The sequence below is a fragment of the Phacochoerus africanus genome, chromosome 10 (genome assembly GCF_016906955.1).
Source record: "Phacochoerus africanus isolate WHEZ1 chromosome 10, ROS_Pafr_v1, whole genome shotgun sequence".
NCBI lineage: Eukaryota > Metazoa > Chordata > Mammalia > Artiodactyla > Suidae > Phacochoerus > Phacochoerus africanus.
The window spans coordinates 34,626,611-35,067,984 of NC_062553.1; the positions used below are offsets into that span (position 1 = coordinate 34,626,611).

General features: G+C 36.6%; 1 protein-coding gene and 1 non-coding gene across 2 annotated transcripts; one reads left to right on the plus strand and one right to left on the minus strand.

Annotated features, from left to right (window-relative positions):
* Positions 1-45,721: 45,721 nt before the first annotated feature.
* Positions 45,722-308,886, minus strand: KCTD8 (potassium channel tetramerization domain containing 8). The gene is made up of 2 exons (XM_047799334.1): positions 307,548-308,886; positions 45,722-47,075 (listed from the first exon to the last, which is right to left on the minus strand). Exons 1-2 carry the CDS (start codon positions 308,509-308,511, stop codon positions 46,615-46,617), a joined length of 1,425 nt encoding a protein of 474 aa, XP_047655290.1. The 5' UTR covers positions 308,512-308,886; the 3' UTR covers positions 45,722-46,614.
* Positions 308,887-375,836: 66,950 nt separating this feature from the next.
* LOC125110480 (U6 spliceosomal RNA) lies at positions 375,837-375,943 on the plus strand. The gene has a single exon (XR_007130653.1). It is a non-coding gene; the product is annotated as a U6 spliceosomal RNA (small nuclear RNA).
* The last annotated feature ends 65,431 nt before the right edge of the window (positions 375,944-441,374 follow it).

The following is a 441,374-nucleotide window of genomic DNA, read 5'->3' on the forward strand; positions in this document are numbered from 1 at the left end:
AAAAGGGGTAGAAAACATTTTAAAAATCTGATTTAACAAATGCTAATGATTCAAATAGAACATAAAAAAAGGAGTTGGCTGGCAGATAAATGTGGCAGCTCAGTGAGCTTTTCTGAAGGGCACACACAAGTTTATAGAGAACATAAGAATGAAGAAATTATAAGACAGCCAGCTAAGACTGAACATTAAAAGGACAATCTCATAAAACAATCCCTAAGATGTAAAAACCAACAATGAACCAATGGCCATAGAGCCTTAACCTGGCACCCTTATTTTTTGTCCACCTACTACGTCAGAATAATGAAAATAAAACTCTCTCTATATATACATATATAGATTATATGTGTGTGTGTGTGTATATATGTGTGTGTGTATATGTGTGTATATATGTGTGTGTGTATATGTGTGTGTATATATGTGTGTGTGTGTGTATATATATATATATATAAAATGACAAAAGAAAGTGAGAGGATCCTTATTTGAATCAAGTATTGTACTGTTAGAAAGAAGACACGGCCATCCAACCTCAGAATTCTTAACCAAAGTGATTGATTTTAAAATAGGAAGTGCTAAAGCAAACATCATTAAAAGGAAATTAAGCCTCAATAAGAAAAATTACAGCAAGAGAGATGAGACATTTAAAATAAATATAACTAGCCAGGCCTGAAGCCCCAGAAGAGAGTTTAAATTTCAACTCTTCAGTGTCTCTAAGAGGCCTGAATACTTGTGGATGGAATTGCAAAAACTGTTTCAGTCATTTTTGAGAAGCCACGGAAAATAAGGAATATGTTGAAAGAGTTTTTATTTAAATGGTACAAAGGGGAGAACTTTCTTTAAAGTTGTATAAGCCAAACACATATTTCCTATATGGTTCATCAGCAGCCCTGACTTTTATCATAGTTTATATGTTGAAATGAGTGCTGATCGCATGTGTCTAAAAAGAACCAACTTAGTTTTTTTTTAATTTAATACTTATCTTTTTTTTTTTTTAAGGGCCGCACCTGCGGCATGTGGAAGTTCCCAGCCCAGAGGTCCAATTGGAAGTGCAGCTGCCAGCCTCCATCACAGCCACTGCAGTGCAGGATCTGGGTGAAGTTCTCTGTGCTGCTTACAATATTTTGAAGCTTTCGGTGACACGCAAGTACTTCATGACCTTTACTTTGTGTCCTTAGCTTTCATCATTCCGCTATCTCTCCATTTACCTTATGGTGATTATTTTTTTTTTAATCCCATCTGCCTTTATTGACATTCTAAGCAGAGAATGGGGTTGGGGTTGGCACAGCTGCCCAGGACTGCTGTGTGTGCAGGGGTTGCCCCACCAGGAGCTCCCAGTGAAGGGGGGTCAACCATAACCTTGAAAAGTCAACCGACCACCATTGCTTTCCAGAATACACTCACCATTCTCTTTCAATGCCTCCTGGCTATTGCCATTGCAGGTCTTCCACTCAGAATACTTATCATTTTTCTTCTTCTCTAGGCTGAACCTTACAATTCTTCATTGGTTTTCCCCCTAAGAAAGCTTCCATGCCCCTCTTGCCTCTCTGCTGGGCTGTGCTCCTGCAATAGCCTATGAATGATTCCATAAGAACATTGCCAATCAGGATAGCAAGTTTTGTTCTATTTTTATACTCTTTCATTAGGCTCTGAATCCCATGAAGTTACACACAGAGTCCTTTGAAGTATTGCCTACACAGAGTTTTTCTTAACATAAGTCTTGTTAACAGCATTTGGGGGAAGAGGATAATTCTTCTTTATGTGAAATTTCTTAATATTATAAAATACGTTGCATTCATGGCCCCAATCAAATGTTTGTAAGACCCCAAATCAAATTTCGAAATGCCTGCTAAGTATTACCCTTGGTAAAGAGCTGTTATAGCCCCAATGTGAGGTACGAAGAAGGCACTCAAATGTATGTTGAAAAAATAAAAGAATGAGTAAATGAACTAATTAATGAGGAGATGAATGAGTTCTTTGCCTTAAAATGAACAAGAATTTTTTTGTTAGTTTCCAACAAATTCTAAATGCTGTAGTTGTTTTCCCTCAAATATATCCAATTACTCTGAACCAGTTCTTCCTTTAGGCAATTTCTAAGTGACACCTTCTTAAATGAAGTTGATGTCATTAACACAGATAATATCTCAATTATTTTAATTTCATGGTTAGATAATTTTTTAGCAATTTTAAGTTTTCTGCTCATCTTGAAGCTTAATGTAATATTCTCACAAATTTTATAAACATAAACTATTTCCTTTTTTATAACAAATCCTGCATAACAGACAGCTATTGTTAAATTATGGCCATTCTATGAAGTACAATATATGCCAACATTTGTTTCTAGTTGTAGGATTATTGTTGAAAAAATATCACAAATTCCAACAGATTCATTCCTAAGATTTGTGAATACATGTTGTTCTGGCAGAATAGAGATAATATAAATTAGGCTTTTATCAGTATTAGAGTTTCGGATCATGTCTTTTAGGTTGCACAAAAATATGTAGCTTCTATGGAAACAGTAATTGTCTAGTGAGTAGAAAGTTATTTTTCTACCAGTCTCTCACCATAAAAATAAAATGTATAAGCATTGTCTATTATAAGAGGGGAAAAGAATTTCTATTCCTGAAAGCTGTGACTATATATATATATATATATATATACACATATATATATATATAGCCTAAGTCTTCAACCTTAGAAAACTTACAAAAAATTACACATTATCTGGAAAGCTGTTCCTGAAAGCTGTGACTATATATATATATATATATATAGCCTAAGTCTTCAACCTTAGAAAACTTACAAAAAATTACACATTATCTGGGAAAAAATATACACACACACACACACACGTATACTTGCCTTGGAAATGTAAACTTTACCTCTCCTTAACTGCTTTAGAACACACACTAAAAATAACTGGAAAGTTCCAATAAAGAAACATCCCTAATGGACAAACTAGAAAAAGCATTACATAAACAATTAATGCCATTCCTACTCTCCACCTCTGAATTCTATGGATTTATTTATTTATTTGGCAGTGCCTGTGGCATGTGAAAGTTCCCAGGCCAGGGTTGGAACCCAAGCCACAATAGCGACCTGAGCCACTGCAGTGACAACACCAGATCCAAAAGCCTCTGTGCCACAAGGGAACTCCTTCACCTCTGGACTCTATAGGATGTTACAATATTTTGTTTCCTCTATAACCACTGCTTTACCCATACTCATTCAATTTTTTCACCTGTTAGCCCTGCCTTCCCCCAGAACCCCACACCAAAGCTGAAAACCTGAAAATGAAAGTAAGTTACAAGAAAGAGAATGGAATTTAAAGTCAGAAGACTAAAATCTGTCATTTGCTAACTGACAGATCTTTGAGAAAGCTACTTAGCTTCTCTGAGTGTGTTCCTTCATCTATAAAACAAAGGTAAATAATAACTTTAACCTTAGAAATCTAGAAACTGGAGTTATGTCCAAATAACTAAAGTATATGCCTAGGATATTAGGACGTCACAGGAAAGTTTGCAAATTTGCTCTTTGTCTTCCAATATGTTAGCAGTGACCTGGACCACAGTTGGTAGTCAAGGTACATTCATGTTGACTTAGTGATCTCCCTCGTTAGGCCTGGACCACCTTCTTAGACACTTCTAATGTCTAGGCCCATCAGTTCAACATATTGATATGCTTCTTTTTAAACATTTTTAGTGATTGCCTTTAAGTGTCATATAAATTTACAGCTAATCCCAATCTAATTTCAAATAACACTATACTGCTTACAGGTAGGGCAAATACCTTATAGGAAAGAAAGTATCCCCAAATCCTCCCTCGCCTTAGCTTCAGGAGCTCTGTCAGATTCCGATTGTGAAGATGGGAGAAAACTCCCCTCATGCTTCCGGCAGAGGGAGAAGAAAAGTTGCCAGAACACTCTATTTTTTCAGCAGGCCTGCCCTCGAGAGAAACTATTGTACTGTCATTCATTTTACTTATATAAAGCTATAATCATTAAATACATTGTTGTTACCATTATTTTGAATAAACCATTATTTGTTAGATCAATTAAGATTAAGACAAATAAGTTTAATTTCACTATGGAGAAGGATAAAGATGGCGGAGGAGTAAGACATCATGCTCACCTTCTCCCACAAACACATTAAAAAAAAAAAAAAAGAACGACTCACACAGAACATCTACTGAACACTGGCGGAAGAACTTAAACGTCCATAAAGGGCAAGAAACCCTCCCTATATCTGGGTAGAATAGAAAAAAGAGAGAGAGAGAGAGAATTTCACTTTTTCTTTCCCTAATGCCCTTCATTTCTTCTTAGAAATAATATTTGAAATATTTTTGTTATTTTTATATTTGAAGTGTAGTTGATTCACAATATCATATTAGTTTCAAGAGTTTAATATTTATATAGATTAAATTACATTTAAATTTATTACAAAATAATGGCTATATTTCCCTGTGCTGTCCAGTATTTCCTTGCTGCTTACTTTTTATTTTTTAAGTTTTATTGAAGTACAGTTGGTTTACAAGCCTGTATGATAAAGTGATTCAGTTATACATAGATATGCATCCACTCTTATTTAGATTTTTTTCTCCATATGGACTCAGAGAATCTTGGGTAGAGGTCCCTGTGCTATACAGCAGGTCCCTGTTGGCTGGTTATTCCATATACCTCTGTGTGCCTATGTCAAACCTAAACCCCCAATCCACGCCCTTCACTCTTATGTAGATCTGAATTTCTGATCCATATAATTTTCTTTCTCTCTGAAGACTCTCTTTTAATATTTCTTGCAAGAGGTCAACTGGCAACAAATTCTTTTGATTTTTGTTTCTCTGAAAAAGTTTTTATTTCTCTTTTACTTTTAAAGGATAATTTCATAAAATAGAGAATTTTAGACTGCTGATTATTTCCCCTCTCCGCTCTAAATATTTCATTCTGCTCTCTTCTTTGTGTGGTTTCTGAGAAGCTGGTGTAATACTTATCTTTGCTCCTCTAGAAGTAAAATGTTTTTCCCCCTCTGGATTCTTTAAAGATTTTTTTCTTTATCATTGATTTTTGTAGTTTGAATATGATGTGCCTAGGCATAGTTTTTGTGTTTTTGTTTTTTGTTTTGCCATTTATCCTGCTGATGTCCTCTGAGCATCCATTGATCTGTAGTATCAGTCTCACTGATAGATGCACAATTTCTGGGTTACTGTTTACTTCATGGTCCATCACTTTAATCACACTTTTGCATATCCACACAATATTCATGTCCTTCCCATTTGTCCAAGTTATCTGAAAAAAAAAAATCCCAAACCCAATTAAATCTAATTATTTGGGTTCTCCATTCCTATACCTAAACATTTGAATGTTGTTGAAGAAAGTACTCATCCATGAGGATTGGTCTCATTTCTACTTATGAAAACAAATTTCAAGCAGATCCTTAGTGCTTCCTTGCATTTTTCTATTTTTATTCATATGCACTTCCACTCTCCTAGACAAGTATTTTATATTTTCTTCCTGTTCAAATTTCCAACCTCTTCTACTTCATCCTCAGTAACTCCACTTCCTGTTTCACTGAAAATAATAAGAGCAACAAAAAGACGAGCTTTCACAAACTTCTTCTATAATGTTTCCCCACATTGCTGCACCTGTCACTATATATTCTGTTACTTCCTATTTACTACTGATAAAACTAAGCATATCCAACACTTTCCACTTGTGCACTAAATCTTGAAGCTACTCAGTGATGATGTTAGTCACTTTTCTTTTCTTGATCTAGAAAACAAGCTAAAATCTCTCTTGACTCCACATCACTTGACAGCTACTATCTCATTTCTACATATCTCACTATAGCAAAATTCCTTTGAAGTATTGTGTATCCACCATATCCTTATTCACTTCAATTCTCATTCTTTCTTGAACTCAATGCAATTAGGATTTCTTCCTAACACACCTGTGAAATTGTCCATGCTCAAGGTCATTGATGACTTTCATGTAACTAAAACCAATACCAAAATTCCATCCTCTCCTTAACCATCGATGGTGTTTCATGTAAATATTCATTTATTCATTCTGCTTGAAATTATTTATTTATTTAATTTCTGGAGTATCTGATTTTTCTCCTTTCCCTAGCTCCTTCAGAGTACCTTTTCCTGTTTGTTTGTTGTTTGTTTGTTTTTCTTTCCTGCCTAGTCCCTAAATGTTGATGTACCCTATGGTTTAGTCCTTAAATCTCTTTCCTATGCACATTCTTCCAGTCTCAGAACTTTAAATACAGACTACTCTGGAAAACTTCCAAATGTATCTTTCTTGCCAGACTTCTACCTAGAAATGTACATATAAGTATCTACTCAATATCTCCATAGTGATGTCTATTAAGTATCTCATTTATCACAATCAAAAAAGAGAATTCCTCATCATGCTCTCCATTTATTGTCCTTACATTTCTCCAGTCTCAAGTTTCACTCTATCCTAACAGTTGCTCATGTCAAAAATACTGGTCCTGGAGTTCCCATTGTGGCTCAGTGGTTAATGAATCTGACTAGGAACCATGAGGTTGCAGATTCGATCCCTGGCTTTGCTCAGTGGGTTAAGGATCCGGCATTGCCTTGAGCTGTGGTGTAGGTCACAGATGCGGCTCAGATCCTGCGTTGCTATGGCTAGGAGCTGTAGGCTGGTGGCTACAGCTCCTATTTGACCCTTAGCCTGGGAACTTCCATATGCCATGGGAGCGGCCCAAGAAATGGCAAAAAGACAAAAAAAAAAAAAAAGATATGTGACATTACAAAAATACTGGTCCAAATGTCCAAACCACCACCATTTTTCTCCAGGAGTATCTCAATAGATGTTTAACTAGCCTGTCTGCTTCTATCCTTGTCCTGAACAGTATCTTCAGCACTGACCTGAACATGATCCATTTAAAATTTAATCCTGCTTATGTCACTCTTCTTCTAAAAAACTTTTACTGGTGCCCCATATCATTCAGAAAAAACAAGGTCTTCATACCCACCTACATAATGTGATGCTGTTACTGCTCTAACCTTATTTGCTGTCAGTCTTTCCCTCTCAGTCTTTGCTCGAGTCGCATTGCCGTCCTCACTCTTTCTTGACATGTTGGTACTTTCCTGCTTTAGGGTTTTTGCATTTGCTTTTTCCCCCAAATAGAACTCTCTTGTCCATAAATTAAAAAATAATTTTAATATGCTTTAATTTTAGAGCCTTTTTAGGTTTACATAAAAATTGGACATGAGTAGAATGTCCATAGAGTCCTCACATACCTCTTCAAACCTACTCTACCCCTAGATCCTCTATTATTAGCATCTTGCATTAGTGTGGTACACTTGTCACAATCAATAATATCGATAAAATATTATTAATTAAAATCCACACTTGACATATTTACATTAACGTTTACTCTTTGTGTTATTGACTCGTTGAGTTTCAAAAAAACGTGCAATGACATGAATCCACCATCGGAGTATACTACAGAATAGTTTCACTGCCCTAAAAAGTCTCCGGTATGCCACATATCGGTCCTTCCCTTTCTCTGAACTCCTGGCAACCTCTTATCTTTTTACTGTTGTCATGATTGTACCTTTCCCAGATGTCATAGGCTTGGAATCATACAGTACGTATGTAGATTTGCAGGTTTTTTTTTTCACTTACCCATATGCATTTAAGGGTCCCTCATATCTTTTTGTGGCTTGATAGCTTATTTCTTTTTATTAATAATATTCAAATGCATAAATGGATCAGAGGTAATTCTTTTGCCTATGGAAAGGCATCTTCGTGGCTTCCAAATTTAGCAATTATGAATAAAACTGCTATAAACATTTACTTGTAGACTTCTGTGAAGACATAACTTCTCATTTCAATTTGATAAATAATAAGGGGTGCAATTTCTAGATTGTATGGTAAGAGCAGGTTTAGCTTTCTAAGAAACTATCAAATGACCTTCCAGAGTTTTCCTTAACTCTTCAAGGATTTTATTCAAATATTACCTTCTAAGTGATGTCTTTGCTAAGGATTCAATTTAAAATTGCAAACTACTCTCCTTCAACCATAATCTCTATACACTCTACCCATTGCCTTTATTTCAAAGTACTAATCAGTATGTAACATATCATATATGTGGCTTATTCAGGTGTCCCCTTTGACCTTCCCTCTTGTAATGCCACTAGAGTATAAGGACCATGAACATGGGAAACTTTTACTTTTCTTTCTTTTTTTTTGATGTCTAAAACACCAACAAGATGATAAGGGTCATTTAAAAATATCTATTGAACAGAGGGATAAATTCAAGATCATATAATTGTTAAGAACTGTGAAAATTCTGAAATTTTACCCTTTTTATAAGCCAATAAATTAGTCTATCATAATTTTGTGGATCCTGTCGGAAGTCATGAGACTTTTGGGTCAAAGAAGATGCATTTTATTATTTGTGGCACAGCAAACTATATGAGCTTAATGTACATAACGGTCCCCCTTGCTTCCGAAATCCCATAGAACCACTACCGAGCTAGGTCCTGGGGACTGATGCACATGCAGTGGATTTGAATTACAACTGAGGAACTCCAAGATTAGAAAAATCCAACCTCTTATATGGGGCTTGCAAGTAAAACTGCCAAACATTTGCTTTGGAGAAACGCATTATCTTTATTATACTGGGCACTGAAAAATCCTTAACTCTTTCTCCAAGTCCAGTTGATAACATCCTTGAAAGGATACCTTGCAACAAAATATGGCAATGATTCTGTTTTTGAGACATGCAGAAACGCAAGAGATCTGTGAAAAATTGTCTCCCAGTGGTAATGATCTAGCTCAATTTTATTTTCCGGTGTTTTCTTATACATTCCTGAAGGAGTATCCAGCTCTAAACTACTTGGAGAGTCCCGAGTGCCTCCTCCTTCTTTTTGTCTCTCAAGGTCTTTGCTTACTTTCCTGGGAAGGTCTTCTGATATCTCGTTCCACCTCGTTTTCCCAAATTTCTACTTGGTATGAATCTTTTCTTCTTTCAGGATTGAAGTGCAATGTCACATCCTGATTAAAGCCTCCTTTGAGTATCTTTGAGAGTCATGAACACCCCAGACTGGTGCCTATATTCTGTGCTACACAGACATCTATCAGAGGTTGTATGTTCTCTCCTACCGGCTCTTGATATACTGGTGAGGCACAATCTACAGGGGAAATTTGTTTGCAGGTAATTAGTACTACCCATAAAATATTTGAATTTGCCTTGGCTTTGTTATTTAAATGAATGTTCACATTTTAGGATCATTTTTATTTAAAAATGTCACTTTATGGAATTCCCGTTGTGGCTCAGCAGAAACAAACCAGTCTGGTATCCATAAGGATGCGGGTTCAATCCCTGGTCTTGCTCAGTGGGTTGGGGATCTGAAGTTTCCATAAGCTGTGGTGTGGATCACAGACCTGGCTCAGATCCTGCATTGCCCTGGTTGTGGCCTAGACTGGCATTTACGGCTCTGATTCAACCCCTAGCCTGGGAACATCCATGTGCCGTGGGTGCAGCCCTTAAAAGACCAAAACAATAAATTTAAAAAATCTTTTAAAATGCCACATTTATCTCACTATGCTCCTTTAAATGAGAAAGATAATGGTAGAGGAATCTGCATAAAGATAGAAAGTGTCTACATTATCTAGGTCTAAAGTTGCCCCCGTTTTTTCCCTATATCATGAAGGCAACTTAAGAGCAGTTCTGTTTTTATTTGATTTGCTAAATTATCTAAAAATGCATTCTGTCTGAGTGTGACATTTTGCTGTGCATGGGACCTCAAATTTGCTACTGAACAGAGACTCTTATCATGCAAATCAAATTGCACCAGATGTATTATTCCACTCAGACTAATTCTTCTTCAGATTCAGCTTATGAAAGTAATGCAACATCAGTATAAAGTTACTTTTTAAATACTTTGTTAAAGAAGGGAGAAAAAAAAAATCTATTTTTATAACTGTGGGTCAAAGTTCTCTTAACTCCCTGTGCCTTGAGAATGAAGAAATTGCATTGTTTCATTGCTCAGTATGCTGGGGCTACTGCAATTTCTCTTGGGGTGAGTTAGTGGCAGGCTTGCAATTTTAATTCTCAGTTGCCTTCCCTTAATTCATTTGTTACAATATTGCTAGGATTTTTACATTTTTAATATTTAATGATAGGAAAGCTTCTTCTTTTATCTACTTATTTTTTATCAGTCTCTTCAGATAGCTGTCTGGCTTTTCTAAATAGAGTATATAATCATTGTGCATCCTGTTGGTTCATAGCACCAAATGCACCTTTAAAAACATAAAGTAAATAGGCCATCCTGTGAAAAACAAAAGAAATAATGCTATGGAACTCTGAAAGATTAAAAAGAGATCCAGTACTAGGAAAAAAAGTGCTTAGTCTAGAATCAATTCACATAATACCTTAGGGCATACCCTCTCATAAAAGCAAAAATAAATAAGTAATGTAAGATAAAAATATATTTTAAAATTATTTTTATAGCTTTCTTTAAAATTGATTGTGCCCATTCACAACAAGAATGAAAGTGTAAAATACATCTCAACTTCAGTGGCCAAGGTACTTAGGAGATAAGACAGAAGATACATGTTCTTTTAGTTTTGAGATTCATATCACTATTCATTTTGTAATTTCAGAGTTAGCATTGTCACTACTATATAGTGGCGATCCAATAACCATGCAATAAGAAGCAATATAACACAATGGTGAAACTTGAAGACTTAGGTTAACATTCCAGTAATGAAACCTACTAGTTGTGTGACTTTGGACAAATAATGTAGCTTCTGAGCTTCAATATTTATATCTATAAAATGGGGAGACAAACACATCATTATTATATTTATTATATGCATCATCACAGTAAATATCTTTTGAGCTTTGCCCATCTTACCATGTGCCAAAAACTGTTCAAGGATTTTTCTATTGTCTCACATAATCCTCAGAGAAATACCATAAAGTGTGTCCTATAGATGAGATCTGAGACCAAGAAAGGTTATATCATGTGTTCAAAGTCACACAGCTAGAAAGAAGAAAAACCTAGGTTGAAACCTATGTATGTATCAATGCAAAGCCTATCCATTCATCCAAGCTACAGATTCAATAAAAAGTATACATATTAAACATTTGGCACAGCCCACAGGTCATAGAGTAAATGGCTATGCTAGGTGTGCACAGGGCAAGTCCCTAAACTCAGAATTTTATGGAAGTGGCAGAATAAAGGAGGAAGAACTCATAACTGGTTCTTTCTTCATTTTCTTTAGTGATTCACAAGGTGCGTCATTCCCAGATGGTTTTTAGAACTGACAGCCCCCAAACCACTAATGAGCCTGTGTTGATGAGAGGGAAGAAAAAAAAAAAAAAACTTTACCTGAGATAAGATTGGGTAACAGTAAACAACCAACCAACTAACCAAACAAACAAAAACAGGGCACTAACCTTCTCCCTAACCTTAAGGTAATTTTACTGGTCTTTGGAGCAGAATGTAATTGTCAGGAAGGGTGAAATCCTTCTGAATTTGCTGCAAATAATGCATGGCTTCCCACTTGCTAATCCTTTATTTTCCTTCACTCACCTTGTCCTTGCTCCCTTTGGCATTGCTAAAACCTACCCACTTTGCCCATTTATGCAGCCAAACCAGCTATAGCGAAGGTTGGAGTCATGTCTAAATTCAAGTGGGGAATCAGACATGATTTGCTAGGTGCCACCAAAAGTCTAATCAGACTTAATAATCTGTAAGGCTGATCCCTCGCCCAACAATGAGTTGCCTTGGAGACCAGTTAAACTTAGTCATTTGTCATGGGATGTTTCTTTGCAACTTCTCCCTACCCCCCAACCCAAAACCATTACCCACATTCCTAAGGAGATTGGCTCCCCCAAACCCTTGAATACTGCTTTAGCCCAAGAACAAACCTAAGCTAAAAATAAAAACTACCCCTTTTCCTATATAACTAACTGCTCCCTGGGAGCATCTGGGAGACTGAATTCTCTCTCAGTGTTCCTGGCCAGTCTGTTGGTCAATAAAACTACCTGGAAATCTCCACACTCGGGACCTCCTGCCTCTTCTTTGATTTTCTACTCACTTACATAAACTCCAAATTAACATGTTTTTGTGTTCTCAAATAAAATTTTCTATTTCTGCCTTTTTTTTTTTTTTTTTTTTTTTTAAGGACTGCACCTGTGACATATGGAATTTCCGAGGCCAGGGGGTGGATTGGAGCTGCCGCTGCAGTTCTATACGACAGCCACAGCAACACCACATCCGAGCTGCATCTGAGACCTACACCACAGCTCACGGCAATGCCAGATCCCCAATCCACTAAGCAAAGCCAGGGATCGAACCTTGGCCCTTGTGGTTCCTAGTCGGGTTTGTTACCACTGAGCCACAATCGGAACTCTATGTTTATGTATGTGTATTCTTTAACTCGCTCTGTGGCACATATAACTCTCTTACAAATATTTCTCCACCTACAGCCCCAAATGAATGGAAGTTTATCCTCATGGTGGAAGAACTGACGGTCTGTTCAGCATAGTGTCTGGTCAACACTTCCAAGACAGATATTGTAGAACTTCAGATGCGTAGTCTCTGCATGGAATTAGGCTTTACGAGATGTATGAGTTTGTGAGTGAGACAGAATATTAACTCAGGAAGTCAGTGTAGGAACATGGGCTCCCGATACATTCTTTTGATATGGATATTGATTAACATTTGTGGCTGAAGGGCTCCAGGGAGTTAACACCTCCACAGGACTTGTTTTATTATAGGAAATGCACATTCCCCACAGACTTTGTTTACTATATGAAATGCGAATCTCTAGTCCACTCCTCGACCAATAAAAAGGAGTGAGAGGAATGGTGACTTCATCTAAGGAAAGAAAAGGACAAAGAAACCCTAAAACTTAGGGGACATTTCCAACCCTAAAATCCCTATTAAACAAGGACCGATATAGGTAATTGAGCAAGGCCAATGGGAGAAAACCACATCTTTCTGGACCCCATGTTGGTGTCCCTCCCCACCTTTAAGAGATAAAAATCCCTATAGGACAGTAAAGAAGTGAGGTCGGGGGGGGGCTCTTCTCCCCGCTCCCAGCAGCCCTGGGAGCTATTTGCATTTCTTTAATAAAGACTTTGCTTGCTTGCTGTCTGTGTGTTTGCGGAGTTCATTCATTCCTCGACTGCCGTGAACAAGAACTCGGATTCCAGAGTTTGTTAGGACTGCCATAACAGAGGATCACAGACTAAGTGGTTTAAACAACAAAATTATTTTTTTTCCCCAGTTCTGGAGGCTAGAAATCCAAGACCAAGGTGTGAGCAGAGTCTGTTTCTTCTGAGGTGTCTCTTGGCTTGGAGATTGTCAGGATTCCCACTGGGTCCTCACATCCATCTGTCACTCTCTGTATCTCCATCTCCTCTTCCTATAAGGACAGGGGTCACATTGGATTAGGGTTTACAAAGATTCTCTCCTTGACCAAACTCTGCGTTCCTCCCGGAATTGTCCAGTTTTAGTAAGAACACTGCATCCTTCTAAGTCAGTTTAGCCAGAATCCCTCAACTTTGATATCTGATCACCTTGGAAACGTGATGAGTTTTCTCATCCTCTGTCATCTTCCAGGTGGTGTCTGATCTTCCAGCAGGAATCCTACTAAGTCAGTTTAGCCAGAATCCCCCTTACCCTTAATGTTTCCTATAGTAATTTTTCATCCACTAACACCCATACCATCCAACCCTAAGGACATCGTTTTCATATAATCTCAGAGAGGGATTAAGAAGGCTGACTAGTAGGACATGAGGCTCACCTCCTCCCACAAATACATCAAAAATACATCTACAGGAGTTCCCGTCGTGGCGCAGCGGTTAACCAATCCGACTAGGAACCATGAGGTTGCGGGTTCCGTCCCTGCCCTTGCTCAGTGGGTTAACAATCCGGCATTGCCGTGAGCTGTGGTGTAGGTTGCAGACGCGGCTCGGATCCTGCGTTGCTGTGGCTCTGGCGTAGGCCTGTGGCTACAGCTCCGATTTGACCCCTAGCCTGGGAACCTCCATATGCTGCGGGAGTGGCCCAAGAAATAGCAAAAAAAAAAAAAGAGGATTATCTCTAAAGGAAAAAAAAAAATACATCTACAGGTGGAATGACTCACACGAAAGAATTATTGAGTGCTGGCGAAAGACCTCAGGATTCTTGTAGAGCAAGAAAATCTCCAAGTAATGGGGCAGGAATAGAAAAATAAAATGAGAAAGGAAGTAGGAGGGTACTTGCAAACCTGGAAGGAAGCTGGAAAAGAAGACAGTTCCGACACCTTGAGAAGTTCCTCCAATGGCAGGGAGATCAGCTGGGAAAAAAGAGGAAATGAAGAGTCTCAGCTGAGAACATGGCAATTGGTTTGCAGCAATTAACTATCTTCAAAGACCTTATCAGTCATATTCCGAGATACCGTGGGTTGGGGCTTCCACATATGAATGGGGTGTTGGGGGAGGGGGGACACGATCTAGCCTATAATACAGGGCATTGGTGTGCTGCATCTGGGCCCTGATTATAGAACTGGCGCCAAAGGCTACAGTTAGAGTTTCCCTCCCTTCACTTCTCCGTGACTCCCTTTTGATCTAGGGTTCAGCCAGTTATCAAGTTTCCCCAGGTAGATAACCAATTAGTAGGCAAGTAGCATAGGCTGCCATTTCTGAGCTGTTTTCCTTGACCTGGAAGCTCCTCATTTTTCAAGTGTTCAGAAAAGAATCTTATGATTTACTCAAATCAGTGATTTGCCTTTTTTTTAAAAATTAATATCTGTTACACTGATCAGATTCTAGAAGTCTACTGAAACAATAATACATTTAGATAATAGCAAAGTTAGTGCACGGCTCAGTGAAGTGATCTATGCTGAAACAACACGCATAAACTCACTCCCTGCAACTATCTGAGGGACTAAAATAGAAGAGAAAAACAAACAATGTCTCTGTTGTCATGGTTCTTCCTTTAGCTCAACAGCCATTCACTCCAACCCAACGGGAACAGGCAGCCCTATAGCTACCGCTGTGGCAGCTGTTCTTGTGCAGAGGGAAAGGATTTGGGCAATCACCTCATCTCATCTCAATCCACACTCCATCATTCATAGAGGACCCAGGTATCCAAGAGGCAGAATTCAAATTTACATCCCTCTGTTTACTGAACCCGAAGGCAAGCACAATGTCATTCCGCACGCATCATCTCCTGCATCAGCACCAGGAATCCATCTGGTTTTACAAGTACATTTTCCTGGAGAGTATTGGCTTTTGTGTTTGTGTGTGTGTGTGTTTACCTTCCTTACAATTTCCTGTGCTAAGACAGAAGAGCTAAGATTCTTTTTAATGGCTTAAAAAAAAAATCTGTCCTGAGGCCAGGGCAGGTGAGTGCATTGTGTGAATTCAATAATAAATAAACAGATTTGGCAAAGAGGAAAATGATACTTTGTTCTTTGGAAGTGCTCCTAAGGGCTCAGCTACAGGCACATTTTACAAATCAGTGATCTTGGAAGTGCTTCTGTTGAAATAAATTAAAATCTCCAGTGAGTGTCAGCAGAGCTTTTCTCCCTTGCATCTTGTCAGAGGCAACATCCAGAAAGAGAGCTGTGCTCCTTCTGGACTTGCTCTAGAGCTGTTTTGACAGATTTTGCTTTTATTCTTTGTATAGTCATTGTTTTCTCCTTAATTATTTTTTTTTTCACCTCTGAGGCTAGTATTTCTTCTAGCAGCACAGAAAACAAATTTGCAGAAAGAATGGCCCATTAATCACATTGATCCTGTCATTATCGAGTGTTAATTACATAACAACCAAAGAAACCTTAAATGCTTGCTATAACTAATCATAAAACCTTCACAACCTTTTCTCTGGCCCTTTGAAACTTGCTTTGTTTCTGTCATTAGAATGACGTCTTATATCGGTTTTTGTGAAATAATTTAAGCTCTAGATTTCAGCCTCCATTGAAATAAATGGTTTCTAGTTCTCCTGTGGGCTCTGTTCTCTCCTGATTCCTTTTTGCCTTTGGTTATTAATATTATAGAGGCTACATACAGCTAGTCCCTGATAAAACACCTTTTAATTTTAATAGAAGTTCCACCCTATGGGAAAAACTTAATTAAACATTTAATTGTCTCAAATCGGGCAGGTCTCTTTTTTCAAAATCTCACATTGTGGAAATGAAATGGATACTAATCTCTACCTTCTTCTGTATTAAATCTTTGAGAAAACTCCAAACGTTGTCAAAAACAAAGATGACTGCACATCACTAGTGGAAGTAGCCTTGACTCTGTAAATACACATGCACATACATACACTACACATGCAAAAAAGTGAAATACTGGGAGAATCAGGAAAGAAGAAAACAGTTTTCTTCTTCATGAAAAGTATAATTTGAATATTTTGCACTTTATTTTTCACATGTGAAATATCTTCAAGTATACTGGATCCTTCTGCTTTTCTATAAAATCAAGAAAAAAGGATTGGATCCTGTATCATTCTTTTCATTTGTACCTGATGAAAACACATTTGCTTTGATAAATTCAATATTTCATCTCTTTTTCCTTATTTTTCCTCTCTGTTTTTTCTAACTTCTATTTTTTCTGTTTATTTTTCCTTCACCTTTTTGGACCTTTTCTTTTTGTCTACTCTTCTCATACTATTCTTCTTTGCATTTAACTTTTTTTTGGTCATTTTTCTCTTTTGCACTTCTTCCCTTGTACTGTCATTTCTCAGCAATTTCCTTCTTTCTAGTGCTTTCTACGTTTTTCTGACTTGCCCTCTCATTATTCTGTTTCGATCATCCTATAATATAAAATTCACTCTGCTTTTTATTTTTCTAGCCTCACTGTAATGCTTTATTAGTGTCTCTTCTCTCTCTCCCTCAGCCCTTAAATCATTATTTCTGTACCAAATTTTACAGTTCATTGACTAGGCAGGAATATAAAATTCTAATAAGTACATATGGTATCATTAGTAAAGTCCATGTAATATTCAGGATGTCCTGAGTGGAGAATAAATTGTGAAGAGCTTAACAAGGGCTCTCCCTATCACTACCACACTACCAATCAGAGCAAAAGATGAATCTACCAGAAATGCTTTTTCTAGGCTTCATTTTGTAATCCATGTTCAATTAATTAAATTGAATTAAATCAGATCAAATTGAATTGAATTTAACTTCACCTTGGGACAGGGTCTTCTAAAATTCTTTTATTTTCAGACTTCTCTTTTATCTGCTCCTTGAACCATGTAATAACAAAATGAAAATCACAGAGGAGTTGCTTATGAGTCAGGCACCAGCTTTTCTGAAAAATAAGGAAGCTGGTTTTATTCAAAAAAAAAAAAAAAAGGAAGGAAGGGAGGGAGGAAGGGAGGAAAGAAAGAAAGAAAGAGAAATTATTGTCTATGAGATAATAGAGAATTAAACCCTTTACTAAGACTGAGATATTTATATCTAAAAACTTCTGAATTAGAGAAATAAATCCTCTTCTTATGAATATGCTGAGGTACTAAACATTACTGCTAGGTAGATTGTGGCCAAGAGGAAGCAGATGAGGTCAAAATAATGGAATCTGCAGAAAGGCTAAGCCTGTGTCTTCTGTATCCCTCCAAAGAGAATTTTAATATTCTCAGATATTGTATATGGTTAAAATTTTGAAAATAATAGATGCTGCCAAAACCACCTGCATTAAATAATATTAAAACATATCTCTGGGAAATATAGTGATGGCATTGTGTCTCAATTGAAAAGTTATGAGTCTAATGTTTATGACATTGAAGATCCTGAACATTCAGGGAAGATGGTGGTCCTATCTATAACAAGCCTGGCCCCTTGTATCTCTCACAAGCATCCTATGCTAATAAACTGTCTTTGCCTATCACTTTGCTGCATGCTGAATTCTATCTGTGCTGAGACAAAAGAACCTGAACTTCAGTCAGTCCTGACATGAGGTGAGCAATTTTAATCAAAAGACAGGGGTTTCAGTTCCCTCCTAAGTCAAGGTTCATGGATTCAACTTCCAACAGAGAAGTAGTGTGGTTTCAATTCCACCACTGGCTACAAGAGCAATGTTAACAATTATTAAAATGGAAGCATTTTGAACTTTCTTAAAGACAAGACAGACAATTAAAGTACCTAAAGCATTCCCTGAAATACTCAGATAGTTTGAATGACATTAAAAAAATATATAAAAATATCAAGAATTAATTCAAATACATATAAAACCTTAAAAAAAGTAAGATATAAACGTTGGAAATTTCTAGTTATTAGGAGAATAAAATTAAAAGTCAATTTTGTTTACTCTTTCAAAGAATTAGCTCTTGGTTTTATTGATTTTTTTTCCTATTGTTTTTTGAATCTCTATTTCCCCTCTGATCTTTATGAGTTCCTTCCTTCAGCTTATTTTAGGTTTTGCTTGTTCTTCTTTTCCTAATTCTTTTAAGTGGTAGGTTAAACTGTTGATTTGAGATTTTTCTTCTTTTTTAAGGAAGGCTTGTATTGCTATGAAATTCCCTCTAAGAACTACTTTGGTGGCATCCCATAGATTCTGAATGTTTGTGTTTTCATTATCATTTGTCTCAATGTATTTTTTAATTTCCCTTTTGATTTCCTCAAAATTGACAAACCTCTGGGCAGACTCACTAAGAAGAGGAGCAAAAGAGCTCAAATAAAATAAGAAATGAAAAAAAAAGAGAAATCTCAATGGAAACTGCAGAGATACAAAAAACCATATTAGAATACTATGAAAAACTATATGCCAACAAATTTGACAACCTAGAATAAATGGACAACTTTCTAGAGACTTATAGGCCACCAAAACTGAACCATGAAGAAACAGATCAACTGAACAGACCAATCACTAGAAATGAAATTGAATATGTAATGAAAATAGTCCCTACAAACAAAAGTCTAGGACCAGATGGCTTCATAGGCAAATTCTACCAAACACACAAAGAAGAACTTATACCTAAACTTCTTAAACTTTTCCAAAAGTTTAAAGAAGAAGGAACACTCCCAAAGACATTTTATGAAGTCATGATCACCATAATACTGAAACCAGACAGATACTACCAAAAAAGAAAATTATAGGCCAACATCTTTGATGGATATAGACACAAGAATTTTCAACAAAATTTTAGCCAACTGCATCCAACAACACATAAAAAAGATTACACACCACGACTAAGTGGGATTCATCCCAGGTTCACAAGGATGGTTCAACATATGCAAATCAATCAATGTCATACACCACATTAACAAAAGAAAGGTCAAAAATCACATGATCATCTCAATAGATGCAGAAAAAGCATTTGACAAAATCCAAATCCTTTCATGTTAAAAACTCTTAGCAAAGTGGGTATAGAAGGAACATACCTTTACATAATAAAAGCCATTTAGGACAAACCCCCAGCCAATATATCACTCAATGAGGAAAAGCTAAAAACCTTCCCACTAAAGTCTAGAACAACACAAGGATGCCAACACTCACCACTTTTATTCAACATAGTATTGGAAGGCCTAACCACAACAATCAGACAAACAAAATAAATAAAATATATCCAAATTGGAAGAGAAAAGGTAAAATCATCACTCTATTCAGACAACATGATACTATATATAGAAAACCCTGGAGTTCCCATCGTGGTTCAGTGGTTAACGAATCCAACTAGGAACCATGAGGTTGCAGGTTTGATCCCTGGCCTTGCTCAGTGGGTTGAGGATCCAGCATTGTCATGAGCTGTGGTGAAGGTTGCAGACGCGGCTCGGATCCTGCATTGCTGTGGCTCTGGTGAAGGCCGGTGGCTATGGCTCCGATTGGACCCCTAGCCTGGGAACCTCCATATGCCAAAGGAGTGGCCCCAGAAAAAGGCAAAAAAAAGACAAAACAAACAAACAAACAAAAAGAAAACCCAAACTACCCAAACTAATCAACAAATTCAGCAAATTATCAGGGTACACGATTTACAGAAATTGGTTGCATTTCTGTATACTAAAAATGAAATATTAGAAAAGGAACATAAAAATATAATACCTTTTAAAATTAAATACCTAGGAGTAAACCTGACCAAAGAGGTAAAAGAATTATATGCTGAGAACCATAAAACAGTCACCAAGGAAATTAAAGAGGATTCAAAGAAATGGAAAGATATTCAATGCTTCTGGTCTGGAAGAATTAATATTATTAAAATGACCATACTACCCAAAGCAATCTAAAGATTTAATGCAATACCTATCAAATTGCCCATGACACTTTTTAACAGAACTAGAGTAAACAATCCAAAAATTTATATGGAACCACAAAAGACCCAGAATTGCCAAATCTATCCTGGGGGCGGGGGGCAGGGGAGGAACAGGCAGGAGGCATAATTCTCCCTGACTTCAGACAATATTACAAAGCTACAGTGATCCAGTAATCAAGACAGTGTAGTACTGGCACAAAAACAGACATATAGACCAATGGAACAGAATGGAGAATCCAGAAATAAACCCAGACATCTATGGACAGTTAATCTTTCACGAAGTAGGCAAGAATATAAAATGGGAAAAAGTCTCTTCATCAAGTGGTGCTGAGAAAACCGGAAGGCTGTATATAAATCAATGAAACTAGAACACACCCTCACACCTTGCACAAAAATAAACTCAAAATGGCTTAAATACTTAAACAAAAGGCAAGAGACCATAATACTTCTAGAAGAGAATATAATGTAGCCAAAACATTCTCTGACAACAACTGTACAAATGTTCTTAGGTATGTCTCTCGAGGCAATAGAAATAAAAACAAAAATAAACCAAAGGGACCTGGTCAAATTTACAAGCTTTTGCATGGCAAAGGAAACCATAAACAACCAACAAACAAAGACAATCTACAGAAAGGGAGGCAATAGTTGCAAACAATGCAACTGACAACAGCTTAATCTCCAAAATATAAAAACAACTCATACAACTCAACAACAACAACAAAAACCCCAAACTACCCAATTGAAAAATGGGCAGAAGACCTGAACAGACATTTCTCCAAAGAAGACATAGGGATGGCCAACAGGCATATGAAAAAAATGTTCAACATCACTAATTACTAGAGAAATACAAATCAAAACTACAATGAGGTTTACACCAGTCAGAATGGCCATCATTAGTTAATTCTACAAATAACAAATGCTGGAGAGGATGTGGAGAAAAGAAAACCCTCCTACATTCTTGGTGGGAATGTAAATTCATACAATCACTATGGAAAACAATATGGAGGAAACTCAGAAAACTAAATATAAAACTACCATGTGACCCAGCAATCCACTTCTGGGTATATATACGGACAAAACTTTCCTTGAAAAAGATATGTGGAGTTCCCGTTGTGGCTCAGTGGTTAACGAATCCGACTAGGAACCATGAGGTTGGGGGTTCAATCCCTGGCCTTGCTCAGTGGGTTAAAGATCTGATGTTGCCATGAGCTGTGATGTAGGTCACAGATAGGGCTCGGATCTGGCGTTGCTATGGCTCTGGCATAGGCCAGCAGCTTCAGCTCTGATTACACCCCTAGCCTGGGAAAATCCATATGCTGTGGATGTGGCCCTAGAAAAAAAAGACAAAAAAAAAATGGAAAAGACATGTGCACCCCTACTTTCATTGCAGCACCATTCATAATAGACAAGACATGAAAACAACCTAAATGTCCATTGATAGATAAATGTATTAAGAAGAGGTGGTACATATACATAATGGAATACTACTCAGCCATGAAAAAGAACAAAATAATGCCATTTGCAGCTACATGGATGGAATAGAGATTCTCATACTATGTGAAGTCAGAAAGAGAAAGATAAATACCACATGATATCACTTATCTGTGGAATCTAAAATATGGGACAAATGAAACTATCTACAGAACAAAAACTCATGGACATGGAGAACAGATTTGTGGTTGCCATGGGGGAGGTGGGAGGAGTGGATGGACTGGGAGTTTGGAGTTTATACATACAAACTAATCCATTTGGAGTGGATAAGAAATGAGATCCAAATGGCGCAGGAAACTGTATCCAACCACTTGTGATGGAACATGATGGAGGATAATGTGAAAAAGGAATGTGTATATATATACGTGTGTGTGTATATATATGTATACGTATATATATATATATATGTATATATACGTATACATATATATACGTATATGTATATATATGTATATCTGTACAGCAGAAGTTGACAGAATATTGTAAATCAACTATAATCAAAAATAAAAATCCAAAAAATTAAAAGTATACTCAATTAAAGAATAGCTTCTTCTTTCTATGTCACATGAGATATAAAAACAAGTATTTAGCATATTTTACAGAAGATAAGGGCAATTCCTTTAAGAATAAAGGGGGGAGCTCAGATTGAAACAGAAAATCTAAATAAGATTTCTAAGAGAAAGAGTATGTAGAGCCTCAATGTGCTTATCAGCTCTAAGTAATTGAACATTTTCTTCTCAAAGATAAGTTACATGCTTCGTCTTCCTAAATTCACATGTCCTCACCAGAGCATTTGGAAATTCCTTGACATTTTATTATATAATCCTGATTTTCTAGCAAGATTTTGAATGTAAGAGATCTCACTAGAAAATCTCTCTCTCTTTCTTTCTTTTTTTTTTTTTTACTTTTCCTTATTTTTTAGAATGTAGTTTTAGGCATTAATTACTAATGTATATGCCTTTTAGATTGAAATGATAATTTGTCCTTGCTTGTTGCATTTTAATAGCTTAGAATGTTTTAATGATCCAAAGGAGAGAATATAGAAACAATTTAAGAGAAAACCTGTTATTAAACAGAAGAGTTAATATTAAATGTACTTGTAAAACTACTCGTTTGACTGGATTTTTTACGCTTTAACCATGACTCTAATTCTTAAGTTGTTACAGATGAAACCAGGTATTCTATGTCACCAGCCAGCACCAACTCCCATCTATTCCAACCGCTAGGGGTTTACGATGATGCTTTGCTATCATTCCTGAAGACAACTTTGATTTTATTCATAAAATTTTTCTTCCCTACCTTAACATTCTCTAAAAGTAATTCTAAAAACTAAGATCTATCAGCTACCTATCAGCTACAGTAGAAAAGAGAAAACATATCAATCATTTCAGAAATTTTTGTTAGGCAATTTTAAAGAATACAGGATAATAGAGGAACAATGCTGATTTTAATAAGTACTATTCAAACGAATCTTTTTTTATTTTATACACACAAAATAAAGTCTAATAATCTTGGTGTCGACAGGGTAAATAAAATCAAGCATACAACGATAAATAGGATTTCATATAAAATTACTCAGAAACATGAAAGTTGACAGGGCATGTGATGCGGAAGGAAAGAGTTATTGACTCTGAAATCCAAAGCACAGAAGACGACAGATTAAATAAATAATCCAAATAAAATTAAACGGAGAGTATTAGTAATATATAGTGTGATTGTCTACATTTAATGTGTTTGTGCATAAATACTGGAGATAAGATAAAATTTACTACCTAAAATGTGTAATGCTTTAAAACAACTTGGAATATTTATATTGCTGCATAAATAAATAAATGTATATGTATATATAATTTAAACATTGCAACACTGAAAAATGAAGATATGATTTTTTGTAATACAGGTATTTTAAAAGATACAGGATACAATACTATTTTTTATAATATGGGTTATGCAAATATATACATTAGAAATGTATAGGTGTGTTTTAGACATGTGCAAAGATTACAATCTTGGAAATTATACTTTATCAATAGTTTATTTTTCTATAACCCTTGACCTGTTACTGCAGAAGAGTTGGGGTAGAAATAATGATATTCCAAGAAATCACTAAGTCAGGTAAACACGCCTCCAATTTCATAGAGATCATATACACAGAATTATTCCTTGCACTCTGTTATACAAAAAAAAAATACCAAGTAAGCACCTCTCCCACTCTATCATCTCTTTGAACATAAGATGGACAAAATGAAATTATAATATCACTAAATAACTATCTAAATGAATTATTCCTTCATTTGAATGTTAGGCAAGAGATCATAAAGCCGTACTTATATAGATTACATAGATTACAAAGTATTGAAGAAGTAACTAGTGAGATAGAAAGAATATTACCGTGGCTTGGGAAAAACAAGTGAGGAAATGAAATATGTGTGCTGAGTTACTATGTTAAAGGCAAATTTTAATTAATACCATAGTGAACAGGAAGCTTAAAATGCTGTAGAATACATCTGCTATTATATTAGAAACAAATTTTCAAATATTAACAATATTGCCTCTTGATAATCTGTAGAAAGATACAACTAAGCAATAACTATAGCTCCCATGAGAATTAATTTAGTAAGATATATTAAAATTGTAATTGCATATGCCCATTGACTAAAAATCCCACATCTAAGAAACTATCCTAAAGATACAAAATTGGAGAATATTGCCATAAACACATTAGTATTCTTTGTAACAAATAAATCTGGAGTAGGCTAAATGTTCCTCAATAACCAAAGATATACTAGAAATTAGAGACTATGACACAGTATCAGAACAGTTATTTAATTACGGACGTGCAGAGATATTCATCAAGCTGCTAAAAGAAAAAGATAAGTTGCAAACTAATGTATATATGTGATTTCAGTCCAATAAAAACAATATATAAGCATGCATATGTATGCACCCACAGATTTTTTTTTCCTTTTTTTTTTTTTTTGGCTACAATGAAGGCATGCAGAAGTCCCTGAGCCAGGGATAGAATCTGTGCCACGGCAGCGACCCAAGCCTCTGCAGCGACAAAACTCGATCCTAAACCTCCCGTGCCACAAGAGAACTCTGAGATTTTTATCCAAACATAAAAAGTACAGAAAGATGTGTATATAGGAGGAACTCAATAAATGTGTATGGGGCCTATTTAAATTCACATAATCCTAGCTGTCTTTCAAACTCAAACTAATTTCTGATCCTGGGAACTAAGTCTTGTTGATGGTAGTGATGCGTAGTTGCTGCTTGTACTTTATTTTTAATTTCCTCTTAAAGATAATCATTTTCTGAGTTCCTTCTTGTTCAGCCTTCACTTCCAGTTACTAATTATTAATCATTTTATTATATCAAATAGGAACATATATACATGTGTATGTACACATGCAGAGTAGGTGCAACGTGGACACAGAGGTTGATAAAGAAGCCCATTGCTGGGCTTTTAGAAACATCAGGAGAGGAGTAAGTTCATAAATGACTATTAATATAAAGCATTATGAATCTATAACTAGAGAGTTATAAACCAAGTTCTGTGGGCATTCATGTTAGAGACAGATGGGGGTCTTACTTTTTCATCAGGAGGTAGAATTTAAGATTTTTTTTTCTTGCTTTTTTTTAAGGGCCACATTGTAGCATATGGAATTTCCCAGGCTGGTGGTTGAATCGGAGCTGCAGCTTCAGCCTATACCACAGCCACAGCAATGCAAGATCTGAGCCACATTTGTGACCTGCAACATAGCTCATAGCAATGCCAGATCCTCAACCCACTGAGTGAGGCCAGGGATCGAACCCACATCCTTATGGGTACAAGTTGGGTTTGCTACTGCTGAACCACGATGGGAACTCCAGAATTTGAGATACTTTGAAAGAACAATTAACTCTTTACTTGTACAGAAGGAGATCCCAGGTGGAAAAAAATAGTATAAGCAATGACACAATTAGAAAACCTGGTGTTGTTTGTGAAATGATGACAGTAACTGAGGTACATAAAACATTAAGTTTTATAGTGTGAAGTATATAAAATGTTAAGTGTGGGAGCTAATAAAAGACCAGGGATCACATTGGGTCATAAAGATGTTGCGTCTTACCAGAGGACAATGTCAATCAGGAATCCACTATAGGTTTAATCATAGGAGAAGAGGAGTTCCCATCATGGCACAGTGGAAACAAATCTGACTAGGAACCATGAAGTTGCAGATTCGATCCCTGGCCTTGCTCAGTGCATTAAGGATCCAGTGTTGCCGTGAGCTGTGGGGTAGTTTGCAGATGTGGCTCAGTTCTGGCATTGCTGTGGCTGTGGTGTAGGCTGGTGGCTACAGCTCCAATTAGATCCCTAGCCTGGGAACCTCCATATGGCGCAGGTGTGGCCCTAAAAAGACAAAAAAAAAAAAGATAAAAAATAAATAAATAAAAAAATAATAGGAGAAGAATATGTGTTGTCTTTACGCTGAGGCCAGCCAAACTAATCTTTCTGTACTGATCAATTGCTAATCGCAGAATGACTAAATGTCAGGTCTGTGATTCTCCTAGATGAATGACAATATTATATGCACAGAGAGAAAAATTAACATATAAAACCAATAATGTAGAGATTCATACTATGTCTGTAGCTATTTGGACTTCAATTTCTCCAAAGCATGCAAAACTGGAAAGAGACATTTTATAGAATTCCTGAGAAAAGAGTGAGTGGTTTTATCTTACGAGTGATAACGAATGTCCTCAGAAATACTCTGTGGCAAAATTACTAATGATTAACTCTCTAGAGATGCAACTGATCATGCAGAAGTAATCTAAAGAAATCATGTAAATTTCTGAATTGGATAGCATACTATTTCTTTGGGTGGAAATACTGAAAGAAAATAAATAAAGATGTCAAAAGAAATATGCAATAAATATACTTACATGGCACATAATAATTGTTTTAGCATTTTTTCCCCCAAGATCAGGGAAGACTTGTTTCATCTTGATCAGGCCTCAAATTAGTTAGATTTTAATGAGGCACTGAATGGAAGTCTCACTCTTACAAGCAACAGACATCACTTTCAGGAACTCAGCAAAATCTCTTTATTGTCTTATTTATAATAATATCAAATAATGCCTACTTTTTTTTTTCCCTCCAGAACTCTGCCAGGGAATTCTCTTTTAAACAATTACAAAAAATAAATCCAACCATCCACACGCAAGGTCAAAGTGCACGCCCTAGTTATGGTTCCTTTCTTTTCAGTGAATTGCTTCCTACTTTTATTTCCAGAAGAACATTGATAATGTCTAGTTACATTTATTCTCTTATCATTTGGTGTGTGAAGAAGTGGTGTTCTTCTATTTGTTAACAGAGATATTACAGAGTGCAAGCAAACAAAATTTTCTTTTGACAATGAAAGACAGAAACCCTGGAAGAAATATTATACATTATTTTGTTCTTTTCCCTCTGTTATAAATTATAGAAATTATTTCCTGGAAATGGAATGGCCTAGGCTCTACAGTCACTTGGACTCATAGGGACAGTTTGCTGAGTCCATGTGTTCACATTTGAAGGAAACATGGTCCTGTGGCAAATGGCCAAGAAGCTCTCTCAGCGCGCCCAGGATGGATTATATGAGGGCCCTTTGGCACCATGATCCAAGCTATAAATATACTCTGAGATGAAATAAGACAACCATGCAGGACAGGACTTTACCCAGCTTTAAAATGATAGGTTAACTGAAGAAGCTATTAAATCTTCACTGTGTGGATTGGAGATTATAGAAGGAAGACTAAAATAGATAAGGTTTTCTCACTGTATTTTTTTTTTTTTTTGACTTGAGTCCAGACCTAGACTGCTGTCGTTGGGTCCAAGTGATAAGCAATCATTTTGTGGAAAAGTGATGGGATCTTGAAATCAGACTGGCACCAGGAAACACTGTAGAATAGATCAAGTGTCCTTTAGGGGACTTCAACTCCTACATCTCCCTTTCAGCCCTCAACCACCATAACACACGTCCAGGATTTTAACTACCTCCCTCCTTTAGAAAGAAAATTGGCCCAAGCCACTCACACTTTAGTGTAAAGCAGTTTAATTTCCTTTATCTACTCAAGAGTTATTTACACATATAAAGGGAAAAGAAGAACTAATAAAGTCAAAAGAAATAAGAATGAATTCCTAGCAGGAAAACTGGTAACAGAATAGGTGGCTATTGACATATTATTGTAGTGTGGTCTTCAAAACATGCCATATTGAAAACAAAGAATTTTTTTTTTCTTCACAAGTCTCCTGTATGTTTATTGATAAAATACAACTATATAATGACTTCTATGATAACCTATTTAACAAAGAAAAATATAGTAAATTAATCATATCTTTTAATCTGTGTTGAGAGGTCTATAAATGTTCAATTGACTCTCCTAGCCTGTCTACATAGATCTACATAGGTAGACAAAATTGTAAGAGTGTGAAAGCTGTAGCAAGATCTTCCTCGCTTAAGAGAAAGTGTAAAACATGTTCTAATATACTTGCTAATTCAGAAAGTAGATTCTTATGATTTCTTTAAAAACAAAACAAAAATACAAATTAGCAATGAAGTGTAAAATGAAAGATACCGTTAAACTAGCTCAGTTAATCAATACCTCAAATTCATTGAGCATGCAGGATAATGAAACATTGCCATAAGACATGTCCCGGAATTCTTATTTATCTACATGCTGTCATTTACATAGTAAGGTGCAGCTTTCTTTAGTTCTGATGGTCCGAAGGAATTTCTGTGGAAACTGAATACCTTCGGTTGTCTGGGAATAAAACCGGAAATCACATTTAAGAATAAGTCAATTCAGCATAAAGGAGTGCAGACTCAATGGCACTGTTGTGCAACTTGTCACTGATTTCAGGGTGTCCAGGAGACAGGGAATAAGATTCTACCAAATAGCTTTCATTATTTCCTTTTGCACTAGAGAATGTTAGTCAAACACCACCAGGCTTGGCAATGATATCTCATGATGCAAAGCGAGGAATAAAGAGAAAATTGCTGCCAGATGGGCTAAAGGTGACCATGAATAATGTAGCAAAGTCAAGCAGAGAAGGAAAAGCAAACACATGGAAAAACTCCTTTACAACTACCTCCAGTAACATCAACTGATGCATTTTTAGGATAAATAGCACGTTTGCCTTTAGCCTGTGACTTAAAGAATTGCTGGCTAGAGCAAATGCAAAAGGCTCCATTGAGAAAGATAAAAAGTTTGGGGCAATAAAATAAAGAGTAGATTCTATGCATGACCTGACACCCCATATATAAACACTGTTACTTTTAAAATCTATTCAACAGAGAGATTTAATTTATCTAAATCCGGAGAAACACTTTGATGGCCTCATCTCAAAAAATGAGAAGGTATTTGTATGTGGCCATTTAGAATTACTCTGCAGCAAAGAGCAATTTAAATGAGAATACTCAAAGCTAATCCATAATTATTCAGGTTATTTCCTAATTGGGAACTCAGAAAACATAGATTCATGTCAGGAAATTGTAGAGTCATTTAATTTAGAGGGAATTGTTATTTTTTGGCCATTATCAAAAATATATGAACACGGCCAGAAGACAAAAATATGAGAAGTATGTTTACTAACCTAGGAGAGCTGGGAGCACTGAAATACATTTTTATGGCCCTAGAGATACATGATATAAATGACATATATGTTATAGATATTGCAGCTGGACAGGGCTGGGTCAGCTTTCTGGTGGTCTTCCCAAGAAGAGGAGGAAAAGCAATGTTCGCATAATAGTCAGTAGAAAAAGCTATTGGCATTATAGTTGCAAAGCTAGCTTCTAAACTGTTTAATGCAGGCTAATGGGATTCCTGCAGATGTTTGATGTGACAAATAGATGACACAGTCAACAGGCTGTGACTTAGAATGTGTAATCGAGTATTCAATGCTTCTTTCCCAGATGCATCTTTAAGAAATAGTTTATTCCCCATCTCTGCACACCCATCTTTCTCCAGGTGCATAAATACTGCTAATAACCTACTTGCATTTACTTTCTACAAGTGATACCAATATTTTATTTGTAGTTTTACTTTGCGTATGTATTTCCTGGTAGGTATTGTAGGTTTCCACTGTATAGCCAAGGAAGAACTAATTTTAACTGGTTCACTTTGCCAGTGGGTGGTGAATAACTGTGGTGGAATTCCATTTGCACCTGCAGCTCTTTTCACTTACAGGTTTTATTACCAGTAATAGTTGTTATAATGATTATAAAAGGCTTATACAATGGTTAACCTCACTAGACACATTTAAATCAGATGTACTAGGATATCATAAGAAAAGAATATATTCCTTGCAGCCTGGGTTTTTTCAATTACGTCACTTCTATCTCTACCCAGGATTTACCACCCTATTTAAATAAATAATCTCTCCCCTGGGTCCTTCTGATAGAATTCCAACTGGTCATGCATAAACTTTCATTAGCTTCCCATTGTCCCTAGGAAAAATCTATAGTTTTAAAAAGGCTCAGGTCTCCACCAACTTCTGCAGCTTCATCTTTCTGCATTCTGCCTTCTGGATTTCTTTTCTTTCTCATTCTTGTAAGCCTCTCTCTATGTGCAAATACCTTTCCCTCTTCAAAAGCATCGTGTCATGCCCTTGGCTTTCTGTCTAGAAAATTCCAACTAATTCTTCAGATGTGGCCAAATGTCTTCCAGTAGACCTCCCTTTTTCTCCCAGACCACTTGAGGACCACATATGTTCCTATGGCATCTGTGCTTCTATTTTGTTAGCTTTCTTTTCACCCCGAATTATTTATTGATGAAAAACTCTTTGTTACTCATGACCATACTATCAATATTTAATTTGGTTGGCCAACAACAAAAAAGAAAAAAATAAACAAAAAAAATCAATGATGGATGAAGGAATGAGTGAATATAGAGATAAAATGGTGGATACAGATACAAACAAGAAACTAATGGCTTTTTTAGCCAAGTTTCCATTTAATTTTTTTAAGTTAACCAATTAAAAAAAAAAAACCCCAAACTTCAAAAACCAATATGACAAGCCAACGAGTTGTTGTTTTTTTTTTTTTACATCTATAGTGGTTTATGGAATGACTATTTAACATACAAGGTACGACATTTTGCAGATAGAGACAAAAAGGCATAGAGATGGAGGTAGTGAAAAGTAACTTAACGTATAGGAAACATTAATTATTTGGAATCAAAATTTCAATGATACCACTAACTGTGCCATAAATATATTTGTTTCAGTATCTACACACTGACAATAGCACAAATGAAATGGAAATTTCACCCTAATTTGAAGACAGACCCTGTTTGTTCTCCATCTGTAGGTGGTTTCCACTATGAAATGGAGGAATCTAGGAAAAAATAAAAAATAAAAAAAGAATGTAAGCCTTTTCAGTTAAATATTTAGAGCATTAAATTATTTAACAGTCCTTTGTTTTTTGTTTTTGTTTTTCAATTCTAGAAACCATGACCTACATATTTCCTTGAGATAATAAATATTCTTTATATAGGACTGCAGTGATAATTGTTAAAAGCAAGATTGCTGAGTAGAAAGTAATTATTTACAGCACACTTCATTTTCTTCATGTCCCCAGGTGGCAAGAAATGGCATTTTCAGTGATTATTTATTCACTCTTAGGAAGAAAAGTTTGGGATTGGATTGACTTAATTAGTGTGTTTGGTGTATAGCAGATACAGAATTTTATGCTGAACTATGGTTTGCATTGTTTATGAGCAGTTCTGTGTGATTATGAAATGGCTGTATCATCCTTGTGTTTGTAGTGTCTCCATTTCAAACAGGAAAAAGCCTGGGGTTATTGAGAAAGCAGCCTGTCTCATATGCTAATGAGTTAACTGGGTTGAGGGTTTGTTACTATGATATCAAAAACATTGTTTGGCCTTCAAATTGGAAAGGACTTATTTAAAAATAAAGAGGGGAGTTCCCAATGTGGCTCAACGGGATCAGGGACCACAGTGTCTGTGGAGCACTGAGATGCTGGCAGGTTTGTTCCCTAGCCTAGAACAGTGGGTTAAGGATCCGGCATTGCCACAGCTTTGGCATAGGTCGCAACCGTAGCTCAGATCTGATTCCAGGTCTGGGAACTCCATATGCCACAGGGAAGCAAAAAAAAAAGAAAAAAAAAAAAGAAAAAAATTAAAAGGAATACGATAAAAAGTTCTAAAAGGGCATTCTATTATCTTTGTTATAAGCCAGTCCAAGCACTGGTATCCACGCCCTGTTCAAGGAATCAGATCTTCATCCATGTACCTGCACTTCCACAGGCAACAATTTCCTTAGTAGAAGTTTCCAAGCTATATAATTCCTCCACTGGCAGGTGTTTTAAGAAAAGTGGTTATGCTAAACAACAAACTTTTTACTACAGCCTGATCTAATCAGGATGAAGACATGGGCTTTTTTGAAGTGATTGGATTTATTACTAAATGTAGCAGCTTCTGGCTTGGCCTCTATCACGCAGGCACACGATTTCTAGATACTGAGGGAAGTGATTCTTATGCTGTATAGAATGCAGGGAACTCTAGAACAATGGAGGCAGTTATGAATAATTAATTTTTTTGTTGACCACTACCATTTTTAGTCCAAGAAAGGAAATCTAGATGCGACGGTCAGTGTTTTTATTATAGTTAGACCAGCACTGTCAGTATTTTTATCTATGAGAAATACAATATATTATAAATACAATATATATATAATAAAACATGTAGACAACAACTATTGTCAAGAATGAGATGGAATTCCCTTTGTGGCTCAGTGGTTAACGAATCCAACTAGGAACCAGGAGGTTGCGGGATGGATCCCTGACCTCTCTCAGGGGGTTAAGGATCCTTGCGTGAGCTGTGGTGTAGGTTGCAGACATGGCTTGGATCTGGCGTTGCTGTGGCTGTGGCGTAGGCCGACAGCTCCAGCTCCAATTCTACCCCTAGACTGGGAATCTCCATATGCCACGGGTACGGCCCTGAAAAAGACACACACACACAAAAAGAGAGAGAGAGAAAAACACAACTTTTAATGTATCACATACTCTTTGAGTTATGTTATTCCACCACAGCCTTACTTTTCATGGTGCATAATTCATCATAGAATTATAATACAATCTCACGGTGATAAAATCAAGAAGCAAGGATATAACTAAAGAGGACTATAATTGTTCCTGTTATTTCTGTTCCATAGGAGTCAAATTATGTTTGAACAGGGGCTTATAGGAACACAATGAAGAAAATGGCTTGACCCTGTGAGATTCTATAGAATACCATTGGATGAGCACAGATTTTTTTGTGCATGGAAAATATAAAATTTTGCACTTCCTTTGTGGCACAGCAGGTTAAGTATTGGGCATTTTCACTGCAGCAGTCTTGGTCACTTCTGTGGCACAGGTTTGATTCATGGCCCAAGAACTTCTGCATGCCTCAGGCACAGCCTCCCCCCCCCCCAAAAAAAAAAGAAAGAAAATATTTGATTTGCCCAGAAGAGGACAAACATTAAAAATTTATTAAATTTTAAAAACACTAATAGAGCAGGAATAGATTTTTTAAATACTCCAAAAATTCACTCCTTCATAAAAACAAGACTGACAACAGTGGTCAAAATTAACTTTGCAAAAACTCTGGCAAGTAACCAAATACTTGCAAAAATTTGGGTAGTCTGTATTCAAGATTTTATGGAATCTCAGTAAGAAAAGTGAGTTTTGTGGCATTTCAACATTCCCTAGTACCAAGCCTTTCTCTACTAGTTCTCTGGTAGACTTGAGAACCAACAGCCCATAATTAAAGTAAAAATCAGCAGCCTAGAATCTTTTGGAGGGAATGAAATAGGGTTAGATTCCTCCAAATTGCAATTCCCTTGGTTTCCTGGAAAATCCCATTGGCAGGATTTGTTTTCTTTGACCTGATTCAGACCTTTCATAGGATGAACAATCTTTCTGAGGGTGTTGGTGAAAATAATCAATGACTGTTATTTATCATCACAGCTACGTGAAGCAATAAGAGTGGGGATAAATAAAAAACTGACCAAAATAACTAAAAGGAAAAGCTGGAGAATGAGATGCCCATAGAGGTACTCTGAAGGCACTAACATTGTGTTTCTGGGTAACTCAAGGCCATAGGCATGTGTAGGGTTGTGTGAAATCTAAGAGAGGCATGTACAGGAGAGGGATCCATGTCTGGGAGAGACCTAAGAATGTCCTAGACTCTCACTGCAAGCTGAATTTCAGACTCTGTGGGAAAGTAATAAATAAAGGCCAAAATGGAGTTACGATCCATCTCTGTGTTGAAGGCATGCCCTAGCATGCGCAAAAAGCCTCTTAGCAATGAATAGGAAATTTACTGGTGCAAACATTAAAAAAATTTTTTTAAAAGTTACAAGTGCTTCAACTGATAAGGACCTAGTATCCAGAATATATTAGAAACACTTACAACCTAACAACAAAAAGACAAACCATCCAATTTAAAAATGAGCAAAGCACTTGGATTAGCATTTTTCCAAAGAAGATACACAAATGGCCAATAAGCTAAAAAATAATTGCTCAACAACATTAGTCATCAGGGAAATGCAAAGCACAACCTCAACAAAATACAACTCCATATATACTAGGATGGATATAATAAAAAATGTAGACAACAACTATTGTCAAGAATGAGATGGAATTCCCGTTGTGGCTCAGTGGTTAATGAATCCGACTAGGAACCATGAGGTTGCAGGTTCAACCTCTGGCCTTGCTCAGTGGATTGAGGATCCGGCGTTGCTGTGAGCTGTGGTGTAGGTCGCAGATGAGGCTTGGATACCGTGTTGCTGTGAATGTGGCATAGGCTGTTGGCTACGGCTCTGATTGTACCCCTAGACTGGGAACCTCCATATGCCGCAGGTATAGCCCTAGAAAAGGCAAAAAGGCAAAAAGGCAAAAATACAAAAAAAAAAAAAGAATGAGATGAGAGCCTTCAAAGACAATTGGTAGGAATATAGGATTTTGCAGCCATTTTGAAAAAGAGTCTGGTAGTTCCTCAAAAAGTTAAACATAGAATTACCATATGACCCAGTAGTTCTACTCCGAAGTATACCCAAAGTCACTGAAAACATATCTTTACTTAAAAACTGGTATAAAAATGTTCTTAGCAGTATTATTTATAATAGCCTAAGTTTAAAAACAACTATCCATCAACTGATGAACAGATGAATGTATCCAAATTCAATCTTGAAAATAAAAATGAAATACTCTTTCTTGATGCAACATCAATAAACTTTGAAAAAGAATGCAAATGAAAAATGAAGCATGCTAAATGAAAAGTGCTCCATACAAAAAAAAAAAAAAACCACATATTGTATAGTTCCATGCATGAAATATACATAATGATCAAAGTCACAGACACTGAAAATAGATTAGTAAAAGTTAGATTAGCCAAGGGCTGATGGGGAAAAAAAGGGCTTTGGGAAATGACCACTAATGGGTATGAGATGATAAAAATGTTCTTAAATCAGATAACATGATGCTTGTGCCACTTCGTGAATGCACTCATAATCACTGAATTGTATACTGTAAAAGGATGAATTTTATGGTATTGAGTTATACCTTAATAAAAAACTGATAGCATTTGCTCACTAAAGAAAAAAGACAGAAGAAATTCACTTTGATGTCAATATTAGTTTACATTCAAAATAATCAGATAATGAGTGATTACATCACAGTATTAAATAAAATTTAGGGGAAATGTTACAGTATTAAATAAAAATTTAGGGGAAATATTACATTTAGAACAATAACAACCCAAAAAACCTCTTTTGCAGGTATCAAAATATATTTTCAGATAATTCAGTTTTATTGCGCTGATACAGATGCATTTGAATCTTGTAAATATTTATATGAATAAGCACTTAAATATCAACATTCTTTGTAACAGGGCTTACTTTTAAAAATTTCCATAGTGTATATATATATATATAAGGTCTATGAAATTTAGCTATTTTTTGAAGTTTTCTGAATAGATTTTTTAATTGAAGTATAGTTGATTGAAACCTTCATAAAATAGCACATTTCCTTGAAAGTTTGTAGAGCAAATTAACTTTACTGACGAAAAAGAGGCAGCTATATTTATGACTAATGGTGAAAAATAGATGTTTTTGTTTTCTGAATCAGAAAGGTGATAAAAAATTAATGGTGGGACATAATTCATGAGTCTTAAGGTTGAAGCCTGTGTAAAAAAATTAGTATCCTATAGAACAGGCTGGGAATTTGAAAGCATTCCTGAAATTTCACTTTACAAATTCATGCTACTTTGTTTAATCCTTCATTCATTCACTGACTCATTAATATATGTATTCACTCATTTTATTTAACTTTGATATTTGATATTTATTTCATTGTAAGCATTTATTAAGTAATAATGGCACAAAATATTGCTTAAATGGAATGAGTAAAAGACCAGTAGAGATTATATCTCTTCTTTCATGTAATAATAGAATGTATAACAGCTACATATCTCTACTAAAGGAATTCCAATAAGGAAATATAATCATGGGAAGAAGTTCTTTTTTTTTTTTGTCTTTTGTCTTTTTTGTTGTTGTTGTTGTTTTGTTGTTGTTGCTATTTCTTGGGCCGCTCCCGCGACATATGGAGGTTCCCAGGCTAGGGGTTGAATCGGAGCTGTAGCCACCGGCCTACGCCAGAGCCACAGCAACGCGGGATCCGAGCCGCGTCTGCAACCTACACCACAGCTCACGGCAACGCCGGATCGTTAACCCACTGAGCAAGGGCAGGGACTGAACCCGCAACCTCATGGTTCCTAGTCGGATTCGTTAACCACTGCGCCACGGCGGGAACTCCAGAAGTTCTTTTTATAAGTAATTGAAAAAGCTTTTGAGCAAGGCCAAACATTGTTTAAAGTGCTTTACATACAGTAAATCTTCACTACAACCCTTAAAATAGGTACTATTATCATCTCCATGTTACAGATGGCTGCTGGGAGGTGGAGATAGGATTTGAACCCAGGCAATATTTTTGCTCTGATGTGTTTATCTGGATTTTGGTGGGATTATTGATTTGGTATGAAACATCCTAGGGAGAAAGGGAATTCCAAGTTGAAGAATAAAAGGAACAGAAAAGAAGAAACAGGAGAAATGTCTGATTGGAACAGAGGCCAATGGGCATTAGTAATTGAGAAGGTGAAATGAACACAAGATAGCCAGTTAAGAGAGAACTGGGAATGACAGACTGGGGATTTTAGAAATAATCTGAAAATAGAGAGAGGATGAGTGTTGTCAGCAAAGGAGTGGAATTATGAAAGTAGTGTTTTATGAAGACTAATCTTGCCAAATATGGGTCATTTGCTCAAGGTACCTCTGAGGGAGTGATTAATCAGTCATACAATAAGGTCAGAATTATGGAAGTCAAATCCTTATCCATGAAAGTTGAAATAAGTAGATTCAGATGATTTGGCTCCTTTGGATTCTCTTAAAGACCTAAACTATTAAAATCAACTAAAAAAAACCAGCTTGCTGTGACCACACTCTCCATTCCTTCTAGACTGCATATATAACGAAGTTTTCTGAGATCATGATTTGATTCATGAGATTTCCAGTTTAGTAATCACTCCATTATCCATGCCCCCCCCATCTATTGCTTTCTTTTCCATTCACTTAATAAAAAAATCCAATTGAGTTTATAAGGTTCATTTCTTCACTAACATTCTCACCAATACTATTATCTCCCTTGCTTTTCCATATTTCATCATAAAACTCTAATGGATAAAAATCAAACACATAGGTAATTATTTTTGTGCAAAATCTCTATGCTCCTGTTGTCAAAACTCAGCCTCTGTTCACTAGTGCAGAACAGAAATGCAGGGAGAAAATTGGGGGCAAAGGAGAAATGAGTAGCTTTTATCGCTCTGTCAGGCAAAGGAGGCCACAGCTGGCTAGTGCCCTAAAGACTGCCCTCCTTTGGGGGAGACTAGGATGTGGTTTCCTAGTTTGGATGCTGAAAATAGGGCCATAGATAAGGATCAGGGTAGGTGTTTGTATTCTTCTTCAAAGCTGCTGTTTAGTGACCCCAGGACTAGTTCTGGTACTGCTCCTTGTTCTGGAATGAAGAATGTTTCAAGCAGTTAACATCTTTTAACTTCTAACATTTAACTTTTTAACATTTACTAGGGATTTTAGTTCTGCAGAAGAACTCAGAGATACTGTTATGGGTACTCCTTGAGGAGGAACCAGGACCCTGCCCCAAGACTGCGCTACTGTCTCTTAACTGCTCCTCCCTGGTCTCTGCATCCCCTCCCTTCCCTGATTAGCAACTATTTGAATCTGCCCTTTGGAACTCAGGGAAGGTCATGGAGGCTGAATGAGACCTATTTCCTAAAAACAATAAATGGGGGACACAGAAATTCTTTCCCCCCTGGGAGCTCCACAGAGTCCTGTTCAGTTTCACTCTAACCCCAACCTCCCACCCAAAAGTCTAACCCTGCTTCAGAGTCACAGAATGGGTAAATTGAAGTCACTATAAATTCTTGTTCACGAACCTCAAAAGTGCCCTCAACTCTATTCCAAATTCCTGTTATTCTCTGAGAAAACATTCTTCTACTCCCCCAAGTGGTTCTTAAAAGGCTTAATTTTTGTTATATCTTTAAGCATACAGAAAATTGAAGGGAAACCATGACTATCTGTTTCTTCAATAATGATCAACGAGGCCAAACTTGATTCATCTAGTTCAACGCGCTGCTCCTCTGCAAGTGTTATCTCAAAGGTAATCTTGGACATCTTACTGTTTTAGTCATTACATTTCAGAGGGTATCTCTAAAGAAAGACACATTTTTTTCAAGATTTCCACAGTAGCACTGTTTAAAATAATGATAATTTCTTATCATTAAACATTTGTCTTAAAACTCTCTGATGATGATGGTTTTTACAGTTTGGTTGTAATCAGGATAAAAATAATATCTCCACTTAGCATGTGTAGGACATGTCCTTTGATTACAGATCCTTCATCCACTATCTTTATTTTTCCCTTGCTATTTTGTGGTTGACTAAATCAAGTAATTTGTTATCTTAAATCTCCAGTCTTTTAAAAATTACTAATTGCATCATTTTATTGTCTTATAAAAGGTTTATCTTCCAATTTTCCAGAAAACTGACAGTTAGAGCTAGAGAATTATTGGATTCAGCTCTCATGTTTTTGGTACGAATACATCATATCTGGTACTGGGAGCTTCCTATTAATACCAAGAGGCACTAATGCCTGGTGTCTCTCCATGAATGAGGTTAGGATTAGCTGTGGGATCAGATACTGTAAGCCTGATCCACCCATTATAAAGTTGTCCATTATCCTTTCATGTTATAATTTTAGCAGCTATGGATACCTATTGTTTAGATCCCTCATCTCTTTAAGATTTGCAAAATTTTATTTTTATGACTTATTCTTCCTTGAAGACAAAGCTAAAATGAAAAAGGGAAAGAAAATGTGGTAAGAATGAGATGCGTACTGTTTTTTTTTTGCATTTTCTAACTTTTTATTCTATATCACCAAATACTGAGGACTAAGCTGGCAAATATTCAACTTTAGATGCAGAAGGAGGAACATTCTCACAAGTCAATAAACTTTATCCCTGTCAAACTAAATGTTATATTGGAGGGTGGCACAAAGAAGGAAGTGGCAAATTCTTCTTGGTAATTAGAAGTAGCTGGAAAAAAATAATATGTGCATGCGTGCGTGTGGGTATGTGTGTATGTGCATTTGCATACATGGGGACATGATGAGAAAACAGGAGAAAGAGAGGAAGTAGAAATGGAGGACTTTATTAATTATGTAAAGGAGTTTGTAGGCTTTTTTTATTCTAATAGGCAGTGAGATGAAAAGTTTTAAGCAAAAGAATATGAAAAATTTGTGTCGTAGGAAAATCACATTTCTAGTAGCATAAATGCTAGGATGGAAGGCAGGGCAGCTTCTTCCTGCAGCTGAAGTGGAAAATGATGAAGGTGTGAACCTTTGGTTGCAGTAGAGACAGTCCTTTTATACCTCCAGATTAGCATTTGTTAAACTATACTGGAATTTCTAATCTGTCTTCTGCATTGAACTGTAATGAATATCCAACAAAAGTGATGGGAGCAATTTGCCCCAGGTGCAGGCAATACAAGTAGATAATTTTAAAGTGCCAATAAAGCAGATTATAAATTAATCTGCTTTTTATTATCACCTTGCACTGGCAATTCTAAACAATGTTGGTATTAAAATACACCTCCCCCATATAAAATATTTTGTTGGTCTAAGCTCCCATTCACTTGTTTTCTTTTCATTACTTTTAATTAATCAGTTTCCACTTGATCTCTCTACATTTTAAAGAAAACAATTTGCTTCCGCCTTAATGCCTGCCGCTGCAATTGGAGACAGGGCCAAAGAGAAAAAGAGACTGGCTGGGTGTTAGAAGAATTTGCTCATGAGAATGTAATCCTGAATAGGCATGAATGTTATTAGTAAAATGCTCTTCATTCATATATTCTTAATCATAAGAGTAACATATTGATTTTTCAAAAGCTGTATTCAGAAGTATATACAATAACATTTTCATCAACTTTTTTTCTTGAGTATCTTCATCTACTACAGTATTCTTACATATTTAAACTTTTCTCTTTCCTTATAGAGTCCCCTTTCCAACATCTGGTATGTACAAAGCCAACTTCCCTTCTTTCAAGTCCCAGCTCAAATTCTGCTTCTGCCCTAAAGCTGTCTCTTTCCCTTAAACTCATGTAGCAACATTTATGCTTTTTTAAGAGCCAACCATGTCTATATTTTACCATACTCACTGTGTACACATCACATAGTTGAAATTAAATCAATTTTTATTATTGTTTCATCACTGCTATATCTTTAACCCATCTGGTAAAATGCTTTGCCCCAGGAGTCACTCTAGAAATGGGCATAGATTACTTTGAATTCATTTATATAGAAAATTTACATGACTTTTAAGATTCTTTCAACCCTGTAGTTGTATGATTCTTTTTTTTTTTTTTTTTTGTCTTTTTAGGGCTGCATCCACAGCATATGGAGGTTCCCAGGCTAGGCGTCTAATCGGATCTGCTGCTGCCGGCCTACGCCAGAGCCACGGCAACATGGTATCTGAGCTGCATCTGCAACCTACACCACAGTTCACAGCGACACTGGATCCTTAATCCACTGAGTGAGGCCAGGGAACGAACCCTCAAGCTCATGGTTCATAGTCGGATTTGTTTCCACTGTGCCACAACAGGAACTACCCTGATTCTTTTAATCCTTGTATATTATGCTTCAAAGTGAATACTCTAAGGACCATAGAATAGAGAGGGAGAAACAACTTGAAAAGAAAACAGATTTAAGGGTTTTATAAGAAACTCTTCCAAATTGTAACCTTTTCGAATGAACATAACTATTTTGGCAATATTTGCTTGACTAACCTGTACTAAAAGACACTAATATACAAGGTCGTGGATTAGGTTTACTGTGTGCCAAACAATTGGTAAATACTGTGAAGGAGACGAGAGAGGGTTAAGGCCTAGTCATGCATCTTCAGCAGGAGATACTTAAATCGCATTCATCCAAATTGGATCAAACGATGAAATATTTTTAATATAGTCTTTTGAGTCATCTTTCATGAGGGATTAAGAATGTCAGACCAATGAGTGGTATTTGGCCTGAAAATATTTTAAAATAGCTTTTAGCAAGCCTGGTGAAACAGGAAGAGTGTCTCTCAAGGACTTTTAAGGAGATACTTACATTGTAAAGGGTGTTTACTTGTTTGCCAAAATCATTAATACCTACTATGTGCCAGAAGGTGGCAACTTATTGTTGCCACTCATTCAAAGGGAGTACTATCTTAACCTACATGAAAAATCCTTCAAATCAATGGAAAATACAAATGCATATCATTACTCTTATACATTATAAAGCATAAATAATGTGTACAGAAAGAGAATTTTTTAAAGTGTTTTGATATTTCTGAGAATGGAATGATTAATAATTCTGTACTGAGGGATTAAAGGAAACTTTGGAGAGTAGGCGTTAAGGTTTGTGTTCAAATTTTCAAAAAATGAGTCTGAACACAGGCCTTAACACCCTTCATAAAAATTACTTAAAAATTACAGACTTGAATGCAGAATGCAAAACTATAAATCTTCTAGAAGGTAATATATGGAAAATCTTGGGTATGTCAATAACATTTTTGATATAGCACCTAAAGCACAATTCATGAAATAAATAATTGATAAGCTGGACCTGATTAAAATTAAAAACCTCTATCTATGAAAGATAGTGTCATGAAAATGAGAAAACAAGCCACACACTAGGAGAAAATATTTGCAAAAGAAATATCTCTTATGCAAAACAAAGAATGCTCAGAATTCAAAAATAAAGAAAACAAACAACAGGATTAAAAAAATGGGCCAAAGACATTAAGAGGCATCTCACCAAAGAAGACATAGAGGTGGGGGAAATGTGTAGGAAAAGATGCTCTACATTATATATCATGTGGGAAGCACTAGTTAGAACAACAATGAGATACTACTGCAAATCAATAGAATGGCCCAAATCTGGAACATTGACAATACTAAGTGCTGACAAAGATGTGAAGCAACAAGAACTCTCATTCATTGTTGGCGAGAATGCAAAATGGTACAGTCATTTTGGAAGATGGTCTAGCAGTTCCTTACAAAACTAAATATCCTCTTACCATATGATCCAGCAATCACACTCCAAAGAAGCTGAAAACTACATCCAAGCAAAAACCTATATATATGGACATTTATAGAAGCTTTATTTACTATTGCCATAACTTGGAAGCAATCAAGTTGTCCTTCAGTAGGTAAGTGGTCAAATAAACTGTGGTAAATCCAGCCAAGAGAATATTATTCAGCACTAAAAGATGTAAGTATTAAGTCATGAGATGATATAGAGAAAACTTAAATGTTACTAGGGGAAAGAAGTCAATTTGAAAAAGCAATGTACTTTATGATTCTGACTATGTAACATTCTGAAAAAGGCAATGCTATGGAGACAGTGAAAAAGAACAGTGGTGCCAGTGGCTGGGGGAGAAACAAGGGATGAATAAACAGAATATGGGTGATTTGACAGGCAGTGTAAATATTCTGTATGATACTATAATGACAAATATGGGTCATGACGCATTTATCCTAACCCACAGAATGAACCATACCAAGAGTGAACAGTAATGTAAACGAAAGACCTTGGATGATAATGGTGCTTTGATTAGGTCCATCAGTTGTAACAATGTACCACTCTGAGGGGGGAAGTTAAGAAAGGAGAAGCCTATGCCTATTCCAGGGTAGGGGGATCTATGGGAAATCTCAGTATCTTCCTCTCAATTTTTCTATAAAACTAAAATTTCTGTTTAAAAAGTCTTTTTTAAAAAGCGGAGAGCCTTAAAATGACTATTAATTCAATTGTGTCCACATACCTGCAACCTGACACAGCAGGGCTTTTATCATCTAAGTGTTTTCTGTCTTCCTAGGCTGTCCATTTCCCAGTCCTTTGGCTTAAGAGAGCAGGATTGGGGGTGGGTGGGTGCTGTTTCTGAGTTACCAGCTTCTTCAATGACAAATGAAGCAAGAAGAAAATCCAGGAAATTCCATCACCATGTTATTCTTTGGGTGCCCATATCTCTGGCCAGTTTTCTTTCCTCTATTAGCCTTTCAGAGCCTCTTAAGTGTGTTTATAAGTAATGTCCAGGGGTTTTAGTTATCCTTAGTGGAAGAAAAATATGTCTATCTCATTTTGCCAAAGTTGAAAATTTCACAATTTGACTTTAATTTCCTTTTGTCATCTTAGTTATATCCAATACTGAATAACAATAAAATATCAGGTCACAAGTTAAGTAAGTACCACATATCAAACAAAAGGTATATCATATGAGCACCAAATTACGTTTATTCTCCAAAAGTACTCAACGCCAATGACTACTTCCAGCTCTTTTGATTTTTGGTGACCTTCCAGGTATTATCTCCTGATTCTTTGGATAAAGAGTTTTATATAGAAGTTTTAGTCTAAGTCAACTTTAAATTTTGGAGTGCTCTTTTCTTCAGGGAAGAGTTCTCATTCTAGTTTCTTCCCTTGATCCTCATGTAACCCCAATTGTGGCCAGCCAGGATCTAAGCTCTGGTGAAAATATAATGATTTGAGAGTATCAGATCATAAGCTTCTTTCCAAGGGCAATAGTAATAATTTGCTTTCTTGACTATGTTAAACTTTGAGTCAAATTCTTGGTGTGTGGTAAGTGTCTGATAGACTATTACTGAAATAGGTTCTAATTTAGATAGACTATTATAGAAATAGGTTCTAATTTACTGTGGTTATAAGGATAGAAAATGTTACTGGCATCACTTCTCTTTTTGTGGAAAAATGAAGATGAGATAGTCCTAATTTATCAAATTCTTGCCATAGCAATTCTATTCGAAGTTTTGTGTTGGGAAAAAATAGAGCACAGTGTGAAGCAGTCTTCAGATCTATTCCCTAACCTTCACTGCTGGGTTTTATACCACATGGGGATCACGTCTATTAAATTACATATCTTGCATTCCCTTGCCAACTGGCTTCCACTCATATTGGGACAATGGAAAGTTTTTGTGGGAAATTGGAATGTGGGAAGTTAGGATAATTTCTCACCACTCTCTTTTCTTTGGGAGTTTTTTTTTTTTTTTTTTAATGGGCACACCCATTGCACATGGAAGATTCTGGGACAGGTATTGAATCTGAGCCACAGCTGCAACCTATGCCACAGGTGTGGCATCCCCAGATCCTTTAACCCACTGCACTGGCCGGGGATCAAACCTGTGTCTCTGCAGTGACCCAAGCATTGCACTTGGAATCTTAACCCACTGTACTACAGCAAGAACTCCTGGGAGGCAACTTTGGAGATGACTCTTTAGGGGCTCTAGTTCTTTCTGGACAGCTTATTTCTCTCTATTCCAAATTCCCCATCTGACAGCACTGGTTCTGGATTCTGGTAGGATTACTACCTTCCTTTCTCTCTTCATCACCAGGAGGGATGGTGATGCTTTGCTTTAATTCATTTAAATCTTCTCTACAATGTTATTATTATCTCCATTATCCCTCAGGTCACATGAGTGGTAAACAGTAGAGATGGGATTCGAACTACAGCAACCCAACCACCACATTTTATCTCTGTAACCAGTGTGGTACAGCTACACAAAGCCATGATGCGACTACCAACATTTCCAAAATGAAATGACAAGTTTGAGAGTAGTAGAGTTTCATGTTTCGCTACAGCCTGGTAGGTTATTTGAGATAAATAATACATTTGGATTTTCTTTCATAGTCCACTGTAGATGGGATTTTATACAATAGTAGAGTGAGAGACCTAAAAATATGTCCAAAGTGAATGAAGATTTTTAATTTTGAATAATGCTTGTTTCCCTATATTACCCTGAAAGAAAAGTTACTACCAGTGTGGCTCAACTTCTATTTCAACTAACCCCAAAGGAGACTGAGCTCCATAATTCTTGAAGATAATTTGACCCTCTCTCAGCCTACTCTTTAGAGAAATTTTGTGATATGTATGTAATTCTTTCTGTGGAGATGCTGAGACAAAAACTGTGTGGCTTACGACAAAAGCTTATTTTCACATATGCAACCAGGAGGAAATCTCTTGTCACTCAGGCTGACCTTTCAGCTTGCTATTGACATTTCTGTCTCATAATTTGTAAGAGGTAACTTCCCAATTGTATTTGGAAAGACTTTAAATCTGGTTGTCAGCTAAAATAAAATTCTAGTGTATTCTCAGATGAAATCTTTTTATCTTGCGGGCTAAGGGTTTATTAATCAATACCAAGGCTATCTGGACAAGACTCTACTTTCATTTTGAATTATGTTAAGTCTCTAACTTGTCAACATGAAGGCAGAACATTGCCATTCTCCAGTTTGGGATTTTAAAGGAAAATTGAAGACAATGTTACAATTGAATATTTTAAAAGAAGAGTCAATAGAGATCAAAGGATTCTAGCATATTTTCCTTTTTTTAATAAATACATAAAGCTCTTTACCATTTCCCTCAATTATTTTGATTAGCATGATAGTAAGATCTTTCAGAGCATCATTATACCAATATTCACAGCCTGATGTAAGGACTTATTTCACGGAAATAATCATGACTAGCATTAATAGATGAAGTCAGTGCCATAACACAAGAAAGATTATAAGGCATATTTACACCATCTTAACATACAGAACACCATACACAGACACAAAAAAATCACAGATCCAGAACAAATAAAATTCAGTCTCCTAGATAGCTTACATTTATAGGCTTAGCCTGAACCATTTTTTTTGCTTTTTTTTTTTGTAATTTTTTTCTTTCTAAGCAACAAACGGAACTTCCCTATGCTTGTGATTTATTTGTAATGTTGTGCTCATGCAAAAATAATACTTGTTTTATTGCATTAACATTTAAACAGTTTTGGATTTGAATCTCAAAACCATCATCTAACATTTTACTTGATGTTGCTTCAATCATGTTGTCACTATATTTGGAGTGACAGGATAAATCGCTTTTGGTGAGTTACAAAATGACAAACATATCCGGTTGACCACAGTTCAAAAATCAAGATTCTAAGCTTCTTGATCATGCACAGTTTACTTTCATTCTTGCAAAATGGTTTGAATCAGATACACCATTTTATTCAACATCTATGAGTTTGCTTTTTTAAAATCATATTTCCAAAAAACAACAACAACAAAAAGAATGAAAGAAAATACTGTCCCACATCCACTGTTCACAAAAAGGAAGAGCAGCAAGAATCACACTGACCATTGTTAGTACACAGCCAGGTGGTATAACACCGTAGTAAACATTGAACGTCATTGAAATACGGCAGGAATGTGATAATTACTATAACCCATACTTCTGCAACAGTTCAGACTGCCACTGGCGCTTGCGCTCTGGAAAATAATCTGGAATGTGGATTTTTTTAAAATCCTGAATACATTTTTTCATTTCTTCTTCCACACTTAGCTTCTCACAGACTTTCTTTTTGGAAAGATTTGTTTCCCGGGACTTGCTGATGAGTGTCTGAAAGAGTTCACTGTTTCTGCGTTTGTCTGGTGGGGGCATCCATTGCACAGGAGCTTTTTTGGAAGGACGATCCAATGTTAAGGTGTTAGGTTGGTGAGATGTCGCCTGCTGGGCACTGGGTGGGTTATCCTGGGGTGTGCTTGCCTCCGAGTGGCTGTCACAGCTGGAAGTGGAGAGCTCATTACAGGAAGTCCCGCTCTCACTTCCTTTATCTGTGACTTTGTCGTGTTTCCTATCTTCATGCTCTTGTTTAGGTGATACTATTTTCTGCGGTGGTCCTAAAAAGAAAAAATAAAAGGAGTAAAAAAAATTGATTAAGAGGTAGGAAGGTCAAATTAAATAAGCTTTATAAATTTTACATTAAACCAAGAACATTCATCTGAAGAAAAATGCTGTTTGTGGCACTAGTTTATATTTGAAGAATTAAATATGACACCCGGTATTGTCAGTGTACATTGAATCACAGGAGCATGCTGATTGATTCTTTATAATGAAAAAACTGGGGATGTTTGCTTGATGAGCATGTATGCCATAATAGAGTATCAGTAACTTTATGCTAAAAAAGGTTATTTTAGTTTCTAGTTGCTGAAATCTGAAAAAGATAAGACATATGAAGGTTTTGTTAATCTCATAACTATTTCATTAGACAGTTCCTTTCTGTTCTAGCTAATGTCATTAGGTGCCCTTTTGTATATATATTTTACCACTGTAAGAGCAGAAAGTAACATTGCTCTATTTTACAAAGCAGCAATATTCTTCAGGCCCAGAAGTGCAATAGCATCATTTATGCTTCCGAGTGGGAGGCTGGTTTAAATCTTATCCTCAGTCTCTTAATCTTGTTTCCTGTCTATTTCCTTGGAGAGACTTATGAAAGTGCTGTAAGATATATATGTGCCTAATATTATACTGAAAAAATATAGTTGAAATATAGGATTCTCTTAAAATACAAGGTTTACCATTTGAGGCAAATTACCTAGGAGGACAATTTTCAGAAAGTGATAGTTTGCCAAGATAATTATTTCAAATACACAAACCGTTTATTTCCAAGAGGGAGCATCTTTTATTCTCCTTGACTTCGCTGTGGGATTAGGACCTCCATCTAACATTTATTGAAAACCACCACATACCCAGAACTATAATAAAACCTTGATTAACTATTCAGAAATATAGGTTGCCCAAATCTTATTTTTTTTGTGTGTAGTCAACTTTTATGAACACATTATATAAATCAGAATTGCAAGGAAGGGCCTCAATATTTTTAAGCAAATATTATTTGCTAGGATATTCTACTGTCAGCCAGAGTTGAGAATAACTGGTCTAACTCATAGCATCTCAGCCTTAGCCACGCATGGAATTACGTGGAAAGCTTAGATTACCGAGGTTTTAGTCTAACCTCCAGACATCCTGCTTTAATGAGATGCCACCTGGCCATTGGGTCATTTAATAGATCCAGGTGATTTCAACATGCCGTCATGATTATGAGCCTTTCCTCCTTCTGATATATACGAATTGAGCTAATAACCGATATAAATAGTTTATATTGCTCAGAGGGTAGGGAAACAAACCAACAAAAATACTTTTCATAAGAGCACCTACTATGCACAACCCATTGTTGGAAGCTATCACCAATTTTCCTAGTTAAAGTCAGAAGAAAAAACATTCATACCAGACATTTAGTTGAGTGGGATTAAAGATTTTAAAAGACTTTAGAACCCTTTGGAATTATGACGATATTCTATATCTTGAATGTAATGTTAGACACAGGACTGCATACATTTGTGAAAACTGATAGAATTACAGAGCTAAAATGAGTGTTTCTGTATGTAAACTATACCTGAATTAACCTAACCCAAACAAAAAATCCAAAAAACCTTAAAGAATATGTACCTATTTGAGAGAAGATATTAACCACAATTTCATACTTCTTTAGTCTGCATTACAGTAAAAAAAATGAGCAAATGCAGATGCTCATGAAAGCTTGGTAAGAAAGTGCACTGATACATTTCAGAAGTATTTGCAACCATGGATTAAAGAAAACAGAAACCAACATTTGTTTCCTTTAAGCCTCTGTCATTTTCATTTATGGTAAGAGAGAAAGAGGGTGAATCTGCAGGATGGGGAGCAGAGAAAATACACATCCTAACACTCCTTGCTGATTTACCCATGCTCATTCCGCACCTTCCAGGTCCTTAGTGCTGATGGACACAAACCGTGTCCTTAGGCTCCCCTGCCTTTTGATTTTCAGCTGGACTCAGCCACTGATAAAGACTGACAAGACCATGAACTCATCTGACCTCAACCCAAGATTTCTGTGATCTGGTTGAATCTTTGGACCAAGAGGCACAGCCCTGTCTGGCAGCTCTCTCCACCTCCTTCTCACCTCCCCCCGCTTCCCGCTGCCACCCCTCTTTCCAGATTCCATTCAGCTAGGCTCACATCTTTAGGCCTACAGGTGTTAACCATTTCCACTGTCACTGGCACAAGGATATTGCCTACACAGTTATAAACTGATAATATTAAACTTTTTTTGAATTACGCCATTCTCTTTTTTTCCTGGGATCCCGACTAATAGACCCACACTGGTCATCAATCATCCATGGACTAGTAGGATGTTACTTGCAAGGTCAAGTTTTTTTAGTGATGCCAGGTTTTTAGTGGCAATACCATTGAAAAGGGAGGGAGTCTGAGGTCCTCGTGAACAGGAATCAAATACTATTGCTCTCTGGCTAGTTGTGGCCTTGAGCAAGATACTTAGCTCCTCTAAGCCTCAATTTCCTTATCTGTAAAATGTTCGAAGTAGTACTTTCCTCATAGGGTTATTTCGAGGTTGAATAAAATGCCATACTAAAGGGTCTAGTACAGTAATTCTCAACACTGAGAGTACATGACTGTAATTTTTTAAAATGTACAGATGTTCAGGCTCATCTCTGGAGATTCTAAGGCTGCTGAACAGTTTGTATGTGTGTGTTTGTATGGAGGTCAGGGTGGTGGAGGAGTTGCGGCATCTGCTTACCTAATGATCTGAATGGCTGAATGAGATCCCAAGTTAGCATGATGCCCACCAGCCTCATACAGCGTAAGATGTAAATAAATGATTTTGACCCTTTCTGTCAATCTTCTGCATTACTTTAACCAGAAATCTCTAAAGAGGAATCTATGATTTTCATTCCCAATAATGACTAAAGGATTAAAGTGCAAATACCTGGGAAAACCAATTTACATGTAAGGATAAATGAATGATGAGAAATCATTTTCTGTTAGTAGGCAGGGGGATAGTGCATTAGATAGAGATACCCAGGCAGAGAAGTAATAACATCAGAGCAGAAGACAGTATAGAAAGAGGATACTAGGTACCATAGAAGCAAATGGCTCATTCTGGTTTTTTTTTTCGTTTTTTTTTTAAATTTTTTCCTTCTTACAGCCACACTGTAAGAAGTGTGGCATATGGAAGTTCTTGGGCCAGGATTAAATCAGAGCTGCAGCTGCAGGCCTACACCACAGCTATGGCAACGCCAGATCCAGCTGCATCTGTGACCTATGCCACAGCTTGTGGCAACCCTGCAGCCTTAACCCACTGAGCGAGGCCAGGGATTGAACCCACATCCTCATGGCCACTATGTTGGGTTCTTAAACCCCTGAGCCACAACAGGAACTCCCTCATTCTGTTTTTACTTACTGGGGAAAAATGCTTAACAACACAGGCAGGGAGGACACACAGTTATATAAAGCCTATGTATTAACTAGATAAATTATATACAGTTCTTATACCTAATGGAATTACAGTTTATTTATGGGAGTAAGACTCCTCCCTATTCCATCCCCAAAATACACACACACACAAATGCAGACTCCACAAATACAGTAGGATGCAACATACATATGATAGGAATGGATTGCTCCTATAGTAGAAGATGGGAAGCTCAAGGGAGGCTTCTGTGAAGAAGGCATTGATCAGTTTAGTCAATGGAATTTTACTGAGCACTACTACATGACAGGTACTGTGCAGGGAGGCACATAGTGGGTGCTCCTATGAAGTGCACAGGCTATCTTATGGCATCTTATGACACTGTTTAAAATGCATGAAAAAAATTTAAAAAAAAGAGGGGGTTAGTTCCCTTCATGGCGCAGTGAAAACAAATCTGACTAGGACCCATGAGGTTGCAAGTTCGATCCCTGGCCTTGCTCAGTGGGTTAAGGATCCAGTGTTGCTGTGAGCTGTGGTGTAGGTTGCAAACGCAGCTTGGATCTGGTGTTGCTGTGGCTCTGGCATAGACTGGGAGCTACAGCTTCGATTAGACCCCTAGCCTGGGAACCTCCGTATGCCGCAGGTGCACCCCAAACAGACAAAAGACAAAAAAAATGCATGAGACACATTAGAATATCTCTCTCTGTAGACTTTGAACTCTATGAAAAAAAGGGATGTGGGAACCTGAATTTACTATAGTCTTAAAAATCACTTTTTTTTTCCAAAAAAGAAGTTAGAATAGGTGCAGATATTAATAAGAATTAATATACACTTTTATTTCTCATTCCTTTGACTTCTTAGCTATCTTTGGCAAAGTGGACTCCCAATCAAGGCACCAAATAGGTTTAGATGTTTACTTGAGAGAAAATTCATAACTTTATTTTGTCTACACTTTTTTGTTTGTTGTATAATTCATGTATAGCACCGTCTTAATGCCTGTTACACAACGTAGTGATACAATATTTCTAGGCATTTTCAAATGGTCATCACAGTAAGTCTAGCTAGTTATAAAATGTTACCATACAAAGATATTAGGTAGTTATTGACTATATTCCTCACGCTGTACATTTCATACATGTGACTCATTTATTTTGCAACTAGAAGTTGGTACCTCTTAATCTCCCTCACCTATTTCTCTCGTCCCCAATCCTGTCCCTCTGGAAAACACCTGTTTCTCTCCTCTCCTAATCCCACTCCTCTGGAAAACAGCTGTTTGTTCTCTATATCTATAACTCTGTTTGGTTATGTTTGATCATTTGTTTTGCTTTTATTTTCAGAAACTGAATATAAACAAAACCATACAGTATTTGTATTTCTTTGTCTAATTTATTTCACTTAGCATAATACCCTCCAGGTCCAACCATGTTGTTGCAAATGGCAAAATTTAATTCTTTTTATGGCTGAATAATAGTCCATTGTATATGTACTACATCTTTATTCATTCATATATTAATTGGCACTTAGGTTGCTTCCATATCTTGGCCATTATAAATAATGCTGCAATGAACGTAGGACCGCATATACCTTTTCTTTCTTTCTTTCTTTTTTTCTTCTTAGGACCCCACCTGTAGCACACAGAAATTCCCAGTCTAGGGGTCGAATCAGAGCTGCAGCTGCCAGCCTACACTGCAGCCATAGCAATGCCAGATCCAAGCCACATCTGCAACCTACACTGCAGCCTGTTGCAACGCTGGATCCTTATCCCACTGAGCAAGGCCAGGGATCAAACCTGCAACCTCATGGATACTAGTTGAGTTCTTAACCTGCTGGGCCACAATAGGAACTCTGCATATATCTTTTCTAATTAATGTTTTTATTTTCTTGGGATAAATATCCAGGAGTGAAATTGCTGGATCATATGGTAATTCTATTTTTAATTTTTTAAATAGCAAATTTTTGAATGTATAGAACACTATGATAGTTTTCTGTATAAATCATTAAGGATTATAGTCCCTTTTTTATTTATGTCAGAATTTTTGATAATGCATATTATTATGCTATTTGATTAAGCATACTTAAAAACATTACTGATAATGTAGTGGATTTAAATTGGGACTGAATGCAGTAATAAAGTGATTTATATGTTTTTTATGACATGAACTTTAAGAAAAATAAATGAATTAAGAGGAAATAATGATCTACTCTGGTTGCTTAGGTTTCTTGTGGATGCCTGCTAATAGAAGGCTTTCAGGGATAATTTAAAACCTTATATCATTCCATTCAATGATCCAAACCCACTTGAAGTGCCTTAAACACAACATGAATAATAATTTAAATAACACTAAATGCTGCATATATGGGAACAGCATGATTGTCAGAAACATGTTTCTCTTCAATTCGGAACAGAAACCCATATATACCTAAGTGATCTTCCTAAAAGTATTTTGCCCTTTAGGGGTTACATCACCAATCAGACTTAGTATAAGAAAAGAAAATGAAATGTGATTTGGTGGCTTAATCAGCTGGGCTTTCTTCCATCACATAAAGACTAATGACTGGTTATTAGAGTGGGCAACAAATCAGTGAAAAACCAAATCTCATACCTAATTAAGATTTAATTTTTAAAAGTTCAATACATACATACAGATAGAAACTTTTCAAAAAGTTTTTGGAATTAAATTTCCCATTTTTCATTTGGATATTTGCCATTAAATTGACTAAGATTTTCATCCAGGAGTTGATTGTCTTTTAGGGGAAATTATAATCTTACCTAGGAGAACTGCAAGCTAGCTACCTAGGTCCTGCTGCTCCTCAATTTTAAAAGGCACATAACTAGGGTAGTTCTGGGTCTAAGACTATTGCCATAGTTTTTCTCAGAACATACAGGCATTTTCAAATGAAGTCTACATGTACAGCTGCACACTTGAAAAAAACTTTTTATTCTAATCTCTTTACCTGCCTAGTGATGATAAAAAAGACTGGATATGTAAAATGTGTCTGCAACAGGCACAATTCCCAGAAGGAAAATTACCCTTTAATAGTACTCAGCTCAATGGTGTGTGAATGGTTATGTGATGCTTGAACAGAATGAACCAATCCATCTTAAATATTAGCACCACATGCCTCCAAGTATTAAGCAGTTAAGTCACAGAGGAAAAAAAAAAAAAACCTCCATTTAAATTTGATAAACATTTTTTGAGCACCTATATGTACCAGGCATAGTGTTAGTTTCAAGAGGAAGGACATGCACACACACACATGCGCACGCGCACACACATGCACGCACACGCGCACACACACACACACACACACACACACACAATCCCTGATATCAAGCAGTTCAGGTTTAGGGTGAAAAGCACACTAACAAAGCTATAACTAAAGTCTGAATGGGATGGGAAGGAGGAGTGGGAGTAAAGTGTGATTGGAAAGAGCTCAGGAAAAGGGATCATTTGTAGTTTATTGGTTAAAATCTGCATATAACCTATAGTCAGACCTCCTTACATGTGGTTCCTCTGTATCTGTGAGTCCTCCCTTACCCATGGTATATCATAGTAAATTGCGACCTAAAGATCATATAGGAGATGTATTTATCTTAGACTGAAAAGGCTATTGAATGAATAAAAATTAATTTGTCTCTGAGAAAAAGAAAACTCATTTTTTTTAATATTTTTTATAATCTCTACCCTCATTACTTAACCACTTCCATTGTGAAGGTGAATACAAGAGAAAACTAAAGAAGGGTAATTTGAAAAGAGATATGTGTTGTGGGATTCTTTTTTTCCATACTGATGTGATTGGTCACTAACCCACTCTTGTTATTCTTCTTGTACCTGTTAACTTTTCACTATACTTATTTATTTACAGTGTCTTCCAGTCCTTACATTGTAAATGCCTTAAAGGTAGAATCTGTGCCTTTCCAGCCTACCATGAAGCCTTGATCAGAGTAATTGCTCAACCAAATTCATAAAGTAAAAATTATCTTCACTCCTCTGAATTTATACAGTATCTACTACTGACTATATTATTCATTTGGTACTTGGTATTCACTACATTTTATGTTACTGGATATTCACCCAAATGACCACAGTTATGCTCCTAGCATCCCCACACAAATGTCTGCTCCAAAGTCACATATTTAGGGTTCTATATTCCTTAAAAGGGTTGTACATTTGACCTTTGAACAGCACGGAGATGAGGGGCACCAACCTTCCATGCAGCCAGCAAACACAAGAATAAATTATAGCCAGACATCCATGCTTGTTGTTCTTCTATATCCACAGTTGTGTATCTTCAAATTGTGTAGTACTGTGGCATTTATAATTGAAAAAATCTGCCTGTGAGTGGACCTGCACAGTTCAAATTCATGTTGTTCAAGGGTCAACTGTAATTTCCATGATGACAGAGACTGTGTCTTAGGTTTCCTCGTATCACTTAGTTCAGGAGGCTGGTTTGTTTCATCATTGAATCAAAGATACTAATAGACTGAAAAAGCAAATGTTATGTAGCACTAGAAAAAAATGTGAGAAAAAAATATACATTTAACGGAATATTCACTGAAGGAGGTTTCAAAAGTAATCTTATTGTCTTCCTCCCATTCTATAATTCTGTATCTCCCTGTTAGTTATTTCTGTTGATGATGTCCAAATCACCATTGTTTACCCAATGGAGTTATCTTTTATTTCCAATTATTTTCCAGGTCCTGTTAGTTCTACTCTTACAGCGGCTCTTGAATCTACTCCTTCATTTCTACTCCCATTTTCATCACTTACAACAGGTTTCTCATTATTTCTTACTGTCTCTTAACTAGTTCTCTGACTCCATTTTAGTCCCATTTCACTATTCTCTACACCACTGTTAAATAAATATTCCTAAAGTCTAATTCCATGTGCAAAAACCTTCTAAATTGTTCCTCTGTGCACAGAATGAATTTCACAGGTGGAAACTTCACATTTTGACACTGAGAACTGTCCTCAGTGTGACCCAAATAAATATCCAAGCCCACCATTTTTTAAAAAATAAAATTATTTTTAGGGGTATAGTTGATTTACAATGTTGAGTCAATTTCTGCTGTACAGCATAGTGGTCCAGTCATAAATATATATACATGCTTTTTCTTATACTATCTTCCATCATGTTCTATCCTAAGAGATTAGATACAGTTTCCTGTGCTGTACAGTAGGACCTCATTGCTTATCCATTCTAAATGTAATAGTTTTCATCTACCAACCCCAAACTCCCAGTCCATCCAATCCCTCCCCCGTCCCCCTTGGCAACCACAAGTCTGTTCTCTATGTCTATGAGTCAGTTTCTGTTCTGTAGATAGGTTCATTTGTGCCACATTTTGTATTCCACATATAAGTGATATCATATGGTATGTGTCTTTCTCTTTCTGATTTACTTCACTTAGTATGAGAAACTCTAGGTGCATCCATGTTGTTGCAGATGGCATTATTTTGTTCCTTTTTATGGCTGAGTAGTATTCCATTGAGTATATGTACTACTCTTCTTAACACGTTCATCTGTCAATGGACATTTAGGTTGTTTCCATGTCGTGGCTATTGTGAATAGTGCTGCAAAGCATATTTCTTTTTGGATGAAGATTTTGTCCAGATATATGCCCAGGAATGGATTGCTAGATCATATAGTAGTTCTATACTTAGTTTTCTGAGGAACCTCTATCCCAAGTCCATCCTTAATACTCTCCATTTTTTGGCCAAAATACTCTCCTTGCTCCTAGTAAATGCCTTGCTTTATCCATGTCTATTCTCCTCCCTTTATATTGTATTCCTTCCTTTCTCCAAAAGAAAGGAACATTTCCAAGCCTGTTCCAAATGATGCTTTCAGCACAAGACATTCTATTTGCATATTTGGATGTGACTTGTTATTTCTTGCTCTCTTAATGACCTACTTCAGTTTGTTTGAATCTACCAATTATTGAGCCAATTTTATCATAAATAATAGTTATTTTTATACTAATTTTAACCTGTATCCCCATGTTCTGCCCTAAAAGACACTCACACAAACACACCCACAACCTTTGTTAGTCACTACAGAACAGAAATTCTCTATTCATCTTTGTTATTTCCTGGAGCACCACTTCCATGACAAGGTTCATAATAATTCAGTGATTATTTGTTGAGCTGAATTAAGTGAAATTAGTATAATCTATAAAAGAATGTATAAGCAAATATGGAACTATTTTATCCCCAAAGAAGTTTTGTTTTATTTTAACTAAAAAATATAAACCCAAGCATAACTAATCTTACAGGGTGTTACAAAAACAAACCAAAACAAGGGAGAAGGTATGAGCACTTAGCAAAAAGAGCTATAAGAAGGACCTCACAGTTTCTCCAGGAAGTGAAAACAGTCCTTTGAGAAGGTCCCTTTATTATCCCTTTAGGTTCTTAAAGAGAAATAAAAGCTATTGGAGAATCACATACAATAAGGAAAAACAATTTTTTTTTGTTGTGTGGAAGAATTCTGCATCACTTACATAATCGTGCCTGCTGCTTGTCTTAAACATATCTAAGAGAAAAGGTATTAGGTATTCACTGTCTTTTCAGAGCCCTAGCCCATGCCACATGGTTACCCACGCCTTGCAAGAAGTCTATATTAAAGCTGGTCTCCACATTTCACTACAGGATCTAAGGTTCTCTGGCACATATACTTACTTTGTATGTAAAACAAACAAACAAACAAACAAACAAGAACTCCAGAAAGATGCCCAGGCTCCTTTTGGATCCTGGAATTAAGACCTGCTCATTCTCAGGTTCCCACACCCAAATCTACCATACTTTATTATTGATGTCTGACTTTCTTCCCCACATGCTAATGAAGCCACTGTCTAACGACCTCCTTTTTCACAGGCACCTACTGTTTAAGAGGGATAATTTATCTGGCTTTCAAATTTGTCAACACAAGCCTACTCTTTGTTTCTTCCACATCTAAAAACTGTGGATCACAACACCTACACGATGCTGGGCAAGGGTTAATGAGGGGTTGTATCCACAACACATCTGATGGCTGTGGGAGGGATAAAAGAGTGCTTGGTAAGTATAGGTTGGGGATGCACTTATGGTGTGCTGAGTATAACAAATTGAAACGAACAAGAAAAAAATGCTGGTTGTAAATTATCCCTGCCTATTATAAAATACTAAAGAAAAGCCTCTCTATGACAACAGAGGAAGCAGAATTTCTGAAAAGACCAAAAAATAAAAAATAAAAAAAATAAAAAAAATTAAAAAATAGGCTAATACTCTTCGGTTCCAGGAACAATGGTGATTGCAGGCAGAAAGTCATAGTTGAGGGGATTTTTATTTGTCAGATCTCTTCAGATTCGAGTGCTGTCCCACCAATAAACGTTTTCAAGTACTTCCAACAATGGCCACCAAGATGTAACTTCTTATAGCTGCCATACTATTCAGTGTGAATGCCATCTCTTTTCACTGTGAGATTTATAAAAGGGTGCCTGTTATAGAAGCAGCTCAGTGCACAATCACTACAGTGAATGGAAAAGAGAAACACATGCTCACAGCAGGGTTTAATTTCATACTGTGTGACAATAAAAAATTGCCTAGCCTTTGAAAATAGCAAAACCACGCTTGAAGTTCTGACACCTACTAGCCCTGTGCCAAAATCTGCCTTTGAGATTCATTTTTTCTATTCTGCTTAAGGATTAAAAATAGGGTATCTCCTTCCTAAAATTACTTCAAGGAAAGACATGTATGAGGAAAAGCCTTACAAGAGGCTAAAAACTGGCCCCGGCAGGGCGGGAGCGGGGGAAGGAGCGTATTTGGTCCTCATTCCTGGAACCTGTAAATGTAACTTCACATGACAAAATCCTAGCAGTTGTGATGAAGGATTGCGGGATGGTGAAAATATTCAGGATTATCCAATCGGCCCCTAAATCAAACACAGGTATCCTTGTAAGGGGGAGCGAGAGGGAGATTTGATACACAGACAGGAGGAGGAGGTGATGTGATCATAGAGTCAGAGAGATTGGATCGGTGTGGCTGGAAGAGGCAAGCAATGGATTTTCCTCTTGAACCTCTAGAGGAAGAGGGGCACTGCTATCACCTTGGTTTCAACCCAGCAAAAATGACTTGGAGGTCAGATCTCTGGAACTGTGAGAGAATAAATTTCTGTTGTTTTAAGCCACCACATTTATCGTAATTGGTTAGAGCAGCTCTTGGAAACTAATACATATCTATTTAGTCTACTATCTGGCCTTGGTCAATGCTGAGTTGTGACATTTATATGTGAACACAATCTTTTCCTTAAAAACTGGATGGTACTTTATCTGAACTACAGTATCTTAGTTTCTTGATTAAAATATAATCTCTTGCAGTCCCTGTCAGATTGTTACCCTATTTTTTTTCAGACTAATAGCCCTTCAGATTTTGCAAAACAGTGATCATATCTGCTCTAAGTTTTTCCCAATTATATAAATCAAACACTATTTCCATAATGAGGTTTATAGCCTCTTAATGACTCTCATCTGTTCCCACAATATATGCTTCTCTTTCTACAAACACACACACACAGACACACACACACAGACACTCTCTCTCATCCACCTCCTCCACTCTACATACACACATTATATATCCATATATCACAAACTCATTCCATACACATCTCTAGCACCTGAGCATCTTGTGAAGTTCTAGCATCAGATTTTACTGCTTTCTGGACATCTCCTAAACTTCAAATACCACATGCCAAAAAAATGACAAATGACCTCACTATTCTTTCCCCTACAAACCAGTTCCCCCTCCTATATTTTCCACTTTTATTTTTTATAAAGCTCCATAATATTTTCAATCACACAAGTTTGAAATCTTAGTCATCTCCATTATTCTATTTCTATCCCTCTACTGATTTCCTTTCTCATAGGAACAGCTACATAACACTATTGAGTGCAGTCTGATGGTGTCTCAACCATTTCCTTCACTTCAGTCTTTCCCCCACACAGTTATGATCCTCATTAATCTGCTATAATGAACTTCTAATCTCTTACCACATCTATTGAAATGACATTTTAAAGATCTTTTCCTCTCTAATATCTACCCCCTACTATCCATATCTCTGCAACATGGATCTTATTATAGCTTATTATAGCACCTACTCTATGAAAATGTCAATAACTTTCAGAAACAAATCCAAATCTCTTAGCCACGTAAACAAGATTTTCCATGACATAGTCCCAGTCCAAACTTCAAAACTCATGTTCTATTACTCTTACCTTCTATTCAAGCCAAATTACAGATAATTAATATTATCCTAAATACCACATCTTCAGTTCTTCACTGGTGCAAATGAGGTTGATTTCTATTTTGTATCATATTTGTACATATGGAATAAATTCTTTATTGGTTGTGTGTATGTATGAATGAAAAATATATTTAGGGCCCTTAACTATCTTATGTAATAAACTCCAAGCTCAAGGAGTAGATTGATAACCTAGATTGGGACATCCATCAGACCTTACCAATCCAACTCCTTAATCTAAGGCAAAGATGAGGATTAGGAGGCAAGTGAGCTGGGTAGTTCAGTAATAGGGAGTCCCTGGGATACTTTAAACTATTGATGGGGGAAAGAAAGAGAAGGTCTTTACCTGTTTGGCTAAATGTTCTCGGTTGTGAGTGCAGAAGACTAAATGCTCAGTCCCAACTACAGTAAAAGAGAATGAAAGCTTGAGAGAAAATCCTAACAGTGCTGGCCAAAGTGATCCTTCTGGCCAATGCCACCAGTTATACAAGTATTTTGGACAGAAAAAAATACTAATCTCACTGGAAAAATCCTTTTTATAAACCTGTTCAGATATTTTATTAAATGCAAATGACCTTGAAATATAACTGAAATCTCTCTTCTTGAAGCAAGTTGAGTGACGTGTTGGTTGTGTTTGCCATAGGAGAATTCTGATGCTTAATGCTTAATGCATGAACTTCAATGTTTTATGTACACTTTAAGTTACTGATCAGAAAAGTTGGGAAAATTTAGGGTGAGTTAGAAACAAATATATAATCAGTGTGTATTTATGAACAAATCATTTCAACAGTAATAGATACAACTGAAAGCATCTAAAGGATTTCCTTTTATTCTACTAACAGTGCCATGGGTCCCCATCTCTGTCTTAGAACCTGTGACCAGAGCGCAGAAGGCATTGCTATCATTCCAAACCTAGCTCCTCATATATTTTTGCATCCTGGGGGAAAACGTCTGTTTCAAGTAGAAGATAGGGGTGCAAAGTAAACACAGAGATCTACACACAAAGTTGGAATATATTTTATTAGGCAAATGTGGCTAAATTTAAAAAATTCAGCCATAGCAACACTGTCATCTTTTTCTGTGTCATTAGTAAAGGAAATGAGCTGAAATAAATAATACAAGCAGGACAGTTTTACTGAGTTCATATTTTACCAAGTATGTCAAAGATTATACTAATATTGAACATTCATCGAACCCTTACTTTGGGCCAGTCACCAAGCTAAATGCATTATGCTAATATTGCACTTATATCTCACAATAATCATAAAAAAGAAGCACCTGTTTAAACTGAGGTATAGAGAGGTTTGTACCCTGCAGGGTCACATTTGGAAACCACAGAAACAAGATATGTCTGACCTCAGAGCTTATGCTGAATTAAGTTTTGAGATGCATTGCCTCAAAAGCCCTGAAACATGGTTAAAATCAGGTTCCCTGAAATCCTAAACTAGAAGTACAATTATTCATGATTTCAAGCCCTGATAAGATTAAACTCAGAGGCACATCGGTGAAAATTTTGGGATAAAATTGTTTAACTTTACCTACTATAATTTCTATTATTTGTAATATAGATCTACATGAAATTACAGACTGTGCTTTCTAACTCTGTTTTTTTGAGATTATTACTGGGACCCATATATGTTAACCAGGTAACCTCTATCAAATTTAAGATTTTCCCATTTCAGAACATATGCTTATCTTGTAAGATCCTCTGAAGCATATATATATTTTTTGTACATTTAGATCAATAAAAAAATCTCTTGTAGATTAATTGGATAAGTACACATCAAGAAACATAAGTTTTAAAGGAAAATTATTTAAATATGAATTCCACTTTAAAACTAATAGAGTGAAAATAATTAGGAAATATATGAGGATGTAGAATTATAGTAGAGAAGAAACAGGATGAAGGAATTATCTTAGGACTTTTGACTTGCCAGATACTATAATTTCTGAAATATCAGAATTAGATTTGTATAATAAGTCACCTTTAAGACTGAACCTTTCAATGATGTGTGCCTCTCGATCAGGAAAGATCCTGACATAAGGCCAGAAATTTCTGCTAAGAGCTTTCAGAGCCTAATTAAATAATGAGTAGATTCTGTCAGGGTTGAGATGCCTTGAACTTTTCATGTCACTTTATAGTGCACTTTAGTCTAAACCCAATATTTCAATAGCAGCAGTAACATCAATCTCTCTGACATTAAAGCCTTACAGATTAAAAGATTGTGAGGGGGTGTTAATGAAACTATTTCAAGATAAAAACATGTACTGGTAACTCCTTCGATGTGGATCAATTAAAATGGCTATGTCACGGAGGAATTTGCACTAGGAATATATTTGGAAAACCATGCTTATTTATAAGATGTATTTATGGTTATTCAATAAAAACTTGAACTTTTTAAATATAAGCAACATTAGTAAAAGAGTATACCCTCTGTATGATGCATATTGAATAACTCTCTATGAAGTGCTGAGAACACAGGATTCAAAGGAATGAATTGTCTGCTTTGACTTCATGCAGTTCAGTGAAAGTGATCTGGGGTGGTCCCTCTTTCATTCACTCTATGAAACTTACTTTAAAAAGCTATGTATAAGTTGAATGAAAAACTCAGATATCTGCATTCTTTTTAGGGCAAAACTTTCCATAACAAGTAACTAAACTATAGCTATAATTACTCAATAATAAGGACTATATATAAAGATCATAATTAATTTGAAACTATAGTTTACATTATAATTTATTTTAATACCATTGTGACTGTATCAATATTAGACAAGTGAATAAAACCATGTTTGATTAATGATTAAAGATACAAGTCCTATGCTTGAGTGGCTGGCTGCTCCACTTGCCTTTCATAAATTGTGAACTATTTTATAAGCAAAACTGCTAAGGCCAAAGGTCATATAGAACACTGAGAAGATTCTGATTTTGTAAATCAAATAGCAAAGGAAAATTGTTAACCAATGGTTGTCAATTTTTTACCATTTTTGTTTACAATAGCAAAAAATACATAGAATTAGAAAAAAAACTCGATAATCAAAATCTTCAGCATTATGTGCATTAACTTTTACCTTAGTGCATTCTAGAGAACTCAAAGTAATAATGAGCAGGAATGAATTAAATCCACATCACTTTTATTAGTGCTGTGTATTTATAGAAAATTACAAAAGAATATGGCATCATGACCACAGAGCACATCCTGCTCCGGTGTAGCACAGTCTAGAAGGGACAGAAAAGGAAACAGAAGATTTAATCAAGACGGCAGTCTGCTTTTTTTTTTTTTTCTTCTTAATTTCTCTCAAATCCTTTCAAAATGTTATCCTGAGGGTGGAGGAGAGGAGAGAAAGAGACTAAATATACTAAATCCTTGACAGTGCTAGAAAACACGAAAATTCTCATGAACAGAGCACACATTGGGAAAATTCTGGGTGACAAAAAGCAGATGGGATCAGTCTAGAGAAAGTAGAGAACACATTGTCTTGATACACTCTCAGGGGAAAAAATTGAAAGAATGATTCGGTAGAACTCAAAGCCCAGAGTAAATTAGTAAAAGACATGAAAGAAATCTTGGGTCCAATTTCAGAAGACCTAGATCTTATGTGTATGACTGGGCTGGTCCATTTCACTAAGCAGAAAGCAGTAGAAGCACCGAACCTTGGACAAAATCCATCACCTCTCTAGAGAACCAACTATTTTTCTGAGGATAATTACCCAGTGGATGAAGGAGTAGGGCTTTGAAACAATTCTCTATCTCTGCTCTTCATCAATGAGGAGGTAGGTGGAACTGGATGGGGCTCCAAAAGAGAAAGGTGATCCTCCCAGCCAAAAGATAAACAAAAACCTCTCTTTAATATTATTGCAGGTTGAGAGTTGAAACTGTGTGGTTGGGATAAACTCAATCTATCTACCAGTTAAATAAGATACATTCTAAAATAAGGTCATACAGTCAAGCCATACTACCCCTCTCCCCAGTGAGGCAGAGCTCAGACACTAAAATACACTGTTGGACAAAGAAATCTGAAAATCTGCTGGGTTAAACCGATGCCATCTACCTATACTTAGCAATCTAGTCATTTATACATTAATATAAAAAGAACACAATAGTTTATAATAGACATTTTACATAAATAAGTGCATTGAAATGAGGGACTTAAAAACAACAACAAAAATCATTTTGCCTGGAACAAATAGAACTAGCTCAGGGAATAGTAGAGAATGTTAAAATTCTATTTGGAATCCTCAGAGAGAGGAGAGGATAGTGAATATTTAAAGCTGACAACTACAATTGATAAAAACATTTCTTGGGAGCTAACTATTTTATTTAAAAAGTAAAATAAGTGATCAAATGAACATATAAAAGAACATGATTGAAAGTCAAATTAATAATCTGAAATAAAATGTCATGGATATTTCTTAGAATTTGCAACAAAATGATATGTAGAAGTATGAGATAAGAATCAATCCACCATGTTCATATCTATCTTAAAAAGAAGGATTAGAATGAAAGCAGTGACAATAAACACAAAATAAATTACAGAGGAAAAGTGCTCGTAGTTTATAATAGGCACATGTTTCAGATTGAAATTGTTGCTGAGTTTCAAGCAATCTAAATTAAAAGAAAAAATGCCTAAATGCATCTCAGTGAATTTTCAGAATTCTAAGTGTCAAGAAGGAATCCTAAAACCTTCCAAGACCAAAATAAAACATCCTACAGTCAAAAGATTAAGGAAAAATTTGAGCTTGACAATTTTACTGAGTATTCTGATTTTTAGAAAACCATGAGCCAAAACCTTGGAAGTTTTTAAGAAAAAATCGTTTACATGAGAGACCTATTTCCAGTTAGCTTAGCATTCAAATGTAGGGGTTGTGTATGGAGATATTCAAACATAGGACCTCACTAAAAGAATTAGTCAAAATTATACTCTAGCAAAAATAAAAATCATTCATTGATTTAATAGATTTAATAAATATTTATTGAGAGTCAATACATGGAAGACATCTTGCTAGACAATGGGAGAAATATGGAAAATGTACAATGACATCTAATTTATGTAGTAATAGAGATGGATATTCATTTAAAAATCACACAAAGTAATGTGGAATTATAACTGAGATAAGAACCATGTCGACTGAAATCATTACAGTATATTTTAGGAAATTACATTCCCCCAAAATGTAAAAGAGCTTTTATCAAGAAGCAATCGTGAAGGAAAACATTATAGGAAGTGCTGGATAAGTAGGGAAGGAGAAGCAAGAGTTAAGAGTGTGAGCAAGGTCTCACTTGCATGGAAGTGTGAACGGGTGTAAGAGCTAAATAAGTCAGCACTGATGGAGCACAGGCCAAGTTGGATCATAGAGGCTGCTGACCTCTAGACCATTCAATTTTTCTAAGGCATAAATAAATTTAGCATTTATCCAATGACCAAAAGGACCACGACAATGCAATTTAAGCCAGGGAGATACTAGGGAACAAGATCAAATTTTTATTTTGTAACAATTGTCCTGACTTAAGAGTGGAATGACTTGGAAGGGTACCCTGTGTAAGCAGACAAGGTTACTACATACCAAAATCTGTAAAACTTATTCAGAGTTTTAGTATCAAGGAGACTCAGAGGGAAAAGTAATATACCTCTAAATATATTTACACAAAATTTTAGAAGAATAAAAATAAATGAACTGAGCTTTCAGTTCAAGTGGCTAGAATAAAATAAAGTAATTCAAAATGAATAGGAGATCAATATAGAAGACAGAAAATAACAAAGAAGGAAACAAAAATCTGTAGAAAATAAGATGAAAAGATGTTAAAAATAGACAATCTTATGGTATATCCAATAAAGAGAAAACATCATTAAGTCTGAAAAAGTGATAATCATTAAAGACAGAATCAGAATTTAAAGTCCTAAAATATACTATAGGTAAATTTATATCAATACATTTCCAGTTAATGTTCTAAAATATATAGAAATTACACATTTGACTACTAAATATAGATAACATGAACAGATGTATATAAATAATTTTTTTAAAAAGAAAATAAGTTCAAGATCTAGTCCTAAAAAGAAAGTATATGCAAATGGCATTACAGCAAAAAAATCTCCAGGGAAATAATAAGATCTATGTTATATAAACTGATCCAAAGAATAGAAAATAAGAAAAAGTTTCCTAACTAATTTTATAAGCATCAGTAACTCCAATATCAAATCCAGAGGAAAATACATAGAAAAGAGAAAATTGTGAGTCTATCTACTATCTGAACTTAGATGTATAAATCTTAAATAAAATACATACAAATTTAATTCAAAAATGTATCAAAGGATAATGTATCCTGACCAAGTAATATTTATTTTAAAAATGAGAGATAGTTCATCATCATAAAATATATGTCACATATAAGATAAAATAAGGGAAATGTTATCATCACAAAAATATATAAAGAAACATTAGAGAGAATGCCATAGTGACACTTTATTTCTTAAATAACAACTGAGAAACTGGAAGAGTAATTTCCTAACTTGATAGTGAAGTATTAAAAGTATTTCTATTGAAGTCAAAGTTAAGCCCAAAACACTTGCTATTATTACTACTAATTGATTTTGTATTGAAGGATACATTCAATAAAATAAAAAACAATAAAAAGTAAGTTAAAATATTGTAAAGGGATAAAAGAAATGTTATTTCAAGTGATATGATATAGAACAGCTGAAAACACTGTTAAAAGTATTTCAGAAGGAGGCTGATATAAGATTAACATATAAAAATCAATAGCTTTCCTATGTATCAGTATGCTAATTTTTAAAAAGATATTGGAGAAAATAGATTACACTCTGTGTAGCAACACGAATTTCAAATTAACTATGGACATGTTCAACAAGAGGTATATGAATAAAAGTATAAAACTTCAGGATTATTGAACTTTATTGAGGTATCCAGAGAAACTAAATAAATGGAGAGAAATACTACATTCCCTATTAGAATAATATTGTTGATATAATTATTCCCAAATAAATGTAAAAATGCAATGCAAGACTCAATAAGATAAAGATTGTTAAAATTGATACTGAAATAATTTGGAACAATATATGTACAAGTATAATCCACAATATTTTGAGATGTACAAAAAACATGAGAGGTTTGCCTTCCTATATATTAAACTATACTTTAAAACTTTACTATGATTGTAACAATGTGGAAAATTATGTCAAATGCAATGAAAAGTGTAAAAACCAACACATGTACCTATAGAAATTTGGTATTTTAATTCAGTGTGGAAAGAATGCACTATTCAATGAATTGTGTTAAAGTAAATTATTTGGAAAAATAGTTGCACACCTCATATTATACATAAAAATTGGAGTTCCCATTGTGGCTCAGTGGTTAACGAACCCGACTAGCATCCATGAAGACACAGGTTCAATCCCTGGCCTTGCTCAGCGGGTTAAGGATCTGGCGTTGCCGTGAGCTACGGTGTAGGTTGCAGACGTGGCTCAGATCTGGCGTTGCTGTGGCTGTGGCATAGGCCGGTGGCTACAGCTGGAATTGGACCCCTAGCCTGGGAACCTCCATATGCCGTGGGTATGGCCCTGAAAAGACAAAAAGACAAAAAAATAAAGTAAAAAAATAAAAATAAACACCAGATGAGTTAAATAGCCAAATACAATGAAACTATTAATATACCAGAAGAAAATATAAAATGTTTGAAAATATTTTTATGCCAGTAAATAGATGGGTAAAGTATGAAGGACTTGATTTGTAAAAATATAAAATTTCTATTGGATAGAATACAAACTTAAAAACTAGTGACTAACTGGGGAAACAACTCAACAGATACTCAATTTATTCTGACCCCACTGAGAGATAAACCAAGTTGTCAGGCTGACGGGAATCAAAAGATCACATCTATATCTTGGCGATTAGTGTTGCAACTGTGTCAATAGCGTTGCAACGAATATTGGGGTGCATATATCTTTTCGGATTATGATTTTTCCTAGATATATGCCCAGGTGTGGGATTCCTGGATCATATGATAGTTTTATTTTTCATTTTTTAAAGGAACTTCCATACTATTCTCCATAGTGATTGTACAGTTTACATTCCCACCAACAGTGTGTGAGGGTTCCAGTTTCTCCATACACTCTCCAGCATTTATTATTTGCAGACTTTTGGATGATGGCCATTCTAATGCGTGTGAGGTGATATCTCACTGCGTGATTTGCATTTCTGTAATAATTAGTGATGTTGAACATCTTTTCATGTGCTTTTTGGCCATCTGTCTATCTTCTTTGGAGAAACGTCAGTTTAGACATTCTGCCCATTATTTGATTGGGTTTTTTGTTTTTTGATATTGAGCAGCATAAGCTGTTTGTATATTTTGGAGATTAACCCTTTGTCAGGCTCTCTCTCTCTCTCTCTTTTTTTTTTTTTTTTTTTTTTTGCGTTTTAGGGCCACACTTGTGGCATATGGAGGTTCCCAGGCTAGGGGTCTAATCCGAGCTACAGCTGCCGGCCTACACCACAGTCACAGCTATGCCAGATCCGAGCCATGTCTGTGACCTATACCACAGCTCACAGTAACATCAGATTCTTAACCCACTGAGTGAGCCCAGGGATCAAACCTGCAACCTCATAGTTCTTCCTAGTTGGATTTGTTTCCACTGTGCCATGACAGGAACTCCATATGTCAGTCTCTTTGTTTGCAAATATTTTCTCACATTCTATGGGTTGTCTTTTCATTTTATTTATGGTTTCCTGTGCTGTGCAAAAGCTTTTAAGTTTAATTAGGTCCCATTTGTTTATTTTTGTTTTTATTTTCATTACTCTAGGAGGTGGTTCCAAAAACATATTGCTGCAATTTATGCCAAAGAGTGTTCTGCCTATGTTTTGCTCTAAGAGTTTTATGGTATCTAGTCTTACATTTAGGCCTTTAATCCTTTGTAAATTTATTTTTGTGTATGGTATTAGAGAATGTTCTAATGTCATTCTTTTACATGTAGCTGTCCAGTTCAGAAGAACGGATAAAAAAGATGTGAAATATATAATATGTCCAATAGAATATTACATCCATAAAAAGAATGAAATAATGCCATTTGCAGCAGTAAGGATGGACCTAGAGATTATCATACTATGTGAAGTAAGTCAGACAGAGAAAGACAAATACCATATGATATCGTTTATATGTAGGATCTAAAAAATTGATTCAAATGAATTTACAAAGAAAGACAGATTCACAGACTTCGAAAGCAAACTTAAGGTTATCAAAGGTGAAAAATAGGGAGGAGAGATAAATTAGGATTTGGGGATTAAAATATACACACTATTATAGATAAAAAGATAATAAGGACCCACTGCATAGCGCAGTCCCCTCTATTCAGTATTCTATCATAACATAAATGGGAAAAGGATATGAAAAAGAATGGATATATGTATATGGATAACTAAATCACTTTACTGTACACCTGAAACTAACACAATATCGCAAATCAACTATACTCCAATATAAAATAAAAGCTAAATTAAAAATAAAATTAAAAAATATCACATTTATTGGTAACAAACCAGTGGAAAACATAGGATTAGGTATGAGGAATTAAACAATTTTCCTAACAGTGGGCCTAGAATTAAACTTACCATATCATAGGCAGAATTGGACAATTACAGACACCCTCCCGCACCACACCATACCCCCCCCCACACACACACATACCCCTACACACACACACACACACACACACACACACACACACACACACACACAGCCCTACCTACCTCAAGGGGGCCTAACTCCTTTAAACTTCATGACATAGAGGAATAAAGCAAAATGCATCTTTGCTGGAAGTAATCAAGTTCCAAATAAAAAAATAATGAAAAACTGAAAGGAAACATACCAATCTAATAAAGGTAGTTTCTCTAAGGAGAAGCACCTGTTATTAGGAACTGGGAAGGGGAGCTTTCCTTATATACTTAAAATTTTAAATTTACAATGACAACTTGGGCATTACTTGGTTTGCATTACTCACAATGAGTACATTTGCATTGTTTAAAAGAACAGGTATGGGAGACATGGCAAAGACCTGGCTTCAACCTCTGTTCTGCCAGCCACTGGCAGAGGGATCTTCAAGATAGAACTCCAGTAATTTGGGCCCCCATTCATTACTATTTGAATGGTGAAAGACATTATAAGTGATCCCGTTCAGCTCTGAATTTTGCAAATATCTCAGCAGAATATGGGATTTAGGGCCCAGTGTTTCCTACTGGCAGGGCCAGTATCCACCCTCATTGGCTCAAGCCGGCCTCCAGCCCCAAGCCCACGGCCTACATAGAGCCTGGAAATCAAGATGAAACTTCTTTAGACTTGTGGCTACCAAGGGAGAGGGGGCAGGGAGTGGGATGGACTGGGAGTTTGGGGTTAGCAGATGCAAACTATTATATTTAGAATGGATAAGCAATGAGGTCCTATTGCATAGCCCAGGGACCTATATCCAATGTCTTGGGATAGACCATGAGGGAAGACAATATGAGAAAAATATATATATATGACTGGGTCACTTTGCTGTACAGCAGAAATTGGCACAACATTGTAAATCAACTATACTCATAATTTTCTTTTTTTAAAGGATGAAACTATTCCACATTAAATACCCAAGTTATTCTGGTCTCTGACTAGGGCCTCATGTGGATTGCTGACGGGGAAGGAACACTATCCAGTGAGGTAAACATTGAAGCAAAGTGATCCTTGGTCAGATTTGCTGTCTGCTCTCCTTGCTTTGGCATTCAAAGGCTTCTCCCAAGTTGTGTCATCTGTTCATTCTCAAATAGAATGATAGCTTCTAACTGAGAAGGAATTGTGTCTGGAATGGTTGCCATAAGCTCAGGCTATAAAGCAGACTGGCCTGGGTTCAAACTCAAGCTAAGCCCCTCTTAGGCTAGAGGCGACCTTAGAGAAGTTGCTTAAACATCTCCCTACACTTAGAATCTTCCCATCTGTGAAAGGTGGTTGTAAGATTACACAGACACACTATTCACATAAAGCATTTTTCACATAGCAGGCTTACACTTATTTTAAGAGAAGATAAAAAGAACAATAATAATAATAACTCAAAACGAACTTTGTACTATTTGTTAGGTCCTTGTCTAAGAGCTGTGCTTTCCAACTCTGTGAGAGTATATTTGTGCTCAAGTTTCAGATGAGAAACCTGATATTTGGAGATGGCAGAGAGTTTAATTCTACACTGTCACCTCCCAGCTGTGTCACCTCAACAAGGTACCTGAACTCTCCATGTGTTGGATTCCTTACTCGTAAAATAGAGACTAAAATGTGTCTTTCACAAGGTGTTTTGGCCTGGCACTCAGTATACACTCGATAAATATCTTAAACTAAATATCTGATTAAATCTTTAATACAATGCAAATGGCAAAGTAAGATATGAATGGTACATGACATTACACAACATCTTTCACGTATTTCATCAATATCATATTCAAAGTGAATTTGACTCTGACCATATCCTATTTTAAGAAGTAACCCTTGGAGTTCCCCTTGTGGCTCAGTGGTAACGAACCCAATTGGTATCCATGAGGACATGGGTTTGAACCCTGACTTTGCTCAGGTGGGTTAAGGATTTGGTGTTGCCGTGACCTGTGGTGTAGGTCACAGATGCGACTGGGATCCTTTGTTGCTGTGGCTGTGGCACTGGCCAGTGGCTGTAGCTTTGATTTGGCCTCTAGCCTGAGAACTTCCATAGGCCATTGGTGCAGCCCTAAAAAAGACAAAAAAAAAAAAAGAGAGAGAAGTAACCCACCTCCCCTTCTGTCCACCTGATTACCATACTGGGCAAAAACCCTGCACATGTCCTGCTCTGTCCTATGCTACTGGAATACAAAATTGTTTTCTCACCAGATATGTGTGTCAACATGTAAAGTTCATGGGTTGTTTTTTTTTTGTTTTTTTTTTTTTGCCACACCCACAGTATGTATAAATTCCCAGTCCAGGGATCAAACCCATGTCACAGCAGCGACCTGAGCCGCTTCAGTGACAATGCTGGATCCTTGACCCCCTGCGCCACAAGAGAATTCCAAAGTTCATGTTTGTAAACAAACATGTATTTCCTTAATTCTGTGGAGGGAATAAAAATCTGGCAGCACATGCTCCCTATGTCAATTGCTACATCAGCACTGAACATAGTATATTAAAAACTCCTTTGTAGCAGAAATAAAAAGTAAAACACTGTTCTCTATAGGAAGCCTAGGTTGATGCTGAGATTTGAAGTTGCTTTGCCTGAGGAGTTTAATTAGGTGCTCCAAGCATGGGGAATTGCTTGCTGCCCAGTTGCTAGCAAGAAAAACATGGGCAGAGTAATCAGGAATGAGAATCAGAGGTACAAAGCCCAGGCTGGAATGAGCAATGACCACACTTGACCTATTTGATGACAACAGAAGTTCAAGTGGCATTCAAGAGCCCAGTATTGAAGAAGCCTCAGGAGATGGTGATAAGGCTAAGAAATCCTGTGTTCATTACAGAGTTTTACTCTTCAAGTATAAAAGGTGAACACAGCCTTTAAGAAGAGGTTCTACTTAACTTTCTTAGAAAGAAAGTGTCTCAATTACCCCAGCAATTATCCCTGTACTATTCACTTATTTTCTCTGTGGAAACGGAGTTTCTAATCACTGCTATAATTATAATACAGTAATTGCATTCAGGGTTTAACCAAAGGCACTATTGCTAATTATTTTTACAACAGCTTTACTGAGTCAATACTGATCGGTGTCATCTCTCATATTTGCCCCGTGTTTTCTGGCACCAGCTAGTAATTACTTGGGAGCAGAGCCCCAGGGACCTTCAGAGAACTGCACCACCACTAGAATGCATCTTAATGAGTACCCTTTGAATCTGCACCTCTGCCTCTTATCACTACTTCCATAAATGATACAATCCCTAAGTAGCATCATTATATCAGTGATAAGATAGCATTATAAAGCATACTAAAAATTGCAACATAACCTTAAACAAGTTTGGTATGCTCCAAAAGTACAAGCTATGTAAATTTTTCATCTTTAAAAAAAAGGATCTTGTCTAGGAGTTGAATAATTGGGCTGTAGTTATTTAAGTTTTGAGCCTCCCAACTCTCACTGATAAACTGTCCTGACCTTTCACTCATTTGTCCTCAACTAGAATCTCCCCCAGTTATAAATACTGCAACTACTGAGGAAATAAAAGACTGCATTATCATATTAGGATTTAGAAATAAGACTAGGAAGGACATGTTTATTTCTACAGTGCTTGACAGGTCTGACTTGATAACTGATGTTAAGACAGGAAATTTCAAATTGGTTGAAGGTCCATCTTTTTTTTCTTTTTTTCTTTTTTCTTTTAGGGCCACACCGGTGGCATATGGAGCTTCTCAGGTTAGGGGTCCCATTGGAGCTGTAGCTGCCGGCCTACACAACAGCCACAGCAACACCAGATCCAAGCCGCGTCTGAGAACTACAACACAGCTCACGGCAACACTAGATCCTTAACCCACTGAGCGAGGCCAGGGATTGAACCCGCAACCTCATGGTTTCTAGTCGGATTCATTTCCACTGCACCACGACGGGAACTCTGAAGGTCCATCTTTAATCCAATCTAAATCTCTAGGCTATATGGGATTTTAGTTGTTTGTTTGTGTGCTTGTTTATTAAGAGGCATTTAGTTTCCTTGCGTGTGGATTTTATTTGAGGGTTTGTTATGTTAGAAATGACATGTGCTTTCTGTTTAAGTATGCTAACAGAAAAATTAAAACAAAAGAATAAAAATGTGTTTGTTCTGGAATCTTGAAATTTTACCCCCTCACAAGCAATAATATTTAATGATCTGTTAAAATGGGGTTTATCTGAAGGGTTTTTATTATGCATACACAGCAGGCTTGCTTTAAAATGACTTCTACTGCAGTAAGAAACAGAGAAAAGAGATGTGATGGGCCACAGAACTCAATAAAAGAATATGAGATTCAGAATTCTTGTTCAAAGACAGGATACTCACTAGGGAATATAGATTCAAATACGATTTTCATTTTTTTAAAATTCATTTTACAAACCAGTAAACATTTTATTTAACAGCCTTTAGGAAAAGGGTATTAATTCTCCTTTTGCCTTATATAAAATAAAAACATAAGAGTATGTGCGAGGAGTTCCCTTAGTGGCGCAGTGGTTAACGAATCTGACTAGGAACCATGAGGTTGCGGGTTCCGTCCCTGCCCTTGCTCAGTGGGTTAAGGATCCGGCGTTGCCGTGAGCTGTGGTGCAGGTTGCAGACGCGGCTCGGATCCCGAGTTGCTGTGGCTCTGGCGTAGGCCGGTGGCTACAGCTCCGGTTCGACCCCTAGCCTGGGAACCTCCATATGGCGCAGGAGTGGCCCAAGAAACAGCAAAAAGACAAAAAAAAAAAAAGATTATGTACGAAAATTAAAAAATAAAAGCAAATGTATGAGCAGAGGCACATTAAAGAGTCTGGGCAGATTTGGGCAGTGAAAATGTAAAGTTGGATGACAATAGAAGGGTTACACTACAGACAGCAAAGGAGATTATGCAGTAAGCAACTTCAAGAGTTGAAAGCAGCAGTGAATTTTAGATCGGAGGAATGATATAATAAAAACACAGTAAAAACAGAAAGACCAGAAGGCAAGTTACCTCTCTGAGCGCAGTTTGAGATCTATTTGAATGCCCACCATATTTTTTTTTTTCTCAGCATCGTGTAAATATTTCAACAACCAGATAGCAGGGACCTCTTACCTTTGCTTCACAATTCTTTCCCTGAAACTGTTTTCCTCCCTCTATCAAATGTTGAAGCATCCTCTGTGAATCTGAATTCTTTAAGAGATTTGTGAATAGGGAATAGCTGTTCAAGGTGTATAAAGCTTCAGTTATAGAAGATGACTAAGTTCTAGAGATTTGCTGTACAACACTGTGGTTATAGTGAATCTTCTATACTTTACACTTAAACATTTGCTAAAAGCATAGATCTCATGTTACCTGCTCATACCACAGTTTCTAAAAAATGTTTTAGGAAGTCAGATGACCACCATAATGAGGCTTCCCAATTCTCTCTCTGGTTGTATCTGTGGCAATGAAAATTAAAAAAAAAAAAATGCTCAGGGAGTTCCTGGTGGTCTAGTGGTTAGGATTTGGCGCTTGCACCACTGTGGCCCAGGTTCAATCCCGGCCTAGGTACCAAAATCCCACGTTAAGCCACGGCACACCACAGCAAAAAAGACCCTGATCCCCAATCTTATCTAAAAACTTCAAACATGACCTGTGAGGGAGAACAAATATAAAACAAAAACAAAATGCTGAAATGTTTTTATTTTTATATTTGCTCCCTGTTAGTCACAGTACTTTTGTTTTGAAAGCAAGAAGAAAACTTCAAAAATGTTTTTTAAAATAATCAAGAAAAACGTCTTATCAAATATATATATATTTGTATAGTGATTAGGAAATTATAAGATTGTTTGCTATAAAGACAAGTGGTTCTTTTTTGGTCTTTTTGCCTTTTTCAGGGGCCGCTCCCGCGGCATATGGAGATTCCCAGGCTAGGTGTGTCTAATCGGAGCCATAGCCTAATGCCAGAGCCACAGCAACGCAGGATGTGAGCCGAGTCTGCAACCTACACCACAGCTCATGGCAATGCCGGATCCTTAACCCACTAAGCAAGGCCAGAGATCGAACCTGCAACCTCATGGTTCCTAGTCGGATTCGTTAACCACAGCACCACGAGAGGAACTCTAAGACAAGTGGCTCTTTTACTGTTATTTCACTATTGTTATCTGCCTCAAAGAGTACCTATCCACTATTTGTTTTGATAAACACATAGGACAAAATTTTACTAAAAATCCACCATAGGAGTTCCTGTTGTGGCTCAGTGGGTTAAGGAACTAACTTTGTCTCTCTGAAGATGCAGGTTTGATCCCTGGCCTTGCTCAGTGGATTAAGGATCTGGCATTGCCATAAGCTGTGGTGTAGGTCACAGATGTGACTGATCTGGTATTCCGGTGGCTGTGGTATAGGCCTGCAGCTGCAGCTCTGATTTGACCTCTGGCCCAGGAACGTCCATATACTGCAGGTGTGGCTATAAAAACAAACAAAATAAACCCACAAAACAAAACAAAACACCACAGGGTTTCAATTAAATCTGATAACTTGATGCTATCATTAGGGAGGGGAAGGAGGTGATACATTCATTTGGGGAATAAGATCAATCAATTTCCTGTAAGACTATGGAGATGGGGCACAACCCATCTCTGACAGGAAGACAGGAAGGAGGGGGAACACTTTTCCTCTTTTAATTTGATTCATTCTCCTACTGATGGACACCTGAGTTGTTTTCAGAGTTGGATTATTATAAATAAAACCACTATGAAACATGAAAAAAAAAAAAAAAGGATGTGCCTGGAGGCTGTGGTCTGCAACCAGACACTAAGCAGTTCAGTTTCTAGGAGAGTTTCCATTCGGACTTAAAAGAGAAGCAGGGAAGTTTGCTCTGCAGAGGTGGGCAGAGTGTCACCATCAATGGAAGTAACAGCAGGACTAGGCAAGAGGGCAAGTTGGGACTGTATTTATCCTTAACATATCTTTAAAGTACTATTATAATAAGGGAAATCGTATTAGGTTCAATTTATTTACTTTAAAACTTTTTATTATATACTGTTTTATAATACAAAAACATATGTAACCTATACATTATGTGACAAAACATTATGTAACAAATACCTATGATCACCCCACCAAACTTAAGCAGTAAAAATTTACCACTACTCTTGGCTTCTCTCTGATGTCATTCTCCTACATATCCCCTAAGGATAGCTATTATCTGTTCTTTTTAATTTTTTATTAACTTACTTTGTTTTAAAAAGTATTTTTGTAACACACGTGCACATATATATATGTGTGTGTGTGTGTGTGTTTTCTTGTGTTTGAGCTTTCTGAAAATGCTCTCATACCAGGTTATTTTTTTTCTAATCAACAGTATATTCTAAAATTCTCCCATGTTGTTGTGAATTGTTATAGTTCATTCATTTGAAAAAAATCCTCCTGTCAGTGATACTGGGGCAGTTTCAAGTATTTTTTATTAGGAACAAGACTTTTGTGAACATTCTGACTAATGTCTCCTGATTCACACATTTTGCAGACTATATTATGAGCAGGAACAATTCAACTTCATGAGATAATACCACATCATTTTCTGACACTTTTTTCTTTGTTTACTAATTATTTTTGTTTGTTTGACTTACATATAGTGGAAATAGGAAATAAAAATCTTCCACTATGTTAGTAATCTATAAAATTCCCCAGGTGTATCTATATAGTTTATGTTATTCATCGTAATTATTTTATTTTTAAGTTTTTGTTGTATATTATTATAATTACATAATTTCACAATTATATAATTTCACAATTTTTATATCTTCCTGGCAATTTCAAATTTGCACAATTTTATAATGTACCTCTTCTTTTTTTTTTTGGCCACCCTGTGACACATGAAATTCCCAGGCCAGGGATCAGATTTGGGCCACAGTTTGGACCTATGGTGCCGCTGTGGCAACAAGGGATCTTTAACTCACTGTGCTGGGCCAGGCATCAAACCTACATCCTGGCACTGCAGAGATGCCACCAATTCCCTTGTATGGCAGCAGGCACTCCCATGTTCCTCTTTTTTACCTAATGTATTTTTTGCCTTAAAATTTAGCATTCCATTTATATAACATTTGTGAACTGACAATGGTAGAGGAGAACAGAACAGTGGTTGCCAGGGTTTAGAGATGGGAGTTAGGATGTGGCTATCAAAAGAAAGCCCAGGGGACATTTATGCAGATGGTACACTTCTATACTTGACAGGATTGGTGGTTATACAACTTTACACATACAATTCTATGAAACTGCATAGGTGTAAACACTCACACAAGTGAGTGCAAATAAAACAGGTGAAATCTGAATAAGGTCAGGGGTTGTACCAATGCTAAATTTTCCAGTCGGGATCTGGAACTGTAATTATACAAGCTGTTGTAACTGGAAGAAACAGTGAAGAATACACAAGACCCCTCTACTATTTCTTGCAACTGCATGTGAATTTACAATGACTTCAAAATAAAACATTTACTGTTTTTTAAACACACCACTTTCTTCTGACTATTCTTCACCCGATGTATGTTTTTCCATTCTCTTAGTTTCAAAATGCATATGACTATGTTTTTGATATATCTCTTGTAAATAGTGTTTGACTTTCAGTTTTATTTTAATCTTATCTGGAAATCTATAAATTGTAGCTGGAAATTTCAGTCTATTTATTTATTTGGATTACTAACCTCTAACTTTTTAATTTTTATTTTGTTCTCATTTTTCCTTTTTATCCACACATTTTTAAAAATTTTTATTGACGGAAACTTTCCATTTATACTTTTATTCTGATTTCATATTTTTCCTTAACTAATTTGAGATTAATGGACTTTTGTCTTTACTCTTCTTGTGCATATGAAAACTTACTATGAAATTTAGTATTTTTAGACCTCCAGCTAAGGTTAACCATTATTTTGGCCACCCTCCTAAAAAAAATAACAAACTAGAATATTTGAACCATGACCACCAACCTCTCTGTTATATATTGTTTGTTGGCCAGTATTGACTTCTACTCTATATTAAATTTTTTGTAATTCCACAATCTAGACATTATCATTATTTTATCTTGAAAATATATATCATTTTTGGATAGGTTAACTAATTTCTATGCTCCTGAGCTCTTCTGTTAGAGTGCTTGCAATGAATGGAAATTCCCCAGGTAAGGGTTGAATTGGAGCTGCACCTGCCGGCCTAGACCACAGCCAAGGCAACATGGGATGCGAGCTGCATCTGCAACCTACATCAGAACTCATGGAAAATGATGGATCCTGAACCCACTGACAGAGGCCAGGGCTCAAACCTATACCCTCGCAGACACTATGTCGGGTTCTTACCCTGCTGAACCACAAGCAACTGGAACTCCTAGAGTACTTCTCTTTCTCTTGAAATACGTCTTTTATAGAATGTTTTTGAGGATCTGTTGATAGTAAATTTTCTGCTTTTACTTATCTGTATTTAAAAGTTTGTTTTTATTTCAAAAGAATATTTTTTATGAATCAATATAATTCACATAACATTTTAGCGCCTACTTTCTTAACTCTCCTCTCTCTATTTTAATAAGTACCTCAAGTATTCAAAAATGCAGTCTTCTTCACAGTGAAGGTCTTATCATTTCTGCTTAAAAGGTAAATCATGCATGTTAATGACGTATACATATAGTAACATGAGCAATGCCGTATATAAATATAATACTTCACCAGTCTAAACTAAATCTATAGCAAGCTATTTATCAAATAAAATAATAAAATCTCATAACTTAGAAAGTTAAGTTTTAAGAATTTTTCAATAAAAAAGATAAATGATAATTGAATTTTAAATAAAATTAAAAAATATAAATGATAATTCAATTTTAAATCAAATTTATATATTGGAGTTCCCATCGTGGCGCAGCGGAAATGAATCTGAATGGGAATCATGAGGTTGCAGGTTCGATCCCTGGCCTCGCTCAGTGGGTTAAGGATCCGGCATTGCTGTGAGCTGTGGTGTAAGTCACAGATGCGGCTCAGATCTGGCGTTGCTGTGGCTCTGGTGTAGACCTGCTGCAACAGCTCCGATTAGACCCCTAGCCTGGGAACCTCCATGTGCCGCGGGTGCGGCCCTAAAAGGACAAAAAGTCAAAAAAAAATTTATATAAAGTAATAGGATTCTTCACTTAATTTTTAATAACATTCTTTTAAACAGTTTATAGTTTTATATGAAAACACTTCATTAATTTTAAATGAAAACTAAGGGCAATTAAATTTTACATTTCTTTCTGATTACAATATTTAATTAGGAAGCCAATAAATTAAAGTTTTAAATCAGAATTCTTTAGAAAAGTAACAGAAAATGTTGCATGGAATATCACGCATTTTAACCTAGGTCTCTTTTAGGATCTGGTTACCTTCCCAATTTGTAATGCTTCATTAACCTTATACAGAAACTTAATGAATCTAGAATTATATAATACAAAAGAGGTTTTAAAAAACTAGTGGACCAATATTAAGCCGTCTAGTGCTCCCGAAAGGAAAGAACCCACAAATGTGAAAAGAGCAAGGTGTCTGCCCAAACTGATACATCTTTCTTCAAATACAAAACTAGAAACAGGTCTCCTGTTCAGTGTCATGTCGTATTAGCAGCCTAAAAAAGTACTCTAGCTGATAATGTATGAAAGTGCAGAAAGAGGCAACTGCTAACATTCACTATAGCCAAAAGGCACATTCAATTTTTATATAGAGAGGCTCTGAATGAAAGAAAGGCACAGAACAGGAAATTAGTATTTTTGAAAACTCTCTCTGCTATTGAATTTTTATGAATGGCTATTCTAAACTAGAGTTTTTGACAAAATAGAGAATTCATTATTCTATAAAGATAATCAGTGTATACTTCTTACAATTTCACAATTTAGTTTTCAGATTCTTCTTAAAGTATCTTTTTAATTCATAGCTATCAGAGCATAATTTCCCCAAGAATCTCTCAGACTGCTGGGGAAAAATGAAGCAATCTCTTTGAATAAGAGCCACAGGGATTATGATTCTTGACCCCAAATTAAGGGTGAGACTGGGAGAATATTGAGATTGTTACATTGATCTGCAGGAAAATTTCATTGGCTAAAATAGGAATATTTGTGGTAGCAACAACGAAACATTCATACTGACACGGAAAAGTGTAAGAATCATTCAAACCAGCTTCAAAAGGCAAGAAATATGCAGGGCATTACGTCTGCATTTTGTTATTGTTACTAAGTCAAGGGCCTCCTCAAATTCCTCCCTCAAATCCCATCTTCCACTCTTCCTGGGTCAGTGTAGCTTTGTGAAACAAGAATTAGAGATATACAACATAAAATGAGATTCTGATCTAAATAATGATTGCAGAATCTTTCTCTGCTTCATAAAACCAGAACACCATGGTCACTAATTTTCTTAACACTGGAACTGTGTTTTCCTAAATGTACAGAGACAAACAATTTCATTCTCTTCTATTCGCAGTGCTGTGGTTTAGTGTTTCATATTGTAGGGCGTGGCCCCATGTTTTCTTGGCTCATTCTTCATCACTCCTTCATTAGCCTAACACAAGTTCTTTTCAGCCACTTCAAAAGGTATTATAAAGGAATCAAATTTTAAAATCTCCATGATGAATAATGCTGTGATGTAATGTAATGAATTTCAATTTTATTTCTTCTTCTTCTTTTTTTTTTTTTGTCTTCTTGTTATTTTAGGGCTGAACCCATGGCATATGGAGGTTCCCAGGCCAGGGGTCTAATCGGAGCTGTAGCTGCCAGCCTATGCCAGAGCCATAGCAACTCCAGATTTGAGCCATGTCTGTGACCTACACCACAGCTCACGACAACGCCAGATCCTTAACCCACTGAGCGAGGCCAGGGATCGAACCTGCAACCTCATAGTTCCTAGTCAGATTCATTTCTGCTGCACCACAACGGGAACTCCTCAATTTTATTTCTGATTGTATGCACAATCTACAGTTTTAGTAATTAAATTTTACAAATTTCTTAAATGTTGCAAGTTAAAATTGGATTTTTTTCTTTGGCCACACCAGCAGCTTGTGGAAGTTCCCAGGCCAGGGACTGAACCATCACACTGCAAGCCACTGCAATGACAATGCTGGATCCTTAACCTTGATCATTTTAAGCAAAGAGAAATGACAACATGAAGCAAAGAATCAACTAACAAATTTTAATTTTCAGTTGCTTTGGGTTGAATTATGTACCCACGAAAATATACCCTGTGCCTCGAATGTGACCTTATTTGGAAATAGGGTCTTGACCAACGTAATCAGGTTAAAATGTGGTCATATTGGATTAGGACGAATTCTAATCCAATGACCACTGTCCTTTTATGATGGGGGAATTGGGCACAGAGGGAAGAATGACCAATGAAGACAGAGACAGAGACTGGAGTTAGAACGGCTCCAAGTCAAGGAATGCCAATGACTGAAAGCCACCACCAGAAGCTAGAAAGAGGTAAGGGAGGATTCTACCCAGAGTCTCAGGAATCATGGCTTCTTGATTTCAGACTTCTGGAGCCCAGATCTGTGAAAGAATAAAGTTCTGTGGTTTTATGCTACCCAGCTGTGGTAATTTTTTATGCCAGCTTTAGGAAAGATATAATTTTATTATATTATTACATTATTTTATTATATATAAATTTTATATATTATTATATTATTTTTATATTATATTATTAAGTATTTGTCATGTCAGTCCCTATTGCAGACAATTTTTGGTTACTATGTATGTATAGAAATAACATTTACAATTATTATTCCAAAGAGTGACCTAATTGGGATAATTAAAACATTTTACCAAAGGCAAATTATCTGTAAGATTCATACCACAACAATGTATAACTTACATGAATATAAAAATGTTAAGCCTTTTCTTTTCTGTAAGTGAAAACTATTATTTAAGTGTTTATGTACAAATTAATCAGTACAAAATCATATGAGAGGTACAAAAAACTGTTCCTGCATTCATGTTGAAAGAAGGCACAAAATTTATATATATATGGGTTAAAGCAGCACATCTGGTGCACAAAATGTAACCCTGAATTATTCCACTCACTTTACTGCCCATTTTTTGATGCTGTGCCTTCAGTCTTACTTTTGGATTGAAGATGAGTTAGGAATTTTATCCAGGTTGATCTAAGCTAAACATAAATTCTAAATCACTTATCATATGACTATGGTAGCAGTTTCAAAGAATGAAGCCAGAAATAAAATGCCACTTGTCTGTCACCTAAATCTTTAAGATGTGCAATGGGTTTTCTTGTGAAATTGGGCATTCTCAGTACAGCCTGATAAATATAATAGAGGCTATACTTAGCATTACACTAGTTAGCAGAAAGCCCACATTCGAGGTGCTGTTAGAGAATGGGGCAGAGCCATCAAAATGATGGATCTAAATTAGTTACTGTCCCTGGGGAAACTGGTATTAAGAGATTGCATGGTTTCATACTTCAATCATCAGTATCATGACAAGAGCTAGAGAAACGCATGGCCATTCTTTTTAAAAGTAATGGCAGAGATGGTAAAGCAAAGCAGGTTAAAAAACTTTAAAGTGGAGACAGATCCCCTCCCTTATAGAGCTTCAGCCCAAAGTGGTGGCATTTAAAATTCTTGACTATCATGTAGGGACTTATTGGAAAAAGGAATAGTTGGAGCGTCACTGGAGATGGGGATGTAGAGATATTCTTTGATAGGTTACAGAAAATTGGAGTGATGGAGAAAGATTCACTTGTTTTTCTACACTAGGGAAGTAGGTCTGAGAAGGACACACCTAGTGTCTAACATTCAGGATACAGTAGCAATAAAACAAATATCTTTGGAGAGTCCACCAAGGTTGGACTGGGGGAAGGGTATAGTGGCTAGAACATCACAGTTTATCCCTAATCCTGTCTGAAGCATAATGTATGGGCCCCATCATATTTCTTTACTAAAGGTGTGATAAGCAAAATGAGGTTTGTAGCACAAAACATTCTGCTCCTGCTACTCACCAAGGAGCAATTTGCTTTTGGCTTCTCTGTATTCTCCCCTCCACAAAGGGATGTACCTTGCAACAATAAGTTCTTTGGAGCTTCTTAATATCGAATGGAGATAAATGTGGCCAGAGCAGAAGAATCAGTTATCTGGAACTGGAGTCAGAGACAGGAAATTTCAGGAGTATTTGGGGTAAAGGATTCACTACTTTTTTATGTGAAGAGAATGAACCGAAGATGAAAAAAGAAAATTTAAAATGGGCCTTATATTGCTTTCCACTGCGTATGAGAACTACTTTAGGTTGAAGGGTTTGTTTTCTTTTGACCATGTTACTATTTTGAGCTAAACCATGAACGTCCTGGCTTGCTACTTGTTGTATTTTGGCAGACAAGGGATGGATTTTGGACCAAAGGATCAATAGTCCATTGTACACTCACTCCCACAGACACATACACGTAGATATACGTGAATAAAGAGAACAAATCCATCATCTTTGTATGAGCTAGCAATGGATATCATCATCAACATCATCACTGCTCAATGCTTGACTTAGAAGGGTACAAAGGGGTGAATAGCATCGATAGGAAATTCGTGATTGTCCCTGGAACATGACTAATACACAAAAAGAACTCTGTGGCAGTTTTCAATTCACTATCTCACATCTCCAATTTCACCCTTCAGTACTCTCTGTTTAAATGGACTGGACTCCTTTAGTACTTCAAGCATTTCTCCTTTACAATGAGCATGATGTTAAGTACTAACAGCAGAGGGGAATGGTGGAACAGGAGGAATGGAATAGCACTTGTTCTGCTATGCTGTGTTTTGCACGGTCTTTTAGGGTGTGTGTGTGTGTGTGTGTGTGTGTGTGCGCGCGCATATGTGTGTATGCAAGATATCCAGTGGTACTCTGCCTTGGCCATGTGCCAGAGGGATGGTCTCTTGGGGATCTCATAGACCTGGCATGATCTGCTGATATTACTACTGCCCTCTTAACATGAACAATGCCTGATTCAGGACTCATGCCCAGACCAGTGTCCCAAGTTTCTCTGCATGCCCACCCACCTGCTTCTGCTCACCTATGCCACAGAGGGCTCTTTCCTGGATGACCTCTCCATCCTGTGGGCTGCAACTCCATCTTCTCCAATGAGATTGACTCCAGATTTTGGGAGTATATTCGTTTCTAGGGCTCCCTAATAAGTGCCACAAACTGAGTGACTTAAAACAACAAACATATTGTCTCACAATTCTAGAGGCTGGAAGTTTGAAATCAAGGTGTTGGCAGGTCAACGTGCCTGCTGAAACCTGTAGGGAAATCCCTCCTTGATCCTTCCTAACTTCTGGTAGTTTGACAGTAATCTCTGACACACCCTGGCTTGCAGCTGCTTTCCTCCAATCTCTGCCTTCATTGCCACATGGCATTCTTCTTATATGTCTATGTCTTCAAATGGTGGTCTTCTTATAAGGATACTGGTCAGGCTGATTAGGGGTCCACTCCATTCCACTGTGACTTCATCTTAACTAATTACATCTGCAGCAATTCTATCCAACATAAGGTCACCCACCCTATTCCATATTCCATATGAGGTACTGGGGACTAGAATTTCAACATGTTAGTGAATACAATTTGCCCCATAATGGAGAAGTGAGTCTTCTTCCAAGTTTATTCCTCTTTAGATACTTCCCTCAGCCTTTGGGTACCTCTTAGAGTTCTTGTTATGTCTCCATACTTCCTCTTCTACCAGAGTCTTTTTTTTTTTGCTATTTCTTGGGCCGCTCCCACGGCATATGGAGGTTCCCAGGCTAGGGGTTGAATCGGAGCTGCAGCCACCAGCCTACACCAGAGCCACAGCAATGCTGGATCCGAGCTGCTTCTGCAACCTACACCACAGCTCACGGCAATGCCAGATCGTTAACCCACTGAGCAAGGGCAGGGACCGAACCCACAACCTCATGGTTCCTAGTCGGATTTGTTAACCACTGCGCCACGACGGGAACTCCCTCTTCTACCAGAGTCTAATCATGCTTCTTATTACCCTTCTTATTTAAATTGATGTGTGGTTTATACCTCTTGATTGGACTTAGAGTAATAAAGACTGTAGAGAACAGAATAAAATTGAAATAATTTTTTGGAAGACTTCAATTTTGGACTGGATGTTCTAATGAGAGAATAAGACTCGTGTCTCTTCAGTGAGAAGTTTTCCAAAAGTCTCTGGCTAAACAACTTGCCATTTAAAAAAATAAAGCCTCAATAGAAGCCCATTTTAAAGCTAGAATTATTTTTAAAGGAGCAAAGAGATGACATGGTAGAAACACAACTACAACTAGAGGACTAGGAAAGAAGGAGGATTTAGGACACAAGATATAAAGCATTTTCTATAAGGAATTGTTAAATCTAAATCCCAGTATCATTTCAGGTTGACAAAAAAGGACTGTGAATTGGAACATAGAAAAATGAATAGACATAAAGTGCAGGATTGCTGTTATCTGTGTTTAACTACAAAGTTGCATCCTAAAAGTCAGAAGTGAAGGTTCTATGCAGAACTGCCTCACTGGCCTTGATCATGTGTATGTAAGAGTATGAAGGTCCTGGATTTAAGTTCTTCACATTAGATCTGTGAAATCTATACTAGGCTTTCATATTTGAAGTAGAAGATGAGTTATCATATCTATTATAGATGGACACTAAAGATCTAGAGGCAGGTAAACTGAATTCATTAATCAGAAACCAATAAAGGATATCTGATTTCATTTAAAATCCAAGAAATCAGCCAGACCCTCACTTCAACTCATCTAACAATGACTCTGAAGAAGAGGCAAATAAAACAGGAGTAGAACTGAGTTGATAGATAGGTAGGAAAATTTAATAAGTTAGAAGTGATACACATCTGATTCCCCCTATAGAAAATGGACCTTGGACAGATGAAGTCATAGAAGGTGAAGAAATAGGAGTCTGAAACCCTAGTTAGGAGGGGCTCTTGGCAATGCTGGTGACAGTTTTGTTTGGGATAATTATGGTCAGAGGTGCTACTGGCATCTAGTGGAAACAGCCAAGGATGGCACTAAACATCTGCAATACATAGGGCAACCTTTTCCTGTGCCCCTCCCACAACACACAAAAAAGAATTATCGGACCCATACTGTCAATAGCGGTAGGTTGAGAAACCTTGATTTAGGATGAAAAGTTCCATTATCTAGAATTCCTTTCTCTCCTAAATCTGAGAAGAATGGTAGTTGAGGTAAACATTTGTAAAATGTGATACCAGCAGGACAACCTCTAGACAAGCATGCTTAGCTTGCCGGATCACTCTCTATTTCCAGCCTACTTATCTCCCAAGACATGCTGCTTTCCCATAAAGGACCAAGCTGATTTATAATGGCCTTAGAATTCCTTAGCATTCCTGAAGGTGTCACACAGTGTGAAGCTGCACAGCCACTGGTGGACTATCAGTCTTGAGTGCTCAAGTAGAGGCTGCCACCATCTTGACTGTGTGAGAAAAATGCTTTGGTGAGAAGTTCTACTTTACCTTAGCTTAGTTTTTCTAAGATAAAGAAGCCTCACTATTAAGTCTAGAGTATCTGACTTTGTGTTTAATATTGTAATTTTGACAAAACAGAAGTGACAGGTTGTGAACAGATGTAAACAGGAATTAATACTTAATCTCACTCCTTCCAACTTGGTGACAAGCATGTGATTAACACTAAAGATATTTAATACAGATCCTGTGATGCAACTGTCCTCATTTTACTTACTTATCTCAAATAAAATGAAAATTGCAGAAGGGGGTACAATACGTTCATATTTACTGCCTAAAATAAAATGTATCAAATATAATGCAGACTGCTAATGGAGTTTCTTAACTGTATTAGCTAATTTCTTAAAAATTCAAAAATCTTATTAATGATGTTTATTCTCGTTATTACAGATGAAAGCTGATAGGTAAAATAGTAGATAGATGATAAATACATCAAGAAATATATCAAGATAGATGATAAATATATACATAGATAACATAGATGGATATGCTATCTGACCTTAGCAGATTCTTCACTGATCCTCTGGCAACCATATTATTTTATATCTTCATTGAAATACTCCCAGTGTTCTGAAAATATCTATTATTTGTCTCTAGCTCAGAACTGTATTTAACTTTTTCTCACCATTATCCCTACACTCAATAGATGCTACATTAATTCAACAAGTATTTACTGATTGTCTCTGTATACCAGACAATGTGATACATCCTGGAGATACAATGTTCAGCAAGACAAACAAATTATTGCCCTTGCAGAGCTTGCTTTCTCGTGGGGAAAAGTGATAGTCAACAATAAAATAAAGAACTACAGGTATACTAGATATTGAGAGAAATAAATGTAACCAGAGAGGATTCCTCTAAGATGAAGAATCAAGAGAAACTTCTTTAAAACCCCTTTAAGAACTGATATTTTCTCTAAAACCTAAGTTAGAATTCACCCTGAGAAGTAGAATCACTACAAGAGGCTAGAATAAGAGATTTGTCATAGGGGCTAGTCCTCGTGCTAGTGCAGGAGCTGATGGGACAGTGTGGGCAGCCTACTGCCTCTGTTGGCAGGGTTGAGCCTGATATTGCTGTAGAATCATGAAGACCAGAAGTCAGGAAGGAAAGGAAAGCTGAATGCGGATGAGAAAAAAGGCAAACTGAAATCTGCAGGGGCAAACTGGAAACTATGAGGATGACTGAAACTGTGTCTGTCTTTTAAGAACTCTCACCTCGATCTTGTGCGTGACCTGCAGAAATAGCCAACCCCTTCCCCACAGCAGCAAATATATGCCTATGATCCAGAGAAGCCAACACTGGAGATCTGACCAGAGCTGGAGGAGCAGTGGCTTGAGTTGTTGCCATGCCTTGAAATGTGAGCCACTGTAACAGCGAGATGCCTTGGGTCCTGGTGTTCTTCATTATGATTCAGAGTGTAAAAATGCAACTGCTGCTTCCCTTACAATTTTCAAGCATCATGCAAAATATATCTTGTGTTCAAGGTTATACACTGAAAAGAATTCTGGGAATTCTAGGTTAGCACACCAAGCATAAAGCCACCAAGCCTGCCTAATGTTTAAAGAGAAGGAGAAAGAACCAGGTGGAATAAAGGGAGAGCAAAAATAAATGGAAGAAAAAATGAGCTTGAGAATTTTTAGGAAATGACAGCAACAATGACTGGCTGATATTGGGTAAGGTGGACACTGGCCTGACACCAGGTGGCGATGTGGGTAAGAGACTGAGTATAGATGTCCTTATAGGCCATGATATTCATTATGGATTCATTCCAAGTTCCATGGGAAATCGTGTAACAGTTTTAACCAGAAAAGTTACTGACTTAAAGATTATGTAGAGAATGTAAAGAGCGTGTCGGTATTGGAAGTGGAGATGTTCTGTAGTGATCCAAAGGAGAAATGACAGGGGAGAGAAAGATTTTTAAAAATACAATTCAGAAGTAGGATCTACAAGTTTATCTGAAAACTTTAGGGTTTTTTTTTTTTTTTCCCCAAATTGTATTCCTCTAAGGAAGAGAACAAGAATGGCTCAAGATTTCTGTTGCTAAAGACTGGATAAATGGTAAAGTCACTGATGAAGATGAAAAACATTGTAAGATTAGATTTTGAGTTGGAGGAAGAACGGAAGTTGAATGTGTCATTTTATATCTGCTAATTTTGAGATGCCTTGGACATCCAGGTATGGAAGGGTTAAATAACTTGTTCAAAGTTAAGAATACTTCTAATAATGGCACGACTATTTTCCATAAACTCCAGCTTAATAGACACTCCGAAACACTCTGGGTCCTTGTTCATTCCTTTTCATTCTCCATATTCAATGAGATAAAATTTTTCCAATCACTTAAACAAATATTTCACTGAGTACTTAATATCTTTTCAATATGAAAATGAATAAAACTTAGCCTTTCTTTCATGGAGCTCCTAGTCTAGTAGCAGAGAAAGACAATGCTAATTTTAGAATCAATGTGGAAGGTGCTATGCTAGCTCTGCAAGTTCTGTTTGATTGATGTCTATGTGTTACATTCTTTCCTCCTTTGTCCTTCCATTCTCCACCCCATAGCTGAAGTCTTGTTACTCCTGCATTTAGACCAAGGGTAGGCAAACTAAAGTCCATAGGCTGTTCAACTGTTTTTGTAATCAAAGTTTTATTGGAATATAGCCATGCCTATTCATTTAAGTAGAGCCTAATTTTAAAGGCAGAGTTGAGTAGTTTTGGCCCTTAAGTCAATGGCCTCACATAATTTCAAGGGAGTTTGAGAAGTATGGTCCCTGTTTAAGCACCTACTCCTCAGCAGCAAGTCTATGTGATCAATGGGCAGAATAAATCTTTGATAGGTAATTAACGGTCTTTGCCAAGTCATCTTTCAAGGGCCTACACAGGCCCTTAAGAGACCTATATAGAATCTGATTTAAATCAAAGTATTGCAATATTCTTTTATGTGAGCTCCATGTGGCCTCTTTCCTTCAATCCAACCCTTCTTATACACCACTACTAGATTAATATCTCAAAAGTTGTTATAATCCTTTCTTCAAAGAGACACGGTATACTTAAATAAATACAAAAAATTCTAAAAATGCCATTGAATATATTATAGCCTGCTTATAATTCTTCAACAGCTCTCTACTGCCTTATGAATTAAATATGAACATCCATTCTGATGCTCAAAAGCCTCCATTATATGATCAAGACCTAATCGTTTAGGCTTATCTCCAGTTACACTCCAGTAGAGGTGCTTTAGCCAAATAGGTCTCCTTCCTATTTCTATTTCTCCTCTCTGTGTCTCTACTCCTATGTCATCCCCTCTACCAGAAAAACCTCTCCTTCTACCATTCTTTTTGCAGTTTCAGTGATTTATATTTGTTAGGATGTTGTTAACTTCTAAGATAATTCTTAAATTCCTGGCTTAATGCAATAAAAATAATTTATACCCAGACAATAGTTCAATGCTATGTTCTTGGCCATTATGGTGAGGTTAAGTGTGGTGATTGTGGTGGTTCACTCCACAAAGTCATTCAAGACTGTCATCTTCAGCAAAGTCTTTCAAGGTCCACTTGGACATCAATGTCCAGCCAGCAGGCAAGGAAGAGGTAGTAGAGAAGGGATATCACTTCTTAAACCCAAACACGCATTGCTTTTGCCTACATTTCATTGATGAGAACTAGTCATACGGCCTCACATAAATTCAAGGGAGTTTGAGAAGTATGGTCCCTGTTTAAGCATCTACTCCTCAGCAAGTCCATGTGATCAATGGGCAGCATAAATCTTTGATAGGTAGTTGGCAGTCTTTGCCAAGTCATCTTTCAATGAACATCTCCATACTACCCTCCTATTTAGATAAATTCTGTTCCCTATTGAACTTTATAGCACCTCATTTATAATATACTCTCAGGTTCTAAGGTGATCTATCAGATATTTATTATTTGTCTATTTATATTACTATTTTTTAGCTTGATTTATCTTTTTACTTTTCTAACAAATATTCTTTATTGACCTCACTTTCCTGACAATACTCTTTGTATCCACTGTGGTGAGGAGTGCAAAACCCTTGTGTTGAATTTCATTTTAAATTTTATGTTTAGGAAAATAGTTTTTATGAGCAAGGCACCCAGAATTTTTCCTGTCCCTATACTAAGACTGATACTTGAATGATTCAGGAGGAAACAGACTCAGCAAATGTTTCCTGAGAGATAATATCCTTGAGGTGACAGTGAGATTCACAGACAACCCCTGCTGCAAATACATGATAATCTTAGCATCTTTGTTGCCATAAAATGCTAGAAACTAACTGCTAGAGGTTGAATTGTGCTTCTCCTCTCCCAGCCACCTCCCCTGCAAAAAGACATAAGCAGAATGTAACTGTATTTGGATCTTTACAGAGGGGTCTGTAATAGGGTCTTTACAGAGATAATCAAGTTAAAATGAGGTCACTGAAATGGGCCTTATTCCAATATGACTGGCATCACTACAAAAAAAAAAAGGAAAAATTCAGTCACAAAGACAGACTTGCACAGAGGATGACGCTGAGACACACGGGGAGAATGAAGTGAAATTAATCAGAGATTGGAGTTATGCTGCTATTACAAGCTTGAAGAGAGGAACACCTGGGGTAGCAGAAGCTGGAAGAAGCTAGGAAGAGTCTTGCTTCTTCTTCTTTTTTTTTTGTCTTTTTGTCTTTTTGGGGCCACACCTATAGCATATGGAGGTTCCCAGGCTAGGGGTCAAATTGGCGCTGTAGCTGCTGGCCTACACCACAGCCACAGCAACACCGGATCCCAGCTGTGTCTGCGACCTACACCACAGCTCACGGAAACACTGGATCCTTAACCCACTGAGTGAGGCCGGGGATCGAACCCACAGCCTCATGGTTCCTACTAGGATTCGTTTCCACTGCGCCGATGAGAACTCTGAGTCTTGCTTCTTGTGTTTCAAAGAGACCATGGCCCTGCTGACATCTTGGTTTTGGACATCTAGTCTCCAGAACTGCGAGACAATAAAGTTCTCTGTTCTTTGCAAGTCTGGCTTTTTCTTTCTCTTTCATTGCCATTGCCAGCTCCTCAGAGAGGGCTTCCTTGGTCAATAAATCTAAAGCACGACTACTGCCCACTGTTCCCCCATCATAATCTAGTATAGCATACTTATTGTCTATGTCCCTCTTTTAAAAATGTAACCTATATAAGACAGGATACTTTACCTTTAAACCTTCTGTACATAGCAAAGTCAATCATACACCATAGGGCCTCAATAAACAACTGGCGAATAAATGAATGGTTTTTCCTTTTGCTTTATATAAAACAGGAAAGTTATTCAAATAAACCATCAAATATTTTCAAATTTTTTTGGATTTAAAATATACAGATTCTGAAGCCAAATTTCCTGGCTTTAAAGCCCATTCTTACTATTTCATAGCTCTGACTTAGGGTACGTGGCATAACTTGTTTGCCATTAATTTTCACATCAGCAAAGTGGAAGTAATATTCATACCTAAGGTACTGGATTGTTATTGTGAATGAATGAATTGTACATAATGTATTTAGAACTATACCCAGTATGTGGTAACTCCTTTATTAACATTTGCTGCTATTATTATTATTTAAGATATGCAAAGTACAGTTTATTTGCTGTAGTTTATAAAAAGATTAAGGCCATTTTTTTTCTGCCTACGAGGACTTTACTATCTAGCTAGGGAGACCATAGAAGTTAAATTATTCAAATAAAATTCAGCTTTCCAATTGAAAGCAAATTAGATAATACAAATATAAAATATTGAGGGTAATAGTTATGATGAAAGTGAATATATAATTAACATGGCCATGCATTATATAGTTACTGCCAAATGAATGGTACTGCTTATGATAGATTCCACCATCTCTCATCATCTGGATAACAAAGCTGTGTTCCAAAAATCATTATTTATAAGAGACTTCACTAGAGTTGACAAATTAACTCCTCCTGAAGTATTTCTAAAAAAAGTTCTTTAATGGTGTGAAGAGATCCAGTGACTGGCAGAAATCTACAGCCAAATACAGGCTATGTTAGGGTCTGTCACAGCAGACACCCCCAAATTTGGGATTAGCATGCTGCTTACACTTGAGTGTTCTTTCTCATGGAGGAATTCTTGAGGCAAACTTTCAGTTCAGCTTTTCCCCTAAAATCTCTTAATATTCAAAGCTTGTCCCCAGGATCTAGAGATCTTATTAGTACACACTATTTTCAGCACCTACCAATTGGGAATATCCAGACTCTCAAGCATAATGGATGGAAAAGAGTGAGGTTTCCAAGCTTTATCTAGCCATCTGTGCCAGGCAGTTCCAAGCAAACACCCTAAAAAAATTGATTGTACTTGCAAATTTATAAGTTTGGCCATAAATTTCTGTGTTTGTTTAGAGTTCCTCTACTGGGTAGCAAAAATGCTAAGTGGTAATGACAAACTCAGACATGAACATTTGGGTGATGATTTTGGATTCCAAACACCTGAGCCAAGAGTTGCTCAGTGTCCAATAATCCCAGTTATCCCTCAGTTGCCTTGCAACTTATTTCATACATAGGCTAGGAAAAAAAAAAAAATCATATATGCCACCCTATTTCCCTCTCCCCCACAGACCCTATCTCTGATTTTCAGGGCTTTCTTATAATTGCTTCAATCAATGCTATAACACATTAAGTAGATATTTATGGAAAATCAATTCAGAACACTATAATTAGCAAGCACTGTAAGCTTGGAAATGCTGATGCAAAATATTCAACTCCAGGAAGGGATTTATCTATATACCAAAACTTGTATAAATTACCTATGACATTTACTAATACCGACTTGGATGATGCTTAAGTCTTGATTTTTAGTTTATATTTGAGATACTATATATCATGGTCTTTATCTTATCAAACGATAATGATAAAGCTATATTTGACAAAAAATGGAATGTTATCTTCAAATACATAGTTTAAATATTTTCAGCATTATGTTAGGGGTACTAAAATTTTGATTTTGTACCCCATCGATAACATTACTTTAATATTTTATTTATTTATTATTATTATTTTTTGTCTTTTTGCCATCTCTTGGGCCGCTCCTGTGGCATATGGAGATTCCCAGGCTAGGGGTTGAATCGGAGCTGCAGCCACCGGCCTACACCAGAGCCAGAGCAACGCGGAATCTGAGCCGCGTCTGCAACCTACACCACAGCTCACGGCAACGCTGGATCGTTAACCCACTGAGCAAGGCCAGGGATCGAACCCGCAACCTCATGGTTCCTAGTCGGATTCGTTAACCACTGTGCCATGACGGGAACTCCTATTTTAATATTTTAATATTCTTCATAAATGAAAAAGGCATACTAAAAAATTAACCGCATATGTTTTTTTAATTTTAACTTTTATTAAATTTTTTCTTGGAATCGATTCATCTCTTTTCTCTTCTCTTCTCTCTCTGATTCTCTTCTCTCTGTGCATCTGTCTCATGGAATAACAAGTTGCTACCTGGGTGATTCCACCTATTGACTCCAGAAATGAAGTCAGAGTGGCTGCTCTACAAGTCAAGGACCAAAACGGAAACCTCTTCAGTATCTTTAAGTGTGTACATGATGAGGTAAAGAGCTCAAAATTGGATAACACTCTCACTATCACTGGTTCCCAGGCTTTTATATCTCCAGAATCATCTGAGAAGGTGAGCTGGTTAAAATGCAAATTTCTAGGCCCCAACCATAGAAAGTGTTTCAATTGATCTTAATGGAGACCTATTTATTATTTTTTAAATTATTATTTTATTATTATTTTTAATAGTTATTTCCCCAATACAATTTTTTTCTACTGTACAGCATGGTGACCCAGTTATACATACATGTACACATTATATTTTTGCACATTATCATGCTCCATCATAAGTGACTAGACATAGTTCCCTATTTTTTAAAAACACGCAGATGAGTCTTAAGTGGTCAGTTAAGTGATCCAGAAACAGCATTTTCAGAAATAGAAATTTCTAGACTAAAAGGCCCTTTTTTATTGCTCAGACATTCCTTCATAGCTTTTTTAGTGATTAATTTCTCAAGACCTTGTCTTTATTTTTCCCAGAGCCAAAACCTCACCCCTCCTTTGTTAATTGGTGTGGTTATGGAAGTTGTCGAAAACTTCAGTGGCAGAGCAGAAAACCACACACCCTTCTGCGCCACTCTTTCTATCATGTCACCTGTTCCACTATAGATCCAGTCTGCCTAGCATGGCATCTGATCAGGTGTAAGAGTCATTAGTAGTTCTAGGTTTCAAGGTAGCTTTGTAGCTATAGAAGAAAGGGGGCCATGGCATTCCACTCACTTTACAGAAAAAGAAAAAGAAAAGGAATTCGATAGTGTTTACCCTTCTGAAGTGACTTTGTATCAACTTTTCCTTCTAAAATATGACAACAGTGTTTACTCTTCTAAAGAAGTGACTCTGTATTAACCTTACCTTCTAAAATACGATGACAAAACAAGCAGGTTGAGCTTTTGCAAAGGTAGCTTAATAAAAATAATAAACCACAAATTCAGGATAGTGGTTTCCACTGGAAAAGGCAGTCCAGAATATTGTCAATGTCAAGAATAATACATGGAGTTCCCATCGTGGCGCAGTGGTTAACGAATCTGACTAGGAACCATGAGGTTTCGGGTTCCGTCCCTGCCCTTGCTCAGTGGGTTAAGGATCCGGTGTTGCCGTGAGCTGTGGTGTAGGTTGCAGACGCGGCCCGGATCCCGCGTTGCTGTGGCTCTGGCGTAGGCCAGTGGCTACAGCTCCGATTAGACCCCTAGCCTGGGAACCTCCATATGCCACGAGAGCAGCCCAAGAAATGGCAAAAAGACAAAAAAGAATCAGGGATTTAAAAAAAAAAATGTACTATTGCCACAAACACAATGTAGAATACTTCAAGCAACAACAACAACTCAAAACAACAACAACAAAAAAACAAAACTGGTGTTCCCTGACAGTCTAGCAGTGAAGGACTTAGCATTATCATTGCTGTGGCTTGGGTTACTGCTGTCACATGGATTTAGTCCCTGGCCAGAGAACTTGCACATACTGTGAGCACAGCCAAAAAAAAGAAAGAAAGAAATAGTCAGTGTGTAAATATGGTGGTTTCAAAAATTTCCTATTCATTTATATATTATTTTCTACTAGTTACATGATCTTGGGGTAATTGCTTAACCCTTCTGTGCCTCAGTTTTCTCTCCTGTAAAATGAAGTTAAAAATACCATCAACATTATAAGATTGAATAACAATGATAAAGTTAACACTTATGCATATATGCCATTTGTCAGGCACTGCTCTAAGCCGCTTGTGTCTAATTATTATTTAATCCTCAAAACAACCCATGGGAAAGCTACTCTTAACAGCATATGAATTTTATAGATTAGGAAAGTGATGCTGGACAATTGAGATATGACAGTAGTGTCTACGGCTTACAACAGACATGGTTTCCATTCTTATGGAGCTTATATAGAATATAGAAGATAATTAAAATCAAGAGTGAGTAGTGTCTGAGCATGAGCACATGGGAAAGGGCATGGCCAGAGGCAGCAGGAGGCTCCAGTGTACTCCAGAAGGGGAAAGAAAACCCTTCAGGACAAAGCTCGCCCCATGTGATGAAGCAGTAAAAGCTAAGCTCCATGAGAGTTCTGAACATGACAACAAGGATGGTCTCAGCCGCTGTCCTTTGGTGGATGGGTATCAAAGGACAGTGTTGAAGAGAAGCCTTTTTAAGATGAATGCAGGAAAGCTGTAGCTATTTTTTTCTCTAGTGTTATTCATATGTGCCAACAGGATGGGGGAAATTAGCAGAGAGGAGTCCCGCACTGGTCAAGGGCGTGACTGAGCTTCATTGCATCTTTGTACTTTGACCCTCAGAGGGAGAGAGCAGAACAGAAAGCCACTCCTCTTGCCCACCCTCCTCACCTCCTTTTAGTCCATGAACACAGAAGAGAGGACTATATGCCAGACACTGCTGGGAAAAAGCAGAGAATATTGCAGATGCATTGTGGACCATGAGGGGCTTTACATGAACCTAACAATAGTTAAGACTTCACTACTGAAATCATCACTCTTCTATAGGGAAAACAAATTAAAAAAGAAATATTATAGAAGGCAGACCCAGGATCAGTTCTAATTGATGTTCCCTTTAATGAGAGGATTGGCAGATGAGCTCAGCCAGAGCAACAGCATAAAGAATAAACAGAATATATGAAGAATGGCTAGGCAGAAAGTGGAGTTTGCTTGTTGTCCAAGTCTAATAAAAAGTCTAGATCATAAAATCATTAAACATTGATTTAAACTGAATCAACATTGACCACTGTTGCGCAGTAATAATGACAATGATGATGATAATAGATGAGTAAAAATAACAGGCTAGTTTGCTGGTGGCTCACTGGATTAAGGATCTGGCATTGTCAATGTGTCAATGCTGTGGCTCAATCTTTGGCCCGGAAACTTCTGCATGCCACAGGCATGGCCAAAAAGAAAACAAAAAACAAAACAAAACAAAAAAACAGAAAAATGATTGAGCACGTAAAACTTGGCTGGCAGTGTGCTAAATTTTCTATACACACTATCTCACTTACTGCTCAAAACCTTTTGTACATGAGAAACCTGATACATGGAAGACTTAAATGACAAGCCCAAAGTCATCCAGCAAGTTAGAGGCAAAACTGGGATTTAAATCCTTACTTGTCAATGAATCTTTTGAGGGATATCATTAAAACTAGGATAAACTGAAAATAGTTTGGCTGAAATTCAATCACTAAGCAAATAGCTTTCAGTCTACCAATAAAAATGTTTTATTCTAGTATTTTACTTGTGATTGTTATTTTAGGTAGTACACAGAATTTAAAAGAGAAATGATATCATGCATCTCTCAACTGTGTGGCACCCTCTGTGTTTATCCAGAGAATCTGAAGCATCAATTCATCCTAAAAAATACCATAATGCCATAAATATTCTAGGCCTTGACTTTATAAATAGTTTATCACGTTTATGACAATGATCTCTCATACCAATCAAGGTCATGGCAGGAAACAGAGAACTCAAAGATGCTGGTGCAATAGAAGTTCAGGAAGCACAAAGAGTGAGTGGGACTGAGGGAAACCCAACAGAAATGCTAAAGCACCATAAGCTAGAAATAACAGGGGAATCCTTGTTGTGTCTCCAGAACCAAAGGGCAAGAGGAAAGCAGAGCTACCTGGACCTGGAAAGAGTGCCTATAACCGAGCTGAGAGCTGTCCAGCATGGGCTCTTGTTCCCAGGTCCAGGAACTCAGCCACTGCCACCTGCAGCCATAAAAGAGGAAGCCCACAGAATCTATACCCAAACCTCATTATTCTCCTGTGCACCTGACATCCTGCAGGGCCTCCCACTGCCTGAGCCCTATCTTAAGCCGGAGTGTAAGTGAGGACAATTGATCCTAGACTCTGGAGGGTGAGATAAAGGTAGAGGTCCAGATAGGTCCCATGGTTTCTGGCTACCCAGTGGACAGTGGCTGTGACACTCCCTCAAAAAGGGATAGAGAAGAGAAAGATGAGTTCATTTTGACACCAAGTGCCCTTTTCAAAGAAATGTTTATTTCTTCTTATGCCTTTTAGAGTTTTAAGTAATTGTGAGTTAACTGTATTTCATTCTTACATACATAACCATGTAATTTTGAAGCTATATCTACAAAAAAAAAATGTAATGACTCTCCTCCACCAGGGGTACTGTGTTTAAAATTTGCCTGAAATGTACACATTTGTCACGAGACATGTTTCTACAATATTTTCTTAGCCTCTTTGCTGAAAACTCCATCTTCTCCTGCTTTACTTCACCCCATCTTCCTGCTTGAAAAACAGTTGCAGTGCTGGTAAATGATTTAAGCTTAAGAACAAAGACCTAAAGGCATAAGTTATTCATAGGGTCAGCTGAACGAGGACATAATGCATTGGTCTAGGCATACTGAACCTGTGCAGACTGGCACTCCGTTTGCATAGCATGATATGTCCTCTTAAGAATAAGAGAAAGAGGAGTTCCCGTTGTGGCACAGTGGTTAATGAATCCGACTAGGAACCAAGAGGTGGCGGGTTCGGTCCCCGGCCTTGCTCGGTGGGTTAAGGATCCGGCGTTGCCATGAGCTGTGGTGTAGGTTGCAGACGTGGCTCGGATCCCGCGTTGCTGTGGCTCTGGCATAGGCTGGCGGCTACAGCTCCGATTAGACCCCCAGCACCTCCCTATGCCGCAGGAAGTGGCCCTAGAAAAGGCAAAAAGACAAAAAAAAAAGAATAGGAGAAAGAGTAAAATTAATTTATGGGACACTATGAGGGAACCAGTTGTGACCTGAATCTAAGCTGTATTCTCCCAACTCACATATACCAACATTAAAGCAAACATTTTGATCTCTGTCTGACTCACATATCATTTCAATTGGTTTGCAGTTTAGGAGGAAAAGAGAAGAATGGTCTTAATTACTCCATCCTGTAAAGAAGCCTAGCAACTATTATCTTGAAGAATGAAATAAGAAATCTCTTTTTCCTGATTCTATTTAGCCCTGAGCATATGCACATTTTGTAAAACCTTTAATCTATCCTCTTGGTTTGAGTAGACACATCATAGGAGTGAGATGACTCATTAAATAAACCTCAGGTGTTGGAGGGGAGAAACACTGCTGAGAGATTATGTAGAAACCAATGAAACAGCTGAGGTCTGCATGTCACAGTTTTCAGTCGTGTGTACACAACACCCAAGCCTGCTTCTGCCACTTAAAATTACACAAAAAAGAGTTCCCGCTGTGGCACAGTGGGTTAAGAATCCGATTGCAGCGGCCTGGGTCACTCTGGAGACATGGTTCGATCCCCAGCCCAGTGCAGTGGGGTAAAGTATCTGGTGTTGTCCCAGCTGAGGTTCGGATTCAATCCCTGTCGTGGGAATGTCCATCTTCTGCACCCATGGTCGTAAAAAACAAACAATAACACGAACAGCAACAACAAAAAACCCACTAAAATTTAAACAACAACAAACAGAACAGAAATCTTCCAATATCTTTCATTGCTCTTAGGACAAAGTCTGAAATCTCTGCAGGATCAGAGCCCTGGCTTCTTCTCCCACTCATGATTCATCTTGGACCACAATTTCCCCCACTCTCTGTGTTCTCCACTCCTCAAACTCAACGTTTTCCCTCCTGCCACAGGACCTTTGTGTATGCTATTAGCTTTACAATCCTATTTAACTACTCTTCACAATTCTTATTTTAGCTTAAGAGTCTCATCTTCAGAAAAGCTTCCCTGACCCTCTAGCTTAGGTTACTGATTCTGTTATATGCTCTCATAGTTTCAGCTACTCTGTCTCTCTGTCTGTCTCAATGTCTCTCTCTCTCTTGATTTATCCCAGTTATGATGTTTTTATTTACTGATGGGATTATTTGACTAATGAACTATTTCAATCCAGGCTATAGCTTCATGAAGGTAGAGCTCATTGTAATTTTGATCATCTATCATTTAAAAATAGAGCTTAGCAGAGTCTTAATAACTATGTGTTAAATTAATGAATAAAACAATGGAGTTCCCATCGTGGCGCAGTGGTTAACGAATCCAACTAGGAACCATGAGGTTTTGGTTTCGATCCCTGGCCTTACTCAGTGGGTTAAGGATCCAGCGTTGCCGTGAGCTATGGTGTAGGTTGCAGACGTGGCTTGGATTCTGCATTGCTGTGGCTCTGAAGGCTGGAGGCTACAGCTCTGATTAGACCCTTAGCCTGGGAACCTCCATATGCCGTGGGAGTGGCACAAGAAAAGGAAAAAGGCAAAAAAAAAAAAAGAATGAATACAAATCAATAAAAACATAGTCATCTATGTGTTAACAGACCATGCACATATATGCATAAATATTGATTAAATGTTTTTATGGATTAAGTAGGATTTTATGGGTCTTAGTATATAAGATCTTAGTATATCTCAATATTGAAAAATACATTGATTTCTATATTAGATTTTAGTACTTCATTTTTATTTCTCAAAAAATTAGTTCATTTGATTTCGGTGACATAAAGTTTCTAAAAAATCATCTTGCCGTGATATGGTGAAGTTATTTCTTTATCATTCACATAATTATCCCATTTAAAAAATCTATGTAATTCAAATAAATGGTGGCACTGTCATATATTATCTTAACTATCAAGACACCAACAAATTTTCTAAAATTATAAATCAGTCCCAAAATAATTGTTGCAAATTCAAGTCTAATAGTAGCTTTGATTTACAACAGTAAATCATAAGATGCCTGGAAGCAGAATAGGAGAAAATGATTGCTTTGGAGAAAAAAAATTAGAACTCTTGGGTTCCAGTTCATTTCACAACTTGTGAGTCATATGCAAGTGTAAATTTAAACAACCTGGACATCTGTGTGACTGAGGGAAGTGCTGCCTTCTCTGTCTTCACTGGGAGAGGATTACACACAATAACGTGGTCTTAGCTGTTGGTAAAAAGGGACGATTCATATCTAAGAAAATCAAAGGCAATTTCTATACTATGAAATTTCAGAAGGATTTTCATGTTGTTGTGGAGTCTGAAGCTACATCCTACTCTTCCAAAGCCTAGAAGTGTTAGGATTAATAACAAAGCCTCTGTGTTCATAGGCAGTAGCTCCTTCATATCACTCTTGGCATCGACTTTTTAAATCTGACATCAAAAGCAAAAAAAACAAATACAAAAAAAAAAAAAACAAACAAGTGGGGCTACATCAAAATAAATTCTGCAAAGCAAATAAAACAATACAGTGAAAAGGCAACCTACAAAATGACGGGAAGATTATTTGCAAATCATGTATCTCATGAAGGGCTAATAACCAAACTATACAAAGAACTCATACAATTCAATGGCAAAAAACCAAATTACCTGACTAAAACTTTGGAAGAAGATCTGAGCAAACAATTTCCCAAAGAAGACATACAGATGGCCAATGGGTACCTGAAAAGGTGCTCTCCATCATTTATCATCAGGGAAATGAAAATCAAAACCACAATAAGATATCACCTCATACCTGTTAGAGTGGCTCTTATCAGAAAGACAACAATAAAAAGTGCTGATGAGGATGTGAAGAAAAAGGAACTGTACACTGTTGGTGGGAATGTAAATTAGTGCTGCCACTGTAGGAAGCAGTATAGAGGTTCCTCAAAGCATTAAGAACAGAACTACCATATGACCTAGCAATTCCACTTCTGGGTATTTATCCAAATAAAATTAAAGCACTGGCTTGCAAAAATGTATGCACCCCCATGCTCACTGCAGTATTATTTACAATAGCAAAGATACGAAAACAACCTGTTACACCATCAACGGATGAGTGGATATATATACCCATGATATTCTATTATTATATATATATACACACACACACACAAAACAGACTATTAATCAGCTACATAAAAGAATGAAATCTTGCCATTTGCAACAACATGGATGATATGAGGGCATTATGCTTAGTGAAATAAGTCAGAAAGAAAAAGATAAATACAGTACGATCTCTTATATGTGAAATCTAAAATCAAAAAAAAAAAAAAAAGCTCATAGATACAGAGAACAGATTGGTGGTTGCCAGAGGTAGAGGGAGGACTGGATGTGTGAGAATGGGAAAACTTTGTTTTTTAACTTTAAATAAATTCAAAATGTAAAAATACACTTGGGATTTTAAAGTCTCAGGCTACTTATATGCTACTTTCTGGAGCAGTCCCTTGGTACTCAATCTTTCAGTTACCATGTGTGTAAGAACAGCTACTACATTCTCAGGAATATGTTAAGTTGATTGAATTTACATAAACATGTGAACAGCAATAAATATGAAGGAAAAAACCAACAACACAGCATCTAGAGCTAGAAGGCTGATGTCAAATTCTAGCTTCCTCACTTAACTGGTGGTGTGTCCTCATGCAAGTTACTTCATCCCTCTGTGCCTGTTTCTTCAGTATTGAGAAGGCAATAATAGCATGCATCACATAGTGATGCATCATGCAGATGAAATGAGGTAGCATTTGAACAGTGCTCAGCACAATTATTCACAGGACTGGTGCTATGTAAGAACTCATTGTCTCTTCTATGGGTTCCTTATATTGGATGGCATGGGTGGCAGCAGTTTATTAATCCCTTCAACACTTGAATCTGCAGCCTTGGGGGTGGGGAAAAAACCCCACTCTGTCCATTTAACACTTTGGGAATATTTTATCAAGGGGAATATAACTTCAATAATTGGAATTTAATTGAAAGATGTTTCTCATATTTAATGTACTACTTATCACTTACACTCCCTCCGCCTTTTCTTCTCCCACAATGGGATGTGTGGAAGATGTCCCAGTCTTTTGATTGGCTTGCACTTTCAAATCTTACTAGGTCTCCAAATTGTCCAAAGTAATTTGGCCTCTACCTACCTGGTTTCTCTCCATCTGGAGAGTACCTCCTTTTAAGATTTGGTAAGCTTGCCTTGGCCAGTTACCACCCCTCCACCCATAAAGATTAGCAATAAATAAACTGGAAATGCAACCAAATACCAACTCCTGCAGAAGCTGCTGTTACTTCCCATAGGGCCATTAATCAAGACCCCAACACCAGTCTCCATTTTGTGAAGCAGGTTTAGTTTGAAGTCTATTTAAATCAATCTGTAAAGCTGGCCTGAAACACTAACAGATGATTTAATGAAACTGAGATATAACCATTGCCTTCTCGGTGGCCATAGACAGCTTACCTCTACCAAAATAGCACTCAAGTGAGTTTTGCATGATTTGCTTCTAAGGGACCCATGGTCTTCATTGTTCACATTTGTTTTATCCCCTAGATGCTGGCAACCCCCCTTTTCTATCCTTTTACTTTGTAGAGATTAAAGAGAGATTTGAGAGTCGATGATTGCCAACGGCAGGCTGTGCTGCCCCCCCCCCTACACACACTTTCATCACTGTCTTGTATTGCTCCTGGCATATTTTTAATGTATGTCTTTAACCCCACGTGTGAATAAGAATGATTACCAGCCACAGGATTTTATTCCAGTCTGTGTTCCTAAATGATTCCGTTGTCCTTCCAAGGGCCACAAAGGGAATCCAGTAACTCCAGGAGCCCTGAGCGAGACATATCCCCTACAGCGGCTTTTAAAACACGTCTAAGACTGCCATTATTGTAATTCTAAAGATCAGCTAGCCATGGTCAAAATAATGTATTTAGGGATGGGCAGAGTCTTCCTAGGTCCTCAAGGCTGCTGTTTAACTGCTGTAGTGAAATAAACAGGAATTCGTGTTGTTTTACATAACTCACCTGTCAGAAGGTCTTTTTTTTTTTTTTTTTTTTGCTTTTTTAGGACCAGACCTGGGGGCATATGGAAGTTTGCAGGATAAGGGTCAAATAGGAGCTGCAGCTGCTGGGCTACACTGCAGCTCATGGCAATGCCAGATCCTTAATCCACTGAGCAAGACCAGGGATGGAACTTGCATCCTCATGCATGCTAGTCAGGTTTGTAACCTGCGAAGCCACAATGGAAACTGCCGTGCAGAAAGGTCTTTACCCTATGATTCCCTTCTCCACAATCTCTGGCGGCACAATCTCTCTCGAGATCAAAATCCCATACCTCCTTTTCCGGTAATTTCCACCAAACCAACTCTTTCTCTCCTCCATTTTGAAGCCCAATTTGCCTTGTTTTCATTTTGCCAATTACAAATCCCTAATCTAATTATGGTTGTTTTCTGCTAGTCTAGGTGCCGAGCACTGGTTATGAGATTTACATGCATTTTTTCCTTTTATCCAGGAAAAAAAAATTGTTCATGTTTATAACACTGGTGTACCTCACAAAAGGTCAAAAATACATAGGGCTATAGGTGACTAAAAAATAGACTTGTGAATGTTGTAATTCTGAAAAATAATAAGGTGTATTTAATATGATAACAATAAATAAATTATTTGGATATATGTCTGTATAGTCATTAATTAAATGAACATAAATTTATATACACACACTCATTTAATCCTTGCTAAAATCTCTAATTATCCCCATTTCTCAAAATGAAACTGTAGCATAGAGGAATTAAGTAACTTCCAAAGGTTAAACAGCTAAATAAATGATAGAGTCAGGGTTTGAACCCTGGTGGTCTGGTTGCAAAATGAATTTAAGAAATACTTAAGGAGTACATGTGGGCAGGACACAAAGTAACTGTTATTTATGCAATTTTTCTTGTGTAAAGAACTCCATCTCTATAAAGCAAATAAATAACTTGTATAGCATTGAATTCTCAGTTCAATAAAGGAGATAGGGATCACAGGTTATAGCCATCAAGTGACTTATCCCTTGAATGATAGGTAGGGTTAACCAGAACTCTAGTAAAATGTAACAAAACTTCTGAAAATATAATTCCAGATGGTCTAGTCCATGTAAAGTAAGCTGGTTAGAACACTGATTCTGAGTTATACAAAAGAGAGGGCATGAGATACCTGCCTGCTCTTTATGTCTCTGATGAAAGCACAACACTGGACTGTGCCCTTTGGCTCAGCTTTTATGGTCCTAGAGGTAGGTTTCCACCTAAGGGGTACCATTGTTATTCTCTTCATTAGTTGGTACCTTGACTGAATCCCAGGATGCCTTTCAGGTTCACTTCAGCTGCGGAACTCCAGGCCACTGACTAATCAGTGTGCAGGGAATGGAGTACAAGGCTTATTTTCTTGTGAAGCAAACCTGTACTTAATACAACAAAGAGGGCTTACTATGTGCAAGATACACAAAACTCTAGTATATTATTTAGTTCTCATACCAACTCTATGTGATACATTCATTCCAGTCCCTCCTTTTTTTTCATATGGGAATACTAAAGCACAGAGACATTAATAGCTTATATTCAGTTACCTGACTAGCAGATAAGTGAAAAAAGAACTATTTTAGAGACAGAAAGACTGTATGGACTTAAGTGAACCACAAAGACACAGAGCCACAGGGAACTGGAGAAACAATGAAGAAGAAAGGGGGTTAATGATTTTAAATCAAGAAGAGCAACTTTTTTTGTAGGTTCCAGCAAAGTAAAAATTGGAGAGATACTAAAGCTGCAGTTAAAAATCTGTGCTGTCACTTTACATTTAATAAATAAAAACCCATGTGTACTGACGAGCTGATCTTGTTGCTACCTTGAGGATGGTTATAACTTTTATATTTACAGGATAATTTCACCACTAATAAAAATTATAAATTTATGGTACTCTGCTCAGGGCCTGAGTTTACAGTTGTAAGATGAATATCCTCCATTAATTCCTCCACCTCTGTGATAATCTGCATAAGATCTTTAAGAGATAATTCCCAAAGTCTTAATGCAGGGGTCTTTATAAATGTGAGATCTGGGTAGGTGGCCTTTCTGGATTCCCAGTTATGGGTCCTTTGACTTGGGATGGCCGACACTCTAATTGAAGTGCTTAAATCATTTGATCTTCACAACAGCCTATTCATTTTTACCAGCTGGGACAAAGGTGACTCAGTGATATTCATTAACCTGACTCAGGACCATCAACTTATGAGAAGTGACACTGCCAGGATTAAAACCTAAATCTGTCTATTTCCAAAGCCACATAGCTGTCTTGTCATTAGACAGAAAAAGAATAGGAAGAGAATAAGAACGGCTGATGATGGAAACTCACCTGTCTGTTATCTCATTTATTTTCCTGAGTCCCATCTCGTAGGTTACCATCACTTGACACCTGACCACAGTCTCCCATAGGACACCTGTCTATTGTACATTCTGCTCCAGAGGAGTCTCCTCTCCCTACTCCTAGCTTTTAATAACGGGCTTCAGAAGATAGTTTCACTCCATTCCCCTTTGATCAACCACTTTCTGATCATTCTGTAGTAGAGCTCTCCGGTAAAATACAAGATGCCAATGCAATGTCTGGGACATACTTATACCGTAAATCATTCACTGTGATTACCTGGAATTCATATTCAACTGAGCAATCTGTACTCTTTATTGACGCATAGTTGCTGCATAGGTTACAGGTGTACTATAGAGTGAGTCACAATTTTAAAAGGTTATAGTCCATTTATGGTTATTATAAAATATTGGCTATATTCCTCTTATCGTACAATATATCATTGTAGCTTACTTTATACCTAATAGTTTGTATCTCTTACTCCCCTACTCCTATAATGCCATTCCTCCTTCCCCCTCCCCATTGGTAACCACTAATTTGTTCTTTGTATCTGTGAGTCTGCTTATTTTATATATATACACACACATATATGTACGTATATGGGCAATCGGTTTTTTATTTGCCAAATCTGACAACCCTGTTACTGGGAGACATTATTTTAAGCAAAATGTCCAAATTCTATCCCCAACACTTCTGCTCTCAGTTCTCTAAACAGGTTCAACCCTCCTTTTCCTTAGGCTTCCTTTCCATAGTCAAACACAAATATATTTGTAGAGATTGATTTTTCATCTTCTTTTCTTGTGATCCTGAAATTTGATTGCAAACTTTATAGCATGAATATTTTTTCCAGTTTTTCTTAGAGTAAAGCATACCCAACCTGTTCCTCTTTCCTCTAGCAATTATCTAAAGAGGCAACAAAAAAGTACAGGCTGCTGAATTTATGACTTCAAAACTCTATAAAACATGTCCCCAAAAGAGTGTTATGGGTGAGGTTAATGAGAACAGGGAATATTAGAGCCAGCTGATTTTCTGGGGAAGGGAAAGGGATGGGGAGACTGGAAATGAGTTTAACAGTCCTTCAAATATTTTAAAATATATAAAATATTAATATCACTGTACTAGGACTGAAAGTATAGAATATATCAACTCAAAATTATATTCAAGAGACTAAGATTGGCAGCTAACTATTAAAATGTATGTATCCATTCATGTTTGGAAACCTCAGAAGATAGTCTGATAGAAAAACAATAAATTCTTACATTTAGTTAACAAAATACATAGGGTCTGGGTTAACATACATGTAGGTTCTTACATGTGTTGCAGCTTTTGTAGCATATATAAATTTTTGATTTATTTTTTCTTAATTTTCTTTAGGAGAAAAAATTTTTAAGTTATCAGTAGAAAAGAAAGATAATTCTCATAACTCAATATAGTGATAAAGGAGACTATCAAGAAAATTAGATTATGGGTTTAGTCTAATTGGTGCAAAAATGTCAATATTCCAATAACCATATGCCAGCACTAAAATCAACTTAATTAGTATTTTTTTTCTTATCAAGCAATAAATCAAGCAGAAGACTGATTACAGAAAAATCAGCTGACACTTTTGAAACATTCTGGAATTAGTTTTCTAAAACTAAGATGGCTTCAGATAGATCAGAAAATGCTTGAGCTTGTTTGAAAAATTTAATAATTCAGAAAATAATATATAACATATATAATCCTCCCAGGGTTTTTTATGTATATTTCCATAACTTTAGTTTTTAATAATCTTTTTTCATACTGAGAAGACAGTAAACACTAGAGTGAGCAAACAAAAAGCATTATTTTCCTACTCATTAGGGGTAGTATTAGAAAGGAGAATATGATGACTGGCCCCCAAAATTGATGATGCAGAGTTGTAAAAGATTCCTATATATAAAAACATCTGGACAATGCACTCATTTCTGTCACATGGAAAAACCTTCTCATCTGTCCTATCATTCCATTGGTCCCAAATACTTTGAAATCAATCCAAACATTTATAACAATCCTCAAATAAGCCAATTTCAAATGCTGTCATTCCTGGCAAATGATTTTGCCTCCTACTTAAAAAGGAATTTGACATAATTGAGAATGGACTACAAAAGTCCAAGCAATCAAACTCATCTACATCTTATCCTATTTTTCTCCCCATCTTTCAGGACACAGTACCTCTCTTCTTGTCTCAAGGTAGTCACTCCACTTGTGGTTTTTAACCCATCGTTTTCCATTTCTTCAGGGAACATGCTCCATTGATCGTATCTAATTTCTCTGAGATCTTTAATATACAAACATCTTTCTTTCAAAAGAAGTAGGCTTATGTTTCTCCTGCTACAAAAATCGAAATTCTTCCTTTGGCTTAGATCCACTCTCTAACTACTTCATTTCCTTTTTCTCAATTTCCCCATTTTATGTTCTTTCAAGAGCCATTCGTCCCCCATGCTTTTAATTCTTCACTTCTCATTCACTCTCAGCCATCTATCTTTATCCTACCACCTTCATCCCTATACCATCCCTGGAAATACTCTTGCTAAAATCAACAATGAAGACTGTTGACAAATCCAGTGGCAATTTCTTAGGCCTTTTCATATTTCCCTGTGGCCTTTGAGATGTAGAGCATACATTTGGTCTCCTTGCCATCTACTGTTCCTGTTTCACCTACTCTTTGCTATTCCATTTTGATCATAGCTGGATCTTCTAGCTCCAATGTCCTTAAATCATGGCATCCCATAGAATTACATCACAGGTGCCCCTTTTTTAACTTGACAATTCTCATAATTTGTAGTATTATTTGTAGAGTGGTCATTTCCAGTTTATAACTATAATCCAGACATCTGGTAGGAATTTCAAAACAGTATGTATATCTGCCAACTGGTCATCACTACCTGAGTCCCTCGTAACTCACTGAAATCAATCTGTCCAAAGCTTACTATCTTATGACTCCCCAACACTTCTATCCCTCACCTCCCTAAAACAGTTGTCTCCTCTGAATATTCTTTTTTTTTTCTTTTTTTGTCTTTTTAGGGCTGCACCCATGGCATATGGAGGTTCCCAGGCTAGTGGTAGACTAGGAGCTGTAGCTGCTGGCCTACACCACAGCCACAGCAACGTGGGATCCGAGCTGCATCTGCCACCTACACCACAGCTCACAGCAACACTGGTTCCTTAACCCACCGAGTGAGGCCAGGGATCAAACCCACATCCTCATGGATGCTAGTCAGATTTGTTAACAACAGAGCCATGACGGGAGCTCCTCCTCCTAATATTCTTATTCTTTACCTCTGCTTATGGTATCAATGGCTAGAAACAGGAAAAATCATTTTAGATCCATTTTTAGGGATCCAAGCCCCTAAAATTCAATTAATCATTCATTTGTATTAGTTCCAACTTCTATTTATTTCCTGATTATTTTCCTTTTTACTATCACCGTTATTCTCTTTTTTCCATAAAATCTCTTTACCGGGCTATTATAATTATTCTTTAAAAACAACTATGTTACTGTAGTAAAAACACTAAACAAGAAGACCCCCTAAACAAAATTTTAAGTGTGCAATATGGTATTGTAATCTATAAGCATAATATTGTACAGAAAATCTCTGGAACTTATTCCTATTGCATAAATGAAACTTTATACCTGTTCAACAGCAACTGCCAGCAACCCCAGGCAAGCATCATTTTACTTACTCTTGGTTTCTATGAGCTTGACTACTTTATATATAAGTGGAATCATGGTATACTTTTCCTTTTGTGACTGGTTTATTTCACATAGCACACTGTCTTCTAGGCTTATCCATATTGTTGCATATGGGAAGATTTCCTGCTTTTTAAGGCTATTATTCTATTGTTGGTATATACCATGTTTTCTTTATTCATTTGTCCCTCAAAGGACATTTAGATTGTTTCCACATGTTGGCTGTTGTGAATAAAGTTGCAGTGAACATGAGGGTTCCTAAAAAATTGAAACAAAAATTGACTTATCACATGATCCAGCAATTCCAGTCCTAAGTATATATCCAAAAGAACTGAAATTAGGATCTTAAAGAAATACAATAGTCCTCTTACTATTTATTTCCCTGCTTCTGGAATTATCCTCTTCAAATCTATATTCCTCTATGCTGTCAGAATGACTTTCTTTAATGCTCATCTGTCTATAACTTTCACATGCTCTACTCAAAATCTTTTAAGACCCAGTATTTCCCATCAGAATGAACGTAGACATTTTTGCATGGCATGAGAGAATTTTATGATACATGTCATTACCAGATTCAGCAAATTAAATTACTGCATAGGACATAGCAAAAATCAGTGATTATCTACCTGAAATTCAAATTGAATCAGGCATCCTGTATTTTTTCTGGTAAACCCCATGACAAGGAACTCGATTATTTCTCTAGGTCATTCTTCCTGTGCTGCACACACATTACTACTCCCCAGCGTGTACATTCTTATGTACCACCCTGCTTAAGAAAGAGAAAAACTTCCTGGCCTACTTTACTCTTCGTTTGAGTCTTTAAACACTATACTTTCTTGCCTGTACTGTCTTCTCTCCATCTGTGATATACTCCCACTCTCTTTTAAACAGTTGTGCATATGTCTGCCCAGCTAGATCCCACCTCTCAAATGGATTTGCAGTTAGATGTGTCCTTATGATCAAATTATCGCCAGTGAAATGGGACCGAATGTCATCTGCATCATACTTCAGTCCTGTTTCATAAAACCTCCAGAGAGTGCCCTTCAGTGTTCTTTGGGATGATGACACAGAGAGGGACCTTAAGTCCACGTATGGATGTAAACAAATTGTCAATGGGTCCCTGAAAAACTGGATCCTTGAAAGGTCTCTGCATCCTCCTGGAGCACCTCACCTTTGTGAACAGAAGAAAAAATTCTATTATATTTGAGTCATTACTCTCAGGGTCTAATTAGCCTATCTTACTAATTCACTATTTTCCCTTATACTCAGTTCTCAGCTAAGTAAATATTACCTAATATGGAAACACTTTTCTGCCTCCCAAATACTAGGTCACAGAAAGAAGGGAAGAATAGACGAAGGCGGTTTGGCAATTCTGAGGATTAAGAGCTGCAGTGAGAAAAGTATGAGTTTCATTAGATATTATTTGGGACATGAATTACAATGCAAGAATCTTATATCCTCATTATTTTTTAAGAACAAAGAAATATAGGCTAATGATTGATTTGACTAAATATAGGCTTTCTTGACTTTCACTTTTGAAAAAAAAATTAGAAGTTAACAAGTTACCATTAACACGGCTTTGCATAAAATCACTCCAAAAATCAATTCCCTTTATAAGTCACTACATTCTAATGCATAAAGTATAAAATACTTTAAATAACTGGGAAAAGTATATATTGTATTTTATATCCATAGTCAGCATTTTTTTCTGGAAAGGGTCACATAAGAAATATTTTGGAATTTGTAGGACATACAGTCTCTATCAGAGTTATTCAATTTGGCCATTAACATGCAAAAGCAGCTACAGAGGACATATCGACAAATGATATGATTTATAAAATAATAAAACTTGATTTATATAAACAGGTGATGGCAGGATTTGGCCCATAGGTTGTAGCCCTCTGGGCTATACCCAAATAGATACATTGTACCTATATAAACAACACAGAAATCATAAGTGTAATGTTTTGCCTTGGTCTGTCTCTCCAAGTTTTCCTCCTCCTCCCCACTTCCTCCCATCTTCTTTCTTTCTTAATGAAACATTACACATAACAGCCAAAGGTCCACTTACATCACTTCCTGGAGTAACCACTATTATTAAATGCTGTCCGTCACTCCTATGTTCACGTACATACTTCTCATACCTGCACATGTGTCCATAAATGCTGCAAATTAACATGCTTTTTAAATTGAAGTATAAATTAAATGTTGTGTCAGATTCAAGTATTCAGCAAAGCGATTCAGTTATACATGTATATGTATAGTTTTATACATATTTTTCAGATTCTTTTCTATTAAAGGTTATTACAAGATATTGAGTATAGTTCCCTATGCTATATAGTAGGTCCTTGTTGATTATCTATTTTATATATTATATTGTGTATATGTAAATCCCAAACTCTTATTTTATCTCTTCCCAGCTGCTATCCCCTTTGGTACCCACAGTTTGTTTCCTATGTCCCTAAGTCTTTTTCTGTTTCGTAGTTTTGTAAATAGGTTCATTCATACCATATTTTAGATTCCACATATACATGATATCATATGATATTTGTCTTTCTCTGTCTGATTTATTTCTTTTAATATGATAATTTAAGTTCTTCCATGTTGCTGCAATTAGCATTACTCAGTCTTTTTACGGCTGAGTCATATTGCATTATATATACCACATCTTATTTATTCATTCATATGTCAATGGACATTTAGGTTGCTTCCACGTCTTGGCTATTATAAATTGTGCTGCTACAAACATTGTGGTGCATGTCTTTTCGAATCAGAGTTTTTGTCTTTCCTGGATATATGTCCAGGAATAGGACTGCAGGATGTGATAACTCTATGTTTAGTTTTTTAATGGACCTCCATACTTTTCTCCATAATGGTGGCACCAATTTACATTTTTATCAACAGTGCAGGAGGGTTCCCTTTTTTCCACACCCTCTTCAGGATTTATTGTTTTTAGACTTTTTAATGATGGACATTCTGACTGGTGTGAGATGAGACCTCATTGTAGTTTTGATTTGCACTTCTCTAATAATTAGCGATATTGAACATCTTTTCATGTGTCCATTGGCCATCTCTATGTCTTCTTTAGAGAAATGTGTATTTAGGTCTTCTGCTCATTTTTGGATTGGATTGTTTGCAAGTGATGCTACTGACAAAGGATTAATTTCCAAAATATACAAACATATCATATAGCTTAATATAAAAATAAAAATACTATTTTTTAAGGTTATACAAATGGTATCTTTTCTGCATACAATTCTTTGTAGCCAGTGTTTTTCACTAAACATTTTCTTTTGAAATTTAACCATTTAAATTAGTTCATCTTCACAGTTCTGTAATATTTTAGTGTGTCTAGAGTTTATTCACCATTCTCCACCGATTGACAGAGTATAATTTTATTTTTAATACTAGCAAACAGTGTGGTTACACCTGTACAAAAACTATATGTGTAAGATTATACATGTCCATGGGTGAGATGTTTTTCTTAGACTTTTTGAAGTGGGAATGATTACTAAGAATAAGCATATCTTCAATTTCACTTTTGCCAAATTGCTCTTCAAATCAGATGTTATATTCTCTTCACAAATATATTAGTTCCTGTTTCCTTATCTCTTGCCACACAGGTTGTTGTCAAACTCATTTTATTTTTTGCCTATTTGATGAGTGTTAAATGAAATCTTCTTGATGTTTTAACAGTAATTGCTTAGACTTACGGAATACTTATGTTAAACTTGATCTAAATGGTTAATATGTCCTAATACAATCATATAAGGAAAGTATGATTCTTATTTCCATTATATAGCTGAGAAAATGAGGGCTCAAAGGTGTAAATTCTCCAGGGTCACTTGGCAACTCAGTGACAAAATCAGAATTCAAACTCAGGTAATCTGATTCCAAAATCCATGTTCTTTACCCGTGAACCTAATCATTCTCTCTTTAGATTTGATTTTGCTTTTCTCTGACTGTGAGTAAAATTGATGATCATTTTATATGTTTATTAAAATTTAGGGAGTTCCCGTCGTGGCTCAGTGGAAACGAATCTGACTAGTATTCATGAGGACACAGGTTCCATCCCTGGCCTCGCTCAGTGGGTTAAGGATCTGGTGTTGCCCTGAGCTGTGGTGTAGGTCACTGATGTGGTTGGGATCTGGTGTGGCTATGGCTGTAGCTTAGGCCAACAGCTGCAGCTCTGATTTGACCCTTAGCCTGGGAACCTCTGTATGCCGCAGATGCAGACCTAGAAAGAAAAAAAGATTCGGTTTTCCTCCTTTGGGAACTGCCTGGATATACTCTTGGCTTATTAGCTCATAATTATTTAATTGTGCATTTAAAAATTGATTTTCAGAGATTCTTTATGTATTCTCCCCCCCCCAGGTTTTATTTATTTATTTTTAATATAATGATTTAAATTTTTTTCCATTACAGCTAGTTTACAGTGTTCTGTCCATTTTCTACTGTACAGCATGGTGACCCAGTTACACTTACATGTATACATTCTTTTTTCTCACATTGTCATGCTCCATCATAAGTAACTAGACATAGTTCCAAGTGGATCTTATTGCTAATCTATTAACCCCAAGCTTCCAATCCATCTCACTCACTCCCCATCCCTCTTGGCAACCACTTTATGTATTCTGAAAAGGAAATACTATTTAATTTATACAGGAAGTAAACATTTTCTTCAAAAAGATAGGACAGTTATAATATTTTGACATCTATAAAGACATCAAAATATTATAACTGTTCTACCTTTTTAGTTAGGCTTAACCATAGTGGAGTCAATTTTCTCTCACATCCATGAAAATACTAAGACTTTGATCCTTTCAGCTTTTCAAGTAAATTCTAGGATCAGTTTGACAAACACAAAAAAGGAAGAAACACCAACTGTTTGGACTGAAAATGATTTGAATATATGGATTAATTTAGGAAGAGCTGACATCTTTATTTTATTGAGTCTTTGTGAACATGAGCATGGTAAATCAATCTATTTGTGTCTTTTTAAATTTTCCTTTGAGATTTAATATATATTTTTACATAAAAATTCCATATAACTTTTGTAGACTTATTCCTAAGCACCTTATTTTTTGTTGTTATTGTAAATAATATATTTTAAAGTTAGATTTTCTAATATTTATTTCTAGCATTTGTGAAAGCTATAGATTTTTGTGATAGTAGGCTTTCTTATTTTGTTCCTCCTTTAAAATAAAATGTCTCTAACATTTCTCCACTAAAGATTAATATACATTTTAGGTTTTGGATGATAACTTTTGCGGAGTTAAGGAAATTCATTTCTACGTCTAATTTACCAAGATTTTTTTCTTTTAAAATTATGATTAGATGTGAAACTTTTCAAATGTTTTTTATATGTGCTGAGAGGTTATTCTCCTTTATTTTTTTACTGTGGAAAACTTGAATAATAGATTTTTCTAATGTTGAGCCACTTGTTCTATTGGAATAAATTATACCTTGTCTCAGTATATTTTTTAAAGTACACTCCTAGATTGACACTGCTAATGTTTTATTTAGTATTTTTATATGTATAACCACACACGTCATGGATTGTGGTTGTATTTTCAGAGAAAGATATTTTAAATGCTATTGAGTTATAGAGCAGTCTCATAAACCAAAAAGAGGTACTTTCCCTGTTTTCTAGAAAAGCTCACATATTATATGGAGTAACAATTTGAGAATTTAACATAACCTAGGCCTTACATCCCAATCTATTGCATACTTTTGAACTTGAGAGTATCCTTTAGTGTATCAATACTGTTCATTTAGTGGTTGAAAGTTGTTTTGGATAGTCCATTTTTTTTTTCTTGAATCAGATTATCAAAGTTCCATAGACCCTGGAATAAAATTCTGCTTAATGAAGCATTATGTGCTTTGCTATTTTTAATATTCTCATGTTTTAAAATTAATGACTTTTCTTCTTTGTTCTTGTTTAATTTCAGTAGAGGTTTTATAGTTATTGGTCTTTTAAGTTGGGGTTCTATGGATCTTTATTTTTTTGTGCCATAAAATTTACCAGCAAAATCATCTAGGTCTTGAGTTTTCTTCATGGAAAGGTTATTTGGTTATATATATTCTTTTTTTTTTAGTAGATACAAGCCATTCATATTTTAAAATTTGTTCTCTTCTCCGTTTTAATAAATTGCGATTTTGAAAGAATGTGTCTCTGATGGATTAAAAGTGGCCATAAATCATTGTCATTACCCTGTTTATAGTGGAATTTGCATCCTCTTCTTTAAATATGGACTGGTTTTGCCAAATAGAACCCAACAGAACATGGTAAGAGTGATGCCATGACAGTTCCAGACCTAGACTTTAGGAGCGCTCACAGTTTATATTTTTCTTATTCTTGGGATCCAGATGCTATGTGAAGAAGCTACCCTCATGTTGAGCCCAATGAGATAGAGTTACCACCCCTTTGCTAGTCTTTTCTAATTTTCCAGTCATACATGTGAGTGAAACCATTTTGGCTCTTTTAGCTCATTCTGCCCTCTGATTTCAGCCACATAACTGACATTAAGTGAAACCAGTGGAATCACTGCTTGGCAAAACCAGAGATTTATCAGATAAAACATGGATTACTTTTGTATTTTGCCAATGAGTTTTGGAGTTTTTGTTAGATAGTAGCCAGAACAGAAATCTGTAAATATGTTGAGACAATAACAGAACTCTAAAATTTGTGCAGTTGGAGGTGGGCAGAAGCTAGATGGAAGGGCTTTAAGGAAACTGAAGAGTGGAATGACAGTGAAGAACTTTTATTGCAGGGATTAAAAAAGACAACCTGTGTTACACAGTGGTGAAAAATGTGGCTACACTGTCACTTGTAGCAAAATGAAAAATAGAATGCATATCTAATGCATTTGTGGTTTGGCTAAGATTTCCATGCAGAATACTGAAAATTCTGTTTATTTTAGCTGTATATACTAAGGTATAGAGAGAAAGATGAAATAAAGAACAAATTGTTCCATTATTAAGTAGAATATAGAGGTAATGTTTCCAGCTCAAGAATTGCGTATATAAAACTGTTTATAATTGCCAATATCTCCCAGCAAAAAGTTTTCAAAATAAGTAATAGTTTTAGCTTTCAGCTCTTGAGAGAAAACATGGTCTTAGGATCAAGATGCCAAAGATTTCTTGATCTGCCCAAGCTCCGATGCCATCATCCAATTCCCAGGCCTGTAGCATCTAATCACTGCTTAATCTTATAGAGACTCATCCTGCAGATCCACAGCCCAGCCTGACACCAAGAGTCTGTGGTGAACACAAACAGAGACTCCTAATTCCTCCCAATAAAAAGTTCCTCTTCTCTAGTTCTTTTCTGCAAATTTCCAACAATTTAGCAGCCCTGAATCCTAATCTACATCATCTCAGTTCCATAGGTCACCTCCCAACTTGCTGTTTCTTCTCTCCACCGTGACCAAGAAAGTACTCTCTTTCAGAGAGCCTGGGCAAACATGAGATTCATTTCATATCTACCTCAAGAATCTCAGTCTCTCTGCCTGGAGACAGTTTAGTTAAATATCTTGTCCAGTTTTGTAGTTGTTATTTTAGGGGGAAATCTGGTCCTATTAACTCGTCCATGTTTGGAGGCATAATTATTTTGAGCTCATATTTATGTGTGCTTATTATCTCTATATAATAATATTATAAAATTTAAGTAGGGGAAAATCCCCTCCTATGCAATTTTGTACTTGTTTTTGCTGGTGTCCTAGGGGTTTCACCTCACCAGAAATTATTTTCATGTTGAAGAGTAAAATTCAAAACTTAAAACCTGTGTGAGTTCAATGAGTACACAGAGACTTTTTTATTTTTTTGTAACCCAGAGCCCAGGCACAAAAGTATGACATCCTATTACCTAAGATGGCAAACAGCTTTTTTTTTTCCTAAATCATCCCTGTGCTGTTCGTAACCTTTCTTGGCTCTTGGCTAATGGAAAATTTGTAGTCGCAACACCTCAACTCAAGCAGAATCAATGCTTGATTCTGTTTGGCTAGGAGTGCTAAAACCTACCAAAGCTTAAAAGCCTGAACATCTCAGTCCTAACCATCCCATTCTTTCCTCAAAGATCCAGCAATATGTCCATTTGGGATATCTGACCTCCAGAACTGTAGATAATAAATTTGTGTTGTTTCAAGCTACTAAGGCTTGTGGTAATTTGCTACAGGAGCAATACAAAATAGACCCGATGAAATGACTAGTTCTTTCTTCAGTGGACCCTTAATGGGGAATGCATTCATTAAGAGAGGTACTATAATATTCATAGCAGCACTGCTTGCAATACTAAAAGCTAGAAACAACCTGCCAAACAATAGTAGAATAAATAAATCAACTGTAATATAGTCACACAATGGGATACCACGTAGCAATGACAATAAACCATCTATAAATACATAGAACAATATGGAGAATGTCACAGTCTTGACAGAGGCTCAACTCCTAAAAGTAAATGGTGTATGATTTAATTTACATTAAATTTAAATTTAAAAAAGACAACTATGATTATAGAAATGTAAATAGTGGCAACACTTGTGGGCAGCACAGAGTCTACATAGGAGCAAAAGAGATGTGTTTGGGAGCCATGAATGTCTATTCCTTAATCTAGGTGATGGTTATACAAGGGTGTTCAGTTTTTGAAGATCCATCACTTTCTTCATATACACTTTTCTGTTAAGTATTTGATACTTACAGTTAAAAGCTTAAAATTTAAATTTAAAATATGACCCAGAAATTTCTTTTGATCAACAACAGCGAAGAATAAACTCTGTGGAAAATAGAAAACATTAAAAGAATCAAAATAATTTTAAAAGTCACTTTGGATAAATCCATCGAATATATTAACCAAGGTCTTTTTGAGGTCTTATTTAAAAATGGAAACATTCTCTCAAGGCCCGAAGGCCTAGCCAGAGGCTGGGACTGTCCCTAGAGCCCTGTCACAAGGTCGTGCATATTTAACTGAATAGTTAATTGAAATATACAATAGGAAAATGATTTCCCAAAGCTGACACAACGGAAATAATTTTCTTTCTAATTATTTGTTTTAATGTCCCTATTGAGATTAAAATCTTGATATAGGTTGCATTTTAACTGCAGTCACTTCTAGTTGGATGTCTTTCAATCCCTAGTAAGATTTTGGTACTACTTCTCCTTACTAGATACACTGATGTCATCATTGGCCGCTGCTTTCTGCTTAGAGAGTAAATGGTTGAAGATATAAGGCAATCATTACCCAGTTTTTAAAAATAAATTGTGAGTAATGGACAAGGCCCCTACCTTCCCTCTTCACCGCTATATAAAAGTAAAGCATCCCAATGCTAAGGTACAAAACTCTTGATCTGCTGACCTGAATACCCACTCTTAAAGATCCAAGTAGCTTGACAAGCTATTGGCAGCCATGGGTAAACTCATCTTCAGTGAGAAGAAAGATACTTTTCTAAATTGTGCCTTCCTAAATTCTTTGCAGCTCACTGATTCCATTTAGTTATATGCAATAAACCTTGGGTTGCCTATTGGGTACACAGTGCTGCTTTAAGAAAATGAGGGGGTGACAAAAATGAGTTAAAAAGTCTTTGCCCTCAAAGAAAACATTCTTTTAGGAAAGATAAGTCATGACTCATGGACACAAATAATTACTATTTTATTTCTTTGGTTCATGTCAAGGCCTCAAGTTTAAGAGAATATCTGGAATATTTAATATAAGAAGATTTGAATTGGAAGTTGAAACACTGAAGATTCAGTAAATTCAGAATATATATATATATATAATCTGTTTACTTATAGACATATATTCCTTATACATCATCTATATCCCAGTGTACATCATTTGTATTAAAGTGTGTACAATCGTACATGCTAAATGTTAATGCAAACAAGCCTTGAATTGCAACAGAATCAAGCAAGAACCACTACTCCCTATAATTTAGTCTGAGATTTCTCTGAGTTCTGAAAATAGAAGTAGAAACTACACAAACTTTTATAATTTCTCTATGTCTACATGGTGGAATAAAGTAGTGATGTCCAGCATTCTGTCCTTCTGTCTCTGTTACCCATCACTATAGTGCATTCAGTGAAGCCTTGGGAGTACCCTTCTTCAAGAAAACTACCCAACCCAGCCTTTCTTTAAGGGGTCCTTCTAGGCTGATTAATTCACAAAAGCCAACAAATCACCTCAGTGACAAATGACTGGATTAGAAAGGGGCACCCAGACAAGAGATAGCCATTCTTAGAAACCCTCTTAAGGGATTTAAAAATTTGAAACCAAGAAACTAGAGTATGACATTGAGAGTGTGTAGAGGAAGACAAAGCAGTGACTATGAGGCAAAGGGAGCCATGACAGACATGAATAAAAAGAAGTTATTAAAACTATGAGTAAGCAGGAATCAACAGATATAAGAAGTAGAGGAGTTCCCATTGTGGCTCAGTGGGTTAAGAACCCGATATTGTCTCCATAAGGATGCAGGTTTGATCCTTGTCCTCCCTCAGTGGGTTAAGGATCCGGCTTTGCCGCAAGCTGTGGTGTAGGCCACAGCTGCAGCTTTGATTCAATCTCTGGCCTAGGAACTTCTGTGTGGCTGTAAAAGAAAAAAAAAAAAAAAGAATAGAGTCTCAGGACGAGACAACTAGAGTGGTAGATGTAAAACATGGATAGGCTGACACACATTAGGAGCAGAGCATACTTTCAGAATGGAAAAAAAAAATTTGCCAATCATGTGTCTGAAAGGAAACTGTATTCAATATGTAAGGAATTCAATAGAAAAAAGACAAGTAAGCTGATTAAAAAATGAGTAAAGGTTAAGAATGGACAAGCAATGAGGTCCTACTCTATAGCACAGGGAACTATAGTCAGTCTCTTGAGACAGACAATGATAGAAGAAAATACAGGAAAAGGAATGTATATGTATATACATTAAAAGTGACTGGGTCACTTTGGTGTACAGAGGAAATTGGCACAACATTGTACAGCAATTTTTTAATACTTTAATAACAAAATATATTAAAAAATTTAAAATTAAAAAGAATACAATTTGATATTCACCAAAAAAGGGGGTAAAGGATCTGAATAGACAAAGAAAATACACAAATGTCCAATAATCACATGAAAAGATGCTCAGCATCATTAACCACTAGGAAAATGCAAAAAAAAAAAAATTGACAATGAAATACCACTTCACAACCACTAAAATGGCTTTAATCAAAAAGTCAGACAATAATATGTGTAAACAAGATTGTGGAGAAAGTGGAACACTCATTCGTTTCTGGTGAGAACGTAATGTTCAGTCACTTTGAACAATTAACTTGGCATTTACTAAATTGCTAAACACAGATTTACCATATAACACAGCACTTCCCTATTCTAGATGTATATGCAAGTAAGATGAAAATATGTTCACCAAAAACTCCTGCATTAATGTTCAGCAGCATTATTCGTAACTACCAAGTGTAAGCAACCTAAATGTCTATAAAATGATGACTATATGAACCAAATGTGGTATATTCATACACTTAAAAGTTATTCTGCTATAAAAAGAAATGAAGTACTTATCCATGCTACAATATGAATGGACCTTGAAAACATTATACTAAGTGAAAGAAGCCTATAAAAGACCATACATTGTATAACTGCATTGATTTGAAATCTCCAGAATAGGCAAATCAATAGAAATGGAAAATAGATTTGTAGTTACCCAGGGCTAGGAGAGGAGAGGACAAGCTGCGAGTGATAATAGGTACAGTAATTATTTCAGGAGAAATGAAAACATTCTAAACTTAAATTGTGCTGATGGCTGGTTAGCTCTGTCCACATACATATAAATATGTTAGATTGTATTCCTTAAATGTGAATTTTATGCTATGTGGATTATATCTCAATACAGACTGTTTTCAAGCAAAGCACGAGGGAAGGGATAAATCCACATATCTCTGTAGAGAGGAAGTGAAGACCGGAACTGAACTGTGTTCCCTCATTCCAAAGCCCAGCTAGAGTATTTGTGAGTGCCCATAATGTTAGGCTGTGTGACTATTTGTATATTTGAAAACTGAGGTGATTTCACTCCCTTAATGTCACATATGCCTTTATTGTAAAACATTCTAAGCCCTAAGTAACCTGAACAAGATGGTTTTCCTTAAAACCCACATAGGATATTTAAAACATTTCCCTAGATAATACCTTACTCCATTTTCATACTGGTGTCACTTCCTTTTACCCAAAATGATAAGATTGTCTTTGATACTTTTATTGACGTATGAGTCAAGTGTTTTTTTTTTTTAATTTTTTACTATGTACAAAATTGTTTTAATCACCAAATAAAAACTTTTAACAAATGTTTTTAATTTTAGCAGCTTTCTATTAAAAACAATATAAATGTAAACAATCTCTTAAATGAACTCAATTTACAAAAGATTTTTTTGCCTTAATATGCAGCTAAAATTATTTCATGTTCTTAAATTTTTAGATTCGCGAGTCTCAAAATAGAAATGTGAAAATGTGGGCTCTCTAGCTATAGCACTTGGGTATCAATATAGTTCTACCACTTACAAACTATGTGATCTTGGAAAGGTCTCAGCCTCTCTGTGTCTCAGTTTCTTCATCTGCAAATTGGGAATAATAATGGTAATGTAAACTTGGTGTTTTGTACTTGACACATAGAAAATGCTCACAAATATTAACTATTATTGTATAATTTAGAGCCAATATATTTCTAAGTGTGGTTTCCACAGTTATTGAACTGAGTTAGGAAACTTTTGAAGGAAGATAAGTAGCATTTTCAAAATTCCCAAATACCAATAGCATTTACACTTTCAGTTGAAGACTCTGTACTGGGTTTGTAATAGTGCCTTCAGGAAACTTGTTTCTTACGGAAGAGTTTATCCGCTTTAGTTTTGTCTGCTTTGTTCATTTATTTATTTTGGTTTTGTTTTCAGAGCGAGAGTACATGATTATCTGCATGTAGCAATTTGGATAGAAAGATGGTAATTACATGTTTCTTTCCTGCACCAGGAGGAAATTATGTATTGCTCAAATATCACCAGTAGGTCCCTATTATAAATCAAATATAAACATGTCACACTGTATATAAATATCAAATCATTATGTGGTACATCTAAAACTGATCTAATGTTACATGTCAATTATATCTCAATTAAAAATAAATTTTAAAAACCATGCCATACTAACACTTTGAATCTGGCAAATAAAGATTCTACTTTCTTTTCAAGTAGAAAAGGCCTTAGGATTATAGAAAAAGAGATTCGATAGAGCAGGAAGTAATTATAAGATTTATTTAATTCATCCTCCTACATCTAAGAACTTAAGCCATCCCCAAAAGTAACAGTCTACTCTCTCAAGTCTCTTGAGATAGAAATATATTTTTCTTGGTTAACTTCATCCAATTTCTTATAATCTGTACAGCCAAACAGTTCTTTCTAAAGCAAGTTCAGGGTAAAAAAAATTGAACATACTTCTATCTCCAGTTCTTTCTTTATGCATGAATTTTTTTTTGTTGTTCCTTAGAAGCTGCCTGAATTTTATTGCCACTTTTGTGAAATATTTGAAGCCATTAATGCTAGAAAATTTTAATAGGAGCAAAAAAAGTCTAAAGACAAATTTTTCTTACGTCTGTTCTTTGAGGTATACTGAGTTTTTCATGGTTTCTCTCACCATTCCCCCCCCCCATTCTGAAATATGTATTCTAGTTGTGGTAAATCAAACATTCTGAACATATGATTATATGCTCAATTCCGTATCTTAGGCATAAATTTGACAGGAAGACTCAATCTTTACACATACTTCAGCTTTCCACAAGTTATTTAGTTGTTAGGATGCCAGCTAAAAAAGGAACAGAATATATTACTAGTTCTAAAACTCTGAAAAGTCTAACCCGGTTGTATAAAAATGGAGAGACCATCAAATAGAAAATATGTATGTTGCATTAAAGTGTAAAAACAATTATTAAACTAATAAGAGGAATGATTGGTAGAAAAGTAAGTAGGATAAAATTATAAGATGTCTGAGTTCCTACTGTGGCTCAGTGGGTTATGAGCACAACTAGTATCCATGAAGATGTGGGTTTGACCCCTGGCCTCCCTCAGTGAGTTAAGGATCCAGCGTTGTTGTGAGCTGTGGTGTAGGTCACAGGCATGGCTCAGATCCCCGCTGCTGTGGCTGTGGTGTAGGCCAGCAGCTGCAGCTCCAAACAGACTCCTAGCCTGGAAACCTCCATATGTTGCAGGAGCAGCCCTAAAAAGAAAAAAAAAAGAAAAGAAAAGAAAAAAAAAAGCCTTGAATTAAACATGAAAGTAAGGCGAATAGGTAAATGGTAACCATGACTTGCTCAGCACATGTTGATCTGAGCACTTGCTATGTTCCAGGCACTAGAGATTCAGTAGTGAACAAAACAGAAAAAGTGTTCACCTTCATGGGACTTACATTCCAAGCAGGAACACTGAAGAGAAAAAAATTGTAGACAAAGTTATACAAAACATAATGTCAGGGATTGATCAGTGCTTTGAAAAAAATAACAAAACAGGTTAAGGGGAGAGAATGAGGAAAGCTAACACTTAAGATAGGGCAGAGGGAATGTCCTTTGAGGTGCTGTCATTTTAGCAAAGGTCAGAACAAAGTAATAAGAGTTGAACCATTCAAATATTTGTATGGAAAGTATTGCAGTTCAGGATCCCCTAAGAGCAAAGAGTCTTGGGGTTCCTATCATCATGTTTAGATTTTCAAAGAACCAAAGACATACAAACAAACAAACAAGAAATCTGGTTTGGTGGGATCTAAGTGAATAAGGAGAAGAGTGATGGAAATTAGTTATGAGAGCTACCTAGAGGCTGGATGACATAGGTGATGGCATATAGGTCAAGACTGTAGGAAGGTCAAGTAGGTTGAGTAGCATGATATGTTATTTTGTTTTACAAAGAATCACTCTTGTTTCTATGGGATAAAGAGACTGAATGAATAAGACTGGAAGCAAGGAGACCAGTTAGAATCTATTGAGTTAAAGGCTGAAAGAAATCAAAGACTAGGTTCTTAGGATTAGAAGTGGTAAGATTTCAATTCTCTTTGGAAGGTATAATTTTTGGCAGTTTTTACAGGAGATAGAAGAGAAGGAGGGCAAAGGCCTCAAGGAAGGTGCCAAAATTTATGATCTGAACAATTGGTGAACTAATGGCTGGGGTTCACCGAGTTGGGGAACACTGGAGAAGGAGGAAGTTTGGAAAGAAAAGTCAAGTGTTAAGTTTAAAAGATCTATTCGATGGCCAGAAAAATGCCACTAAGTAGTTCAACACTTAAGTCTAGATTTTAACAGCAAGTTTGGTTCTGTAGTAGCATCAGAGTACTATTTAAAACCGTGAGAATGGATGAGGCCACCAAAGAAATTGGCATAAATAGAGAAGAGAAGAGGTCCCAGAATTGAGCCCTAAGCCCTAGAGTGCTTGAAAATCTAACATTGGAAAATAAACCAGTAACAGAGACTGAGAAGGAGTAACCTTGAGATAGAAGGGCTGGGAGAGTCCAGTGTCCTAGAAATCAAAGGAATAAAGTACTTAAAGAAGAAGAAAAAGTGAACAATTTTGTCAAAGATTTATGAAAGAATAAGCTGTGATCAAGTGTCCATTGGGTTAGACAATGAAGAAGTCATCAGTGACTCGGAAAAGTTCTTGACTAGACTTTCAATGGAGTGTTAAGGAAGAAAATATGGTTACAATGGGTTCGAGATGAAGAAATAAAGATTTCAAAGTATTTTTCTCTTAAGTAGAATAAATGGAGTCATTGCTGCCAAGGAGGATATAAGATCAAATATAAGATCAACATAGCTATCTGTCTATCAATCTATCATCTATGAATCAATGATCTAGGACAGAAACAAAGGTATAACTGATGATGACAAAGACAAAAAAGGGAATAATTGCATGTGTGAAATATCTGAAAAAGCAATAAGGGTTAGAATTCACATTAATTATATAAAGACATTGCTTATTTAAATACAAATGTGCCTTACAGTAAGTGACCTGTGCCTTAAATTAAAAAAAAAAAAGGCATTTATTCTTTACATCAATGCTAAGGAGCAATTTTTTTTTTTTGCTTTTAATGAAGAAACTTCTAGAAGGCATGCATTAAATTCAATGGCTTATGGTAGATAGAAACAACTGATACAGCCCTAAAAGAAAGTGATTTCTATAATAGTTACACCTTCCTCTCTTGGGTTAAGTAAGTGAGATGGGAGTTCCACACAGATAGGATGATAAAACATTTCCTGGTACTTTATTCCCAATGGGATAACAGTTTGTTCAAAAATTAATATTCAGTGTTCTCAGGGTAAGACACTTCAAATTTCAAAGCCAGACTTTCTGATATTGGTGTTTACATGCAACCTTGAACAAAATGGAATAGCTGGTTAATGAAGTATGTTAAATTACCATAACAAGAGATCAGTTTAGGGTGAGAGGCTGTTTGCTATGTAAGATTTTTTTAGTTGTTTTTACTCTATCCATGACAATTCTAATTTTCACTCTGACATGTTCTTTCTTCTGCCACTTCAGCAATGGGAAGTACATGGTAGTTTTTCTTTAAGGTCTATATTTTGACAATCTTTATTTTGTCACATTTTAGGCATAACAAGAATCATAAAAATATACACTTTCTATCTATCAAACATGAACTTATTTGTTGAAAACCTAGGTAGATGAGGTTGTTTTATTTTTCAAAGAATATAATTTCCACAAACCATGTCTATATGTCTGGATTCTTTCAAAGAGAATAATTGGAACACCAATGTTGTCACCTCAAGAAGTCAATATTAGTGGAGTTGCCTCTGTGTGAATGCAGTGATGCCTTGGACCCTAAACGTAGTTATTTCTTAATTGTTTGTTGCTGCTTCGAGCCTGTTTTTGTTTTTTTTTTCTTCTTTGTCTTTTTGGGGTCACACCTGCATATAGAAGTTCCCAGACTAGGGGTCAAATTGGAACTCTAGCTGCTAGCCTGCACCACAGCCACAGCAATGCTGGATCAGAGCCACATCTGCGACCCACACTGCAGCTCATGGCAATGGCGGATCCCTAACCCATGGAGCGGGGCCAGAGATCAAATGAACCTAGCTAGGTTCATTATAGCTGAGCACAATGGGAATTCTGCTTCAAGCCTTTTAAACCTAGGTATGAACACTGCATCTTTCTTGTCTAGATTAATTTCTACAGCTAGATTAATACACAATTTATGATTTGAACTTATTTATGAGTAAAAGAGTAGTAAAACTGGAAGGAAAGAGAAAGGGAAGGGACTAGAAAGGAAGGGAAGAGAAAAGAAAGCAATACCCAGTTTAGGGGAAATGGCCTAAAAATATTGAAAAGTGTTATTAGCATTACTGATGCCTTAACATGCATGCCTGGTCAACAGTCTTCAAATGGCATAAGAAGTTGAATCTGCCATCAAAACAGGAAGTAGAATCAGTAATCCATCAACATGCTTGCTTGCAATACACGAATGTAACTACACCCATTTCTTTAGCAGAAACTGAAGGCATTCAGTTTTTGTGTCTCTGGTAGTATGACATCAATTGACATTTTTTTTTTCTTTCAAGGCCCTGTCTCCAATCTCTCTCATTGTTTCCAAGTGACTGTGATATGTTGACGCATTTGACTGTGCTCCAAAGACGATAATTCAGAGCAGTGACTTGCCTTCTTTTGCCTATATTTTTTCATCTATAAAACTAGCATAAGGTCAATTTCTATCCCAAAATTTATTATGGAGTGTAAACGAATGAAGAAGGTAAAGTGCTTTAAAATATATCTAGAACATTTTAAGCACTATATAAGCACTATATAAATATTATTATCAACAGTTATTATTAGTCCTACAGTACTGAAGAAGAGAAACTACTTTTCATTCTTTAAGTTAATAGTTGAAACTTACTCAAAGCTTGCCCTAGTATCTGAGCCAGAGTTCAGTATTTGGTCCCTTTATTATTTAACCAATATAAAATCTAAAACCAATTTTTAGGACTTCCATAAGTCAGTGTCAGATTTTCTTATTTCCTTCATATTAGGGTGTTTGTCAAGCCTCATCAGAATATCTTTATTAAATTATAAAGTCCTAGTAGCAGTTGTAGCAGTTTTAAGCTTTTATTGGAAATTTTTATAAATTTATTACACCCTAGCACTTGAGTTTAACAAATGCTTTAGAATAATGCTGTTGCAGAAAATATAAGTGGTATATTCCACATAAGGAGGAACTTATGAAAGCACAAATATTTTGTTGGCAACCATATGAGCATCAATATGTTTGTTTTGTAAGAAATGTGGTTTTTGTCCCACATGATTTCCATGTCAAGAGAAGTACTTCCTCTTCAAACCTGAATTACCTTTGAATAAAAAGAGTTCTTTTAAATCCACTTATTCTCAGAATACCACTCCTTTTTCCGGCTACTCCTCTCCCAATCTTTTTCTTAATTCATCTTACTTTTGTTTTCATACTTTAAAGTGTGAAAACAGTCAACCCACTTGTTGACTATGTGTATTATGAAAGATTGTACACGGCAGAACTTCTTCCACATATTATATAAAGGAAAGAACTCAGGAGCTAAACTAAGGCTAAAACCCATACATGTATGTGGAACTGGCTCACCATGCTGTGCAGTAGAAAAAATATATATACAAAGAAATAAAAAAAAAGAAAACGTCAGAACTTAAAAAAAAAAGAATAACAGCAAGGTATAAACTGCTTACACTTATAATACTAATTAAAACTTAATTTATTATAGCCATTATTGCCTGTCAGAAGAAGAAATGCACTTCAAAGCCTTTCATTTAGAGTTCACCCTTGATCAATATTTACATAGAATTCCAGTCCTCTAGAAGGAATATTCAACTTAATGAATAGTAATCAATCATGATAGGGATATACTGCATAAACCAGATAATTAATTTGCAAGTTATTGTTTTATTGTGGTAGAAAGGTACAATAATTAAGAGTCTACAGGTTCAGATTCAGATTTCTAATGTTCAAATCCCAATGTCACAGTTTGCTGAGTGTGTTAATTCCTCAATGAAATAACATTAATAAAATTACCTATACCTCAAGGGGGTGTTGTCTGAATGCAATAAGACACACACGAAGTGCCCATACATAGTGATGGCCCATCGATAAACACCCATCACATTACTAATATGGATTTATGTTAGGCTGAGCCACAAACAACTGCTGTTTTGTAACTATTTGTCAAATATTAGAAGTATAATAAAGCTTAATTTAATAAATGCACACACAGAGTGAATGTCCAGGTTTCAAAAGAAACCTCCCAAAAGTTAACAAGAACATCAGTCTCCACAAATTTTCCAGAAAGATAAATGAAAAAATAAGCTAAATTAAAAAAAAATTAAATATATCATAGGATCAGCATAAATTTTCTCATCTCTCATATTCATGCCTAAAGTAACATGTAAAGGTGATTTAAAATGAGGCCTTTTATGAACTTGAGGAACCTTAAATCATCAGATGCTTAAAATATGTGTAGAATGGAATGTATTCTCATTTACTTATATTCTTTGAAAAATGATAATCTATATAGGATAATATTTTAGATAATTATTTAAAATTAATTTAATTTGAAATTAAATTAAAGCTTCAAGAATTCTTAAAGAATTTACGTTATTGTAAGCTCACAGACATATGTGGAACATGAGCATTAATGGTAGCACAGGTTACACAGCTTTGTGCATTTATACATTGATTCGACAGACCTATGTTCCTGTCAATCATGCATCCGGCATGTTGTCAAGCACAGAGAAGATAATGGTGAATGAGATAGGCAGGGTCTCTCCTCTCAAATAGGTACAGATCATTGGAACTGCTGAAATCTAGTTAGGACTGCAATGCCACCAAAACAGAAAATCAAAGATTCTTCAAACATAAAAACTCAAATTCCTTTTCTCACTGTAAGCATTTAGTAGAACGAGGGTTGTTGATACAAGAGCAAATGGTTCTTCCAGAAAAAGATTATCCCTTTTCATTTATGAGCCACATCACATATGAAGAACCACAGATTGCTTATTTGACTTGAAGAGCTAGATAGTGAACAACAAAATTGGGAAGTGGAAGAACAACAGACGAATTACAAATCTGCTTAAAGAATTCTAAATGCATTATGACAGTTCATTTGTTCAATGGCTTCTGCCCTAAAAAGAACTGTTTCTCAATTTAAAAAAAAATCAAATATTCATAAAGGTTCAGAAGGTGACATTTTTTCCACATGGCATATATAATTCATTTTCTCCATGTTGCCATTATACAGGTAAAAATATAAATACACTGAAAGGGTGCTGGCTATTCATTTGAATTTAAAAGCTTATTCTCCTAGCAGCAAATTTATAACCACAAAAAAGCATGTGTGTATTTGTCATATGTATATTAATAGACTTCTACATAAATATTTTCTATGAGAAAACAACTGAGACACTTTCAGTGTCAGCACTGTATAACTTTAATGAATTTTTCATGACTGAAAGATTTCAGAGGTTTGGAATACAAATTTAGAAGTCTTTTAAAAGTTTGAAAAGTCTCTAAATCCAATCGTTTAACCATATGAGGAAAAAATGAAGATTTCAGGGAAAAGGAATCCACTGTCCTGAACTAAGAAACACAGCTTATAAACCGAATTGTCAGGATATTTTACACATGGCCATTTCTTAATTTTTCCTCCTGATAAATGAAGGATTCTCTTGGGAAATATGTAGTTTAAGAAACAGCCATGTTTACAAGCAAAGAAAAAAAATGCATGTGACAGGACAATCTCAACATTAGCAGATAAGCCAAATAATGTGAATGCTTGTAAAATGATAAAAATAATCAATATAATCAGTGATGTTGAGCATTTTTTTATGTGTTTGTTGGCTATCTGTGTATCTTCCTTAGAGAAATGTGTATTCAGGTCTTTTGCTCATTTTTCCATTGGGTGGTTGGCTTTTTTGCTGTTGAGTTGTATAAGTTGTTTGTATGTTGTCAGTTGCATCATTTGAAACTGTTTTCTCCCATTGTGTAAGTAGACTTTTTGTTTTCTTTTTGGTTTCCTTTGCTGTGCAAAAGGGGGAGAGGGAGGGGGAGAGGGAGGGGGAGGGAGTGGGATGGATTGGGAGCTTGGGGTTAGTAGATGCAGACTATTGCCTTTAGAATGGATTAGCAAATGACATCCTGCTGTGTAGCACTGGAACTAGACCGTCTAGTCACTTATGATGGAGCATGATAATGTGAGAAAAAAGAATGTATACATGTATGTGTAACTGGGTCACTATGCTATACAGTAGAAAATTGACAGAACATTGTAAACCAGCTATAGTGGAAAAAAGTATAAAAATCATTACATAACACGAAAAAATAAATAAAAAATCAATAATATTAAAAAAATGCTATAGTGATAATATATTTTATAATTAGCTTGTCAAGACATTAATTTGGACTTGCAGTGCTATGTTTATTAAAAACCATATTAGTCTGAAGAGGAAAACATATGATTGCTAACTAAAAACTTTTATTTCTTTGTAAAAGTCTTCATATTGTTTGAAATCATGTAATCAGACAATAGAAAAAGTCTTTTTCAGCTTACTCTTTCAAACTGATAAAGGATTATAAAACCCTGCCTGATCTGTTTTCCAGTGTCAAAATTCCCTATACTCCTTAAATTTAGCTCCAAAGATTATTTTAATAAAATTGAACATGTGGCTCAAACTTAAAGACAGTAACAGATTTTATAATACTAGATTTAGACATACCTCATAGGTTTAATAATACTTTCAAATACAGGTATCCTTCCTTTGAGTAATTTAAGGAGATTTCACCTTCTAGCCTCAGGAAAGTGTAAGAATCTAAAGTCATTCTTTTGAATGATTCAGGTGTATTTTAGAGACAGCTCATTCTTTTTTCCCCCCAAAGTTATTCAAATTAATTTAATATTTTCATTTCTTTTTCTCCATGTTCACTATCTAAAGATTTCCAGTTTTTCCCTGAACTAATAAATTGTGAAGCTCCATGTTAGACAAAATGCTAATTATAAGATTATATGGAGGCCACATCTTAGCTCTTGTGATTGGCTTTGAGTATCTGAACTTGATTATATTACCATTTACTGAACCATTCCTTGGCCCATGTCAGGAATTTGGTAGAAAATTACTTGTTTGTTTGTGATGAGAGTTTAAGGCCTGGACTGGGAGTTGTATTCCAATAAATTTTATCCTACTTTCTAAAGTAGTCTCAAATCAGGGTTACATAGAACTTGATTTAAAGCAAAAAATGTCTACTGTTCTGTTTTTAGAGTGGAGTTTAACCAATTTAATGGAATGTGGGCCACTGAAGTTTATTAATGCTTTTTTACCATTTATCCTGATTAAGGCTATACATATACACAAAGTTGTAAAGCCATTTTTATTACCCAGAATGGCTTTTATGAGGTGAAGTGATTTACTAAGAAAATATGTCTTGATGAGAGCTTGGGATAAAAGCTAATACTGAAGGGCCTTGTTCAAACAATAAAGTTTCTATCTATGAAATGGGATAAAGACTTTATGGTACTCAATTAAATTGGGAAGGTGGAAATAACACATACATACTACTGTATAAAACAGATGATTAATGACAATCTATTGCATAGCACAGGAAAATCTACTCAAAAGTTTGCAATAACCTTTATGGGAAAAAACGAATGGATATATTTATATGTATGACTGATTCACATTGCTGTACACCTGACACTAATACAACATTGTAAATCAACTATACTCCAATAAAATTCATTTAAAAAATAAAGTGTATGGAAAGATAGGAAAATATCTTTAAAAATAACATGGGGATGAAAGGGCCATGTGGAAGAAAGACTAGGTAACTTCTAACTCCAACTGTTGGAATTGCTAGGGACAATAGGAATAGAAAGATGGTTTCTTAACATTAAAAGTGGTGGGGTGTGAATATCAGGTAAATTATCTCTCTGAGTATACATTTTTACTTTTTCTTTCTCTGTCTTGTCTCTATCTCTATCTTTTCCCCTCCCTTATCCTCCATTTCTTTCATCTCTATATTTTATATGAGAATTAAAAAAGAGATGGTTTAAAGTACCCACAGCAAGGCATAAAGCATGAAAGCAGAAAAGATCAAGAGACTTTGGGAATTGCTAAAGTTTCAGGAGGAGGGGGCTTTAATCATCCACGAACTGCACCAATCAGAATGCGAGCTTACTTCAGGATTACATGTACAAACCAGAAGTTGAATTATGGTTTAGCCAAAGCCAAGAATCTACTAAAATACAGAGTGTGGCCTTAACGTGTAAAAGCAATAGCCTCCTTCTGGTGCCCTTTACTAGCTCTTTATATCTTGGGCATCATGGTGGAACAAGCTGGTTTTGAGTGGTAGTGACCTCTGCACTCTTTATGTCCATGTAAGGAGTGGGACTCAGGCAGTGTGAATGCCAGACTGGGGGAGGACCCCCCTGGCAAATGGTGTGACCGTGTGAAGGGGTAACAGGAAGACAAAAGCAATGTCATCACATAAAGCTCCCAATTCTTCATAACCATTAATAAGCCAACTGGTATCAGTTATGGAAACATTTCATAAAGGTCTGAATTAAAATGGAACTGAATTTGCTTTAAATATGGCTGCTTCTTCATGAGAGCCAGTAGTATGTTAGAGTGGTTACTCTTCTGGCCTGAGAACAGGGGCACATGAAAGCTGGCCCCACGAAAGCCATCTGCCCTTTGTAGGCAATAAGGTGGGTGCATTGCAGACAACTGAAGACAGTAAAACTAATAAAAGTCTGTCTTTGTTATACTACCCTGCATGCAGGCATGCATGCAGAGGTACTGTATATAAAATAGATTACCAAGGACCTACTGTATAGCACGGGGAAATATATTCTATATTTTTTAATAACCTATAAGGGAAAAAGAGTATACACACAATCATATATGTGTGTATGTGTGTGTGTGTATATATATATATATATATAGTATACCTGGATCACTTTGCTGTACACTTGAAACTAACACAACATTGTAAATCAACTAATTTCAATTTTTTTTAATTTCCATGATTTTATTTTTTAAATTTTTAAAAATGTTTATTTAATTTTTTAAAATTTCTGTGATTTTTCAGGAAGTACTCCTCCTCGAAATGTCTTTTGTTTGACTAAGCTCTAAATAATTGCTACAGTCACTACCAAGTTTTAATAATTCTGTGTGAGCTTCAAATTAACACATACGTATTATGTGTTATGTATGTGTTATGCATCCTTTAGTAAATATATTATTCTACATGGAAACTCACTCTGAAAATTTCCAGTTATACAATTGGCCTCTGACCCATGTGGACCCAGCTGTATGTATTTCTTTTCAAATTAAGTTCTCAAGGATTTAGTTCATTCAAGTTTTCTCAGGAAATATTTTTGGCTTTATCCCAGTGGTAATACTTATTCCTTAGTTTAAATAGGAACTTAAATAAATAATAATGCCACAAAAATTATAAAAATAAAGGAACCAAACTCAAATCATATCTAACCACTTAACTTTAAAATTGCACATAAAACTTTATAAATAGTGAAACAGAGAGAGAAATGCACAGTGCAAAATTTTTGTTTGATAAGTGTTGGTTTTATATCACATTTTAACTATTTACTGAATATAAATAAAGTTCAAATTTACTTTTTAAAAATTTAATTTTCTTAAAATTAAAGAGTTAGAGAAAAGGATTGTTACTGATCATACATGAATTTTACTGAAAATCATTTTGTCAGATAGAGGAGATGAGGTGTTAAAAAAAAATGACCCACATAAATGTTTTACTCTAGGTATGCCATTAATACAGAGCACTTGTGTCTAAGACTCATCCCAGCTATTACTACATCTGTAACTTTGGAGAAAAGATTAAAATTCTTTACCTGTAATGTGGAAATCAAAGTAAAACTAACTAATTGCATTGTGTTGAATATTAAATGAGTCAGTTCAAGTAGTTAGAACAGTGCCTGGCAAATATTAAATTATTGACATGTTTGGTGTTATTGATATTCATTGGAAAAGACGACAAACCAGCACCTCCTAAAGTAGGTACCTCAAAATGATAATCCTATGAAATAGTCAAAGAAAAGAGGTTTATATTAAAACCCAAATAAAATGAAACAAAAGGAAAAATCTTTATATGAAAATTCAAATTTTAGATGGTCATAACTTATATTAGCAATAAAGGACTCCATTGCAAGGAAACTTCTTGGTTTAATTCTGCATGTCCTTTATCTATACCACAGAATCATTTTGCAAGAAATACTAATTAGTGTATCAGAGAAAACAGGTCTATGGAGTGAATTCATTCATTTATTCATTCATTTGGCATAAGCTTACTGAGTGACAACAAAGTAGCAAACGACATGCCAGGCTTTAGGCAATCTAGGGAATTAGACACCATATTTTCTCTAATAATTAATTAATAATTAATAATAAATATTATGGAGCACTTACTTCCATGAACTTTCCTAAACATTCTTAGTTCATTATTTCATTTTTTAAACTCTTACCTCAATTCTATGTAGAGACACTGAACTTCATTTTAAATATAAAAAGCCTAAGGTTTAGAACCACTCAACTAGTAAGCTGTGGAATGGGACTTTGGACTAAGATATTCCTGACTCCAAAAATCTGTGTTCTTACTACATGCTGTATTTTTATACAAATTTTATTCTATTCTTACAGGAGCTTATCATCTGGAATATGCAACATGTTTTTACAAAAAGGGAAAACCATAGTTCTTTAAATTTCCTCTTATTGCCTTGCCTTCCAGAAATCTCAGAGCTAAGGAATGTGCTTATTTGTAATAACTTACTTTAGCCTTGGTTTCCTGACACCCATGACTTCCCTCTGTTTTTCATTACTTTGGATTTTCTCTTCTGTTTGACTTTACACCAGTGTTTTCACAGAGATATGTATATAAATTATGTCAAGTTCACTGGGGGGTAATAGCTGGGAATAGTAGAGAAAAAAGTTCTAAAGATATAATAATTATATGTATTAATATTGAATCACTCAACAATGATGCCGTATTCTATAACTAATCCTATTTTCTGAAACTATTCTGTATTCTCCCCTCAACATGTCCCCAGGAAGTGTGAGGCTATCTTTCTTTCCCCCGTTTGTCCTTTACTAACCACATTTTCTTTTCATTCTTATTGTAGGAAAAGAAAGTTGTGATGTGCTTCTTATTGGAGAGAAATACTTATTAAAAAGTCAGGCTATTGATAGGATAGAATAGTAATTATTTTCATATTGATTACAAGGGCAATGATGAAAAGTGTAAGGGGCAGCATATTTATAGAGGTGATGAGGAAATAGTTTAGAAATTGGAGAAGAGACAGTCAATAGTCATTGGCTCTCTGGTCTCATCCTGGGAAGTCATCCAAAGTTACTTTAAAATTCTGTTGGAGTTGGAAAACCTATCACACCCACACTGATCAATAGCATTCGGGTTGAAATGAAAAGGGTCTGAAATCAAAAATGACGAGAGTAACAGTGACCTGTTTCAGAGTCAATCCAAGGTCTCATCTCTGTTCTCATCTTTCCTGACCTCTCAAACATGACTCAAAGAGTCGACCACTCTGACTCCATTATTTTTCAGCTGTGCAGACAACAGACTCTACTGGCTACCAAAACCTCCTGCTCACTTTCTCTGATGTTTTCTTTATTGGTGTTTTGCAGTTCATTTCCAGACTCTCTGATCTCTATTCTTGTTCCTTGTACTCTTAAATTTGGGGAGAATCTCCTCTTAGAATCTGTCAGGTAGTGGAAAGAGCACAGGTCTTGGGTCTTAGTTCCCATCACACGCCCCAGCAGTGTGACCTAGGGCAAATTGTCCAATGCCTTTAAGCCCCAGTTTTATTTCCGAGATGGAGATACTGATATCTGTATGTAGTTGTGTTAATTTTCTATCGCTGCCATAACCAATTACCACCAACTTAGTAGTTTAAAATAGCATCCCTTTATTATCATAGGTCAGAAGCTTATTTTTGCAGGTCAGAATCAGGCAAAAAGAGGTTCTTTGCTTAAGGTCTCATAATGTTGGAATCAAGGTATGGAAATGCTGGGTGCTGTACTAGAGGCTTGAGGGGGAAAAATGTCCAAGATAATTCAGGACAATGAAAAATTCAGTTCCTTCCCGTGATTTCCATGTGGTCCTCTCTATCTTCAAGTCAGTACTGCTGTTTAGAATCCATCCCATGCTTCAAATCACACTGACTCTTTCTGTCCTCAGCTGAGAAAGATCTGCTTCTAAGAGCTCATATGATTACACTGGGTCCACCAGGATAAATCAGACACTCTATCTGATAGTCAATTTATTAGTAACTTCAATTACATCTGGAAAGTCTCTTTTTCCATGTAACATGGCATAGTCATGAGCATGATGCCAGGAGGCAAAGTTCATAGGGACCAAATTGTGGCTACTACAGAAAAAGTAATATACATATTGACTTTAGAAAACACATATGCAGAGTGAATATCTCCATGGTGCAAGATACATAACCCATTCTAAGTATTTTCTTTTCTGTGTCCACACCACACAACACACACATGCGCACACACACACTTCTCTTAGTCTTGATATACTGGCTTGTATTTCTTCTTGAAAGATTAAATAGATCTACTAAGATGAAATGAAAATTTCATTTGAATCTCATTCATAAAAATATTAATGCATTATATACCTACCAAAAATTTTTATTATTTCCTTCATTTTCCATTGATTAACTTGTGTTTAAACCCTCAGCTCATACTTGAACTTGAGACTGATACAGGTTTGGGGAATCTTCAACCACCTTGGACAAGATGCTGTGAGATGTATACTCCTGCCTAGAGAATTGCTTGTGGGCAGGAACTGCTGGGGAAACAGATTGATCTTAACTTTCTGAGGAACTAGGAAATTTCTAAAAGTATGCTGAGGCCAAAACACACCTATATTAGGACTACGTTAGCCAGAGAGGGACATGACTTTCCTTTCCCATTGAAACAGGTAAGGGCCATTAGACAATAGAAAGACATATACTGCTAGCCTTTAGGCATATTTTCACTTCATGAATTCAAGTCTTAGAGCAATTGGGGTTATCTTCCCCTCTTCCCACTTGACTTTTCCATCACTATTAAACGTATCATCCTTTCTTCAGATTTAGAACCCTCCAGGTACTCAGACTTCAATGATGGTAATTACTAATCTCACTAATGAGGATTAAGACAAATGGGATGATCCCAAGTGAGAAAGCCTTCATTTTTTTTGCCCTCCCTTACAGCTCTCTTGGGCAGGGCAATTATTACAGGGAATCAAATTGTCGAAGGGGACAGAAACGTGTGCTACAGACACTCCTTCCATTATGACCCCATTGCTCCTGCCAAATCTAGATGAAAGGCTCACCCTCTGCTACTGAAATGGTGCCCTTGGTTTTCTTTTGGGGTTCCCTGGGTTCATGTCCATTATTTCAGTATGACTTTAAATTAAGAGAAGAGGGAATTGTGGCTGCAGTGTTTCATTAGGAATAATGTGGAAAGTGAGATGGTATTTCTAGAGGTATCTTGGAGCATTTCTCCAAAAATGTCATTTCTACAAGGATGATAAAGTTCAGAGCTCTGAGATTCAAAATTACCTTATCTGACTATGTTGTTTTAAAAATTAGTAAACTGAAGTGAAGAGAAACTAAGCATCTTGCCTAAAGTGGCACAGCTTAATCAGGGCTAGTGAGGTTTGCACAAGGGAGGACAATCTGATGGTATTTCCACTATACTACACTCCCTTCAAAGTTCCCTTTTGGCACACTGGGTTAAGGATCCAGCATTGTCACTGCAGTAGCTTAGGTCACAGGAGAGGCCTGGGTTTGATCCTTGGCCTGGAACTTATACACACTGTGAATGCAGCACTCTCCCCGCTCCCCCCCGCCCCCCCCGCCCAAATTCTGTTGACCTTAGTCAATTTGTGAAATTGTTTGTAGTTATATGCACCCAAATGAACCAGTTCTGATCACATTCCTCTTCTTGGTTGTTGAAGATTTATTGATTGCAACAGAGTTAAAGTTATGGGCTGCTCTTTCATATAGAATGAGTCTCAATGGTTTCCATTTCTTTTTTTTTTTTTAATTTTTTATTTTATTTTTTATTTTATTGGCGTAGAGCTTTCTTTCTTTTCTTTCTTTCTTTTTTTTTTGTCTTTTTGCCATTTCTCGGGCCGCTTCCGCAGCATATGGAGGTTCCCAGGCTAGGGGTCGAATTGGAGCTGTAGCTGCCAGCCTACACCACAGCCACAGCAACGTGGGATCCGAGCTGCATCTGTGACCTACACCGCAGCTCACGGCAACGCCGGATCCTTAACCCACTGAGCAAGGCCAGGGATCGAACCCTCAACCTCATGGTTCTTAGTTGGATTCGTTAACCACTGCGCCACGACGGGAACTCCGGTTTCCATTTCTTAAAGCATATTTATTTTCCTACTTAGATTTAGGAGTATGTGTCCTGCTCTCTCCCGTCTATATGTTAAACTATAAATGGCTCAAGTTTCAGAGATACCTACTTTCAGCAACTTCTCCCAGGCACCACTTTGAACAAACTAATGAATGTATTCCTTTATTAAACACCAAGGTTTGACTGATAAGAATTTTCCATGTGCCTTCTTCTGCCTAATGATATCAAGACAGAGTTCCCAATTTGTACCTGTGGTGATTTACTGTTCCTGCTCCAACAGTAATGATGGAAAATGCTTTCCCACTATCATTTAATTAGCCCAGAATCCTAGTAGAAATTAGTCTTAAAAATGTACCAGCAGAGAAAAGATTGAGAGCAGCTATAAAGAACCTTGCACCAAGACTGGACAACTTTAATAGCACAGCATTGGTATTAAACACTATCAATAATAGGAGTAATTCTTTACCATAAAAGAGTTAGAAGCAGACACTCAGCTTTTTGGGACCTGCACTCCCTATCTGTATAATAAAGATGCTAGCCTAGCACATTTGAAATATTCAGCCACTAAAAGATGCTCTAAAATAAAGTGGCCCTGAGGATGAATAGCATGCTAATAAATATTCTAAAATGAATGAGAAGTGATTCCAAGATAATGAAACAAATTTGACCTGCCTAACTACATATGTTTTGTCATATGATAGCTTAATTCTTATAAGTCACCATATACCCAGCAAAGTATCTATACTCCCTTAACAAATATCAAGCATTTGGGGGAGTGTTATCCTGCATTTCAGATAGCAAATATAAACTCAACTGAAATGGTTAAGAAATTTTGGTAACAGATCAGGATTGATATGCTCTTATAACTAAACAAGAGTTAACAATATTTAAAGAATCAAAGTACAATAAAATACCAAATATTGAAGCCGTAGTGAATAAAACAGATACTATGGTATGCTTTAGAAATGTATACTGATTTTGAGTCATGTTATATAAAAAATTGATAAATTATAGTTCTTTGAGCTTTCCAGCTGACTGTATAAGTGACTATACTAAGAAAAGAATAATCTCAAGAGGAAAAAAAAAAACAGGATTTTTTTTTCTTTAATCTGGAGGTCAAAATACGTTGGCTTCTTTTTAGGAAAAAAACCTTTTGCTTTTATGCTCCTTAGTTTTCTCATCAGTAAAGCCAAAAATTAGAGTCACATTGGAACCATATAAATCAAGAGGCTACGGTATGTTACTTACATCTGTTTCTCAGGCATGTAAATGCAAAAATGCAAACAAATTTCAATACCAGATTCATCATAATGCCTTCAGTTTTGATTTTTAACAGTCAGAGATAGATTTAACCATAAGAATTCACAAGCCACATATCTGAAATGAGTGAAAAATCATTTTATCATGGCACACTGAAGTAGAGGGTTCCTTATATATATTGCTTTTTAGGGCCACACCTGCAGCATATGGAAGTTCCCGGGCTAGAAGCTGAATGGAGCTGCAGCTGCCAGCCACACCACAGCCATAGCAATACCAGATCTGAGCCACGTCTGTGACCTACACCGTAGTTTGCGGCAAAACCAGATTCCCAACACACTGAGCAAAGCCAGGGATTGAACATACATTCTCAGGGATACTGGTTGGGTTGGTAACCCATTGAGCTGCAATAGGAACTCCTGGGTTTTATGTTTTTAATTACATGAACACCTGATTCACAGAGAACCTAAGAAATACAAGTGGTTCACAATGATTCTTTTTCCTTAAACAAACTGCATAAGTTGGGGGGAGGGGATTAATGGAAACCAAGGAAAAGTGAAATATATTTCTGATTAAACTAAACTTTACATATATACCAAGATAAATAGATCTCAAAATCTTTATTATAGAGAGGAGTTATTACTCTATATCTAGCAAGGCGATAATGCCAGATGGCTAGAAATAATAGTTCCAGTGTTCTTGGTAGGTTTCTTAGTTTCAAGAATGAAAGATTTTTAGTTGGAGAGTAGTTTATAGAAACCGTTATGGAGAGCAATATTTTTTACTAGCCAATTATTTCAACATCTACATTTTATAATTTAAGGCATTTTGACATTATGTTGCAGCAATGGAAGAATATCATAGAATTTAAATTTTTCCATTGAAAAACATAATACTGGAAAGATAATCATAAAAATATATTACGTATTATGATACAGCAGATGAGTCTGCAAAACATTTTTTTTACCATTTCTCATTTAATCCTCTCAAAAATCCTCCCTTTTTACTGAAGAGAAAATTGAGACTTATTTCAGCAAATGTCTTTGCTTTCTATTTCTCTGAAAGAACTGAAAAACATATGTGGAGGAATTCCACACCATTTCATATCACCCCACCTATGAAACACTGCACCCAGTGTCTCTGTCTTCTTGAGAATGAGCCACCCATGGCCTATCTAAAGCCACTCTCTCTACTTGGATAGCACATCCTGTTCTCTCTCCCAAACTCACAGACCTTGCTCAAGTATTTATCATCTCTCTTCCATATTCAACTCTTTGCTTTCTACATGTAAACTTCTATCAACACAAAAATAATACAAATGTGATTTAACTTCTCCCATCTAAAACAAAGCAAGCAACACTTCACTGTACTCCATTTCCTGCTCCAGGCACAACCCACATCATTTCTTTACCTGTACAACAAAACTCCTTGAAAGAGATAGTTACAGTTTCTGTCTTCAATTCCTTTCCTCCTATCCTCTCCTAACCTGCTCAGACACTCATCGCCATCATCCCCCCAGAACTGTTCTTGTCAAGGTCATCAAGTACTGGGGTGGAGAGAAACGTTGGGAGGAGGGATAAATTGGGAGGTTGGGATTGGCAAATACACACTACTATATAGGGAATTAATGGTACCAAGGACACACTGTATAGCACTATATAGCACAGGGAAATCTATTCAAAACTTGTGAAAAAGAATGGATATATATTGATTCACTTTGCTGTACACCTGAAACTAACACAACATTGTAAATCAACTATACTCCAATGAAATCAATCAATTAATTGGTTAATTTAAAAAGGAATCTACTTGTTGCCAAGTTCAATGGTCAATTCCCAGCCCTCATCCTACTCAACTAGTTAGCACTGTCTGACATGACTAATCTTTCCCATTTTTGTTGCATATTCTTCAGTAGACTTTTTGAACACCACACCCACTAGTCATTCCTTCTCAGTCTCCTTTGTGGATTTCTTCTTTTTGCTAAAATCTCTTACTTTTCTAGGGCTCTCGAGTTCATTTCTTACCCCCTTCTCATTTTTGTCTAATTTAGTCCCTTGGTGAACATAGCAAGTCTCATGACTTTAACTACCAAGTACATCCTAATAACTCAAAGAATTTCATCTTAGCCTAGACCTCTCTTTTCAACTCTGGAATCATATATCCAACTCAGACATCTCAAATTCAACATGTTTAAAAGTGAATTCCTGGTCTTCTCCTACAAGTACACCCCAAACTTAGCCTCTTTGATTTTAATTGGTGGCAGCTCCATCCTTCCAGTTGTTCAGGCTAAAAACCTTGGAGTCATCCTTAAATTCTCTTTCTGCCACAAGTTACCTATAAGTAATTGCTGTTGGCATTATCTTCAAAATGCATCCATAATTGACTACTTCTTACCATCTCAAATATACCACCCTTGTCTCTCACTTATAATAACACAATAATCTCCTAACAGATTAAAAAGTCCAGTGTGGCTGGGCATGTGGATGAGGGAAAGAGGGGATGGGATATCAGACAGAAAGGCCAGAGGTATACTCCTGTAGAGCTTTTTAGGTAAAGGTAAGAAACTTAGATCTTATGTTACTATGATAGGAAACCATTCAAGTTATTTAAGTAGGAAAGTGACATGATCTAACTTGTATTTTAAGAAGGATAATTCTGTACCCAGAAGGAGAATGAATGGTATAGGAGCAATGATATAAAGAAAGGCATCGAACAGGAGGCATTTCAGCAGGACAGAGAGAGATGATGATGAGAATGGATATGGAAAGAACAGGGTAGATTCAGGATTGGGGTAGAGACATATTGAGGACTGCCTGAGGGAAGGTGAGGCGAAGAGAAATTTAATGTAATTCCTGGACTTTTAGCTTAAGCAATCTGGTAGACAGTAAGGGGGGATTTATTTACCATAGTTTAATGGCATCTTCAAACTTATAACCCAATGACTACCTCTTTTCACTTTAAATCATATAAACTTGCATAAGTTCAATGAAAACTGAGATTTTAAAAATGATTTCATATATATAATAATGCTTCTCTGCTTTAAAATTAACTTCTTAACCATATCTTGGTCATGTTGATAAACTACTTCCTACAAGCTTAGAATCATATTTGTCTAACCTATGTGCTAAAATTTCCAAGGAATGGAAGTTCACCCCAGGGACTCAAACAATTTTTAAACATATCTAATCATTAAAGCACTTTTCTCCACATTGAACCAAAATCTACCTCCTGGGGTATTTATATAATAGTCCCAATTCTGCCATCTGGGTAAATACACAGCATCTAATCTAGGACAAACAGTATTTGCCACTTTAGGTACCACTTTTCATTCCTCAGCTCAGAGCAGGCATTGCTAATTGATCAATGTACCCTTTCTTGCTGATCCAGCTGTGGCTTCAGAATCACTCTCAACAGAGCACTCTTGGCAGCCACTACAAATCAACAGAAGATAAACTAAATTCCTCTAAATGAAAAAAATATTTATTGAGTGCTTATTATGTTTCTGCTCTTGAGGAATTCACAGTCTAGACTTGTATGCAGATGATTACAAAACTACGTCATAAATACTATATGGAAGGAAGTACAGAATACTATGAAAGCACAGAAGATATCACCTGGCCCAGTTTAAACAGTATGAGGAAGAGCTGTCTTCCTGCTAACAGTCCTTTAGTTAGATATATATTATTTACCTCTCATTTTCCCTCTACAGGCTAACTGTCCTTAGTATCCTCAAATTCATGTGCTAAAATAAAATGTTAAAACATATTAGTGGAATATTTCTAATTCTTTTCTATGTACAAGGCACTTATCACTTGCACATAATTAGCATCAGAAGACAGCTGAGAAATGACTGCAAAGTTCTGATGTGAAAACATAAATCAAGGATGGTATACTTAGCCAAATGTCTCCTTATCTCTAAAGAGACCCCAGAAGCTATACAAGAAATTAGGTAATTTAGCCCATGGAAGCTCTTCTTTAAAAATACACAGACATACACACAATGACATCTAACCAACCAAGCGATTAATCAGAATATCTTAATAATGGAAGATAGTGATAAATCAAATACATACAATGGTGAGTACCAAACCCAGTTAAATACAGAATTTAAGCATGTGTGAGTTTGTACAGCGATAATTTCCTCTTCTTTTCTATCAGGGAGTCAGTGGCTACTTTGCAGAGTTGAAACAGTATAAAACATACCAATGCCAAGCAACACAGCTGTCACTTTAGAGGTATTTAGAGGTAACTATCTTTTTATAAAGAAACATTCAAGTTTCTTTGAGCTTTACTTCCATCTTTTTATTTCAGTTACACTGAGGTAAAAATCAAATCAATGTTTTCTATCTTTAAGTGAAAATGTTTTGTATTATCCCATTTCTAAAACTCATTTCTTTCTGACTATCCGTCTAACTTTCCCTCTTCTTTTCTGCATATATATTGAGATACGGATGTTGAATACTCAGAGAAGTTGGATAATGATTATTGCTGGTAAGTCAGATTTTGAGCCTTACTTAAATTTTTCTTATAAATATATATATCATCTCTATAAAAGTAATAAAGTGTGCTTTAAAAATAATAGCTTAAAAAATCTATATAAGTCTAGTTTTAGACTTATTTTTTGAATAGTTTCAGAATTCTCATCTGTAAAATAGAAATACTGTCTAACTCACAGACTATGGTGAGCTTTAAGAAAATCGATCTATGTAAAATGCTCTCTGAACAATTAAGTTCCATATTCATATATACAGACACACATCATATATGCATATATATAATATATAGGCATGTATATATAATTGGTATCTATTATTATATAATATACAATATAATTATATAATAACATAAAATTATATATTTATCCAGTAATATATTATGTATTATATGATAATATTAATAGCAATATTACCTATATGGGAACTATATCTCAGTAGAAATAATCTCTCAAAATACATTAATTAAAATTACCTGGGCATAAATAATCTCTCAAAATACATTAATTAAAATTACCTGGGCACAGATCAAAGTATAACAAAAAGTTAAAAACAAGTCAAAATACAAAATTAGTATAACTGTTTTTAGATAAAACAAGACTGAGTCTACTTAGCCATCGCTGAACTATGAGATGGTGATGTGTATTTTTCTTTAGTGACTAGTTATCCCATTTTGTTATATTGGGGGAAAAAAGTCTAGAGGTAAGATTTACTCCTCATTAATAATTCAACCTGAAAGGGCCTACATTTTCCTAATCATTCCTTAGCTTTCTATAGAATTGTTTTATCTCATAAATACCATTTGCAAATAATTTTAATTATAACTTTTAATCCTAAAACATTTCAGCTGATTTTAGCTATATATTTCCATAGGGACTATGGGGAATAATTTTTTTTTTTGTATCTCCTATGGTTGAAATCCTTTTCAAGCCTCCTTGAAAACAAATTTCTAATTATAAATGGAATGTGGATAATCATTGTAGATCATTATGAAATGCTGACAAAATACCACAAAGAAAATATAAATAAATTTCAGCTACTTAAAAAAAAAAAAACCAGAATCTTAACTGATGGAAACCTTATCTATGCACAGGATAATTATGGACGCCAACATTTCTGCTTTTCTACCTTGATTTTTTTTCCCATATAATGTAACTTCCTTTTGAAAACTATTTTTTGAGGGTTTTTTTCTACCTTCTTAGTTTATAGCCTTTCCTATTCAGTCAGAGTTATAAAATATAATCTACCAGATTATTGGGATCAGATTACTTCTAAAATAAGTAAGTTCAGCTTGCCCAGATTTGAAGCCTGATTAATTTATTCTCATACTTACTGAAGAAAATGAACCTTAACTGCTTCCAACATTCTGAACTCAGTTCTGCATCCTGATTAATGTTTGATCTGGGCAAACAATCATTAGTAACTATAGATTCAAGCATTGACACCATGGAGGTGTAATTGCTAGAAGCAGGACATGAAGGGCATACAGAAATCTGATTTCTGTAAGAAAATGTCATGGAAAGGCAAATGATATTTATTACTGAATAAGTCAGACTGTCAGGCTTTGATTTTTTCCCCTCAGGAATCTGATGTGGTAGGTTGGTTGATAATATTCTAATCAATTGTTTGATGACACAAGGGAAAGAAAAAGACTCAAAAACCTTTTTAACACTGGCCAAAAATGGAGCAAACTGTTGAAAATATTGGAGCAGAGTTACTTGAAAACTCTTTCAGCATTCTGGAATTAAAGAACAGGATATAGCATGAGAATATCAAATAGCCTAAGGAAAGCTAACTGAAAAGGATAATTCCTTATCTGAAATGATTTAGTAAGAATTATTGCACTGAGAGTGAGATAAGTGCATTTATTCATTTGTTTAACAGTCTTCATCAATAATTATTTTATTAACTTATTATAATGTGAAAATTTAACATGACTAATAATTAAAATTTAAATTAATGCAACCTCATGCATTGCTGCTTAAAAACTGGAAAAAAGATAATGCTAATGGTTGGCAAGGGTTTGGTGAAATTGACAGAAAATTAAGATGTAAGTGATACCCTGTTATCATGGGTCTAAATCACAGAAATGATTTGATGCATGTAAGTTCTACATAACCACAGAAAAGGAAAAATGAACAAATACATTACTACTTCCTGGACATGCCTCCTCTTAGTATATCTAGTTCCCTGGAATCCTGTGGTAATGTAGGAAAAAATGAAAGCCTAACCCTTAGAAACTTAAGATTTTGTGACTTTCATTTACCCATTGGTGCCTAGGCTCCATCAAAGCACTCTCAAGATCAAAATAGAGAAACACATTCTAACCAAAGCTTTTATTGATCAAAACCAGATTTTCTCATTATAATGAGAGAAAATGTTTTCTTAAAATAAAATCTCATGCCACCCAGCTCAAATTCATTTCTTTATCACCCTCTAGCACCATAGCAGCTGGTGAGATTATCTGGTTTTGATTTATAACAGCATTGGCTCACTGCGAAATAGAGTGCCTATTTATGAATACTGAAAAAAAAAAATTTCCTGATGGAACCTGATTTTCTTGACAACTTATCCCCTAAGGTTTCACATGGGTTTTCAGCAAATACTATCATCAAGAGAATGGAAGAACGCTGATTCTGTCTAATATCCTTTATATCAATTTGTGCATGAATTTTCCTACTTGAATTTTAAAGTTGGACTTGTTATCTTAGGTGAATCTTATGCAGAGCCCAAAATAGAGCACAGATGGAACTGGCGCTGATATTTTAAAAGAAGAGGGGAGAAACTATCACCCTTCCTGTTTAAGGTCACACTTTTTTCTGGTAAAATCCTGAGGCATGTCCACTCAATCTTAAGGCCAGGGAGAACTCAGTTAATACACCACAAAACTGGGGGAAAGGGTAAGACAAAATGTTCTAGGACAAGAGGAAATAAAAAAGGCTATCAGAGACAAAGAAACTATACAGTGATAAAACATGTCCTATAAAGGGGCCTTCTAGAACTAATACGCTGACAATCTCAGGTTTGACCATGGGCTCAGCAGCTTTTAAATTTAAGACCCAGGGAATTCCCGTCATGGCTCAGTGGTTAACGAATCTGACTAGCATCCATAAGGATGCAGGTTCGATTCCTGGCCTCGCTCAGTGGGTTAAGGATCCAGTGTTGCTGTGAGCTGTGGTGTGGGTCGCAGATGAGGCTTATCCTACATTGCTGTGGCCCTGATGCAGACTGATTGATAGCTATAGCTCTGATTCGACCCCTAGCCTGGGAACTTCCATATGCTTCAGGTGCTCCGTGCCCCCAAAAAGCAAAAATAGTAAATTTAAGACCCAGGGAGTCCTCTCCTTTCAGGTGCTTCTATGTCATCTTTATTTAATTGACAGTTTCTGGTGAAGAGAAGGAAAGAAAAGAAAAAATTAAAAGTGTTAAGTGTTACAGATAAACATATTTTATTTGTACATGAACATATCCATATTCTTTGTCTTCTGATATTACCTTTCCTTTGTTTTTATATGCTACTGTTAATATTAATGATTTATTAAATATTAATTTAATTTTAATAGTTTTTTATAATTTAAGTTAGACTCGTCATTAAATATTAATTTAATTTTAATAGTTTTTTTATAATTTAAGTTAGACGTCATTTGGTAGACAAATTTAAAATTATAAGTCCCTAGATAATTAAAACTACCCTTCCTATTTTCCTTTAATTGCCTACCATCAGTAATGATTTTCCTTGATTTAAATACTTTCTATTCTTATCTTATAATGTTTGTTATTAAAATAAATTTTGCAGCAGAACGAGGAATGCTAAGATTCTGTTATTTAAATGGCAGCAATGAATTATGAACGCATTTTTTAAAAAACCTAAACATACATTACATGAAAGGATTGAAATTTTCCTTTGTTGGAAGATCAAGAAATGTCTTCCCTCATTTTTCTGACTTTATGACTAAGTCAGTTTTTCTGCCATTCTTCTCATTCAAACCAAAATGAATTCCCTCCTAGCCATAAAGCCAATAGAAAAAAGGGAAATCCTAGTCCCACCCTACCCCCAACAGAAGATCTGTATTTGATCTGGGAGGTGACTTTCCCACAGTTTCTTTTCAGGGCCACTCCCTTGGCATATGGAAGTTCCCAGGCTAGGGGTTGAATCAGAGCTGCAGCTGCTAACTACAGCCACAACAATGTAGTATCTGAGCTACATACATCTGGTGACCTACACTACAGCTCATGGAAATGCTGAATACTTAACTCACTGAGCAAGGCCAGGGACTGAACCCACATCCTCATGGATACTCGGGTTCATTACCACTGAGCCACAGCAGGAACTCCAACTTTCCCATGGAATTAATGGGATCAGTGGTGTTAGTTTCAAGTACCATAACAGTGCCACATAGTAAACATTTGTGAGCACGATTAGAGATTGAACAATCATTTGTAGTCATTATTCTAATATGTTTCAAATTGATATATTAATGACTTATGAAATATAATGGACAAATCAATTCATTAGTTAAGAAAAGAGAGTATCTCAGACACCAACATAACCTGTAGACTACTGATCTTTAACAAGTTCACAAGATTACTTGACTCCTCTGATAACACAGTAATGATTGGTATCACTTAGACTCCACTAATACTTTTTCCATGAATTCTCATAAAGCCACCAGAAAGCTTTGGGGTTCTTTCCCAATATTTAGTTTCTGTGATTTTCCTGAAAAAATTATTTTTAATATTTCTGAGTGATCACCTAAAATCGAAGGATACAAATTGCCTCTAAAAAATTCAAGAAGAATGAAAGCCCAAAGATTATTATACCTTAAAGTCACACAGTCCAAGTTGTGTAAGGCACAATCCAGTAGACAGTGGAAAATGGCCCCTTACTGTTTTCTTATACATCAGTAAAAGACATATTAAGCTTCCAAAATTAACACTCCATGTTTTAAGGAATATATTTGGTGCCCCAGAAGCAGTGTACTTTTATAAATATTCTTGGCACATCCATGTGCCAAGTACTGAGTTGACATCATAAAATGCAACACATTCAATAATTTAATTAAGATACTAACATGGAAAGCATGCTATCAATGCAAAGAACGAAGTTGAAAATAATTTAAAATAATATAAGGAAAAAAATACTCCACAAATAGGTATATTTAATAAATGGAACACATTAAAATAGAATGACCTAAATATTAATATTCCTAACAAACTTGTAAAAATAGAATAGCCATCTAAAATTTCAATTCACTTTGCAAATTAACTTTTGATTGTTTTACAAGCAAAAAGGCACTTTTTTACATAACATGTTTCCCTATTTCTAAGATGCATTTTTTAAATTTTAATAGCTATCTACATTTATTATAGTATTATTATATATATATTTTTTGTGAACTACTAAGTAGCACCTTAGAATCAATGAAATATAGTGTATATATATTTTTTTTCCATTTTTTAGGACAACCACTAATTTACTATTTCCTTAGACTTTAGACTATATTCGAAAAATAATGTCCGCTATTAGAATGGCCAAAATCTGAAATGCTGACAACACCAAACTGTCGCGAGGATGTGGAGCAATAGGAACCCTCATTCACTGTTAGTGGGAATATAAAACAGTACAGCCACTTTGGATGGCAGTCTGGCAATTCCTTACAAAACTATACACACTCTTACTGTATGATCCAGCAATTAAACACCTTGGAATTTACCCAAAGAAATTGAAACTGTATGTCCAAACAAAAACCTGAATAGAGTTGTTTATAGCAGCTTTATGGATTAATTGCTAAACTTGGAAGCAACTAAGATGAATGTATCAATAAACTGGTATATCCAACTAATGAATATATTATTCAGTGTTAAAAAGAAATGGACTATCAAACTATGAAGGATAGGCAGGAACCTTAAATGCATACTACTAAGTGAAAGAAGTCAATCCGAAAAGGCTATATACTGCGTGATTCCAACTATATGATATTCTGGAGTCAGTAAAACTCTGAGACAGTAAAATGATGAGTGGTGGCCAGTTTGGGAGGGGGAAAGATATGAATAGGCAGAACTTAGAGGATTTTTACAGAAGTGAAAATATTCTGTATGATACTATAATGTTGGCTACATGTCATTATACATTTTTCCAAACCCTTAAAATGAATTTACAATGCCAAGAGTGAACCATAATGTAAACTATGAACTATGGGTGATTATTATGTGTCAATGTAGGTTCAATTGCTACAAATAGAGTGCTCTGGTGAAGAATGTTGATAATGAGGGAGGCTGTGTATGTGTAAGGGCAAGGGTTATATGGGAAATCTCTGAATCCTTCCCTAAATTTTGCTGCAAACATAAACTTGCTCTAAAATTATAAAGTTTTAATAAAAAAATAGTAATGTCCTGGAAGTTCCCTTGTTATTCAATGGGTTAAAAAGACCTGGTGTTATGCAACGGTGGTGCGAGTTCTTCCCTGGCTCAGGAACTTCCACATGGCAAAGGCACAGCAGGGAAAAAAAAAAAAAGACAGAAAAAAAAAAGGAAAAGAAATAGCAGTCTCTCTCCTATATGGCTACAATAGAAGCATCTTGAATAAAGATTGTATTTATTAATAACATATAAATAGAACACCATATCTGCTTCTTTCTAGACAAAGCTTTCTAGATCCTAAATAGGAATATGGTATATCTTAGATTTTTTTTATAGTCCAAGGAAATGTGTTTATCATTTATATTTAAACACGAGAAAAGTCAATTTCTCCATGATGTATTTGAGACTTTCATGGAACACAGAGCTTGCACCATGCCTTTCTAACACATCTGAGTAATTCAGTAGAAAAACCTATGATTCTTCAAAGAATTTTTTGTCTATGGCAATTAGAGATTGGTCTTGGCTTTTAAAGCACACAGTAGCTTCAACATCCCCTTGTAATGTAACTGGTGTACCCATACGTGAGCCTGCCTTTAGAACCCGTTGCAGTCAAAAACCTTTTTAAATTATCTTACCCTTTACAAAGAGCATAGCATCTGGTACAGAGTAATCAGTGTCCAGAAGACTTGTGGAATGAAAATTATAATGGAAGATATACACAAGAAGATGTGTATACAAGAAATATACATGAAGATGCTGCAGGATTGATAAAAGGATGCTGGGTCCAAAGTTTCTCTTTATCGGTGCTCAGTTAGAGATTTACCGCAGTCCTTCCAGGTCCACTGAGGCTGAAGACTCCTTTGTTTCCCACAAACCGTCTGTCAGGGCTTCTAGAAGATGAGATGTTGAGTTAGATGTATCACCCAGATGGATCTGGATTCCTGCAGGGAAATGGCAAAGCCTCTTCCTTTTTCTCACAGAACTCCACTCTGATGACCTACCATCTCCTTTATTTTCTTATAAAATTAACTAAAATAAATTAGAAAAGTATCACCATTACCACTGATTTTGCCTCCATTTTTGTTTTGTTTTAGCAGAAATAAGTATAAATATATATATTAAAATCATCCTAGGGGAAGGGCTGACAGCCCCACAGAAACAATACAAAATAGTTCTCGGGAGGGCTTCCCTAGAACTTGCTTCTTGATAGTCAATCTGACAGCCCCACATGAAATAAATACCCTCAACAACTGAACTTAAAAGTATTGAGAATTCCTATCAGTTTGGAGTTCACCCTCACTGGGTCTGGTACAGATCAAAGTGACAAAATATTACCTTCTTAAAGACAGGGGACAACATTTCTGTTTTGAATAACCCTCCCTGGATCCAGAACAATAGAACACACCATAGAAGTTAGATATGACCTACATATTTATTAAATGACAGCAAATAAAATAACAACTGAATGAACCTTTAAAAAAAGCCATTTATCTCATGTAAATGAACAGCCTATAAAGGTGAAAACCATATGATGTCACCTATATGTGGAATCTAAAATATGGCACAAATGAACGTATGTACAGAACAGAAACAGACTCAGACATGGAGAACAGACTTGTAGTTGCCAAGGGGAAGTGGGACGGAGTGGGATGGACTAGGAGTCTGGGGTTAGTGTTGCCGGAGGCCAGCTCCGGTGGCCAGGGAGTATACATCCCGATCGGAGAGGGACACGGCGTCGGCGAATGTACTATTATTGAGACAGCCTCTTTGTCCCTTCTTTCAGGGCACTGGACTGCTCAAATTTTATTGGCATAAGTGGTTGATTATATAGACAGCTTTTTGCTGCCTATATAATTACATCACAGTGTTAAAAGTACATTGGTTAACTATTACATGGTATAGCAGCTATACATCATGGTTTAAGATCTTTGTTTTAACTAAACTTAGTGGGTACAATTTAGGGGCAATTAGGGACAATACATTATGGAAAGGAGGAGACAGTACAAATCATCCCATGGCCAGCCAGTCTTTACAATTTGAAGAGTTCACAGACACAAGAATTTGGCATTCACAAATCTTGTTTTTAGACTGGTGCTTATCTTTAAAGCGTTATGGCAGGGAGAGAGTGTAAGAAAATATAAACCAACTTAACTAGATATCACTCAAAAGCTTCTATAACTCATAGCTACATGTCTTTTGGTCAAGAATAGTACATGTCTAACTTCTATGAACCTCATTAAAATCCTAACTCTAAAGTTGACTGTATAACTAGTTAGTAGATAAACACTATGTTTTAATTAAGTTGGATTTAAATAGGGGAAAGTCCTTTAGGATGAAATTCTTATTATATTATTGTTGTAGCTTTGTTAAATCACAAATCACCACAGGAAAATAAGAATGGGAAATAAGAATAATAAGTAAATAATCAGGAAAGACTAAGGAAAACTGAATAACAAATAAAACAGGAAAGACTAGGTCACCTGAGAAACAATCCATGTTTCTGGTGCAAACATGGAAATTGTTTTCCCAGGAAAGCCCCAATTCTTCCCCATCAACATCAAAATGAGAGCGGTGTAACCTGAGGCCTGCCCTCGGCTTGCCACCGTGCATGCAGGCTTTCATCCTGACCAGAGGCCCACCTTTGGCATGCACCATTCAGGTGAGCTTTTATCCTGTCCAGAGGCCCACCTTCGGCTTACACTGTTCAGGTGAGCTCCCTTCCTTGGTTAAGAACTTGCCTTCAGGTTTTTCTGCCATCAGGCAAGGTCTTTTTTTTTTTTTTTGTGAGTCTTTGCATTTTCTTGGCTCCCCACAGGTTAGTAGATGCAAACTACTACATTTAGAATGGATAACCAATGAGGTCCTGCTGTATAGCACAGGGAACTATATCCACTCACTTGTGATAGAGCATGATTAAAGAAAATATGAGAAAAAGAATGTGTGTGTGTATATATGTGTGTGTGACTGGGTCATTTTGATGTACAGCAGAAATCGACAGAACATTGTATATCAACTCCACTTTAATCAAAAATTTGTAAAAGCCAGTTATCTAATGTAGATGGACATCCTATAAAGGTGAAAACATGGTAAAACACATGTGTCTGTTAAAAAAAACAAATTCTAAGTTTTGAATGGCAATAAAATCTAACTAATTTACTTATAATTCTAAGCCCCTTTGAAAACTGCAATGCAGCTAGGTTAAAAATATAAACATCACTAAAATTTATCTTAACATCCACTAGCTACGTGTCTTTTTCCACATTACAGATGTGAACAAACACGTCTGTGGGAGTTTATAAAAACCAGAAAAGTATGAGAGGATATTAAATAGCTAATAACTGCATCGCCAAAGTTGAGCACAGTGAAAACTCTTACCTAACACTGGAACAGATGTTCCTCTCAGTCTCATTTTCTAAAAGAAATTCTTCCTTATTTCTCTTTAAAAATGAGGCACGTCTTCATGTTTTGCTGCCCACCAAGTTTTCCTTCATGTAGCTACATTCTCACATAATGAATGTGATATTTCCTCTGAAAGTTTAACAGGAGATAGCAAACTATAGTGTGTTCCTTTCTTCCGGCACAAAAATTTAGTGGGCATTTTTTTAAAATAACTGACTTATCTATTTTTAATATGTAATAGAAATTCAGAATTGTTTAAAATGACCCATAGAGGTATATGGCAATGTATTGTTTTGCATTTTAAAGAGGTCTTCCCACTTATGCATAAATTAGAAGGGATTATAGTACTCGAAGGGCTGGTATTTATTAGAGACATAGTTTCTGTTTCAATCTCCTAATCATGATTTTTATTGCTGGTAATATAACAATAAACATAAAGCACCTTCCAAAATGGATCTAATTCCAACCATGCTATCAGAAAAAAATTATATTCACATATTTTATGAGAAAATTATTCTCTGTATTGTCATCTCCTTTTAACTGAAAGTTTATCTCAAATAGTCCACCAAAAGATTGCAGAGAAAAATCATCAGCTTTACAATCTGATTGCAACAAAGGAAAATAACTATCATATGTAACAACTGGCCAAAAAAAAAAAGTTTTGTGGCATGTTTTTATTTAATTAATTAATTAACTTTTATTTATTGCTTTTTAGGGCTACACTTGGGGCATATGGAAGTTCCCAGGCTAGGGGTTTTATAAGAGCTACAGCTGCCAGTCACAGCCATAGGCACAGCAATGCAAGATCTGAGCTATGTCTGAGGCATACACTGCAGCTCATGGTAATGCCATATCCTTAACGCTTTGAATGAGACCAGGGATCAAACCCACATCCTTGGAATTCCCTTCATGGCTTGGTGGTTTACAAACCAGACTAGGATCCATGGGTTTGATCCCTGGCCTCATTCAGTGGGTTAAGGATCAAATGTTGTGATGAGCTATGGCACAGGTCTCAGAGGTGGCTCACATTCTGTGTTTCTGTGGCTGTGGCGTAGGCCAGCAGCTGTAGCTCTGACTTGACCCCTAGCCTGGGAACTTCCATATGCTGAGGATGCGGCCCTACAAACCAAAAAAAAAAAAAAAAAAGACAAAAACATCCCACATCCTCATGGGTCCTAGCCTGATTCTTAATCCACTGAGCCACAATGGGAACTCCCATTTTGTGGTATGTTTTTTAAATGCTCAGTTCAAACTAATTCTACACTTGTAAGATTATCAACAACTTCTACATGTTTTTTTTTTTTTTAAACAGGTCAAAAGAAACCAAAAGTCTTTAAATTAGCAAACTGTTAGCAGAAAGAGTATAGAGCTCCAAAATTTTGGCTGCGGAAAAAATATATATATTTAGGTTACAAATCAGTAATGCAATGTGTATGAAGTCACACTGATAAAACAGCACAAAGCACTAAGCTGTGGCAGGGCACGAACAAAGGGTCCAGCCTCCAGTGCTTTCCTGTTTACTGAGAAGATAACATTATCAAACTTGAGGCACCTGAATTTTGATTCTATCTATAAATATTCTAAGTGTCCATCTACACTCCTCTTTCTATAAGAATCTATTTTTCCCTATCACAGCTTTTTTGCTTTCACTGAGTCTGAGAAGTATAAAACAGAAATAAGGAATGGTGAGTGAGTGGTATACGGATCATTCTAAGCATCATAAAGATTGAAATATATGATACACAGAACATTTTCAGTAAATATTTGTCGATTGAACAAAAACATGTTTGCATTCTACTCTTCTGGAAGCCCATTTACTAAAGAAACTTCTAATGAACCCACATCAAGAAGAAGCAAAATTACTCCAGAATCAAAGTCTCAGATGTAAGAAAGAATCTTGACAAAAGACACTGACTATAAAACCATAATAACAACATCTTAATTGTAGAGTATAATGAACATGGAAAAAAATCTAGAACCAAGATGCTGGATTCAATAGCAAACCTGGTGGGGAATGCTTTCAGTTAAAATATTGTAAGAATAAAGAAATTGATTAACCACACACTAAATTAAGTAAATATTCATATTACAATAGCTAGAATGAACACTCAAAGAATAGAATAAAGTCTGTAAATTGCAATCCAGGAGAAAAAATTGAAGTTAAAAAAACTAATGCTAACTCAAAGAAAGAAAGCAGAAGGAATGGAATAATAAATAGAAAAAATTATGAATATGAAGTGGAGATAAAATAGAGGAAACATCAGTTTAAAAGAGGGAAAGTAGTAACATGCAACAGGTATCAAGCTGTTCTGTTTCTCAGTATGATTTTATTATTTAATATTTAGATCAGTCAAATGCTATATCCTCTTTTTTGTTGAATAACTTGCTAAGGATTATATGATCAGTGACTTGGGTACTTGAAATATTTATCTCCCCAGATCCAAAGCCATTGGCTTTTTCTAGTATTCTGTAAACATCTTTGCATTAGTTTATGCTGTGTCAGCTGCATAGATCATACACCTAAATACTTTTAAAAAATCAGTTTTCTCATTTTAAATATTGAGGCCCAAATCATAAAGTTATACATTATTCAAAATGTAATCCATGTATTGCTATTACCTGGAAGTTTGTTAAAAATGCAGAATCTCAGCCTACCCTAAACATATGCATCAGAAACTGCCAGGTGATGCATAGGCACATTAAATTTTAAGAACATTGCTATGAATAATTCATTATTCATCTCCTATCATATCTACATGAAGAATCATGTTGAATATTCACATCAAATGATCAGGGCATATAGCTTTGGTAGAAATTAACATATTAGAGAATGGAATTAAGATTTCCAAAGATCTAGATATGCTAAAACCTGATTTAAGGCCAATAAATGTCTACTTTTTGTTAAACAGTCTACTGTGTGCTGATAACAGTGCTTTTTTTTTAATCTCACAAAAGTTAATGAAGCAATGGTCACAACTCTATTTCCTTCCTTTCTTTTTCTTTCTTTCTTTCTTTCTTTCTTTCTTTCTTTCTTTCTTTCTTTCTTTCTTTCTTTCTTTCTTTCTTTCTCTCTCTCTCTCTTTCTCTCTTTCTCTCTTTCTCTCTTTCTTTCTCTCTTTCTCTCTTTCTCTCTCTCTTTCTTTCTTTTTCTTTAGAGCCATATCTGCAGCACAAGGAGGTTCCCAGTCTAGGGGCTGAATCACACCTGTAGCTGCCAGCCTACACCATAGCCACAGCAACACCAGATCCCAGCTAAGACTGTGACCTACAAGGCAACACGGGATCCCTAACCTATTGAGTGAGGCCAGGGATCAACCCTGCACCCTCATGGCAAAGACAAGACTCTAATCTGCAAATTAGATTAGTCTCAGTAGAAGCTTAGCACCAGAATAGCCAGAGTATCAGAAAAACCAAAAGATATAAAGAATGGTTACAGATACCAGGTACATCTCAACTTAAAAGAATGACTTGACAGCGGTCTTCAAATATATAATGAATTATTTAATCATAGCAGCCAAAAACAAGAACAGTTATTAACAATTATAAAGGGACAGGATTGGGCTCGATATAAGAAGGGGTGTTTTCATTAAGAATTATTAAATCAAAGACAGTGGAGAATTTCCTCGTCCCTAAGGAATTTCACCGCAATCTAGATAAAAATTTTTTAGAGATATTGTAGAAGGGTTACTTGTCTAAGTGGAAGATCAGATTAGGAGAAACTGAAGAGGGCTTCCAAGCCCATGTTCAGGTTCTAGTAATGATGACCACATATTTTCTTTGCATATAATGCCCAGAATTAATCAAACTCACAGAGTTAGAATAAAGCTGGCTCACCTCAGTCTGCTGCCTAAAACCGATCTATTACAGGAAATGCGTAAATACCCCCGCATTGGGAAGTCCATCTTATACTTGTTCATGCATCATTACTTTCAAGAGGAATATAATTTTTAGAAAATAGTACAGTATTCGATGAATATGTTTTCAATGTTTTGCCAAGTAAGACATGTATTTATTGAAGTTCAATATATCATCATTGTGATGGCAGATTAAAAACACAATGTGAACCTTTATTTTTTTAAAAAATAATAGACCATTGGGTATAACACAAGAATACTTCCATTGTAATTTATTTTCCAATTAATTGCATAATTAAGTTTCTAACCCCAAGAGAAAACACTCTGATTCAAACTGCATATCAGCCTGAACTTTTCATTATACCAACTGACATGATGAGCAAAATAGAAATTACTGTGAAATAGGCCAGAGTGTATACATATATTTTTTCACAATACATAGTCTAATCACTCATAAATCTATATATCTAAGTAAAAATCTCTAGTCAAAAATCACTAAAATTAAAATAGTATATAAGTTCAGTGCATAACATTTTAAAGGAACTCAGAGAGAAGACAGATTTGTTGATTACCAAAAAAAGGTTAATATCACTTCTTCAAGCAACTTATAAACATGGGGTACAGCCCACTATTACTGTTACTACTGCTGGTTTCCATATACTAAAATATATTCCTTGTTTATTTTTCATATTCTCAATTCCTATTATATGTAGATATAAATTTTTCCCAGTATGTGCAGGTGATCCTTTATATATAATTCAGTGATCTACATTTATAAGTTAAATAAAATCTTCCATGGATCAAGATAAAAGAGAGAACATTTAAGTATATGTGATGTCTCATAGCTGGATATGACAACAAAATTTTCAAACTGATATTATTGTAGTAAAATCATTTAATCAATCGATTAAGTGCCAGTTAAACAGTAAACCTCTGCCCATAATAGAGATTAAATTACAATAAACCCTCTTCTTTTCCTCCAAAAAAGTAAAGCCTGTTCCATATTCAGATGGTATGTTATGAACATTATCAAAATCTCATTTTTCTGGTTTAATATACTGATACTAATCATAACTTAGCAGAAAGAGTAATATGTAAACAGGAAAGAAATAAGGAAAAACGACATGGAATATGATCCATTTTTTTATTCAATATTTATATAATAATTCAGTCTGTAAGTATTTTAGCTTGGAATTTTGGAAAGGTTGTGATGTTAACTAGGATAAATACACTATTAAATGGGAGTAAATATGCTTACATTTATAAACACATCTTATGTAGTGTTTATAGCCTCTTTTTTTTTACAAAGTTAGAGATGAAAATATTCAGAGATTTCAATAAACCGTAATTCAAAAAGATACATGCCCCCCAATGTTCACTGCATCACTATTTGCAAGAGCCAAGACACAGAAGTACCCTAAATGTTCCTTGACAAAGGAATGGATAAAGAAGAAGTGATATATATACACAATGGAATATTACTTGGCCATAAAAAGAACGAAATAATGCCATCTACAACAATAAGGATAGACCTAGAGTTTATCATACTAAGTAAGTCAAATACAAACATCATATGATATTTACATGTGGAATACAGAAAGGACACAAGTGAATTTATTTGCAGAAGAGAAACCTATTCATGGGCTTAAAAAAAAAAATTTATGGTTGCCAAAGGGTCAAGTGTGGGGGAGGGATAGATTAGGGGTTTGGGATTGGCATAGACACATGGTGGTATATGGAATGACTGTCCAATGGGAACCTGCTGTACAGCATTTAGAATTCTACTCAAAACTTGGGGATAATCTATATGGGAAAAAAATCTGAAAGAGAATGGATGTATGTGTGTGTATAACTGAATCACTTTGTTGTATTGTTGTATAGCAGAAAATATCACAGCATTATAAATCAACTATACTTTTTTTTTTTTTTTGCATTTTAGGACCAAACTGCAGCATATGGAAGTTTCCAGGCTAGGGGTCAACTTGGAGCTACAGCTGCCAGCCTATGCCACAGCCACAGCAACTCTGGAGCAGAGATACATCTGCAACCTATAATACAGCTCACAGCAATGCTGGATTCTTAACCCAGGAGCAAGGCCAGGGATTGAACCCACATCCTCATGGATACTAGTTGGATTCGTTTCTGCTGTGCCGCAATGGGAACTACCTAAATCAACTATACTCCAATGAAAATTTAAAAATTAAAAAAAAATAAAGTAATAAACAATAACATTTCATATTATCAAATAACATTCACGATGACACCAAAAGTTTTACTTTTAAATAAAATATGAAGAGATAAATGTTGAATCATTGCCAAAGCAGCACATTAATCCTAGTCTGAGCAGGAATGGTAATTATTAATATCTAAAGAACATAATTGCATTGAATAATCATCTTAATCAAATACCAGACAAATAATGCACATTATCTTGATTTATCTTTGACACACAAAACTGTTTTTAAATCTTACACTTAAAAGCAGGTGTTTGAACCTAATTTAATGTGAATTTCAAAACTATTAATTACAATGATTTAAAAGTTATATTTCACAGAATGTAAAGCCTCTCGGGAAGATAAATACCTTACAATTGTATTATTATTATTATTATTTTTTTTTGTATTTTGCCTTTTCTAGGGCCGCTCCCGCAGCATATGGAGGTTCCCAGGATAGGGGTCAAATTGGCGCTGTAGCTGCCAGCCTACACCAGAGCCACAGCAACAAGGGATCTGAGCCGCGTCTGCGACCCACACCACAGCTCACGGCAATGCCAGATCCCTAATCCACTGAACAAGGCCAGGGATCGAACCCACAACCTCATGGTTCCTAGTCAGATTTGTTAACCACTGCGCCACAATGGGAACTCCATGTATTATTCTTGACATTGACAATATTCTGGAAACCTGGTAAACTTTTTCAGCTATATTTAATTATCCTACTCATAATATATTCAGAAATAAATACTATTAGCATTAGCTGAAATAAAATTGAGCTAATTATGACTTTCAGAAAGTTAGATAACATCTTTCAACACCTCCTGTAGGTCAATACCAAAAAAAACAAACAACCCCATCAAAAAATGGGCAAAAGATCTAAACAATTCTCCAAAGAAGACATACAGATGGCCAAAAAACACATGAAAAGATGTTCAACATCACTCATTATTAGAGAAATGCATATCAAAACCACGATGAGGTACCACCTTACACTAGCCAGAACAGCCATCATCAAAAAGTCTATGAACAATAAATGCTAGAGAGGGTGTGGAGAAAAGAGAACCCTATTACATTGCTGGAGGGAATGTAAATTGGTGCAACCACTGTGGAAAACAGTGTGGAGATTCCTCAGAAAATTAAAAATAGAATTACCATTTGATCCAGCAATCCCACCCCTGGGCATCTGTCCAGAGAAAATCATGACTCGAAAAAATACATGTGCTCCAGTTTTCATTGTAGCCCTCTATACAGTAGCCAAGACATGGAAACAAATGTCCATCGACAGAGGAGTGGATCAAGAAGATGTGGTACACATACACAATGGAATATTACTCAGCCATTAAAAGGAAAGAAATAACGGCATTTTTAGCAACATGGATGGACTTAGAGATTATCATGCTAAGTGAAGTTGGTCAGGCAGTGAGACACCAACATCTTATGCTATCACTTACACGTGAAATCTTAAAAAAGGACACAATGAATTTCTTTTCAGAAGAGATGACTCACAGACTTGGAAAAACTTATGGTTTCCTAAGTAAATGAGACAGGCTGGGGGTTTGGGATGGAAATGCTATAAAATTGGTTGTAATAATCACTGTACAACTATAAACATAATAAAACTCATTGAGTAATAAAAAAATAAAGATGAGGAAACCAAAAAAGTTTCAAGACTATTCCCATAATTTCCTTTTCCCAGTTAACATTTGATTTTTAAAATATAGTTATCCAATAACTGCATCTATTAAAATAATAATAATACAAAGAACAGTTGCTTAACAGAGTATTGAATTTTGAAGGCAATCTGATCATAGTATTTATGTCGTTTTGAGACTTCTAAGTCCTTGGAGAGACCCTTCAAAAAGAAAAACGGAAAAAAAAATTGCATATCCTTTAAAAGCACAGGGCCTGGTATTACTAAATTAGATACTATGGAGAAAAATTCCGATCTTTTTTGTTTATATGTACCACTTACAAACACTTGACATTTTAGAGATAAATTTGAAACCTAATTATATGTAGCCCAATGAAATAAACAGATTGAGTATTAATGGAGACTTTGTGAATAACCTAGCTTTAAATATAGAAACAACCTTAGTACATAATTTCCAGGCCAAGGAACACTAAGTATAATGAAGTGCTGTTTAACTGAGTGATTTTTAGTGCTACAATAAAAAAGGCACCCGAATGTTTTATGAAATCATCAAACATTAAAAAATGAGAATAAAAATACGAATTTTTAACACATATTCAGCCAGCTAACGTCTAATGTCTCCTGATATGGTCTAAACCATTGCTATTGCTGGTTAATCACTTTCAGGGAAAAAACAAACAAACAAACAAATAAATAAACTACTTCACTGGCTTTTTGGATTATAAAGATTTAAACTCTGAGATGTTTTAGTTACTAGTCTTATATTAACTGTCCTGTAAGGAAAGTTAATCAGATTCATGAGGAAGCCAACATAATTAGCTACCATCAAAATACAGAGATGCTGCAAATATGAAGACATGTTTCAATTATAAATCCTATTTTAATTTCTGAAAATTGTTTCATTAGTCTCTATGCTGTAAGGAATTTGTTTTCATTTTTGTTTATGTGTGCTTGTGTATATAACTGCATGTTAGTAAACTATTTCTAGATTTAGTCGGAAAAGGTTAGCTTTGAGGCACTCACCACTGAATGGAATGTTAAGTATAGATTATACCATCTGTTTTCCAAAAAGGACTGTTTTGTACTCATCTCTCACACACTTTTACACACACACGATTTCTCACTCCTTCGTATTATTTTCATATAGGTCTGAATTTCAAGCTTAGTGATTTCTCTTAAAATACATAATTGTCTAGGATCTCTCCTTACAGATCCAGTTAGGCCTTCAAATTCTTCCATAGATAATGGAAATTACACACATGAATGGTCTTTAGTTCTAATAACCTTTCTCCATCATTTTCCTCCTCCAAAACTCTCAAAATTATTTTATACCCAATTTAAATGACAATAAAGACAAGATCTACTAGGCTCTTTCTCCCTTACTTTCCTACCTTTCATGGTGTTACCAACAATCTCCGAATCATTTCCCATGTTAATAGGAGAAGATTTTACCACAAAGGTAGATAATCTTCCTATCTATGTATTACATTCAAATCAGTCAGTTGAAAAAGAAAATTGTTTTTCAACCTCAAACTATATTTATATATAGCAAATAAAGCTATCCACTTTAGCTTTATTTTAGCTTTGTTTTGAAATCTAAGGGTCACCAACAGATAACATAGTATGTCCATCCCAGTGAACACCAGGAACACCCATCCCCTTCGCCAATCAGATGGAAAGTCTATCATTACAATGCTGGGATCCAGGTGAAAACAAAGAGTATTTAACATTCAACAAAACACAGCATTGCCAAGCAAATCCGAAGGGAGGGGATAAAAAATAAACATGCTTTGCAGTATGAAGCTGAGATGCAAGTAATTTGAGATTTGCAAAACAAAAGACCAAAATAATTAATTTGCATCTCTAAACCCCTAACTTGAATTTTAAAGCTGCATACTATATTTCTACTTTTATTTGTCATGTAATCCCATGTCATCATCACAAAAGATACTTCATTGAGCTGATCTAAGTGGGGAAACTGAAGGAGACCTGTGGTCATAACCAGAGTGTGCACTTATTTTTTTGTAGATCCCTTTTAGAAATACAGGATCAGGGAGTTCCCGAGTGGTGCAGTGGTAACGAACCCGACTAGGAACCATGAGGTTGCGGGTTCCATCACTGGCCTCAATCAGTGGGTTAAGGATCTGATGTTGCTGTGAGCTGTGGTGTAGGTCGCAGATGGGGCTTGGATCTGGCATTGCTGTGAGTGTGGTGTAGGTCAGCAGCTGTAGCTTGGATTAGACCCCTAGCTTGGGAATCTCCATAAGCCACAGGTGCGGCCCTAAAAGAAACAGAAAGACCAAAAAAAAAAAAAAAAAAAAAGGAAAAGAAAAAAAGAAATAAAGGATTATAGTTATTCTCTGAATCACCTTCCCCTCTCAGTTCCAAAATCAACTTCTCTTTTGAATTTCAGGTGTCTTGATTTGTGATTTTTTAAGTTAGATAAAAATGTAACTGTGGAAAAAGGTATATTTTCAGATTTTGAAGTAGTTAAATCTTGGAAAATGTTCTCTAAAGATTTTTCAAATGAACTTTTTGGAAGCTCTTTGAGAGTGAAGGAGGTATTTTATTTATCTTTGTTTCTCAAAATACATTTAGGTTCTCAACAATTGTGGGGGAATTCTAACCCCAATAAGTTACTTGATTGAACTATTAAATTGAACTCACTAGACTTTCTAACTGCATTTGCAAACAGGCCATTCGAGTCAGGACTTGAATCACTGGAGATCAGTGAATGGTTACTTTTTAGGGTACATTAAATATATATGATTAATATTGATGTCTTTTTCTCCTGTCAGTGGTTCACTCGTTTTTCAATACAATAGTAAATGAAAATTATCCAAAGTATAAAACCTAAAAGAATAGCAATAAAGTCATAATTGTATATGAATACAGACCAAACTCCTAAGTGCATTTAATGCACCTAGAAAGTAAGGTTTAAAATTCACATAGATATATGGAGAAAAAATTCTTAAATTATATCCTCTGCCAACTTTAAGACTTAAGTTTACTGTGCATCCCTTTACAAATTCCTTTATGCGTAAATATGTGTTTGTATACACACACATCGTAGAACTGATTATTTGATTCTTTTGCTTCTTGTTGGTATTCTATATATGCAATAATGTTTGTGAGAAAACAAACAGGTTTGTTCAATAAATGATCCAGATATTCTCCTGAAATTGCCTAGTAATGAGCTAGTGGGCAGAAGGCTTTTCCTCCTCTCCCAACAAGGGATGCTGTGCAGAATCTTCATCTTACCCAAAGTCTTCAGTTCACAGGCTACTGGCATTCTCACACTCCATTACTAGTTGACATTCTGTTTCAGACTATGCATCCAAACTCAGACTGTTTTTCCCAATTTTGAGGTCACTTTCAGACTCTTATAAAATGAGAGCACCAGGATGGGGGGTCACTTTCTTGAAACACCGTCCTGTGCTATGCCCAGCTGTGCCCAGCCCAAGCATACTTTCTGCAGAATTCCAAGAAAAGTGAGGACTTATATGTATCTGAGATCTGCCCATGAGCTCCAATCAGAGGAAGGAAACACTTTCTTACTGCATACTTCCAAATTTCTGTGCATCAGTGGCATCACTGATGTGGGTGGGTACCACCATGTGCCTGTTTGCTAAAAAGCATTTATCTGAGCACACCAACAGAGGAAAATATTACTCTAGAGTTACAGCAGGTCAAAGTGAACAGGATGGCCATCTGGTCATGCGGCCTCTGGGCTACAGATACCCTGAAGCAGGTCAGTCATTTGGCTTTGGTAGGGCACCTACAATCTTAAATTAAATTGGTGTCTAATTTAAGACTTTAATTCAAAGCAACTATAGTTCCTAACTCACAATAAACTCCTCGATAAAAAATAAACTTTCTCCTACTTGTTAATTTGCAGCAGTAAGTTGGTTGGTAATTTCTTTGGCCCATCTCTAGGTAAACTCCTGTCTAGAAGAATGATATATACCATTGATGGATCCATTTAATACAAAATTATAGCTTGTCTATAGTTTACCAGGCACTGATTTAGATAATGGACACATCATAATACTTTAGTAGGAGACAGATAAATAAATACCTGTGAGAAAAGGAGACAGGTATAGGCCTGGGATCCTTTGGAACAGATATCTAATTTCTGACCTGAAAAGTGCATCAGGCATTGGCCAGCAGAGATATGAGGAAAGAAATTTCAAGTACAGGAACAACATTTGCAAAAGCGTACAAGTAAACCTACCACCGTTAAGGGAATAAAGGTAGTTCTTCCTTCATGAAACAGACTGAACAAGAAAGGAGTCATGAGAAATAGGGGTGAAGAAATAAACCAATGGTGAGATATGAATGGTCATGTAAAAATGCTTAGCAGATTAGCTTAAAATTATCTTTAGAAGAAAAGTTTTATAAATTCAAGAGAAAGCAGAAGATTAAATGGATAAGATTTAGTGATCGATTGGATGCAATCAGTCAGGAAGATCGAGGATTAAGGATGTCATCACAAGGTCTACCTTGGGCATCTGGCAGGATGGAGGTCTCCATAAAAAACAAAAGGGGAAACTAGACAATAGTACAGGTTGCTTTGGGATGAGGAGGTAAAACACACAGAGGTCATGCACTCTATTTTGAAAATGTGGGTCGTAGATGCTGAGAGACATACAAGTAGATGTAGGTTTTGGTAGGTAAGATATACTAGGCTGAGGAGTTCCCAGTGTGACACAGCAGAAACGAATCCGACTAGTATCCATGAGGATGCAGGTTCAATCCCTGGCCTTGCTCGGTGGGATAAGGATGTGGTGTTGCCATGAGCTATAGTGTAGGTCACAGACATGTCTTCAATCCTGCGTTGCTGTGGCTGTGGTGTAGGCCGGCCGCTTTAGCCGCAACTCAACCCCTAGCCTGGGAACTTCCATATACAGTGGGTGCAGCCCTAAAAAGCAAAAAAAAAAAAAAGTGTATCAGGCTGAATTTCCAAAAGATAAGATACCTGGATTGGTAATTTAGATTTATAAGCAGCAGAATATAGCTGAAATATGAAGCAAGTAAGCAGGTTGAGAACGACCAGAAAAGCAGTAAAAAGAAAATATATCATGGAAGTCAGGTAATAACTTACTAATTACATAAATGTTATGTTCCAATCTGGATTCAAGCAGTCAAATGTGTATTAATTAATAAAAATTAGGAGTTTTGGATTAACATATATACACCACTATACATAAAATAGATAAAAAACAAGCACCTACTATATAGCATAGGGGAATATACTCAATATTCTGTAATAACCTATATGGGAAAAGAATCTGAGAAAGAATTGATACATATATGTATATAAATGATTCAGCTTGCTGTACACCTGAAACTAACACAACATTGTAAGTCAAATATATGGCAATAAAATTTTTTAAAAAAGAAAAGAATCATTTCCTTCACCTATGCAATCTCAAATCTAAAAAGTCAATACTGACACTTTGATGTGCAACAGAGATTGTCTATATATATATATTTATATATGTATATATAAATACACTAGGGATTATATTCTATATTCTATAACATTTTATTTATTAGATTGTGCATATATTTCACTATCAGTTCATAGAGATCTGTGCCATGCTTTTTAATGGCCTCATATTCCATTGTATAAATACACCATGAGTAAATAATTTAAATTTTTTATTTAAATGCTTATTAAAGAAATAATTCAAGAATACCATGAATACAGTAATAAAATTAAAAACTTAAAATCTTCCTTATCTACTCCAGAATCAACCACTGCTAATTTTTAATTTTTTAGGATGCCTGGAGGTTGTTTCCCAGTATTATACTTAAAATTGTATTATGATTCACCAACTTTAAATTTCTATTACTCCTCTTCTATAAAAGATGAAAATTTTTGGAAACATAAACTTAAATATAACTATTATTTATTGCACACTCTACATTCAAATCTTTGTTAGTAATTTTAATTTTTTCTGGGGTTTGCATTTTTTATTTATGTAACAGATGGTAATCTATTTTTCTTGAGTCACTTATCACTTTTCATATTATTTATTTTCTCCCAAATTGGAAGAAGATGAAATTATCTGGACTTAGCTTCTGTCCATCTTTTCTTCCATTTCTCAAAAATTTTTGCTATAAATTGCCATTTTTATATGGTTAAGGCTTATAACTTTTGCATGTTCTTCTGTAAATATAAATTCTAAAAGTAATTTTCTTTCTTTCTCTAGCTTAATACTGAAAATGTTTAATCACTGCACAGAATTTAACGTATGATTATATAAACATTATGTACCATAGAGACAAAAAATGGGATTGAAATGATAGAGGTGTGAGATTATGTCATTAAAATTCTTGTTTCTAGAATCCATCCCATCTTCTCTATAAGACTATCTATGTATTCCATACTGCTCTCTTGCCTTTTGGGGGAAGTTGTTCTTTTTGTTTTCTGGAATACTTAATCTTTTCATAAAGTAAATATTCATAGTAAAATTTCTGAGTCATTCTATTTATGAAAAAGTATATACTTTAACTTCAAATTTGACTGATAATATATCCAGATACAGGACTCTAGGTTCAAATATTTTTCCTCAGATTTAGAAAGCCGTAATTCTAGGGTCCAGTGTTGTTGATGAGAAGTCTATCTTTCCGAGTGACAGTTCTTTGAATCAAAACATATGAACATAATTTGTTTCATTTCTTTCTGTCTGGATGTCTTTAGGATTTTCTCTTTAACCTTGATATTATAAAATTTTACTTTTTAGATTGCTTTCATTCATCTTGCTCAACAATGAAAAACTTGATTTTTTTTTAACCCATGTATTCAGAACATTAGATAAAAGGGAAATCATTGTCTCTCTATTCTCCCTCTAAAGTTTCTTTTAGACATGCACTAGGTGTTTCTGATTTACATTCCTTTAATTTCCCTCATAATTTCTATCTCTGTTTCTTTTTTGTCTAAATTTTGTCAGAATTCCTTGATGCTTTTTCCAGTTGATTTGTTGCTCTTAAGATAATGTCTGCCACCAGTACACCTTAACTATGTCCATTTTTACAATTCAGACTTTGTCTTTTATATTTCCACACTCATTTTTAAAAATTTATACTTAAGTATTTGAATAGTTTAATTTATGCTTAAATCTTTATAATTATAATTACATTTATATTTAAATTTTCTTTTGTTCTCTGAATTATCTTTAATTCTCTAGGGTTGGTTTTTCTTTTCTTCTCTTTAATGATGTTGATCTTTTTCAGATGTAATATGTTATTCATAAATATAAATGAAATACTATGTTAGTATATGTAACTAAAATTTGTTTTCTCCTCAGTTATAAAGGTCTCTTCTAGGTGACAACTCTCTTCAACTGGAAGGTCAACTGCACTGTTAATATAAATAATTGGGAATGCCAACAGGTAATCTTCTTAACGTTGCTGCACAGCTAAGAAAAAGGAAGTCAGGCATCTACACTGCCAGAGGAAGGAGTAAGATTTGGCAGTGAAGATAATCTCTTCATTACTGAATGAAACTACATTTCTTTTCGTTTCTCTGTTTAGTTTTTTGTGGGTCTAAAGCAGGGATTGACATATGTAACACAATTTTAAAATGCAACACAGCCATGTTCATTGATTGGTTTAGGTACTATCTATGGCTGCTTTCATGCTTTGAACGAATTGAATAGTTGTAACAGAAAATTACATGGCCAGAAAAGCCTAAAATATCAACTATAAAGTCCTTTGCTAAAGAAGTTTGACAACTCCTCATCTAGGGTATCCTTAAGCTCCTTGATATTTCTTTCTCATCCTCAATGCTCACTAGTAGCTGTGCTTAGGTAAATCATATTCTGTGTTTAGGAAAGAATTTTCAGTATTTATCTTTATGTTAAAAATTCCAATTGTCGGAGATCCCGTCGTGGTGCAGTAGTTAACGAATCTGACTAGGAACCATGAGGTTGCAGGTTTGATCCCTGGCCTTGCTCAGTGGGTTAAGGATCTGGTGTTGCCATGAGCTGTGGTGTAGGTCGCAGACATGGCTCAGATCTCACGTTGCTGGGGCTCTGGCGTAGGCTGGCAGCTACAGCTCCTATTAGACCCCTAGCCTGAGAACCTCCATATGCCGCAGGAGCGGCCCTAGAAAAAAGGCAAAAAGACAAAAAATAATAATAATAATAATAATAAAATTCCAATTGTCAGATACTTCATTTACAATAAGAAAAGGGAAGAAAGGCATCTGTGTCAGGTATTCTAAAGGTGTTTATTTAATATATTACCTGGTTGATTCCCAGTGATCTTTGAACTTGCTGATCTAGAGCATCTCTGGGTTTCCTTAGGAAATCCCTGCTGTCCCTGACTTCTGTAGGATATTCTGTATTAATTTTATGCTATCTGCTTCCTTTTTCTCAAGTTTATGAAATTTCTGATTCATTATGACATACATTATTTCTTTATTCTTTCTTTTCTTTTCTATTTTTTCGGGCTGCACCCATGCATCTGGAAGTTCCTAAGCTAGGGGTCAAATTAGAGCTACAGCTGTTGGCCTACACCACAGCCACAGCAACACCAGATCCAAGCTGTGTCTGAAGCCTACACCACAGCTCATGGCAATGCCAGATCCCTAAACCCTGGAGCGAGGCCAGGGATTGAACCCACATCCTCATGGATACTAGTCAGATTTGTTTCCACTGCACCACAATGAGAACTCCAAATTTTTTTTATTATTATTATTGTATCTTATCTTCTGTTGCCATGAAATTTCTGACTGATCTATGAAAAGTTCTGAAATAAGTAAGCCAGATTCTTTTTTTTTTTTTTTGTCTTTTTGTTGTTGTTGTTGCTATTTCTTGGGCCGCTCCCACAGCATATGGAGGTTCCCAGGCTAGGGGTCTAATCGGAGCTGTAGCCACCGGCCTACGCCAGAGCCACAGCAACGCGGGATCCGAGCCGCGTCTGCAACCTACACCACAGTTCACGGCAACGCCGGATCGTTAACCCACTGAGCAAGGGCAGGGACCGAACCCTCAACCTCATGGTTCCTAGTCGGATTTGTTAACCACTGCGCCACGACGGGAACTCCCGTAAGCCAGATTCTTATACTCAAGCTATTATCTGGTACATGAAACTTCAACATAAGAAAGGTTTATAAGAAGTAATAATCAATATTGCTAAATACTGCTGAGAATTCAAGTGAGACGTGGGTGGAAAAGAGGTTCTAGATATAGAAACAAGGATGTCATTGGTTACCTTGGAGATAGGAGGTTGAGTAGTTAGAATGGTGGGAAAAGAGGGCAGAGAGCAGTAGCATGGGGAATGACTGAGATTTGAAGAATTGGAAACAGTGCACTTATACAACTTTCTGGTGTTTGACTGTGAAGAAGAGAAGAGATTACAGGTCACTGTGTGACCAGGAAACTGTGATTAAATTTGGGCTTTTGTTTGCTTATTTATTGTGGTTGATTTTCCTTTTAAAGATAGAAGTGAATATATCAAATATAAAATCCAGTGGGAGAAACTTGGAGACAGAAAGACATCTTTTTTTTTTGTCTTTTGCCTTTTTTAGGGCCACACCCACGGCATATGGAGGTTCCCAGGCTAGGGGTCAAATTGGAGCTATAGCTGTCAGTCTATGCCACAGCCACAGCAACGCCAGATCCAAGCTGCATCTGGAACCTACACCACAGCTCACAGTAATACCGGATCCTTAGCTCACTGAGCAAGGTCAGGGATCAAACCTGCAACCTCATGTTTCCTAGTTGGATTCATTTCCGCTGTGCCACTATGGGAACTCCTAGAAAGACGTTTTATTTGAAGAAAGAAAGAGGGAAGGAGAGTATATGATTTATGAAATGTGTCCTTGAAGAGGCATAAAAGAATAGAATCCTTGAAGAGGCATAAAAGAATAGAATCCTAAGTACAGATGGTAGATTTCACTTTAGATAAGACGGTAGGAGTGGAGGGAAAGGCAGCTGTGGATACAATCTAAAAACTGTTAGAAGTTGCACAGGTTATCATCCTTATCACTCTTATTTTCTATGTGAGGTACCAGCTGAGAATGCATGTTATATGTTAGTTAGCTTAGGAAATTCAGAGAGGGTTGGAACAGCTGCCACACATAACGGAAGAGAGAGAACTGACTACGCTGAAATCCTGAGGAAGTATTAAGGATAAAACTGAAGGTGGATACCGTTCTTCTGTAGTGATACAAGCTTCAGTTTGTAATTTTCTATAAGAGTATTCAGCAATCTGAATAAGGGTGCAGAAGAAGCACACAGCTAGATTTATCTAGAGTTAGAGTTTTACCCAGTAAGGAACTGGGAGATTAACAAAGGACTAACTGAAATTTGACCATGATGTTTAAGATGAATAAGAAGGAAGTAAAGGAGTTTCCTTGTTGTGAAGCAAGTTAAGGATCCCGCTTTGTCACAGCTGTGGCCCAGGTTGCTTCTGTGGCCCAGGTTTGATCCCTGGCCCAGGAACTTATGCATACCATGGGTGTGGCCATAAAAAGAAAAAGAAAGAAAGAAAGAAGAAAGTAAACATAGGAAATGACTGATAGAAAATGGAGATTTAAAGCCCGTGCATGTGTGTGGTTAAAACTACAAGATAGTGTAAAAACATGGAATGAGAGAGAGTTGCAGGAAAAGATACTATTCCTGGAGAGAAATTTTTGAAATTTAAAATATAGCAATGATGCACTCCTATGCCATGACTCTCTTGTAGCTATGAAAAGAAGTTTCTAATTAAATTCCCATTTCAAATTGAAGAATTATTATTTAGTTCTTCTCAGAGATGAAAATATCAAGTCTAAGAACAATAATAACTGGCAAAGAGTTACACAATGCTAAAAAATGATGGATCTGAAATTTGAAAAGAAGAGGCATTTGTAAAGTCAATCTAATACTCTTCACATTCTTCTTATGTTTCAGTGACATTTCCATTGAGAAGGGGGCCAGTAACAGCAGGAAGGTCCTATGCCCTGTTTCCATGTAGTATCGAATTCTGCAGCAAGTTACTCTTATCTGCTCCTATATTTCCTATCCATCCTTTCATACACGATTTCACATAAAGTAAAGGATCCCTTTGTGAAAAAGTTTAGGCACTCCAGATCTGGAGGGAATTTTTAAATTTACTAGTTTTTTGTTTGTTTGTTTTAAGGGCACTTAGAAGAGGATATTTCAGAATTTTCTTCAATAGAAATCTCATTTTAGGAGTTCCCGTTGTGGCGCAGTGGTTAACAAATCCGACTAGGAACCATGAAGTTGCGAATTCGATCCCTGCCCTTGCTCAGTGGGTTAACGATCCGGCGTTGCCTTGAGCTGTGGTGTAGTTGGGCTCAGATCCTGCGTTGCTGTGGCTCTGGTGTAGGTTGGCAGCTATAGCTCTGATTCGACCCCTAGCCTGGGAACCTCCATATGCCGCGGGAGCGGCCCAAGAAATGGCAAAAAGACAAAAAAAAAAAAGAAATCTCATTTTAGATTCTGGAATTGCCTTAAATGATAAGAATACATGTTATGATTCAGATATATAACTACACCTAATCATTAGTGCTTTTTCCCTGTAAATACTGTAAGATAAGTCTTCATACATTGGTGGTGTAGAGAGAATCACAGAAAAATAGACCTCATCCAATAAAGCATTTTTATTTTGGAAGCATAATTACAGCCTTAGAAGACTCTGCTAGAATTCATTTTAAGGAAAGGTTTTGAAATTGAAAGACTGGGATGCACAACAGTAAAGCAGCCGTTGTGTGTAAGAAAATGGAGTTACTGAATCGATAATAAACCCCTATGCAATGTGACTAGAAGAATGGAACACAGGGAAGTGAAGCAAAACCAATGGCTTATTCCTATCAATACCTCCTCTTTGCTAATGTACCTTGTTTGCTGAAGACATTATAAGATGGCAAGTGAAAGGACAACACGATTAGAGTGACACAGGAGTGGCCTGATAATAGAAACAGGGGCCTCGCAGAATGGCCTTCCCAGCTGGATTTACACATGCTGTTCTTCATTCCCAGAATCTGTTCCTTGCAATGCTCATGCTCCATTTGTTCCATTTTTGTTCCCAAATTGCCATTTGCTCACTGCAGCTTTCATCAACCACGCTGGGTAAATACTTCCGACCCTGTTTTGCCCATCACTTCGCCCTGTACATTTTCTTCAAAGTAGTTATCACAAAATCTGTTTTACTTGGACTTATTTTTACTCTCATTTTGTCTTCTTTTTAACCCCCATTTACCATATGAACAATTAGATCAAGTTCAAGGCTGTTTTATGCACAGTTGTCCACCATGAACCTTATCTATAGTAAGCAATTGACCATCTTCTGTGAATTTAATTAATTAATCTGCCATCCTCCTCTTTTTGACAATAGTCTTCCAAAGGCTCACTGTAAGACTTATTGTGTCACTCAGGATTATATTTCAGTGCAGGCAGATAGCAGAGACTCAATAGCGGCTTATCCAAAGGATATAGTTGTTCTGCTTTGTTTTTTCAGTAAAGTACTCAGAGGTAAGTAGTATCTCAGGAAAGATGTGACAACTCCACATTACCACTGTCCTGAAATCCCTTGACTTTTCTACTTTCCTAGCCTTAGCATCCTATGAGGGAGGCTGGAAAATATGTTTTTTTGTTGATTGGGAATATTATAAAACTATCATTGTTCTGTTAATAAGAAAGAAGTCTGGAAGTAACAGCCCCATATATACACAAAAAGACTTCTTGATAGATACATAACAACAACATTGGAGTTCCTGTTGTGGCTCAGTGCTTAACAAACTCGACCGGTATCCATGAGGATGTGGGTCCGATCCCTGGATGGCTCAGTGGCTTAAGGATCTGGTGTTGCTGTGAGCTTTGGTGTAGATCATAGATGCGGCTCGGATCCCGCGATGCTGTGGCTGTGGTGTAGGTAGGCAGCTACAGCCCCAACTTGACCCCTAGCCTAGGAACCTCCATGTGCCGAGGATGCTGCCCTAAAAAGACTTCATAATAAAGATATATAACAACAACAAAAAATCATCATCACGTGATCTAATATCACCCCAGCAGCCACAACCAGCCTTGGAGACTATTCTACACAGGATGCAAAATCAGAGAAGGCCTAGACAGCACTAAGTTAAAAGGAAAAGAAATAGATAAATAAAATAACAATGCAATGGCAGGATAAGATAGCCTGATGTATACACATTGACTTTAGGGGTGGTTTGTCCAATGAGATAGGAATAGTCAAATTGGTTGAAAAAAAGCTTCTTCTCTAGACCATATTCAAACTGACACAGTCAACTCTTAATTCTGGGACCATCTCTTCTTTTCCATTCTTCATTTTCTGGCTAAATCTTATCTTAAGGGCACATTCTTTCCTCTAATATCTTACTACATTAAATCATATTAAATTTAGTCTTATAATTCAAAAAGCTAATGTTTCTCCTTAAGGCAACTTTCCATATCTTTTATCTGATCTATTATGTCTTGACTCCACAGTTTAACTCTCAGAAAACAATTTTGTTCCCATTATTTTCCCAGTGCTCCTGGGACATTTCAGCATAGTTTTAAAAAATACCGTCAGAAGTTCCTGTCGTGGAGCAGTGGAAATGAATCCGACTAAGAACCATGAGGTTGTGAGTTCGATCCCTGGCCTCACTCAGTGGGTTAAGGACCTGGCGTTGCCGTGAGCTGTGGTGTAGGTTGCAGACGTGGCTCGGATCTGGCATTGCTGTGGCTGTGGCGTAGGCCGGCTACTGTAGCTCTGATTCAACCCCTAGCCTGGGAACCTCCATATGCCACAGGTGCGGCCCTAAAATGACAAAACACACAAAAATAAAAATAATAAAAAAAATACTGTCAAAACATATATGTACTAGATGATATGCAGTGTGCAATCTTAAAATTGACTAATAAATATTCATCATAAAATATCTTTCAAAGTTTAATTAACTTTTCCTTCAATTGCTCCTTAAGCCGGATAATTGTCCCCAATAGTATTTTAGGAATAAATAACTTTCTGTTACTGTCCAATATTGATACTGACTTCTTACGAAATGTTGGTAAATGGTTATTTTCTTAACCTAAAAATTAAGATTTCTGAATATGCGGTTGCTTAACATTCACCAACACTTTACCAACTTGTTTTCTTATTAAGGGTAAGGATTTGGAATCTGAATAGTCCAATTTGAGGCTGGCTTTACATTACTAATTTGGTTTTAGGCAATTCATTTGACATCTCTGAACTTCATTTTCTCTGTCCAATGATGCATCTGCCAAGCTATCATGCAAAATTGGTTTTAAAAATCAGATTACACAGGCATGAGTAAAAGTAGGATGGAAGAAGGAATGATCTCGGTTAAGGCAAAAATTTCTAAGCATTGCTTAACCCTAAATTTCTCAATTCTGGGAAAGAGAACTTTAAATACAATTGTCTGTTTGAATGTAGTCAATGCAGACTTCTAGCCAGAGCTGCCTCTTTGGAGAGTTGCAGGGAGTTTGGATGTAGAGCTGAGATACCTAAGATGTGTGTGTAGAAGGCCTTTGAAAAGAAAAGAGGAACGTGAGGTTAAAAAAAAAAATGGTATGAAAACTGAAGGTTGGGGGCTGATAGCAAGCTCTCCTAGCTCTGCTATACTCTAGAATACAGTTTTCTAGAATACTTATCTTATTTCATAATTATGAGGCATCTCATAATTATAGATTTAAACCTGGCATCTAGGTTTGTATGAAAATGCAGTAGTCGCTGTAAGAAGATAAAACCTGTTTTGCTATACAACTTTGTGTGTGTTTTTGTTTGTTTTTGTTTGTTTTTTGTTTGTTTGTTTGTTTGTTTGTTTAGGGCTGTACCTGTGGCATATGAAAGTTTCCAGACTAGGGGTCAAATCGGAGCTGCAGCCGCCGGCCTATGCCACAGCCACAGTAACACCAGATTTGAGCCGCATCTGCAATCTACACCACAGCTCTTGGCAACGCCGAATCCTTAAGCCACGGAGTGAGGCTGGGGATCGAACCACTTCAGTTCTTTACCACTGAGCCATGACAGGAACTCCAACAACTTCAAACAGTCATACTTATGTCCTATATTTCTGTCCCGGGCCTGCAAATGTTAGCAGCTGGCTTAAGTTTTAATCTCTACCCAGACTTAGGAAATATTTATTTATAGCCCCACATAAAGAGGTGTATCTTCATCTCCTTAATTCATGAGGTACATAATCAACCTGGTGTTATAAGACACAAGACATCCCAAACAGGGCAGGAGGTAGCTTGTGCAGGTAGAAGGTATATCTCTCATCTACTTCCAAGAGTGGTGAAAAGATAAAAATTTATACTCAATGCATAACTTCTCAAAATAGAATCTCTGAATCTAACAGAAAAACAAATGTGAGGAAGGCAGCCATTGAGCAAATGGTCAGATCTAAGATGTATTTATTCTAAAACACTGGGTTAGAAATGCCTGCCCCTTGGATGCTATTGCTTCTTCTGTTATGTTCACAGCTTTGTAGGGTTTGGGGGTTTTGTGTGTTTGTTCCAGTCATTAAGTAACTTGGGCATCTTCTATGTGTGATGGACCTTTTGTACATTTTTAGCACTCAATGCTTCATATTCATTTTTACCCTCAGGAACAACAGCACAGTACCAACCATACTATGATTAAACATGACGTGTGTTCGGGGGGGCTGCGAGGTTGTCTACATCACGTGGATTAATTCTTTATAAAAATGCAGGATTTTGTGCCAAGATGCCTTTTAACCTCTATGGGTTTAGAATTAGGATTAAAGCAGTTTGAGTTAGTGAAAGTGATGACTTACAGCCCTTAGTATATAAACAACTCAGGTCTATTCCCATATATTTATTTAAAGTGTTTGGGACATGAATTACCAAGATATTTGCCTTCACTCTTCAGTGCATTTGTTTAAACAATTTAAAATTTAACCACCATTTTATTTTTCATATTCTAGTTTTTTTGTTTTGTTTTGTTTTAATAAGCAGGTTGTGTCTTTCCTCCTAGGCTTTATGCCCTAGTTGTTTGTCTAGTTAGCTTTCTCTCTACCTATTATTTACTATGTATGGTCATAGCTGATACTCCTGTGTTGCTAATATCTGAACATCTGAAAGCAAGCTGTTTTCCAGAAAGATTCCTATGCATGAGTAACAGGTATTCTGACAGTGAAATTAACCACCTCGTATTCTTCACCCCTTTATTCTTCCAAATGAGAAAACTAATCTTGTTATGTAAGAAGTCATTACTTCATCTACTCATCAGCTGTTTCTGACATGCTCCAGTTGGCTCTCAGTTTGGAAATAAAATTACACAAGGATGAAAATGAAGCCTGCTTCAGAACATTTTCAAGGAAGATTTGTTCTTTTAATGGGCTCTTTGCCGAAAGATATGGTTTTTAATTTGTGAGAAAATAAAAAATGCAGTTCAAACAAATGAAGCATAAAATGTCAGGGGTCAAAAGACTTTCTTATTTTTATAGTACGAAGTTCAAACTCCACGTGAAATGAAATTGCAAGCAGAATTTTTGCTGTGATTCAGCTCTAACAGTTTGGGCAATTCATCAGGAAATAGCTTAAAATTTAGTCAGGTTTTGATGTCAGTTTTTTTTTAAAGCATATTAGTTTCAGAATCCATTTTTTTTCCAAGTAAGTATTAAGCACATTAACTTCAACCTCACTATTTCTATTTTCTTATAATTATAGGGTCTCTGCTTTATTTTTTTCTGGCAAATAAAATATTTCCTATACAAAGTTACTAATACACGAAGTTAATAAAGAATGTCTGCATAATGTTCTCCACAGTAGTTCTGGGTTGCTTTTATACATATTGGAACTGAGAGCAAACCCTAAGGATTCAGTGAAATAATCACGAAAGAACATGAGTCTCAGCAAAGTTTCTTCTTCTTATCATTAATATTATAATTATAACTATTTAAAGGCTTAGAGAAGGTAGGAATTAAGAAAATACAGTCTCTGGAGATAAACTTTCTGTATTCACACAGCCATACTCATGCACTACCTAGCTATTCAGCGGTGAGATCTTGGTAAGTTACTCAAAGTGTCTATGGCTTGATAGCCTCTGTTGAACAGGGCCAGGGATAGGGGCTGAGGTGGTAAATAAATTAGGTTCTAACTCATACAGATGTTGTGATGATCTAACAAGTCATTACAAACAGCTGTCATTTCCTAAGCACTTGCTTTGCATCAGACACTCTTCTAAGCAATTTATGATCCCCAAAGTCGTCACTTTATGTTTTAAAATATTAATTTTGAAAACACATTGGGAATTTGTACACTCCTTCAGGAATACTTCTTTTATAAGAAAATAAAGTAATGCCACTATCTCATACCAAGTACTAATTTAAAATCTTTTCTAATACTTAGAGGTCCTAGGGATGGTGCTTATTTTCAAATACAAATATATAATAATAAGATTTATCGGTTGTACAAGGCACTCACAAAGCATCCCCATAAACATAAACCAAAGAGTTGCTAAATTTGTTGATGACAATAGAAACCATGTTGTAACTGACTTATTTTTAAAGGATCTTTCCTAATACCTACTAAATGCTTTGTTCTGACTCCAGCAAATATATTTATATTACAGAGAGGCTTTGCACAACAGAGAATATATACTCTTTGGCCAATCCGATGACTTGGCTCTAGTACATGTATCTTATCTTAGTTTATGGTGAATTTCACTCTACACATGGGGAACATCCATAAAATATACAGATATTATTGTACATAGTAGGTACTCAATAATTTTAGATAATATTCCATTAGGAACACAAGACAATTGTTTTTGCTAACAAAGATCATGAGAATCAAGCTGCTAAATAATGTGTCATCCAGGGAGTTGCTTTTAAGCTAAAATAAATAATAGACGTGGCTGAATTCAGCAAAAGTAAATGGTTCCAGCATTTATTGAGTCGAATCTTAACTACCCACAAGTTACTTTAGAAAATCCATTAATCTTTAGAGAGCTATGAGATTTACTTCATTATTGACTGTCAGTAGAAACTGAATTTTCCCATCACTCCTGGGAAGCTAAGGAGAATAATGCAGAGAAAAGAGAACTGGGTTCTGGTCCCCACTCTATAGCCGTTTAGCTGATAGACTGGGAGAGTCCACATCCTCCCAAGACTTTTGTTTTTCAATCAGCAGACTGACAATAAAACATCTCTCTTAGATCTTGCTAAATGTTTTGATCAAGAGTAGGTACCATATGAAATAGAGTGTTCCTTTTGGAACATTGCATCAGAGAAGTAAATATTACCTTAAGGTCTTACATTAGTTGATGAGTTTCAGTGTTTTAGGAGTAAGTTCCCTACTTTTTGTTTTTTAAAGTTGAAATCAGTTTCACTATTTTTTTCTAAAATCTGTTTCATTTAAAACATTTAGATATTAAAAAACGATCATTCACAAATAAATTGCATTTCTGACAAAGATAAAGTTTCATGGGCAGTATCCTGAAAACAGAAAAACAAAGTCTCCTGTTTGATCTTACACATTTTTTTTGGATCTTTTTTAGGGCCACACCCATGGCATATGGAGGTTCCCAGGCTCAGGGTCAAATTGGAGTTGTAGCCACTGGCCTACACCACAGCCACAGCAACTTGGGATCCGAGCTACGTCTGTGACCTACACCACAGCTCATGGCAATACTGGATTCTTGGCACACTGAACGGGACCAGGGATCGAAATCTGAGTCCTCATGGATGCTAGTCAGATTTGTTTCTGCTGAAGCATGATGGGAACTCCCCATCTTACACATTTTTAAATAAGCTTGTATTACTTTCTCCTCTAATCTTTTTAAAAAGGTCTCTGAAAGCATGGTTTCAGTGACACCAGGTGAGGTGGAACTGGTACTGGTCTGAATCAAGCCTCTCCCAAATTGCTCTTACTTGACCAGGTCCACCTAGTGACCATGAGTTAGTCATCCAATCTATCTAGCTTCAGTTGTCTCACCAGCAGCAAAGGAAGAACAAGTGGGAAAAGTGCCTCTCTACTGGAAGTAAACCAACAACACTGGTGCCTCCCTACTAAAAGTGAACCAACAACATCCAGGACTTTGTAGGACATGTATAAATTGAAGTCCAGACTTGCTGAATCAGAAATGGCATTTTAACAAAATCCCCAAGTGATTCTAATACACGTTAAACTTTGAAAAGTGTTAAAAGAATGAACAGAAACAGACTCACAGACATAAAGAACAGACTCGTGGTTGCCAAGGAGGAGGGAGGAGGGACAGGGATAGAGTTTGGGGTTAGTAGATGCAAACCATTACACTTAAAGTGGATAGATAGCAAGATCCTACTGCATAACACAGGGCACTATATCCAATCTCCTGGGATGGAAAATAATATAAAAAAGAATATATATATGTATATATATGCATGACTGAGTCACACTGATGTATAGCATAAATTGGCACATTGTCAACTATACTTTAATTAAACTGTTAAAAAGGCATGAAGCTCAATAACTATAAAGCAATTTGTATAATTGTAAAGTTCTACAGACATATAACACAGCCATTATTCTCATAACTCCAGAGGTACAATTAACCCTGAGCTTTTTGTTTACAATCAGATTAAAGATATTTACCCAAAGAAAAGACAAACATTAATTATATATACACAATGGAATATTACTCAGCCATAAAAAGAACAAAATAATGAATGCCATTTGCAGCAACATGGATGGAACCAGAGACTCTCATACTGAGTGAAGTTAAGTCAGAAAGAGAAAGACAAATACCATATGATATCACTAATATTTCCAATCTAATACACGGCGCAAATGAACCTTTCCACAGAAAAGAAAATCATGGACTTGGAGAATAGACTTGTGGTTGCCAAGGGAACGGGAGTGGGATGGATTGGGAACTTGGGGTTAATAGATGCAGACTATTGCCTTAGGAATGGATTAGCAATGAGATCCTGCTGTATAGCACTGGGAACTATGTCTAGTCACTTGTGATAGAGCATGATAATGTGAGAAAAAAGAATGTATACATGTATGTGTAATTGGGTCACCATGCTGTATCGTAGAAAAAAAAATTGTATTGGGGGAATAACAATTTAAAAAAAAAGGAAAAAGAAAAAAATATATATATGTATGCACTCCAATGTTCACTGAAGCATTATTTGCAATAGTCAAAATATGGAAGCTACATCAATATCTACCAATAGACAAATGGGTAAAGAAGATATAGTGTATGTGTCTGTGTGTGTCCATGTGTAATGGAATGTAACTCAGCCATAAAAAAGAATGGGAGGATCTTGCCCCTTTGAACAACATGATTGGACCTAGAGGGTATTACGCTAAGTAAAATAAATCAGACAGAGAAAGACAAATGGGACAGGATCTCACTTATGTGTGGAATCTTGAAAAAACAAAACAAACAAACAAAACAAAATGAACACAATCTCATAGATACAAAAGAACCAATAGTACGTTGCCAGAATGGAATGGGGTGAGAAGGCAAAATAGGTGAAGAAGATTAAGAGTACAAACCTCCAGATATATGATATATATGTCACAAAGATGTTATATGCAGCATAAGGAATATGGTCAATAACATTGTAATAATTTGATATGGAGACAGATGGTTACTAGACTTATCCTGGCAATCATTTCTTAATGTATGCAAATGTCAAATCATTATGTAGCACCCCTGAAACTAACATAATTAGCCAGCAACAAATACAGTCAACTATATTTTGATAAAAAAAAGAAGCCAGAAAAAAGTGAGTTGAGAATACACAGCACCTGTTCTATGTAATATTAAGTCTATCACATAATTTTCTTTAGATACAAAGGACTCAAATAGCTAGTTTTTGTTTCTCAATGTCATAATGCCGATATGAGTAATGATGGTAATCAATGAAGAAAGAAGGTAGATTTTAATAAGTAATTAAAATCAATAGTGTATTTTGTATAGGTTATTAGGGAAACATTCGTGGAGCAGCATGCACTAAAACTGGAAATCATTTTTAATAATCCAAATAACATTCTATATATCTTGGAATAAGTTTTACCACATAAAATTTAAATGTCCATTCTAAAACGACCTCATAGATTTCAGCTTAAGGATTACAGTGAGTAAGTATAACTCTGACTTTTCATTTAAGTCCCCAGAAGTTTCCACCTACTGGGATTTGCCAGCAATACCATGAGAAATATGTCTGAAATCTCATGGCTTAATACCTCACAATCTGGACACTGTAACCTTTTTATGTTTTATATGGAAAAGATCCAGCAATTCAGGAAAAAAAAAATTCACATGAGCCTGTCAGCCTTTTCTATCATCATTCTACTTCTGAGTATAACTACAAGCCTCTCATTTCAGATTAGATATGCCTGAATCACAGTAGTTAGGTGAATCTTTTGGTTAGTCTTCTAGCCATCAGTGATATGCCGTTGGAATTTCCTCTAAGACTTACAAATGTGGGCATACTTCAGGCAGATGTTTCACTTATAAAAAGTATACCCACTCTTGACTATTTGCTTGAAACCTTTACTTTTCCATAACACTGTCACTAGATCATTCTCGTGTTTTATTAGTTCTGCCTTTCTCAAATACATCAATTTCTCTTCTGACCTTATGAATATTTAGAAACTTTATAGTGTAGGATTGGGGTTGCTACTCCATTTTCATCAGAGTCAGTTATGCATGAGTGGTCTCAATATCAATATCTATCAATATCAGAATGTTATCTATTTTGCAGGGATTCCAGCCCATCTTTGCAGTAGCCTGTATGATAAAAAGTAAACGTTAATTGTGGTACGCATTAGGGAGAAAAAATTCGAATTGAAAATCAGAGAGACCTGGGCATAAATCAGGGTTTGAGAGTTACCAGAGGTATGAACTTAAAATTCCATAAGTACTCTGAGCCTCAGTGAATCTGTCTATAATCAAGCATGAAAAATGGCTACCAGAAATTCACATCAGAAAAGTGAAACCTAAATAAGGTAATATATACTAGGCACATGGTACATATTAAATGTAGGTATGAAACTTCATGCCAGGATTAGTTATGATGATGACGATGATAACTGCGATGACAAAAATAATATGCTGATGATGCCAATTCAGAGCTTCGATCACTTTCCTATTTGAACAAGAAAAGGAAGGGCTTTGGCATACACATTCTCCTAGAACAAAAAGAACATTTTGACACTGCTCCTCCAACCCCATCCTCATCACCTGTCATTAAGGCATCATAGATGCTTTAAGATAAGAAAACTTTATGTACCTGGACTATAAAGGTTAAACATTTTTCATCAAAGAGGAATTGTTCCATAATTCCAGGTACATTGTAAATTGATAAGGCATGGTAGTTTCACATGATGTCTAAAGAAAGTCCATGAAAAAATAAAATATGAAAAAAATTACATTTTTTTTTTAGCTATGTGCCTCTTCTCAGTTAGGCAATGGATTTTTGATGAAAAGAATAGCTCTAATGGTCAGTTTTTAAATACATATTCTCAATTTTACATCCTCTAATAATGTCAAGAAAAACAGAGAACCAGAGTATTAATTACATACAGACACACCCAGTGTTGAGGGTATCTTAATTCACTGATGATAGGAATAAAATTATCTTCTACACACTTTAACAATCATATTATTTTATAATTATTTTCTTTTAGAAAAATATATCCACTCAATATAATGTTCTTTATTCTCTTATAAAGCACCGAGAAAACGATTTGGATTCACTGAGAGAAAATAGATTACAGTCTTAATGATGGGATAATCATATTGTTCTTGATATAATGAATGTGACACAATGTGAATTCAAATCAATCTGCCAAAAAAAATTTATTGCCATTTTTGAGTAGAAAATTCATTGTTCATCTTCCTTACTGATTTGGAGACAGTAATTTACAGAAGAAAATTACAGAATTATATATGTGTGTGTCTGTGTGTGTATACACATATATAGAGAGACAGAGACAGAGACAGTGACAGACACAGAGAATGCATCCCAACAAGACTCCATGCATTCCATGCACTCCAGTGTCATTCTGACACTGATTTTCCAAAAGCCTGCAATAAGATACAAATGATGAGAAATTATTATAGAGTCAGGCCACAGAAACTAATACATAGTCTCAAGTAAAACACAGACCAGGAGTTCCTGCTGTGGCACAAAGGGTTAAGGATCCAGCATTGTTGCAGCTGTGGCATGGGTCCCAGCTATGGCTCAGATTCACTTTCTGGCCCAGGAACTTCCATATGCCACAGGTGCGGCCCCCAGACATACAAATAAACAAAAGAATATCACCAAATTTCTCTAGATCATCACTCTCTAACATACACGAAATTTCATGCAATATGAGAAAAGAAATACTCGCGTCAGGAGATGTAAATTTCATTGATGGCTTATTTTTTAGCTACACAATCTTGAGTAAGTCACATCTAAATTTCTATATTCTTAATTTTCATAGAAGGAATTGGACTAGATCGACTAGTGTTTCTCCAACTGGCCTTCTTGACAGTCAAATCCTCTTTTCCAAGCACAGTCTATACAGAATTTCAATGTTTCTAACGGATGATAGTGGATCTACTCTGTTGGAATGAAGATGGGAGGAACATGATTTAGTACCTTCAGCCTTATCTGTCTAAATGGCTATTATACAAATACCTTAAATATTATTTCAAATCAAGTATATCTACTTCTAGAATTATTCATCACAAGCCTACAAATTTGAGTCTTTCAACACAGAAAAGAATGGAATATTATTCAACATTTTTATTCTCAGTGAAATCACACAGCATGAGTGCTTAATAAATGGTTATTGACTTGAATGCCTTCATCTGCAATCCTACTTTACATTTATGTACTATTTTACTTCTTACAGAGCACTTTGCCCCAGTTTCTCATTATCTCACGTGCTTTATCACTTATGAAGTAGGGAAGACAAGTACAAATAAATGAGACGGTTCTTTCTGTCTTCGTCTTTCTCTTTTAAAAAAATTCAGTATTTAGGAAAAGATAAATCCATCGTATGAATAACTCCATCATAAATGATTATATTTTTATCATAACATAAATATAACGTTTTATTTTAATAACACATGGTCCATATTCATATCACTCTTTCAAAAATGCCTTTCAGTTTAAATGAGAGATCAGGAATTCTCGACCTTGGCACTAATGACATTTGGGGTTGGATATCTATTGTGGGATACTGTCTTCTGAACTGCAGGATGTTTACCAGTATCCTTGGCCCTTACCCTCTTCATATCTTTTAAACTTCCTCAGTTGGGACCACCAAAAATGTCTTCAGATGTTGTCAAATATCCCCTGGGCAAAATCACCCCCAACTGATAGAGAAACCCTGAGACCAAATGTAATGACCAGTTCATTTCAATATTTCTACCATATTCTAGACTATTTGCATAACTGAATAGAAAACAATGCTATTCTTTGTTGTAATTGTTGTTAAATGGCCCAAATAACCAACTGAATCCACTGTAGCCTTCTCATTTTACCCATAAGGAAATAGCAGAATGAATACCTCATTGAATATACACATACTTTATTAGATCTCAGAAAACACTGTATCTCTTTACTGATATTGAAGATGAAGACAGGAAATCTAATACAGAGACCAGAAAAGATGTGTGTCCTATAGTGAATATTACTGACCCAAATTACATCAACTAGCAGACTGTGCAGAGAATAACATGTGCTTAAATAAGCAACCAATAAATTAGGGGAAGACTTTTACTGAAGATGTTCTGAATAAAAATGTGCGCTATTGTCTTAAAGACATAACTCAATACTTCTCAAGTAATGTGCTGTACCCACAACCTCCAAGTGATGCATGGTAATAGTTCAATCATCAAGGGCAGAGCTGAACACAGGCTGGGTCAAGTCTTCAATGAATACCTAAGGATAGTACATTACTGAGAGTCCTTCAAGGAAAGTCCTGATGACTACTCCAAACTGACCCCATCACTCATTCATTTCTCCACACATTTATTAAGTGGTCATTTTATTCAGTAATATGTAAGAGATTAGAAAGTAAAGATAAGATAATATGGTAACTGAGCTATAGATGTGATGTATAGAGGAGAATGAGGTTGATGATATGAAGACAGTCTTTTGACAGAAAAGTTTTAAAAATGAAAGGCAAAAGCATGAAGCAAATCCAAATGTAAGAATGAGTAATGGCTATATCATTAGTTGCCAAAGAGATTAAGGAAAAGAAAATTGATCACTTTACATATTAAAAACTAATATTCATAGAAAGATATAATATTCGTAATCTGTTATACACTAAAAAGGTATCATCAAAATACATGGTGCAAAGATTATTAGAGGTATGAGAAAAATTCAACGAAAGGTAACTCCAGATACCACTACCAATTTATTGTCAATTAGGAAGGCAGAAATTAAGACAGAATTTAAAGAATAGAATTAATAAAGCTGAGTTAATAGCTACCATATATTTGAATTTAGCACTCTAGAGAGAGAGATTATACTTTTTATTCCAATAAACCACTGAACATCTTTAAAAAGTCACTCAATACATTAAGTGTCTACAATATGCCAGGCACTCTTCTAGTAGCTGGGATATAGCAAAGAACAAGATAAATTTCTCTTTATCATGTAGCATACATTCTGTTTCATCAAGCCACCAAAAAACCTTCAATAAATTCCAAAGCAGAAACTAAACTGTACAGGAGACATTTTCTAACCACGACATGTTATAGGAAGAAATTAAATTGGATATATCCAAACAACACCCTCCCCAGCTTTTTTTTCTTCTTCTTTGTATTAAATGTTTATGCAAATTTTACCTAGTAATACTAGTTCTGGATTTATTCTAATAAAATAACTAGAGATGGGCATACAGATTTATTTGCAAGGGTATTTATCAAGGCATTAACTATATTAATGCAAGACTCATGGGGTTTGAGTTGTAAATTTATAGAAAAACTGTAAATAACCATAAGATTTTGTAATGACAGGCAACATTTTAAAACATCAGTTTGAGGAGAATATATAATAATGTGAGAAAATACCTGAACATGACAAATTAAAAATCCAGGTTATACTCTAATTTATATAGTCTGATCACAAAGGAACAAAACATCAAAGTGACAACTATAACTATTTGGAACTGGGGACAAGAAGGAGGCAAGATGACCACTTCATGAAATAAATAAATGTACATTGGAAATTTGGAAATACTTTGCTCAATTGCTTTGTAATCAAAGTGAAATCTAAACATATAATTGCAGATTATCTGAAATATATCCAAAATGAGGATAACACACATTAAAAATATTTAACATTAACACATAAAAGGCAAATTAGAGAAATGATTAATTTTTCATCAGACAAGGGATAATACCATGAAAAGAAGGTTTTAGGTAACAAAAGTATTCAAATAGACAATTAAATATAATAATTGGTTCTGGCAAAATATTTTTAATGGTCTATCTAGAAAGCACAAATAAAGTTAGGAATTAAAAGGTACATAATACACTTATAGAAATATTTGAAAAATATTAAACCATGCACCAGTCTCTGATAACAAAGTTGATTATCTCAATGAAATGGAAAATTATTTTTAAGTAAAATACTTAACAAGAACAAATAAGCAAATAAAAATCCTGAAAACCAGAAAAAGACCATTAGTCACAGAAGTTATTTTAAAGATAAGAAAAGATCTTTTGCAAAAATGAAAATTTTATGAGTGGATTGAAAGTTAGTGAATTTGATATGCTTTCCAGGACCAATAATACCTGTTATAGGTATAATATAGATTCAGAGCTTAAAAAAATGATAGTTTTTTAGAGAATGGAAAAAAAGGAAAGGATCCCTTGACTAAATGAGAAGATTATAACCTCAAAGCGCCTCTGGCCACAACAGAAGAAATTATTGAAGAATTATGAAAGATATTTTAATTTTTTGAATAAAATATTAGCAAATTTGATTGAACTGAATGTTAAAACAATAATCAAAAATGGCAACCAGGATTTATCTCATAATTACAAAATGACTTACTATTAAAATCTCTGGTAAAATAACATCTTACCAATAAACAAACTAGAAACAGGATCATCTTCATAGAATTTAAAATTTGTCTTAGGAGTTCCTGTAGTGGCTCAGCAGTAACAAAACCAACTAGTATCCAGGAGGACACAGGTTCGATCCCTGGCATGCCTCAGTGGGTTAAGGATCCAGCATTGCGATGAGCTGTGGTATAGGTCACAGACATGGCTTGGATCTGGCATTGCTGTGGTTGTGCTGCAGACGGGCAGCTGAAGCTCTGATTCAACCCCTAGCCTGGGAACTTCCATATGCCACAGGTGTGGACCTAAAAAGATAATAAATAAATAAATAAATAAATAAATAAATAAATAAATAAATAAATAAAATTTACTCTACAAGTTTCATTATCACCCAGTTAGAAAATCAGGAATAAAGAATACTTCCTTAAGGTCAAGATTCACATCATACTCACACAGATGGAATTTTATTTATTTACATTTATGGTAAGTCACTGAAGGCACCCATAAAAGGAGAGTGCTCTTTGGGTTACAGTTTGAGAAACAATGCAATAATCTTTCTCTTTCTACTAGCAAAGCACACTTCTCCAGACAGCAAAGAAGACAGTAGTGGATTGTGTCCCCACCTTCCCACTGTCCTTAAGCTTCAGCTTCTGGCTCACATTATTCTCTTCATCCTTGTTTCTCTGTTCTTTTATCAAGTTCCAACGAAAAACTTCACTGTTTTTCCTATACCTTTTGGGAAAATTCTACAGTTGAACTACTTTGGCATGTTTCTCAAACCTGGATAGTTTAGACAGTTGCTACTTTCTTTGATAGGTATTCCTAGAACTTACATTTTGTTCATTTCTGGTAATTGAGTATTTAGTTTGAGAATATTTTATTTATGAAGTATTTATTAGCCTTTAATGTTTAATTTATCATATAAATTATTTTTAACATTTAAAAACCAATTTTTTAACATAAACGATTTGCATGAATAATAAATGCAAAAGAAGAATGAACATCAGACAGATTCAAGCTTAGTAAAGAAAATTGGAAATATTCTCAACATGTTCTTGGCAGATTAGAATAAAATGCCCTAAAGAAATGATTTCAAAAGTACTTTCTGGTTACACTTATACAAAGCAGAACAGATAACTAACAACTAAGTGATAAATTCCAGAGGTATATTCAATCATTATAGATAGTTTTAAAAAATATATACTAGTGGTCTTAGCTAACCAAGTGACCATTTATATACTCCTAATTACCACATAGTGTTCAAAAAACATTAAATGAAGTGCTGTAAAGACCTAGCATTGTCAGAATCAGTTCAATTTTCCATAAGAAACTGAAAATTTTATATATTTAGTGTAGACACTGATCAATTCTTCACCTTTTTATTATGCCCCAAATATAGGCAATGCTCTCCTCTGGTCAAAAGGGTTTCATGATTTTTTGCTTGTTTGGTTTTTCTTTCTTTCTTTTCTTTCTTTCTTTCCCTTTCTTTCTTTCTTTGTTTCTCTCTCTCTCTCTCTCCCTCCCTCCCTCCCTTTCTTTCTTTTTCTTTCTTCCTTTCTTTCATCTCAATTAGAATAGACTGTATTCTTAAGTATAAGATTTTCCATAAAGCAGAGCACTGGGGAGAAGACACACTATGTGTTACTTAAATTAAAACTGATTTCTATATTACTTAGATGAAAAACAAAATAGACATTTTAGCAATTGTATCACAAGTGAAATTTCAAAAAATGTATTCCAAAGGCTGAATTCTGAGAGCCAAAAGAAAGATAATGAAGGAAGTACAAAGATAATTTGAGATGTTTATATCCTACTAGAGGAAATGTCAATCAAATGGAGGAGTTCATAAACTATGTGACTATGCTTTAATATTAATAATTTGCTACCATATTAAAGGAAAGGTATCAACATTAGCTAGATCTGCATTTGAATAGCTGAGCCCAGACTCAGATCTCAATACGACCCCACTTGAGAACTCTTCAGTAGTTTGCAAGCTCTTTTTCATATGATCATGTACACATTTGCATACCTTGAAGGCTTGGTTTTGCCAAAATGACTTCAGAATTGCAAGATCATCTTTCTCAGGGTCTTAGTTGATACCCTGTAACCAGATGCTCTGGTCCTTGTTCCAAAGATAGTTACTGGGGAGATGTCACAGCAAACTGTGATAAAAGGCTAATTTTATATTCCTATATCCATTACATTCTGTAGCTATCTTAAATTCCAACTCTCAAACCTCCTTGCGGTGCTAATAAAAGTGACAAACTTCAACCATTTGCAAACTTTCTCTGCATCCTAGATCCCGTCACTAATTGACTTCGTTTCCTTCTAGTAGCTTGTTAATCTCCCAGAGTAACTATATCACATGATTGATCTAATTAATAAATAAGTGACCAGAGATCATTTTTAGTGACAGACTTCAAGTTCCAGAGAAAGGGTGAAAATAAACCAAAAATGTATACAGATACAAATGTCATCCCATCTCTTGGCTACATGAAAGAAACTGGATATTGAAACACAAATGACCATGTAGCAGTGGCACAGAGAGAAGCCTGTAATGCTTGCCAGTCCCCTTGGTTCTCTGTCACCATAAACCAGAACTTTCATTGAGCTTGTGTTCTTCCTGACAAAATACACAACCTTTGAGTTAAAAGAAATAGACCTCTTCATGTTTAGTAAGAGTGCTTGGGATTGTAACTTTGGTTTTATGAGCCTGTAAACACAAAAGGGATGAACATACCTGAAGGGAAAGAATAAGATTACTAAGACCTAGACATGAGCTCACCAAAAAATAGGGAAATAAGGCCAGTGTACCAAACTGTTCTCTAAAATTCTTCAGATTTAGATTCTCTGGAACACATCATCTGGGATGACACCATAGCCCACCACAATAAATATGGCAATGTCCTGACTGGGGATGTCACAGTGGAGGCTGCTGCTCAGATGCTATGAATGAAAATATAATTCTAGCCCTTCTTAAAGGGAATGTCATGCCAACCAGCGGAAATGAGCAATTGTTTGTATTATTTCAAAGATTCAACCAGATCTCATTAAACATGGAACATTAGCATTAGGTATATTTAATGAATGAAAGGCCCATCTAGGAGTTTCCACTGTGGCTCAACACACCTGACTAGTATCCATGAGGATGTGGGTTTGATCCCTGGTCTCCCTCAGTGGGTTAAGGATCTGGCATTGCCATGCGCTGTGGTATAAATTGCAGATAAGGCTTGCATCCCACGTTGCTGTGGCTGTGTTATAGGCCTGCAGCTGCAGCTCTAATTCAGCCCCTAGCCTGGGAATTTCAATACCCCACAGGAGCAGCTCTAAAAAGGAAAAAAAAAAAAAAAAAGGCCCATCTAAATTCCTCAGGTCAAGGCTCATAACAATCATGGCTGGAACAAAGACTTTGGACCACAGATGACACAGGCCAATTTTTCAATATCATCAGTGGCTGCATAAAGCAAAGAGGATGGATGGCAAGTGACTCAGCTTTTTCTCAGTGCTAAATGGTGAAAACTAAGGCGCTAGGATCAGAATGTACTCCTGAAAGCACCAAGAGCAGAAGGCCTGCTGGTCAATGGAGACTTTCTAAACTCCATCTTCAATATTTGATCCTGGAGAAATCTCTTTGTTTGTTCCTATTAATTCCCCAATGTTGAATGTAATATTGCTGAGCTTTTTCAACTCAACAATCTTAGTTAGCACTAAGATCCTTAGTAAATGATTAATAAGTAAGGTATTTGTGGTCTCAATTTTTGTATATGCCCTTAGTAGAATTAGTAAGAAAATTATATTAGGTAAAAAAATTCATCAGCATTATCAATACTCTGACATTCAATAAAAGAACTTTATATAAAACTCTTCAGCTATATGTTTTCAAAATTAGTTTTAAATATAATATTATATGTATAAGCCAGAATCATATTAATGGTAATGCAGGCATCCATATATTTCTCCTGGTACCAGTAAAGAAATAATTAGATCAATACTCTCATACAAAAAATATCATTATTATCCCCGTAGGACATAATTTTGCCTTTTCACTTAAGATAAGTTGGCAAGTTTCCTTCATGATAAATAATGTATATTAATATCACAGTTGGAAGACTGTTCTCTGAATACACACAGCAGGTACACGAATTATAGCCCAATCTTACTTGGAAATACACCATTCCTCCTAATGAGTATGTCTAGCTTCAAAGAACATAGAAGGACAGAGTCAAGACCATAATTAAAATGATTGTATTACATTAAAAAGTCACATGACTTTGCAGAGTCAAGACTGCAGGTCAGCTGTGAAAAATCACTAAGGAAAATGACAGTTAATTGGGCTAAATATTAGACAAGTAAAGCCATTACAGAAAGCCCTATTTTTCTCCTTCCCCTTTCTTAACACAGTTTTAAATAATTCCAGTAATGCAGATGGCATGTGTAACACCAACCTGAAAGTCACACTCCAGAAAATAAAGGTGTAAAACAACTTAAGGAGATATTATGTTTAATTCCATTTGTTTCAACCTGAGTGGAAAATGAATGCAAACAAGCCAGAAGAACCACAAAGGTAAATACAAACAAAATGTGAGAGTGTGTATCTTCAAAGTTTCTACTCTTGTGATCAATGGTACTCATTCTAATAATGAACATCTGTGTGTCTTAATGACAGTTGATTATGATTATGATTCTTATATCAATTCCTTATCAGAAATACAAGAAAAATATGCCTATTACTTCATTGGATAAATGATATTTCCTTGGGGTTAAGTTCTAAACCCAGGATTCTAGGAGATTAGTGACCCCTCTTGGTCCTTGTTGCTTACATCCATTGATGCTCACATTGAAGAACAGGGACACATTTCAGAAACAAGAGAACAGGTAGCATGACCTTTTTGTTATGTTCACCTTCCCTGACAGCTTGGCAGTGTCCGTGGTATTGATTCCGTCCTCCTCACTGAAACTGACTTCTCTGTTGGCACAGTTCTCCTCCTAACTACCCTTGAGCCTCCTTTTGTTCTGACTTTGTCTTTCTTTGATTCCACATTTTCAGTTCTAGAAACTGCATACTTATAAGCTGTATTTCTGGCTGAGACTCTAGAAAAACTTAAGTGATATAAAGGTCAGTCTTATCATTAGCATCACCATCATCATCATCATTCAGCAACACCTCTAGCATCTGTCTTCACATTTTAATTTTGACACTTTAATTATCCCAGGGTGAACATTTAAGAGTTAAGAACACTTGAGATTTGTTGGGGAGAATATCTGTGAAAGATCAAAAGGGGGAAGAAGGAAAATTTGGTAAGGAGAGCCTTTAGACTGTAAAACAGATTTGAAAAATGTTTAGGACAAGGATTTAAGGAGAAAACAGAAGGAGTTTTAGCAGAGAGAGCCTCAAATCAAAGTAAAGATCTAACAAAGTCTTGGCTAACCCAAAGGAGAGCTCTGGAGCAAGAACTTCCTATTACAGGAGTCCTACAATGGGTAGAAATGGCCAGACTCTGGGGCCCCTGACATGTTCAGTCATCAGTAGAGAACTACCCAGGAAAAAGTATGATCCTGGTTCAAAACCAATGTGAATCCTGAAGGCACTGGACAGCAGGAATCTATCTACTAACTATACAACTTGCAGCTGACTAGCAAGTTCTGAGAGGGAGAGCTGAGCAGTACACCTTCATGGCTGCCGTCCTCTTAATAACTTCTGCCTGCATGAATACATGGAACTTATGCATGGTGTATTCTATCCTGATTTCTCCACACCAATCAGCTCTAGACTCAGCCACCTGATCAATTTACCAAAGCACAGGTCTATCTGTACCAATGGCTATCCAAAAAGACGTTGATATTATTTAATATTATCATTTATTATGTTCTTATTACTTAATAAATGAAGTTGAAATTCTTTAAATCAGTATCAAAGGACAACCAAAATTCTGAGCTCAATGACTCTTTATGGACTTACCTAAGAAATAGTAAAGTCGAATAGAAAAGACACTTCAGAGGCAGAGGGATATCCTTTGGAATGCTGATTCTATCCACCATTCAGTAGGTATATAATTTTTTTTACTTAATTTTCTCATTAGTAAAATAAGAATATGTGAGGTGTATTCTTTTTAAGTTTTATTGAGATAATTTTAACAAAAAACATTTTAATTCCCTTTTACTGCTTAATTCTCTTTTGCTGTTCCTTCTTTTCTGTATACAACTATAGATAGCGAGGCATACAGTCTTGCTATGCCTTGAATGTTCCCAATACTTTCCCCCCTATTAAAGTCCTACCTATCACCTGAAGTCTTATAGTTCAACCCTTCTGATCACTTGAGGCAGATGTAGCTTCATAATGTAGACTAAAACATAAACAAAACAAAACAAAAAGGTTTAGGGAAACATGCCTGGTCTGCAATGTGCTCCTTTAATTTCTGCACCCATATGTTTTAATCTATTCCTAGAACAAGTGGATCATGAGGTCAAGGTCAGTACACACATACATATTACACATAAATACATGCATACGCAGCTTTTGCACTACCAGATTCTAAGTATTTCAATATAACATCACTTGATTGTACGCAGTCTAACAACTACATAAAATTATTTAGTGATGTTCTAAGCATATCCGTTTATGTACGATGGCATCAAAAGAGATATATTTTGGCAAAATGAGTAAAAATTTTTCATTGCTTAGAAATGTCATCAGTGTAAAATGGCCCAAATGAATCAGGAAAACTAGACCATCCTACCTATTATTTATTTAACAATTATTAATTTTCTGCCCTAATTCAAAGTTCTTGAAAGAACTGTCAATACCTACTCTCTTCCTCATCTCTCTTCCACTCCTTCTGTCTAACCACAATCAGACATCTGTCCCCATCACATTCATTATCACATTCACCAATGAATTCCAAGTTGGCTGCCTGGAACATTCATAGGGTAGTTCTAACTTACTCAACTTATGTCAAATTCATTTGGATCTCTGTCCAAGTATATGAGCTTCCCTGATCCTTTAAGAAAATTTTTTTCTCCATTTGTTCTATTCTTTCTGTGCTTTTCCTCACATACTTATAATTACCTGATATAATGTACATATTGACTTTTTTTTTTTTTTTTTTTTTGCTTTTTAGGGCTGTACCCATGGCATATGGAGGTTCTGAGGCTAGGGGTCCAATCAGAGCTACAGCTGTCAGCCTATGCCACAGCCACAGCAACGCAGGATTGAAGCTGTGCCTGCGACCTACATCACAGCTCACTGTCAACATTTCACCCACTGAGTGGAGGCCAGGGATCCAACCTGCAACCTCATGGTCCCTAGTTGGATGTTTTTCCACTGAGCCATGACAGGAAGTCTGCATGTTGACTTTTTTAATTGGTCAAATATTTTGTCTCCTTCCTGGGAATGCAAGTTTAACAAGGACATAGACTTTATCTTATTCACTATTTTATCCTCAGCACTTACAAAATCTCCTGGCTATCAGTAAAGAACTGGGCCGTGCATGAATAAACAATGGCCTGAACATAATATCATGAGTTAGATGATCTGGTATTTTCATCACAGAACTGAAATTAGTTAGATTTTTAGTTATTAAAAAAAGGAGTTTTGTACATTTGAAAAGTACCCAAATAAACAGACAGTATCAAAATTAAGTTAGATTTCCATATTGTTTTGGCTATATTTCTTCAGAAAAAAATAATGTAGATTGCTGACAAATTATCTTTGTCATTGATTTTCAAATTGTGTGCTCCTGGACCATAAGGTTTCGAGGAGGTCTGAGGATCTCAGCAGGAACCCTAGATCTCTGTGGATGTTTCTTTTTTCTTACAGTATAGTTGGTTTACAATGTTATGCCAATTTCTGCTGTCTAGCATAGTGACCCAGTCATACATGTACATATATTCTTTTTCTCATACTATCTTCCATCATGTTCTATCCCAAGAGATTGGATATATTTCCCTGTGCTCTCTAGTAGGACCTCATTGCTTATCCACTCTAAATGTAATAGTTGGCATCTACCAACCCCAAACTCCCAGTCTATCCCACTCCTTCCCAACTCCCTTGTGGCAATCACAAATCTGTTTTCTATGTCTGCGACTCTGTTTCTGTTTTGTATCAAATAAACTAAAACCCTATGAATAAACCTACCTAAAGGGACAAAAGACCTGTATTCTGAAAACTATGTGATGCTTAGGAAAGAAATCAAAGACAACACAAACAGATGGAAAGATACACCATGTTCTTGAACTAGAGATTTCTGAAGTGAGTGAGACACTGAGTTCTGAGTTTGAAGGCCCACACCGCTTCCCATTTGACCTGCCTTAATTTCATGCACTGAAGTCCCACACAATATTACCTTTAGATAGAGTGGTGTAAAAAAATGGCAGCTTTATTACTTTAGCAATGTCATGATCTATGAAATATCATTGTAAAGTATCAATATGCTATAATAGGATAAAGGATCATAAGATTCTTGAAATCATGAATGTGACCTTTCAGGAACTTTATCCCTCTACCCAGAAAACTACTGAATACAGAGAGATGGCATCCATTACCGCTGAGTTGAATGCAATCATTTATTCTTTATTAAATATTTTAGTTTCAATGTATCCAAGCAAATTCAACTCCATTAAATGTCCATTCATTTTTGTCTATACTGGCATAGTCTAAAAAGCATAAAAAAATGGTGTATGTGTTTTAGGGAAGAAAATGGTCTTAGGGATCCTGAAAACTTGCCTGGTCACCACTAAGGACATAGGCATTCTCTTTCCATTCCATGAACTCAATGTTTTTGCTCACTTAACCTTGAAATACCACCTTGGATATAGGCCTGGATTCCCTGGTGGCTCAGTGGGCTAAGGACCAAGCATTGTCACTGCTGCGGCACAGGTTCAATCCCTGGCCCAGGAAATTTCACATGCCACAGGCATGCCTCCTTCTCCCCTCTCCACAATGAAGTCCACTTCCCAAAAATGAAGGCCTTGTTAGCCTTATAAAATGTTTTTTTTTCAGCCTACACTGACATCACACACATCTATCAATGAACTTCTCTTTCTTTACGTTATCTCTGAAGCACTGAAATATTGATTTGTGGTTAAGCGGGTGACCTATGTGATGATTGTTAGAAAAAGGCATAGCTCCCGTGATTGACAGGGGCAGAAAATTCACTAATAAAAAGATAAGAAAGTCATCATATTAACTGCTATTAATCCAATCCATTGAATTTTTACTTCAGGTTTTATATTTCCATAAATATGAGCTGTCATTTCCAATTAATTCTCTTTCATATCTTCTGTTTCTATTACTATTCTGTTCATGGTTTTATTTAAATCCTCATCATGTTCCTAACAAGTGATTTAAGTTATATGCTGCTATTTTCATCATCTCTTTAATTTCTACACTCATTTCTATTATTATATTTTTTTCCTAAGGAGATCGGGGGTTATATTATTCTTTGCCTATCTCCTTTTTTGTTTTGTTTTCTGGTTTCTGGACATTGTGAATGTTGTTATTGAGTATTGAATTTTGTTGACTTTTTCAATAAGGTATTAGACTTTTCTTCCGACAAGCAGTTATGTGCAGACCAGCTTGATCTTTTTTAGGCTTATTTTTGCTTTTGTGTGTATATTGATTTTTTTTTTTTTTGGTGGGAGGGTAGGGGTGGGTCTTGTGTACCCTTTATTCTAAGTTAAATTTACATTTACTTCTAAGATGTGATCCATATGAGGTCTCTAAATGTCTCAGATATTCCAACAGTTCTCCCAACTCTAGCTTGTTGGAATTAAAACATCCCAAAGCCCTTTATGATCTCTGAAAATTGACCAAGTTATAGCTCCCTACTCCTTCCCTCAACAGCCTCATGGAGTTTCCCTCTACACCTGGCGGGCTTAGTATTCAACAGCAGACTCAATGATACAACTATTCAGAGTCTGAGAGCTCTATTTCTCCCTAGATCCCTCCTGCCTTGTAAATTCAAGCAATCTGGGTTTCGTCAAACTCTATTTCTTTGCCTTCAACTCAGAGAGACAACCGCACTCTGCCTTGGCTCTTCCTCCTTGTACCACTGTTAGAAAAACATTTTCAGGGAAATAGCCAAGGTGATCATAAGGCTCTCATTTTTTTTCTCCTCTTTCTGTGATCACAGTACTGCATTTCCCATTGCCCAATGTTCAAAAACCCTTGTTCAATCGATTTCATCCAATGTTCTAGTTGTTTCCTGAGACACAGCTATGCCAACCCCAGTCAGGCCATTATGGCTGGAAAAACTGCTTTGGGTTATTCCAAGCATTGTTACTGGTCATGCTGCCACCAACATTGGAAAAAATAATCTCGTAGATACTCAATCCAAACAAGAGTTAATCTTCTAACATCCATCCATGATGCCTCCTCTCCCATTCTTATCATAAGGAAACTACTTCTTAGTTTTTTATTCAATAACATACAACAATTCTCTTACCCTCCAATCTCTTTTTTTTGAAAAAAAAAAACAAATGTATTAATTTTCTAAGATAAAATTTTAATTATATCAGCTTCCAGGCTTAAAGAATTTTTTTTTTTGTAATTTCTAAATTAAGGAAAAAACTTCTCAGATTGGCCTAGCAGCCCTCCCACTCTCTGACCCCAACATTATGTTTCCAGAGAGTTTGAGCCCATTCTTTCTTGCTTATTTTCCATACCAGTGAAACTAGATGACTCTTCCCCAAATATGATACAAAGTGTCATTTGTGAGCCATGGCTCTCTCCATCTGGAACAGCTAACTCTTTGTGAATGTTGCCTCTCCACTTGTCAAAATTACATCTTTAACAACCATCTCAGATACAATATTTCTCATAAATCCTAAAGAAGACACGTATAACCTCCTCCTTCTTAGCACGTGCCATTTACTTTTCTAAGTGCTCAATGCAAATCATTTTATTTGAGCCTCATAAAGTCCTGTTGAGTGACTACTGTTATTATCCCTATCTTACAAATGGGGAAATCAAGGCACAGGGATGACAAATAAGTTATCTATGGAGTTCTGTTGTGACTCAGTGGGTCAAGGACCCAACATTGTCTCTATGAAGAAGCGGATTAGATCCCTGGCCTTGCTCAGTGGGTTAAGGATCTGGCATTGCTGTGGAGGTGGCGTAGGCTTCAGCTGCAGCCCGGATTTGACCCCAGCTTCCATATGCTGCAGGTGCAGCCATTTAAAAAAAAAAAAGTTTTCTGCAAGTTACACTACTTGTAAGCACTATGCTGTTTGTATTTTTTCTTTTTTCTTTTTTTTACATAGCACATCCTTACAGTATCACAGATGTATTACAAACCCCATGAGGTCAGTGGCTTTGCAAAGACCCTGAATAGCACTAGCATAACATAGTAAGTATTTGTGTTTGCTCTGGAAGGCAGGAAGAGTGAAAAATAAGAGCCATGAAATGTGATTCTTTTTTAAAGTTGATATGATTTTGGGAAAATGAAAAAAGCACAGGAATTAAGAAGCAGGAAGTAAATCATAGTTTTAGCTGCTTCAACACTTTATTTGCATAATTGTTTTATTAAAACTAAAAATTGGAAAGGAAAACTTTAAGAAAAACTGATTCCATTGAGAAGAATTCAATAACTGATACCTATGATATAATTATGTTTCCAGGTAATTAAATTTTACCTTTTTCTGCAATAAAATATTATTTAAAAATTATTAATTGTTGAGAAAATTCTTGAAACATATGTGCTTTCCTCTGCCTTTTAAAATGGAGAAAACCAAAATATAACTTACCCTTTCTCTGACAATATAATCATCAAAAATTTGATTACTAAACTATGCAGTTATAGGGTCATGCCTCCAGGACTTAAGTAAAATGAATGAAAATATTTGCTTTATTGCTGCACAGGTTACTTCTTGTGTTTTCTTCCTCACTAGGAACCATGATATAGGGCTTCAGCTTTTAGGAGCTCTAATCCATGCTCTTAGTATTTCACTATGTCTAATTTACTTAATTACTTAATTAGGAATGCAAATTTACACATTTTTAAAAATATTTTCAGATGTTGTGGGTGGCTCTACTCCTATTGTAATCTTCTATGGACTTTGCAGGGTTTTCTTTTAAAAAAACAGTATTCACTTATCTCTTGGTGATTTTTTTTGATTGCTAGAGTTGTCATAAATACACGAATAGGATTTATATTAATTACCGTCCAGTATCTGAATGAAAATTACCTGGTCTGCATATTGAGGGCATGGGCATAATCAATTGAGAAATCCAGATTAGCATACTTCTCCATTCGATAATGTTAATGTCCAGCTAGGAATGCAACTCATTCATCTCTGCATTCCATGCAGTGCAGTGCAGTTACTTAAAATGTTTAGTAAATGAACAAATGTACCGAAAAAGTTAAATCTAATCATTAAATAAAATTCAGGAGTTCCCGTCGGGGCTCAGTGGTTAATGAATCCAACTAGGAACCATGAGGTTTCGGTTCGATTCCTGGCTTCTCTCAGTGGTTAAGGATCCGGCATTGCAGTGGGCTTTGGTGTAGGTCACAGATGCACCTCAGATCTGGTGTTGCTGTGGCTGTGGTGTAGGCCAGCGGCTACAGCTCCGATTAGACCCCTAGCCTGGGAACCTCCATATGCCACAGGAGTGGCCCTAGAAAAGGCAAAAAGACAAAAAAAAAAAGAAAAAATTCATGGAAGTAGAAAAAATAATCAATACAATTTATAGCAAAAGTTAAAGAAATATAAAATCTGTGTGTTATCATTAGCAATCATTTGCAAAATGATCACTATCTGAACTTGGAATATATTTACACTAACACATGGTATGTAGATACATTTCTGCATCCAAACTAGGCTTTGTCCCTCTTACCTAAGTGATATACATCCTTCTAACTTACTCTAAACCTTTAATAGTCTTCAAATTTCAACTATAGTTTAAGAGTGTCTAACTTCATACCAAGTCTTTTATTCACTACCTCTCACTCAACTTTAATTTTTTACTTAATTTATCTAAAATTTATTGAGATCTTAAAAATTCCAAGAAGTTTGCTGTGAGTTAAGAATGATGAATGTGGACTTCCCATTGTGGCTCAGCAGTTAATGAACACGACAAGGATCCACAAGGATGTGGGTTTGATCTCTGGCCTTGCTCAGTGGGTTAAGGATCGGCATTGCCATAAGCTGTGGTGTAGGTCACAGACATGGCTTGGATCTGGTGTTGCTACGGCTGTGGCAGAGGGTGACAACTGTAGCTCTGAATGGACCCTTAGCCTGGGAATCTCCATGTGCTCTGGGTGCATCTCTAAAAAGCAAAAAATAAAAAAGACACTTAAAAAGAAGAATGATGAATGTATTCTTTCATTCAATGCATTTCTGTGCATTGTTTCTTCTTTTACAGCAAAAAAAAAAAAACCTAAGCCTGATTAGTTGACAATTAAAAAATTATAAAAAAGTAACTATTTCTATCCATAGATCTTATCACATATTCATAAATTCCCATTTTCTCTACCTCCTATCAGGTGCCTAGATCCTGGGCAAGAAAGTATCAAATAAAAAGAGCAGGGTACTAGAATTTATGTGACCCATATATCATTCCATCTTGGGTACTTGTTATTTCTATACTTGGGAATGAGAGATCTGGTTTGTATGAGGATATTAATGACCATGATGACTCTGACATAAAATTATCATAGGACTCAATAATTCTGAGTTTAGAATAACATTTTGAGAACTCTAAATGGTAGAAAAGTACAAGACTGTTTTGTAGATAATCCTTTGTAAGATGTCATGCTATTTTTCATAAAGCCAAATTTAAAAGCAATTATTGAAAGAAATATCTAAAACAAAAACAAAAGATATAAAATAGTCAACAGTTACACTGCATTAATTAACCCATATATCTTCCTCTACCACATCATTCTTTCCCCCTTTTAAAGATGAGGAAACTTATAAAAATATTAAATAATTTGGCCAATGTCATACTAGTAAAGTGGTAGAATGCAAACAGCCTGGCTCCAGACACTATGCTCTATATTCAGTCTCTGTCTTTTCCTTTTCCAGCCTGCCCTTTCTCCTTCTCTCTCCTCTCCTCCTTCATTACCAAATCACTGGCACAGAGAAAAAGGAATAAATATCTGATTGAATGTATGCATTATTTTTCTCCTTTTTATTAAGAGTAATCCAAAGCGCAGATAATTCCATAAAATAACTATATGGGCTCTCAACACAGAAAAGCAAAGACCTAAAGTGTTTTACAAGTATATGTCACACTGAGTGGGTGGTCAGTTAATACCACTATTTAATGGCAGAGCCCTTTCCTCCTAAAGCTAATTCCCCAACAAAAAGGAATAAAAAATACTAAATGAAAGTCCATGAGAAACTCTGCCCAAAGAAACCACCAGAATTGGATGCATCATTCAAAGGATGTAAGTGGGAGCATTACATCTAATGGTCACCATTCTATATTTTACCTAAAACTGAAGAAGAAAAAAACACCAACTCCTATATACACTTAAAAAAAATCCATTTACTTTCTATTTGGATAAATGTTATTCTCTACTATCAACAAAATGAAAGGAAATATGAAAGTTAAGGACTAATTATATCTGGCATAATAGTCAAAGATCTTCTCTAAAAGTGCAAATATTCTTTAATTAGATATTCTAGATTTCATGTGTTCTATTGGTTTATTTATTTCTATTTCATAGTATAATAAAACACACACACACGTGCACACACACACAAACATGGATGGGAAAAGAAATACTGCCAAAAATAATTTCTGATGGTAACTTTGAATGCTATTAAAGTATCTAAATATAGAAGATGAAACTGAGTGGGAAATTTCCACCAAATCCATAAAGGAAGCACTTCACAAGGTCAGAGCTGAATTTTTTTTTTCTTCTCTTGAAGCTATACACTTCTTGTAATTTAATATGAACATAAACATGTTGCTTAAAATATCAAGATAGGGTCACTGCTTAATTAGAAATTTAAAAATTATTTCTCCATTTCAGTATAATAGATATGCAGCAGATTAACTGGAGATAGTGAAAAGTATACCAATTAAGGAGCCAGTGAACTGAGTTCTGGCCAAGAATCACTACTAAGTGACATTTTCATATAGCTTTCCTCTATGAATCTCTTTTACGTCTTTACTTAAATTAAAGGATTGTTTAAGATGATTTCTATAGTGCCATGATGTATAAAACTGAGTTATTGTGGGCTTTTTTTTTTTATTTGAGAAGAATTTTGTTATGTTTTCCTCCCCAAAACAGAGGGACCTCTGTTCCTCCAAAGCTATCTTTTGATTCAACATATTTTTGGGTTTTTATTGTGGTTTTTTGTTTGTTTGTTTTTGTCTTTTTGCCATTTCTAGGGCCACTCCCACAGCATATGGAGGTTCCCAGGCTAGGGGTCTAATCAGAGCTGTAGCTGCTGGCCTACACCAGAGCCATAGCAACGCGGGATCCAAGCCACGTCTGCAACCTACACCACAGCTCACGGCAACACAGGATCCTTAACCCACTGAGCAAGGCCAGGGATCAAATCCACAACCTCATTGTTCCTAGTCGGATTCGGTAACCACTGCGCCATGACGGGAACTCCTCAACCTATTTTTGATGTTTCAGAGAGAGGTAAGAGGATTTCCAAAACCAAAATCCTCATGCTCTAATTTTATAACCAAAAACTTCTCATTTCTGAAGTATGCAATTTGTTTTCTTCTTTCTTGATACACTGGTTTGCTTCCTTTTGCTTTCTCAAGTTACTATACAACTTTGGTCACCCTGTATTTCATATTAAAGGAAAAGCACTTACATTTCTACCATATTTTCTACATATTCAATACAGTGCTGAAAATAAAGGGATATTAAAATATCATTCTTAAGTAAACCTAATGGTATTACTGAGTAATTAATTATGGTTTACTTAACTGGTTCAAGAGGCAGACCAAAGAGGGTTGATTCCTGCCTATCTCACCATCTATCTTCTGAGTGATCTCTGATAAATTTCCTATTTTTTTCTGTGTTTCAGTGCTCTTATCTACCAAGTAAGGAAAATCTACTTTATCAGATAATTTTGAAGATTGAATAAATTAGAAATGTAAAGACCTTAGGAAATTGCCTACTACATAGTAAGCAACAAATAATGTATACTAACAATTATTACTTGAGCTACAAAAGATCAAAAGATTAAAAACAGAAGAAAAATTCTTCTACAAATATCTCCATAAACTAAATTGAAGAATAAATACCAAATAAGTATTTACATCTCGTGTGACAGACAAAGGATAACAACTTTAATTTCAACAGGGTTCCAATAAATCATAATTAAAAGACAACCCCATTAAAAATCAGAAAAAGGGGGTGTGGCCAAGACAGTGGAATAGGAAGACACTGAACTTATCTCCTTCCATGAGCACACCAAAATCACATTTACTTACAGAGCAAGTATCTATGAGAATGGCCTGAAAATGAGCAGAAATTATTTTCCACAACTAAAGATATAAGGAAGGAATCACACAAGATAGGTAGAAGCAGGGGAGATGCAGTATAATCAGGACTCAAACCCTCGATCAGCAAACCACACACAGGAGGAATATCACAATTACAGAAGTACTTCCCAAGAAGTGATGGGTTTCAGGCCCACACTGAGCTTCTAAGCCTGGGGATCCTGCACAGAAAGACAAGCCTCTGGAACATCTAATTTTAAAAACCAGCAGGGTTTATGTTTGGCAAAGTTACAGGGCTATAATAAACAGATACTCCTCTCTTTACAGACGTACACAAAATCTCACATGCTACAAGTCCCAGCAGAAAACCAGTATTTTGCAAGGATCCTGGGTCAAATATACTTGCTAACCTGAGTTTCCTGGAGAAGGCAATTGGGACTCTGCTGAGGACATAACAGCCATTTTGGGGATCTAATCCTACCAGGACACTGGTGTTGGCAAGTATATTTAGGAGTCTTCCCTTCAAAACATTAATCATGGAGGTGGAAAATAAAATTGCAGGGTTGTAAGAGTGTGTTCAAACTTAAGAGATCATCTTAAAACAATCACATAACACTAAGGATGTTTAAGGTAGAAAATAAAAAGGGAAGGGAAGAAAGAAAAGAAGAAGTAAGAAACAAAAGCAAACTGCAAAACAACCAAAAGTGATCAACAAAATGAATAAACAAAAGTCTATGAACAATTACTTTAAATGTAAACAGAATAAATGCTCCAACTAAAAGACACAGAATGGCTGAATGGATAAAAAACAAGTCCCATGTATATGTTACCTACAAAAGACACACTTTATAAACAAAGATACACTCAGACTGAAAATGTGATAGATAAAGGTATTCCATGGAAAGAGAAACAAAAAGAAAGCTGAGGTAGCAATACTTATATGATACAAAATTCACATTAAAATGAAAAATTTATCAAGAGACAAAGGTCAATTAATAATGGATTTTTTCCAACAAGAATATATAACAATTGTCATTGAATATGTACCCAACATAGCAATACTTCAATTCATAAAGCAAATATTAACAACATAATTTGAGAGGCTGACAGTAATGTAATAACATTATGGGACTTTAACAACCTACATTCATCACCAGACAGATCTACCAGGTAGAGAATCAATAAGAAAACATTGCCCTTAAATGACACATTAGATCAGATGTCCATGAAAGACATATACAGAACATTCCCTCCAAAAGCAGCAGAAAACACATTCTTTTCAAATGCACGTAAAACTTTATCCAAGATAGATCATATGCGAGGCCAAAAAACATTACTTAATATATTTAAGACAAATAATATCAAGCATGTTTTTCACACGAGTATGAAACCAGGGAGAAACTACAAGAAAAAAAAACTATAGAAATCACAAACATTTATGGACTAAACAATATGCTATTAAACAACCAATGGATCATTGAAGAAATCAAAGAAGAAATCAAAAAACACCTGAGACAAATGAAAATGGAAACACAACAATCCAAAATTCAGGACATAATAAAAGTGGTTCTAAGTGGAAAGTTTACAGTGATACAAGCCTCTCTCAGGGAACATGAAAAATCTCAAATAAACAATCTAATCTTACACCTGAAGGAACTAGGAAAAGAAAAAACAAAAACCAAAGTCAGTAGAAGAAAAGAAAACATAGAAATCAGATTGGAAATAAATGAAATAGAGACTAAGAGAAAAATAAGAACAGAAAAGATCAATAAAAATATGAGCTGGTTTTCTGAAAAGAAGGATCAAGTTAATAAAATCAGAAATGAAACAAGTTACAAGTTACACCACGGAAATACAAGGACTGGTAAGAGATTACTACCAGCAATTATATGCCAATAGGGACAATCAGGGAAATGGATTAATCCCTAGAAACATAACAAACTCCAAAGACTGAATCCAAAAGAAGTAGAAAATATGAACAGAATTATTACCATTAAAGAAACTGAATCAATAATAAAAAAAATCCTCCAAATCAAAAGTCCAAGACTGAACATCTTCATAGGTGAACTCTACCAAACTTTTAATGAAGAGATAATACCAATCTTTCTCAAACTATTCCAGAAAATCAAATGAAAAGGAAAGCCCCTGAATTGATTCTATGTGGTCATAATTACCCTGATACCAAAACGACAAAGACACTACAGAAAAAAAAAAATTACAGGCCAATAACACTGATGATCACAGATTTAAAAATCATCAAAAATTAGCAAGCAAATTTAACAACAGATTAAAAGATTCACGATCAAGTGGGTATATCCCAGTAAGACAAGGATAGTCAATATCCATAAATCAATCAATGTGACACACTGCAATAACAAATAGAGGAATAAAAATCACATGATCATTTCAAAAGATGCAGAAAAAGCTTTAGAAAAAATTCAGCATTTATTCATGATAAAAATGTCAACAAAGTGGATAGAGAGGGAACCTCAACATTATAAATACCATATGTGACAAGCCCACAGCCATCATCATACACAACAATGAAAACTGAAATTTTTTTCCTCTAAGGTCAACAACAAGACCAGAATGCCTAATCTGTTTATTTGGGGGGGGGGGGGCGGGCAGCATGCCCACAATATGTAGAAAGTACTGGGCCAGGGATCAAACCCATGACACAGCAGTGACCCAAGCCACAGAGGTGACAATGCTGGATCCTTAACTCACTGCACCACAAGGAAACTCCTAATCTCACTACTTTTATTCAGCATGATATTGGATGTCCTTGTTATAGCAATAAGACCAGAAAAAATACTCCAAATTGGAAAGGAGGAAGTAAAATTGTCACTATTTGCAATGACATGATACTATATAGAGAAAATCCTAACAATAACACCAAAGGACTGCAAGAACTATAAATGAATCCAGTAAAGTTGCAGGATATAAGATTAATATACAGAAAATTATTGCATTTCTATACACTGAAAGCAAACTATCAGAAGGAGAATTAAGAAATCAATCCAGGGAGTTCCTGTCATGGCTCAGTGGCTAACGAACCCAGTGAGTATCCATGAGAATGTAGGTTCAATTCCTAGCCTTGCTTAGTGGGTTAAGGATCTAGTGTTGCTGTGAGCTGTGGTGGAGGTCGCAGACATGGCTTGTATCCTGCATTGCTGTGTCTGTGGCATAGGCTGGCAGCTACAGCTTCAATTCAGCCCTTAGCCTGGGAACATCTGTATGTCACAGGTTTACCCATAAAAAGACAGAAAAAAGAGAGAGAGAGAGAGAGAGAGAGAGAGAGAGAGAGAGAGAGAGAGAGAAAGAAAAGAAAAGAAAAGAAAAGAAAAGAAACCAATCTGATTTAAAATTGCATCATAAAATGCCAAGAAATAAATCTTTCCAAGGAGGTAAAATATTTATACTCTGAAAACTATAAGATATGAAACATACTAAAGATTATATAAACAAATGGAAACATACTATGTTCATGGATTGAAAGAATTAATATTCTTAAAATGATACTCCCTAAGGCAATCTGTATCTAAATACCAATGACATTTTTCATAGAACTAGAACAAATAATTCTAAAATCTATATGGAAACACAAAAGACTCCAAATAACCAAAGTAACTTTGAGAAAGAAGAACCAAGGTGGAGTTATTACACTCCCTTACTTTAAACTATACTAAGCATATTGGGCATAAAACCAGGTGCATAGATCAATAGGACAGAATAGGAAGTGCATAAATAAGAGCACACATATTTGTTCAGTTAGTCTGTGATATATAATGGGAAAAAGAGTCTCTTCAGTAAATGGTGTTGGGAAAACCAAACAACTACGAATGAAACTGCATTACTTTCTTACATCATACATAAAAATAAAGCCAAAATGTGTTAAAGAGTTAAGGCCTGGAAATATAAAGTTCCTAGAAGAAAACATAGGCAGTATGCTCTATGACATTAATCTTGGCTATATATATATATATATATACATATATGTATATTAATCTTTCTCTTCAGGCAAGGGAAACAAAAACAAAAACAAAAACAAAAAATGCTTGAAACTACATTAATCTAAAACACTTTTACACAGTGAAACCAACTATCAACAAAGTGAGAAGTAAGTCTAAATAATAGAAGATATTTGCAAATAATGTATCTGATGAAGGATTAATATCAAAATATAACAGAACTCATAAAACTCAACATCAAAATAAACAAACATTTTAAAAATAGACAAATACCTGATGAGACATTTGTCCAAAGGAGACATATAGATGGCCAACAGATGCATGAAATTATGTGCAAAATCACTAATTTTCAGGAAAATACAAATTAAAACCATGAGATACTACCTCACACCTGCCAAAATGGCTATTATCTAAAATGCTAGAAATAAGTGTTAGTGAGGATATGGGTAAAAAGAACTCTCATGTACTGTTTATGGAATCACTATGGGAAACAATATATAAGTTTCTCAAAAAATTAGAAATAGAGCTGTCATATGATCCAGAAATTTCACTTCAGTGTATTTACCCAAAGAAAGCAAAAACACCCATTCAAAAAGACATATGACCCTAATGGTCATTGCTGCATTATTTACAATAGTCAAGATGTGAAAGAAACTTCAGTGTCCATTGATACTTAAGTATCATCAATAGATTAATGGATAAAGAAGCTGTGGACTGTTTGTGTATATTTATACACACCCACATACACACACACACACATAATGTAGCATTACTCACCCATAAAATATGACATTTTGCCATTTGGGACAACATGGATGTATCCAGAGTGTATTATACTAATTGAAGTAAGTCATACAGAATAAGACAAATTTCTTATTATCTCCCTTATATGTGGACTATAAAAAAATATAACAAAACAAACTAGACTCAATGATACAGAGAACAAATACATGATTGCCAGAGTGAAGGGGTTGGAGAATGGACAAAATAGGTGAAGGGGATTAAAAGGTACAAACCCACAATTAAAAATAAATCAGCCATGGGGATATCATATATAGCATAAAGAATACGGTCAATAATGTTATAACACCTGAGTATGGAGACAGGTTGTTACTAACCATGTAATGTATGTAAGTGTCAAATCACTAGGTAGTACATCTGAAACTAAAATAATATTGTACATCAACTATATTTCAATTTTTAAAATATAGGAAAGGATAGTCCCAGGAAAAGATCTCCAAATGGTCCCAAATTACAACATCCTTAAAAAACAACAACTAAAATAAGATGTCATCTTTTACTATCAATTTGCCCACTCAAAAAAGTGTGATTATTATTCAGTGTTGGAGAGAATGTGAAGTAAGTGATACCAAACAACATGCTTGATGTGAGTGTAAATCGCATCATTAGCGAGCAATTTGACATTTTATGTCAAAAATTGAAATCACACACTCTTAAACTAGAAATTCCAGTTAAGGGATCTATTATGGAAAGAGTCATAAACATTTGTAAAGAAGTCCTTTGCAACATTATTTATTATAAATAATTTAAAAACTTACATACTCATTAAAAGGGATATGGACACATTAATTTTTAGAACATTCAAGCTATAAAATAACTAGTTATTAAAAATAGACCTACTGGAGTTCCCGTCGTGGCGCAGTGGTTAACGAATCCGACTAGGAACCATGAGGTTGCGGGTTCGGTCCCTGCCCTTGCTCAGTGGGTTAAGGATCTGGCGTTGCCGTGAGCTGTGGTGTAGGTTGCAGACACGGCTCGGATCCCGCGTTGCTGTGGCTCTGGCGTAGGCTGGTGGCTGCAGCTCCGGTTCGACCCCTAGCCTGGGAACCTCCATATGCCGCGGGAGCAGCCCAAGAAATGGCAAAAAGACAAAAAAAAAAAAATAGACCTACTGATACAAATATACATTACTGTTTAAAAACATATTACTGAGTTAATTATATATTATCATCATTTTTTTCTAAACTACACAAGTAAAAATATAATTAAATGTATCTCAGTGACACTATCATGGCTTAAGTTAATTTTCTTCCCCATTCTATTGCTGTGTTATGTTTTCTCAATAAGAACATTTTTCTTAGAAGAGTTAAAAATACTTACTATTAATTATTTGTATGGGAACTAGATTACATGCATATGACCTGGAATAATACTTTTATTCACAAACAAAATGATGCAGTGACATGGGCATCATTTTAAAAATCATTCAATGCAGTGACTTTACAAATTAAAGCACTGCTTTCTTTGACTTTATCAAAAAGAGGGTTATGATTACCAGTTCCATTATTTAGCTACTCTTAACATAACATTTTAATGACAAAAGGCTGTTTCTATCAAATCCCCATTCAAAACAAAAATTCCACTTGTATATACTCACTGACAGCCATTCTTACTGAGTTTTTATATGAAAATCCACTAATAGCTGAAACACAATTCAGAAATGTCAAGTCAGCCTAGTCAATGCTGTCCTGAATTTGAGAAATAAGTTGCACAAATGTCATACAAATATTACTATGGAAGTATATTAATCAACTTCATTTTCTCTTTTAAAGGTGTCATATATCTAAACATTTAACAATTGAAAATATTCGGCACGGTAAGAAATAAAATACATTGGGGTCATGTTAGCTGTGTTCAGACACTTGCAGTGTTGTTAAGTGAAGAAAGAGTAGACAGACACACATTCTCTTGCGCCAGAGGCTGAACTTAGACATATGGAAATAACACAGAGGAAGGATGATATTAGCACTATGAAAAATTTCTAAGCTTTTACTTTTTATTTCATACAATTCTCTACTACGTGAATGATTTTTTTAAAGAAACATTATTTTTAGAGTAAAAAAAATGGCATTAAGAAAAAAATAGAGAAAAATAAGTAGAGTCATGGTTTTGTAAAGAATTGATATAGAAAGTAACTACAGTATTGTCCAACAGTGGAGAAGATTGTTTCAAAGAGGATTATTCTTCATACCAGGAAGCTTTCCATTGGGTAGCAGGCAATTAAATTCCAGAAGCGTACAGGCCAAGTGCCTTCCTTAGTTTGAACTAAAAGATCTCTGAAATTCCTGTGAAGTATAATAGACTAACATGGCATGATGACATTTAGTCCTGCACAATTATAAACACTACTCTAAATGTAATTAATCTCCAGGAGCCTAACACATCTGGAAATACTTGCACAGAAGTGACTCACTTTATGAGTAATATACCTGAGGTTTGGATGCATCCCTGGGAATGAAAAAAAGGTTAAATGTCAACCCTAACTGCACTTCAGTGCTCTGCTAAAAATTTTTTTCTACATCTTATTTTAACTCCTGAAAAATTAAGTTATAGTACAGATTTGTCTTCATTCACGTAGTAACACAAGTTTCTATGGAAAACATTAAAAATAGTTATACCAAGATCTGACTTTCTAATTCTCTAATCTTCTATTTCACTAAATCTTGTTTTTAATTACCATGTTTTGACAGATTAAAATCAATAACAGATAATAACAGAATACACACGTGCACACACACACAAAAAAAAAAAAGAGAGAGAAGAATATGGTGGCTTCAGAAATCATTTTACGGCTATTACCATATATATATACATATATTTAGCAAAGTACTTGCTACTATACATTAGAGAGAACTGCCTGATAGGCACCAGACTGTCATCTCTGATCTTCCTGTAAGGAGGAGTGACTATTTGCTAGTGTTTCTCTCCAGCATTCAGAGCTTATTCTTAAAAGAACCTCGTTTTCTTTGTAGGATTATGCTCTGTCCTCTTTTTCCCATTGTGTGTAGCATTGGTGCAAAGATAACTTTCAGAAACCACCTTCTACTAAAGAAACCCGAAGAACAGATTTTCCCTCTCTTTGTGTAAGGAGAGACAGGAAGTGATCTAAGTTTGGTGAATTAAATGCTCCATGCTGTGAATATGACACTTGAGGAAAAAATGCAAGGGCAAGCAAGAAAAGGTTTAGGAAAGTAGATGCAAAAGCAGCATAATTTCAAACTTCAGGTTATGCTCCTAGGACTTTGGCATTGCTTTGCTTCTGACCTTTTTTTAAAACGCTCTCCAGAAACCCGGAAATCTCTGGTATCACTTACATTCTTCTTGTGAGTTCTCCTTTGCATAAGATAGCCCAAATCAGTTTCTGTTACTGGCAGCCAAAACCCACAGATTGGGCATCAGAGGGCAGTAACAAAGTTATAGTATGACATTGAGATATACTGTGAGAATTATTAACCCTGATATAAAAGCAATTTTAGAAAGATCTACATGGAGGCCAGAGGCATAGTATTACAAGGGTGCTTCATATACAGAGGTTCGAAAAATATGCTATTTACAACAGTAGGAATACCAAATACTAGGACTAATTCTCATAAAAGATGTGAAGACCTCTTCACTGAAAAATAGAATGTTTTATTGAGAGAAAACAAAGAAAATCTAAAAAACTGGAGATAAATTATGTTCATAGACTTGAAGTCTCAAAATCTTAAGGCATTAATTTTCTCCAAATTGCTCTAAGGATTGCATGAAATCCAAATAAAAATCGCAACTTTGTGTGATGCCTGTGTTTGTAACTTGACAAGTTGCTACTAAATGTGGAAATGCAGGGGAGTTCCCTTCATGACTTAGCAGTTAACAAACCCAACTAGGATCCATGGGGATGTGGATTTAATCCCTGGCCTCGCTCAGTGGGTGATGTCTGTGAGCTGTGGTGTAGGTCGAAGATGCGGCTTGGATTCTGCATTGCTGTGGCTGTGGCATAGGCTGGCAGTTACAGCTCCGATTTGACCCCTAGCCTAGCAACCTCCATATGCCACGGGTGTGGAGCTAAAAAGGCCAAAAAAAAAAAAAAAGATAAATGTGGGAATGCAAAAAGCTGAGAATAGCTAAGACGCTACTAAGGAAGAATAAGATAAAAAGACTTGCTCTATAGGATATCAGGAGTTATTATAAAAACACAATTATTAAAGCAATACTGTATTGGCACAAGGGCAGATAAGTGAACAAATAAATGGAACAAAATGTAGAGTTCATTACTACAACCATGCAAATAAGGAAAATTGATTTTTAACACAGTTAGCACTTCATATGGTAGGGAAAACCAGTCTCTTTCAATAAACAATTCTAAGACAATTTAATATCCACATGGAATAAAATGAAACTTGACATCTATCTCACATAATACATAAAAATCAATTGCAGGTAAACTATTTAGCAAAATGTGAAAAGTAAAACAATAAAGCTTCTAGAATATAATACAGGAAAGTGTCTACAATAGGGCAGGGAAAGATTTCTTAAATAGGACATGGAGAAAAAGACTAATAAAGAGAACCACATAAAAAAATAATTATTTTTGTTCCCGGCAGACAGCATTAAGAAAATAAAAAGGTAAACTACATACTGGGAGAAGACTTTTAAAACAAACATAACCAAACAGGATTTTTACACTGTGTGTGTGTGGTACGTGGTGTGTGTGGGATGTGTGTGTATCAATCAGGCAAAATCCATAGTGAGGGAAAAAAGATAATAGGAAAAATATGCACGATTTAAACAAAAACCACAAATGGCCAAATGGAACTCAACCAAGTTGGTCAGCTATGCAAATTTAAAGTACTCTAAGATGAAAGAACACTCTCAGGAGAGTAACTAGAATTTAAAAATACCAAAAGTTGGTAAGGATGTGGAGTAATGGGGAAAATAGTAAATGGGAATGCACAGTCATACCACAGTGGAAACAGTTTAGAATCACCCACTAGACCTGAAAATAGGCATTCCTAGCTGTTCCACACCTAAGTATATACTCAAGAGATATGAAGATGAAAACTAGAAATAATTCAAATGTCCACGAACAGTAGAATAATTTAAAAAGTGTTAATATCCACAAAATAAATACCATAAAGCAATGAAAATGAATAAAGTACTGCTATTTACACAACATGGCTAAGTATCACAAATGTCATGTGGGGAGAAAGGAATTTGGTATGAAGGGATGTATAGTGCATGATTCCATGTCTTCAAAAAAATGGTGAACTAAACATAGGGATTCACACTTCACAGTTAAGACTATAAAGAAAAGCAAGGAAATTAATAACATTAAATTAGTCACCTTAAAATAAAAAGTCAGCATAAAAATTAACTTGGGAGGCTAAGATACAGATGGCGATTCAGAGGGCAAAGATCTATTTCCTGTTCTGCATGTGGTTGCAGGTGTTGGTTTTGCAACAGGTAAATAAAGTGTATTATGCTGCTTTAGAGATTTTTCTGAATATAGGTCACAATAATAAAAATTAAAAACAAAAAAATGAAAAATAAAAAAGTTTGCTCTCCAAATAATAATTTTTAAAAATCAAAAAGCCCCACATACACTAATCAAAGAGCACTGTCAATTTGGTTTTACGTCTTGTTTTTTTCCTGTGTAGATTTGTGTATTTACCAATTGTTCCTGCTACTAACTGGCTTTCCCTAACATATTAAATCATAGAATTTTCTTATTCAACTGATATCTAATTGAAATTAATGGCATGATAAAGCTTGCAACAGGTATAAAATTATTTAAATTTTGAACATATCATTTACAAAATATACTGATCATCCAAGTCATCAGTTATTTGCAGACTCAAAAGTAATCACACCACAGAGACTGAGAAGGAAGTAAAATATATAGGAAACACTAGCAAAACTCTTTCTTGTGTACTTTCTTCTGTACTGAAATAATATAATACTCAAAACTTTCAACATAATTAATTCATTTTATGCAAATACCATAGATGTCTTTAATTATTTAACTGTGATCTGGGTCTTGCTGCTTGTGAGGCTTAATTCAAAATTTAAACCCACATAGTTTTCTCTAGTTTTAAACAAAATTCCTAGAACCAAAGACCATCTGAATAAATGATCGGAGTGATCAACACTGATCAAATTGAGATCAAATAAAACCAGATTGAGAACAGTTAAGAAATTTATTACCAAAGTTGTGCATTTAGTTCTCCTCTAAATATTTTGAAACAGTACAGCTTAACAAGAACATACATCTATATTCTAACTCTGTGTTGCAGAGCGAATAGATATACACGCAACATTTTAAAAAATAAGGAATAAAGTATTATGTCAGCAGGGTTAAAAGTGCAGGTAATTATTTCATTAAGTGTACATATACAGGAGCAAAACTATTTACCCTTATGATAAAAATGACTAGGAATATTTCAGTGAATTTTTCAGTAGATGAGAGTTAGCAATCCAACATCTAAATATGTTTTATTTTATAAATTAATAAAATATTGTATTCATAAAAAGGAATGTTTGGAACATAAACTATAAATATAATCTAATGAAAAAGTAGACTATCCAGATTGCTTCATACACACCATCCAAATTCTTTAGGAAGTTACAGAATTTTTATTTCCTTTATGTATTCCTGACCTCCAAGAAAGGTAAATTGTTAAAAGCTCTGCTCCCTTCTACGCTTTGCACACTAACTATATGTAACTCGCTTTCTAGTGGTGCCATCCAGGACTGCACAGTTATCTTTTATGGACAATTTCATAAAATTCTTAAAGAAATCTTTGTTGCAGTCAATAGACTTGAAAGTGCCATAAGGAACATAATGATACTATGGATGGTTTTAATTATCCTTACAGCTGCTGGAAGTCTGGCGAGGTAGACCAACAAGCAAGCATTTTCTTTATTAAATGAACTGAGTGTTCTTTCTCAAACAACAGAGAGTATCAAGAGAACAGAATGAAAGGAAATTCTTATATTTAATTTATTTGTTAAAAACTAACCAAAATGAAAACAGAGAAATCCTTGAGGGATCCTTTTAGGAAAGCAATCATAAAAATTTAGTATTTTGAAGGTTTTTTAAAAAAATTGTTTTTCTTTTTTAGGGCTGCACCTGTGGCATATTGAAGTTCCTGGGCTAGGGATCAAACTGGAACTGCAGCTGCCAGTCTGTGCCACAACCAGAGCATGCCAGATCCAAGCTGCATCTGCAACCTACGCCACAGCTTATGGCAACATCAGATGCTTAACCCACTGAGCAAGGCCAGATATAAAACCCACATCCTCATGGACACTACGTCAGGTTCTTAACCTGCTGAACCACAATGGGAACTCCTTTTTAAAAGATTAATAAGTTTGATATAAATGCACAGGAAACAATTTTTTTAAACTTTAGATTTATGGACATTAAGTATCTCTTTAAGATGCAACCTAGTAAAAGCCTCCTATTGAGGGCCCTTCTGTTCTTTTTGCATTTCATTTACTTCTGGATATATTTCTTTCCACCTGGATTTTTTCCATTTAATTCCCAATATTTCTCCAGGTTTCTCAAATGCTCTTTTCTTTTCCTCTCCCCTTCTATCAAAGGCCATTATCATCTCTTCATTCTCCACCTCAACGCATAATTTTTCTGAGAGGCATCATTAAAAGCCTTCTTATATGCCTGATGCTTACCTGATTTCATGAAAGGTGAGATTTTTCTTCCTTGACTTTATTCATTGCAGCTTTTTCACTGACATGATTCATCTGTCACTGCAATACCTCTAGGATTCATTTATCACATTCATCTATGAATATCCTTATTTTATAATGGAGGCTATGAAATCATCTACCCTTGGGATAATTAAGACTAGAAGAATTATCTTCCTATCAGAAAAAGTTTAGGTAAAACTTGCATGAAACTATGGAAAATGTATCAGGCAGGTTAAGAAGCCTTTCTTTGTCTTACGGTGTATAATGAGATATTATGCTATTATGCGGGACATTTTTAACACGCTCTTCTGAACAAAAGGACACTCATTTAGTAATACAACAAAATTTACATGTTCTGATGGTTTGGGGTCAGAAATAACAAAGATATTTTAAAAATACAAAGTATCAACTAAAAAAAATGCCTCAGATTCTTTCTTTAACAGGAATAGATTTGTCAAACTCTAATACATTAGGGGACATTTCTGCTGTCATAGCTAACTTGAGCTAATTTTCTAGATGATGATAATAATAAGTAAACACAAAGTGATATGCACTCTGCATTGCTGGAAGTCATCTAAGAAATCCTCTTAGCCAATACAGGAAAAACACAATTATCCCAAATTTTATCCATTTTTAATGGATTAACGAGGAAAAAATGTCTATGAGAGATAATCCTAAAATAAAAGGAAAATTATGACTATTAACAGGGTAAATGATACCTTAATTCACCAAATGGTATTGAAAACTGTGTGTCTGATATAATTTTAAGTGCCAGGAGCTTGCATGAGTCTAACACTGGCCTTCACACTGAGTACCTTAAGGTCTCTTTGAAAAGACATTTACATAAGTAACTACTATTCAAAACAGGAACTGCTAGCAGTCATAAGAAAGTAAAAGTCAGTGTCCTACAAATATCAGGAAGAAAAAAGGTCATTCATTGTAGGCTACCTACATTTGATCAGGAATTTGAAGATGTCATGTCAGGTTGCCTTAAGGAATCTGTAGCAGTTCAGTATGTGAGGAAGAAAGAGGGAAGAAATACCAGGGACCAAAAGTATAAACAGAGGTAGAGGTACAGGAAGAGAGATGCCAAGGATGGGACAGGGGAGTTATGCATGGGCTTTGGCTAAAATGGATGGATCCATCCACATACGGAGGGGGTTAATGTGTTGAAAAGTTGTCCGAATCAAACTTTGCTTGATTTTGTGTGCCAAGATAAAAATTTTGGACTTTCTTCATTAGAGATGGGAAATACTAAGAAAACAAACATTATTTTCATTTAATCATAACTTTTAAGTTTGTTGATAAAGCTTCATTTCATAGTTAAGGACACTGAAACTTAAAGAGAATAAAGAGTGTGTCCAAAACTGCAGAAATAGTAAATGGCCTTTATTCCAAAACTCATATTCTTTCTACACCACAGGGCACAAGCTACTACAATAATATGAGCAGCGTAGTGTTAACAGAAGATCAAAGAGTGTGTAGAGTGTGGGGCAAACAGTGAAGGAAAAGACTGAAGTTACAGAAATTAGGAAAATGTTATAAAACAGTACAGGCGAGATGAAATGGTTCCTTGCAGTAATTGTAGGAGGCAAGTAATGGAAAAGAAATATTTCAAATGATACTTCAAAGAATTTACACAAGTTTCTTCACTGAATTATAAAGGATAACTTCAAGCGACCATTTCTTTCTTTGTTAAAATCGAATTAAAAAAATTGTTTAAAATTTAACCCAGCTAAGACTTTTAAAAAATTAATAAATAGGAGTTCCCTTGTGGCACAACTAGTTAAGGACCTGACACTGTCACTGCAGAGGCTTGGGTCACTGCTGTGGCATGGGTTCAGTTCCTGGCCCTGGAACTACCACATGCCATGGGGGTAGCCATAAAAAAGTTTAGAAATAGAAGATATTTAAATACTAAGAAACAGCTCAGCAACCAAATATAATTCTCTAAATACAAAAAGTGTTATGAGATGTATTTGTATTAAAGCCACCTGTTTACTTTTTTTGTTTCTATAATTTCGGTTTTAGAAAACTAGTAAAATTAGGCAAAAATAAGCATCGTGTTATATGGATTAAAACGGTTATTGAAATCTGTATTTTCAATTCATTTACACCAGAAAGTAGCTTGTATGCAAAATGGTAATTCAACCCAGAAGCCAAAGGAATTAAAAATACATTTCTTTTTCAAATCAACTGAAAGCATCATTAATTCTAAGTATTTCCTTGATGCCTGTCACCATGGTATCAAACCAGAGAACTATTAGAAGAGAAACATTAAAAGGAACTGAAATTTTTACGTCTTTTTATTCCATTGTAAGTCATATCAAAGCTTAGGAACTAAAAGAAGTACTTCCAAGTTATTTATTCTGAGGTTAAAGGGGGACATTGAAAAAATATATCTTTGATGTATTCCTGCACATTTTAATACTGAGACTGGATCTCGTTTCCAAGACTATGGATCAGGAGCTAGGGCATCTCACTGAAAACTCTCTGCCTCTGGCATCAGTGAATGAAGTACACTACAAGCTGACAAAGACATAGATCACAGGCTTAAGTAAAATGAGAAGTTGCAAAAAGGGCAGAGAGGGGAGATGTAGAAAACATAATTTCTCCTCTAGGCACACCTATAATTTTGTACCAACTTTTGAACAGTCCTTTATGTGTTACTAAACAACATACCAGTTCTGTTTAAATTGGACATTGTGGAAGTGTTCCTGCCAGTGAACTCACCTGAAGTTAAAAGGTTTTAGAATAAACAGAAGTCATTTCAATGGTTCTCAAGCAGACTATTCAGAAATAGCAAAATATTGAGATCTACTTCTAAATCTATAACCACATTTATATCTTAGTATCAATAACACAGGGGTATTTGAGGGTTCCAAGTATGAAGAAAAAAAAAAAACCCACTTGTGGTGCTTGAACAACTGGATATCCTCATGAAAAAGTGAATATAAACATAGCCCTTACCCCTTTCACAAAAATCACCTCAAAATATATCTTGGACCTAAAACAGAGAACTATGAAACTCCTAGAAGATAACACAGGAGAAAATTCATATGATTTTGGTTTTGGAGATGATTTTTTATAAGCAGCAACAAAAACGCTATCCATGAATGAAAAAATTGATAAATTGGGTTTATTAAAGTTAAAAACTCCTACTCTGTGAAAAACACTGTTAAGAGAATGAAGAGACAAGCTATAGAAAACATTTGTAAAACATATCTCAGATAAAAGGCTCATATCCAAAATATTCAAAGAACTCTTAAAACTCAATAATAAGAAAAACAATCCAAATAAAATTGTTTAAAAATGTCTGAACAGACAACACACTAAAAAGATGTACAGATGGCAAAAAAGCAGATGAAAATTTGCTCAACATTTGTCATAGGAAATTACAAATTAAAACAATGTGATACTACTACCCATCTATTAGAATGACCAAATTAGAAACAGTGACAACCACAAATACTGTCAAGGATATTGAGCAATAGGACGTCTCTTTTGTTGGTTGTGAAAAAATAAAATGGTACCACGACTCTGGAAAACAGTCAAACAGCATCTTACAAAGATAATCATAGTCTTACTGAAACAGGCTGGGACCTGGGATCTAGGACCCTCTGCTGTGGTGGCTGCAAAGTTTCCACTCAGACAAACATCTCCTCGAGCAACAAAATACAAAGAAACTGTATGTGGGATTAAAAATGACTGCATATGTGCACAGTTGGGGCAAATTATGCGCAAGAAGATACAAAAACCCTAAAAACCCAACGGCCACTTCTGAAGAGCTGAGAGCAAAAGCAGGGTACTATGCATATCCCTGGCATACAATACCACCAAAAGGGTGGGAAAACCATCTAAGCCACCCTCTGGCATGATCCCTGGACCTGCCCCTACTGTCACCCCATTAGAGGAACCAGCTCACCTCCTTCCCAGGGACTGAACCAAGCAAGGCAACCTGCTGTTCATTTCCACTCCCCCACTGCAGCAAGCCCCAATAAAGCCATGCTTGAATTTTCCTGTCTGGCCTCTTATCCATTCTCATTGACTCAGAATTCCCAGAGCCCTTGGCAGTAACAGTACCACGTGATCCAGCAATTATACGTTATCCACATGTACTGAAAACATGTCCACACAAAAAACCACACACAAGTGTTTACAGCAACTTTAGAATTTCCAAAGAAACTATGGGGGCAATTACAATGGGTAAACGAAGTCTAAATTTGGAATATTATTCAGCAATAAGAAAAAATAAGCTATCAAGCGACATTTCAGCACACAAAAAGCAATCTAAACAGGCTGCATCCTATGATTCCAACTATACAACCTTCTGGAAAAGACAAAACTATAAAGACAGTAAAACTGTCAGCAGCTTCCAGGGGTTTGGGCAAGGAAGCAGGGGAAGGGAGAAGAGATGAACAAGTGGAGCACAGAGGTGTTGAGGGCACTAAATCTATTCCATATGCAACTGTGATGTGGATACATGACATTATACATTGTTCCAGATCCACAGAAAGCATAACACAAAGAGTGAACCCCAAAATGAACTCTGAACCATAGTTAATATTAACATATTAATATTGATTCATCACCTGTGATAAACTGACCACACTCATGTAAGATATTAATAATAGGGAAACTGCAGAAAAGGTAGTGGGCATATGGGAATTCTGTATTTTCTGCAGTTTTTCTCTAAGGTTGTAACTGTCCTAAAAAAGAGTCTATTAATTTTTAAAAGATTAGGAAAAATATCTGTGAACCATATAGTCTTGAGGAAAACAGGGCTTTGCATAACAGTGTCAAGGAAAAGGTGTCTTTATAATGTTAATTGTTTCTGTTTCTACCAGATACTATCCCCGAATTAAAGAAATGACTCCAAGAGTTCCTGCTGGGGTGCAATGGGATCCGTGGTATCTTGGGAGCACTAGGATGCAGGTTCCGATCCCTGCCCAGTATAGCAGGATAAGGATCTGGCATTGCCGCAGCTGATCCCTGGCCCAGGAACCCTATGTGCCATGGGGTGGCCAAAAAGAAAACAAAAACAAAAACATAAGAAAAAGAAAGCAAGAAATGACTCCAGGGTCTACAAAAAAAGGATATTTTATATTAAGCACTAAAATATTTTAAAAATATTTAATGCTTTCAAATGAATTCCTGAAAATGAAATTAGCACACCAAAATGTGATACAGAGCTGTTGAGAAAAATAATATCAAATTTTAAAAAGTGAATGAAAACAGCAAAATGTACCATCTGTAACCAATCAGAGAGGCAGGAAACAATAATCTGAATAAAATCGCATTTATCGAACCTTGACAAAGATGTGGTAAAATGGGCATTATCTCCAAAATGAATAAAGATTAAATTGTTTCAAGCTTTTTGGAGGGCAGAGAATTCATAAACATACTGAAATTTCCAATGTTTATTCCAGGTGATCCAATAGTTTCATCTACAAAATGTACCCTGAGAAAATAAACAGACAAAGATAAACAGATTTATTTCCAAGGATATTCATTTGGTCTTGTACAACAGGAAAAATTGGAAGTAGCACACATGTTCATCAAAGGAAAAATTATTAAATATATTAAATTCTGGCCACTCCCTACAATGGATTACCATGCAATCATCAAAGTAGAGCTGCTATATGCCACATTGACAAGGAAATATCTTGCTTAAAAATTGAGCTTGAAAAGCAGTCTGTAAAATTGCACTTCTAACACAATTTACATAAAATTATATATAGGCTGTCTGCATGTATATATTTAAATGTGTTTCATTGTATGTGTTTGTGTACGGAGAGAGAGGGCTGGGGAGGAATCTTTGCTTTCATTTTTATATCTTAACTTCTTAAGAATGTGAAGCTAGAAGAAAATAATTAAAACAAGTAGGCAAGGAGGCAAACAAACAAAAGCAAAAACTAGAGAGCTTATTTGGGAAGACCTCCATGAGGGGAGGCTTGGCTGTATGGATTAGCCTACCTCACTGACTCACAGTTGCCACCATAATAAATATTGTATCCATCATTCATTGTAATGGTATTTGGAATTACAACCAATCATGATCAATTTCTGGAAATCTGATTAAGCAAATCCAGTCTTTCTCTTAGTACCTTTTGGTCATTCGTAAAGTCCTCAAAAGCCCTAACCAGATAGCAGGTATACACTCCCCACCCTCCATTTCTTTCCACTCTCATAGCCTAAGTGGTCTTTGTAGCACAAGAATTTTTATCACATTATTAGTGTTCTACACAGCTCTCTGAATAATCTACTTTAAAATCCTTTCATGAATTCCCATTGCTCTTAGGATGAAGATAAAAACACTTTAGGGCTCTGCCTGATGGCTGTTCCTTACCCACTCCAGCCTCACAGTGAGCCACATTCTATTCTACATTCTCGCCATCCCTGTCTTCTTTCAGCCCTTCAGACTTGCTGGGCCCCCTTCTACCCCAGGCATTTTGAACAGGCTGCTCCTTCCTAGTCCTCCTCTCCCAGTGAACTTATGCTTCTCCTCCAGATGTCAGTTCAAGGCATGGGCCTCACCGAAGCCCACCTTGACCTCACTGATCAGGTAAAATCACCCATTATGCAATTACATGTACTTCTGTTGCTCTTAACACAGCTTCTGTGTGTGGTAAATTTGATTAATACCTCTCTCCGCTACTTCACAGCAAGCTCCAAGAGTACAAGGAACATGTCTCTTATTGCTTACTATTGCATTGCCAGCCTCAGCTTGATACTCAGAGGGAACTCAATAAATCATTCACTGAATGAATACATTAATGAATCAATCAATCAATCTCAAAGTGAACAGAATTCTTAGAGGTCTATCCCTGTTACTGGATCCAATTTAGCACATCAGGCTGCAATGTCTACACTGTACAATATATTTACAACAAGGAATTCTATGAACGGACTATCCCTGACCTTATAAAGAAGTATCTTTAGAACACTCCTCAAAAGAAGAAAGATTTAAGAAATGATTTTAAATAACAGCAAAATAAGATTAAGATATATTTTTCTCTCAATATCTAACTATTTGAGGGAGGAGAGGGGCTCAGCATACCTGAAGCTAGAATTAATGCCACATTCTGCTCAATTTACTAAACTGGCATTATTGAAAATCTAAGATGGCTACAGAAAAAAATGATGGTGGTGTTTCTTTTTTACTGACTTTAAGTTTGATGATCTAAACAGATAATCTTTTAAATACCCTTCCAGCTATTGGATGTATAAAATACAACAAATGGCACAACAGGAACCATCACCCATCTGTACAATACTGTTGTTGTTGTTGTTTTATGGCAGCACTTGTGGCTTATGGAAGTTTCCAGGCCAGCGGTCGAATCTAAGCAGCAGCAGTGACATTTACAGCAGCTGCAGCCATGGCAATGCTAGATGGATCCTTTAACCCACTACGTGGGGCTGGGGGTTGAACCTGCGCCTCTGCAGTGAACTGAGCTGATGCAGTCAGATCCTTACCCACTATACCATGGTGGGAACTCCTCATAGAATCTTTAAAGCTGTCACATAGGTTGCTATCTTAAATTATGATGGAGACCCAAGGCAGGAAAAAATGAACTGACAGAGAAGGAAAAAAATTTTTTCTTCAGAAAATCTTTTGGATGCTCTATCAAGATGGCCTTGAGCTGAAATGCTCTGATATGGCAGTCATGTATAATCTTTCGGATTAAAGATAAAACCAGGATTTCACAGGCATCACCTAGAGCTTCTTTTTTTTTTTAATTTTATAGAGATTTTTATTTTTTCCATAATAATAGATGCAAACTATTGCCTCTGGAGTGGATAACCTAGAGCTTCTTGATCAGGTTCATCAGTGTCTGGTTTGTATCTTTCTCAAAGGCAAATCAGATTCTGCATGGGCCACACTTTGGAATTCAGCCAATGACCACTGAAACTCAGTGACACTGAACTAACAGCATGATGCCAAATCATAAAATTATTTTTTAGTGAGATTAAGTGGAGGACCACATTCAGTGCATGAAAAACCCCTATAAATACAAATAGAACAAGCTCTGCTTTAGATCCCTCGACTGTTAGAATTAGCAGCTGAAAGATAAATATGGATTTTGGCACCTAGAACAGGAACAGGTTTTTCAAAGAGAAAAGCTGTTATGTAAACTAAAAGGTAAAGAGGTAAGCTCACAGACAGTAAACCCTGTTAGACACATCTTTGCTCCGCAGTATTTCCAAAATCACTGGCTCCAGAGAAAGCAACACAAATCCAGAGTTTTAGTTAACTATCAAGGGCAAATGATGATTATTTTGAGAAAGGACTAAAGTATTATAATCATTAAGAGAACACGCTTTCTAGAAAGCTTACCTTCTGGCACATTTCAGTATCTGGGCGGGCTGCCTCTAACTTAATTTTACACTTGACTGGACTTCAGTGAGTCACCAGCATAGACCCTGCCCAGCTCCTTCTGTCCTTTTTTTTTTTGCAAAGTTACATGCAAGCTGGCCGTCCAGGTTTTCTACACCAGGGACTCTACTCAGTAGTAGCTGCATGTACAGCAGTGTAAGGAAGACATAAAATGAAAATAATCCTTTCTGGTTAAAAGGAGGAAATTGGAGCATTTATTGGATTTTATACAATAGAAATACACTAAAGAGGTAGAAGCAGTGCCCTAGCATAGTCTTCCGTAATTGATTTGAGAGAGATTATTTAAGCTCCTTTAAGGTTTCTGTAATTCTAATTAGGTCATGCTTAGCATTTGAGAAAACAGTTCCCAAAGGGAAGTTTTTTTGCTTTCTAGGTAGGTGAGCTGAACATAATGACTAGTTCAATATATGCCCGATAGTTCAAAACCAGATAAGAGCATGTTTAAGAGAAAATAACCATGCCAACCTGCTGGCAGGATTTACACATTTTATATGCCAACTGTAGAGCACTTTAACATGTGAAATCTTTTGACTTTTGCTGAACTTAGTGGATAATCACTTTTTAAATAAAAGGGATAAGATATAATAATAGATGAGCACAGTTAATTTTATTGCCATTTCTTTTGTGAGTACTTGCAGGTTTTTTGTTGGTTTTAATAAACAATATCATTCCTATTGACTGGAATGTTCCTGGAATTTACACACAATCTCAACACATCTTCTGAGTTGAAATTGCCCAGATATTTCAGAATGATGAAGAAAATACAGGTTGGATGAGAAAAGGGTCTCCTGACACAGAAGTCCTTTCTGTTTCTGCCTCTTAGTATCAAGAGTGGTTCTCTTTTCATCAACAAAATTTACACAAGGAAATGTTTTCTTTTTAGAAAAGACTCCTGGGTATACATTAGAGTTCCCCTATTTCTCTCTTAATTCTACTTTCTCATAGAAAGTAGATGAGGGTATTTTAAGAACTCAAATCTCCCTTGAATATTATTGAAAGGATATGGTGAGTTGCAGATGTATAATTTAGAAGTACAAGTCACTTGGATTGGATGCCCTCATATATTTGGGATTAAAATGTTTCAAACTTTCAAAAAGCAAATGTGGTCAAAAGGTACCCAAAGCCATATCCTTATATGTAAGTAATCATACATCTAGAAATTAATCTTATCAGAATCATTAGAAATGGGCTCGACATTTGGTATATATTGTTCATTATAGTGTACTTTGAAAATTGGAAGAAGTGTAAAACAACCTAAAGGCACCAAAATAGCAGGTTACATTAGGACTCTATGCAAATCACAGGAAATCTGACTAATAGAGACTTGATAATATGAGAGTTAATTTTTCTCATATACCAAGTCTGCTGGTTCACACTGCTTTAGGCGTTCAACAATGACACCAATATTTTTTTTTTATATTTCTGATCTAACATCCTTACGATGTTGCTTGCATTCCCCCAGTTGAAAGATGGCAGATGTAGCTCAGACATCATCTTTCAAGGTAGAGGGAAGGATATAATGGTCAAAAATCTCAACATATCAGTCCTCTTTAAGCATAAAAGCAAAAACTTTCCAGAAATCTAGCAGGAGATTTCTACTTAAATCCCATAGGCCATACATAAATGAGTGACATCACCAACTTTAGCCTGAAGACAAGTGTGAAAAGTGACTCTTTTTTCCAGCCTTAATTACAAGAAGTGGAGAGAAGCAGGTGGAAATGAAAGCTGAGTTAGCTAACCAATAGCAGTGGCCACATAAATCACATCTTTGAAATACGCTACATAAGAACGGGAACTTTAACTCATGCCTTTTGTATCTCTGGGAACAGTACACTGCTTGGCACACAGAATGTTCAATAAGTGGCTGATGAATATGAATTGACAAATGAATGGAATATAGGCAGTCATAAAAGTATATTTTCAAAGGATACTAAGAGCACTGAAGATTGCTCCCCAAAAAATATCATACAAAGTAAACAGAATAAAACCTATATACTCTGTGGATATATCCTGGGATTGGGGTCAGTCCTGAAACATACACATGTAAACAAGTGTGAACACAAATCCATATTGTGAAAGTGGTTCTCTCTTGTTAGTATTACTGTGCATTACAACCCTGCTGTGCCTTCGTTATCTACACTGTAAAACTGGCAACATGACAAGTTCATCACGATAATGACATGAAATGAGTATAACCACTTGTTAGTTATCCAAAAGAATCTGCTTTCTTCCCTTTCCTATTACTTGATTAGTTTATTGGCCAGTATTAAAATGTTGGTTTAGCTTTGTTTTCCTGCGTGATTCTCTCAATTTCTGCTTCAGATAACGTATGCGGTACATACAGCTCTATTCTACTGATCCTCTATCTGAGGTCAATCCTGACCATGACATGGTTAAAAAAAAAAGGAGCAATTAGTGAATAATGGTGACAATATTTGTATTTCTTAGGAAGCCATGCATTTCCTTTTTCTGATCGAAATAGCATTATTCTCCACTCGATAATATTTCAGTGGGTATTAGGTGGTTCAGATTTTTAATAAGTCCATTAGAATGAATATAATAAAGTACCTACTCTCGAGGGGCTCACAGTCCAGAGGAAGACAGAGAGGTACTAAGAATTATAAGTATATGAGGGGGAGGTGCTGATGATATTAAAGCTACAATGAGGGTACAGGCACAGCATGGAGGGGGCTTACAGGATGAACTAGGGCAGGAAAACGGAAGACAGCTTTATGGAGGAGGTGATCCTGGAGCATATTCATGTTACAGAAATAGATGGACTTTGAAAGGGAGAGGAAGGAGGTAAAGTGTTCAAGAACAATAAAAAGAAAACACCTTTTGAAAAATTATTCATTTCTGTGGAAAGAAGCCTGGGGCATCTTTTCCTTCAGTCACTTTACTCACAAACCAGCTTCGAAATCCAGCGAGATTCTGATTAATAAACACCTTTTATTGTGCCAGAAAGGAAAGGTCTTAAAGTCAATAACAGGATGTCTTTCCAGGCACAGATTTGTGTGTTAATTTATGCTTCTCAAAATTAGGCCACATTTTAGAGACATTGCTTCAATTATTTTAAAAACCTGGGATCCTATTACAAGGTGCATGCTTGGAACAGAGAAATAACTCCGCGTTATCTTTCATTACAGCACAATTATAATTAAAACCCTAGCCTTATCCATGGTTTTGCAAATCCATCCATATATCAGGTTTTAGCAACTTGTGAAATACAGTGCAACACTCTTCTATTCAGTGATATAGAATGATGCATCTGTTGCAAATACTATGTATTTTCTTTAAAGTAAATGCAAAATCTTTACCTTTACTAATGGAACTCACCTTTCCCTGAGCTTTCTTCTGCCTTCCTTCATGTGGCTGACCTCCCCGATCAGCAGGTAGAAGCTCACCTTCTCTGGAATCCTTTGCTGACTCTGGAACCTGAGAGAGAAGTCTTTCCCGCCCGCTTCGTTACCTTCCTGTGCTCTTCATCCTAACATGTGTCTATTCATTGTCCTTGTCCTTCACGACACTTGCAGTGCTCATGGACCCTCTAGAAGGCTCAGTTCAAGGCCCAGAGTGGGCTACCTGGGATCAAATCTCAGTTCTGCCCCCCCATGGCTCTATGACTGTTTTGGCCTCAGTTTCCTCACTTGTAAAATGAGAACCATAACACTGTGTACTTCATAGGGTTGTTATGAAGACAAAATGGTATATTTTAAAGCATTCATTCTGGGACTTGACCCATAGGAAGTACTAAACAAGTTTAGCTAGTCTTTTAAATTATTTAAGTCATTGGTGTTTGCCCAGGACTAATATGATTCTTGGCCTCAAACTGATAATACGTATGTATTGAATAGAAGAATGGAAGAAAATCACAGACCCGAATTTTTTGTCCTCTCATCTCATTCTTCCCATTGTTCCTGCCTCTCTTCCTCCTTCCTTTCCAGGCCCCAGTCCCTTTTCCTTCTTTCTTATCTTTCTTCATCTCTCACTCACTTTTCAGACATCCAGTCAATACCCCCAAGATATTATAAAATCCTCTTATTAGAAATGATGACATTGGAGTTCTCATTGTGGCTCAGAGGTTAACGAATCTGACTAGCATCCATGAGGACGCAGGTTCGATCCCTGGCCTTGCTCAGTGGGTTAAGGATCTGACATTGCCATGAGCTGTGGTGTAGGTCACAGATGCAGCTCAGATCCCTCATTGCTGTGGCTGTGGCTGTGGCTGTGGCACGGGCCAGCAGTTATAGCTCTGATTTGGCCCCTAGTTTGGGAACCTCCATATGCTGCAGGTGTGGCCCGAAAAAAAAAAAAAAAAGATGAAATTTCACACACCTCATTTGATACACTGAAAGGTCAGGCTTGGTTAAAGATATTAAAGTCTATTTCTCCCAAAGTACTATTCTTTAGAAATGACACAAAACAGTTTAGACAGCTATACAGCAAGGTAAGTGACGATTACAGTCTTTCATGTAGATAATAATGCTCAATATGTGTTAGTCTAGAGTATCTATAACTTTCTAGATGATCACACAGGTTTTTACTACACACGGATGGGAAGACCCAAATTCAAAATGTAGACTAATGTAGAAAAGGGAAAAAAGGTGCTCCTGGAGGAGAAAGAACAGTCAGCATGGAGAGGAATGCTGGAATGTGATGAGAATTTTACTTGTATTTCAGTAGACCTAGAGGCTGCAGAAAAAGGCCCAATGCCTTCATTCCTGAGGTAAGACTGAAGCTCCCCTTTCACATTCATGGCACTCTGTAGCTCATCCACTCATAGGTGCATGGGAATGGGCAATGTTCCATATAGCTGAGTGGTAAATATAGTCAAAGGTTCTCCCTACAAAGAGCCCCATGGCTGAGCTTTAGGAAAGGATGGTAGGGACTCTGGTCCCACTTCAGTCTCAAGACATAGTCATGTTCTTAACGTAGTTTCACCAGAGAGTCATGGACTTCGGGCTTATGGGGGCTTCGTTTATGATACTGATTTTTTTTTCAGCCTAACTACCTAGGCAACTAGTATACATGTTGTCTATCAGCTAAGACCAAAAGGAGAAAGAAAACTAAGTGATTTTCATCTCATGCCATCAACATATGTGGGAAACACAAAGTATGTTTTCCCTTGCCACTCCTGGCTATGAGCAAGGCAGTGGGAATACAGATGTGAATAAAATGTAGTTATTTCTGCCGAAGAGTTCCCATTCAAGCCAGGGATACAAGAGCCAGCAATATTAAAACTAAAAGGAACAAAGGGAGCATGGATAGGCTGGGGAGAATGCACCAGAGGAGGCTGGAGATAAATTTTGTTCTGGGTTTTCAAGAATATGTGTCAGGTTCTTAGAGGAAAAATTAGGAAAGGGCATTCCTTGCAGAGGAGGTAGTACATGCAAGTAGCATGGAAAGCTGAGAAATCTCTAAGGAACGAGATGTGTCTGGAGCACATGGAATGAGTGAGAATTAGGGGGATATAAACTTGGAGAAAAGACCTGACACTAATGTTTGCAGGACCCAGAGTAAACATTTACAAATTCCATCCACACTCACTGGTAACAGTGGTCATCCCTCAAGGCAACAGAGAAGCACACTGGCAAAGAGTCTACTCTTGGAAGGGCAGAGATAAGGAGGAAGCCAGGGAATGCCCTTGAAGCAGACTCAAGGTCATTATGGAGGGAAATTACAGGGTTCTGAGTACCTCACTCATGGTCTAAAAGGAGGCACAGCTCCAGAGTGGGCACCAGTTCTTGGTCTCACAAACAATACATTCTGTGGAGGAAAAAAAAAGTATGAAGACCAGAGTGGGTCCAGCCAAACATGGTACTGACAAGAGTTGATCTTGCTAGAGTCTAAAGGCAGTCGTGATGTAGAAGGAGGGAAGGAGAAAGGTCCTAAAGGGTTTTTCTCCTTATGTCCTCAGCTCATTATCCTATATGCAACGTGGTGGAAGGAAGGCACATGATCAGATAGCCCTTGATGGAAGCAGTGTGGACTTGCTATCTTAAGGATCTAGAATCTTGCTTGTGCTATGTTCTTTGTCCCTTTCCCCTCTTCCCTTAAGCTTTTATTGAGCCCTAGAATCAGAAAAATTAAATCACTTCTTACTCTATCTTCCCAGAGAACTCTTCTTCATAATTTTATTTGGCATATATAAGTACATTAGCTGCATAGATATCTGCTTTCTCCTATAGATAGCAAAATGCTTTATAATTGAGATCTCTGTGTACAGTCGAATATTTGTAGGATGGAAGGTAGCTTTACTCACCACTCTCCTAACAACACATCTATTTGTAAGATGGGATTCTCTTTATGAACCAAATTTATTACCTGCCATATTATTAAGAAACGATAATATTACTGAGATAAAGTGCATGCTACTTCTCTAGAGCAATAACTAAGGATAATAGACCTAGACATACATATTTCTCCTTACAGTTAAAAAAATGTATATGGGAGCAGTCTATATTTCACATCTGAGTAACATTAGGTGTGAGAAGTCCAAGTCAAGGAAGGACACCTATTAATTATCTACTGTTATATAAAAATTATCTTATAACACATTAACTTAAAACAATTAACATTTATTATCTTACAGTTTTAGGGTTAGTAACATAGGCACAGCTCAGCTAGATGGCTTGGCTCAAGATCTCTTAAAAGGTTGCAACTCATCTGTCCACTGGAGCTGTGATCTCATTTGGAGGCTTGAACGGCAGAGAATATGCTTCCGAGGTCACTCATATGGCAGGTTTCTTGATGTTGATTGCACCAATAATCTCAGTTCATCACTAAATACAGGTCTGGCCAGAGATTTCCATTTCCATCAGTTCCACAGGGCAGCTTACAACACAGCAGTTGACTTCTCCCAGAGAGAATGAGTCAGCCATCAAGAGAGAATACTCACAATGGAAGTAACTGCCGTTTTACAATCTAATCCAAGTAGTGAAACCCCATCACTTTTGCATTAGATGGGAGTCATTAGGTCCAGTCCACACTCAAGGAAAGGGTATTACATAAAAGCATGGATACCAGGAGACAAGATCAATGGGGGACCATCTTAGAGGCTTTCTACCACTGACCACATGCAGATAACAATTACAATTAAACAGCCTTTGGTGTTCCCGTCATGGCTCAGGATTCCCATCGTGGCTCAATCTGACTGGTATCCATGAGGACGCAGGTTTGATCCCTGGCCTTGCTCATCAGGTTAAGGATCTGGCATTGCCTTGAGCTGTGGTGTAAGTCCAAGATGTGGCTCAGATCTGATGTTGCTGTGGCTGTGGCGTAGGCCAGCAGCTACAGCTCCAATTCAACCCTTAGCCTGGGAACTTTCATATGCCGTGGTGCGGCCCTAAAAAGCCCCAAAAAAATAAAACCAAACAATTAAACATCCTTGTTTATATATATGTATGTATGTGTGTATATGTATATATATGTGTATATATATATATATGAAACACACACATGTGGGTATATATCAATGAATGCATAGAATATTAGGATAAAGATGTCCACGCATCCTCAGTTAAAAACGGTTTTGAATTAACTATTAGTGACTGCAATGAACAATGTAGTGATTATTTTTTTACTAATAAAGCAATCACAAAGAAATTGCACAAATTATTTTGGCGTAGAATTAGTTTCCTATAGCTGCTATTAACACAAATTTCCTCTAGCTACAAATCACCATAAATATGGTGGCTTAAAACAACACAAACTTACTATCTTACAGTTCTAGAGGTCAGAAGTTCAAAATTAGTCTTAGTGGGCTAAAGTCAAGGCGTCAGCAAGGCTGGTTCTTTCCAGGAGCTCTAGGGGAAAATCTGTTTCCTTGCCTCTACTAACTTCTAGAAGCTGCCTGCATTCCTTATCACATGGCCCCACCTTCCATTTCATGGCCAGCAGCACATTATCATCCAATCTCTTTTTAGTTCTGAAACTCTTGCCTCTTATAAGGCCCCTTGTGATTACACTGGGCCCACTCAGACAGTCCAGAATTATCACCCTATTTCAAGATCCTTAATCACATGTGCAAAAGTCCCCCGAATTAACAACCTTTCAGATCCCCAGGATTAGGGCATGGAAATTTTAGGGGGATTAAGACACAGACATCTTTGGGAAGGATTAGGATGTGCCTATCTTGGGGGGAGCATTCAACACTTGGTATAGACAACAAAAAGAGTACTCTGCGTGAAACTTACCTACTCTTTGGCCATCCCAATTTAAACAGAAAAAAAAAAAACACAACTAAATAACATCAAATTGTTTAGAACCATCTCTAATCTTCTGAAATAAGCACACCTTGGGATTACACTCAATAAACTATCGAGACCTATTGGGTTGTATATGAGGCCTGAACATTAACACTGTTTTTTAACAGATTTCATGTAAATTATGCAAGTCCATGTAAACTAAAAAAAGAAGCTGTGAGGTGGAATAAAAACAGAGGTGTGTGTGTGTGTGGTGTGTCTGCCTCTGTATCTATCTGGGTGCATGCTTACACATGCATGCCAGGGATAAAAGTGTGGTGACACTTCACAATGGATAAACTGGTTAAGAATTGAAATCTCACGTTCTACATATTTTATTGTAAAATATCCTCTGGGAGATAGCACACTGCAAAGGATATCAATTATCTAATTTGAATGAAACACTGTATAAAGCCAGGTATAGAATTATGTATTGTTGCCATGTAAAATTAATTTTTATATTAACTAAAATTTTTATTTTAATCAATTCTACTGCATGACCATCACATACACTATGGAAATCTAGCAATTGTATACAACTTGACGTAAATTTTAAAAATCTAAAAATATTATTAGCTCGTTTTGTAATTCCCTAACACAGCTAGGTATTTCCTTTTCAATTAAATAAAACCTATCATAATATTTCATATTTATCTTGTATATCAATGATAAATTTAGCGTTGCCTGATAAAGGAACAAATTTCCTAGCATATATTGTTTTGTTTACTAAAATATCATGCTTGAAGGATCAGTCCTAGACAAACTGAAATAAATAAAATTTACCTTTTCCCTTTTATTGTCCTATTGATTGGACACTATCGTCAACCTTCCCCATGGCACCCCGTTTCTTTTAATGTTCAACCACAACATCAAGTTAAGTTACTTTGGGTTCTATCAGCTCACTTCTACAATACAGTAAACATAATTATCCAAAAAAGATAGAAGTTAAACCAACTGCAAAATTTGCCAAGCTGAATGAGTAAATGTTAAAAATCAGTATTTGGCTAAGATTAGAAAAGACCAAAGTGACTATTTTAATTCTATAATGAATAGATGAGATACAATAATAAATATGAGATTTTTATCCAATAATTGAATTATTAATATAATTTTATTATTAAAATTCTTGATGGTCAAAATTTAAAAGTTCCACATTATTGTCCAGGAAGGACAATTTCTAAGCATAGAGAGTTATGACTGCTCCTGTAATCACTCAACTTCACATGTGCAGTCCTACCTAAACAGATCCTCACTTTGCAGGGAAAATCAAGATATTTAGGGCCTACCTCAATTTTCTCTATAACTCTGTTCTTCTCTTCATGCCTTTTTATATTCCCTACAATGTCTGGATTGAAGAGAATTAATCATGAATCTTATACATGATTTGGAAGGCTTCCCTCCTTATGAAATTCTTAAGTGCAAAATTGATACTCTTTGTCATTGTTGCTTAAAAGATGTAAAGATTTTCAAAGTGAAACCTTCACATGTTTAATTTTTAAAAATGAGAATTATGAAATCATATAACCACTATATTCAGCTTTTTTCTATTATAAAACTGTATAAACATTTGTGGATTCAAAAAGAATTTAATGTCTTCCTAAGTTCTCTAATTAATACAATCACTTCTAATAGACCTATTAGATTTCAATGCACTTCCAAACTTATTTGGAAAATTGTAATAAATATTTTTGTCAACTAAATTAGAAACCTTCACAATTGTGCCTTATTGTAGCAATGTATACTAACATGAACATAACACATAACTTCAATGTAAAAAAATCACATGAGACATTTCACTCTAAGTCATCTCTAAAAATGTTTATTGGTTTGTAAAAATGAATCTCCATCCACAAAAAAGCTTCAGAACAAACAATGAATTCAGCATTGTTGCATGATACAAAATCAACACTCAAAAATTAACTGTACTTCTATGCACTAGTGATGAATAATCTGAAAAGGAAATTTAGAAAACAATTCAATTTACATTGGGACCAAAAGGGATAAAATACTTTTCAATAAATTTAACCATGGAGGCAAAAGACTTGTATACTGGAAACTACAAAACACTAAAAGAAATTAAAGACAAAAATAAATGCAAAGATATGTGTTTATGATTGGAAGACTTGAAATTATTAAGATGTCAATACTACCCAAAGTGACCTACAGATTTAGTAGAATCTCTATCAAAATCCCAATGTCATTTTTTTATAAAAATAGAAAAAGTCCATCTTAAATTCATATGGAATCTTAAGAAATCATGAACAGCAAAAACGATTTTGAAAAAGAACAAAGTTGGAAGTCTCACACTTCCCAATTTTAAAGCTTATCACAAAACTACACTAATAAAAAACAGTGTGGTAATGGCATAAAGAAAGACATATAGAACAACAGAATATAACAGAGAGCCCAGAGATAAACCCATATGGTCAACTGCTTTTTGACAAGTGTGCCAATATTATTAAATGGAAAAAGGACAGTCTTTTCAATAAATTGCATTGAGAAAACAATGAAGAAAACTGAATATACGTAGCAAAAAAATAAGGAATGCAAGAACAAGAATGAAGTTGGGCCCCTGCCTTACATCATATACAAGGATTAACACATAACTGTTCAAAAGACCTAAACATAAAAGTTAAAACTATAAAATTCTCAGAGGAAAACCTTCATGACATGGGATTTGGCAGTGATTTCATGGATATAACACCCACAATCAAAGGCAACAACAGCAAAAACAAAAGTAGATTAGCTGGACTACATCAAAATTTAAAAATTCTGTGCATCAAGAGATAAAATCAACAGGAGTTCCCTTTGTGGCACAGCAGAAATGAATCTGACTAGTAACCATGAGGTTGCAGGTTCGAACCCTGGCCTCGCTCCATGGGTTAAAGATCTGGCATTGTCATGAGCTGTGGTGCAGGTCACAGATACAGCTCAGATCCCACATTGCTGTGGCTGTGGCATAGGCTGGCGGCTACAGCTCCAATTCAACCCCTAGCCTGGGAACCCCCATATGCCGTGTGTGTGGCTTTAAAAAATAAATAAATCGATAAATAATAAAAAAGAGAGATATAAAATCAACAGAACAAAAAAGCAAACCATGGAATGTGAGAAAATATTTAATTTCATATATCTAATAAAGGGTTAATATCCAAACTATATAAAGAACTCCTATAACTCAACAGAAAAAAAACCTGATTAAAAATGAGCAAATGCCTTGAAAAGACAGTTCTCCAAAGAAAATAAACAAATGGCCAACAAGCACAGGGAAAAAAAATGCTCCACATCACTAGTCATTAGATAAATGCAAGTCAAAACTATGACAAGATTCTATGTCACACTCATTAGGATAGCTACTATACTAAACAAACAAACAAACAAACAGAAAAAAACAAAAAAAACCCCACAGAAAATAGCAAACATTGTCAAGGACATAGAGAAACTGTAACCCTGGGTATTGTTGGATTAGAATGTAAAATGATGCTGTGGCTATGGAAAATAATAGGGTGGTTCATCAAAAAAATTAAAAATAGAATTTCCATATGATTCAGCAATTCCACTTCTGGGTGTACACCCAAAAGAACTGAAAGCAGCGAGCATCTCAAAGAGATATTTTTATACCTGTGCTCAAAGCATTATTCACAATAGCTAAAATGTAAAACAACCCAAGTGTCCATCCAGAGAAAAATGGATAAATAATGGACACATGCTACAGTTTGGATGAACTTTGAGGACATTATGCTAAGTGAAATAAGCCATTTAAAAACAGATGAATACTGTGATTCCATTTACATGTGGTATCTAGATTCCATTTGCATGAGGTGTCTAGAGCAGTCAAATTCTGAGATAAAAGTAGAATTATGGTTGCCAGAGGCCAGAGGAGATAAGTTGTTTAATGAATATAGAGTTCCAGTTCTGCAAAATAAAAAGAATTCCGTAGGTTGGTTGATGCTATTATCTGAAATTCATATGTTGAAATTTGATACTCAATGTAATGGTATTAGGGGGTAGGACCTTTGGGAGGTATAGTTATGTTATGATGGTGGGGCCCTCATGAATGGATTAGTGCCCTTCTAAAAGAGGACCAAGAAAACTATCTGGCTTCTGTCACCATACATGCAGAGGACAAAGGCAGTTCATGAAGCAGGAAATGGGTCCTTACCAGACTTTGAATCTGCCTGTGGCTTGACCTTGCACTTCCTAGCCTCCAGAACTGGCAGAAATAAATTTCTGTTGTTTATCAGCCACTCAGTCTATGATATTTTGTTATAGCAGCACAAACAGACTCAGACACTCATATAACAATGTGGGTGCACTTTTAATACTGAACTGCACATTTAATGATTAAGACAGTAAATTTTTTGCCACGTGTATTTTAACACAACTAAAAATTTTTAAATAATAAACATTTGTTCATATTTTCAGAATTGAAACAAATGGCATACTTTGTATTACTGTTACACTGATTAGATATACCATCATATGATGGCAATCCCCATGATTCCACACATTTCCAAGGTTGTCAGAAATGACAGCGAGATGGCATTCAGCCTGATGACAAAGCCAAACAGCAGGTGTAGCCCAAATTTCAAGGCCTCTGCCACATCTCAGTACAAGCTGAAAAGACTCTTATAGAGACTTACCAATTGTGAAAACTTCAGAAACTTTGCCAGACAGGTTAACCACCAATATTTTGGTCAAGCAGCCCTATTTGCTTTCTCTCAGCCCACATAGATCTTACTATTTAAACTAGTGCTCATCCCATCAACTCACAGAATTGGACCCATAGGTTTGCTCTATCCCTAAAACCTAAATAAGCCTCCTTCCTTATTTTAAGTTGGTGCTGAGAAAGTACATTAAGGTTTATGGAAGGAGAAAGAGTCAGTCCTCTGAGTGAGTGTACCCTGTGGTCCTTTTATACTCAGCAGCATTATAAGAGCCTTTTACAGTGATGTACAGGACTTTCTGAAAATCAAGGCATTAAGTAACATATTTATTTATTGACCATACTTTTTGAATCCTAAAAAAATAATCACAGGTTGAGTTTCTGGGTTGGGTTTTGTCATCTCATTGTTTCAACTGTTACTGAGTCAGATTGCCCACAACATCACTGTCAAATCTCAGTGAAATGTTTTGGCTGTGCTTAGAAAGGACTTTTACTTGTTTCAAACCACCTTGGCTTTCCTACCAATATTCACGAGCATCCAAGGGTTAGAGGCTGATTCACTCATACATAGTACCATTTAAAAAAAAAATTGCTTATCAAGTATTTTTCACCAAGCTGCTGAAGAAAAACTTCTGGAGCTAAGAATAACCAGGTGAGATAATCCCAAATGGTAGATACAACTTCCCCTCCAGGCTAAATGAGGAAAAGTATAAAAATGGTGAGATTTGGCTTAAAGGCAAAGAATGGTCTCAATTCATCATAATTTCTTCCTTGAACACTGCAGTATAGTTTATTATAAACTATAGCTCTGTACAGCTGAAAAACATCTATTTTTACTAAACACCAAAAATATCACCAAATGATATTCATGAGATAAACCTAAATATATCAAATTGTCAGAACAGATAAGGACAAAGAAGCACTTCCCTCCCAGCCTACAAAGCAAGAATACTGATCACTGCTAAGTCATAGTTGGAAAAAGTGCTGATGCTGAATTCCAATTCACGCTGGAAATAGTTATGCCACAAAATGTGGGAAAGATGCAATATTGTGACAACAGTAGAGTTGTACTCCCATATTTGAGCATTGATTGTAGGGAACACAGTCCTATAGCCTTAAATGAGTAAGGTATTTTTAGGACAGCAACTTCCTGCTTTGTTAGCTCTTCAAAAGGAGGATGGGGTTTCAGTAAAGGAGACATGAGAGTGACAAAAACAAAGATTATACTATTTCCATAAAGTCATAAAGAAAGGTCAAAGAAGAATACAGATTTGCTCTTGCAAATAATATATTCCTTATAAATTAATATCAAAAAATTCTAAAACTATATTGCAGTTATTCACACATAATAGGATGAAAAATTGGTAAGTAAACAAAAATTTTAGGAAATTAAAATTATGCCAATAATGTTAGTAAATGTACTATCTTTTCAAAACAGAGTAAGTAGCTACTGATGACCACTCTGAAAAAAATACATGAAAAAAACCTATTTAAAAAGTCAATTAAAATGTTATAAATTTCAAAATGAGCATTTTTAGAAAACTAGTAGGCATGAACAATGGAGTTTCTGGATGGCAACTCAGAATATTAAAGTATCTTTTGAATTATTAATGTAAAAGTAATTGGTATTTAGTATGCTAATATTAATTATATTTATAGAGCTCCAAGTACTTTGAATTTGATAATCTATGTAACATGGTTTTGATCAATTGGACGACAGAGTTCAAGAGAACATATTTCCTGACAGCTCATTGTGTTTAGTTTATGGCCACAACTTTATTTTCTTTTGTCATTAGAAAATATCGAAAGTAATATTCATTTCAAAATAGGGGACATCACTCTAAAACATAACAGTAGGAAGCAAACTCAAATGAATCAGAAGAAAAAGTAACATTTACCGACTGTCCAATAGCACAGCAAGGACTAAGAATTTTCCCATGCATCATATCTTCAGTTGAGGACAAATGCTACCTTGCCCTTCAGTGCGGGCAAAGAAACAGAGGTTCGGAAAGATCAAGTAAATGAGCTCAAGTTCACAATTCACAGAAGTGGTATTTGAGTACTTATCTTCTTTGAGCTTCCAAATTCTATGATTCCAACTCAAAAGTCAAAAATGACTCAAAGAAAACATCAACTCAAAAGGAAAAAAAAACTCCTGTCATCTTTCAAGTATCCCAAAAGAAAGCCAATGTTTCTGCATATGTATTCCTATATTATAGGATTTAATTTCACACACACACAAAATATGTAGTCATTCTTATTCCTATTTTAAATTTAATTCCTCAGGATTAAATCCTGGCTTCAAACTCGAGTCTATCTGACAACATAAAACCACACAGAGTTCAAACCATGTAACTTGAGTACACACCTTTATGTCGTGCGTGCCTGGTATAGACAGGTGAAGCATTTCCTCTGGGGGCATTTGATTACATCTCCAAACCAAGTCAAAGTCTCAAAAACAAACAAACAAAAAAAACCCTAGTGTGACTCAGTGAAGAGATAGATGCTGCATCACTTGCCTAAAGTCTACCTGAAAATGATGGAAAACCTTTCTTACAGTAAAAAACATTTTTTTCATATGAACAAAGCTTTCAGGTTCTAACACAGGCCTTGGCTCAGTGACTCAGCCATGTTTGGGCTTAACTCTGTGGTTATTGAGGCTTTTCCTTCATTCACGGCCATTTACGTTCTCGAGATGGCTGCTCGGGCTTCAGGCCTCAGAGTTATGCTTATGGCAAGAATGAGGAGAAAGGAGTCAGGTCAATTGGTTTTCCCCTTTTAATGAAAAAGCAAAGTTTTCTTAGGCACTTTCCTAGCAGACTTCTTCCTATGTCTGGTAGCCACAACTGCGTGAGCTTTCCAACCCTATCAGCAAGAAAAGTAGGGAAAGGGTGTTCAGCATTTCAGACGCTAAGGAAAAGACGAGAAAAAGAGTAGGAAGCAGGAAAGAGGGCGATCCAACCACAGTGTTTGCCCCAAGAACTATAAGGAAGGTTTTTGAAATGCTTCAGGTTAAAACAGATACTTGTAATTTTGTTCATTCTCAAAATCAGGTCACAAAAATATCAAACAACTTCATCATTTTTTTAATCCATCTGTCTGCTCATAACATGAAATTCTGAAAAACCAACCAAAAAGAATGATTTGATCAACACCTAAGAAAAAAATCAAGTCAATCTTTGCCCTCATCTTAGGGAAGTATCAGTGGCAGAGTCCATGTCTAGCATATTCAATATCTTTTCTCCAGTTCTTCCTTACTAAGAAAACCATCTTCCTTAGTTCCAGGAATGGCCTCATGACACATTTCAAACTCATTCAATGGAAACTCAGTGCAAGGAGATTTAAAAACTCCCCAAGGAGTTCCCCTTGTGGCTCAGTGGAAATGAACCCAACTAGTATCCATGAGGAAGCGGCTTCGATCCCTGCCTTTGCACACTGGGTTAAGGATCCAGCATTGCCATGAGCTGTGGTGTAGGCCACAGAAGTGGTTCGGATCCCGTGTTGCTGTGGCAGTGGCATAGGCTGGCACCTGTAGCTCCGATTCGACCCCTAGCCTGGGAACTTCCACCTGCCAGGGGTGTGAACCTAAAAAAGAAAAAAGAAAAAACAACAACAACAACAACAACAACAACAACAACAAAAAACTCCTCCAAAGAAAGGAACCCATTCAACTGATGTGTCTTATTTTGCTTTTTGTCTCGATTTTACCTACAGATTGAAATACAAACCTGGGGTCTGAACTCTAGCAGCCATTCTGTAGATTTGAGAAGTATCCCACTATAAGACGAAAGTCTGAGAAAGGTAGGAGGAGTCTGAATTCTGAGGACGCAATAGAGCCTCCTTAACTTTCCCAGGCTGCCTCCATCTAGACCCTTTCACAGAAATGAAAAATGATCCCTTAATTTGTTTAAGCCATAGCTTTTCAGGTTCTGTTAGCCAGTTTATAAATTGCTATTAATTAGACATAAAATAAAGATAGCATGGCAGATCTAAATAAATCAGTTTATATAAATATGGCAATTGAAAAAATATTAAGAACCAATTGTCTCTTTTATAGATCACATGCCATTAGTGAAATTGTTTTTATTAATTTATAAGTATCTTGACCATGAGTAGCAAATATTAAGCTCATTTATCTAATATTTATATATATACACTTTTAAAATAGGTATACATATGTTTATGCACATTTATATAGACGTACATAGAAAGTGTGTGTGTGTTTGGTGTATACACCTACTCATACATATACATATACACAGAATAAAACAATCAGTAGGCAAATAAGAGTTTATGTTCATGGCTCATATGAAGTTAGTTCAAGTCTTCTATAAAGAGATAACTAGAATGTCATCTGCATAATATTGGTGGTTATATTTTAATCATTTTTATTATTATTATTGAATATTTCTGTATTGCTTATCTATTTTTACACAGTAATCAGCTTGTATAATATTTCTGTATTGCTTATCTATTTTTAAACAGTAATCAGCTTGTATCTTTCTGAATGATTTCTTGTATGAAATCATTCTTTAGGAAAAAAGAAGTTAGGATTTATTGTTGCTAATGTGCTAACATTAAAATAATCTGGCAAATGTTTTTTACTATGGGAAAAAAAATTTAACTATTCTTTCAAGCACAATTCTTTGCAATTATGGTATCTAAAAAATAGAATTAATTTATTTGTGGTTACACAGCAGTTGTAGCATAATGAATTATAGTTAAATCTATATGTTTAAAAAAGAAACTAAATTTCCTATTGCTTAGATGTATTTTTTTAATACAAAGGGATCATTTTATAACCTGTTCTTGTAGGAAAATCATTGATAGAAAATTGAAATATTTATTCTTGAGTTCAAACAATGAAATTCAGAAATGTATTTTATTTTATAAGCAGTCATAAGAAAATCTTTAAAATGACATTTGTCAGGTAAAAAACTAGAATTTAAATAGTCCTATGCCTTTAGAGATCAAAGCCTCTTATTTGTTTTTCTTATTGCCTAAAAGTTATTCCTTGGAAGTAAATTTAAAAAGTCAACTATTGTAGTCCTTTAAATCAGAGATTCAAGAAAATGGTGCCCAGTTATCTAAGTTAATGTGTCCACTTTAATACTTGCTACCCTTGGTCCTAAAAGGATTAGATTCTCTATGTCACTTCTCACCAGAAATAAGAGAACAAAACTGAAGCATAAACATGAAAGTACAAAAATAGGTGACTTATCCTAAGTCACATAATGATAACTGATGTATTCATTAAGTATCCACTGTGCACCAACCATATTCTAGCTATTGAGGACACAAAGCTGATGAAGGTGATTCTTGAAGGTATACTGCTTGATGGCCATGATAGCAGCCTTTCAACTCTACCATCTTAGGTCATTTGTGCCTATCACTAAATTAAAGGTCCAGAACAAACTCCAGAGGACATCTACTACAAGCTTATTTTACAGTTGATATCACCTGGCAACAAGAAAGCAGATCTACTCTGTATAAGGTAGTCATTTAAAATGACACAGAAGGATGGAATTCCCTGACAGTTCAGCAGGTTAAGGATCTGGCATTGTCACTGCTGTGGCTCATGTCACTGCTGTGGCATTGATTCAATCCCTGGCCTGGGAACTTCCACATGCTGTGGGTACAGTCAAAACAAACAAACAAAAAAACCAGACACCGAAAGAGCACATGTGATTCTCAGAATTAAGGGAAGGCCATAGTGACTGAAACATATTGATGCTGAAGAAAAGAATTATGTGCTGAGGTCAGAAAGTAAGCCAGGACCAAAACAGGCAGATTGCTCGGGTGTGCGGTAAGGGGACTGGATTTAATTTTAAAACAATGAACAAATGGGGAAGAGATTCAATAATAAAACCATCAAGAATACCTTCATACATTTGGTACAGAGGAGAAGGAAAAGGAATCAGCAAGTTTGGGCATGGGTTACCATGATAACCAAGATAGAACTGTGTCACAGAAGCCAAGGATACAGAGTTTTTTGGGAGCGTGGGGGAGATGATTGATACTGCCAAACATTACAGGCAGATGATGGAAGTTATTCCATTTGTCCATTAGATGAGAACAATTTCAATAAAATACTGAAAAGGCAGAAGCCAGATTGGGGGAGTTAAAAATAATTGAGGAGTGAAAGAATTAAGACAACTGGGTTTGACAAGTGAAGGGAATAAGAGAAACATCAGTGAAGAGAGACTACTCAAATGGAAGTAATAATGGTGAAAATAAAAAGTGCTGGAACGTGGAAATTTCAGGTTGGATGCAGGTAGAGGCGAAAGAGCTAGGGGAGCAGGGAGAAACTGAGGAGGTGAGTGAGACCGCAGAGGAGGCAGAAGTGGGTGGGACCTGAATCAGAGGTGAAAGCGTGGCTCTGGGTCAAGGGTCAAGGAGAGAAGAGATCAATAGCCAGGGTATATGGAGTTCCCAGGCCAGGGATCAGATTTGAGCTGCAGTTGTGACCCACACCACGGCAATACTGGATCCTTACTTAAGCCACTGTGCCAAGCTAGGGATTGAATGTGAGTCCCAGGGCTGCAGAGATGCCGCCACTTCCCTTGTGCCACAGGAAGAACTCTGATCAATTGCCATTTTTAAAGGATTAGAAAAAGCTAGTATAATCCACAAAAGAAAGTCTACCAGGAGGATAAGGAGAATGTAATAAAACAACAGTGGGTGTATGGCATGAGGAGAAAGTGAAATCGTGAGATATTGTTAAATGTCAAAGCTTCTTCAAAAGGTGAAAACGAGCAATCACGTCATAGTAAGGGTCTCATAAAGGTTGGATAGCATTAATCACACAACAGAATAAAAAGGCCCAAATGTACTAGGAGTATTTTTATCAACTTCCAGTTGTAATGGAGATAAATCTTTTACTGAGCATATACTCTACATGCTATTGAAAATAGAAAAAAGATATATATATATGCATACATGCACACACATATATACACATACATACACATATATATGTGTGTATATACATGTGTGTGTGTGACTGGGTCACTCTGCTGTACAGTAGAAAACTGACAGAGCACTGTAGACCAACTAAATGGAAAAAATAAAAATTTTTAAAAATTTAAAAATTTTTTTTAATTTAAAAAATTTTTTAAATTTTTAAAAATTAAAAAAAAGTAAATACATTCTTTTCACAGCTCATCACATTTTCAGTTAATTTCTGAGACTTCGAGTTTCCCTCTATCATTCTTTTTTTTTTTTTTGTCTTTTGTTGTTGTTATTATTGTTGTTGTTGTTGTTGTTGCTATTTCTTGGGCCGCTCCCGCGGCATATGGAGGTTCCCAGGCTAGGGGTTGAATCGGAGCTGTAGCCACCGGCCTACGCCAGAGCCACAGCAATGCCGGATCCGAGCGGCGTCTGCAACCTACACCACAGCTCATGGCAATGCCGGATCGTTAACCCACTGAGCAAGGGCAGGGACCGAACCCGCAACCTCATGGTTCCTAGTCGGATTTGTTAACCACTGCGCCACGACGGGAACTCCACCCTCTATCATTCTTTAATTTAGCTTTTTATCCTGTGATAAAAAGATGCCTCACACTATTAAGAAAGTAGATCATTTACTATTAACATCAACTCTACTGTTCACAGTACACTTTGAATTGCGTAACTGACATTTCAATTGTCTTTTTCTGTTCAAATAATCTGCATTATTTTCTTATTAGAAGAAAACAGGATCAAATTTCTCAGTCATATTTAATTTCTGATAATAAGTTTCTGTAAAATTCCTTCAACTACTAATATAACGACCTGTATTGTCTACCCAATAGCAAATGTTGTGTCTTTGCAGCATAGAATTTCATCTAAGTTACGACTGCTTCAATGAGATATTGGTGTCAGGTCAAAACCATGATATTCCTTTCTCCTAGTTTCCATCTTCGTTTCTATGCTGTTACTATGCTCATACTGGAAAGAGGGTGGGGGAGAAGAAGAAACAGACGTGAACAAGCCATTCTTTCAGCCTGCACGTAGGCTTCTTGCTTCAGCTCTGCTCTGCTATGAGGCCAGCATCATGGTGGAGGGGAGCGGAAAGCACACACTTAAAGGGAACAGAGCTACTTCAGAGCCAACCCTCAAGGCCACTGCCCCAGCAACAACTTGGGATCGACTCCACCCCCAAAAGAGCAAGAACAGCAAATGAGCAGAGGGGAAGCCCTGCCTCAAACCTAGCTCCGGCACTAGCCCCTCTATCTCTAGTCCTGCTTCCTGCTTGGGTGATACCTGCTAGCACACTCTGAGGAAAGAAGTGACTTGAATCCATGTCAAATCTGGTCCTCCAAACAAAAGCAGTGATTGGGCACACATGGCCCCTACAGGGATGCCTGCAGATAAGGACACCGCATCAGTACTGCAATAAGTAAATTTCACCTAAATTCATAGAGATAGAGAAAGTTAAGCAAAATGAGAATGGAGAAGAACTGATCTCAACTGAAAAGAGCAAGGGAGGAGGTTCCCGTTGTGGCTCGGGGGGTAATGAACCCAACTAGTAACCGTGCCGATGCAGGTTCAATCCCTGGCCTTGCTCAGTGGGTTAAGGATCCAGCGTTGCTGTGGGCTGTGGTGTAGGTTCACAGACGTGGCTCAGATCTGGTGTTGCTGTGGCTGATTCAACCCCTAGACTGGGAACTCCCATATGCCAAGGGTTGGGCGCTAAAAGAGAGAGAAAAAAAAAAAAGGATGAAATTCTGCCACTTGCAGCAATGCGGATAGAACTTGAGAATATTATGTTTAGTGAAATACATCAGACAGAGAAAGACAAATATGATATCATTTATATGTGGAATCTGAAAAATTAAGCAAATTCATGTACACAGTGAAATAGAAACAGACTCACAGATACGGAAAATAAACTAGTGGTTACCAGAGGGGAAAGGAAAGGGGGAAGGAGTAGGGAATTGAGAGATACAAACTGCTATGTATAAAATAGGTAAGGAACAAGTATAAATTGTACAGTGCAGGGAATTATAACCACTATTTTGTAATAACTTTAAATGCTATATAACCTATAAAAATAATGAATCATCACACTGTACACCTGAAACTAAAATAATGTGTATCAACTATACTTTTCAAAAATAAGAAAAAAAGGCAACTCTTTTAGAATCTTTAATTCTGTAAGCTCAATCAATCTCATGGAAATTGACTATATGGCTATTCCATCTTAAGTCAATGGATAAACTCCATGATTTTGTTTTGATCATGGGTACCTTAAGATGCAGTTTGGTATGATAAATTAGCGCTGTAGACTTATGGTGCTGAGTGCTTTCAAACAAGACTTTACAAGTCATACTTTCAGTACTTTTCCTCTAATCACCATATCAGAAGCATGAATCCTTTAGATCTCTCCGGAACGACTGAAGTTTTCATCCCTGCTTTTTTTAGTATGTTTCTCTGCATCTTTTTACAGCTGTCACTGACTCACTGCCAAAGAAAGAAAGGCAACATAGGCCAAAGATTAGGCATATGAGCTTTCAAGTCAGCATCCTAAGGGTATAAGCTACATTTGTACATTACCTCTCTGAGCCTTGGTCTCCTCATCCATGAAATGAGAAGGAAATATTGCATATGCTGCAGTTGTTTTAAAGAGTTAATAAGTTTATTTTTGTGCATTGTGTGAGGGTCTGTTCTAGTTGATTTTCATGCAGCTGTCCAATTTTCCCAGCACCACTTGCTGAAGAGATTTTTCCCATTTAATGTCTTGCCTCCTTTGTCAAAGATTAATGACCATAGGTGTTTGGGTTTACTTCTCGGTTCTCTATTCTGTGGCATTGGTCTGTATGGCTGTTTTTGTACCAAGACCACAATGCCTTGATTACTGTAAAGGCTTAAACATAAGACAGGATTACATAAAACTCCTAGAAGAGAATGTAAGCAAACATTCTCTGGCATCAACCATACAAATGTTTTCCTAGCAGTCTTCCAAAGCAATAGAAATAAAAGCAAAAATAAACCAATGGGACCTAATCAAACTTACAAGCTCTTGCACAGCAAAGAAAACTATAAAAAAAAAGGAAGACAACCTATGGAATGGGAGAAAGTAGTTGTAAACAATATAGCTGACAAAGGTTTAATTTCCAAAATACATAAACAATTCATACAACTCAACAGAAAAAAAAAAAAACTGAAAAATGGGAAAAAGACCTGAATAGACATTTCTCCAAAGAAGAATACAGATGGCCAACAGGCACATGAAAATATGCTCAGCATCACTAATTATTAGATAAATGCAAATCAAAACTACAATGGGGTAACACTTCACACCAGTCAGAATGGCCATCATTAGTTAAGTCTACAAATAACAAATGCTGGAGAGGGTATGGAGAAAAGGGTACCCTCCTACTCTCTTGGTGGGAATGTAAACTGGTACAACCACTGTGGAAAACAGTATGGAGGAACCTCAGAAAACTAAATATAGAACTATCATACAATCCAGCAACATACTCCTGGGCATATATCTGGACAAAACTTTCATTGAAAAAGATACACGCACCCCTATGCTTGATGAAGCAGTATTCACAATAGCCAAGACATGGAAACAACCTATATGTCCACTGATGACATTTAGGAACAGATTAAGAAGATGAGGTACATATACACAATGGAATACTATCAGCCATAAAAAGAACAAAATAATGCCATTTGCAGCAACATGGATGTAACTAGATACTCTTAAACTAAGTGAAGTAAGTCAGAAAAAAAAAATACCATACAATATCACTTATATCTGGAATCTAATATATGGCACAGGTGGACCTATCTATAGAAAAGAAACAAATTCATGGACATGGAAAACAGATTTGTGGTTGCCAAGGGGGAGGGGGAAGGAGTAGGATGGACTAGGAATTGAGGATTAGTAGATGCAAACTCATGCATTGGGAGCGGATAAGCAATGAGATCCTACTGTACAGCACAGGGAATGAAATCTAATCACTTGTGATGGAACATGATGGAGGATATGTGAGAAAAAGAATATATATGTATATATGTATAACTGGGACACTTTGCTGTATGGCAGAAACCAACACTGTAAATCAACTATAATAAAAAATTTAAAAAAACAAAAAATAGTTAATGAATTAATCAACTTAGAATATTTAAGATGACAGAGTACTTATTAAATTTTAATTAGTGGCAGCAATTACTATTCTATTTAGGCATCTCCTCTTATTTCCATTTCCTTAATAATCTCTCTAAGCCTCAAAATGCCTATGCTGCCCCCTCCAGAAACTGTAACATTATTATAGTACTGAATGAATGAATTTGTTTTTTACACTACCAAGAGTAGCATAGCTATCCCCAAATAATTTTATACAAAGGGACATGAATTTCCACAAACCGAAATATATGATGAAGCATAAGTTAGTCCAACAAAGACTCCCCTAGTTATTTCAAATTCTCACATTTTTTAAAAATCCTAAATTTTAGAATTAAAATCTATACTCTAAGTCAAAAATCAAATTCACAATGGTGAAGTAAACTTGGTAATTGAATATCTATCATAAAAAATGTAACTACAGAGCAGAAACAAAATAAAGGATAATTCAGGGAGCTAGATTTTTAAAGTCTTAGATTTTAGTCATGCTACCTTTTGATTTTTTTCATTCTAGTATCTCTGAATTTAAGCCTTTCAACCTCAAATGCTCATTTTCTCTTTTCAGCATAGACCTTAGCTCAACAGAGTAATTAATATAAACAATAATCTAGTAATGCAAATATCCCGAAGTTCTACTTCCTTTTGGCATTAGAGTCCCTAGCAGAATATTAGTTTTTTTGGGTTTTTTTTGTTTTTTTTTTTTTTTTGTCTTTTTGTCTGTATAGGGCTGCAACCACGGGGTATGGAGGTTCCCAGGCTAGGGGTCTAATCGGAGCTGTAGCCACAGGACTACGCCAGAGCCACCACAACACCAGATCCGTGATGCCTCTCTGACCTACACCACAGTTCACAGCAACGCCAGATTCTTAACCCACTGAGCGAGGCCAGGGATCAAACCTGCAACCTCATGGTTCCTACTCAGATTTGTTTCCACGGCGCCACGACAGGAATGTCCCAGAGTATCAGTATTTAGTCACTATTTATTTGAAATTTTCATATGATATTTATATATATTAGAAAGAATAAAAATGCATAAATCCATGCTTTAGAAAAGAAAAAGAAAAAGAAAACTACATAGAGAAAGAGACCTATTCTCTAATATCACCATTAACCACTGTGTGAATTTAAGCAAACCTCTTAAATCCCAGAAGCCAACTTAACCCAGAAGCTAATAAAGCTTCAGCTTGAAGCCTTCTTCCCAGGCCCTAAGAGGAACCCAGCAATGGATTTACACTAAGATTTTCATAAAATTTGCAAAAGATATTTTAACTGCAGTTAAAATAACTCTTCCCATGTTGATTTCTGCCACACTGAAGTGTTTGCAAGCACTTCAGGAATCTGGCTAAGGGGAAGCTGAATTAAGAATGCATGTTGTTGGAGTTCCCGTCGTGGCGCAGTGGTTAATGAATCCGACTAGGAACTATGAGGTTGCGAGTTCGATCCCTGCCTTTGCTCAGTGGGCTAAGGATCCGGCGTTGCCATGAGCTGTGGTGTAGGTTGCAGACGCAGCTCGGATCCCGCGTTGCTGTGGCTCTGGTGTAGGCTGGCAGCTACAGCTCCGATTAGATCCCTAGCCTGGGAACCTCCATATGCCATGGGAGCGGCCCAAGAAATGGAAAAAAGACAAAAAGATAAAAAAAAAAAAAAAAGAATGCATGTTGTCTGATATATTGAAATGATTTTAAGTAGCTTTCATTATATTACCCATCCCCACATACAAATGGCTTCCAAGAACATTCTTACTGTCCATTGGCACAACTTATCCAACTTTATTACACAAAGGCATAGACTGAAGATTATATCATGATATAACTGTGTCCTTTGGCACCCACTACTAAAAAGTATGTGATAAATAAAGGAGAAACAAGATTGACAATGAATGGAGCCAGAACCTAATCTCTGGGAAGTTCTATTTATCAAACATTTTAATGTAAAACTGAAAACAGAAAGTTTATCACCTATGGGGAAAACTGAAGATATCTCTTGTCAAGGTATTCAACAATGCAGCATATATAGCATGAAAGCATATTTTGGCTGAGTTGGAGTTGAGCAAAATAGAATTTATCAGATTATTCTGTTTGCTGATCATTATGTGAGTACATCCATGTTTAAAGCCACAGGGTTTATGCATCTCAATGATAAAGAAATATATATCTCAACTTGTCATTCAAGAGGAAAAGCTGAATTTTCTCCCCATTTTTTTTAAATAGAAAATACTACAAAACCATTTTAGCAGGTAAAAGGCACTGTATTAGTTTGCTAGAGCTGCCATAACAAAATACCCACAGGCTGCATGACTTAAACAACAGAATTTTATTTTCTCACAGTTCTGAAGACTAGAAGTCCAAAATCAAGATGTCAGCAGGTTTGGTTTTTCCTCAGGCCTCTCTCCTTGCCTGTAACTGGCAATCTTGTCACTGAGTCTTTACAGAGTCTTTCCTCTTTGTGTGTCCTTCTTAAAAGGATACCAGTCAGACTGGATTAGGGCCCACCCTAAAGGCCTCATTTTAACTTAAAGGCCCTATTTTCGTTCTGATACACTTGGAGATGAGGGTCTCAACATACAAATTTGGGGGGAACACAACTCAGCCCTCAACAGACACTAAAACTATGTAGCCATACAACATAAGGAAAAGGTAAATTTTGTAGGTAATTAATAATTTTTAAGTATGTTGTTTCTATGGCTTTTGAGATGTTCCCACATTTGTCATCTCTTTAAAATGTGCAATTTGTTGCAATTTATTGTCTCATGTGAAAGATATATTCACTTTTGTACCAAATTTGTATTCATAATTTATTTTGTGTTCTAATAATTTATGTTGTATTCCCTCAAGGGAGCTCTGCTTGCCCCCCATAATTCACTGGATTCAGTCTCTCTGAAACCAGGATCCACTCCTAACTCATAGAATAAATATCTTTATAGATTTAATTGATTGATATCTAAAATAGAAATTATTTCGCTGATGTTGAAAAGTGTAGTTTCCATTTTAATATAAGATATTCGTATTTTGCAAAGAAAATGGTCTCTCTGAAACGTCACATATTGAAAATGCTTCCTAGAATGCTATGAATAAAGTTTTGTTTCCCCTAATACTCAAATGTCCTTAAATCCAGAGATTAAATTCTTTGCTATGTGCTTACAATATTTCATGTCTTGTTCGTACATCTATATATAAAGGTCATAAGTAGAAAAAAATTTAAATACCAATGAAGAAAATGCTGCCTAGTGACACCAACCATATCTACATGAGCCTGACCTTGCCAAGAGGACAAATAAGCATGACATTTAACACTTCTATATTATAGCCTATACATCCTTCTTTAATGGGACACTAATTGTGTAAATAGAGCTTCTCCTGATCATCAGCATGCCCTTGAGTATGATCCGAGTTTTGCCTTAGGCCTAAAGAGATGGAATCCAGAAGAGGAAACAGACTGTATGACCTCAAGAACTGACCTGTTTGAAAGACAAGCAGGGAAGTAATGAGAGAGAGAAATTGGGAAGCTGATTTATAAAATCCTCATGTTTTGCACTTCAAGAAATCCCTTAACTCACACTCATGCAAGATTCTATCATTTTATGTTTAATTTCATGTTTGAAGTCACATAAAAGCAATGAAGCTTGTCAAGCCATCTCACTTTAAGCGTTCCCTGAAATGTTGAGAAGAATTTAGGTCAGATTTCAGGTGCTAAATGCCTCTCTTGTCTCATAATAATCACAGTTCACCTTCACTTGGCAAGGTTTGAAATAAAATATTTGGGGTTGCTTAGGACAAAGCTGCTTTAGAAAGCCTAAAGAAATTACAGTTCAAAGTAGGTAACTGCAATTTTATCTTTTAACATTTAAATTTCATGAGCTTCTTAATTTAGATCTGGATTTCTACCTTCCCAGATCTAATATTAATGACCAAACATACCAGATTTTGTTCCAAAAAAAAAAAAAAAACAGCATAAAATCGATTTCAAACACTCATACACATTCTTAGGTTAAAAAAAAAAAAAATCAGTTGCAAAATGTGCTCCTAATAAGGGTCAAAGATCTGATCAGCCAGGTCTTTAAAATCAAGAAATGCTAGATGCTCATGGTTAGTGTCACTCTCCTAATTTTCTTCTATTTCCTCCTCTGGAAGTATACTTAAATAACATTACATAACAAGATAAAGGTCTTATCCACTTTTGTCTTAACAAAATAAAAACCAGGAAGTTTCTTAATGGTGCCTGTTAATTTTTGGATCAATGAATCAATCATCCCTCTAGTTAGGAGTATTTTAAAGAACTTGCCCATAATCCTCCAGAAAACAACCAATAGTACAGTTTTCTCATTTCAAAGTATCTTTATAATCTGGGCCAGTCTTCTAACTAGACAAGAGTAGAAGAAGTGGGTGGCTATGCTAGAAGATTGGTATGATATTTTGGCAGCTCTGTTTTCTTTGAGATCAACTTATGTTTTACATTTCTTTGTAAAGTTATAACTAATAGAAAAAGATACACTATGTGTCCTCTAGATTGAGACATTTTTGCTTTCTTCATACTACTTTGAACACCCTCTTCCTCTTCCCACACTGGGATAGCATCCAAGGATAAGGAGATAAGAATACAATGAATATCGGTTCAGAGGTTAAGGTAGAAAATGGACAGATTATGGTAGCAGCACAGCACATAGGGTACCTATAATGGATGCCTTACAGAAGCGAATATAGTATGGACAGTTAACTTCAAAGCATAACTTCATCCACGGAAAGATATGGCTCTTCTCTTTGCTTAAATCAAACATGATCTATAAAATATCAAATCTAAGAAAAGGATTTACAAGCATAAATATCTACAGAATATGACAGCTTTGATCAAAAAAAAAAGCTGCAGTACAATTTTTGAAAAAACTTTCTTGATTCAAGTGAATCCCATCTGTGCTTTTTGCCACATTATTTTTATCCTCAAATTTACATATTGTATTTACAAATGTTTCTGTTCTCAGGTTAATTTTAAAGCCAAGTTGGGTATTTAAATGTTTGAATTAAGCATAACAACTAAATAAATGTGAGAACACAAATTTTGGATGTTAAATGCATATAGATGACTATTGAATATTTCTCCTTAATCCTCAGCCAACACGTGAGTTCACTTCCATCTGTCAAATAGCCTACTAGACATATCTATGGTATTGTTCAACCATCACCCTACAATTTTCTAAATACGTCAATTTTCTTCCTCAAAAGTACTGCTTAACATAGTTTCCTTACTTCAATCAATATTATCAAAATTCTTTAACCTACTTAAAACAAATTTCAGCAGCTTCATTCTCTCATTTGTCTCTTTCATCCTCAAATAAGTTCTAAAGATACTGTCTTCCAAAATCTCCTCTTTTATTAACTTAGTCAAGGTTCTCATCACTCTTACCTCAATTACTATGATAAACTCCCAATTCATTTTAATGCCGCAAAAACTACCTCTTGCCCCAATACAGTCATTACATTATATTTTTTAATTCACCATTTTAATCATGATATCCCATTACCCTGGATCAAATGTTCAATAAGTCTTTACGATCTACTGAAAAAATTTTAAGCTTTCTAGTCTGTTACCTGCTTATCACTACCTATCAAATTCTCATATTTCAGGAGTTGATCTGGTCTCACCTCTTCTCCAATTTTTCTTTACCCTTGTGTCATTAAGAAGCAGTGTAGTGAAAGAGGAAACATTTCTCAGACCTGTTACCTATCCACTGTGAAGATTAAGTTAAATCCTTGAACCTTGGCTTCATTATCTGCAAAATAGGGGATAATAAAGCCAAACTCATATGGCCAATGAAATACTAATCACTGTAGGTAAAGTACTAGAAAGGACAAGTGATTTTACTTGTCATAATATTAAATACCAATCCATATTTCTAAATATAATAATAAAATATTATTAAAATTATTACCTTGGCTCGCTAAATGATCCATTTATTTAATGAGATAAAAACTTCCTGCAGCAAATTTTATTATTTCTATACATTCTTATTCTATAAGCTCTTTTAAAATTGATAATACACACCTGATGTATATCGCTCATGTAACTAGAATTCTTTACAAAAACAAAAATGTATACAATAATCCCCTTAAATGACATATCCACAAAAAGCCAGACAGAATTTAATATATTTAACAGTTAAGAAATGAATGTGAAGATTTCTGAATTCAGAAAGACCTGATAGAAAATTTCTAACCATCCTTTTAGCACTATGATTCTTCTGCATAAAATGACTGACAAAGAAGAGAGTGATGTTTTATATATCGAAGGAAGACCCCAAGCACAGCCTGCAGCTCTTCCAAGACAAAACTGTTGTAGAGTATAAGGGCAGGAAGACAAGCTGCTAACTCAAGCGGTCTAGCTGTAAGAGGCATGGCAGTAGCCCAGTAGGAACCCACTTGGAGAAACTATAGAAACTGATAGGTAAGAGGGGCATTCAGACACTAAGAAATAATAGTCAGGTGGTAGCTAGGAGCTATTTTTAGCTTACACAAAAATAATCATTTTAAGTGACACAATACAGTAACATTTTACCAATTGGATAGAGGTCACAATTTCAACCATGTATAGAAAAATATGCTCAAGAATCTGCAAAATAAAACAAAAAAGCTTTCAGGCATCTTTATTAATTTAAAAGAATTGAATGACTCTCATTACCAGTATTCTAGTTTATAGTGTGTGTATACATATATATTTTTCTTTTTTTAGGAATGTACATGTGGGATGTTCCAAAGCTAGGGGTTGAATCAGAGCTGCAGCTGCCGTCTTATGCCACAGCCACAGCAACACTGGATCGAAGCCACATCTGCCACCTATACCACAGCTCATGGCAAAGCTGGATCCTTAACTCACTTAGCGAGGCCAGGGATCAAACCCAATTCCTCGTGGATACTAGTCAGGTTCATTACCACTAAGCTACAACAGGAACTCCATATAGCATATTTTTAAAGAGCAAGGTTTGAAATTACTGCGAGAATAGACTACCTGGGAAACAGGAAAAAAGAAAAAAAAAAAAAAAACGCAACTAAATGCCTGACATAAAGGACAAAAGGATCAAACAGAAAAATCCAAAGCACAGCATTCTAGAACTTTTTTTTACAAGTTCTCTCAGCTTTATATTTTTCAATTGCTCCAGGGGCATCACCTAATTTAGCACAATAAAATGACTAGTATTTTCAATGAAGAAATTTCTTAATTTTTTGTCATCTTCCAAAAACTCTTCCTAAAACATACTGCACAATTTCCTCCCTTACTAAACATATTACATAGGTTCTAATATAATCTTTTTTTCCTTTAATTTTCCTTTTTTTTTTTTGGTTGTTGTTTTCTGTTTGTTTATTTTTGGGTGCTCCTGCAGCATGGGGAATTTCCCAGGCCAGGGACTGAACCCCCACCACAATGGCGACCCAAGCTGCTCCAATGACAAAGCTAGATCCTTAACCTACTGTGCCACAAGAGAACTCCATGACTTTTAATATCTTACAGAGCACTAGGTCTCAAAGAAGGATGCATAAAATGTAGATTAACATTCAGTATATCACACAATTACTTGATAGTACACTCCATTTTTTCATAGAGCTCTTGAAAAACTAGTTTTTTTGTGGGTTTGTTTGCTTGTTTGTTTTGCTTTTTAGGGCCACACCTGCAGCATATGGAAGTTCCTAGGCTAAGCATATAATTGGAACTGCAGCTGCCAGCCACAGCCACAGACACAGTAACACAGGATCTGAGCTGCACGTGGCACCTACACCACAGCTCACGTCAGTGCCGGATCCCCCACCCACTGAGCAAGGCCAGGAATAGAATCTGCATCTTCATGGATACCAGTCAGATTCATTTCTGCTGTGCCAATTTCTTGGAAAAAACTTGGAGAAACATTTACAAAAAATAAGACTTTTCACATAATCATTAGTCCTTTGATATAAAGCTGAGAACATAATGCCAGAAATTATAATTTATAAAAATAATGTTTTTCCAAATATAGTACACATGGTATTATAGGTTGAATGATGTGTATCAAAAGAAAATATGCTGCAATTCTAACCCCTGGGGCATCGGAGTATTACCTCATTCAAGAACAGAGTTGGGAGTTCCTGCTGTGGCACAGTAGGTTAAGAATCAGACTGCAGTAGCTCAGGTTGCTGCAGAGGTGTGGGTTTGATCTCTGGCTGGATGCAGTGGGTAAAGGATGCAGCACTGCCACAGCTGTAGCATAGAACATATAGCTGTGGCTCAGATTCCATCCCTGGCCCAGGAACTTCCATATGCCATGAGTGTGTGGCCATTAAAAAAAAAAGTTATAACTGGAATAATTAGTTAAGATGAGGTCATATTGGAGTAGGGTAGGTCTTTATTCTAATATGACTGGTACCCTTATAAGAAGAGGAAAGAGAAACACAGCAAGGAGAATGTCACTTGAAAACACAGACACATCAGGAAAGTATCATATGATGACAGGCTGCAGTTAGAAGCCAAGCAATGGGCTGATAACCACCAGTGGATACAACAAACAGGTAAGGAAGGATTCTATTCAGTGTCTCATTGGACCATGGCCCTCCAGATACCTTAATTTTTAACTTCTCTAGAAGAGTAAGAGAATAAATTTCCGATGTTTTAAGACACTCAAGTTTACAGTACTTTGTTACAGCAGCCCTAGGAAACCAAAACACACAGGTTACAAGAAGACAAAATTTTGATAACTTGAATATAGGATAAAAGCTAGAATATTTAGAGTAGAGCACTGTATAAATGGACAGTGTAAATAATCTGGAAAGAGGCTTGAGAGCAGATATTCATTGGCCAATTGAGATCTGTTTATATTAATTTTTTAAGAAAACTAATCAAAAGTAACTAAGTTAATATGTATATGAAACTCAATTTAGTTATCTGGAAAATGGGGTTACTGGCTCAATACCTTACAAGATTATTATGATGATTAATTGGGATTCAGGGTATATAGCAAGGAATCAAGAAACACTATTACATTAGCTACTTTATAGTACCAAATTACCTCTCCAGCCTAGGACTTTAATTATCTCAGAGAACTCCAAAGTCACTGCAAAAGTGTTACCGTAGTGAACACAGAGTGGATACTATAAATAGGTTCCCAAATAATAATATAATTTTTCAAACACAATGTCCATAAAACGCTATGCATTAGTTTAATGGCTCAGAGGAGTTAGCACAACTTCTGAAAGCAATACATTTATAAGAAATCAGCATCAAGCCATACATCTTTGAAACTGACCTTCTATGAAAGGAATTCCTATAAGATTCTCTTCTTTGACAGGTTTAGCAGGGAGGCCTTGACCGAAGATTATACATTTGAAGAGAATTTAATTGGACAGAACAGCCTCCAAGAATATAATGGAATGAAAAAGAAGGTACTTACTAAAATGACACTCAAAATACAATTTAAAATTAGTGCTATCATTTTTCTAGCCATATTGTCACTGAGTTAAATTATTTAATATGATGTAAAGCTATTTGCCTGAGACTTCATGTAGGTAATTTTTATGTTTTTAAACAGCTAGACCAAAGCACAAAAAAAATACCCTTCTCTCTTCTAAGTCCTTTTTCCAGTTATCTTCACCTTGTCATGATCATGCTTTCCTGCTACTGCAATTTATTTATTAGTTCAGAGCCTATCAAATGAATAGGCAATGCAATAAAATATGGCTTGTATTCCATCTAGAAGTCACTCCCAGGAAAAAGATGCATATTCTATCCTTATATTTTTCTGTTTTGTACGGCAAATCCTATTATAACAATACCTACTATATCTCATCAAGTCAATGCAAGCATATAGCATCAATGTAAAAGGCTTTCAGAAAGGAAAATTCATTGTATAATTTACCTAAACTGAAAGTGAAAAGCATGAGCACATCTTAATGAGTCAGATTAAAGTATTTGTCAAAAATAGCAAATTCCCATATATGATATCCAACTAAATTAGCTTCCTTAGAAAATGAGCAATTCCTTGGAAATAAATTTCCTAGGTAGCTGAAACTCGTAACTTTATTTCTCTTTATTGAAATATAATTGATTTATAATATTATATTAGTTTCAGGTGCACAGCATAGTGATTCAGTATTTTCACAGATTATACTTAAAAGATAATGGCTATAAGTTCCTGTGCTATAACTACATCATTGTTGCTTATAAACTTTATACATAGTAATTTGTACCTCTTAATCACCTACCCCTATATGACACCTTCCATTTCCTCTCCACAATAGAAACCACGAGTCTCTTTTCTATATCTGCCTGTTTCTCTTTTGCTATATACTTTTATCTGTCTTATTTTTTAGAATCCACATATGTTACATCATACAGTATTTGTCTTTGACTTATTTCACTAAGCATAATATTTTCAAAGTCTATATTCACTGCTGCAAATGGCAGAATTTTATTCTTTTTTCTGTCTGAATAATATTCCACAGCATAGACACACACAATGGAATACCGCACACACATACAATGTTGATGGACACTTGGATTGCTTCCGCATCTTAACTGTTATAAACAGTTCTGCTATGAACACTGGGGTGCTTGTATCTTTTTGAGTTGGCGGGGGTTTTTTGTTTGTTTGTTTGTTTGTCTGTTTTTCTTCTGGATATTCCCAGCAGTGTAATTGCTAGATCATATGGTAGTACTATTCTTAGTTTTGGGGAAGATGAAACTTTCAACTTTGAAAGATAAACTTTGGAAAAGAAATCCTTACCCCTACTTATGGAAATTTCTAAATATAAGGCCTACTTCTTTGTTATTTCTAGTTGGCAATTAAAAGAAGCACTTGAACTTCAATATAGCAGAAGCCTATAACAGTTGAACTAGTAAATCTAACACATGAGAAATAAGATTAGCTATTATAGGAGTTCTCAGCGTGGCACAGTGGTTAACGAATCTGACTAGGAGCCATGAGGTTGCGGGTTCGATCCATGGCCTTGTTCAGTGGGTTAAGGATCCGGCGTTGCTGTGAGCTGTGGTGTAGGTTGCAGATGCGGCTCAGATCCCGAGTTGCTGTGGCTCTGGTGTAGGCTGGTAGCTACAGTTCCGATTCGACCCGTAGCCTGGGAACCTCCATATGCCGCAGGAGCAGCCCAATAAATGACAAAAAGACCAAAAAAAAAAAAAAAAAGGATTAGCTATTATAGAAACCTGCCTAAAGGACCAGATTTCTCCTAAAGCAATGCATAAAGAGCAGTCTGGAAACCTAACTGCAGCACTGTTAAATGTGAAAATATATCACCGTGTAATCAATAGCGTTACCATACCCACAGAAGACAATCTAGGTGTTGGGGTAGGAAGAATAATACATGCAGCAAAATGTGCAACTCCCAATCCTCAGAATGTGAAGACATCACCTTAATTGACAAAAGAGATATTGCAGACATGATTAAGCTAAGAATCTTGAGATGGGGAGAACAGTAAGCATTATCCAGGTAGGTCCAATGCAATTTCAAGGGTCAGAATAAGTGAAAGAGAGTGGCAGGAGAACCAGACAGAGATTGAGAGATTTGATCAGAAATGTTACTCTGATGGCTTTGAAGATGGAAGCGGCAAGGAACCAAGCAATACAGACAGGCTTCTAGAAGCTGGAGAATGCAAGGAAATAGATTGTCAACTACGGCCTCCTGAAGAAACATAGCCCTGCTGACGCTTAAATTTTAGCCCAGTGAGATTCATTTCAGACTTCTGACCTCCAGAACCCTAAGATATATGTTGCTTTAAGCCACTAAGTTTGAGGTAATTTGTTACAGTCCCAACAGGAAACTAATACAGTGGTCTTCATAAAGCATTGAAAAAACACTGAAAAAGAACAAAATATAGGGAAGATTTTTTATTCAGCATGATAACAAGAGAAAGACTCTGAAGTGCACCAGTTATTGTAAATGTACACTCTTTCTGCTCAGGAGACCTTGTGGGTTTTTAAGCAACTTAGATAAAACATTCCACAAAACAATGCAAATTCCCTTTGATCTGCTGCAATGCTCCCCATGCAAACTGTTCATGATCAAATTGGCTTCCAGAATATAAAAGAAGACAGCACCCTGAGTACTGAATTGTAATATAAAAATGGCATTATCTCCACTACAAATGAACCAAAAGTAAGAAGCATCTCTTGATTTTTTTGAGTCCGTTAAAAAAAGATGCATCCTCAAGTTCCTGCTGTGGCATAGGGGGTTAAGAATCCAACTGCAGGGGCTCCAGTTACTGCAGAGGTGTGTGTTCAATCCCTGGCTTGTTTCACTGGGTTAAAGGATCTGGTGTTGCCGCAGCTGTGGCATGGGTCGCAGCTGTGGCTGGGATTCAATCCCTGGCTGGGGAACATCCATATGCTGCAGGTGCAGCCATTAAAAAAAAAAAAAAAAAAAAAGATACATCCTAACAAATTATCTGGCCCTCATTGCAGAGGATTAGATTGATGACCACTCTTTCTGAGTTCTGGATACCTGACATGATCCTTTTTTAACACCGTTATCTCACATTTTTGGTCACTTAACTCAAATATATATATCGTAAATTATTTGAAATATTTTAAAAATTCAAGATTTAATAATTAAGTACTTAAATATTTAAATAATTAAGTGGGAGTATCATAGTAACTATAAGTATTATAGAAAGTATATTTTGAAGGCTAACTATGAACCAGGCACTACACTATGAACTTTAGAATCATAATCACCTTTAATCTTCAGAATAATTTCTGAGGCATAGCACAGTGAAGAAATGATACTTATGAGCAGCTAAGTACCTTGTCCACAATCACACAATTAATAAGGAGTCAGAAGTTGAATCCCTGTGTGTCTGCTTCAAAGCCCCAAGCTCTGAACTATTATCACTGTAAAATAAAAATGCTGTTTGGGGCTACTAATAGGTTCTCACTCCCACAGCAAATTGCCCCTGGCAAGCTAGATTTTTGAGAGTCTTGAATGATGTCTCTACTGGTTTTTTTCCTATCTTGTTATCAGAATCTAATTTATATCTCCCACATAAATTAGAGAACAAAGCTTACTAAAAAGTATGACCAAATTATAGCTCATAGGCCGTTACTCTAGGAGAGCACATTATCTACAAGTTGCCTTCTATGAAACATTAGCCTTGAAAATTATTTTAACATAAAATAATAATACTATTAAGTCTAGTAAGTTACTGACTCAGAAGAACTTACCACACTGTTTTATAATCATTGGTAATATATTTTTTCCTGGTTAGATTATATCCTACCTGGGAAAAAGAACCAGGAATTACTTGGGTGTGTATCCTTGTCTATGGCAGATCCTTATGAAAAATCTCCTGCATGAAGCCTGAAAAATACACCAACAATGCTCACTGGAAACAAGTCTCCCTTTTAGTGGGAAGCTGGAGACATTAACAGACAATGATTGTGCGAGGACCATTAGCAGACTGTATATATTCTACCTATTGTCCTAAACATGCTGCCCTAAGTCTGTGCACCTTTTCCCAAAACTAGAGACTGCATATTGCAATAAGGAAGAAGAATACCAAATAGCCTCCAGTTTCCTAGAAGTTGTTTGTGCTATATTTATATTTAAAAATAGAGATAAATTTTCTCTGAAGGGTTACAAGTGGGGTAATAAAATTATGTCTGAATGTCATCCAAAGACCCATGCTTTCTCCCCTCAGATGACTGAGCCAGAAGATCACCCCTTTGCAACAGTCATTGAGAAAGTAATGATAACCAGATCCTAGACCACTGGAACAGCTGAATAATTTCTTTCACCTTTAGGCAGAAGACCAGAAGTAGTTCAATTAACTTCTGAATTCTGTTTAACATTGGAATTTGATGAGAAAATAAATGAATAGTAAAACCATGTTGCATAGTTTATGTCTCTTGATGTCATGAAATTTGTCTCGTAATTTAAAAAATCAAAGCAGAGTGTTTTCCTGAAAGGTCCATCACCCCTGACTTGGGCAAATGCTAGACTATCTAGAGATGACAGGTATTAACTTTCAATATATAGGTGATTTATTAGATGAATCCGTAAGTAAATGAATGATGGAAATGTAAATTGATAAAGCATGTGAAGTTGGAGAAAAGAAAATCAATCTGAATTTGGATTTTTAAAGGCAGTGCTTAATTCATCTCTAAAATTCAATTTGTTTCAATGAATATAAACCACTAGACCCAAGAACAGGAAAAGCTGATTAGGAATGTTAATTAAAAATACTTAATTTTCTGGGCATGATGAGCTACATGAAGAAATACTATTCACACTCAGATACTTCTCAGAGAACTGCCAAGCAGGGAAAAAAAGTTAATTTTGTGGGAAATATATGTAAACAACTGTAGTTTGCCTGTTTAGCCATGCTTATTTAAGTATAGTTTTGAATATGTGTTATTAGATAAGTAAAAGCTAAAAAGCAAAGCAAGTCTGTAATTATTTGTTTTCTAACCAAGAAGCTGAGTCTTACAACTAGCAATACAACCTCACTGATACTAATTGCATTCATCTAACAAAACTGATTTAAGTAACTGCTGTGCTCTAGGCACTGTAGAGGCTCTGGGGTTACAAAGATGAGTAAAAGTATGTCTCACTCCTAGGAAAACTCAGAGTCTAGGAGATCAGACAGGTTCACAATAATTCACCTACACATGTTCTGATGAATGCTATGATAAAGGTCTTTTCCAATGACCATGTGAGGACCATTAAGGAACCATAAATTCTGCCTTGGCATTGGTGGAAACTGGGGAAGCTTCATAGAGAAGTTACCTAAGCATCTGGTTTTAAAGGATGGCAATGGAAAGGGGACATCCGTGAAGAGATGACAGCAGTGTGAGTAGAAACAAGGATGAAACTAAATGGCAGTACTTCAGGAAGTGAACAGATGGGCTAGGACACAGGATTTGTAATGGGCAGTCATTGGAAACAGGGCAAAAATTAAGCAAGAACCAATGGTGGAACTGTTGAAATTTTTTTCTGTGGCAACAAAGTGTGGATGGTAATACTGTCCATTCATATATCTTTCTGACCAAGTAGAACTTACAATGGAGGTTTTAACCTTTTTTTATTTTGGATTCCTATGGTTAAGCAAGGGATCAGATCCATGTCATTAGACCGGGGGTGGGGGGGTGGGGGGGTGGAAGAGTTGGAAAAAGGATCAGGGAGTTGGTTTTAGAAGCTTTTAGAGAAGATTAAGGCAGTGGGTAAGGAAATGGAGAGAAGAGAAAAGAATAAAACCAGGCTCTGCTGAACAACTGCCAAGTGTATTACAGTGGACACAGCATGATCTTTGGATTCAGACACGCCTGTGTTAGAATTCTAGCTCCACAATTACTAGTATGTTACCTTGTGCAAATCATACTCACCCTCTTCAAGCCTCGGTTTCCCCATTTGTAAAATGGTAAAAACAAATACTGTATATCCCCTAAAGTTAATTAAGATAATGCACACAGAAAATGATCAAAAGAGTAGTTTTCATGACTGTCATTTTTAAATGCATGCATTACCAGTTTGTTCACCTTATAATCACCTTGCATATACCTAAATGTAGCTGTGTTTAATAAAAACTCAAATCAGTTTATTATTCTTATTCTCAAACATTCTAACATACTACATTCAAATAAACTTCACTAATCAAAAATACAAAGTCAAAAATCCTGGGAAAGTGGTGAAAGTAGTTGAAATGTAATTTTGAAACTTCTGAATCTCCATATAGAAACTGGAAAGTCATTACACTGCAAAAGTAAGAACCCATGGACAACATTTACCAAAGGCAGGTGACAAGATGTTCTGCAAAGTAAATGTGAGTGGTTTCAAACAACTAACAACTACAAGACCTGTGTGGTATCATCGCTCTGTGAAAAGAAACAGAGGGAACCAACAGACCAAAGACCTTGAGGGCCACTGGCCAGTTTTAAAAACCACAACTGAATGGAAGGGGTTTTCTTCACTCAAATAGTGTCCTATGGTGAGGGCTAAAGGAGACAGAACCATTTAATACTTGTAATTTCTAAAGAGGGATTTTCCAACCTGCCTTCATGAACATGACTCCATACCGAGGAAAAACTACTGGGAATGGCATCAAAATAGAGTAAAATAGAGACAAGAAGGAAGAAAAAATAAGAAAGCCCAGAAAAGAGAATTGAGGAACCAAGCCAGGAAATCTCAGGAAGCAAGGTATTATATTATTTTAATGATACACAAAAACAACAGACTGTGGGAAAATTTACCAAGTAGCCAGGTTCTTTAATAGATAAATTGTAAGAGAAAAAAGAAGGGGAAGAATAAGATCAAGGTTCAGTGTCTGGTGAGGGTCTGCTTCCTGGTGCAGAAACAGCCACTGTGTCCTCACATGTTGGAAGGAGCGAGGGAGCTCCCTATGGTGTCTTTTACAAGGGCACTAATCTCATTGACGAGGGCTCCATCTTCATGACCTCATCACCTCCCAAAGTCCCCACCTCCAAATATCATTATATTTGGCTTTAGGATTTAATGCATAGATTTTGAGGGCACAGAGATCTTCTGTTTCTATCTGCAAATAAATAGCAAGTTGACAACTTGACTTTAACTGAAGTGCCAAGGTCATAGGGCATCCAAGGGGCCCAAAATATAAGGAGAGACAAGAGAAGAGACAAGAGGTGAATAGTGATTTAACCAGCCAAGCTACATCTGGACACTGATAAGAAGAGATCAAGGGTTGCAAACTTTTTCTTCTTGGGCCAGATAGTAAATATTTTCAGCTTTGGAAGCTACTCAGGCTGGGTCAGAACTACTCAGCTCTGTCAAAAACAGACATAGCAAATAGGTAAAGGAAAGAGCATGGATATATCCCAAAGGAAGCTTATTTACAAAAAATTCATAGTGGCCATGGTTTGCTGTCCCTGAGCCAGATATATGGTCAACTGCTGGAGACTGAGTATGCCCGGGCAAGAGAGTAAAGCCCCCAGGAGCTGCAAATACAGAGACAGTTCTTCTCCCAGGGATTCAGAAAAATGATCAGGAAATCCTTGTGAAATGAAATAATAATTCCTAACACTTCAGGTAATATATTTAAAGAGTTATAAGGAAAAATTATAAGAATGACAGGAAACGTGGAGTTTACGTCATGGCTCAGCAGATAACGAACTTAACTAGCATCCACGAAGACGTGGGTTTGATCCCTGGCTTCACTCATTGGGTTAAGATCTGTCATTGCTGTGAGCTGTGGTGTAGTTCACAGATGTGGCTCAAATCCCACGTTGCTGTGGCTCTGGCATAGACCTGCAGCTACAGCTCTGATTAGACTCCTAGCCTGGGAACCTCCATGTGCTGTGGGTGCAGCCCTAAAAAGACAAAAAGACTAAAAGAAAGAAAGAAAAAAAAAAAGAATGACAGGAAGCTAATTGAAAGAAGTCAGATAACGAAGGCTCTAAAGAAACTACAATTAAATAGTTTAAAATTGAGTAGGTTTTTGGTTTTTTTGGTCTTCAGTCCCCAGGACGACTAAGACAAATACAAGCTACTTTTTAGGAGAAGGTGGGGGAAAAAATGGAAAAAAATGATAGTCAGTGAATTTCCAACAGAGAGGCAAGGAACTTAGAGAATCCCTTCCTGAAGGTGTTTTTAAAACTGTTTTCTTTTCCTTTTATTTTATTTTATTGTTCTGTTAATTCAGTCAACTGATAAGGCATGAGTAGATTTTCCAAAAAGCAAATGTTTCTTCATATGCTCTGGTTTTATAATATTAAAAAGTATGATATATATTTTCCCCTCCAATGAATGAATAAATTTCTCAAGATTAGCTTTGGAGAGCACATATCCAAGCAGATTCACAAAAGTTCAATCACAACATACACATAAAAGGGGTATTGTATGACTCCCTATCCCTACCTACCATTTGAAATAGATAAAATCCTTGGAAATTATGGAAGAAAAAAAACATGTAACATCTGTTTCAGATGTTTCAATGTTTGATGTAGTCACTATTGGGAGAAAGCCCAGAATTCTTGTAATATGGGAAAAAAGTCACAATGGCTTGTTCATAATAATGTTTATGGTTTCCAATTTTAACCATAGATCTCCTTTTTTTTCTTTATATAAACTATTCTGTGCTTAACAGCAATTACATAATCTGAGCATGGGCATTAATTAACTATTCCTAAAATATGTGCCATTTATTCTTATTTTTGTCACTTAGCAAGATCATTCTAAATGTCTATGCTTAAAGTAATACACTGTGTTCCTTAGCGATAAAATAGAAATCACAAATTTAACATTCATATCTTTTATTTAGAATTTTGCCCCTCCTTAGTTTTTCTATCTACTTATTAGCCATTTGGCTGCTAACTGAAACCCCTCTCCAAGAAAAAAATAAAACAGACTAAAATTAAGTCAATCAAACTTTATTAGAAAGTCTTATAAAGTCAGAATTAAGCTGCTTGTAATATATTTTTTCTGCATTATCAACTGTTGGAGCAAATACCTTTCATATACATTTATTAGTGTGGTTTTCAATCTGGGTATGTAGGAGGGAAGAGACAGGACCAACTCCATAGCCAAGAAAGAACCTATATTCAAATATTTAGATAAGAGATATAGTTTGTAAAATAGATAAAGAAGCGCCCTCTGAATTTGCATTTGGTGATAGTTCTAGCTAGATTTCATCTGGCTAGGGGTCCAATAAGAGCTATAGCTGACAGCCTACACCACAATCACAGCAATGCAGGATCTGAGCCACATCTGCAACCTATACCAGAGCTCACGGCAAGGCTGGATCCTTAACCCATGGAGCGAGGCCAGGTATCGAACATGCATCCTCATGAATCCTAGTCGGGTTTGCCACTGAGCCACAATGGGAACTTCCTAGCTAGGTTTCATCTTAACTGTCAGGTCATCACCTTTCAGATGTTTGACCCTGGCTAGGTAGCTTAATCACCCTGAGCCTCAATTCACAGGAGATAGAATGAGAGCAACCAAGTTCTCTGCATAGGGCTGCAGGGAAGAGCAGATGAAATAACATAAAGGGCCTAGGACAGTCCCTGTACTTGGTATATTCAGCAAACACTCTTTTCCATCCCCACAGTGTCTGGGTAGTGACAAGGTCTACTGCTGTTGTTTTTACTGTTATTGCCACTGTTTCTGACTATGTATGAGACTGACCCTTCTACAACTTTGTTTTACCAAACAGAAATTTGCCTGCTTCAGTTTCCAGTGTAAATGTTAACACTAAATCTAGGCACTGGTTCTCAACTAGGGCAATTTTGCCCCGCAAGGGTATTTCCAGGGACATTTTTAACTGTCACAACTGGAAAAGTGGGAGTGGCAAAGTGTGCTAGTGGCATCTTTTAGATAGAGGCCAGGGATACTACTAAACGGCCTACACAAGAATCACTGAAACTAAAATGTCAAAAGTACTGGAGTTGAGAAACTCTGATCTGAATTAGTAAAGTTGACACATTTAACGCTGCTTCTTCAGTGAATACCCATTACACAGAGCAGGGTACATGTTTTTCCACTCTAGCAATTTTTGAAGTAAGCAGTCACCACTCTCGGAACACAAAATATTCCATTAGTAAAACAGCTATGCTGTTAATTATTGTGTGAATTGCCAAGACATCAGTGAAACAAGAGCTTCTCTGCAGTTCATTAACTGACACAGCTGTGATTCCAGACAATGTCTACAAGTCTGTCTGCTTAATAAAAAGTGGCCCAATTCTCCCATTAATTTAAGCTAGAAAAAGTTCTTGAGAATGGTCCACAAGAGACAATGAGCTTCATCTCTCTTTAAAGGCAAAACAAGAGTTCTAAAGACAAATGGAGGGCAGAAAATTAGCAGGGAAAACCAGTAAGTAATCATGTACCATGAGATTATGATTTACATGAGCCAACAGTGATGGAGAAATGATAAGCTCTTTACATCCCACTGAGCTATGAACAGAAGATGAGTTGCTTACAACATACAAAGGAAAGAAGATCCATACACTTATACATTCTGAAGTTTCATCCTAAAGAAAAGTTTAATTTATCCTAAAGAAATGTTTATCCTAAAGGAAAGTTTAATTTCTTCCATAGGTATTTAATGAGACTTTTGAATAATTCTTGTGGTTTGATTTAATAGTAAAATTCAATCAGAGAGAGCTTGTACAATTTCAGGTGCTGATAGTAAAAACAATATAAAAATGATACCTTAATTTCATACTGAACTATGCCCAATTAACTAATACTGAGTAGATAGTTTCTATAGGTTTTCTCTAACACAATCCATCTTTAAACCAGCCAAATGGGTTCTCATTTGATTCTATATAATAAACATTGTCTATCCTTAGATCCAGGAAGACACTATCAACCAGTACAGGTTGGCCAATCTTTTCTAAAGACATATCTATGGGCTTAAGGAGGCCATTGTGGGTCTCCCACCAACCTCTGCAACCCTTCCCCTGGTCATACACCAGCGTGTCCCTACACACAGCAGCAGCTACTAGAGTTTTACTTACTTGTCTTCGCCTCCAGCCCAACTCCCAGGATTCTTTTCACTAAATGGCCCCACTTTTCTATAAATTTGATAGACTCCCAAATATAGACACAGTGTAAAGAGCCATTCTCTCTTCTTTGTCAATCAATTTTTTTTTTTTCTTTCTAGGGCCTCATCCACACAGTATATGGAGGTTCCCAGGCAAGGGGTCAAATTGGAGCTGTAGCCACAGGCCTACGGCACAGCCACAGGAACGTCAGATCCGAGCTGAGTCTGTGAACTACACCACAGCTCACAGCAACAATGAATCCTTAACCCACTGAGTGTGGCCAGGCATCGAACCAGTAACTTCATGGTTCCTAGTTGGATTCGTTTCTGCTGAGCCATGACAGGAACTTCCGTCAATCAATTTTGCCTATATACTTTGGGGCAAAAATTTGTGCATAGGAATGGGAAATTTGGAACAGAATAATATTTGACCAAAAGTTAAAGACTCAATACTGTTTGGGAACAATCAATTGAAAGCAATCCTGTTTGATATAATTTGTGAGGTTGTTCCTCTATAGTTCAAGTTTGTCCGCCAAAAATAAGTTTGGTAATTGCTTCAAATTTTAACCCTGAAAAGCAAACTGCATAGGCACATTATTTAAAATACTCAAAAAGTCAACACCAAGGTTTACCTATGGAAATGATATATAATTCTGCTAATTTAATCATAGAGAACATCTACAGATGTTATAATATCAAGAAACATTTCGTCATTATGTAACTGTCATATTATGAGCTTAACTATATCCCCCTAAAACTCATACGATCAAGTCCTAAACTAAAAGTCTCTGTATTTGGAGATTAGGTTTTAAAGAGGTAATCAAAGTTAAATAAGTATGGTGGACCCTAGTCTGGTATGACTGTTGTCCTTATTAGAAGAGAAGATTAGGATGCAGACACACCAGGGGAAAGTCCATGTGAAGAAACTAGAAGAGAGTCATCAACAAGCCAAGGAGAGAGTCCTTAGAGGAAATGAATTCAGCCAACACCTTGATCTCAGACTTTGAGCCTCCAGAATGGAAAATAAATTTCTGTTGTTTAAGCCACCCTATCTGTGCTACTCTGTATGGCAGTCCCAGCAGATGAATATACCCAGGTAGCCCAAACACAATGATTTTTGAAAAGCCCCCCCCCATTTATTATTTCCACAATTAAATGTGATTAACTAATTTTGGTTTATCTGCATCCAAAAGAACAAAAGGAAATAGAGCAGATACTGTAGTCAGCAGGTCTTCCACTTCCCTGGGCAGTGAGAATCACTTATCTATGTTTACATTAAGTCTGACCAATCAGTTAGTGTTGCATTTATAAATAAAAGGAGATACTTCATTTCGGCTTGGAGACAAAAAGGGTTTTATTTTCTTTTTAAATTTTTTTTCAGTGAAGTGTTAGACACTCTAAGGGGCTTAGTGTGTCTTTTTCACCACTTAACCCTCAGCACCTAGAACTGTTCTGGACAATGTCACTGCTTAATCACTAGTTCTTGAGTGCTGAAAGAACCACTGAATAGAAAACACTAGTAGCTTCTCCTGGTTCCTAAGAGGACAGAAAATAGCATAGGCTGCTGCTTCTTTCCCAGAAATTCACCCTTAGGACAAAAGACAGAAGAAACCATAGATCCGAAGAACCAATATAAAAAGTATGAGAAAACTCCTGTGGGATTATAACACCATGGGGTAGACTGTGGCTGGGCACAGAATCGGGATAATTTGGGAGGCACTCTGCTCTTGCCTCTCCTAAACATTTTTTTTAAAGAATCATTATCTGTCTCACACCATTTGCCAGACTGGAACCAGCAGTAACAATACATCTATATCAAAGTTACCTGATCTGAAGCAATAAAAGCAACCAATAAAAAAGAGGTACTGAGAATATGTGTCTAGAACCAAGTAAAATACTAATAAATAACATATACTAGAAAAAGAAATGAAATAATATAAACTGAATAATACTCATAAACCTATATGTGACACTTATAAAGTTTCATTTAAGTGGAAATTTAAGTATATTCATTGAGAAAGAACGAGTTGGAAAAAAAAATGTCAGTCCTTGAACTTGGAAAGTGTGAAGAAAACCAAAAAACCAACATAGCAAACTCAGAGAAATAAGGAGGAAGAAACTAATAAAGACACTAACAAAAATCAATAAATAGAGAAAAAAAATCCACCCAAAAAACAGTGAAGAAAAACAAAAATGTAAAAGTAAAAAACATATATACAATGGAATATTACTCAGCCATAAAAATGAATTAATGCCAATTTGTAGCAATATGGATGGACCTAGAGATTATCATTAGATAAAGTAAGTCAAACAGAGAAAGACAAATACTATATGATATCACTTATATATGGAATATAAAAAAATGATACAGGAGTTCCTGTCATGGCTCAGAGATAATGAACCCAACTAGTAACCATGAGGATGCAGTTTTGATCCCTAGCCTTGCTCAGTGGGGTAAGGATCCGGTGTTGCCACAAGCCATGGAGTAGGTCACAGACATGGCTTGGATCTGAAGTTGCTCTGGCTGTGACGTAGGTCAGCAGCTGCAGCTCTGTTTCGACCCCTAGCCTGGGAATTTCCATATGCCCAGGTGCGGCCCTAAAAAAAAAGGGCAAAAAAACCCCCAATACAAATGAACTTATTTACAAAACAGAAAAAGACTCACAGACATAAAAAACAAACTCATGGTTAGGGTTCGAAGGATAGAAAAATTAGCAATTTTGGATTAACATACACACTACTATATATAAAACAGGTAAACAGCAAGCACCTACTGTATAGCACAGGGAACTATACTAAATGTCTTGTTATACTCTATAATGGAAAATAATTTGAAAGAGAATATATATAACTATGTAATACAACTGAATCACTTTGCTGTACACTTGAAACTAACACAATATTATAAATTAACTGTATATCAATTAAAAAAAGAAATGATATACACAAACACATGTATATAATTCATAGAATATAGAGCAAAAGGCTAATTATTATTTTTTAAGAAGTGTGATTTGAGTGATTTCTAGTTTTTTCATTTGCTAAAATTGCAAAATAATTACTACCTTTGCAAAATAAAATTTGCCCTATTAAGGGATAAAAACATTTAAAATGTGCATTACTCATCCCAAGCTACAGGAAAAAAGCTCAAATTTTCAATGATACAGTCATCCTTCAACTGTCTGCCTTATGATAGTAATTCCCAAAGTTTGTTTCTTAGGATGTTATTTGTTACTCCTTGTAAACAGCAATTGTGGTCCAATAAATTTGGAAAATAAGGGGTACAAAAAAGCTTTTAGGAGATTAATAGAAAAATAGACTCTGGCAATTAGTGTTGGGAAAGAATAAGGAAAATAAAGAGAGGAAGAAAGAGGTAAAAAAAGATATAAATAGAAAACTGAAGGGAGGAAAAAATAACTCTAGACATGAAAGGATATTAAAATTATAAAAGAATATTGTGAGCACCCAGAGAAAAATTCTTGCCTTTCAAAGAAAATCAGAAAGAAGGAAAGGTTCTCATTCTATGAAGATGGTCTAATCTTTACTCCCAACTTAGGTAAAGACAGTACAAAAAAAAAGTATATGTCACTCAATTATAAATGCATGCAAATTCCAAAATAAATATTAGCCAAATGCAAAGGTATACTGAAATAAAATTTAATATGACCAAGTAGGATTTATCCCAGAACTGGGAGAATATTTTAGTACAAAAAATGCAGCAATATAATTCACCATATCAACATATAAACATATAATTATTTCAAGAGATGGAGGAAATTGGATTGGATAAAACCTAAAACATATTTATGACTAAAAAAGAAATCTACTCCTAGAAAACTAAGAATAGAAGGAAATAGCCTAAAATCAATGGTAGTTAGGAACTAAATACCTATACCAAACATTATGCTTGAACACCATATTTAAGGGAAAAATCCAAGGCACGTTCTTTTACAATTAAGATAAGCATTCATACAAAATTGTATATTGAATTTCAGAAGACTTGAAGAATTGCAATTGGACCTCTTGCAATTGCAAAATTATACATGCTTTGAATAGTACTATAAATTCTGGCAAATGCTATAAAAAAAAGACAGGGATATAAAAGTACAAAGAGTGGAAGGAAAGGAATAAAACTGTCCTTTAGACAATATGATGGTCTATAATAAAAAAAAAAGATAGAATTATACAAACTTATACAAACTATTAAAACAAACAAAAAGTTTTATTAAATACAGGATCAATTTATAAAAATCACAAATATTATGCTACAAATAAGCAAATAACCAGCTAGAGAATATAATGAGAAATAAAATACCCTTCATAATAGGAATAATAAAAAAAAAGAAAACCTACAAAGCAGGAACAATTTAAAAAGAATATTTAAAACCCATAGCAATAAAAATAGTATGTTATGAATAAAATTAAACAAATGGAACAAAACAGAGAGACTCAGAGACTGTCTGCAGCAAAACGACAACTTAATATATAACAATATATGAGTCATATCACAAATCAAGGTGTGAGTAATGTGGCAACAAAAGTGAAGGGGGAAAGGATAAATTTCTCTGTAGAAACAAGGAAAATAGATTTCTGTGCAATGGGTAGAAAGACATGAATAAAAATGTTTTTCTACCTTTAAATACCACATATAGAGAGTTCCCGTTGTGGCTCAGTGGTAACAAAGACGACTAGTATCCACGAGGATGTGGGCTCGATCCCTGGCCTCGCTAAGTGGGTTAAGAATCTGGCATTGCTGTGAGCTGTGGTGTAGGCTGCAGATGTGGATTGGATCCCTCATTGCTGTGGCAGTGGTGTAGGCTGGCTGCTGCAGCTTCACTAGCCTGGGAACTTCATATGCCCCAGGTGAGGCCTTAAAAGAAAAAGAAAAAAAAAAAAAAACACACATACAAAAGAGTACTTCAAATGCTTAGGAAAACTTAACATGAAAAGTTAAACTATGAAGTTAATAAAAGAAACATCTTGTACAATGTTTTCCTTGTCATTTTTGACACCCTGTGACAGCAGTGGAGGCCAAATTGTTACTTCGAACAGTCAAACAGGCCTAGGGGATCTGGCTGAGTGATAACAGAATAAGTCAGAGGCAGATCAAGGCACATGAAGCATAACGGAAATTAATTTGTACAAACAAATTAAAAAGAAGCTCATTCTATCGTAACTTTTAAAAATATAAACATAGAAGATGGCGGGGGAGTAGGGGGACACGCTCGCCCTCTCCCACAAACACAACAAAAAAAAGCACATCTACAGAATAAATGACTCGCACAGAACAGCAACCAATCGCTGGCAGAAGAACCTAAACTCCAATAACGGCAAGAAGTTCGTGACATTACGGGGCAGAATGGGAGAAAAGAGGAGAGTGAGAGAAGGTGAATCTGAGTGGGACGGGCGCTCCCAAAAGGGAACTGCGGAGGAGAAAGGGATCCCGCACCCTGGAAAGTCACCTACACGGGGGAAAGATCAAACGAACCGGAGGAATCTCCAGATGCAGAGAAGAGTGTAGCAGTAAGTTGGAGTACAGAAAAGCCGATCAAGAACCGAACAGACCATCTGAACTACGGGCACGGTCACCAAAAATTGAGACACCTGGGTGGGGGCTGGGCACCGAGTCCTAGGCTCCAGAGGTTAGTCCCCGGGCTAGGGGGAGCAGGGCAGAGCGGAAACTGCCTGGGAGGTCTAGAAACCATTTGACAGGGCAGAGACTGCCTGGGAGACTAGAAAACAAAGCTGTCGCAGAGGAAGGGAGCAATACTCTAGGGGCGGGGAAGTGGAAAGCCGCATCAGAGGGAACCTGGGAGAAGAGCCTGGTCTGCGCCCGTGCTGGGGAGGGGAGAGAAGAAGGGGTGGGTCCCCATAGAATACCCCCCATGCCACAGCAAGCTTACAGGCCCGCTAGCTAGCTGAAAGCTGTGCTTCCCAGTGCATCCCCTCCCCCCACCCCCGCCACCCCCTATGCTCTCGTGGAACCTGGGGCTGCCTGCCATCCAGGAGGGCTGGCCTCAACAATTGCCTGAAGCCTACCACCGCAGGGGCTGTCCCTGCACAGGTCTGCTTGCCCTTTGGAGGGGCTACACTTCCGCAGAGTAGCACCAAACACCACCAGCCCCCGAGAAAAGGCCTGCAGCCCAGAAAAGCTAGAACAAGCCTAGCCAGGCAGTGAATAGATCTGCCTAATTCCCGGACGGTTTTTCTGAGTCGGGCTGCCCCGGGGAGGAGCCTCTTCGGTTTCCAATGGCCCTGCTACCCGCCCAAGCCCCCAGGGGGTGCCCTAGTGGATCAGCTGCATAGGACTGCCAGCCCCAGGCAGGACCCCCTACAGGCCAGAAAAGCAGCAACAAGCCTGGCCGAGTCGGGAAAAGATCTCAGGCAGTTTTTCTGAGTCAGGCTGCCCCGGGGAGGAGCCTCTTGGGTTTCCAGTGGCCCTGCTACCCGCCCAAGCCCCTAGGGGGTGCCCCACTCCCGCGGAATATCTGCTCAGCACCACCAGCCCCCTAGAAGAGCCCCTGCAGCCCAAAAAAGCTGCAACAAGCTTGGCCAGACTGTGAAAAGATCTGCCTACATTCTCAGGCCAGCCTTCTGAGTTGGGCTGCCCTAGGGAAGAGCCTCTTAGGTTCTCAGTGACCCAGATAGCTGCTCCAGCCCCCAGGGGGTGCTGCACTCCTGAGGAACAGCTGCCCAACACCGCCAACCCCCTGCAAGAACCCCACAGCCTAAAAACACCAGAGCAATCTCTGCATGACCAAGGGAAATCTGCTACCATCGTGGTGTGGACCTCCCAGTCCTGTCTGCCCTCAGGAAGTCCTCCTTTGCTTCAAAGAAACACTGTTAGCCCCATCAACACTCCAGAAAAGCCACACTGCCTCAAAAAAGATTGACCAACAACGCCAGCCCTCAGGAAATATTCCACGGCAGTGACAAGGCAAACACTGCCCGATAACGGAGAGTACAACTCCCTCAGGAGAAAGAAAACAACAAGCAAGGTGAAGAAGCAGAGAAACCACCCCCGGTCAAACCAACAGGAGAACTCACCTAAAACAGTCAACAATGAAACAGTCTGACAGACCTGGAGTTCAAAAGAGAAACAGTGAAAATACTGAAGGAATTAAGAGAAGATATGAACAGTAATGCAGATACCCTCAGAAAGGAACTAGAAAATATAAGGAGGAGCCAAGAAAAACTAGAACATTCATTTGCAGAGATGCAAACTGAACTAAGGGCAGTAAAAACCAGAATGAATAATGCAGAAGAACGAATCAGTGATATGGAAGATAGAATAATGGAAATCACTCAATCCGGTCAACAGACAGAAAACCGAATCAAAAAACTGGAAAGCAATATAAGAGACCTATGGGATAATATAAAGCGGGCCAATCTACGCATGATAGGAATTCCAGAAGGAGTAGAAAAAGATAAGGGGATGGGAAATATATTTGAAGAAATTATCGCTGGAAACTTCCCAAATCTAAAGGATACTGGGTTGAAGATACAAGAATCACAGAGGGCCCCAAACAAACTGAACCCAAACAGACCCACAGCAAGACACATCATAATAAAAATGGCAAAAGTTAGTGATAAAGAGAGGATCCTAAAGGCAGCAAGAGAAAAACAGAATGTTACCTACAAGGGAACCCCCATAAGAATATCAGCTGACTTCTCTACAGAAACACTACAGGCCAGGAGGGAATGGCAAGAGATATTTGAAATGCTCAAAGGAAATAATATGCAACCTAGAACACTCTATCCAGCAAGAATATCATTTCAAATAGAAGGGGAAATAAAAATTTTTTCCAACAAACAATAAACTTAAAGAATACTGCAACACAAAACCCAGGTTCAAGGAAATATTGAAAGGGCTTCTCTAAACCAAAAAGGAAGGAAGGAAAGGGAAAAGAAAAAAAAAAGAAGAGGAAGAACTAGGACTGAGGAAACCACAATCAGAGAGCAGTCACTCAAATAAGCCAGCATACAGATTTAATCATGAACATGCTTCAAACAAAATAAAATTAAAAAGAAAAGAATAAAAAAGAGTCATCAAAACCATAAAATGTGGGCAAGGGATGTTAGGAAGTAAATAACCCTTTTTGTTTGTTTGTATGTTTCTCTTCTCAATTTTAATATAGTAATGAAGTGTTTGAACTTACAGGACCATCAGGCTAAAACACACAATTATGGGAAGGGGTTAGCATACTTAAAAAAACAGGGCAACCACAAGCCAAAACCAAATATTGCATTTGCAAAAAATGAAAAAAAAATACACTCAAGCAGATAATAACAGGAGACCATCCAACCAAAAAAAAAAAAAAAAGAAAGGAAGAATGGAGAACCATAGAATCAACTGGAACACGAGGTTCAAATGGCAATAAATAATCATCTATCAATTATCACCTTAAATGTCAATGGACTGAACGCCCCAATCAAAAGACACAGAGTGGCTGAGTGGATAAAAAGGCAAAAAGCTTCAATATGCTGCCTACAAGAAACTCACCTTAGGACAAAAGATACATATAGATTGAAAGTGAAGGGGTGGGAAAAAATATTTCACGCCAATAGACATGACAGAAAAGCAGGAGTCGCAACGCTCATGTCAGACAAAATAGACTTTAAAACAAAAGAAATAAAGAAAGACAAAGAAGGACACTACTTAATGATTAAGGGATCCATCCAAGGAGAGGATGTTACTATCGTCAACATATATGCCCCAAATACAGGAGCACCCAGATACATACAACAAATATTAACAGACATAAAGGGAGATATTGATGAGAATACAATCATAGTAGGAGACCTTAATACCCCCCTCACATCAATGGACAGATCCTCTAGACAGAAAACCAATAAAGCAACAGGGATCCTAAAGGAAACAATAGAAAAGTTAGACTTCATTGATATCTTCAGGACCATACACCCAAAAAAAGCAGAATACACATTCTTCTCAAATGCTCATGGAACATTCTCAAGAATCGACCACATATTGGGACACAAAGCGAATCTCAATAAATTTAGGAGCATAGAAATTATCTCAAGTATCTTCTCTGACCACAATGCCATGAAATTAGAAACCAACCATGGGAAAAGGAAAGAGAAAAAACCTACTGCATGGAGATTAAACAACATGCTACTAAAAAACCAATGGGTCAATGAGGAAATCAAGAAGGAAATTAAAAACTACCTTGAAACAAATGATAATGAAGACACAACCGCTCAAAATCTATGGGATGCTGCGAAAGCAGTGCTCAGAGGGAAATTTATTGCAATACAGGCCTTTCTCAAAAAAGAAGAAAGATCCCAAATTGACAACTTAACCCTCCATCTAAACGAATTAGAAAAAGAAGAACAAAAAAGTCCTCAAGTCAGCAGAAGGAAGGAAATAATAAAGATCAAAGAAGAAATCAATAAAATAGAGACTCAAAAAACAATAGAGAAAATTAATAAAACCAAGATCTGGTTCTTTGAAAAGGTCAACAAAATTGACAAACCCCTGGCCAGACTCACTAAAAAGAGGAGAGAAAGAACCCAAATAACCAAAATTATAAAGGAAAAAGGAGAAATCACAACGGATACAGCAGAAATACAAAAAACCATAAGAGAATACTATGAACAACTATATGGCAACAAGTTTGACAATCTGGAAGAAATGGACATTTTCTAGAATCTTACAGCCTGCCAAAACTGAATCAAGTAGAAACAGACCAACTCAACAGACCAATCACTAGAAATGAAATTGAAGAGGTCATAAAATCACTCCCTACAAATAAAAGTCCAGGACCAGATGGCTTCACAGGTGAATTCCATCAAACATATAAAGAGGAATTGGTGCCCATCCTCCTTAAACTCTTTCAAAAGGTTGAAGAAGAAGGAATACTCCCAAAGACATTCTATGATGCCACCATCACCCTCATTCCAAAACCAGACAGAGATACCACCAAAAAAGAAAACTATCGCCCAATATCATTGATGAATATAGATGCAAAAATTCTCAACAAAATCTTAGCCAACCAAATCCAACAACATACCAAAAAAATTATACACCATGACCAGGTTGGGTTCATTCCAGGTTCACAAGGATGGTTCAACATACGCAAATCAATCAGCATCATACACCACATTAACAAAAAAAAGTCAAAAATCATATGATCATCTCAATAGATGCAGAAAAAGCATTTGACAAAGTCCAACATCCATTCATGATCAAGACCCTCGCCAAAGGGGGTATAGAGGGAACATTCCTGAATATAATCAAAGCCATTTATGAGAAACCCACAGCAAATATAATCCTCAATGGGGAAAAACTGAAAGCCTTCTCACTCAAATCTGGAACAAGACAGGGATGCCCACTCTCACCACTGCTCTTCAACATAGTTTTGGAAGTCCTAGCCACAGCAATTAGACAAACCAAAGAAATCAAAGGCATCCATATAGGAAGAGAAGAGATCAAACTGTCACTGTATGCAGATGACATGATACTATACATAGAAAACCCTAAGGACTCAACCCCAAAACTCCTTGAACTGATTCATAAATTCAGCAAAGTAGCAGGATATAAGATTAACATTCAGAAGTCAGTGGCATTTCTGTATACCAGCAATGAAATATTAGAAAAGGAATACAAAGATATAGTACCTTTTAAAATTGCACCTCACAAAATCAAATACCTCGGAATACACCTGACCAAGGAGGTAAAGGACCTATATGCCGAGAACTATAAAACTTTAATCAAAGAAATCAAAGAAGATGTAAAGAAATGGAAAGATATTCCATGTTCCTGGATTGGGAAAATCAATATTGTAAAAATGGCCATACTACCCAAAGCAATCTACAGATTCAATGCAATCCCTATCCAATTACCCAGGACATTTTTCACAGAACTAGAACAAACAATCCAAACATTTATATGGAACCACAAAAGACCCAGAATCGCCAAAGCAATCCTGAGAAACAAAAACCAAGCAGGAGGCATCACTCTCCCAGACTTCAAGAAATACTACAAAGCCACAGTCATCAAAACAGTGTGGTACTGGTATCAAAACAGACAGACAGACCAATGGAACAGAATAGAGAATCCGGAAATAAACCCTGACACCTATGGTCAACTAATCTTTGACAAGGGAGGCAAGAACATAAAATGGGAAAAAGAAAGTCTCTTCAGCAAGCATTGCTGGGAAACCTGGACAGCTGCATGCAAAGCAATGAGACTAGAACACACCCTCACACCATGCACAAAAATAAACTCCAAATGGCTGAAAGACTTAAATATATGACAGGACACCATCAAACTCCTAGAAGAAAACATAGGCAAAACACTCTCTGACATCAACATCATGAATATTTCCTCAGGGCAGTCTCCCAAAGCAATCAAAATTAGAGCAAAAATAAACCCATGGGACCTCATCAAACTGAAAACCTTTTGCACAGCAAAGGAAACCCAAAAGAAAACAAAAAGACAACTTACAGAATGGGAGAAAACAGTTTCAAATGATGCAACCGACAAGGGCTTAATCTCCAGAATATATAAACAACTTATACAACCCAGCAGCAAAAAAGCCAATCAAGCAATGGAAAAATGGGCAAAAGACCTGAATAGACTGTTCTCCAAAGAAGATATACAGATGGCCAACAAACACATGAAAAAATGCTCAACATCGCTGGTTATAGGAGAAATGCACATCAAAACTACCATGAGATATCACCTCACACCAGTCAGAATGGCCATCATGAATAAATCCACAAATAACAAGTGCTGGAGGGGCTGTGGAGAAAAGGGAACCCTCCTGCACTGTTGGTGGGAATGTCAACTGGTACAGCCACTATGGAGAACACTTTGCAGATACCTTAGAAATCTATACATAGAACTTCCATATGACCCCGCAATCCCACTCTGGGACATCTATCCGGACAAAACTCTACTTAAAAGAGACACGTGCACCCGCATGTTCATTGCAGCACTATTCACAATAGCCAGGACATGGAAACAACCCAAATGTCCATCGACAGAGGATTGGATTCGGAAGAGGTGGTATATATACACAATGGAATACTACTCAGCCATAAAAAAGAATGACATAATGCCATTTGCAGCAACATGGATGGAACTAGAGACGCTCATACTGAGTGAAATGAGCCATAAAGACAAAGACAAATATCATATGATATCACTTATAACTGGAATCTAATATCCAGCACAAATGAACATCTCCTTAGAAAAGAAAATCATGGACTTGGAGAAGAGACTTGTGGCTGCCTGATGGGAGGGGGAGGGAGTGGGAGGGATCGGGAGCTTGGGCTTATCAGACACAACTTAGAATAGATATACAAGGAGATCCTGCTGAGTAGCATTGAGAACTTTGTCTAGATAACTCATGTTGCAACAGAACAAAGGGTGGGGGGAAAAAATGTAATTGTAATGGATACATGTAAGGATAACCTGACCCCCTTGCTGTGCAGTGGGAAAATAAAAAAAATTATAAATATATATATATATAAACATAAAATTTGATGAAAATATCAAATGTTTTTATTTTGCATATAAGAAGAACCTATCTGAATTTGAAATAAATTATAAGCAAGGCATTTTCTTATGCTGACATACTGAAAAGAATAAAGACCTTCAGGTATACATTACTATTCGTGCAGTTTCATTTGGGATAAGAAGTGATGGCCTCTACTGGAAATAATTTTGTTGTGATCACTAAATGTGTTAAGGGTAAAAGAGTAGAGACCTGGAAGTCAGGGGCCTGGTCGAGTTCCTACTTTGGCTCCAGCCAGAAGTATGACCCTGCCAAAGTCACTTAACCTCTCCGGGTTTCAGTTTCCTCATCTGTAAGTGAGGAAGTTAATTAAAATATTGATTAGGTGTTATCAATATTTTCTTGGATTTTGGTCTCCTCTGAGAATTTCTTGAACACTAGGGATCTTCTTCTCATCCTAAAAATGCTCAGATGTTTATGCACAGAAAATTGTGCATCAAATGTCAGAGGATTCACACATCCACAAGAGGTTCCTGCACCTCAGATTAGATACTTTTAAATCAGCAAGAAGTCACAATTCTTTTCAACCCTGAGAGAAAAACAAGCAGAGAAGTGTGTCAAGGAAGAGTATTAGGTTTCTGGCTTCTCTATCAGAATGTATAAAATAGCCATGGACCGAAAGAGGTCGTTGGTAGCAGAGGGAGAGGAGGAAGATTATGAATTTTTTGATTCATTAACTTTGACATAATAAATCAGACACATCACTTACATGGTCACATGGAAATGTTGGGTAGAAGCTGGGTTACCAGTAGGTACGGCACTCAATGGAGAAGTCTATGTCATAGACATAAATTTGGGAGCCATCAGCATATACATGAGCATTGCATCCTGGTGATGAGAGCTTCCAGTGTCACAGGAACAGTAAGAAAGAAGATAGAACAAAACCTAAGTAACTCTAATATTTAAATGTTAGGTAAAGAATGATGAACCTACAATGGAAACAAAAAGAAGAGCTAAAGAGATAAGCATACTCTTGTGTCATAAACTTAAAAATGCTAAAAGTATCCCTTATAAATGTGGGAATAGAAAAGTATCCTGGAGTTCTCGTGTGGCTCAGTGGGTTATGAATCAGACTAGTATCCATGAGGATATGGGTCCTATCCCTGACCTTGCTCAGTGGGTTATGGATCTAGAGTTGCCTTGAGCTGCAGAGTAGGTCACAGATGCAGCTCTGATCCCATGTAGCTGTGGCTGTGGTGTAGTCTGGCACCTGCAGCTCTGTCTGAACCCCTAGCCTGGGAACTTCCATGTATCACAGGTGTGGTCCTAAAAAGAAGAAGGAAAAAAAAAGTCTCTTTCCTCTGTCTGACTCTGGTCCATGCTTTTGTACAGGATGTGGATAAAGATCACACATTAGACTGTCTTCCCTCATTCAGGCACAAGCTGAACAGCCAGATGCACAGAAGACAAGAGAAAATATTTCTAGACAGAACAGTCAACAATGGAAAATGCTGATAAGAGGTGGAAGAAAACAGAGCAACTGAATTGAATGGCATGTATGGGAAACACTGGAAATCTTTGAAGGGTCTATTTTAAAGACATGTGGAGGACAAAAAGCCAGATTGGAGTATGCTGAGATGTAAGCAAAAAGTGAAAAAAAAAAAAGCAGAAACACTGAATCAAAATGCAGACTGTTCTCTCAAAAAGTTGGCTAGATAGAAAGAATAACTTTCAAAAAATTCAGCTATGTAATAGGATAGTTGGATAAAGATAAGGAATAACTTTGGGGGTATTTCGTTGTTGCTTTAATAGAACTATGGTAAGTCTGAAAGCTAATGGGAAGGATACAATTGAGAGAGAGAGGCTGAATGCCAAAAATAAAAGTAATAACCATTAATGTAATATTCCTAGTAATGGAAGGATGGAAGGGAATGGGAGGGTGAAGACTCAGAGCACAGAGTAGAACAGTCCCAGGACAGAAGAAGCAGTTCTATTATTATAGCAGCAGGTAAAGGCAAATAGGATGCTTTCAGTTGTAGATAGGCTTGTACGATTGGCAGCAGAAAAGTTGTAATAAAAATTTATGGTGAAGATTAGAAGGGCTTACCAGGAAAGGACAGGAGAACTGCCAGGCAGGGCTGAAGGTTAATTTAAGACTGGTGTTCATGGATTTTTAGGAGAAGTGATCTCTGTTGTATGGTTTTCTCTGGCAGTTCTAGGCTACTTGGTTACGGCAGCTATGTAATGGGATAGTTGGATAAAGATGAGGAATAACTTTGGGGTCCATTCAAAGCCACAAAAAGGGATGATAAAAAACAAAAACAAGAAAAGACAGAAGAACTAGACTATTTAGGATATTTCCAGGAGAGTCAATACAATTATAAACATGTAACCTAAATCATATAATGAGTGCAGTGAACAAAAGAAGGCTAATGAGTTGAAATAAAGGGGTTATGAAAAAGAATGATCACAAGATGGCAGGAGAAACTATTACAGCCTATGAGATTTTGAATTAATAGTTTTGAAGGTGGAGCAAATATGCATATATGGCAAATGGTCTGTCTTTGTTGTCCTGCATCGGTGACCAGAAGAACACAAAATGTGCCCCATTCCCAAACTTTTGGCTCCTCCTATGATCTTTCTATGTAGAAAGTGTATTGGTGTTCCTCCTTCTGCAGAGGCATGAACAGGGCAGAAGTAGAAATTCTCATGGATACGGTTATAACTATAATGACCATCTTGACTCAAATAAACTACACTCATTATTTCCCCCCTCCCCTAAATCAGTCCTTTCTCTCGTCTTCTGTATTCCTGTGAGTTCTTCCAGGCGCCAAGCATTTAAGTATTAGAGTCACCTTTGACTCCACTTTCCCACCTCCCTTGGACTAAATAAGCAGTCCACAGCCCTAATGATTATTTCTCCACAATGCTTTGCTTATCTGTGCCCTCCTTTCCATTCCAGTTATTATCAGCTCAGTTCAAGTCTCATGCCTGGACTCTTGCAATCATCTCCCAAAGGTGTTTTTTTTTTTTTTTTGCTGTAATTTATTCCCTTCTTGTTTTCTTTTGTCTCAATATCTTTAGTGTCTGTCATTATTTTCAGGAGAAAGACCTCATTTGTTTTATATAAAAATACTATCTATATTGTTACTCCCTGTAGTTAAGGATGATATTGATGATAAATATATTTCATATCCCTTTTTAAAGAAGCTACCTTATAATAATGAATTTGACACAGTCACTTGCCTTGACAATGCTCTGTATAACACCAGCTTTGTCAAAAACCTAATACAAAAAAATATTCCTTAGTTTAAGTCTTCCAAGGAATATTCTGTCCTCCTGGGCTCAATTTTTATCAGGATAGCTTGTGACAGATATGCACCAAGACGACTAGAAATCTATTGCCGATCAGCCATTTCTCTAAGACAGCCTTTGGGATTTTCTGAACACAGCTGGATTCATGACCTCAGGCTTCTGCAGACTGATGTTCTCCTACATCACTGCACCGATTCTACAAAGTGATCTATAATGTTTTTTTCCATGATACTTGAACAGCTTAGGTCTTGTTCAAAAAAGTGGGTAGAAACTAAGAGTCTGGACATCTGTAATCTTTAGAGTGTTAAAGAATGGGCCACCCTAGGCAAAATTTTGATGTACATGGAATTTGTTTTCCACACACAAAGCTCTGCTTTCATTCCATGTCCCTCTCAGATATCTCTCCTTCTATACTTTATTCAGATATAAAATGCCGTTAATGTTCCTTCTTCCTTCTATCTATATATTAAAACATTTTCTTTAACACAGTACCTCGTCTCTGTATCTGTAATTTGGTATATAGAAATATGTCATTTATTAGCTACCAAATTTTTAATAATTACAATTTATTTTAATTATAACATATGATTATAAAATTATTAATTATAAAAATAAGATATACCAAAAAAAGTTATTTAAAATCCTGCAATCTAGAAATAACTAAGTGCATTTCCTTCCAGCCTTTGAAATTCATGAACATTGACTTGCATCTTTTTAAATATAATTATCATCATTCTATGCATACAGATCTCTGTCCTATTTTTTAACTTAACATTTTAACAAGACCATAATTTTTCTCAGTACCCACTTATTTATAATTAGAGAAGTTCTTAAGCATTAATTGGGAAAGCTGCTTAAAGAAGAATATGCTCAGGCACAATCCCCCAGAGAGTCTAATTCAGTATGAAGCAAATACTCAATTTTAACCAACATCCCATGTGCTACTACTACAAGTTCCTTAGACTATCACAACTTAACTGATTTTTTTTACCCATCCTGGAGGAAGCAACTAGTTGTATCAACTACTAATTTATCATCATCCTTAACCAGCTCTGCCCTGTTCTTCATAGCACCCACTATGAACCCACAAGCCTGGATGAACTCCATTACATGACCTCTCTACTCTGCACCCACACCAGAGACATTCTCCCCGTCACGCCATTTGCTACCACTGCAGATTTATAATTTTCTTTAATTATCTCCAAAATCACTAATGAGCTGCTAATTGGTAAATCTAATTGATGTTTTCAGTCTTGATCGATGGTCAACCCTCTGCAGCATTTATACTGTTCTGCTGAAAACTCACTTCTTTGGGCTTAAACTTGTTTTTCCCATAGATTCCACAACCATTTCTCTCCTCTGATACCTCCAATGTCCCACTGGCCTTTCTCAATATTGTTCACAGTCTCCTCTTTATCTATCTATTCCTTCAACAGCCTCAGCACAGTTTTCTTTCCCTCCAAATTTACCAATCATTTATCTAATCTCCAGTACCTGCATTCCGAGACATATCCACCTAAACATTACACAGATACCTCAAATTGAACAGGTCTAAAGGGATCTTTTCTTCTCCCTAGGGATAGGGGCAGGGCCTCACTCCTCCAGTACACCCTACCTCAGTTACGGCCATCACCAATTGGAGTTATCCTCCATATCTCTTTCTTCCTATCCCCTACATCCAATAGGTCAAATGTTTGAACTAAGACACAAGATCAGATGATCACATAGCACACCCATGAAACAGAGATCAGAGTATCAAATTGCACTAGTAATTTAAAAAATAGAGGCATAGACGAAACAAAGAGGGGTCTGGGACATCCCACATGGCTCTCTATTTCCTTCTTTCTCCATAGGAAATTTACTCTCTGGCCCAGAATGACCCTTGAGGAATTCAAGGGAAGTTTTATGGGAACTGTCCACATAAAGATACATAATTTATAAACCTGCTACATTGTATACACCCAGAGAAATGAAGAGCTCAAATGATATCCTCCAGGAATCCATGCCTTATAGATACTGAACTTATTTACTCAAGTCATCCTTTAGCCAGGGTTATTTCGTAAAGGCAATCACTAGAGAAGACCCCTTCTTCCTAGAAATATTCATCTATTTACTTGGAGAGCCAGCTGACAAGATAAGACCAAGTCACCTGCCTTCCTTCCTTTCTCCCAAGATATCCTCCTGGTAAAAGGAATAAGTGAGTCGTCAGCCAGCTGCCGGATGCTTTAGCACTTTCCTCCCAAAGTTAAACTGACTATACCCTCCACATATGCTATATGCACTAACACACATCCCTTACTCCCTGTCCTTACTGGAGCATATCAATTTATCTCTAGTTTGCAACTTTCCCACCAACTAACCAAGTTAACTTCAGTTTCCCCAATTCCATGTCTCACCATGTGTCACAGTTGTTTCTTGAAAATGTATGTTCAATCATGTCTTTTCCTGATTTAAAAATCATTTAGCCAATACAAAATATACTGCATCTTGCCACTGCCTGCATGAACAGATTTTTTTTTTCCCCAACAAATTCCCTGATATCCAGCCAATGAACCTACTCTCTAATATTCCATGTCTAGCGAAGCCCCCAAGCCCTTACATGGATGCCACTGTTCGGCCAATACTTTGCAATGTCATCTTTTCTCAAATTCCTTCCCTGAACCCTCTATTCAATTCAGGCAATAACCACCTCCTCTGTATTGCCATTGTTCTTTATAAATAATAAGTAAAATTGTTCATGTTAGAAAACCTTGATATTTTATTGTAGCATTTATCCTTATGGTTTTTTTTCCCCCCACTGTACAGCATGGGGATCAAGTTATTCTTACATGTATACATTTTTCCCCCACCCTTTGTTCTGTTATAACATGAGTATCTAGACATAGTTCTCAATGCTACTCAGCAGGATCTCCTTGTAAATCTATTCTAAGTTGTGTCTGATAACCCCAAGCTCCCGATCCCTCCCACTCCCTCCCCCTCCCGTCAGGCAGCCACAAGTCTCTTCTCCAAGTCCATGATTTTCTTTTCTAAGGAGATGTTCATTTGTGCTGGATATTAGATTCCAGTTATAAGTGATATCATATGGTATTTGCCTTTGTCTTTCTGACTCATTTCACTCAGTATGAGATTCTCTAGTTCCATCCATGTTGCTGCAAATGGCATTATGTCATTCTTTTTTATGGTTGAGTAATATTCCATTGTGTATATATACACCACATCTTCCTAATCCAGTCATCTGTTGATGGACATTTGGGTTGTTTCCATGTCCTGGCTATTGTGAATAGTGCTGCAATGAACATGCGGGTGCATGTGTCTCTTTTAAGTAGAGTTTTGTCCGGATAGATGCCCCAGAGTGGGATTGCGGGGTCATATGGAAGTTCTATGTATAGATTTCTAAGGTATCTGCAAAGTGTTCTCCATAGTGGCTGTACCAGTTGACATTCCCACCAACAGTGCAGGAGGGTTCCCTTTGGAAAAAAAAATCTTAATCAGGTTTAACAGTGAATTTCTCTGGGGATTTAAAGTTACCGGAGTAATTGCTATCATGCATGTGCTTTTGTGGAATTACTTAGTACATCGTATAAGCATCACTGTTGCCTGTACTTTCTTTACATCTGCCCTCTATCTTGAACTTCACTGACTTAAATTCATATTCCAGTGCCAGGCAAAAGTTATTTACCTAACAAGTAGCTGGGGTAGAACCCTCAGCTTGAACCTTACCTATTTTGAAGAATGAGCGAGCACCTTAACCAGCTTCTTCCTCATTGTTTACCTCAAAGTAATTTATGCATTGTTACTAGTGGCTAGAAAGTGACAGAAGCAAAAGGTTAGCCAAGATCCTCTGATTTTCCCTAATCTTTTCCAGAATTCATATATACCTCAGCATTACTACAACTACAGATGTCAAAAAATTTAGATTCTCATTTATCCCAGACTCTAACATGCATACACACACACACACACACACACACACACACACACCTCAGATACCTCAGGGTTTTTCATTATCCAGGCTGAGATCTTACTCCCTATATTCGTTACTCATTGATAAATTACACTGAAATGATGGGACTAAAATTATTAGTCTCATTTCTACTATACATACACTAGTATACAAAAGAACTCTCATAAGGGGAGTTATGCAATGATGTCTTTGTAGAAATGAGATGTGTATGAATATGAATATATTTGCAGGCACTTTAGTAAAAATACTGTCTTTTTGAAACATTCTTCGCAAAGTTAAATAAGGTACATGGTATGTAGAAAACAGCAGATGGACCTGTTGTATACCAGCATGAGGAGGATAGCATAGCTGCAAACCAGATTTCCAGTCTCCATTGTGCTAGGCTTTGGGATGTGATCCACGCTATATAAGTCAGATGTCCTCCTATAGACTTTAATTCAGAATGCTTAGGAGGCAGAGAGTGGAGCATGATGGTTTTGCAGGGGAGGTCATCTGCAGCTGGGCTGGGAGATTCTTATTCTGAGTATGGCAAAGGCAGTAGCCCACTGGTGGCCAGTTCTCCAGAATGGTTTAAAGTCTTCTTGCCTAGAGTTTATTTTTTCAGTCCTTCCTATGACTCTATGAGATATGTATATTATTAATAAATCCCTTTCAGTTAAATTTTCTAGTTTGGTTTTAGAGAAGCTAATGAATATAACTTAGACTGGAGAATGTGGCTCTTGCTATAATAACAAAGCCTAAAATATGGCACTGGTTTAATGTAGCAAGGAAGCATTCAGGTCACTGGCCATAGGATAAGGATGTTATAGATGAAAACGTAACAATTCTAATGTGATGATGACCACTTGCTCAAGTTATGATCTGCTGTACCTTAGAAGGTAGAAGGACATGTGCCAACTAAAGCTCTGGCATGAAATAAAATGCTAGGAAATTTCAGAATATTAATGTGAAGTGTTGATTTCCTGCCTCCTTCAGCAAAATCTTTTTTTACATAAAACCTTATCATAAAGACCCATCTAGCAAAACTTTCAGAAGAGACAGTAGAGAACACAGCTCTCTTCTCCCTTTCCCTGAAATAGAAGTTGAAGAAGAGTGCTACAATTTGGAAATGTATGGGGTTGACAAATCCAGCTATTTCTACACCACACACCAAAGCTGTTAAAAGTTGTAGCTACATAATAGCAAGTAATCTGCCAAGGACTTAATGGGCTGTGTCAAAAGAGGACATAGTCTCTCCCCAGTCAAAGGCGGAACAGTTAGTGCATCCAAAATAATATGTCATTGATTGAAATGCTGAAATACATGAAATAGCCAAGATTTCACAACTACACTTGAGAGGACAGAGACACTGAGAAATGCAGAAGCAGCAGAGAGGAGGAGAACAAGGATAATGACTGTCACAAGGATGGAGGAAGAAAAGCACTAAAATACCAAACCAATGGCAATAACTCACTGAATACCTTTGGAAGTTATGAGGGAACCAACTTCATGTCATCAAAAATGGCTAGAAATAAGAAATACTTATGCATTTATCCTTCCTTTCCTAAATGAACTGTATTTTAAGTAACTCTTGAGAGAAAGTTCTTCATTAGAAAATTCCACCTAATAAATATGGAAGAAATGATAAAAATGGAAAATCATGATTTTGCCACTCATCAAGTAATATCTGCATCAGGCTATGGTCATCAATGATCAAACTATCAGATAAACGGTTGATGGGAACTTATAATGAAGAAATCAGACTGAGACCACACGTATCTACCATTTAGCACTGAAAATGGGACAACCTGACACTTGTGGAATGGTCACCTGTGAATTAATACATTACAGGGCTACACAGAATCATCTATGAACAGCCTTGCACTCTCAAGAAAAGAAGCATAATCTAATCAAGGTTGATTTAATGTCCACTTATAGAAAACAGAATAACAAAGGAACAATTTAAAAACTGTCAGAAGAAAACAAGCAGCATTGTAATCAGAACATGGGGCATTAACTGGGTCAATAGACCCTATTTTAGTAAACAAATCAATGGCACATGTAAAGAGATAGAGGCAGAGATAAAAAATTAGAAGGAGAAATAGAGGAAGAACTACTTTATATTAAGAAACAGGCACATCAAAATAAAATACACAGTCCTGACTAAAAAAAGAAACAGGAGTTCCCATCATGGCTCAGTGGTTAACGAGCCCAACTAGTATCCGTGAGGACACAAGTTCGATCTCTGGACTCGCTCAGTGGGTTAAGGATCTGGCGTTTCCACGAGCTGTGGTGTAGGTCCTAGACATGGCTAGGATCTCACATTGCTGTGGCTGTGGCACAGGCCACAGCTGTAGCTCTGATTTGACCCCTAGCCAGGAAACTTCCATATGCTACAGGTGCGGCCCTCAAAAGACAAAATAAATAAATAAATAAATAAATAAATAAATAAATAAATAAATAAAAATAAACAGCTATAAAAAATAGTTTGAGAAAATCTTGGAAATAGGGTTATGGATTATTTATCAGATATTATCAAAAATATTACTTGCCTTAGAGTAGATAACAGAAGAGTGGTTATATAAGAAAATAGCCATTTTTGCTTTAGATACTAAAGTATGTAAGGATGAAGTAATATTTGGGGCTGGCTTTAAGATGCATTAATAAAAAAATCAGATATGAAGTGATATTTTGACTGTTGTTGACTCTAGAAGATGAATATACAGGAGGGCTTTTAAAAAACAATTCTTTTTTATTATGCTGAAAATGTCATAAACATTTGTTTTAAATAAAATAACAGCAACAACAAAATCTAACTATAAAATTCTAGTCTTAGCAGGAGGTACAATTCTTTCACACAAGGGTGACTGCCTCACTGACAAAGCTGGCACCCTATGTCTAGACCATCAATTTAAGAAAGGAGGAGATGAATGACTTACAGACGCCACAAAAGAAAGAGTCTTCAGGCCTGAAAATGACACAATACAAGATTTTCATTGCTCTTAATTTACTTACGAAACTGACCAAAAGTGTACTACAATTTTGAAGGAATTCTTTTGCCAAAGAAACAGCCAGACTGGCCAGCAACAGCCCAGGCTATTTAACCCCAAAGCAACCCAAAAGTCCTGAATCTGCAGTTAGGAAAGGAGTGCGAAATCTCTGCAGCTACAAAAGAATGAGTGCTGCCCAACACCTGCCTCAGATGTGGCCACAGAGGAAAATTAAAGGTAAGCAATCTCCCAGAAGGTAAAGAAAGGGGCCATAAAGGACAAGAAGCAAGGAAGGGATTTTACTCAATGGCAGAACCAGGTCCTGCCAGACAGGTTTAACAAGTAATTTATTCTGTTGTCAGTAAGGGGACTCTCTGCAGTCTGCAAGGTGGAATTTGCTGTAAATAGGTGGTGCTGTTTGATTCCTATTCTCCCATTTTTGGAGCAAAAGCTTTCCCTAAAGTTACTCTACTCCTATTTGACATTATTTACTGAATGCACTGAGGGCAAGTAACTTCGATATTAATATATTAACTCCTAGGTGATCATTCTACAAGGAATCACATTCGGACCTCATACAATGTACCATGTGTATACATTGTCCAAAGGTGAAGATACAACTGATGAGATCTGGGGTCTCCTCTTTGTAAGGAAGGTCAGGAAAATATTCATTTGCATGAAAGGCAATTTCATCGTGATAAGCAGGAACATGTGTGGATGATGTTATTGCTGTGGTTGGAATTTTAATAAAGAAAGTGGCCAAAAAGATAGATAGTAATTGAGCCTCTTGACCAGCTCAGTTAAAATCTGTCCAATACACTTCTAATCTACAATAACTGAAGAGCTAACAACTATGCTTCCATCATCAGTAACTAGAAGGGTAAAAATTAAAACAACAGTGAAGGGTCATTTTTTCACACATATTTGCAACAATTGGGAAATGGAATTTTGCAAAGTATTTGCAGGGAAACGGCGATAAGGTAACCCTCAGAAACACTCTCAGAAGTGAAGACTGGTGTACTTATTTGGACAGCAATCCGACAGCATTCAATCAAATGAAGTCTATGCATCCCCACTGACCTAGTAATCCCTCCCGTGCATGTATATTTCAAAGAATTCTCACACAGGTCAATAGTGGACTTAGCTATGATCAGACTGGAGGCAACCTGAGCAAAGATCAATGGGAGAGCGATTAGCTAGATAAAATGTACACCGGGAAGTAACGTGCAACAGTGAGAAATATCCAACTAGCTTAGATGGGCACATGAAACTGAAGAGATCTTAAAAAGAAATTTCTTAATGAGAAATAACATATATGTAAATTAAGTATAAAGATAAAAACAATACACATTTTCCAAGAATACCTAAATATAAGGATACATATAAAATACATTAGAATGGTTATGTATGGGGATGAAGTGGTAAAAAGTGAATGGCTTAAGTTTTTAAAACAACAATAAAAATAATAAATAAGCTTACAGAGGCCAGTGATGATAATGTAACATAAAGATTTGCTATTACTGTTTCTGTTTTTAAAGCTACCTTTTGCGCATTCTCTTATAGCAAGAGTTCCCTATGTGATTCAGGTTGCGTAAGCCGACACTTATGAACTGAAGTGACAGGGGAGACAGGCAGCTTACTGATGGTCATATTTTGACTATTAAGGATCATGGCAGAGGTTGTGTGGCTACACCCTGAAGCCTCATGGCAATTGCCTAATTCCAAGCTCCCACATCACTGCAAGGCAGTATCACCCTTAGCAACCCAACTCTATGGTGTGGTTGAGAATCATTTCTGGAAGCTCAGACCTCCCAAGCAATCTGTGAGCTGTCAACATTATACTTAATAAGTCTTTTCCAGTTTAAATTATCTAGAATGGACTCTGCTGTCTGCAGCTAAGACCTCTGAAAAATACAGGGAGTTTTAAAACTACTGCCTTCCAAACTAGTCCCAAATTTGTTACAAAATAAAGAGCCTGAAATGATTTTAGTACTTTGCTAGAGCTGCCATAATAAAGTACCAGAAACTGAGTGGCTTAAACAGCAAAAATGTACTGTCTCACAGTTCTGAAAGCTAGATATCCAAGGTCAAGGTGTTGCAAGGTTTGGTTCTCCCCAGGGGTATGAGGAAGAGTCCATTCCAAGCTTGTTTCCTTGCTCCAGTCTGTTTCTGACAATCTCTGGCATTCCTTTTCTTGTAGACGCACCAGTCACGCTCACGTGGTGTTCTCAGTGTGCATGCTATATCTTACATCCAAAGTTTCGCCTGTTTATAAAGACACCACTCATATTGGATCAGGCCCACTCTAATGATGTCATTCTAAATTAATTACTTCTGTAAAGACCCTATTTCCATATAAGGTACTAAGGGTTAGGGCATCAACATATCTTTCTGTGGGGAGCACAATTTCCATCCATAAAATACTGAATACAGTTTAGGAAAGAGTATAGCCATTAGTCTTTAGACCCTGGTGCTTGAACTAAAACTGTGAGGTAAATCTGTAATCCTTTTTTTAGTTTTACTAAATACTGGGTATTACTGAGCTTCACAGTATGAATGCTAAGTATCAAATTATAATAATGATAATTATGGCTTGATAGTGTCAGCTCTAAAACAGACAGCCTGAAGTAACTAAGTTTACTTTACAATCCAAATATGCTAACACAGAAAGTAAAAACTGAAATATTTTAATGGTTCTTGCATGCCTTAGAAACACATCAGTCCAGCAAAAGAGATGTATAATGATTATACAAAGCTACTGGAACTTGTGCTGGATGTATTTATTCATGGTTCCATTTACCAGCAACATTAGCAACTGTTAAGTTTCCTATTTTCTTGCTACAAAGCAAATATATATCATTTTACCACTGTCTGTGACACATACTAAATCAACCCATCACAGGTCTGCTTAACTGAAATGGAAAGGAATAGCTCATGGGCATTTCAAATTCAAAGTCAATCTTAATTGTAGAATACTTGTCAAATGCAACCAGAAGTCTTCATTTTAATTTGGCTTTAGAACTTCTTCATGGAGAACAGAAAACATCCATAAGTAACATGGTAAAATATGGAATCCTGAGTAGACTTTGTATTTTTTCAAGGAGCAAAACTTCTCAAAAAGGAAGTGATGTATAATATAGAAATCAGAAAGATTATCATTTTCAATACCGAGTTTTTTTCTAAACTATCAATATCAACAAAAGGTCAGGATCAACAGTGTCACATTTTCCTAAAACAAACTGGCCATTATTCAACCACAGTTCAATAGTACAAACATTTTTTAATTGCAAGCAAGGATCACAGTATCATACTGATGCTCTCCCTGATGCGCACATTCACGTAAGCACGCGCACGTGCACACACACACACACACTCAGGCCTAGATTCTTGTGGTCAGTAGTCAAAGATATAATTAGTCCTGGCCAGGAGTAGAGCCATCACCCAAAGGCTCACAAGTTGTGTACTGAACATCTACACAACACAACCTATTGTATTGCTATATACCTAGACCTAGCAAGTACAATCTAGAGTTAAACAGTGTGCAATCTGCACATCTAGATGTCATCGCCCTGATCAAGAAAGACAGGAAATGTATTCAGCAATGTTTATCACCATATCTCAGCACCTACAAAACTGCTTTGTATATAATACTAGTTATGAATGTATCAACAGACTAAGTGATATGACCCAAGAGCTTAAATTAATCTAGTCTGGATTTCTCTCAGTTTGGTAGCTTTTTATTTCTGAGGTTTTTTTTTTTCCCAAACCATTAAATAAAAGCATGCATGCAAAGGTTTTACCCTTAATAAATGTTTTGTCAGCATCAGCACCCTTAACACATTCTCTTTAAGAAATGACAGTCCAACGTGCCAAAACAAGAACCTGATTTTCATTCAGTACGGATTATTTGGAACATATTATTTATGCAATTCCACAGAAGTAAGATGGAGAAGAGGATCAACTTCTATCATTTTCTACATGAACAATGAAATAGATAAAAGTAAAGTTAGCACACAATAAATCTGCATACTGAGAAAGGTTAAGACTACAGTCTAAAAACATCTATGGCCAAATCTTTCTTTTTTATTCTAAGTCAAGATCAACATTAGAGGACTCATACCAAAAATCACCACACAGATTATATCAGTAATTTGTAGTTACTGTGCCTGCTTCCTCTCATCACTCTCTATAAAGTTGCCACTGGAATTCTCTTGTGGCACAACAGGTTAAGAATCCAACACTGTCACTGCAGTGGATTGGGTTGCTACTGTGGCACGAGTTCAATCCCTGCACCAGGAACTTCGACATGCTGCAAGTGCAGTCAAAAATTAATTAATTAGGGTGTTCTTGTAGTGGCGCAGTAGAAATGAATCTGACTAGTATTCATGAGGATGCGGGTTCTATCCCTGATCTTGCTCAGTGGATTAAGGATCCAGTGTTGCTGTGGCTGTGGTGTAGGCTGGCAGCTATAGCTCTGATTCGATCCCTAGCTTGGGAACCTCCATATACCGGGAGTGCAGCCCTAAAAATAAAATAAAAATCAATCAATTAATTAATTAACATTTCCACTGTAGCACCTATTCCTTATCAAAAAAAAAAAAAAGAAGTCACTTCAGAATTATATGAATGAGTCCTTACCCTACACCTGCAAAGAGATGCAGCCATCATCAACCAGAAGAAAAGAAGTCGAAATATGGGAGAATTACCGCTGACTGGCTGCCAGCAGGCATCTCCCTTAGATCTCTGAGCTTTCTTCAAATATCTGGACTTTGAGCAATTAAAAATCATATTCAAAATGTGTAGAGCAGTTTCAATAGGAACTGATTAAATTGAAAACTAATAAAGTTTTCCTAAAATTATATATTTGATTCCAAAACCTAGCCTGAAATTTTTGGACAAATGCCCAAACTCTAAGCAAAGTCTGAGCCCCCTGGCCCTGTGACAGTTTCTTCTCTTGCATAAAACTGCTGAAAATCAAAGTTAAAGCCTTCATCATAAATATAAATACAGGCAGTTCCTGTTGTGGTTCAGCATTAATGGACCCAACTAGTATCCATGAGGTTGTAGGTTTGATCCTTGACTCTGCTCAGAGGCTTAGGGATCCAGCATGGCTGTGAGCTGTGGAAGAGGTCACAGATATGACTCATATCTGGTGTCGTTATGGCTCTGGCACAGGCTGGCAGCTGCAGCTCCAATTCTGACCCCTAGCCTAGGAATTTCCATATGTGGTGGGTGCAGGTGCGCCCTAAAATGACCAAAAAAAAGAAAGAAGTATAAGTTCAGACCGATTAAGAGTTTCTCTGCCTAAACACACCCCATAGTTTGAGATAATAACCAGTGAATACCAGTATTTCTGTTAATTGTGACAGTAGACCTGAAGGAATGCATTTTTTCATAAACAATTAACAGCAAATTAGAATAAATTTATTTTAGTAATATGTTACAATTACTTTTATACTTAGTAGGTCAATATTTTTTTTAAATTTCACTAACGATAATGGGACCTTTCCAAGCAATTCCGAATAGGTATTGCTATAAATTTCCTCACAGAGAAAAAAAGAAATTTGGTAGTATGAGTTAATAATGTAGAGAGATGGAATTATATAGGTAGATATGCATTTTGAGGATCTTAATAAATGGCACTAGCTAACATATACTGAGCACTCACTACAGAAAAAAAAAAAAAAAACAGTAATTACCTGAGGATGTGGAAGTGTTAGGTAACTCTACAGTGGTAATCAAACAGCAATATACATGTATATCAAACCAACATGTTCTTAATTTACAAAATGTTTTATGTGAATTATATTTCAATCAAGCTAGGAAAAAATAGGATATAACAAGAAAGAAAAAAGAGAGAGAGTTCCATATTGCAGAAAATGCAATGAGGGTCCTACACACAGTGTACTAGAAGGAGACAGGGAAATGCAAAGGCTAAATATGAAGAATTCTACAGCAAGAAGTCACTTCGCATAACATGACTATGACCCCAGGGGATGCACTAAAAAAATCAGTGAGTTAGGGAGTTCCCATCATGGCTCAGCGGCAATGAATCTGACTAGTATCCATAAGGACTCGGATTCAATTCCTGGCTTCATGCAGTGGGTTAAGGATCTGGTGTTGCCATGAGCTGTGGTGTAAGTCGCAGACATGGCTCAGATCTGGCTTTGCTGTGGCTGTGGTGTGAGCCAGCAGCTACAGCTCTGATTTGACCCCTGACCTGGGAGCTTCCATATGCTGTGGGTGCAGCCCTAAAAAGACAAAAGAAAAAAAAAACTGCTAATGAGTTAATAAACTTGTAAACAAAGCTCAGTATAAAATATTTCATATATTTTTGTTTTTGAAAGTGCAAAATACAACCAACCTGGCAGGATAATTATGTTTTATGACATGCTCCCTTGCAGGGACGAATGATGAAACGTATACAGGTGGTAGGCACAGGACATCTAGATTCAAGTCAGCAACTGGAGGTTCAGCATTAGCCTTAGAACTTATAGTTAACTTACCTATCAGAGTGACCTTGAAATCCTGCAAATAAAGTTATTCTCATCTTTTGCTAAGTCTTTGAAAAACCTCTATTGGTGTAGCCTCTCACTATAAAAAGAATGATCTATCTCCATTAGAGAAGTCATTAGCATGTCTTGCAGGATTGTGGCTGCTAAGTGCTGACAATACCCTGAAGTGAATGCAAAAAAGGCTTTAAAAATGATATCTGTAATTAAATATAGATTGCAAGGTTACCTAAAACATTGCTTTTCAAGTACTTCAAATTTAGAGATACACTTCCACAATACTGTAAGGCTTCAGAAACACCAAAAGCCAATTCCAATACCCAGCAAGTCTTTGATACTTTTTTTGAACTTTCTTATAGCAAGTATATAATTTAAAAGTATTACCCAATGGTTACAACCAATAAACAATACATAACTAACAAAATTGATTTCACTGAAATACCTTCTTTATTTTGTCACCTTCTGAGAACATATAAAATGTGTTCTATTACGCAAAGTAAAATTAATTTTCTGCAGAATACCTTAGCGCTTTAAATCCATCACTCTATCAAACCTATGGGTAGTAGCTGTTCCCCCAAAAGAATGAAAAATTGAGTCAAATGGTTTATTTTCTTTCTTTAAAAAAACATTCATGAACATGGTAACCTTAATAAAATAGACATAAAACATACACATTTGACTCAAACAATGTGGGTGTAGGGGGTACTGACCCCTGCTCAATGGAAAATTGGCTTATAACTTTGTTGGGCCTTGTATTAGAGGTTCTGCATCATTGGAGTCAACCAGCTACACTATGTAGTATTTCAAAAAAAAAAAAAATCCACTCAAAGGTGGACTGCCGCAGTTCCAACTCAGGTTGTTCAAGAGTCAACTGCATCTACTGTATTCTTATGGAAATTTAACACAGATTAAGATATATTAGATTTCTTCATATACAGCTAACACCACTCATTTTTGCTTATAGAGTTAAATTCTAAGTACTCAGTAAACATTGAAATATATTTGCCAAATTGACTGCACCAACCAGGCATTATTTTTAAATATTTAAGAGTAAGGGCTCTGCAGCAAGACAGAACTTTTCAAATTCCTGTTCAGCCCCATACCAGCTCCATGACCTAAGGATGTTACTTCATCTCTCCAAACCAAAGTTTCCTAACTGAACTATTAGGAAACTAATACTAAACTAAAGGAATTTAAAAAAAAAAAAAAGAGGTAAAGTAATATCCATAAAACATTTATCACAAAACTAGAAACAAAGACAATGTTCTTTTTATTACATATACTGTATTTTGAAAACAAGCAACTCTTTTCTAAGCTTATGGGGAAAATATTCAACACCAATATTTATTTATAATACTGTATGTTGCAAAGGATATATATTATACTTTTACCTAAAATTTATAAATAAAAATAATAAAAAATTCAATGTCTTGGCAGAAATGTCACTAAATGTATAACTGCATTAAATGTATAAAACAAACCAAAGATGGCAAACAAATCATCTGTATAATATGACCATAACTTTCAAAAAATACGTCATCTTTGTAAGCTTCGAAGAGAGACTAGAAAGAAATGAGTCAAGATTTTATTAGCAGTTACTGGAGTGATTTTTTAAATTTTACTTTTCTTCTATACAATTCTTAAAATTGCATGTATTACTTTCATTATCAAAAAAAGGGCTGCTTTTGACTAAGTTGACAACCATTTCCACATTTTAAACTAATTGACCCAATAACTTTTAACAATAGAATAGATAATAATTGGTGGTAATTTCATACATATTATTTCTCTTTCTTTTCTAAAGAGAATTTTTCATTTTAGCTAAAGTGTACGCCCACACTCTTGCACACACATACACATCATGAGATCTAGCGCTCTAAGCTACAAAAGTGAGAGAATTTTGCCAAATAAGTCTTGAAGTGCCACTCAGTCTTTAAACTTCATTGTGTGCCTAAGGATGGACACACACAAAGCTGTAGAAAGGGTGGCAGGGCAAGCTAAAGCCATATTACTATTTTCTTTTCTTTTTTTTGTTATTATTATTTTTTTTGTCTTTTATCTTTTTACCGCCGCACCCACAGCATATGGAGGTTCCCAAGCTAGGGGTTTAATAGTAGCTTCAGCTTCAGGCCTATGCCACAGCCACAGCCACAGCAAGCCAGATCAGAGCCGTGTCTGCAACTTACACCATAGCTCACGACAACAATGGATCCTTAACCCACTGAGCGAGGCCAGGGATCGAACCTGCAACCTCATGGTTCCCAGTTGGATTCATTTCACCGCACCATGACGGAAACTCCCATATTACTATTTTAAAAGATCAAGTTTAGAGTCAGTACTATGCCAGACATAAAAATATAATGCCCTTGGAGTTACCATCATGGCTCAGCGATGAGGCACTCATCAACCTCATCAATCATGAGGATGCAGGTTCTATCCCCAGCATCATTCAGTAAGTTAAGGATCCAGCATTGCCGTGATCTGTGGTGTAGGTGGCAGACACAGCTGGGATCTGGCGTTGCTGTGGCTGTGGTATATGCCAGCTATAGCTCCTATTTGACCCTTAGCCTGGGAACCTCCTTATGCCATGGGTGTGGCCCTAAAAAGACAGGAAAAATATATATATATATATATATATATATATAAAATGCCCTTAAGCAAGAGCCAATGCCATGGCATAGCCTCCAAACTTTTTGTAATTCAAGGTTTTTCTCATTTTTTTGTCAGCTTTACCACTGCAACTATTTATATCAAGTAAGAATCATATTTTTAAAAGTCACCTGTTCCCCACTGGGTCAAAAGTCATTCAGCATGTGGTTGCAGAAATTTTTCCGTGACAGTAATAAAATTAGCTAGTAAGTCCCCAGGAGGAAAAAAAAACAACTTTAAAAAAAAAAAAAGGAACAAAGTTCTTTTCCATAAAACAATATTTGGTGATAAAAGTAGAAGTATTTTTAGACTAGAAAATAACATACAATTTTAAAGGTATGCATCTAAACAGAATGACTTTAAAGATGTTTCTTAGAAAGCTTTATGCCAACAGGCCTGCTACCATAGGATTGAAGAGTTCTTTGAATGTCTGCAACCTCTCTAGCTTTCTTCAATCCAACACAGTGAAATAATTCAGAATAAATTTGAAAACATGGATATAAAAATCCATTAAGACAAATTAGAATTCACAGCCCAATTCAGTAATAGCATTATTTTTTAAATCTGGCAGTCTCATACATCACAATAAAAAAGGATACTCCAAATTTGAGGAATATCAAGGACACCTAGAGAAATGTATTCTTTCACATCATGTTACTCAACTAACACAGAATGCAAAATTCAAAGCACTAAGAAAATCAGCACTACCTCTCTATAAACACACTGATTATGAGAAATAAAGGATATATATATAATGCTCGTTTTAATTACAAGTAGTCTACATATCACATTTCAAGCAGATACCTATTGCTTATGTAATACAATGCCAACATAAAATGCCTTTTTATAGATATTGTTAAAAACAGCCACAATTAAAACAGACACCGTCCAAAAAATAGAAAGCACAATAAATCACTGTTTTCCTTCAAGAAATACGATCTACCTTCAGTATTAGAGGATAATACAGAATATAATAGTAACAGTATATACTGCAGAGTCTAAAAGTCTTGATAAAATAATGAGTTATGACTGACAATACAGAAAAACATCCATGTAGTCAAGTGAAGCTGGTATTAAATCTTTAATAGCTTGTATATAACCTTGAGCATTAGAACCCAATGACTTGGATACAAGCACTTAAGGAGATAGGAACCTAGCTCAGTATTTGTCAGAAAATACTGTCAAAGTTTCAACATCCTAATGGAGAGTATTAAAACACTTCTTGGCACTGAATCAGAAAAGGGTTCTGTTGGAGCTGATCCAAAATAACTAACTGGAGTGTGATTGGCAAATCTAGTTGTCTTGAAATTGGTCTGAAAAAGCAAAGTTCCAGGAAGGAATCTGGTTATTAAATTGGTTGTCTCAAACTTCTGAAAGTTTATTATGCCATCATTTAATTTCAAAATAATTTTCTAATTAACTTTACTATTAAATCAACTATGCTTACTAAAAAACAAAATTTAGTACTGACAAGAAAAATAAAGTCTTACCATAACTGTAACAGCTAACATTTTTTAAGCTTTCATTATAGGTCAAGCACTGGTCTAAGCACTTTACATATATTCTCAAATCCTATAAAATCAGTACTATAATAGCTTCCATTACACAGGTGAGGAAACTGAGAACATTTAAACAAGATCACACATTTGTCAAATGGCCATGTCTGGAATTACTGAACCATTTGCTTCTCTCCTCCATCTACATAGAAACTCAGGGGTGAAGCACCGGGGAGGTGATAAAAAGCTGAAATTGATGTTCAAGTGTATTAACTACAAATCTATAGTTTTCAGAGCAATTTCAAACTACTAAGTTCACATGCAAGCTGAATTTTAAAAGGCATTAGAGCAATACATGTTATGCATTAAATAAATATTTTTTGAAAGAAATATGTGAGGGGAAATAAAAGGTAATAAGGCCCTCTCTGCATTTAAGGCTGTGAACAAACAAGTTCATCTAATAATTTTGTTTTTATGAGTATTACTGATGATCTTTCCAAATAGAAACTGCTGAACAACATATCTACACTCTGTATACTTAACATGATTACTACACTAAATAGGATGGAAAGTACAAAAATTTTAGATACATCTTTCACGAATTTTAAAAGGAGCCCATCCAAAATAATTTGCAAAAATGTGCTGTAAGCTATATAAAACATAAAATTAATATATGTATAATAGAGTTCAAGATAAATTTTATATCACAAATTTAAAAACTGCAACTACATTTGGTTGGTCACTGACTAGAACACCACTGACCAATGACTGGAAAACTACTTCAAAAGAACCACGTTTAATCTGGAATTGTGTATTTTCCCCCACAGGATAATCAATGAAAAAGACCATACATTGCTCCTTTGGATTTCTGGGGCTTTAATGAATGGATCTCAGAACTCATACCTTATGTGAGTACTCTTCAAGTGGTTAGGCAAAATGTAAATATTTTATTTTGTTTACACTTCTTCCAGTTCCGGAAATGAAATATCCTGAATTCCAAATATTTCTCAAATCATGAGTTAAACCGGCTGAGTTTCGAACTTCAATATACTATTTTATGAGCATTTTCTCATAATTTAGAGACAATCTGTATTATCTCTTAATAAACAAAGTAATGAACATCTTCAGGTCCACAAGTTTCTAGGGGAAAGTAAAGCATGCCTATGCAAAGAGAGGTCCCTTCCACTTCCCCAGTCAAAATAAAGTACACAAAACTGCCTGGATCCCAGAAAGTGAGTGAATTACCAAATAAACACATAAATAAATAAATAAAACACTTAAAGCTGGACTTATTTCTATCATAGGCTGTCAGCGCTACTCAACACTACAGGCAAGTTTTAAATCTTGTGTCTTGAAAAAGAAAAAACCTTTGCCAAATGATGCTCCTGCTGCCATCCCAGATGGCTTTTCATTTGTCCAAACAGCTCTCTAGTTGTGGCCCTCCTCACTTTATAAATGTCACTGAGAACTGTGCCCACCTGGCTCCCTATCCCATCCCCCAAGCCCAGTGATAATTGGTGGGGTTCTTGAACTTGATCCACAGAGCCCCTTCCCAGAAGCGCATTACAAAAAGCATCAGTCCAGATGCTTTCCAAATCCTCTCCCTCGTTCTCAGAAAATCACTGCATTTATTCTCCCCGGGAAAGTGGATTCAATCCCTCTTTTGCACCGGAGATGCCCAGAAAGGAAAATACAATATCTCACAACCAACCTCTCTCTCTCTCTCTCTCTCTCTTTCCCACACACACACACACACACAGCGCGTCCCTTGCTAATGGTTAACGCTGACAGCATCACTCAGACACCGTTCCCTCCACCCTCTTCTATCCAAAACACCTAACAGTTACGGATGACACCTGGTGCGAGGGAAATCTGCGATTTCTAAGGGTGGATGGAGACCTATTTCCCATCAGCCGCTCTTAAGAACCGGAGAGGCTTTGGCGACACATCCGCCGCTTCTCTCGCCGCCTCCTTCCGAAAACACCCGTAATTGGATACTCCTGAGCCCACCCGCACCAACCCCAGACGATCCTGCCAGTGCGCCACTATACCTGGATTCCAGCCCGCCCTCTGGAGGGACACCACAGGGACCCACATAAGTTGACCCCCGGGAGTCCCGCGGAGGCAGAGGGAAGGAGGAGGGTCGAGGAGCCCAGCCTTGTGCCCCTGTGTCTTCCCGACCCTCGGTAACAGAAGGGAGCCCAGCGCCTCCAATAGCTGGGCGGGGCCAAAGGGCAAGTTCAATAAAGTTAAGAAAGAGGACTGGACGGGAATCTCTCCTAAGTTGGAGAGGAGCCGAAAGGGATATCGAAAGGGTCGAAACCGTAAATCGTGTGTGCGTGAGTGGAGGCGCGCAAGGACACCAGACCCGCTGGAATGCGCCGCGGTTCGGGGAAGGGGCGGAGAACGAGGAGACGCCGAGACCGCGAACTTACGGAAGAAGATGTACTCGGTGTAGCTGCTCCAGATCTTGTCGTCGCGGTACTGGTTGACGAAGGCGGCGGTGCCTGAGGAGTTACACGCCACCATGTGGAAGCCGGCCTCGGACAGGCGATCGAACGCCTGCTCCAGGTAGGTGAACTTGAGGTAGAAGCGGGACGTGTACTTCTCAGGCGGCCTGTCAGGGTCGCGGCTCTCGTTGAGCGTGTCCCCGAAGACCTCCTTGGCCAGTGCGATGCGTCCGCACACCATGATGCGCGCCACACGCCGGAACTTGGCGTCCGCCTGGTTGTCGCGCACCGTGGTGTAGGAGCCGCGGTAGCCGAGCGTGAGGAAGCCCGAGCGCTTGTCCTGCGCGCCGCCGCCGCCGCCGCCGCCACCGTGCGCTCCCGGGCCCGAAGGCGCGGCAGCCGCCGCCCCGCGCAGCAGCAGGGCGTCGCTGCTGCCCTGGGAGACGTTGTCCTCCAGGTCGCTCTGGCAGCCCTCGTCGTTGAGCGAGTTCTGCTTGGTGACCTTGGGAGACAGCAGCTTGACCAGGTCAGTGAGCTGGAAGTACTCGGCCTCGCGCAGGAGACGCTCCTTCTCTGGGAAGTGCTCGGGCAGCGCGAGCTGCTTGTCCCGCAGATAATCCAGCACGTACCTGAAGAGGAAGCCGTCCCGGTCGATGAAGAAGCGCGCCCGGCTGTCCCGGGGCAGCTCGCCCCGGCGTCGGGCGCCGCCCCGGGGGCTGGAAGGCGAGAACATACTGGCCAGAGTGCTGTCCGGGACGCTGAGCAGCGTCGAGTGCTTGGTCACATAGACCTGGCCCCCCACGTTAAGCTCCACCACCTCGGGGAAGGGCGAAGGCGCGCAGGGCCCCGGGGCGGCGGCTGCCGACGCGCCGGGTGAGCTGGACGAGGAGACCATCTCGCTAATGGGCAGGATGGTGCTGCCGCCACCGCTTGTGTCCTTCAAAGCCATGGTCCCCCCGCTGCCAGCCAAGTGACCCTGGAGAGCAGCAGTTTCTCCTTCCTGAATCCCGCGCCCTGCACCTCCCGCGGCCCCGGGGCCTCGGCGTGCGCCTGATGCGCCCTCGGGCCGGGCGGTGCGTTCCTCCGGCCCGGGCGGCAGGGTTCAGGGCTAGGGGCGGCTGCGGCGGCGCCCGGGCTCCATCGGGGGAGCGAGGTGCGTGAGGGGAGGTCTGCGGGCGCCGCGGCGGCAGCGGAGAAGCGAGGAGGAGCGGCTGCTCCTTTGGGGCGACGGCGGGGAAGTGTGAGAGAGACTTGCGAGAGGCTCTTAGGCTGCCGCTCGGCTCTCCGCGGGGAGGGCGGGAGGAGGGGCCGGAGCAAAGAAAACTCGCCGCCCCAGTCAGCAGCTAGCGAGCGCGCCGCGAGCCCCGAGCGCGGACGGTGGCGCTAACTACTCCTCGCAGGCGGGGAGGCAGCACTGACGTCAAGCCCGGGACTGGGACCCGAGCCACAGCTGTCATTTAAAGAGATAGGCGCCAGCCTCTGGCGGCGGGACTCGGACGCTAGGGGGCGGGGCCGAGGGCTGGGCCGGGAGGTGAGGCTCCCTGGAAGCGAGCCGGAAACAGCGGACAGGGAACCAAAAACTAATGGGCAAAAGGACAGCATCTCTCCTTCATTCAGTTCATTCCTTCCTTCCTTCCTTCCTTCTGTCCCTCCCTCCCTTCCTTGCCTCGTTCGCCCGATGAAACTAGTTTTTGTTTGTTTTACGCATGCATTATGGTGATTTTGGGGATTATAACAAAAATGCTAAGTTCCTAACTGAAATCTCTGCATTTGTTGGAGTGAAAGGTTTGATTACCTTACCAAAAGACTACATGGGGTGAATCTCTTATAGTGATTTTACCATCGTTTTTGAAGCGGAGGGCGAAATACCTAAACCTCTATTACATTCAAATGTCATAATTGCATATTTAACTGCAAGCGCTACATATAGTTAAAGAATTTTAAAAACTGAAATCTGATTTCAGTTCACAAAACTAATAAAGGATTGTGCTAACGTGACAGTTTTTCCTTTCATTTCTTCAGTACTTGATTCATAGTAGATGCTTAATAAATGTTTGTGGTAGAAGGGGGAAAGCCAGGGAGGAAAATTAATTCTATTTGTTCTTAGTTTCCTATCCAGTCCTGACCTGTCCCTTCATTAATCTCCACATTTCCCTTTCAGCTCCATAAGGCAAGAGAAATGGCTTGTTTTTTTGTTGTTGTTGTTGTTGTTGTTTTTTATTGTTAGTCTTCTAACCCCCAAAGTTAGGTCACAAATGAAAAGTATATTCATTTAAGCTCACTTTAATTTCCTTGGGTACCTAGCCTAGGTACAGTAAGTAAGATCAGCCTTATTTATGCTAAAGAGTGAGAATACAAATGCAAATGAGGAATCTCCCTTCTTGTGGCTATGTATTCATCCTGAGACATCCTTCTATGTTCAGAAACATTTACCAAAAGTCTTAATGGGTGTGCATTATGCATCCTTATGCAGTCCTCTTATTCAAGCCTTTTTGCCTCACCCCAAATTTATAAATTGATCAAATTAAGAATTAGGACTGGAGTTCCTGTTGTGGCTCAGTGGTTAAAAAATCGGACTAGGAACCATGAGGTTGCGGGTTCGATCCCTGGCCTTGCTCAGTGGGTTAAGGATCTGGCATTGCCATGAGCTGTGGTGTAAGTCGCAGACGCGGCTCGGATCTGGTGTTGCTGTGGCTCTGGTGTAGGCCAGTGGCTACAGCTTCGATTGGACCTCTAGCCTGGGAACTTCCATTTGCTGTGGGAGCAGCCCTAGAAAAGGCAAAAAGACAAAAAAAAAAAAAAAGAATTAGGATTGACTTTAGCCTTCTTCACTTCTTCACTTAAAAGCTAACATTAGAAAGCATTTGAAATTTAGAATAATTATTCCGGAAAAATGAATTAATAGAAACTTTATAATCTTTGTAGATGAATAAATAATAAAGCCTCTAACCACTGCTAATGAAGCCCATTTATTCTGAGGTAAATATCCCTAATGGTAAATATGTTATAGATCATAGAATTGCAATGAAGTGGATGTATAATACATATGCATATGTATATATGAATATGAGGTCTCCAATATGATCAGAATGAAATCCATTTTAATTTTTTAATCGCACTACATATGCTTATAAGATGTCTAAAATATGTACTCTAAATGAATCTTCTTAGAAATTCTTGATGAAATGCATTTTGTGGTGTACTGCTTTTCAAAATAATTCTTTCAACAATGATTGAAGATTTTTCCTTAATTTCTCCCATCTCCAGACTTCTTTTACTTTTATCTCCTCCCCCTACCCTCCAATCAAACTGAGAACTGAACAGATTGCAAGTCTAGAATGTCTTTACCTGTTGTTCTTTGTTCTTTCCGTCAGGAATGCCTTCATTTTCCACCAGTTCCCTAATCCTTTCTCCCTGTTTACTGCTTCTTGAGGTTTTGGCTTAAATAGCACTTTTTCTGGAAATCTTTCAGATTTTTACCAAATCAGTTGTTCCCACAGCACCCTGTGCTTACACCAGGGCAGGATTTAACTCTCCTAAAGTGTCACTGTTTCCCATCATATTGTGAATATAACATACAATGTAACATACAACTGTATGTACTATTCTATCCCCAGCTTCTTGCCTAGCCCTTAAGAGATATTTCATTACATACTACTGTATATAAAAGAGGTAGGTAACAAGGACCCATTGTAAAGCAGAGGGAAATCTGCTCAATACTATATGATAACCTATATGGGGAAAGAATCTGAAAAGAAATGGATATATGTATATGTGTAACTGATTTACTTTTCTGTACATGTGAAACTAGCATAACTTTGTGAGTCAGTTATATTCCAATACTTTCTCTTTGGACCATACCTGTGGCATATGGAAGTTCTCAGGCTTGGGATCGAATCAGAACTGTAGCTGCAGGCCTATGCCACAGCCATAGCCACCGCAATGCCAGATCTGAGCCACATCTATGACCCACACCACAGCTTACAGCAATGCCAGATCCTTAACTCACTGAGTGAGGCCAGGGATCCAGGGATGGAACCCTCATCCTCATGGATACAAGTGAGGTTCATTTCCACTGAGCCACAATGGGAATCCCCAATAATTTTTTTTTGAAGAGGTAGTCCATTTCTATTAATTGAATATTTACTTCATAGAAATGTGTTCATATCATGAAAGGACAACAAAGCATCAACTCTATGCTAGACACTGGGCAAAGCAATGAGATTGCAGAGATGAATAAGGATTCAACCTTTCACAGTTAAAATCAGGAAAATGAGAACAGATTCTGATTAAAACAAACTCGGATCTAAAGGAGAAGGAAAAGCAAGAAAGAGATAGACACTATCATTTTGGTGAACTGGAATTAACACCAAATACTATAATTAGAATCTTCTCTAAGCCACAGAAACTGTTAATGTCCCCTAGACCAATGTGATCATAAAAACAGGTCCTTAAGATCTTTGTTTGCTGTGCAAAGACAAGACATCAAACATTTCTGCCTGCAAACCACACTAGATCCCTTCACATTCCCAGAAGTTTGAAATAACACAGTCAAAACTGTGTCTCTAAAAACACAGCAAACTAAGCAAAAAGGATAATTGAAGTCAAGTTTATAATAGCTAATTTGTAATTTTAAATAAATAAATTATTTCTTTACCAGGCAGAGAGTTACTAAAAGGCAGGAACTGTATCTTCTTTGATAGAGGAGGAAGAAAAGAGAAGAGCTTTAAATGAGATTTAAAGTCAAGTAGAACTGGAGTTCCACTGTGGCTCAGATACTACAAACCTGACTATAATCCGTAAGGATGCAAGTTTGATTCCTGGCCTTGCTCAGTCGGAGCTGGTGCCAGCTGTGGTGTAGTCGCAGATAGGTATCAGATGTACTGGCTTAAAAGCTTTTATTTGTGCTGGATATTAGATTCCAGTTATAAGTGATATCATATGGTATTTGTCTTTGTCTTTCTGGCTCATTTCACTCAGTATGAGATTCTCTAGCTCCATCCATGTTGCTGCAAATGGCATTACGTCATTCTTTTTTATGGCTGAGTAGTATTCCATTGTGTATAATATCCAGCACAAATGAACATCTCCTCAGAAAAGAAAATCATGGACTTGGAGAAGAGACTTGTGGCTGCCTGATGGGAGGGGGAGGGAGTGGGAGGGATCGGGAGCTTGGGCTCATCAGACACAACTTAGAATAGATTTACAAGGAGATCCTGCTGAATAGCATTGAGAACTTTGTCTAGATACTCATGTTGCAACAGAAGAAAGGCGGGGGGGAAAATGTAATTGTAATGTATACATGTAAGGATAACCTGACCCCCTTGCTGTACAGTGGGAAAAAAAAAAAATCAGATGACTAGGAAAAAAAAAAAAAAGCTTTTAAAAAATTTATTGTAGTTGATTTACATTGTTCTGTCAATTTCTACTGTACAGCAAAGCGACCCAGTCATATGTAGATATACACTTTTTCTCATTTTATCTTTCATCGTGTTCTATTACAAGTGATTCAATATAGTTTTCTATGCTATATATACTCTTCCTGGCTTTGTGATTTGAACTGGTTACTTAACTGCTCTGAACCTTGGTTTCCTCATGGGTATAGCAGAAATAATGAAGACCTGGGATATCCAGTAACATTGCCATTCAAGTTTGATAGACTTCACTGTATTCATTTTGTCTGATTCTCACCATTGTTCTGAGGGATAAGAGCAAAGCCACTCCCTAACTAGATCTGAGATCCTAAGTCATAAAACTGATTGTGATAGCTCTACCTACCTTTCTTCCAGTTGTCTCACCTCTAGGACCTGATGTAACCCAGCTTCTCCATCTTGATATCCCCACACCACCCTCAGCATGTCCTTCCCCGTCTATGGCCCCTATTGTTCCTTTTTACACTTTATCATCCTAGACATTGATGTAATGCCATTGATTTAATTTACCTTGGTCCTGTGCTTTTTCTTTTCTTTTCTTTTTTAACTTTGTTCAGTCTTTTTACTGTAGTCTAATTATCCCTTTTAGCTTATTTGTGTACAAGGCAAACTGCACTTCTAATTTTCAGGAATCCATCTGGTATCTGTTTATCCTGTTCAGGGCAATTGAAAGTTTTACCAAAACAAAACAAAACCTCAAGCATTTGTAATTCTAAGCAAAAGGCCTGAGATTCTTTCTTACACCAAGAGCTTTGCAGTTTTTAGAGCAGTGGTGTCATATGAAAATATGTGAATGACATGTCGTTTTAAGTGTTTTAGTAACCACATTAAAAAAGTAAAGCATTAAACAGGTGAATTTATTTTGATAATATCATTTTATAGCCAATATATCCAAAATATTATCATTTCAATACCTAATCAGTACAAAAGTGCATTAGTGACAAAATTTATATTTTTTTCCATCCTAGATCTTCAAAACATGGTATGTATTTTACACTTATAACACATCCCATTTTGGACTAGCCGTATTTCATGTGCTCAACAGCCCCATGTGGCTAGCAACTACTCTATTGTACAGCACAGCTCTAGAGCATTTGCATCTTTAATATACCAACTTGTTTTGAGGATTAGGCAAGATGACATGTCTTTTAAAATATTTTATTACAGGACTTGGAAGGAGTCTGGAATTCAACACAAGTAGAATCATTAACACATGGAATGGGGACCATGAAGCATCTATCCAGCCAAAAAAAGAGGAAAAGCTCTAAAAAAGAACCAAGAAAATAATATACCAGTGGATGGATTTTGGTTTCCCTTCCAAACCCATCACAACCCCTTGAAGGCGAAATATGGGCAAATTTTGCTACACACGTCATTCTTGGGACAAGCAGGCCAAACCAAGGGCTTTTGGCCTCCTGCAAGGTAAGAAGTAAAAGGTTTGCTGCCACAACAGGCTCGGCATGGGTGGGAGCAAGACAATACACATGGGAAGGACCATCTCTAAATTCAACCATTTCTGTAGAATCAAGGGAAAGTTGGGAAGCAGAGTGTAAAAACTAGCTTTCCCCAAAATCTCACCTATCAGTTTTGAGAATTTCAATGATGCTAGGGAATGAAAAACTTTGCAAATGAAGTATTTAGGGAACTCAGAGTGTCAGTGTTTGATGCATCTGTTATATAGCATAATCCAGCCATTTAGATATCTTACTATACTGTCATATAAGTTCTTATTCTATATTATAAATTATAGAAGCACTGATAAAGTTGGAATAACAGTTGGTTATCTCTATTAAATTACTACACCCCCAAATTAATGAAATGTTGTATAGACTGTGATTCAGTATATCTAACCACTTAGTATAATGCCTGGCAAATGAAAAATGTTCAACAGATACTTATGAATAAAAGCATAAGCCATTTTCATATTAACTTATAGCATGTAAAGGTGGCTATGTAAGTTAATACATAGCATGTGTGGGGAAATGTATGTGTTGGGGGTAGGTTAGCAACCTATAGTCTTGTATTTCATCTTATCCAACCAGCTGCCTCCTTGAAACTGCTTAGCTCCTCAAAGCTTGGGAGGAAAAAGCAACATAATTCACTATAACCTTAGGACATTCTGGATAAAAATTTCAAGATGGAGAGTAGGGATAAACTTTAGACTGGACAATGTGGAGAATATTAATATTCCAGGGTGGAATAAGCCTCTTCAGGTAACAAAAACCAGGAGCCTAAAACTGCTTATACATATATATTGTATGCATAATATAAATTTATCAATTCTATGCTACAACCAAAAAAAAAAAAGTGTCACTGATTAGAAGAAGATACTAAAACATGTAACATGATGATGTTAATTTCTGATGTCACATTTTCTCTTGGAAGTGCCCCCAAATTAAGACTTTCCTTAACTTTTTATTTTAACCAATGGCTGACTACTTCTAATTGTAGGGAGTTCCCATTGTAGTTCAATGGGCTAAGGACCAGACATTGTGTCCATGAGGATGTGGGTTCAGTCCCTGCCCTGGCTCAGTGGGTTAAGGATCCTGCATTGCCGAAAGCATGGGTCGCAGATGTGGTTTGGATCCGGTGTTGCTGTGTCTGTGGCGTAGGCTGGCAGCCGCAGCTCCAAGTGGACCCCTGGCCCCAGAACTTCCATATGCCCCAGGTACCCTCATAAAAAGAAAAAAAAAAAATTATAGCAGGAATTCAGCCATTTCCTATGCTTTTAAACTGTTTGTCCTACCTCAAAAGAGGATTCTTTAGCTAATGACTGTAAGGCATTTTATACTTCTCAGAGAAAGTTACTATGAAACCGAAAGAGTGTTGTAAATTCTTTACTTTCCCGTGATGTTTGTCTCCAATGGGGAAAAAAGGTGAGTTGGATTTGTGAAATTAATCCTTCAATCTAGAGTTCTCAGTTAGTAAAATGCTTGATAACTATCTTAAATCCAAAAAGAAGCAATTAAAATTTTAAAGTAAATACCTCCGGGTACTCTACTATTAAAAATTATAAATGTAGTGTGTGGATAGGAATGCTAATAGTTTGACATAATACAACATAGCGTAATTTATTTACTAGAAAATTGCTTTTCTTCTCATTGGGATTTATTTTTTCCTTTTCTGGCCACACACTGGCATAGAGAAGTTGCTGGGCCAGGGATCAAATATGTGCCATAGCTGCAACCTCTGCAAGGCTGAATCCTTAACCCACCATGCAAGGGATTGAACCAGCACCTCCACAGAGACAAGCTAGGTCATTAACCCACTGCATCACAGTGGGAACTCCTCATTGGGATTTTTTTTAAAGGGTGACTGAAGATCTGTCAAATGACGAAAGTCCCTAATAAGGGTTGTGTCTGAGCCCGAGACAGTATCTTCACCAAATTGATAGGTCAGGCCGAACTATAGCAAATAGCCAATTTTGTAAAAACTGTCAAAAATTGGCATTTTTATGCAGTTTAACTTAATAGTTTCTAGTGACAAGGACAATGAATTTAGAACCATAAATGCTTAAATATTTAGAAACACACAATTCACAACTCAAGCTTAAACACGTTATGTAAGCATGTTGAATCTTTATGATTTTTCAGGAAAAAAAAAATTTCCAGAGTTCCTGCAGTGGCACAGAGGGTTAAGGACCGGGCACTGTCTCTGTGGCAGTGACAGGGTTCGATTGGTCGGGGTTCGATTCTTTCCAGGTGCAGTGGGTTAAGGATCTGGTGCTGTCTCAGCTGTGACATAGGTCCCAGCTCAAATGTGATCCCTAGCCTGGGAACTTTCATATCCTGTGTGTGCAGCCAAAAATAAAGTTCTGTCCGCTACTTTACTCTTGGTTCCCTCAGCACTTAAATATAGCTTGCACAAAAGATAATTTGTTTATAAGTGGCATGTATGTGTTCTGAATTATCCTTCATTTGTATCTGTTTAGTATCTCTACCTAGGTAACAAACTCTGCAGACAGAGACTTTTCTGCAGGTGCTTTATTTCCATTTCAGCATTCTGCGTACAGGAAGCTTAAAATGATGATGGGAAAGTTGTTTATCTACGGCATGACTAATTAGCAGTGGGACTACTCACAGGCCTTTGTGGTACTGTTTAATTTTTCTGTGTACTGCTCAACAGGAAAATACCGATATTTGTATATCTCCAGACTCTCCTTTTAAAAGTACATCAGTAAAGTGAGACTTTAAAAATACAATTAAAGCGCAATGCTTCAATCTGGAGAGCATTCTAATACAAGGTGTAAATGGAGCTAATGAACATCAGTTATCATATGCAATGTTACTCAGCAAACAGCTTTTTTAAAGTCTAGGTTTAAAGTACATTATGCGTTATAACCTTTCATGCCAATGAATGTTAGGGTGAATTGTGTTTCCCATCTCTCATAACTTAAATGGGCTAGAAGTCTAAACAAGAGGAGGAAATTGAGGAGCCTCTTGTGGATCAGCGGATTAAGAATCTGACTAGTATCCTTGAAGACGCTGGCTTCACTCCCAGAGGGGTAAGGATCCAGCGTTGCCGCAGGCTGCAGTGTAGGTCACAAATGTGGCTCAGAGCTGTCATCGCTGTGACATAGGCTCTGTCTGATTCAACCCCTAGCCTGGGATCTTCCATAGGCTGCAGGTGTGGCCCTAAAAAGAAAAGAAAAACAGGCAACTGAATTTTAATCCCAGGACACAGATTTACTGAGTGACCCAGATCAAGTATCCTTCCTGTTCATTTTCCTAGATAGTCAGATATACACATCTTGATGTATTTGGGGAGATATCATTGTGATTATCTATTACTGGACAACAAACCACCCCAAAACTTAGTGGCTTAAACAATAATCACTTTACCATTATTTTTATAATCCTGCCTTCATCTAGGTGGTTCACGCTCAGGCCTCTCACAGGTTGCAGTCAGATAAGCAGCCAGGACTGGAATCACCCAGTGCCTGAGCTCTGATGATTCAACTGTCTAAAGGCTGGAATAGTTGGGGCTTTTTGCTCTCGCTCTCTCTCTTGCTCTCTCTCTCTTTCTATGTGGTCTATGAATGCAATCTTCCCATCATGGCGACTCAGAGCTCCAAAGGTGCACAACCCAAGAAGAGAGGGCCAAGCAGAAGCTGTATTATGTTTTATAAGCTAGCCTGAAAAGTCACAAAATGTCCTTTATGTCATATTTTATTAAGCAAAGCAGCCACAAAGGCTCTCCCAGTTTAAGAGGAGAAAATATGAACTTTCTCCTTGAAGGGAGAGTGGAAACATTCTGGAAGAGCCTGAGGGACCAAAAATACCATTATGGCCATTTCTGCAAAGTAAAATCTGCTACAGAAGTGGGAAGAATCAAGTATCATTACACCGTTTATGATACATAGATAGATAGATAGAGTTCTGTAAATAAAGCCCTAGCAGTTTGCTGTAGCTCACATTTTACAGACTTTGCATACCTAATTGTGATGTATGAGGGCCCACAAACACAAAGGGGCATACGCACATACCCAAGCAGCCAACTCAGTAGTGTGGTTGTCTGAAATGGGAAGCTGATACTTAAAACCATGAAAGGGCAGCCAGGTGTTTCCTTTATTTTTAATAAGAATCTCCATTTTAAAAAATTTTGATCATTTATTCTGCTCTAATAAATTGCTTCAGCCAATTTGCCTTTGCTCTAGTTAATCCAGAACCCCCCTCTGCCTCTTTCTTTTACCATTCTTTCCAACATCTGCAAGTTTTCATTCTCCCCCAGTGAATCATCTCTTTTCATCTTTTAGATGCTGACCTAGTAACACAAATACATCTGTGAACACTTAAAAATTTTCTTGTTACCCAGTTTTTCAAGTTTTCTCTACGCTGATCATTGTCTAATGGATGCAGCTCCACTGTATACATTTCAGTCTCTGTGTGCCAGAGTTTATTCTTCTCCCTGCAGAAGTACTAGCTCCTTGTCTGGCATTTTGTTCTATCACCTCTGTTACTCCACACTAATCACATTAGTCATTTATTCAAAGATTGGAAAGACAGTAAATATAATATGGTTTGGTACGTGACCAATTTTGAAACCAGAATTTAAAATTTTTCTGCCCAGTCATGGAGAAATTAATCAAATAAAAAGAAACCATTATTTTTTTCAGTCCAAATATCCAAAAAATATGGTATTAATATTTAGATTATATACATAGTTTGAATACATTTTGAAGTAGCTTTAAAATCAAAGTTCATATCAAATCAATTTTAGCAAAATTCCATGAGTATTTGTTGAATATCAATTACATGCTCTGCTAAGTGCTCTGTAGGTTATAAAAATGAATAGGACATATACCCTTGTAATTAAAAAATTGCATGGGACAGGAGAATTAGGAAATCCCCAACATAACCAGAGACTGGATTACAGGGAGGAGTCAGGTTAGTGTGGCAACAGAAGAACATGCAGAGTGATATGAGGATCAGCAAAAAGAGAGAGAACATTTCTGGTAGGAGGATTAGAAAATGTTCAAGGGAGTAGGTAGAGGGAAGAATAGATAGGCTCTAAAAGATAGGCATAGTTTTCATAGGCTTGGATGACAGGTGAGAGTATTTCAAAGCTAAATTATAGTATGAGCAACACCAGGACTGGTTATAACAATACTTGTCTCCCTGATCTACTTACCTACTCATCTACCTATTCAGTTTTCCCTCTATAGGTCCTCCCCCTGACTTGTTTCAAAAGGTGGTTTGTACAAAAAGATGAATATGAAAAGCAGGATAGGGAAAATATAGCATACAAGATTGAGACCAATTAGAAGATTAGAACATAATTACATATTTCATAGTATCCTAGGTTATTAAAATTGACCCAATTTTGACTCATATGGCATACAAGCTTCCTAGAGGAAGCAGAAGTTATGGATTACATAACTAAAGTTAGCCACAAGGAAAAAATACCCCTTGGGAAAGAAAATTGATTTGTTAAACATTTCTGTATATAAGGCAGCTGGAGTACATAATAATGGCCAGTGTCACAGATAACACACCTGATATAAATGCAGTAGCAAATTAAGGTTAGCAGCAAATTTACTTACCCTTATTAAAAACTCATGATCAAACATTAATGTATAACTTAGCAAAAGCAGTTCTACAGGGGATGTTGGCAGTATTATTCCTGTTTTACAAAATAGGAAACAGGGATTCCTGAGTAGTAAATCAGTCACTCAAGAGCACGCAACTGATAACTAATAGGTTTGGATTTAGATTTGAATCCAGATTTGTAATACTTCAGTGTGAGAATAAAAGCTGATTAGTAGAGAATAGAAATTTGGTCAAGAGAAAGTCTATAGGTAGAAATAGTTCACAAAGTTTGGCTGTGGTGAGAATAAGTATTGGGATTAAAATAGAGCCCTTTGGGGGCAACGAAAATAAGGATGCCTGATGGCTGGAAGAAAGCAGCTTGGCGGGGTGCGGGGAGGGAGTGAGAATGTTAAAGAGAGGCTGCTTAATGGAACAAAAGCCTAAGGAAAGATGAGATCAAGAGAAATGAAGAAGGGTTTAGCCTTGGCAGAGAGGCAGAACTAGTCTTCTTTGAACAGATTGTGAATTAAAGGAATGATATTAGCCACCGAACCCAAGAAATGATCCAACCAGTCTTCCGGCAGATTTCGAATCAAACAAACTAGAGTTTGTGTAGTTATCTAGACTAAATTTCAAGTAAAATGACATATGTTGCCCTTTGGCTCCTAAAGGAACCAGAATTCAAGAGCGAAATAATAGGATATCATGTAGCCATTTTTTTCTTATTTCATTCCATTTCCTGCCTATATGAGATCAGTAATGTCTGGAAATGTGTGTGAGAATCTGGGAATAAGAATAAAAGATTTCCTTCTTAGCCATGGACTTGCCTGGTATTTGAAAAATCAGCCCAGCACCTGGATTATTTACTTTGGACTACTTACTTATTCTTTTGGAGTCTCAATATCACCATATAAACATTGAAATTTTAATATTTGCTACTTAAATTTTATTAGGGGTTAAATGTACCCAGAATTGTGCCTAGGACACACTAAACAACAAATGTGAGTGTGTTGCTTCTTGAACCTTAAAGGACACATATTAAGGTTAACAGCTGGATAAACATTCTTAATAGAAGAACAGTAAATGCTTCCTCATCTGGTATTCCTTTATCATTTTGTTTCCAATTCTTTCAAAAATATTTATGCAGTGCCTTCTGTGTGGCAAGCACCCAGATCTCCTTGAAAACAATATTTATATTATTATTATTATTATTATCAGGTTTGGTCAGCATTCTTCTTGAGTCTATTCCCTGGTTCTATATTTTTACTTTGTCATTTTTCTTGCATTGGTCCTTAAAATCCCATGTCTTAGTATAGATCTTGATCTCCTTAAACTGAGATGCTGGTTTCTGCTTCCTACTCGCATCTCTTACTTAGCTTCTGTATCCTGTCTCAAGCTAATACTCTGTTCTAATGCCTGATAGATCTTGGTCAGGATTAATGAGGTAACATCAAAGATGCTTTAAACATTTTAGAGAAAAGAAAATGAGCAAGAACAAATGTAAATTGTTTCTTTTATCAGTAAAAGGAAAAATAATAAAATTCATAATATATGTTCTGAATTATTTCCTATTCAATCCTTCCAGCCTAGAGTTTCTCTCGTTTAATCTCTTTTCTCAAAAAGAATCGTAAGGGTTGTGTCACTGGGGTCTAAGCAGGAAACTGATGGTACACACTCATGTTGTGTAACTTATAAGAGCTGGTGTGTACAGAGTTTAAGAAATGCCACAAAGGAAGCACTTGGACTGTTATGAGCACAAAGTCATGGCCATCTCTAAGCTTGAAGGGCAAGGGGAGGACGTGGTTACTGGAACCTCAGAGACAGAGCTATCTGGAGAGGGCTATTTGACAGGGACCGTAATTGTTTCCTACCTTAAGCTCTGGTACCTCATGCTGTCTTATTCCACCTTACCTTCTAGACACCAATCCTACCCCAGCACTGTCCAAAAGGAATACAACCCAAGCCACAAATGTGATAACACATGTATACTTTTAAAAAGTCCTAACTCTTTTGAATTTATAAGCTAAATTTTTCACTTGTTATATTTTTCTAAAACTTTTGTTTAAGAATTTTAATTACTATGATATTTACTGTGCACTTTTCTATAGATGCTTTGTTTAAATTGTGTCTGGAAAATAGAGATGATTTACTTGACAGACATGAACTATACAAACAGGATATATTCATACGGTTTGAATATGTTTTATAATAGTATTGTTCTTAAAGTATACATCCTAATTTGACCTTAAGATATCTTTTTAAAATAAATTCTTGGGTAGTTCCCATCATGGCTCAGTGGTTAACGAATCCGACTAGGAACCATGAGATTGCAGGTTTGATCCCTGGCCTTGCTCAGGGGGTTCAGGATCCGGCATTGCCGTGAACTGTGGTGTAGGTTGCAGATGCAGCTGGGATTTGACATTGCCCTGGCTGTGGTGTAGGCCGGCAGCTACAGCTCCAAATAGACCCCTAGCCTGGGAACCTCCATATTCCGCAGGTGCGGCCCTAGAAAGACAAAAAGACCAAAAAATAAAAAATAAAATAAATAAATTCTCAGGTGTTTACCAAATTATGTTATTTGAAAACACTAATTAATTATTTGAACTTTTGTTGTTGTTAGTTTTCTTTGGTGATGCTCCCAATAAATGAGAGATTTGCAATTAAAAAAAAAAAGTCCCAAAAGCCACAATAAACAAGGTAGAGATATATACAAAGTTCAGGAACAGTCCAGAAGCCCAGCCTCACTTCAAACACCAGCTGCAATGGGGGTCTTCCAGACTACCTCACCTCTGACGCAACTGCAATTTCAGGATCTAGAAGACCACTCTCAGTTTCAGTAATTTGCTAGCAGGGCTCATAGATCTCACTGAGGGCACTTATACTCATGGTTAGGGTTTATTACAGGGAGGGGAAACAGGTTAAAATCAACCAAGGGAAGAGATGCAAGCACAGAGTTCAGGAAAGTTCCACCCATAGAGCTTTTGGCTGTCTTCTCCCAGGAAAGTCATGGACGGTGCTGACCTTCCCAGCATCAGTGTGTGGCGACATGCATGGAATATTGCCAGCCAGGGAAGCTCACCTAAGAAACAGTGTCCAGAGTTTTTATTGGATCTCCATCACATAGGCATACATGGGTGACTGCACATATGGTTGACTTCAGACTCCAGCCCCTCCCAGTCTGGACTGATACCAGGTGACACAAAGCCCCCTCATAAACCACATTGTTAACTACTGCCTGCTGGCACCCAAGACTTCTAGGTAAACAGATACCCTCATCAACAGGACATTCCAAGTGCTTCAAGATTAATTCCCAGGATTTGATGGCAAAAACAGATTTTCAGAATTCCCGTTGTGGCTCCTCAGGTTAAGACACAGTGTCCAAGAGGATGCAGGTTTGATCCCTGGCCTTGCTTAGTGGGTTAAGGATCTGGTGTTGTCACAAGCTATAGAGCAGGTTGCAGATGTGGCTTGGATCCAGCATGCTGTGGATATGGCATAGGCTGGAAGCTGCAGCTCCAATTCTACCCCTAGCCCAAGAACTCCACATGCTGCAGGTGCAGCCTTAAACAATGAAAAACAGACTTCTTTGTAAGGTTAAATTCTACACTATACACAGGTGAAATCAGTTTTAATAATATATTTTATTTATCTCAGTATATTCCAAACAATCATTTTAACATATAATCAATATAAAATATTACTGAGTTCCTTTCATTTTTTCCATGTTAAGTCTTTGAAATTCTGTGTGTATTTCACATTCACAGCACACATTGGACTAGCCACATTTCATGTGCTTTAAAGTTACTTGTGGTAGTGCAGCTGAACCTAACAACAGTGTTTTATATTCTTTGGGCCTATCAGTGTGTTCTAAAATCTTTAATCTATTGTTATAAATATGTTCATTATTACAGAAGTTTTCCTATCACATTAAAGCTAATGCATAAATTTTTTTTTCAAATGCAAAAACAAAAGCAATATCAACAATAACTTCCTTACCTTCTTCCCATTTGAAACCTCCATTGTTAATTCTTATGTAGGTAGCCACTCCTGTGGAATACTTGCAGTACCTTTTTTTTTTTTTTTTGTCTTTTTAGGACCATACCCACAGCATATGGAGGTTCCTAGGCTAAGAGTCCGATCAGAGCTGTAGCTGCTGGCCTACACCACAGCTCAAGGCAATGCCAGATCTTTAACCAGCGAGGCCAGGGATCGAACTCCAGTCTTCATGGGTACGAGTCAGGTTCGTTGTCTCTAAGCCACTGCAGGAACTCCTTGGATTACTTTTAGATTGATTTTCAACTTGGTCATAAATGACACTGTAGATGGCTAATGACCTACCTTTTGTCACCTGTAATTCAAATTTCTACTTGCCATGTACCTGTTTTCTACAAAACGCTTAATGTCCCTTCTCTTTCAATAGCATCTTTGACAATCCATATATTAAGGACAAGACTTAAGAGAATTCTAAAATATTACTTTTTGTGTACAAACCCTCCCCTTCCTAAAAGGGATGTTCGGTATATTTTTATCTTAGTCTGAAGATATTTCAGGAAGTCTGCAAAAGCCTTAAAAACATCTACAGCCTACCTAAATGAGCATCAAAACTGACCAGGAAGCACTATGAGCTATTAGAGAAATTATTATTTCCTGGTGTTCTCTATTCCAGTTGCACTGTAACACTTTAAAAAGTATTTAAACTACAGGGGAAAAAACACTTTATAGAATAGCATGTGTTGCTAAGTATGGCTAATTTTTCTTATATATAAACATATGAAAAAGAGGATTTTAAAAGCTAGTTCCAATGGTGGCTATTGAAGTGCCAAGCTGTAAAGGTCAAAGTCAGCCTACAAGTGCCTTCATGTTTCTTCTTGGACTCCTTCCTTTCTTCAAGTGTTGCATGATTTCCTGCAGTGATACAGCACATGGTGGGCTGGAAGTTAGTCCAGATGTACCCTGAGGATTTAAAATTCATTCCTTCTGCATTAAAATCACACAGTATTATTAGTCTGATATATCTCCCTTGTTTTCTCCCTCCAAAAATCATAAGATATTATCTTCCACCCTCGGTAATGTGTTCCTTTCATTCTAATCACCATTTCATGTACATTTTCTGTTGTGTGCTGCTTTTATGCCCTTTTTTGTCTATAATCTGTTTGACTATATGTGACTATCTGTTTGACTATAATCTTATTGACTGTATGTGAGATAGAAAAGTCTGATTAAAGTATTCAGTGTTCTCCAATGAAATCACTCTTTCAACTTTCATTTTTTGGGGGGGTCGTCTGATTTTTTGCCTAGAAAATTAGCACTTTTTGGTGGCCTCATTTCCTCTTGTACACATGGCATGCATGTGAGTGTGTGTGTGTGTGTGTATCAATTGATATCCAAAGACTTTATTGCTACCCTTAAAATCCCTTTCCCACTTTCTTAAGTGTTGACACATCTGTTGCCTCTTTAGTTAGAACTCATAATCTCTTTCTCCTCTTATGAGTTGAAAATACCGTGTCCTCTACTCCTTGGTCCCTTTTGCCCTTGTGACATTTATGTACAGATAATTAGTGCTGCTTGATCTAACTGGAACTCTTGTTCTTTCCAACTAAGACAGTTCTTCATTTTTAGATTTTATCTTACTTCTCCTCTCAAGGCCACAAGTGATTCTTCTTTTAAAGCATTACATGATTTATTGAATTGGAAATATTATTTCAAAATAAACTGCATTTTACTGTAAATTAGTGACCTATCAAAAGGCTTTACCACCAACAGAATCAATACCCTGACCACACATATATGAAGCAGAGACAGATGAATTTATAACTGATGCATCTTGTTCTAGGCAGTTTGAGCTGCTAGAGCAGAAAACCACTGACTGGGTGGCTTAAACAACATTGATTTCTCACAATTCTGGAAGCTAGGAAGTCCAAGGTCAAGGTGCTGGTACTGGTAGATTCTGGGTCTGGTGAGAACCCATTTCCTAGTGCAAAGACAGCCTTTTTTCTGTGTTCTCTGAGTGGAAGGGGCAAGAGAGCTCCCTGGACTCTCCTTTATAAGAGACTAATCCCATTCATGAGAGCTCTTAAGATCTAATCTCCTCTCAAAGGCCCCACCTCCTAATGTCACACTGGGGGTTAGGTTTTCAACATATGAATTTGAGGGCCCTCCAACATTCAGACCACAGCACATCTCTAGTTCACTGGAAAACACATCTTGTGTTATTGTATAATGTATTAATAATATCTTTAATTCAAATAAATGAAAAGTGAATAAACAGAGGGATCATTTAGTAACTAGAAGATGTAACCAAAATAAAAACTTAAAAATGAAAAATATAAATTCTCTGTTGATGATCATTGTGGTGGCATTGCTTTTCTCTCTCCCTGAATCTGTCTATAAGGATCAAAACAGGGAGTTCCTGTGGTAGCACAGTGGTTAAGGAATCTGACTAGGAACCGTGAGGTTGCAGGTTCGATCCCTGGCCTCACTCAGTGGGTTAAGGATCCGGCATTGCCATGAGCTGTGGTGTAGGTCGCAGACGCGGCTAGGGTCTCGCGTTGCCGTGGCTGTGGTGTAGACCAGCGGCTACAGCTCTGATTCGACCCCTAGCCTGGGAACCTCCATATGCCGAGGGAGCAGCCCTAGAAAAGACAAAAAAAAAAGGCCAAAAAAAAAAAGAATCAAAACAAAAACAGAACAAAAAACTCTGAACTAGGTTGCCAGATAAAGTGTAAGATATTTGGTGAAACTCAAATAACTTTTTAGTACAAGTGTGTCCTAAATACTGCACGGGACATAATTATACTAAAAACTATACATTGTTCATCTAAAATTCAGATTTAACAAGGCGTCCTGAATTTTTATTGGCTAAATCTGGTAGCTCTCTTCTGCTAAATCTGGTGACAAACTCTTACCACTATACAATGTGTGTTGTATCAACATTGGTGACAGAGGGCGGTAATGAGGCAACTCACAGATGTAAGAACAGAAAACCCCTGAATCCCAGCCAGTGCTCCCTGGAAAGAACAGCAAGCCTCAGGAGAACAGCTAAAATCAGGCAGGTTTTCCACATTCTCCAAGTTTCAATGCAGGGGGCCTGCAGTGAGGTTTAGAGGAACGAGAGTAGGCTCCCTTCCGGATGAAAGGAGAACCCACTTGGAACTGAAACCAAAATTAGCAAAACTGGGACAATGCATGCAAATAAAAAGGAAGGTCCAGAAAGTTAGGAAGGGCCATGGACTAGGATATCTGTAGGCCTTCTGTTTGAACAGTTCGCAAAGACAATAGAAGAGGGAGCTGTAATGCCTGTCAGTATACTGACCACGTTTCCATTCTAAATGTCCATTATTTGAGGACTGATTGAATAAATAAATAGTATATCCACAGAATTAATTATGGTGTGGTTGAACAAAGGAAAGAAGACTATCTCTATAAACAACTTTGGAGAGATCTCCAGGACATATTATTTCCTTAAAAAAGTATACATAAATAGTAAACTAGATTAAGAAATATATATGTGTTTAAATAAAATGTAGGCATAATATTAGGAGGAAGTTATATAAATTACCAAGTAAAAATTGATGTTGAGGGAATGTTTTTCCTTATTTCTTAACTTTATCTCATCATAGTAATAGACTGGGAGAGCCAGTACATTCAAGGAGAACTCTTTAGTACTGTAAGCTTTTGCATATGAAAAAGAAGGTGCATGGTAATGATAAATTAAATAATAGCTTCGAATCTAAGAATAATGTTGAGTCTGACAAGTTTCACACAGAAGGGGAATGAAAAGGGAGCACAAGTTCAAGTTTCAGCAGCAGCTGCAAAAAATTGTTTTCAGAATTATTCTTCACAGACAGGGATGCTATAAATAATTGCCAAATTATATTTTAAAGGACAATCAAGTATTCCAAGTTGAACAGAATATATAATAACAGATATTCCCTAGGGATTTTAAACCTGATGATTTTTGTTGAAGGAAAGTGAATTTTAAAATAAAAAGCCATTAACAACAACCAAACAAAAATGGCATAAAAATAATATGCTGGCAGAGTTCCCTGGTAGTTTAATGGTTAAGGAGTTGGTGTTGTCACTGCTGCGGCTCAGGTTACTGCTCTGGCTCAGGTTACTGCTCTGGCTCAGGTTTGATTGCTGACTCAGAAACTTCCACGTGCCATGGGCGTGGCTGGAAAAATAATGTAGCCAGTAATATGAGTTTCAGAAATGCTGTTATATGTGACACTAATTCTCATACCAATATTATAAAATTATTTAGAAAACTCCCAAGTTTTACTTAGATATGCATTTTATATTCCTCAGTTCAGTCCAGTACAATACTTTGAACGCTCAAAAATATATGTTGAATTAGTAAATGACTATTGACAATTATTAACATAAATGTTGCCATTTAAAAATCTAACAACACGGAAGTTCCTGTTGTGGCTCAGTGGTTGGAGAATCCGATTAGGAACCATGAGGTTGCGGGTTCCATCCCTGGCCTCGCTCAGTGGGTTAAAGATCCGGCGTTGCTGTGAGCTGTGGTGTAGGTCGCAGATGCGGCTTGGATCCCAAGCTGCTGCAGCTGTGGTGTAGGCCAGCAGCTACAGCTCTGATTCGACCCCTAGCCTGGGAACCTCCATATGCCACGGGAGAGGCCCAAGAAATAGCAAAAAGACAAAAAAAAAATCTAACAACATAACAAATAGTTTTATTTATACCTTACAATAAGGTCATGATGGTCATGATGGTGGGTTTGTTGGTTGGTTGGTACTATGCTTTGATTGAAATATTGTTGGGATTATTTTTAATCCTCAAGAACTGAATCGATCTTCTCAATATATAACAAAATATCAACAGATTATGTTCTGCATATTTAAAACTTATTGTTAGTTGCTTGTGATTCCTCTTTATCCTTTATCCAAGTTAACCCTACCCTTGAGGCAGCTTAGTTTATATTTAATACATGGTTTATAGATCAATTTCTATATATTTATTTATATCTATATATATGTAAAAGATCAGTGGTTTTTTAAATGTTTTTTAGCAGTATATAAATAGCATAGTGCTGTAAATTACAGTTTTTTTTTTTTTTTCATTTGTCCTTTTTAGGCTACAACTGTGGCATATGGAGGTTCCCAGGCTAGGGGTCAAATCAGAGCTGTAGCTGCCGGCCTCTGCCACAGTCATAGCAACGTGGGATCCAAACCATGTCTGAGACCTACACCACCGCTCACGGCAATGCCGGATTGTTAACCCACTGAGCGAGGTCAGGGATCGAACCCGCATCCTCATGGGTATCAGTCGGATTTGTTAACCACTGAGCCACAAAGGAAACTCCTGCATTCTGTTTCTTAATATTTCCACTCGACATTGTTTTTGCTATCTAGTATAAGTTGCTATATGCAAATCTAGTTTTTTTTTATTTCCAATTAATATTCTATGATATGTATAAGTACATGTCATTTATCTATTCACATATGATAAATGTGTATATGTTGCCTCCACCTTCTTACTCCCACAATACTTTAGTAAATACCCTATAAGTCTCTCTTTGTGTGTCTGAAGGCAAGTCTCTTGGGTATATATGTTCCAGAGTGAGTAGATACTTATTCAGTTTTACTAAAATACTGCCAGTTTGTGCTCTAAAATGGATTTCACTAAATTACACTCTCAAAAATAGAGTACAAGATCCCCAAATCCTGCCATCTTTATCAGACATGAGCTATCCAGTTTTCTCATTTTTGCCAATTATATGGGTATAGAATGCCATCCACAGGTTTTTAATTTATGTTTCTATTTTTATTATGAAGTAATGTAAGAATATTTTCAATATTCTAGAGCAGAAAATGGCAGTAGATAAAAACTAAGGAAATATGACTAAAGTAAATGAAAAGTCACTCTGAACTTTAATAACTAATGTTATGTCAGTGTACATTCATTAGTTGTGACAAAGGAATCATACTAATATAAGATGTTAACAGAAGAAATTGTCTTCAGGGTATATATAAAATCTCTGTACTATGGTTGCAACTTTCTGGTAAATATAAAACTATTCTAAAATTAAAAATTTATTCTTCTAATGTTGCAAGTATTTTCTCCTAGTCTGTCGGCTATTCATTCTGTCTGTGGTAACTTCATTGAAGAGAAATCTAGACATGATGGTTGCTTCAATAAACATGATGGTAATAGAGATGAAGTGGACAGACTTAGGAAATATTCCAGACAATGCTGAATTAGATGTGAGAAGCAGAAGAAAAGACATTGGGAATGAATCCTGAACCTTTTTCCTTCAGGAATTGAATGGTTAATTTCTAGAAGCTTCATAGTCTTTATTGTGATTGTAAATAGTCTCCTATTTTCTATTTCAATTTCTAAGTGTTTCTTGCAGTTGCAATGAAATGTTATTGATTTTTGCATATTGATCTTACTATCTTAATAGTCCTAATAGTTTGTCTGCTAATTATATGGTGCTTTCTTTGTAAATGATCAATTAATTACAAATACTGAACTTTTGTCTTTTTCTTTTTAATTCATAAACATGCTTTTTTCCTTTGTATTTAATGAAACAGAACTTCCAGTACTATTTCAAATAGTAATATAGCTGAATTTTGCCTAATTCCTAATATTAAAAAGAAGCTTCTGAAATTTCTTCATTAAATATAACATTTGGTATTGGTTTGTACTTGTTAATTTGTTTGTTTTGTTTTATGCTGCAATTCAGGAATGGGTATCAGTAGAGGCGAGGAAAGACAGCTGTATTTTTTTTTTCTGATTAAAGAAATTTCATTTTGGGTTTCCCGCTGTGATACAGTGGGATCAGTGGCATCTTGGGAGTGCTGGGTCAATCCCCGGCCCAGCACAGTGGGTTAAGGATCCTGTGTTGCCACAGTTGCTGTTTAAGTTGTGACTGTGGCTTGAATCTGATCCCTAACCCAGAAACTCCATGTAGTGCCTGCTGGCCAGAAATGAAAACCACAACAAAAAAAGAAATTTCATTTTATTCCTATCTTTTAAATAACTTTTTAAAAATCTCAAATGAATTTTGAACATTATCAAAAGTTTTTTTATGTGTATATTGAGATGATTATATGATGTTTCCTCTCCATCCATTACTGTGAAAAATTACGTTTTTACATGCTCTGATGTTAACTGCCCTTGCATTCCTGAAATAAATCCTCTTTGATTCATGGTGTATGTTTAAAGTATGCTGCTGAATTTTGTTGGCTAATTAATATTTAGGAAAAATTTAATTTATGCTCAAAAGGGCAATTGCCTTAACATTCATTTTCTCATAGTGTCTTCATCTAGTTTTGATATTCTGCTGGATTTTTTTTTTCATTTGTCCAGCTGTATTTATTCTCTGTTCTTCTCCTTGCTCTGTAGCATGGAACATGACTGAATGGATTCCATCAATGGGCTCCTTTGCCTTCTGGCTTCTGGTACTACTGTCAATGACCTCTTTCTGGCAGGAGATTGAAGGACAAAGTATGAGCGAAGTGGGTATTTATTTTCTCAATTCCTTTTCTGTTAGATGGCAGCTCAATGCATCCTTTTACCAAAGGTTCCAGCTCTACTCTGGTTTTGTAAATAATTCCCTCAAATTACCCCGTTAGATGGAAGAGTGATATTGGCTTCTTTTATTGTAAGCTTGAGTGCAAAACTGTTATTCTATGTTGACTTTCCAAAAGTCAGCCCACACCACTGGAAGGATTCTCTTCATTAAAATCTCCTCCATTCCCCAGTGTGAGTGTGCCAAGCATTTCCTGTTGGGATCCTGCCTGATACAGATATCAAAGTTACACGCACATCAAAATATGAGTTGTATGTCTTATTTTCTGCTATAAGAAGTACGTTATGTAAAATAGACATGTGTTCCTTGGAAATGTGGTATAATTCACCTATAAAACCATCTTTTTAGGGGCAGAGATTTAGTAGTAGTTATTAATCTATACATATTCTCTGTTTCAGTGTCAATTTTGGAGTATTGTCAAAAATATCTATTAACTTAAGATTTCAAATTTGTAGCCATTTAGCATTCATAATATTTTTGTATAACTTTTAGATCTTTCACACTGAAGCTATTTTTATTTTTGTTTACTTACAAATCAAATTGGTATTCTGTATGTTGCCTTAGGGAATTTAAATGATGTAGCCACTGTGGAAATGGTTTGTTAGTTCTCAATAAGTTATATATACAATTACCATATAACCTAGCAATTCCACTCTTAGGTAGAACTGAAAACAGGTGTTCAGCCAAAAACTTGTACAAGAGTAAACAGCAGTCACAGTGGCTGAAAGATGAGACACCATCACCTGTCCATCAACTAATGTATGGATAAACAAAACGTCGTATATCTATACAATGGAATATTTTTCCCCTAGAGAAAGGAATGGGGTACTGATACATGCTACAATATAGATGAATCTTGTAATATTATGCTAAGTCAAAACAACCAGTCTCCAGGGGCCACGTGTGCTTCTGTTGTATGAAATATCTAGAGTAGGCAACTCCATAGAGAGAGAAGAGATTAATGATTGCCACAAGCTGCTAGGAGAGAGGGAGGTAGAGTAGCTATTTTATTTTTATTTTTAGAAATTGTATTGGAGTATAGTTGACTTAAAATTTTGCATCCGTTTCAGGTGTACAGCAAAGTGAAGTGTGTGTGTGTGTGTGTGTGTGTATCCATTCCTTTTTCCCGTATGGGTAATTACAAACTATTGAGTAGATTTTTCCTGTGCTATACCGTAGGTTCTCGGTAATCATCCATTTTATACAGTAGTGTTTATTTGTAATTCCCACCCTCCCAATCCCTCCCTTCCTCCCATGGTTTCCCCTATGGTAACCATAAGATTGCTTTTGAAGTCTGTGAGTTGTTTCAGTTCTATAAAAAAACTTCCCTGCATCTTTTTTATTAGATTCCACATATAAGTGATATCATATGATATTTGTCTTTGACTTACTTCACTGAGTGTGATAATCTCTAGGTCCATCCATGTAACTGCAAATGGGATTGTTTCATTCTTTTTGTGGCTGAATAATATTGCATTGTAATATGTACCTCATCTTCTTTTTCCATTCATCTGTTGATGGACATTTATGTTGCTTCAATGTCTTGGCTATTATAAATAATGCTGCAGTGAACATTGGCATGCATGTATCTTTTCATATTATCATTTTATCTGGATATATGCTGGGGAGTGAGACTACTGGACCATATGGTAGTTCTATATTTAGTTTTTTAAGGAACCTCTATACTGTTCTCCATGGAGGGTGTGGAGAAAAGGGAGCCCTTCTACACTGTTGGTGAGAACATAAAGAGTAACTATTTAAAGGATATGAGGCTCTTTTTTTTTTTTTTTGTCTTTTAGGGCCACACCTGAGTCATATGGAGGTTCCCAGGCTAGGGGTCTAATCAGCACTGTAGCTGCCAGCCTACGCCACAGCCACCGCAATGCAGGATCCGAGCCGTATCTGCAACCTACACCCCAGCTCATGGCCATGCCGGATCCTTAACCCACTGATGGAGGCCAGGGATCAAACCCACATCCTCATAGATGCTAGTCAGGTTCACTAAGTGCTGAGCCATGACAGGAACTCCATGAGGCTTCCTTTTGAGGTGATGTTCTGGAATTAGGTAGTGGCAATGGTTTCATAATATTGTGAATGTACAGAATGTTACTCATAGTGAATGTTATGTTAGATACATTTCACCACAAGAATTAAATTAAAGTAATAAAAATACTTGCGTTGACCTGACTCTACCCCGCTGACTCTTTAGAAACTCCTGACTCTTTTATAATTGTTGTTGAGAGTCCCTGGGGTGAAGAAATAGGGGAAGGATAGTAGACCCTTACATAAACCCTATGGATTAATCCTGAGTGTTTGAAATATCTAGCTGTCCAGCCTGTTGCAACTGAGAGGAGTTTCATTCAAGAGCTACCATTATATGGCCTGTTGGTCACTGGGAGGAATGATGCCAGATTTTGCCCCAGGATTTTGCTCTAGGCCTGTCCTGCATGGAGAACCTCTCCACCCTCCGACTCTCCTTGCAATATCTCAGAATACTGGTAAGTTATAAAAGGAAGTAGTGGCGTTCAGAAGAAACCTTCTATTATGTATATGATTAGACAATCTGAGATGTATCCTGAATCAACACTGGGACAAAACATTTGAAACAAACAGTGAATCGAGGTGTGAATCCGGAGAAATACAACTTTAAAGGTTTTATATGGGAAGGGGAAATGTGGGTTTTCCTAGGGTAAATGAAAGTTCTATGCAGATAAAATGGGGAAGGAAAACATTTTTAAAAAGCGATGATTTAAAAATGAAGCTAGATACCCTTGCTCAGAGAAATTCTCTGAATATCAAACATTGATATCACATCAGTGATACCACTAAACTGAGTTTTATTTAAATTTCTAATTCTTTAAGAGGGATCTATTTGAATAAGTATTTTTTAAACTCGTCTATCTACTAAAAATAAATCTATGTGTAATTATGCATGTCTAATTATACATGTCTAGGTTCATAATAAGTGTATTTTCAATGAATGAATAAAGAGCTAATATTTGGAGATAATTAACTTTACAAAAAATTCCTTCAGAATTGGGAAACATTTATTTGCTACTTATTTACTATAATGAAGTTTTACTTATTAAATCTTCAAAACAAGAGTAGGACATTTCTTATACCACCATGTCTTTTTTGAAGAATATAAGAATATCATTCTGTCATGATGAACCAGAGGATAGGTAAGGATAAAATGGAATTTGTTCAAGACACTTTTTTGACAGAAGGAAGATTTATTTGGAATTCTGGAAAATAATTTTATTAGAGGATTGATGAGTCAGAGAAAGGTGATAAAAAAGAGTAAAATAAATCTCTAATAGAGTTTCTATGAAACAAATTAAATTAGAAGTTATGGACATTAAATAAAGAAATGAAAGGTTAATAACATACAGATGTGAAAAGTAGAATTAATCAGAATTACAGAGTTATTCATATGAAGCAAAAAAGTATTCTATAGGCATAACAATAACCTAGAATGAAATAAATAGTGTATATGTAATAAAAGATATAAATTGCTGATAAGCTGGAAAGAAAAGTGAGCTAGTGATGTAGAAATATAAAAAGTAGTTATAAAGAAATTGACAGACTAAAAATTGTAATAATCATAATATTAATTCCTTCAGCAATTCTTTTCTAAAAACCTGTTATGAGCTCTCTCTATTAGTTCTGGGAATGCACAAGTGAAGAAATGATTTTGCAGACCTCTAAAGGCTGATGTTATAGAGATAGAGAAGGATATATATGAGAAAAAATAATTTGATGCAATTTGATAAGTGCCTTTCTACAGGCATGAATAAATTGTTTTAACAGCATAAAGGCAGGGAACTGTTGCTTCTCTCTGATAGAGTTCCCAAATATCTCTCTGAGAGGTGGAGGGTGAGCAGAATACTCATGAGCTATTGATTCAGGCCATACTTGTGGGTCACTAGTGATGAGAGATGACTATAGGTAAGAACATTGCAAACATAAGAGAGAAAGGGACTGAACCAAATGTCAAGTATTGTAAAGACAGCTGGCAAAGAAAGGAAGTGCATACGAACAACATGACTTTGCTTCTCTGTGACTTTATAATCTCCTATATCATGACATCTAAAATTATACAAAGAATTTTTGCATATCTTAGCATAAGCTGTAATACTTCCTTTTCCTCCTCTGCTCTGGCTTAATTACAAAGTTGATTTGTCTATTTTCTCTAAGCCTTCACTAATTACCTCTTTCCAACTTCCAACATAGAATGTGTGTGTGTGTGTGTGTGTGTGTGTGTGTGTGTGGTGTTGCTTGATTGGTTGTTTTCTGATTACTAAATTAACAAAGAGACCAAGTTTGAAGCAAGCAAAATTTTGTCTTTTTGTAGGTCACCTTAAAGGCCCTTTTCATCCCCTAAGCTACTCTTTCTTGGCTTCTGCATAGCCAGGTATAAAATCTTATTAAGGCATTCCCCTTCCCAAGCAGTATTTGCATTCTAAAGGAGATTAGAACAAGAATTATCTATAATGATATGATGTTAGCATCTGTAGCATAGGAGAGAGAAAAATATTAGGGGGAGGGTAAGTCTTCAGCATATCTTCTGCACCATACCATGCTTCTCCCTGTGTAACACAAACTTTGAATATAAAGTCTCTCTTATTTATTTATTTATTGTCCTTCTTTTTTTCTTTTCTTTTCTTTTCTTTTCTTCTTTTTTTCCTGACCTGCTGTGTGTGGCAAATGTAAGTTCCCAGGCCAGGGGTCAAATCAGAGCTGTAACTGCTGACCTACACCACAGCCACAGTAACGGGGAGATCCAAGCCTCGTCTGAGACTACACCACAACTCATGGCAATGCCAGATCCTCAACCCACTGAGTGAGACCAGGGATCAAACCCACATCCTTATGGGTACTAGTTGAGTTTGTTACCCCTGAGCCACGATGGTAGCTCCCAAGTCTCTCTAATTTATAATAAAAGCTTTAGTTTTATTTATTACTTTACTGTCTTAGAAAAGAATAATAGCACATCATTTTATTAATCAAGAATTTTACTCACAAAACATTTTGACATGCCTGATTTTATTTAAACTGTACTAGAGCCATTGGGGTTTTTGCTACAAACCTCACTTTTAGAGATAAAGCAACTGAGGTGAGGAATTAAGTGGCTTGCCCCGGGTTACACAGCTAGTAAGTAATGAATCCTTGGCTCAAGTCAAGCATTTTATCTCTCAGTTTACTGCTTTTTTTTGATACACTACTTTTTCCCACCCTTTCTCCCCTACAAGTTTCTTACCTGAAAGTGCAAAGTTCTTCCACAGAGATGATTCTGTATGTGTGAGCTCACAAATATGCCTTGTTCATATCTCGGGTATTTCAGGTATAGGTAGGTCAATCATCATAACTTGAGAAACACAGCTGTAGAAGCGATTTTAGCTGATTGTGCAGGGGAGAGTAGGACAGAAAAAGGGTTGACACTCAGTTAATCAGAGTCAACCCAAGGTAAAAGCAGGTTTTAGATAAAGAGTACCTTTAGCCCTTCTCCTCATGCTCTCATTTCTAGTCTGTTCACCTGAGGCTCTTCAGTCCCAGGGACGTTACGGGCACAGCCACTTTGCTCCAAAGCACCCAGCCCAACCTGGTCCTGTAGTGCTCTATGCTGCCTGCATACATTAAGTTCTTGTTTCCCCAGGTTAGAAAGAATATTACCATTTAAGCTACTTAGTGTTTTATCCGCAAGGTGGTTTGTATTAGAAGAGAAACATGAAGATTTTTACTCCAAGCCATGAATTTCATATCATGGAATTTCAAAGTTAAAAAGAAGATTGTGAAATGAAAGCAACTAGGAGGGCAAAGGAATTTTTAAGTCATTCCAAAATTATTGCAAAAAAATAGTCACATATTCTGAAAATACATAGCTATTATTTTAGTCTTTGTTTTGTTCTGGTGGAGTTTGTTTTATAGAATCATGTGCTGCAGAAAACTTCTATAAATGATGATTTCAGGTATCTGTATACTCTTTTTAGTACTTAATAAGAATACTAATATAGATTAGTACTAATATAGATTAGTACTCTTATTAAGAAGTTTTAACAAAGGGGATGAATGATCAGCCCTTGTGCCATAATAATAATAAAGAGTACCAGCTCTGCAGATAGCTTGATTCAAGTATCATGCCATCACCCAGAAGTGGGGTGACCATGGTACCTCAATGCCTCATCTGTAGCTTGACTTGGGGGAATATGAAACTAGATGATGGATGTAAATCACTTTCCAATAAAAAGTGATTATTGTTAAAGGGCAGTACAGGTGACTCTGGCTATATGACAGTTTTGTTTCATATAGTTGCTGTGAACAATAAATTAACCTATAGTGCACCATTCCTCCTAAAAGAAATAATGGGTTAAGTCCCTGTGAGCCTCCTGTCACGTTTTTGCCAAATGATCAAGACATAATGTTGTTTCATGACCTGTTTAAAGACTTTATCTCAGAGTTCCTGGTTGTGGCTCAGTGGTTTAAGAACCCAACTAGTATCCATGAGGATTTGGGTTTGATTCCTGGTCTCACTCAGTGGGTTAAGGATCCAGTGATGCTGCAAACAGCTGCAGAGGTCACAGATGGGGCTCAGATCTGGTGTTGCTATTGCTGTGGTGTAGGCCAGTGGCTATGGCACCAATTTGACCCTTAGCCTGGGAATTTCCATATGCTGCAAGTATGACCCTAAAAAAAACAAAAAAATAAAAATGCTTTATTGCATACATATAGTCCATTCATTGATGTTGAACTCACAGACTATAACACTAAAACCCATGCCTACCCCATACTTATCTAACACATGTATTTTCTCCAAAAAGCATATGACAGCCTTCTTGCTTTTTGGCACATGAGACAGCACTTTAGCCCTTCTGTGTGAGTGCCATTTTAAACAGAGAAATCACCAATAAAAATTACAAAAATGCAAAAAATGTGGCACTAAGTAGACCATGAGAAGAATTTTTGCTTACAATATGAAAGTTTAAACAAGATGACAGTGCTGCCTTGTTGGACCTCAGCTGGGAATATGTATGTCTTGTGATTCAGATTGTTTGCTGCTCTGCACATGTCTGCAAATGATCACAAATTGCAGCAAGTATTAACTTGAGGGTCAGAAATAAATTTTAGCAAGTAGATGAATTGAAGAATGTAGAATCCAGGAGTATTTAAGATCAACTATGTAATGTAGTTAAGAGCTTGTAGTCTGTCATCATCAGCCCGACCTAACTACTTATCATCTGTGTAGCCTTGAGCAAGTCTCAGTTTCCTCACCTGTGAACAAAAAGTAGTGATAGCTCCAAACTCTAATATATGTGATGAGAATTACATGAGAAGCTGCATGTAAAGTGTTTACAGAGTATATAACAAATAATCAAAAATATAAATTATTAGTGTAAGGATCACTGAATAAGGCAATAGGAATTAAGCAGAATTTTCTTGCCAACACTTCTCAAAATTCTAGGGGGAAAAGATTTTAACTAAATAATTTGCTTTTTCCTCCTATTCTCTGTGTATAAGGAGAACCAATTTTAGTGACAGATGTAAAGAGTATTGTATTGTAATACAAAAATCGTTTTGGTGAAGTATTATAAATCAATACAGTCATTTTAGGGATCTTAACTAAAGTATGCAGGTATCAAGTTTTAAATGGGGCCTTGTGCTAGAATTTCAGTTAATGCAAATGGAAGGAAATGTGAACTGTAAGTACTAATTTTATTTGCATAGATTAAGCCAGGAAAAACATGAGCTTGTGTCTCTAAGGATCTGATCTCAATCTGAAAGATAAATGCACAGAAACATAGTCACATGACCTAAAATTTCTTCTCCTTTGACGTGTTTCAAATAATTTCTATTTCAAATAAACACTAGCTTATGCTGGAAATCCTGATGAGATATTTTCAGACTTTATGTTACAATATTTGGGATAACAAAAATTAAAAAGTGAAAAACTACATTGTTATTAACCCAAGAATTCCTGCTCAAAAACGAGGTCCACTTAATTCATTGAAAGAATACGTGAATTATGTCCCACTTTATTTCAGTTAGGTGTACTCAAAATTTCACCAGATTGTGTAAAACAGAATAATGAATCATGAAAATGGATGAAATCAGAAAGAAAAGCTAATGTGTGGGGAGTGGTTTTATTTTTGTGGTGCATTGTGATTATCGACTGCCAGTGAAATAAACATTTCAGGTCGAACATACTTCATTCAACTTAAAATGTTACCAAAATGAGTTAGGAAAATATACAAAATAGGTGTGGTCTTCAACCATCTTTTGGATTGCTTCAAAAAAATCTATAAATAAATAAATAAATAAATAAAGTAAAACTAAAGAACTTTCTCCTCAGAAAAGTTCATGATACACATACATATTTTAAAAATACACATATACAAAAAGACAGCCTACAGAATGGGAGAAAATAGTTTCAAATGATGCAAGTGATGAGGACTTAATCTCTAAGATATGCAAACAACATATACAGCTCAACAGCAAAAAAGCCAACAATCCAATTGAAAATATGGGCAAAAGACCTGAATAGACATTTCTCCAAGGAAGGTATACAGATGGCCAACAAGCACAGGAAAAAATGCTCAACATCACTGATTATTAGAGAAATGCAAATCAAAACTACTATGAGATACTCGCACCAGTCAGAATGGCCATCATTAACAAATCCACAAATAACAAATGCTGCAGGGGGTGTGGAGAAAAGGGAATCCTCCTGCACTCTTGGTGGGATAGTAAGCTGGTACAACCACTATGGAAATAGTATGGAGGTACCTCAGAAAACTAAATATAGAACTACCATATGACCCAGCAATCCCACTCTTGGGCATATACCCAGACAAAACTTTCCTTGAAAAAGACGCATGAACCCGCATGTTCTTTGTAGCACTATTCACAATAGCCAAGACATGGAAACAACCCAAATGTCCATCAACAGATGAATGGATTAAGAAGACGTGATATATATACACAATGGAATACTACTCAGCCACCAAAGAACAAAATAATGCCATAGCAATATGAATGGAACTAGAGACTCTCATACTAAGCGAAGTAAGCCAGAAAGAGAAAGACAGATACCATATGATATCACTTATATCTGGAGTCTAATATAGGGCACAAATGAACCTTTCCACAGAAAAGAAACTCAGGGACTTGGAGAACAGACTTGTGGTTGCCTAGGTGGTGGGGGGAGAAGGACTGAGATGGACTGGGAGTCTGGGTTTAATAGATGCAAACTATGGCATTTGGATTGGATAAGCAATGAGATCCAAATGTATAGCACTGGGAAATATGTCTAGTCACTTGTGATGGAAGATGATGGAGCATAATGTGAGAAAAAGAATTGTGTGTGTGTGTGTGTGTGTGTGTGTGTGTGTGAGGCTGGGTCACTTTGCTGCACAGTAGAAAGTTGACAGAACACTGTAAACCAACTATACCAACTATAATGGAAAAAATGCACATACACCTTTTTTTATTTTACAATATTAGTGTGTTTAAGGATGTACTAGAGATCCATAGCAGTGGGGAGCTTTTGAAAATAATAAAAAAATAATTTAAACATTTTTGGGGGGAAGTCAAAATCTTTCTGTAGATTTTTGTAGTTTTGCTCCCCTCAAACTCTCCTATAGATATTAACTGAAAATGCTACTTAGAAAAAACAAAGCAACTTTACCTCTTTTTAGCCTTTTTTTTTTACAGTTATAGAACTTTGTGGATTTTCATTAAGTTGGGATAGACCCTTCAGGTACTATCCAGTGGCAAGTCTGTACATCCCATTGATTTCAATAAGGAAGGTCAAACAACTCTAAAAGCAAGAACTAGGAATGCATCGTTCTATCCTGTGATGTTTGATGGGTACTATTTGAAGAAATTACTCACTTCTTCCATGAGCCGATGGCCTGAAGCAAAGTAATATTATCGTTTGGGTCAAAAAAGTGTCCCATATTGCCATAACCTCTATTCTTGGGTATTTCACATTTCATTATGCTCCATAGATATAGCATGGGAATTCATCTCAATCACATTATAAAAACATTCAAGGACTGAAAGCAATTCATTTTTCAAAGATCCATTGGTCACATCACTTGGCTTTAATAGAAATATACAATTGTGGCTTATAATGCTATTTAACACACTGTGATCCAGAGTTTCAATCTGACACCCTTTGGTGCTTATCTTTGGCATCGTCCAGAAGCTATGCCTGATGCCACCTTGGTCATGCAGAGAATGTAAATTTAAAGAGCCATTTTCATTTATAACAAACAGACCCAGCTGGGAACACAGCTGTTAAATGGGAAGGCAAAGCGAAATTTCCTGCTACCTGGAAGGGTCTAATTATAAAACCACCTAGACAAGCTTTCAAAAGCCATAAATGAACCAGCCCACCCTCAATGTAGGTTTCACTTAAAAAGAGAAAAAAGAGTGAAATTATCTGAATCACATATTGCAAGTAATCAGGACTACTTTATAAAGTCCTAAAATCTACATACATCTAAACTGAAGCTACATCTTGACTGAAGCTAACATAGTTTCTTGGCTTCTCAATTTTCAGCCTAAAATCTAAAGTTTAGAATAATCGACAGAAATGTGAATTATGCATTTTTGTACTTGTATCCCTCCAGTATCCTTCATTAAATAAACAAGAAAAGATCAGCAAGTACAGTGTATGAAAACAAAATCTAGAAATTTGAATATAATAGCTAAGGCCCTCAATAGCCAAGGGAGAGAAATGCATTTACATATAAAGTGTCCGTGGTATTCCCTAGCATTTTAGCAAGTTACATGTAAAATTTCATTGTCACTGTGATATGTTTATGGACGTTCTTTTTTTCAAAAACTGACCTTGGAAAATAAAGTGATTTTTGTTTGATCCAACATCTTTGCTGCTCGGTCTCTATTCATTGCGTGTCAGAGACTCCTCAATATAACCATCTGGGACCCCGCAGACTGCAGAAAGGTCCTAAGGGAGGAAGAACTGCATAGAATTTTATTCCCTCCATCCATGGTCTCCTTTAGTCTTATTAACTTTCTGAAACACACCCAGTATTCCTGAGATAGATGTATAATACATGTTAAGTATCTGTCCGATAGTTACTATTTAATAGATGATAAAATTCTAAAAGGTTCCACGTCTTGTTCTCTGTGTGCGGTATCAGCCCATCATAGTAAACAAGTAGATATTTCATAGACACTGCTTTGGGCTCATTTCATTGATGATTTATCCCATACTAAGTCATCCATGATGTTTCATCTATCCTATAACTAAACCCCTGAAGCAATTACGCTGAGTGGGCTTGAAAAGCCACAGTTTTAGGAGCATTAATTGAATTTGAGATTTTCACATTTAATTTATATTATTTCTTTTTGGCTTATCTAATGTTTTGCTTCTTTGCATGGAAATAAAGATTTCATATCATCAGTAATTCTTACAAAATGTTCCCTTTAATGAAAATGTATTTAGGTAATAATACTGGGTCTGGATTTTTATCTAAATCTGAGAAAATGAAGTGAATTTTAAAAATTGTAGAAATCAAGCCTGTACAACACTTTCTTCAGTTGTACATATTTTGTCACATCATTCTTAATTCTTTACTTTTTCATATGTATGCATTTATATTTAGACTGGGCACCATTCCAACTGAGACCATACACTGTGATTAAATAACCCTCCCTGCTTTAGCACGGTGATTAATGTTTGAATACCTCCTCCAACAAAATAATATGATAGTAAAACATATATTTCCAAAAGACCCTAAGAGTATAGGCACAAATGTGGTGCTCTTCAAAGGAACTTCCTCAGGGAAATAATGAAGGAATAAGAGAAGAAAAAGAGGAGGAAGGGAATAATGTTTGTAATCATTAGAATTTATGAAATGTCTAGTATCTGGCTCTAAGAAATACTGTATTCATTTTTCTCATACAATCCTCACAACAATCTTATGAAGTATAGCTTTCCAGATAAGGACATTGACAGGCACTAAAAGTGAATTTACCTATTAAATGTACTTACTAAATTTACAAAGTTTGCTCTTTAGACTATGTTTTGGGAATTATTTTTCCTGGCATTCTCTATAGTAGATTTTGATGTCGCTCAGGAAGAAGAGGCTCTAAAAAGGGTTGCTAATCTCAGGATTTCCTGGTGAAGGATCATTGGTAGGACTCAGTATATTAAAGAACCCAGTAGTACACTGTTCAAAGTGAGTGCATACATGGATTTTTTTCACAGATTGTATCCATAGTTTTTATGAGTCTCACAAAAATATCCCAGAATAACATCACCATCAACAGCAAACAAAAGTTTAAAAATCAATGTTCTGAGGAGTGACAGCAGTAAAAATATGTGAAACTTCCCCTCCATAAAACAAAACAATAACATAACTGGAGAAAATTATCAGAATCAATTTTTCACAACTCTGGAAATTACCCAGAAGCTTGCAAAAGTTCAGAGAATTGGGAGCATTTACTGGAGAAAAACAGCTGAACCTCAATAAGAACAAAGAGATTTGGAGCATTTTTACCTACCCTACTCCCATCCCCATTCCCTCTCATTTCTCCTAAGCAATGTAGCAGCCTTAAAAACATATCCAACACGCCCAGTCCCAGTTAAGGAGAGAAGTGTTAGAACTCTTCCAAGAACTCGTTCCAAAACAGGATTCATTATTTGCCCCAATTAATGGCTCCCTAGAAGACCCCATTTGAAAGGCTTGCCCTATACTAAAATCTTTACAGAGACCATTCGTTGAATAATTTGAAGAAATAATGGTTTAAAACTTCTCAAATTAAATTTAACAATTAATCTACTGAAAGAAAGCAAAGTTGGAGGACTGATGCATCCAACTTCGAGAATTGGTATTAAGCTACAGTACTCAAGACTGCATGGTATTAAACAATAAGGTCCTACTGTACAGCATAGGGAACTATATCCAATCTCCTGGGATAACTCATGATAAAAAAGAACATAAAAAGAATGTATACATATGTATAACTTAGTCACTTTGCTGTAGAGCAGAAATTGGCACAACACTGTAAATCAACTATACTTCAATAATTTTTTAAAAAAATACTGCATGGTATTGACAAAAGAGTAGACAAATATCAATGTATCAGAATAGAGAGTCCATAAATAGCCCTACATAGAGTCAACTGATCTTTGAGAAAGTAGCAAAGGCAATATAATAGAGCAAAGACAGCCTTTTCAGCAAATTCTGCAGAGCACTCACATGTGAAAAATGAATCTAGATACAGAAATTACACTATTCATAAAAATTAGCTCAAAATAGATTATAGACCTACATGCAAAAGGCAAAACTATAAAACTCCTTGAAGATATCATAGGATAGATAACCTAGATAACTTTGGTATGGTAATGACTTCTGAGATTCAAGACCAAATGCACAATTCATGAAAGAAATAATAGCAGGACTTCATTAAAACTTCTGCTCTCTGAAAGACAGTGTCAAGAAAATATGAAACTTTACTAAAGAACATATGCAGAGGTAAACAAGCATATGGAAAGATGTCCACCATTATGTGTCATTATCAGAGGCAACATTGGGTTCTTAACTCACTGAGCCACAATAGGAACTAATGAATCAGCTAATTTCTTATCAGAAACTATGGATACCAGAGACAATAGTGTTTTTTTCCTTGAAGGAAAAAACTGTCAATCAGAGCAATATTTCAACAAGGAAAGAGAAATTAAGATATTTCCATATTTTAAAAAACTGAGATAATTTATTGCCTTTTGCTGCCTTATAAGAAATAATAAAGGGAGTCCTTCAAGCTGAAATGAAAGGACACCAGACAATAACACAACCAAATGAATAAATAGAGAGTATTAAAGGTAACTACATCAGTACAACGTAGGTAAATTTATAGAACATATTGATGTAATTTTTGCTTTTTTCATCATACATTACTAAAATACAGTTGCATAATGCAGTCATTGTAAATCTCAGTTGATGGACACACAATATATGAAAATATAATTGTGAAAATAGCAGCATAAATGAGACAGGAAAACAAAGTTATATAGGAGTAGAGTTTCACATATTATTCATAGTAAGCTGCCATTAATCAGGACTAGGTTGTTATAAATAAAGTGGTTATGGTAGTTCAAAGGAATCCACTAAGGAAATAATTCAAAAAAAAGAGGAAATCAATAAAATAGAGATTAAAAAAAAACTATAGAAAAAATCAATAAAACCAAGAGCTGGTTCTTTGAAAAGGTAAACAAAATTGACAAACCTCTGGCTAGACTGACCAAGAAGAGGAGAGAAAAAACCCATATAAACAAAATAAGAAATGAAAAAGGAGAAGTCACAACAGATACTACAGAAATACAAAAAACCGTAAGAGAATACTATCAGCAGTTATATGCCAACAAATCCGACAACCTAGAAGACATGGACAACTTTCTAGAGACTTACAGCCTGCCAAAACTGAAGAAGAAATAGATCAACTGAACAGACCGATCACTAGAAATGAAATTGAATATGTCATAAAAACACTCCCTACAAATAAAAGTCTGGGACCAGATGGCTTCACAGGCAAATTCTATCAAACATACAAAGGAAAACTTATACCCATCCTCCTTAAACTTTTTTGAAAGGTTGAAGAAGAAGGAACACTCCCGAAGACATTCCATGATGCCACCATCCCCCTGATTCTAAAACCAGACAAAGACACCACCAAAAAATAAAACTATAGGCCAATATTTTTGATGAATATAGACACAAAAATTCTCAGCAAAATTTTAGCCAACTGAATCCAACAACATATAAAAAAGATCATACACCACGACCAGGTGGGATTCATCCCAGGTGCACAAGAATGGTTCAACCTATGCAAATCAATCAACATCATACACCACATTAACAAAAGAAAAGTCAAAAACCACATGATCATCTGAATAGATGCAGAAAAAGCATTTGACAAACTCCAACATCCATTCATGATAAAAACTCTTACCAAAGTGGGTATAGAGGGAACATACCTTAACATAATCAAAGCCATTTATGACAAAACCACAGCAAATGTAATACTCAATGGAGAAAAGTGAAAGTCTTCCCATGATAATCTGACAAGGATGCCCACTCTCACCACTGTTATTCAACATAGTACTGGAAATCCTAGCACAGCAATCAGACAAACCAAAGAAATAAAATGCATCCAAATAGGAAGAGAAGAGGTAAAACTGTCACTATATGCAGATGACATGATACTATACATAGAAAACCCTAAGGACTCAACCCAAAAACTACTTGAACCAATCAACAAATTCAGCAAAGTAGCAGGATATAAGATTAACATTCAGAAATCAGTCACATTTCTGTATACTAACAATGAAATATTAGAAAAAGAAAACAAAAATACAATACCTTTTAAAATTGCACCCCAAAAAATCAAATAACTGGGAATACACCTGATCAAGGAGGTAAAAGACTTATATGCTGAGAACTATAAAACATTCCTCAAGGAAATTAAAGAAGATATAAAGAAATGGAAAGATATTCCATGCTCCTGGGTTGGAAAAATTAATATTTTAAAAATGGCCATAACCAAAAGCAATCTACAGATTCAATGCAATCCCTATCAAATTACCCATGACATTTTTCACAGAACTAGAACGAACAATCCAAAAATTTATATGGAACCACAAAAGTGAAGAACAAAAACCAAGCAAGAGGCATAACTTTCCCAGACTTCAGGCAATATTACAAAGCCACAGTCATTAAGACAGTGTAGTACTGACACTGAAACAGACATACAGACCAATGGAACAGAATAGAGAACCCAGAAATAAACCTAGACACCAGTGGTCAATTAATCTTTGACAAGGGAGGCAAGAACATAAAATGGAAAAAGGCAGTTTTTTCAGCAAGCATTGCTGGGAAACCTGGAGAGCTGCATGCAAATCAGTGAAACCAGAACATACCCTCACACCATGCACAAAAATAAACTCAAAATGGCTTAAGGACCTAAATATAAGACAAGACACCATCAAACTCCTGGGAGAGAACACAGGCAAAACATTCTCTGACATCAACCTTATAAATGTTTGCTCAGGTCAGTTTCCCAAAGCAACAGAAATAAGAGCAAAAAAAAACAAAAAAAAACAAAAAAAAAAAAAACAAAACCAATGGGACCTAATTAAACTGACAAACTTTTGCACAGCACAGGAAATCAAAAAGACAACGACAGAATGGGAGAAAATGGTTTCAAAGAATGCAACTGACAAGGGCTTCATCTCTAAAATATACAAACAACTTATACAGCTCAACAGCAAAAAAGCCAACAACCCAATTGAAAAAATGGGCAAAAGACCTGAATAGACATTTCTTCAAGGAAGATATACCAGATGGCCAACAAGCACAGGAAAAAATGCTCAACATCACTGATTATTAGAGAAATGCAAATCAAAACTATCACGAGATACCACCTCACACCAGTCAGAATGGCCATCATTAACAAATCCACAAATAACAAATGCTGCAGGGGGTGTGGAGAAAAGGGAATCCTCCTGCACTCTTGGTGGGAATGTAAATTGGTACAACCACTATGGAAAATAGTATGGAGGTACCTCAGAAAACTAAATATAGAACTACCATATGACCCAGCAATCCCACTCTTGGGCATATACCCAGACAAAACTTTCCTTGAAAAAGACGCATGGACCCGCATGTTCTTTGTAGCACTATTCACAATAGCCAAGACATGGAAACAACCCAAATGTCCATCAACAGATGAATGGATTAAGAAGATGATATAAATACACAATGGAATACTACTCAGCCATAAAAAAAGAACAAAATAATGCCATTTGCAGCCACATGAATGGAACTAGAGACTCTCATTCTAAGCGAAGTAAGTCAGAAGGAGAAAAACAAATACCATATGATATCACTTATATCTGGAGTCTAATATAGGGCACAAATGAATCTTTCCACAGAAAAGAAACTCAGGGACTTGGAGAACAGACTTGTGGTTGCCAAGGCGGAGGGGGAGAGAGTGGGATGGATGGGAAACTTGAGGTCAATAGATACAGACTATTGCCTTTGGAATGGATTAGCAATGAGATCCTGCTGTGTAGCACTGGGACCTATGTCTAGTCACTTATGATGGAGCATAATAATGTGAGAAAAAAATAATGTGTACATGTGTAACTGGGTCACCATGCTGTACAGTAGAAAAAAAAATAATGTTTTGGGGAAATAAAAAAAAACAAACGTAAATTCAACCAAAAAAAAAAGATATGAGGATTATAATCTATGTAAAAAATGACCACTCTAAGTTTTAAAATTTATAACATACTGAATGTATAAAGCTACATATATCCAATAGCATTCCCCCTTATTTGAGCGATAAGAGGAAGGCAGTATAAGGATTAAGAAAACCAGAGTACTTAAGTATAGCTCTATAGTCTTACGTATGTTATTTAACCTTTCTTAGTATCAGATTCCCCATAAATAGCTGTTTCTCAAATTTAATATCAGGATCAATTCAGGTAATGCGTGTGAATGTACTTTGCAAAATGAGATGCCAATGTATAAAAATTTTCAAAATTAATATTGTATCATAGTTACAGTTTATAAATCAACACTCATATGATGCTCAATGGTGGGTTCAGTATACCTCATGTTTCTCTCCCTTTGAGATTTATAAATAAAATATAAAACGTGATCCCAGGCCTTAAGATATTTTTAATCTGACAGGAAAGTGTCTAAAATGTTTTGTTCATGGATGTGAATTCTTAATTTTGCACCCTTATCAGCCCTTTATGTTTACTGGAATTGAGGAAAAATGATTGCCGCTTTGAATCCTGTTGTTGGAAACTAGAAATAGTTGATCCATATAAAGATTTTGTGAAACACTTCTAAATATTTATATGTTGAGCTATAAACTCATATAATTCTGGCTTCAATCAGAAAAATCATTAAGGCAAAATAAGAGTAGGTTAATGATAAAAGTTCAGGCAAGGAAAACAAAATATTTTTGGATTAAAATCATCTAAATTCTTAGCTCTTTCAATTCACTGTGTTCTCTGTTTTAGAAAAAAAGGACAGAGGAATAGTAGGGAAAGAAGAAAAATTTTAGTTGACCTAATGAAATTATTAGATTATGGGAAGATTAATTAAGCACAGGCTCAAAGAAATCAGGAAAACAGGCTCCTGTGGCCACAAAATACCAAAGAAACTGGGATTTTCGTTTTAGGAACTGCTGCTGATTCTCTGGCAGGTGATAATTCAGCCAGTGCCTTGATTGGCTGTTTCCTGCCATGACTTATACTATAAGGGACACCTATCTCTGTTCCACATGTTTGGCTTTTGCCATATGAGAAGCCTAGGAGAGTCTAGAAGTAGAGCCAGAAAATTGATCGAGTGGTCAGGGACACTGCTGTGATGCTCTCAGCAAAATGTTTAAAGGTTGGGGTTGCTAATACAATGTTCTTGGGTTCGTTCTGGATTTATCTATGAATGCAAATGCCTAGATGAGATCAAGCAGTGAACTCTTCTGGCATCACTGGCAAATGAAGTGTTAGTCCCAAGAATATTTTCCAGGGAACAAATGCATAATTCTTTAAGCCGTGATATAGTCTCTTGTAAGATTATATTCATTTTTATTGAAATCTTTCAAAAGTGCAAAAAACAAACAAACAAAAAACCCTTGGGGTTGGGCATCAACCCAGTACAAATCCCTGTTTTGCTGCTGTTTAATAGTTTGAGACCTTGAGTAAGTTACTTAATTTAAGTCTTAAAATGTCTTCCTGCAAAACATGATAGGATCTATCTCTTAGGATTTTCATAAGAGTTGTATAATAAAGTACACAAATTGCTTAGTGAAATTCTTTCCTAATAATAAATTCTCAAGGATTGTTAGCAACTTTAATTATCACGCTAATGGAAAACAGCAGTAAAAGCAAAATAGAGAAAATAGATAACGGTAGCCCTTTTACTAATTATGGCTGATTCACCAGTTTTTAAAAACTGCTTTCAGCTTATTCAAAGTAATATTAAACAGAATTACGAAAATATGGATTTACTCTTTCTACCATGTAAGTTGATGATGCTCTTTAAAAGGGCTTGGAGATTGTTTCTCAAATTCTTAAAGTTCATCTTGATTTCTGAATAGAATATTCCTCCTTTCACAGGGGCTAGTTTCTGGAGGGAGGTCTCAGGTGGCCCATGATGGCATTCTTGTGTATTTTCCTAGAATCCAAAAGACATACAAATTTCTCGAGTTTGCCAACAGTATACATCCCTGAAGTCGCCAAACGCGTGCATATGCCTTAAGCTCTCAGTAGTTAATACTGGATTCTGGAGGAGAAGTGAGTAGGTTACTCTGAAATGAAATGAACGTAAGACGTCAGCTTAGGAGTGGGCTCTTTTGTTTGCTGGAGGGAACAAGGCTGACTTATAGCTGTAACAAACTTAAGAAAGGTAGGGAGTGGCTCCAAATATACAGAGGACTTGGAAGAAACTGAGAATGTTCCTCAATGGGATATATCCACCTCCTCTGTACTCCTCGAAGAATCAGTACCTGAGTTTAGGAAGAAAATTATAGATTGACCTACTAAATTTATTAGATTGTAGGAAGATTAAGAATGTGTTATAGGAATTACCTCCAGTGCTCAAAGTAATCTGGAAAACAGGCTTCTGGGGCAGCAAAATAGTCTCTGAGTTAGCCAGCAGTTATGAAGAAGTGCTGCTGATTTTCCTGCACTTTGTAATACAGTCAGTGCTCTTGATTGCCTAGTGTGCAAATGAGTTCTGGATTCCATAAATCAGTGCCTCTCAAATGAAGTCTTTGACCAGGAACATAATAACACCCAGGAGCTTGTTAAAAATGTAAACTCTCTAGCCCCACCCACACCTGCTGATTCAGAAACTTGTCATAACAAAGCTTCTAGGTAATTCTAATGGAACCCTCAAGTTTGAGAACCACAGACACAACAATATGGGTTGTGGAGGGATTGTGGTAAATGACCAGGAAGACCTCCCAGTCAGGTTTATCCAAGAACCCCGGAAGCAGAATGAACCCCAGAGGCAGCATTTGCAGTGAGACTTCCTGGGAAATTTAGGAAAAAACTATTTTTCAAACTAGGACTCCACAGAGTTCCCGTCGTGGCGCAATAGTTAACGAATCCGTCTAGGAACCATGAAGTTGCTGGTTTGATCCCTGCCCTTGCTCAGTGGGTTAAGGATCTGGCGTTAACGTGAACTGTGGTGTAGGTCGCAGATGCGGCTCAGATCCCGCGTTGCTGTGGCTCTGGCGTAGGCCGGTGGCTGCAGCTCTGATTAGACCCCTAGCCTGGGAACCTCCATATGCTGAGGGAAGCGGTCCTAAAAAAGGCAAAAAGACAAAACAAAACAAAACAAAAAACCCTAGGACCCCAGAGGCTCATGTGTGACCTGAGAGTAATGTTTTTGAATTCTTTTTTTTTTTTTTTTGTCTTTTCTTGACCTGCTCCCACGGCAAAAAAGGAGGTTCCCAGACTAGAGGTCCAATCAGAGCTGTAGCCACCGGCCTAAGCCAGAGCCATAGCTACGCGGGGTCCGAGCCGCGTCTGCAATCTACACCACAGCTCACGGCAACACCGGATCTTTTAACCCACTGAGCAAGGACAGAGATCAAACCCAAAACCTCATGCTTCCTAGTCAGATTTGTTAACCACTGAGCCACGACGGGAACTCCCTGTTTTTGGAATTCTTATCTAAAGAAGTCACTAGTTCTGTTTATTATTGATGCAAGTTGATGTCTGTATTACAGAGCATGTAAATGATGGAAGAATTCTTGCATAGGATCTGCCTTTTTGGAAACAACGGAAGAAATTGTAGACAGAAACAAGATCTGGGAAGGAAGCCACAAAGTCACAGAAATTTAAGATGGTGAAGGGGAATTAAAGCTGGAGTCAAGAGGTTGAAAGTAGCACAATGTGATAAAAAAGAGAAAAAGAAGAAAATACATTCAGAAGCATTTTAGCTAAATGGAATCTATGACCTCCTCCCAGACAGTATAAATCCAATCCTTCTAATCCCACATTTTATACAGTGATAAATTCAAATACACAATCAACTATAATGAATCCTTTGATTAATCCTGAGAGGAAGACATGGAATGCTAAGAGGCATGCAAGCCAGCAAAAGATGTTGCCTTCTGGGAGTTCCCATCGTGGTTCAGTGGTTAACAAATCCGACTAGGAACCATGAAGTTGCGGGTTCGATCCCTGCCCTTGCTCAGTGGGTTAAGGATCCAGCGTTGCCGTGAGCTGTGGTGTAGGTCACAGACATGGCTCGGATCCCACTTTGCTATGGTTCTGGCGTAGGCCAGTGGCTACAGCTCCTATTAGACCTCTAGCCTGGGAACCTCCATATGCCTCAGGAGCAGCCCAAGAAATGTCAAAAAGACAAAAAAAAAAAAAAAAAGATGTTGCCTCCTGAGTGTGACCAGAGACATATGGAAAATAACCAAAAGTCACAGCCCCTGCTTTTTTTTGTTCATGAAGGATTAGATAATTCAGGCGAAACAAATAGGAACTACATCCCTATTGATGTTGAAGCCTTCATAGGAAAGGGAATAATATGGAAGTTTTTTTTGTCTTTTTTTTAATTGAATAGTTTAAGTTTAGAAGAGAATTTGGCAGAAGGTATGAATAGAAAATAAGAACAACTCGTCAAAGGACAGTATTTAGGGGTTTTATTGTCTTGACTGACATAAGAAAATTAGGTCACTGATGATTCAAGACAATGCATCAAGACTAAATATAATATTTTCACTTAGGGCATCATAATTTGGTCCAGTGTGTTCCAAACCAATGGAGACAAGGGGGGAAATGTTCCAAAGAAACTTACAAACAAACAAGCAAAAACCTCTGTAATGAAAAATAGATGTGATTATAGGGGAAAAAAAGAACAATAGTGGTAGTGACCAAAAATCCTGAAAAGGACACAGAAGAGAGGGAAATACGTAGAGCTTCAGATGTCTTTATACTGAATTTTAATAAAAGTAAGTAGTTTTGATCTCACAAAAATCACCAAGTCCTGGTGGGGGAGGGGTGCATATGATTGCCAGGGGAATGGAAGGATATGTCCATTGAAAACAAGCCCAGCGGGATATAGAACTATGTGCCAAGGAGATACTTGTGTAAAAATTCACAAGGCTGAGGATTAAGGTACACCGAGAGCAGGTGGATGAGGGTGAAAGGAAAAAGACTGGATATTGTTATGGTAGTATGCTCAGGACTGTCCAGACAGAATATGTGGGTTACTTGCTTAACATAGAGAGCAAAACTGGAGCAGAAGTTTTTAGTGGTTGGGGACTTTAATTATCTGGACATCCTCTAGAGGTTTCATTCATCTAAGGCCAAAAGAGCTGATAACATGGTGCTACAAATGTTATTTCAGAGGAGATAGAATTATATCATCTTAAGTGTAGAAAAGATTTTCATGACAGTCAAGTTCAATTTCCCCCTCTCAAGTTGAAATCCAGGAAACCCAGGGCCCAGAGAGGTGACAGAGTTAATTACACATGAGACAGAAATAAAATACGGGTCCCATTTGTTTTATTCACTCTTCAGATATTCACAGAGTGCCTTCTTTGTGCCAGAAACTGTTCTAGGCACTTGAGATATGGTGCTGGTTAGTGAAACAATAAGATCCTCTGCCTTCAAGTATCTTTTATTTCTGTATAATGGGAAAACAGACAAGGCATAACACAAAAGGTAGGCAGGCTGTCTAAAAAAGCATTATGTAATATGGTAGCCACTAGTCACATGTGGATATTTAAATTTAAATTAATTTAAAGATTAGCTTGGTCATAACTTATTTACCACAGATATTAACTGAGTGCCCACCATATGATGGGGCAGGCACTTTTGAGGTGAACGAGGCATAGCAATGAATAAAGCAGATAGAGGTTCTGCCCTTTCTAGTGGAGAAGACAGAAGACAACCAAGTAAGCAAATGAATATATAATATGATAGCTGACAGCAATAAGTGCAGTGAAGTAAATTAAGGTAACATAGGGCAAGGTTAAAACAAATGGTGGTGGCTATCTTAGCTAGGGTAGTGCTGTTGGTGGGAAGAAACCTAAAGGAAGTGTCTCAGCAAACCCCTTGACCATCAGAAGGAGAAGTATCTCGTGCAGATTGAACAACAATTGCAAAGATCCTTAAGAAGGTGTACCCAAGGTATGTTCATAGAACATTAAGGAAGCCCAGGTGATTGGAGCCTGGGGGAAAAGGAGCAGAACACTAAGAGAAAGCTGGAGAGGGAGCTTCAGACCCAGATCGCATAGAGCCTCATAAGTCAAAGTCTGGATTTTGCAAGTTATCCTATGAGTGAAGGAATGCCCATGGGAAGGGGGGCGGTGATAAGATCAGATGGCCATTGCAAAAGAATACTAATGCTGCTGTATGGAAAATAGAATCTAAAAGGGGCAGGCATAAAGGAGGGAGATCAGTAGTTCTGTAAATAATTACATCTGCCACGTCTGTTTTGCACGTAAGGTAACATAGTCACAGTTTCTGGAGATGAGCCTACCACAGAGTTATTAGTCCACTAGACATTTATCCAAAGTACATAGTGTGATGCAGCTATCAAAAAGATCGTATTCATAGAAATTGACAATTCTCTTTTAAGACCACAGGACTCTAATAAAATTACATTTTCTCTCTTAGTATACAGCTCTAATATCAGATTCGTAAAAGCTCTTTTGCTTAATTCATCCTTTTTGTTTATTATGCCTCCTTTCATGGAATTTGGCATTAGTTTCCAGGTTGATAGTTTAGACACAGATCGATAGTCTCAGGGATGCACGCCCCTCCATACTGACTTGCTATTTAGGGTTGCCAGTCTCTGTGACCCTGTCACTATCAGGGCCACAACATGTGAGATTAAAGGACTGTCACTGTTGTAAATTACGTGGAAGTCTTAGGAGATAAGCCATTGAATCCAAAGTGTTTGGTCAGTTTCTCTCTCCCAAGGCTGCTTCTATTCTACCACAAAGAGTATCTACAACCCATATTCCTTATGTCCACCAACCTACCTAAGCATACCTGAATTTGCAGTGGATACATTATAGCCGAGGTCTTTGTTCCCTAGGATCACTGAGGAGACAGCTATTTTTAACCTGGGCTTTGGCAGGCATACAGGATTTTGACAGACATCCTGGACCAGGTTAAGAAGAAAGAAATCCAACACCAAACATGGAATCACAAAAGTTAGATGGGGGATGGCAAGAAATTCACTTAGGTTAGCATCTTATTCACCTTATTCACATTTTCGGTGCTCCTGAGATGAAATTAGACAATATCATAAGAGAATCTTACCTAATAGGCTGTGATTTTTGTCCTCGTGACTTTTTTGTCTGTTTATGGGCTTATCTGAATCACAAAGTTACTGAAATTATGCTTTATTCAGAAAGAAACATAATATCATTATTGTTGGAAAACTTACCTGCTGTGCTGATAATGCTCTTGTTGACTACCCCTGGGAATTTGTTAAGATAAATGATTAAGTTTGTGAACTCTGATTCATAAATGAGAACCACTGCTGAGTAAAGTTATTCCATACTTTTTGGTCATGATGAAGCTCTTTTTTTGTCTATGCACTGGAAACCCACTCATGAGCAAGCAGCCCATAACTTATACAAGGAAAGCCTATCTTTCTCACTTTCTCTTATATCAGGTTTGAAGATAGTTCCTTCTTTAACGTAACTGGTCTAAATTAAAAAATTAAAAGATGTCTAACAGTAACTATACCTGGTAGATCATATTTCCCAAATGAGCCATTTAAAGGAGTTTTTAAGGGGTGTCTGGCTTGTTAACACTGGTCATTAACATTCGTATTTGGCAATCTGTGATCTTTGTCCACCAGAAGTGAAAAACTGGAGACCCTTGGGCATAACCATTGCTAAATTAATTAAACAAAGAGGCTGTTAGACTGGCGGTGGTCATGCCCTGGCAGCGTACCTAAGTTAACCAAAATCCAAGTGCCTCAGGTTACAAAATCAAAACTCTGAGAATAACCAATCACAACTGTCAGCTAGACTTAAGTAATAATGAATCAAATAATTGCCTTGCTTTACTTCCTCACTTTCTCTATGTAAATTTTCCCTCGCTGCCGTCAGATGAGTACTCCTAACAACTTGGATTTGGCCTTACCCTGTTTGAATTGATTTTTCTTCAAGTGAATTCAACATTTTAATATGTCTCAGTTTACCTTTCGGCACCACGCTGGCTGATTCGTTTGTTTTGCCAATGAATATTTTTAAATGTTTATATTGCACAGAATTTTAGGCTGTCTTCTATTGGCTAATAGGAGGGTTTTACAACACTAAGCTGGAATTCTCATGTGCCATCAATTAAGTTATATCAGTGAGTGGTTCACAGTTTGTACTAGGCTGCATGCTTTCCTCTGCCCATCTTCTGTCTGAACCACTTCACTCTTTTTGTTCTATTCTGGGCCTCTGTAGGCCTTTGAGTGTGTCTGATTTCCTTACCTGATACTTATTTTTAAATCTTGTTGTTTAACATTTCTGTAATTTAAAGCAGTCGAAATAAATGCACTATCCTTCATGTTTTGCAAAGAAAGAAGTATTGAGCCAAGATAAACCCTTTGTAGAATTCTCAAAAACTCATAAGGACTATCGCCACCATAGTCCCTACATGCTGCTCAGCTGAACTTCCTCTCGAACTTCTCACATGGTGGTAAGGAACTGTAAGAAGCAAAATCTCGAAGGGTTCATATTTATTTTCAGATTGTATTCTGAAGAAAAGAGAGAGCACATGTCCTATTTCATTCAATTTTAAAACACCTATAATGGGAGGGGGAAAAAAAGAAAAAGAGAAACATAACCAATGAAAACCGATATATTTTTTGCTTGGAACTTAAAGAAAGAAAAAAAAAATAAAACCTCAAAAAAATCCCAGATCTTCTCATTTTCCCCCTTTTTAAAAAATTCCTTTTATTATTATAATGACATGACTGGTGGTGGGAGTTAAGTAGATCTTAATAAGAAGATCTTAATTTGACTCTTGGCATTATAATTTACTTAAGGCTTACTGAAACCTCTTTATATTCAGTTTCATCAGTAAAGTGGGGCTGATAATAGCTAAGCCATAGCATTGCTATGAAGTTCCCAGGAAATATATGCAAAACTGAGCACATTGGAAGTGAAATAATCAGCTCCATGTTATGATAATTTGAGCTAAATATCTGCATCTAACCTCTAACTTCTGTAGACAGAAACAGTTGCCAAGAACCTGATTTGGATATGTCGCAGGGTTAAAGGATGACTTCTGATTATTAACCCCAACCTTATGTGAACCTAACCATCTGCTTGCTCTATACCTGCACCCACAAAGGGAGCACAGCTAGGGGACAATATCTTGTAATGTAACAGTGTTCACTGTATATTTGGATTGCTAAATTCAAGTAGGTACTGAACAGTATCTGTTTACCACTATCCTACCTACCATTGTGTTCTCTCTCGGTTTATTCTTCTGCAGAAATTATTTCATTAACTTCTCACTTTTCAAATCCCTGCTCTTGTTTCTGCCTTGTTTACACCTGATGTGCATGCCTTACGCTTCATTGACAAAAGACAATTCGTGTGCCAGAAGCTGCTCACATTCCCAACCGTACATCCACAGGGCACACATCCTTTCCACCTTCCCTTTTGCTCCAGTACAGGAAGTGTCACTTCCCCATCACAGACTAGTTTTGCCATGCTGCTTCCTTGCTTTGTCCTGCATTCTCAAGGACCTCATCCTCAGATACTCTCCTATATCCTCACCATTACTCTCCCCCTTATTGAAATGTAATCTTTATGCACACAAAAACACATCCTTCATCTTAACCAACTTCGCTCCTCACCCTGTATTCCCTTTCAGGTACTGTTCTATCTTCTATTCTCCTCTCATTCCAAATTACATTTGCATAATGTGTTATTTGCACGCTGTGTTCTCTCCTTAATCCTAGCCATCCTTGCTTCAGCCCATTCCCATGTGGCTTCTGTCCCACTACACTGAAGGAGCCTTCCTCAACCTTGCCAAACATCTCCATTTGCCTTATTCAAAAGTTAATTTTATGTCTGTTGCTGAAATTTAATATGCATATGAGTCACCTGGGCACCTTTTAGAAATGCAGATTCAGATTCAGTACATATGAAGGGGCACCCAAGGTTCTGCTCTGCTAACAGAGTCCCAGGCAATGTTAATGCTGTACATCTGTGGACCAACCTTGGACAACAAGTATTTTCAGACCTTGTGTTTTTGTTTTTATGGTCATGTTTGGTTTTGTCTTTTTGTCTTTTTTTTTTTCCTGTTTCCTCCTCCTGTGGGATTCTTCTTATCTTTCAAATCTCAGTTAAGAATTGGCCTCCTCAAAAAGGGAGCCCTCCTAGACTGTTGATGGGAATGTAAATTGGTACAACCACTATGGAAAACAGTGTGGATGTTCCTCAGAAAATTAAAAATAGAACTACCGTATGATCCAGTTATCCCACTCAGAAGCATATACCTAGAGAAAACTATAATTCAAAAAGATGCATGCACCCTAATGTTCACTGCAGCAGTGTTTACGATAGCCAAGATGTGGAAGAAACAAATGTCATAACATTTCACTTATATGTGAAATCTAAAAAATTATACAAATGTACATATTTATAAAACAGAAACAGACTCAAAAATTTCAAAATCAAACTTATGGTTACCAAAGGGGAAGTGTGTTGGGGGTAGAAACTAGCAAGTTGGGATTAACGTATAAATACTACTATATATAAAATAAGTAACTGACAAGGACCTACTATATAGCACAGGGGAATCTACACAGTAGTCTGTAATAATCTATATGGGAAAGGAATCTGAAATAGAATGGATATTTGTACATGTATAACTCACTCACTTTGCTGTGAACTTGAAACTAACACAACACTGCCAATCAACTCTACTACAATAGAATTTTTAAAAATAAATTTAAAAAAGAAAAAAAAAACCAATACAGCTGTAGTAAAACAGAGGAATGGACTCTACCTACTATCTGTCTGTAGTTTTTGTCCTACCCAACACTTGTTTCTGTTTAATATCATTCAGTGTGCTCTTCTTTATCCTACCCATTCCTTAAACTATATTATATTATAATCTTACCCTTTAAGGTTCTGTTATACTCCACATTGATTGGAATACTGACCTTGAATAAGCCACTTAAAAGTTTTGACGCCTGTGTAGGCCACTCATATTTTCTTCACTAGGGTGGCATGTGTATTAATATTTGAAATGATCTGGCTGGTATTTGGTCTGGCCAAGAAGCCAAGATGATTTTGACAGTCGATTAAACTCCAGTGGCAGTCATAGTGAAGAGAAAAAAGGAGAATGTAAACAAGCCAGTAGTGGAATATCTGCAGAGAAAAGGGCATGTCAAAAGTTATGTTAAATTATAAAGGAGAATTATATGTGGTAGAAAAAAATGTGGAGAGCTCCTCCGTTTCTATCACCATTCATTCACTCAACAAATATTTGAATGCCTATTACATGCCAGCTACTTCTTGGGGTAATTTTTTACATCAGCAAACAAATGATTTCTGCTCTCATTATCCCCCTTTATATCCCATCAAGAGTAAGGGCAGACAGAAGTAAAGACAGAACATGAATGATAGACATGAAAAATAAATAAATTATACGGGATGTTACAGGGAGATACAGGCGTCAAGAAAAGAGTACAGGTAGAGCAGTGTTTGAGAGTTTAAAGGATGATAAATGAGACTGCCCATTGCTGTTTGAAATAGGTGTGATTTGAACAAAGACGTGAAGGAGCTGAGGAAATGAGGCATAGAGATGTCCGTGGAAAGGCCTTCTAGGCTGCAACAATAGCCGAAACCAAATCCAAAGGCTGGAATGCCTCTGGAGTGTTATGTGCCATCGTGCGGCTCGAATAGAAAGAGAGAAAAGGTGAAGAGAAAAATCAGAGAGAAAACAGGAGACCAGATTATGTGCAGCCTCCTGTGCTGTTTTATAGACTTTGGCTTTTACTCTGAATAAAATGAGGACACCTATAGGATTTTGAGCAGAGGAGTGAGTTGATCTGATTTTGGCTTTTGAAAGTTGACTCTGATTGTGCTGCGTTGAGAACAGTCCTTGTGGTAGGTGGGACAAATATAAAAGCGAAGTCTCCTCCTTTTAGAAAGCTTTGGCAATAATTCACATGAGAAATGATGGTTATTATCAGGATGGTAGCAATTTAGATGGTAAAAAATGGTCGTATTCTAGATATATGTTAAAGATCAATAAAGCAGGATTTGCAGATAGATGGGAAGGAATAAAAGGAATCAAGGATGTTTTTGGTGTGAGCATTTGAAAGGATGGAACTTCCATTAACTAATGTGAGAAACTCTGTAGATGGAGACTAAATCACTGTCACTAACTAACTAGTCTGTGTATCTCTAGATACCTCCTTTTGTTTCTTAATCTTCCTGAAACACAAAGCTGACCATACCCTTTAGCTAATTAAAAGAGTACCTCAATCAAGGAGTTCTCACTGTTGCTCAGTGGTAACAAACCCGACTAACATCCATGAGGATGCAGGTTCAATCCCTGGCCTTGTTCAGTGGATTAAGGATCCAGCGTTGCCATGAGCTGTGGCGTAGGTCACAGACATGGCTTGAATCCAGCATTGCTGTGGGTGTGGTGTGGGCCTGCAGCTACAGCTCTGATTTGACCCCTGGCCTGAGAAATTAAATATGCCGGCGGTGTGGCCCTAAACAAACAAACAAACAAAAAAGATTACCTTAGATCACTATTTTAGGATAAAGTCCAAGCTCTTTAACCTGATCTCATTTAGGTTTTGTGTATTTCTTTTCTCTCTATTTTTTTTTCTTTTATGGTCTCCACCCCCATCACCACATAGGCTGTTATCAAAACATACTTTCTTTCCATTTCTAAAATATGCAATTTCCTTTTCCCACTCATCTTCTACATATCACTTTAGGTGCTACTTCTGGAGCGAAGCTATTATTGTTGAAAACTACAATCCATCCCCCAAATAAACTAATATGTAAATGTTTCGCTGTTAGTAAAACAGTTTCCACATTATATCATAATTGCTTGCTTAATTTTATTCATCATTCACTATAAGCTTCAGAAGGATACAAATGTGGCTTATGTATTACTCTTCCAGTTAGCTATTGCTGTGTAAAAAAAGCACCTCAAAACATAAAAATTATAATACAACAATCACTTATGTTGATCACAACTTATAATATAGACAGTTTTGGTAGGGAAAATTTATATCTCTTCCATATGGTGTCAGCCAGGATGGCTTGACTCAAGCTATATTCAAGTATCTACTTTAAGATGATTCATGAATATGACAAGCAAATTGGTACTGGATGTCCATTCCTCTCCACCTGGGTCTCTTCAGGAGGTTGATTCCAAGAGCAAGCTGTCCAAAAGATTCAGGCAGAAACTGTATTACTTTTCATAACTAACCTCAGAAGTTCTACAACCTCACTTTCACCAATGTCATAAGCTTGCCCAGATTCAAAGGGAGGAATTCTTTTTGGGAAGAATGGAGAAGTCACATTTTAAGAACAGTATGTAGAATGGGAGCTATTGCTACAGCCCTTTTTGGAATACAAAATCTAATCTGCCAGCCCCATTTTTGTCTCTTTGCTACACAGCAAATCATCTGTCATATATTAAGGCTGAATAAATATCTCTGGAATAATTAAAATGTCTTTCTTAATAACGTCCTCTTCCATCTATTATAAGAAACTTCCCTTCATTGTGGATAGCTCAGTATGTTCCTTGTATTTTGGCTTTGTTTCATTTCTGAGGAACACACTATATCTTCAGAGTAGGTCCATGTAACTAATTTTGTGTGTTTCACCTGGATAGAACCTTATTTCTTCCACTGGAGCCATTTTATCATAAAATGTTTACAGAAACAAGAGTTTCCAGTATTTCTTACTTATTCCTCATTAGGATATTACCACATTTCTTTGGAAAATGTTACATAAAACAGAAACCATTATTGTGCGAAGAAATATAATTTTATGGAAACAAATTGACGAGGTTTTTTTTGCATTTGGCCCTTCTATAAAACTTTGCACTAGACTTTAATGTTTAGCTATTACAGTAACAAAACTAATACACATATTGATTTGTAAAGTGCCTTTCTTTTGCAAAGCCCAAAGTCCTTACTGAAAATATTTTTGTTGTTGTTGTTTAAGTAACAAATTAAGGGCCTTCTTTACCATTCCTGGAATGGTAGCTATTATAATGAAATAGAAATTATATTACCAAGCTCACCAGAAAGTGTTGTTTCAAATTTGTGATCACTTTTCCCCTATAGCTACATCTACACATATAAATAGATTTTCAATCTACCATAGCAGGATGCAAATCCAATACTTCCATTTCCTAAAGATTTGGAAGATGGGCAGTGACCTTTACTGAATGCAGTGGAACTCTATACTGTGTGATTTACAAACACACAGACCTCTACGTCTCAGAGAGGTTGTAACCTGCTCACTGTTATTCTGATGCTATAGTCTTTTTTTTTCCACCATAAAGAAGTTATTTTTTTCCTCAAGCCATACTTAAAAGTCCTTAACAATTCTGTTCACAGTTGCCTATTTTGACAGAGGGACTGGCCATATGATACATTTTTCTTGATACCATGTAACTTAAGAGAGCAGACTTCAGTATTTGCCAGGAAGATTTTCTCAGTTTCCCTAAACAAAGATAACCCTTTTCTTTATAAATATTCCCATAATGCCCTTGGGCCTTTTTTTTGCCGTAATATTTTCACTTTCTATAACAATTTAAAAAAAAATCTATCTTCCAAATCAAGCAAAGAGCTGAATAAAAGAAACTAGATTCTCTTCATCGTTCATTCCATAACACTTAGCACAAAGCCAGGTGTATAATGTTTCCATACCTCAGTTTAGATAACAGATTTAGCTTCTTATTACTATCCCAGAATTCATACCTTGATCCTCTGTTCTTTAGGTCAGCTACCTCCAGAGCTAAAGTCTGGATTTGTCCTTCCAGTCTTTGAAGAGGAGTCCTACCTGCTAACCCTATAGACTCAGTGACTAAGTTCCTGTCTGTGTAGACAAATTTCCCAGCAGGGTTTCTGTCAATGGCCTTCATCATCCCATCGACCCCTTTCCCAGCTACGGTATCAACCATCAGTATAAACCTACACCTTCTATTGTGTGATCTTTGGATCTTCCCTGATGGTCTGTTCACCCTGCAGGTGCCCCTGATTTCTCCGTCCCTGCCATCTTTGATGGGACTCTGCTTCTCCTCCAGCTGCTTTTTTTTGAGACTCTCTAGACTATATAACATGATCCTTTATGACAGACTAAACTCATGTAACTTTAAATCTTAGCATATAGAACAGTGCTTTCACATAAGTGCCTAATAAGTACACTTAATAAATGCTTTCCAAAACTTAATGAAGCTTTCATAGCTGTCTTTTTGAGACTCAGGAAAAAAAAAAAAACAAACAGCTTTAAAAAGTTGAAAACACAGTGTGAAAATAATTTACGGTTGCCTTTCCCATTGAAAATGTACTTGTGAGATGATTACTATTTGCCATACTGTCTCAGAGGGAGAGATTGGCACCAAATCTCTGTTCAGGAAAAGCCATTCATTTTTTATTGCTTCACCCCAAGATCATTATGATACTGATGCACAAAGCCATTATCTCCGGAGCAAATATGAGCAACCATCTCTCACAAGACTAAAACACTGCTTGCTGAAGTGCAGAGTTAGGCAGTTGTAACAACGGTAAAAGGTGTCCTTTATTTTTGCCCTTGGGTCAAGTGCCCCAAGCATTTACATTTTTCTTAAGACCAATATAGGTTTTGACTGATTAGTCGAGCCTAAGATTGGTAAGCTGAACAAAGCCAGGCCAGCCTTCTTCACTAGAAGCACCAGCTCCAAAGCCTGAATGAGCCCCACCTTAGGGAAACTGGGGAGACAAGAGGGACACACAGAATGCTGAAGAGAGAGAAGTAGGCTGCCAGTCTAGAGGCATCCTAGTTATCAACACTTTGAATATAAGCAAAATATCAGATTCCTGTATTCTACAGTATTCTATAAGGCTCTGCTTGCAGACAATATTTCACTATTTATCCAGTCCCAAATTCTAACCTAGCCTGAGTTGATGCATCTGTCTGTCTGACGTCTTTCTCCTTCTTGCACCCTCTCCTCTAGCCTCTCTGACCTCCTCTGGTTCCTTGAACAAGCCAAACTTTTTCCTGCTCCAGAAACTTTGTCCTGGCCTTCCTGCTCCTACTTTCTTAAGGACTTAGCTCAAATATGACCAGAGAAGTCTACTTTCACTCCTGATCTAAATAACCTTCTACCCCTTCTCATTCTTATCCTCCTCACCATATTTTGCTTTATTTTTCTCTATATAGTTTGGACTATATTACATGTGCATGTACATGCTTATAACCTATCTCTCTGCACAAGGATTTAAGTTCACAGGAGCAGAAATTTTGATTACATTTAATGCCACAGTCCCAGCCCACGGGACAGTGGCTCCCACAGAGTAGGTACCTATTACATACTTGTTGACTTGATAATTTTTTTTTTCTTTTTAGGGCCACTCCCAAGGCATATGGAAATTCCCAGGTGAGGGGTCAAATCAGAGCCACAGCTTACGGCCTACATCACAGCTCACGGCAACGTGGATCCGAGCAGCATCTGCGACCTGTACCACAGCTCACGACAACACCAGATCCCTGACCCACTGAGTGAGGCCAGCGATTGAACCCTGAATCCTCATGGATACTAGTCAGATTCATTTCTGCTGTGCCACCACGGCAACTCCATGACTGGCTAAATTTTAAATGGGTTGCCTTAGTGCGCAATACAAGCTACTTTGTTGTTCCAGACTTCCACTGAAGTCTGGAAATCACGAGAAGCTATGTCTGACGGCTTTGGAGGACAAATCAAGGGAAAGAAGTGATTTCCTCCTTTAGAGTGGCACAGAGCAGAGCGAAATGAGTAGCACCAAGGGGATGAGGCTGTTTCAAGATTTCCATTGATATTGGAATTTCTAGCTCACGATGACTAAGAATATGTAAGTGTCTCACCAAACTCATAGAAATCTGGGAAAGTCCAGGATACAGGGTAAAGAATTCCATCTAATTTTATTTAAACTCTAAAAGATAAGGTGCCCTCCGTTGACATCTGCATTATAATGAGTGATACTGGCTGCTCTATATTATTCGCTTGATGCTTTTCTGTGGTTTGGTTTGGGCCGGCTGGGGACGAGGGAAGAGGGAATAAACTGTGAATAGGAAGTCCCACTCTCATCATCTGTTCTGCTTCTTTTATTGCGGGGCTCGTACAGCGGTTTGTTTTATTCTACTTAAAAATATAAGAAAGGACCAAATATCAAAGATGACTGCCTGCTAATTTCAGTGACGCAGTACTCCTTCTTAAATGACATTAGTCATCCCTGTGAAAAACGGCTTATTCTGCCTCTCCAGCTGTGATGTGACCTTCTTACAGATGCGGAACTCTGCAAAGGCCTGAGCCCTGCTAGTGACACATGGGCATTTTCTCTGGCTTCGCTGACACATGTAATACCCCGAACCAAAGCTTTTCGAGGATTAAATCTCTTAATCAAGTCACCTCATAAGAGAAGTTAAGCTTACCCCCAAAAGTTTTCTGGTGATCATTTGCAAACCATTACTACTTTGTCATCTGAGGCATTAAAAAATCAAACTGCTTGGGCTTCATGTGTTTCTCTTCAGAAGAAAAATGTATTTTTATATTTTTATAATTTTTTTCTAAGCTAATATTTTCTAGTCTCTTAGAAACTGTGCACATTAATGAAAATAAGATCTCAAAACGATGACTACGATGAGGTATGAAATGTTATACTTTTCTCTAGATCCCCATCAAGCCCTAAAGCTCTTTAGTCATGATATTCAAAGAACTATGATAAACAATGTAAAATATACAAATTAAACATCTTACAAATCCAGGGAATTGTTCTAAATGGTTGAGACTTCCCATTGTGGCTCAGCAGAAACGAACCCAAATAGTATCCATGAGGTTGTTGGTTCAATCCCTAGCCTCTCTGAGTGGGTTAAGGATCCGGTGTTGCCTTGAGCTGTGGTGTAGGTTGCAGACATGGCTCTGATCTGGCATTGTTGTGGCTGTGGTGTAGGCCAGCAGGTTTAGCTCCGATTAAACCCTCAGCCTGGGAACTTCCATGTGCCACAGGAACAGCCCTAAAATAATAATAATAATAATAATAATAATAATAAGTGGTAAAAAGTGAAAACTTAAGCTGTCACAGGAAATAGCATCTCTGAAAATGAGGAAGAGGGAAGGACAGGGCTATAAGTCTACTGACATATTTAAGAGGAGATTTATTATAAACCTTTATTCAATGGTACTTTGAGCACAGTCAGAGGACACAGGGAATCTCAATATTTATCAAAGCAAAAGTGAGTCACATCTCCAAAATTTGATATTAGATCGCTGTCCACCAACCATTTGTAGTTCAAACCATATATGTCCATAGACCATGTTTTTTTCAGTTTGGAATTTAGAGTCTGCTAAAGGGAGAGATTTATCCTACTTCCACAGAACCAGAATTCTATTTGGAGGTAAGTGTTTCATGTATCTTTTTGGACAAAAAAGATAGAGAGTTTCTGTGTGAGTTTAATATATAGAGGTACAGCTGGAAATGGAATGTTCTCATTGGCTGTTTTCATGACTGAGCTAACTAGTGTAATCTTTTAAAAATAACTCAGGGTCAGTTCACTGAGCACTCTTTATGTAGAAAACATTATTTCACGACTCATCCCTCAAGTGGCTGGCAAACACCTTGGCAGGTTACAGATTGGTGCTTTGTTTTTCTAAGTGCCCATGTGGATCTGGCATATTCTGTATGATACATCAGACAGGGATGGTGAGAAGGCTATAGGGACACCTGCATTATCAGGTATCCAGGTGTCAGGGTCAGAAAAATGTTGAGCAGAGACCAAAGATTTCCATCATGCCCCTCTGACCCCAGATGTTGCAAGATCAGTCAGCAGTGACCTACTCAGTTGCTCACACTTATTCTCACCTCCTTTCTCTTTCTCCTTATCTCCTCCTCCCCAACCTGGAGTCTCTTGATAGTCTTCAACAAAATCCTCAAGGGGTAGAACTTTGAGGCCTTTAACGGTCTGAGTAAATTGAGTCAGTCTCCAATTGAAACAATCATCGCCTTGTTTGGAATCGATTCCCACTCTTGCCCCCTTTTTAGTAATATAAGTGGCAATTTGGTCAAGGACAAACTATCCCATTTCTGGATTCCTCAGTTTGAGGCTTTTTTTCATGCTAATATGGGCTTTTGTCAAACTTTCTCCCCATAGTCATTGATTCTGGAAGAAAACTGGACCTGGACGGAAGAAGGGAAAGTAAATAAAAAGAATTGAACTTAGAAGCTTGGGGCAGGGGGAAGCAGAGCTAGAAACAAGCATTGAGACCTTTAGATCATTTACAGGAGACATCTTCGAAACTGCCACAGGGGACACACATGCAAGGGATCATTACTGAGCGCATTCCATTTTCCTTCTTCTTTCTCGTGTGTTCTGCTGTTATTTAAGGAAAGACTCTCAAGACAATCATCCCATCTCCTTACCTCAGAAGTGTCTCCGGTGGGGCCAATGCCTCTTCACCACGTGGGCCCAGGTCTTGGTGGTCATCAATACCAAATTACCCGGATTCATTTTATGAGTTATCTTCGAAGAAACTGGCAGAGTAATTTCAGGAGGAGGGAAAAATAAACACAACATAAAACCAAGCAGAGATATGCGTTGAAGTCCCTTGGTATTAAGTGTGGAGTTTTTATGTCAGAGTAAATGGCTCTTGTGAAGCAGATATGACAAGTAAAAAAAACAGGGAGCCTTTGTGGTCCCTTCTGAGCGTCCTGCCTGTTCTGCCTACAGCTGCCCTGGGAAGGAAACCTGTTTACTGGGAATTGATGTCCCTTTAGTTCTAGTTGTTAAGACAGCCTCCAGCTTGGGGACCTGCTTGGGAACTGATATATCACTTTGACGTTTTTGCAAGTTTATTTTTTTATTTTCTGCCTTTCAATCCAGTATGATTTTTAGCAGGTAATTCCCATATCTCTTCTAGGGTAGGCTTAATAGTAGACTTTTAAGACAAGGCTGTTCTCCTTTTTATGGCTGCGTGGAATACACTTCCCAACTGTGTGCTTAATCTCAGAGTTTGCTGAGAAATTTGAGGGTTTACCTATTCCACTAAATAAAGCCTTGCAACACTCAAAAGGGATTAAGTAACCAGTGAGCCCTGTTTCTACCTCCATCCTCCATGTCGGGATCTAAATCAATTCCTTGCTTATCTCATCATGCCCCTTATTTCAGAGTGTTTCTTTTTATTCCCCAAGGCAAAGGTCATGACATTCTAAGGGAGAGAATGATTACTGTATATTCATTCCTAAATTCCTCTGAGATTTTGCTGTCTTATCAAGCAATAAATATCCTACCAAAACTGCCATAAAAATGAAAAAACATGTGAGCACATTTGCTATATGTTTTTCCAAGAGAGATATTACTTGTTTCCTTTCACTGGCTAAATAGTAGGTTTACAAAAAGACAAGGTGAAAACAGTAGCGGGTTCTGGCTGTCACACTCTGTTTAGCATAGATATCTCTGGAGAAACGGGATGGGATGGGGTATCTATCTAGTTACTTTAGTTTCCTTCTGGTTCAGGATACAGAGAGGGAATGGGCCAGGATTTTTGATAACAGTTAGTGTGAGAGAGTTTTACTAGGTGCTAGAGGTCAATACATAGGAGAAAGGAGATATGGAAGGATAGCAAAAGGAATCGTGTAGAAGGAAAATTGGTTTCATGCTCACGTTCTCCCATCTTTTGCTAAGGAGACCTTGGGGCAAGAAATATCTTGAACCATAATGTCCTTATTTACAAAAAATTGGCAAGATAAAAACAACAAAAGGAATTGTTCTAAAGATTGTGAATTCTGTAAAGCACTGACATGTAATTAGTACTTAGTAAATCGTTACCATTATTATGACATGGTTCTTGAACCCTAGGAAACTACTATTCGCTTAGGGAAGAAGATGATAAATACAAGAAAAAAAAATGACCTTTTCAAGCTATGTTATACTGAATTCCTATGAGTGATATAAATGCTTGCTTCTTCTCAAGCAAGAGGCTGCTGGGATGTACTAGTTGGAAGACTTTTCCAAGAAGAGTCAGGGCTTAATTATCACATTATAGCATCATTAAAGGGAAACTGAGACTGGAGAAAAAGTAATTGGAGGTAAATATTTGAAGACAGGAGAGGGAATCATTCATGGCAATGGGTTTGGGTGAAAAAAAGCACTAAAATCAGCAAAAGCACTTTTGAAGTGTTCTAGACTTCAATTTGAACTCAGAGAGCATAGCCTTTCAGGATTATCTATATGTTGTAGGTGCTTATTAAGTCAGTGTTTTACTAAACTACTACCATATGCCTAGCTTTACACTAGATTAGAGTGGTGAATAATGAGGACATGATCCCCCATTCTGTGGAGTTTACAGTCTAGTGGAGAAGTCAACAAGAAAACAAGAAATGCAGGTTCGATCTCTGGTCTCGCTTAGTGGGTTAAAGATTCGGTGTTGCCATGAGCTGTGGTGTAGGTCACAGACTCAGCTCAGATCCTGCATTGCTGTGGCTGTGGCTGTGGCCAGTAGCTACAGATCCAATTAGACCCCTAGTTTGGGAACCTCCATATGCTGCCTGTGAGGACCTAAAAAGACAAAATAAATAAATAAATAAATAAATAAAACAAGAAAAGAAACAGAAAATATGTATAACAGCGTAGAGTGATTTTATTGTTTTTTGTTGGTGGTGGTTTTTGTCTCTTTTTGTCTTTTCTAGGGCCACACCTGTGGCTTATGGAGCTTCCCAGGCTAGGGGTCTACTCCGAACTGTAGCCAACGGCCTACGCCAGGGCCACAGCAACTCGGGATCCGAGCCACGTCTGCAACCTAAACCACAGCTCACAGCAATGCCAGATACTTAACCTACTGAGTGAGGCCAGGGATCACACCTGCAACCTCATGGTTCCTAGTCGGATTCATTAACCACTGAACCATGATGGGACCTCCTTGTTAAATACACTTATCTATCTACTAACCTATCTACGTATTTCTTGATATATTTAGAAAAAATCTCAAGCACCCTCTCTAGATGGATGGTCTAGTGAGGGTTTTTTAAGGAGGCCAATTTTTAGCTTTGTTTTCCTTTTTAAAATAAATTTTATTGATGTATATTTGATTTAGGAGTTCCTATCGTGGCACAGTGGAAACAAATCTGACTAGCATCCATGAGGGCTCAGGTTCGATCCTTGGACTCGCTCAGTGGGTTAAGGATACAACGTTGCTGTGAGCTGTGGTGTAGGTCTCAGATGCAGCTCAGATCCTGTGTTGCTGTGGATGTGGCGTAGGTTGGCAGCTACAGCTCCAATTTAACTCCTAGCCTGGGAACCTCCATATACCGCTGGTACGGCCCTAAAAAAAGAAAAAGAAAGAGAGAGAGAGAGAAAGAAAGAAAGAAAGGAAGGAAGGAAGGAAGGAAAGAAGGAAGGAAGGAAGAAAAGAAGAAAGAAAGAAGAAAGGAGGAAGGAAGGAAAGAAGGAAGAAGGAGAGGAAGGAGAAAGAAAGAAAGAAAGAAAGAAAGAAAGAAAGAAAGAAAGAAAGAAGAAGAAAGAAAAGAAAGAAAGAAAGAATGAAGTATAATTGATTTGGTGTGTTAATATCTGCTGTACAGCAAAATGATTCAGCTATACATATAACACATGTGCATTCCTGTATAGGTTACCACAGAAAACTGAGTAGATTTCCTTTTGCAGTACCCCAGGTTCCCATTGATCATTCATTCCATACACAAAAGTGTGCATTTGCCATTCCCAAACCCCCAACCCATCCCTCCCCCTCCCACTCTTCCCCTTTGGTAACCATATGTTTGTTTTCAAAATCTGTGAGTCTTTTTCTATTTTGTAAATAAGTTCGTTTATATCCTTCTTATTAGATTCTACACATAAGTGATATCATATGATACATGTCTTTCTCTAACTTACTTCATTTAGTGTGATAATCCTAGGTCCTCCTATGTTGCTGCAAATGACATCATTTCATTCTTTTTTCTGGTCAAGTAATATTCCCTTGTATATATGTACCACTTCTTCTTTATCCATTTCTCTCTCAGTGGGCATTTAGATTGTTTCTGTGTCTTGGCTGCTGTGAATAATGACTACAGCTGTATTTTGATCCACTCATTTTGTGTCTGAATTCTACAATTCTCTTCTGACACTAGGCACTAAGGCACAATTCCCTAAGGTTTCCTTCATGATCACAGGTTGGTTCTTGGTTATGTCATATCTTAAATAATAGTTTCTCTTTCATTTCTGTTGAGTGTCTGTTACATATGTGTGGCATATGTGCTAGGCTATGAGAGTGTAGGAAGAAATGAAACATACAATTTGCTTGCTCATGGAAGTTACAGTCTAGGTTGCCTATAAAATAGAGCCAGCAGTAGTGGGCTAGAGTCTAGTTACTGCATCTACCAGTTACTATTGCTATGCTTGGCAGATACTGAGATCTTGCTCTTCTACATCTAACCCTAGTTTTGGCCTCTTAGAGGAGTGAAAGTAATTAGAGAAGACACAGATACTTTAATTTCATTCATCTGAATAGATTGTATTGATAGAATTATTTCTAGGATATTCAGCATATTTTTCTTGAGCATTTGTTCTGGACCTTGTTCTAAGTATTGGGATCAGAGGTGAACAAGATACACATAGTGGCTGCCCCCATGGATATTCAAATCTAATGGAAGTAGATTTTGTCAACTGTGAATCAATGAAAGAAACTTCCACAAAAGTATTATAAGTCTTGACAAGTTTTTTCTCTACGTGTCTCCCTATTTTCATGGTCATAACAGTCTATCAAAGATAGGGCATCAGGAGTTATAAGAATTAAGGGTGAGCTCTTTATGGGGCTTCTCTACTTTCCTGCTACATATAGTTTACCATACAGATAAATTCTGGTTCTGAGTATTGTGAACCATCCCACAATTTCAATCCCTAATCTGTTAAATCTGGTATGTGCGTTTAAAGTTCAGCCTCTACAAGCAAAAATTTTAGTATATATAGATAGTATATACCAGAGAGAGAAAAATCTATGTCCATATCGCAAGGGCCACAGAAGTAAAATAGTGGGGGAAGGTATTCTAAGGCAAATAGCAAGGCCATAAGTTAAAGAAAAAGAATCATTTTAAAAACATAAGGTCATTCAAAGCTAAAATGCATATTCTCATTCAAGTTGGAACAGTGTTTCAGAATGTGAATTTTGGACAACCTTTAAGAATAATGAAATACTTCTCTTTTGCTGCTTCCATAGATGGATTCAGGTATTTAGTGTTTTCTCAAAAATATTAAAATTGTGACATAGTCTTTACACACATAGGTATTTATATAACTATAAAATTAAAATTATAAGCTAAAGACAAAAGAATCCTTCATGCCAAAACAATTAAAACATTAATATCAGGGCACTTTTGCTTCTGGTCAAGATAAAGTAACAGAGAAGAATTTAGCCTCTGTCTGAAACATGTCTCAAGTCTTTAGAAGTCAGACAAGGAAGGAGAGTGATCTCTGAGCAATAGGAAACAACATACAATGAACTTTGAAAATGCCTAAACTTGCCATAGGGAGTTTCCAGGCTGTGATGTAGGGAGGAGGAAGCCAAGCAAAGCCTGGCTGTCCTGAATTGAGGAGACAGAGCTGGAGGTCTGGGTAGACCAAGGTGGGCAGGAGTTTGTAGGAAATCACACCAAGAGCAAAGATCTGGTAGAGAAAGAACTCTTAAGATGTACAAACACCTACTTTAAGCCTCCAGGTGTATTCTGATCAGCACAAGTGTGTGAAGAAATTATCCAAGGCTAAAGAAAAGAACATCCAAAGGACTAGAGGAAATAATCTCTGGAATACACATAGGAACAGGAGTAGTGCCTATTTCTTTCAACTTGAGTGGAAAATGATCTACTTCATAGCATAACAGGGAGCATACTCAGAAGTCTTTTTACAAGAGAGGTTGCTATGGTCCAACACAACAAGTTTAAAAGCAGGATCTGAAAAGATCAACCAGTTTCCCAGTGACCTAACTATATCTCAGAAAAAAAACTCAAAAATATACCTAGGAATACAAATATATCCAGCACTCAGCAGGTAAAATGTGCTGTGTCTGACATCCAATCAAAAATTATCAGGCATGCAAAGAAGTAAAATAATACCATAAATGAGAAAATTTATAAAAACAACCCAGAAATCATACAAAAGATAGAATAAGGAGATAAAGGTATTAAAAATCATATGACTGTATTCCACATGTTCAAGAAGCCAAAAGAATGAATGAACACTTTTAGAAGAAGTATCAAAGATATAAAAATACTCAAGTTGAATTTCTAGAGCTGAAAACTATAATATTTGCAATTGAAAATACACTTGATACGATGAATGGAAGATTAGAGACTGCAGAAGACACATTAATAAACTTGAAGATAGCCATAGAAACCATTCACAATGTAATGCAGAGATTAAAGGACATTTGAAAAAGAATAAAGAATCAGTGAACAGTGAGATAACATCAAATAGCCTGATACACAAATAAATATAATTGCCAAAGGGGTAAAGAGAAAACATTTTTTGAAGAAATAACGGCCAAACATTTCCAAATTTGAAAAAAATAAAATAAATTCACATATCCAAGAAGCTTAATGAACCTCAAGCAAGAGAAACATAAAGAAAACTGCCATGGCACATTGTAATAAAATGGCTTAAAAAATAAAGAGGAAAATCTTTAAAGTAGACAGAGAAAAATGACACAGAAAAGAAAAATAACAGCAGTAGGTTTCTTGATAAAAAACAATGAAGATAAAAAGCCATGGGATGACATCTTTAAAGTACAGAAAGAATAAAAAAAAAACAAAACCTAGAATTTTTACCCACAGAAAATATCTTTCAAAAATATGCTTGAGGAATTCTTGTGGCTCAACAATAACAAACCCAAATAGTATCCATGAGGATGTGGGTTTGGTCTCTGGCCTCACTCAGTGGGTTAAGGATCCAGTGTTCCTGTGAGCTGTGGCATAGGCCAGCAACTGCAACTCCAATTTGACCCCTAGCCCAGGAACTTCCATATGCCACAAGTGTGCCCCTCCCCCGCCAAAAACAAAAAACAAACAAACAAAAAACTGGCATGAAAGCAAAATGTGTTCATACATACAAATTTGGAAGAATTCTTTAGCAGCACCCCTATACTAAATAAATGTTAAAGGAGAAGGAAAATGATATCAGATAAAAACCTATGTCTATGAAAAGGAATGAGGAGCATAAGAACGGTTATTATGAGGGTAGAAATATTTTTTTTCCTATTTTTTTCTATTTTCTTTTCTATTTCAATTTCTTTACATGTTTAGAAAATGATAATTTACCATGGACCTTATGATACATATAGAATAAAATTCATGACTGTAATAGTACAAAGGCCAGGTAGAGAGGGAAATGAAAATATACATTTAGTACATATAATGTTGTATAATATCACACGACTGTTGCTTGTCATATATTGAAGGTGAATGCTATAAATTCTAAAGACAATGGTAAACAAGGCTTAATTTAAAAAACAACAGTTATATCTAATAAGACAAAATATATTAAATTAAAATGAAATGCTATAAAAGAAGGTAGAAAAAGAAAAGAAAGGAACAGAGTTCCCACAGAGTGGGTTAAAAGAGTCAGTGTTGCCATAGCTGTGGCAAGGATCACAGCTGTGGCTCAGATTCAGTCCCTGGCCCAGGAATTTCAAAATGCCACGGGTGTGGCCATAAATAATAATAATAATGAAGAAAAGAATGGAACAAAATGGACAAACAGAAAAAATAAAAAGAAATGGTAGATTTAAATCATATCGATAATCACAGTAAATGTACAGGTGATCCTCATTATTTATGGATTCTGTATTTTCAAATTTGTCTACTCACTAACATTTATTGGTAACCCCAAAATCAATATTTGCTGCATCTCCCTGGTCACCCATGAACTTACTCAAAGCAGTGAGAAACTTAAATGACCATCATGCAAGTTCTCAGGTGAAGTTAAACAAGGTGACACTCTGTCTTGCTTCAGTTTTCATGCTGTAGCAATCACTTTGGCAGCACATACACTAAAATTGGAAAGAAACAGAGAAGATTAGCATGGGCCTGGAGCAAGGACAACATGGAAGTTCGTAAAGCATTCCATATTTTTAGCAAAGAGGAAATATATAAAATAGAGATTAAAAAACAATGGAAAATATCCATAAAACCAAGAGCTGGTTCTTTGAAAAGATAAACAAAATTGACAAACTTCATGAGGAAGAAAAGAGAGAGGACTCAAATAAACAAAATAAGAAATTAAAAAGGAGAAAGAAGAACTAATACTGCAGAAACAAAACAAAACAAAAAAACACAAAAGAATACTAGGAACAATTATATGCCAACACATTTGACAACCTAGAAAAAATGCACAAGTTTCTAGAAACATACAAAATTGAATGGAGTAGAAATAGATAATTTGAACAGATTGATCACTAGAAGTGAAATAGAGTCTGTGCTTTTAAAACACTGCCTACAAACAAAAGTCCAAGACCAGATGACTTCACAGGTGAATTCTACCAAATATACAAAGAAACCATACTGATCCTTCTCAAACTCCTCCAAAAGATTGAAGAGGAGGGAACATTCCCAAAGGTGTTCTTTGAAGCCACCATCACCCTAATACCAAAAACAGACGCAGGCACCTCCAAAAAAAGAAAATTATAGGCCAGCTGCCATATTGTAAACATATGTCCATTTCATGGTCTATTTAGTAACACGGTTTTGCAGTTTTGTGCATTATGTTGGCGATTTCACTATTTTAAGTGGCCCCAAAGCATAGTGCTCAGGCTCTGCGTAGTGTTCTTAAGCCCAAGAAAGCTATGCCTTACAATGACAATGCTTGTGTTAGATAAGTTTCCTTCAGGCATGAAAAATATTACTGTTGGCCCAGAGTTCAATGTGAATGAATCAGCAATATATATTAAAGAAAGTGTTGTTAAAAAGAAACATACGTAAAACAAGGTTCTATATTGATTGGCTAACAAATCAACTATAGCCAGAGGCTCCAGGAGATTATGTTGTATTTCCCCAAGGAGCATGCTTAGGTATTTACTAATTCAGTGACCATGGTGACTTTTTATAACATAACTATTATGTAGAGCAAGAGCCAAGTGTAAAAGCTCTTAACAACCCAATTAAATGACAGAGATTGTCAGAATGGATTTAAAAAAAAGCAAGACCCAAATTACTTGCCTACAAGAAACGTTTTAAATATAATGATATAAATAGGTTTAAAAAAGAGATGAGAAACATTATAGCATATTAACACTAATCAAAAGAAAATCAATTAACATCAAAGATTCCAGAACAAGATTATCCCAGGATACAGAGATTAATTTCATAATGAGGATGAATGGATCAGCTCCTAAAGAAGACATAATAATTCTAAGCATTTATGTACCTAACATCTGAGCCTCTAAATCTGAATCTGAAACTGATATAACTGAAAAGTGAAATGCACAAACCCACAATTATAGGTCAATCCCTGATAATAAATGTCTTATAAAACTACATAGTGATTCTGCTTCTTTGAATGCTGATGGATACATTTACCTTATTAATTAAAACAGAAAAACGCATAAGATCATCTCAGTGCAGAGAGCAAAAGAATTTGACAAAATTGAACTTACATTTCTCAGCAAAATAGGAATAGAAAAAAATTCTCAATATAATAAAGGGCATCTATAAAAAATCTACAGTTAATGGCATTCTTAATGGCTAAACACTGAATGTTTTCCACCTAAGATCAGGAGCAAGGTACATGTATCAGCTGCTACCACTACTATTCAACCTCGTACTGGAGATTCTAACTAGGGAAGTAAAATTTTTAAAAAGAAATAAAAGGCAACCAGCTTAGAAAGAATCAAACTTTCTTTATTCATAGATGATATTATCATCTATATAGAAAATATGATGGAATCTACACAAATGCTACTAGAATTAATAATTGCATTTTGACAATATCAAATATATAAGATTGATATAAAAAGATTACTATAAAACAATAAATTGAGTTTCTGTATTCTAACAGTGAATAATGGAAAGCTGAAATTTTAAAAATAGATTATTTATAATAGCAAAAAATTACAGAATACTTAGGGCTGAACTGAATTTGACAAAATATGTATGTCAAAGACATATACTTAAACCTACAAGGATTACTAAAGAAAAAGTCAAAATAAATCCGAGTCATCATATTCATAGATTGAAAGACTACATTAAGAATGTTAATTGTCCCCAAAATGATCTATAGATTTAATGCAGTCCCAATAAAACCCTGATAAGCTTATTGTAAAATTGATAAACTACTTCTAAAATTTGTATGAAAAAACAGAGGACCTAGCACAACTCAAACAACTTTGAAGAAAAAAAGCAAAGTTGCAGGACTGATGCTACTTGACTTCAAGACCTATTATAAAGCCACAGTAATCAAGACAGTTTGGTACCGGAATAAAGTAAATAAATAGATGAGTACACTACAAAAGAAAGTTCAGAAATAGACCTACATATTCATGATCAATTAATTTTCAAATTGGTGTCAAAGCAGTTCAATGAAAAAAAAGAGAGGTTCATCAACAAATGGTGCTGAAACAATTGGATGGATGAGATAGAATGATATTTTATCATAACTAACATCATGTAATGCAAAACCTAAAACCAGAAAACTTCTTGGAAAAAAACCTTAGGAGACAGTCCCCGTGTCTTTTTTAAAATACAAAACCAAAAGCATGATCCATAAAAGAAAAACTTTGGATTTTATCAAAATTAAGGATTCTGTACTTTGAAAGATAATTAAGGGAACGGAAATACCAAACACAGATTAAAAGAAAATATTTGCAAATCACATTTCTGATAAAGAACTTACATACTAAAATGTACTTTTTAAAATTTTGAAAATCAAAATAAGGACACAAAAATTCAACTAAAACTCACCAAAGATTTTAACAGATGCTTTCACAAAGAAGATATATGGATGATAATTACCTACATGAAAAGATGCTTGATATCACTCATCATTAGGGAGATATAAATTAAAACCACAATGAGTTTTTATCACCCTTATTAGAATGGCTAAAATGAAAAAGACTGGCCATATCAAAGGTTAACAGGATCTGAAGAAACTGGAACTCTCATTTACTGTTGGTGGGAAAGTGAAATGATACAACGTTGGAAAAGACTTTGGTATTTTGTAAAATTCTGTGCCATGCAACTATTATATGATCCATCTATTGCACCCAAGAAAAATGAATTTACATATTTATATGCAAGTGTTCATAGAAGCTTCATTTTTGATAACCAAAAACTTTAAACAGTCCATATATTGATCAACAGGTAAATGGATAATCCAATCATGGTGTATTCATTAGTTGAAAAGTACTTATCAATAAAACAGCTAACAATATAGACAGTCTAATTAATTATCCTGAGTGAAAGAAGCCAGAATGAAAGAGCACATACTCTGTGTTCCATTTATTAAAAATCCTAGAAAATTCAAACTTATCTATTGACTTAAAGCAGAATATTGATTGCCTGGAAACAGAGTGGCCTGGAGGAGGGGGGAATGTATTACAAAAGGTCTTGTGTTGGCTCAAATCTTCCACTATTTTCTCTGCTAAACTATTTTGTTTATCCAATGCAGGATGGTATCATTTATATTTTTTATATAGTCAATCCAGTATTAAGTGCACAGTTTTTCTAATTAGCATATAACAGTTAGATTAGTGGTACATGGCACTTAGGGCAAGCGTGAAAATAATGGCCATCACAAACACTGAAATTGCCAGCACTATTTGATTATAATGGAGTCATCCAGGAGTTCCCATTGTGGTGCAGGGGAAATGAATCTGACTAGGAATGATGAGGTTATGGGGTGTGATCCCTGGCCTCGCTCAGTGGGTTAAGGGTTTGGTGTTGCTGTGAGCTGTGGTGTAGGTCGAAGACACAGCTCAGATCTGGTGTTGCTGTGGCTGTGGTGTAGGCTGGCAGCTGTAGCTCTGATTTGATCCTTAGCCTGGGAACCCCCACATGCCGAGAGTGTGGCCCTAGAAAAGAAAACAAAACCAAAAAAAAAAAAAGTAGTCATCCAAATGACCAGGAGAATGATTAAGCCAACATTTATTTATTACCATCAAATTAAAAATACGTTTACAATTTAGGATAGGTAACTTGAGCACCTCCAGAATTATGTCTATCAATATCCAGAAATCCAAGATCAAGAGAAGTATTGACCTACAAGTGGGAAGACCTAAGCAAGTTTTTTAGTCCCTCACCCTACAATTTGACAGCCAAGAACACTTCTCCACAGTTCTTCTTAAAGAATCACATCTATTCTTTCTATGAAGGGCCATTTAACTTCAGCTGAAGTTCAGCTTCTTCTTCTATAAAATTGAATTTGTAGTGTCCTGCTCCACAGGAGTTTCTCTTTAAAGTAGAATGTACATTTATACATTTTTTAAAGCATATTTTTAGCTGCACCCTCAGCATGGGTTTAAACCCAGGCCAGGGATTAAACCCAGGCCACAACAGTAACAATGGCAAATCCTTAACTGCTAGGGCACCAGGGAACTCCAACCTCACTTTCTATAACACTCGAATGTGTACTTTATATACTGCCACTTCCATAATTTACTAGCCGCGTAATCCTGGTTGTCACTGAGCCTTTCTTTACTTTGGATTCTTCACGTATAAAACAGACTTAATAACAAGACCGACCTTACAGACTGTTAGGAGGATTCAGTGAGTTAAATCTTTGAGTTATTAGGACAGTACCTAGCCATGTAAGTACTCAGTAAATCTTCTGAGAGGGTAGGATATTTTTGCAAGGAAAACTCTGTAAAAATGGAATGTTTTACCCTGCTCTTTGACAAGCCTTGTCTTATCTTTCCTCTTTAAAATTTTGCAGTCATCTTTCCCATAATCAAATGCGATAAATGTTTCTACTCTATTGGCAACAGAAATGGGCTAAAATCTATGAATTGAAGAAAGATGTAGAATTTATTTTTTTTCAAATCTAAAATTGTAAAAATAACTGCTTGAATATTAAAAGAATGCTTTTTTAGAATAAGTAAAACGAAATATTCATATCACATCACACTGAGCAAACTATAGATTTCAATAACCTAGCAATAATACAGAGTAGGAAAATTCTTAAATTTTAAGACGTTTCAATAAATTTATCATGACATTGCTACAGTTATAGGGAAGATCAAAAGCTTGGAGATAGTCTCTGAATCTTTCCTTGTATTTTAATCTCCTTAAGCTAAATTTACAGGTTTGATTTTTTTTAAATTTGCTTTTGTGTTTTTTGGAGGTTGATTATGGGGGTAGTAGAAAGAGGAGGGGTCCTTCTCTTCTCCCCACTAATAGTGTGAATATTCAGTACCCTCTCTTGGTTGAATAATTTTCCCCTATGACTGTCAAATTAGAGGAAATGAACCACCGTGGTTCTGTCACATCAGGGCTTTATTCATAAGAATACTAACAGTATATTAGTTTATTTTATAATAAACACAGTACCCACTCTCATTTAACCACCACAACAATCTGATAATGTAAATATGTACTAAAAAGCAAATATTCTACAAATGAAGCAACCAGGACTCAATGAGGTTAAATGATTTGCCCAAGACCAGATCTAGAGCCTAGGCCAACATTAGGTCTTCAAATTGCATTTCCAGAATACCTTCCCAGTTTGTTTGCTTAGTTCTTAATTCCTTCTTATAATCCCTGGCATTTTATTGACTCAACCCTGAAAGCACGTAGGACATTTTCTTTAGCGTACCACCCACATCACTTCTTAAATGCGTCCTTGATCTGTAACAGTTGCTCGGAATCCACTTTCCTATAAATATGGTTTGAAATCACTCTTTTGCCCCTTTAATCAATCAGTACCCTACAAACCAAAAGTACCTTAAATCACCCCCAACACTAGAAAACTCCCTGCCACTTCCCTACCATCAGTTGTTTTATGGTCTATAGTGTACCTTATTTATCTTTGATTTACTTTTATTTTACAAACGTTAAGATAATGCTTACTATGTGCCAAGTTATGTTATAAATATTTTACAAATGTTAATTTTTTAAATCATTATAAGCTGAATCCTTATAAGCTTTCAATCTTTATTACCCTCATTTCGGAGGCAGGGGATGGAGAGGCACTTGCCTAGTAGCATCAGATTAGTATGTGACAGAGCTTTAACAGAGTCACAACACATCACACATCCACTTAGTGAAATACTACAGTTTAGACTAAAATTTGAGCAGTCTTAAATAGAGATCTGTGCATTCACACCCTATCAGCTCTATTCACACCTGTGACTAACTCAGGGTCTAAAGTCTGCACGGTAGATTAGAGACCAGAGAAGAAATAGTTCAATGGAAGAGGAGAAACTCAATCCATAACATTACCTGAGGCACTCCCTGCTAGGCTGCATATATGTGTAGACACACACACACACACACACACACACACACGTGTGGGTGGATGGATGGATAGATAGATTAGATAGATAGATAGATAGATAGATAGATAGATAGATAGATAGATAGATAGATAGATAGAAAGAATCAGGTAGCTGAACTAAAAACGGAAATTTTATTGCCATCACATAACAGAACATGGAGCATTTCCTTGAGAGAACTAATTTCTTTGCTATTAATTCTCTTGTAATCTTAACGCCCAGAGTTAAAATAATTCCTTTCAGTGACTGTTAGGGAAAATTTTGACCTATGCGGTAGATCTAAGTCACATTCACAGTCATTCTGAAAGTGAAAATAAGTAGCTCTCTATTCTTATCTGAAACACATATTTAAACAATTAAAAAAGACTAAATTTATTTTTTGTTGATAAATTGTCCCTATTCTCTCAAATCAACAATTGGTGTGAAACTATTTCAGAGTATTTTTTTAAGTAAAAATAATATTTTAGAGCTTGAGCACCCTTTTCTAAGAGCTTTGCCCAATGACCTCACTTTACATGATTACCTCACTTAATCCTCATTACAACCTTATGAAACAGATACCCCTATGATTCCCATTTTACACTTAAAGAAACTAAAACAGAGAGAATTTTACATAATTGGCTCAAGTTCATATAGCTAGTCAGTGAAGCAGGTTTAAACTCCAAATGTATGACCTCAGAACTTTTGTCCTAACCACAGTGATAGAAATGGTTGTCAGAATACGATTATTGTTGAAGACTTCAGATCCAGAAGCCTTGTCTATATTCTTATTTAATTCTTCCCAAGTCCCTAGAAAATTAGTGAATAGCATCTGCAGTTAAGAAACCAAAGTGAAATGTTTCCCAAATTCTCCAGGAAAAGAAATAAGATGGTCATGTAAAAACTCCACTAATAAATAGAACACAATGCTACCTGTGATTGAATGCTGACAGAATCATTTAAAAGACTGTTGCCCTGTGGCTTATGATTACTGCCCAGGTAAAAGATAGGTCTTTGCCAGGTTCTCAGAACCTACCAATAGACTAAGGTTTTGACCAACAAGTCCACATTATTAATTGTATGTGTTTTAAAACTCTTAGTGGAGGTACTAAATTCTGATGCTGAATCTAAGTCCAGTTTGCAATTAGTTCTAAAACGTCCTCTTTGTTTACCATCAATTTGGTATTTTAACTCTTTCCTCACTGGCACATATTACATTAAAAAATGCAAATAGTCAAAAATGTTTATATGGCCTTATCATGTGCCAGACACAGTGCTAAGCATGTCACCTATTTTAATCCACTTAATCCACACAGTAACTCTATTAAATAAATATAGGTATTATCACCATTTCATACATAAAGAGACTGTGGCACTGAGAGGTTACGCATCTTCAAGGTCACTTACTACTAGTGCAAATGATAGAGCCTGGATCCAAACCAGATAGTCTGACCAAAGAAGCTATGTTCATATTGTCTATGTTGTACTATTATGAGATAATGCAAATATTCTAAAATACCACTAGAGCCACAGACTCATATCCACTCTTGGGCAGCTCATCCCCAGATACAAACTCATCCCCTAAGCATTTACTGAGTAAAATGTTAGTTTTCCTGACCATTAACATCTGGAAATACAATGATAAGTAAGGCAGAGGAACTTATAAGGAGACAGGGAAGGCATATAAGTGATTAATTATAACAGGAGGGTTAAATGCCTGTATAGAGTATATAGAAGCGCCTGCAACAGCATAAATGTGACTATACTTGGTCCAGAAGCCCTCACTGGGGGAGGAGGGAAGGAAGGAAGGAAATTTAAGGAGGAGGAAATAGAATAATTTCTCCCCCCCAAATAAAAACCCAGAACTAACAGTGAATTAAAACAAAACAAACAAAACAAAAACAAAAAAAAAAACAAAAAACCAGAACCTATTACCTTCAGATTTACCTCAAGGAAAAAAAAAAAAAAAAAAAGGTGATTTAATTACGCTACAAGAATATGAGTCATTTCATAGGCAGGATCCTTGTAGGACACATAAAAGTGATAACTGAGACAATTTAATGAAGGGACTATTTGCAGAATTGTGGGGAGCATTAAAGGCACCAGCTAGAGAAGGAGAAGCATTCATTAGGAAACCCCAAAGCCAGGATCTATTGCCCTCTTTAATCGGGAGGAGGAAAGAGAAGCTGCTGTCACTGAAACTGACCAGAGCTGTAAAGGAGGGAGAGGGTCTGACCCCCTGTAGGATGGGGGGCTCGAGGTAGAGGAATACAGCCATGGCCAAACGACTGCCCAGTGAATGGGTAGGGAAAATGCATACGCTGACCTCATTCTCTACCATTTACCAATCGCTGCTGGTGTCTCCAGTGGCTGAACAGAGGGCAAGGGGTGTATGTGAGGCAGACCACAGAAGCCAGAGTCCTACCCACCAGAGCAGGTAAGAGGGTCAGATGTTGACCCAGAAGAATGAATGGAAAATAGCCAACACCCATTATTACTCAAAAGACAGTACTTGGTACTTAATGCATCACCTCAAAGGAAAACAGAAATAGCAAGAGTTTGGATTAAATGAAGTCTTTTCTAGAATCGCTACATAATTACTAAAATCAACTACATCAACATGGACTCTGCAGAGATCTTGTATGAAGATTTTTAAATACAAAATTTGTATCACATTTATTAGACTTCTCTCTCACATTACTTAATACTTTAAAAAATTTTAATTAAGACTTAGTCCACTCGCAGAACCCACATTTCATGACTTCTATTTTAGAGAAGACCTTGTTTTTCATTCAACCGGCAGTCGAAAGTTTATGAATTCTACCTCTGAATGTCCTTATATCTATTTCCTTTCCCCCTTTCTCACTGTTTAGTTCAAGCTTTTATCAACCACGGCTACTATTAGCTCTGACAGCAGTGAACTTCAAGTCCCTGAAATGACAGGCTGTTCTCGGTCAAGACTGTGCTCCTAAATACAACATAAAATAAGCTCAGATAACAGCACCAGGAATTTCACAGAGAAAGACCCTTTACTGATTATGTTTTCCAATTTGCATGTAATTTTGCAGTAATTTTAACTATGCAAAATTAGCATTTAATTACCATTTATTCTTTTTGGCTTCTTTTAGGGAGCCCAATTAATTAAGGTGAAAAATTAGATGAGTTTGGTTTTGCTGAATATGCAAAACTGACTTGGATCTTTATGTAAAAATTAGGCATTCTAAGAATTCCATTAATCAGCATTAATGTTCCCTCTGGTCATGTTTAGTTTTCAAGTGTTTAGTACTATTGTTCCGAACTAAACTTTCTTTTACATTGCTCTCAGCAAAGATTTAAATTGTGCAATGTCTCTTATTTGTTAATTTTTCTTTGGTAAGCATGGAAAAAATAGAGCCAACTGTCATAGTTGTTCCTGATGGTAAAAAAAAAAAAAAAAATGAGGATAAGAAGTAATGGAAAGTTGCAAGTGTAATCTTTCTTTTCCCATGGTTCTGTAGAAAAGTAGGACTTGGAATGTATTAAGCAGGGAAGTGGAGAATGAAGAATGGGGAAAAAGGAGTGGTAACTATAAAGCTTAATTGTCAGTAAGTAGATAGATATTTAGATAGATAGATAGATAGGTATTTAGACAGGTAGATAGATATTTAGATAGGTAGTAGATAGAAAGATAGATAGATAGATAGATAGATAGATAGATAGATAGATAATATATTTATATGTATACTTACAATACATATTTTATATAAAAACTTATATTGTTCAGGTTCATATTATGACACTCAGAAAATTGATGCCACATGAAACATGTCCATTGCCCTCTGTTGCAAGCCATGTTTCTACAATATTTTCTTAGCCTCTTTGCTTCTATTTTCTATGCTGAAAACACCATCTTGTCCTCTCTTACTTTACCCCATATTCCTGCTTGAAAAACAGTTGCAGTGCTGGTGAATGACTTAAGCTTAAGAACAAAGACCTAAAGGCATAAGTTATTCATGTGGTCAGCTGAATGAAGACATAATGCCTTGGTCTAGGCATGTCAGACCTGTGCAGATAGGCACGCCGTTTGTACAGCATGGTATGTCCTCTAAAGAATAAGAGGAAGATGAGCCTCATGGCCCCAAGGGGTTTATGAGGGGACATTAGCAGGGTATGCATTAGCAAGGAGAACCAAAGTGCAAACCTAGGCACACCAGGTTGCGGCAGATAGGCACACCCTCTGCAGAAGCACAATGGTGATTCTCTAGAATGCTATGCATAGATAGCTGATGCAAGATTCCTCAATGCTAATGATTGTTAAATGCCTAAAAGTCAGAATAAAAGCTTAATCAGCTATCAGCTATGTGATTTAAAATAATTTAAAAAAACCTATATCCTACACCTACACCCCCATCCTCACTTGATGTAATCCTAAAGAGCACAATAAAAGCAGTGTGGTTTCTTGAGGTGGCACTCTTGGTCCCTGTGACCTTGAGTCCCCTGGTTCCCACCTTTAATTAAGATAAATGTCTCTGTGTCTTGTTTTATGCTAACTTTTTCCTTAAGTTTCACAGCACCCATTCTTCAGCCCTAATCTGCTGAGCTGGTCTCGGCAGCTCTCTATACCACCTACAGAACCAAATTTGGGACCCTCATACAAGTTATGCTTAATCCATTTTTCCATCAATAAATATGTGAATGCTTAATCTCTGCCCAGTCCTCTTCTCTGTGTTCCAAGGGGAATATGGAAATTTAACATAAGATTCTAGGTTCTACATTGAAAGAACTTGTTAATAAAATGAAAACATTTGTATAATAACAGTGAACTCTCTGTGATTAAAGGTGATATGATCATTGTGAGAATTAAGAAATATAAGAGTCAGACTAGTTCAAACAGCCATTATGGAAGGGATGGACTTGAAGGAAGAGGAGGGTTTGGTTAAGCAGTCAGAAGATGAAAGAGGTAAGTGGGAAGAAGGCAAGCTAAGGCTGTGTACAAGGTTTCATATGCTTAGGTTAAATTAACACTAAGACTAAAGAGGCTAACGCTTATTAAATACCATTTATTTCATGTTTGACACTCACGAAGCAAGGCGATAACATCATCCTATGGTATAAGGGCAAGATATTGATCATAACATGGTGCAGTGACCAGGAGGAACTTATTTAAATTTGTCATCCCTAACAAACTTTAATTTCCTTATCTATGAATGGGGAAAACTATCAACATTACCAATTTCATTTGCAAATGTTTAAATAAGATAATACTTATTAATTACTTTGAACAGAGTTCAATCTCTCATGACAAATAAATGTAGAGCTGACAGCTTTACTCCGAGGTGGAAACTCAGAAACCTAACCCTAAGCTGTGGGTGGGAGAGGGGCGCAGAAAGATAAAGATCCAAATCCACTTAGGCAATATTTCTCAAAGTGGTCTAATCCTACCTCCGTTGTAATCATTTTGATGACTTTCAAAAATTTTTTCATTCCACGTTTAAGCTAAACTCACTCCATGGGTTTCTCTTCTACCTTTTTCCTCTCTCTGTCTCAAATGAAAAGAAAGGGGGGGAAAAAAGAAGCTTCTCTTCCTATACACAGAGAAGATGAAAAAGAGGGAAACTGCCAATCAATAAGAGATCTAAACAAAATGATGAGAACGAAAAGCAGGTGGAGGGCTGCTACTGCTCACTGGATATTTGAGAACTTTGACAGGATAATACAAGGAAGAGCTTTTAGCAGGGAAGGTAGTCAGTTTTCTGTGGAAAACTTCAGACACTCGTTTCAGTGAAGGTTTGGAGTGGGTTGTATTTTATTGAATCAGGCTTTAATTGAAAGTCTTTTTATGCAACAGTAGACTCTCCACCCCTATCCTGTATCCCAAAGATGTGCAAACTTGGCAAGTAGGTGCTTTCTCCCCAGGCAATACAATAGAATTATGTTCTTCTCTTGAACAAATCAGTTGCAATGAGCATCGGGGGAGAGCTGCTGAGTATATTGGAATAGGGCAAAGGGGAACTGAGATTTTGCCTTTTCTTTGCTTGTCAGACATCACTGTCCACTCATAATAGGCACCCACAGGAAGAAGGTGCCCAATGGATCTACTCAAAGCCTTTTTCTATTTTTCTTAGTCTAGAAGTTTCCTTTTTTTCTATTTTATTTGTCCAGAGGTGGTGCCTTTTTCTATCCTGTCTTCGCTTTTCTAGTTTAACAAGTTCAACAATGATTAGTGCAGAGACTTCCACATTCTGGCATCTAAAGTCACCCTAATACTTTCTTCTCTGCTTACACAAAAGCAAAGCATGCCTTTATTTAACTAAAATCATGACCCATTTACCCAGACCTCCATATCCAAGAGAGATGGATGATAGGAAGCCATTTTAACCTCTGCATTGAATGAACCAATAAATAGGGGATCAGCATTCTGTGTTCTTCAAGGAAATCCTACCCACCACATATTTTTGTGCAGCTTATGAGCTAAAATTTTCATAATAGTTAATGGTTGAATAAAGTCAAAAGAAGATTAATAGTCTGCGCCTGTATACATTATATAAAATTCTAATTTCAGTGTCCATAAATGAAGGGTTTTTTGGAACATAGCCATGCTCATTTATTTATTTTTGATGACTGCTTTGGCACAATGACGGCAGAGTTCCGTGGTTGTGAGACAGAGAATAGGGTTTAGAAATTCTAACATATTTACTGTGTTATCCTTTACAGAAAAAAAGGTTTTTCAATCCCTAAAGTAGTTGCTTAAAGATGGGTCCTTTTCTTGAGAGTTGGAGAAAATGGGTTGGAGCGTTGACATATTGTTATAGACTACACTTTCCTTTGCCTTTTTCTTCTTCTCCTTTTTTTTTTTTTTTTTTTTTTTGCTTTTTCAGGCTGTACCTGTGGCATATGAAGGTTCCCAGGCTAGGGGTTGAATCGGAGCTACAGCCACTGGCCTACACCACAGCCATAGCAACTCGGGATCCAAGCCATGTCTCCAACCTACACCACAGCTCCCAGCAACACCGGATACTAAACCCACTGAGCAAGGCCAGGTATTGAACCTGCATCCTCATGGATCCTAGTTGGGTTGTCAACCACTGAGCCATGGAAGGAACTCCTACCTCTTTTTTTTTTTTTTCTCTCTTGCTTTCTTTTGGGCTAGTCAGTATACAGCATCTTATGTTTCACAGTACCTAATGCTTCCACCTTTGACAAAAAGCTTAAAGTGAGACCACATAAGCAAGATGCATGTCCATTCTTTTGTTTTTGAAGGGTACCAATACAAAGGGGAGATTCTGAAAAAGTCAGGCTGAATTTGGGCTATGTATGAGAGAGTGGGGAGGTCAAGTCAAATCTTTCACCCCAATCTTCAGGACCTAAAGTTTCAAGGAGTTCTGTAAACATCCCTAGAGAACCAGTGCTTGGGATCTGGTTCTTGTTTCTTTATAAAAATCTTTTCTTGCCATCTTAAATGGATGTGATAATATTTTATTCTTATCTTTTCTCTGGAAACAGGCTTAAACCCAACTTCAGCCACTGCCTGATTCTTTGTTCCCACAAAATGGTCTTGTAATAGCTCTTTTCCTGAATACATGTGCCCGGGTGTTCTTTTATAGGTGCAGGAAATCAGCTGTCAGGTCCTGAAGAGGAGACAGGAGCTGAACATGAATAGAGAAGAGAACTATTAGAGAAACCCTCAGAGACGACATGGGGTTATCCAAAGGACAACAGGTATGCCTTCATATTCAGTTTGTGACATGTTATCGAGCTGCCCTGAAAGAAACACCACGAATCACTGGCATTCTGAAAGCTAGGTGGAATTTTTGCAGTGTTATAATGTTTTCATTTTATGCCCCAGAAATAGCTGAAATAATGTGAATTTTCATTGGGGAATTAAAAGTGTTCTTTCAGTGTTTTGACATAAGCTCACGAAAGAGCCAGAGGCACTTACAACACTGAGAGTGAAATCCAAAGAAACGGAATGAAGAATGAACACAGGGTTTGTTTGTGGATTCCTTACCCCAGAAGTCCCCAGCCCCACGGCTCCTAGACTATTTAGAGAAGAGGTAACCTTAGAGGGCTTTGGGGTTGGAAACAGATTTAAATGTGGAAGCTCTGCTTGGGGATCTGGTTATGCTTATGGCAGAATTTTGTCTTTTTCATTTTTTAAAGTTTTATTGAAGTATAGTTGATTTACAACATTTTGATAATTTCTGCTATACCACAAAGTGATTCAGTTATACATATACTTGCATCCATTCTCTTTCATATTCTTTTCCTGCATCAATTATCCCAGAATATTGGGTAGAGTTCTCTGTGCTACACAGCAGGTCCCATTGGCCAATCATTCCAAAGCTAAAGGAAAATTAATATTTGATTCTAAAGTTGTGCCCACTACCAATCATTGCCTCAATGCTGTTCATTAAAAACACAGCAATCTTATTTGTATTCAGACAAAGCACATACGGGAGAAACATGAGAAAAATCTATGTAGAGTGGTTGACATTTGTCTTCTGGATATTATTAGGAAGGCTGCCAGTCTATTTACCTTCAAAAAGACAAAGACAAAACTCTCGAAAGTAAATTGGTCCTTGTAATGCAGTGGGATTTATTACCTAAACTCCAGTAAAGAAGGTAATAATAAATACTCAGCAATGAATTTGTGAAAAGATCATGTTGTGTCAAATTGAAGTTATTATAATTATAATCATGACCATTGGAAGACAGCCACTACATTTTAGTCACGTGTTGGCTCTAGACAAAATTTAACATCAACATAACATTATGCCATATGGCAATTATGATAATAGTCATGTAATTCATTATTAGACGGATTCACAATTGTAATGAAGTAACTCCATGAATGATTAATAAAGTATATTAACCCTTGTGGCATATCAAATTCTATACACTTTCCTCCAGAAATATGATTTTTAACTGTTGGCAGGGTAGAGACATTTAGGCTTTGTTGGATAAAAAATGTGTATTATTTTAGAATACGCTATTAGCGTAGACATTATAAAACAGAATTTGATATTCATTATATTAACAACTAAATTATACTGAGAGAGGCTTATGTGTGAGTGTGTGTGTGTGTGTGTATGTGTGAGTGTGTTTGTGTGTGTGTGTGTGTGTGTGTGTGTGTGTGTGTGTACACTGCTAAAGCTGCCATTAAAAAATAAAACAAAACAGGAGTTCCTGTCATGGCTCAGCGGTTAACGAACCTGACTAGCATCCATGAGGACGCGGGTTTGATCCCTGGCTTCCCTCAGTGGGTGAAGGATATGGCGTAGCCCTGTGGTCTGGGTCACAGACAGGGCTCAGATCCCGCGTGGCTGTGGCATAGACTGGAGGCTACAGCTCCGATTCGACCCCTAGCCTGAGAACCTCCATATGCCATGGGTGTGGCCTTAAAAAGACAAAAAGACAAAATAAATAAATAAACAAACAGACAAGCAAACCAAACAAAACAAAACAGAAAAGGCAGAAACTGGATATTTAAACAACGGAAATCTCTTTTCTCATTTCTGGAGGCTAAAAGTCCAAGATCATTGTGCCAGCCGGGTTGGTTTCTGGTGAAGCCCCAGAAACCATGTGGCCTCTCCGTTTTATGTTTGCATATATGTATAGAGAGATCTCTGATGTGTCTGTCTCTTCTTATAAGGCCATCAGCCCTATCAGATTAGGACTCCACTCTTATGATGTCATTAACTTTGAATTAACTCCTTAGTGGCCCTATCTCCAAATACAACCACGCTGAGGCTTAGAGCCTCAACACTTGAATTTTGAGGGGACCGGATTCAGTCCATACTATCTATGCACAGGAAACACATTCCCTTTTTCACGCATTTTTAAAAATTATTATAGAAAAATATATCACTTTTTGAGCTTAGATCTCCTATTTATATGATGCTAATAAGCTAGCGAAGAGCTAATGGAAGTGTGTTGATACTTACCACGGGTGGTCCTTGGGGACTCTGAAAATGATGGTAACCTAAAATGGTATCTTTTAGTTGTGAGACAATTCACCAGTGTTTTTTTAATGGAAAGCAAGTTAATGTGCCTTTTCGAACATTTATTGTATTTTATGTTCATACTTTATTTCTGTGATACTTTTAAACAAGAGCATCACAGAAATAAAGTATGAACATGAAAAGTATGTAATGAATATTGAATAGAATTAAACACCTTGGTTCTGATTTATTGAGGCACACAAGAATCTTTTTTAATCTTTGATATTCTTGTTATTTTTACATTTACAAAAATCCTGACAGAACACTGTAAACCAGCTATGATGGAAAAAAATAAAAAACATTTTTTTATTTATTTTTTATTTTTTTATTTTATTTTATTTATTTTTATTTTTTATTTTTTTGTCTTTTTGCCTTTTCTTGAGCCACTCCCATGGCATATGGAGGTTCCCAGGCTATGGGTCTAATTGGAGCTGCAGCCACTGGCCTATGCCAGAGCCACAGAAACGCGGGATCCGAGCCGCATCTGCGACGCACACCACAGCTCACGGCAACACCAGATCCTTAACCCACTGAGCAAGGCCAGGGATGGAACCTGCAACCTCATGGTTCCTAGTCGGATTCGTTAACCACTGCGCCACGACGGGAACTCCTAAAAAACATTTTTAAAAAATTAAATTACATTTACAAAAATCCTTATAAGAGGCAAACCATTACATTTAGAATGGATAAACAAGATCCTATTGTATAGTACAGAGAATTATATCCAGTCTCCTGGGATATGGCATGATGGAAAGAATATTAAAAAGAAAGTGAAGTAGCAGCACTTGAGTCCAGATCTCTTAGAAGAATTTATTTTTTTCTAATTCCTTGCTACATAGGATAAGAATGCTGTAATGATTTGTGATTCTAAGTAATGTTTGTTACTGCTGTTATTATTTATTTTTATGACCTAGAGGCTGAAAAAAAGGAATAGTTGGGTAATCCATGGTAGAATAATGTTTACCTACTTCCATATTTTGGAATTGGAAAAACTACCTTTGGTTCATATGAAGAAAGACCAAGCATCCTCAAAAGTCCAAGTGTGGGAAAAAAAAGGGTAACAAATCATAGGAAAAGCAGGGAGACGAAGCACTCTGAATTAGCACTCCCATCCCTAGGATATGTCAAGCAGCCCAAGGAAATGTGTTACTGTTTATTACATGATAGAATAGTAGCAGCTAATAGTCATCAAGTGGCAGCTATGTGACAGTCAGTGTAACAGTGGACTTTCAATAATCTTTCTAACTTCATTCATAGCTATCGGCATTTTTCCTCATTTAACAGATGCGGAAGTTGAAAGTTAGTTGACTTCATCAAGGTTACGTAGTAAGTGTCTGGGTCAAAATCCATACCTAGAATGGCTTTTTGTATCCATGTATGTTCTCTTTAGGCTACTGTTCCCAGCCACATGTCAAAAATAGTGTTTTGTAATTTCAGTTTATAGAATGCTTTATATTTCTAAAGAGTATTTAAAAAGTAAGTCAAATGGTATTTTTCCTTCCAAATGGTATGAATAGAAGAAAATCACATAAATTAATATGGTAACAAATATCAATGAGCTATGAGCCCACTTGGGAGAATCTGCTTATGTTTTATGTGATCCTTTATCTTGAAATAGTCCCTCCACCTTACCCTCATTCCTGCTTTTTGCTCTTCTTCATGCTTTCCAACCATCTTAGAATTCTTATCTCTTTAACCTACCCAATTCTATGAATTCTTTAAGGAACAACTAAAGTCTAAGTCTTTCTAGGGGACTTTTGTCAAGTATTTTAACCAAGTGATCCCACTGCATTTACAGTCTTTACCCAGATGTTAGCCCTTAATTATAAACTATAACGTATTGTTCTCCACTTATTTGTCCAAACTTCAAGCATTTTCAGTCCTTCTACAGCAAACTTTCAGCATATAACAAATGCCCAAACTCAGTTATTTGATTAATAAACTGTCCGTTCAAATATGTTTTTAAAATTATATATGTGATAATTGCTCCATTTTTTAAAGTAAGGCGTCAAAGGTACACATGTATTGCTGTCACACCAATACGTTTTTCACAAAACTAAACTCTGTTCCACCTCTAGAGACTATTCCCAAACTCCAAACAGCCGTTTCAGAATAGAGAAAATAGATACCTCGTACACTCAAACGAAAATTTATTCATGTCTCTGCTTTGAGTTCAGCATAAGGACTGGTGATGTAGATATGAATAAGATCCAGTCCCTACTTGTAACAAATACGGAATTGTATAGACATATAAGTTAAAATATTCAACAAATTTGATGCTTCATAGGGACTTAGAAATAACTATGTTATCAGGGGAAAAACCAGCCAGTTGGACATCTAGAAGCCCCATAGACTGGCACCAGTGTGGTAAAATAGACACACAAAAAGTTCAATTTCTGGCCCAGAAATTTGTTCTTGACAACTTATAAAAATGGGCATTATTTCTTAGGGTCATGTTTCCACCAATGAAGTCCTCTGCAGAGTGAAGCTAGTGAGTTAATTTAGAATTAAAAACAAAATGAATAAATATCCTGTCCTATGACCCACTCATCCTTTCTCTGTAAGGAGAAAATAGGAGACAAATTTTAACCAGGTTTCTGGTGAGCATTGAATCAGAATAATTAGCTCTGTAATTACTAGCATATTACCTTGAAAAATTAACTACTCTCTGTCTTAGTTTACACATCTGAAAAATAGTGGTCATGATAATACCTACCTCTAAGATTGTTGTAGGCTGAATAAGTCAATATATGTAAAATGTTTACAGTTGTTTCTTGCACAGGTAGAAGCACAATAAAATAATATCATTGAAGTATTTAATGATGTGGTTTATAACAACCTGATGTACACAATACACAGTTATAGCAGCCAAGATAATGGATGTAATTTATTCATTCATTTAATCGTCGATTGAATATCTATTAATGTTTGACATCTCTTGAGCACCTAACAAACTAACATATCATTCCCTGTACTTTGTGTTCATTATAGAATAGTCAACTAATAAAATTGATGTCTTCCCTTAACAAAACTTGCATTCTAAAGGAATCTTATCAAATAATTACAATAAAATGTGACAGCTGTTATTGTTGGGGGTTGGTGACCTAAATTCCTATTTCCAGCATGGCCCTCCATGTGGAAGGAGCTCCATGAGCCTAACTTCATGAATTTTTTTTCTATGTCCTCATTCATTTGTCTCCTGGAGAGAAGGACTGCACTTTCTAGAAGGTGAATTTTGATTAAGAAAATTGGGCGTGCATGGCTCCCAGTCTCTTTACTCTTAGTCACTTACTCACTTCCCTGAAAAGAGCATGTGATCTTCTGCAATATAACAAGGAGAGGCTGTGCTCAAGGACCTATCACTGCTAGTGACTGCGTAGATAGCCCCACTTCTGAAATTCAAGCTGAAAAGTCCACTGAATGGCAAATATAAACTGCCTTCTCCAAAACTGACTTTCTTATGTGGTAATTTTGCCTCCATCTGCCATAATCTTTTATCTGGTTCTCATGTGACCCAGAACTCAAAAGGGTAAGAGTGAGTTGTTTTTTGGATAACTTGAACTCCAAATATAGGATATAAGGAAAGCAATCCATGTAGGAGGGATTAAGTCTAACCTAGAGAAATAGGAAAGGGTTTGTTGCTGTTGTTGTTCTTATTACTATGTAGTTGATTTATAATATTGTCTGAATTTCTACTCTACAGCATAGTGACTCATATACATATATACACACACACACATTCTTTTTCTCATACCATCTTCCATCATGTTCTATCCAAAGAGATTGGATATAGTTCCCTGTGCTGTGCAGTAGGACCTCAATCATTGCTTATCCATTCTAAATGTAATCGTTTGCATTTACTAACCCCAAACTCCAGTCCATCCCACTTCCTCCCTTTCTCCCCCTTGGCAACCACAAGTTGAAACAGGAAAGGTTGACTGAAGGAAATGATGTTTGGACACAAGTTGGCCAAGGAAACAGGGGATTGGTCTGGGACATGGCAGGCCCTTCCTCTCCTGTTCTTTTTTTTTTGTCTTTTTTTTTTTTTGCTATTTCTTTGGGCCGCTCTCGCGGCATATGGAGGTTCCCAGGCTAGGGGTCGAATCGGAGCTGTAGCCACTGGCCTACGCCAGAGCCACAGCAACACGGGATCCGAGCCGCGTCTGCAACCTACACCACAGCTCACGGCAACGCCGGATCGTTAACCCACTGAGCAAGGGCAGGGACCGAACCCGCAACCTCATTGTTCCCAGTCGATTCTTTAACCCCTGCGCCACGACGGGACCTCCCCTCTCCTGTTCTTGATGGGCACTGACTACGGCTCTTTCCAGTCCCCTTTCTTTGACATAATCTCCTTTTAAACATATTATTCCATTTTTAATTTTCAAGATCTTTAGAAATGTCAAAATAGCCAACCTTAATCTTAGGTTATATTATTCACTTTTTGTTATCAGAATGCTTTAAATAATCCATTTAAATTATTGCCCACCTAAAAGTTAATTCTCCATCATTTATTAATAGTGATAGCTATCATTATTGAGTACTTGTCTGTCAGGAAGGATGAAAAGAACTTTATATACATGATCTCATTTGATCCTCATAAAACCCTAATAGGGATGATGTTACTATGCCCATATTCAGATGAGAAAATGAAGGCAGAAGAGGCTAAATAACTTGTCCTCAGAGCACATAGCTAGTAAGTGGCAGAGTCAAAATAGGAACCAATTACATTATTTTAACTCCATTGTCCATCTCCTAAAAACCATACTGGGCCTTTTTAAAAGCTAAAGTTATTTCTAGATTCTGCGTTACTTGTTTTATCCCCTGACTAGTTTTAACAAAACCATGTGAACAAACTTCTATAGGATGTCAGCAAGGAAAAAGGCACTGGTTGCATCCAATCCCTTCCATTGGCAGACTAATCAAACTGTAAGACCTTTTGATGCAGAGCAAAATATGTGGTTTTTGTGATGCACAGTAAATGTGGTAATTTTCCCCGCTTTTGATTCACTAAAACCTATCCAGAATTAGTTTTAATGAGGTATCACATGATTTTGGAAATACATTTTCATATATGTCAATGTACAGTTTGTTGACTAAATCAATATGCTCTCTTCCTGAGAGTTCCTTGTGAAGAATTTTGAAATACAGAAATATATGTTTTGAATTAAGTTCAATTCAACACACATTTGCAAACAATATGCAAAGCATGGTGCCAGCAACAACAAAGAATACAAATTCCATCTTCAAGGATATCACAATGCCTGACATTGTGATTTCTTATTCTCATTTCTATTCACAGAAGTAATTTTATTATTTTCTCAGTGAACTTCCTGTTTTCTTTCTCCTCTTTGCTTTGCTGCCCTATATAAATGAAAGATGGTTTCCTTCATAAACCATATTTTTATTGCTTTGCACCCTAGCAAAGAAAAAAGACAGGTGAATATGAGTTTTCTGCTTTGAACTAAAATTTTAAATAGCACCTAGAACACTGTCATCATAAAAAATAATTGATTGTGGTGTTGAGGCCAGCATTTATTTCCTCCAAACTTTATTTGACTGAAAAGATTACAGTGAATGAGAGGCTCTACCCATTCTAAGTATCACACATGTCTGGCAGATACCACCCCCATCATATTCTGAAACCATTCTGAGACATGTACAGCTATCTGTTCCAAATTAACCATGGCTAAAAAACAATCAGACAGCACTTGCTCCCCAAGGACAAAATTCAGCAGGAAAGAGAGCCATCAGGATGAATGGGAGCCTGCTTAGGAAACATACTTCCTAGCAAAAAGCAGGATTGGTAAAAAGCTGCCCCCCTCTATTAACTACCCACCTTTTTACAGAGGCAATTTATTGTAAGCTTTTGGAATGCAGACTAGAAGTTTACCTTATACTTCCTGGTATGTCATATTGTAATCAAGGTATATAACCTATAGACGTTAAATGGAAATCACTTTATACATTAAGTGATTCTGTATGTGCCTTCCTGTGGCCTCCATCTTCCATGTTTCATCTACACTGATAGGATGTAAAATAAAAATACATGTCTTTTTATGAAGGTTTGCAGAGAATAAGGAGTAGAAGAATTAAGACAGTCTTTTCAGCAGCACAGCGAGTCTAGATTATATAGAGGCAAATAAAGAATAGCTTTCTATATCAGCCTGTCGTTCTGTAATTACAACAATCACTTTCAAGAACTGTCTAGATATTAAAATGGTAAAACTAGAATCAATCTAATTATCCACAGTGAACCTTCCCTCCATCAATTTCCATTACAGAGGAAACAAAATTGGCCATTACCTACCACTTCAATATTAATGCTGTCTGCAGCCCCACTGAGAGGTACTTAGATGCACACCATTTGTTAGAAACCTGAAAGTGATTCCTTGGACTATTAACACATGCATGGCAAGAGAGAAGAGATAGGGAGAAATTACTAATTCATTTTTTTTTCCTTCACACATAAGCACTGGGCTCATCCCTGAGACTATAAACATGCATAAGATGTTATTTCTTTATTCAAGTCATTCCGTCTGTTTTTTTTTTGGGGGGGGGGGCAAGCACATAAACAGATAATAATGAAACAATGAGGTAAGAGCAATGATAGGAAATTCAGACATTACTGAGAACCAGGAACTAGTCAAGTCAGTTTGAAAAACGGAGAGGGATGTTAGTCAGGGATGTGACTGAATTGTTTCTTGGGAGAAGTTGGAAAGGGGAAGAGAGTACTTCCTCTAGGAGGAAAGTCCTGAACAAAAACATGGAGTTGAGAAATAGTAGGAGCTTAATATGAAATCACAAGTAACTTGCTTTTCTCACATAATAAACAAGGCAGAGACTTCCAGACAAAGAGGCAATGGAGCAATAAAAATATTTGGTGTTTCATTTTAAAGAGGAGGAATTTTGCCAAATAGGAGATAGGGAGGGGGCTCCAAATAGTTATAAGCAATGGAGCTATGTTGTAAGATCTGTGTTCTGGATTGTTCCACGACCCTTGCAGAGCCATTATCCAGTGGTCTCAATTCTGTGCTCTGCCCTGGAAACTAACTGGTACAGATTATATCATGGGGTTCTCCTGCCTTCTGATTTCTCTTTGGGTTTGGCCACTAGGGGCCCCAGTCCAAGGTTAGAGGGAGGGTGGGAGTAAGGGTACAGTATTTATCTGGTGTGGTCTGGACAAGCTTTGCTCTGGAATGTCCCTTGAGTAACTAAGGGTCTCTGCTTTTTTCAAATCAGCCAGCTCGACCCACTTTTATTTTCTGTGTTCTAGTAGCCACTCCCTCACTTCCTCCCATTAGTCCTACAAGGGGTAACATCTTGGCCAGATTATCACACCATCTATTGTAGTTGTCCTATATCCAAATCTATTGGAGATTGTCTCTGTGAATAAAGCTTCCTTGAATTAATCTTATTTTGAACGTGCCCATTGTTTCCAGTTGGGACCTGAGATAATACACTTTGCATTTAGATAATCCAAACTGAAGTCTGTAAGGGAGTCAGTTTAAAAAGAAGAGAGCGGAGAGAGCCCAGCTGAGACATTGTGAAGAAATTAATTGTATCAATGATACCTGTATCAGAGAAGCAGGAAAAGGTTTGAAAAATACTTGAAGGCAAACTCTGTAGAATGCATTGATTGGTTGGGGAGAGGAAAAAGGATATGGGCAATAAAGATAGTTTCCAGTTTCCTAACTTTCAAGTTTTCAACTTCAGTGACTAGGTGATAGATGATGGATGATGGTACTGCCAGTGGAAACGATAGATGAAGGAGCAGGTTGATGGGGAAAGATAACAAGTTCACTTTTACATGTGTTAACTTGGAGGTGTCTAGATCTGCTAGATATATGAAAATAAATGGTCAGGACTGAAAATAACACCTTTGAAAGTTGTCAGTAGGTGGTACTTAAACCATGAGATTGAAAACAGTGAGCTGGAAAAGAAACCTTAGAAAGGCCAACATGTAAGGAAATGCTCTCAAATTTTAATGTTTGTGAAGTTCCAGTCAGAAGGCTTGTTAAAAAGCATCAGGATCCTGATGTCTAGTGATTGATTCAATATGTAGAGTGGTGCATTCAGAGATTTCGTATCCCAGACACATATCCCAAGTGATTCTGATTACACAGTTTACAGACCACATGCAGAGAAATCCTCATTTAAATAATGAAGGAAGGGGGAGTTCCTGTCGTGGCTCAGTGGTAATGAACCTGAATGGCATCCATGAGGATGCAGGTTCAATCCCTGGCCTCGCTCAGTGGGTTAAAGATCTGGAGTTGCCATGAGCTGGGGTGTAGGTCACAGACACAGCTTGGGTCCCATGTTGCTGTGGCTGTGGCGTAGGCTGACAGCTACAGCTCTGATTCAACCCCTAGCCTTTGAATTTCCATATGCCATAGGTGAGGCCCTAAAAGAAAAAAAAAAAAAAAGAATGGAGGAAGAAAGAAATACTCATAAAAGAGAAAAATGAAATATACAGAATATATAGAGAACTCCTAAAACTAAAAAAACAAAAAACAAACAAAAATAAGCAACTCAATTCAAAAATGGGCAAGGAACTTAGACATTTCTCCATAGACGATATGTAAGTGGCTAAGAAACACATGAAAAGTTGCTCACTATCACTAAACATTAGGAAAATGCAAGTAAAAAGCACAATGATACTATTTCACATGCATTAGGATGGCTACTATCAAAAAACAAGCTTTGTTGGGGATGTGGAAAAATTTGAAATCCTGATGTATTGTTGGTAGGAATGTAAAGTGGTACAATCGCATGGAAAACAATATGGCAGTTCTTCCAAAACTTACAAATAAAATCACACTGTGATCCAGCAACTCCACTTCTGGGTGTATACACAAAAGACCCAAAACAGAGTCCTAAAGGGACATTTGTTCTCCTGTTTTCTAGCAGCATTATCCGTAATAGCTGAAATGTGTAAGCAACCTTAGTGTCCAGTGACAGATGAATGGACTAGAATGTGATATATACGTGTAATGGAATATTATTTGGCCTTAAGAAAGAAGGGAATTCTGACTTCTGGTACAACATAGATGAACCTTGAGGACATGATGCTAAGTGAAATACGTCAGTCACAAAGGGAAATAATGTATGATTCCATTTATATGAGGTACCTAGAGGAGTCAAAATCACAGATACAGAAAGTAAATGGTGGTGGCCAAGGGCTGAGAGGAGGGAAACATGGGGAGTTATTTTTTACTGGGTATAGTTTCAGGCTTACAAAGTAAAAAACTTTCTAGAGAGGAAGGTAGTGATAATCATATGGCAGGATGAATGTACTTCATGCCACTGGACTGTGTTTGCACTTACAGTGGTTGAGATAGTAATACTATTAAGCCCATTGTATCCGTATAAAATGTAAAATATAAATATACTCTCCATTTTATCCCGGGGTGGAGGAGGAGAAAGAGAAGTGATTAGAATATGAAAACAAGGAGAATTTCAAGATGGAGAGAGCAATCAAGAACATTGAATAAAGCAGATAGTTAACTCTGTGCTGTAAACGGCTAATTTCACCATCAATGACAAGGAAATGAGGTCTCTACATTTCAGTGCATTTTCTATATACTTCAATAACATCCTCTGCCATCTTTTGAGTAAGAATACAATGTTAAGTGTTGCTGATCTTCTTTAGAATTAGATTTATCCAAAAAACTGAATCACTGTTCTTATAAGTGAGGCATTCATTCATTTTAGAAATACAAGAGAAGAAATATTTTTAATACAAAATAAAGCACTCAGGAGTTCCTGTGGTGGTTCAGTGGGTTAAGAACCCAACATAGTGTCCATGAGTATGTGGGTTTGATCCCTGGCCTCACTCAGCAGGTTAAGGACCTAGCATTGCCTCAAGCCACAGTGTACATCACATCTGCAGCTCAGATCCAGGGTTGCCGTGGCTGTAGTGTAGGCCTCAGCTGCAGCTCCAATGTGACCCCTAGCCAGGGAACTGTCATATGCTGCAGGTGCAGCTATAAAAAGGAAAGAAAAGAAAGAAAGAGAGAGAGAGAGAAAGAAGAAGAGAAAGAAAGAAGAAAGAAAGAAAGAAAGAAAGAAAGAAAGAAAGAAGAAAGAAAAAGAAAGAAAGAAAGAAAGAAGAGAGGGAGGGAGGGAGGGAGGAGGGAGGGAGGGAGGGAGGAGGGAGGAGGGAGGGAGGGAGGAAGGAAGGAAGGAAGGAAGGAAGGAAGGAAAAGAAAATAAACACTCAAACATAAAACAGACTAAAGGTTGCAGAATTCTGGCTGTCTGCCTACTCCACCAGATCACATTACCCCAAAGAAAAATATGGACGTAACAAATAATAACCATAATACCAAAACCTTAGGCCTGTTTGCCAGAAACATACCAGGCTGGCCTTTGGCAGATGTGCTTTTAGTCTGGTTTCCATAGTCTCTGAATATCTGCAATGAACAAGTTTTCTTGAGAAACTTGCTGAGCTCTCACTTATTTCCTATTAAGCATCCCCTAAATCCACAAGTTGGACCTTCCATTTCTCAGAATCAGCATTAAAGCATAAAAACAAAATGTATCATCGGGAACATGTAGTTCATCCAAAGGCACTTATTTTTCTGCATGTTCACAGATCCACTTCCTTTTAAGCCTTCAAGTGATAAATATCTATGCTTTATACAGCTTCATTTTTTCCAGCCCTCAAAAACTTAAAGGTGACTACTCTTTGAAAATACATCTTCCCATTTTCACATTAAGATCACATGTACCCAAATAGCTAATCTTTTTTTTAAAGGAGAATAATGGTATTATTCAAAAGAGTGATTGTTTTTAAGCTTTTAGGAAAGTACAAATGTATCTTTATCTTCATGATTGTACTTATCCTGGACTTAAGCTCATGTTTATGCTAATTTCTCTCCCTGAGAACAAATGACCCCTCCCTCACCCCACAACTTTTTCTATTTCTTTATTGTTGCTGAAGTTGGTTTCTTTCACTTTGTACACTGGTCTATTCCACACTGCCTGTTTTCACAGTTTATCTGTTCATTCTTCCCTGACTCATTTTTTTTTCCCCTAAGTCTTGGACCATCTCATCTTAAAGCTGTTCCCTCAATGGCTTGATCCCTTTGATGTGCTATTCTGCTACCATGTCAGTTTTGCTTCTTGGAGTAATTGCTGTGAATAACATATGTTGGCTGGATGTATTGCAAATTTAACTATATATGTATTTTGAGAATCAGTTCAGATAGCGGTTAAGCAGACATATGACAGTGAAGCTGAGTTGTGGTGGTAATTGTCTGAACTCAGCAAGTCTTGGCTGTCTCATCTATAGAACAGGTGTGGTAGAGACTTCCAGGTAGCTTCACAATGGTCTAAATCCATAACTCTCTAGCCATCCTCCAAAGCTGCACAGATAAGTAAGCTGCACAACTCCCTTTCTTTCCATACAACAAACTTAAAATTGCTTGTAAATTAATAAAATAAATACCTAATCCCAACACACCTATTTATCAAGTCCCTGATGCAAGTCTTTGCAGAGAGGTAGGGAGGTCTAGAAAAATGGTGCTAAACAGAGAACAAAAGATTGACACAAAATCTTCCAGAAAGGGGAAAATCTTCCTTATATGAAAAACTATAAAAAAAGAGTTTTAATGCATCAGAACTCTGATGGGGAAGGGATATAAACGTGCCACAAGGAGGCAGTCTTGTGAAGGTGATACTTTTGGGAAAACAAAGGTTAAAAGGAAGGGGGAGAGGGTTTTGAGGACTGTGTGGTAAAGGGTAAAAGAAACAAGAGGAGAAGTTTTACAAGCCCTCAAGACAAATTTTAAAAGGAAACTATCCTCTCCTCATTGACCAAAAAAGGGTGGAAAGTCATCCATTAAAGAGACTGCAATCATTCACCCTGACACAAGGTGTTCTTGAACCATAATCCATAGACATCCCAAACCACCACATCTGTCCAAGAAATATAGAGCTGCAAACAGCATTTATTATATAAGCTACTGAAAAGAACAAAATTAAAAGGAGATTAAAATATTTCTGCTAGTAAGCAACTCCTACCCCTGCCATAAAAGAAGTACAATAACACAGCATCACACACTTAATCAAATACCATTAAAAAGCAATTGGAGGATTTCCCTTGTGGCTCAGGAGGTTAAGGATCCAGCATTGTCACTGCTGTGGTGCTGGTTACAGCTGTGATGTGGGTTCAAACCTTGGCATGAAAACTTTTGTAATGCCATGGGCACAGCCAAAAAAACCCAAAAAACAAACAAACAAAAAAAGCAATTGGAGATATGCAACTAAAATACCTTGAATCATAAATACGAAATTTAAAATTAAAATATATATAAACAAATAAATGAAATGAGAATTCTGTTAAAAAAAAGTGGAAGAAAAAGACAAAATGATATCAAAAATGATGACAGAATTGCAAGATTCCCAAAATGAGAATAAATTAAAGAAAATTTAATAAAAGTGACTGAACAGGAGTTCCTTGGTGGCCTGGTGGGTTAAGGATCTGTCATTGTCACTGCTGTGGTGTGGGATGGATCCCTGGCCTGGGAACTTCTGTGTGCTGCAGGTACAAACAAACAAACAAAAGAAACAAAAGTTACTAAACAGGAGGAAAACAAAAGGAGGAACGTGAAATAGTTAAGTAAAAGAAAAGAAAATGAAGAAAGAAAGAGAAAAAAGCAGGAAGATATCAAAGAAAACTCAACAGACTATAATTATTAACTCTGGACAAACAAAATGAAACAATTGAGCAAAACTAATAGTTAAAGTCTCTCCTCTGATGCTTTAATAAATAGGCCATTTAAATAAAATAAAGTATTCAGCCAGAAGACTGTTTCTTTGCACAGACTATATTCTAATTGTTAAACCTCTTTTTAAGAAAGGGAAAAATATCCAGAGCTGAATTGAGGGCAGAGCAAGGAGTAATGAGATAATATAAGATCTGACAACTTTAAAGAAAGAGCCGAGCCTTCTCTTGATAACCCTGCCTAAAAGACAAAGTACCTTAAGGAAAACAGTTAAGGATGATTGGCAAGCATTCTATTTGAAGAGGGATCAAATCTTATGTTCTGCAAATAACCATCACTTTCACAATGATGGCAACAGCATCTTTATCAAGATCAAACTGGAGAGATGGAGTAAATGCAATCTTAGCTGAGAGATATCATGTGTGGCTCCTTTGGGGATTCTTAAAGTATTCTACACTGAAGGAGGAAAAGATCCTAAGTCCAGCAGAAGGACAGCAAAAGACAGATGGTAATAGCTTCAGTATTCTCCCTTTCAGCGCTGTTGCCTACATCCTTCTATTTGCACAAGAGAATATTGTTTCCTTAAGATATATCTTTTAGACACTTCTGTAATAATTATTATAATGCTTCACATTTGTTTAAATAACCTACTCATTGACAGCTTTTTGATGACTCGAGGCTTTGCTTAAATTTCCCCAGGAAGTAAGTTTTCCTTCCCTTTTTATCATCAGCTATTGAAAGTTTACAAGCCACCAGGAAAATTAAGACAGCAAAATATATCAAACATCTGCCTCACAGTTTCTGTGAACATATAGTAATTGCTGAGTGTGATTACCTTTGCTTCCAAAAGTAAGAAGGGCAGAGTAGATAGAACCTAGTGTATCTCTGTTCAAAATAAGCCAAGATAAGAGTCCCCTCTGTGGCACAGTGGGTTAAGAATCCAACTGCAGCAGCTGGGCTAACGTGGAGGCGCAGGTTCCATACCACAGTGGGTTAAAGGATCAGCGTGGGGAGTTCCCGCTGTGGGGGCGGTGGAAATGAATCCAACTAGGAACCATGAGGTTGCAGGTTTGATCCCTGGCCTTGCTCAGTGGGTTAAGGATCCGGCATTGCCGTGAGCTGTAGCGTAGGTTGCAAACGCGGCTCAGATCCCACGTTGCTGTGGCTCTGGCATAGGCCAGCAGCAACAGTTCCAATTAGACCCCTAGCCTGGGAATTCCCTATGCTGTGGGTGTGGCCCTAAAAGGACAAAAAAAAAAAAAAAAAAAGTGGGATCCAGCATGACTGCGGCTGCAGCTCAGATTCAGTCTCTGGCGAGGGAACATTCATATGCAGCAGGTACAGCCGTTAAAAAAAAAAAAAAAAAAAAAAAAGCCAAGATCAATCAGCAATACTTCTACTTTACCTTGGTCCTGCCTCTCCTGTCCCTATATACAGCTGTGCAGGCTGTTCACTGCACACAAATATCTTGACAAACAGGTAAGTGGAGGCTGAAATGTAAGTCACACTCCATTCACCCAGGTACATGCTCCAGCATAGGGCTGCGTTCCCTCAGCATGTCCACCTTTTTCAAATTCTCAAAGACACCCTGTGAGCTCACAACACCTTTGCCTGTTTGTAACACTCAGGGCATGGATAGAAATATTGACCTAATGCTAGGCAGTGATCTCGCCTGTATAAGAAGAAAGGCCCCTGTGGAAACTGCTAATGAGTCCCAAACATCCCTTTCTCCTTCTTCCTGAGAAAACCCGCCTTTATTTGTGATGACAGTATGCCCAGCAGAAAGCATTCAACTCTTCAGACTCTCTTCCAGCTAAGGAGTGTTGAAGCTACACAATTTTGGCCTTAGGATAGAAATTGAGGCTTTCTAGGACAGTTTACCACTTTCTGACATAAGTGCCAGCCGTTCCTCGTTCCCTTCCTTTATCCTTTTGCTTACAACGCAGATGGTATGCTGAGGATGCCTCAACAATTTCGTGATTACATGACAACACGAAGAAAAATATTCTTCCACAAAGGAGGGCACACCACCAGGAAGATAAAATATCTAGGACAGTAACAGCATCATGTAGACACCTCCCAGTGCAAACTTCCCACCTCCAAGCTGCTTGTTGTGTGTGCAAAAATAAACTTTTTTGTTTCCTGTCCCGTGTAGCAAAAAGCATTTCTAACTGACATGTCAATCTTGCTTCTACCTTGGAAGAGATGGATGAGAAAGCTTTGGCTTGTTTTCATGTCCCGAATAGTTGTTATATGTTACATTCATCCAGTTTAACAATTTCATCATTAATTACCAAGGAAACCTAACTTACTGTTTCTACCTCATAGACAAGTAATTTAAGTAGGTTTTAGTTAAACAGCAGAGCTGTATTGCTAAAGACAAATTATGAATTTTTTCCCCCACGTCTTGGTAAGAGTCCAAGGAAAGTGGAATAGCAGTTAATATTTAGCTGAGCTCTGCTGTTTTCTCTGTTTAATATGCTCAGGGTATAAGAATTTTTAAACAGATGCTGGCACATGGTCAGTAAATATTGAATAATGACTACAATGATAATGATATTTTAACTATTTTAAACAATTTTCAAAAGAACGGTTTATGCTGTAGACAAAAATAGATGGATAACTTATAGATCATGTTACAGCTCCTAAAAAGAACATCCTTCCATCTTAGAGGCCAAAGTTTCTCGCTGTTTACGAATTGTTAAGTTTTACTAAGAATTTATGCATAGTCAAGTTTAGTGAACATCTGCACATTTACTTTCATGAAATAAGAATTTTTGTATCACTTAATAGGAGAGTTCCAGAGAGTTGGTGGTATAGGTGCAAAATGTTTGTGTCCTGGAGTTCACGTCTTGGCGCAGTGGTTAACGAATGTGACTAAGAACCATGAGGTTGCGGGTTCGGTCCCTGCCCTTGCTCAGTGGGTTAAAAGATCCGGCGTTGCCGTGAACTGTGGTGTAGGTTGCAGATGCAGCTGGGATCCCGAGTTGCTGTGGCTCTGGCGTAGGCTGGTGGCTACAGCTCCGATTTGACCCCTAGCCTGGGAATCTCCATATGCCACAGGAGCGGCCCAAGAAATGGCAAAAAGACTAAAAAAAAAAAAGTGTTTGTGTCCTAATGGCTGGTACTACATGTAAATTGAGAATTAATCACTCAGCACCCATTTTTTGTGCCTTATGTCCTCCTCAGAGTGTAAACTCCAGAGGGCACTGTATTTCATCCTCTAAAATCTTAGAGCATTTGCCCCGTTAATGAAACTTCTCTGTGTTGTTTTCTAGGCACCATGTCCCTGGAGATGAAAAGGTAAATTACCATGTCTCTCTTGGAAGTGTTCATGATCTTGTGGTGGATATACATCTATTTTTATATTAAAGTGAAGAAAATCTAGTGATGAGGTAGGTAGTTACCTTACGGTTGAAATACATGAATTAAAAACTACTAGAAATAAAAGAGGAAACAGAAAAGCATATGATGAGTAGGATATTTTAAGACCTGTATTTCAGTCTCTTTTTACTTTTCCTTAATGACCACACTGGCAGCATGTGGAAGTTTCCAGGCTCAGGGTATAATTGGAGCTGCAGCTGCAGGCCTACTCTACAGCCATAGCAATACCAGATCAAAGCCATGTCTGACCTACACCGTAGTTGGCAGCAACACTGGATCCTTAACCCATTGAGCCACAGTGAGAACTCCTATTCTGAGGGTTTTTTTTTTTTTTTTTTTAATGAATGAGTTCTCAAGTAATCGGTTTTGCTTGTTTTTAAGATCCGCAAAAGTGGCATCTTACTATATAGTTTTCCAAGGCTAGCATTTTCTCTCAATTTTATTTTGTTAATACTATCATTGTTCATGTGTATGTGGAGATAGGCTTTAAACTGGGTTGAGGTTTTGCCAGACTGATGTGATGGATGAGACACCAAGGAAGCTGAGCATGTAAGCAAGGGTGTGATCATAATGACTGCCTAAGGAATTTAAAGAAGATATTGATGACACAAAAGAGATGAGGAACATGGAAAAGATGACTTCATCAATGATTTATAGTGGGGATCAAAAGATTGTTGGAGTCAAGAAATAATGAAAGGAAGCTTGAAAAATAGGAAGTGACACTGAGACTACATCTATACTTCAAATAGTATGACTTTATTTCAAATATTAATGAATATGAAAAGATCAAGAGAAGACAAAACAAGATGTAAACTTTTAACTAGATGTAAAAAGCCAATTTTTTGAAGTAGGGATAATTTATTTTCCTAAAAACATCATTAAAAAGTATATGTCAAACCAAGACCTAGCATTATGTTTGAGGATGGTACCATGTCTCTTAAAATTAGGATTAAAACAGTTCTTTTCCTGGTCATCAATATTATTTAGCTTTGTTCTGGAGAAATTATTCAAAAATTGAATTTTAGCCAAAGACCATTCCCCTTCACTCCAAATTTCTGGCACCATTTTTAGTGAAATCAAAATTTTGCACAGATGCCATGACCTTTCTCTTTCCTTCACCAGACCTTTGCATCACCAGAAACAGAAGACATCCAACATCTCAATTTCCTACACTGTGCCCTCTGAACAGTTCCTTTAAGTTTTCCCACTCTCTTGCTCAAGTACACACTCTGTGGCTATAAGAAGACTGAACAAATTTAAAAACAACAATTATAGTTTTGTTATTATTTTCATCAATTGTTCTACCGGCAATGAACCACTTTAAATCCACTGATCTGTTGTACTACAGCAGAAACCAAGGAAGCTTTCAAACTTAATAAATGTAAACATTAATATGCAAACGCTATGAAAAGAATTTCTCTAGGAATTATACTCTCTTCATCTAATGCAAGCAACATAGTCCTTAAGTATATGCACAAAACCTGAGAACACTAATTTTTATTAAGAACATAATAAGGTTTCTATGAAAATTATAGACAGTCTTAGAGTTCAAATTTATAATATGTTTGAAAACAAATTAATTACATTTGTTTTTATTCTTCAAATGCTAACATGCCCATGGACTCACCAGAAGTCCAAAGAGCATGCATTGTGTAACCTTCCTGAAGTTTTATTGACATGAAAATATATTCCACAATACATCATTTCCCTCAAAAAAAAGGTTATAAAGTAGGATGTTTATATGAGTGTACTGGTGTGAAATTATATAAATGTATGGGTAAATAATGTTAACATATTCATATGTATAAGAAAAAGAGAAAGGAAGTTAATTCTAGAAGAATGGTCACCAAATGATCCAAGAGAATATTTCTGAGGGATGAGATTTGGCGTTTTATTCTTTTTTCCCCTAGGTTATAAACTTTTAGAGGCTATCTTCTATCATTGTATGCCTGCAATAAATAGTTGTCATAGGGTTAAATTAACAAATCAATGGCAACATTTGAATTTTTAACAATTTCATTTATCAGCAAATGGATAGTAATTCTAACCACTTCCAGACTTGGGTGATTGTAACAGCCAGTGATGAATCAGCAGGAAATTAAGTTACTTATTCATACCTCGTGCCCCCTGGAGTAGGTTGTCTGTAAATATGGCCAATACCAATTCTGCTTCCTCTCATATTCATGCCACACCTACATCAAATAGTTGAATCAAATTCCCTTCTTCTTAAATCAGGTCAGGATTTGTTGTATAACAATTAAATTTCTTGGAACTTAACTTGGAATGCTTGGTCATATTTCATGGGATGCTCTTGGAACTCAGTGGTGATGCTGTGGGAAGGCCAAAGTACAAGAGGAGTCCCAGGTAGGATGTCTGGTCTTGAGCTCCCAGTTGAGAGACGGCATCACCTGCTTGGCTTGTGAATGAGCCACCTAGGATATCGAGCTCAGTCAAGCCTCTAGTGACGCCAGTTTTACCTATGAGAGATGCTAAGTTAGAGCTGCCCCACTGGGACCTAGTCAACCCGCAGAACTGTGAGAGATAACATTTTATTTCAAGGTATTATGTCTTGGGGGTGACTTTTTTTTCGTGGCCATAGATAACTGGAAGACACTCCATATTCTTGCACAAGATTAAAGTCACTTAAGGATTCTGGAATATACTTCTTGCTTAACTATTTTTCTCAGAGCCCTCAAATTTGTCTGTTGAGATTCATCTTATTGGTTAGAACTGACTCTCTCCAACACCCGGACAAAACTTACTAAATTTATTTTATGTTAGTGTAAGATAGTGTATAGGATTTTCTGTCATAATATTTTGCAAGGTTTAATGAAAGAGATGGTAGGAAAGAAAAGGCCAGGCTCCAGGGTCATTCTGGAAAGGTCCAGGCATGAAGGTAGAGAAGGACCCTTATACTGGGAAGAAATGGATGTGAAGGGACATGATGTGTATGTGTGTTGGAAGAAGGAAGAACCCAAATTATAAATAGGATGACTCTAAATTTCCAGTATTTTCTGTTAGGTCTCAACATACAGGAGATTTCTGCCTCCTCCCACCCATCAAGGTATCCAAAGAGTCCCTCCTTCCTTCCTTCCTTCCTTCCTTCCTTCATTCAACAAGTATTTATTAAACATCTATTCTATTCAATGTACTAAGCTTGGCAGTGAGGAAACAATGACAGACAACACAGACAGCTAAAGTGCCTGGGATATACAGATGAGGGATCCCAAAATTTGGTTTTAGAGAACTTGAGAGTAGGCTACTGATACCATTTATGCAATAATTGAAGAAGATTGAGGTATTAAGGCCTAACCAGGACAATATACTTCAATAATATGATCAACATTCCTCCAAAAAATTAAAAATAGAAATATACATATGAGAATATTATTCAGCCATAAAAATTCTGCCATTTATGACAATCATGGATAGACCTTGAGCATTATGCTAAGTGAAATAAGTCAGAGAGAAAGACAAATACTGTATGATCTCACTTATATGTGGCATCTAAAAAAAACTTCTAGAAAAAAAGAGATCAGATTTGTGGTTATCAACTCTAAGATAAATAAGTACTGGAGATGAAATGTACAAGGTGATAACTATAATTAACACTTCTGCATGATCTACATGAAAGTTATTGAGCATAAATCCCAACAGTTCTCATCTTTTGCACCTGTCAGAGATGATGGATGTTAACTACTTTATTGTGATAATCATTTCATGATCTATATAAGCCAAATCATTATGCTATATATAATACAGTGCTTAACTTAAATTTATACAGTGCTTTCTGTCAATTATATCACAATAAAACTGGAAAACATTGAGCCTGGATAGGGAGCCTGTCCAGAAAGGCTGCTCCAAGCCTTGGCACTAGAACTACCTCTCTGGGCAATACTGCTTCTGAGTGCTTGACTGAAGCAACTTATAGGGAAATGCTATCCTTTGTCAGAGCTGCCCTGGCACTCCAGGCTCCGGCATTTTAGTGACCACCACTCATGATTAAGGGACCCCCATCCTTGCTCTGACTCAGGGACCAGTTCAGTCTCCCATCCTCTTGCCTGGTCCCCATTCCTCATTCTCCTCCAGGCCCCTTGCCTCTACACTAGACTTTCAACTCTTATAAATCAAAACTGTATTCATCTCCCTTTCTTTAAAAATAAAAACCATTAAGGAGTTCTCACCATGTCTCAGCGGGTTAACCCAATGTTGTCTCTGAGGGGATGTGGGTACGATCCCTGGTCTCACTCAATGGGCTAAGGATCCTGCATTGCTCCAAGCTATGGCATAGGGCGCAGATGTAGCCCGAATCCAGCTCTGGCTTCAGTGTAGGTCTGCAGCTGCAGCTCCAATTTAACCCCTCGCCTGGGAATGTTCGTATACCACAGGAATGGCAGAAGGAAAGAAGAGAGAGGGGAGGAAGGAAGAAGAAAGGAAGAAAGAAAATAAAGACCACTGATAAGTTGCTCTCAGAAACAATCTCCAAAAAAAAAAAAAAAGAAAAGAAAAGAAAGAAAGAAAAAGAAACAATCTCCAGACCCTAGCAACATAAAATTGTCCTTTTCATTGTGTTCTAGCCTGAATATTATCTCAAAGGGTAGGAGAATAATGTAGTACAAGTTGAGTAATTTAGTTGTAATACTCTGGTTAAAAAAAAAAATTTACGGGTCAAGGTTTCTAGTTTTTGCAAAACACGAAGTTAAATAATCCTCGGAGAGTAAAACAACTATATAAAACTCAGAAGGAACACTGCTACAATAAAATATTCAAAACAGTCATTCTTTTTGAAGTAAATACAATTACTTTCTCCCTTTATGCACAGCCATGGCTAGTCCACAGAAGAGGCAATGGGAGAATTATCATAATTGAGACAATACAGTCAATAAAGCTAACCTTATTGTCACTGAAAACCTCCCAATCCATTTAAAGTAAGGAAATAAAACGCTCAGAACTTTTGCCAATAGCTACAAAGATAAATGAAGTAATGGAGTTACATTGGCTTATGGAAAAAGCAAATCTAACCTTAGATGTGAAACTATAAAGATATATGAACAAATTTTTGTCTGCATACTTACAGATAGAAAGAGCAAAGAGAAGAAATAGATCCAGGCACTTTTGTATGGAAAAATCATTAGCATAAATCTTCATCACTGCAGTAGGCCCAATGACAATATATTACCAAAACTTATATTTATGTATATATATTTAAGTTTAGGGTACTTCCAAAGAATTGCAAGAATCACAGACTGGTGCTAATCAAAGGAGATCTTTACAGTACCAAACTAATTAAATTACAATATTTCAAGAAGCAGAACTTGGCTCCTTAAACATAACTGGAAATAAAAGCAGTAGCCAGCATTCTGTTGGATTCTAACTTCTAAGTACAATAGAGGGTTTCCTCTTCCACAGTGTTACTCAGGGAAAATTATTTTATCTAAAGAGTCCCACAGAAAGCTCTGAGATCTAAAACAGATCCCCATGTGTGCTGGCTGCAAAAAGGGAGCAAAGAAAAGGAAAAATTAAAAAAAAAAAAAAAAGCTAAAAAAGAATCTAGCAAAAGACAAACTGGGATTGAGATATTTGTTGCTTTAGGCAAACGAAGAAGTATGCAAAAAAAAATTTTTTGACATTTCTGGCTCACTAGCATTACAAAAATACCCAGGTTATAGAATTTGATTCAGATCCACCCCCTCCCCACTTTTTTTTCCCTCTCTCTCTACTATGTCTATTGTAAAGAGTGAGTTCAACTTGCTTTTTGCAAATACATTATGTGATAGCAGGAGTATATTTCCTCACTTTTGAGGGCATATAATTATATTAAGAGGAGGTAAATATTTATAATTATTGAGCAATTAATTTATTCTTAAACTTCTAATATCCTTCTTTTGCAAATTTGCCTATTCCCTAGGTCTAACCAACAGTTTTGCTTTTTAAAAAAGGGCGGTAAGACTTAAAAACACATATACTTTGATTTACAAACATCTCTAGACATGACAGTAAAAATGGACTAAGATATACGAAGCCCAACTTTGAAAAAAATACAAAACTATGAAAGTAACAGTTTCACATACTTTATCAAAAAAAAGAAACACTCATTAAACTGGAATCTCAAACTTCAGGTGACTATATGAACTTATCATTACAAAGTATTAATATTACACTGAATTCAGGCTTCTAATGTAGAAGAAATATCTTTTTTTTAAATAAACTTCTAATATTAGCCATTAATAGAGATAAATAACTACTCCTCATCGTTAAAAATTAAGAAACCTTGCTGTTCACCTGGCCTCTTCATTGACAGCAGCAAAATCTTAGCATGCCTTGACTAATCCCCTTCTCTGATTCTAGAATATTCCTCCACCCTTCACCCTGATCCAGTCCCAACCATGTCTACCTCTCCCATTTTCAGAACACACTCTTACTCTTCTTCAGTGTGCAGTTCTGGCATCCTCCTGAGGGAGCCCACCTGTTCCCCATCCCTGGATCCCTGCAGCCCTGAGGGCTGGGCAAAGTAACTTTATTATAGCTCATTTTCATGCTACTTCATTACCTGCATTATGCTGTCTGTGTCCCTCCAGGTGTGAAGTGCTGTCTTCGTCACCTTTCTCACATGCCTGACATTTACTAGGCTCTTATAACTATTTGTGCTACTAAACTGAATGGAATTTAACTTCTTCCTGTATAACTTAACAATCTACAAAGCTTTACTAATTTGGGCCAAAAAAAAAAAAAAGTTGAGAGGAATAAATGTTATGTCATGGACTATGTAGTCTTAAGGGTGGTAGTAACAGCAAGTCATAAAAGCAATGAAGACTAGTGTCTGGTTCTAGTATGAATGCTTGGCCCTTCCACTCTAAAACACTCAAAGTCTTAGTTAGGCATCCCCAAGGGAATCTCTCTGTACCAGGTCTGGTCCAGATCTGCTTCTGCTATTTTAATCTTCTTTTCTTTCTTTCTTTCTTTTTTTTTTTTTTTTCCAGCTACCCACTAACCCTGTTCTGTTCCCAAACTGGTTCATGTCCGGTTAATTACTTCCTTTTTATAAGAGCTTCTAGGCAAATCTCAGAGAATTCTCGGTCTCCTCTATAACTGATCCAAGCTGACTTTAATCTAGAAACTTTCTCAACTATATTTCTATAACCCTAACACAGGTTTGTAGGTTGGCAAATTTTCCATTGATGTGATTCTTTTCCAATTCCACCTCTGTCAAATATTCTTGTGCAGCTGCCTGAAAATTCCCAGAGATATTTTCTCTTTTCACTACTGAAGGCCATTCTGGTATTTGGGAGAAGAAAATAACTTCTAAGCTAAATAAAACTATTCTCCCAACATTAGAAAGAAGAGAAATTCTATTACATTTTAGCAACCAGATATGCCTTAGGTTTATTAATGTTCCATGTACATTTATGCATTAGCTAAACACACATTGCAATTTTCAGTACCTACAAAGTGTACCTAATTCATCTGCAATTAATCATATAGTCTCTGTCTACTTAGATATAAAATTCATTCAATGTTGAATTACTTTTTAATATGATAATTTGGGATTGTAAGATATCAGCTAAAATAGGAACCAACTCACATTATGCTTCTGCAAACTTTTTCAAAACACAAAGACTTGAAAATCTAATTTTTTTACAGTAGAAAGTAATAGCAGCATTTAAAATAACAATTACTGTACACTTTTATCACAACAATTCATGTGAATATTCACAACACGAGATTACCTTCAATGCACTTAAAGCAAGAGTTAAAAGAAAGTATGTTCATGTCATATCCTAAAAAGCAAAGAGAAATAGAAAAGTATATGTAATAGACCATCTCAAAACAAGCAATAAAAATGTGATCGATAGGCAACTAAGAAACTTAGAAATTTAAAAAATCAAAAGATTAAGATAGGGAACAAAAATCTTCATGAATTGGGATAAATAATTAGCAAGGTGTACATTCTTTTAAAATGAACTCAAAATCGTTCATCCAATAAAAAATAAGTCTGGTTGAATTTTTAAGCAAATCCATATTCAAGCACAAAGAATATTCGTCAGTAATAATATGGAGGAAATAACATCCATAACAATGGAAGAGCTAAGTTTTATAAAATTAGATTTATAGTTTTTCTAACTATAAACATAATAGGTATTTGTTATAGAAATTTGAAGATTAAAAAAGTCACTAAGTAAAAACATGTATAATTCAAATAGAATTACATTTTTATTTGCATATGCTTTAGTATCTGAAATAATATTAGAAATTAAAGATTACATGAGTTTTTACCATTTGTATTAGTATTTAAGTATTTCTGTGTCATTGATTTATTTGCAGAGAACTGAGACCCAATTAAAAATGGCTTAAGCAAATAAAGGTAGATTTTAGCTTGTATGAATAAAAAGGTTACTGAAAAGGCCAGGAGTAAGCTTGCTTGGGCTTTTGTGCTCATACGAATTAATCGAAAATTATCTTTATCTATCTCTTAGCAGTGATTTTCTCTGGGTTGATTTTATTCTTAGTCAATTCTTCCTACAAGATGGCAAAAGAACCCTAGAAGTTTCCGTTTACTTTTTATTTAGAAACTCCAATGGAAAGTTTCTGCTTCTTCAGCAATACTCCCAGGGAGGGCTCCCAGCAGGGTCCTTCACTTCACCCAGGGGGATATAGCATTGATTACTCAGCCTTTAATTGCCAGGGAAATGTGGGAGTCATTGGCATGAAGCTGAATCTAAAGTTCGGAGGCTGGATGACATGACTGCCTAGGGAACAAGAACAGATACAGAAGAGAAGAGTCTAAAACATAAGCCCGAGGTCACACAAACCAGACTTGTAAGTAGAAAACCTTTCATATAGAAAAATAGCTGCGGATTCTCTTTTGTGTAAGCTCCATAGTCTCAGTGAGTAGTCAGAAAGGCCATGGACTAAAAAGTCCATATATTCTAATATATTCTAACATACACCAAGGTTGGAGCCAACATGAAAATTTTTCAGAAAAAAGTATTTTAATGGACATCGCTGAAAAATCAGTATCACATATAAGATTAACATTCAGAAGTCAGTTGCATTTCTGTATACCAGCAATGAAACATTAGAAAAGAATACAAACATACGATACCTTTTAAAATTGCACCTCACAAAATCAAATACCTCGGAATACACCTGACCAAGGAGGTAAAGGACCTATATGCCGAGAACTATAAAACTTTAATCAAAGAAATCAAAGAAGATGTAAAGAAATGGAAAGATATTCCATGTTCCTGGATTGGGAAAATCAATATTGTAAAAATGGCCATACTACCCAAAGCAATCTACAGATTCAATGCAATCCCTATCCAATTACCCAGGACATTTTTCACAGAACTAGAACAAACAATCCAAACATTTATATGGAACCACAAAAGACCCAGAATCGCCAAAGCAATCCTGAGAAACAAAAACCAAGCAGGAGGCATCACTCTCCCAGACTTCAAGAAATACTACAAAGCCACAGTCATCAAAACAGTGTGGTACTGGTATCAAAACAGACAGACAGACCAATGGAACAGAATAGAGAATCCGGAAATAAACCCTGACACCTATGGTCAACTAATCTTTGACAAGGGAGGCAAGAACATAAAATGGGAAAAAGAAAGTCTCTTCAGCAAGCATTGCTGGGAAACCTGGACAGCTGCATGCAAAGCAATGAAACTAGAACACACCCTCACACCATGCACAAAAATAAACTCCAAATGGCTGAAAGACTTAAATATATGACAGGACACCATCAAACTCCTAGAAGAAAACATAGGCAAAACACTCTCTGACATCAACATCATGAATATTTTCTCAAGTCAGTCTCCCAAAGCAATAGAAATTAGAGCAAAAATAAACCCATGGGACCTCATCAAACTGAAAAGCTTTTGCACAGCAAAGGAAACCCAAAGACAACTTACAGAATGGGAGAAAATAGTTTCAAATGATGCAACCGACAAGTGCTTAATCTCTAGAATATATAAACAACTTATACAACCCAGCAGCAAAAAAGCCAATCAATCAATGGAAAAATGGGCAAAATACCTGAATAGACATTTCTCCAAAGAAGATATACAGATGGCCAACAAACACATGAAAAAATGCTCAACATCGCTGATTATAGGAGAAATGCACATCAAAACTACCATGAGATATCACCTCACACCAGTCAGAATGGCCATCATGAATAAATCCACAAATAACAAGTGCTGGAGGGGCTGTGGAGAAAAGGGAACCCTCCTGCACTGTTGGTGGGAATGTCAACTGGTACAGCCACTATGGAGAACAGTTTGGAGATACCTTAGAAATCTATACATAGAACTTCCATATGACCCCGCAATCCCACTCTTGGGCATCTATCCAGACAAAACTCTACTTAAAAGAGGCACGTGCCCCCGCATGTTCATTGCAGCACTATTCACAATAGCCAGGACATGGAAACAACCCAAATGTCCATCGACAGAGGATTGGATTCGGAAGAGGTGGTATATATACACAATGGAATACTACTCAGCCATCAAAAAGAATGACATAATGCCATTTGCAGCAACATGGATGGAACTAGAGAACCTCATACTGAGTGAAATGAGCCAGAAAGACAAAGACAAATACCATATGATATCACTTATAACTGGAATCTAATATCCAGCACAGATGAACATCTCCTCAGAAAAGAAAATCATGGACTTGGAGAAGAGACTTGTGGCTGCCTGATGGGAGGGGGAGGGAGTGGGAGGGATTGGGAGCTTGGGGTTATCAGACACAACTTAGAATAGATATACAAGGAGATCCTGCTGAATAGCATTGAGAACTTTGTCTAGATACTCATGTTGCAACAGAAGAAAGGGTGGGGGGAAAAATGTAATTGTAATGGATACATGTAAGGATAACCTGACCCCCTTGCTGTACAGTGGGAAAATAAAAAAAAATATTAAAAAAAAGAAAAATCAGTATCACAAAATTCAGTTGAAATAGTATAATTAAATGTACTAAATCGGTTAAATAAAAGTTTACACTCAACTAAAGAAAAATTTATTGTCCTATACTCAACTGAAAATTCCTTCCCGGTCAGTCGATTTAGACAGCCTGCTCATCTTCAAAATCAAGTTCAATAATACATGGAAAGCCATGAAAAAAGACAAACTGTCATCTGAGATTAACATGTATTTTTGCACTTCATGTAAAACTGCCACTTCTGAGGACATTCAATGTCTTTTGAAAATTTTATCAAGATCAAACTGTACAAGACCAGAATTTTTAAAAGTAATTGATACTCTAACAATTTGCAAAGAACTTGGCAAGAAAGGAAATAAAATATGAATAGCTTTACTACTATGTTAGCACATGTTATAATGAATAATTTGGAATATTTCCTTTGGAATTTTTAAATAATGTAAGGTAACCTACATTAAAAATTTGTGTACAATATAAGTTTATCTAAATTCCTGATTAGCTTTTGAACATAGCATGATGCATAATCTATATTATTGCTAGAGGAATCCTAAACTATACAAAAGAACTCATATTTAAATGCTCTGTTAGATTTCTCTGTTAAAATAAGAAATTATTATATTGGTTTACAAATTAAGACTTCGTCTAAAAAACCATAGAGTCCCGAGTTTTTAAGATAATCAAAATTTTACTGTGATGCAAAGCATGTTCTAAGAATTCAAAGCAAACTTACTAATAATATTCTTTATCCCCAAGGAAAGAATTAGAAGATAATTTCCACATTTATTTTATATACATCTGTTTTACAGTATTTTTTCAAATAATGATCTTTTTTATAATTATTTAAAAGCAATTTGTAGTCATAATGATGTATTAGAAAAATATATCAACTGTGTCAAATTGTAATATGCAAATGGATCAACTCTTTCTCTTGATTTAAAAAAATACAGATTATTTGGGCCTCACCCTGAAAAGGAATCTAGTAAAATAAGTCTGTAGTGGAGCACCAAGATTCAACATTTTATTTTATTTTTTATTTTTTGGCCATGCTCAATGCACATAGAAACTCCTGGACCAGGGATTGAACCCATGTCATAGCTGCAACCCAAGACACAGCAGTGACAATGCAGAGTCCTTAACCACTAGGCTACCAGGAAACTCCAAGATTCTGCATTTTCAAAAAGCAAACCTCGAGTTCCTGCTGTGGATCGGGCATCTTGGGAGCTCTGGGATGAAGGTTTAACCCCCGGCCTGGCACAATGGGTTAAGGATCCAGTGTTATCACAGCTGTGGCTTAGGTCTGATCCCTGGCACAGGAACTCTATATGCAGGGTGACCAAAAAAGAAAAATAAATAAGCAAATTTGGGTGATTCTGTGCACACAGTTTGTAGACTAGAATTCAAAAAACCCCAATAATAGGGAATAATTTCATCATGGAGAAGAAGAGTTCCTGAGCCTGTTTGCAAAGACAAAATCTAGGGAGAAGAGATAGGTCTGAAAATAAAAATGTAAGACTAAAGTATGTTAGAAAACACTGAAAAAAAATCAAAAGTCAAATAATAAATTGGGAAAAATTTAAATTCTTTCAAAATTTAAAAATCACAGTTAACCCTGATAGAGTAAAATGTTTAAAAATCAATTAAAACAATAAGCATCCTAATAGAAAAGCTTTGTAAGATTCTAGATCTCAAGAATTTTATCTGTTAAATAACCCCCCAATTAAGTGATTAGCCCTGATGAGTATAAAAAGAAGCCATGAAGATTATATGGAGTCAAGAAGTGTTTAGAGTTTAGAGTTTATGACAAAGGGTCATAACAAGCTGAAGTTTGAGGAAGTAGGGTAAGAAGGCAGAGTAGCAGAAAGACTACTGTAGTCAATACAAAGAACATAGCATTGCTGTCAAGCTCCAGACAATTCATGAACTTCTCCTGCTAAAATGATTAGTGCTGCCTTGGATCAAGTTCCGTTTGTATGATGGCCAGGTGTACTATGGTTTCCATTCTTGGAATCCTGTTCCATCTCTGCCTCTCTTAATTGCCCTAAATGTTTCCTTACTGCAAATCCTTCACTATTAAAACAACTTGAGTGTGTCTGTTTTCTTCAACTAAGAGATCATAGCTAGAACATCTGCAGAACTCTATCTAATGCATCAATCTCAATGAATAAACAATATACACTGGGCCTTGAAAGTCAGAAGAGTGTCCTTCATTTTTCTCTGGTAATAGGTAGCAGCAAGGTCATGATACACTGTTATATCTTATACAACTAGCTGAATAATTACATTCCATATTTATAGGCAAGAATCCATTATGTAGATTGTAAGCCTTTTATGGAGAAGAACTGTCTTTTTTTTTTTAAGCCCCTAGCACATACATAGTACTGTATAGTTAATAGGCTATGTACCTGGATTTATTGTCATCTCTCCATATTCCCTCTTGCCCTGTCTTCACTGGGATCAGAAACACACAGATTCTGAAATTGAGATATAAGATTTGCATAGTTACCTGTTCTCTTAAATAAAGAGTACCGTTATTTTAAATCAACTCTCATTTTCAAAATATGCCTTTTTAATGACATAATTAGTAACCCAGTTTTTTCTGTTATTATATCAGTGCACTCTGCTTGATAAATAATATTCAAAAATTTTTCCAGCATGCATATATTTTCTTAAGCAAGTTTAAAATATATATATTAAATGTATACTTATATTTTATAGGTACAAATTTCTGTTAGTCATTCATACACATTATGTGGCTTTCATATCATGATGCTTTATAACACTGTAGTTACTTTAGTCATGTCTTCAGTATATGTATGACCTGGTAAAAGGATGAAACAAATGGAGACCAATAGATAGGTAGGTAGGTAGGTAGATAGATAGATAGATATATAGAGGTACTTTATTTACTTGGTATTCTAAACAATTGAACATATACCCATGAATTAAACCAGAGACTCTTGAAAATATTTATTTAAAGGAAATGTTCACCTGACAAAAACAAAAACAAAAAAGAAACCCCTGAAAGTTAACTGTATACAATCTGGGACCCTCTCCTCACACGAAAGCATCTCATGCCTAATGAATGCTCCTTTTAAGAATCATTTAAGGTAGTTTATAAAGTGTGTCTTCCAAATTTCCAGGTTAAATGTTTGATGTGGTTTTTTTCTGCTTCAAAATCACTTTGTTGTTAAGGTTTACTGCTGAGCTTTATAGGGTAAGGTAGATCCAGATTATCTTTTCCTGAAAATAAACATGGTATTGTCAAGTTCTACTATTAATTCATGCAAATATATCCTTCTATCAGAGAGAATAAAGTCGTGTTAAAAATAAAGCTAGATTATAGAATGAGACCAAACCGAATATTTTCTCCATTCTGGAATTTGAGTAGAATCTGTGCTTAAAATAATAGCTTGGGGGCATGTTGAAAAGTTTAATGTCAATTAACCTATTTCCTAAAAATGTTTATGCTGAGAGCCTCTCAGTCCATCTTAAGACAGAATAAAAAGCACTGAACAGAATCAAACTGCTTTAGTCTATAGGTCTAAGGTCCATATGTGCATTGAGATTAGGCCTCGCTGCCATCTCTGCTTCATCTAGAACTAAAACTTCAGTGAATACATGAACTATTGAAAGCATTCTTCTTGCCAATACCATCTGAATCAATAGCCTGCAAAAGACATGAGGCTCTTTTGGCAAAAATGCACCATGGACACCAACTCCAAATACTGGGAGAGCTAACATTCTGCATTATTCTCAAGGAAACAGCACTTGTGGCAAAGCCTAATCCTACACTGATAGTAGCCTCACTGAAATGCAGCTCAAAAATTAAGAAGGTTCTCATATAAATACTATTCATAATTCAGAGGCAGAAATACCTCGCCCACAATGTCATCAGGACACAGGAAATGCACTCTCTAAAAGGTATGCTAATTGATACAGACACTTCAGGCTTCAGAAATTTCCATCAACATTCAGTTCACAAACTCGGAGATATAGTAGAGATTCTGCACGGAAGAGAAACACCTAGACAGGGTGTAGTTGTCAGAAAACATCAATATAGCCCCAAAATCAGAGAATATTGTTGTTAACATGGCAGGAAGTCCAGGAATTGATTGCTTTCAGAGAAGGGAAAATTGTTTAGGATATCATAGTATTTAAAATAGTGTTTATAGATAATAATTATTGTGAAGTGGAGGTTAATAGATGGATTTTAAAGTATTTCCTATAAATTCTAAGAATTTTTCTCAAAGTTGTTAAAACAAACTTTCTTTAAAATCACAACAGTCACAGAATTGGTAATATTGTGAAATGTAATATGGATTCAGTTCCACTCAAAATATATTTACTTAATGCTATTAAAGAAAGCCAAGAACTGGACAGCAGTTAAAACAGTAAAGACATATTTTACTCAGGATCTCTTGCAGTAGGGGAAAAGAGACCTCAATATAGAATCAGAGTCATTTCTGAATACAATGAGAATAAGTAGGGATTTATTGCCAAGTATCATGGGCTGTGGTCAAAGGATGGAAAATTACTAAGTGGAAACATGTTGATAAGGAGGAATTTTGGTTAAACCAACTTTACAGGATTCTAGCTGAAGGCAGGCCACAGTGATCAGATTTACCTGGGAACTAGTGGGGGATGAGGAATTTGATCTGTTATTAAAGGTGAACAGATATGGTGGGTAGGAGTTCTGGCTAAACTGACAGCAGGATTTTGCCAAAAACTTAGCAATGCAAAGAGGAACACAGATACCCAAAGGCTGGGACTAGTTGAAAAGATGGCTCAGAGGATCCTGTCTAAAATTTGGTCAAGGAGAGAATCTGTCAGTACATACCTGATACAATGTAAAAAAAAAAAAATGGTGGCAGTAAGTGGTAAGAAGAAAAATCAGTTATGATTGCTGCACAAAAGAATCTACCCTCAGGAAGCTGTGATATGACTTATAATATTGTATTAGATGTATGGCATAGTGAGTGATTCTGTATTTTTGCAGATTATACACCATTACAGATTATTGCCTATAATGATACAAGATGATGGGTATAAATCTCTGTACTATACATGCTACCCTTGTTGCTTATCTATTTTATATATGGTACTTTGTATCCATTAATCCCAAATCCCTAATTTGTCCCTCCCTCCTTACCTCTCCACTTTGTTAACCAGTAATTTGTTCTCTATATCTGTGGGTCTGTTCCTGGTTTACATACACATTCACTTGGGTAATATTTTTTTAGATTCCGCATATAAGTGATATCAATAGTATTTGTCTCTGTCTGACTTATTCCACTAAGCATGATATTCTCTAGATCCATCCATGTTGCTGCAAACAGCAATATTTCATTATTTTTATGGCTGAGTAGTATTCCATTATATATATGTGTGTGTGTGTATCTATATAATATGTGTGTGTGTGTATATATATATATATATATATATATATACATATATATATGCATATATACCACATCTTCGTTATTTGTTGAAAAGCTTCTAGAAAATGGTATGATGATACCAAGATACCTTACACCTAGATTTACCCATTAACATTTTGCCACACTTTTTTCTATCTATATACAATTTTTCCTTTAACCATTAGAGAGTCAATTGCAGGCAATATATAAAAACTTCTGTCTCTAAACATTCTGGCAAACACCAGCTAAGAACAAGGGCATCCTCCAATCACAATGCAGTTATCACGTGTGGGAAATATGACAGTCTGCATTCAATATTGCCAATTGTTTTAATAGAGTTCTTCATAAATCTTTAAAATTTTGATAAGTGATCCCACATTGCATTTAAGAGTCATATTCTTCAGTCTCTATTAATTTGAAACAGGTCCACATCCTTTTGGTGTGTCTTTGTGTCTTTCTGGAAGACATTTAAAAAGATTCCAGGCAGTTATCTTGTCAGAATGTTTTTTTCACACTCTTTTCCCATAGACTGTGGTGAAGCTCAGGCCCACGTGTCCTTCCTGTGCTTCTCGGCATTTCAGCTTCTTAGCCCTTTGTGAGCAGCTGACTATCACACACCCACACAGATAAATATAAATATCTCATTAGAATATGCACCACTTTATGCATGGAGTGCACTCCATACCCACACAGGGGGGAAAATAGGGAGAAAATTCTCCCAGTTCCAAATTAAACCCCACCCCTGACCCTCCCCCCCCAAAAAAAACCTACCAAGGCAAAAGGCAGAGCTTCAATTCATCAGAAGTAGCAATTTTCATCGCAGAAAGAGAATTTTCGGTTTTAAAGAGCTGCATGCAAGTAACTTGTTTCTTGAGTTCTTTCACAAGCATAATAGGTGGGGACAGCCTCCCTGTACAGTTGCATAAATAAAATACTTATACTGAGTACTAATCTTTTTTTCTTTATTAAGGATAATTTGTTTCAAAAGACTGTTGATGCCTGTAGCTCTTGAGAGGCAGAAAATGTGACTTTTGTTTTTCTTCCCAGCTAATACTCACACTTTCTCCAAATCTTTGGTCAAATTTCAACCAAATTGCTCCATTACCAAAATTTAAATGAGACAGAGCATAAGGAAAAATCCTGAGAAAAGAGAGACTGAGAAAACTTGGGTGGGAAGATAGTCCAGGGTTAGATATAAGGATCCAAGAATCACAAGACACAGTCAGACAACAACTCAGGCAAGTTATTCATAGAACAAGAAGCCCTGAGGAAGTGAAAATCTAGGGTTATTAATCTAGCAGTTCCAAGTTATCAGCAACAACTCAGATTTTTGCCATCTTCCCACTCTGCCTAATCATCTAGTCAGCTTACCTCCTAGTGATATGGTGATGGTTCTTAGCATCAGATATTCCCATGCCTGAAGTTCCTATTGTGGCTCAGTGTGTTAAGAACTGACTAGCAGCCATGAAGATGTGGGCTCGATCCCTGGTCTTGCTCAGTGGGTTAAAGGATCCCTTAAATGGCCATTTAACCTTCCAGTGGTCATTCCTACTAAGAATAAAGAGGCACATACACTCAACAAGAGCATTAACAATTAGTGCTTTTAGCTTGCAGTTTCTGTTTTCCCTGGAATTATTCAAACAATATAGAGACTATTTTTCCAGAAATCCAGGTTTGGTGCCATAGCCCCATTATGAGCCATCAGTTTGGGTTAGGGGATTTGATTTTATTTCATTTAATGGGATTGCTTTAAGGCACTTGAAAAGGATATAGGAGACATAGATTCTTAAACATGCTTGACATTAGCTGGTATGGTATTTGTCTGTTAAATCCCTATTAATAACTGTCATACCCCGGGTTTTAATTTTGATATCTGTAATACACAAAAGTTGAACTTCTTGTGGTTATCAGTGACTCAGGCACTAACAGAATGTAAAATATTTGTTTCTTCCTATCTCAATCACCTTGTACTCCTTAGAACCGGAACTCAGGTCCACCAGACCCAAAATCCATTTGTTATTCCCATAACTAGTTGTCATGTCATAGTGGCCTCATTTCCCAAATATACCTCAGAAATATTCGCAATGGATCCAGAGGATCCCAGGTACACTGTTCATACTTCAGCTGTCCAAGCTCATCAAACTTTTTTCAGTTGCCTGGTCTTACTGTCTAATATTCTCTCTCCCTGGAAATGCTGGAAGCCTTGAGTGGCCTGACCGTACAATTCTTCACAGCAGTATGAGTGGTTGCCATTTTGTCTTCCAGTTGGTAATGATAAACATTGCCTGCATTTATGATCCACAAAAGTGGAATGACTGGGTCAAAACGTGAGCATTTTAACATGTTGTTACATTGATTTTTAGAGAAGTTTGCAATAACTTAGACCACCATCTCCCCACACCCTCACAGTTGTTAACATTCATTTTGTCTTTGCAAATTTTAAGAGTGGACATAGGCCTGTATTACTATTTTAATTTGTTAATTATAATTTATTTGGTTACCAATGAGTCTGAAGACAAGGTCCTTGTCTATCTACTCTACACATCTTGTCTCATAGGCTTCCATATGTTCCTGCTTCTTCACAGGAAGTTGCCAAGAAGCTGCCAAGAATTCATGAGTTTTTCAGACCTTGTTACAGAAAGATCTTAATTGGGATGTGGGCCTTAAAATTGCTCAAGGAACTCCCCCTTTTTTTTAAGTTAAAAATTTCTTTGAATAAAATTCTTCAATAACTCCCTGATTTCCTTCAAGAGTAAGCCCAGACTCCCTCTTACAGTAGAGAAGTCAGTACAATTTCTAGCCACCACCTCACCTCCAGAGGCATCTCTTCCCCTCCCTCCTTCACACTTCATGGTCAAACAACAGCCAGCTGCCTGCAGCTCTTTACACAACAGTGATTCTAAATTCCTTTCTCTTGGCTGAGGATCTCCCCTTTCCCATGGCTGTGTTAGCGTTCCTGCTTTTCCCTCTCCTGTGTTCCTCAGCTTCATTATATCTGACAAGCTCCCATTTCTACTTAGTGTTATTCGACGAATTTTTATGATATGATTTTGAGGCAGGAGATGATAGACACTTACAACTAGCTTCCTATTTATACTTCACAAAAGAAATAATAGCAGAAATATGGTAAATAGCTGAACTTTGTCTCCTATGGACACTTTAAAATCATGGTAATTAATGGCAGGGGTAGAGAAGAGCTAAGCCCTGTTTGGGTAAAAAATCAAGTCACATATTTCTCATCCTTGTGGTCTGGGAGACCCCATCTAAGAGGCACAGAAAGTCTCCTCATAGGTCACAAAGTGAGGGGGGTCTACCCCATAATAGGTGTTGTCATTATTCCTGTAACTCCCCGCACTGGAAACCATCCTGGCTAAAAGATATGCACACATATCAGGGAGGGCTCTGGGTTCAATCAAGAAACAAAGTAAGATAACTGACCAGAAGAAAACAAAGACCCCGAAGAACTGACCCATAGACTTGACTTAAATCACCCCTTTGGCATATTTCCCACTTGTGGAAGCATCCACACACCTCTCCGAGTGTACGGTTTTGCTTCTAAACTGCTTGCCTGTGTGGTCTCCCACATATGCTGTGCTTATAACAAACTTTGTGCCTATTTTTACAGTTCTGCCTACTTGAAATGTTCTTGCTTCCAACATGGGCAAGAACCAGGGCAACTCTGCTTTTAGTCTCTATCGCCTGGTGGTCTAGTAACTAAGATTCCTGTTTTTTACCCAGGCTGCCCAGGTTCAATTCCCGAGCAGGAAATTAAGATCTCACTTCATGCTATCATGCACTGCTGTCTTCCCAAGATCAATTTTTTTTTTTTCTGGGCCAAGAAACTGTAAGCAGTTAACTATTGACTGGATTGCGTTGCCTTCCTCTGTTTCCCTATTGCACTCTGTGTTTACTTCTGAAGTGTAATTATCTGTCTTCCTGTGTCTCGAAGGAAGACCATGAACTCCCTGAGGGGGTAGATCAAGTCTTCATCTTATATTCTCAGGAACTAACACAGTGCCAATGAAAATAACATGGTATGAATGTGTAATAAATATGTTTAACTGAATAGATGAATAAATGCCCAAGAAAGTGAAAGATTAGGCTTGAGCAGGAAATGTAACATTTCTTCTTGGGAAATGGAAGGGAAAAAGGAAGTACTAGGTATGGATATTAGTAAGGATTCTGTCAGAACAAAAGGAACAAATCTAGGAATTTGATGTGGGAAGAGATTTAACATGGTATTAAAGCCCAGGCAAGTAAAAAGTAGCAGGCTTTGTTGGGGAGGTAGGGTGTCAAAGGATCAGTGATCCATTAGGTCAATAGCCAAACTGAAAATAACAATCAAGACTTTATTCATTTGCTGTGACAGTGCAAGCAAAGGACAAAAAGAGATATCGGCTCCCCAGTGTCTCTGTTTCTCCCTATGGAATGGCACTGGGCAGAGGTCAGGTGGAGGTTGCAAGGAAGGCAGGGATTGTATCACTCCTGAGGAGTCTGGAACAAAAAGTTCTTCCTTCTTTATGGGTCCCTGAGCTAGCAGGAGAGATGTGGGGAAGAGAGCAAAGTCAAGTGCTTTAGGCAAAGCTCCTAATAAAGAAGAAGAAATGCCTGGAAGTGTGAGGACTCCAAAGCCCTTGATAAGGTGACCTCTGATATGTGGATGAGCATGGCTGGCCCAGAGGAACATGGCTCTTTGCACTGCCATTCCCTCCAGAGAGCTTCAAGGCCCTGGCTGTGCAACGAGTCTAGTGTGATCAGCACCTCCCCTTGGGAGGCCTGCTTGGCAAAGTCTTGCAGTTGCCTATGGTGCAGCCCGAAAGATCACGTAGGATACTGACCTGGAATTGGACTTCTCACGGGGAAGCCATTCACATCTGGGAATTGTAAAAAAATGTCAATGCTAACTAGCTGCCTGTAGCATCAAATCAGAAGATCGGTGAGAGAATATCCAGAAGGTGAAAAGCGTTATGTTTGCCTTCTGCCAGTGCCCTTGTTTGTCCACCACTTCTTAGGAGGAATAGCAGTTTCTGCTTCTTTTTGGCCTTCTACCCCTTGCATGAGAGACTTATTGGACTCTTCTCTGGGATTCTGTTGTTGGAATTTTGGTAAATACAATTCCCAGGTTTCTTGCCTATGTAAATACAAAGTGGCCCACAAAAGGAAAGTATGATTCCAAGCTGTCAATAAATAAACAAGCACAATACATAAGACAAAACGTTGGAATGGAGAAGGAGGAATATTGTTGCTAAATAGACCCAGTTGTTAGGTAATCTAAAGTATAGGAAGCAAAGCTGGGAAGGTGTGGCATTGGGGAGCGTGACCACTGAGGGGCACTGAGAGTTGAGAGTGACTGAGAGGAATGAGAGTCTGAGATGCCCAGGAATAGTCCAATTGACTACTTTTAAGATGTGAATGGGGAGTTCCTGTTGTGGCACAGGGGAAATAGAATTCAACTAGTATCCATGAGGATACAGGTTTGATCCCTGGCCTCACTCAGTGCGTTAAGGATCTGGCATTGCTATGAGCTGTAGTGTAGGTCACAGAGACGACTCAGATCCCAAGTTGCTATGGCTGTGGCATAGGCCGGCAGCTGTAGCTCCAATTCCACCCCTAGCCTGGGAATTTCCATATGCCTTGAGTGGGGCCCTAAAAAAGCAAAAAAAAAAGCAAAACAACAACAACAACAAACAAATGTATGAATAATAAACTCATAAAACAATAGACACCAAGAAATCTATAAAGTGAAACGTTCTTGGTAATCAAATAGATGAAATAGATATGCAAAATTTTTGATCACTTAAATGTACAAAGACTTGTAAACGCTATTGGTGTTGCTTTTATATAAGCTACTCAATGTGCCAGTTAGTTGTTCTCTGTGCCACTGTTATTGGAATCTACTCTCAATTTTCTCAAAGATGACTGGTCGAAGTACGTGTAGAACCTCAAAACGTATTTTCTTTAGCTCCCAGGTTCTATCTTTAGAAATTCATTCTAGGAGAAAAAAAGTTTGATTAAAGAAAAGGTCAGTAAAACCTAAATATCCAGCAATAAAGGAACATTAAAAATAAATTGTCATGTGTCTAAAAGGCGGGAATGTTAAAAAGCCACTAAAAATTAGACATTGGAAATAAACTCCATGATGTGGACTCATTTCATAGTATAAAGGGTATTTTGTAAAATAACATGCACATTTTATCTGTTATTTATATAAAAATGGGAAGGAAAAGCACCAAAATCATGACAGTTTCTCTGTTAGATATTATAGGTATCTTTTCTCCCCACACTGTTATTTTTTGTTTTCCTTCATGCATTGTATAAAAAACATGTTTTACTTTTATAAAAATTGAATTCCTTTGAGAGCCCACTTGATATTTTAGGTTATAAACTTGAAATCAAACTAATCAATAATGTTATGTGATTCCCCAGTTTTCCCACAGCTCCCATCACATCAAGTAGGAAATTAGAAAACCAGGAGTTTGTATTAATCTAAGGTTATAAGCATCTTAGCCAAACCAGTTGGGAGAAGGGCAAAGGGCTTAGAGAATTGGGAATGTGAAACACCATGATATCTGACCTGGATAGAAACTAAAGTTATATGTCTTAAGGATGGGAAAATACTACTAAAGGGAAAAAGAAGAAAGAATTGAGGAACTGAGAAACCTAATGAAATTTTTCTTTTGAGATGGAAAGCTTCTAGAAAACAGCAACTTTTAGAGTATGGATCTAGAAGCAGGATGAGAATGTAGGAGAAGGAGAGAGAAAGACTGTTTCAGTCATCAAGTATCTCAGGATGAAGTACAAGACACCCTATCCACATGGATACACAGGTCCCTTGGGGAAGGACCAGGACGTAAGAGGGATCCAAAGTCCTCAGTGAACCCAAAAGGCTTCCCTGGAGGAGGTGGTGACAAGAAAGAGGGGACAGACATGTCCTGAAAAGCACAAGGACGTGACCATAGGGGAAAGATGAGAATTACTGTGCTGCCTCCAAGTTTGAAGTTCTCAGAATGTTTTTTTTAACTAAAAAAAAGAAAAAACTTGATTTTTACCATTTTTAATTATCATCACTCCTTAAAAAATTTGTTCAGATGTAACCAATTTTCCTGTGGTACCTTTATGATTACTTAGCTTCTGAAGGAGAAGAGGTTATAGTATCAGTTAATTTACTTCCCAGCTATCATTACAGTGATTAATGACTGGCTGTACAAAGAAGTGTGTTTTTAATTTTTTTTCTCATTAAAATTGTGCAAGGAATGTTGACAGTACCAATTGTACCTTAACAGGCATCTCAGGTTCAAAAATATTTGAAAGCCATTCTGTGAATGGTTGTTCCAATGAATGGATTTCACATTATGTGAAATTGGTTTTATGTTAAAAGTGCAAGAGTTTGGCCTAAAAATACATTAATTTTATTAAATTGTTTAGCGGCTTGGAGTTCCCTTTGGATGGAGCCAGATTAAAGGATGGAAAATGAGACTGCCCTCCCTGCCTACCCTATATACTAGGCTGGTGCAAAGGAATTCTTTAACGTTGTGATAATCTAGCTGTCCTCAAGTGGTAAAGTTGGGACGGCTCCAGCAAAGCTAAAGGAGTAAAGAGTTGTGGTTCGAAGGCCAGGGTCAGGGGAAAGAAACTTCTAGAATTCTCACCAACACATTCTCAAGGTAAACCTATCTGTCCAAGATGTCTTCCTCACTAACATTTCTAGCTCCTCCGTGCTCCTCTGTGTGCTGTCTTATTGCAGCACAGCAGCTTGGCCTTCTTTCACAGTAGCTGAAGGCATCAAAAGCCAGGGAGCAGAAATAGCCAGTCGTCGTAAAGTCTGGGCTCAGACCTGCACAGTGTCATTTCCACCATGTTATCCTGGTCAGATCAGTCACAAGCAGCTCAGGTTTAAGAAGAGGAGGAGAGAAATTTTCTGTCTGGTGCAGTGTGTTATGGATCTGGCTTTTCCATACTGTGGTGTAGGTTAGAACAATGGTGTAGGTTGGATCCATGACTGGGGAACTTCCACATGTGCACCCCCCAAAAAAGCATCTCTGGAGTGCTGGGATGCAGGACCAATCCCTGGTCCCCAGTGCATTGGTTTAAGGATCCAGCATTACCACAGCTGAGGCAGGTTGCAACTTCCATTCAGATCTGATCTAGCGGGGTGGCCAAGAAAAAAAAGGGAGGGGGCCATAGAGGGAAGGAAGGAATTGTTGGCAGCAGCCATATTTCCTGGTGGATTCTACACGGGGTGGGGGCGGGAAGGTGGGGGCTGTGTCACAACACCTGTGGAAAATAGCTATTCTTCCCTATTGAAGAAGAGATTAAAGAATTACTTGGAAAAATAGGTGGCATATAGAAATGAGCATTAACTTCATGGTGACGATATAAAAAGGATTAGTCATGGAGAGTGTTACAAAATGAAGTGTGCTTCCCACACTCCCAATTTATAAGTTTAAGTCCTAAACTCTAGTACTTCAAAATATGACTGTATCTGTGAATAGGGCTTTGAAGGAGGTAATTAGAGTAAAATGAAGTCACATGGGTGGACAAAATCCAATATGACTAGTGTTCTTTTTCTCTTTTCTTTTCTTTTTTATTGTTAAGGCCGTACTTGCAGCATATGGAAGTTCCTAGGCATATGGAAGGGTCAAATTGGAGCTGCAGTTGCCAGCCTACACCACAGCCACAACAACACAGGATCTGAACCACATCTGTGACCTACACCACAGCTCACGGCAACACCAGATCCTTATCCCACTGAGTGAGGCCAGGGATCGCACCTGCATCCTCATGGCTACCAGTCAGGCTCATTATGCTGAGCCACAATGGGAAATTCCACATGTTCTTATAAGAAGAAGAGATTAGGGCATAGAAAACAGAGACCAGGGAAAGAACATATGAGGATAGGACACAGGGAGAAGGTAGCCACGTGCAAAACAACGAGATGTCTCAGAAGAATCCAGACTTAATGACATCTTGACCTTGGACTTCTGGCATTCAGAACTGTGAGAAAGTAAATTTCTGTGGTTTAAGACACCCAGCCCTAGCAATGTGATGGTAGCCCTAGCAGTCAGTATCAGTAATAGTCTGTACCCTTAAGCCACCTCACTCCACTGAATGTGCAGACAAATGAATAGGCATTTCTAATAACTGCAAGAGGTTTCGAAACATGATGCTATGGGAGCATAAAACATGGGCATTATATTGTCAGTTTATATATACACATATATATATGTATATATTAGGGACCACATGCAACATATGGAAGTTCCCAGGCTAAAATAGCTCCAGAGGTCTAATTGGAGCTACACCTGCCAGTTTACGCCACAGCCACAGCAACACAGGATCCAAGTCACATCTGTCATCTATACCACAGCTCATCACAACGCCAGATCCTTAATCCCCTGAGTGAGGCCAGGGATGGAACCCACATCCTCATGGATACTAGTTGGGTTCCTTACCGCTGAGCCATGATGGGAACTCCTCTTTGTTTATATTTTGTACTAGCATAATATCCCATTGCTTTTGCTGATGGTAAAATGTGATATTCTAGGAGTTCCCAGTGTGGCTCACCAGGTTAAGAACCTGACTAGTATCCATGAAGACACAGGTTCATTCCCTGGCCTCTCTCAGTGGGTTAAGGATCCCGCGTTGTTGTAGCTATGGTATAGGCCGGCAATTGCAGCTATGATTCCACTCCTAGCCTGGGAACATCCATCTGCCACAGGTGCGGCCATAAAAAGTAAATAAAATAAAATGAGACATTATGCATAAAACACTGAAACATAATAGATGCCCACTATATATTAGTTCTTTAAATACTTCTTTCATACCTATTGTATACACACATTTTTTTCCTCCTTCTACTCATGGAAGGGAAAAAAATGTAGACAGCCAGGAAATAAGAGTCTAAAAAAATTCCATTGAATCCCCCACCCCCAGCATCTATTGACTACACCCAGAGAACAGTGGTCTGACCTTGGCAGCTCTGATTCATGTGGGAGAGAAGCTTTTCACAACCAAGTGTCTGCTTGTTCTGAAGTTCTAGGAAGCTGTGTACATGATCCGGAATGGTTCTGACGGTGATCTTAAAATATTCTGGGTTAGTTCATTCTCTGCAAGCTCAAAAGAATCTCCTTAAGATTAGCTTACACTATGATGGAGAGCAAAAATTAGTAAATGGAATTATTCATTATTTTTAAATAACATGGAAATATAATGGTGAAGTAAATTCTAACTGCTATTTAAGGAATCCATTTCATCAAAGTTTATAAATGATGAAAGGTTTATTGAAAACAGTTTGTGCTGAAGGGAATTTATCTTGGGAAATCTTTTTGGAAGTGGTATTTCTAATAAGATCAAGTAAGCACTGGAGCATATCATTCATCAGGGAGGAGTTATTTATATTTCTGATTTATCATTTTAATTACACATAGTTTCTTATTAGTAGTCATGACTCAGGGCAGATAGATTGGGTATAGGTTCTAGATATGCAAAATATTTCCAGGCTCTATAGCTCCTTGCAGAGAGACAAACCCAGGGTCATATCCAAAAAAACATAAAATAAATGCTTTTGTAGTCAGTGTTTACAAAAATAATGCTAGGGAAAAAAATCCTTGCATGGTCTATATATATTTTTGGACTGGGTCCAGCAGTCTCTCTGAGCAAATGAAGAATATAAACACAGAAACACTAAACAACATTTGAGGACCTCTGCAAACAATTGCATTCTGAGAAAAAAAATTCAGGCTATTTAAAAGGTTTCTATAAAATTGCCTCGAATACACTTTTGACACCAGAAAAATCTTGCTTGTACTTGTACCAGCTTCTCTCACCCCTGCCTGCTCAATAAATGACCTCTCCATGTGAAGTTCACAGTGGCCATTTATCTACAAGGCCCACACTTTTTTTTCAAATTAGGATGAGTTCCCTGAGTTACTGCATTTTAAAAGGCAAGACAGGAGTTCCCTTGTGGCTCGGTGGGTTAAGAACCCGACATAGTGTCCATGAGGATGCTGGTTCCCTGGCCTTGCTCAGTGGGTTAAGGATTCAGCATAGCCATGAGCTGTGGTGTAGGTCGAGGACACAGCTCAGATATGCTGTGGCTGTGGCTGGCAGTTGTAGCTCCAGTTCGACCCCTAGCTTGGGGACTTCCATATGCTGCAGGTGAAGCCCTAAAAATAAATAAATAAATTAATTAATTAATTAATAAAAATCAAGACAGAGTGTAATGCCTGTTGAGGTGGTGGTCTCACAGCAGCTTGTTTCAGGGCATGCCCGAGGTGGGGCGCACTTTTCCCTAGGTCAGGGGGAGGGTCTTCGGCTGGTGATGTCCTTCACTCCTGCTTCCCCTGCCTGCATCCCACCTCTAGTAAATATTTAACATGCTCCTCTTCACATGCTCCTTCTATTCTAGTCTGGCTGCTCCCTCTATACCACATTACACACACTATCAAATACAGCCTCAGAAGCTTTGTCGGTGGATTCCCATGTTTTAAATTTATCCTCAGAGTCTAGGAATTATACTCTAGTTACCACTCTTTTCTCAAACTACAGTCAGTTTCAAGTGCCACTTTTTGGGTGCTGCTTTGTGTGATGACACCTCCGCTGTGACAGTTTAGGGGCCAAGTGTTCTACATGTGATAGTCATCTTCTCGGACAGTACAGTTGTCTCCTGGGGCAGCAGAGAGAATACCTTTATTTAAACTCTCTATATTATGATAACCTAATTTATACTCCAAATGTTTGGTGATACTGAGAAAAGGAAATGTTCACTAGTTGACAATATCTTGGGAGTTCTCGATTGCAAACCACAGAAATTGGATAATATAGAAAGAAAATTAGATTTCTAGGAAGGATGTAGGATAGATCATAGAATCATTGTAGGGCAAGAGGACCATGATTGTGAAAAGGACATAAGTTGGAAGAGACCAGGCAGAGAACATAGCTCAGGTCTTAATCAGAGAGAAAGTCTGGTTCAGCAGATATAACCCCAACTATATATGCACTGCTTATATTTCCATGAGTGTTTCTAAGTGCCCCTCTGTCCTTATTTTGGTATCATTCCAGGTACTAAACAAAAGGGTCTAATTAGCTGGTCTTTGGTCACATGCTACTAGCTTCCAAAAGTCAATGAGAGGATGTAATTGCCTACTTTGTTTATTGCTTTGGGAGATGGACAATATCTTCTATATAAGAAGGAGGTTGAGATGCTTGGTAGTCAAATAATGAAACATCAACAAAGGTTCTTCTTTCAAATTCATAAAATTGTGTTAATATGTCTAGTAACAAAAATATTTACATGGATTTGACATGAACCCCTCACCAATTACACTACTATGCCAAAAATTATTTTTCATTATATATATCAGTGAAGGTCATCATGCTTATACTTTTATTCATAATATATGGAATAGCAAATAGTATTTCTTATAATCTCATCCCAAAGGATCTATTACAGCTCTGATAACCTTCCTTGCTTCCTTCTTTTCTTTCTTCTATATCAAAGTCCTTGTTCATAATATTTTCACCACTTTGCCTAAATCAGAAGTGTAAAAGTTTATGAATTCCATTTTCATGAAAGAAATTTTTTTCTGAAAATCTATATTTGGTCACCATCATCATGAATTCTCTGTGACATAGTCCAGTTTCTTTTTTAAACTTGAAAAAATATAATATTGTGGTTTATAAGATATATGCCTATATATCTTACATTTGTATCACATATATACATATACATACATATATTTGTCTTAGTACTTATTTCTAGCACAGAGCTCCTACAACCTTTGGAATTGGTGAGGGCGATAAAAAAGTTTTCTTTAATTTAAAAAATTTTTAAATGGAAATGATCAGTGCAATAAGGATGATTTTGTTATACTAATCAAGTGATTTTGGCTAGAGAACCAACCCTGTAATTAGAGAGTTATAACTTTCCGTCCTACTCTCCTATTTCTGAGAGAGGAAAAGTGGCTGGAAATTGAATAAATCTGCAATAGCTAAATCATTTAATCAGCCATGCCAATGTAGTAAAGCCTCTATAAACACTCAAAAGGGATGGGATTCAGAGCTTCCAAGTTGGTAAAAACGTGGAGATTTGGCGAGAGTGGCACATTTGGAGGAAGCATGGAAGTTCCCTTTCACCTACCTTACTTTGTCCTACACATCTCATCTGTTAATCTGTATCCTTTATCGTATCCTTTATCATATCCTTTTATAAACCAGTAACCCAGGATGTTTATCTGTATCCTTTATCGTATCCTTTTATAAACCAGTAACCCAGCAAGTAAAATGCTTCTCTGAGTTCTGTGAACTGCTTTATAAATTAATCAAACCCAAAGAGGGAGTTGTGGGGACCTCTGATTCTTAGCCAGTGAATCAGAAGTACAGGTTAAAAAAAAAAAAATGGGCTTGGGACTGGCATCTGAAGAAGGGGAGGGAGCAATCTTACAAGACTGAACCTTTAACCTCTGGAATCTGATGCTATTTCTGGGTAGATAGTGTCAGATGCGGGTTGAATACCCAAACTTCCAGCATGTGTCCAAGAATTTCTTGCTGGTGGAGTAGGAAGCTACCCCCCCCTCCACACCAGAACACCCATTTCATATCATTCCACCCAGAAATGAAAGCTAGTTTGAAAAACTGTAGATCCCTCACAGTGTTACTGAAAAACAGAACAGAAACCAGGGTCCTCTAAGGAAAAGCAGAGCAGGAGATTGTCAGTGTGGTTTTAGAGATGGCATTCTTCACTGGGAGCCAAAGCATAGTAAGTAGAAAGGCATCTGTCATCAAATATTGCAAAGGCCATTGCCCTAGTTAAACTCTTGTGAACTGGGGCATTTGCGTCTGAGTAATTCAGGACTTTTATTTTCAGCACCTGTCCCCATTCATTCCTGTAGAAATGAAGGCCATCTCTTGACGCCAAGTGTGCCATTTACCTTTCACACATAATCTGTAACTTTCATCCAACCAGTAAAAGCAAAAAAGTGGGGGAAAAAAGTTAATTCTCAGATAAAAGAAGTTGAAAGCATTTGAGTAAAAGGTTAAGGGAAAAACATTTACTAGGATCTATTCAACTAAAAAGATGTATTATTAGTTGTGTACCCTGAATGTGTTGCTTTCACTTTATCATTTGTTCTGTAATACATCCTACTGACCATAAACAGAAACCACTATTTATTAACAAAGGAAAATACCCCCATTCCATACACATCCACATAATGCAAACACTATTTGGAATGAGGGAAGAGACCTATATTTTATGAGATTTTTCTATTCAAATGCCAACTAGATCTGAATCTGCATTCTTATTTCAACTAGAGTTCAGACATGGACCCAGATGTCATGCAGGTACCACTTTATTCCTATTAGATGCTCCGGAGGATTTGTCTTCTGTCTTTTCATTGCATAATGTTACCCTGTCAGGTAAAGCTCTTCTACTCTGTCTGGCATTGGCTGAGGCCAAGGGAAAAGGATAATCTGAGTAGAAGAGGTAGTGGACATGTTGATGGCCATGGGAAGATGCAAAGAGATTTTCGCTTAATAACAGGAGAGCTGTGTGGTGATTAGGGACGCTGGAATCCTGGTTGTTGGCTGAATAACCTTGCGCAAGTGATATAGCTGATCCGTAACTAGCAGCCTCATCTATGACATAGAGGTGATGATACCAACACTTCATAGAGTTATTGTGAGGATTATATGAGTTAATGTAAAATATCTAGGTCAATCCACAGTGAGTCTTCAATACATATCAAAATTATGAAAAGTTAGTAAAGCATTTCTCATGTTATTATCCTTCAAAAATATTTTTGTATAGTTACCTAGCATTCAGCTATAATAATTGTTTTGACTCACTATTATAATACATTTTTGGATTGTTTCAACTTTTCACAGTCACACATTTACTTTTTTTTCAGATTAACATTGAAATTACTTTGCCAACTTCCAATAAAAATACTCATAGAATTTTAATTGGAATTATATTAAACCTATACATTTATTTGGGGAAAATTATTTTATAAAGTCCAGTTTTCTCATCCTAGGATACAGTATATCTGTCTACGTAGCTAGTCTTCTTAAAAAATGCCTCATTAGTTTTCTAATTATTTTCATAGAGATTATCTATATTTTTACATTAGTTCTTAGGTATTTCATAATTCTGCTTTTAAAAACTATTAAATAGGATTTATTCTTATTTCTTGCCAATAAGAAATATTTACTATTTTGTTTATGTGGCTTTTTATACAGGTGTTGTAATTTTTCATAGTAAAAAGCTCAAACCTTTTAAGGTATAACTCTGCTTTAATGCATAGAAAAAAAATGTCAACCTACATCCTGAATTTAGGGAAATTTTTACATGTAGTTTTTTTAATTAAAGCACTTTCTAAAAGATAAAAATTTCAAATCCATTATGTAAATGCACCTGTAATAAATAGGATGATGTCATAGAGAAATAACTATAATAAACAGCATTCTTGCTTCATCTCCCTCAATAGTCAGTAAGACCATCTTAGTCCATATAGAAAGAGCAAGAACTTAAGGAAACTTCATGGTCTATTAACAGGTTCATTAATGAATTATAAAGTAGAGAAGTATGACATTTACCATAGTCCTGCCTTCTTTTCTACACATTCCCCCTTAGTATTCTTCTTGTACATCTGTAAATGTCTTATTTATTTATTGTTTACTTGCTTATTGTCTTTTTTCCCCCACTCCCAGTGTACTTCCTGTTAGGGCTGCAGCTGTGGTTATCTAGTTTACCACAATGATCAACACCCACTGTAGAGAAGGAAACATTTTTCCTTCTTCCCTTCTAGGTTGCTTACCCGGCGAAATAATTAAATTGACCTAAGACAGATTAGCAGGAGAAAACAAATGTATTTTCATATATACAGGAGCCCCAAGTATAGGCGACTCAAGAACAAGTTGAGCAACTGAAGCTCATATGCCAACCTGAGCCAAAGAATGGGATAGAGATCTGGAGCTTCAAAGGGGAGGGGGGTAATTCATAGGCCAATCATAACAGCAGATATTTGGTAATTAGATATTTTCCCTGCCATATGGATAAGTCTTTCAAATAAAAATTATCTCTGGTAACAACTGCTGCACACACTCTCTCTTGTCCCTGTCTCTTTTCTTCTCCACATCCAGCTCCTCCATCTGTATAACCAGTGTTTTCCTCTTGATCTATCTTTCATATCAACACATAAACATGTTTCAATGTTATCTTATCTTAAAATAAAAATGCTTTGAATCAACATCACTCTCCGGTCATGGCCCGTTTATCTGAATTTCCAAGGGGGAATGTCTGTGCATATAAACACATATATGTGTACACACACACACACACACACACACACTACAAATATATGTAATAATGCACGTACGTTGATAGACCTGGTGATGGGTAAATGCACTTTTCTTCTAGATGTTTCTTTCTTTCAATAAAACAGAAGGGTCATCAACTAACAGTAAGAATGGGGTATTGGAGATTTGAGCAGTGAAGAAATGGTATAATACTATCATCTTAGAATGTGAAAGCAAATTTAGTAGGATTCTAAAGGCAGTACTGAGCAGCCATTTAAGATATGGTAAGAGCATAAAAGAACAACAAATGGGATTTCCTCTGGTCACATTCATCTATTTAGG

Bases quoted from the DNA above. Each gene is read 5' to 3' on its own strand.
- KCTD8 (XM_047799334.1), bottom strand. From the start codon at position 308,511: ATGGCTTTGAAGGACACAAGCGGTGGCGGCAGCACCATCCTGCCCATT. The intron at 47,076-307,547 runs GTAAGTTCGCGG...TTTTCTTTTTAG, and splicing joins CACCGAGTACATCTTCTTCC to GACCACCGCAGAAAATAGTA.